The 505,311-nt window shown below is 40.9% G+C and overlaps 5 protein-coding genes and 2 long non-coding RNA genes across 33 annotated transcripts; 1 reads left to right on the forward strand and 6 right to left on the reverse strand.

Annotated features, from left to right (window-relative positions):
- Positions 1 to 54,046: 54,046 nt before the first annotated feature.
- On the reverse strand, positions 54,047 to 61,308 carry LOC142600123 (uncharacterized). Of its 2 annotated transcripts, XR_012833577.1 has the most exons (4): positions 59,294 to 61,308; positions 58,510 to 58,583; positions 57,268 to 57,499; positions 54,047 to 54,201 (listed from the first exon to the last, which is right to left on the reverse strand). It is a non-coding gene; the product is annotated as an uncharacterized LOC142600123 (long non-coding RNA). The 2 variants fall into 2 exon arrangements; XR_012833576.1 differs by lacking the exon at positions 54,047 to 54,201 and having other exon boundaries at positions 57,076 to 57,499.
- Positions 61,309 to 132,111: 70,803 nt separating this feature from the next.
- Positions 132,112 to 185,386, reverse strand: LOC142604809 (uncharacterized). Of its 17 annotated transcripts, none has more exons than XR_012838651.1 (6): positions 183,908 to 184,003; positions 179,675 to 179,783; positions 177,829 to 177,971; positions 147,536 to 147,792; positions 133,638 to 133,961; positions 132,112 to 133,522 (listed from the first exon to the last, which is right to left on the reverse strand). It is a non-coding gene; the product is annotated as an uncharacterized LOC142604809 (long non-coding RNA). The 17 variants fall into 17 exon arrangements; XR_012838650.1 differs by having other exon boundaries at positions 133,601 to 133,961; XR_012838649.1 differs by lacking the exon at positions 132,112 to 133,522 and adding an exon at positions 136,928 to 136,991 and having other exon boundaries at positions 133,534 to 133,961.
- On the forward strand, positions 184,241 to 405,994 carry CASK (calcium/calmodulin dependent serine protein kinase). 6 transcript variants are annotated; one of them, XM_075773692.1, is made up of 27 exons: positions 184,241 to 185,023; positions 242,646 to 242,719; positions 244,123 to 244,235; positions 277,759 to 277,864; positions 286,835 to 286,912; positions 288,179 to 288,251; positions 311,466 to 311,568; positions 323,528 to 323,703; positions 325,796 to 325,918; positions 328,352 to 328,435; positions 329,981 to 330,080; positions 344,841 to 344,962; positions 363,965 to 364,042; positions 365,382 to 365,462; positions 370,982 to 371,170; positions 371,696 to 371,774; positions 375,398 to 375,483; positions 377,164 to 377,232; positions 382,534 to 382,602; positions 384,022 to 384,057; positions 386,866 to 387,062; positions 388,319 to 388,434; positions 393,498 to 393,578; positions 393,670 to 393,750; positions 397,692 to 397,894; positions 399,547 to 399,630; positions 405,785 to 405,994. In XM_075773692.1, the coding sequence occupies exons 2-27, from the start codon at positions 242,676 to 242,678 to the stop codon at positions 405,959 to 405,961; spliced, it is 2,748 nt and encodes a 915-aa protein (XP_075629807.1). In that variant the 5' UTR covers positions 184,241 to 185,023; positions 242,646 to 242,675; the 3' UTR covers positions 405,962 to 405,994. The 6 variants fall into 6 exon arrangements, with proteins under 6 accessions (XP_075629807.1, XP_075629843.1, XP_075629814.1 ...); XM_075773684.1 differs by lacking the exon at positions 242,646 to 242,719 and having other exon boundaries at positions 184,242 to 185,023; XM_075773728.1 differs by lacking the exons at positions 382,534 to 382,602; positions 384,022 to 384,057.
- GPR82 (G protein-coupled receptor 82) lies at positions 293,704 to 297,639 on the reverse strand. The gene is made up of 2 exons (XM_075773786.1): positions 297,341 to 297,639; positions 293,704 to 296,134 (listed from the first exon to the last, which is right to left on the reverse strand). Exon 2 carries the CDS (start codon positions 296,099 to 296,101, stop codon positions 295,016 to 295,018), a length of 1,086 nt encoding a protein of 361 aa, XP_075629901.1. The 5' UTR covers positions 296,102 to 296,134; positions 297,341 to 297,639; the 3' UTR covers positions 293,704 to 295,015.
- GPR34 (G protein-coupled receptor 34) lies at positions 304,785 to 309,737 on the reverse strand. Its single transcript, XM_075773560.1, has 2 exons — positions 309,627 to 309,737; positions 304,785 to 307,813 (listed from the first exon to the last, which is right to left on the reverse strand). Exon 2 carries the CDS (start codon positions 307,789 to 307,791, stop codon positions 306,649 to 306,651), a length of 1,143 nt encoding a protein of 380 aa, XP_075629675.1. The 5' UTR covers positions 307,792 to 307,813; positions 309,627 to 309,737; the 3' UTR covers positions 304,785 to 306,648.
- Positions 405,995 to 424,533: 18,539 nt separating the features above from the next.
- NYX (nyctalopin) lies at positions 424,534 to 436,302 on the reverse strand. 5 transcript variants are annotated; one of them, XM_075773993.1, is made up of 5 exons: positions 435,283 to 436,302; positions 431,609 to 431,786; positions 431,373 to 431,465; positions 431,116 to 431,191; positions 424,534 to 427,772 (listed from the first exon to the last, which is right to left on the reverse strand). In XM_075773993.1, the coding sequence occupies exons 4-5, from the start codon at positions 431,135 to 431,137 to the stop codon at positions 426,376 to 426,378; spliced, it is 1,419 nt and encodes a 472-aa protein (XP_075630108.1). In that variant the 5' UTR covers positions 431,138 to 431,191; positions 431,373 to 431,465; positions 431,609 to 431,786; positions 435,283 to 436,302; the 3' UTR covers positions 424,534 to 426,375. The 5 variants fall into 5 exon arrangements, 4 of the variants coding, with proteins under 4 accessions (XP_075630108.1, XP_075630102.1, XP_010301695.1 ...); XM_075773987.1 differs by having other exon boundaries at positions 431,141 to 431,266; XM_010303393.2 differs by lacking the exon at positions 431,609 to 431,786.
- A 21,301-nt stretch (positions 436,303 to 457,603) lies between these two features.
- DDX3X (DEAD-box helicase 3 X-linked) lies at positions 457,604 to 477,045 on the reverse strand. Its single transcript, XM_075774026.1, has 17 exons — positions 476,764 to 477,045; positions 474,115 to 474,172; positions 473,014 to 473,064; positions 467,105 to 467,225; positions 465,767 to 465,907; positions 465,584 to 465,683; positions 464,902 to 465,037; positions 464,379 to 464,464; positions 463,678 to 463,776; positions 463,446 to 463,606; positions 463,097 to 463,241; positions 462,839 to 462,983; positions 462,356 to 462,537; positions 462,151 to 462,268; positions 461,550 to 461,706; positions 460,470 to 460,597; positions 457,604 to 460,123 (listed from the first exon to the last, which is right to left on the reverse strand). The coding sequence occupies exons 1-17, from the start codon at positions 476,806 to 476,808 to the stop codon at positions 460,044 to 460,046; spliced, it is 1,953 nt and encodes a 650-aa protein (XP_075630141.1). The 5' UTR covers positions 476,809 to 477,045; the 3' UTR covers positions 457,604 to 460,043.
- Positions 477,046 to 505,311: the final 28,266 nt, after the last annotated feature.

The raw sequence follows: 505,311 nt of genomic DNA on the forward strand, positions 1-505,311 counted from the left end.
AGGAAGGGTTGTGCTGCCGTTTGCTGGGGTGTTGCACCTGAGAGAGGACACTGGAGCTGTTTGTCCCTGCCCCAGGCACGTCTCTTTCTACATCTGACAGCGAAAGGATACCACAACAGTGGATTTTTTTCTTCCTCTTAGCATTTGTTTTAAACAATGTCATACCTGAAGGATGAGTAAAATATGGTGATACCTCCGAGTACTGCAATCATGCACGGCTGCATTTTATGTGCAGTATCTCCCAGCTGCGGTCACTTCGCTTACAGCTTTAGGGCTCTCTTTCTGCCTACTTGTCTCCTGGCAGGGATGCGCACACCCAGATTTCCCAGTTCACATTTAACTTGAAAAGCAATTATTTTCCCCTCGCATTTTTGGTCTCAATTTTCCTTCTGTCTTCCACCTAACGTTGCTTTGAACAGTCTTTCACAGAGAAGTTGGATCAGAACAAATGGATTTTGCATTTTGTTCTGAAGTTGCTGAGTCCATAATCATCCCGAGGCCTTTCCAGGACTCCTAAATTTGGGATATGTGCAGAAAAACTATTTCCTTTACGTAATCAACATCACACATACAAGGTGGCTCGGGTGTTTCCTACAAGGCTCTAGAAGTCACCTGTTAGAAAGCCACAGAGCATTTATGAGCAGCCTAAATCCAGGTCCAGCCCTTAGGAGCCAGATTAAAGATGCTCCTTCAGCTTCAAAGAGCACCACATCCTGGGAAGCTCGGGAGCAAGGCAGGTGTAACCCAGGAGATCCTGCTGCTTTTCTGTTGCTCTCTGAGAAACTGGAGACGGTCCAAAACCTTGTGCCTGAGCTCCCAAAAATCTTTCCTCCAAGGCAGCAATGAAGAACTCGGCAGAGGGTTGTGCCCCATGCTTTTTCCTGCAGATCGCACAGCCTCCGCAAATGCTCGAGCGTATGAAGGCTGCATTTCAGATGCTAACACATCAGAGGGAATTTCAGAACCAGGCTAAGCAGGTGCAACTCTACTGATAACTCCCACCTGCACCCTAATCTCGATTTGTTGCCAGTGTAACCATATCACGGCAAAGTACGCTTGGGGAATGCATGCCGTGATGCTGCTCGGAAGGAGCTCTGTGAAGAAGAAAATGTCTGTTTCATTGTTCAGGTGTACATGACAGACCATGGAGGAGCTTCCCTATATAAAGTTTTAAATGAAGAAGTCAGTGGAGAGGGGCCCCTTTCTCAATTTAATTTGGTTTTAATTCTTCATGAAGTTCCCGCTAAGGAATACTAATGTCACAGTGGAGAACAAATCACTCCGGTGTGTCACACAAAGTCAAACCTTTTCATCTGACCTGAGAGATAATTTCTCTAAACAATATCACCGTAGTCAAAAGGAATTATAATTAATTCATACAGTGAGAATATAATTAGCATTCTTAGAAAAGAACTGACTGCTGATGTACTTACCACCTTATGAAAAGATTTTTCTTAGGAGTGATAGAAATAAACTAAAAGAGGCCTGAAAATCTCTTTTTATTAGTTTCATGTGCAGGACCATCACATTTACCCCTTACCAGGCAGCCTTTTGGAAGTATAATATATTAAAAAGCTGTACATCAAATAAAAATACAGGGTTGGCTATTACAGAAATTGTGTCCTTCAGTATTAATAGTTGAAGAACAACCAGTCCTCTCCATCTTCATGTCTATCTACGCAGTCAAGTTCAAATTGATTCTTAGACTGATTTATAGATACGATATCAAAAAAGCTGGAAGGCTGTTGCAGGGACACACTTATTTGTATCAACTACAATGTCGTCAGCTGAGGCTGCATCATTTTTTCTCCAGCGATCATACTGCTTGTTTAGCAGAGGTAGTCCTACTCATAGTACTAGTGGTCACTTACTTCTCCCTTGAAATGTTTAAGCAGTAATTGTTTGGGTGAAGACAGGTGAAAAGAAGAGGATTGGCAAGGGGCAAACTGTGAAGACTTCAGTGAGGAAGGGCATTGATTGACAAGCCACCTAGCTCTCATTTTGAAACACAACAGCAGTGAAGAAACACAAAGCTTAAGGAGTACGAAAGGTACTTTCGTACTTTATTATCACACACTTCCATCAACCTCGTAAGACAACAACAGGATGATGCATCTTTCTTCACCCAAAATATACATATGTAAGTTGTCAAGTTCATCCAGCTGCTTTGGCTAAACTACTGTGATTTTTTTTATTTTTATGGGAAATGTTGAAATATTTGGTTACACATTGATCAAGCATTTTTGAAATGACATTTCATTTTGAAATTTGCCCTCAAATAACATTCAAAAGGGTGAAAAAATGTATGGCAAAGAAACAAAACCAATTTGTATGATTCAAAAGCAAATACCTTGTTGGACTCAGAATAAAAAAAAACCCCTTTTTTTTAAGTGCAAAACCTGAAAATTATTGGGTAAATTTAAATGCTATTTCTTTTTTTTCAGTTCTTGAAAAAAAAAAAAACAACCCACCACTAACAACAAAAAAACCCACAGATATTTACACAGGTTTATTTGTGACATAATATATTAATCAGGCCTCAAAAGCTCAACAGGCCTATTTGTTCTGTAGTTTCTAGTCTGTAAATACCTGCTTACTATCATACTTTATCACTGAATTTGCTGAGTGAATGATGCAATTCTGCAGGAATGTAGCTGGAATTCAGATGTCCACATGTTCCAAATAAAGGCTTAGTAGTCTCATATTACTTCTGTATTCAAACTGGCTGGAAAGGAGTAAAAAAATTACCTTTGTGTCTGGCAGATGAGCTGGAAAGAAACCTACTGGCAGACTTGCAACATTGTTTTAACTTTTATTTTGTTTATTCTGGCACCAGAGAGCAGAGTTGTGTACAAGTGATAGGAAAAGATACAAAACATGGTAGAGAGCCCATAAAAATCTTTCCTCGTCTAGTATCCCAAATGGCTGACCTAGCCAGATTTTTATTTTTTTAAAACTTCTAGGTCAATGCGCTGATTGATTTATTTATGGTTCTGGCAAGTTGCATCCGAACAGGGTTGGGTTCTTTTCTCTGTCATAGGGGAACATGGTTGTAATTTTGTTTTAATATATATATGCACATGTTTAATTTTGTGGGGGAAAAAAAAAAAAAAAAAAGATGTAAAAAACGTATTGTCCCATTTTTCTCTGGGCTTTGGAGTATGGCTGCCTTTCATTTGTCATCCAAGAGACAAGCCAAGGGTTTTAGGCTCTGAATGTGCAGTACCTGAAACCTAATGTAAGCATGAGTGTGCTCATGCAAGAAATATGCTCTGCAGGTCAGGTCAGGTAGGATGGAAGAAGTCTCTTTAAGCAGACATTTCTAGGTGTTCACATCAGGGTTTCCCAGGCTGGTACGCACACCGTCGTATAGGTGAACAACTTCAAAGCGATGAGACTTCAATGCGCTGTGTGGTCCACCAGTATGGGTGGGCATGGTGAGCTCTGATGGTACATCTCATTTTGCTGTGGCCAGCTGCTCTCTATGCAAAAAAGGCTTCTATACCCCATCTCTGGGAGGTCTGCTTGTGCACTGTGCTGTGTCCATTGATAATTTCTGGGAGTAATAACCCTATAGGGATTTTCATAAGGTTTAATGGAGCCGAATGGCGTAGCAGAAGTCGGGAACACTCGCTCAAGGAGCAGCAACTGATGCACAACAGAAAGTTGCACGGCTGCAGCCAGTTCTCCTTGGAGTGGTCTTTTCTAGCAACACACCAAACTCACTAAGTTTAGGCAATTTGTTTCAGACTGTGAAACCTGGGTGCTGCTGTCTATGGGCTGATGCTGTGTCTTGTTTTCTGTTTATGCAGAATATGTTGTCCTGCTCATCGCCTTACCACTTATTTCCTATTTCTCAGGCATTAGGAAAACAGCCATACCAATATAAGAAAGTATTGTAATTTCTTATTTCATCTCAGTCATCAACAAAGACAGTTTTCTGACCATTTGACAGTACATTACACCATCATTGTATTCTAAATTTTCCAGATTTTTCCACAGGCATGTAACATCAACATCCATTTAATCTTCCCCATACCTTTCTTTCAAGGCAATCTTTGCATTCATAACTTAATCCCAGGAACACCATCCCTAACCATGTGTGCAAGAGTGATGAGAAAGTATAGCTACACATATTAGCTTAAAAAGTGATACTCAAAGTGATGAAATGAGATTTAAGTTCTAGATTTAATCCATTATTTTGGGAATGGTAAAAAATGGTGCACATACTAAACAGTGAATAGTTGGCTTTTGTAACACAGCAATAATTGTTTTTGCTGGGGAATAGCAACTGAATCAATAAGCACTAGGTTGCAGACTGGTTTTGTTGATTGATCTCATGATCTCAGCAACTTTTAAGCAAGACAGTTACTACTGCTGGCCATTAAAAAAAATTATGCATGTTCTGAAGATCTGCTAAACAACTGAAACAATACGATTAATTTTAAAAGCCTCCTAATTCTGCCATTTCAAATCAATTTTAATCATTTGAGATTGTTACCTTTGCATGGAAACCTTCAGGGTATATTAATGCACTTCAGCTTGGTTGTCTTCTATCTGGAAAGCCATTTTAGAAGTCATTCAACTCAGGCAGGCTTTTGCAGAAGATTTTACTTCTTTAACATCATGTCTAGTCTCCTCCATGACTTAGCAAGGAGGCCCATTTCTAGTTCTCTTCTGTATGTCTGTATAAAGTGTGTTTTTCATTGTATATGTTATAAAGGTGCATAAATTACTATGGAAGTCTAAAATCTTCCTTATTTGCCTGCAGGGAGAATTTAATTCGTAATGGACAAGGGATACATTTATACTACTGTCAGGTATCAGGCCTTTCACTAGGTGTTGCTTTCACCTCAGTAAATGGTTTGTTTACTGCCTACCCAGGTAGTAACTCTGCATCGCCATGTCCAAGGGACACAAACATTTCCAGAGCATCTTTAGAAATCAATGATCCTTTGTGGCAAGTATTAAAAGCTGAAATCTTCATTAAGTATCAAGTGTATGAATTGTAATACACCCTCAAGGGAGCATCTGAGTCTGAATGGAAGCTGTGGGAGAAAAATAGTATGGGAGAAGACATTTGTCTCCATCTCACTATCCTTTTTGGGAAAAGCACTTTTGCAGACAGACCTTGTCAGAGAATGAGTTCCCATCTGACAGATATGGAAACGTCCAGCTAGCTTTTCAGTTGAATGATATTCATATAAAGTATCTCAAGCTAGAAGATATCTATAAAAAAGTGTTTTTCCTCTTTTCACTTTTTTCTCTACAGCTGTCCCTAAATATACCTTACTTGTTCTCTTAAGTATGCTATACTGAATTATTTTGTGTTTACCACAAGGTATAGGTAGCATCATGGATGACTATGGGGTGTCTGGCCAACCACAGCATCCCTCTTTCAAGAGAACAGCCAACTAAGCTATTGGTGCCCAAAACCTCAATTCAAAACCGGAGCTAATGCACAAAGGAGCACTGAGCTGAGGCAGCTGGAAGCCTTTATGGGATCTCCCCAAGCCTTTCTTCTGTCTTTTACTTACCTATACTGATGATGTGACCCACAGCCTGACTGGTGAGCATCAAGTCCCCTCATCTACCTCATTTTGTAAGCCCACGGAGATGTTTGAGGTCCTCCATTCAATGGTCATACCCAGTGATGGTCAGGAGAGATGAGCTCATCTTACCCTGCAGAGGTGGAGGTCTGGCTAGGGAGCCCTGCGTGTCTGAGGCCTGTGTCTGAGCCCTGGGTATCCTTCAAACTTTCACACCATCATCCAGCTGTGATTGCCTAACACAGCGTGGCAGTGGTACATGAAAGTGAGCAGGCGGGTTTCTGAGCTCACTCTTAACTGAGACACCACAGAACAGGAGAAGGGGAGACATTATCCAGTGTATGGGAGTGTGGTTGGCAAACTGGAGAAACATCCATCAATATTCAATTTTGAATGGATTATCTAGACATTTCCTTGGAGGGTAACACAGATTTGGAAACTAAGCATAGTTAACCGTATGGATTAACAAAGAAAAACAGTGCATATTGCTGCCTTCCTTTAGATTCCTTCTGTAAACACCTTAACATTGGCTAAAAAATCATTATGCTACATAATCTCCCTTAAACTTTAGACAAAGTAGAGATTAAGTCCTTGCAAGGTGAAGAAGGCAACAGAAAAACCACTCCCTGCTTGTACTTTAGGAAATACTTGTCACCATGGCAGGTTTTTCCCCATTTGAGGCTCTTGCACAGAAGTGAAATCTGAGGGGTGCTTGTTCCACGTGCGTCAAGAACCATCTTCTGAGAGCAGCTTTCCATGTGAGGCATGTAGCATTGGCAATTGGCAGGCAGATGGGGCTAGTTAAAAGGCTTCCAAAGGCTCCCAAACCTGCTGGGTTCCTTACAGCTAAAAGGAAGCATTAGAGAGGCACAATGACACATCTCCATATTTTCTATTGTTCTATATTATGTTCCGTACTCTGGAGCCATTTAGACAAGTTGTTTCCTTTAAGAGTCTTTCTGTTCCTTCTGCTAATACCACATTTGAAGCCATGATCTCTCTGCACACGAAGTAATAATAGGAGAGGTGTGATAGAAGTTAGATTTTAAGATTTTTCTGTCAAAATCAGAATTTCTTCCTAATTTCCAGCTATTTTAAAATCAATCTAGAAATGACTGAAAACACTTCTGATATAGCAAATAAAAATCTGAGGTGGATAAACTCTTCAGAGAAAATATGAAGAGTTTCACTTTTAGGATGGGGGTAGTGGTGTTTGTTTTCAAATAGCTAACAGAGCAACTATGCCTTTTATCAGATGTGTCACTGAAGAGAAAACATATCAAATTTCTCCACAGTGTTGATTAATATTTAACTCTTTAGATTACTTTTAATTCAAGCAACGAATTAAAGTGAGGGTTTTTTGGACTGGTCATACTTGAATTTAATCTGATTTAGCAGTATTGATAGCAGAAATGCCTGTTGATAATTCCTGATGTTTCAAACATGTTTAAAATAACTGTTGCTTTAGGATTTATGACTTCTGAGCATTTGGAGTTGGACAGTAAGGAGGCTGAGTAATAATAATGACCTAAAACTTCAGATGAAGTGGGAGTCTCAACAAGAAGTACAGCAGAAATTAACACACCCTTCAAATAAAATCAGAAAAGCAGCATGATGGATCCTATTATGGTCCCAAACGTCGAACTGATTTCAAGATATGTAAAATTGACTGATATAGGAGAAAAGATTCATGCAATTGCTATCAATACTTTTAGTCATACTTCCTCAGTGTTTGCACTGGCAGCACATCAAGCATCACCTGTCATGGACCAAGACCTTATGGACCTATGTACAGTACAGACTCTGAACAAAAGAAGAGAGCCTGCCTCAATAGGTGTGACACTGGTTAGATGCAAACAGATGGGTGAACATCAAATAGTAATGAAACACTAATAAACAGTGCAGCCTAAATGGCGTTCTGTCTTACACCCGCAGACAAGGAGAATTTCAACAAGGTCTCTGAAATTTCTGGGAACTTCTCCTAGGTAAAATGGACAAGCAAGTTGTCAGGACAAAAAAACCTGGCATGACGGGGTGGCTGGCATGCAAACTTGACTGTATGATTCCAAATGAGAGCTGGCTGGTTGGAGGCATGGCTGTAAAAGTCATGACAACTGCAGTAAGCTTAAGGCAACAAAACGAATCTAGTGTGAATTTTACATGGTTAGAGAAAAGGAGAAGTTACAGTCAGTGTGATCAGAAATAGCAGTGCATTAAGTCCTTTCTCCAAGAAAAAGTTTTATCCTTTCTTTGAAAAGAGATTTGAACCCCAAGTAGAAGTCAACTGAGCACAGGTAAAGTGTCAGAAGGGTCTGCAAGCTCTCCTCTGATGTTACCTAAGATGAGCATGAAAGTAGGTAACAAGGGGAAGGGAGAGAGCCGGAAGTTACGTTTTGGCAATAAGGTTAAATTGGAGGAGACAGGTGAAAGGACAGTGACAAGTAGCATCAATATGGCAGGACAGAAGAAGAGTCAGTGGACTCCCTCCCAGGAGAGAGGAGCATCAGGCCACCACACTTAGCACCAAGATGGGGACTGTGAAGGAGGTAGAGGACTTCTGCAGAGAAAATGTTAGGCAAAGGGATCCAGGTCTGTAAGCACCAAAAGTCAAACAAACCACTCATATTTTTGTGATGCCTATACTCTTTTCAGACATGGCATGGATGACAAAGGAGAGGCAAGGAGAAGAAGCAACATGAAGTGGGGAGTGGCAGTCAGAGGGGAGATGCAGTGGCATGCAGTAGTAGGAGGACATGGAGAGGAGACATGGAGGGGATGGGTTGGAGGGAGGACAAAGGTGGGAGAAATGTTGTCAAAGGCAAAACAAAGCACACACTAAAAAGGGTGTGGATGCAGATCATGGCTTGTCTGGTGGGAGAAGGGTAGAGATTGGGAGGATAAAGGAACAGAGAAATCTCACGAGAAACTCTCCGGGTGCGTGAATTGTAAGGACATGAAGGGGAAGGAAATGGAGGCACTGGAGAGAGAAAAGGGAGAGGAAGCAGAAGGGATTCAGCGAAACAAAGCAGGGAGTAGTAAAAGCTGGGGTTAGAAAACATTATAAACAACAAAACCGAAAAATCCCCAGTGCCTACGAACAACGTCTTCTCTTTGTTTCAGGGGAGGTGAATGGGATAGCACTGTTTTGACTTAGATCTCCCTTGTTTTGCTGCAGCTGCCGTTTTCCTGCATGCAGTACAATGCTTATGTCAGAGAGGGGAAAACTCCCTTTAGAATGGAGATGGCCATTGTCTACATTTCACAGGCAGTTGTGCTTCTCCGTCAGCCAGTTTATAGACAACAGAACCCTAGCTAAAATGAAACTGTTTTTTCTTGGCAGAAATATTAACACCAAATGACTTTTGCTATCCTTCATTCAAGGCAATGGGCAAAAGAAAACTTCAGAAGTATTCATATGAATATTTAAAAGTCCAGATATGCTGCAATTCCATCTAGTTCCCACAGGCGAAATGATGCCAATACATCTCTCTGAAGAGCTGTTATGCTGGCATTTATTGGTCCTCGTCAGCTGCTGATTGGAGGGGGAAGGAGATAACATTCAGGAAACAAGCGTATTAGAGGGGTCCCGTTTCATGCTTTGGGATTTGGATTTGCTTGCAGTATTATCCAGTTCCACAAATTCATTTCGCCTTGCACATGCAGGTTCAGTACTGAATCAGATTCATCCCTGCCTTCCTCTCCTGGTACTCCCATTACCGAAGGAGGTGACACAGTGAGAAGTGTGATCAAAGGGTGATTTAAGGGATTCCAATTCCATGCGTCGGTGGTTCCTGAGGAGGCCTTTTACTTTATTTGCACTTGTCTGTAAGCCGTTTAAACCACATGTAACCCACTTTCTGACAGAAACAATACTGTGCATAATTCTGACTGCTCAAGTGAAAGTGTACTTGGGATCTGTGAAGACAATCTGCAGGTTTTAAAAATAGTGGTACTATTTCCAGTGGTTTAGTTTGGGCTCAGCAATTGTTGCTTTGTTTTCTGGAAGGCTGAAAGTCACTGCTCAGCTCTTCCCAATGCTATCTTCTTTCTTGTGCCTTCCAGCTCTGACAGCTCACTGACAAATGATACATACCGTACTGTTCCTCTGGAACCCCTCCTACCTCTTGCCTGTATCCTGTAGCTCATCTGATGGGATAAAGACGAGGAAAGCTTTCCGGTTTTAGTGCAGGAAATAAGAGTGGCTGGCCAGGTGAGCAGAAGAAGCTCACAGTTGCTGTGTCTGTCATTGCCTGCATTCGCTTTAATACAAAATTGCCTAAACTCATGTAATACATCTAGTTTGTCCTCTGGGTAGGTAACAAGATTCAGAGCCCAGCAATGGAAAGTCTGAAAAGAGCTGGATGCAGGCAAGAGCAATGTCTCGCCTGCCAGAGACCTGGAGCAGCCCTGCCCCGAGGTGTTTGTGATGCAAGCCAGGGGAGTATGCTGACTTCATTAGGGGAACCTTTGATGACAGAGTAAAACACATCTTTTCCTCAAGAAATTCCTCCGGGATGAGACAGTGGTGCAAAACCTGCCTGACTTCAGGTGAAAAGCCTTCCCCAGCTTACCATCCAGAACGCCTCGGCCCTTGTGCAATGCGGCAAGTTGCAAAACGTAAAACCTGTCCCCCACCACTTTGGCGGTGGGCGTAAAACAAGCCCAGTGATTTGAAAGGCAAACAGCAGCCTCCTCACTGTATGACTGAGGTAACTAAAGACAGGCGAGTAACAGATAAGATGGTTTGCCAGCCAAAAACCCATTTAACTGGCTTTGGCCAACCTGATGGGAGACTAGGCAACTGAGCGGAATTATGCTTTGTCATTTTTTCTTCCATACACACCCCTCAGTTTATTTCTTTAATTTTACTTTTTGAAAAAGCTTAATAAGATACAGGTAAAATGCATTTCAAATAGCCATATTACATGAGAAAGGCCAAGGAAATGAAAATGTTTAAGTGAAATATTTCACTTTGACCAGAAATCACTTGCCAAGTTTTTCTATTCATTAATAGCTTTATATTAACTAAAAGCTGTGTTTTTCTTTGAAATAAAAATTGCTGAAGTCTGGCTGTGACATGCTTTCTGCCACTAAATATTTCTGAATCAGTAGATATAACAAGACTCAGCTCACGTGAAACCAACAAAAAAAGCTGATTTACTTGGCACTGCTGAAGGACAGTTATGAAAGAAGTTATAGGGAGAAAAATCACTATTTCTCCTAATGATAGGAGATTCTTTCAGAATATAATGTGTCTTGATGTTATCTCTTCTTTAACCTATTCAGTATTATCACATAAATTTCCTCTCTGATTTCAACAATGCTGTCAGCAAATATTCCGGAGTGAAAGGTAGAAACACTGAACAATTTATTCATAACCTTAGCCTCCTTTTTTATTTGCAAAGTAGTGGTGAATATATTTAGTGTTCACAAATGTGGTTATTGCCAAGAGTTTTTCAATTTATCATTTGGTATGCATAGCAAGTATTCATAGGATTTTAATTTTGAGAATTTGCTATGTATTTTTCTTTATTTGGGTATAAGCCACTATCTTCTGACTCCCTAACCCATGCAGGACTTCCCATTCCCCCCCCCCCCCCACACACACACACACACACTTGTGCAGACCCTTGCACAAGAATTTACAACATCGTTTCTTTGCGTGAACAAAGATTCACATATATGCAATATCAGCCAACAGCTGATCAGCACCAAATTAGGCACTCTTGTAAACAGTGCTTATGAAAGATTTGGCTATAGCAGTTCTTACCAACTTTGGTTAAGATTTTCGTGGGAGAGGTGGCTGTGAACGGCCTCTTTCATGTAATGTCCTAAGCACTTTAATAATGCCTTTCTGGGGCAGGTTTTTTTGAGGTCTTTCAGAATAAATAGCTACAGGATTACCCCCAAGTAAGGCATGTGAAAAAACCTAAACTTCGTTTCTTCAGGAATGGAAAGAAATGCCAAATAACGCTAAATCTATGGCCAACCTGAAAAGCAACCACTCGATCTAGCACAAGAGTAAGAAGCACCTGATGCCCTGCGAAATATACAGCGAATTTTCAACACCAAGGAAGAATTCTTACAGACAGTTAAAGTTTAAAGCATGTTGTTCACATGCGTGCAAACATTACCACAATTTATTCTGAAGTGACCGGTAGCACAGCTCTGAGCTAAGCCAATTTGACAAGCCACGTGCCTGCAGTTAGCTGCTCCTCTAAGTCCCTCCAGCTGCCTGCTCAGGGGTCAGGAGTTGCCCTGAGCGGTGTGAGGTTTGAGGTAGGAACGTTAGTGAGTGCACTACAGGACTCCAAACTCCACGCGGTGCTGGCACTCGAATTAACCTCCTGAAGGAGGAAGGTTTGGCTCTTCTGGGCATGAGCAACATATGCTCGTAGAGCAACAAATCCAGAAAGCAAAACAGCGAGCAGGCAACAAAAAGCAGCAGGAACAACAAAACTCTTTCGCTACAACTTTCCTCGGGTCATTGAAAGTATTCGTGTCTGTCCAGGCTTTTTTCTACCTTCTTTTCCTTCTTGTGTCACTTTATATTGCCATCCACTCCTTGATCTCTCTCCCCTTTTATATAAATGATTTGCCGTGACACCAATATACCACAGAGTAAATGAATCACTGCAGTAGTCATTATGAAAATATAAATCACTGGTTATCTGTTCCTGCATGTGTAGGCAGACAATATATTTGGTAATAAACCATGTGCTGAAATGGAGAGATTTATCTGGTGTGTAATCTTTGGGAAAATGCTTGCACCTAATAAGAAACCGTGGAAGTGTGATCTCACCTGGTGTCTCTCCGAGGGGAGAGGAGGGTGTGGAGGAGCAGGATTGATTGGGGTTCTTGCCAAAGAAAAACTGTTGCTCAAAGTGCATCCAGGCTAGCATGAAAAGCAAAAAATACTCCACAAAGGAATAAAAAGAAAAAACAAGCCAAGAGAAAGAAAAAGCAGTAACTCACACAATGAGGAAGAAATCTGTCTTCCATTACTCAAGGAGAACTAGGGGCAATAAGCAGGTATGATCCTACAAACTTTATTATGTCTTGAACTGCCCATCTGACTATATTCCCAGTCATGCAGATAATCCAGAGAGGCAGAAAAGGGACAAACGTGAACAATAATAATTCCCAAAAGATATGCTCTATTAAAAAAATCCTCCAGGCCTTTTTACCATAGTATCTCCTGGAGAAAGCCAGCAGTTGCTGAAAACCTCAAACCTATTTGGCAAAATGAATCATCAGCTGAATTTGATGTTGATTGTGGTGGAGATAAGGTTTGTATGCAGCCCTACAGGGGAAGACAACATTTGCAAACAACAAAAATAACAAACACCGAGGCAGTAACTATTGGCCATTGCTACATAGGCAGGGCAAGAGTGAAAACGGGCACAGTCTAAATCCACCAGTTTTCTCATTGCATAAAACACCATATCTGGGTGTGAGCCAGTGATGTTTTTGGTGTGAGGGGTTTTCCTCCCCTAGACAGAAACATCCCTCATCAGCGCAGCTTGGCCTCTAGAGAAAAATGTCAGTGAAAGCAAATTACTTGTAACATCTGCTCTAGACAGCACTGTAGAAAATAACTTAGAGCAATGCAGCAGACTGCTGGCATTATAGATCAGAAAAGGAGGAGAAGAAGAGAAGAGAGGATGCAAAGTGTCCCATGACAGTTCTCTCAACAGGTCTCTTCCGTGGATGGAAAGTGCAGACAGTATATTAGTGTGAAGGGATGACTGGCAGACACTCTGATGTACAATTAACTGTGTGACTGCTTGTAGTATTCCTTCAAGATAAGATAAAGCCTCTTCAAATGTTTCACCTACATGTAAATTTCCTGCTGCAGATCTATAGAGTAGTTTCGGGGGGACTCTGCTGAACCATACTCACCCTCAGACATGAACATTCTCCACTTTTTTAAAGTCAGGATCAGAACACAAAGAGCTCTTGGTGTGCCAAATTTCTGAGCTTCCCTGCCTCGTCTCCGCCAGCCTTGTGGGATACCTGATGTTCAGGCAACAGCATGGATCTAAAGTCAGGTCCAGACTTGCTGCACGATCCTTTCCTCGGGTCAGTGCCTTTGATGCCATGATACAGGTGGTTTATGTCATTAATGAGAATCCGTTCATCTGACAGCTTTGTACCTTGCTTTAATTCAGCACTGTTTCAAGGCAGAAGTCCCATAAATTCAGTGTCAGCTGAGTCAGGTTTATGGTGCATGTGTAGCAAGCACAGCGAAACTGCCTTTTATGTGCATGTGTAGCACAACTGTGTAATACACACGGTACCTGGGAGCATCTGGCAACTTTAATACGGCCTTCCTTTAATTTGATTGCCTATCTGATATGTTATGCAAATGCAAGGAGGTATTTACATTAACCGCTGTATGGAAATCCTTTACTCATTTTCAGTGTCTCATTTATAACCGGCCACACTTCTAGGGAGGTGTTTATCCCTCTACAAGTTCAGACAGAAACTGAAGATCTGGATCTCTGAGGTGCCGTTCAAATGCCATCGATATGTGCCCATGCAAGTCCCATCAAAATCAGCTGGAAAACCCTGCGTGCGTGTGAGAAAGGCTTTACTGCTCCATTGCTGAGCAGTAGTTTGAAGGCTGGGAACAGCTGGTGGTGGCAGTTACGTGATACCGACACAGTGGAAACATCCAGAGAACTTGGGAATTCCCTTCAAACTTTTTTGAAGAGGCTAGACACGAATAAACCGGCAAATAAATCTGTTCAGTGATGACCTAACCCTACCCTCCCTAGAAAAACAGATTTCATTTAATTGCAGAAGATAAGCAGTTGGAGAAGTTTTCTGACTCAAAAGGGGACATGACCGCGAAGTGCTGTGTGAGCTCATGATTCCTGAGATCCTCCTGGGCTGCTGCTTCTTAGTTTAGATCCTATTAATCCATGGAGCTGTTCAGAAAAACTACCTGAGACTTAATCAAGATTATACACAGGGTGTGTTTGCTATGCTTTGTGTTAACTTTCTTCGGTATTACTGACCAAAATACTTTTTTCTAAATAACCAGAACTGACATTTTGTTTGTTTTCATTTAAAAAAGAAAAAAAAAATTACATTCATATTTAGCTTAAGAATAGTTTTCAAAATGGACCCAGGAAGACACCGATAGAAAAATACAGATGGGTAATTTTGGCACTAACACATACACTTAAAAATTGTTATAAAGTAAATTGCCTTTACCCCAGGCATGTTTTGGGATTTTGTTGTTCAATTCAGTGAACTGGTTCACTTTTATTGTCCTGCTAAAGTTGTGACTACAATCGAAATTACACTTAATGCATCTCGCAGATTAGTTAACTGGGCGATATCATTTAAAGTTTGAAGTATACGTGCATGTATATAAATAAATATATATAAAGGCTTTTAAAGTTTTTCTTTGTGGAAGATCTTTGTGGTTTGTTACTTCTTACAGGTAAAAAGCAAGCTTCTGGAGAGTTTAATTGGTTTATAATTACATTTGATAGGGAATAATTTTTTAGAAATAGATTCTTTTGTTTTTCACATTCAAAGCTGTTGAAACTGAATACAAAAGACATCTTTAAATGGTAGGAGAATAGTTTTAGACTTCCACCTCCTCTGTGGTACTTTGATTTCTAGCAAGATGGAACTTGTGTGAATAAGGGGGGCAAGCTTTAGTACCACATGTTTTTTTGGAGGAGAAATTTCTTGAACACCTGAGGAGAAAAACAGTTTTTTCTTTGAGGTAACTGATCCTATTTAAGCATCAGATCTACATCTTCTTCATCTTTTGATTTTTCTAAGCTGAGGGATAAAATGGAACTGAGCATTTGCTATCTGTCTCCTTCAGCATGTTTGAGATAACAGAAATCACAGCTTCAAAAAGTAAGACAAATGATGGCAGAATTGATCCATGCCAGTTGCTTAAGTGTTTCTGCATTATCATGAGGGGGAACACTGACAGCAATCTATAGACCACCCTGAGTGGCTCCTCTGCCAGCAGTTATCACTCTCTGAAGCTTCTTCACCCCTGCCGTTCATTAGTCGCCTATCTGTTCTGGTAAATCAAAATTATTGTGCAGTGGCACGGGAGGTGGCACAGAGCAAGCTTTGGCAGGGGTCAGTGAGGTTCTTAGGGGTAATTATAACTAAAATGCCTCATTACTATTTACTTCAAAAGGAGGTTGATGTCGGGCTACAGTTCCTAATCGCTTCAAAGTACCCAGAACAAAAGGGCAATACAAAGTACTGTCAGTATCACAGTAACAGTCCTAGGGGCTTTCTGACCCTTCCTCTAGAAAAAAATAAAAGGAGCAAGGATGCAAAATCTTTCCCTTAAGGAGTTTGTGAAGTGCTGAGACTCCATGCGGAAAATGACAAGGTACACATAAATATCATTTGTAGCTATAGCTCTGAAAACCAGCCCTGCCTCACTTCCAGGTAACATTATGACCACCCATAAATCCTAGGGTTTGCTTATGCAGTTGTGTCACACAAACTGACAAGATCTCAAGCATCATGTATTATGCAATATAGAATAACCTGCAATGAACCACTGCCATAAACACTGGCCGGCCCAGTGAAACACCCAGGCTAAATCCGTGCTAGTTTATTAAACAGTACAGGACTGTCCCTGGACACTGAGACTCAAGCATCCCTACCAAGCTGGGGTAGAGCAGTCCCTGGTACAGGTCAAGCTTGGAGCAGCCAGCACTGTCCCAAGTAGTCCCCAGGCAAGAGGCAGGGACCACTCCAAACAAGCAGGTTTAGAGGATAAGAGAACATATAACATCGTGGACGTGGGCCGTGCTGGACTGGTGGGTCTTGGCACCAAGAGCTCCAGGTGCATTCAACTTCCTAGACAGAGATGGAGCCATAGGGGTAATCTGAGATGCAAAAGTTGAAGCAGGCGTACATGTAAATTCTCCGTACATGTTTATGCCTCTCCTGCACCGTTCTCTGAACTAGTCAAATATACCTACTGACATTCTCTTTTCATCTTTGGGATTGCTTACATTTGCTGTAAAACACAGCAAATATCATGTTCTTTGTTGCCTTACCTCCTCTGACTTCAACTAAGTTTCATTGAAGGGGATTTTGGTCAATGGGAAGTTTTCCCCACTACATCTAATCATGAATACTCTTTGTAAGGAAGGCATTTAACATTAAAATGTGTGAAGATGTGCTTAACAGTACCTACCTGAAACCACTGAAACATTTTATCATGATCAATTACGTAATCAAAAGTATTCTGTAAAAAAAAGCCAAATCTGTAAAGGTTCTCAAAACACAAATACTTGAGTGAATAATTGTAGATGATTTTTATTATAGTCCATGAGAACAAGCTGTTCTCCTCTTCCCATTCATACAGTTTCACATCCAATTTATATTGTAGTCAGGTAAGGTAACTTGCCATCTGCCCCACACAGGACAGACAAACATTTGTTTTCAAGCAGCTGTGCTGGTGGTAAGGTTATCACCCCCGCTCGTGTCCCGTTTTTTGCTACCTGTTAGCAGAGGTGCCTGTCTGATTGCTCCCAAAGCAATTTAGTTAAAATGACCTCTATGAACAAACATCTGCCACTTGATTTCTTGAAGCTAGCTGGTCCCTTTCGGACTGAAGCAAACTAGGGAGCGTTCACAGGAGTGCCTGTGCTGACCGACACGGAGCGATAGCCTCTAGCTGCAAGGTAGTGTCAAGAAACTGAGGACAGGCTGGGGTGAGCGTTCTTTCTCACCAACAAAGTTCAGCATGGAAGACAGTGTCTGCCCAGAGTCAAAGCGAAATAGTTTTTTTTTTTCAAATGTGATCATGTCAAGGCATAACATCACACTACATAAGAACAATTGCTTTTTTTCTCACACCAGAATGCCATTACTGGACTAAATGATGGAGTGAAATACATGTGTATTTCCAGATATTATGGAACTGCAAATGTTTAAGATGTGTTTGGTGGTGAGGTTTTTGGGTTTTTTTCTCTTTTGCCTGCCTCTTTGAGGGAAAAAACAGTCATCAAGACAAAGCACTTAATAAAGTGACCAATTAAGGTAGTTTTCTTTAAGTGTCAGCTTTAAAAGAGGAAGAAATCTCTCACTAAGTTCCACCTGTGTCTACACAGAACAGATCATAAGTCCTGCAGAGAACATTTCTTATTTGCATTTTAAATCAACAGTCTCAGCCTTTGCTGTCATTTTAATCCATAAAGTGACAAAGGAGAGCTGTGCATTTTTGTATATAGATTTTTTTTCTTAAGTCAGTTCATTCCAAAATGGACTTTTGGAGAAAAATACTAAAAATGGCCCTGCCTACATTAAAGGAAGCTGGTTTAATTAATGAGTCTTATACTAGAATTCCTTAATCCTAAGATCTTGCTGCGTTTTAAAATGGCACAGGACTGATTGATAGTTAGCTATAAGATGAGGAGATTTATGCCATCCTGGAAGGATTCCCAATACATACCATCTTTTCAACAAAACAAGAGAACGCCTCCATGCAGGACTTGGTGTTTGATTCTCCTGCAGGTAATACATATCCAGTCTGATAGGAGTATCTCCAGGCTGAATTAGAATTGCAGCACAAACCTGGAGAAGTTCTGTCTGATTGTCCTGTCCCAGCCTTTGCTTTCTGCCACCAGCACCTCCCACCCCTTCTTTCCAAGTGGAAAATTCTACTTCATGGATATCAGTACAAGTGTCTGAACTTAAACACTGGTGCATGACTTGAAGACATCTGCTAGACTGGTCCCACCAAACTTCTGACATCATTTTAGTATTTTTCTGCCATAATAATAAAGAATATGTACTTTTTAGATACTTCAGGATATTTTTCACACTGAATATGCAACTATTCTACAGTTGTATACATGCAAGCTACTCTTCCAAATAGGGGCCTGCTTTCATGCTGTGTCTGGGGGAGAAAGGATGTCAGGCAACTCTATCTGAGCCTTGAATCTTTGGTAAATGTTATGTCCAGGCAGAGGGGGCAAAATGAAGCCACTGATATTAATTGGAAAAAATCTCGATGTGGAAAAGATGTTATCAAAAACATACCTACGATGGCATGTCCAATATATTAGTCTAACTTCAAATATTTCAGTAATTATTCTCCCTAGTCACCCTAAAGTTTTTCATTCTGCAAAGAAGGGCTAGTCTCTGTCTAGACTGAAATACCTCTGCCCGGAAGCGTTTAGATTAAATCTAGGGAGCTGGTGTCCTCTGCCCTTACTAGAGAGTAGAGAAGTTTATAAACTTTGTGACCCATTTTTCACCTGTACTCATGAAAGGATTCAGATCTATTCATTTCTAATTCCCAGCCAGAGAAAGTATTATTCCAAAGTCTTTCTCCCAGCCCTTATTTTTAAAAGGAGTTTAAAATTATGGAAGTGGAACTTCTTCTCATGGGAGAGAACGTCTAACATCCTTGGCTGTTGTCCTTTTAAACCTGATATAATTAAGTCCCAGGAAATCTCCATCTCAACAGCAGAGAGCTTGATTTTGATGAATAATGCTTTCTCTTTAAAGACAGAAGTATGTTTGCAATAGAGGTCTTGGCTTTATAAAATGTGGTCTGGGAGAGCAGAACCCCAGAACTGCAACCTCACCACATGCTATAGCTTGATGAAATTTTGGTATAACAAGGGCAACCTGTACAAAAATGTTCCTTTTGTCCTTCTCTAGCTATTTTCACCTTTTCAGAAATAAATGCTGTGACAGACTCAGACACCACAATGCTCAGAGCCAGCAGAGCTTGTGGAACAGTTACACAAGCTGCTCGAGACAGACCCAGCAGTCTGCCACAACCATGACCTTAAATAGCTTTTCTTTCTACGCCAATTCAAGCCATGCTTTGACTATACAGCGAATCCGACTCCAGGGCTGCTAACATAGGAGCAGAAATTCTGTGGCCACATAATGCAAAGCATTGATCCAATATAAATTCACTCTGCCAGCTCAAATCTGCTGAAACAATATCAAGAGGTTATGTTCCTACAGTCGGGCTTCATAACCTATCGTGTATTCACACCACGCTGTGCTCCTGAGCAGGTATTGTCAGTCCTGCCAGAGATGGCAGGAAGCCAGCACAGGCTCTGTATCACGTGCATGGGCTCTCTGGACAGAAACGCAGTCATGCGCCCGTGCCCAACCCACATCAAATTCGTAATAATGTGTGATTCAGCAGTGTCTCATCCAGCATTACAGGTCATGGAGGCTCAGCCTCACTCCTCCTCTGTCCCAAGTCCCTGAGTAGAAAGGACAGACATCTGCAGTGCTGGTTTCCCTTCCCCTTTCCCACCCCTTCCCCTTCCCTTCCCTTCCCTTCCCTTCCCTTCCCTTCCCTTCCCTTCCCTTCCCTTCCCTTCCCTTCCCTTCCCTTCCCTTCCCTTCCCTTCCCTTCCCTTCCCTTCCCTTCCCTTCCCTTCCTTCTTTTTCTCTCCTCTCCTCTCGTTTTCATTTTCATTTATTTTCATTTTCATTTTCATTTTCATTTTCATTTTCATTTTCATTTTCATTTTCATTTTCATTCTGTCTGTATTTAACACAGGCTCTGTTTCCCCAGTCTGGGACTGCTCTCTATCTGACCACCTTTCACACTGTCTGAAGGTCATCCATGATGAAGAAGAGAAAAAAAAATCGGAGGCTTCTGATCATTTTCACTCAGACTAAAACCCGGACCTGAGGGATAGTGTAATAGTGATCACTGAAATGGCATAGTAACTGGAGGGCATTTACAAATATTTAAAGATTTATCATTTACACAGAAGTTTTGACTGCCACACATAAACAAGAGTATCCATTAAGCGCATAGTTCAGTACTTTCATTTTAGCAACAAAACTGTGTTATATCCAGAATTTCATTAGCATAATTTCTTGGAGGAAGAAAACCACTAGCATTAATTAAAAAAAAAAACAAACCACCACCAACAAAAAAAACCCCAAAACCCAAAAGAAACCAACCCCCCAAACCCTAAACAGATCATAAGATATGCATAGTTCTTCAGATGCAAATCTTTGTACCATTAAAAAAAGCCTGAGCACTAATACAGACACATAACTGCACCTGAAGGCTGCATGTCCTGATGAATTATTTAACTGCAGAGAGGATACAGGTCTGAACAGGGTTCAGCAGATCTGTCCATCGTCTTTAGGAGTCCTGCAATCCTCCCCTCTTCGGTGGCACTGGTACTTTTCCCTCTGCCAGCTGCCACCGCTCTTTCTGGCTCGCTCCCCACTAGAGGAAAGGCATGTGTCAAATGCGATTGAGAACAAAAGTCTCTCAGTGCATCTCGGAATGAAAAGTTCAGAGGATTTTGAAGACACAGTCATGCCCCTTCTCATCACACCAGTAGGTATCCCACTGCTAAGTCCAGCTGTATAATACTGATTTTTACCCTCGGTTTCAGAAGTAAAAAAGGGAGCAAAATCAGTCATAACACTCAGGAAAAAAATTACCTCCATCAAAATATCTTTTGATGACAGATTTGTGTCCAGTTGTGTCAGTCTTTCTCCATACAGACCATTGCCCTGAATAAACATTAACTTTTCTGCTCAAGCATCAAGCAATTATTCGCATAAGGCTCATTCCTAACATAACGACATTGGCAAAAAAAGATAACACACAAACCAAGTATTTTCAAACCTACCCTGGCAAACACTTTGTGTTCTTTTATGGGATGGTTTGCGGTGATGTGTTACATTACTATAATACTATTACTTGTTATATTACTATGTTTGGAACAGACTGTCAGCAGCAGATGGACTATTACTGATATACAAGTAGGTGAGATGCAGTGGCTGGGCAAATTAAACCATTGTTTGCAGATCTCTGCGCTAGTTTCTCCTCGGCAGAGGGCCATAACAAAGTGGTAGGAAATCCTCAATATTAAATCATCACTGATTTTTTATAATACCATACAAAAAGTAATGCAAACAAAAATTACTGGCGAGTCATGGTTGTGAAAGCCATTTCTATGCATCATTAGCATACATATTTACAATAAGATAAGATGCACAGGGATTTAGCTGTGAAACTCCCATAGGGGAGCCATATGTGGAATAAATCTATGCACATCTTACTGCAAATTTACTTAAGCTTTAAGTGTTTGGGTAACTTTATGGCTTGAATTTACATGTAGAGTTTTAATGGCTAGATTTGGCAGATTTGAATGCTTTAAATTAGACAGGAAAAAATCTTTTGTCTCAAAAGAAAGGCCTAAATGACATTTCCCCATACAGCTGGCTAATTAACAAAACGATGCAAAACAAAGCTGATTATGTGCCTTTTTCTTCCCTAATGTAAGTGGCAATGGGATCCTCTCGTCATATGCAGTCTACAATGAGGAAGAGATGGGATCAGCCTGTGGACAAGAGCATCCTCACAGATGGTAAGCAAAGCGGCAGCACACGGACAGGCTGTATGTTTGCTAAGATGAGGTACCCAGCCAGAACATACGAGCAGCCCCTGCTAAATTGAGTCACCTACAGGGGTGGGAAGGCCACTGGCTGGTCTGGCTCAGGATTAATTATTGGTGTTTATAAATTGCTGTCACAGATGCTCACATACACTCATTCACTGGGGAAGGATGCTGGCTTGTAGAAGAGTTAGGAAGTTCCTGCTGTCCCTTCCTCCATCCTTTTGTGTCTTCAAGGATAACATCTGAATAAGTTTCACAGAGACTGTGCCTTCATGGCAACTTAGCTTGCCTTCTGCCCATCTCTCTGCATCTCTTACAATTTGAATCCTGAGACGTAAGCAAAGAGAACCTGGTAGAAGGTACCAGCGGGTCACAGGGTGCAGGGATGGATACCTATGCAGGCAGCACAGACACAAACAGACCCGTGAAGCTTGAGCTTCCCTCTTCATGTCAGAAAGCTGTAGAAGTGGCTCATCACCAAAAATGCTCACTGCTTAGCCAGTGTGATCGCCATGCCATGCTGATGCAGAAGGCGAATGTAGCTGGGTGAAGACCATCTCCCTCTTTTTTCTCAGTCAAGAAACAACCCAGCCATGAAATGAAGGGTTGCGTGCCCAGTTGCCCAGGAGAAGGATGTAGCCCGGGAAGTCCAGCATAACCAGCAGCAGTGGCCTTCAGTCCCAGCTGGGGGGTTCCAGGGTGGAGAGTCCAGCAAAGTATATACAGGCACATGTTCAGCAGTGACTCACGGGCAGTTTGTTTTGTCTTCTCTAACAGGCAGAGTTGATATGTAGGTCCTCTGCCTCCCACTCTGACCTCTAACTCAGTCAGAAAGCTGACTATATTGACCTCCTGCAAGCTGTATCACAGGGGAGTGATGACAGCTGTCTCTGTGATGGTTGAATTCTTCTCAGAGCCGTGGTAACAATGGTCCTAATTAAGGGGCACAAAAAATGAGCAATCTCCCCCTCCCTCTCTTTCATATGCACACATACACACGCGCACACAGAGAAAACCCAAAAGTGAATGATGCAGCACTCTTCCTGACCTGCAGGATACGCTAGCTCTAGAAGGGGAGAACCTACATGTGGGCCACCCCCAGCTTTCTCCCTGCTGCAGTGTCTGTAGGGTTCCCGGAGCTGTGTGGCAGCAGGACTGTACCAGTGTGCGGGTTTTGGCTGGGATGATAGAGTTATTTTTCTCCATAGTAGCTGGTAGGGGCTGTGTTTTGGATTTGTGCAGAGAACAGTGTTGATTATACAGGGATGTTTTCGTTATTGCTGAGCAGTTCTTACACAGGGCCAAGGCCTTTGCTGCCTCTCACACAACATGTAAAGCTGGGGGAAGAAGAAGGAAGGGGGGGACATTCAGAGTGATGGCGTTTATCTTCCCAAGTCCCCGTTAGGCGTGATGGATCCCTGTTTTCCTGGGGATGGCTGAACACCTGCCTGCCCATGGGAAGTGGGGAATGAATTCCTTGCTTTGCTTTGCTGGTGTGCGCGGCTTTTGCTTTACCTATTAAACTGTCTGTATCTCAACCCATGAGTTCTCTCACTTTTACTCTTCTGATGCTCTTCCCCATCCTGCCATGGGGAGAGTGAGCGAGCGGCTGCCTGGGGCTGAGCTGCCGGCTGGGGTTAAACTACGACAACCAGCAAGACTGCAAGGGCTGTTTTCCGTAGGGCTGCATTGCACAGACTTGTGACAATGGGAGTGCACCAAGCTGTAAAATTTAGCATCTTTGCGTTTGTAAGTTCCTGTTGCTTCACCTGCAAGGTACTTAATCAAAGCATGGCTGGGAAGAGACTGTAGGCTTCATCACTGAAGGGGTTGGGGTTTTTTTGTTTAACTTCCAGCCAAGGAGAATTACCTTTTTTTCAGGCAGACTCAGTTTGTTGTTATGCCTCCCTCATGTCAGTGGGCTACAGAGTCCAGTCTGATGAGGTGATCCTACGGAGGTTTTTAAAGAGTTTCCCTTCTCCTTTCTAGTTAACGTTTTTTACCATTGTTTCTACCGTGACGCAGCCGGGGCTCTGTCCCTGCTGTAATGTGCTACACTAGATGACACCACACGCAAACTTCTCTATCCGGTGCAGATTCTGAACCGATACCTTTTCAGGTGCTGTAACTTCTGTACCCTCACACAGAAACACTGTGCAAAGAAACCCACACAAGTTGCAGTTTGCTGTTGCCTTAACTTTAGTCCCATGTAATCATCACACAAATACAAACCTCTCGCTCTCCATGCAGAACTCAAGTTATGCCTTGCTTTTAGCCAGTTCCAGAGAGAAAATTCCCCTTTCCCATTTTGAGCATCCTCATATACACCTTGTCCCTTCCTGGGGTGAATAATTAATTTCACCAGCAGGCTCCTGCCAGTTTATGCTGTACATCCTAATTAAAGTTAATTAGTCGTATTAAAGTTTTCAAGCTAAAAATAAAACATCCCCAAAGATGCTATCTATGCCCTTAAAAACACTATTTGTGCTGGCATGCACAAATTCTGCTTGTCTTTTTGTATTATGAGTAGCCAATGGGCTCATTTCCTCTCTCGCAGTTTTCACCTCCCTCAAAATTTGCATCGCTGCAGGAGCCCAGGGGCTCTTGCTTGGTGCCGCGGTTTTCCTTAGCCAGGACCTTGCTGCAGCAGGGCACTGAGCACCCGCTCAACTCCAGCAAGTTCTTGTTCCAGCAAAGCCACGTGGGAAAGCAGTTTCCTGGAGGAGAAGGCAACTTTGTGCTGTGGCGTCAGTCTTGCAGTAAAGGCAATCGCTGCCTGAGAGCAGCTGGGGTTTTATTTCCCCCCATTTAAAAAAAAATAAGTGGTTATTTTGAATTGTTGCTAAAATATAACTATCCTCATATGTTCTTATTTTTAAAAAGAAATGGTAATTTCTATGAAGGTGCAGCATGTTTTTACTATTATTAAAGAAAATAATATAAATAATATAATATGCTACCATTCTAAAACTGCAATATCCAGCATTTCAACACTAACTATTATGATACCTGGAGATTCTACAAGACATGTGTTCCCCCCTAAACATTGGGGGGAAATTCCACAGCTTTTCCAGACAGTATACCAAAACTCGCATGAGGATGAAACAAAAATAATTTGAGATTCTTGCTTTAGCCTTGTGGATTTGGGTAGGATTTTTCAAAATGTTAATTGATTCAAGCCGGTCAGTCTCATTTCCGTGCCTGGCAAGATTACGGAGCAGACCCTCCTGGAGACTATGCTCAGGCACATGGAAAATAAGGAGGTGATTGGTGACAGCCAACACGGCTTCACTAAGGGCAAATCATGCCTGACACACTCGGTGGCATTCTATGATGGGGTTACAGCATCGGTGGATAAGGGAAGGGCAGCTGACGTCATCTACCTGGATTTGTGCAAGGCATTTGACACTGTCCCGCATGACATCCTTGTCTCTAAATTGGAGAGACGTGGATTTGATGGATGGACCAGTCGGTGGATAAGGAATTGGCTGAATGGTCGCACTCAAAGAGCTGCAGTCAACGGCTCGATGTCCAAGTGGAGAACGGTGATGAGTGGTGTTCCTCAGGGGTCGGTACTGGGACCGGCGCTGTTTAACATCTTTGTCAGCAACATGGACAGTGGGATCGAGCGCACCCTCAGCAAGTTTGCTGATGACACCAAGCTGTGTGGTGTGGTTGACACGCTGGAGGGAAGGGATGCCATCCAGCGGGACCTTGACAGGCTGGAGAGGTGGGCCCATGTGAACCGCATGAAGTTCAACAAGGCCAAGTGTATGGTCCTGCACGTGGGTCGGCGCAATCCCAAGCACGACTATAGGCTGGGCGAGGAATGGATTGAAAGCAGCCGCGAGGAGAAGGACTTGGGGGTATTGATTGATGAGAAGCTCAACATGAGTCGGCAGTGTGCGCTTGCAGCCCAGAAAGCCAGCCGTGTCCTGGGCTGCATCAAAAGAGGCGTGACCAGCAGGTCGAGGGAGGTGATCCTGCCCCTCTACTCCACTCTGGTGAGACCCCACCTGGAGTACTGCATCCAGCTCTGGGGGCCCCAGTACAGGAGAGACATGGAGCTGTTGGAGCGAGTCCAGAGGAGGGATACGAAGTTGATCAGAGGGCTGGAGCACCTCTCCTGTGAGGACAGGCTGAGAGAGTTGGGGTTGTTCAGCCTGGAGAAGAGAAGGCTCTGGGGAGACCTTATAGCAGCCTTCCAGTACCTGAAGGTGCCTACAGGAAAGATGGTGAGGGACTGTTTATCAGGGAGTGCAGTGACAGGACAAGGGGTAATGGGTTTAAGCTGAAGGAGGGTCGATTTAGATTAGATGTTAGAAAGAAATTCTTTACTGTTAGAGTGGCAAGGCACTGGAACAGGTTGCCCAGAGAGGTTGTGGATGCCCCATCCCTGGAAGTGTTCAAGGCCAGGCTGGATGAGGCTTTGGGCAACGTGATCTAGTGGAGGGTGTCCCTGCCTGCAGCAGGGGAGTTGGAACTAGATGATCTTTAAGGTCCCTTCCAATCCAAACCATTCTGTGATTCTATGATTCTATGATCTCCTGTATGAAAGACCATTCTGCATCAGACCCAAAGTCTGTTTAGTCCTGTCACCAATAGCTACTCTTCCCAAAGGAAGCATAAGAACAGGACAAGAACATGTGATATTCTCCTCTCATATTCTTCCAGTCTCCAACTGTTTTCAAGTAGACGGTTGCTGTGGTTTCTGTGTAATTAGTAACACACCATGCATTTATTTTGTATGTATTTGTCCAGTCTTGCCTTGAACCCATGTCAGCCTTTGAAATCTATTGTCAAGTTAACCCCCATAAATGGGAAGGCTGTCAGTTTCTTTCTTTTTCTCATTTTTGTTTTGTTTATTAAAGAAAGTTGAGATTTAATAACAGAAGTGCACTATCAAGGCTTCAAGGATGCCATATACTGTGAGAGCTAGAAACACTAGAAATAGGGAACAAACCTTTTACATCAAGGCATAAGCCAACTTGTGACCAGTGAAGTTTAGGAAGAAACTGGCCTGACAATTTATTTCATAACCTAGTACTGAGCTGCTTCGTTGAGTTTTCTTTGAGGCATTTGGTGCTGGTCATCGTCAGAGGCAGGCGGCCAGATTACATAGACCTTAGACAGGACAGTTTCTGTGTTCCTGTTCCAACAGTTCATTTTATTTATTAATTAACTGAAGAAATATGCAGATTTGACAAATGGTTGGTTTTCTTCCAGAACTAAACTTCTGCCATTCAGATGAGCAAGTGCTTTATCCATTGACTTAAAATATGTTCTTTCTCTTATTAATCTGTGGCATGGAAGTGCACATATTTCCCCATACTTGCTCCTTTTGTCTGTATGCTTTCAAGCTTTCCCCATCCCTGATGGCTTTTCTGTAAGAATAGAAGCCCTGATAAAGCATTTTTAAACACTAGTATCCTCTTCGGCCCTTTTCCCTCCCCTCTCTCTCTTTTTTGCTACTTTGAAACCAGCAACTGCCCCAAAACCTGCTTGAGAGAAGAACACAGATTCCTACTGATGATAGCCATAATGTTTGCACCGCTTGAAAGCAAGCTGAGGAATGTCCTAACCTTCACTGGTTAGTCCTTGGCCTTCATTGTCCTCAACAAAGGCTATCCGGGCTGTGAAAACACCAGGACAAGTCTGAACAAGACCTCAGATGTCCCGTCTGGTGAAAAGCACTGACCTCTATGCTATGGGAAAGCCGTTGGAGGGCTGCAGGAGTAAAGCACATGCTACAGTATTTCTAGGAGTGCCAACCACAGCAGGTAATGAAACTGTTCTCATCTGTCTTAAGAGGTACAGTTGCGATTGTGCCTGTGGCAACCAAATGGGCCAGCTATGCTAGATGCACCCACCCTGCTGAGCAGGAGGTGGCCAGGGAGCAACCATGAGCACTGGACCTCTGACCACCCTCACTGCTGATTTCTCGGTGCCTGGCGGGGAGTGACCTGCCTGCGCTCACTGCAGGAGCAGCTCCCGGAAGGCAATGCAGATGCAGCTGACTATCTCCACCCTATACAGTTGTCCAACACTATCCCAGAAGGTTTTCAGTCTCAAAAACCCTTATGCCATGCTCCAGTATATGCAATACGTGCCTCTAGGTGCCTGCAAAGACCCTCTCCCCAACTCGGTGGGTGATAAGACAGCCCTGACGTTGTTTCAGACGTCTCAAGCTGATAAAATGCACCCTAAGAATTACAGCTCAGGGCCGCAGGGTGCTACCTCAGGCCAACAGTTATGTGATGCTCGAGGGGATACGAACCCCTCTGTGACGCTTGCCAAAGGCAGCGGGGGCTGGGGGCAAGTCTTTGACCTTCTCTGCTCTTCTGCAGGTGCACATCAAAATGATTCCTGCTCCGAAAATCAAACCTTAACTCTCAATCTGTCTTACTATGGGACTATTTTTAACATGTTGCTGGAAATCCTTGGACAACACTTGGAGTGGAAAGCCAGGATAAATGCCTGTACTCTGCATCTGCTCAATGATCTGACAACTGTCCGCCTGACTGCGCGTGGAGCAACGCAGTCACAAGGGTGCGTTTTTGGGAGCATTTTATCACTGTGGATGCCCACGGACACAGGTTCTCACAGTGGAGCCTCGGGGGCAAAATGTTTTGAGGTGCCACAACTCAACAGAAGGTAGAGAGGCTCTTCAGCCACTGGGTGCCTCAAGGTGGGCATTAAAACCACAGAAGGCATCCAAAATGAAGATGTTTTAACAGATCGACTCCTTAATTATCTCTAAATTGGCAGTACTAAAACTCAGCTGCTCTACCAGGTTGCTGTAAAGGTTAAATAGTGGCATTATTAAAATGCCTTAAAAATGTAATTAATCAGCATTTTTACTTTTAGAGCCAAAGTTAACCATTAAAAGAAATTTAAAAGGTATGTCTCAGTTTCCTGGCACTTGCCTACCATTTATTCTTCAGGCATATCCATTTCTATGGACTGCTGCTTTTTTTACCTACATAAGAAACTCTCAGTTAATGCATGCCATATCATAAAAATTACATTTTTGTGTCATTTAACGCATTATGTATCTGCCAAACTCTCTCCCAGGCTTATTCTAAGTGCAATTTAATTCAAATTGAAGCAGTGACCACACTAAAGCTCTTATATTTGGAGCAATTTTCTTCCCTTTTCACAAGAGTGAGGGACTGAGCAGCAGCCAGAGAGGCCACAGACCTGAGCGAAAAATCATGATTTCTGTTCTTTGGGAAATTCTAATTTTTTTTATTTTTTTTTTAATCCCAGTTCAAAGGAAGGGGTAATTAACAGAAATTTCTGTGGGACAAAAATGCTTCTAAATTCTAGCATAATTTCAGAGAACTCAGCTGAATCATTCAGCTTCTGGGAAATATCAGGCAGTGTAATATTAGGAGAGAGCCAGGGTCTCAGGGAAATTGTAGTACATCCATAAGGAAAGCTCTGAACATGAATTACACCTCCTTTGAGGCACCTGCACTTCGGTGCTGAGCACAAAACAAAATGTCTCCCTTTTTATTTAAAAAAGTGAAATACTGTGATTTGGTTTGAACAGCGATGCAATATTTCACTTTGATGGCTTAAGGAAAAAGCAAACATTTTGGTCTAAGTAGAAAATTCCCTTTGGATACTTTCACATTTCTGGATTTTTTTTATTTTTTTTTTTTATTTTTTTTGACAGCAAAAAGACAAACATTTAATGGAAAAATCCCAATCAATCTAACAAAAAGTCTCAGTGACTGCCAGCACAGAGCTACACAGGAGGCTCTCCAAGCAGCATTCAAGAATTTTAGCCCCTAACCCTTAATCTTATTCTCTACAGTGTTTTTAACTGAAAGTTATTGTTTAGGGAAAAAAACCTCTGTTTTCACAGGCATACATTATTTCTGGCACAGCTGAGTGCTGAAAATTGAAACTGTGCAGAATCTCTGCTGTACAGGAAACAGCAAAAGCTACAGAATTGAAATTGCCTTTTCTCAAAAAGAGCTGTGGATTTGATCCACACATGTACTATGGAGCTAGCTCAGAAACAGGAAGATTGCCGCATTAACAAAAAAGACCAAATGATTTTCATAAGTAATTCAAAGGTAATTGAAGATTATAAAATCCTATTTTTTTAATGGAAATTTTAGAGGTGTTTCAAAAACACTGAAATAAAAATCCAAATATTTCCTTTCAAGCACTCCATACCTGAAATGAGAAGGGTTGCCACAATGTCTCATAGGAGCTGTACAGCAGGAACTTTTTCCCCTCATCCATCTCTATGGGTCAGGGTCTTCAGCAGGGCTGGGTTTCCCACAACGTACGAGATTCCAACTTTTTGGAGAGAGGAGGCAAAATGAATTGAGAATTACTAATTCTAGAATGACATGATGAAAGACAAATTGGCCACAGCGGCACAGCTCACCACAGACATCGAAGTTAATTCCTATAATTCCCAAAGTCATTTCAGCAATTCAGTTTCTGCTTTCAGGTAGGAATTTCCATTTTGAAATATGAGTTTCCAAGCATTTTTCCTCTCCACAAAGGAATGCTCTTAGAAAGAAGATGAGTTTTGTCAAAAAAAAAAAAAAAAACAACCAAAAACAAAAAACCAAACCTATTTACAGTCAGAAAGTTTTATAAAATGAAGATGTTCAACCAGTCCTATTTTGATATGACAATAATTTCAGTGTGCTTAATGTAATCAGCTTTCAGACTGGTGCCTTCAGTCTGCCAACCTGAGCTATTCCTCGTAAATAGATAGCATTCACTGACAGCAGCAAAAACGATGAAACGAGTTATGACATCTTTTCTTCTAGGAGATGAGTGTGGGTGTTTATTAGCAGTCTATGTGTGAATTCGGTAATGATACGTTCCGCGTTTGCTATTAGGGAAACGCATATGGGAGCCATTCAGGCTGCTCCAACTCCCAGCACGTGCGATACTCAGGCCGTGCTGCATGGCGGAGGCGATGGTCCTCGCGGGCCGAGGGCATGCAGTGGGGGCATCTCCGTGCAGGAGAAGACCCAGAGAAAGACCTTGGGGGGGATGTGGGATTTCAGAGCAGGGAAAAGGCAGCAGAGCACGAAACAGGAGCACAAAAGAGCAACTGTCATGTTCAAAACCTCAGACTTGCCAGAGCTGTGCAATAACCAGTCACTCGAGTACCTACATTCATTTTCTTTAGAGGTGACTGAGAACAGAAGCAGAGGTGAAGGTCAGCACTTAGACACAAACAATCCCTGCCTTCCGACTCTCGGAGGGTAAGAGGCCAGACGCATCAGCCATGTGAACAGAAGTTGTTCCATTACAGCCCACCAAGATGCACTGATTCACACCACTTGATTTCCTGAATACTAATTTCTTGCAGGACAATATGTCTTATTCCCCACAGGCTGAGGGGAAAGAAATGTACACCTTGTTCTCAGGGCAGTAAGGACAGCCCCATCAACTTTCACTTAAGCTTGGTCAGAGGTGCTGTTAAATGTCTTTCCGAATAGCCACATGAAAGGCGGTACTGCTAAGCCCATCTTCTAAGCTCTCTAAAACCACGATGTTTTGCATAGGGAAAGGCACAGTATTCAGGCAGACTTGAAATCTCTCCACTTAAATTCTGCTGCAGAAAGACTGGGCATCCCTCCAGCTGCCTGTCTGGGTCCAGTCACGTCGCTGCTCCTTCATATTGCATTATTTTAATTTTTCAGTTTCCACTTTCTCAATCCTCTAAACGGAAATCACTGAGCCTTCTGGGTTTTGGTAGAGTTAGGAACATGAGGTGACAGTCTCTAAACCGTCTCTATTCCCAAGCGCCCCAGCTGAATGACTGCTCGTGACATTCACTTCCCCACTGGTTTCCCTCTTCAGGTTTCTTCCTATTTTTTTCCTGTTGAAATATTGCATGGCAATGCTCAGATATGAGTCCTGTTCAACAGGGACAGGGAGGAGGGGAGATTTAGCACAACTCTGCCTGCAAGCAAGGACACAAACACAATTTAAAATAGAGCTTGACTATCTCATCTTAGTGTCCTACAGCCAGTTTCTGTTTAAAATGGTTCCTAGTGGGAAACCATCCCACTGCTTGGTACAGTGGTAGGACCAGCAGAGGGGAGAGCTGGGATTTCGGGAGGCCAGGGCAGAGAGCTCAGGACTGAGCCAGGGGGGCAGGCTGACCGCACCATCGCCCACCCTAAAACCTGCCCTGAGAAAGGCACCCCAGACCGGCAAAACACTTGCACAGAAACTTGACCACTTTTTTGGGGGGGAGGACTTTTTTTAATAAAGGAAAATAAAACCATTTTTTAAAAGGATGTTACCTCCTGCAGGAGGAGCGAGCAGAGCTGAGCCCGGAGATTGCATCTGCCTTCTCCTGGCACCCACCCTCCGTGCCCGGTCGGGGAGAGGGCTGCAGCGCGGCCGGGGCTCTGCCGGCACTGCCCGTCTCTGCCTCTGCCTCCCGCCTCCCGCCTCGCCATCGGGCCAGCACACACCTGCCGTGGCACGTGTCTTTTATGCTCTGACTTCTTTTGCTTAGCGCAATACATATTTCCTAAGGATTTTACTCGTCTGGCAATAGATAATGTGTTTGTCCTCTTTGTAAGCCCACTTTCGGATCTATCAGAGGTTTTTTTTAAGCTAGGGCTGAACAGCTGCCTTCTGGTAACACCAGGCACACGCCAGACCATCTCCAACACTCATTCCTCCTCAGTACTGACCTTTCTCAAGTGTTTTGGAGGAGAAGTGCTATTTCCCACAACTTTCTCCTCTCTCCTGCTCCTCACTTGATAATTAGGCTACCTCAGGGCAAAGGAGGAGTAAGATACTCAAGTGGGAAGCAACCAATAAGTCTGTCCTGCATTTAGCTGGCAGGGTGCAAGAGCATTTGTCACAGCTTTTGTAATCTCATGGTTCCCTCCCCAACAACCTCCCACAGCCAGCAGACAATCTCTGAACAGGCCTGTCTAATACTTATATATTGATCCTGCAACATACTGAATTTTACCAAGCCCCCAGAATGTAATTTTCTGAATAAAAATCAGTCCTTAAAAAAATAATAATAATTAAAAAAAGATACTTAGATACTTTACTGCCAAAATCTACTTCTGATTAGCTTGTTTTCACAAGGTTTTCACCACTATTGTCAACAGAACTGGGCTGAATAACACACCTGGAAGCAGAGTCAGTGCCAGGCTTAGCTGGCCATATCACCCTGAGGCTTCTTTTGTTATTTTTCATTCTTTTCCTTATAACATAAAAGCCCATTTCCAACATCAACACCCTTGTTGTTGCAGTTGCTCCAAATGCCTCCATTTCCAGCTGGGGAGCTGATATTTCCTAGAGCACAGCCTGTGCACACTCCAACTTGCTCCTTACAACTTAGAGTTTCCTCTTCCGCAGCCCTGGGCCACTGCACAACATAAACAATAGCTGTGCCTTGAAAACCATCCAAAACAAATGGGTCTCAGTGCCTGTGCTGCCTCAGATCTGTAAAGAGAGCTTACTGTATGCACAGTTGGTTTAATCCTGTGAATAGTCTGGAAAGTATGATATAATGCTCATTTCTAACTGATGGGTCCTTTGTTGGAGTCTTGCTAGAGAGAACTTTTACCCCCAGATTATTCTTTGCTTCCTGTAGCCTAGTGAATAGCTGAGCTGTATTTCTAGAGCTATTGTTTTTCCACATTAAAATTAACCTCTGTAACAAGGAAAGATGTAAGAGGAAAAAAAAAAAAAAAAAGCAAGCAAATAATCACCCTCCATCATTACGACTTGGCAAAGCACTTGTAATAAGCAGCTAGAGCCGGAGTCAATATTTGCCAATACTCTGAACATTCAGAGGCATGCTGTGCACCTGGGATTTTTGCTAATATTTCCTGGATACTCATGTTTTTCTTTTTGCTTCCAGCACAGTTTCCTGCTGTCTGAGTAAACTCCACAGAGACGCTGTTTTCACAGTCTCCTGTGTTTTATAATTCAATGGCAGTTTATCACTCCTTTGAGTAATCCGCAGTGGCATCTACTGCAGTCTTCTGCTACAGGGTTGTCAGGTGTGGGATCTTCCCTCCAACTCAGAGCAGCTGGTTTGCTGACCTTGTCATGACAGACCCTCAGGTCAGAGTGGAAGGATTGCAGTAAGATAAGAGATTAATGTCTCTGTGGAAGGGTAGGCTGTAATTCAAAGGAGTTGACCTAAAAGGATAATCTGAAAAAACAGCCAACTCAGGTTAAAGACTTACATTTTTTCCTTAAATCAGCCTGGGTCATACGTAGTCAACCTGGTTTTTTCTCCTTCTTATCTGTTTCCTACTGATGACACCCCTTTGTACAGGAAGCAGACTGCATATGAATCCCTAAAGTCATGGCTTTTCATTGCATATTATTATATTTTACTGTATTTCCCTCATTTTAGCCTTCAAGGTTGCCTTATTCTTCTATAAAATGTCCTTATCTATATCTGCATTGACAAAGCCTCCTAATTTCCTTAACAAACATCTTTTTTTTCCTGCCAAGGTAATCTATAAAAGACATTGAACATTGCTTTCCAAAACAGTCCTTGAGTATTGACCTCCCCCCCAGCCTAAAATTTTGCAAGAATTTATTTGATCAGCTAAGGCAAATTCCCACTGGGGCTATAATACTGCATCAAAATGCAAGGAATAGGGGAATAATTATTCTGGTTATTATTAGTGAAAAAATTGAGTATTAGTCCCGAGAGCAGCCTTTGAAGAGTGCACTAATAATCCCATTCAATCTACATGATTCCCCTTTCATTCCAAGACTGTTTTCTGTCTTCCAGTCTGTACCTTATCCCCTTATACGCATTGTACATCTTCAGCATAGCTAATAACTTCTTGTGTGGTACCATATTAAAAAAAAAAAAAAAAACCCACAGATAAATAAGATCTCCTTTTTGCTTTTCTAAGAAATCAGTTATTTCATCAAAGAAAAACATGAGGCAAGTCAGACCCAAATTATTTTTGGTGAAACCAAGTTGTGTTTTATCAGTTTGGCTTCATGTATTTCAGTATACTTTCTTTTAAAATTTGTTCTCTGATCTTGTATGCCACTGAATTCAGACTAATGGGCCTGTTGTTGCTCATGTTACTTTTTCACTTTTGGTAATGTAGACAGTACATTTACTGTTTGCTACTTATATGGCACAAGCTCTCAATTTGCTAGTTTCATTTAAAAACTTTTGCAATTTCAACGCTAGTTCATTTGGTGTCTAGGATGAATACTGCCCAGACAATCTGATCCAGCTGCATTGACCTCCAGGAGTTTAAATTCCACCTTGGGAACAGTACGTTACATTTCCTTACACTCATTCCACTAACCAGCATCTGTGCCCTGACTTACTCAAATGGAAACCATTTTCCTTCTGAAAGATGAAATATTCATTTAGGTGTAGGACCATAACATCGTTCTGGGAAAATGGCCCCATTCATTTTTCCCTTAATTGGTTTTCATAATCCCAGATGCTGTTTGGCTATCCTGGTACTTCATGATCATTGAGATGTAGTTTTCTTTGTTGATCACTGCTTTTCTCTATTCCTGCAGGCTACAGATCTTTCTGCCGTGATTATCCACCCATGAGCTTCCAAAACCTACTCTTTTTTTGGCCTTGCTTTGCATGCAAGTTCAAATTTTTTTTTTTTTTTTTTTTTTTTTTTTTTTACTTCTGTCATCAGGAGACTGCAGTCAAGTGGAGGTGTTTGAAATGAGGTTCTGCAGGGACTGGTCCCTGGCCTTAGGCTTTTTTCAGTCTGGAATGAAGGAATACCTTCAATGTGCAGATGACAGGAAACTATTGGAGTATTAAACAAGGAAGAGGAAAGAACCTGATAGAATTAGTGTGTCTTTAGATGTATAGGCAGAATAAATGTAGGGATTTTATATTAAATTTATATTTGACACTGACGAAACTGCTGTTGAATTCAGTTGTGCTAGACAACATAATGGAAGTAGATGAATGTGGGAGAATCTGAGAACTTCAAGAGTGATACAGGAATGACATAAAGTTTTTCTTTATTGTGACTGATTTAGGGTAGAGCCAACCTTTGGGACACACATAGCTTCAGTATCTGAGAGGAGTGCAGAGCCACGTCTATCAGATTTTGGCATATCAGTATGTCTGCTGATGGCAGGGGGGTGGGCTGGACATGGGATAACACCTTATGTCTTTCTTCTTTCTAACCTTGTCCAGCTTCCTCAAGTCTTAATGCACTTTTGCCTCTGAACTTCTCTGCAAAGCAGGAAATCTGTTTGATGGAGCCCATCTATTTCTGAGATGCTCTCTCCTGTGTGCCCATCTAATTCTCTGCAGTGGTCTCCCTTTCCAGTGGAGAATCATTTCCTCCGCACACTCTAATCTCCAAAGGATCTCTGCCCATCCAGGTAGATGCCTCTGCTGGCCATAATGTATCTCACTTGATGCTACTGCAGCCTCCAGTAGGGAGAAATAATTCACTCTCCTGAACTCTTCACAAGCTTCAGAAGTTCAGATTTTCACCTTTTCAAAAATAGAAAACAGTAAGTGTCAGCTGCTAGTAACAATCTTTTAAAAGGCAGAGGTCCTCCAAGGATTCTGTGTACACCAGGATTTTTAGTGTTCTGAGATGCTACGAGGCAGCTCCATTGATCATCACGTAACCCATTAAATCATTTATTGTTGAAGTCTCTCTACAAAATCCCTTTTAAAAAACAGAGAATATTTTGTATTATTTATTACAAAATCCTGTTCTGCCAACAGCGAGACTCACTTCATACAGAACTTCAGTAATGGTAAACTAACTGATTTACTGCAAACTAACTGATTTACTGGAATAGCTCTTACATTTTTAATAGCTCTGTCTGTGTGCCTGCTGTTATTTGCACCCTGCAAAAGTGGTAAATGAAATACAGGACAGATGTTCTGAAAGCTGAAAAAGAACACTATAGTTTTAACAGTTACTTGACTGGGACCTCTGCTAAAAAAAAAAAAAATCCCATTTCTAGATGTCTTTTGATGAATAGGGTTTAAATGGGTTAGAAAGTATTATCAACCCTACTGTTGTCATTACGCTTTTGAAAGGCAGACCACTAACCAGTGATAGAGATCTTCTCCAGCAGAACAAGAGTTTATCAATTGAGACTCACAGATTAATTTTTTTCTACCAAAGATCAAATCTAAGAATTCATTTTGGACAATAAATTTCTCACCTTTTTCAAGAAATAGCTATCTCAGATTTAATTATGTTTTTATGCTCTAATGCCCCAACAAGAGTAGTCAATTTTCTTTTCATAAAGTGAACACTTATTCCAGTGGACTGGAATAAACCCAGACTTACTCTGTTCCTAGCAGAGAACTGCTGACCATCTTCATTTAAAGTAACTGCTAAGCATCAGGAGTTTAAATTTAAATTGGCCTACAGGAGAAAGTAGATTGTCCAATACTCTATGGTACATAGGTGCAACAGGTCAAATTCAACCTAAGTCCACTCCTCTGAAGCCCATAGATTGGTATGAATTTGGTTTGATGTATTGAAAGTGAAAGGAATCAGCTGCAGACTGGCTGCAGGAGTTACTGTTTATTCATGACTCACATGCCCTGCACAGAGAAATGGAAGTAGTTAATGCTACCTGGTTCCTTAAAATTCAAAGCATTAGAACTCGAAATGTGCCAGATTTCAAATGTGTCCAGCAAGAATAAACAACAGATTGTTTCTACTGAGAGCTGGAACTGTACTGAGCAATACATGAGGAACAGGTACCTCCCAGCCTGATGGTAGTATTTAAAGGGTCACATAATTGAATTGGGTTTTTTTTTTCCTCTCTTAATCCTCTGCAAAGCTTACAGACATTACTGCTTTAGGTACCTAAGAGTTCTGGACATAAAGCCCCATGAAAACTGTATCTCCTTACACTGTTTTGTCTCAGCTGCATATAGACCCTCTTTGTAACCCCATTCAGTGCCACACATGACATATAGATTTCAATTCAAGAAGCTTAATCTCATTTTAGAAAGCAAGTCCAGGCAGGCATGGCAGAGAGGTGCCGAAAGCATGGATACTTGTCTTTGCATTTTGATATAAGCCTATCCCAATGAAATGCAATTTCACATGAAGATTGTGCTTCACAGGGATATATACCACTGTGCCACTGATGCAAAGAAGGTTTGTTGAAACAGGCTTAATACTACTCAGTAATCTACATAGGAATTATGTCCCTTTCTTGTAGCTGCCACGTCCTTTAAGCAAATGAATAGGGAAGGAAAATGAATGGGAAGATACTAGGGCATTACTTTATTTACTATGTGACTTAGAACTCAAAATCATGGCACTCTGTTAAGGACTGGTTAAATAAAACTGAATCGGAATCCTGCCCCCAAAAGGTAAGACCAGAGTTTAAGACAAGAAGGAAGGCACACGTGATGATAGGGAAGCAGGAAGACATTTTTTACAATGAGGGTGGTGAGGCACTGGAACAGAGAGGTTGTGGATGCCCCATCCCTGGAAATGTTCAAGGTCAGGTTGGATGGGGCTCTGAGCAACCTGGTCTAGCTGAAGATGTTCCTGCTCTCTGCAGGGGGGTTGGACTAGATGACCTTTAAAGGTCTCTTCCAACCCAAATTATTGTATGATTCTATGAAAGCAAAAGGAAACAGGCAGCCAATATCATTCAGTCAGTAAGCAGTGCTTCCACAGATGAGGCATCCTCAACCTTTCATTTAGCTTACAAAATGACAGCAAAATCCTTTACCCTTCGAATACTCTGTCAGAATACTGTAATTGCATACAAACATGGGAATCCAGACTCCATGCTTCCCACCAGCCTTCAAAAGAAATCAACTTAATGTGGTTAACAAGTCACACTTAGATATGAATGAATTGCAGCAAAATGCAAACCTGGCAATTCAATTATAAAATATGTCAAGGCCTTCCAGAAGTGATTAGCACCATAACATTGAATAAGGTTACCAGAGGCGTGACTGACTAATTGGCAATGCTAAATTTATTTTTAAATGACAAACAGCATTTTATTGATGTGAGTTGCTATATGGACAATGTACAGCATTTGGTAACTGGTGGCACACGCATCTAAGGGCTTCATCTGTATCACAAACAAACAAACAAACAAACAACAACCAAAGAGTTTGCCATGTGACTGGCAAAAATCACACCCTGAAAAGTTATTAGGGCTAAAGCCTCCTTTTTGTCCCTAGATGAAGGACTGCTAGGTGATGACATTGTTGCTAAAGTTAAGATACTTTTAAATAGCCAAAAATTATAAATATTGATTTTTATGGAAAATAGTCTTTCCAGATGCTGTAGAGACATTTTAATGGTCCCAGCCCAAAGGGTGCTGAAATAGAGCAATTTGTGACCAGCTTGGCTCCTGTAGAAATACAGTGTTGCTGGGAGCTGTTCACTTCCACTCCTTCAGTTACTTGCTCAAAGGCTCAGACATTGTGTTTATTATTTTATTTTCCTATAGAAGCATCTTACCTGAGCTGTATGACATGTAGGGTGGTGCTGTCCCAACCCCAGGGAGAGTCTCCATGTACATCACCCAGATACAAAATACAAAGAGCTGGAGAGAGACAAGGTACAAAGTGACATCACGTCTCTAATACAAGGGTAGCACTGTTCCTGTTGAAGTGTTTAGCACTAAGTGCTCTACCTGCGTGAGGGGTATAAGTCGTGAGAGACCAGGGGGAAAATACAGAGAATTCCTCTACTGAAAGAGTAAAGAGAGGGACTTGATTAAAATAATATAGGATGTTTAACAGCTGCAGCTGTGAGCTGCATCTGCACTTGCACTACAGGGTTTCAGAGGAAGTTGGGGTGATGTCCCACATTGGGCAGGGTCTCCAAGTAGTTTCTCAGCTCATCTTCAAGGACAGCATCCGCACCTTCACATCGTCACTACCATTAAACTGCCCGATCAGGAAAAAGTAGTAGATGAGGCTTTCTTCAGGCAGCTGGAAGGAACCCTGCTGGGAGAGTTGGCCCATGTCATTGCAAGGCCACTCTCAATTATCTTTGAAAGGTTGGGGCAACAGGGGGAAGTTCCTCAAGGACTGGAAGAAAGCAAATGTCACTGCTACTGTCATGAAGGAGGACCTGGGTAACAACAGGCTGGTCAGGCTCAGATCAGTCCCTGGGAATGTGATGGAACAAGTAATCCTGGTAACTGTTTCCAAACATTACGGAAAATAAGATGATTGGAAGTATTCAGCATGGATTTCTGAAGAGAAAATCATGACTGACCAACTTGATAGCTTTGGCTATGTGGACAAGGGGAGAGCACTGGATATTGTTTATCTTGAGTTTAGTACGGTTTTCAATACTGGCTCTCATAACATCCCCATTTCCAAACTGGTTAAGTATAGACTAGGGAAGTGGACAGAGGTGGACTGAAAACTGGCCAAACTGCCAGTCTCAAAGGGTTGTAATCAGCAGCATGAAGTCAGCTGGAGGCAAGTCACTGGTGGTTTACCCCAGGGGACTATAGTAGGGCCAATACTGTTTATCATCTGCATTAATGATCTAGATGATGGGACAGAGCGTGCCCTCAGCAAGTTTGCGAACAACACGAAACTGAGAGGAGTGTTTGACACACCAGATGGTTTTGCTGCCATTCAGGGGACCTCAACTAACTGGAGAAATGGGCTGACAGAAGCCTTGCAGATTTCACCAAAGGGAAATGCCAAGCCCTGCACCTGGGGCGCAATAATTCCATGTACCGGCACTGGCAGGAGCCAACCAGCTGGAAAGCAGCTTTGCAGAAAAGGCCCCGTGGGTCCTGGTGAACACCAAGAGATGCACGAGCCAGTAATGTGCCCTTGCAGCAAAGAAAGCAAACAGTATCCTGGGCTGCATGAGGCAGAGTATCATCAGCAGGTTGAGGGAGGTGATCCTTCCTCTCTGCTCAGCCCTGGTGAGAAACATCTGGAGTGCTGTGTCTGGTGTTGGGCTTCCCAGTAGAGGAGAGACGTGGACATACCGGAGCAAGTCCAGCACAGGGTCACAGAGATGATTAAGGGCTTGGAACTTCTTATGCATTGGGAGACACTGAAAGAGCTGGGACTGTTCAGCCTGGAGAAGAGAAGGCTCAGGGAGGATCTTATCAATGTGTACAAATACCAGAAGGGAGGGTGGAAAGAGGTGCAAGGAGTGCAAAGAGACAGGCTCTTCTCAGTGGTGCCCAGTGATAAAGGACAAGAGGCAGCAAGCACAAATTAGAATCGGGGAAATTCCATTTAAACATAAGAAAATATTTTTTTACCATGAGCATGGTCAAACACTGGAGAAGATTACCCAGGTATGTTGTGGAGTCTCCATCCTTGGAGATATTCAAAACCTGACCGGACAGAGCCCCAAGCAACCTGCTCTAGTTGACTCTGCTCTGAGCAAGGGGTTGGACTAGGTGATCTCCAGAAGTGCATTCCCACCTGAGCAGCCCTGTGATTGCAGAGTTCTGGTTAAGCAAGATGAATCTCACTATGTATCTGTACAGCAGTGAGCCTGGACTTGGGTTAGGGGGAAGACAGACGCTTCTGGAGTCTCAAAAGCATAATTTCTGCACTGATTTAACGTTAAAATGGCCAAACCGTTTTCTTAGTCATCTTAGCTCATGTCACAGGAAGAACTCGGTGTTCTAGTAAAACTGAGAACAGACAAATTCAATGATAAAACATTTTCTTAATATATATTATTCACTAGTGTACATAGAGTTCTCTGTGAGTGTGGTGGTAAATGGATTTCTCCAGTCAGCTGGACAGACACGCATCACTGAATTCATGTTCCTGTAGCACCACAGGAGTTATTCTCTTATTTTATATTTTTAAAAAATATAAAATGTGAAGTGTGAGTGCTCATTAGCTCATTTAAAGTACTTGTTTTATATCAGTCATAACTGCAAATATTCATTCTTGTCAAAATACATTTCAGAAACTGTAACCTTTTAATACTTTGAAATAGGTGCACTGGAAACTAGAATTGAGCTTGCAGTAACTGCTGGAATAAAGTTCTTTCCAAGAACTTGTTCACCCTGTTGCTGTTTATGGGCACTGAGCAGATGGCTTATGTTTATTAATGAAAAGCAGCACGTAGTCATTTTCCTGATCTGCTTTATGGATTGCCTCCTTCTAAATATATAGTGCTGCGTTGTATGAAGTACACACAACCAGCATTTGTAGCCAACAATTGGAGTAAATACATGCTTAAAGGCAAAGTTGTTTTTATAGCAAAACTGCAGGGTAGAGTTAAGGCTATTTGACACATAGACGAGACATATCTGAATATGTCTAATTTTCTTTAAGTGTTTTCTAGATTCTTAATTTACAAATCAGAATATTCATTTTGGGAATAATCACAACAGTAATTTCATCTTTCACTATTAAGGTACTGAATTGTATTTGTAAACTAAATCCCTGTTGATATAACTTGTTATAAAAGTATACATAAAAAAAAATCATTCTTACACACAACGTTATAGCTTTGGCTCCTAAGTCTCTGATTAAAATGAAGTTTCTACATAGTCTTTGAAAATGGAACTTAGATTAAACACTTTGATATGTTACAGCCAGACTCAGAACTGGACGAGGTCAAAAGATAGAGATCATAGCTATTCAAACCAAAGACTGGTTTGAATACATACAAACAGGTTGTTTTCCTGTTTCTTAGCATACTTTTTTGGATTTGGGTTTGGTTTTGTCTTGTTAATAATTCTAGGATCTGGCTAGAGCTTTGGAGAAGCGTCAGAAAATTCAGGATGAAGTACTAGAAATATTTGTGATGATTCCTGGGATAAGCACTGCAAGTACAATCCTCTGCTTGCAAAGATTCAAACAGAGCAAAGAGTTTATAACAGAGGTCCTGACAGAAAGGCATAGAAAATAATTTAAATAACTGAAAATGCCATTTCTTTTATACCAATGATTCTTTATGCAACCTCAGTTCTGTGATCTGGCATTTCTAATGTAAATTATTTTGATCAATATATGCCAGAAAGAGCAAACACTTGTGCAATGGAACCGACAATAAGACTACAATGAGTAATGCTCCTTGAAATGAGACATTTTTCTCATTGAGTAAAGCTCCTCGAAATGAGACATTTGTGAGGTATGATCCCAAGCTCCCAAGTCATTTCAGCAAGACTTTATACGTTACGGAGAATGTATGGTATTATTACACACACTGAGACTTTTGAGCATTACATAAAACAAACAAATGAAAAAGGAAGTTTAAATATTAATAAGGACCTCATTTACTACAGTGTCAAAGACACATGAGAAATAAAAATTGAAACACCTGGCAAAAATGTGTTAAAACACAGTGACTGAAAAGAACAAAACAAAACATAGCCAAGTAAAAAAAGAAATAAATAATGGATGAATTAGTGGTTCCTCTTGCATTGTTAAAAACACAACAGAGGATCAAATGACATTAAAAGAGATTCAAACATAAAAGCTTCTTTCTGGAAGTAGAACTGTCAACATTCTCAGAATTTATCTCTAATTCAGCAAAAACATAAAAAGGAAAAAACACAAACAAAAATTCGCATTGTTTATTAAAGAAGGTTTGGAAGTCAACTTTTTCCATTTTGGGTTGACTTTTTGTCAACTTAGTAAGTTTGTGGACTTAAAAAAAAAAAATCATCCTTGTTCACCTAGAGGTTGAAATAGGAACACTGTATAAACAGAAAGTCAAGTAAATACATAGAAAATTCATGTAAAAATCTCTAATTATATAAAAACCTATTAATCTTTCATGCAGTTCCACAATAGCTTTAACATTTTTCAGCATATCTGGTGATTTCCAGAGTGATGTCAGCTCAGACACTGACTGATCCCCCTTGCCCTTCTGTTTTCACTTTATTTGATTCTCGTTGCAAAGTCCAGGGGGCTGTTACTGCTTTTATTAGAGTCTCTGGGAGTTTTGCCATCTCCGTGCATCTCACTTTGATGTGAAAAAATTGGGTTCACGTTGCTGAAACCCAAACCAGAAGCTATTTCCCATGTGATCTTTTTTGCACAGTCATTTCAGTACCTGGGCACAAGAACAAATGTAGGAATGTATAATCCTGTCTCTTCTTGCTGGTGAGCACTTGTGTGACAAATCCTATTAAAAAGGACTGATATACCTAAACCAGCACTTTTTTTTCATTTCTGTGACAGTGAGGCCTATTGGTCAGACTGGCAACTGGAGCGAACATTAAACTTTATTGCCCTTCTGGAAATGAGGAAGGTCAGGGAAGGTGCAACACTGCAGCCTTTCCTCGTGCCAGCAGTTCAGATACAGCTGTCCTCTGCTACACTCTGGAATGATTTGCTGCTGCTACTTAGCACACCAGGCTTGAGGTTTTTTCCTATTCTTGTTCCTCTTTGCTTCTGAGGGGAGGATTTAGCATAAATGTTAAGTGTCTGAGATTTTATTTGCTGTTTGATACCCCGACCAGCCATTAGCTGTCTCTCCAGAAGGTATGGCTTGTACGAAGCCCTGTGTCATGTCTCCCAGTCCTCTGCAAACATCTGCAAATGATACATGAGGTTATCTGAAGTGACCTTACGTGCTTATATTTAGGCAAAGAAATCACGCTGTGATTGACAGAATTACTTTTCACTCTACAGTTGGTTCTTCCTAATCTCCAGGTAAGATCTTGCACTTGGTAAGTCAGTGAGACTCTTACTTTTGGTTTCAGCAGGCTCAGGTGGAGCTGTCTGGAAGATGATGGTCACAGGAAGTCTATGGCTTACAGAGCAGAGACCAGGAATGGGCATCTATCTGCCTGTGCAGAATGCAGGCTGGGGTGCAGTGATCCGTGGTCACATTCCTTGCTGAGGAGGCATATTGCTGGATGTTGCATAAACTGAAGTCTGTGGGTGCAACAGAGACTAAGGTTAGTTAGAAGCAAGAAATTGCTGCTTTGTCATGAGATTGAATGGTTGGATATGGCCAGATCCACATTAAATACAAATTATTTAATTATAGAAAAAGAAATTAATTAATTCCTTTTTTTTTGGGGGGGGGGGGGGGGGGGGGGAGGGTGACAGAGCACTGGAACAGCCTGCCCAGAAAGGTTGTGGAGTCTCCTTCTCTGGAGAGACTCAAAACCCACCTGGACACAATCCTGTGCAACCTGCTGTAGGTAATCCTACTTCAGCAAGGGGGTTGGACTAGATGATCTCCAGAGGTCCCTTCCAACCCCTACCAATTGTGATTCTGTAACTTCTTTCTGTATAGTGTTTGCAACCACAGCAGCTGTGATATCAGGCTGGAAGCTCTTTGGTTGTTTTCATTCTCTCAGGTTTGATCAGCTGTTGAGATCAGCTTCTAATAGAAAGATAGAAGGACATATCAAATCAGATCCATGAAAACAGACATATGTATATTTGAAGAGACAAAAGGGTTCCCATGGTAGGCAGTGTTGATTATAAAACCCTCTGTATCATCAACAGACAAAGAAAGACCCATATGTCCTTACACAGTGATAATATCTGTATCTCCAGGAGGCATAAGGTTAACATTTGGGTTTCCTCAGTGAACTTGGGAGCTTCTTACTGCTTGATCTCCTTAACTCAGCTGCTGAAACCCCTCACAAGAGCAACACAGGCAGGGGATTGAGAAGCAGCAGAACTAAGTACATTAGCCAGTAGAAGGAGTGGAAGAAGGTGATCTGTTAGGAAGCTGTAGGCAAGAAATAGTCTTGCTTTCCCTCTGGGAGAAAGCACACACACCTTTAAACACCTCAACTTCTTGAGAGTGGGTCTGTGCAGCACAGCACTGAAAGAAGTATTTTTGTGACAGATAAACTAAATTTGTTGAACTGTTACATGGAGGAGTTTGGAGTTACTAATGTCAATTACAACTACAAAGAGTATTTACTAACAAAAAGAATAACAAAGTTAGCTGTTTGCAATGTTAACTAAGAGACATGTTTTGTAAGCAGTTTTCATATGTCATTGTGAAAGCCAAAAATGGAGAAAAAGAATTCAGCTTACATAATGAGCAACAGCCATTACTGCCTCTGTGAAAGACAATGTTGGACAACAGTTACGCGCCCTGAGGTGAGCCTTTACATAGGCTTTCCCTTTCACAGCTGCTCAGAGGGTTCTTCCCACTGCTTTATCGGGGGGTCAGCTCAATCCAAAACCTTAATGCATCCTTTAATCGGAAATCCCTTTTGGAAAGCAAAAATGACTGGCTTGGTAGTTGAGGGGAGAGCAAGAGATTTTTCTCTGCCTAGACTTCAGTAAGGCTTTTGACACTGTCTCCCATAAGACCCTCAAAGAGAAGCTGATGAAGTACATGATGGATGAGCAGACAGAGACATGGACTGAAAACTGGTTGAACAGCCAGAGTGGTGATCAGTGACACAAAATCTAGGTGGAGGTCAGTAACTAGCAGTGTACCCCAAGGGTCAATACTGGGTCCAATCCTCTTCAACATCTTCATTAATGATCTGGGCGATGGGGAAACTGTACCCTCAGCAAGTTTGCTGATGACACCAAACTGGCAGGGGTGACTGATAAGCCGTAGGGTTGTGCTGCCATCCACAGGGACCTCGACAGGCTGGAGCAATGGCCTGCCAGGAACCTCATGCAGTTCAACAAGGGGAAGTGTGCCAAGTCCTGCACGTGGGGAGGAACAACCCCCTGCACCAGTACATGCTGGGGCTGACCAGTTGGGAAGCATCTTTGCAGAAAAGGCCCTGTGGGGGTCCTGGTGGACATCAAGTTGAACAGAAGCCAGCAATGTGCCCTTGTAGCAAAGAAGGGTTAATGATATCCTGGACTGCCTTAGGAGGAGTGTTGCCAGGAGGTGGAGGGAGGTGATCCTTCCCCTCTACTCAGCAGTGCTGAGGCCACACCTGGTGTGCTGTGTCCAGTTCTGGGCTCCCCAGCACAAGAGAGACATGGAGCATGTACTCGAGAGAGTCCAGCAAAGGGCCACTACCAAGATGATGGACTGGAGCATCTGTCCTGTGAGCAAAGACTGAGAGAGTCAGAAGTACTCAACCAGAGAGGAGAAAGCTCAGGAGGGATCTTAACAATGTGTACAAATACCTGAAGGGAGGGTGCAAAGAAAATGTAGCCAGACTCTTTTCAGTGGTGCCCAGTGACAGGACCAGAGGCAGTAGGCACAAACTGAAACACAGGAGGCTCCTTCTGAACACCAGGAAATAGTTTTTTACTGTGAGCGTGACCAAGCCCTGGCACAGGTTGCCCAGAGAGGTTGTGGAGTCTCCATCGTTGGAGAGAATGGTGCTGGGCAACTGGCTCTAGGTGGCCCTGCTTGAGCAGGAGGCGGTTGGACCATATGACCTCCAGAGTTCCCCTCCAAACTCAACCATTCTGTGATTCTGTGAAAAATTATTTGAGCCTATATTTTGATTAAGAATTTTTGATAAATCACCTTTTTTCAATAGATGATTTCTCTTTCACAAGTTTTAGAAAATGAAAATTAAAAATGTGAACTTTGGGAGTTTTTCCAGTTTGCAACACTTCTGTTCAACAATTCCTACTAATTTCCTCTACAAAGGTACTTGAAAATTAAATTATCTGTAATTGTCAGATTACCAGTCCTTGAAAACTTTCAGGATATCAGTTTTATTTCCCTACTCTGCACAAGGACAAAACAAATTTTTCAAATCCTCCTCTGGGATAAAATAAATAATTTCCTTCCCACTCCCTATCATTGAGTTCCCATGTGAAATACTGGCACCAACAGAATCAACAGAAGATTACCACTCACAATTGCCTTAGGCAACGCAATATCCTTATGGATTTTATTATGCTCTCCATTTTAAGTATAAAGAATTTATTTTTACACTGATAGAATCTTTCAAAGTGGTGAGCTTTCTGAAGTTCAGTCTCTGTGAAGTTACTAACCTTTTTAATTAATGCCATGAAGGCACTCAAATCTCTTTTATATAATACAGTGAATTTAAATAAGTTAAAACAAAAAAAACCAAAAAAACCCAACCTCACTTCACTAATAAATTCTCATTCTCTGATTCCTAGGAATTATTAGCATGCAGTCTTACCAAAACTGTATGATTTTATATCCACCAAGCCTGCCTTTAGCACCTTCAGATGGGACAAAATTTCCCCTATCTTCACTGCCAATGTGGTAAGGTCTATTGGATGTTACCACACATACTATGAAACCTAAGGATGCATAAGGTAGAATTTAGCATATTCTTGAAATGATAGCGTTCAGTCTTCATGCTGAATTCTCTGATGCCGGGACATTCAAATTAGACTTTTCAAGCTATTTTAACTTTATTTTTTACATGTAATATATAATATAAATGTGCAAAATAACACAGTGTTGGTTATCTTTTCATAAGATTTGACAAGATCACAAAGCATATTAGCTAAGTGGTGTTTAGCTCCCCACCTTTATTTATTAGGGAAGGATTGGTAGAGTGGAAACTACAGCTAATGTTGGGTTTGGAGAGCATGACTCAAGGAAAAAGATTTGCCTAAGGTGGCCTCTGGCTTAGTGAATAAAGAGACTGCAAGAGGTAAAGAAGCCCTAGGAGAAAAAGGGCAACAGATTGATGCAGTAAGCTGTTTAAGATAGTATCTAATTTGTGAACAAGGGATCATAGCCTGATGCTCCCTGCCCTGGTAGCAAACATTACATTGTGCAGACAGACTATCTGTTTAAAAAAGTGGCTGCAGTGCAAAACAAATACTCAAAGTCAGCACTGGATGTGTAAAAAGAGTGTCTGCAAGATGACTGGACATGTTTTTCCAAGGGAAGAGGTTGGAAAGGTGCTGTCACTAATTGGATTTGAACAATAGAAAAGTGGCTGATTATGTTTAAAGCCTTACAGGAATAGGCTTTCATGGACCATATGGTCTTGTGCCCTGAAACACTATGTCTGTTTTGAAATAAAGGTCTGTACTTAGCCCTGCAAGAAGACCAAATTGGGTACTGGCTGTGCAATACAGCTCTTCTGTCAATATATAGACCACAAAACATCTTAGTGAAAGAACCTTGTGAGAAGGGAATGGAAAGCATCTACCATGGCACATAGTGCAGAATAAGTCCCCTGCCACTGTTCAGAGCTGGATCCAGGAGTAGGACATACAAGAGTCTCTGGTGTTCAGTACTGATCAACAAGAAGAGATATTTTACTGCCTAATTCAGTCTCCAGATAAGTGCCCACTGCCAGTGTTGTCCCAAAACCAGGGGTTCATTTACCCAGTGTGCAACACGCCAATATACGCACAGACCAGAGGTATTTTATTGCATATTTGTGCAGGTATTGGTGTCTGTCCCAAGACAGCACACCAAAGCTCCAAATCAGTGATTATTTATACATACAACATTAACATATTCATCTAATATATACGCATTGCTATTCTGTTAAATGATTGGTTTAGATTTCTTCGTCTAGCATGCAAACTAGAACGCATACTCAGTTCTTTTCCCTGCCTTTATCTTTTGAGTAGGTGGTATAATTAGGGTGGGTGGTCCACGGGTCAGTGGTCACAATCTCCCCGTGTTGGAATTACCTTTCCCCTAATTTCCTTCTTCTTTGGCAATCCTCAATGATTCCTCAAGGCTTGTTGGTCAAACAAACAATTTATCAGTTACGCTTCTACTTCTTGACAATCACTTCTTAATTAGTACATTGTTTAGATATACATTAACTAACACAGGGACAGGACTATACAATGGTTGCCCTTAGCAGCAATAGTCTTGGTTACATTTGATTTTGCTGTAACACCAGGGGACTTCTTCATTTAAAGTCTGAGGTTTAAACATTCAATCCCATGCAACGCATGTTCCTTTTGTAGCCCCAAAAGGCGTGAGAAGCCACATATTGCTCACAATTGTAATGTGTAACCCACCCATCGGCTCACCTACCAATGACTTACAATTGCAGTGAGACTTCAGTGTGCATCAGTCCCTTGTACAGATTTGAAGGGACTCCATAGAGTTGTCAGCAATGTTACCAGAGGCAGTACATTCACTTGCTTTGGCAATGTTGCCCTAGCCTGTCACGATGATCGCCAATCTGTGCCTTTCCAGTGCAAAACAGCGACATTAATATTCTTTGCTCCATCTTTCTGAAAGCTGCAGTCGGTACTGCTTCTCCTGCCTCATTACATGATGATCTGATGAAGAAGCTCCTAAGATCATGGAGATATTTGATGTGCCATCGTGGTTTGCAGCTGCTTTTGTCTTTACTGTGCAACATGACCCCTTGCAATCACTTTGCTCAAGGCAGGAGACACTCTAGTTTTTAAAAGGGTTGAATTATCCACAGACTGCTCAGTTATATTGAGGGACACGGTGGGACTGCTTTGTCAGTAAAAGGCCCTCAGTTTGTTCTGTATGCTTGTACTTTATATCTCTTTCCAGCCATTCCTAAATATTCATACCATAAGTATAGTACCAATCAAGCACTGCTGATCACTTTGAAAGAGATAGCAATGAGATCACCCTGCCCTTTGCGTAAAACCATAGCAACCACAACAACTTTCAAGTCAGTGAACTACAGTAATAACATAAGTCATTTTAAGGCCAGATCTTATGAATGCTAAGAAAGTGAGACCATTAAAGTCAGTGGGAAATTGAAAACCTGGGGTGAACTAAAAAGGGAAAGGGACCAGCTCCTAGACAGGCGATATATAACCACAGGCATTGTCAACCCAGCCATCACAGTGCCCTGCTTCAGGGATTGAGAGAGTCATTCCCAGCTTGGCTGTTCTTCTGTATATATTTAAGTAGCACATGACAGTGGAAACAAATGTAGTAAATGCCACAATGCCTTCCAGAGCCTGCAGGCAGCCTGAGCAGCAGCTTTGAAACAGCTCTGTCACTGCTGGGTGTTAAAGCAAGACCTACCCATAAAATTCTTCCTTTAACAACACCCCCACTGTAATTTCTATCTAGCAAAAGAAGCTGCAAACATTAACGGCCTATCAAGATATGGTATGTGGCTGCTCAATTCCGGAAAGAAAGCCTGTCTCTGTCTCTACAGGGCACATGGGCACCTTGGACATTTCAAAGAAGAAAAGGAGTCCTTCCCTGAATCTGCAGTTGACGATTAGCAACTACTGCAGAACACCAGATTAAAAAAAGAGAGGGGCAGATGGTGTCCAGTGGCTGTGCTAGCTTCCTCGACAAAGCAGCTCAGCAGCTGATCAGCCCCAGAGCTCATACTTTTGACCTATACTGTATAGCTCTCAGCATTAGCCCAAGGGCCAAACAAAAAATATTTACTATTCCATGTATCGATCACATTACACTAAAAAAGCTGTTGTCAAATAGGATGCCCATCTTGAATCAACCTAAACAGAATGCAAGAAGCTAGTTTAAAATAGTTTAATATTTTCTGTCAATCTAATATCCATGATCCAGTCCAAGCTAGATATTAACTCTCTATTCCAGATGCAAAAACTGCTGCAGTTAAAAACTTTGAATGAAACAAGAGCTATCGGCTCACATGGTCAAGGTCAAAGTGCTTCCCATAGTACACTACCCTGCACTATTGACACCAAAAGGAGAAGAGGAATGGAAGTGTTCTACATAGCAAACCTAGCGAGCCCACTGGCACAAGGATAACAAAAGTAGCACAATCTGCACCCTCTTTTATTGCTTCTTGAAGAAGAATTGCCTGGGCTGCACAGAACGCATGTTTGCAGCTGCTGGCAGCCTGCAAAAGGAGAGCAAGGTTTAAGTGTGTTCCTAGGAAAGAGACCACCCTTCCTACAGTCCAACTCTTTTGCCACTGAAGCAAGTGGTAGGCTAGCCTCCTGCCAACCTACTGTCTACAATAGGATTACACAGCAAGACAGCCTACAGGATAAGCAGCAGGGAGCCACAAGGAATCCACCCCCACAGGGCCTTACCAGCCCACCACCCCCAGCAAAGATACAAAGCAGACAAGACTTGGTGGCTAGGCCCATCCAAGAGTCCAGATCATCAGGCAAGTTCACAGCAATAAGAAAGGTTCAAGGTCAATATAGGAAGTCAATCCACAGGTAAGTTCTTGTGATTGCCAGGCAGGTCTGAGGTCAAGCCAGGAAATCAGCCTGTAGGTCCCGGTTTAGATCAACAGGGTTGATGACCAGGCAGAGGCATGGCAGCAAACCAGCACTCCTACAGCATCACTCAAGTAGGTAATGAAGGCCCAGGACTGGGCTTAAATAAGCTCCTGGGCTGCTGGGCAGGTGGTGTGGGTGGATGCCACAGGTGATGCTGGTCAGGTGATTAAGATCTGTCAGTGCCCTCAGGGCCCTGACACTAAGTGTGGCTGGAGGTTAAGATTTCTGCATGGGTTTTCTATCAATACTGTGTGCAAGTTAACACAGAAAATTCTGTTTCCCTGATGTATTCAGTGTATTTTTTCACCAAAGTTGGTTGGTACAAGTCATCAGAGTACTCTATTGTCAGAACAACTGTCAAAAGTCATCCAGGAATAAATCATTCAATTTTCTGTACTGAGAACAAATGGTTTGTGAGTGGGGAGAGCCAACAAACTATCATATTCTAGTATAAGACACCTACGTATCAGGTGCCTCGGTCTTTTCAACAAAACTCTACTTTTACTATTTGATAATTTATTAATTTGAATTTTAGAGCCTACTGTCTGTGCATACTGTGTTCCTGCAATATTCGTTGTTTTTCCAAATAACAGGATTTGTTATAAACTCAGTTTTCTCAAAACTGCTACTCAGGTAAAACAGCAAAACCAAAACAAGATGGGAAGGGGGAGGAAGAGAGAAGCTCTCTGGGCATTAGATATTTTTTACCTTAGCTCATTAGTACTTCAGAGAGGTTCTGTAACTGCTTTTGGATCTCATCCTTGTCTTTCTCTAGGATCTCTCCACTTCGCAGAACGTGGCTCTGTGATGTTAAGCTGTTATAGCAGTAATTATTTTCAGCCTCATTTTTAAGCTTGTGTAACCATGCTTGCTGTCTGTGTGTCTGCCCCCTGTGTCCCCAATTACTTTGGCATCCCTCGTTCGTACTCACCACCACATTTGACACAACTGGACATATCTCACTGACACAAAGTTCCCACAAGCTTTGTGAAAACAAGCAGGTCAAGAGAAGAGACAGGATGAACTCAACCTTTATTAGGCATCAGAGAATCCATAGTGAGCTCAGGTCTGAGCCTTACTTACTTACATGCACCTACACGTGTTTACAAAGAGAGGCAGGTTTTAGAAGTATTAGTTACCTTCTTTTTCTGGTGAAGATTATGTTGCAATTTGACAAGTAAAAATGCCTTTCTTTAGTCTTCCTTTAAAGGCCTTTAAGGAAGGCCTTGTCAGCATGGAAATTGTGATGACATTCATTTTCCAGCAAAGACATGGGCAACATTGCTGCATTGCTGGATTTGCACTTTTGTATACACTGGCTTTCTGAGGCACTTCTATCACATGCTGCACATTAAGATATCAAGCTTACTTCAACAAGCTGAGTGTGAAAAGCAACATTAGGAAAGCTACAGGGGGATTATTGTGGTGTTTAGTGAAATTCAACAGCTACGGTTACAGAGGACCCATCATGCCATATGGCTGCCTTCATCCCACCTCCTGCAAACCCTCTGTGACCACTGATGCACAGGGAATCGGCACGTAGGGTCTTCTGCTCTGCTTCAGAGAATTGCATCCACAGGTGCGAGGGAACATTGCAAATTCAGGAGCTGACTTTGCAGCAAGGTCATAGGCATGGGGCTGGGCCTTCTGTGAGGGCCTGGGACCCTGCGGTTGCTTGATCAATGTACGTAGGTGAAGGTGATTCTTCCCTGCATAAAGGGACTCGCTTTGCTGGGACCGTTCACAGACTTCGGTAACCTTTATGATTTCCTGACACTACTTCACTGATCTTTATTTTAAAAATTCAAAGTCCCCATGTCTCTGTTGTCTCTTAGGACACACGTTATCCTGTAGAAATAAGCAGAAAGAAGTACATTGCAGGTGACAACGACAAGCCTGCTTTCTCACCACACCCAGCATGCTTCAACATAGGCACATTTCTGAGTGGCTAAACCTTCCAGACATAGCTATGTAGAGTGAGAGAGAATGGTCCTGTTCTCTGTGGCATTGATATGATTTTCTCTGACATCAAATTCTTTATCACTTGACCTTAGTAAATCAGAGGAAATCCTACAAGCATGCATCCTACCTTCCTTGCTTTAGATGCAGATTCACATGCTTGCTCACCGATGCACTCATGGTAATGCCTTTACTCTTCCAGCACATGGACAGCTATGTAGAAAAGTCAAATCAACCACCGTTGGCATTCCTGATAAACATTATTTTACAAACAGGTAAACATGCACAGTCAGGAAATACATGTTCAGAAAATGCATAATAAAAAATGCATGATTCTTCAATATTCAGGAGAATAAGCTTGTCTTTGTGATGACTGCCTTAGCAAGAAAAATAATGTTTAAGTCATTAGCATTGTCTCTGGCCCAGATTCAGGAAGCCTGTATTCCACCTAGCTCTCTCTGCTTGTGTTCCCTGCTGGTGGCCCTGGGGCCTGCAAAAACAGAAAGCCAATAGCAAAGGCAAGTCAGAGGCTCCCAGTAGTAGTTCAAGGCATTCTGGTCTAGCCACAGCTTTGGGTCACTAACAGAAAGGTCAACCCACTGCCAGGGAATGGAAACGGGGCAGAGAGAGGAGCCTGAGTGCTCAGGTCTTGCCTAGCCCCAGAGGTACAGTGTCTGTGACTCCCTTGGAACAGAAGAAAGGCACTTGTTAGGATCACAGTATGTAGATAATTTTCCTGGTTCATCCCTCCACTCTATTGCAATTTATAACCTGTTCATCCAAACTCCTCTTTGCTAAGGAGTTAGCAAACCCAGTAGACCAACGGAGGTGAAGCTGCTGCAGCTCCTTGTCCCCAGGTCCAATCTGTAGCTGAACATACTTTGTCAGTAGGTGCCCACACAAAGGCACATACACACTACGTGGACACGTACATGGGACAGCACAGGCACACAAAGCTAGCAATGACACCCTGACATAAACACCCACACTCGCTCCAGTTGCTGGCACCACAGACACAAGGGCCAGCCCAGCTGCTGGCACCCAGACACACCCCACACACCCCACACATCCCCCCCACACACCCCCTGCCACTTCCGCCCTCCTCCCTCCCCGAAAGCCTCTCACCCAAGAGTTAAAAAGGAGTTTAATAAGGAGACAGGACAGACTCTGCTGATCAGGCTCAGGGCAAGGACAGACATGCTGACCAGCCACTGTTCACACACAACTGACTCTTTTTGTCTCCTTAACACTCTATTCTCCCACACTTGTTCCTCCTTAAACCACCTTGATCGCCCCCTTTCCCCAAGGTTCCTCCCCAAACAACTCACATGGTCTTATGCAATCCCAAAAAGTTCTTCCCTTGCATCCCATGATGTGCCCCACACCCATGCAGGCAGCAATCACTTCAGTCTGCAAGGCACTCCAGAGAGCCTCTCCATTGACACAGTGGGTGGATGTCCCCCAGCCCATGGGGCTGAGGCTTTCCTGGCACAGCTGGGCTGAGGTAATGGTGGTGGTAGGAGCTCCCTTCCTCTGGAAGACTGCGGTTCCCCTGCCCACCACTGCCTCTCCGTGATCCTTCATCCATGTGCACAAGTGTGTGTATTAAGGTGAGTTTTTTATGTCTATATACAAGGGATGACACTCCTGTGATGGGCATGGGACACTGGGCTCAGCGTATAATTCAGGTTCCCCTGCCTGCCATTATTCTTCTGTGCTCTTTTGTGTGTGCAGACATGAGCTTTTTTATCACATAACTTGAAAATGTCCTGCATATATACATTCTTATGTTACTATTCCTGATAGCATCGTCCTTTGTTGTGCATCTTCTCCTTTAATCCAGTGACACTCTTGAGAGCAAATACCAACAAAAGAGAAAGCATATTCTCTTGGCTGCCAGACTAAGAAAAGGGTAGCAGAGTTATTTCTTAGTAATGAAGATCTGATTCTCCAGTCTTTGCTTAGGCCATCATCTGCATTTTGAAACAAAAACAAAGTTCGCAGCATTTAGGTATATCCTATTACACAGTTGTGCTAACAGGGCAACCATAGAAATGGAATAGCTTGATATCTCCTTTGGTGTCCTTGGGTATCTCTGATGCTCTCCTTCCACCGCTCTCAGCCAAAGTAAGTGGCTGACATAGGTGCACTACCCAGGAGGTGCTTTTGCTTATGTCAGGATCCAGCCTTTGGGAACTCGGAGAGTAAGAAGGTAGAAAGTAATGTAGCCCTTTCCCCACCCCCTGGGCTCTGTGGCAGAACTTGGTCTGATGCATGTTGTGGGACCCCTGGTTCTCCCCTACTTCTTGCATTTGCTGTGAGGACAAGGAAGGAGGTAAATCACTGTGCATCATCGTGCACCACAACCTCCATGTTTATATTCCTCTATGGACACCATAAAATAACCGTAGGAAGAACAAATGTGTCCATGAACACTATGTACTTCTGGTGCAGAGTATAAAATAAGTAAATGATCAGGCTGAAAAAGTCAAGATGAACCAAAACGGAATTCCCAGAGCTGATTTCCTCACAGCACAAAGGTAATGGAAAGAGATGAAGAATATTGTTAGATCTGCACAATAGTTCGGTTATTTCTAAAATTACATTGATTTCTATGCCTATTTGTTTTACTGACATGGACAAGTTTTTCCTGGTCAGCTCGAACTGAATTTCAGCTTCACTCACAGAACTAGCAGCAACCACTTTATATCAGGGGCCAGATTCTGAGATGATGTAAATCAGGGTAGCTCCACTGACTACCCTCAGGCCTGAGAAAGTTTATAAATGCTGTTCACCTCTTCCTGTGCTAACCATGCCTTCTTTCCTTGTGATCACAGTGGTAGCAACTCATACTTTCCTGCCCACATTCGATATTGTGGAATCACTGGTCTACTGAGTTTTGTTTGCCTTTTTTTTTTTTTTTTAAGACAATCAGCTAAATTATATTCTGCTACTTACTAAGCAGCAATTGTCTTCTGACTCCTGTTGTTAGGTAAAAAATGAGCTACTATCTTGGAAACTGTCTCCATGAAAACATGCCTGTGAAAGAGCAGTTACGCTGCATATCCTGGAAATGGCATAACCACCTACAGAACATGCACAGGACTGTCCTGCTGGCTGTCATGGTGTAACCCGGCAGGCAGCTACAACAGCCACACAGCTGATAGCTCACTCCCCACCCCTCAGTGGGATAATGGAGAGACTTGGGGAAAAAAGTAAAACTCATGGGTTGAGATAAAGACAGTTTAATAGGACAGAAAAAGAAAAAAAAACCCACACAAAAAACCCCCAAGTGATGCACAGCACAATTGCTCACCACCTGCAGACCACTGATGCCGAGCTAGTTCTGAGCCGCGGTCTAAACCCCCAGTGAGCTTCCTCCAAGTGATATATGGAGCACAATGTCATACGGTATGGAATATCCCTTTGGTCAGTTTGGGTCAGCTGTCCTGGCCGTGGTTCCTCCCATCGTCTTGTGCGCCTCCAGCCTCCTCACTGGTGGCGCAGTATGAGAAGCTGAAAAGTCCTTGGCTTGGTGCAAACATTGCCTAGCAACAACCAAAATACCAGTGTGTTATCAACATTATTCTCATCCTAAATCCAAAACACAGCACGATACCCCCTACTAGGGAGAAGATTAACTTATCCCAGCTGAAACCAGGACACTGGCACGGCCATGCCATCTACCGAGGCCCTGAAGAGCATGAAAGTTCCTTGCTGTCACTGCAGTGTTATAACCATCTGATTATCTCCTTACCAGAAGAACCGAAGACTTCCTTTTATTCTCACTTGTGAAAGTTTTGCACCAACAGCAGATGATTAATCCTTAAATATGGATATTAAGAGCCACCTTGTGTTTCTTAAATAGCTTTAAGGACTTACACAGCTCTCCAACTTTTCTGTTTCAGAGCTTAGTTTTATACCAGCCTTATTGGAGTCTTCATCCTCACACCTGTAATTACTTCCTGATAAACTTCATATTTCAAGTAAAGATGTCTGATATGACCCTTAAAATTTCCAGGCCAGCTTCTGATCTGTTTGTGGAGGTTTATTGTATCTTTTGGTCCTAATCTCTGTCCCACCAAAGTTCACTTTTCTGTGACAGCCTGAAAATTACCATCTCCCTGCTGCAAACTGAAATCTTCTCTCAGTATCCCAGAGGACCATGGGAACCTTTAAGAAGTTAGCAGGTGCAAAATAAAACCCTTTAAAGTGGGAAGACAGCACTTAATCTACACATAATAGGAAGAGTTGAATTGACTTTATCAGGTCTTATTTGCTGAGAGCCTTGTCCTTTAGTTAGTCAATATTTGTAATGAGTAAGATTGTGTTTTTCTCAAACTTTATCTAAAGGTTTTCCAAACCATTTAAGGTTCATGAGTCTTAAACCTATAATACATTTTCTTCACAGGTTTTCTAGAATTTTCTGGAATGTGCTATACCACACATTGACATCAGGCAAAGCAAAATATTCCGCTGCTAGCACCAAGTGGTCAGGCTCTGAATCTAAAGGTGCTAATAGATTCATAAGCCATTTAGCCGTGGATAAAGTACATACCACACAGGATCCAGTATCTTGAAAAAGGTCATCTTTCATGATAAAGACTTCTTCATGGCTTTCCAGTATGTCAACTTCAAAAATGCAACCAGGAAAAAGGAAAAATTAAGTTGAAAGTATGGTTTTCATATAGTTCATTGAAGCTACTTTTCTGGGTTTTTTAGATAGAAAGTCCTGTATGCTGCACAGAATACAGCCAACTGCATAGGGTATATACTATATATTATTGTGTACACTAACATTGTATAGCATGCAATAATGAATATATGCTGTATAAGTAATTCTATTTTATATATGTCACTTTAATATGTATTTATTGTACACTTAAAATAATATTAGTTATTTGTGTTTTATATACATCTAAAAGTACCAAAAAGTACAGTAAGATGATAAATTGCTGATAATGAATGCCATAGAGGTAAACAGCTAGAGATCTCCTTAAAACAATATTCAAATCATTTAAGTATCTTAAGGGAGGAGGGGAACATACACCAAAAAGGATGATAGATTTGAGGCAGTGGAGAATAAATCATTTTTCATCTAAGGGTGAGAAAACCTACAGAAACCTGAAGAAGGTCTAGAAATCATACTAGTGATATCACTGGGAGAAAATATTAAGAACAAGAAACAAATTTTGCAGGAGATGTGTAATAACATGTTTTATTCAAACAACAGCTACTGTTTGAAAAAATGGTCAAGCTTTTGTGCACACAAACCACAGTTCAAGAGCAGCCTAACAACTAGTATTACAGGCAGCATTACAAGTTCTTGGAGAAATACTTACTGTGAAGGAAGAGAGGAATATCACAAGTTCAGCCATTCATGGCAGTGTAGCTGAAGGTGGACATCTGAAGTGTGTAAACAAGCCCCTTACATTTTTTTCACTGATTGCAGGAATTTCACATCATGCAGCTGTGACTCCCATCCAGAAAATCTCTCTCCTAATTAGCTTGTGTACATCTTTAAACGACATGTTATACGGGCTATTAGACAGAGGAAAGGCAAATTAACAATGAATCAATATCTTTCACCAGTCACTTGCCATGGCCAATGAGTTACAGTGCCTATCTGCAAGCGCAGGTGTACCGGATGGGGTCTGTGATGGAGACGGTGCTCCTGGTCAGTCCTGCTTCACGTTCCAGCAATCCCACCCACCTGCAGCCCTGCACAAGCTGTGTAAACTCTCCACCTCCGTGCCTGAGTGCTTGCTCAGTAAAGTCAATTATCTGAATCGTTCTGTTTCCTTACCTCCTGCTTATGCATCCTGAAAGCAGTCACAGAGGAGGCACATAATAATTCTCTACAATTTTTGAGCAGAAATAGATGGGACTAGAAGAGGAACATATTCTCTCTCACACAGACACACATACTCCTCTCACTAACTCACGTGGCTCTCCTGAGAAAGAAAATAAGACCCCCCCTTCATAACTCTCTCTCATTTTGATTGTTCACAACCAAAATTGACTCAAATACACAAAATCCATGCACATTTCAAAAGTGAAGCTAGCTGTCTCATGTCAATCCCAGCTGCCTCTGTGTTGCCATTGAATTCCCAGCAGGCTACCCAGAAATCCCAGGGAAGAGAGGGCAGTGTCTGAATCACCGTGTGATGTACCAGGAGCATCACCTATTTAAAAAAAAAAAAAAAAAGAAGAAGAAGAAAGTTATCTTATTGCTGCTTAGAAGTCAAAGAACTTGCAGAAGCAGGACTCCTTAAGCTGACATAGATCACCATCATGTTTCCATAGCAAGAAAGGTATTTCCCTATAGTTACTCTGTTTTTCAGAAACAACTGCTTACTGATATTAGAAAACAGCAAAATTAACGAAGAGTGTCCTCATTCTAGCACTTTGACCAAAATAATAAAAAAAAAGAATAAATAAATAAGCACCCAGCTCAAGCATCTCCTCTGCTCTTTCAAGGACATTCATTCACATGTGATACCCCATCTTGAGCTCCTCTTTGCAGCTCCTTTTCCCTTCCTCTCTCCTCACCTTTGGAACAGGAGGAAACTTTCTCATTCAGAAAAGCCTAGCCCCACAGCAATTTTAAACCAGCAGATGCAGGCACCAGCTCCTGGTCTAGGAGAGCAGACAGCCTCTCTCCAGTGCCCTACATTACGCTGAACACTTCTCACAGGGAGGAGAAGCGGCCTTTCCTTTGAACAGGATATTCAGGAAGTTTGGGAGGGGTGGGTTTTTTCCATCTGGAGACTTAAGAGTATCTCTGCACAAATCTGCTTGGGGGCTGAAGCCCAACTGTTTATACTGAAGTCCAACCTTCCCTTGTAGGGGTTCTTTCATGAGAGTTTTCATCCATCTGGGAGGGCAGGAAGAGGCATTTTCTCTGCAGCTGCTCCCCATGAATCAGCTGGCAGCCGCATTGCCCATATTCTTTCTCCAGGACTTTTAGGACGTGGCATTCACAACACTGAGTTTCTAATCACTCAGAGAAACCTGAAGCTTGGTTCCCAGTCAGCAGCCTGTCCCCTGGAAGAAAGAAGATGGGTTTCTGCACTTTTGTTACATATTTAGTCTAGGTCACTGCTTGTAATTTCTTAGTCCTAGTGCTCAGGCTTTGGTCCTCCACAATGTCTCGCTTTTCTCACACTTTGTTGGCCTTCTGTGTTTCACATTAGGCAATCAGCAGGATGACAAATATGACCGCAGTCTCCAGTTCAGCCTCCTGAGTGTTCTCAGCCAATATGCCCAAAATGTAATGGCTTTTATTTTTTTGTTTTTAATAATGTAGTCTGGATGTATAGGCATCTGGTGAGCTTGCCATATGCTGCATGTTTTCATGTAGAATGACAGTGATGCTAATAAAATAGTTATTTGAATTGCACTTTATGGTTTAAAAGGAGTGATTTGATGCACACATACGTAAGTCCCGACCTGGAGCTATTATATCCAATTAAAGCATCCTCCACTTGGGCATGCATTACAGTTAGCACACAGGAGCAGTAGATTTATTTGTATTTTCAGTTTGGTGATAAAATTGAATCACTGTTTGTCTCCAGCTTAACCCCCTTACAGCTGTGGGGCTGCAGCAAAACTAAATCTCTGAAGAGACTGTACATGTCTCAGCTAAATTACATAGGGTAATTTTCTGTCTCTTGCATTTTTCTGCTTTGTAGTACCATGCACTGCTGAGTGTCTCAGTGAAATCAGAGCACTGATACCCTTGTGCTGCCCCATAAGACTACAGATATAAACACTGGTCCCTACCTGAGGTGTCTGGCACAAGGAGCATCTCTTTTGCCAATGTTATCACTGTGACTAGCACAGCAACGGCTTGACCTAAGACTCTCAAGCAATGTCACGCTATAAGATGGATACACCAATGCAGAAATACAACATGAACTTTTTGAACAGTACTGGCTATTTGTTTCTACGATTTTAAAATCTACAGTTCATAAAAACTCTAATATGTAGCCACAACCATGTCTCCACCTGGCAGGCCCTGCCCAAAGGACTGACTTTCCAGATTGATCTCGGACCTCCCTTGGCCTTGTGGACCTGCCTGGCATTCACATGACTTCCTGGCTTGACCTTGGACCTGCACCATCACCAGGAGCTTGCATGGTGATCTGGACACTTGACTGAGCCTGCCTGCGATCTCGTGGCTTGCCCTGCTCCCTTGCTGAGGGTGGTGGGGTGGGCCATGGCTGGTGAGACCCTGCTGGCCCCTATAGAGACCTCTGTGGCTCTCTGCTCCCAGGGAGCTGCTGGCCCTTGCTGCACAATAACATCATCACTTTCTGAAGCAGAGCTCCAGTATTTCCTTAGCTAGTAAAAAAAAGCAGAATTGCTCTTGGGGTTGAATGAAGTCAAGCAGAAGCTTTAACTAAGAAGAGTGAAAAAAATCCACAAACTGGAACTAAAAAGGGGAACATTGCCAAGCATGGAGATCACCTACAAGCTTCTCAGAGCCATGATTTCCATAGTAGATGACTTTATCCTTTTACCAAGTGACCAAGTCAGACTTATTCAGAGTCATTCATCAAAAATGGAATGTATTTGTCACTAGGTACTTTCACCCTTTCAGAGATCTCCCTGGCTCTTAAACTGGCCAACACTTAAATGAATAAAGTAGTGATATTAGAGAATGAGAGCCCCTTGGTGCGTGTCTTAATCCTGTTAGTCAGAATGATGAAATCTGTAGCTGAACTGCAGCAGGATTTTAGCTGGATAAAGATTTGGGGTTTTTTTTTTAGTTTTCCCATGCTACCACTGTGTAATCCCCTGTACTCTCTACAGGATGATTTGAGGTCTGGTGTTTCCTCTCCAGCATTTGGGTCTGGGGCCAGGAGTTACATTAATGAAAAATGTAGTTCAGGTGATCAGTCATAACAAGTCACTGCCACCTAATTCTTCCTGTGATCTCGTTGAAATAAAATGGTTAAGGCTGCATTTCAGCCACCCCTAGTGTCCATAGCAAGGGAAAAGTTAAATTTTAAGAGAAAACTCAGTTTTTGCATCTTAAAAAGGTAATTCTGGGAACCAGTAACAGGTTCCCTTTCCTTCAATGCATGGAGTCAGGAGGTTAAGCTTTCAGATCCTTTCCTTGCAATGTCCTACATAAAGTGGGTAATGCTTGGGTTGTGTCCAGATGAGTTATTCATTGACCTTACTGACCCAGCCCTGCGGTCAGGCCCATGCTGCGCAGAACAGCAGCAGTGGCTTGGAACGGTTCCTGCAGAAGGGGAAGGAAAGACAAAGCATCCGTTTCACTGCTACTTGTGTCAACTCAACTCACACCGGAAATGTGCCCATCCTGACCCAAAAATCACTGTCAGACTGACACATTCAATAGCAATTGTGGAAGAAGTGGATACACAAACATACAGTTACTTCATGTGATGGTTTACCATTTAGACACTTGGCCGACTGATGGTACAGTTCAGAGGACTACCTTCTTGGTGTATTCTTGCTGCTTTCCCGAAAGAAAAAGGACAGGGTGTATAGTCTTTGTTTATTAAAGTCAATGGCAGAGCTCCTGGCTCCTGTTCACTGGGTCTCCGAAGAAGGAAGAAATGCCTTTGTGGAGGCATAATGTAGGGGTAAAACAGGTATGTTCTGGCCACACAGAAAGTGAAAATAGGACTTGCCAGTAATGCATGGGAAGTGAATGACAGGTGTGTCCCGCATGCAGGTATCCTTGGGGCCCTCTGAACACCCATCCAGCAAACAAACAGCACGCTACCTGCCTGCTTGTGCCCCTGCTTTCCCAGCTGTGGAGAGGGAAGCACCTCCAAGGAGAAGGACCTATGTTCTTTTCGGGAACTTGGGGTGATACGATGTTGGGTTGAAGCCAGTGGAGCCACCAGAACAGTGCATGGGGGTGCTCCCAGCACCCCAGTTTAAAGGATACAGAGCTACAGATGGCATGCAGGCACTGGGAAAAGCTGACATTAAATGGAGAAGGATTTGATCAAGTATTGCCTTTTTAAACTGAGGAAGCTTTGCAGGACTATCAATCAGACATATTGTAACAGAGCACGGTCAGACCTATAGGGATATTTAGCTATTGACTGGTTGGTTGTCGCATTCGCATGAGTAACTAGGACTCTGCTGCTAATAATATGAAAGGTTACATGGAGAAATATACTAAATTTGAGTTGTTGAGTAATTTGGAGATTCACTGTCTAGTCAATGCATTGATTTGGATGTAAGTTGCTCATAGTTTTGTGTCCTTATTAGAGGTGCAGTGTTTAGGGCAGAAATATCAATATTTTCACTAAATATTGTAACTTAAGTTATTGTCCACTGCATTCATTTTTATCTTTTTTTTAGTATGTTGCATTTAAAATTGCTCAGTACTTGAGGTTATTAGATGGGCATTTTTACATATTTTTGGACCTGTATTAAAGCATGGCTCAGTTTTATAATGCTTAACTTCCAAAGGTACCATAGTCTCACAAACTCCATTGGCTTCAAAGGCTTTTATGGGTTCTCAGCACCTCTGAAAATCTGGTCACCGTGCATGTCCATAACCACGTTTTAAGCAGCCATTTAGGCCTTTATGGTCAGTGCACACACCACCTTATCCAGCTTCCAGAGGAACCACCTATGGATGTCTCCTGACTCCCTATTTCTGAGGCAAGGAGGGATTATAATGAGATTGCCTGCCCTCCCTCTTTCCTCCTAATATTTCAATGTTTCGCAGAAAAAGGAAAAGATCTTCAATGCCAAGTTTTCCTGAAGGCCCTGCTGCCAGAGAAGATGCATTTTTTTCTCTGGTATAGGATAAGCTCGCCTCTCCAGTTCCTCACTTGTGCTTCCAGGCGCGCAGTAACCATCTGCCTGAATGCAGCCCTACAGTAGTAAAATCTGTAGAATGCAAACAGCAAATGCAGCAAAGCCTCTCAGAGAAGAGATGTTGTGGGATGTGTGGTAATGTCAAAGCTCCTTGCACAGGGGATGCAGTTTGCAAGTTCCCTGACATGGCCTTGTGGGACCTGCTCTGTCCAGACCTGATTTCAGGTGAAGGCATGGAACACAGCTGCGAGTATCTCTTACATGGTCTCCTCTGTCCTGTTATGCAAACTGGATGAGTGTCTCCCAGAGGAGCGCTGACTTTATTTCGCACACACCTCTCAGCTCCCAAGAGCCATGGTTCAAACTCTACCATGGTCAAGAAGACAGCACCTGGAGAACTTGATGCTCCACAAGTATGTAGTGGTAGGAAACACAATAAAAGGTCATCTCCCTTGGCACAGTCTGTCACGGTAGCCAGTGCAATTTATTCCCACTTTATTATCATGGGTATAAAATCCCAGTCTCAAGCTGTCATTTATAAACATGGGTTCAGATTACCACAAACTGGTCCATTCTTTGCTTCTCCAGGCAGGGTGCATTTCCCAGCTGTCAATACTGAGTGTAAAGGTATTCCTCAAGAGTTGAAAACAATTTATGAAAATATCTTTACCAACCCCTTTTAGTAGACATTGATAAGGATCTATGCTCTACTTATTTCAACCATGTTTTATCCGAGGATGATGTACTGTATTTCTAAAATGCCCATAACATACTAGATGATGAAACAGCAGGCTAGAGGAGGAAAAATAGAGATCCTGTAGCTGACATCCAGGTAATTCTGCCACATGTGCATTAGGCACAGTTTTGGTTAGATATGACGAAAGCTGGTCTACAAGATGACCAGACACTCCTCTGGGGAGGGGTGAGACTGGGTTTTTAAAATGTTTTTGCTAATACATTGGTTCAACAATAAAATGGAAATGTTTAAAGAATAGAAGCTAAGCCACAGCTGTTTTGTAAAGTGGTTTGGTGCATTTCTGCATTAGGATCAACTTTTTGAAAAGAACTCCAGCTGCAGCTCTGGACTGTAGTCCCTCACCTGGCTGGGAAGGGCGCTTTCCCTCAAAAGCAGTGTGCTGCTTGGGCTGCAGGCAGACAGCACACCCAGGAGCCTCCTGGGCACACAACTATGAAGCTGCTAGAGAAGATTGGTTTGAAAGACTCGCTTCATCCAGATTGACCTGGAAAATTAGGTAAATCATGTAAAGCAGTTGTTTGCCCAGCTAAGCATCCTTTTGACTTCCCTGTTATCAGTTAGCTCTGTGCAAGGCATGTCTGCACTTGCATTCACTCAAGGAGGAAGAAAGTAGACATTCATTAAAAAATAACTTAGACTCACTTTAAATTCAACTCGTACTTCCAGAGTGAAGTCCTGAGTTGGAAATACAGAATCAGCATTTGTGACACAAAATCAAGGAGATTTATTTACCATGAGGAGCAGAGATGATGCTATACTCTCGCTTCTTCCCTATGTCTATCAATCTTGAATTGTCTGAGACTCCTCAGTCCAGTAACTGATCAAGCTCTGAAGTGGCTCATTTTTCTGTAGGCCTATAGCTATATATAGTAGCATTCTCAATATCACATGAGTGTTTTTTTAAGCAGCATTTGAAGAAATTCATGAGTCACCAGATGACTCCCTTTGAACAATGAGAGCTTTATTCACCAGTAATGTAAAAATGTGACCAAAGCTCATAAAATACACTCTACAGAAATTATCTGAAAAGGCAATAAAACAGCTCTGCAATACATTTACTTGACTGTCTTTGTCTTTACATGCGTCATAACAAAGGAGTCTTTTTTCATGCAGGATACATTATTTTGGTCTCCATTTCTGCTGGGCCTCTTAACTGACAGACCTTGAGTTTGGTTCAACTTTTACAGAGAGAAGGGTTGACATGATGGCTGATATGGGCTTGGACTCCCAACTCCCACCATACTCCATGGTGTGGTGGAGTCAAAGTTTTGATTCAAGTCCACCTCTAGTAAGCACTTATTAATGTTTGCTAGCACACTGCATTTTTTAGCTGTTAGTAATGTTCGTTTTCATACTATGCTCCCCTCCCCCCAAATTCCCGAACTTAGTCTGCTAGTATATCTGCTAAAATATTCAGCCAGTGCATATAATTCTGTCCCAAGTCATGGAGACCACAAGTGGGAGTTGTGCTGCACCCATTAAAGGGGTATTGGGGCACTGTTATCATTTATGTTTTTATTGTGGCAGTAAGGAGAAGCCGTGGTTTAGAGATTTCACAATCTGCAACGTCAGGCAGACAGATCACTATGTAAAATATTCCACAAAATCCTGAAAGGAACTTGAAGTCAGACTTGGTTCAAATTTCAGCTACATGAGCCAGCTGGAAAAATCAAAGAAGATGAAAAAGGGAAGAGGGGGAAAAAAAAAAAAAAAAGCCAGCACATTTCCTCCTAAATTGTGTTGGTTTGATTTCTGGCAGACACAAGTTGAGTTTATTATTGCATTTTCTAATACCCCCAAGCTTTGGGACATTTCTCTTTGCTATTTCTCTGTATTTATCATCATACTATTAGCTGAGCCTCCTCAATAGCCTGTGTCTGGAAGCCACCTGGCCCTACTCCTGAAAGAAGCCCCCATCCCTCACGTCTCCAAGCACTCCCAAGCCATAGCAATCTTTCTTAACACCAGTGGGTTTTGGGTTTTTTTCCCATTAGGATCATACATACATCATATTTGTTGGTTTGAGCAAACATCCTCTCCAGGAAGAAGAGGCTGGGAACAGAAGGATAAAGGACAAGACTCTGGCCCCTTTGAAGTACATGGGAATGCTGCCATTGACTTCAGCAGGGTCAGGATTTTAGCTAGACCTTTCCTCCAAACCCAGCATTTGTGTCACATCTTTAACATGAACGTCACAGAGAAGGATCAAAAGGAGGGAGATGCTCTTCCCTCAGCAGTGGTCCCTTCTCAAGCAAACAATTGCTATGCCAAGACATAGCTTTGACAGAAGACTAATTCCTATTTATCCAAGGTTGTTATCAAGGGAGGCTCCTGACCCCAGAGCTGACTGAAACACAGCTCAGAAAAGTAGAGTTAGCAGTGCTGGTTGGTGGTGAGGACACCAAGAGCTATTTCAGAGACTGGGACAAGCACAGCATTGTGGTCCTCCCCCATCTTGGCAGCCTCCAGCCAACGCCACACACCACCCCTGCCCCATCCTTGCAGGGCAACCCTGACCCCATGGCTGTGGCTCTGAGGGGTCACAGCAGGAGGGAATACCTATAGGTCCCAGGAACCCCTGCAGCTAACTACCATCTTCTTGATGGCCCTTACCATGGAGGCACAGACCTTTTTGCTGCACAGCAGTGACTGTTGTCTTGTACGTAGCCACTGAATGGCACAGACCACTCCAAGGGATTTGAACTACTGGGAACCCACACAGCAAGCCAGAAAGCAACTCTGGAAAATCAGAGACTTTAGCCATCCTACAACTAGGAGATTTTGAGTTAGCTTCAAAACCTCCAGCCCATCTTCAGCTTCACTCTGATGCACTCCTTTCATCAGCGAGCTTTTGAATGTTTCTGCAAAGCAAAGCGACGAGCCAGCAAATCAAACCAGTCAAGTGCATTAACTGAGCAGCAGCAACTGCCATTAGAGAAGGTGTAGGTGTTAAACAACAAACACCACTAAATCCACAAATAGCTTTTATCTTATTTGCTGTATCTCATACACACAAAGAAGTGTCTGCTTATTTGTTGCCTGGCTTAGCTTCTGCTTGATTTTGTCTTTATAAAGGATTAAAAATAAATTCTCAGCTTTAGCTGGCTGAAAAAATAGAGTTGGTATCTTCATTAATCACCATTCACAGCCTGCTCCATCTTTGATCACAGCCACAAGACCCAGAAGATTCACTACAGCACGCCTGCTAATGACATTACATTTCAGATTAACAATCTGGTGCAAAGAAAAATGTACCTCAGATTAAATGATGCTCTCAAGTTATGTAACATACTGGATCTAGTATTTTCAGGTTCATGAGACAGTAAAACCAAATCTTTTTATTTGTAATGTTTGGTTGTTAAACTACTTTCCAATCATTATGGTTTCAATCTTATTAATATGGTTATGAAGGCTTTCTCTTCACCTCCCTTCCAAGAACCAGTTGTCCAGCTCCACCTCCTCCAAAGTCTGTTGGTCACCATAAAACACAGTCTCTGGCTCTAGCACCTCTCCAGTGCTAACATTACAAGTGGCCAGACATTTTCTCTAGAACATCTTTCCCATTAATCTCATGATGATGACCTCCTGCAGAGCACTCAATTTGACTTGACTGCTCTTCTGCAAACAACGGGTTTTTTTGGTGAATAGGCAGGAAGGAGAAAGGGAAAAGAGGATGATTGCCACCATCTTCTAACCCCAGAGAGGGCACTAAGTGGAACTTCCAGGGAGCAGGTTCGTACAGAAAACAAGAGCTGGCACTTCACAGAATTGACCTTAGGAGTCCTTTTTTATGGGATATTGAGGGTACCTAAAACTTACATGAGCTTTACAAAAAGGGATTAGATATGTTGATGGGAGGAAAAAAAATCCATGAAGAAATGTTCTTTTCATCAAGTGCATTGCTACCCTGAGTATGCCAATTTTAAGAAAAAGAACAGAAGCCTATGCTAAGAGCAAGTTATCCTTCCTACGAACCTTAGTAGGTATTAGATAAAAAATACCCAGAATGTATCCCCAATTTAACAGTATTTCATGTAGGTCTGTGCAAAAGGTAGAAAAAGAATGGCATCTGCATGATCAAATATATTTACTGCAGGAATAGTTTAAGAAGCAATTGCTAGCATTAGTTTCTTGCATTTTTATAACCTCTCACTCTGATAATTTTAATTACCCTTTTATTATATTTGTTCAATATTTTTTACATTCATCTTTAATTATATCTATTTTATTGCACAAGACTGGGTTCAAATTTAGATGAACTGCTTTAAATGGGAAGGATGATAAATTCTGGCATATGGCTGAAACATTAAAGTGAACACTGTTCCTTTAATATAGAAAGCTTCTGCCTGGAAAGTCCATAAACCCCTGAGAGAGCCCCTTCTCACGACAATCAGTCTGTGAGTGCTTGTTGGAATCAGCAGTAAAGGGGAAGAGCAGGAGCTAATGACCAAGAGGCCACATCACCAAGTGTTTCAGCTGCTTCACCTTGACTGCCCGGGCTTTCCACATTTTGCCCTACTCCTCTTAGGGGAAAGCAAAACCCAAGATGAATTCCAGTCTTTTTAACCAGATGGATGGTAAAATTCTTTCAAATATGAGTTTTGCTTTTGTGGTATGCTGATAAATACGTGTTGTCTGTATCCAGTGAAGTTCCCCTCCAGCCGGTAACCTTCTCCTTCAGAGTGGGATGTCTGGGAGAGGAAAGCCCCATGCCTTGCTACCCATCATGCAGCATCCCTCACACCCAGGGCAACACTCACATTAAAGTGGGACACAAACCATCAGCCAAAATTCAGAAATGCTTCCTAATCGATGTTAGAAGAGGTTGCTCACCTTAGTTTTAACACAAATATTTCTTCATCTCTTTTTTGGGCCAACCCAGTTGCTCCGCTTTGCATAAGCAGTCCCCATTGCATATGAGTCTTTCTCCATGAACAAGGTTCATCAGTCTGCAGCCCTCGTCTGCAAGCTGTGAAGACTTACCTCCCCAGGAGACAAAAGCCAGCCTCACCCCTCCCTGTGCAGTGGCACGGTTGAGTGTCTTTGCCTGCATAGGGTTGCTAACCCAATGTCACATGTGGCCTGCAGAGTGCTGACGCTTTGTAGGAAACTGGATGTAAACAACAATTTCACAGTACCAAGAGCTCTGAAAAGTTTCATGACCAGTTAGGAGTCTTATTAATTAAACATGCGTCATGTTATTACAGCTCTTGTATCAATTAAGCCCTGAATTGGTGCCCTGCTATACAGAGTGACAATGCTGTTGTCCTTTGGAACTTACATCAGTGTTTTGACTTATTAGTTTGGTTGTTTAATCCAGATTTTCAAACAAGTAATTAATAAAAACTGAAGTCTTCCATTATGTAGCCACAGCACTAGCCATACTTATTAATTCAATCACTTCTCATGGGCTTGTACTAATTATATCACTTTGGTTTTATTTAAATGCCTTTGAAACCTTTTGATTCAGAAGAGAAAAAAAAAAAAAAAGCCAAACAAAAGAAAAACTTTATATTCAGCTCAGTAATGCATCAAGCTCTCAATTTGACCAGCACCCTCACTGACCACTTTGAAATCAGCAACATTCCATTTTTAGATTTACCCTAAATCCATCTGCAAGACATTTGACGTTTCTTTCTCCCCAGGGGAGGTAATGGGTGCACTTAGGATATTTAATCTTATTGATACAACAATAGCATCAGTTTCAGCTGAATATAGAAATGTGAAGCAAAAAGAAAACTACACTTCTTATTGCATGAGCTCATATGATTAAAATTCCACAACTGGCTCCTGGGGTCTAGGCAGGAGTAGCATCCATAGACTTGATCTGATATTTCCTCCCTGAAGCTATGACACCTTTTCTGTTTAGGAAGAAATCATTTATTTTCCAGTGAATTTCTTCTCTTTATCTTTCATTGCCCCCACAGTCAAGTCACACACTTTTTCTGTGTAAGATACGAGAGGCGTGGTAGGCAGTACTTGAGTGATGCTCATGAAAGCCATAGTGGTTTGAAGGACCCTTGAGAATCACACACCTACAAACTTTTCTGAGTGACCCTGAGAGCTGGGAAGAATCAAAGCCAAACAATTAAGGTTGAAGCTCTCCCTTGTCTGGCAGGTTGCGTACTGCTAATGCAGCACAGCACGCTGCGCAGTGACAGCATGCACCCAGGGACAATAAAGGCACGTAAAAAAAAAGAAAGATGTCCAAAAAGTATTGCTGGATTGTCTGTTACAGCCACCCATGCTCTAGCTGGTGGCATGTGTAGACGGGTTGCAGGGGCACTCTGTGCTTTCTGTCAGCCAGAAATAGAAGAGGTGGAGGACTGTCCCCCAAAATACGATCCCTTTGCTCCACAGGGGAGAGAAACGGGCGAAGCGTATCTCCTCAGTGCTGCTCCACCTGGAGGGGCGAGGTCTTCTACTTGGAAGGAGCAATGGGATGTTCCCTGGAGGGGCACCTTGCTGTGCTACCAGGTGAGGATGGCAGACCATGTAAGCCCAGAACAGAAGCACTGGGGTTTTCCCCCTCTCCCACTCCAGACTTCCCTGCCCCACCATGGTTTCTCTTCACCAGGCAGAGATAAAGGGAAGCTCTGGGGCGGTTCTGTTCCCACAGGGGAGAGGAAGAAGCAAGAACATCCCTCTGCTTCTGAGAGCAGAAAGCAGCCATGTTCTGCCCATTTTTCCACTGTTTTCTTCACAGCTGCTGGGATCAAGCTATAATTTCAGCTCCAAAATAATATGAACCTTTGCTTATCAGGGGAAGAATTTAAAGGGTTTTGCAAGGAACAGCTGAAGTGCCTGTTTCCACAATTTCCAAGCAACACCAGGTGCTATCACTTGACAAAGGAGCCACAAAAGGCATCACGACCAATTCTTTTTGCTCCAAAGGTACAAACCCAGGATTAAAGACCCCTATGCTTGTTTAGACAGGAAACTGGCCATGCAGTCTAAAGAGGTATCCACTGACATAAAGTTCCCTTTCCTTCCCACTCCCCTGCTCCAATGGGGTGCATAGCCCAGCCAGAGCATAGAGATGGCTTTTCTTTTTGACTGAGCTGGCAGCCTACCTCAGGGAAGTCACATAAGCACCAAAAGAGCCAGTGCCAACAACTGTGTTGGACTATATTTTACCTGATATATATATATATGCACCTCTTAACAAGTAAAAGGAACCCATCCAACTGAGTATTCATACCAAACCCACCACAGCTACTGACCCAGTCCTCAGGAAAAATTCCTACTGGGATATCTATTAGCCGTTTTATGTGGCGCACAAAATGTTATGCCTTTAGGAGGCACAGCAACTCCCACCTTTGAACAGCCATTTGTAATGGTCAGGATAATCTCCAGCTGTCCACCTGCCTATGCCCATGAGAGGTGACACATCCTAAATATGCACAAGATCCCCTGTGTGACAGTTACGGCAGTTCAAGCACCAGCAGCAGCAGCGAAGATCACTTATTTCCTCGGACTGCAATAAACACCAGGCCAGAACACCAGGCAGGAGTAAAGATTTGCAGAGCCTCAAGAGATGGGCTAGTCCAGTGCTTCTCCACCACTTCAAATCAAGGGATCCTCTCCTGAAAATAATTAGCAGGCCATCTTGTGCAGGGCCATCACAGCAGCTCATCAATTTATAACCAGTAAAGATCAGCTGAAACTTTGAACATTTATGAATTGCTTTTCTGTGATGTGTTCATTTGGTGCGTGTGTAGAAATGTCCACGTATGTTTTTCCTTGGCCAGTTTGCTTGCTTTGCAGCCATTCCCACAGGGTGCAGGTGGAGAAGCTCTGGTCTAATCCAGCTGGACTGCAAAGTGGAGTTGGCTGTACCTATGCGATCCCCGACAGCTGTTTTTCTACAGCACCAAAAAAACCTTCTGGGAGTAACAGTGTGAGCTCTCAGACTAGAAGGACTCAGTGCTCCTCTGTTGAAGAGATGAGAAGTTTTAATTGCCTTTTTTGGGAAGGGATCCCATTGTCCAATACAGTACTTCAAGTACAATAACCAGGAGATTTTAATTTAAAGAAATAAAAGGAGGAAGACTGTTTCCTACCACACAGATATAAAAAAGACGATTTCACGTCTGGATGATTGACTTCAATTTACAACAATCTTGTAACAATAATCATTTCAATAATGTGGCTTGCCAAGGGTTTTAGGGCAGCTAACTGAATTATAGCAAATCTTTACAATTACAACGTTTGTAATGAACGCAGTTAGTGAAGCCTCAGCGGCCTTGCCTTATCATTTACCATTGACTGATTGCTCATTGGAGGAGGATCCCACCCTTCAGCAAAGAGCAGCAGAGCAGCACACAAACCAGCCAAGCCTCCTGCAGCTTCAGGGAGATGGGGCTGCAGGGAGGGAGGGCACAGGTGATGTGCAGAGGCTCCCCATGCCCCTCTTCATCACTTTTGCTAAGGACTATCTCGATTTATTTATTCCTGCTCTGGCTTATCTTCCATCACCCCTAAGCACCTCTATGCATGCAGCGAAGAAGCAGTCACTTGTGTTGTGTGCACAGGGCTTCGCTTGGAAGCAGGACTGCTGCTCGCGGGGGGCAAGGGGCCTGTGAGGCCTAGTTATGGGGAGGGCACATCTGGGCTTATTTTGTGGCATGAAAACACCACAATAAGGAGACAGGGCAAGCCTGCCATTTCCTTTCACCCTGGGCTCATTTAAGGCCCCATTAAGGAAGTATGGCTTTGCGTTGTTTTTCCATTCTCCTCCCCATCCCGCTGGGGGAGGGATGAGCAAGCGGCGCGTGGCACTTAGCTACCGGCTGGGGCTAAACCACGTCAGGATGTGACATAATTTCTTCCATCTGTAGAAGTAAACATCCCCCAGCAAGTCCAGTCTCTTTTCAAGTTCAGTCAATTGCAGCTCATGATCAGGGGGCAGAACAGAAAAACTAAAAAATACATTTTATCCATGCCAAAAGGCATCATAGGAAACTCAGATGTCTCTTCTTTCTTGTCCTTCACCATCCTAACAAGCTGGATAGTCAATGTCCATGTCATGAGGCCAAGTCTCCTCTGTGAGAGAGCCCAGCACCCATGGGTCCTGGCCAGCCCTCCTCACTCAGGCAGCTCAGTGAGACTCTTCTGAGCATGCAGGCCAGATCTAATGTGGAAATTATCAAACTAAATATGTATGTCTAAATTATTGATATCCACACTGGAGCTTGTTGTTGAGGTTCAGTCATAGTCCACAGAGATAAATAACTGCTTTGCCTCGTTCAGACGTGACTTCTAAAAAAGCTGAGAGATGTTGTACCCAAGAACTGACTGTTTCTCCAAGTTGCCATATAGTGAGCCTGGGGTGATTGGGGCTGGAGTCAGTACCTACAGTGTAACACAGTTAAATGATGTGAAACTCAACTCAGCATCCAAATTAAAAGTCCCTTGGCTGGCACTAGAATGTCTGCTCAGACAATGCACCGTAAGGTACATGCCTGGCACCTTGCAGCTGCCTTGGGTAGCTCTTACAGGTATATGAATTAGCTTGGCTACAAATGGACAATGTGGCATTACTGCAGCAATAAATCACACTCTGGGCTCATGTCTGGAGTACACATGTTAATGTTGACTTATGCAAGCAACTAGTGGGAGTACAGGTTAGTAGATCCTCAGATTCACATTACGAAGATCAACCACCTTTTGGCTTGACACAACATTCAGCAGTTACAGTAGCAGCCGGTAAGTGCACATGTGCTCTCAGTTGGTTTTCTTTAGTAGCCGAACATCAATAGGAAGTTTTCAGACCAATGATGGTGATGTGTGACTGTGTCTGAGACTTCTAAAACTGTCAGTTGTCATCACATAAATAAATAAGCAGTAACCAAAGCAAGTAGCAACCTAAGTAGGCTTTAGGGAGCCCTCTGTAGTAGTATTACACCAGGTCATCTCTGTGCATTTGTGCTTAAAGGCACAAGTTATCTCCTTTTGAAGTCAATGGGATTTTGTAACCTAGCAGTGGAAAATGATCTTTTTCATCACAAGCAATGAAAGTCAATGGTTCAAAAATTCCTGGTATGCTGACACCACCATTTCTCCTGCTGATAAATAGTCTCTCACTCTTTCTTTGTGTTGCTTTATCTCCTGACTGCCTCTGACAGCTGCCTCTCATTCTGATACCGAGCATTTCCCAGGAAAGCGGGCATCTTTTTCTTCTAGGTTTCTGCAGCACCTGACACAGTAATAATGATAATAATAAGGATTTATATATTTCCAAAGGAGATACATAGGGACATAGCAGATTTTAACAAAGTGAAGAAATCTGTGACATCCTCCTGGAAGGAACAGAGCTAAAAGACCTGAGTGCTCCTAGCTCCCAGCTTCAGGACTTGCTTTATCACTTTGCAATATTGATCATTATAAGCTGGGATATCTACTGTGCTACTCTTGTTTCTTTGCCAGTGAGAGTTATAACTAATTCAGTTAGGCAAACCAAAAGCAAACCTTAAAACTTTACTTTTATGCCCTCATGACTTAACTCTCATCATTCTTGGCAGACGGCACTCCTCATACTCACTCTGCAGACAAAGCTTGGTTTTCTTAATGTCAGTACAAGGAGCCAAGGTAGTTCTACATTGCGCAGATGTACAGCACCCTCGATAAAGAGAACAAAGAGTTCTTTCACATTTGTGTGTGTTCTACAACCATGGAAAGAAACAGAAATACATCTCCAATAAAAATTAGGAGGTCTTTTGTATTTGAATTATTTAAATATGAGTCTGCTTTTAAACCTCAAGCTCAAGGTAGATTTCTTCCACAGTGTGGCCTACATTCAGGGTATTGAATATAAGACTATATATACAACTGAATATATAACTGTGCTGAACAACAGGGAGAATTGGTAAAGTCCTGCCACTGAATCTCCTGCCCCAATTACCCTTGCTCCTGGGTGGTGCTGTAATTGACTTCTGCTTTTTATTAAATGCAGAAACACTTAGTCCATTGCTTCTGCTCCTGAGCTTAGCAAACTACCAGCTGAGCCTTTTCTTAACACCATCACAGGAACAATAAGGAAGCAGTGTGAGCTTCAGCTGCAGCCCACGCCCCCCTCTCCCCCGTGGTGTATACACATTTTGAAGAGAAGGTAGAGCCTGTGCAGGGTGTGCTCTCAGAAGCAGAACTGACACTACTAGCCACCCTGTCCTAGTCACAAATGTATTTTGTTTTACTAGCTTGGGTGGAGAATACCCCAGTCACCAGAAGAGAAGCTATGTGTTTATGATGCCATTAGGAAAAATCAAACTCCAATTCTAAAAGCAAAAAAAGTCTTCTTCCCTCCCCTTCTCCCTGTTAAAAACAGCTGCATCATTTCAACCATGTCTGCTAAGAAAAATCAGACTTCATACTCGAATGCGCGGTAACTTCACCAGGTTTTGCTTGCTGGCAAACCCTCAGCAAACTGAAGAAAGCAAAAATCTGTTTCTTTCACGGACTCGATGCATCTGCACGGGGCTGAGCAGCACCTTTTTCACTGGGTGGGAGCACGTGCTGTGAGGAAGGGTACGCTATAGTTGCCAGATGAACCATTAAAGGCATTCCTTGCAGGCAAGCGGGCAGAAGGCAGGCAGTGAAATTGCTAGACCTTTTTTTGTCCCTGGCAGAACAAGGGTTTTATCTACTCCAGGGGAAATGAGAAGAAATGCTAGCATCTTCCCCAGCCTGACCTCATACAGAAGCAAGGGTTAGCCTAATCCTGCCCTTAAAATACCAAGTTGAGACAGTAGAAAGTTGTAGAGTCTCTGATCTGCCTTTAGAAAACAGAAGCTGTCAGCGACTCAGCTACACGGAGTTTAACACAAGCCAGGAACCAATGCCAGAGGGTACAAGGGAACAAAAACAGTGTCAGGGTGAGGACTTATTCCTGCAGTGCCTTGGGTACGGATTTTGGATTAGAAACTCAAACCTGAGGATTTTTTGTTGAACTGATTTTTTTTTTTTTTTTTAAATTAGCTATGATCTTGTGACTGAGCTTTGACATCTTACCTGGGAAAACAGAGACAAAGGTTGTCCTGCCCTGTGGCTTTGGGTGCCAGCTCTTCTGGCAAGCCTACATGAATGTTCAGTCAAAGCACCTGCAACAGGTTGTATCTCTAAGTGGATGATGCTTGGATATCTGAAAAGCAAGCCAGTTGCTTCCAACTAGCAGCTGTTATATCCCAGCCCAGCAACCCAGCAAAATAATTTGGTTCTTCTCCAGCTCTCAAATGTTTCAAAAAGACCTGAAATACTTTGGGAAAGGATCAGCTTCCTTCCCTGGATGGATCTTTCTTTTTTCTCACAGGAAAATATGAGTCGTGATAGTTGACAGAGAGGGTGGGAAAGGGATTCAAAAGCAATGAAACAAGAAAGTCTCATTTTTTAATTGATGCCATCAAACATTACAAGCCTTGCCACTTTCCTCTCCCTTGGTGAATACCGGCTTCAGAGAGACAACTGCCCACACACCTGGGTAAGAAGTAGCTGTGGTAGCTCCACACGATTCATTTAAAGTATTATCACCTCCCATCATTGACAAAGTTACCTGTTTGTTCAATATGTTCAGAGGAAAGGTCTAAATATGCCCAAACCACATGCAAAAGGATCTTCAGAAGTTCTGTGCATGTCAGAAGGGTCTTTTTACTCAGCAGGCTGCATTTTTCAATACCGGGAGTATTTTAATACATCTCCTATACATAAAAAAGAGCACTCCAGGATGAAAGCTAATTAAACACCTCAAGTATCACTTTTCTAATATTCTAGTTTTTCTATGCATATTTTTCTCAGTCGCATACTGAAAAAACTTGAAGAAAATATAAAATAAAAGTATTATTTATTCTTTTGTCAAAGAGAAAACTCTGATCTACGAAGCATGAAAAGGTTTTTTTAAATATACACTTCATCTTCTAACTTGCACATCCATCAGATTTTGAAATCTTTTATACCACTTGATAATTTTCTTTCGTCTGTAAGAGAAACATTCAAGGAAAAAATTCCCAATAATCATCAAGCTCAAAATCTGCTCCTGCCCATTCTCTCAACATATTGATTTTCCACATTTGCTTATGATCAATAATACTGAAAACAGAGAAAGCAGAATAACTCCTCAAAGGCTCTTCTCTTTTCTAGTGCAAAGGAAGACACTGAAATATTTTTCTTTATCCTATACTCCAGTTAAAAAAACAAACAAACAAACAAACAAAAAAACCCAAAACAAACCAACAAAAAAAACCCAAACCAAAACCAAAAAACAGTAAAATGAGCCTGGCTACTTTTTCTCCTTAGACCTCTTATGAAATCATATTCAAAGTCTTGCAAGAACATTTTGGCCATTTGTTCTACTATTTCAGGTAACCCACGAGAAGTTTGTTTCTCCCAAGCTGTCTATTTTGTGCTGTCCATTTGCATGCCCCTGCAGACACAGGCTCTGCTTTACCTCCAGTTGTGACCTCTTGGGAGATGTGGTCTCCACAGGAGCCCCTCTCAAATGCCCAGCTCCCCAGCCTGCGCCTCTGCAGGAGTTAGAAGTGAATAATGCTTCTGCCTAATCCCAGATTAGGCAGCCAGGTGTCAGAAAATCAGTGTAAAAAAATCTGATATATGTTATGGAGACTGACAGACAGCTATATAAGCATGAGCAATGACACTCTGGGGCTCAAAGAGCATTTGCATTCAGTACCCATAGTTCCCTTTTTGAAGTTGTTGTCAGGACTTTCAACACAGATGCCAATTACGACAGACAGCCAAACAGTTGACCTTTACAGTTCTAAATTTTGTAGTTGATCACAGAGCAGTCGAATGGGTGATGACTTTTGGTCACATCAGCCTGGGCTGAGTTTAAGGCCTTAAGGCAGACTTCAGAGCAGAAAGGCTGTTTTCCATTACCAAAACCATAAGGCTTGTTTGAAAATATATTGGCATTAAAAGGTAGGCTGATAACAGCGTTTTAGCTTTGCATTTTCATTTTTTAACATTTAGCCTGATCTATAATATCATGCCAGAAAAGGATATCCTCACAACAATGAAATGAAATGAAAAGTAGTGTTGTTGTTGTTGTTGTTGTTATTATTATTATTAACTGAGAATTTCTTACATAGAGATTACATTATAAATGTTTAGCCTTACAGTTCAGTTCTAAGTTTGATACATTTAGATACTGATCTGAAGTAGTATTAAAGATATTCTTAAAAACAGTTTCCTGAAAGACAAAAAAATACTACAGAATTAATTTTTGTCCAACAAAAAGGCAAGAAATAGTCAAATCCACATTAAGAATTGCCAAATGATTTCATCCCATATAGCTGACACCTCTGTCTACACCTCAGAAAGTGGAGGCGTGGACTCATATACACTCCTTGTGTAAACTAGCCTTATATTTATCCTTGGAGGTAACTCTAACCCAAAAGCTAATACTAGAGGTCAAAGAGGACGGTTAAAAGAACAAAGTTTTTAGATACCAAGGCAATGGACAGTCTTGTAAAATTTCCAGGCAGCCAGACAAAGGAAGGAGGTGATAAAAATAGGAATTTGTCAACTTGCATCTTTGGGAGATCATTTATCCTATTCACAGCTACCACCAGGAGTGAATAGCTCGTTACTGTTCACTGGTTACAAAATGCAAAACAAAAGGTTTGGAATGAAATCCAACAGGTTTAAAGCCACAGTTCTTGAAAATGCTCATGAAGTAATTCCCTATGTATGTTTTAAGTGAGGCATTGATGATGATGTTTCATGGGTACAGCATACCTGAAACTCTCCTCTAAATCCGGCCATGGATCCTCAGTGCCTTTGATAGACAAGCATCTCTCACAAGCTGGAGCCAAAAAGCACTAAGTACACAAAGTGAACACACCCCTAGAAAAACTCAGTCCTTAAGTAAATTGTCGCATCTAAATTTTTAACCCCAGTTACATGGATTACTATTTGAAATATTTTCCATAACAGATTCTGTAATCTATGTGATAACAGAAATGAAGGCCAAACCAGAAAACTTCCAAAACACGTAAACGCGATAGACCAATGACCTTCTTGAAATGCCATCCTCAGATAAGTCCCGTCCTTCCATACTTATCCCTGTGTTGCCCTGCAGCAGCAAAGGGTTTCCTGCTTCCTCTGAATAACCTCTCCTGACTGGAGGCTTCTTGCAAAAACACTTCAGGAGGTCAATGGGAACCCTGTGATCAGCCACCACGAAGAGCAAACCCCACCAAGAACTGGCATCCTCAATAAGGCAGCGCTGGAATGAAAGACGCAAGCCAGGCTTTCTGACTGATTGCACGAGAAACAGTCACCATCAACTATGCATGCAACGTCACTGGTGGTGTAGCGTAATGTTAATAATGGGGGGGGGGATGTTGCCATGCTGCGAAGTTTAGCAGGCTGGTGGGATAGTACAGCCATGTTTCAATTTCAGAAAGCAGTGACTAACACCGAGAGACAGAAGTTGTTGCACACAGTTTATTCCAAGAATATATATCATTTCAGACACATTTTTACGGGAGGTGTTTGTACAAACTACTGCAAGGAGCTTAGGCTCTTTAAACATAAGAGAACATTTTGACAGACGTTAACTTAAAGAATACAGATTCCTGAAAATTAAAGGTTCTTTTTCTCTCAGATGCAGGAAAGTTTGCTGAATAAGCAAGCAGGAAAGAGAAGCTGATGGTACCTTTAGGAAAATCCATGTAATAAATTAACATTATGAAAAATCAAAGAAGAGTTGTCACCTTGCCAAAGCAATGCACCCACTCTGCTGCCTAAGAGCAGAAAGGCAGTGGCTGTGCAGCAGCATTCAACTCCCTGCTGCCAGCAATGGGACTAACTTCATTGTGTGGTTCCGCAGAGTCTGGGGGTGGCTTTACTTGTTGCCTGCCAGAGAAAGAAAAGAAAAAAAAACCAAAACCAAAATAAAATAATATATTAATAAAAGCATCTCATAAAAACAAGAAACCATTTAGAAGCTCTGCTAAGAATGCCAGCTGTGCCCCTGAGGTGTGGAAAACTGTGGCAATGGTAGACAGGAGAAATTATATATAGGTGACACTGTTAAAGTAGATTGTTCTTTAATCGTCTGCCCTGGGCAAATATTACCATCTTTTTCCATTCGTCATTCTGCTTCTCCCCCACATGCCTGACACTAATGTAAAGTTTCATTTTTCAACTATTAATAAACTGGTAATGTTATAAAAACCTTTCATCTGGTTGAATAATACCAGATTAACAGCCTAACCACTGATCAAATTTATTTCTATGTAAAGGAAGACTATCTGCTTTGGTATCAGTGGCACTGTATTAGGTTAAACTTGGAGAAGATCAGAGTCACTCTCAAGATTACTAAGATAAAGTTTTTCCTCTCCTGTTTGTTTATCTTCAGTCTGAGGCCAGATTAATTTTTGAGAGCCATATTGCTTAAAGACTAGACTACAGGTGAATTTCCACCAATTTGATTGAAAGATGAATTTCAAGCTAATGCAATCAAGCAACAGCAAAATATAGGAAGTTTTTTGAAACTTCTTTCCAAGAAGATGTTTAGATTGGTTTAAGAGTGGTTCATACTGATTTATCTTAAGAGGCGAACAGCTTGCACACCTGTTGAAAAGGTTTGTCCTCAGCTAGAGGTTACAGTCCATCAGCTGAGATGCAGGAATTAACTCAGCTGCCCACTTAGTCCTTTAAGCAGAAAGGGGCAGCAACTTCACAAACAAGACCAGCCCAAACATGAGCACCTGTCTAATCTCGGCTGGAGTCAATTCCTTTCTCATTTGACCTAATGTGGAATAATCCATTATCCCTCTGAAATACAAATATCTATATAGGCTTTGGGGCTTGTTGACCAAATCAAATACAAGTTGATTCAAGTTGCATCAAAACAATTTACTGAAGTCCCTTCATTCTTATCACGCTCCAGATCCTAAGCCCTGGTATTTTGCCCATCATCTCAATGCAGATTTAAATACCCTCCTGTTAACCGAGATATATATGCTCTGCCCCACAGTGAGTCTCCCAGAAATCCCTACCTCTGCTTTGGTTGGGCCTGATCCTGTGGACCTGCTATGCATTTCTCTCTGCTCCCATGGCTGTGATGTCTGGTATCTGTGGGAGCACCGGGCAGCTTGCAGCATCAGTCTCCACAGCCGTGATTGTGATGGATACTGAGAGACCCATGCTCCCATCAACAGCACCACAGTCCCATGCTGCCTGATACTTCTCCCGGCCTCAGAGAGAAGACACTTGGCTGGTTCATATTTTCAGGTGTACCTACAACTCCTTCCCTACAGTTATATTTTTCCTTTGCTCTATGTCTAAAATCAAGGCTTCACCTGTATGCTGACTTTCAGTATGTGGGAATGTCTTGTTACTGTTTCTTCATATATCCCTCCACTTAGTCCTCTGACATTTTTCTTCAAACTCTTCCTTTTCAGCCAGTAGCTGTTTGAGATCAGCATTATTTAGCATCCTCACTGTGGCCTCTGATTTTCTCATCACAGCAACTTTATTTTCTGTGCGGCACACTCCAGGAACAGCTGCTGCTATTCCACCAGGATCGTCCTTTCTCCCTCAGTCTCACTGTCAGAAAGCTGCAGGTGTGTTCCAGCTCCTCGGTTGCCGCCTGTCTGTGCCTACGGATGGTCCCAGTTTTTTGGGGGATTCCCAGCACTCAGGTGTGCCCCTCACCTGCCAGGGAGGTGTTTCTGCAGCCCGTACCAGCCTTAAGAGCACAGAAAAAAGACTAGTTTCTAGGAAGCCTCCCTTTATTTAAATTTCAGGGAACTCAACCATGGCAATACTGTAGAGTTACAGTATTGTAGCTCTAAGTCTGCCTGGCTTTTACTGCATGTCCTTCCCTGTTCCTGGCTGTTACATATTAGAGGAGACCCTATGTAAAGCCCACCCAGCACCCCGCCGAATCACAGGATATGCTGGCTAGAGCTTGCTTCCAAGTGAGAAGGTGGTCCCTGTGCATCTCAAAGGGGAGATACCCCCCCATTTCCTCAGCACCCCAGCCTTACTCCCGCTGCTGGGCTCCACATGAGTGGGCAGGCATTTGGGATCAATGTTTCCTCATGGGTGGAACGGTTTGCCAGTCAGCCTGAAACCCCTCAGAAAACTAGACCAGCATTCTGCAAAGAGTGAATAAGTTTAATAAAACAGTCTTGGAACAAATTTATAAAAATGAAAAGGAAGCTCCCGCTCTCTGTCTGCTAACTGCATCCTGGCTTGGCTCCAGTTGCTGCTTTCTTTATTTCATCCAGTTGAAGTGCTGTCAGGGCCTGTCTCAGCTCCAAGAGCCACAATCAGAGCCTTAAGAGCCTGGAAAGCCTGAGTAGTTAATGCTGAACTCAAACATCTTCCTTGCTTTCCAGCTCCTTAGGCAAGGCACAAAATAGGATGCTGCCCTGGGGATGCTCCCATTCCTACAGACCTCTTCTCTCTGCAGGTTGTTCAGGTGCAGACATCACATGGAGTGTTACCTCCAGCTGATAAACTAAATCTTTAATCAAGACATGCATTTTTATCATGCAACCTGTGGGATTGTTATCTCTTACAACCCGTCTTTAGAAATGCAGATATCCTCTGGGCATAGGCCAGGCACAGCCTGGTATCACCATTTGTGTGGCCAGTGAACTCCAGGCTTTCCTGAACATGAACACAGAGAGTAACGACCAGGTTAGTTATTTTCCCTGCGAGTAGCCCATGCACTCACTGTGGGTGAGATGCTCCCTGCACTCCAACCGAGTGACATTTAATGCTAAATCCACTGTGATGAAACACCTCTGCTGCCAAAAAGGGTATGTCTACCCTCCCTTTCCCCAGCAACACTTCCCCACCCGCTTTCCTACAGCCAGCATTGATATAATCACATGACCAGCCAACTCAAGCCAAACAGCTCTTCAGTCTGTGTTTTGGTCGCTGAACTCTCTGAGCCATCACCTCGGGGAGTCGGACACACAGCAGTGCCGGTGCAAAGGAAACAGCCGGAGCAAATGGTCTTGCTTTGGGGACAGGGGGAGGAGGAGCGGGGCCACTTCTTTCAGCAGCAGCCCTCAGTGAGGTGATGTCATGTCACCGTTCAACAGGGCTTGTCTGAAAGCTGCGTCAGGACTGCAGCCTCCATGGACCTGGCCCAAATGCAGTTAGGAGCAAGACTCAAATGTCTTTCAGACTGCAGGTTTGGAAATTCACACGTGACAGTTGTTGCAATAGATCATAAAACATTGTCTCCCATGCCCAACTTCAGTAGCTTCATGTTTGCTTTTGATGAGAACAGCAAGGGCTTTCTCAAGGAGATGTTCTGTCATCTCTGTTACAGGATTTGATAAGAAGCAAATGGTAAATGTCATTCGCATCTTCACTTACCAGCCAGCTGAAACTCAGCTTGATACTTTTGGACTTCCACTTTTAAGTGCTTGTTGCTCGACGATTTCAACAATTTAGATAAGCTGGAAAAATGCAGCAAGGACACACACCAGCCTTCTGGTAATGAAGTCGCTTCAAGCTACTTGATGATATATGGAGAGCAGCAGCTAAATCTAGCAATGACTTATGCTGAAAGCTACCACCAGTGATGAAGACCTGTTACTCACCACAGTATATCAAGTTTTAAAGCAGGTCTGAACAGTGCTGGGGAGCCAGTGAGTTAAATGTTGGCATTTTACTTTAAGAACCATGATTGGGGTGGAAGATGTTGCTTTAATAAAATATGCTTTGTACCTAGTCTCAGTAAATCACGGAGAAATTGACAGTCTATACAGGAGAGGAAGGCTAGAGCTCAGCTTGCAGGCAGACTGAATTACTTCTCACTACAGATTTGAGGTTATTGGCACACAGCCCATGTTGCCATTTAGCCCTCATAGCAAGCATGTTTTAAAAAATATTTTCCGTATAGACAGACACACTGTAGCCACTGAGACTCCAGAGAGCTGTGATATAGGCCCTCCTGCCCTTTGATTTCCAGGTAATACAAATCAAAACAGAAAATGCAATTGTATCTGTACCAAAAAATTGCTAGTTCTCCACACAGCAAATAACAGAGAAGGGTGAAATGTTCCCAAAGAATGAGGAGAAGCACACTGCTTGCTTTTCTCCCAAGAGCTACGAGCATGTCCTCATATTGGCGGAAGGGGAGCATTTCTGACAAAGAACCGCATCCTGACCCCTCTAGGGCCCAATGGTTTTGTTCTAGGCAGTCGTGACACTGACACTCCACAATCACCACATCTGCATCCACACGGACAAGGCAAGAGTTTGAAATTATGTAACTGTGATTTAATACTGCCATGTAATAGCCTGCTAAATCTTGGTAACAGCCAGTCGCATTCCCAGACTGGCACCTCTCTTCTTCACCGCTGCTCTTGCAAGTACCAATCTGTAACCGTGAATTCGTATGTTCGGAAGAAGTCAATAAACTGGAAAGGTAAGCACACCTTCACCCGTGGCAGGGCTGTAAGTGAAAAATGAGTAAACTTGGCTGTATGATATAAGTGAGAAATACGTAAACACTAAAGAGCCCAAATAACAGTGAATGAACTCTGTCTGCCCTCAGGTCCATCACGACTTGTGCTTCGCTGGCTGTTTTGCAGGGTTTTTTTTAAAGCGATGTGTAGAAACAGCCTAAATCATCGGTCCTCCCTTGGGCCAAATCGGCACAAGGAGGAGGCGAGCATTTGCAAGACTGACCCTTGTATGGCACTTGGTCAGCCAATGTCTAGAAACAAGGCAGCCAGGATGGCAAAAAGCTAGGGCCAACTCTGTTACCTCTCATAGTCCTGAAACGCGCTTTGAATAGTAACCACTGTGCCTTTATCAGAATAATGTCTTTAGCTGTAACTGGGGAAAATGCTAGCAGAAAAAATTGACAATTGTAATGTTTGCTTATACTTCATTACTATATATCTTCTTGTTGTCCTTCCTCCTTTTATATTTTAGACAAGAATACCCTCATATTTAAATGCCTTTTAGGTTGCTACTAAAATAACCAATGAAACACTTTCCAGAAAAAACCCCACACAGATTTACTCATTAAGATATCTTCTTTACCTTTCTCCTCAGGGAGCAGGAGTTCTCTATGGCCTATGCAGATATGCTCACCTATGAGGTATTTTTAGCAATGTATTATGGCTGTGTATTAGTTCCCCTTTAGAGACACCCTTAGGCTATTGCTTTTTTGCACGATCAGAATAGAATTGCACCAACTTCTGGGTGACTAATTGATGCAAATTATATTGACATAGCTGGTGATTTTCCTGCTTTAAATTAGCGACCATTTTGATGCTAAAGTCATTTAAAAAAGGGAAGAACTAAGTAAATAAAAATGCTATTTGTTGTGTTGTTGGCTAGGCTGTTTCCACTAATGCTTTTAAAGTACTTTTTAAATTATTTTCTTTTAATCAGCTCAGCCAAAATTCAAAGGCTGCTGTTTTAACATTACTGTGTCATTGTCTGGTTGGGTCTAGTTTGAAATTGTGGCTGGACAAGAATTTGCACAGTTGCAAGAACTATGGTGGTATCAGTACTCAGGATGGAGAGAGGGAGAGGGGAAAAAGGGAGGGAGGCAGGGACAGAAGGAGGTGAGGGTTTTTATCACATTCAGCTCTAGGATTAGTCAGAACTTCCTTCTCTTCTTGCATTTTTTTCATGTCATTAACAGACTGCTTTTCAGAAACCAAAAACTTAGTGAGAAGATCCAGAACAATGTACCTGTTTTGATAACTATTTTCTCCTGACTTTCCCAAAATATCCTCTTTTCAGTTTGCCAAACAGACTTTTAGTAATAGCCTCCCTTTCCCACCCTTCCCCAAACCAACCCCATTATTTCCAAAACCATTTTGGCAAAGCAGTCATTTGAATTTTTATAAACATCATGAATGACGAGCCCTGACCATCTCTGGCCCTCTTCGCAACATAGGCGTGAACTGTAGGTCAGCACTGAGCATGAACCAGAATTCATAGCACAAACGTGAGACACTGAGGAAACCCGTAAATGAAACATTTAAAATGGCATATAGTTCCTCATCTACTGTCTCGTGTGAGAAGGCTGTGCAGTGGAGACAGCTCCAACCCAGCTCAAGAAGCTGCGCCACTGCCACAGATGCCCTGGCAGCTTTGGGTGTCATCTTCTGTCCCCCAGTGCAAGGGCTGATGGTGAGGTGGCCTCAGGGTGGGAAGGCAGGGAGGACTGCTGTCCCAGGGCACCTGCAGGAGCAGCGGAGGGAAAGTGCCAGGTTGAGGAATGCTGCTGTCTGTCTCTCATGCCGCTTCATGGCCTGGAGAAGCCGGTAAGTCCTCCGGTGTTGCCTGAAATAGCTGGAACATGTAGACAGCTACTTCAGAAAATATGCCTAGGGTGCTGATGGGCACTTCTCTTGGAAAACTTGCTTCACTCTTTCCTTACCCAAAACACTTTCCCTTTGAAGTTCACACAGTGTGTGCCAACAGTGAGTGTATTCTAATCTAATGTTAATAGAAGAAAATAAATGATCCTAAATCTCATGATGCAACTATGATTTCCCTGGAAAAACAGGCAGTCTTGTAGCTGTAACCTTTCTCTCCACCAGACTCCTGTTGTCCCCTTTACTCTCTTAGTTACTTAATCTCAGTAATAGACTTGTGACTAACTTAACATTTTAAGAGCTTTGGAGCAGAGATCACAGCATTTTCCTGGAGTTAGGACGTGATTACAACATTCAAAGATGTGATACATTAATAAAAATAAATTAATCTGCTACAACACAAGGAATATCTCGAGGTATATTTATTAATTCCACTGGGATTATATGATCTGCTCAAATCCTTAGGAATGTCTTCTTTTGTGCTATAATTTATGCTACTGTGCTAGGGACACTAGACCTGGTACCAGCCTGCTTATCTATCTACGAACAGGTCAAGGATTAAGCGTTATCAGTGTATTAATAGACTTGCCTGGAGAGAACAAGAGTAAATGCATCATCAATAAAGGCAACCTTGCTAAAGTTAAAAATTGTTGAGTTTCTGAAGTCTGTTACAAAGTATGTTGAGTACATTGGCTCTCAGCATTGTGTACCTCTGAACAGGGGAAGAGTAGCTCTATGGTGGTTTCCAAAGTGAAATTCTGCCATGGGATGAGACCACAGGACATCTACAGGAAACCTGTTCTGCTGGTGAGCCCACGGGCAGCTGGGCTGGAGCATCCCCTCTCCATGGGAGGGTAGCAGAGAGGGAGCCTGTGCCTAGCAAGGACAATAGGGAAGCCAAGATGTTGTGCAGTGTCAGAGCCTATTTACCTTTGGGACGTTCCTGGGGTTTGGTTGCAAGAAATCAAACGGGGCTGCTCAGTGAAGGTCCTGCAAGGGGATTTCCACCAGTTGTGAGGATATCAAGATCTCTATGGCTTAAGAAATTATTTACATTGTACTGTTTAAAGTCTTCCCTGCTTTGTTGTCTGGGAATGAAGGCAGCCTCCTCAAGATGCTGCTTGGCCTGTCGTGACCATGCTGCAGAGCACACACTGTTAACACCTGTGACCACCCATGTTTGGATTCCAGATGCCAGGGGGATGGTCATAACCAAACCTTCATTAGACTGTTGCTTTGTTTACCCCTTCTTTATATGTGACAACAGTGTGTGCCTGGTCTATACCCTGTGCTTTGTGGTTTATAATTATAAATTGATTGCTGAAATCAGCTAAACTTGGGGGGCTGGGGGTGGTTAATATTCAAGCATGTGGATCAGCCACATGGCTTTATATCTATCTACACAGATTCTCATGTCTTGCTCACCAGGTACAAAAAGGCATTTGGAAGCAAAGCTTTATTCCACACAGAAGAAGGCTTGTTTAACCTGAATAGTGTTGCTTAATGCTGACACTGGAAAGTCAGAAACCTGCACATCAGCAGGTTTCTTTTATAATCTCTTGAGGTTCTACTTCAGCTGTTCTCTGCCCAGCTTGAATGTCTATTTGCCTCATCACAAATGATTGCCGATTTATTGTCAAGGGTAAAATTACCTACTCTAAATCCCTGCTAATTACCTCACTTACTTACAAAAAATGGTGAAGAAAAAGACTAGGTGGGTTTTTTTGTTCCTCCAGGATTTTGCTGGGCTAACGTCCCTTAAATCTAAATTGAGGCTAAGGCAAATTATATCACAAAAAGCTATATTAGAGCAATATTAAGAATTTGAATTGAAGTTGCAAAAGTGAAGAATGTCAAAGATAGATCTGAAATTCCCATCTAGCAGCCACTCCCTACTGTATCCTGTAAGCACAGAGACTTCACAAAATAAAAGTGTACTGCCTACAGATTGGAGACCCCTGAGCTACATCAATACCAGCAAACCAAACAGGACCATGGCCTGGGTTCAAGCACCATCCATGAACATCCATATGTTTACGCCTTAGCGCGCTCCTGGGTACAGTTTAGGTTTATGCCCATCAGCACTCTGCCATGCAGCATCCACGCGTGGTCCAGAAGCAGCACTGAGCCATGGCTGCCCTCATTCGCCTATATGGGCAAGGACACCCACTCCCTGGGAGAAGAAAATGCAGCAGTATGGGAGCAGGTAGTGCTACCTCACGTCCCTCAGTGAGAAAGAGTTTGTTCCCATCTGGTTTACTTCCTAAAACAGGTATAGCTATTTAGTATTTTTATAATGATAAGCCCCAGGACAATACTTTAGGTTTGCATCTAGATTTCTTTTCCTTTCTGTCCTTTCTGCTTTGGATTGAGCCGTATCCTCAGTGCATTCTTCCACTCCCCTTGGCATGTCAAGAAACTTAACTGAGTCTGACTGCACTCAGATCAAGCACAGCTCCTCAAGGGAACTGCGCAACCCAAATAAAACTAAATGTAGGGATTAAGATGAATAGGGGAGGATGTGATTAACACAATCAATTAACGCAAGTTCTCCTGTGTGGAATAAGACCTACCGCATCCATAGTAAATTCTCATTAAGTTACTTATTTTATCATGGATGAACGTACAGATAACCCATCACAGTCCCTTTTTGTAGCTGATGTACACAATACAGACAGAAGTGAAAACGGGTATAGCCAAGTTCAGGCCTTCCTGGTGGGCATGGCTATGGCTGAGGGCTCTGGCAGGCAAGGGGGCTGGTCTGTGGCAGAGCCAGCAGCCAAGTTCAGGTGCTCACATTTCCAGACTCGGAGAGGTCTGTCTGTGCAGGCTGAGCATCCTGCTTCAGCGTGTTTGTGCAAAACCATGTGGAGAAAAAGGGGGATGGGGAGCAAGAAACATGGAATCTCCTGTTTTAAATATACATCAGTTCCAGCATGGGGACTCCCATCAGCAAACACCAAGTGTGGAGCACCTGGAGCCATGGCATAGTCCTTGGTCCAGGTCTTTGCCTCCGGGAACTGAGGGTGGCTGGTAGGGACAGTAAGTTGCTTTCTTCAACATTTATCTATTTTAGAGATGACTAAAGAAAACACTTTGTTAAGGCGTTCACAGACCTTCCCTGGAAGCAGGAGAACGTGGAAGCAGAGGAACTAAGGAACGACAAAAGGCAGCCCCAGATGCCTTCCCGGCTGCTGTCAGTCCCCAGCCCCTTGCACTTCTCCGTTGCCTTGTGCAACTGCCTCATCCTTCCTTCTAGGCTGTTCCTCCAAACCCCTGGTTTTGCTGTTGCCCTTGCTCTCAGTGCCAGCTTGGCTCCTCTCTTCCCAGTCCCGGCTGTCTGAGTCTCTTCATCCAGCCACTTTTCCCCCTGAAGCTCAAGTCCCTTCTCAGCACGCTGCTCCAGTGTCGCCTGTAGGACCCGGCAGAGTGTGTGTGTGTGTGTGTGCATGCACACGCGCTTCTGTCTGCACACACACACGTGCACCAGCTGCATGCAGTTGTATCTGGTGTGCGGTTCAGCAGCCTGCATTAGACCAAATGCTTCCACAATTGACAAAATGCATTTTCCATCTTTAATGCAAGCAAGAGAGATTATTTTATTTCTTTCCTCATTTACAAAAAGGTACAGTGGTGTTTGCTCTAGGGCTTCTAAAATGATGTGACATTACCTATATAAGTAATACTTACTGTAATTGCAGGTTCCTGAACAGCCCCTCCGCCACCACCCAAAATAAGCGAGGTCCTGCTTGCCTCAGTAAGGGTTGCTCCCAAGGTTGCCATCGTAGGGCTGAGGTAACAGCAGGCACTGCATGACGCAAATTTTTAGTCCTGATTGATTGACGGGGGTCCTTTATTTCTGGGGTATGACAGTCCCTGCCCAGCCAGCTACTTTCCGTCTCACAATATTTCAGCTATGTAAAATATGGTGATAACACTTAAAATTAATGCTGGTTCCAGAGTTATTCACAGGGTTAGGCATATTTATTTCTGTAAATTGCGATCTTATTAAAACCTGAATGCGTTAGGAAATACCTCGAGCGTGCATTCTATTAGAGCAAGTCCCTTCAGAAGGATTAAAGGGAGGTTAAAGCCAGGTGCATACTGTTTCATGAAAGCATGTAGAGGTATCAATGGGGAATGAGGTTGTTTTTCTGCTCCTTTTGTTTGTACAAAAGCTGTTTGGCATCTATATTGTATGTGTTTGTTTGTTTGGCAATAGTCTGCCATATGGCTTTTCTCTTTTCCTCCAACTGCAGCTCTATGTTTTCTAAGAAGCATAAATCAGAATGACAGGTAAAATAACAAGACTTTTGTCAAAAATATATACACCTGTACTGTTTTAAGAGCGTGTTGATTTAACGTCTATACAATATGTTTTGGAGAGAGACAAATTCACTTCCACCCCTCCAATGCGTTGCCATCCTCCTCCGCAGCACGACAAAACTCCATTTCTGTACTCAGGTGCAGGTTGTGTCCAAAACATTGACTTTCTAATCTGCTCAAAAAGGACAGTTCAAAGCTAAGATCAAAATCACACTCTCTGCTTTTTTGTCTTTTTTCTTTGTTTGTTTGTTTTGATTTGTGCCGTTTCCCTCAAAATAAGCCAACTTTGCTCTTACAGCCATCCCTCCTTATGAAAACAGCTTAAAATATTTTCTTCAATGAAACCTGGACACCTGCCTTATTTCAATAACCTCTCAGTGCTTTAAGTGAAGCAGATGCTGTTGAGTCAGACCAGCAGAAACTCTACTCTTCCTAGTCATTTTTGTTATCTAGATTCTCCCTTTAAAAAAAGAAAAAAAAAAAATCCTTTAATCTGTGTATCGGCCAGCCTCCGAGAGGGTTAGAAAAGGCCGCTGAAAAGAAAATAGTGCACAACATCTGGAGGCTGCAGGGTCTGCTCTGCCCAGCCTTCTCCCTGAGCTGGAGTCAGCTGTACATCCTGCTGACTCAGACCCGCCACGCTTTCAGAGGAATAAAATATGACTTAAAAGTGTTGAAGTAAGTGTTCATCTATAATTAAAATTTGCCAGCTATGTCTAAATGAGTTCAAAATACCTTTTCCAGAAAACACTATTCCTATAAAATGAGATTTTTCTTTTCAGATCAAAGAACAGTTTTAATAAACGAGGACAAAATTATCTATTGCAGCATTTCTTACAAAAGATTGTGATTAAATTGCTTGAGTTTCTAACCTGATCCTTCTGACTTCTGAGAAGCTTTTCCTGGTCAGGTGCTGGCAGCAGCCCTCCCCTCTTGGGGTTTCCCTGCTGTGAACGGACCCCAGGGCCAGGTCCCCTTAGGGCCACACAGCTGCCCTAAGAGGGTGACCATGGGTTGTGGTCCCTGTGATCGCCTGAGAAAGCAGCAGAAAAAAATCAGATATTTCTGGGGAGGTTTCAAAGAGGCTGCTGGCTGCTATGCAAGGTGGCCAAGGTCTCTCTGGTGCGACTATCCCAGCCAGCTAGTTTTCCAGACATGTTTTGTAAAATTATTGAAATTTCTATTGACCTCCAAATCATTTTCCTCTATTTCATCGCATTTACCATGTGCTAAACAGCATCAAAAGGATGCAAATGATTACAGAAGGAATCTCTGTCCTACTGGCATCGCTTCAACAGTGTCAGAAGAAAAGCTCAATGTAAGCATTTTCTCAGGTGTCCAGGAAGCTATATTAGGAAAATGGCCTTGGAGGAATAAAAAAATTAATTCTGTTTTATTTCAAGTGTGGCAAACTTTTAAATAATTTTTCTTATTGCTTATTACTGACCCAAAACTCAGGCCAGATTATAATATCAAGAGATGGGCCTATATGGCAGACATTCATGGTCATGCTAAGCATTAAATGGATGGATGTGCAGATGGAAAAAGAATAGCTGCAGATTCTAACCCTGAAAAGGCATTAGGCATATTCTGTGGGTTGAGAGGAAGAAGAAACACTACAAAAACAGTGAACTGGGAGTGGGAGGCAAGGGCTGAGCTGGGACCTTCTCTTCTACCGTCTGGTTTTTCATGAAGAAGAGGAGGGGTCTGGGAGAGTGGCTGTGCAAAGAGACAGGGCAGCTGAATGGAACGAGTTCAGATCCCAGGTGTGCCGCAAAGAGCAGAGTTGGAGAAGCAAGTCTCCAGCTCCAGAAGGTAAACCATCAGGTTTTCAGGACACAGAAATGTATGAGGCAGGCTCTTGGGAGCTGAGTGGGGTTTCAGCCTCAGCTCCTTGAAGGCTGAAACCCCGCGCTCCTCCATCCAGCACTCCTCCCGTGCCCACCCCGGGATGGGTGGGAGCACCTCACCAGAGGAAGCTCCACCTTGCACAGCTGCAGCACAGCTGCCAGTGCGGACACAGCTGGACAGCAGCCTCCTTAGAGCACGCATAGATTTGTTCACCTCCCAGGAGTGGGAGCCTTAAAGGATTTTAAATGGTTAAGCTACATTTTTTCACGTGTTTGAATCGTGCTCTATTTCTTCATGCTTTATGGTAATGATTAAGTGTTTGGCCAGTAAGACAACCCCACTCAGGCAAACTCTTAAAAATCATGATCGTATTTGCCTACGGCTCAGCTTGTGAAGGTAAAATAATGGAATAATAAATACTCCTCCCCCATCACTGAGCAGCTTTGCTTTTCCAAAGTTAAATAACTTGGTGGGTTGTGGCAGTGCACAATTTACCCTTTCAGCATGAGAGTCACAATCAGCTTTAATTACTTAATTCAGTCCCTGAGGCCCGTTTACAGTGGACACCATTGCACTGTTTGGCATCCAGCCCATGATTTGTAGCTGCATCTGAATCTCCCACATGCATGCAGTGGTCCCCTACCTAAAACTTTATATATTCTTACACTCCTTCCAGAAGTCATATATTATTTACATCATCTGTATTGCAAACATACCAGAAGTGCACTACAGTTTTCTCTGGAGTTCAGCTGGCTTTTCATGTTTCCCATGCCTGAAAGTACATTAAACATTCCTGCTTCATCCTGTATCTCCATTTTACTGACTACACGGCCTCTTTTATGCAGAGCAGTACTCCCCCTGTAAGTAGGTGAAGGTTTGTTTACTCACATAACGCAGGATGGCTCCTAAGTTAGTAATTCTGAAAAAGCAGTTGTAATGGCAGTGAGAAACAGCAGAAGGAACCGGGTAGCAATGTTTCCTCCTCTGAACATTTGAATGGGCTTGGCTAGAAGTGAAGGAGAACTGAAAAAAATGAGAAGACCACCAGGAAGGAAAGAAGCTGAGATGATTGGCTCTGCAGCGATGGTAACTGGTAGGAGCAGTGGGGAAAGCCAGTACAGAGAAAGAGGAGGAAGGCAGCCCCACAGTGTTCCCGTGTGCATGGCCAGGCTGCAAACTACCTCTCCTGCAACCGCCCCGAGTTCTGGGAAATCGCTTATGTGGCTTTTGAAGTCTTTGTTCTCAAATGGATCCTTTGTTGCTTCAGATATTGATCAGCTTACAAGCTGTTCTGGGCAAACGTAAGAGGAAAAATATCATTTGGGGAAAAGTGGAATATTGCAGAAAGTAACATTTCTAGAGTGCACATTAGAACCAGATGTTCCACTCAAAAGTATTTGTGGTCAGGGACTATGCTGAGAAACTAACTGCTATAAAGGGAAAAACGCAGAATTACAGTACAGTGGATACAAGAAAAAGTTTCACCAAGAGAAAAAAAGAAGATTGAAGAAGGATCTATTAGGTGTCTTGCACTGACAACTGTAATTACAGGTTACTATCCAAGCAAGGAAAGGGCTGGACCCAGCTCCCACCTCTTCCACAGATGTGCTGCTGGACTTTGACCAAACCACGTGGGCTTCCCTTCAGTGTTGACTAAGGACTTGAGGGCTTTGCCACACTGAGGGGTTTTATTTTCCTCTCTCACTGTGCCTTAGTCATAAGGACTGGATCCAGCCCAGAGGCGGCCAGTTCCAGGAGGGCTGGCATGGCAAGGTGCTGCATGGCCATTTCTTCAGGGCACCACACAGACTGTGAGGAGGAGGAGGAGGAAGGTGGCTTCCCAGCCCAGTAGACTCTTCCCAGGGTGAGGATCCCCTTGTAAATGGGGATTGCGCAGTTTCTTCACCATTTTGAAGAGCTGTGAGGGACAAATTCACTGATACGTGATACGGTGATGGAAGTTGTGAAAAAGCATAGAAATACAAATAAATAAATATTTCAGTCGTAAATTTTAATGTCAGAAAAACGTAACAGAACAGCCATACTGTCATCATACGGAAAAGCAAAGATTCACCTAGCTCTATACCCTGAGTGTGGTCAGAAGGAAACGCCGAAGTGAAGCATTTGAGGAGTAATGCAGACATTGCGTGACCCTCCCCTGCATCCCAGCTTCTGGTCATCAGTGGCATAGTGACTTCTGAGTCAGGGGTTTCATCCTGAACATCATTTTAAAATGAAACTGATGGCCTTATCCTCTGCAAATTTGCCCCATCAGCTTTTGAACCCATTTATTATTTTGGTCTGCATAATATCCCATGGCCATGAGCTGCACAACCTCACCACATGCTGGGTGATGAAGTGCTCCCTTTTTAAACACCCAGCTGATTATTTCATCATCCTGTATTCTTATATTGTCAGGAATGATAATTATTCTCTTTCCTCAACTACCCATTACTATTCATGATGTTATCAGGCTTCATCTCTTCCCCAAGCTGAAAATACCCAGTATATTTCACCTTTCCTCACACAAAATTCACTCCATTCTCCAAGCCTGCTTCTTCCTTTTTCTGTGCCACTTTGAGCTCTCTGTTCTGAGCTGTGGTGATGAGTTCACAGCATAATATCGAGGATGCAGATGCATCATGAATTTATGTGGTAGCATAACTATTTTTTTTCTGTTTGCTCTCTATTCTTTTCCTAATAATTCCTAATAATCTTTTTGACCACCACTGAGCAATGAACTGATTTTCAGAGGGACTTATCAGTAATGACTCCCAAATCTCCTTCCTGAACATTAGAAGCTAATTTAGAAACTGTCATTCTGTATGTAGTTAGGGTGCTTTTTCCCCATATGCATCACTTTGCATCTATTGACATTGAATTTCTTCTGTCATTCTATTGCCCAATCACTAAGCATTGTGAGATCCTTCTCCAAAGGCGAAAATGAGAAAACTGATAGTGAAATCTGGCCAATTTCATGTTAAATGTATTTGTAATTTCATAGGAAGCATAGTCAATATGTGAAGAGTTCAACTCAGTGAAAAACATACCTCTTACTGCCAAAAAGTCATGGGAAGTTCATCTCATAGAGGATCTGATTGTTAGAGGAGAGAAATTCTTTTCTTCATTTGTATGTGGCTGAGGGAGTTATAGCTTTCCAAGCTAAACTTCAAGTCTGAAATATCTATGATGCAAGGAAGGCTGGTGGTCAGCATCTCTTCATTCTCTCAGGGGAACTAAGTAAGCCTATACAATTCAGAGAGTATTGGCATCCCACTCAGGATAGCTGCATCCTGACAAGACTATGTCAGGTCTGATAAGACTGTGAATTGGCGTTCTTCAATGTCCTGACACCCTGATGCAGGGTGCACCTCATGCTTTGCTGTTTGCATCCCCGCCCCCATACCACAGCTGGCTGCTGCTCACATGCTGCATCCCCCTGAAAATGCACTTTGGAAATTATTTTCATTAATAGCTTTCTGTAATGATTCTTGAGCCACCTGTTGAGGCCATCCACATCTCCAAGCAGTTAGCTGTGTCACCGAAGTAAGGGTGAAGAAAAGAAGAAAAATATTCTCTCGGTGCAATAAGAGAGCTAAAGATGACTCATTACCACTGTAACAAGCAAGTTTAAGTGTGCCTAAGGTAAACCAGACCTGACACTCGTATGTGGGTGCCTGTATAAGCCAAGAGGTAACTGTTTGGCTATGGATTTGCAAGCATAGGTGCTGCCCATGAAGAAGGTGTGGCAGGACCTGGGAGAGACTTGATGCCACCTCCTGTCCTTCTCAGGATGCCACCTCCTGTCCTTCTCATCAAGCTGCTGCAGGTTTCCCTCCCCATAGCCTTGACTCTAGGAACTTTAATTAAGCAAATGCACAGGCTTGTGCTTTAGCACACACAGTATCTTACCCATCCACATTAAGTGTGAGTTTGCTGCATCCAGTGTCATCACAATTCTAAAATTTCACATGGAGCACTTTTCACTGGAGTGTATTCAATTATTTATTCAGGTTCTGGTTCTGTCCCCACCAAATGCAAAAGCACTGATTTCAACACAAGGAGTAGCAGGCATACAGCTGGAAAGAGAAAAAATGTGAACTAAATGCCACTTAATCTCACTGAATCACATTTCCTCTCCTCCTTGCCCCAAAGAATAAGATTTAGAAAATAAATAAACTATCTGATAAGGAAAACTGTTAAGTAAGTTTCAAAGTCAAGATCATGCCAACTAATATTATCTATTTCAGGACTTCCTGCCTTGCTTATCTCCTTTTAATTAACCTATTTCTGACCTGGACCATGTGTTTGCCTGGCAGACACAGCCCCATTTTGCAATTGCTCTTGGTTAAATAACAGAGTCTGTAGTAGTGTTTGTGATCAACACCACTGCTACATATTTCCTATAGCAAAGCTAAGAGCAGCATGTGAGTGAGGCCGGGAAGCAGATGTGGAAGAGGAGTAGCGTAGCGGGAAGCTAGGGTTTTACTCAAAATGCTGCACATTGAAGTGGTTGATAAAACAAAGTGGTCGACCTGCTTCAATCTCCCTGTTTCTACAGCTCAAATGTCTGGACACAATCCTAGAGCCAAAGGGAGCACAATCAGCAGAATTTCTATTCATTCTTATCTTCTAAAGTGCAGATTTAAAATCCTCTTGTGCACAGTGACAAACAGGCCATTGCTGGGTGACAATAGACTTGCATCCTAAATGGAGTCCATCCCTTTATCAAAAAACTGAAAATAAATCCGATGATAAAATTCTCAAACTCCAGATAACACCTAGAGGTCCCAAATGTGTGTTATGCAAAAGGAAACAGCCCCAAAAATATATCGTTTTAACAGCCAAAGATCTTATCTCTGATGATTTTAGTAGCAATTTGATGCAGCCCTGGATGGCAAAAAAAGAGATGCTAATCCACTTACTTACCCAACAAATCCTGTCCTCCAAAAAGTACAGAGGCTCAGGCTAGGGCAAAACTGAGATTGAACAGTTCCTCTTCCAATGCAGTAAATTACCACAAGAATGTTACATAAATAGAAGAGTTGAAGGAAGAAAGGAAAACAGGATTCCAACGCAAGAAAACAAACAAGAATGAGTAGGATAAAGTACCTTTATCTAGGCAAGTGAAAAACTTGTTGGTAAATACAGGAAACTGATGCTATGAATAGATAATTTCACAGTTGATTCCTTTTGTCCCCAATTCTCTTCCTTATTGTTTTCCAATAATTAATATAAAATTGTGGTTATTCAGTGCAGGAAAGCTGCATAAATACAAACTAAACACAGCCAACTATGAACAATTGTAACAGTGATTTAGGAAGAGAAAAGCAGATAAAAGACAGTTTAGAAGAAATTCCTCCAACAAAGGCAATCGATGGCAGGATCAAACCCTGCACTCTGGAAAAGAGCATGTCTGAGCCACCTTGGAGGTGATGCTCTTACGCTGTGGCATGGTCTGTGTGTGGTCTCACAGAGATGTGATTCCCCAGAAGTCCTTTGTTGGACCCCAACACCTTCCAGCCTGGTCCAGCTACAAGCACTGCAGTGTCTCAGATCACAGACAACCAGCAATGTGAAAGTTGAAGATAAAAGATAAACGCAAGCTTTCTCTTCTGTCATAAGCTCAACTGAAATATAACACAGTCCCAAGCAGAGAGGAGATAATCTTAGATGTTGTTGCCAACCTGTTTACTTACTTACTGCCAGATGACAAATGCTGGCAAGTCTTCATCTCCTCCTGTTTGACTGCTGAAAATCTTGTTTTCCAGAGCTTCTCCTGTCAAAGACACGCTGAAATGGTCATAAGCTAAGGTGGATGCGCAAAGCCAAGCTACATACTGCTAGGGGTGGCGAGGAGCAGCACCATGCCCCCGAGCTGCAGTGAGGTGTGAGCATGACACACACAAATCTGCCCATCTCCTCTCTGATGAATTAAATTTGCTTTGGGCTACTTGGTCTGGTGGAGGGTGTCCCTGCCCATGGCAGGGGGGTTGGAACTAGATGATCTTTAAGGTCCCTTCCATCCCAAACCATTCTATGGTTCTGTGATTTCCTCACACTTTCTTTCTTTTCTTGTTCAGGGTGATTATGTTTCCCAAGGATGGCTATCCTCTGGCTGGCAAGGTGCATCTTGAGTGTTGTGAACAGGCTAGGCTTGAACACAGATGCCACGGCTTTGCCCTCTGAACAGGACAGTCACAAATGAAATTGAAACATTAGAACCCTTAAAAGAAAAGTGCATATCTCTGGTAACAAATAACTGTGTGCTGGCTTGCTACACCAATTAGCAACACATTATTTTTTTTTGTACCTCTTCTCAGATCTGAAAGATAAGAAATTGAGTTCCCAAGAGCAGAATATAGAAGAGCATTGTCCAGCATCATTTAATCAACCATTTAATCAACTGATTCCCTCCACCACTGGTCAAGGAAGAAGGATTTGCTTCTCAAAATACTCTTTTGTCTCTAACTCTTTCAGGAAGGATTTTCTGCTTATTGTCTTTGCCTGATCCAGACCAGCCCCTGCCTCAACTGGTCAAAACATCCCTGAGAACTAAAAAATTTGTTGTGAAATAGAGCTTGAAAAGTACTGGGAATATTATATCAAAATACTGTGTTTGGATGCTGCTTAATAAATGTTTCATTTCAGAAATACCTACATGTTCTGTCTGACATCAAAACAAACAAATCCTCTGAAAAGACACTATTTATCTAAACAAAATCTAAAGCAGAAAAAGGTTAAAAGGATTAAACAGTCCCAAAACTAAGTCAAAAAATCTCCTTTTAGTTTAAATAAAGCATTTGAGTTTCACAAAAGAACCCTTAAAAATACCCTTTTTGGCTCAGCATCAGGCGAACATTTTTCTATTCTTTTGGTTCAATTGCCTTTCTGACAAAACTAATACTCACCTCTCTCTCTCTTCCACAGCACAAATTCAAAGCAGGAGTACCCCTATCTTCCCAGACAATGCTGCGTTCTTTCCTAAGAAGAATTTCTTTTGAAGCTGAGATGTCTTGAGCATAAAATCTATAAATGGATAGTGAGGAAGGTGACTTGGGACAGCTGTGAGCTGTATAAAGGGTGATTTCCCTACTCAATGAGAGCAGCAAAATTGGATTCAATTTATTTCTACGCCAAAGACTCATAGCCGTGTATCCAGATGTCTGTAATTTTCCAGGAGAGGAACCAGCAAGCCTCCCTCAGCATGAAAGCACAACTTTTTCTCGGGGAACTCTTGTCCAGCCCAGTCTGGGGGTGTTGGTCAGCAGATCAGGCTTGCAAAGGTGACAGAGAAGGGCAACGCCAGGAATGTAGCTCCACTCTCCCAACCCAAAGGTGCAGTTTCGTGTGTCAAATATCTGACCGTGAAGTGGGCTGGAAGGCTCAAGAAAATGGCAAGAGGGTGATAGGAGCTTCCCTTGAGCTCATCCGTGGGCTGACAGTGGCCAGGCATTGCTTCTTGCCAGGCTGCCTTCAGGGTGACGGGGCCCTTGCCCAAACTCACGGCTGACGGAAAGCCGCAGCGCAAATCCACTGTCACAAACACTGCCAGAGTTAGACATTTTAACAGGTGCCAAAGGTGAGATGTGCATCCAGCTGTAATTACCTTCCTACAGCAGGTAGGAGAGGTCTGGTAAGTCAAGGCTTAGACATTCATAGAAAGCAGAAGGAAAATGTCATTGCCACTGCAGTAGCTGTACCTTTACCACTGGGTTATTTGTGATAAGTCTATCTGAACATCCAGGTATGAGTGAAAATGACAGATTTTAAATCAAGCCTCTAGCTTATTACCAACAGCAAAAGCAGCTCTAGTTTATATATGTAAAGAGCTTCCACTTAGACATCATATCCACATCGTCATTTGAAATAAACAACATTTAAAACTGCAGCTACAAGACTTAAAAGCCTGATGATTAATCCATCACTTCACCTGTCTTCCCAAATTATGCATGTTTAGCTAAATAAAGTATTAACATTCTACTTTTTACATACAGCAGCACTGAATAAAATAATCCACTGTGACAAATGGGGGTTTTTTTTGGGGGGGAGGTGGAGAGGAAGACTTGTATACTGTTGAGAAAACTTATGGAATGCCCAACAAGCTCTTGGAGATTTCTTAAGCAAAAGGCTGAGGTTTCTGGACAACACCTTGCACATATTTTCTGAATGCACTCATACTTGTAATGAATTCCACCGTTACGCATTTCTGCAAGTTGTCTCTGGCAAGGAAACGCAGTGAGAGTCACTGGAACGGCTCCTGCGCCTCTTCCCATTACAAAGGGTTTCACACCGCAGTGCAGAAAGACATAGCTTAGAGATAGGAAAGGTGAAAATGAAAAACGAGAGCGAGCTGAAAATCATGCTCAATCAAGAAGCGTGGCATGGGGCTGACAGGAGCTGCCCAGCATAACTGCAGTTTCTCACAAAAGCAGCCTGAGAATATGCAGAACAACTGATTCAGAGCAGACCAGGAGCAAGCGTATTAAAAAGCAATGCCAGCTTACGAAATACAACCAGAATAGCACTGAGTGCTGTGACGCATAGTCAGGGCAACAAACTCATTACCTAACGCATATGTTTGGAAACTATTTCCGAGCGAGATTTTCTGGTGATAGGTACAGTTTGTTCCTCTTTCTCATTTAGCTAGGTAACATTTTCACTGATTAAGGAGAAACATAAACCAGTTAGAGCAAGACTGTGACACATCCCGTCTCATGCCTAGGCTTGAGCTGGGAGGCTGAAACTATGTCACGAGACCTGCGAGCTCTTTCTAGGGTGTTGTATGTGACGAAGTCAGGTTGCACACGGAGGAGGACCTGAAACTACAGGCAATTCAAGATGTATTTTTCACACATTTATATAGCTTGTCTTATCATAGAATCACAGAATCATAGAATGGTTTGGGTTGGAAGGGACCTTAAAGATCATCTAGTTCTAACCCCCCCTGCCATGTTGCCCAAAGCCCCATCCAACCTGGTCTTAAACACTTCCAGGGATGGGGCATCCACAGCTTCTCTGGGCAACCTGTTTCAGTGCCTCACCACCCTCACAGTGAAGAATTTCTTCCTAATATCTCATCTAAATCGACCCTCCTTCAGGTTAAGGCCATTACCCCTTGTCCTGTCACTACACTCCCTGATAAACAGTCCCTCACCATCTTTCCTGTAGGCACCTTCAGGTACTGGAAGGCTGCTATAAGGTCTCCCCGGAGCCTTCTTTTCTCCAGGCTGAACAATCCCAACTCTCTCAGCCTGTCCTCACAGGAGAGGTGCTCCAGCCCTCTGATCAGCTTCGTGGCCTCCTCTGGACTCTCTCCAACAGCTCCATGTCCTTCTTGTACTGGGGGCCCCAGAGCTGGACGCAGTACTCCAGGTGGGGTCTCACAAGAGCGGAGTAGAGGTGCAGGATCACCTCCCTCGACCTGCTGGTCACACCTCTTTTGGTGCAGCCCAGGCTATAGTTGGCTTTCTGGGCTGCAAGCGCACATTGCCAGGTCAATGTCTTGCACTGCTGTCACAATATACTTGTATATAAAATCTTAAAACCTGAAAGGGATGATTTACAAGTGTGTAACAGCAAGGCACCAAGGGAAAGACGGAATTGTTGAGGGAAGGTTGCTCCTTGTGCAGTCTGTGCTCTAGTACGTCAGTCCTTGCCCCTGCCTATGCTTTTTGCCTACTGTCACTATGTAATGTGTAAGAAGAGCCCAAGTTGTTACTGATTTTCCTCCAATGATGCCATCTATTAGTGTCCTGTTAGTAAACGCTGTCACCATTATGTGATGGTGGTTTTAGATGATGTCTAGGAAATGGATGGAGCATGCCATGCCCTGGCTACTCTACAGCATAGTCCTTCTCCTCAGATAGGGTTATTACCATCTTGTTGCTGGACTCTTTAACTGACCACTAAAACCTCAGAGGCAAAAAATCTGGTAAAATGACAGCCTATGAATAGCCAAGTAATCCAGTAATCCAGTTTTCCAATTTATTCTGGCATTGGTCTTTTGAGTCTGTTATACAGCTTAGTGATTTTGGAGTCCAAGTTTTAGTGCCAACATCATGTAGAGCTGCAGAATGAGCCAGAGGTGTTGTCACTGTATTTCAGTGCTCTTGATGGAAATTTTTTTCCATTAATTTATTTAAACACTTTGTAAGCCCCAGATAAGATTTCAGCATTCTGCAGCAAGTTCCACCATTCAGCTAGGTGTAGGGTAGAAGAATAACTCCTGGGCTTTTCTGAACCTGCCAACTGCCACTTTTCATTTGCTGCCCCCCCACCCCCACCCCTAGTTTTTGCATTGGAGTAAGAGTCTCTTCTGGGCAGTTCCGAGCAGTCCCCGCTCACCTTCTCTGTACCGCTCACAAATCCACAGTGTCATAACTCCCACTCGGTCCTCTCCCTCCCAGGCTGAAGAGTCGCCCTCAGGCTCCAAAGCAGGACCGCCACCCACACCCACCACGGAGCTGTGACAATGGGTGCACAGGAGCGGGGTTTGCCAGCCCAGGCACGATGTGATGCATTTAGTATATTCTGGAGCTAATGCAGTCACTGTTTTACATCATACAGATGTGCCTCAGGCACACAGAAATCCCTGACCCGTTGTCAGAAGATTTCAGTGGGTTGTCACCTGGTATGTCCTTGCCCCAGAACTGTATGTTTCAATGGAAAGTGATAGAGGCAGCGGCTTTCCAACCAGCCCCTGTCAAAACTTGAGCCTTTCTCAGGCTTGTTTGTTTTGACTGCTCCAAAGTTTCCTCTCCCTTTAATAGATAGCAAATATATTAACCAGCACAAACAGGGAGCGCATATGATCGAGTAGAGGGACAAAACAGATGGCACATGAGTCACTCCCATTTGCGAAGTCGGTGATGAAAACACGCTCTCGCTTTAGCATCCTGCTGGAGTTGCTTTTTCAAAAGACAATTGAAGAGCTGCGCTTGGCACTGAGTCCCTACAGCCTTCCAGGTGAGAAAGGGATCGCCGCTCAAGTCCTTTCTTCATGCATCAAAAGTGATCTGGGAAAGGGCTTGGGGACTGTGGCCAACCCCTCATAAAAGTGCTGTTTAACAATAGTTAACTCTCCAGCAATGAAGTGCGGGGACTGAACGATGTCACCAAGACACCGACTGCAGGGCTTCCCCAGGGCCACGAGCTCTCATACTTCTTAGGTGTATTAAGCTTCCTCGTCAGATCTTTTTCACCTGCTTTGCTATTTGCTTTTAATTCCCTGTGCCTCACAGCACTAGGCTTGTTCCCTGTTTTCTTTTCTCTTTTTTTTTTTTTTTCCCCTCCCACAATCCTTCTATGGGTAATGGATTTTATATGCTAACTCACATCACTGAAATATCGTGAATGACACAAGTAGGAGCAGAAGACATTGGTTATGCTCTTGCCAGGAAAGATCTTCAGCTTATTGGAAATAATGATTATTTGCACTGTATAAATTGGATTTCTGCCATGAACAATATTAGAAGGAAAAGGCAGTGAGCAGTATTACTCTGCTGCTGAGTATTCATTGTGTTAAAACAAAAACAGACATAATATCAGATAGCTACCACCTGGAAACTGCATTATGTGTTTGGGTGAGAATACAGTCCCAATCTGCAAACACATTTGCACATGATTACTTTTACATATTGCAAGAAATTTCCTTGAAATTCAGTGAGTATAATGTTAATAGTCTTTATTCATGTCTGCAGGTGACAGTCTTGGCTTATGGGAATAGGCACAAGGTAGTTATTACTAACAAACAAGTTTAGTTAATTTTCTCTGATAATTCAGGGATGTGAGATTGTTGGAAGCGAAGACATATAATCAATTATTGTATTATTAGTTATTTCTAATTTAACTGTCCAAATTTATAATTCTTTAGATAGCAAAAGATATTTCACTTCATATCTAGAAAGGATTCTTTTTTCCAAAAAACAAGCCAGATTTATTCCCAAAACTATCTCAAAATTAAGATTTGGATTTCAAAGAAAAATTGCTGTTATTGCAAATCAGAATCTTTCACACACAAAAAAATATTCAAATGTGAAACCTGCCGAAATCAAGATACATACAGAGAGAGGCACTTTCTCATTTATTTCCTCTTTCTTTTTCACACTGACAGAATAAAATTGGTAATATCAAAATTGTTCTGGTTTTGCTTTTCATTTTCCTTTTTATCACCTTCAATAATTTTGAAATTCCCTCACCTTTGAAAAAGAAAAATGAAACAATCCCTCCTTTGTGTCACACTTCAAGCACTAGAAAGGTTTTTCAAAGTTTCAATAGCAACCAGCAGCAGAAACGTTTGGGCAGAGGTGTCTTCAGCTTTCATTTTACTGCCCCCAGTTGCAAAGAAATATTTGACACTGTTAAAATTTCAAAGCAATCAGACTTTGGTGTTTTAAAAGTTTACAGAAATTCCTTTTGAAAAACTATGTAGCATCAGACAGAACAGCATTCAGAAAAAATCCTGACTCTCGCAGACGCTAGTTATTTGCATTGGAGTGCCAATAGTAGTGAGCATCAGTAGAAACAACGCCTCCCAAATACTCAAAGCAGCACTGCTCTAATAAAGAAAAATAACTTACACAAACACCATAATTTGTCTTTTACAGTGTATCCTCTTAATGGAGGAGATCTGGCAAGGAGAAATACATTTTTTAAAGTGGTCACTGATTCTGCGTGCCCTCATCTTTAAACATCTAACATGTGGGACTTCACAGGGATCTGATTTTCACACATTGTGCAAGCTCAGGCCTTTCAAATGTGTTTCATGTTCAAAGTCTTCCACCAGCATATTTCTTGGCACATGCAACATAGTATATGCAAACTACGCCATATGATAGTCACATATGCACGCAGATTTCACAGACCAATAAACAGAATGAAAAATACAAAAAATTCACGAAGTTGAGAGAAGAAATTATATAAATGGAAAGTCAGAGATAGAAAAACAATGGTCTATAACAAAACAAAACACCCTTTTTTTTATTGCTAATGATGCGATCCGTCTTTCACCAGTAAATTGGCTTTGATCATTGTCTGTGTTACCCTCCTGCGCACACAAATATAATAGCTGATTTCTGCTGTGGTAGCAGTGTTTTCCGCTGCGAGCGGAAGGGATTCATGGCCTCTCAGGCTTGGGCTGGTGCCAGGTCATGGATCTGTTGCCAGACTCTTTGCAAGCGCTGTGCGACCACCTTGCTCTCCTGCATTGATGTAGCCCATCACTTCTCTGCTTCTTTCCGCCCCTGGCCAACGTGGGAGAGGGGGCTGCAGGAGGTCACATACAGCCCCTGCCCAAGAAGGACTTTACTTACACGATTCAGGTAAGTCAGGTAGAAATTAATGCATTTTCTCGCCTTCCACATGCAGATAGCTTCCCACAGTGAGTTAAGAGATGGCCTGAGCTTCACAACCTATGCTGAACAAACAAAATAGTGGAATTTTGGAATGGAAAATGTAAAAGAAAATCCTCCTTCAGGTCACATGTAAAAGCTTGTGAGCAGGTGAAGGTGCATCACTTCAGTCAGCTTGTCACCCAAAACTTGTAGGACAGAAAATGTATCAACAGAAATCAGAAAATAGCCCAGAATTCAGCAGATCTGGCTAGGCTCATCTCAGAATAGCACTATAATTGCTGGATCTGAGCAAAGCTTTTCCAAAAAATTGGAAATGGGACAAAAATGTCACTGGGTGGCTTATACATAAGCAATTGCTGGCATAGATGTACCCTAAACCCACCATGCCTTTCTGCAGGTAGCATGAAATAATGGCTCTAAGAGACACAAATGACTTTAATATATCCACTTCGATATATGCAACTAAGGCATTGACATCTGATTAAGTCTTAAAGTATTGATACTAGTTATATGATGTGTTTGCCAGACCACAAAAAAAGACACGTGACCACATGGTGAACATCTGCACTGGCTGTTTGGATGACTTTTCCTTCTTGACTCTGAAATGGGAAAAACTTGGTATTCATACCATCACTTACATTTCCTCCATCTGACCTATGTATTAAGGAATCACAAGTTGCCACGTTACTCATTTTTTTCCTTGGGGAATGTTTTTTGGACAATAAATCTTACTTTCCTTCTCATGTTATTCCATATGAAGAACACTTTTAAAACGAAAACAGTGTGGCTTTGTTAATGAATTTGAAACAATGAAGTGTCCATACATGTAATCTCTGGGTCTTGAAACCTTAGCACCTCAATTTGAACGCAGAGAAATGCAGCCCCAAGTAGCATGTCCAGGAGAGTGTCCCCTGTCAAAGGGAGGCTCCCAGCTTGAGACTGCGATGAAGGGAAGAGACAGAATGGGTCAGGGCCCATTTTGCACCTCTACTATAGGAGTTTTTGAGTGGGGAATGTCAATTGGTTAACTTAATTCATTAAATTTTTAGGGGGGGGATTGTTAAAATAAAAAGAAAAAGCTTTTCTAGGGTGTAGGTCCCTCAAGCAGAACTACTGGTCATGCTGACCACAGCTGACAGAGAAGGGCTCGGGGCAGACCACAGGGTAAGCATTGCACAGCAAGGCATCCTTTGGGGTCCCTCACACCCCCAAGTCATCTTGGGAAGGCTGCAGAGGTGCCAACCCACCTAACACAGCAGTGGACCAGCCCTGGCCCTCTCTCCTCCCCATCCTAGTCACCACCTAGTGCATGAGGAGATGAGGCCAACTGGGGAAGGGCCCCACATGTCCCAGGAAGGAGGTGGTATCAGGTAGGTGTCCCATATTGCACAGGGCTGAGGGGAGGGATGTGGTCCACAGGAAAGCACCTGCAGGAAAGCGAAGTGCCTTGCACGCCTCGCACCCCCCCCCCATACACACACCCCCCCGCCGTGTGCTACCATGTGGCCAAGGACCTGTGTCCTCTACAGAGTTCCTGGACCTCCATGCTTTCCTTTTGTTTCCAATGCTGGTTTAGGTTTCTCGGGAAAAGTTGGAGGTCATGAACACCACTCCGCTTTCCTGATGACATCCCCTCTTGAAAGTGTTTCACATGGGTCCATGCTAACTGCACATTCACTAGGCTTGTCCATACACAAATCCCTTGGGCACACACAAATGTGATGTCAGAGAGGGATGAAGTCCAAATAAATTTCAGATGCAAAAACTACATTTGTTATTCCAAAAATGCCTCTCACTGATAGGCTAATGCAGCATTCAATTTGCATATCCAATGCTTGTTTTAGCTTTATAACTCACTTTCAGTATATGGTCAGAATCCACATAAAAGATTTTAACTTAGTAAAACGGCTGTTATTATCAGGATTTACTTAGCTCTCTTCTGCTATACAACATGGTGCAATAGGGAACAGATCAAAGGATCACTGAACTCAGGACAAGACTCAGTGATTTGAACCATCTGGTAAAAGTGATTTCCTTGAGTCCAGGGCATGCATCCCACAAATCACTATAAACTAATAAAAATGTACAGCCTACAGGAATACAATGAAATATGATAACAAACTCAAGCTGTTGAATGAACAGTATAGCCAACCGCTCCCCAGAATGGTTCGCTGATTAGTCAACACCAATGCAGAAAAGATTCGCATGGGTAATTTATGGTTCACATAAAGATCACATTATTATAACATTTTCCTGTTCACTCAGTGATAATAAAAGACATACTCCAAATCAATATTTATTATTTTAGTTTTCCTTCCTCCCTACTGTTAAGCTTGACATCCTTCTCCTCCCCATTTATAGCCTGCCATTGCTAACTGAACCCCTTCACAACCTCCAAGATAAGTATCTGTAAGAGATCCATATATCATGATAGCAATAAACCAATCCCTCCAGACACATTTAACCACAATGGAATATTGTCAAGATCTGAAGACAAGTTGTTCCCTGAGGAGCAGAACTACTGAACCTTGATTTCCTGCAGTTCAATATCCCACAGCTTTCCTCTTCCACCCCAAATAACCCCTCTCTGCTACCAGTATCATAAGTTCACCACGTCCCCTAAGTCCTTTCATAGTACCCTTCATGTCCCTGCAACATTTTGCCTTGCAATATCTCCAGTTGCGTTCACATCTCCCAGGCTTTCTGGTGACTCCACTCATTTCTCCTTCATGCCATTGCTGCTCTTTTCTGTCTTGCCACTGGGGCAGGAGACAACAGTTACTGGGACTAGGGTGAAAATACACATTGGAGACCTGGTCTGCCAGAAGGTGCCTGCCACCTGGCCAGCTGGGGGCCTGCCAAAGCTGACAGAGAGCACTAAGTTGTCCAGATGAGCCATGAAGAAAACCTCTGTCCTTTTCCCACTTGCCAGGATTTTTTCAAAACTTGATTGATAAATTAGGATTGCTGGAAACACTGCCCCTTCTCAGATTTGGTTTGAAGCATCCGAGACTGTCACAAGTTACCAGAGGCCCATCAGAGAGGCAACATAAACCCCTTACCTTCTTCTCCCAACTCCACAAAGTCAACTGCTTGCCGACCCACCCCATACTCCACTTTTCAGTCAATCGACTGGCTTGCACAACTCCATGTGATCTTCATTAGACTGACCAAACTCTTCCTTAGGTGGCTTTACCAGGCACCAATCATCACTTTTTTGATATCTAGTGCTAAATTTACATTTAAAAGATCTGTTGCTTATTATTGTCAATGTTGCCAACCCAAATCTATAATAATGTCAAATTTGGTTATGCTGCCAATGTTTTGCTCTCTCTGAGCTAGAGTGTTTCTTTCATTATGGTGTTATTTGTATAATTTCCTTATTCAAAAAGAAGGAAAAGAACACAAAAAAATTCCTTGGAGTATAGGGAAAGCCTAGGAATTGGACAGTTAAGACAAACAAGGCTGCAGTGTGCACATTTCCTTGTGCAGCTCGTACAAAGTTTAGCTGCCTGAATCCTAGTGGTTTATACTCTTTGGGCAAATATTGAGCTAAACCATGATTCATGTCCCTAGTAATATTCCAAAGCAGCACTGTGTTCCCTCTACTGTGTTTTAGACGTGTGCGACAGAATGTTACAAAACATGTTTTATGACTTGCTTCATTTTCCTTTGGTGTATTAGCAGAGGTTTTTGGCAAGCCTGACTCCTTTTCAAAGGTTATCAGAACAAAAGGGTCAGATTCTCATTTCCTCCACTTGAAGAAAACTAAGCAGGTGGGAAAAATACATGTTACATCCCTCGGTGAGCCAACAGCTGTCCCCCATGGGCAGTCTCTGGCCCTATCTTTTCTTCCACAACAGAAGTTTCACCTTTCAGTCTTGGCTTTTACCAGCAAGAGCATAATTAAAGCCATTTTGACATCAACTGATCATTTTGCTCACCTAAGACTATCACTCTATTCACTGTCACTATTCACTGTCCTGCAGAAACCTCACTGCCCCAGAGGGCAAACCTCCTTCACAGTGTACAACGGCACTGGCAGCTCACGGCGTGAGAAACTGTGCTGCTTAACATGGCAGCCCTTCTGTGGCCAAAGAGACGGCCCACTTCTGCGAGACCTTGTCAGGCAGCAGCTTCCTGACTCTGAGAGAGGTTCAAACTCTGTGGATGTTGAAAGCTGCTCACGAATAACAGGAGCCATGGTGTCAGTAGATGATGAGTTGATTCTTGGACTGACATTAAGGTGAAAAATGGGAGAAATGACTGAGGCCACGGTCTCACACACAGTGGTGGATCTACTTCACCCACTCCTACCCCTGCAGCGGCGCAGCTGTGTGTGCTCACACAGGGAGACACATCAGGGAACAGATCCAGATGGAAAAAATAGTTCAGATTATTTTTCAGATGATCAGACATCATTTTTGTTGGCAACGAGACAGAGAGTGATGGGAGAGAGAAGGGACGAAGGAGGGTCAGAGGGGAGGAGAGGGGGTGGAAGCTGTTTAAATGGCATCGCGCTCAGACGAGGGCACGCAGGCCAGCCAAGCCAGAATCCTGTCTTTAAGTCATTTGGCATTCCCCAGATATCACTGGAAAAGGGGATCCAGATTTCACAGGCACACAGGATTTTTTTTAATGTTGCCCAGAGTCTAGATCTCGACATTATTGTCATCTCGTTTCAGCTTTTGGCCTGGGGGGACATAGTATGTATATATATTCATGTACAAAATGAGAGATGGAGAAAGAAAAAAGACTGGGCCAGAACAAAGCTTGCATCTTCTGTGGGTTTCCTCAATAAATATCTCTGTTTTCCCAATAATGACAATCCTTAGTTGACTGCAGTTCATATTTCAGTATTACTGTATTGGCAGATGTTTGACTACTTTTTGAGCAAGCTACAAAATGCATGTGTTTGTCTGGCACTTATTCTTTGTTCAAAAACTATCCCTACATCACTGAGAAGAGAGAAAGAGGGGGAGGAAGAATCTACACTTCCCTTGACATTACACACTGCATTTGAACTGTGAACCTTCTCCATGCCTTGTAAGGAGACTTTTTAAGAATTCCAGTTCTTGAACATCCTATAAATTTCTTTCTTTAATTTTAAATAAAAATAAATCCAAGTCTCACTCTCTGCAAGAACAAAATGTGAGAGAACACATATTGTGCAGACACATATTGTACAGTACTGCCAACATCTGTTGCCATAATTAAAGAGACCAGCATTCGAAGCAAGAATAAAAATTAGAATAAAATGCTGAAAATAGGACTTTTCACTGTTTTCATTCTGGTAGGCAACCTCAGGTAACACACCTGAAGAGTAAAAGGCAGTTGCTTTTCTTTCAGTGCTGAAGTTCCAGCATTCTGAGTTTCAGCAACTCTCGTTATCTTAATCTTCAGACTTTTACCATCCTTTATCTTGATGTGTTTTAGAAATAGGTTGAATTACTATCATAGAAGTACACCTTCTTTTTCTGATAAAACAGCACTGCCTCCATGCTAGATAATACATGTTGCTGATGCAGGCTAGTAAGCACTTATTCTTTTATATCAGATTTTAGGAAAAAGAGTAATTTTTTTAGCTATTGGATTAATAGATTGACTAGGTTTGTCAGAATAAAACAACAGCGCTTACATTAACAAATGAAAGGTGTAGAAAGTCCTCAGACGCATTTGGTTTAGACTTCTTGTGGATATGTTCCTACCATGGGATCACATTAAAATTTTGACTGCTATAACATTAATCACCATATAAAATCTTGCTTAGCCATGCCTAGAAAGCAAAATTGCAGACCGAATTTCTTATTTAGCCTATAATCTGAAATTAACTGATGTTCAGTTATTGTTGTTTATGGACTACATTGTCCCATTGGTCTGAATGACAGATTACAAATATAAACATAAAAGTCTTTGCCTTGGGGAATTCACAGTCTACTAGATGAGTTATCTTACAAATGGTGAAATAATGCAACCAACAAGGGGGTTTTTTTTCTAATTCTTGCTTTTTAGCAATAAAACATGACCACATCTCTAATAGGAACTTGCCAAGTTATTATCACTACTAGGCAAACATCTAACTAGAGTATCTGAGAAATAGCTACCATTAAAAAAAAATCTGGTAATTAAAGGCCATGATTATCTCATAAAGGTGAATTTGGCAGGGTCAGCCAGCTCTGTCTGGATTTAAGATGACTCATTTTAGATGCCATATTTTTCATGTGTAGTGTTCTCAGTTACCAAGGGATAATAGACTCTTCACTGAAAACATACTCAAATTCTCCCACCTGGGAGTTCTAAATGAATCTATACACAGTTTGTACCTTGTATATATCAGCAAATGTGTATTATTCAACACGAACCAAGGGCAATTTTCCAATGCCTGAGAGTTAAGACTTAACATGTCAATTTTTCTAACTCAGTGCTTTACAATGCAATCCCATTGCTGTATAAATCACTGATAAATAATAACCCCCTTAATACTATCTTCACCTTCCATTAACCAAAATGTTCTTAACTTTAAATTGCAAAATTAAATAAAGGAATATTGCTCTATCACGTATTACATGCACTGTTCATCATTTTACTATTCAATAAAAAAGAATGTAACAACAGAATTCAACCTGTAGGTTCACTGTTAGAGAATTTCAATCAACTTCTATTCTGCACCATTTCAGCTGGAAACAGGGGCAGGTGAAGGTCTACAGATAAAGTTTATGTTTAAATAATATTTCTAGATACAACTACTATTTTGTTTGGCTAATTATTTTGGAAATGCAGTTACTCTTTAGAAGTGTAAATCAGTGGTAGCTATCTTTTTATACTATTGCTATTTACATTTCTATTACTGTTAGTAACTATCTATTTCATATGTGCCAATTTTGTACAATGTGGGTATATTTGCAACAAATTATTTTAAAAAGTGCCATGTACCAGCCTAGCAAAAATTAAGGCAAATAACACAGCTCCAACAACCAAAATACGCATCAAAACCTTCAAATAGGCCCACCAAAAAAATTAATGACTAAAGAGCATGTGTTCAGGCCTCCCTCAAAGGCCAGGAAACTCGGCTTCTTTGATGACAGAAAGTCATCAGTCAGTATTTAGTCCTGAGCTAAGGTGAGAAACTTCAGCCATTGTCACTGTCTGACACGACAAATAACAATGATGTGTTTTGATGGCAACTTTCTCTGTAGATTTCATCTAGATATAACCTTTTCTTAAGTGATGGCTTACTAATGGTGATAATATACCTAATGGCAGCACCCTTTCATTTGGCTGTTTTTTTTAGTTTTCAAATATATAGCTCAAAAGAAATTCCTAAAAGATATAAGGAAGTACCACGTAAAATTCATTGCTTACTTATACAAACCCTTCACACACATATTTCCCTTGATTCCCACTCCCTATATTTTTCCTTCTCCATCTTCAGTGAAATTATCCTGAGCTCCATCTTGTTCTTCATAATTCATCTTTCAATTGCGTCCTTGGATTTGAAGCTTCTGTATTTTTTTTCCACTGGAGTTCACTATTAATGTATATAGAGTCCCTGCTTTGGCAGCAGAGAGTGCAACTGTATTTCTTAAGAGTCGTGGCAGTTGTGGATGTTGTAGTCCAGGCACCCCCAAACTGCATTCTGTTTGTCATCAGTTATCCAGCTATTCAATGTTAAGATAAGGGACAGTAGCACATCTGCTGCAGGGATTATTTCCAGACTCGTGCCTGGTAGAGTATCCTCAGTGCAAGCTGGAGTAAATATTCTTCATGTGGCAGAAGTTAACCAGAACCTACTTCACCCCATTTGTCACAGCAGAGTTGCTAACAGCAGTCGTTGATACCAGCTGTTGCAGTTTCAGGGGTACAGAGATGACTCAATAATTCATACAGTTTTTGAAAGTTGTGATGAAAGTTTGCATGTTTACCCAAGTTCAGCAAAATTCTGTTAAGTGCACTCCCTTTGCATAGGTTTTAAGTTCCCAGAATTCCCATCTTTGAAAACATCAACGTTATTGCACCTCTAAAAGGCATGCAGACAATCAGTGCCTTGTATATATGCAAGTTCCAAGCCAACATATACTTTATTACTCTAAGTGAATCTTTCCCAGGTCTATGTTCCAATTTTCCAGAGCACTGGCAAGAAATAGATTTGCTGAACTAAAAAAAATCACTGTTTTCAGCAGTGATTATGACTGTTTTTATCCACCATTTGAGGCCTGGAAGCCAAGTGAAATAATTTTTGCATCTGTCTCCTCACTGCAAAGTTTGAGAACTAGCGTTCCTCACAATGGTCACCGGTTAGCTTGAAGCAGAGACATGTGCCCATGCTCTAGAGAATGATGTCATATCATTTATCTTCCTAACACATCTTTCCCAGTCTTTGACCAAGAATTGGAGGAGCGACTCATTCAAGTTTTCTCCGCTGCCGAGTCTTGCAACAAGTATCTATGACCACAGATTGTAGGCTTGTACTGGATGCACCATGGCATTTCTCACCAGCTTCAGTGCTTCTGGTAAGTATCAGTCATTTTTAAGATGGCTCTGGCAGCTGGTTGGCTAACTGTCTTGCAAAGTAGTTTATTATACAAAGAAGTCCGGATAATCATGGTACTGAAGGAATTTAAACATCACATCTGATCTGCTTCTCTGGACAACTACATTAATTCCAACATAAAGTCTATAACATGCATGTAAGAAATACAAAATGCTATTAGGTTTTCATTTTCAACACCTTTTAGATGTCTGCATTACACTTTAAACCGATGCATGATTTATAAAAACGAGTTATCACAAAGGACTGAGTCAAAATGCTCTTGGCAGATATTTTCAAAAACATCGTTGAGCCATTTAAGCATCTCTTCCAAGTGGGCAACATCAAATATGACTATTCTGTAGCCAAGAAAGGAATTAATTCCATACTAATATAAAGAAGTTCTTCATCTTTAACTGTGTCAAGCCCGACAACACAGGTATTATGCCATCCCTTCAGCAGTCGCTGAACAGAGCCTCAAGCTATGGTGCCAAATTCTACACATATTCCTCACAACCATGTCTCTTGGAAATGTTTGCCAACAGTAAACAGAAGATTGCAAATGGTTTTGAAGTCACCATCCTAGGAATGTTTCCGTGTAGCCTGTGCGTTAATGCACATGGCCTTTGCACAAAGAGTGTAATAAAAAGCATTTACATTGGCGGCTGCAATAGTTCCAGACTTCTTGGTACCTAATGTCCCTGCCTATTGCACGGGAGATGGCAGAGGGTAGCTAGTCTGCTCAACTGCACCTTCGCAAAACATCTTTCCAGGCTGAAGTATTGAACCTTGTACTCTTGGATTGCTTTTGATATGACAACAAACAAGTGTCTTTACCAGGCGCTCTCCTGCATGCACTACATCCCTGGAGTGCTCTGCTGGTCCATAAGGCAGGAGGCCCTGTTCCATCCCTAACCCTGCAGGCTGTCTCTGTTGTTGAGTGTTCACAGTTTACATCTCACAGTAATAAATTATAGGTTTTCTGGATATAGTCTTACAAATGGCAACAGGACAACTCCATTTATACAACATCAGGTATCCTCCCCCATCACCTCCTGAAGGTTATCAGCATTGCTCACACACAGTGTTCTGCGCACAGAAGGACAAATATTTAGTAGCAGCACAACATCTTACTCTCAAGTTGATGGTGGGTTGTCTACAAAGACTAAAGGTTTGTCTCCCTCTCCCAAGTTGCTGAATGAGACACATGATGTCCCAGCCGGCTTAGTATTTAAATGCCATTCACATTCCTTATTAGCCTCATAACGTGACTTCCTAAACAATAGCAGTAAAATGTGCTTTAGGAGATTATTTTTTCCACATGTGACTGTATAAACTGTATTGACTGAAGACGTCTATCAAAGGAGAACAGAAGATGCAGAAGTCACGCAACTTCTGAAGATCAAACTGTGGATCAGCTGACACTTAATGGTATAGACTCAGAGATTACTCCTCTGAGAGCCACCCAGATTTACAGTGGTGGGATCTGTTGGTTTATGGGATGAAGGGCTAACCACCATAAAGACCAAGGCTCGGAGATGCACAGAGGACAGTACCAGGCAGAGGAAGCACAATAGCCCTAGGACCTGGCTGCTCCGAGGGGTCTCAGCAGAGGACAGCCCGGCCACAGTCTGGGTGTTGGAGGAGTCTGCAGGAGGTGGCTCTGACCAGACAGCCTTGCAGACTGAGTGGGGTTACTGCCTGCAGGGGTACAGGACTTGCTATGGGATGAGCATTTGGGGAATGCTGTAAAACTTAATGTGGGATGTTTTAAAGGGATTATTCGGAATGTGTGAGACTTAGGGGATATTGAGGTCAAAGACCAAAGGCAAGAATGGAAGGGTTAAGGTGGCTACCAAAGGAACAACTGTGGAAAAATACAGATAAGTGGCTAAAAGGAGCCAGTTGCATGTATAAACAGGCTGCTGGTCAGTATACTTGTTTGGTCATGCCCCATGCCTGATCACCACTGTTTTCTAGTTAAACTGCATTTCTACTTTATTGGATAAGGGACTCTGTTCTGTGCACATGTGTGCGTGTTTATGGGGGTGTGCATGCAGCCGCTGTTGTCAGGCCACGGGTTGGAGGGCCCATGTGTCTGAGGTGCCAGCAACTGGGGAAGGGGATGTGTGTGTGGTGGGTGTGTGGGGGTCTGTGGGGGTGTTGTTCCTTAGGGAACATCAGTCCTGTGTGAGTGCACGTATGTGCAGAAAATTTCAAGCCAGACCTGCTGACAAGTAGGATAAGGGGTCAGGGAGACCATAGGTAAGGGGTTGGACACAAGAGAGAGACCAGGGGTCTGAGAGTTGGGTACCAGAGTGACCACAGGTCTGCACAAGCTCTCAGAGAGACCGATGTGTATATGCATGTGTGTGTGCATGTGTAGCAGAGGGTCTGACTGCCAGCAACTGGACTAGAGCTGCAGGCCCACCACTGAAAGCACATGCACATCCTGGTCTCCAAGTTAGCAGCCAAGAAGAAATCAATGGCAGAGAGGCAGAGGCTGGGCAAAGCATGGGACAGTGCGATGTGTGACCTGGGAAGAACTCACATCCACCCATTCCCAACCATCAGGCTGGGGCACCTCACCCAGCTGAGCCAGGCAGAGGAGGCTGCAGGCAGGTGACTTGGCAGACTTCTGTGCATGAGGTTGCAAGGCCCCAGGTCACAAGGAGCACATTCTTAGCCCATACAAGTCTTGTTCTCCCAAGACAGGAGAAGGAAGAAGACCCTGAAGCAGAGGAGGCCACACAAGGGCACCCCTGACACAGAAGACACTTGTAGGTGCCCAAGTGCTTTGCAATAGTGCATACTGCCTAGAGGCACCCCATGCCCACAGGGTACCCATGAGACAGTGTGCTGTTTTCAGCTGGGATAGACTCAGTTTTCTTCATAGTAGCTGGTAGGGGCTGTGTTTTGGATTTGTGCAGAGAACAGTGTTGGTAGCACAGGGATGTTTTTGTTATCCCTGAGCAGTGCTCACACAGAGCCAAGGCCTTTGCTGCTTCTCACCCCACCCCACCAGCGAGGGGCTGGGGGTGCACAAGGAGTTGGGAGGGGACACAGCCGGGACAGCTGACCCCAACTGACCCAAGAGATATTCCATACCATATGACATCATGCTCCATATATAACTGGGGAGGCTAGCTGGGAGGCAGAATCACTGTTTAGAAACAGACTTTTTAGAAACAGTTTTTTTCTCTGCAGGTGGTGAGCAATTGCATTTATGCATCACTTGTTTTATATTTTTTTATTATTATTGTTGTTGTTGTTATCTTCCTTTGTTACCCTATTAAATGGTCTTTATCTCAACCCATGAGGGTTTTTTTCCCATTCTCCCCATCCCACTGGGGGAGGAGGGGTGGGCGAGCAGCTGCATGGTGCTTAGTTACTGGCTGGGGTTAAACCACGACAGTCCTAAACCAACACAGACAGTCACAACCTGCCCTGTCAAACAGTGTGATGAAGTCTGGAAGTATCATGACATACTTTCCAAGTGGACCATGCTGTATCCCAAGAGTGCAAGGTGCAGCAGTGGTTTGGGTCCTGCCTCACGCGACAGTGCACAGCCATGGTACTAGAGCTGTCCTTCCCTGTCCAGCTGCAAACGGCACGACTGTCTCCTGATTCAGGGGAACAAGCAGGGTCAGCCCTCATCACCCCACTGGTTGTTGCTGCAAAACCAGACAGCAGGGAGACGGGCCCTTAGGCTGCCACCCTGCAACTGCTTCTGTGCAATTATGCCTAAGCCATGCATTTGCATTCACTTGCAGCCCAGGCACCAGTGCTGAATTGTTAATAATACAGACTTTCGTAGATTACAGCAAAGATGCAAACAGATGGCGTAAGGCTTCGTGCGCAGCTGATGTGAAGAGCTGTCAGAAAGAACTGGGAAGTGTTTTCCCTTTACAGTGTGGTAGGATGAGGCGGCTCTGGGCTGTGCCATGCACCCTTGCCAAAGGCATCGCACCTTCCCACCGATGCAGGCTGCAGCACAGGGCTCCCTGGGAGCTTCATTAGAAGCCAAGCAAGGGGTATCTTTTAATAAGCGAAAGGAGGGGAGGGAACAATCAGTTTCTTCAGCAATTGGCCTCACTCCAAAACTGCAATCTGATTGCAGGACTTTATTTCTAACTGAAGTGTAGAGGAGGATTATAACTGCCCTGAATTTTGTATTAAATGCAACACATTAGAAAATCCTGCACACATCTGAGAAACCTCAAGTCTAGCCATTAAAAAAACATGCTGCTTTAAATTTTGCGAAAGTAACAAAGGATGTTTGGCTTTGAACTCCCAATTACGAGCATTCAGGGGACAATAGAGCTGTGCAAGGAACTTATGATTTGTAATTGATTTGATTTATTAGGTTCTTTTTCTGCTCTCTGAATATCTACAAACATGCTGCAACTGTTACATGCTTTTGTTTCATAGAATCATAGAATGGTTTAGGTTGGAAGAGACCTTATAGATCATTTAGTTTCAACCCCCCCCCCCCCCCCCCCATGGGCAGGGACACCTTCCACTAGACCAGGTTGCCCAAAGCCCCATCCAACCTGGCCTTGAACACTTCCAGGGATGGGGCATCCACAGCTTCTCTGGGCAACCTGTTCCAGTGTCTCACCACCCTCACGGTGAAGCATTTCTTCCTTATATTTAATCTAAATCTGTCCTCTTTTAGTTTAAAGCCATTACCCCTTGTCCTGTCACTACATTCTCTGTAAACAGTACCTCTCCAGCTTTCCTGTAGGCCCCTTTAGGTACTGGAAGGCTGCTATAAGGTCTCCCCAGAGCCTTCTCTTCTCCAGGCTGAACAACCCCAACTCTTTCAGCCTGTCCTCATAGGAGAGGTGCTCCAGCCCTCCAGTCAGCTTCGTGGCCCTCCTCTGGACTCGCTCCAACAGCTCCATGTCTCTCCTGTACTGGGGCCCCCAGAGCTGGACGCAGTACTCCAGGTGGGGTCTCACAAGAGCGGAGCAGAGGGGCAGGATCACCTCCCTCGACCTGCTGGTCACACCTCTTTTGATGAAGCCCAGGACACGGTTGGCTTTCTGGGCTGCAAGTGCACACTGCCGGCTCATGTTGAGCTACTCATTCCCCAACACCCCGAAGTCCCTTTCCTCAGGGCTGCTCTCAATCCATTCCCCACCCAGCCTATAGTTGTGCTTGGGATTGTGCAGGACCATACACTTGGCCTTGTTGAACTTCATGATGTTTGCACTGGCCCACCTCTCCAGCCTGTCAAGGTCCCTCTGGATGGCATCCCTTCCCTCCAGCACGTCGACCACACCACACAGCTTGGTGTCATCAGCAAACTTGCTGAGGGTGCACTCGATCCCACTGTCCATGTTGCCAGCAAAGATGCTAAACAGTGCCAGTCCCAATACTGACCCCTGAGGAACGCCACTCATCACTGATCTCCACTTGAACATTGAGCTGTTGACCACAATTCTTTGAGTGCAACTATCCAACCAATTCTTTATTCATCAAGTGGTCCATCCATCAAATACACACCTCTCCAATTTAGAGACAAGGATGTCGTGCAGGACAGTGTCAAATGTTTTGCACAAGTCCAGGTAGATGACATCAGTTGCTCTTCCTTTATCCACCAATGCTGTAACTTCGTCATTGAAGGCCACCAAACTTGTCAACCACAATTTGCTCTTAGTGAAGCCATGTTGGCTGTCACCAACCACCTCCATATTTTCCATGTGCCTGAGCATAATTTCCAGGAGGGTCTGCTCCATGATCTTGCCAGGCACAGAGGTGAGACTGATTGGCCTGTAGTTCCCCAGGTCTTCCTTTTTTCCGTTTTTAAAAATGAGGGTTCTGTTTCTCCTTTTGCAGTCAGTGGGAACTTCACCAGACTGCCACAACTTCTCAAATATGATGGATAGTAACTTAGCAACTTCATGCACCAGTCCCATGGATTTGTGCACCTTCAGGTTCCTTTGATGGTCTTGAACCTGATCTTCTCCTACAGTGTGTGGTTCTTCATTTTCCCAGTCCTTGCCCTTTGCCTTCTGCAACTTGAGTGGTGTGGTTCAAGCACTTGCCAGTGAAGACTGAGGCAAAAAAGTCATTGAGTACCTCAGTCTTCTCCATATCCCGGGTAACCAGGTTTCCCATTTTCTTCCAGAGAAGGCCTGCATTTTCCCTAGTCTGGCATACCTATAGAAGCTTTTCTTGTTGCCCTTGACATCCTTGGCCAGATTTAATTGTATCAGGGCTTTAGCTTTCCTAACCTGATCCCCGACTTCTTGGACAGTTTCTCTGCATTCCTCCTAGGCTACCTGCCCTTGCTTCCACCCTCTGTAGGCTTCCTTTTTGTATCTGAGTTTGTTCAGGAGCTCCTTGTTTATCATACATTTGATTAACGTTATTCAGAATTTTTGACAAGGTGGATTGATCATAAATCAAATTCTGGATAGTGTTGTTTAGCTGTAATTTGTTAGGGAAAAAGAAAAGGTTTAACAAACCAGCAAAGCACAGAATTACTTGTAGGTAGCAGGTGATTTCTATATTTATTTACCTGTGTGGCTTCAAAATTGACAAAATATTCAGGCCAGGATAACTATTTTTCATATAGGCATAGCATGCAAACATTAAATTTTGTAAGCATATTCACTCAAACTGATTTCATTTTAAAAGTCAGCCCCTGTTTGCATGTTTTTAATTACATACTAAGAACTGGCAGAGCAAGCAACAGAAAAAGAATCCAAAGAGAGAAGTCAGGCATGCCTTAAAAATTCAGCTCCTTGTTCAAGTCCCAGCAGAAAATATCAGAGCTGGCCCCAAAGACCAAAGAGCAGAAAAAAGAAAACCAGAAAACAGTTCTAATTTTTCTAGCTTCCCAGTTGCACCCAGTGAATCTTTTCTGCTTCACTCTTCCTTTGTGCAGACCACCACTGTGTTAGCAAAGCCATTTTCTTCGCCTGGAAAATGTGAATATTCCCTCTGAAGAGTACTTGAAGCGTAGCAGAGGGAAATACTGTGGTGGAGAGGGGTTTCTCTGAAACTAACCATAATGGATTCCTTTTCATTCCTGTGTTAAGGGACTTGCTTCAGAGCAGAATAGCCAGGCTCATTCAGAGATAATCTCCTCCTTTTCTTTCACCCTGTATCAAATGGAGACTGAAAGGGGAAATATTTTCTCCTTGGCCTCTGCCCTGGGGTACCTGCCTCTGGTCCTCAGGGGCTCTGTATTGTATAGTGCCGGGATGGATGGGAGATTTGTGGTCTAAGAGTTAAAGCAGGAGGAAAGAGAGATAGGACCCCTGGATTATACTCCTTGCTCTGAGATGGAGGTAAATAGTCATTTACATTCAAATACAAAACTTCCCCTTTGAATTATTTTTCCCATTCCCTACCAATCGCAGCTTATCTCCCCAAAACGGTCTTCACTTTTAAAATCAATTTATAACCGATCAGACAGCTAAAATAGCTTCTTACAGTAGGTGTCTCTAGTCAATGACTGATTTGCATTAAGAAAGATATGACAGCCAAGTGTGAAGAGAAAAGAATGATAGTTTAATTTTAGAAAAATTCCACATTCATCTGAGAAATGATTACTAAGCACTGTGTATGTTCATACATAAATTATTTCTAAAAATATGAAAAGATATTAAAATGCTAAATATTTTCTTGCAGCGGGAGCAGGAAAGCTCCAGATCAGATGCTGTGGTCTTTCACAGGAAGGGATGGAGCCAACTGACACCCCGGGAAGGCACCCCGTGGTCCCGTGACACTGACCATGACACCGAGCAAGGACAAGAGCGAACAGCTCAGGGGAAAAAGGGTAGAGGGACGAAGGAGGAGAGGGAGGAGGAGAGGGAAGCTGAGACCGCTGCTGTGTGGCAAAAGCACCTTCCAGCCCTTCTGGGGACAGGTGAGAAGCCTCCCCTTCATGCTCCACACACACAAGCACTGGGACGCCCATTCTGCCAGCGCACAGGTTCTGCTCAGCATTAGACAGGCCTGGGGGCAGCGGTGCACCGACATGTAATTATGGAAATGAATAGTGAGGTCTCAAGCAGGCAGGCTGGGGAGTGCCGGGCAGCTCACTCCAGCTGTAACCTTTGCAGAGCCAAAAGCAGCTCCAAGGAGCGTGACACAGCCGTCAGGGGGATGTGCCGGGGAGCCAGGTGCCAGCTCCTGAAATAAGTCCTACAGCTTGTCAACAGAGCTCTGTCATCTCTATCCAGAAAAAGACTAATAGTGGGCTGACGCCTGGCACTGACAAATTGGGATTTGGATTCGTTGCTGAGTTTTGTTCCGATTTTTTAAGGATATCTTTATTTTACCAGGACAAGCTCTTGTCTTTGTCCTCTCATGGTTCAAAGTGGCAAAGAGCAGCCTGAGATCTCCCACAGAGGAAGCCCAGGCCGGGCCAGGGGCCTGTGTGCAAGCGTAGAACATGTTCAGAGGCAGCAGGGACATCATTGCAAGATGAATTGTAGGCTTAGAGCCTACGAGGGAATGAAGGGAAAGAGTCAAGAGGCAGGAAAGGTGTGTGAGGAGGGAGAAAGACGATGAGAAGGTCGCTGCAAGACCATTAGAGCATATATTGTGGTTTTTACTAGATGCTTGTCATTCTTCAGTGTCAAGAAGAGGATGTGTACGTGGTGTTTGTCCCATGCTAACATGCCCTGAGAGAACAGATTTCAGTCACCGGCTGTGCTACATTTTTTATTAGCTAAGTTTCACAGAAGCTTCCATCCAAGTAGAGAATAACTCCATGCATCACAGCTCAGGTTTGACAGGAACATTAAAGGCAATATATATTTTGATACATCAATACAAATTTGTAGACAGAAGAGGTCAAATGATGTAAAAAAATTGTTAAGATCATTTTTTATGAAAAAGTTAAGTTTGTGGCCCGCTAATGAAGATCTTACTATCTAACATAAGGATCTGTTTCAAACAATCTAAACTTGTGTTATCTGACATTTTAATTAGCCTCATCTCATTGCCTTGGAAACATCCTGTCTTCTTGCATTATAAGTCATAGAGCATTTGACATTCTAATGCACAAGACCATTTTAGAAAGATAGGAAATTTTTATTAGTGTTGACTTCATTGCTATAGACTAGAACTCCATTATTTGACATATTCACTCTGTACATCACCTAACTTCCCTGAAATATAACAGGAAACTCTTCCCTGGCTTCATTCAGAAGAAGGAGATTATTGTATAAGCAAATTACATCACATGGAGGGCCAGATCTTTTTAGGGATTTTTGTTCTTAGAAGACAACATAGAACAGCAACTTCTCTTTCCAGAATAGTAAACCCACGAATACCAGCAGAATGATTTCAAGTTCCCTCACATGGACTTCTCAATGGACTTCATACCAGAGGTAGGAATAAAGTAATTCTTTCATACTGGTCCGAAGACTGAAAGGCAATGGAAATCTTCTCAGCAGACCTGAGAGCAGACTCTGAAAAGAGGACATACCTCCAGCTCCATAAACATATATCAGTCTTCACCCTTATTTTAAAAGTCCCCTCTCCCAGTCTCAGTGAGAGTTTGGGAAAAGCAGAACACTTCCAAAAATGCTCCATATTTTTATTTTTGGCTTCACTGCTGAGATCTTCAACAACTACCTATTCTGACAGCAGAGATATCAACCCTTGTTGCATGCAGCTGAAGTGTTATCAAAACATCGGTCATTACTGTGTATCGGCCTGGACCAAACTCAGTTCATTCAGAGCAGCATGCTTCCATGATATCAGTACAGTGCAAGCACACTACTCGTTCTTTTGCAAATATAGCACTGATCGCATAAGGGATTTCTTTGTCTTGTGGAAATAATTTAAGTAGCCTACAAAAAAATCACACCATTGTAGTAGGACACTGAACCGTTTTGGTTCCTTCAAAAGTGCTTTGAAACTATGCAGAACTCAAGCATTTTCCACCCAGGACAATAAAGAGTAAGTTAATTTATTTTGCATAATTTCCTTTTAGAATTTTTTTAACAGATTTTTCCTGAAACAGGCAAATATCAGTTTTAAGCAATGCATTTTAGACAGCAATTTCACACACACACAGAGTGGTCAAAATACTATAAAACAGAATGTTTCAGTGGTAAAAGGATTATGCTGGCTTACACCAAAAGCTGTATCTCTAATTTTATTCTTATGCATTCTGAGCAATAAATTTAAAAAATGGTTTGAAATTAAATTTTTTCATCACCAGGGCAAAAGGTTCATCAGATGAGCTTGAGTCAATTGTCTGAAATTGGGAGTTGAAAAGCACCATTCCCCACCCAGTAATGGCTCCAATTTTCCATCGTTCAGGACAGAGCCAGATTCCAGGAGTTCCGCTCCCAAGATTCATGTAAATTTGTTAAATCTGTTTCCTTTGACACCTTAGCCACGATGTATGGGGTTTCACCCAGGACTTCTGTAGAACAGAATACCCTCACTGCCTCCATTTCTGTTGACCAATTATTGCTGAAACTACATTCCAATGCTTTTGAAAACAGCTCAGCTGACTGAAGCCTAACAGGAGCCATGTGCCAGAAAATACCTCAAAGATTTTCTTTCTCTCTGGACGAAGCTAACAAAAAGAACACTTTTCCTTTCTTCCCCAGGTAAAAGCTTCCTCATTCACCGAGTGGAAAGGAAATTTAATGACATCTTTTCTTTTCAGATAACTTGCTCTTTTTCAGGTCTGCAGCAGGACTAGTTTGCTCCGGACCCCTGGCCCTGTTTTCTGCAGTGAGCCAACAGTGCTGATTTGATGGGCTATGCCTGCACGGGAAACAAATGGTCCCGTCAGCAGCATCCATGGGATGGATTGTCCCCACCAAGAGTCTCAGAAAAGAGCACTGAGGCAGGAGAACTGAGTCACTTGTCTCCATGTAGGTGCCCTGGGATATTAAAGTGCTTTTACTGTTCAGTCCTTCACTGCTGGTCAGAAAGGCCTGTGTAAAAAAATACAGAATCTGCCTTAAAGGTCTGGGTAATTCATTTTTGTTCCTTGTCTGAGCACACAGGAACAAAGCAAGATCAGGTCAGGTCTAAACCCCACCAAAGACTCCCAAAAGATTTCCACACTTCAGAGAAGGGAAGCAAATCACATTGAAATCTGGGCAGGTACAGTCTACCTCCCTGGGTAGACCTGGACTCCTTAGCTGGTGAGGGAGGTGGGATCAGACAGCATCTTCCCCACCCCTAAATCCACTGCAGGACTGTCTGCAGACTCAGGGAGGACATCTCCACCATCCTTAAAGGTGAAGATGTCCTCCCACATTCCTCACTCTACTTTATGTGTTCTTATCTGAGGACAAATAAACCAGACCCCTCACATTGCACTACCAGGCCCCCAGCCACAGGGTGGTCTCTGCTCAGTGGGCACCCCACTGCTTTGAAGCCCCCTCCTCTCCTCCTGTACAGACAGTGTACAGGCTGCAAATCTGATCCTGAACACTGACTGCGGTCATCCCCTTAAATGACTGTTTGGCACAGTCAAATAAACTTTTCTTCTCTAGGCACAGCTGAGCAAAGCTATACATTTTTCCAAAGCAAGGTGACATTCTGCTATTAATATGTGACTCCGGGAGCCCAAGACCTGCAGGAGCCCCAGCAAGAGCATGAATGGCACCCGGCTGCATGGCAGCTGGGAACAGAGTAGCGGTGCTCTCTCATTTACCCAGTTAAAATCCAAATATTTACTCCCAAATTGAGCTGAGCTGCAGCAACTGCGTACCAGATGGTTATACCATTGAGCAAAGAAAGGAGGGAAATGGATTTCTTCCTGTTTTCCTTACTGGTCAAAAGATTAAAAGCAATATAGTGGTGTTGGTCCCTAGGTATTGTCTGATTAATATCCTGTTAGCCAGCTGGCAAATTGCCAAATTCACTTCTCTTTAAATGAGAAAGAGACTGTTCCATGAACTCAAATGTATTTTATTAGCATAACACTAATAATTCAGCACTTATAACCCAGAGAAAAGATTATAAGTAAATACAGGCATGCATTGCCTATCAAGATTCCTTTTTGCTTTCCTTCCGGGTAGGCAAAGAGCTACAATGCATCAGATATTTCACCATCACAGTCAGGTCAGAAGGGTCTAATTTTTGTAAGAAAGGTGTTATAAGGCAAAAAGGCCAGAAGACCTGAGAAGTTCCTTTCTCCCAGCAGCATCTGGAAACTTGTCCTAACAGGTTTTCAGTGGTGTTGGTCACGTGAGATGTAGCACTGAGAACTCTTTTTCCCTATCTCCAGGTTTCTTGTCTAGCTAATAAGCTGCGACTTTCCTAGCTGAATGCTGTCTGCTGGCCCATAAATCAGCTCCCTCTCTTGCCTGACTTTCTAGCACAATTTCAAATTAATAACCATTCCAAATTCTCCAGAATGTAATTTCCTTTGATGTTCTTTGTAGCAGAGGTTTATAGCCAAGTTCCGTTTAGAAACCACTGGTACAAGGCTGAAGTCAGCAGCCCATAAGGTACCTGAGGTCGCTTCATTCATTCAATGTTATTCCTATGTTTGGGAGTGCATATCTTTTGCCTACTGTCTGCATCAGCCGCTCATGTCAGCAGGGATTTCAGAGGAGATAACTCCTCTCTGTCACCTCGAGCAGCAGTTGCTTCCCAAATAGTGCTCCCTGAGGGACTGACATGCCATAGAAGAAGACAAATGTTCTGAGGACAGTCACTAAAAATACCATGTGTTAATTCCCCAATTAAAAGTCTCAGGAGGAAAATAATGAGTGATCTATTAGCAATTCTGTAGGTTCCCGGTTGTCTGTTATCCCAAATCTGGGAGCTACTGCCCTCGGGTAGCAGCTAATTGGCCCCAGCTACCATAGTGCCTCACGGTCCTTAATGTACGTACCCTCACAACTGTTCAGTAAAGCAAATAAGGACCGATTTCAGTTCAACAGACTGGGAGCTGCATTTCAGACAAAGCAGGGAACTGACTTTACAGCACTATACTCCACATATAAACCACAGAATGAGGCAAAATCCAGGTCCTGACAAGTATTTTCTACCCAAGGGAGAAACTGGCCACAGAAGAATATGCTCCTGTGGGTCAAACCCACTTATTTACAAGGACTGCAAAAGTGCTGCTTCCCTATCAAAATCAAACAACCAGCAGTTTCTTTGCCTAGCCCCTCTCAGCCAGCTCTGTAACCAAAAAAAGCTGTCACAAGGCCTTTTCTTGAGCGAAGATCCAGTGATTGCTCTGTTTCCTCAGCTTTGTGTTACTTTCTGCCTCTGTCTCTGCAGAAGCCCTGCTCTTCTCCCACACAGGCAGGCACACAGAGCTCATTACCTCTCCCTCCAGGGCTTGCTCTTTTATTCTCACAGGCTGGCATAATTCAGCTTTTGCGGGAGCTTAAGAACTTGCTCCTATGGCTTTGGAGACTTGGTACAACTAGGGAGCTCTGTTACTTGTAAGGCTTATCTTGAACAAAATGTAGCTTTAAGCCCACTCACCCCCTGCAAACGCACCCAGGCTGTAACAGCACTGAGATACCTCAAGATTATTTTTTTTTAAATGCTCTGTCAGCATTAATTTCAATAGGAGCTGGATGCTTAATCTGCTTATGCACTTCTGAAAATCCTATTAAGTGCCTCTTTACTTCTCTAGGTGCCTAAATATACTTTTCTTAATTTGGCTCTAAGTGATTTGCATCCGTCATCAAGATTTTTGAGAGCACGGCTTGAGGGGAGACGCCTCCCTGTCACAGCCCTTCCATGCAGTCTGTCACTTGTTCAGATACCTAAACCGGGAACTGAGCTCTCGCGAAGACGCTGTGACAGTGTGAAATATGTCTATTAAACTGTGAACACTCTTCGTGCTCTTGCCTCCCTGCTTCATTATGCCTCCCATCCAGCATTGAGCACACACGTCCTCTCCCCCAAGGAGCCCTCGCCATGGGGTTATCACAAGCCAAACGGCTTCATCCCTCTTTCCACCCCCCACCCCCAGACCTATATAACTTTCTACAGCGGTCCCCAGCTGTGGATGGAATCACAGCGAGAGCAGGGAGATTTATTTTGGGAGGGTGCTGGAATGGTTTGGGTGCTCGAAGGCAGCGGCACTGTCGCACCTTGGCCCCCAGGCTAACAAATACAGCGCTTACAGAGAAGTGCGATCAAACCGGGCAGCATAGACAAACATTTACTTCTAAGGATGTCCTAGAGAATTAAATGCCTTTGCTCAGCTTTTCTTATCTTCCTGGCTTGTGTTACTAAAAGGCAGTCACAGGCAAGAAAAGCTGTGAGGGGCACATACATCTGAGAGGCTCAAAAGAGCTGAGGCTTGGCTCTGGGGTTTGTGGCAATGGGACAGCCAAACACACCACGATTTGGGGAACGGGCATAAAAAAGGGTCTGTGCCTTCAGAGCCGGCACTGGATGCAGTAACTGCTTCCTGTAGCCAATGGACATAGAAGTGGGGCCGAGAAGAAACTGAGCTGCCCATGGTACCCACCTACAGACAACTTCTTGGGAAAGATGAGCCCCACTGAGGTCCTCAGCAGCTCTGCCCCAACCCCACTGCAAGCCTCGTTCAGAAAGAAGAGAAGAAATTAGCACCTCTGGGAATTAAAGTTTAAACAGTCCTCAGAGTACCTTTAGCTGTTCTTAAAATGAAAAGAAATTTTGAAAGGGGGATTAAAGTTAGGACAGTCTGGTTTTGATACGGAGGAACAGCTATTTAAAAAAGAGCAATGAGAAATGGGAACCTATTCGGAGATCTAAGCATACTTTAAGAGAAATCTAGAAATGTGCAAATGTGGAAACACTCTGAATCTGATCAGCTATTTCTCCTCTAACAGAGCCCATGCTGCAGCCCAGAAAGGCTTGATAAACCAGAGCTTAAAAGTTCACTTGGCCTTTGCCACTGATTTCTCCCTGTATTAATCCTATTTGCTAATAATCGCAGTGCAGCGGCTCAAGGGCACCAACCGGCACTCGCAGCAGCCCTGTGAAAGACCCAGTGGTGCAGGGTCCAGCCTGTGAAGTTCAGTCAGCAACTTCTGCGCTCCTAGGTCTTTCCTCGCAAAGTGTTGCTGGAGCAAATCATACAACACATCTGAGCTTCAGTCCCCTGTGTGCAATACCAAGATAATAACAATGACCCTATACAATCCTTATGGATGAAGCGGTTACCATTGGCACAGAACACTGACAGTTGTACTGCTGATAAATAACCTTTATGGAAAAAGAGTGAATAAACTCCCATACAAAAAACCTAGCAAGTTACAATTTGCTGATACACAAGGAACAGGCAGACAGCCCAAATCTAGAAAGAAAAAAAAGAAAAAAAGGAAAGGAAAAAACCCTGGTTTTGCTCATCCTCCCATTGCATCTGTCGTAATGAGCAGAGCAAGGAAGGAAGGGTTACATTTGCTCCCGTTGGGAAGCAATGAGAATATTCTCGCCTTGGATCTGCCAAGCTTGCAAGGAAGATCTCCAAGCTGGATTTCCTTGGGAGCAAAAGTTAACGAAAAAAACAGAGAATTGGACGGGCTTGCTTTCTTTATAGAGGAGCAGGGCTTCCCTCAATACCGCTTTGGAGAAAATAATTTGCATGAGGCCTAGAGCCAGGGGCCAGAACATAACCTAATTAGGCCGGAAAGGGTGATTAGCTGTTTATTTTGAAGATGTTCAAACCATGCACTCACATTATGCGCTGCCCTGGGAGAAAAAGGATGCTGTTTATACTCCCAGATCTAAGGGATCAGCAGAGTTTATTTTCCCCTACAAATGAAGGCCTGTTCTACTTACATTCTTTCAGCTGAGATCGGATCTGTTTATTTTCACTCATCTGCAGGAAATGGGAAAATTTCAGTCTATTATTCTCAGTCCAGGGAAGCAGTTTGTATTGCTTAGCCATGGACAAAGGCAAATTAGTCACAGCCTTCACATGCTACCTCAAAAGATCTGTTTAATAGTAGTACCATTAGTGGCAAAAGGATTTACAAAACCCATAGTGTAAATTCTGCTTCTTGAGCCTTTTCCAGAAGGCATGAGAAATTTTGTTAAACCCCCCAGATGACCGGTACTCTGTCATGGGAGATGGAGTCGATCAAGTTCTCCCTCTTCCTAGTAGGCACCTCCATGTATTGATGCCCAGCTGAGGGGTTTAATGCAATATTTGCAAGCTCACTGCTTCTTTACTGTATTGAATTAGCTGCTGATTTGTGAGGGTATCTGGAAGGACAATGATGGTGGGTGAGAAGAGAGGTGCAATGAGGCTCCCCACACGTGGCTTCTGGTCAGACCAGTGGCAACAGGACAAAGATGTCTTCACAACACATATAGTGCACCCCGACAAAAGCTACAGTGGTTTCCCATGTCAGTGTTTCCAAATATTTGTTTGAGTTGGCTTCATATTTAATTATAAAATGATCCCCTTTTGCTAGAGTTTGTAACAGGATTTGTTTGCATGCTTTGATCTTTTATTTTTAATCATCTCTTGTGTTCATGAAGGCATTGGTAAGATTCTCTGCTGATAAAAGTGCTCAAATTATAGTAAATGGACTATGAGGTGACAATATATCTTAGAGAAGGTTTTAATTCCTTTGAAGTTAAGCTTTTTTGATGGTCAATTAAATTATTTTAATTGTATCTTACTTATTTTAAACTTAAATCAAGTCTGTGTTCCATCTACTGGAACTTAAAAATCCTGCAGAACCCAGGCAACTGCAAGCGCTGTGAATGTAAATTTTATTTGTTGACTACATTCAGCAGAAGAAACAATCAAGAATGCACCGAACATCAAATACTGTGATGAAGACAGAAATTACCGGCAACCAATTATAAAGATATGGAGCGGCAGAAGGTACAGTGTGTTACATACATTATGGGGCTGCCAGAATAGGCTACTTAGGGATGTACAATAATAATTTAGATTGTTGATCATAATAATCTCATGCTGGTCATAACTGTCTGGCTGTTATTTTATGCTTCCCCAGCCTGTTTGCTGAATCTGTTTGCTGTTTTTTGTACTTGTTTATAGTTGGCAAACTGTTTGAGGTGAAGTGAATTTTGTTGTTTGTTTGCACAGTACCAGCTCTCGAGAAGGGGATGGGAACCTCCATGAAAAATAATTAAAAAATCCCTAATGGACACAGTAAAAATTCTTCTCTAGGAAAAACAAACTCAGCTGAATTCTAGCTGAATTAACCGATATCCCTCATGATCCACCAATTTTCATGATGGATTATGGGTAAGCTTTATGAATTTCAAAAATAGCACCGTGTTCCTCCTGGCCTCCTCCTCCTCACAGGGTCCTGCCGGCTATCAGAAGATTGATCTGCCGCAAGCAGAACTTCCCCACTACAATGAACATAATCCTCCAGTTCACTGGTTTAAGTGGGTCTTGAAGGATTACTTTTCAGAGTAATGAGGGGTTAGATGCTTCCTAAGATAGCTAGACAGCCTTCATGGATTTTTAAGATGGGCCAGTGCATGAGAAGTTACAAAGTGCTGGAGCCTTGTCACTTAGGAATTTTTCCAGGTGCTCTGAGACATTCACCTTCCTGGAAGCAAGTTTCTCATGCAGATCCCAGAGAAAAAAGTTCTTGAGGTGCAGATGTTTCTCTTGTTCGTTTGGGGTTTTTTCCAAATGCCTTCATTTTGTCTCTCTATTAAAATAAATAAATAAATAAAATTCTGTTTCATTTTCAAACACTTCCTGTGATTGCCAGGGCAACAAAACATACCAAGGTTAAGATCATTTTATTTGCAGGGTTTCCTTACAGTGGAGAAGTGGCAGCCCGCAAACTTGCATACGTGGCATAACCATGCATCTCGATGGCCTGGCACACTGTTGCCATCCCTTGCTGTTCGAATGGTAAGAGGACTCAGTCCTAGCAGGCTTCAGAACATTTGCCAGAGTCCAAAATCACATGCAGGTAAGTCCTACTTTCATGGATCCTTGCTTTCATGGACTCCTTGGCCAGTCACTGCCTCCTGTGGCACGCATCCTGGTGAAGTAGCTCATGAGTCATGGAAGTGGGAGAGCAACTGCCCAAATGCTCAATAGCTGTATTTTCTGACACGAGAATGCCCCAATCCTGCACCCTGCAATGCAAGTAGCAGTTACTGCTCTTGGAGAAGTTGAGGACAAGCAGCCACGAAAAGCAGCTCCCCCATCCCCAGCTACAGTCCCCCAGCAGAAAAGCTGCTGCAGGGAAGGGAGAATCCCCCTCTTCAGGCAACAATCTCTTTGCCCAAAGAAAACAGGCATTGGGTAAATAAAGTTTTTCTTGTAGAGCATGGGTTGTTTCTGGTGCCCCCTTGCATATGACCAAAGAGTTCAACACATACAGCATTTTAACCAGAAGCTTGATGTGAGCCATTCTGGGATTTGAAGGTTTCAATATTTCAGTATTGTTTCTACTCTTCGTAGGAAAAAAGTAGTTAATAGCTGATTAGCTGGTTACTTCTCCTGCAAGACCTGACCCACAGGGAGAAGCATTCCTAATATCTACTTGAGATTATTAAGTAATTTCTAGCCTCGCTAAAAATTGGACACACTTCTGTGGAATTTACTTGTAGGTTTTTTTAGACATTTTGAGAAACTCCATGGGAATATAGCTGATTTCTCCCAATACACACAGGAATCTATGTTAAATTGGCTAACAAAGCTGCTTGGGTTGAAAAACAAATTAATCCACCCAGTCATTTATAAAATGCCCACAAGAAACAGAAAAATAAAAGCTTTTCTACATTTTACTTCTGTGAAGAGAAAATAAAACATTCCTGTCTCCAGAGATCTTCCAGTCCCCACTCCCATCTTTGAGTTTTATCTTCCCTCCCCAGATTGAAGTTTTGAGGAGGAAAACTAACTGTTTTTATGAGAAGAGGTGAAGTGGATACTGTCAATCAAAGACCAAGTCCCTGGCCACATGAATATCTAGGACAAAATGCTCAGCGCAACCAGACAGGCTGTCCAGAGGCCGCTGGAGAAAAGCGCCCTGCATGAGGTTCCCCTGCAGTGCTGATGCTTCCAGCAGAGCAGGCATCTGAAGGTCTGATAATTGATGGCAATCCAATCAATACAACCATGGGGGGTCTATGCTGCTGTTCATCTCAGATAAAAATAGAAGCTTAAGAGCAGATGTTTCTCTCCAGTGACTTGGACCTCTTGCTCATATGAAAGTATTCACATTTAGCAAAATGAATCCCACCCTTTCTTGAGGCTGCTTGCATTTCCCGAGTTGCTCAGGAGGGAACACTCTTTCCTTTCCCTTGCCCAAGAGGAGGGTGAATGCTCAAATTTTATTTTGCAAGAGCAGTCCCCCTGATGATGGGCGCTGGGGGCAGTGCTTGCCAGGATGAAAAGAGGAAGAAGCTGTGTGTGTTCAAGTTGAGAGGTTCTAGCAGAGTCCAGCAGAGACACAGAGGCTTAAGAAATTCACCTCAGGGGAAATGCTAGGCTGTATTTTGTCTGCAAAAAATACCCCAGCTGTACATTGCAGATGTGCCCAACAATGGAATCTGACCAGCAAAGTTCATCCACATCTGCTATCTTTTAAGAAAGGGGCAAAAGTGTATTTGATGCGACGTTCAGCTATTTGCACTTTGGAAATCCAGCTCCCAGGGAGTTATTCTCTCATTCCGTTTTATTAATTTTCACTGCCTCCCAAGATCTGTGCAGTTCGGCTCCATGGTAACTCAGGAACTTGCTTAGTCTCCTTACATATTGATGTATACAAGGAAAGCACAGTGCTAATACACTGTTTGAGTATCTCTAAGATATATTTAAAATATCTAAGACGTGTGGCAGAGTAGGATTTATAGAGGACACAGAGTAGTGCTTTCTTGCTTTAAGGTCATAGTGATTGTTTCTTGGGAAGTTCTACCAAGTCGCTCCTGGCTTCGCAACAACTTAAGTCGGGATAAACTTTTGTCCACACTGTTAAGCAGCATTCATTCTCCCTGTCCTCCAGAGATTACAATAAAAAAATACAAGGTGATTAAGAAGGGGAAGAAAAATAGAGGAAAAAGGACTTGCCCTACAGTAATTAGCTGTGTCTAGACTTACTGAGTGCTACTGATGTAGCCCAGGATAAGAGCCCTGTAGTCCTCATTCGTTGCTTGTCCACAGCACACCATGACTCTGCTCAGCCTGACAGGCCTGGGCTTTTTTACAAATGGCAGCAGGGCGTGACGGGTTAGTGCATGTCCATGTTTTGCCCTCACATGTGTACCCAGACTCCGAAGCATTTCAGGTGACAGCGAACATAGAAAAGCCGTAACAATTCTCACACAGACCTGAAGTCAGATACCTGGTTCCTATGCTTCCATCCTGGTGCCCAGTCACCAGCTGCTAGTTCCGCACATGACATAAACTGTTAAGTCACTTTGAATCTCTATGTGTTTCTTTTTATCATATATAATGGGGTCCAGACAACAAAATGCACAAGCTGGAGGTCTGGAAGTGCTGTGGGGATTCATTAATTAATGCCACAAGGACCTTGTATGGGACATCTAAAACCTTAGCGGCATTCTGCTCCTTCTCATTGTTGTCAGCTTTGAATATCCTTGGGATTACTTTTGTGAATATCATAGGGAAGATGACAGGAAAAGTAGAAAAGACTACCAGAAAAAAAAATGGTTTTCCCACGTGTTATGGGGGAGGAAATAAAGCTACGTGTTGCCCTTTAAATATTTGTATTGAGCATGCAAATTTTCAAAGAGCAGGAGAGGGATCAGCTTCTGCTATTTCAGCTGCAGCAAGTGACCTGTGTGATGCTAGGAGAAGATGAGATACTTGTCCAAACACAATTGCAAGAATCTAAAAACCTGTAACAACATGTTCTGAGATCCTCTGGCCTGCTTAATTTTTCAAACAACTGTTCTATTTTGAAAAGCCCACCTTTGAAAATTGCTGATGAGTAATCAATGATGTCAAAACACAGTACCTGTTGTGCCAGTCAGCTTTTCACCCACTGCCATTTGGATTTTAATGACTTTCTGATGTGTATCAATGCAAAGTAACTCATAGCAAAAATGATCAGATTTAACTGTTGTGTTTAACTTACAGAATAAGCCATTACAGAAACACATCTCTCCAAGGCAGCTGGCAAAACAGATGAGGTGAAGTACCTAATGTCAAAACAGAGAGAATAAATACTGAAGAGCTTCTCAGGCCTGTGAAGGCATTTCAATTGAATATACCTACATCTGCCTTTGAGCAGAAAACCTCTTCCAATAGTGCTAAAGGGTCAGAGGGGGGAAAAAGTACCATTGCGGCTGGCTATGCTACCAAATATGTTAGAGTAAATGCCGGATCCCACCTCCCTCTGCTAGCAGAGGTCAGGCCAGCACAGGCATCAATCACTGGTTTCAAATCTGGAGATGAAGACCTTCACTTGGAAGTTTCAGAGAGTTCCCATGTAGCCTGTATTGTCCTGCCCTGGCAGTCTTTCTATCTGAAAGGCACTGCTGTACAACATCAGGGTTACCTCAGGTGAGTTTTAGTTGGTGGTATGCAACTTTCTGTCTGGTATATGTTCATCTGTAAACCTATCAACGAATTTCTGAGGTTGAAACAAAGCCAAATGCAGAAAAAGTGAAAATTGTTGTCTTCTATCCATGTATTAAAATCTACATGGACCTCTAAGATGAAGATCCTTATTGCTATTACTACTGTTATTATATATTTCATTTTGAAGCACCAAAAGATAAGAAAAGAACTGGGAGTTCAAAATTAGTTCAATTAAAAGAAGTGAAATTCAGTCAAGTATATTTGATATATAATTACACAACATGTACAACTATACCTATTACTACAGAAAATACATTTACATGGTCAGGATCCAGATCCAGCCTATGTAGATAAAATTGATGAAAGAAAAGGTACTTTACTTCTGGAGACATCTGTTGTCTGCTACTAACTAGGGAACTAATTTCTAATTAGCTAGAACTTACATAAAATGTTTGGCATTATTTGAGACATTCTGCATTCTGCATCTTGTTTTAGCTACCTGACTCATCAGTATTTTGCTTTTGTAGCTAAGGGGAGCCACGCTACACTAAGGCAAAAATAGCAGTCATCTGATTTGAGAGTAAATAATAATACAGTAATGGTAGTGACCCATTAGTTAAGGATCCAGAAAAATTTTTTGCTTTAAAGTTCATTTCATTAAAATGCTTCAGCACATTTTTCTCAGCAAAGCTCCATGTTCCCAGTCAGAGGAAAATATTCGGAAGTTGCAGGTTTTAAGAGGAGCTGCTTTTTCAGAACACAAAATCAGCAATCTGTAACCTTTCATACCGAAGGTTTTGCCTATCCATAGTCCAAAAACAGACAAAATTGAACAGAAGTTTTCTTACTGGCCATGCTGACAATGAAGATATGGAATAATTTTGCCAAGAGTCCTGGGGAGGATTTGTTACCAAAGTGATCTCCGCACTTTGTATAACCCCATGAGAAGTTTAGGCAAAGGGTACAAGTACATCACCTGTCCTATTTCTAATTCCATCATGGCTGGAGATACATTATATATGTCTGGGGACTTATATCAATCAAATTTACATAAAAGTCCCCTATCTCTGGCCTTGTATCTCTCTAATGGGAAGTGAAGTCCTCAGCCTCCAAACATCATCCTGAAATCCACCTCTAGCCTATCTAATTTTATGAATATTCTTGGCAGATGTTGGCAATAAATACACTCAAGCAGTCATTTAAATTCTACTGCTTTCTCAGGAAGGGAATTTGTTACAAATTGTATTTGGTGGCCTCTACTAATTCATCCATTCTCCTTCAAATGCCAGCTATAGCCTGATCCCATATGTCTGTTCATGTGAAAAACCTTCCCTTTAAGCATTGAGACTCCAAGACTTGGCAGTGAAAATATTTGAATTGTTGATTTTATTTTCTAAAAAAATATGTTGAAAACAGCACATTCCCATGCAATGTTTCCACCTTGATTAAATTACACACTTTCCACTGGGAAAAAATCCATTAGGATATTAGACATTTTCCACTCTCTATTTATGGAAGCATCAGTCCATCTTCCTGATGTTTCTCTGCAGTTCAGATCAGGGCAGTTTGCACCAATCAGCTGTTTACTGCCTTAAAAAAAACTGGACTTCTATATAATAAGTCACAGGTATGGGAGATTCAAAGATCAGTTCCTGGGGTCCCAACTAAGGGAGAAGTTAAATTATGCTTAACTTAATTGTTAAATTGTCATTTAAACGTGTGTCTAAGTTAGAGTCATTATCAGTTTAGACCACAACTTAACATCCAATGCAACGAACGTTTCAGTGCAAATACCATCATGCAAAAAGCCCATGCGCATACTCTGGAGTGACATTGCATGTGACAACTAGTTAGGAACTTCAGCTGTTGGATGCATGTATGGACACGGGGGTAAAACTAAGGACGTTGTAGACTTTGCACTGCCTGCTTCCTAGTACTGGTTTCACCTTTATTAAACAGCCTCATTGTTTTGAAGAACAATAAATTCTTGCTATTAAATCTGCCTTACAGTTATCTTGTTTGGGAAGTTTTTTATGGACCACAGTCTTTTCTGACATTACACTGTGCAAATATTATTACTTGTGAGGTGAAATTATGCTTAGTGAGTAGACCAAATATATGTGCAAATAAATAGACGACCTTCATGGAGCAACTTATTTCTGAATACCTTTGGACATACCCATTAATTTGGCCTTCTTCTGGCACTGAACAATAATTTCACCACCTCAGTAACAATGAAAAGCAAACAAAAACATAGTCCCTGGGTTTTAGTGCAGATTGTACAGAGTAGCATTTAACTACAAGGCCACAGCACCAGATCATGGTCCTGGCAAAGACAGGAAGGTCCTATTCTTTGACATTAATGATTACCAATGCTGAGATTCCCTTTATGATGACTTTTTTTTTCAGAGTTTGTTTCTCCTGTTTCAAGTGCAGTATTAAGGAGATACTATTTTCACCAGTATTAACTCAAAAGTATGAAGATTTCCTTCAACTTTCTAGCTCTGTATTTTATCCCATGCCCATTTCACCTACCTTGAGATACCTAACTGAGATGTCTACTTCAGAAGCCTCACCACTCGAGATACATCATCTGCCATTTAAAACTCATTGTAAGTCACCAGCTCTCCTCACTGGTCCCAGAGATGTGTTTTTCAGCCTGCAACCCGCAGACCTAGAGCCACCTATGAAATAGTTCTTGACAAGGTTTTGAAAGGTAACCAAGAGAAACAATCCAGTAGTCAGTGGGATGAAATTCACTGTAGAAGGGCTCCACCTTACACTGGCAAGTTGAAAGGAACTGTAAATCAAAAAAAGCCAAGGAAGACTTTGTCTGCTCTTAGCCACTTCAGTGGCTAGACCTAAGCACTTGGTCCTGGCCTTGCTGTGTAATTAGCCAACTCTGGACACTCTGAGGAGCAAAAGACTTCAGCAGTCCTTAAGCATCTCTGTAAAGCTGTCCACATTTTTAAGAAAAGCATGAAAGATCTTCTAAGCAAACTTCTCCCCACAGTTAATTGCATCCAATTGCTCAGAAGTATCCACGTGGTTATCATCTCATAAGCATAGTATAGCAGGTAGTAAAAATCATGAAAGCTTACATTTTGCCTCTGCTGAATTCCTAAAATTACCTAATTGTAAGGCTAGTTACAAAATTAGGAGGGAGAAAGTTGAGGACAACTACAATAAACTCTAAAGTCAACATTGGGCTAGTTACAAAATTAGGAGGGAGAAAGTTGAGGACAACTACAATAAACTCTAAAGTCAACATTGACAGAAACAAGGTGGCAGGTGTCAGATTAGATAAATTAACTAGTGATTGCACACCAGAATGTGGCTTCATTAAAAATACAAGCAAATTTAAGCCTGAGGTTATGAAATTGACCTTCATTTCTCTTCATAAGGACATCTAAAAATTTCAGAACATGTTGGCAGAGACAGAAACCAAAGGCAACACTGTAAAAAAGCTTTATTTTTTGTACAACATAATCAAAATTGAAATAAGCCTTAGGTTGAAAATCAGAAATATGATCTGGTTTCTAATTAATTGGGTAAAATTAGGTAGTTTGGTAGAAATTAATTCATGTTACCTGTCGGGCTCAGCTGAATTCACCTTTAGAGGTGAATGTTTAGAGGTACCTATGGTTTTTACATGAACCACGTCATTAAACAGAAACCTTTACTCCTAAGTAAAAGCTAACCAAGGATCCAGTGCAATCAGCGGCCTTCTGATCATTCGTACTAGTTAACGCTTAGGTCATTGCCTTGCAAGCTCTGTTTTGGACTGTTTCAATCAGATATTTCTGATACAGACCTGCAAAGGAACTAGCTCTAAGCATTATAAATTCAGGCTATTCCACATAACTCAGCTGCAGTGCCCCTTTAGTTTTCCTTTACTGAGCCACACAGGCATAGCCTGGGTAACTTGCTTTTACAATCTCAACCTTGCTGCCCTGCCTTCAGTTTTCTAGTGTAACACTCACATACACTACATCTCTGCTATAGTCATTTTTTTTAAGGACACATTAAAGGGTTTTCTTTTAAAAGTGATCACAACCTAAGCATGAAGGCTTTTCTAACACAGCCACACCAGTAAAGATCATACAGCATAGGAATGCTGTTACACTCTTAGCATGGGTATGAATTTTGAAGGTATGGTTTATTTTGCTTGGGAAAATAGAGCCACAGGAAAGATTAAAGTGGTTTGGTTTGGTTTGCTTTGTTTTAATCAAGTTGAGCTACAATAGCAAAATTCAAGTTTCACAGCATAAACAGTGAGATTTCTTCAGGTCATTTCCATCAGTTGCACAATGCAACCCTGTTGCTAACATGGTTTTGAGAGCTTTCATCTAGAAAGCTGACTTCTGTCTCAGGCAAATTCCACACATCTGAATACAAAGATCACCCTAGTATAGTTTTAAGATACGAGACTTCATTATTAAACATTACCAAGGTATTTTATCTCTGTCTGACAAACAAAGAATATTAGAAAAGATAAACTGGAGTATCTGAGCCACAGAAGGGACTAAAAGGTTCATTAGATAAAAAAAATCAACAGGAATTTAACTCCTAACCCCAAAAGATAATAGCAAATTGCTTGTGTTTGCATTTCAACTGGATTTTTTTTTTCATAGTTCTCTACAGGCTAAGAAAAAAAGACTTGGAAACAGTGACTCCTAAAACAAACTGAACAAAGATTTATGTCTATTTGCAGAAATATTAGTTCCCAGTGGGTATGTCTGCATTCAATATTTTCTATATTATTACATGGTTTCACTGTCGCCAGAGTCTGTTCAGCTACTCTAAATATTTTTTGCTTAAGGATGTATTTTATTTCTGTTGATAGGAAAATCTGAGCCTTGTAACTTTCTAGGCTACAAATTCATAAGTGACAGTCAGACATGAACAGAATTTCTCTCTCTCTTCAGCACGCCTCATAAACAGAAACATGAAGAGGATATCTTAAGCATAAGCAGGGAATACTGATGTTAAAGTGTTGTTTCAAAAACTTCCAGGAAGAAACAATGAAATCCACTGTTATTCAACAAAGAAAACTAAGAAAAAAGAATGAATTAATCTATTTTCAGCCAGCTAACGTGACACACATTAAAAGGCCAGCAAAATCAAGCTCATGAAATAGGATTCCTCTAGATGGAACTCTTGAATTTGAAAGATGACAGTTGTGTAACAAAAGCATTGAAACTTATGAAATTATTCTCTTCCTCCATTTCTCCTACTGAAACACCTCCTTAGAGGAAAATGGGCTTATCTCACCTACTCAGTCCATGGCATGATGAGGCACAGCTCTTCTGTGCAGAAGACTTGAATAATGTGGTAAAATAAATAAAATTATGACTACGATAGAGGTTTTGACAGGTGCAGAGAGCTATCTATCTGTGTAGTTCTTTTTAGAGCAGGATTAAAGCTGCTAATCAAGAATTTTAGATTTGATTCAGCTCTTGCCGTCGAACTTCCTACTAACACTTGCAAACCTGCCTGGATTAGAAACAGGAATTTTTTTTAAATAATCTTTTAATTATTCTGTAAGTGAAACAATTATATTAAAAATACTTAGGAAGTTAATGGGCAACAGAAAATCAAATTCGCTTAAATAGAATGGAATCTTTGTGAAATATTATGAAGTACTGACACAGCCATAGAAAAATATTACTTAGCAATTTTGTCAGAATATTTCTGCAATTATCTTTAAAGTAAGCGTGATACCCTTTAAAACTAATCACTAAAAATATATAGGAGAAAAAGAAAAATGTATTTACCTACAGACCTAAGAGGTGTCCTTCAGCTTCAGAAAAACACAAAGATGCCAGCAATAACACCTAGACACCACAAATATATTCAACGAGAACACAAAAGTAGATGAGGCAGAAGTGCTAAAATGACAAAGAGCTTTGCAGGATAATACATCCCAACTGAAGCACTTGCAAGGTATAATATAATAATATGAGGCAGCTGCTCCTAAAGCCTCTGCACTCGCACGGAGGAAGCAGGTATCAGCTGGATGTCAGGCCCTTGAACCCTCCATCAACACTGCAACAAGAGTAACTGCCATAATCAAGATCTCTGTGCTTCAGCACAGCACACGGGTTGAAAATAATAGACTCGTTAGAAAGCACAATGTGATAACAGGTAGCGAATGTTGACTTCTGCTGGTGACTCCGCAATTTTTATTCCTTGCATTTTTAGCTTCACATCTTGACTGCTGAAAAACACTTTTCTTGGGGCAATCTTTGAAACATACAGAGAAATCTTGTCTGGCAGAAAGCATAATGTGCATGACGTACTGTGGTACATATAAGGAAGCATGCGCTGTACTGTCTCATAGCTATCTGTTTGCTTCTGGCTGTTATTAGAGGTACCAGTTACCCTCCTAAACTTGTACTGCGTATGTAACAAATTTATCTTCAAAAGATTGCTTTTCTCATTGCATGTCTCACAGCAGTAGTGATGCTTTGCTTCCCTGTTTCTGTGAAGTCCCATGACTACGTCTGGAGATGCCTGTAGCCAGATATCCTCCATGAACAGGCCATGCTCCTTTCCCCTCTCAGGGCTCCAGAGAGGATCCCAGCTCCTGCAGTCAATGAAATTTAAAAATTAAAAACTAAAAAATTGCAAACTAAAAAATTGCATGCACAGAATCATTTAAAAGACACCCTTACACAACACAGGCAGCAATAGCACCCCAGCCCAGAGGCAGCCCAAAACACAGTCCCTGAGAGGAGTAAATTGCCACGTGTAGGACTATTGCTCCAATGCGTAACAAAAAAACCTGCACACAGGAGAAAACAATCCAAAAATATATTAACAGATATGTTTCTATTTCTAAAATAAAGTAGGGAGGACTAGAGCTGCCTACATCCCTCTGCGGTACAACAGAGACCTCTGTTACTGCTGCCAGAGGAAAGAGTCCCTGCCTGGGCTCCCATCTTGCGCCCCGGCACAGCAACTGGTCCCAGCTCTGGCAGAAGCTGAGCCGGAGTGTGGGGCGGGCCCTGGGTGGCACTGGTCTGGCCCTGGGCGCTCAGCAGGTGCTCCTAAGCCTGTGGGTGCCAAACCAACAAGTACTGTTCAAAATCTGTCATTGCTGGCTACCCTGGCAGTGGGAGACAGAGGTGGTGGTATTTTTTCAGAAGACGTGTTGTAATTGCAACTGTTTAATACGCAGCAGCCAGATGCTTCGGGGGGGGGGGAGGGAGAAGAGGGAGGGAGGGGAAAGAGCTATAAATCTATAAATAAGTAATGGAGTGTTGGGCTATGAAATTCATAGATTAACATAGAAGAAATTCTCTCAGTGGCTGCATTAACGCCAGCACCGCGTTCAGCTGTTTATCACTTTGGAACGGCTCCTGCTTCTCGCCACAAAGGCCGCGCGGGGCTTGCCTGGCCTCCTGTGTGCTCTTCTCGTGTTCACCTCTGGGCAGAAAGAACTAATTTGTCACTGAGATCGTACAGTCAGGGTCTCAGGCTCCGCTAATGCCTGCTTAAATAACATGACTCTGCCTCATCTAACGCTGACCTCTCTGGTCTCAGAGTGCGGCTTGGTCCTCACCGCCTGTCTGAGAAGTTCAGGGGGAACAAGAGGCACAAGGGGCCACCTCAAGCCTATTCCTGCTCTCACACTGTGAGCCCACACTTGACATCAGAGACTCCAGGGGACAGCAATATTCCCCACGCTTGAGAAGAGGTCTGTGAGAGGATTTATCAGTCTCAGAGAACGGCATGAACCACTCCTAGTTGTCAGGCAAGGACCAATTCAAACCTGCAGAAGCCCTTCCAAATACTACTTTTTCAGGGAGGAATTTAAAACTCCTTGAACACTGCAGCACCCAGCAGAATGCTATGCAAGTTCAGCAGGTGCTGGTAATGTGTCTTCTGAAGATCTGCTGCCCCGACCCGTGGCCGCCCAGCAGAGCTTTGCCTGAAGTGGAGGCCATCTTCCCGAAGCTGCTTCCCCACAGCCCCCTCTGCCCCACACTGCCCAGGGCACCACTGAGATCCCTGGCATCCCCGGGGCAGCTGCTCACCGCAGTGGATGGCTCCAAGCCCGTTTCTAGCCCCTCTGCTGCAGGGACAACACACATTTTGCCTCACCCATCTGCCCGGCTTAGCATAAGACCTTCCCCCAGGTTTCCGTGCCGAGGGCAGACCCCAAGTGCAGCACGGGGTATGGGCTCCTGCACAACTCATGCTCATGGAGGCTCCTCGCTCTCCACCTCAGTCCTACGGCTCCTCTCCATCTACATTTATCCTGTCCCTTATCTGGTTTGTAGTGCTTCTCTGACTGATTATCATCTTCCATCATGGCAATATCATATGCTTTGTAGTTAGTCACTTTATTCCTCTGCCAAGGATGCTCTCAAGCTCCTGTCACTCGAAGCACCCTGTGTTCTCTTATGCCATAGATCTTTAAATGCAGTAGTTATCCATTACTTGAGCTGCACATATTTCTTCCTAAAATAACACAGGCGTCTCTATAGACCTTCACTAGGCCTTTGATGCACTCCAGGCATCTTGCTTTTCAGTCTATTATTCAGTAGCACAACTGAAATAATTGGGCCTTAGTACTGTCTAAGTCTTAACAATTTTTTTGACTCCTAACAGAGTGAGTGGTCAGGTGGGATACAGAGCTCAGAGGAAGCTGGAAGAAAAGAGATTACATGAGTATGCTAGGAATTAAGCTAGTTCTTGTTGTTTGCCTCTGTAGAGGGGTGTAAGGTGTACAGAGGAGAAAAATCATAGATAGTACAACTCTGAAAACAAAAGAAGGTGAATGAATGGAAAAAAATGTGAGTCAAAGCCCACAAAAAAGTGTGGAGCTCCTGAAACAGCATTTCATTCCCCTCAAAACACTAGGTAAAATCCCAGGAGAGTCCCATCGCAAGCAGTCCAGCAGGGAAGTCCACAACCGTGGTGCATGTGAGACAAATCTTGTTTCAGCTGCTTCTCTGGGTGCTGCCTGATCTCGGAAGGAGCATCCTAGAAGGATGCACAAGATGCCCAGACATGAGTCACTGAGACATCTATGCTGTCCAGATGGAGCTCTCCCCATTGTCAACCTGAAAATCCCAGTTGCCCAGGGTGCATACATGATATACGTTGCATCTAGTCTTCGCCAGGGAGAAAATTAGTTCTCTAGACAGGGAAATTTGAGTACAGATGAGAGGCCAGAGCTGGCGGGGACTGACCCCTCAGAGTACATGCATGCTAAACATGATGCCTTTGGCCTGCTCCAGTTCTGCAGAAGTACTCCAGAAAGGCACTCATCTTGCTGCAGATCCCCACACCCATGCGCTGCGCCCCCTCAGTACTATGGCTTGACACAAAAATGTGGTAACAGCAGGCTGCAAACCAACCTTCCCATTTGTTTCTAGACTTTCTGCCTACACATGGCACATGTGCAGTGCTGGAGATCAACATCTGGAGCAGACAGGGACCTGCTTCTTTGTGGGTACCACATTTATAGCCAGGGATTTGTAGGTGGGAAAAACTGTTCTGAAAAAACACAGATATCAGGACTTGTGGTATGTCCTTTGCTAGGGCCTAGGAATATCCTCCACTTGGGCAATAGGGCTCTGGCAAATCATGGAGGAATATATCTTGTGATGCACGTGTTGTCATCATTTTGAAGTACCCTTCCACTGCTATCAGAGCTCTGGGGTTAAATGTTTATTAATCGAATAGAATAAAATCATTACATATCTTTTTACTGCAGTCAATATTTGAAGTATTACAACCTAAAGAGGCAAATAAAAACACTGAAGAGGAAAAACACAGAGTATCTGTTAAAAAAGGCCCAGGGTTTGAAATAGGATGTACCAGTTGTAAACATATTCCATCATTTAGCTGCACTACTGTCTCCAAGGAAGCAGCCATGGGATATGCTCCTTACGTAGTAAGCTCCAGGAAGACATTTCTGCAGTATCAAGGCATCCAGTAAGTAAGGCCAGCTGGCCTGACATGCCCTGGAATCACCTCTTGCGTGATCCCACTTAAATTAGTAGGATTGAACATGCTTACAAAACAGGAAAGCAGGACAGCCACTTTTAGCTGTCAAAGTTGCAAACTAAATCTGATGATCACAGCCAGAAATGTGTAACAGTTTGTTTAAAACATTACAGAGAAGTCTAGAGATGATGTGGCAAACCTTCATGCTGGTTACTCCAATAAGCCCAGAGCAGTTCTGTTTAGGTAGATCATTTTTCCACAGGTTTAGATCACTGGGACTGCAAGCAGAGTTTGGAACAAGGGATCCAATTTTGCCTGTGGCTGGCAGATAACTGAAGTAAGGAAGTCTTTTGCTGAAGTCAGATTAGTTGGGTAAGGGGAGATGGGTGAGGCCATAGGATGGCTCCTTGAGCAAAGTGTGATGTCCAGTAACATCTGAAGTGAAAATACTCCATCCTAAAAAAAAATAAAAATAAAATAAATAAGAGAGAATGACTCTAGAGGCAGACTTGTTTTATTAGGTGTAAATCAGATGTGATATTAAATCCATATGGTAAAGGTTAACATGTAAGAAGTGTTGCATATTGATCGCAGCACTTTAGAATTGGCCCATTTTTCATTAACATTTTATTGGCGTCACAATAGGCAGCAACACTGATACAGATTGCCTAAGAATTAACTGCAACAGTAAATGTTAATGCAAGTTTTAAAAAGATAATAATGCCTTCCTTACACTTGTGATGATAACAAACAGCAGAGATCTCTAACAGCAGCATCAATTCCATGTCACAGATAAGGAAAAATTAACATGGGAGAAAGCAACTATGCAGATCTACCAATAAAATTATAAAGCTGATGATAGTAAAATTATCCAGCAGCAGAGGAAAAAGCAAAATCAATAGCAAAAATTAATCAGTACCTTCTCCATTCCGCTGCATATACGTCACACTCCAGTGCTTGCAAAAGCAGAGTGCTTGCTCTGGTCTCCAAAACTCCTCTTTCTATGACTGAACAACTGTCCCCGAAGGCCACTAAATTAAATAGAGGGAGACAGAGATGGTAACATTTTTTTTCCCAAGGACATGAGTGGATTGTAAGATTAGACATCTCCCTGGCACTGCTCTCAATGGAACTGTTACACCCTGCTTCCCCCTTATCTCCACTTATTAACATCCCAAACTCTGCAAAAATCCCTCCCTGATGGGTGAATGGGAGCTGGCGGTGACCCTGCACACTGACAGGAGTGGGCTGGGGTAGGCAGGAGGTGGGCTTTGAACCCCCCTCAGCCACTTCAAGGTCAGAGCTTCTCGTGGCAGGGAGCAGCGGTCGGTCCCCGGCTCTGGGAATTACCCCACTGCTCGATCTGATTTGTGTCTGATTTGCATTTCACAGGCACGCAAGTAATGCAAGTAATGGTGACTGTGAGCACACAAAATACATGTGGCAGGGAAGGTATCGGTCAGTGAAACCACAGCCTGCAGGTCCACCTGGACCTGTGCACAATCCTGTCAGCTGAGCAAAGCCCACATTGGTCCTGGCCACCGACAGGAGCCCCACAGTAGCCCGGAGGGAGGCTGGGGCCCCCGAGTCCCACCAGCGGCCAGAGAGCGGAGGCACTTTCTAAGCCAGGGAGAGCACAGCGATGGTTGGCATTCAACAGATAGCCAAGCTGAGGATTTACACCGCAGCCCAACAGTGAACTCTATTTTGCTCTTTGTGTCTCTGCCAGCAATTCCAGGCAGACTTTCCTTTTCACCTCTTGCCTGCTGCTGATCACTGCTCTTTTCATAAAACCGCCTGTTACAGCCTAAGCTCTTTCCCGAGCAGTAATAGCTAGGTCAGACCCTGTTGTTGTGCATGTAAAGCTTGGAGAAAGTCTCCATTTGCACTGCTTTTTACCCATCAGTACTGAATTTCACCTGCTGTTTCACTACGTGGTCATTCAGTGTCACGAAATCCTTCTGCAACTCTCCAGACAGCTTTCATTTGCACTGGCCGCAGTAATTTAGTGCCATCAGCCAGAGATGAAGTTATTTTGGCAAGTTATCTGAAATGTCGTCTTCTCACAAAAAAATCATTCTGTCAAATAAACAATCCCTCTTCTGTAGCACACCACTCCAATTAATGGAGGTTAATTGTGTATAACAAACAACCATTCAATGTATTCATTACACTAATGAGATTTCCTTTGTAGAGGATTTATTAGTTGAAAAATACAGTTTTGTTCACTTGGTTTCTAACTGCAGCAAGGCAATGTGCTTGAATTTGGTAAGATCTTTCATTCCAAGATAAAATGACAAACTGCTCTTAAAACAAAATGGATATTTATCCACTAGTTGACACTTTAGATCTCCCTGAGCAGAAGATCAAAACAACTACTTTCAAATGCATTAATTTACTAAGTGTTTTATAATAGATATATGTGATACCAGAGTTGCACGCACTTGTTACATTGATTATAAAGACTTTTTAAAGCATAACTGACCCTAAGAAAGCAATCTCTCTTCCCATGTCACCACCAGGTTGCCATCATAGAGCTAAAATTACCTAATTTTAACAGCAATGTGCTGGAAAGCCAGTGGTAAGTAACAGTTAAGACACTTTCAATTCTCTTATTTTAAAGTTTTCACAGTTAAAATAATTTGGCTGATTAAACATTGTTCATTAAAATTAAAAGGCGTGTATCACCAGACACAATTACACTGGGCTGGGTTTTGTTAATTTACAGTTAGGCTGTGCATTGCTGTTCTGCTCTCCATTCATACCCATGTTTTCAGTGCAGACTATACCTCAAATAAGAATCTGGTGTTTTGATGATTAGTAAAGGGATATTTAAACTATTGCATAAGAAAAACATAGATTTTGGTACACAGATATTAGTAAGCCCTTAAAGAAGGAAAGAAACTACATTGATGATGATCTTTGTCACATATTCCTAAGCCCACCCACAGCATTTTCACATCCCGTGAGTATCTGTGCAATTCTTATTTTGCTTGCACCAACATTTGTGCTGATCCCTCTTCATTGATGTGTGCCACATACTAAGCTACTACCATAAACAAGGCTTTGTCAGGCCAGGTGTTCTGCAAAGATCTATAAAGACATTTTATCCCAAGGAATTTGAAACTAAGAAATTTAAAAAGCAACAACAGCGGTTACAACTTCAAGTCTTATGCACATGGCTTCATGGTATTTATCTGCCACTCGTTTAGATTGCACTTGCTCTCACATCGGGGTCAAATTCCACCTGGAAGGTAAGGTTCTCCAATGAGGTTGTTCATGTGCCTATGGACATGTAGTCATCACCTGTTAAAGAAATGTAAAAGCTACATGATGTCTTGTGAGGGAAGTGCTCTGCAGTACTTAGACTAATTTCAATTTGATGATAAAAGGCGGCGTATATAGGATGGTCAATACAAAGAGAGAGAAATGGGAAGGATAATGAGAAACCCCAGCAAAAAGACAGATTCAAAGCCTCGGGTACTCCACCATGCCAACGAGCCAACTCGTTCTGAGTCACTTCCACAGGGACAGTTTCACTTATCTTTTCCAAATAATATGTCCTTAGCTTTCAAGAAGGGCTTAGCTGTGAGGACTGAAAAATGGCATGGGCCACAGGGCAAAGAATGGTGCATGAATGTTTATAAAAGCATCTACTTAAAAGTGAAAACTCACTTTCGTTGTAGGTGTAGGTTCATTTCGCACTTCAGTTGTGTGTGAAGAAAAAATCATCAGGAGCACAGGCGTGAGTTATGAAAATATTTGACTGCAACTAATAAGATGCTAAACTGAATGCGATGTGATGGGAAACACATCTCTTGGCATGGATTCCACCACTCATTTGGACTGAAGAAATTCAACTCAATTATTTTACTCCAGCAAAAACCACTGTGGCCTTCTTCATCCTATTGAATTTGCCTTCTCTTCATGTCTCACATACAGCTCCTCCTCCATGAATGGAGAGGAGAGCCAGATGGCCCCTGTCAATTGAATGACACCATGGTATTTCTACCAAAGATAAGTTCCAGTATGCTGTTCCTGATCATTTTGATGCAGAATTAGCTCTATACATAATCCACTTCTCTCAGCCCCCTTCCCCAAAGTCTCCCAACTAGTCACATATGCAGCCAGTAAAACAAATAGGAAACACTACTCCATCAGAACTTGTATTAACAGATTACATCCTGAGAAACTGCTGCCACTCCGGGTAGTTTCTCAAAGCTAGCACTTCCAAACCAAACCTTTATCATGTGCCTTGGATATGCGGTACCTTCTGGGTGAATAGGGTTAGGAACATTTTATCAATGCAAATTAAACAGCGAGAGTAGAAAAGGCATGAGATGTTCCAAAAATGAAACATTTAGTAAAAGCAAATAAAAAGAAAAAAGTGTAAAAAAAAAGAACCCTCAATCTCACTTGATTAGGTGATACTGCTTTAATCAGCAAATTGCAATCTTGTTTCAGACGGAAGACTGTTGCTACAAAGAGCATAAGAACAAACTAAATCATCTAGCACTTATTTAAAATGCTGCAACACCAGCAGGCTTATTGTAATATAATAGAGTAGTAGTGCAATTACACTCTGAGATTAATATTTATAGAACATAATCAGGTTTTCCTTATTTAAAATATTATTCAATAAACTCTGCTTCTTAAAAAGCATCTTCGAAGTCAATACAGGGTTTGAAATATAAGTCTTGATGGAAAGGTATCAAAACCCTGGAAGGAATCTGGAACGATGTTCACTGTCCCTCAGAGGTGACATGTGCTGTGGTCCCTGCAAGCCTTGTAGTTCAGGAACGAGGATCTCCCGTTCTGATCTTAAGGAATAAACATGAGAGAGATCAGGGGATGGGTTATAAAATGGCATGAAGTCGGTGCTGTGAAAGGGATTTGCCTCATTGCCTGGGACAATGGACATTGTGTAGCAAGAAGCACAAGAAACCAACAGAGGTCAGATATAGAACCTCACCAGGAGGAGGGAGAACGGTATTTTTCCACAAGCAATCAAAAAAAATTCTGTGATACTGACATACCAGCAACCCCTGTGAAGCTCAGACAATTAAGCATGAACCTCCACGGTGACTGGCCAGTGACACAAGGACACAGTAACACAAGGACACAGTAACACAGGCCTCCAGGTTTCTTTCTTCCTGGACGGTACCCTTTCTCGAGCAGGAGCTATCAGTCACCTTGTGTTCGTACTGCACCATGCCCAAGAATGACCAGGCTGGGCAAAGGTCTCTGTGGGCTATTGCAGCACAAATGGTGTGTAATAATGACTATTATTTCTGCAATATAGTTAAAAATAGCATTGGAGCACTTAAACTATTTACTTTAAATGTGAGAAAGGTATACACCATAATTTCTTTATCTGAGTCAGACCAAGAATAGTGCCCAGATCACAGAAAGAGACAGAGCTACAAGGTAACAAACCCCCTACACCCACAGCATAGGGTCTGCTTTCCATCAGGAGGAATCGACAGCATTTTATGGCACTAATTGTTAGTACTGCCAAATCTGAGCTCAACGTTTCCTGCTATACTGAGTCCTGCTTCAAATTCCAAAATGCATGCACATTTTAAAATGGGGCGTGGGAGTGTTGTTAATTGCTTAGCTGTGCTCTTCAGGAAAGCATATCTTACATCTGAGTGTGTAGAACTCTTGATCATTTTAGTCTTTGCCTTGCAATTCCCACTTTTTTACCATACAGTAAATACTCAAAGTGCTTTATAAACTTTGTACCTAATGTTACTAACCAAAATATGATTTTGCTTGATAAATAGTACGCAGGAGAGTGTGTTGGGTTTGCGTGGCAAGGTTTTGGTAGCGGGGGGGGGCTACAGGGGTGGCTTCTGTGAGAAGCTGCTAGAAGCTTCCCCTGTGTCTGATAGAGCCAATGCCAGCCGGCTCCAAGATGGACCCGCCGCTGGCCAAGGCCAAGCCAATCAGCACCTCTGTGATTAACGTATTTAAGAAAGAGAAAAACAGTTAGAGAGAGCTTTTGCAGCTGGAGAGAGGAGTGAGAAGATGTAAGAAACTCTGCAGACACCCAGGTCAGTGCAGAAGGAGGGGCAGGAGGTGCTCCAGGCACCGGAGCAGAGATCCCCATGCAGCCCGTGGTGAAGACCATGGTGAAGCAGGCTGTCCCCCTGCAGCCCATGGAGGAAGGATGAGGGGGTGTAGAGATTCCACCTGCAGCCCATGGAGGACCCCACGCCAGAGCAAGTGGAGGCACCTGAAGGAGGCTGTGGCCCCGTGGGAAGCCCGTGCTGGAGCAAGCTCCTGGCAGGACCTGTGGCCCTGTGGAGAGAGGAGCCCACGCCAGAGCAGGTTTGCTGGCAGGACTTGTGACCCCGTGGGGGACCCCACGCTGGAGCAGTCTGCTCCTGAAGGTCTGCACCCCATGGGAGAGACCCACGCTGGAGCAGTTTGTGAAGGACTGTAGCCTGTGGGAGAGACTCATGTTGGAGAAGTTCATGAAGGACTGTCTCCTGTGAGAGGGACTCCATGCTGGAGCAGGGAATGATGAGAGGAGTCCTCCCCCGAGGATGAAGAAGCGGCAGAAACAACGTGTGATGAACTGACCGTAACCCCCACTCCCCGTCCCCCTGTGCCGCTGAGGGGGGAGGAGGCTGAAGCCGGGAGTGAAGTTGAGCCCAGGAAGATGGGAGGGGTGGGGGGAGGTGTTTTTAAGATTTGGTTTTATTTCTCATTCCTCTACTCTGTTTTGCTTAGTAATAAATTAGATGAATTCTTTCTCTAAGTTCAGTCTGTTTTGCTTGTGATGATAATTAGAGAATGATCTCTCCCTGTCCTTATCTTGACCCGTAAGTTTTTTTTCATTGTACCTTTTCTCCCCTGTCTAGAGAAGGAGGGGAGTGATAGAGCGGCTCTGGTGGGCACCTGGCCCCCATCCAGGGTCAACCCACCACAGAGAGTCCTTCACTTTCCCTGTCTTCAAGGTACATCCTGCTTATAGACAGGACCAAACCATCACCTGGCTCTGGAGTGCCCAGCATGCCATTTCCCTGGTATTAATAGAGATTCCCAGATCCCGGTCCTGGGACATCTCAGTCTCACTCAGCACCCAAATCTGCTTGGCACTGCCCAGTGAAACCCAGGTTCAATCCAACATCCCCCTGGGATTAACCTGGGGAAAATCCCCACACCTCTCCTCTCTGGAAATGGCATATGACAGCAGTGGGCGCAGAAGACAGCCCAATCGACTATCTTCATAGGGAATAATGATCGGTTACAGCAGACACATGAAGAGAGAAAACAGAATACTTGAGATTTAATTAATTAAATTCATTTCTGATACAGCTTTTGGCTTCAGAAAACTTGGGTTTTTACATCTCACCACACACACAGATCGCTGGCCTCCCTTCTTTGTCTTCAAATTGTAAGAAGGCCAAATTTCTTATTTGTTCGTACCATCTGATCAGCTTCCTGGCAATGGCTGTCAGCAGTGGACTTCTCTTGACGTCATTTCACTAATGGGGACAGCTTGCAAAGTATCAGTGCAACACGGAGCAAAAAGTGTTTCGGATTTCATTTTAGAAAGCACTAAATAGAATATACCATCCACTACATAATTCTCCTGTACAGAGTCTATTAACTGCTCAGAGGTGCTCAGTACTTGGGAAATCATGAAATAAAAGGGCATTTTGTGACTTGATCCTGACAAGCCCAGCCTGAGTGGGGTTGCTGGTGGAACTGAAAACTTTTTTCCTCTCTGCCTTTTTTAAAGTAGCAGCCAACCACATCAGTCCACCTTTGTTTGTGGCATGAGTAGAAGCTACAACCTGGCCACTTTGACTGTTTGTTTTTTAATTTCCTTCCATCAAACAGTACTTTATTTCCCTTCACCATCATATCTTGCCTGGCAATCCAGGGATTCACAAATGTATCTTTTTCATATCTTCTGCAAAGATATTTTAATAAAAATATTAGCTTGACTTAGATGAACAATGCCAAAGTGTACTTCCAAGCATAAGTCTGAATTGAAAAATCAGGAATTTGCTCTGATATTCACAGTGCCTTTGGTCCTTGTAAATATTCATACAAAGGTTATTTTTCTCTACAAAGGCATCCAATACATTTGCAAGTTCATGTGAAGGCACTGGCACTTTTATAAAAAACAACAAGATAGTCACCTAGTTACAGAACAATATAAATGGCAGGGGACTTAAGTGGCTATTCCAGCATCAGAAATACTAAAGTACAAATGGTTGGCAATATAAATATTACCACATGCAGGGGAATAAGCATGTGATTTGCACTCACCTCTGCCAATATAAAAATCCATATTTGATGTGTATTATTGTTTTGGCTATTTACATAAACAGCTGGATTTCCTCCATCTTCAGTGGCTAATTTGAAAAGAGAAAATTCCTATTCCTACATCACATGGGTGAAACTAGAGAGGAAATGGTAATTCTGTTTTAAGAAAAGGGACCGGATCTGTGCTGGATCACTGCTCTGTAATAGAGCTCAACGTTTAGTCCCATATATCTGTTAGTTTTCTTTTACACTTTTAGATTAATTCTTTCTCTTTTTTATTTTTTATTTTTCCTGTCTGAAATAATTAGTCATGTTTTGCCTGTGAACCTGGAGGGTGCATCAGCTGGAGCATATTCGTTTAGCAGTTCAACTGGAAAAGTGCATTCTTGAACGTAGACCCCTTCCAGAAAGCCAGTTCCTCGCGCCTCATAGAAGGCAGGGAAAGCACTTCGTGGTTTGCAACTTGCACCTTGAAGAGGGAATGCCCACAGTGCCCGACACCCTTCTGCACTCGTAAGAAAGATGTATTGGCTTGCAGACCCGGGAAGGGCCTAAACTTTATTTCTTCGCTTGAGGTGCATGAAGTGAGCAAGAAAAACAAAGCATGGTACAGAAGTGCTCTGCAGCACGGGGTTGTGTCTGCTCATGGTGGCTGTTCTTCCTCTCCCCGTTGCCACAGCTCAGTGATAAGCTGGCTGTTGAAACAGTGCAGAAGACAGGACTGATTTGTGAAATTCTTTTCCTGGATATGAAATGCTTTGTATGCAGTCTTTTTGACAGGTAGAAGCTCCTGTGCAATCCAAGGCTTCCTTTTCTCCTTTATTTAGGAATTCTTGATTTTAACAGGAGAATATTGAGTGTTGCAACCATGAGAAATGTTATATGGTGTCAATCTCAGATATGATGTAGAAGGAATTTGTACAGAAAAGACTGCAGGCAAATTAATGCATGCTGTCAATCTAAACTCACTGTTGCCAGGCATTTATAGCCCATATCTAAATGATATTAATTTTTGACTGTCCATACTGCCAGCCTGACAGATGACTGGTTCATGTAATAGTTTATTTTCTTCTCATTAAAAGATACTTGCAAAAGCATCTTTAAGCATATATACAAGTCGCACAACAAGAAAGCGGTGTTTTTCTAGCAACCTTTGCTCTGCACATTTCTGGCAGGTTTTTTCAACACATTCCACATCAATAATGCAACAGCAACCAAAAGGCCATGTAGGCATTTAATCCGTGAGTGCTGAGGGCACACAGCTACCGGCCGAATGCTCTGCAAACATTCTTCATCATGTGCTTCCACTCCAGGGAGTTGCCATTGGAGACTCCTCAAAGTCTAAGTTAGATTCATTTTAAAATACAGCACTTTTTGGCAGTAAATAAAACAAACTCCTAGCTTTATTGAATTATATGTAGTGCTGCAGAAAAAAAGAAGAAAAACTATGCCTTTAAACCATATTCTTGTCTCATCTGAGAACAGTTACCAGGAGCAGACTAAAACTTCCAAGTGATGGCATGCAAAAGTACCCTTTCTCCAATTTATAACTTGTATATATCTACGTAAAGGTACATATCATCTTTCGTACTGCACCCAACAGACCTACGTAACACTGATGCCAGCAAGAGAGAAGGAGCAACAAGAGGGAATGTGAAGAAAGGGAGCAGGGCTACGAAATGACGAGAGTAAAGGGCAGACTCCATATCTACTCTCATCCAAGGAGAATGGAGAAATACAAATTATTTTCTCCAATTATGTCTTCCAGACACAGCTGAAGGTGCTTTGTTTGACTTTGCCCTATGCTTTGAGACTGTTCACTTAGTTAGACCAACACACAAATATGGAAAGCAATTATTTTTGTGAAACGTGCTTCAAATAGTGAAATATTATTGACTGTAACTCATATCCCATTATATACACATTGCCAAAGTGCAATTAATCATATGCAAACATTATAAACATTACAGTTGTCAAGATTTAAAATCTATATAACTGCTTTTGTGGGTAATTAAGATACGGAAAGCATTCCCTCAGTTAAGGAAAGAGAACACCTAAGGAATAGTATAGTAATCTTATCTTCTCTCAAAGGCAAACTGTAAAGATTTTAGTGGTGACACTGTCTCTGTAATAAATGTGGGCTGCCTGAGCTAAACACATGAGAATATATATATAGCATGAACTTTTAAATAAAAGTTAGTTTATTGCCCACAGAAAAATAAGACACTTTTCTCCCTTTTCTTGCTTCTTCTGGTACTTTCTGACTCCTGAATGCCAGGAAGTAGAAAAAGCAATTAATATTAAAAATTGTTGTCATTACATAGCAAATAATATAATATATAATGCCCCTGACACCAAATCTTAAATAAGAATTCAGTCCACAAGAGGACCCTACGGGAAATGTTGTTGTGCAATTGCAAAAAGAGACTCAACCTTTGGTTTTGCTTCTCATTTCCAGAGGCAGAAATAACAATAGAAACTCCAGCGGGAGCAGGGACAGGAAAGCTGAGAGGGTAAGGAACTGGGCTGCCTGCCCCTCTTCCCTCTTGCAATGTCACAGTAATCTGCTCCTGCTGTTGTCCTAAGGATGCGTCTATTGCCACTGGAAGGTCCTTGGCACAGCATAGTTTGAAAAAAACACTGAGGTTTACCAGAGGGAAATAATACTGCGAGTAATGAGTGAAAGGATAGTCCCCACATGTATATACTCATACTTTATCTGCAGTATTTCTAGAGAAACCCAAGAACTTGGTCTTTGTATGTTCCTTGAAAAAAAGAAATGTACATAAACATACAGGAAACATATTCCCGGAAAGAAAGATAGCTGCTAATACACGTGCTCAGAATTAGGTGGCAAACTGGCTGTAGGGGCAAGGACTGGAAAGATCAAGGTGTACCCATACTGTTGTCTGTGATAGCGCTGCGATTGCTACTGTCAGAGCAGCAGTGCAGATCTGGCTTTGTGCTAACTGCTTCTCGGGTGGGTTTGGCAGCCCGAGCTGTACTCGGAGCTGCTACCGCTGAGCTGCAGGCAGCAGCTGTGAGAGTTAATTTAAGACTGACTTGAGCATCCTTCCAGCCCAGTGCTGCAATAGCACTGACTTCGTTGTACTGTTTAGGCAGTATTACAAAAGTAATATATAAAAATATATATTTATAAATAAAATAATGATTAATATACAGTAGATAGATGGGTGATACTTTGCTCTTTTACATAAAATGGCAGTAGGACAGCTTCAGCAAAATAGAAAACAAAGACATCTAGGACAGGCTTTTGCACACAAAGCATAACTAGCTGATGGAGTTCCTCTCTAGCACACATTACTACACCCAACAAATCAGTAGAATCCAAAAAAAGCGTAGAGATTTGTGTAAACTGTGAGAGGAGAGTAAAAGAGACAAATCACACATAAACATTCAAAACCACTAACGCTAAAGGCAACAGCAAAAACTCTCTTAACTGTTAGGATTTAGGAAGACAAAATATTTCATAGTTGTTTCTTACACCATTTTCTAAATTGTTTGGCGTGGGCTGGGCTCAAAAACTACCAGCATACTGGAACAGAGGAGTTCCCCGTATGAGATTTGATACAGGCGGTGCTAATGATGCTGGGAATGATCATCGCAGTTGCTCAGCAAGCATTCCCGACGTGAAGCGAATCTACAGATGCTGCTTGTGAGGGCAGCTCTCCGTTTGTCCTCAGATATTGAGCAGTGATACACTCAACAGCTCATTTTTTTACTGTATTGTTTTTATAGTCTTTAAAGGTCTGAATATGCCTTTCCATCTTTCCAGCAGTGCTTTTTCTTTATTGCTTGCATGAGTTGTTCCATTTCATTATCCACTGGCATAGTATATCTTCCTTGTTTTGACAGGGACTGTTCTGTTACAATTACCTGCTGTCGTTGTGGTTCAAGTGAAGGTGCTGCCAGCTGGACAGAGCTGTAAAGCAACACGAGTGAATTCCCCAATGTTAAAGTTTTTTTGAAAATACAGGAAGCAATTAGCTATGTCTAAATTTAGAAGAGCGCTTGTATTGCAATGAGACACTGCCAGCCTCAGGTTGGGGGTTGATGCTTCCCAAACTTCATAGATGTTTGACTCTTTCATTGCATTTAAAAACTCTGCGTCTCATCTGGAAAATTCCAGAAGATGGGGATAAACTGTAGCAAACCTTTCAAGAACGGTATTCCACATCATTGTTACAAGGGAAAACAAAAAGTTCAGAGACACATCAAAGGCAGCAGAACTTGTTTTTCTGACGGGCCGAGCACCTCTTGTCTCAGCTAACCTGAGCGGGAATCAGAAGGGAACAGAAACTAGGGCTTACTAGCATTACAGGTCTGCATCCAAAAACATGGAAAGGGAGAGGACAGAGGGGATGGCAGCACGGGCTCACACAGGTCACCTGCCCCACCTCGAATGGACGGACAAGGAACTCCCTCATGCCCGTGGACACTCTGCTGGAGGGACAGCCTGTGACCAGTGGTGACCACTGGGCCTGGACTACTGGAGGAAAGGCTTAGGACATAGAAGACACCTACCATCTCCTTGAAGATTTTTTCACACACTGTAATTATGAAAAAAATTAATACAGCCTTATTTTAAGAAATGAACAAACACAGCACAATATTTCAAAGTTGCTTTTCAAAAAGATGACTAGAACACGCTTGGAGGCCATCCTAACCCCAAAGCATACTACCATTAAACCAGACTTTGCAACCAAACGTGCAGCTTTGGCAACAGATGAGTACAGACCAGAAGCCATATGCGAGAGTCCATGCTTCTACATGTGGGATAGAAGACTTCCAGAAAAAGAAGAATTTCAACTAGAACACGATAACTGAAGCTAATCAAAATTTAGTCCATTTAGCATGGTTAGTACTTTTTGCCAAATTAACCTTAGTTACATAAATTATCTCTATTTGCCTTAATAAGGCATAGGAATGTTTTTTTGACATTTTTTGCAACTAGTTTCTACTGAGCTAGTAAATCCAGAAATATACATTACTATCCGAAAAATTAAAATTAACCTCTTACTAGCTTGTTCCCTCTAAAAGTTTATCTGTTAGTCATAACTGCAATATCCTTTCCTTTTTGCAGAATATACTGTACAAACAGAAATATTTTCCTTCTCCAAAGCAGCTGGGGTTTCATAGAAACCTAGAGAGACTCCTGTAGCTTTCCAACTATTACAGTCCCCAAACATTTCACTCTTGAACATGATTATTAGATCCACCAGTTCTGTCTTTCATCTATGTGTTCCTAACAGATGAGCTGGTTTCGTACCCCCTCATAAACTTACAAATTAAACTCCTACATGGTCTCCTGCTTTGTAATTTGGTGCTTTGGGACAATGCTGCCGTTATCTCACTTGAGAACAAAACCATTATTCAGATGAGCTACAACAACCTTGTCTTCGAACAGTAAACTGCAACTTACAAAACAAATTTGCATTACACTCAATATTTAGCTTAAACATTGAGTACCACACAATACAGGCTCAATCACATTCATTTTAACAATATATGGAAGAAATTCTTTCCAGAAAAGAAAAGTTAAATTTCTATCAGAAGGCTGGGGTGATCCTGTGTTAATGAAAATATTTTAATGGGTCTTTTCTAGTCAGATTCATCACCAACCGCCCCTTGCAGCACTGACAAGTCAATACGGGTAACTATTCTCAGGAGCAGCATATAATTGCCACTTTATACAGTATAAATGATTGCTTAGGCAGCAAAAAAATAGTGAACTGTTTGTTCCCTAGACTTTAAACTGGCCTATTACTTTTTTCAACAGAGACGTGGTGTAGCCTCTCACTGGAGTGTGTGATCCAATAATGAGGTGTAAGGATAAGGAGGCAAGTTAATCCATAACTCCTAAAGGCAATTAGGGCACCTAAAAGGACTAATTGCCAGGATGCTTCTATGACACTCTAGTGACGCTAAGTAGAGAGCAAATTCAGGGATAGCAAGTGCCATGCCTTTGAAAGGTACAGTGTATGCTCCAGGCCCAAAGCTGCCAGACAGTTTAGGGGAAAATATGAATGTATTGTTGTCCTCACACAGCAATGAGAGTGTGCAGGGGGCAGGCTAAACCTTGCTATTTCCCCAACATTGCACACTTGTTAAATGTGGTCAACAGTTGGCCTAAAATATTTAGTTCCATTTTCTATCCATTTGCATGACGATAGCAATCTTCATAGAGCAGGTTGCAATTTCCCAAAGTACACAAGCAATAACTTTCAACACTGCAGCAGCTGCTGCCCTTCCAGAGGGATTGATGTGCCATGGGGAGGGGAGCAGCACTGGAAAAGAAGGTTTGGTCCGTCAGGTTCTTCCCAGAGATAATAGATACACGTGGAACAGGCCAGCGTGGGTCTATGTGTTCAGAGACAGGAGTAAACTTCATCTCCTGGTGGTAAGGATGAGAGGCTAAGCTAAGGAGCCATATAGCCAGGGTAGTCAGGATGTGAATGAGACATTACTTGAATAAAGCCTCCATTTTTTTAAACAAAAATCTTGACAGAGACAAAGGTTTTAGGCTCTCCTTTGTTAGAAATTTTTCCTTTCAGGAGAAACTTGGGATCCACAAACCTGCGTCCCCAAGCTCAGGTCCTGCCTGAGTCTCTGCAGAGAAGAAATTTCCCCTTTCCAACATGCCGACAAACCTCTCCTGCATCCTAGCAAGAATGACATCCGGACAACCCCAGGCGCACACAGGTCAGAACAACTCCAGGCTGCTGAAAGAAATAGAGTAATGAAAGCAAAAAAAACCCAACCTGGCATTTATTATACACTCCAGAGGTAAAAAGTGGAACTTTGATTACAGTGGAAATATTCTCATTAAAATCTTCCTCTTTCTGTTTCAGATGCTTATTACTTGGAATACAGGGAACTACATGCAGGTTTTTATAGATTAAACAGTGCTGCATTTATGAGGGCTTATGATGCAGCGATGCCATTTTAATAATAATAATAATAATCATGATTATTGTTTTACTTTTGAAAATTTTGTATATCTGAATATGATTTGTAACCCAGTAAATAAGTGTCTTGTCTAGATTGCAATTTAATTTTTCAAAAGAAATTACCAACTGTTTTAGAATTTGAATCAGTTGCTATTGAAATATTCACGGTGCTTTAAGTACATCATTTTACACAGGATTTAATTTCATGTGGGTATGCATCGTAGGGGAACAATGCTTATTTTGTCTCTTTGGACTGCACTGGTAGGGGACGGGTATGGGTCCCCACATTCCTACCCAGGTGAAACCAGGTAATCAAATCACTGTACCAGAAGGGGTCTAGGTACCCAGCCAAGTTCACAGATCCCAAACTGATGCTGTAAAACACAGCACTGTTAATTCATTTCCCTGAAAGGGACAAGATATTTGGGAAAGTGCACTCACACAGTGACTGATGTCCATAGATGTACATCTCCTTGCCCTGGCTTAACCTCTACCACCCTTAGCTCTAGGAGACCCACTTCTACTGACCTCTGAATTAACAAGCTGTTATACTCGCTGTGCCAGTCTCCCTCCCCACCTCTCTCTGTGTGGATATCAGCTTCCATTTGCTGACAACCCACTCTTTATTCCTGGGATGACAATTTGTCAGGTTTAAGCATTCACTTTGATTTCAAGACTTGGGAAGAGCAAACACTTCTAGACTGGATGAAGTCAGGCATATGGGCTCACCCCACCATTCTTCCTTAGGGAATATTTTTCCATTGCTTCATCTCCTCTGTAATTTTCCTTTACTGTCCTCTTCTGATTTAACTCCTGGATATTAGGTAGGTTAATAGTGAATAGGTAACATGCAAGTCATCCAATATTGTAATGATACTGTAAATATTAGTAGCCCTTCCCTCACTCTGCCCATTAGAGATATTCGTCATTATCTCTTCAGTGATAGCATACACATTAAACATCACCAAGGATGCTAGACAAGAAAATCCCCAAGTTTACTAGATAAATCAGAAAAAAACCCAAACCACAATATAATCACAAACTTCCATACTTTCTACAAACTTTTATTACTGCCAGCAATACATTTTGAGATGATGTCATAACCCATACATCACAAATACCAGAAAAGTAAGGCTTGTAGCAATCTTCCTACCAAACAGCCAGAAAGCATACATATATGAATATCTTTCTGACAGTATTTGGGCTGGAGGGAAAAACAACATTTTTCTCAGGCTCATCAAAAAGCAATTGGCTTTTTAAGCACAGGGTTTCATCCATGGGGGATTATTTAGGGGAGTTTATTGGTTTCTGTATTTTGCCATTGTACATTGATACAAACAACTTATTCTACACATATTTCAAATTTTGTCTTTGCTCATTGTGAAATTAAATAGCCTCATATGAAATTTGAAATTACATGCTTTTATTTCTGTGTAAACAGGATCTCCCGATAAAGTAACCTGTAATGCAGTTAAGGAAGGAAATTATTTTAGAAATGGCAATTTTCAATTCAATTGGTCTGCTCCCTTTATCGATTGAGTCACCAAATCTTTATAGACAAATGTTAGTCTTTACCACTTTTTGCTTTTTCAAGGACTGCATACACCTCTGGGAGCCTAATCTGGGGCGTCTTTAGGAATCATTAGACTTCAAGAATTGCAATGAGGCCCATCAACTGCATCCCAAATTCAGAAATCCTGCTGCTGGTCATTCCCAAGCTATGGAGAAACACAATCTTAATTTGCAGGATACATTTGCTAAGCTGGCATCTGACAAAGCAATACATCTGACATAGGAATGACAGAGGTAGTCTGTCCGGAGCCCTCCAGTCACCAATTTTAGACTCCTGTTTCAATCTGGAGCTGCAGTGTCCTAACAGCACTTTGGCTGGGGGTTTCTTGAGTACACAGCGAGTTGGTAGTGTCCATCGCTTCCGATCCCAAGAGCCAGGCTAATCAATTGCTAACCCCCCACCCCAAACACTAGACTGGGGACCTGAATCTCCCAAATTCTTATCAAATCAGCTGGATTTCTGGGAGGGGAATGTCTGAAGGTGGCACAGCCAGGCAGATGGAGATCCTCCCTCCAGTCTGCCAGACAATGCTTAAACTTGATTTAATCAGAGCAGGTGAGCCTCATCTTCTAATCAGTCCATCATAAAAAAAAGACTTTGTGGCACCATCTTAGAAACTCTCCTGTGAGAGGAGAGGAGACGTAAAGGGAGAGGTAAGGGGGCACAGAACAGCACACGCAGGGTGGCCCTAAAGAGGCTGGAAGGTCCTTACTATATCCTCACATCAGGCAAACGTCTAATTATCGTCGTCTGTGACCTCTTGCTCGTGGCATTTGTCTCTGGCACTGCTAGCTAGCTGAACTGAACCACAGCAATCAGCCAGGCTGAATTGCAGGTAGAGATGTAATTGCACACACCCTGCTGCCACCCTGAACAAACTCAGACACTGCAGGCTGGAGCGTTTCCAGGGCCCCGGGCACTGTCTCACTGACTACACTTCTTATGTTTAGAAACCACTCTCCTTTAATAGCCAAGTTAAGATTCTATACATTACTCTTAGAGCTTTCACTCTCTGACTTTTTAATGACTCAGCTATTAAAACCTATAGATTTTAAATGCAACAAAGGTGTAACTTAAAAAAAAAAAAATCCCCAAAGCCCTACTATTGGTAGGTGGTAATGGCTGAGTTAAAAGGGGTGATATTTCTTAGAAAGGATCGCTCAAAGGGAAATTAGGAAACTCTGGAAACCTGAGTTGTCCATTAAAGAGAAGGTCCCAGCAGTGGGAGTCAAGTGTGACAAGACAGATGCTCACGTAGAGTGAGGTTCATGCAGACTGCAAGGTAAACTGAACAGAGAGAAGGGATCAGAAGTAGGTATGAGAAGAATGTAAGAAATTAGTTAAAGATCAGAATGAGGCACACAGAATAAGATGGGAATATTCTATTGAAAAGATTTTAAAGTTCAAAGGTGTACCTTTGAGCAGGACTGATATGGAGAGAGAGCCATAGATGCTGAGATTGAAAAAAAAAGCATTTTTATTTATTTTATTTATAGGTCAAGTATAGAATAAAGCTATACATTTTTGGACCAAAGAAAGGACAAACAAAGCTTAGGTGTACTAAAAACCTGAAATTAAACTCTGAAAGGCTGTAAGTATTGGTTTTAAAATACAGAACTAAGAAAAGGCTCTGTATAAATATAAGACTTGTATCCATAATGGAAGACCAAGGTCTCAGATTAGAATCCCTTTATATTTAAGGAGTGAGGCTGTGAACATCCTATAATAAGGACTCTCACTAACTTCCAATCAACTTCAGGTCTCTAGAGTACAAGCTATGCAATAGAGGATGAAGATGTTTCTAAATAAGCTTTAACACCTGAGGAGGTCCGGAATGACACTTTTATTCCTCCAGGGATGCTGTGGAAATAGCTAACAGGGCTACTGGCAGAGGTAGAGCGCTCTTATCCAGTGCAGCTCCATGCTATAGAGTGGCAAATGGCTGAGCAGAAACATGCCCATGTCTTCACCTCTGCCAAACATCTCTTACTTTCTTCACCCCGGCAGAGTGTGAGCAAACTCCACTGTCTTTGGAGCGCAGAGGTGGAGCATGATCAGCTCTGACAGGAGAGCAAAGGGGTTCCAGTTCAGGTGACGTGGTGCAGCTGTTGGCTACACCTGAGTGCTCCTGTCTGGGAACCTGTAACGCTGGTACATCCTCAGCAAATGTCCCTACTGACTGGATAATATAGCAGAAGATCAGAACCAGTAGGTGTTTTTCAGGGAAAACCAACCAAGGATATAAACGTGGACTGAAGAGCTACAGCAAGCTACTTAAATGCAACTCTTTAAATGCTAGTTGATCTGTTTTAAACACAAAACTATTCCTCATTATGAGAAAAACTTACTCTTCAGCACACAGCAAGGTCTCCACAAACTTTGCTCTCCATGGGTCCATGTATGACCCCGTTCTGCCAAAACCTAACCCCTTCACAGAGGCAAGGTGACTACTTTTTATAAGGTGTTCAAATAATATGGTGGAGGGAAGGTTTTTATAACACCCAGATTAAGAAACTCAGGGTTATTTATACCCAGTTACGCTGAGCTAGAGCCAGCACCATGCGAATGGGGGTCCACAGCTTGCAGCCAGGGCAGAGCAGGTAACCTGAGGTACTGCTCCATCATACGTGACCAAGAGGACTCAGGTCACCACACAAGTCTCCTTAGTTATGTATTCTGCCTGCCCAGCACCCATGACATGTGAATCTCTTTCTGAAGGGATTATATGCTAGAAAAGGTTTTTTCAAACTGAACCATGTAATTGCTGTCCTCTCACAATCTGTACTGCTTAACTTTTGCCTCTGCTCCAATTACATCAAAAAGTGCAAGCTGTCTGCCAGGAGATTTATGTCACTTATAACACATCGCATTGAGCCCATCAAAATTTAAGATCAGTTGACAAGACACAGCACAGAAGACTTCTTAGTCTGTGGTCATCCACACTATTTGGGAAATGGAAAAAACATAAACTCAGCAGTACAAAAGGACAAGACTATGAGCCCGGATGCATCTTAGGCTTTTTTTTTTCCTTCCCCAGGATGGGAAACCCAGTCATTAAAGCAGATGTGAACAAAACAATTAAAAATGGAGACAGAAGTCTCTGTGGTTCTATGGGATAACCTGTCATTTTGTAAATGATTGTTTAATTTTAAATGGAAGTATTTCTGACCTCTGGTTTGTTTGACCATGATGCAGTCATGGTCGTGGTGCAACAGTAGAACCACTTTGTTTTGATCCTTGGTCTGATGTTTATATGACAGTTCAGGATTTCTGATTATTAACAAAATGGCCATAGCTGTACTTCCTTTCTTCTATGAAGTAGTTTACTGAGGCAGATGTACCTTGGGGTAAAAGACGGGCAGATGGCAGGCATATATAGGGCATGTGCTCTTCAACACTGATAAAGTAACCCCTCCGTGCCTATACATTGTCTGTCTCCTGACAATTAAGGCTGAGAAGAACTATAAAAGTGCTCATTATAAACTGAAATATCTGAATCTAAGGATGAATATACTGCCTAAACTAATTATGTTCAATTTTATATACCCCCTGCAAAAAGTAAACTTCCTGATTAAACAAAATGAAGCATTTCATTGTTCAAAATATGAAAGTGCACAATCTGTTGGGTTTTTCTATTGTTCATACACCCATGATCTTGATTCCTCTAATTAGCATCTTTGACTTCCAAATGGGTAGACTAGGTGACAGCATCTAATCTAGGAGCATGTCAGCAGCCATTGACAGTCCCAGGTGCTTCAGATGAAGACGACAAAATCAACTTCTTTGTGCAAACATCAAATGGACAGTCCATTTCCTTTTTTTAATGTTCGTTTTTAAGTCCCTGAATTATGATAATTTTTACTATCTTTCCTCTTTGGTCCTATGCATACTGTAGTATGTTCTAATTGAGGACATAAATACCTTATAACTTTCTCCATCTGGTTCTACTCCTGGCCTCAGGATTATAGTCTAGTATTGCATCCATTATCCATTCTGTCTTTATTTAAATACGGTAAGTTTTATCTTTTTTGTTTGCCATTTGGATTGATTGAACATCTCCTTGCTCTTGTATTATAATTAAAAAAACAAGAACATGAAATATCTTCCCTTAACTATTTTTAATGTGCACTTCTACAGTTATCCATTCACTTTTTATCTAGATAATCCTAATCTTAAATTTATATGGAATTTTTTCCTTGTCATTCTTCCCAGTTGCTTCTAAATTCTTCTTTTTTGTTGCTCATTCTTTTTATTTAATAACCAGAACCAAAATGTTCCAAATAAACATACCACAGATTTATTTAACATATAAATCCATACCATCTTCCATGCCACTCCTGGATTTTCACTGAAGTAATCATACAAAACTTCCTTTTTTACTGGTTGCCATTAACTTTGAACTCCGACATCTGTACAAGCAGTTCAGGCAATTCTTCCAAAATGCAATATCCACATTAATTTTCATCTGATGCTCAGTGACCTAGCTTACCTATCTCAGTAGTGCTCTTTGGTCTCGTTTTAATTATCCCAAACAATTTTGTCATTGCAAATGTTGCCACCTCACTGATCATTCTTTTACAGACTGTGAATTATATTAATCACTGAGTACTTGCAGTCAGCCTCAGGCCATCCCACCACTTCTTTTGACATTTCTTTATCTGTCTCACCATGTTTCTGTAACAACTTTCTCTTCCTCCACAACAATTAGCTTTTTTCACAGGTTCCCACAAAGAACTTTTTTCAGAATGAAAACAGTTGTTACTCATTTCTGTGGAAAGTCTTGCATTTTCTTTGATGGAAAAATGTTTGTTCCTACCACGTTACATCCACTTAGGTGTCTTGTACCTGTTCATAATTGTTTAATCCAATTTACCCAGCAGTGAAGCAAAGCTCACAAGGGCTGTAATCACAAGATTGTCCAGAGCACTTACAATCTGTTCAGCTCTCTAATACTTTGCAGCATCTCACTTCACATTTGCGCTATACTTCCCTGGAATAGAAGCCACCCCGGTGATGCAGGTAGAAGGCTCGGAGTCAACACTGGATTCTTGCTTCGGCTCTGCCAGTTATTGGCAGTGTAACCTTAAGTAAGTTTTCTAACCTTTCCACGTCTCCCTCCTTTCTCCAGTGCAGATGGTGCTTAACAACGTCACAGGAATAGATTTGACAGGTCTCTGTGCTTGTCTTAGTGCCGATTTCTGGGGCTTTTTAGATGACTCCATCAGAGCATTAGAAGTCGGAGTACATGAGCACGGAGCAAGCAGGGTGCCCTGCTCCTCTGTACGTCTCTGAAGACCGCACCAGCTTGCCGAGGATTTGCTTTCTGGTTGGGACAGGGAACACTTTGCGGGCAGCGAGCAGAGGCAGCGGGGGCTGCAGGAGCAGGTACATCTGGAAAAGCTACACATGAATTTTTTATGAAGCTTGATTATTAATGTTTTGTAAAATGCTTGGAGATCCTTGGTAGGAAAATTTTACCACCTGCTAAGTATTAGCCTTCTATAAATATTTCCAAGCAGGGCACAGATGCCAAACATTTTGGGTTGAGTTTAACCGTTCTAACGCTGGGCTGGGGAGGAATTTTCATGACAACCCAAATCTTGCTGAACAAATGCTTTACACTGCTCATTTTTCCAGTTTCTGTCTCAACAGTCCCCATTGTTTCCTGCCCTAAGCTTTACTTTGAATAGTCATTGTAATCATGGATATAAATATTTTTTTTACAAACGTGTTATCTTCTTTCTCAAAGCCAGAACTATATGGTGTTAGTATTAATGCGCCAGTATGCTGCAGGTATTAGTTTCAAGGTCTTAACAAACATAATGTAATTAGAGAATCTGAATAATTTGTTCCAGTATTGTCATTTTAACACTGTATTGGTTTTCAACTTCATGAAGTATTGCATAGAGACCCTAACTGCAGGAAGTCTGAGATAAATTATGCCACTTGAATTTTGAATTTATTTACTCAGTCAGTAGCTTGTAGCAAAGTTCATAGCAGTAATTCTGTTGGGTAAATTAAGGTTGTAACTTTTTGGCAGCTTCATTTAAAATATTAGTAGCTGACATCAAAATTAGTGAAGCAATTTAGTCCCATTCAAAATGATGCAAGACCAATAGGCAAGTGGAAGAGAGAGAGCTTTTCAAATGTAGAACTATTAATATTTGAATACATATGTATTTATATTTGTATTTAAATAAATACTTCACAGAAACACCAGCCAATGCCAGTTGGTCCTCCTACAGTGTAGGCTGGCTTTGATCTCCATGTTCCATGTATTTCTTTCCTTATTTCAGCAGAACTCTTGACTTTCTCTCTGCCAAAGCACCATCTAAATGGCTGACTTCAGAGCAAAGTTTTTCTCTTCTTTTCCACAAGCCGGTACTTGAATCAGAAATTATTATTCTGATTTTGTACTATATTTGTGTAGTATGCTATTTTTTCTTATCTCAGCACGCTGTATTAAAGACAGAAGAGTAAAATTGTTTGCTTGTTCATGCTGAATTCCTGGCAACAACCTGTCATACTGTAAAGAAGATCCTGCTTGCGTCACTTTTCACTTAGCATCTCTCCCATAAGTTACTAAGATGGGGGTAAAAATACACAGAATTGAGTTCGGGAGTAATGTTTTCTTCATGTTGTATGTCTAGTCTACATGACGTGAAGATCTACTCCAAAGGCTTGGAGTTCTGCAGCAAGAAGCAGCAGCAAAGAAATAATCATCCAGGGCAAGCTATGTGCTGAATTTGGTGGGGGATTCCTTGGTTAGTATCTCTCCTGCGTTATCTCTCCCTTGGATATCTTTTTTCTGCAGTGGCTGAAAATGAGCCAGGCATGCTTTCAGAGTGTACTTGAGTTTGATATCACCATATAGAAGGCCGAGTCAGTTAGACAAAACAAAGTTTTCAGATACTTAAACACACGCTTAATCTTACACATGAGAGATCCCAAGTGTAAGGAACAGAGCATAGAGGGGATCTTTCGGTGTGCTGCAAGACTGAACCCCAGGAGTTCAAGACTGTGTGGGAATAAGGCTTTTTCTATGCTATTTCTCCTTCTCAAAATGTTTTCCAAAACATTTTGCCTATCTGTCGAAGAATGACAAAGGTGCTTAAAATTGACCTTGAGTCAAACAAAGAGAAAAAAAGATTTAATTTTTAGTCAAGAACTAAGTTTAATCAATTCTTTTCATAAGATTAATTTAAGAGAGTCTCATGAGCAATCTTCTGCTATATTTAGGGCTACTGTGTCATTTGTGTGACATGAAAAATCAGAGGAACAGATAGAATGAAATATCAGGCAAATGCATAACGTAGAATCTAAGAAACAGAGCAAATGATGTTACCAGCCTCCTCTTATTTGAAGTGAAAGGTTAAACCTAAAAGAAAACAAAAAGCAGAAGTTCTTTTGAAATTCTTAACTTTTGATTTCAAATGTAGTTCCAATAAAACAAGGGTATGCGGAGTAACGGCGCAGAGGTCTGCTGAGGGCAACAGGACTGCTGAGATCTGTGACATTTTCACATTGAAGATGGAATCCCTCGAGTGTTGAAATGAAAAAATTTTAATTACAATTTAATTGCCAGCATATTTTGCCTATCCACAGCGAATTACTTCTGTAAACATTTTCAGCATTAGGGAGCATGTTTCAGAGATGAGTGGATACACTTCAAAGTACAAGACCTGAGAACATTTTCTGTGCTGCAGCTGCTGTTAGCTGACAGTACCAGCTGTAAGACTGGCCAGTGCGGGGAACTGCAGCTTTCCGGAGCTCTGGAAAAAGCCAGGAGTTGGTGCAGAAAGCCAGGTTAAGCCATGGCGGTCAGTGAGACAGCAGACAGGGAATGAATCAGATTCCACTCAAAAGTCTTGGTTCTGTATGTTTACAGAACAAAGCCCGGGACCAAAAATAAAATGAACTAAGGGTATAACTTCCCTGAAGACTGCAACGGACAGCAGAGATATCTGAACCAAATTTAAATTAGTGAGCTTTCAGCAGAGGAAATTAACCTACGCAGAGCTTTGCGCTGTCATATACAACTAGCTTAGCATATGAGTACACTCTCAGAAATTTAGTCATAGCTCCTTTAGCTTATGAAGTTTCAACTAAGGCATATAATTTTGCAACTGGGACGTGCCGGATGCTTAGGGACCAATAGACATCCATTCTGGTTGTAGCAGTCATGGTAGAAGCTCATGTGTTCAGTCAAAATGAGCTGGGTAGCTTCAGCAATTTAAATAATAAGTCTTCATTAATCCAGCTCGTTTTCCAGAATGGTTTAGGAAACGATCACACGAGGGAGGGTGATGTTATCATTAGTATACCTAGCCTGACAGACAAGAAAGGGTTTAAAGATTCCTTGGAGAGACGAACGTTGTAGGCAAATTTGTGTGTGACGGAGCTGCCAGAACCAGCTTTCTAAGCCCGCCGCTCCACAAAACAGGGGACATGGCAAAGCGCTTGAGAAACGAGCGCCACCGCCAGCCACAAAGCTTTTGAGAAACCAAAGGAATTAGAGGGGCCTGTAAAAATAACCACAACATGAAGATTTCTGCCACCCGCTCCGAGAAGGGCGGTGGCATGAGCCCTCTCTGAGCTGCACGGCAGCGGCGTGCGTGTCGCAAGTGTCAGCCAGGTGCCAGCGCTCTCAAAAGGAGAGGGAGGCAACGGTCCACAGCCCCACAGCTAGAAAGGTTCACACTCTCATTCCCTGGAGTTCAGTTTTAGCTGAAAGTGACTGTCGGCCACAGGGACCCGCGAAATAGTACTTCAAAGAGGGATATTCAGCTACAGATAGGGGATTTGCAAGTTAAATGTAAACCTAGGGAAGTTGGAGGCACGCTCTCCTATTTAGCAACAGGAGTCAGATTTTACATGTATCAGGCAGATAAAAAGCAACAGTAAAAACAGAATACGGACTTTGATTGTCAAAACTGCTCTTACAAACAGGTTTCTTACAAAATGTAATTAAAACTACTTATATACCATGCCCAACCCATTATACTGTCTTTACTGATAATATTTATCACGCTAGAGTTGGGGGAAGCTCTTAGCGCCAGAGGGATGCTTTAAGACACCAGAGTGGTCATTTTTAAGATGTTATTGAAAAATGATAAAATGGGCAGAGGAAACTTATTTAGGGATTGAAAACTCTAAGAGAAGGACTAGAGATTTGTCACAATGCCATTAAGGAAATGGTAAGACTTTTCACATGGTGCAGCAAGTACTTGTTCCCAATGCAAAGGAGAAACAAACTTGCATGTCCTGGCTGGAAAAGGAAAATATACTGACAGCAGTCCCTTACTCCTAGATAACGTATTTAGAGTATTTTCATTTTTCTGAGATAGTGTTGCTAGAAAACATAACAGCTTAGAAAGATGACATCCCAAATTTGATTCGATATGCTAGGCCTGGTATACCTGATATAGTAATGTCTGACATTTATCGGGTTCGTGTTTAACCGTTCTGCTCTGAAATATAAGTTTAATCATATAACCATAACCTCCATTATCTCCAGCCTCTGAAGGCTAGCAGAAAATACATTAAAGAATATACAGGAATGGATGCCAATTCTGATCCGTACCTGATACTGTTAAATAACAGAGGGGCACCAGTGTAACATGACTTGTTACTTGCTAACATTTTAGTCAACAGAAACCTGAAAACAAGAGTGCCTGCTCTTGAGCGCCTGTTAGGAACTCATGTCAAAGTCACAGCAACCAGCAGATATATGGGAAAAAAGACGAGGTGGGGGGAAAATAAAAGGAAACATAATCTGGGGTACAGGGAGCTGTCACCTTTTTGTAAAAAAAAAAAGCAAAAACCAAAACTGTGAGAATATCTATAATGAAAAGTAGTGACTGCAAGCAGCAATAATGTCACAAGAAATATCCTGTGGTCAGAGACAAACTTGACACACCAGGTGGACATATGCAGAGGAGTAAGTGACACTTTCTCCAACGGAGGAGTACCAATGCAGCCATTTTACCTGAGAAATTCTGACAGCCAACAGCCGCAGCAGGTTGAGGTAAATTAGTTTCAGGACACGGCACAACTGGAACTAACAGACTTGCTGCCATCTGACAGCAAGAGTATTGATACTCTGGGAGAGATTTCCAATTCCATGAATCAGTACAGAGTACCTCAGAGACTAATTGAACGTGTGCTTGTTCATTAAGCTAGATTAAGTTAGTATCTGAACTTCCTTATTATGTTAATGTTTAATTTCAGGATGCAGAGGGAAATTGCTGAGAACCATGTCTTTAAGAGATTCTGGCTTGAACCAGTTGTTAAATACAAGCTACAAAGTGCAATGCTCTTTTTAAGAGCTCACACTCCATGTAAGGCAGATCCCTATCAAACTCCATGGTGCCTGTCACAAGACAACCCAGACATATGGAGGAGATGTCTTTTTCACTTCTGTGGAAGGTGAAAGCCAGATTGGGAAAAAAACCAATACATTTCTCATTACTTTTTAAAAAGCTAGTAATTTTCTTCTTTTCTTTTAGGCCACCCATTACTCTATTAGTGCAATAGTTTAAAGCATCCCCTCTGGAAGATCAAAGGTAAAATATCCCTGTTTTTTATAAGGGAAACTTAGGAACTTTGCTGGAGCTACTTGCTGCCTCCCTAGCATACTCAGAGTGATTATGCCCCAGAAACGCCTGTATCTGTTGACTGGCTGTAAAGGAAGCCCTGATAACTAGCTCAGGTGCAGACCTCTATTCCACTGGTGTCTAAAGTTACATGAGATGGTTCGTATTAGAAACTCACAAGATGAGAAAACAGAATTAACGATCACTTGCCAAAATCTTGGCTTACCTGACCCGCTGGGCACTGGCTGTAGCTATACAGCAGAGGCAGTAATAGCATGTTTCCCTATAGATATTCCATTCCTGGTGTACAGGCCCTTCACATTCTTCAGTTGACACGCTTCTGGACAGGTACAACTACCATGGGCCACATCTGCTCTGTGATTATCCTCATACTTCCAACCAAAGGCACCAAAGGAGGGACAACACAACCACCATCAGGTGTAGTACTATGAGTGACAGCTTTTCCACTCATGGTATGATTTACCCATTGTTTTGACAATTACTGTACGTAAGTACTTAGCAGCTAATTAATAGGTATCAATGCTAAGTTAGAAGTTTTTTTACATAGCATTTCCTTTCTTCTGAAACATGAAAACACTTGATCCAGTTGTGTTCTTATTTGAAAGAATCAGTTATTATGACTGAACTCAGCCTCCTGTCCGAGAGTTCTCCTTTATCCAAAACTGTAATGACTGAGCACAGGCATACCCAAAGCCTGTGGGTGTGGAGCACATAATGGACACCCTGGTATTAGTAAATCTTCCTCAAAGAGAACCCACACAGCGAGGGAGTCTGAAGGATGTGAATGACACACAGTGACACATGGCACGGTGAGGACACCAGTGTGTATTCCTGCTCTGGGTTAGCCTCAGAGATGCTTCTCTGTTCCTGACCCTGTTACAGCACGGAGGTTTGGGTGGACTGTCAAGCAACAGAGGTGGCTTTAATTAGCCTAAAACCACTGCACTATAAGTGGGTAGTTCAGAGTCTGAATGACAGGCAACACAGCTACCTGTTCCACAGGCTGGGGAAGATAATACGTGTTAAAGTAGATTCCCCTTTCTTCATCCATCAGAGCCCTAATTTTCCTAAGTTCCTTCTAAAGAAGTCAATACATCCACCCAGAGCCCAGCTCTACATAGACTAAACCAGAAATTATTTTGAATTCATCAAAAAGTGTTACTTCTGGCTCTTTTCCTCACAGAAAACATAATTACTCTTAAAGCTTTCTCCTCCTTAATTTACAGTAGAAAATAATCCTCAGAATTTAGTTCTGCTATATGCTTTTGTGTTACTTGTGCTAAGGACATCACCGGCATCAGACAGAGCTTCTGATTAGGAGTCATCATCTGTAAAATACATACTAAGTTAGAATAGATATTCACAGTTCTTTAAAAAGTGTTTATCTATTTCCATGATCATCAGTTTTCCTCCGCTCCTGTGTTAACATATGGATTTTACATTGGTGAGGGAGCAGAGAGATGCGTTTGATGTTGCTGTACATCTGGAGCTGTGAGAAAATGGAGGGCAAAGTCTTGTCTCCAGCTGAGCACTGATGGCCGAAAAAAAATGAAGCTGAGCATACTGGCCTCATGTATAAACAGTGAGCAAAGCATCACTGGGGACCACACTTTACTACAAGGTAAAGAACAATTTGTTCACCATTGTGTCAATCTCCTGTTCTACATCAAGATCTTCCTCCCACTTCTTCCCACCTTGTTACATTCTCCATTGACATTCCAGTAACGAGAACAAATACGGCAGCAGTCCTGAAAATAAGTCTCGCAAATAGCACACAAATGCCTTTTCCCAAAGTAAAAAATAGTTTGCCTTTCTGGAAGAATTTTCTTCCTCCTAAATGAAAAGACCCCAAGCTACTCATAAAAATCTCTCAGCAGAGATTGAGACCATGTGCAGCTCACAGGTGATCATCAGGGGAGTATGGCTTGAATTTCTTCAAAATAAGGGTGCTCTTGAGCCCATAAAGGACGAGATCAAAGAGATACTATGAGCTGGGTTAGAGAGCGCTATTACAGAGCATGGTTTTGTTTTTCCTCTCTCGGCTGTCTCCAAACTTCACTTTCACGACAGCTTTTTTTGCTACAGCCAGAGTGTCAGACTCCCAGCACAATGCTGTGTGCAGTGGTCGCTGTCTGGGATGAGAATGCCCATGGCCGTTCCCGTTGGATGGCTGCCAGGATGCTGCTGCCAACATAAGCCGTAGGAAAAAAGGATATTTTTCTCCCAGTCTCTCCCTCTGTCAGACCTGAATAGCATTTCATGGGACACAGAAAATCATACATCTTTGCCCTCTAGGACTTTTTCCCTGGTAAATTTCTAAGATCTGATGCAAACAATCTATGAATTGGATTTCTGCAGGCAAAAGATTTAGAAAAAGCTTTCTCAATGGCAACTTGGCCAGTGCAAATCAGGAAGGTGATACCACCTCCTTCCACTGCAGGTGGTTTTGTTCTTGAAGGATAAAACAGCCTCAAAGTTTGGGTATGAATAGTCATGCAGTGTCAGCATAACACTTCGGAAAGGGAAAGCATAAGGAAGAGGGAGAAGGAATTGGGAAGTAATGAAGTGGCCAGGCAGAGCGGAGTTTGCTCTCTTCTCTGAAGCTATACCCTATCTGAAAAAAATGTTAGGCTGAGAAAAACAGGAGGAAAGGAAAAAAAAGCTGGATGACAAGGAGGAAGATGGAGTATTTGGCAAATATTTTTTTACAGAAATAGTATTATCTTCTAAAGTTATAAAATCTGGTGACCTTGGCTTACCTTGAGGCTATTAGGATAAGTGGAAAAGCCATAGCTGTGTCTTAGAAGTCTTCAACAATCCAGCTATTGGATTGTATTACTGCACATTAATAGAAATAGTGATGTGGGAAATGCAGTAAGAAAAAATAGGTATCTCACACCTCATAAACAGGGTTTGGAAAACAAATTGGTGGCACAGGGAGGACAAAATAAATGACAAAGTTGGGAATGAAAAATGAAACACAGACTGAAACTAAAAGGCTGAGAATATAAGAAATTCCCTAATGGATCTCCTTAGCCCTACTTACCTGATAGGGGATAGACTGAGATCAATAATGTGGCCTTCCTGGGTAAGGCTTATTCTCTGCATTCCAGGTATGCTGACTTTTGTGATTTTCCCAGATGCGGAGAAGCTGACTGCATAATTTGTAGTGAAAGTCTGTATTTACACCTTTAAAAATGAAAACAGAGCAGTAGGAAATGCTTAGAAAGTGCATGAAAGCCTCGCCACAATCTGCAGTCAGTTCCCCTTCCACTCCTCCAGCATTTACATTTGTTGTACTAGAGATGCTCCATGGCACACCCCTGCCCATTCCTTCCAGTATTTGTTTATAATGATGTATCATCCCCAAAACACTCTAATTCCTTTTTTCAACCTGCTAACAGCATTGGTCTCCACAGCCTGCTGTGGCAGCAGGTTCTCAAAATTCCCTATCCAGTGTGTGTGCGTATATTTGGGGGGGGGGGGAAGTACTTCCATGTATCTGACTTAAACTACCTTCCTACTTGTTTTACTGAGCGCCCCTTAGTTTTAGTATTGCAGGACTTGGTGAACAACAGTCCTGCCTTCACCTTATCTACCACCTTCATGATTTTATAAACCTTGACCATATCCTAACCCAGGTGTCTCCTCTGCAAATTGACAAGTCTCAGCCTTTTGCCATCTCCTGGCAAGGCAGATGGTTCATCCCTGATTCTTTTTCATTGCCATTCTCTCTCTGTTGCTTTGCAAACTCCTTTGTGCTCTTCTGGAGACGGGGAGGCCTGACCTGCCCCAGCCCTCTAGCTGCGGGTACACCAGAGCTTTACACGGAGGCAAAGACAACACCACCTGCCTTATTTCCATGCCTGTCCTGATATGCCCAATATTTCATTGGCTTTTTTTGACTGCTACTGCAGCCTGCGGCAACAGTTTCAGGGAACTGCCAGGGTGAGTCTGAGGGATCTTTCCAGAGCTGCAACTGCCAGTTCCAAATTCAGCATCACGCAGGGACAGTGTAGACGAGGAGTTCCTGTGGATGCGCTACTCCTTGCCGTTTACCTACACCAAAGTCCTCTGGGCACTTAACTGTGGTTCGTGGGGCCCTTCTGGAGTTCCTAACTAACAGGGCGGCATCCGTCTACCCAAAAGAGCTTATTACGCTTCTAGAAAAGATAGTAGGATGGTGAGAAATGCAAGAGAGAAAAGAAAGATATGAGAGGAAAATATAAGGGGTTTTAATTATTATTTCAGTGCTAGTACGTGGCACTTTGAGATTGTCTGTATAATGTGTTTTTTAATTATTTTTCTGCATATAGGTGCACGACTGTAGCATATAGTTGCAAGTTTCTGTTTAGGATAATGATGAAAAGATAACCGGAATTTTGAGTTGTTTTCATTGCCTGGTTTTATCCCCTGTACATCTTGTAAGATCTTTTTTAATTTAAAAAAGTTTCGATAAAAGGATCACGAGGAGATTTCCTCCCGAATTCATATTATTTAATCTATACTGGTCAATGAGGAAAAGCTGCAACTGGGGAGAAAAGAAATAAGCGTCTCCAGTAATCCAGTCAAGATTGTTCACAGGTACACAGCACACAAGGAGGGGAAAAATAACCAGAATGGCAAGGAACAGCTAAAAAAGAAACTCCATTACGTATGGGTTTGTGTCATTTTTAAGTTTTCCTCTCTCTTTTGACACTGCCAGCTGTTTCATGGGACTGTTTCACATTTGGAAACTGATTTTGAAGGGTGACCATGAGCTGCTTTGGCAGTATCAGATATGGTCAGCTTTGGTTTAGTTTACTGCTTATCTTAAGTAGCGTTACTGCAATTTACATTTAATTGTGACTGCAGTTTAATTACGATGAGGAGAACGTGACTTTTTCCCTTACCATTCGTTGCCCACAACCTGGCTGATTACTTGACCTGGCACTCTCTCCCATTTGGGTGGCTGGGTCGGTATGAGCCGAGCGTCTGGCGAAGGGGATGCGGTCACCATGTCTGAGGGGCAGTGAAAAGAAATTCCTTATTCAAAAGAGGCAGGTCTTAGCTGATTGCCTGAGGAAATGATGTTTATGCTTTGCCATGTTCACATATACATACAAGCATGTTCTCTCCCAAAAACTTTTGAGCCAGGGGGTCAGTTTCAACAGAATTAGATGGGGGCAAGGTACGGATCCCAGAGAGAAGCTCCAACTGTCCTTTGAAGGTAGGGGGCTGCAGAAAAGAGAGAGACCCAATAGTGTCTTTAGTGAGGAAGGGTGGCAGTGAAAGTCCACTTCTCATTGAACAATGGAGAACTGGCATCATGGAGGAACTTAAAAAAAAACTCCACTAAGGAGAAAATGCAGTTGGGAGATTTATCTTCCTAGACAAACATCATTCACCTGTTAAGACACACATTCGTGGGAAACCCGGCCTCCTTAATTATGCTATGGCATGACTTGTGCAGCGTGCTACACCTGAGCTCTGCAGCCACAGCCTGCCCTGCCACATGGTAGATTTCCAAGCTGATTTAATTATAGAGTTTTGTAAGAAGTTAGCCAGACTAATTCAAGGTTGGCTGACGGCTTTGTAGGGTTCTTTTGACCAGCATTTTTGACAGGGATTGAAAATGTCTGTGTCTGTCATGATCAAAACATTCTCTCTTTTCCTTGCAACCAAAATAGATTTCTATTGCCCAAAATATGAACTATTTTCAGTTCACAGAATTTGCACTCCTGAAGAATACGGCAGTTTATCAGAAATCTGGTAGGCCTCCAATATTCGCTCTTACAAAGTACCAATGGTCCACACTCATCTTCAGAGCTGCTATCATCCTCAAACTTTGTAAGAGGGAGTGAATTAACAGCTTGTTTACAGATCAAAGTATCTGGGGCCCTGTTCTACTTGGAATCCAAGGCACAGAATTTGGTGTTTCCTACATCTTTTGGATGACAGAACACAAACCCTTAAAATTTCTTGTTCCTCGTTACGTACGTTTTACATCACACTTTTAAATGAAAACATTATAAAAGCTGTTTGGATGTAACTCATAACTACACTGCCACAAACATCCCTTGAACTGACCTGCCCTGTGGCTCACCAACAGTGTGCAGACTATATGTGCACGCCCTGCCAAGACCATAGCCAAAGAAAACTTGAAAACCCCACAGAACGTTAAGAAAAGTTTTTTCTAGTGCCCGAGCCCACACTCAACTATTTCTTAGGACTTTAAAATAAACTTTTGAATTAAACAACAATATTGGTTTGTGTAAAAATACATCACCTTAACCTGGCAGCTCAGAATCTGACACACAGGCAGCTCCAACACGTGCAGCGGTTTGGGGAGGGCTACGAGGGATTGTAAAGCATTTCCTTCTTGTGAATAGCCAGTGACCTTTTCCTCCTATTTCCCCATGAGGAAGTCCCTCTCCCAGCCCCAAAATGACTGATGCCATGAACTGTTTTCAGACCAACCATTATGCTTGCATGCAAATCATTCCAGGTCTCAAGTGTAAAGTTTCTTCCACTTGTATTTCAAACATTATTGTTACATACTTTTTAATGAGATGGGATGTGCGTAGATAAACTTCTAAATTAAACCCAGAATCTGTAAGGAGATGCATTGGATATGCGGGTGAAAATCAGTAATGCCTGCCTATGAAAGGCAATGACTACTTTCAAACTTGTAGATGAAATTCATGATTACAAACCTATCTGTATATGCATTGCTTGGATGGCCATACTATCGGGAGTTGGCTGCTGGCAAACTTGGCAAACTAATGCTCGTATTTTCTTGAGCGCATTCAATCTGAAACTACGATTAGTTACAGTACAGTTCTCATTTGTTCTAGTAATTGCTGATGTAGTGGTATCCTTGCTGCTTTTGCTGGATCAGTATGCAACTATTTATGATACAGATCTGCACACAAATCCTAGCTCAGACAGATTCTTCTCGTGCAACTCAAATAGTAGGTAGCACCCATTTCCGCTCTCCCCCTGCGCTGAATGGTGGACAACTCACACGTTTGTAAGCTTTGATAGATTTGCCTTGCTTCTTGCCAGCCTAAGCAATGAATGCTACAGCTGCTCTCACAAGCGGGTCTTCTTTGCTCCAGAATGGGGGAAAAAAATAAAATAAAAAGGAAGCTCAGCCCATCAGATAAAAAAGCAGCCAGCATCCTCCTTCCTGAAAGGACCCTTCAAGTAGGTCAGATGTCAGGGAACGAACCACTTCTCTTAGGGAAAGCCCATTTTGTTCAGGGTCTTCCAAGGAACTACCTTCCCATATCTACAACTCTCTCTTCACCTTGTGCTCTGAGATCCCGTCCGTTAGCAGAAAATCATGTTTACATGCTGTGTCATCCCAAAACGGAGCCAACTGCCCTCCACAGAATGGTAGGGGTTGGAAGGGACCTCTGGAGATCATCTAGTCCAACCCCCCTGCTAGAGCAGGATCACCTAGAGCAGTTTGCACAGGATCACATCCAGGTGGGTTTTGAGTATCTCCAGAGGAGAGTCCACAACCTCTCTGGGCAGCCTGTGAGTCCTCAAAAGGATTTTGACCCAAAGCCCCCCATGTATTGGGTCTGGCATTCCTTCTCTTCAGTTTAATCTGTCACACCCGGGTGACGTGGCCTGGTGTGACTCCTAGCACCTGGCATGCAGAGGAAGGTGAGGCCTCCGTGAAGTGACACTGCTAGAACAGCAAAAGTGTTTGCCTCAGCTTGGGAATGGATCCGGTATGGGCATTTTTCTTCCTTGTGCATTTTGGTATCGGTTTCTCCTGTTAGCTTCTAATGATGGCCCTGCATGTGTCAGATGACAATTTCTGCTCAAAATATAAGTGAATGCTCACCCATATTCTAAAACTTACTACCGTGAGGCCTATGTGGCACTCACAAAAGTACTTTGCAAAAGGAAAGAAATGGTTGCCCACATGTTTAGCTACATGAAATTCGGGGAACAATCTATCGGCTTTTTGTTTTCATTCCAAATGGCAGAAAGCATTTCAGTATTTTTTAAAGGTTTGTATGGCATAGGGCACAGCCTCACAGGAACATCTCCCACCCTACATGCCACCATTGTGCAGGAGATAGATGTAATTATTTTCACAGCTTTTCCCGATTTTTTTCTTTTGAATTCATCTGGAGACAGTAACAAGATGTTCTTGGTGAAGTATCATCAGCTCTGCATTTTAAAGCTAACCTTTAAACCATTTCATCAGATAATTCTGCTTTGACAGGTTTTTTTCTGTGTGGGGGGAACAACTGTATAATTTACCTTTGTTAATGAGTTTTAATAAGTTGCGTGTGTGCTAAAGTACTTTGGCAAAAATAAATACTCTCTAAACTGCAACAGTTCCTGACTAATTCCTTCAAGAGAGCTTTGCTCTCTTCTACAAACCATCAAATCCAAAACTTGGAAAACCACACACGTGCAACTTACATCTATCTTTTGCATACAGTTGTCTGCGTAACATGCTAAAAATCATGGAACACAGTATGTCAGGTAAGTACTTGGTAATTTAAAATTCACTGGATGCCTCGGACATTGTTTTTAAGTAGCTACTAAGAGACACGACAGCCACCAGTTACCTGTCCAACTGCAAGAGCGTATCTAAGAGCACTCCTAACAGGTTCTTTTAATTCACTACTTCTAGGACTAGTAAGAAATTGGCTGTTTTCCTAATAATGAAGAGAGCTCACGTTGTGCTCCAGAAAATGCTTATATTCTCTTGAGAAGGAAGGGGGGAAAAAAGGAAAAAGAAAAAAAAAGGGGGGGGGCACTTTAATTGACCCTGGACGAAGTTCTCCAAGCCCTTTACGCAGAGAGGTTCTACACCACTACAGCGGGGCGCGTGAAAAGCAGAAGGGCCGCCTGCCGCTACGGACCGCGCGTGCAGCTGAGGCGCCGTGCCCCCACCCGCCGGCAGCGCGGCAGGACCCCTCCCCCCCCCCTCCCGCCCGCCCCTGCCCGGGCACCACGCGCCCCGCACCTCCAGGGCCGCGCTCCCCCCGCACCCCGCGGCCTCAGCGCGGCGGGACGGCCGGTCCTTCTGCCGCCGGCCCCCTGCGAGCCGCTGGCGCTCAACGGGCCGGCGGCGGGGAGCGGGCGGCCGGGGAGACAAGGAAGGTCGGTACCTGAGCCCGTGAGCCCCGCTCGCCGCCGCTCCCCCCAGCCCGGCCGCACAACAAACGCCGGTACCGCCGGCCGGCCGCCCCCTTCAGCCCCCTCCCCGCGCCATGACGTCATCCCAGCCTACGCCTGCGCACATCGGACCGATCGACACCACCCCCCCGACCCCCAAAACGGATGGTGGGCGTGGCCCCACGCGCGAGTCTGGCGGGGCGGGCGGGGGGGGGGAGAGGGGTGGGGAAAAAGAGAGCGGAAGCGAACGCAGCCCCCCGCGTGCGTGCGTGCCGCGCCTGCTCGGCCTGCCGGCGCGCGCGCGCGCGCCGTGACGGCTTTGCGTGACGGCGGCTGGGAGCGCGCGCCCGCCCTCCAGTAAAGCGAGCGCCTATCGCGGCCGCCGCCGCCATCGCCGCTTCTTCTCCTCCTCCTCGCGCCTGGGAGCGTAATCAACGGCCGCGCCTGCAACTCCCCGCCCCTCCCACTATTATCCTCCCTCCCGGCGCGCGCCCCCGCCCGCCCGGCCGGGAGCGCGCGGCCGCCCGCCCGCTCGGCGAGGGAGCGAGACGGCGCTGCCGCCTGCCGCCGGCCTCTCTCCCCGCCGCGCCGCGCCGCGCCGATCCCCTCCATGGACCTCGCGCCGCCCCGCTAGCCGGAGCTGCCCGCCCGCTGCCGCTGGGGAGTAGCCGGCTGAGAGGGGGAGGGAGGGGGCGGGAGGGGGGTGGGGGGCGGAGGAAGGTGGGGTCGCGGAGTGTGTGACACGCGCGGGGAGCGGCGGCGGCTGCGGCCCGCGGGAGGAGGAGCGGGGAGTCCCGGCGCGGCCGCGGGAGCCCCCGGGCGGGCGGCGGCGGCGCCCCAGGAAGGTGGCGGCGGCGGCAGGAGCTGCCGTAGCGGCTGGGATTTACCGTGGTGGTGGCGGTTGGCGCTGACCGGCGGGGGAGCGCGCCGCGCGGCGGGGACCGTGCCCGCGGCCCCCCCTCCCCCCTCCCTCGCCCCCCCTTCCTCCCTCCCTCCCGCCCCCCCTCCCCGGGGCCGCCGCCTCTCGGGCTGATCCCCCCCGCCCGGACCATGGCCGACGACGACGTGCTGTTCGAGGACGTGTACGAGCTCTGCGAGGTGATCGGCAAGTGAGTCCCGCGGGGAGCGGGAGGCGGGCAGGGCAGGGCCGGCGTGTGCGCCACCGGGCAGAGCGGGGGAGGGGGCGGCGGTGCCCCCGTGCCCGGCCCCTCCCGCGGGGCGCGTGGGGTGGGTAGGGGAGAGGGATGCTCTGCTCGGCACCCACCTGAGTCGCCGCCAGCGGGTCCGTGCGAGCGGTGCGGGATCCGGGTCCCCCCGTGGCTGGTGGCGGTGACACGGCGGGTGCGTCCGCCGCGCTGCCCACCTTCGTTATTACACGGGAGGCGGCGGGGGGAGAAGTGACCCGATGTTTCCTCAGCCACCATGATTAACCACCTAACCATCACTCGGGCTGGCTGCAGCAAGCGGCAACCACTTCCCACCCCTTTTCTTCTCCTCCCCCCTATATCCCATTCCTGGCACACCCATCAAGGATTGCCTATTGGGGAAGGGGAAGATGTCTCTCTGTAGATCCACCTATTCACTGGGTGCCTGCGTATTTGTGCGCCAGGTGTTGGGTTTTCCTCTTCTTTGCTGCATAATAACCAGCTTGTTAGTGGCAGTGCTAGTGACGCTCGGGTAGTGCTCGGTATTCGTCCAGGTCTTTCCCTCCACTCTCGTTCGTGTGGAAATAGAAATGTATAAGGCAGCAGGAGTGCTTGGCCTTTTGAGTCTTATTATGCAACTGCTATTAAACCGATGTTCAAGGCTTGTATCAAACCTAGGAGTTGAGGTAGTTGTTAGTGTTCCCCAGCTGCCTGTTTTGGGTAACCACTGTTGTAGGGTGGATGGAAATGACAGTTCACGTCTCAGTCTCTGTAATCGCAGCAAGAAAATTCACAGACTCCTCCAAATTAGATGGTGATAAAGAATTAAAGCTGAACTCCATTCCCCCCCCATATTTTGTGACTGCCCAGTTTTGAAATCCATTTTTTATTTATTTGTCATCTCCCACGTATTTTCTGTAGTTGTGTCTATGTTGCAAAATGGGCATGAGAGATGTAGCAATATCGTGACTTCCTAATTTTTTGTATGTTTCTGATTCCAAAGCTGAGATTGCTGTGGAAGCTTTAGTAGTGACACCGTTCAGTGTGTTTGCAGTTTTTTCTTCCTGACAATGAATTTTATAAGAATAATTGTTCACCGTGTTTTGATTATAAAGAATTTTTTCTGCGTTTATTCCCTTGCCCGCCCTTCACCAGTATGCTTTTCAGTTTATGTCAAGTGCTGTCTACTTTCAAAGCTAGGGCTAAAAATATTCTAGAATTAATCTTGCCTCAGGATTATACTAAAATGCTAGTCTTGGACTTGGCAGATGACTTTGTTGCCAGCAGAAGTTTCAGCACTCAGTTCTGTCATTTCACAAGGTATTACTACCTTTCTTTTAACACAGCTTTTAAAAATATTAAGCTTAAAGGGCCTTGTTTGCTGTCATAAATGGTAAGCGATTGCTTTAGCTTAATGCTGGTTGTTCGTTAAGAGCTTCTGTAGCTGAGAAACAGAACTCTGTTATTAAACATGTTTTGAAGACAATTTTTGGCACACTCCTTTGACAAGTGGCTTTATGCTAACCACTGCAGTTCACACGCTACCTGATTACCGTTAGGAAGAAGTGACATGACCGCACACCCTTTTAGAGAACGAGTGATTCACAGGGGTCCAGATGTTTGTATATCTTGAATGACTTTTTGTTTTGTGATTGGAGAATTTTGAAGAGAAAACCCAAAACCTGTGAATTAGGTATTAGCTACAGAAGTTCCACATGAAATGTAGGTAGTAGAGATTGTGTTGTGATGTAACTAGATCTCACAGATAAATATTGAATCACATTAGCGTAATGATGCCAAGAGCACGGTAGCAACAACAGGGTGGATCACTGAAAATAGCGGCAGTGATGGTGTGGAGGGTTGGTAGCTCGTTGTGATTGCTCAGGCTTTTCCGCACAGATGTCATGCCAATCCTCTAAAAAAGCATTTAAAATAAATACACAATTTCACGTACAGTTGTATAAGTAGCATTACTATTTTTGCAGCAGTATGCAGGTGACTTCCAGGGAACCGGGGATGCAGCATCTTTATTTAGCTTGCAGATTTTGGGTACCACCTTGCCTGTCTTGAAGCAACTTGAGGAACGCTGCTGTAAATCTGCTTTGAATTGCTACACATGCATCTTGCTAAACATCTTTCAGTGAAACATCCACTAAATGTCTGCATGTTCGTGTGATTTATTATTGATTGATACAGTAATTTAGTTCTTGCAAATAGCACATCTGGTCCTGATTTGCGTTTCAGACACATGAAATATTAAAACGTGTAATTTATCTTTCCTAAATAGGTAGTTACCACTGTCATGTAAGGTAGTAAAAGGTATTTTCACAGAGGGTGTGGAAGAGATCTTTGCCTGTAAAATGTCTGACTATTTAGTCTAAGGTAAGTCCCAAAGTTCCCACATAATTTACTAGAGAAGTAAGGAGATAGTTTCTTAGCTGACAGCGTGCAGTCCAATTTGTTGAGACCGATCTTTAGGATAAACTTTAAACACTTCTAAATACAATAAACTGATAAGACTTACTTTGTGTAAGCGCAGTGATAATAGCTTTTGGTGTGCTGGAGTGTGGAGCAATTACAGTGCAATAGTATATGAATGAATTGATTGGAATGACAGTGATAAACTGTTTATTATGTGACATTTAATGTGTTTAAGTTCTGCAAGCATGCATTTTTCATTATAAATGGGTGCAGGAGAAAAGAAAGGCCAGTAAGGAGAGAAATTCTAGTTTATGTTTCCTTTAGGGAGGAAGGGGAAAAAAAAAAAAAAGGAAATCTTTGTTTGAATATATTTCCAGTATACTTTTCCATCACTGAAAGCTATATAGAAATAAAAATTGGAATGATAAGCCCAAGTTCTTGTTGAACTTTTTAAAGTGGCATTCATGACACTAACATTAGTCATGTAGTTTTACCTTACCAGGTGTGTTATGTTCTAGGTTGCTGTCTTGTCTTCAGACTTGGTTGACACAAACACACTTCAAGCAAGAAGTAAATTGGGGATTTCTATATTAGCCTTCAAAAATGTGTTAACATATCTCAGGATATCTGGCAGTGATGAAAAACCCAAGTGTACCATTTTTTTTCCAAACTTGCTTCCAGGTAACTTTGAAGAGATTCTCCCTGTATATTGATTGAGAAGTACACAGCTAAAATATTTAAGCCATTTGATTGACAGTTCACAGATAATAGTGCTAGGTGTACTTCATTTTTTTATTAGAATTTTCATTCAGAATGCATTGAGGAGTTTAGAAAACAGTAGATACAGAGTTGAAACATCTTAGGTATTCATCAGAGATGAAAACTGTTCTGAGTTTATCATAGGAGTTCCACAGACACGTTAGCAGTAGTTTTCTTTATGCCAAAGAGACAATGCCTGTCTTTAGCTGGTATTGAATCTAGAAGACCGAAGCATGGCTTTTATGATAGAGTCCTTGTTCTGCAAGGACGTTATTTTACATTATCTGGTTTTGAGGTTCTGTACCTCTTAAGATTCATTTTGGTTTATGTTAGCCTTAGAGGAGTACCATAAAGATTGTCTGACCTTTCTAAGAGTAGGATTGCAGATTGCTTAAAAATTTCTCCAAATTTTTAAGTTGTAAATACTAAGTGATAAAGTTGGTAAAAGTTTATTTGTGTTAAAAAGGGCATTGGTCACAATTGAAATCATTAGTCTTCATATTAATAGTCACTTAAACTGTAAAGGTTTGTAATTTCATTTTCCATTTGTGGACCATATTTATGTACAATCCTTGTGTGTAGTGGTAGTGCAGTCATTGGTATTTTAGCACCAAAGTATAACGTGATGATTGGTGCAAATTCTGTCGTAGCTTTCAGGATGTTCTCTGCAATATGACTGGGTTCAGTCTAGTACTTTTCTGCACTGTACACTTGTGGATTTTAGTTTGTTTTCTTTCCTCCTTCCCCTGCAATGGGATGATTCTCTCTGCTTGGGCTCTCCCATCTAGTAAAGAGGAGTTAAAGTGCCTAGAGCCTGCAAGTGTTCCTCTCCTCTGCAGCCTGCCAGCACCGCTGGAACACTGCAGGAGATGTGAGAGGAGGATGCAAGGTCTTGGGGCAGAAGTGGGACAGGGGATTTTTTTGCATTAAAGTATGAAGGCCTGTATCCCATTGAACTCAGACAAGAGAATGGTGGTTGCAGTTCCATCCTAAGCTATTACCTTGAGATGGAGATGCTTTAGATTTATGTCTCAGTCTGGGAGTGTTTAGGAAAGGGACGAGAGAGCTTGTGGATTCCTTGTCCAAGGAATATTTTAATAATTGTAAGTATTGTGATAACAAAACTATCTAGAAGTATTTTGATGGTTTCAGTGATACTGTTTTTCATTATTGCCTCCATTTTCTCTGCACAGGAGTGAGAATACTGATGACTCTCAAACGTACTTTTTCTCTAGTACACAGTTGAAATTTTGCATCTCCTGTAAAACCGATGCAAATAACTGATGGGTATAGTTTTGACGAACAAGAGGAAAATTTGAAACAACTGTATTGCGTATTCACTGTTTGGAAGGGGGAGAGGGAAGGGAACTTTTTGGGGATATGGAAGGTGATTTGTCTAGTTTAGCTTTTGAGTTTTTTAGTACTGTTTCAAATACTAGTGTACTAATAAAACATTCTCAACTGTTTTCTGTGTTACAGTGTTTGAGTAATGGATTATAATGAATATTTGATTTAAGCATGAGTTCATAATGTGCATTGCTTCCAGAAAATAACAGTAGATTACTCGAAGTGTATAGTTGCTGGAATATCTCCTTAGCTAAGTCATTCTGCTATAGATTTTAACTGTAATAGCGACCTGGTTCTACTTAAGAGGCTCTATCTACTGAAGAGGTTCAACTGTAGCTGAGCACAGAGTAAAATTAATATACCTAGTTGCAGAGTACAACATTTTAATCAGTACTCTCCTTTCCATTTGTGTGGCTTTTTCTAGTGTTGTTTTGATAAGCAGCTACCTTCTTGCATACATCCTTATGATGTGAACAAGACAGCTGTAATGATTGGGAAGTAGAGGCTTGCTTAAGAGGGAGTTTGAAGGAACTTGATCTAGGAAAATGCAAACTGAGAAAGATTGTGCAAGGGCTTTGCAAATATGTTTTTGTGCTTAAACACCCAAGAGAAGGAAGTCCTTCAAAGTAAGAGCAGATGAGCAAATGTGCACAGACTAGTCCCAAGTACTTTGAGGCTGAAAATTAGAAGATTTTAGACCAATTTACTACTCAGATTCTGGAGCAGCTGACTGTGAGAAGTTGTGGGACAAAAAAACCTACCTTGTCTTGAAGATTTGCTGAGTTAAGGGTTTGATCGTTTAATAAAAAGAGTATGAAACTTTGTTGCTTTAAGAACAGGGGCTAGGCTTTAGGACCTAAGTGATCCCTGATAATCATTCCAGTTCAGACATGCTTGAGATAAAATGCTTCAGGATAAAGAAATATTAGGGAAAGAAAAGATCCGTATTTTATGTCAACCCCTCACCTACTTAGCCCTCTATCTGATACAGTGGCCTTTTAATAATCTCTTATACAGATGCCATCACAATGAAAGGTAATCGAGCAGTATTGACCTTCATATGATGTTTCCAAAGATCACTTGTAGTCATATTAAATGTGCCATCTAAAGAATGATTACTTCAGATTTGAAAGAGGTTGTTGCTAAAAGTAATTATTTTATGCCAAATTATGGAGTTATTTTTATTAACTCATATGAATTCTCCTTTTTCCAGGAGCGAGTACCTTTTCTAATATATAGTGTGAAAGTGTGTATACAGGATATATTACATGCATGACCAGAATTATAATCCCTAGTTGTTTAAAAAGTTAGACTGATCTCTTAAGATAGTGTACTAATCAGCTAATATGCCCACTGAAAGAACCCCAAGAAACCCTTTTCCTTTTCTTTGCATATATCAGATAAGCATGTAAGAGGATATATCAAGGTAAGGCATCCAAAGCATAGAAAGAGAGCCTTCCCTTCAACATAGCTGTAAACTGAACTGTATTTCAGAGCGTCAGGTTAGTAACTTCTTTTCATAAACTGCTGTATTCAGAGTGAGTTACAGTCTTTCTTGGGAGGTGTCTATTAGTATAAGGAATGCCTCCCTTGCCAGAAACCGTCTTACTAGTGTTTAAGGCCCATTCTTACTAATACCTTTTTCTGAAATGAAAACAGCTAAATAAGGTTTGGAATATTTTTTGGAGCTTGACCATAAAAGACCTTTGCATTATGATAAAGGTTTGGGTTTTTTTCATTTCAGTTTGTATGAGAAACAAAGACATCTTTTTCAAAGAAATGACTAGAAAACTGTTACAGGATAAATTTAAGACTAAAAGGACCAAGGACTATTTCCTAATTTGTATGCTCAAATGACAGAGTGACTCTCCCTTGGTTAACAAGAGCCTTGATCTTTCACTTTCATACCTTTTTGCTAGAATAGAATAAGAAGGGGTAGCCAGAAAGTTACTACATACTTTCTGTCTTTTATTGCGGTGTTCAAGGTACAGTTGGGCTGTACTTTCCTTCCAGGCTTAGGATTTGTCAGAATTCTTGTATTGTCAATATTTTGTCAATTTCTATATTGATTTTACTTTTTCAGAAACCAATAGTTAAAACATGTCTTCACCACATGAAGGCATTTATAATTGATGCATAGTTCTTACACACTTACAAAGTTCATTGTGTGTATATTTTCCTTCCATCAGGGTTTCTAAATAGCATTTGATTAAATAGATTTTCACTTGGCTCCTTCACCTGCTTCTTTGGCTATCCAGTGGCACGTGTAACTGCTTGCAGATACTCCGATTTCATTTTTGACTAACATCCACATTTTTTTTTCTGCATAGTGTGGGCATAAGCAGTTACCCCTAGCATTTAATATTGAGTAAATTTACTAAGATATGTGAATTAAGAAAGCTGTAAAGAACTTGCTTCTGAACGAAATTTTTAGAAGTAAAAGCTGGGATATAAATCCTGTATGGACATTTAAACTGATATAAAATGTGTTCTGTTTAAGTTCAGTTGTTCAGGAAGCACTTTCAACTAAATTGAAAAACTAGTTTTATCTCATCAAAGTGTTGGTTCTGCTGTAGTTGAGATAGAGTAACCCTTACAATTTTAAAGTGTGCCTTTTCTAGGGATCACATGATTCTTAGGTAACTCATGACTTGATTTAAACCCACTGTTACCAGGGTTTGGAAGGTAGTTCACATTTGGAAAATTTTGATCTAAAGGGTTCTAGGAGTAAGGAAAAAAGTCTTAGCTGTAGTGAGGCTGAGGCTTCTCAGGTACAGTGGCCTTTAAGATATTCAGAACTTTATGAAATCTGTCTCTAGATGTCTTCTTACGTGGGTACGTAAAGTATCCATTTTTCTTTTGTACCTTCAGGATTCATTATGGACTTTCCCAGTATTAGAGCTGTTGTCTGTAAAGGCTTTTTTTTTTTTTTTTTTTTTTTTAAAAGGCGGTCCCCAGTTCATCATTTTTTTGTCACCCTGACACTTCTCAAATATTCCGCTGTTTTGATGGAGTACTGTATTGCTCTTTCCAGAGGAAAAAACAAGAACGAAACACAAAATAAGAAAAAAGTTCTTAGTATTTCTCCTAAAGGGAAGTTTAACTTGTCCGAACAAGATCTTCAGACATGTTCCTCTGTCGCCTTTATTCTTCCAATTTTGTTCTGAGGAGAAAATCTATGAGTAAAACCTTTGGCTGCATTTCTGATGTTCTAGCTTAGAGAAGCCAGCCAAAAGGGTCTCATTTTACTTCCACCCTGCTCCAGGGAAATCCTGCAGCTGTTGCTGCAAATGGAGTTGTCAGCTGCCCACTTTTTTCCTATTTTTTTGGCTCCAGATGTTTCTCCCAATACTGAACAGAGGGGGACAGTTCTGAACAGTGGGAAAGCACTAATTTACATGATTAGAGGAATCTGTACACCTGTAAATGGGACAGTGAAGAAGCAAGTGAAGTAATCTTATCTCCCTTCTCCAAACCACCTCTCCACCCTATCTTACTGGTTAGGAAAAGATCATATAGAAGGTGGGGGTAGCCTGGGAAGATAACAAAAAAATTAGGGAATTATATATTTCAGTGATAGGATCTTTCCTGCCTCAATACTGATCTGACCTAGTAACTTTCCCTGGAACAGAGCAGATCTTTGTGGAGCTCTTTAGGTTTGCCAGGGTTGAACTTGAATCCAGCCAGACCAGATAGATTGGGTTCAGATGAGTTTAGAGAAAACATCTGTCTGGTCAGCGCTAGTCTAGCTGCAGAGCAGCTAGTCAGGGCAGGAGCAGAGGTGAAATCCTGCATCTCCATAATCCTGCAGTCTCTTTAAGTATATCATGATTCCTGAAGGAAAGCTGTATCAAATTGTAGCCGGTCTGTAGATTCTGTAAACATGGTAGTAGTAGCCTTTCTCCTCTTTTTGCTCCTGCATGAGGCACCACGGGAGTATAGGAGTGCAATTTTGTGATGTGAGCTGAATTAAGTTTGCTGCTGCTGGAAGAGGGAGGTCTTGCTCTCTTTGTGTGCTTCCATGCACTGCGTGATCCACCGTTTCTCTGTGCCAGCTTTAGCATTCATCTGATCTATATAAGGCAGGTGCACTACAAAAATATTCACTTGTTGAATGGCTTGTTCTGCTGTTTTCCCTGGCTTGACTTAGACCTACAGTGCAGTCAGGGCTAGCTCAAGGTAGAAGATGTAGGGATGCAGAGAGATAAGAACCTTCCCCTCTCCTCACCTTTGACAGCAATGAACTACTAAGGCTATATCATAAAATACTTTGTTGTTGCTTTTTAAAGCATGTTTGGCTTTTTTTGCATAATAAGCAGGAAGATAGCCTCCAAACTCTTTCCTGCAATAATCTAGAAAATGAGGAAGAAAGGGGAGGAAAAAAGGGAAAGAGTTTGGTTGGTTTTTTTTAGGGGGAAAAAAGTTGCAAATTAACAAACAATTATTTACACACACATAAAAATCACGCTTAGTTGCTTTTATGTTCTTAATTTGTTCCTTCCTTCTTTCTATACACATAGACATTCCTTGTAACTAAAACCAAGCACTAACTTTATTTCAGGACCTCACCTCATTCCGGATTTAAATTGGATACATAGTAGAGTCACTTTAAAGTTAGGAATGCAACTGTAAGTCTGGGATTTTTATTTTTTGAATATTTGAATTAATGATTTGAAGCATATTAGCTTACAACATGGTTAGATGCTCTTCTAGTGTGTATGTATTTTGTTGAGTCCTTCAGGACTTAAATATTAGCAGTTGGATGTACTCGGAACTGCAAGCATGCTTCTAATTTTTATAGAAACCAAATCTAAGTCTGTTACTTCTGGTTCTGATGTGATTATGTGCAAAAGTACTGATAGTGTATTTAGGAAAATTCAAGAAATTAAGAATAAATAAATAAATTCCTGAGCTACCTTTTTTTCAGATTTCATTTTGCTCTAAACCTAAATTTGAAATGTATTGCATTGATCAAGAACTTGTTTCAATTAAAATATTTGCGGGGGTTTTTTTAAGGGAAAGTTCTGTGTTAGAGTATCTAGATCAAGTTTAGACTGAAAAGTACCAGCTTCTGCTTACAGAAAACACTATTTTCTGTTCTGCAGCCCCCAAACTAGAGGTAATCTCTTCCTTAGTGTGTTCCTGCAAGCGTCTTAATTCCAGAACTTCAGCACTACAGAGATGAAAGCAACAAAAGGGGCTTTCAGAACTGAAGGTCAGACAGAACTGTTTTGCCCAGTTACAGCTATTAGATTTTTTTTTTAATTATTTTTTTTACATTTTCCTCTGTGGAAAAAATAGTTACCTGTTGGCTGGGTTTCTCGAATGTTCAGCCCTTAAGGTTCAATTATCTTTAAAAGCATAAAGTAAACAGGGTGCTTAAAATATCAGGAGCCCTTTCTCTAATCTTAGATCTCAAGTGTGTCAATTTTTTTTTTTATCAGCTGCAGGCACTTCCATTTGGAAAGTATTCAGTACTTCATAGCTACCATTGAGACAGGGCACTTTCTCAACTCTTGCAGATGTATCTTCTTTCCTGGATTTGTAGTTTCTTAGTGTGAAGTTTTCAAAAGTCTCAATTGCCTGTTTGCTCTGCTGGTTAGGGATATTTCAAATAGATTGCTGGCTGTGAAGTTGGTTTCCTTGTGTTGTGTACATGAAATACTTAAAATTCTCTCAGAACAGGACTGGGAATCAGATTTCTTTTTGCTTAGTGAATATGATCATCATGGATGCTTCTTTTCCCTTCTTAGTGATCTGGTGAATATTAAATGATTCCATGAAATATCAGCTGGGAGTGTTGAGAATACCTCTGTTTCCCATGTCTTCTAGCCTTGTGAGTGCTTTTTCAGGCACAGTGTATTGGGGAAAGAATTGAATATGTGCCTCCCAATTTCAGAGTGAATGTTCCAAGCACTGATGAGTGAGTAACAGCTGCTGCTGCACTGGGCATGGACCAGCAGGTTGGGTCTGAGAATGTGTCCTGGTTACTAGCTAGGCAAAACTGTTGGTTTGGGTATTCTCCTTAGTTGTGAGATGCTGACCTACTTGTTTCTGTTGAGACAGTGCTTTTCAATATGCTAGAGGATCCTTTTGTTTTAGAGTTAAAAGGCAAACTCAGAAGTGTGGAATTTTAGAGTATTCTCGAGGATGCAATTTAGCAGAAAGGTGAGATCACTTTGTGACACTTTTGTGATTCTTTCTCTGAATATTTGTTGTTTTTTCAGAATAGGTCTTAGTTTCCTATATTGCTAACGTATTTTTAAAAAATATAAATTGTTGCAGAAAACTTAGAGTTGAAAAATCTCTTCCTGTAACTATGCCTATACTTGGCTTTTCAGTATTTGTTACAGTTGTAAAGCAAGGAAAAGAAGAGAATAATACCTTCTTGAAATGTGGTTTCATATACATGGCTGGAACACTCAAATCTGTGGTAACTTCTGAGAATATTGATACATGGTAGATTTAAACATGCATATTTTATTGACAGCTGTTTTAAAATGCTTTCTCTGATATGTGCTAAAAAATTATCTGTGAAGTCATTGCATTTAAACATAAAGCCTTACTGTGGCTTATACCTGTTCTTTTTAATGGGTTTACATTTTTTGTCACTGTTTAAAAAAAAAGGGAAAAGAAAAAAACAACTTGAAATGTTTACTGTTTGAACAAAGCTGTAAGAATTATTCAGAACTTTTCATTTAACTTTTTCTATTACTCTCAATTGGTAACTTGAGACTTTGCTGCCATCTCTAGTTTCTTGATGAAATTTATCTTGAGCTGCTGTTTGGTCCTACATTTTCATCTGTACTCTTAAACAGACAAATTTCGGCTGGATTTTGTGACCGACTGCTGTTAGAAGAGTTTGTTTTATAAAGCCTGTATCAGTGAAGAAGATAGCTGCGTCCTGTGTTTATTTCCTTTAGAAAACTTTAGAGAGTTTCTCCAAAGAAAAATATGTTGTATTCTTCCTTGCCTCATCTTCTGATACAGCTGTAGTTAATAAGCAAACTTTCAGCAGTTTTTGCTCTCCTTTTGGCTGTTACAAATTTGCAAGTCATACTCCTGTTACTGTTCTTACTATGATACAATACCTTAGGTTTTTAATTTTAGTTGGTTTTCTGTAATTTTAAGAGATGTTTCAGAAAGATTATGATTTGGCTTTAGAGGTGAATATACTGTCTTGACCACTTTTATGCACACTTCTATCTTTTGTAAAAAGTAATTTTCTTTATCTTCCCCCTTCCTACACCTTTGAATGCTTTCAGAATATCTTGAGGAAAAGATTATATTGGATCTGATTCTGCCTTCTCTGTTGGTTGCCTAATGAATATAGAACAGTTTTATTTTTTGCAAACCTCTTCAGTACCAGCATTTTACTTCCAATTTGAGTGTCAGTATACCCTAATGTTTTTTAAGGGTTTCTCTACCTGTTTTCATTCTTTCATAATTTTTTTTATAATATAAAGCTCCTCAGTAGCTCTGCCAAAGGTTCTTTCTGGGTTTTTTTTTTCCCCTGCTTTGCCTTCCATTTCTTTTTCATATCAATACTGTTACACATTTTTGCACACTGTATGTGCTGCCCTACACTGAGATCTCCTTTAATTTTCTTCAGCCTCACTGGCCTCCCAGCAGACTGTAGGATGTCTGTCAATCAGAATTTTGCTCCCATGGAAACTGGCTTGCTGCAGAATCAAACTACAATTTCAGTTTCTGAAATCAAAACTAACAAAACTTTTTTCTAGTCCTCATAGTTACAAGAACCTTTAAAAAAGTGTCATTATTATAGTTTTGTCTTTGAATTTGCAGCCAGCTGCAGACGGTAGTGTTGTGACTTGGATTGTTTTCCTTAGAGGGAGTGGTACATAGTCACCTGTTCTGTTACTATCTCCTGAAAGTCCTGATGACAGCTGACAGCTCAGGTACTTAATATGTGATGCCTTCCCCCCTGCCCCAGCCCCGCCATAGTATTTATAAAAGCTCTAGGGGAAGGAGCTTTTCTTTTCTCCGGTTGACTTTGCCTCTACAACATGGAAAAAATAAAGTTTTGTGGCTTCACTGCTTCTGCCTGGAATTCAAATAAGAGAGGCAGTTCTCCACACTCTAATTGTGTCCCTGTAAGCGTGTGTGGAGGAAGGAAGTTTACCTAATCTTTTCTCACCGCGGGGTGGGGATAAGATCTTGGCCTTCTTGTTTGAGGAACCATGCTTCCCTACCTAGTCAGTTTGGGGGAGAAGAAGGGTTTTTCAGTGCACATGCATGTTTTATATCTAATAAGTACAAACCTACTCCAATCTTTGCTTTATACTGTAACTAGCAGAAAATATTTTTCAAATTTTTCACATCTTTCTGCTTTAGTCTCTGTGGCATTGGGAGGGTGGGGGGGTTGGGGAGTGGTCCTCAAAGATTGATTTAAAAATCTTCTTTTTTTCTTACTGCTACTTTTGTTGAGCTGCTGCTGTTTTACAGGATAGCTCTTGAAATCTCAGGAGATGGAAACTTGCATGCCTACTGCCCATGTTTAAGGTCCTGTTACTTCCAGAAATATGAGCCTCCAAGGAAAAGAAGAAAGTTGTATCTCCCAAGTCTAAAACTGTAACGTCTTCTGCAGGACCGTATGTGTTCTGTGGGCAACGTTACACCAGCAAGCTTGTTTGAAGGAGTGTGATCTTTCCCCGTTAGTAAATGAGAGATGATAGCAACACTGTACTTTTTTTGTTTGGTTGGGTTTTTTTTGTTTTTGTTTTGTTTTGTTTTTTAACTTTATCCACATGTAAATGGCCTGGTGGTAAAATTCTTCATTCCCCCCCCCCCCCCCCCCCCCCAATTCTCCTTCACTTCTAAATATAAATATGATCTTCCATCCTATCAGCTTAAATGCTATTTGGAAATTTGAAAATACTTTCTGTTCTGTAATGACACACAAAAATCTTGTGATCAGCATTCTTTGGAGCGGCTCAAATGCACAGCGGTGTGCTAAGTCCAAATTCACATTTGACCAAGTACTAATTAAATGTTTTTCTTGTTTGGAGTTAAGACCCTGCAAAACATGCAAAACCCCTGTATTCTTGTCTGCTTTAATGGATATGAGCTGCGTTGCTATGGTCAGCACCTTGCTCAGGAGCAAATTTTTGATCCTGGCATATTTAATGCATACAATAGGAATGAGAAAGTGGACAATATTGATCGAATGTGAAAGTATCCCTTATTTTTTGGTGCGTTTGTGGGGTTTTTTCCCTTGGTTGTTTGAGATGTTTTCTATATCCTCCCTAGTCCTGTTTCTCAGTAAAGCATGTGTAATCTGTTACCTCCTGTTTTTTAACAGGTAGGTTGGGAAGTGCTATTGCTCAGTAAGAGCAAGCTAGTAATCAACAATGCAAATACGCTGATATGGTTCGGAATGATCCAGTATCCAAAACTGTCAGTGTATTTATGAATATTTGGTGCCATTTCAGTGGACTGAAAAAATCATGTTCAGCTTCTCAGTATTATGTTGGAGGTGACTTGCTAATTTAAATTGATTAGCATGTGCTCTTTCATCAGTTAAAATAGTTTCTCAATTTATGTTCTTGATAAAATCTGTCTAGCAGTAGAGGATTCTACCTGTAGTCAGATAGTTGTCATAAAAACAGTTTATTTAAATTATAGTCCATGTTGGTTTATGTAAACAGTTTGTAATGTTTATGTAGTATATGAAAATCTTAGATTTACATAGGTAATTCTGGAAAATGGCAGTTATTTCCTTGTGAGGAAGTTGACAGCAAATAGTAGAAAATATTCACAATATTAATATTGCGGATCAAATTCATCTTGTCCAGAAAAGAGTTTCTGTGCAAATGCTCACTTTCAAAGATTTTTAGATTTCATAATAACATGTATATAATGAAGTTCTAAAAAAACCTGTCAAGCAGTGTTCCTTCAGATGTGTTCCCTCCCTCCTTGTCTGTTTTGTTCATGTTTTTACTGTTTTGGGGCCTAAACAGCAGGCGGATGGGCTGGGCATCAGGTGAGCAGATTGCATTGTGTATCACCCGCTTTGTATATTCTAAGTACTGTTGTTATTTTCCTCTTCCTTTGCTGTCCCAGTAAGCTATCATTATCCCAACCCATGAGTTTTACCTTTTTCTTCCCATCATCCTCCCCATCCCATCTGGGGGGGAGGAGTGAGCAAGCGGCCGCGTGGTGCCCAGCAGCTGGGGCTAAACCACAACAGTCCTTTTTGGTGCCAAACGTGGGGCCTGAAGGGTTGAGATAACGACAGATCTGACCAGAGTGTGTTAAAACAGAGTTGCTATACACAGTTATTATATTAGGTAAACAGTTGTTGGTCACAGTGGTGGTTTGTTTGTTCACATGGCTGTGGTATGTAAACCTTTACTTGCTGTATGTATTTCCTGCAGTGCTGTTGACGTGGTTTAGCCACAGCCAGCAGCTGAGCACCATGCCGCTGCTCACTCGCCCCTCCCCGGGCGGGATGGGGAGAACGGAAAAATGGCAAAGCCTCGAGGGTTGGGATAAGGGCAGTTTACTGGGACAGCAAGGGAGAGGGAAACAATCCACAACAGTGCTGATAACAGATATTCACAATGGGTGATAACAGAAAGCAATTTACCCATCCTACCTGACACTCAGCCTGTCCTGGAGCCACACCAAGCCTGCCCCTCCCCGCCTAGCCCCCTTTTATGGTGAGCATGACATCACATGATATGGAATAGTCCCCTGGCCAGCTTGGCTCACCTGTCCTGGCTCCTTGTGAAAATTAATTCTATCCTAGCCAGAACCAGGACAGCTGTTCACAACTTCTGGGAGAGGGACCAGGATTCTCATTTTGCTGTACTGTGTAATATCGACCTACAATGTGATAGCATCAGTGGTCATGAGGTTAAGCTGGTATTTGTATGTGGCATTGCTGTCATGCCTATACCTTGGATGACATCTCTTGGATTTTATTAATAATCACACTCACCAAAAAAAATCAGCATGCTTAGTAAGGGATGATGATGAACCAAGACCATCATGAGAACAGGAAGAAGAGGCAGAACCAGAGATAATCACCCCATCCCTGCCCCCAAGTGAGCTGCGAGATATGCAGAAAGATTTCAGCCATCGTCCAGATGAGCACGTATTCACATGGCTGCTCTGTTGCTGGGATGATGAGGCCAGGAGCCTGGAATTAGAGGGTCAAGGCCAAGCAGCTGGTATCCCCCTTTAGGGAAGGGGGCATTGACAAAGTGACTGGGAAAAATACACAAGCCCTCAGCCTCTGGAGGCAACTTCTTTCAAGCATGATGGAAAGGTATCCCTTCAGTGAAGATGATGTGTGTCATCCGGGTAAGTGGACCACCATGGAGAGAGGAATCCATTATCTGAGTGAATTAGCCATGTGGGAGATGGTTTATTATGACCCAGACAACACACAGTTATCCGCAGATCCAGATGAAGTCCGATGCACACGAGCCATGTGATGGAAGTTTGTATGGAGCACACCATCTTCGTACGCCAACTCACTGGCAGTAATGGGCTGGAGAGGTGAAGAGGCACCAACAGTGGATGAACTGGCTGGCTGACTCCTGCAATACGAAGAAAGTCTCTCTTCCTCCCTTGTCTCTGCTGTGGAGAAACTGTCCCGGAAGGTCCAGCAACTCAAAGAGAACATGTCCTATTGCCCACCCATTTGGACCAGTATCTTAGCTATTAGGAGTAAGTGTTCCTCTACTCAAGAGAGAGAATATAGAGGGTACACACCCTGAGGCACCCTGTGATTTTTACTTGCGTGACCATGGAGAGGACATGAGGAAGTGGGATGGAAAACCTACTATGACCCTAGAGGCACAAATACGTGAGTTGCAAAGCAAAACAATCTCAAATGGGGATCCTTCCAAGAAAAATGCCGCTCCAGTTTCCAGTGGGCAGTTCACCAGACAGAGTGGAAGGACTGATCTTACTTATGATCCTCTTGAAAGGACTTCAAAATCATTTTTACAATGAGTGAGTAATGAATACGATGAGCAGGATTAGAGAGGCCCTGCCTCCACCCTGACTGCCAGTGCTGGGCTGGATGTTAAAGGGAGGGTCCACTCTACGCACCATGCAACTGATGCTACATGGAGTAAGTGGGTCACACAGTGGGCTTGAACAGGAAACCCCAGTTGCCTGGGAGTTCTGGAATTGATCACAGACTGGCCAGAAGGCAAAGATTTTGGAATGTCGCTAGAGAAGGAGGTGACGTGTGCCGAAGAGGCCCTACTGTATAATAAACTACCAGAAAATGAGAAGCCATGTGCCCTGTTCACTGACGGGTCCTGTCACATCATGGGAAAGCATCGGAGGTGGAAGGCTGCTGTATGGAGTCAACATGACATGTCACAGATTCATCTCCTACTGAAGGAGAAGGTGACTCGAGGCAGTTTGCAGAGGTGAAAGCCATCCAACTGGCTTTAGACATTGCTGAAAGAGGAAGGTGGCTGGTGCTCTACCTCTGTACTGACTCATGGATGGTGGCAAATGCCCTGTGGGGGTGCTTACAGCAGTGGAAGCAGGGCAACTGGCAGCACAGAGGCAAACCCATCTGGGCTGCCCCACTGGGGCAAGATATTGTAGCCTGGCTAGAAAAGGTGGTTGTAAAAGTACGTCATGTAGATAGATGCCCACATACCCAAGAGTGGGGCCACTGAGGAACATCAGAACAACCAGCAGGTGGATCAGGCTGCTAAGATTGAAGTGGCTCAGGTGGATTTGGACTGACAACATAAGGGTGAATTGTTTATTGCTCGTTGGCCCCATGACACCTCAGGCCATCAAGGAAGACATGCAACATATAGATGGGCTTGTGATTGAGGGGTGGACTTAACCATGTATGCTATCACAGAGGTTATCCATGAATGTGAAACATGCACTGCAGTCAAGCAAGCCAAGCGGTTAAAGCCTCTGTGGTATGGAGGACAATGGCTGAAATATAAATATGGGGAGGCCTGGTGGGTTGATTATATCACACTCCCACAAACCCACCAAGGCAAGCACCATGTGCTTACAATGGTGGAAGCAACTACTGGATGACTGGAAAGATATCCTGTGCCCCATGCCACCACTCAGAGCACTGTCCTGGACCTGGAAAAGCAAGTCCTGTGGTGACATGGCACCCCAGAAAGAACTGAGTCAGACGACAGGACTCATTTCTGCAACAATCTTATAGACACCTGGGCCAAAGAGGATGGCATTGCATACCTGCACCAGCCTCCAGAAAAAAATTGAATGATACCATGGACTGCTGAAGACTACACAGAGAGCAATGGGTGGTGGGACCTTCAAACATTGGGATACACATTTAGCAAAGGCCACCTGGTTAGTTAACACTTGGGGGTCTGCCAATTGAGCTGGCCCTGCCTGGTCAAAACGTCCACTTGCTGTAGAAGGGGATAAGGTCTCCACAGTGCACATGAAGAGTATGTTGGGGAAGCCGGTCTGGGTCAGCCCTGCTTCAGGCAAAGGCAAACCCATCCATGGGACTGCTTTTGCTCGAGGACCTGGGGGCACTTGGTGGGTGATGCAGAAGGATGGAGAAGTCCAATGTGTACCTCAAGGGGATTTGATTTTGGGTGAGAATAGCCAATAAATTAAATTGTATGATGTTAATTGCTAAATAACCCTGCTATTGTATGTCATTGCTACTACAATTGCTGTAGGTTGTATCAATTGTATTACAGTAAGAATCACCCAAATTAATCAAGAATGAGCTTTGATGAAATCAAGCAAGGTGCAGAGGTGATGAAACCAGAGTTGGTTTCAGCAACCAGCACCTGACAACTTTCTTCAAATTGACATCTTCAACCTGCAGACCATGAGCATGGGCTGCACCTGATAGACCAGCTGTGAGTTCTGGATGCAGCATGCAACAATCCACCATCACATATCATCGCTCCTGCCCTGAGAGACTGTTATGACAGATGGCGTCCAAAGTCATGGACTAAGTGAACTCAACAATGTTTTAGAGGGATGGCTCATAGACTAAGGGAATGATATCTGCATGTGTGTGTGTGTGTGTGTGTGTATATATATATATATCAAAGACAGGAAGAGTGGTGGTGATTAATTGGAAAGTGTAGGATCTGGGCATGACATAGATGGTGTAGAATAAGGGGTGGATAATGTCCTGGTTTTTGGCTGGAATAGAATTACTTTTCACAAGAAGCAGGGAGGGGACGCAACCAGGACAGCTGACTCAAACTAGCCAAAGGGGTATTCCATACCATATGATGTCATGCATAGTATATAAAGGGGGCTGGCCAGGGAGTAGGAGTCACTGCTCCGGGACAGGCTGAGCATTGGGTTCTGGGCAATGAGCAAATTGCATTGTGTAGCACCCACCTGCTTTGTATATTCTGTTATAAGTACTGTTGATGTTCCTTTGCTGTCCCAGTAAGCTGTCCTTATCCCAACCCATGAGTTTTACCTTTGTCTTCTGATTCTCCTCCCCATCCCACTGGGGCACGGTGGGGGTGGAGTGCATGAGCAAGCGGCTGTGTGGTGATCAGCTGCCAGCTGGGGCTAAACCATGACGTATGGATTATATATTCTGGTTTTGGCCATATTCGGATCTGGTTTTGGCTATACCAGATGGTGTTGAGTAAGATTTCCGTAACAAATGGCGGCATCACCTTCTTTGTATTCAGAGGCAAAATACCCTTGGTATAGAGGGCAACATGTTTGTACTGTATTCCAAGTCTACACCCAGAGGGGAGAAAAGCAAGATTTGAATCTCAAGAGCTGTGCAGAGAGTTGCTTTAGTTCTTTCAGTTGCATTTTAACCTAAAAATGAGGAACGGGACTTGAATTCAATTTGTAGTATGTGTTTGCATTGAGAATCGGGAATGGGATCTCCATTAGTAGGGGCTAGTTAAAGTGGCAGTTCTAGACCTCTTCAGTTGCTTCTCAATTGAATACAGAGAGAAAAAGCACGTAATAGCATTGACCATCGTTCTACCTAATTCCTGCTAATATATTACTGCAGATAGAAGTAAATGAGATTTGTTTTCTGCAAGGTGGGGTAGATTTGAAGTGGACAAACTGCTGAAAGAAAACTTTATTTAGCTCCTGCAAGTCCTTATTTTAATTAGTACATTAAGTTCTGAAATGTGGCCTGAGCTTACCCAAGAGAGTTTTATAATAAGCTGATAACTGTTGGGGGTGGGGAGAAAGGGTTTGTTCACATTTATTTTTAAAGCATATGTATAGCATAATTTTTAGCATGTCGGAACGGAGAAAAAAAAAAAAGGAGGGGGGTGTACAAACTGCTTGGCAGTAAATTCTTCCTTTCAGTGTTCAACCTTATTCCAGCTGTGAAGGTTCATGCAATACAGCCTTGGAACTTTTTTCTACATGTTGCAGCTGTCCTGAAGTTGCATCTCTGTAGAAGGCTATGTCAGATTTATCATCTGCTACCATGTCTACAGAAGGCTTTCACCGCCAGTCAGGATGCGTGCTTCAGTTCTCTTTTGCCTGTTACTCATTGCCAAGGCTGAGCCTTTTCTGCACCCAAACTTTTCAGGCAGGTAGACACACTTACTGTAGTATCAGCAAACCCTTTTTTCATTCAAAATGTAACTGGAGAGAGGAAACTACCTGCTGAAACACTTTCATGCTATTCCAGTCAAAGGATGTAATTTTTGCTTTTTTTTTATACCTATCATTCATGTTGAGCTGCTGAGTTTTATCTTAATTAGTATTTTGCCATTGCTACTTTAAGATGGCTGAAACAATTATGTTGTTCCAAATATCCCCAGTGCAGATGTTTTTGAAACATATTCACATCTCTTATGGGTTATAAGGTATAAAAGCAAATTAAAAATTTGAGCTTTTGTATTGTGGCAAACTGAAAGGATTATTATCTGTGGTTTAATGACATTGAGTTCATCATTGGGCTTTTGACCTGATAAAAGTAAATGTGCAGTTTCTAGAGATGAAGATCTACATTAAAAAAAACCTAGCTGCTTAATATTTCTAAAGTGTCATTTAATTGTTTTTCCCCACAGAATTGGCTTTAGTTGTGTAATGTACTTTCTGAAATTATTGGTCAGTTCCAGTCACTGCTTGAATAAACCTGTCCAGGAAAAACATACATCTGTGTGTTAAACGGAATTGATTCAGGGCTGCGTTTAGACTAAGGATTTTGCCCCTGTTCAGAAGGGCAGAAGCCTGGCAGAGCCTCAGTTGTAGGCTGTGGTTCACTTTAATAATAATAATAATAACAACAACAACAACTATTATTATTATATTGTTGTTGTTGTTGTTGTTATTTATTTAAAGCTTTGTATGTACCTTAATTTCATATGGTGTTGAAAATAACTGATGCTTACATTTTTGAGCTATAAATTAGCAGTGAAAGCAACAGTGCAAAACTTCTCAACTCTTGAATGTTTTTACATTGGCTTTCTCAGGTCACCTCTGGCGGTTTTAGAATATCTTTAACTCAGTGCAGAGCTCATCAAGCATGATTAGTTTTGACCAAAACTGGGGGAAGGCAGGGAGAATAGGAAGCAACTTCCTTTTGTCCAGTGCATGGTTAGTGCACCAGCCCTAACTTTTAGAGACCTGATTTTGACTGGGCACCCCAAATACTATGTTAGAAGTCAGGCTTAGATGTGGAGCTCTACAATCCTGCTGTTCTAGCTAGGCGACTCGATACCCAAGAATACATTATTACAGGGCTACAGGTAGTGGGGAATTTGGATTGTATTCTTTCCTGTGAAGGGGACTACGCTGTATGGGTTGGAGCTTCTAATGCTCTTTATGCATCTTGTTCAATGCTGCCGTAATGAGGAGTACTTAAGTCTTTGAAGCAGGAGAAATGTTAGAGCCATCTAGGATTTCAGTATATCTATAAAAGTATGATCTGCTCCTTCTGGCTGTTTGTGTACAGTTCAGCTCATGAATGCTGGTTTTTTGGTTGTTGAGGTTTTGGGTTTTTGTTTTTCCTTTGGAGAGTCAGATTGGTTTAATCAGTTTTTCAGGTGAACCGTCTTATATGCAATAATATAAACCACTATTGCTAGCTCATATGAAAGGACATAAGGTACATCGTATGAAAGTAGTAAAGGTAAAAACTGAAGAATTTCATTAATCATCTTAAAGACACCTTTAACAACTTCAGAAGAATTCTTAGGAAAAGGAAGATATTGAATAGATATCGACATTTAAATAACATGAACTTCTAAAGTTCTTAGAATTCTGTGAAACTGATTATAGTGGCATTCTAGATTCAACATAGAAAATTTCTGTAAGGAGGATTAATACAAAGAAAAGAAGACTGTAGAAAAGAACAAGCAAATATGTTCTAGAGAATACAAGGGAATTTAAGATGTTAAAAAAAAAATCCTAATTTTCTCGCTAAGAATTACAGTATTATAATATTTTATGGGAAAAGTATGAAAAAGCAGCCATTGGTACATATAAGGCTAATACATCAGAAAAATAATAATTACAAGAGTTCTCATAGCAACTTTTAAATATAAGACTGATTCGTTATTTATGTGTGTTTGATAAGTGAAGGACTTCAAATTTTAAGGCTCCTATAACAGGCTGTGAAAATGTATATGTTTTGTTTAAAAACTAAATCCTAGTTTAAAATAAATGCATCTTGGGGTTATGCCTTTTGTTGTTGTTGTTGTTCCTGAAGGAGAGGGAACAGGAATCCTAGAAATCCTGGCCAAGTGGATTTTGGAAGGTTGGGTTTTAAGTGGAGTGTGTTCCAGCCCAGTTCTGCTCAAGAGTGCATTTGCAGTTGCTGCATGGTGAGAAGGGGGGGAACAGGAGTTGGAATTGGAAGCTGCTGAGGGAAAGATTCCTATCAGGGATGAATGTGGGAGGAAGAGAGAAGGAAAAGGATGAGTAGAGTAGGCTAATAGGAAGGAAGGAATAAGGAACTGTGTTTGAAAATTGAAAATGGATAACCAACCAGAGGAGGAGAATTTGAGATTGCCATCCTGCAAGGATGGAGAAAATGGGTAAAGGAGGGAAAAGGAGCAGCAAGTAGAAATTAATTTATGGGCTAGTAACAGAATGTTTACAAAGGTGAGAGGGAAAACATCCTAGGTAAGCTCAAGATTGTGGAAGAGAAGCAGCTGGTGCCCGAATAGGTTGGGAAAGAGGAATGGAAGTGAGATAAGAAGCATGAAAGGCAAGATTAGTATGAGTGAGATGATAATTGGACATGAGAGAGATGATAATTGGACGCTTTTAGCAAAGTGGAGTTGGCAGAAGGGTGTAAAGATTGACTTGTGAGTAGAAATTGAATGTTTGACAAGGTTATTGCCATCAATTCTTCCTCCCAATATTTGGTGGCTTTTAAGTAGCATGTTTTTTAATTGCAGTGATTTCTTTATTTGTGTGCCATTTAGCCACATGAGCAAACAAAGTAGAGATTATTAGTATGTTAAAGTAAGCTATGAACAAAAATATTGACTTCAGAAACTGTACTGAGCTGAATCACAGGGGATAATCGTGGGTGGTAACAGTTGATGTTTGTCAGCCATCTGAAGTTATATTTTCCCTGTTTCTTAATCCTATATTTTAACTGATTAAATTACTCCTTCTGAATCTTCATTCTTACTCTTCCTTCCTCCTTGTCCACAGTGCTTAGGCACAGCTCCTTTCATTTTAAATGAGCTGGGTTAATTTAATGTTTCAGTTGCTAACCTAGCTCGTTCAGACTAAAGCAGGTTAGGGAACAATTGCACAAACAGCCAAGGTGAGGGATGAAAGCATACTTAACCTCTGACAGAGGAAACAACAGATGGTTATAGCTAGGTTTGACAGCTCTGTGCCAGCTTGGATTCTCTGGTCCTGTATGCATGCGTCTTACTGCAGCTATCTTGTGAATACATATAAATTCACAATTTAGTAAAAGCTATTTAGGGTTTTTTTTTCATACAAACTCCGTAACATTATGCTAAGGTTATGCAGATTTTAATATATTAAAAATGTTATTAATATATTTATCTGTTGGTACAACCTATCTTGAAGACATTTTCTGGGCAAAATTTGGTGACTCACTCCCAGTGGACAGACCTATTATTTTCAGACAGCACAGAAAATAGAAGACTTTTTACCTTTTGATAGTCAGACTTTTTTTTTTTTTTAAAAATCTTGAGGTCACAGCAGACATTTTGTTTGGTTTATGTTTGTTTGGTTTTGTTTTTGGGGTTTTTGGTGGGTTTTTTTTAGTCTCCTAAAGTTGAGTGCTCAATATATTCTGTGCTAACATTATGATTCTGAGTCCTGTGAATTTCTTTTAGCTACATACTGATACTTCTATTGTCTGCCTTCTGAAAGAATTTTTTCCACTTCTTGAGATTCTTTGTATTTTGTTCGTAGTTAACATTTCCACATGATGCATGTAAGTCATTGGTTTAAGAAAAAAAAAGAAAAGGAAGTCTGTTAGTACTGCAAACTTAAAATTAGCCAGAACTAATTAGTAAGTGTGACTTAAAATTAGCAAGTGTGATTCTTTCACCTTCCCTGTGATGTGCAGTGTGAATACTATAACCAGAGTGGCTTTTTAAATCTACCATCTAGACTTGAATGAGTTGTGTAGAAGGCAGCATATAGTTGTTAAACTAGTAATGATTTCCTATATCATATCCTTGCAGTCTCCTTGAGTAACGGTAGGATTGTACAAGGCTACCAACAAATAGAATTCAGCTTGCAATGCTGCTGTTGTTGATGCCACATTACAATGAAAAAGTACTTGATTAAATGTTCTTGGAAGGATGTTGCTATATAGAAATACCCATTTTACAAATATAAACCTGAAATTACCTTCTACTTAAGTGCTGCTTTTCTGTAAAAGAACCTTCTGTATAGATATAATAAAAAATTTAGCCGTTGCTCATACAGTATTTTTGTATACTGGCTTAGCAGAAATCAAGCATTGTAATTTTTACATTTCCTTCTTAAAAATATACAAGATACTGGGATGCCACTCAGCTTTCCATGTCTCTGTAGAATTGTGTGATGGTCTTATCTGTCACTGAAAAAGAAGATTCCAGTGTATGGATGTAGTTAGAGGATGGGGTTTCATGTTGTTTATATTCAGTTGTTTATATTCAGTCAACAATAGGAAATGGTGCTCTGTCCCTCCTCTCCAGGGATTTTTTTTCTGTCTTTTATGCTGGAAAGAAGCAGGTGGTTGTCAACTCTCTGCCTCAGCCTAATGAGACTGAAGATGCTTAATGTATTGTATAGTATGAATGCAGTACAAACTCTCTTGCTGCTGGCCTGTTTGAATGTCTGAAGATTTATGGGTGAGAAGATGAAGAATATCCCTTTAAGCCTTTGTTGCTGTGGCAGTTTTCTTTCCGGTGTGGTGACCCATCAGTCCAGAGGCAGCAGAACAGATAAAGAAGATCTGCGTTGCAATGTTCCTTTGGCAAAACAAACAAAAAGCCCTGAAGACTCAGAGGTGAATGACGTTTTGGGAATGAATGAGTTAAGCTGTGTATGCTCACTATGTGTGTGCTGTTAGGCCACAACAATCATAAACTAAAACTGATCTCATAGATTCTTTCAGATTAAAGGGCCCTTGAGAGGTCATCAGTCTGATCTGCTCGAGGTGGATTGCTCAAGGCTTTGTCCAGTTGAGTCTAGGAAAGGATGGAGAACCATAATTTCCCTGGGCAGCCTGTTCCAGTGTTTAATTCTTTTCCTAGGGAAAAGTGTTTTCCTTACATCCAGATGGAACCTTCACTGTTTCTCTTTATGACTGTTGTGTCACATTCTTAAACTGTGTACCTCTGCAAAGAGCTTGTCTCTATCTTCTCAATAACCTCTTAGGTGTTGAAAGACTACTGCTAAGTACCCTGTTAACCTTTCTCTTTTCTAGGCTATACAAGCTCATTTTCCTCAGCTTGCCCTCATAGGCCAAGTGTTTGAAACTTAATCAGATGTTAGATTTGTCAGTCTTTTTCAAGGACCTTTGGTCCCTACTTACAGTTGGCACATCTCCATCTTTTTTTTTTTTTTTTTTCTATGAAAAAATCATGGTAGATGATGGAACAGCAAGGGATATTGTCTGTCTGGACTTCAGGAAGGCCTTTGACACTGTCTCCCATAAGATCCTCATAGAGACGCTGAAGGAGCATGGGATGGATGAGCAGGCAGTGAGGTGGATTGAAAACTGTCTGAACGGATGAGCCTAGAGGGTGCTCATCAGTGACACAAAGTCTAGGTGATGGCCAGAAACTACCGTTGCACCCCAGGGGTCAATACTGAGTCCAATCCTCTTACACATCTTCATTAATGATCTGGGCGATGGGACAGAGTGTACCCTCAGCAAAGTTGCAGATGACACGAAACTGGGAGGAGTGGCTGATAAACCAGAGGATCGTTCTGCCATCCAGAGAGTCCCCAACAGGGTGGAGCAATGGGCTGACAGGAACCTCATCCAGTTCAACAAGGGGAAGTGTGCCAAGTCCTGCAGGTGGCGAGAAACAACCCCCTGCACCAGTACATGCTGGGGCTGACCAGCTGGGAAGCATCTTTGCAGAAAAGGCCCTGTGGGGGTCCTGGTGGACACCAAGTTGAACATGAGAGCGCCATGTGCCCTTGTGGCAAAGAAGGGCTAATGGTATCCTGGGCTGCATTAGGAGGAGTGTTAACCATGAGATTGAGGGAGGTGAGAGGCAACAAGCACAAACTGAAACACAGGAGGCTCTGTCTGAACATCAGGAAGCAGTTTTTTTACTGCGGGATGACTGAACACTGGCACAGGTTACTTAGAGAGGTTGTGGAGTCTCCATCCTTGCACATGGTCCTCAGCAACTGACTCTAGTTGGCCCTGCTTGAGCTGGGGGGGCGACAGACCAGATGACCTCCAGAGGTCCTTTCCAATCTCAACCATTCTCTGATTCTGTGTACATGATTTGGAGAAATAGATGGCACATGTCATGTTTTTTATAAGCTCTGTGGCAAGTTTCCTCAGCAGTAGGCCGAATACTTGAGTTTTTAATTGGATCCAACCCAGGTTTGCATGTGGCAGCTGCTTTTGATGTTTCTGGGAGTGGAATGGCCTCTGATACTATACTCAGTGCCTCGCATTTTATAAAAATAGTGGGAATGGGATGCACAGTTCTACCTGTTCAGGTTTGCTGTGATCAGAAATAAGTGGAAAATCCTGCTATAATATACTTTTAAGTTTGTCATCTTAAGTTGGATCTTTCATTTAGTACTGAAAGTTATCAGACAGCATTCCAGACCTCATATCCTTCTAAATCTGGGCGGGCACACACAACTTCCAAAACATTTAGAAACATTTCTTATGATGCCTCATTTCCCACTTGCTGCCTCATTCACTGTATGACGATGCTTTCTCCCACAGTGTGGTGCTGTTGTGTTTAGCTCTGTAACTGTAAAGCCAGTAACAGAACTGAAATAAATCATTCGTTAAAAGGGTATAAGACAATAGTGCTACAGCTAAGAAGAAGGATCTAATATTTTCCCCCTTCTGAACACCGCATTCTGGTTACATTTGTTATAACGAGCATGGACAAGGTTTGCATGGAGTTATGTGCTAGTAAACCTAACTATTGTTAAAGTTTTAGTGGCTTCACAGCTTCCTGTCATTTTGCATTGTAATTTGAAGCAAGAAGTGGAATGTTTTTTGATGGTAGTCCTTCATTGCATCTGTCACAGAAACATGAATGAATGTGTGTGTTCCTCATAGGTTTTCCATGTGGACTTCTGTAGCGAAGGGAGATGATAACAGGAGGTGAAACACCTGGGTGCAAGGTAGTTCTTTTTTCCACTTCAGTCTCCCCAAATTAATGTAGAAATTTGACTAGGTCATTGGACCACCTTTATTAAACCAGAAGTCAATATCCTTCTGCACAGGAGTGGGAAAAAATGAGCTTAACTTAAAACCATTGCTTAATTTTGTTTAGTTATGAAGTTGATTTCCCCTTCTCTCCCCTTCAAATGATAATGGAATTTAAATAGAAATGTTACACCAGTGGGATGTTATACTAAGATACACCTCACATTGAAAGTGAGACGTAGTAAACTTGGCTCGTCATGAATTGTTTTTTTTTTTCCTGTAATAAAGTGTGCCCAGCTGCTTGCAGTTCATAAATAGTTGTCAGTTCTGGTTGTTCTTTTATTTATTTTTTTTCTCCTTAATCGTGGATCAAGCATTTGTGTTTCTTAAGACTTTGATTTACACTAATGTGGCCATGAGTGATTCTAAGAGCTTTCTTTGCTTTTTTTTTTCCATGCTCTTCAAGTATCTTCACCCCATTGCATACACTGAGTTCAGTTTCTTTTTGTTTTTATCTTTTTTTAACATCTTTTCATCTTATTCTTTTCTTCTTTTCCTGAGTTGCATCTTTCTGCCTGAAATGACATCTGGGCAGCAGTAATGTTTACTCTTCTCTGTTTTAGCCACGTGGGTCTGTGATTTTAAGCCTCTCTCCTGTTACTGAGACCCAATGACAAAGACCAAAATTAGCTTATTTAAATCCAGTTACAAAAAGGTATTAGTTCTTGAATTTGCCTTGCTGATTTAGTATGCCTATACAGGCTTTTACTTGAAGGTGATGTAATGAATGGCTTGTTTGCTGTGATTATTCAGTTTGTTTGAATTCATGGCATCCTTTAATGTAACATACTCTGGAATTATTAAAGGTGTGAAGGGCTTTCAAGAGTAGTGTTGGTAACAAACTTAATAGGGTGTTGCTTAAGCTTTAAAATGTTTTGAAGAAACTGAGGCTTAGGCAGTTATTTTTAAGTTACTGCATCTTAAATAAACAAATCTTCAAATAACTGTTAAATAGGCTAATAAGACTTATCTGGCCTTTACCATGTTTATGCTATAAATAGATGTAAAGCCAGTTCTTGGCAGCAGGCCGCTTAGCAGGCTTCTGTGTGGCTTTGCAGCTAGAGCTGTGTATGTCTGGGAGACCCACCTGGTGAGTAAGCTCACTTTTTAAATAGACCTTTTTTTTCAACGGTGAAAGTAAGTAAGAAAAGAAGTAAAATTTATAGTCATGGAAAAAGAGGGAGGGGGCTGGATCTATCTGGTGATTTTGGCTCTTCTAAAATCTTCAAGAATTAACAGCATGCCTGTGCTACCTCAGTAGTTAGATGAATGAATTGATTGTCAAATATCCAAGGAGTATTCGGATTTCTCTGCGTATACCACACTTAACACAATTGATAGAATTTATAATTTCCTCAGTGGTTAAAAAAGACATGAGTAAAAATCTGATATGTAAAAGAGCATGAAGGGTCACCTGCTCCAAACGTGCTGCTCAGACAGAGTAAACATAACATACCCTTCCCATAGTTAAATTATACTTGAGCATGTCCCAGTTTAGGGCCAAAATAAGGTAATTGTAAAGAATGTCCTCAAAATTTGCTACACTAGAATGGGAGACCAGAGATCACCTGGACTGTTTTGGATACATAATTTAAATTTTTAGAGAAAAGTTAAGGTAATGGGGGGGTCAGATTGAAATAATTTTCTTACCAAGAGATAGAATTTAAAAATCTTCTTCAGGAGAGCATGATGCTATTTTTCTCATTTAAGTGATCTTGTAGGGATTTAATGAATAATTAGGTCATTAAAGAATGTATGTTTAGATTCATTTGTGAATCTGCTGAAAATGAGTATACATATATAGAAATGGCTGAAGTGCATCAAAATTGTTCTCTATTATGCATTATCTGTAAAAAAAAAAAACAAATCCAGGACATATATTTGAGATGGCACACTGTACACTGTAATTGTTTTATGCAAAGCAGCATGTCTTTTTTTCTGCACAGTACAATGACAAATGGAGGGAGGAATTTCATGACAGACAGAGCAGCTTCTTGATTAACAGTGCCAAGATTTCTGTTTAACTGCCAGTAGTATTGAAACCTGTCAGTTATATGCTGTCTGTAAGCTAGTTTTGCTTTTCTACCTAATACTGGAATTAGTTGTAGTAGCCACTTGCTTGGGAGTATTGACTGTTTAGGACATTAGGCATGTTTCTGATTTCTAACCCACAGAGAACTTTAATTTTATTTTAACCCAAAATTACTGAAACTAACAGCTGGGAAGCTAGTAGTATCTTGTTATGTTTATGAACTGAAAAATAGTATGGCAGCAAATAAAAATATGGGAAAAGTTGGGGGTTTTATCTGTATGCCTTTGTGCAGAGTTTTATTCATGCATGCATTTCCTCTAAGCATAATTTATTTGGGGTTTAAAGAGATGACTATAGCCTTCATGTCAGCCATGATATAGAAAATTATATTATTCTGTAACAAAACTGGTTTATAACATAATTGTGGCAAAGACTTTTAATATCAGTACATAAAGACAATTAATTTCATGAGCACATTCCCCCTCCCAATCCTTAAAAGTACTGCTTTTGCAAATACAGAGTGAAATAAAGAAGTAAGTTTCACTAACAATTGCAGAATGTATTATTTGGGCATTTTACTTAGAACTTTAATTTTCTTTTAGTGTAAGATAAATGAGAAATAAAAAATTTCTCAGGCTTGGCTCTACATTGATATCACCATGCACAGTATTCTAGAGTTGTGTTCTGTAATATGTACTCTGTGTGCATGTAAATACAATTCATAGAGTATCTAATAGTGTCTCTTTGAAAAATGTCAAATACAAATTTGTCAGAAGGTTCATCTTAGAACGTTATGGAGAAAAATTAACATTTCTCATTGCTTTCTTGCATTGTCTTGGGAACTCCGTGCACTTAAAATTGAACCACATTAGATATTTTGTGAGGCTTGAACTTTTCCAAGAAACATAGGACTGACTATGTGTTTTTGCTTTCTCTGAACTGATGTATTTTACTGTATACGTTATACCATCAGTGTGATCCGTGTATGAAATAAGAGATATTAATGACAGGAGCATCACTAGCAGAGGCAAATGAATATTATAATTAATCAGGTTCTATTGCTTTTGAAATGGTGTAACTTATTAATATGGGCAATGTTTGAGTTTATCCTGCATGCCTGCAACTACTTTGCTTATATTCCTTATGGATCTGCTAATCTTTCTGTTCAAAACCAAAGAATAATTTTAGATACTGCATAAAAGTAGATGCAAATATGTACCAAACAGCTAACAATCATTAAAGTGCCTGTGGAATTTCTGCACATTTTGCAGGTAAATTTATTGCATGCTGTAAAAATTTGTGTGCTACTACTGTATGTTATAATAAACTGATCTCCATACATCTTTTCCAACAGCTAAAATACATATCAAAATAATACTGAAACGCTTTTCTAAAAGCACGATTAAAAGTGCTTTTTACAATACTCCTGTACACGAACTGTGACCTAAATGTTAGTCTGTTTAAAAACAATCAAACGAAACCAACGAAAAATACCCAAAGCAAAACCAAAACAAACAAACCAACTCCACAACAAAACAAAACTCCACAAACACACACAACATAGAGTCTTCCCCCACAAACTAATACACATTTTGTGTTGAAGAGCCACATTCTATGTGTGTGGAAGTTCTACAGTGGTTCAAGTAGTGAAATAACATTAAGTGAATGTGGTGACCATGTGCAGAACTTAGTTCTATGTATTTAGTTTTAAATGTATCTCAAATTAAACTACTTTGCTCTGTAAGGGGCTTTATTTTGTTGTGGCCGTTAAGAGTAGCATCTTATTTTCTTTGTTAGATACTCCGACTATGGTTATCTAAACTCCTCTTTTGTAACAGTGTGTAGCTTTTCTAGTATGTCCATGTCACTGACAGATGGTTAAAACTGGCCCAGAGGAGAGAGTGCCCCGCCTTGTGTCATTTCATGTAATCGTTCCTGTCTATGAAATTTTGGGAGTTAATAAGAGCTACTTAATTCTGTTTCTGAGACAAAGCTACCGGTTGCCTAGAATTTTTACTAGTTGGAACAAGTGTTTTGACCTTACACTTTGTGTGTGTTTTGGGAATATTGTTAGAATAACTGCTTGTTCTTGCTAAAATATTCTAACAAAATTGGAGTGCAGTCAGCAAAATGCATGTTGTTACAGGATTAAAGTTATATTAAACTCTACTGTCAGAACTCATTAGAGGAAGTATTGTCTGAATTTTTTTTTAAACCTGTGTGAGTATAGGACTTACATAACTTCTTACAAATACTGTTCTTTCATAGCTGTTATGGTCTAAGCACTATTTCTAGAAGTATTTACTTAATTGCTTTAATATTGGTAACAGGCTATCATTCAGATAAACAGTAAGACTATAATTCAGATATACAGGCATTTTGTAGATTTCACCATTTCTGGATTATGGCTTACTTTACTCCTGCAGTTAAATTCCTTTGGATAAATCGAGTTACCCCTTGTTCAAATAGAATTCTGTTTTGTCTTTTCTAAATACATAGAAGTAAATATAAAGTATCGCAATGTTATTTGGAGATAACTTGGGGTTGATATTTTCACTATAAAAAATTCTTTAAATGGGTTGCATCGTTTTTACTAAAAACTGTGCCCTGCTTGTGCTTATGAATAAGTTGAGACATGTTATATCTAACAAACTTGGCTTATTGATTTTATTAACAAAACAGGATTGTGTTTTAAATTTCCAACATTCTAACATTACTGCCTTACTAGTATTATCTGTATGTACCTATGCAGTTTAAAGCCGATCAAACATTCACTACAATACCTTGGGTTTGTTCTGAGCACTGGTTACAGCAGCTTGCTGTTTACTTTGGGGTCTGACCTTTCCAACTGAAGAACCGAATGAGTTGTATGCCCATTGCGTTGTTTTTGCGGAATGTATTTAAGTTGCATCCTAGCTGAAATATCTCCTCTTACAGATCCTGATGTGAACTGGAGGTGGGGGGGGGGGTGTGGGTGGATGGGGAAGGCAAATTAAGTCTGTAACTTGAGGAGCACTGTCTGGGACCAAAACTTCTATGAACTTCTGTAGTGTGCAGCTAAACAAATTCCACTAATTTTTTAAAGTGTCATTTTTGGAAACTCTTTTCTGTATTGGTTACCAGCAAAGTACCATTATTAACTAACAGTGAGAATGTGAGCCACTAAAAGAAATTATCTTAATGTATCTATTTTTTAACACTGATACAGTGAAGGCAGATAGATTTCAACCAAATTGCATGCATCTTGCTCTCTAGGTGAACAATTGTATGTATTATGCTTTAAAGCATATACCTGTGATCCTAAAAAATAAGTTCAAACATAAAATCCAAATGTTTAAATTCCATAGCTCTTAACTCCATGGCTTAGTTTTTGATTGCTCGCACTGTCTCTCTCCAAAAAAAACTGCTGTGGAGCTGGCCAGCTGTGAACAATGCCTATATGAGCCAGATGGTGTTGCTTGACCTGAAGTTCAGGCATGGGTCTTTCTTGGTCTCTTATTTGGCTGTTCAACAGTTCAGAGGTCAATTTCTAAGTTCTTACATTAGAATGTACAAAATTATTAGCTGAAATAAACACTTTAATTATTGTTTGCAATTACAAATGTAGTGTTCCAGACTGTAGAGCAGGTTATCTGTAGTAAGTACAGTATGGGTAAATATTTAAAATAGTGTTTTCCCAAATCATCTAAACTGCAGGTTGGTGTGATTACAGAGGGAGGAGGTGGAGAGCCAGTCAGAATTAATTAAAAAAAAACGAGGCATAAAATAGCAAGAATTAAATACATGTACAGAAAACCAGATATGATCTCTTGAGGTCTAATAACAGTGGAGATGTGAAAAAGAGTGCAAAAATATTTCTGCCCATAGATTACAAGGTGCATGTCTTGATAGAGTATCTTTAGAAGATTGCTGCAAAAGCACTTTAAAATGTTAAAGTTAATTCAGTGTTCCCATTTTGAATTCTGTGGAAAAAGAGAAAATCAAGAGATGAATTAGGCAATGTATATAAATTTGAGATAGAGCATACTGAACTCTCCAGTCACTTCTTATATTAATTCTTCAAAGGGAAACAAAACTTTTATTATTTGTTAAAATTTTTCATATGTTTGATATTTGTTCTGCGTGGGGGTTTTTTTGTTGCTTTTTTCCAGATGTCTGTCTCACAGTAGTATGACTTAATGTTTCTAAGTCACATCCATATATATCATAGTTTAACTCATAATAGTGTTTGAGAGAAGAGAATGGCTTTTAACATGAGGCTTTATCAGAAATGTGTAAGCTGTACTACTTCTCTGGACTTTGTCAAAACATTTTTAAACACTTCAGAATTTAACAGTCCAATACATGAAAATTAACATACACTTTCCCCAAGAACAAATGTGCAGGAAAGATACAACACTGTAAATCCCTTTCTGTTTGCAGTGTAGGTTGTTTTAAAGTATGTGATATATTTTGCTGTATTTTCAATGTGAGTTTTAGATTTCTTTGTAACAGAAAAATATTTTTTAAATCAGCAGACTTCCAATATCGATGTGTCTCCATTGGTGTTTTATTTCAGGTCGTGAGTGCTCTTTTAAGTCTCTTGATCATCCAACCTTATTGTGCTTTGCTGCATTTCGTATGGTAGAGTGATCTTGGAGTGTGTGAACTGAATTCTTTTTGAATGAAACTAAACTGAATAATGCAGTCTGAAGATGAACATAATGCTCTCCAACTAATAATGGGTATTTAGTCCATGGGACCAGGCTAGAGCGAGTTCAGAGCAAAACCTCTGAGAACACTTTCAGTGAACACTTGCATTCTCAATACTCTTTCACTCTACCAATCTATTCCTATTGCATTGTACCTCTTGCTACTGTAGACTTGTGCTCTGGTGCATAATTTGAAATTATTTTTTTGACAGGAGAAGTGTTGCAGAATGTTCATCTTTAGCTGTCCTAGATAATTTGACAAATAGTTTTATCTCTTAGGTTGTCTTTCTTTTCAGATATATATGGTACCAAAGTTTCGATATAAATTGATTTACTGAAACATTGTAGAGCATGTGGTTGTAATGGTAATAAAGTATGAGGGATGTCAGGTTGGGTAGGGGTTGTATTGCTTTAGGTATCTGACTACTACCATTTGAAGGCAGGGAGCTATTGCTACTCTGAAGGGGGTGGGACAGGGCAGGGATAACCAACTTCTTCCAGTATTACCTTCACTGAAACTCAGCTTTCCAAAGAGGGAAAGCACATGGGTTTGACTTGGATAGCTTGGACTGATTTAAACCTCATCACGTTTTGATCATATCTCAAATCAGAAAAAGAAAGGTTTGTATTTATATAGAGCTTGCCCTTCACCTAAAGACAAACCTGTGCACTATATTGCATTACCAGAGTGTGGTTTCTTAGTGGAGTGAAACTATTGTGTGGGGTGTGTGTTTGCTTGGGGGGGGGGGGGGGGGGGCTTTGGCATATAGCAGGCTCGCTCCCAGGTACTCTGTGTGGCAGTAGGCAGTTGAAGGCCTGTGGTGCTCTGGGGGGTAGCTGCTTCTAACTTCTGAAATGTACTGTGGAGAAAAGCAAGGCAGCAACTGGGAGCTTTTAAGCCAAAGTAAGCCAGCAGAGCCAACTAGTGTGCTGAAGGCCAGAACTGATGGTTAAGACAGATTTATTTGGCCCTGGGAAACACTGACAAAGGACAGTCCATCCCAAAGTCAAGGATGTTGCTGGTGGATTACAGGTGGATCTAGTGGTAGTTATTGGCTGAGCTGCAGTGTCTTGTACTTTTGGTTTATTAGTCATCACCTGGGATGGGTTTATCACACCCAACTGGGAATGAAAGTGACACCTGAGAATGCAGAAATTTGTCACCTTTGTCTGCTTTTATAGTTTTGAGGAAGAACTTTCAAACTGACACTGTCCTTTTCCTGAAATTTTGGACTTCACATAGCTCAGTGCACCCTCCTGTTCTAGCCAGGCTAGATGTTGAAAAGAAACTACAGCATGTTGTTCTGTTTACCTTGAAGTTTGTCTTGAAAGATGGAAATATGGTAGCTTTTACCAGGGAGTTTACCATCTGGAAAAATTGATGGGGATGGTAGCTTACTCTGATATCTCCAGGGGAACTCTGAACGGGAACTCTGATATCTTCTTGCACGTGGGTCGGCGCAATCCCAAGCTATAGAGATTCCCTATAGCTATCCAACTATAGGCTGGGTGAGGAATGGATTAAAAGCAGCCCTGAGGAGAAGGACTTGGAGATATTGACTGATGAGAAGCTCAACATGAGCCAGCAGTGTGCGCTTGCAGCCCAGAAAGCCAACTATATCCTGGGCTGTACCAAAAGAGGTGTGACCAGCAGGTCGAGGGAGGTGATCCTGCCCCTCTACTCCGCTCTTGTGAGACCCCACCTGGAGTACTGCATCCAGCTCTGGGGGCCCCAGTGCAGGAGAGACGTGGAGCTGTTGGAGCAAGTCCAGAGGAGGACCACGGAGATGATCAGAGGGCTGGAGCACCTCTCCTATGAGGACAGGCTGAGAGAGTTGGGGTTGTTCAGCCTGGAGAAAAGGCGGCTCCGGGGAGATCTAATTGCAGCCTTCCAGTACCTGAAGGGGGCCTAGAGGAAAGCTGGTGAGGGACTGTTTATCAGGGAGTGCAGTGACAGGACAAGGGGTAATGGGTTTAAGCTGAAGGAGGGTCGATTTAGATTAGATGTTAGAAAGAAATTCTTTACTGTTAGAGTGGCGAGGCACTGGAACAGGTTGCCCAGAGAGGTTGTGGATGCCCCATCCCTGGAAGTGTTTAAGACCAGGTTGGATGAGGCTTTGGGCAATGTGGTCTAGTGGAGGGTGTCCCTGCCCATGGCAGGGGGGTTGGAACTAGATGATCTTTGAGGTCCCTTCCAACCCAAACCATTCTGTGATTCTATGAACTGTTCTGTGTTCCTTTGTGTGTGCATGTGACTGAATTGTACTGGCTGGAGTAATCTTGGTGACAGAAGTGGCTGTAATTTTAATTTGTGTAAAATACAAGAATATAAGTATAAAAGAGAAGCCAAACATGTTTTGTAAATAGCATTCTTCAAATGTTTTTATTAAGACCTGTCTGGTTCTGCTAACAATTTTTTGTCCTTTGATATTGACAAGCACTTGAGTTATGCTGTCATTTCTTTGTTTCAAGCTGATTGAAACATCTGGTTCTGAAAGAGGTGATCCTTCCAGTGACCAGTAGAGAACTGAAAACCAACTCATCTAAGCTCAATTCTTTGTCATGGGTTGTTTTTCACTAGGTGCGTTTCTTATGAAGCTGGTAAAGGGACTGGAGCACAAGTCTTATGAGGAGTGGCTGAGGGAACTGAGGTTGTTTAGCCTGGAGAAGAGGAGACTGAGGGGAGACCTTACCGCTCTCTACAACTACCTGAAAGGAGGTTGTAGTGAGGTGGGTGTTGGTCTCTTCTCCCAAGTAACTAGCGAAAGGACAAGAGGAAATAGTCTCAAGTTGCGTCAGGGGAGGTTTAGATTGGATATTAAGAAGATTTTCTTCACCGAAAGAGTGGTCAGGCTGCCTGGAGAGGTGGTGGAGTCACCATCCCTGGAGCTGTTCAAAAAACATGTAGACGTGGCACTTTGGGATATGGTTTAGTAGACATGATGGTGTTGAGTTGACAGTTGGACTTGATGATCTTAGAGGTCTTTTCCAACCTTAAAGATTCCATGATTCTCCCTGTCTCACTCCTGTGGCCACACAATGCCAATGCCAATACAGAGAACCTGGAGGAAGTGCATGCCTGGAAGGACAGGATTTCCTCATTTGATGACTACCTATATAATGGTTCATCTTAAAGCAGTTACCAAGCCATAGTCCAGGTGGCAGCTGGAGTCACTTCTGGCATCTCCCCAAGTTTTCTGCTCTTGAAAAAGGTCCAGAGGTGCAGTAGAATGCAGGAAAGAGTCATTGAAGTCTTGCCAAAGTAATCTGCTTGTGTGTAAATGAGGTGCATACTTGTCTAGCCAGGAAAGCTGTCTGCTTGTGTTGTGAATTCATGTTAAGTAATAGGTTTTTTTTAATTGGTGCTATTTGGTTTTGACCCAATATGGTACCTAAATTACATTTAAATTACAGTAAGGCATGTATTAAAATTCTTATACCTTTTTTTAAAATAAGTTTGTGTTCTGTTTGTTATTTGATGCATTGAGGGCAGAAAATACGCTTTCAAATAGAATGAAAGCATTTATGATCTGTATTTTAGGTGGAAAGAAGCACTCTGAACTCTAACATGTATAAAATTGTTAAATAATACAACATAGAGTGTATTTTTTAGTCTTGATAAATATCATAATGCCAAGTCATGCATAAGCATTACGTTCTCAGCTTTGCTAATTACATATCCAAGAATTACCTTTTTGTTGTAATTTCTGGATAGCTAATTGGCTAAAGATGCTTTGGCCATAAATTGTTTTATTAATATTTAGTCTATGTTTGCTAAAATTCTGAACAGTACTTGCAAAAGCCACTTGTCAGTGGCAGCAGAGAGATGGTTATTGAGGCAAGGAGGTGATAGAAGCTGCAGATACTGGCAGAACCTGGAACTTACATTTCAAAAACTCTTTTAAAGAAAAAACAACTCTTAAGTGTGAAAATAAATTTCTTACAGATAATCTAGTTCAGTACTTGTGTGTTGAAGCACCAGAAACAACACAGAACTGATTGATGTTCTTCAGAGAGGAACTGAATATCCTGCAAGTGCTAATCTTAGTTGAACTTGTTGATAATTGTTTGAAGATTTGCAATTTAATCTGTCTTTTTTTTCAACCCCGTTGCTTTGCAGAGCTATGAATACAAATGCAGCAGAGCCAGTTGGTGAAGGAGGACAATAGTTAATGTGCTAGAATATTTGACTTCCGTGGCCAACTTGACTCTCTCAACTTGTTCCTGCCTTAAGGAGTTGTCCTGTTGCAATATTTGCGTAGGGGACTGGGGTGAAGAAACCTACTGTATAGACAGAGATTCAGTATGCCCAATGTTTGATTCTAAATAGCCCGTTCTGAGTTTGGCAGGAGAACGATTGTAGATGGGGGTTAGAGGCCCCTGCAGATATTAGTAGACTGCTGCTCCTACAGCCTGTCCCATGCATAACCTGCTCTTCAGTTGCTCTTGGGAAGAAGGTTGCTGGAAAGCAGCCAGTCTTGAAACACTTCTGTTCAGATACAGTATGAATCTTTTTTCACCTTATACTGAATTGTGAAGACTATTTAACTTTGTCATTCAGTCACAGTTTAATGACTTTAGTGTGGCTTATGTTGTTCTTAAGGTGCAAGGAATGATGTTATGTGTAAGGCAAGCAGTCAGCTTAAAATCAAAAATCATGCATTTCCAGTAACTGTAGTTGATAACCTGTGACTGTAATTTTTTTCCAATTTGGGGGTTTTTTTGAGTGTTTAGCTGTTGTGGAGAACTTTTTTTATTATGTTACAAATATGTAGATTATATGGCAAAAACAATGTACTGAAACTGTAGCTCTTGCTAATAGGAAGTGCCTCCATTAATAAGGCAATACTAGTCAGTTACTGAAGGAGCTCTTTCTAAAGGTTTCTAGAGAATACGGTAGGTTTGGGTGCTGCAAGCTGGATAAGAGAACAACTGTCATAGTTCTGTCAAACTTCAGGACCGTACAGAAGAGAAGAATTTTAAGAGCTTGCTATGAAGTTCTAATTTGAATGTCTGAGCAGATTTTAATCTGTTGCTGTATAGGCAGCTCTCTTTGTTTTCATAGCTTTCAATGTAACTTTTGCAAAAAGTAGAAGGGTAGAGACAAGGAACATCATGCATTTGTATTTCCTTGTTGTTGGTAAACTTGTGATATCCGTGCTTCTTTCCCAAGTGTACGTGAAAGCACAGGAGCTAGCTTTTTCTCTGTTGGTATCACAGGACTGCTTAAAATTCCGAATGAAAAACTCCATAAACTGTTTTCTTCCCCCAAAGTGGTCTTACTTGCTCTCAGGAGAGCAATTGGAAACTTAATTTAGTCAGATTATGATGTGGCTTTTAAAATGTTTGGGGGTTTTCAGATAAAAAAAAAATATGGGGATTCTTCTATATAATATTGGTAGATGGCAAACTTCTATAGCTCTGCATTTCACTCACGCCTCCTGAAGAATCGAGAGGTGAAGGAGCAAAGTCCCCTGTGATTGTTTTCTGCATACTAAGGTTTACCTGGGGAGAGCGAACATGAATACCAGATATCATTGCATGCCTACAGTATGCTCTTGTGAATATATATACATATCAACATAGAAACATAACTGATTTTCAAAGCCTTTAGCATGCCTTTTCTGTAAGAACTTCAGAAATTAGACTTCTGTGGTACTCAGTTTTATTTATTTATTTTTAAATCTTGCTTATGGATTTTAATAACTATCAGCTGTTCAAAATAGTCTGTATTTAACATGTATTCTTCTGTTTCACTTCTGCTGTCTGTAGAGGAACTTTTTTTTTAAACTGAAATTCAGTGCCTGGTGTTCCTAGATAAAGATCTTATGCACAACATAGAAATATTGATTAAAATATTCGTGTAGGATTGTCTTTTGTCAGATTGTGGTCTGAAGCTAAACCTTTTTCAATAGATGGCAAAGACAGATAGGGAAACAGAGGAGATGGGATATAACTGTGCATTCTAACCAAAAATCCAAATCTGTGCTTGACTAAAATACAACAAAGAAAGTCTTTATTATAAATCATGAATATAGACTTTGCAAAACTAGAACGAGCTCCTTGCATTGCTGTTTAGTTTGCAATTTGTAGAAGAGTTTTCCGTGTGCTGAAGACAGTTATTCTTGAGAATTACCCAGCAGTAATTGCCAGGAGGAATGGTAAATTTCAGTAATGCACTGAGTTTACAGTTTTATTGGGATTTAATTTTTTTAACTTTCTGGAAAAAACAAGAAAATTTCTATCCTTGTTTTTCTATTTGTACTAATGCACAGATTTGAGCTAATGGGTGAAAAAAGAACGTAGGACAGCTAATTAAAGAGGTTTTATCACTTGACAAACTGACAAAAGTATCAAAGTTAATCCTGCTGAATTGTTTTTTGCTGTTCTGTGAAGCTAAATATTGAGGTGCTTCACAGACATGAGGGGGGGTGTGTGTATATGCATTGTGTATATGTATGCCAATTTATATTATTAATAATCTACTCAACTACTGCAACTGAAACTCTGTGGAAAGGCTAGATCCAGCTTGGATATCTCCTTGAAGTTGCTATTATTTTGAATAAGTGTTTTGAATATTACAGCAGTTTTGCCAGGGAATTGGGCATAGAAATTCCTCATGGTATGCAGGAATCACTGCGCTAAATATGTTGCCACAAGTTCATTTTAATGTGAAACTTCGTTTAGTGCTGTCAACCTATAAAGTTTCTGTCTGCAGGGATATTGCTGGACTTGTAATGAAGCCATGATTTGTTATAAGAGATTGTCTGGGGATGCCACAAACACTAAATCAAGCTGGAAGCTAAAATACACAACTAAGTTAGGTGCAAAACTCTTACACTGACAGTTATCTGAATCCCTTTTAATTCTGGTCTTGCAAGATGTCCAAGCTACTTTCTGACATAAGTTGGTTTTTGATTTTTTCTTTTGTTGCTCTGTATTTGCCATCATTCTTTGATTTTTATGCCTAGCCAGGTGTGCTAGTAAGCTACAAAAAGCTTACTCTCTTGCTCTCATTTCTGTGCCAAAGTCTAGGGTTGTGATACTGCTTTTTGCCTTGCTCCTTTCTCTTGGGATCCTGAATTCTGTATCTCATGGTCCTGCAGCAAAGGCTGTCACCAATCTTTAGGAGTTCTTTCTTGTTTGTGAGTGTCAGGTTTCAACAGACCATCTCCCATCATCGGTTCCTCAATCACTTGTGTCAGGAACTTACCATCAGTGTACTCCAGAAACCTCCTGGATTGAATGCACCCTGCTGCTTTGTTCCTCCAACAGGTAGCAGAGTGTTTGAAGTCCACTGTGAGGACCAGGGCCTACAACCACAAGGCTTCTTCCATTCTCTGAAAAAGACCTCACCTGCTTCATGGAATAGGACCTCCTGGAGGACATGTCAAAACACGTGGAAGGCAGGGAGGTGATTAGAGACTTTACCAAGGGCAAGTCATGCCTGACTAATCTAGTGGCCTTCTGTGATCAGCAAACAAAGGAAGAGCTACAGATGTCATCTACTTACACTTCTGTAAGGCCTTTGATACAGTCCCCGACAACATTCTTGCCTCTAAATTGGAGACATGGTTTTGATGGATGGACTGTTAGATGGATGAGGAATGGGTTGGATGGCTGCATCGGAAGAGTTACAGTCAGTGGCTCAATGTCCAACTGGAAACCAGTAACAAGTGGTGTCCCTTGACAGTCCATCCTGGGGCCAGTACTATTTAATATCTTCATCAATGGCATAGACAGTGGGATTGAATGCACCCTCAGCGAGTTTGCAGATGACAGCAAGCTGAGAGGTGCAGTTGATTGGCTAGAGGGAAGAGATGCCATCCAAATGGTGTGTGAGGAAAGGAGTATGCCTGTGCAAACCACATGAAGTTCAACAAGGCCAAGTGCAAGGTCTTGCACCCAGGTCAGGGTAATCCTCGATGTCAATACAGACTGGGAGATGAATGGATTGAGAGTAGCCCTGCAAAGAAGTACTTGCGGGTACTTGTGGACAAAAAATTGGATGTGATACAGCAATCTACATGGCAGCCCAGAAAGCCAATCATATCCTGGGCTGCATCAAAAAAAGCATGACCAGCAGGTCAAGGGAGGTGATTTTCTCCCTCTGCTCTCATGGGACCCCACGTGGAGTACTGTGTCCATTTCTGGGGTCCCTAGAACAAGAAAGACATGGAGCTGTTCGAGCATGTTCAGAGGAGGGCCACGAACACCTGTCCTGTGAAGAAAGGCTGAGAGAGTTAGGGGTGTTCAGCCTGAAGAAAAGAAGTCTGTCGGTATATAAAGGGGGCTTTTAAGAAAGATGGAGAGAGACTTTTTACCAAGCCCTGCAGTGACAAGAGAAGGGACAACAGTTTTAAACTGGAAGAGAGTAGGTTTAGATTGGACCTAAGGAAGAAATTCTTTACTGTGAGGGTGGTGAGGCACTGGAACAGGTTGCCCAGAGAAGCTGTGGATACCCCATCCCTGAAAGCGTTCAAGTCACGTTGGATGGGGCTAGACCCACCACCTGATCTAGTGGAGGGTGTCCTTGCCCATGGCAGGGGGTTGGACTAGATGACATTTAAAAGTTCCTTCCAACCCCAACCATTCTATGATTCTGCATTTTCCTTATCAGGCAGTCCATAGCAGACACCCACCACACGGTCTCCCATATTGGTTGTATGCTAATCCTCACCCATAGTCTCACCTGACGACTCAGTCCCAAGGCAGAGCTCCATACATAAAGCTGCTCTCTTACATAAAGAGCAACTCCCTCTCCTTACTCTCCCAGCCTGTCCTTTCTAAAGCCTTGTACCCACCCATTGCAGCACTCCAGTTGTGTGAGCCAGCCCACCGTGTTTTTGTGAACCAAATGAGACTGTAGCCCAGCACCTGCACGCAGACTTCTGACTCTTCATGTTAATTCCCCATGTGGCATGAGTTATTGGCCAGGCACTTCAGAAAGGCACCTAGTTGTGGTGATTTCCCAGAAGAGGTATGAGAGCTGTTCCCATGCTGCCCTTATTTATTAAGCTTGAAACTGTAATAAGCTTATTTATTAAGCTTATTACAAGGTCTCTGCTGTCCGTATCACCCTGCTCACTTTGGTCTTCATTTCCCTTCCTGTCATTCCTAGTGTAAAGTTCTCCTTTACCAGGATGACCACCCTGTTGGCAAAATTGCTTTTTGCCTTCCTGGGGTGGAACCTATCACTTCCTTGATCCTTGAAAAGGATCCCGCGCTTCTAAAAGCCAAATAAATTCTTGTTGCCAACTTCAACTACACAACCAGTTGCCCAGTTAGTGTGACTTAAAAACTGCTGGGTAGGTGTTTGAAGGGAATAAATACCATCATAAGCTTTGATTAAAGTTTTGGACATGGGTTTTGGTTGTGTTTTTGTTTTCACTTGTACATGTTTCACTCTAAGTATTGGGTGTTGGATATTTATAGTTTTACATCTTTGCAAGTAGGGTTGTGCAGTTATTTGAAAACCCTGCCAACAGGAAGTTGCTTTCTGTGGTTGAGCAATACTCTATTTACTATCTGCCATCTATAGCACTTCTTTTTCTCTCTCTTTAAATTATTTTTACTAGAGAAACATAATGAAGAAAAAATAGTATGATAATTTGATTTCTTCTTCCCATTTCCCTCTCCTCCATTCTCAACTGCCAGTGCTTTTCTTCTTGTTCACTTTTTCCTAAGTGTTGCCTTTCTTAGCAGTTAACTTCTGGTTCTGTTTTGTATAGCCCTAATTCATCTAAAAATATGGTTAGACTTAAATTTACAACGAAATTTCTAGTATGAAGCAGGAGGGTGCTATGTTAGGGTTCTGTAGCTCATGTTCATATATTTAATCCAAAAGCAATTGGCAGTTTGAAATCCTAGTTTTGTTCAAATTTGTAACCTCACTGTTTGAATACTTGGGATTCTACATAGTTCCAAGAATGTGCCATCATCCAAACCGTAGTACTAGCTGAATTCTCTATTTTTGTCTTTCTTTTTGAAAGACAGGGAAGTTAGTGTGGATATGTGCTTATTCCTTTGCGTGCATATAGCCTAGACCAAAGCTGGAAGCTGCATTTCTACTGCTGGGCTCCTTTCTGGTGACAGCAGTAGCAGCTACCACCACCTAATGGTAGCCAAGCAAGCTAAGCTTGGGAATGCCTCAAATAGGCAGCAGCGAGTTTCTTACTGAGCAGTTTCCTAATTTATTTTTTTTAGGACATCTACCAGTGTCACTGGATTTTTATTTTTTATTTTATTTTTTAAGAACATCAGTGCACAGGTGGTTTGGTGCTTTGATATAGTAATTTAGGGAATAACTTTAATTCAGTGGTCCAAATCAGGGACCACAGTATTTATCACTGCAGTAGAAATCACTTTTAGTTTGATTTGATTTAGATTGATATAACTGAAAAAATACTTCGACTTTTTGCTTGTTGGTGTGAGAATATGTAAGGAAACAAACTGAGACCTAGTCTTGGACCCAAAGTTTTGCTCATCTGCCTCATTTCACTATTCAGTCCTTGAATAAAATAAATAAAGGGCAGCTGGAAACTGGTGAAATGTCAGATGCTGTTCCTGACCTGGACCATGAATTCAACTTCCTATTTTTGTCAGCATCTGAAAGGTCAAATGATCACCTGCAGTAGTATAGGTTCTTTCACTGTGTGTATCTTAAATGGTCATGCAGAGATGGAGTCAATGCTCCGGTTCCTGCTAATTTCATAGTTCCAGGAATAATTTGTTGTTTCATCTTTTTAAAAAAGCAGTACTAAAAACCTTGTCCTGTCCTGGCAGTTGGCTAGCACCCCTGTGCTATCTTCACATTGGTACTGGCACAGACTTTAGTACAACTGTGTCTCGGAGCTGACTGGGAAATTGATCCTTTTTTGTAATGAAAAAAAGGAAAAATATTAAATGTGGCTTTTAAGTAAAGGCTTTACATTTAGTTTCAGGTTGCTAAGAGTTCTATTAAATGTTTAGCAATTAGAAAAATAATGTTGTGGCTTTTCTCAGTAAAGAAATTGTGAAATGATCATATAATACATTGTGCTGTATGTGTGTTAATAATTGTCTTGTAGGAGATTATAGTTCATATAGGAATAATTGTGCTGTGGTTAATATGAGGTATTTTGTATTGTAGTTGTTTCTAATGCCAAGATCATGCTAAGGAGAAACCTTTAACTTTGAATTAGCACATGAAGAGAAGAGTTGAATATAGAATTCTTGAACAATTGTTTTACAGGAAGCTGGTGTCTCATGTTTAAATACTTAGTGTATTTGTTACTTTTACGAACAACAGTGGTTAATTTTCCTGCTATAATTATATAACAATATCTCTTCCAAATATTTAGTAAGGTGAATAGCTCTATTTAGTTTTAAAGTTTTTTCTTGTAGCTTTTTTTTCAAGACCTCTTTAATTTTTTAAGTTTGATAACATTTCTAAATAAACTACTAAAAAGTAACTTCTTTAAAGTTTAGAAAAGGCTGAACTAGTACAAATGGTACAGACTAATTTTTTTTTTCATAGAGATATTTAGGCTGTTGAAATGCAATCTGTACTTAAAAAAAATTACCTCCCCATCCCAAAAAAAACCTCCAAACCCGAACACCACAAACAAAAAACACACCCTGACTTTGAACAATAGTTTATATGCATTACATATATATAGAAATACAAGGAACTACTGTTGGGAAACCTAACAGATCCAGACAGAAGAAAGAAACTGAATTTTCTTATCTTCTCTGGGTCAGATTATTTATTCTAGTACATTGTTGAAAGCTTCAGATTTCAAGAGGTTAGAATTCATTCATTTCTCCACTGGAGAAAGAGCTCAACAACCTTCTATAAATACCATAACCAGAATTTTTTTTCCCAGTATTCAGCTGAATGTTCTTAATAAGTCCCATAATCCTTCCGTAATTTAAAATATGAATTGCCCTAAAGGCTCATGATTTGAGTCATAAATTTGATTTCTGAATTATCGGAAGTCTTCCAACATCTTTAAAAGAAAACCTCAAGTATTTATTTTTTCCTTCACTTCATACATGATCGTGATGACAGCTTATGAAATTTAATACTAATCTGCATACTTTCAAGACACACAAGACAGACTTTCTTTTCAGGATACTTTTCCTAACACATGAATGTGTTTGGCAGTTTAGGGGCCAAACCACTGTAAGAAGTATAGGAAGCTATTTGTCTGTATCAAGATTCTTCGGATAATTTAGCGTTACTGATCAGTGCCGCACCAGAGAACTTTCTCACTTAGAAACTGTGTCTCTCTTGCTGACCTCAGTAACTTCTATTTATTGGCTCCAGAGGATCTTGTGAGTTAGTATGCACACAGAAATATCCTTGAGGCTATGATTTTAAGTGACAGCTAAACTGAACTAAGATTATTTATATTTTTTTAAAGCAAAATTTAAATATTAAGCTAAACAGGAAGGAATTTTGATTAAACTGATTACCAGAATAAATTCTGTTTAGATTCTGGTATTGGTTTTGTGAGAGATACCAATTTCTGTTATATATGTATGTGTGTTTTAAAAACATTGTTTTGTTTGACCATTGCTGTCTTTCCAGTTTGAGACTTAATTATTGTGTAGTGGTACCAAATTAAATGGGAGTTTTGTTGTTAGTCAGGTATGGGGAAGAGAGAGGCCCTCAAGGAATTTCTGAACCTTTTGCATATATTACAGTATAAAGGTGATACATCCTCAATTTTGAGGAACTGTCATATGTTATCACAGACATAACAACAGCATTTAAATGAGATTTTGGGGGGGGGGGGGGAAGGTTACGTTTCTTCTCTGCTTCTGTAGTGGCCCATGCAAGTTGAGCGTACCTTTCTCCATTGTCATGAACGTGTAGGAAACTTGTGATTTTTGTAACGCAGTGGTGTTGGGGCAGCTGAATTAGTGGTGGTGTATTCCAAGCAATGAGAAAACCTCTTCTATCAGTCAGATCTGCTAGTGCTTCCCTCTCACTTCCCTCTTGTAGTTTGGGTTGCTGGTTTCATTAAAACAAACAAAAAGATTACAGTAAGATAAATGTGAAGTATTCCATGTTGGACTGAAGAAGAAATAAAAATGGGACATTCAAAGAGGAAATAGGGAAAAAAAGTGAAGGTTTGTCATTTGTCAGTTTTGGATGAGTTGTCAGATTATTTTAAAAGACAAAACACTGAATTGAACTGTAGTGGTTAACCTATGCTTTTTTTTGATGCAACGTTTGAAGATACTTGCTGCAGAGGAGGATCTGGATATCACCCAGAAAGGAAAAAAACCCAAGGAGTTTACTAGTGGAAATTATGAACTTCTAAATACAGGATCCACCACTTGAGAGTGGAAAAACTAGTAACCAGCTTTGGGGTAGGCTAAGGTTGGAAACAACTGAGAAGAATGCAGCTATATTAGGTGGCTATATGATGTGCATGTGGAGAAGGCAAGTACAGGATTGTACCAGGCACAGTATTTCAGCAGAGAAGAAAGCATCATTAACATTGTGCAGACTTTTGCTAAGACCTCATCTGGAGTCCTACTCATGGTTCTGGTTGCTTTTGTTAAGAAAAATTAAAACTGGAACAGATGCAGGGAAGAGATTCTGAAATGTGAGTGCTGTGGTGGGTTGACCCTGGCTGAGGGCCAGGTGCCCACCAGAGCTGCTCTATCACTCCCCTCTTTCGTTAGACAGGGGAGAAAAGGTACAATGAAAAAAAAACTTACGGGTCGAGATAAGGACAGGGAGAAATCATTCTCTAATTATCATCACAAGCAAAACAGACTGAACTTAAAGAAAGAATTCATCTAATTTATTACTAAGCAAAACAGAGGAGAGGAATGAGAAATAAAATCAAATCTTAAAACACCTCCCCCCACCCCTCCCATCTTCCCGGGCTCAACTTCACTCCCGGCTTCAACCTCCTCCCCCCTCAGCGGCAACGGGGAGTGGGGGTTACGGTCAGTTCATCACACGTTGTTTCTGCCGCTTCTTCATCCTCAGGGGGAGGACTCCTCTCATCGTTCCCTGCTCCAGCATGGAGTCGCTCTCACGGGAGACAGTCCTTCATGAACTTCTCCAACGTGAGTCTCCTCCACGGGGTGCAGACCTTCAGGAGCAGACTGCTCCAGCGTGGGTCCCCCACGGGGTCACAAGTCCTGCCAGCAAACCTGCTCTGACGTGGGCTCCTCTCTCCATGGGGCCACAGGTCCTGCCAGGAGCTTGCTCCAGCGCGGGCTTCCCACGGGGCCACAGCCTCCTTCAGGTGCCTCCACCTGCTCCGGCGTGGGGTCCTCCACGGGCTGCAGGTGGAATCTCTACACCCCCTCATCCTTCCTCCATGGGCTGCAGGGGGACAGCCTGCTTCACCATGGTCTTCACCACGGGCTGCAGGGGGATCTCTGCTCCGGCACCTGGAGCACCTCCTGCCCCTCCTTCTGCACTGACCTGGGTGTCTGCAGAGTTTCTTACATCTTCTCACTCCTCTCTCTGGCTGCAAAAGCTCTCTCTAACTGTTTTTCTCTTTCTTAAATATGTTATCACAGAGGCGTTGATGGGCTTGGCCTTGGCCAGCGGCGGGTCCATCTTGCAGCTGGCTGGCATTGGCTCTGTCAGACACAGGGGAAGCTTCTAGCAGCTTCTCACAGAAGCCACCCCTGTAGCCCCCCCCCCCCCCCGCTACCAAAACCTTGCCACAGTGCATTTTGTTAGGCTTGGCAAAAATCTGTGAGTGAGAGAGGAGGAAGTAGTGTGTAAGCTCAGTTTTGCTAGCAGGACTAATAGATACGAAGTGGCCATTCATAATCTTAAAGTGGAAATTTAAAATAGAACCACAGTGCAGGAGGGAGAGATCATGTAGGGAGCAGTTAATACATGCAAGTTCACCTGAGGGCGTAATCTCATGAAGGAATTTTTGGCAACAGTGGTGGCTGACATATTCCCATTCTTCTTTCTCATCTTGCTCTGCATGCTGTTATCGAAAGCACTTGTAGTTGCAAGACAAACTATGCACAGTGGAGCCAGCTATATGTGGATTTGCCTAAGACTTTCTCAGTTAGAGGAGTTCCTTTGCTTCATTGCATGAGTGCACATATGCTATATTAGTGCAGGTCCTACGGGTGTCTGTAGGACCGTATGAAAAATCATTGTGGTCTGAGACTAGATTCACTTTTAGCAGCAGTGCTGCCTAAGCACTCCCTGTGTCCTAGCCATTTGTTCCTGGTTTTGACTGTCTCAACACAGCTCTTTGTGTAGCCATGCTTTAGGCTAAATCAAGCAACTGCTCTGGATGAAAAGTAACACAGTAAAAATAGGGAGAAGTGGTTTGCGGGGCGTATTTGGTGGTTTTTGTTTCTTTCTTGATTTGGCTCAGTGTAACCATGCCAGAGCTGTTTCAGGATGACACAATAGCTGGAGGGGTTGCTGGTCTGGCCACTACTGCTGCTTGAAGAAATGCTAGTGAGGCCACAGCCTGAGATGGAGCAAGGCTGTGTTAATACATGAATGGGATAAAAAGGTTCTTTGAATGGGAAAAGAGAAAAGTAATGATCATTGTCTCTGGCTGATGAGACTGAAGATACTCTACAACCTTTCTCTATTCTTTCAGAGGCAAAGCTATTATTTTTAATATAGTCCCTTTTGTTCCTGTGATTGAAGTGCTCTTTAACACATTTGTTCTTGCTGCTTTTCTTCTCTCTGTTGAATGATTTCATACCTAATGTAGTTTTATAATTTTTTTTCCCAGATTTTCCTCACTGCCTCCTGATCTTGGCTCTAGGCCTTTCTTCACAAAGAAGAGAAAGGGGCAAAAGATTTGGTCAGATATTCAAGGAGTCTGTTAGGAGAACAGCATCAGTTTTTCTGAACACTTTTGAACTGACGCTGTTGATTGAGCTGCTGGTGTGTTGTATTTTTCTGTGAAGTGTTACAGAATCTTAGAACGTAAAAATCAAATTTCGGGGATTTTGATTCCATGCTTTTATTGCACTATTTCCAGTGGGAATTTATCAGTGAACAAAGCTCTCCTTATTTCCCCCTTTCTCCTGTTCAAGAAGTAGGTTTTGTGCTTTGATTACCAATCTCCACCTGCCTTAAATCACTTCTTGCGTGAGATGTAGATTCTCACCTACCTTAAGGTGAACCAGAGAGAGAGGAGAGTCATATTTGTCATCAGTTTCTTGAGTTCTTTACTGATGAGGGGACAAAAAGTTTCATCTCAGCTTAACAAACCAATTTTCATTCTTCTTTCTCACCAACAGTTAAAAATAGCACCATTTTCTGAGACCCTTATAATTATTTATATCTTGGTTAAGAGAATGTCTCATAATTTACCTGTGTATGCTTAGTACCTAAATGCCTTAGAAATAATTTTTTGTTCCTTCTTTCATCCATCAGGAAAGGGGACAAGTAATCAGTCACTTTCTCGAAAACTGAGGCTGCTAGCGTAGTGGTTTAGATCTATGTACTGATTTAGGGAAGTGAAAATAGTGTCCAATGTCTAATCTTGCAGCAAAAGCAAATTAGTAGTGAATCATTGGAAAGAGATTATCAAGGGAGAAATGAGGTAAAAATGGAATCTGTAGAGCCAAGAGCCTGAACTCTTTAAGGCGGCTGTTTAGGAGTTAGTTGAATTTGAGGTCTTGAGCCTTCTCTTGCAAATGACCTTTAATGAGTTGAAAAATAGGACGTCAAGGAAGATGTGAGAGCAGCCTCTTGAAAGAGCTATTCTGTGTCAATAGCTACTGCTTCTGTTTAAAACAGTCATCATACTTCAGTATCATCCAGACATGAATTTGAAGTGATGTACTGTAATCTTACTCTAAAACCCCCTCGATCTTCTGTAGGTATCATGTGGCCCTTCTTGTGGAAGCATGCCCCTCAGAAAGCTACCTAACAGCTAATGACTGGTCTTGTTCCAAAAAGCTTGTAGGTCTTAACAAAGAATACACTTACTATTGCTATTCCTGCTACAGCTGCAGCTTGCAGACCAGCTCTTTTAAGACCATGAAGCCTATTACTACAATAATAATTGAAAGCAGGATTTGCTTGTCTGTATGCTGAGGTGAACAATTATTTGTTAATGGTTGTTTTCAGAGAGTGAGGTAGTTTCTGCTGTTTTCTTAAAAAAAAAAAAAAGTAACATGGTAGTATCATTTTTGATAGCAACAAGTAGATGTTCTGACAAAATGTATTAAGCATGTCCCTTCCTCTCCAACCAAAATGATTCTATGAGTCTATGAATAAAATGGGAGAATTTACAAGGATAAGGTCAGTGTTAACTGATAATGATGGAATTCTGAAAATGAAGGGTGTTGTAGTATATGTGAACATAAAAATATTTGCTAAATAGCTTGCATGTGAAGAATGTTGTTTGTGACTGGTGCTGAAATTTTTATTTCATGGTAATAGAACAGAAAATCTAGTCAGCATCTTATCTCAACGTTCTTCCTTTCCCACCCCCTCGATATCTTGGCCAGTCAATGTAAAATAAGACTTGTTTGCAAACTACAGATACATTAATGATATTTTTACCTATCAGCATCTGTTTATAGCATATGTATGCCTGAGAGATTTGGTAGATAGATACCTCATATATTAAAATGTAGAATGACTGATAAATACATTCTAGCTTTTTTGCATGACAAGAAGAAAAATCAGGCCACACAAACTTACCATTTCTGTTGATAGAGGTTACAGTTAAAGATCCCTCCTTGCAGGTTGGAGACAGAAGAGACAGGGTAGCAGAAGAGATCTCTTTCTGCCAGTGTTGTGCTTTTATAATGACAAAAACACCTAAACAAGCTTCTAAATTATACACACAGATTCACGGATTGGAAGGGGTTGGAAGGGACCTCTGGAGATCATCTAGTCCAACCCCCCTGCTAGAGCAGGATCACCTAGAGCAGGTTGCACAGGATCGCGTCCAGGTGGATTTTGAGTATCTCCAGAGAAGGAGACTCCACAACCTCTCTGGGCAGCCTGTCCCAGTGCTTGGTCACCATCAGAGTAAAGAAATTTTTTCTCATGTTCGAGAAAATTTTAAAATGTGAAGTAAATATTTTTTCAGTATGTCACATAAATTCTAAGCATATGCTAAGGTTTTCTTGGGGAGTGTTTCCCTTTCACAGTTACTGAAGTGGAAGGAAAGAAATGGTTAAGAAAAAAAAGGGGGGTGGAAGGCTGGAAGCTCCTGTTTGCTGTCTCTTTTTCTCTGGGTCAGCTCTGCCAATGTTTTGGCACTGAACGTAATTGTGTGGTGGTCTTTTCAATTTTAGTTTTCGTTTCCTCCCTTTCTGCATCAGATAAGGCTTTGAGGAGGGCTGATAAACTGGGTTCTAATGACACCGCAGTGAGGGGAACATTGCTGGAAGGGCAGGCGGTTGGAAGGAGGACCATGACTGGGTTTCTGGTCCACGCAAGCAGCTGCTGCTTCTGACTGGAGTTGCACTGAGCTCTACATTAGAAAGACTGACTTAAAAAGTCACTCTGGATGTCTAATTAGCTCCTGTAGTGCACTGCATTGATATGACTCTGCTTTTTTTATAATGTTTCCCCACCCTCACCCCCCCATCCAGTATTTCTACATTGAAAAACTGAAGTTTAAATTACTCCAGGGTTTTCTGCCAAGTGTTTTCCCTGAAGTTTTGTTCCTATATATAAAAGCTTGCTTAAGCCTTTAAAATTGACGGTGGTTGAATATTTTTAAGCTGTAACAATAATTTCTTATAAATCATGTTTTATCACTTAGCAAATATTTTTTAAATTCTTTAAATGCTATTATTTAAAAAAATACCTGTCACTTCCAAATCTTTTCTTGACTTTAGTTTCACTGTTTTTAAATGACCCGTTTCAAACCCTACTACTTTACTCAGTAGCCCTTCTCCAGTTATTTCATTATTTACAAAAACATTAGAAAGTAAAATCTACATTCTACTCAAATATTATGTAAGCACTATGACTTTCGAAGGTGTTTAAGGGATCATGTCTCAAAAATGATCATGAAGGTGAAGGAAGACTTGTGAGTTGTTGGAGGTTTTTTTCCCCTACCTTAGAACCACAGCTTCGGCACTCTGTATATTCTTTTTTCTGTTGGATAAATATTAGAAAGTATGTATTCAGACTGGGCTGAGATCCAGTGAACTGCTGTCTTGTGCTTTGCTGTTTGTATGTTTTATCCTAAAGCTGAGTTAAAACACAGACTTGTTTTTGAAGATGTGAATGTTGAAGCATACCTGTGATAGAAATGTTGCTGCTTGGGAACTCTGTTTTGTGACTTGTTCTGGGATATCTGATTTTCTAAAGAAGTATCAGGTCTTCAACCCAAATTGTTCTTTTGTGCCACAGTCATGATAATGCAGTATTTCATTTTTTCCTTTGAGAATAAAGCAAAAAATGTCCTCCCAACATTGCCGGTGATGGTTTTTTAAATGTGGATGCCCTCTAATCTGATGCGCTAGTTCCCAGAGAGGTTCAGTCACTGTTTCAAGCTACAGTTCCATGTGCAAACAAGCTGATATAATGACTAATTGCAGGTTTAATTAATCTTGGAAATTCTTAATTTTCAAAAGAGGTTCACTTCAATCAAAGGGAAAGTTAAAGAACAAGTATATATTATAAATGACATGGATGAGTGAAGAGGGAAAGAGATCTCTTTCGTTAAATGTGGTTGTAATTTGCTTTCTTTCCAACAATTTTTCTCAATTTGAATACAGTTGTTTTGGAAGTATTAACCAGATTTGTACAAAGTAATGCTGTCTGCTGCTTAGGTAAGCAAATGCATAGGCTTTAAATGAATAAATAAATAAATAAAAATATAGGTATGTATGTCTTTTCTTCTGTCACTTTATCTGTATACATTTATAGTATCTTAGTGCAACAAACCGATATAATCCCTTTTAAGAAACATTGGTCTTACCTTTATTCAACATTTTAAATGGAACTTTAAGACCTGTATTGCCTGTTTCAAGTTTTTAATAGTTAAGCCCTGTTAAATAAGTGAAAGGAATCAAAAGGCCTTTTACTTATAAATTGAAGCTCATTTTTAAAGGACTGCTCTCTTCATTCAAAGAGATATTCACTATTGTTGATTTTACTGACAAAATGTTCAACTTGTGTTTCTTTCTTCTTTTTTTGGTGTCTGAAATTAATGAAACTAAATTTGAGAGCCAAAATGCATTGGTTTATATTAAGTTCCTCAAAAAATTATGACTCACTTGGGAGAGATATTAAGCAAATTGTTGGTGATCTGATATGTAAATAACGTAAAATCTCAGGTTTTGGGGTTCTGAAGCATAGGGGTTCAGAAAGTGTCTTTATAGCATCCATCAGTAGGAACTCCATTCCCACAGTTCATTCAGGATATGGGGAGGGAACAGGCTGTAGTTACTGGTTGCGAGTATTTGTGCTTCTTAGGAATCAACAAGGTATATTTTAATCACAACCAGTTCTCGTTCTTGCACACCAACATGGATTGGAGGAAAAGGGAAAGGAAGCAGAACAGATAGATAAACCAGCAAGATTTTAATATAATAAAATAAAGTTTGCAAAATACCAATTTATGATCTTTATCCTTGAACTCCTAATGACATACCCGAAGTAAAATAATTTAAAATGAAGGAGATGATAAAAAAGGCTTTGATGGTCTCAAATTTTTAGGATTTTATTCTAATTCAAGTGTTGTACTCCTTCAGGAGTATGAGTAATTAATAATTGATTTTCCTCAAGTTTATGTCTAGCTGATATAAAATTAACTGTTCTGTGCTAGACAGTACAGCTAATCACCAGAAAATAGTTTCATTAGAATAAAGGTTACATCAGAACCTGCTCTGCTTACTCAAAATTTTGGAAGCACAAAAAGAACTGGTTATGAGGTACCTCTTCAGCATTCTTATCCACTTTTTTTTATGGCCTACATGTAATCAATAGCCTCCTTGATAGTGTGTCGTAATCCTTTGATTTCCATCTGCAGTAGACAGCAAAAAGCAGCATGCATCCCAACTTCAGTTTAAGAAAATAACATTTTGCATTTTGGTATACGTTTCAGGCAGGACTCAAAGTATTGCAGGTGTTAGACTGTGCTGCTGCCAATGTTGACAAAATATCAGTGAAAAAAATCATCCGTCCTTACTACTTGCATATTTTAGTGATTCTCATACTTTGAGCTAGTGTCATCTGTTGTGTGCCTGCTGACTGCAGTGGAAGGTTTTGAAAGCTTGAGGGGAGGTGGGAGGATGCGGCTGAAATCAAAGATTTGCGTATCTCAGCAGGTGTGTCTATTAAGGGTAGCACAGAGAGAAATGTACTATAAAACACATTAAATTATAATTTTAGTTTGTGTGGCTGTTACAAGATGAAGTCATCTTATGCAACTTAGTTCCTCCGTTTTAATAAATCTGATCTATTGATAACAGTTTTGATGATCTGTATCTAGAGTTACAGTTGTTCCTCCCTCTATCTGCATCACCTCTGTATTTTAGATCTGTATAATTTGAGCTGCAGAGTTAGTAAAATGAGCTATAGAAATTGTCATTTAGTGATGATGTGATGTATGTTTCCCCAGTGGCAGACATAACTGTTGAATAGCTTCTTGTCTCATGTGAGAGATGAAATACTCTAGTCCTTTTCCTGACTGAGAAGAGTGTGATTTTAGTGCTGAGACTGAGGGTGGCCTGAAAGACTTTTGTTACTTAACTTCCAAAGAAGGTTTGAAACTACTGTGTTAGGAAGTACGGAGTTTTGTTTTCTGACTCAGATTAGATCGTATCACCGTGAGCTGTTACAACTTTATTTGTAAAATTGCTGTGTTTCATTGCAGCTGTGAGGAAAAAGACAAAAAACTGTCTGCAACCATAATTTATTTGAAACTTCCTTTCTGTTACTTGGCATGTGGAAGCAATGTTGTCTGCTTAATTGATGAGGGCACCTCTCATAAGTTTTTTAAAGTTACCTGAAATTGGAAAATGCAAGCCTTTATTGTGCTGCTGTTGCCATGGAATGTATTCACCTAATGTATTGCCGTAACATACACTATGTTGAGGCTATCTGTGGCTTGAATATGAGAGAGCTAGTTTTGAAAAAGTTGGAAATCTGAGGCTTGTAAGTAGCTGAATCTTCAGGTTATGTTTAAAAATCTTTCAATTTTGATTTGAAACTTTAAATTGGTGTATTTTTTTAATAGAATGACTTCATTGTGGACATCACTGAATTCTTGTCTTCAGTGCTTTACAGCACCTTTAATTTACTTAAGTGTCTTTGGCATTCCTCATTCTAAGTAGAGAAGGCTCTGTTAAAACCATAGCTAAGTTTCAATATGGCCACAAAGGTTGAGACTGTACAGATGTTTCTCGTACCCTGTCTGTTACAGAACTGAATAAAATGCTTAATTCTTTTGTCCCAGACTTAATATGCAGGAAGCAAATCGCTCAAGTCAGAGTTCTAAAATGTTAATACATAATGGAAAGAAAACAGTAAGTCATGGTTACGAGAGAGAAAGGTAGGAGTGATCACAAGTCTGATCCCTCTTGGCGCTGCAGCTCGTATGCTCCTTTTTGATTTATGATTCCTTCAACTATCTCTTCTTGGCTGCTCAAAGTATGTACACATGTTCAGGTGGATGGGCAAGCTCTCCAGCCCAGACTTGAGGAAACCAGGAAATCTAGAAGTAGCTTCATCAACAGCAAGAAATATTTATATTCATAGAGTTTATGTGAATGAACAGAGGTCAGAGGTCTACCTATAAACAAGGATATGGTCTTGTCAGGTGTCTCTACACTCTAGTTATCTACCATTCTGTATCAGATTATGTTAAAAGCATTATTTAATGTCTTCAGAAAGGCTTTGTGTGGGGAAAAAACAAACAGAATGAAAAGGAGGATCATTTTAATGAAAGCTAAACTCTATTTAGTTTCTAGTAATTTATGGCAATTGTAAATGAAGACAAGTATTGCCAATGGTATTCCAAGGCTGTGGGCTAGTTTTTGAAATGTTTTTAAATTACCGTAAGTTAAAGCTGTTTATACTATTTTAAAGCAATTTTACTTCGACAGATGCTAAAAGAGTAAGCAGAGACTTGGGATAAGAAGGTGACACTGGTCTGTGTAAAATGGGACTTCTTAATAAAATATTACTTTCTGAAATGCGGGGGAAGGATTCTAAGTCAATAGCTGTAGTCCTTCAGATGCCAGATGAAGTCAGTTGAGCCTTTTGCATTTACAGATTTAAATGGTTTTCTATGTATTAGAGTCTTAACTGAACATCTTAAAAATATCTCTGGTAACTGTTGGTAAAAGACCAGATACTGAGTAATAGTGGGGTGTGGATTCAGAGAAAATAGCCACCAGTATGGGGGATTTCGTTGTATGTTAGGACCAAGGAAAGAGGAAAAAAAATATGTTTTCTCGTGTAGTTAGTTCTGTTTGAGCGCATCAGCATAATTCATATGCATATAGTTGTGCTAATAACTATTTTCCTTGTTTGTGAATATTTAGATTGTGATTCATTGACTGGTTTTGGTATTCATGTTCTGTGTCAGAAATGATCCTATTTCAAGAAATCTCTGCAAGTATGTTGTTTAAAGAGTACAAAAATTGGATTTTAGCTATGGGAGTACAGATTTGGTAGTGTGATGAGTGACATTGTTTGAATCATGTGGTATGTAAAGGAGTACCAAAAGCCAGTTATAAAGATTTGTAAGCGCCCTCAGAGGGACATTTCTCCCTTTTCAGGGAACCTTTTACTTTGAGAATGGTGTTGCTTTGCAATATTGTTGCTCAGAAACCTGTAAACCAACTTTCAGTTCACTGGTTGGATGGAAGAATTTGTCTTTTAAGCTGTATGTAAGCATTTATTTCACTCAGTGGGTGAATGTTCACTCAATAGATGAACTTCTGAACAAAGGCTCTTTCCATCCTCAAATTTTCCCTTACGTCTTTTTGAGAAGACTTTAGAATGGATTTCTTTACAACTATCATGTCAGTCATTAAACAAGTAGCAGTAAAAAAGGATTGATTTGCCACAACTATTGCAGTCTTGAAACAATCCTATTCTGTTTTCATAACCTATTAATTTCTCATGTTTGAAAGCTTGACTTAGTGTAATTAACTGATTGCATTGTTTGCTGTTGGCATTGGATGGAAGATTCCATATTTTAAGTCAAGGCACCAAGAGCTTATATCATCTACTAAAAGAAGCTTCCAAAAATGCATATTGGTGGTGATGGTTTTTAAAAGGTTGCATTGTTCTAACTCTTTGTTTTGGCAACTGCCATCTCAATTTTGAAAAATAACTAGCTTTTTACTAGTTGAGTGCAATACTGACATCCGTCTGAATTAATTTTAATAAATCTTTTTATAGTAACTTCTGGGGGGGATTCTTTAAGTGTCTTAGATGTGAGAAAATTATAAGCTTTTGTGGAATTTCTAAGTATTATAATGGAGGTTGTTTATATCCAGTGATGTCAAATAAGCTCAAAATAAGCCTAGTTTGTTTAAAACAAACAAATAAAACCAAACAGTATGTCCCAAACAGCATGACTTAACAATTCTGTTACTGTTGAACTCTAGCTTAGGACTGAAAGCAAGAATGTATTTCTTGTCTCTATTTCCCTCCCCAACCCCCATTTGGATTATGCATCAAAATGAAGTCCACTTAAAATTTAATAATAATAATGTCAGTATATTACACAAGATTTCTACGAGTATAGCCTTTCTAAAGTGGCAGGGTAAGTGAATATGTCTTTAATATAAGAAAATACAAAACTCATTTGGTGTTCTTTACACTCGTCTGTACTTAAAATGATTAATTTTACATTTAATGGGCAGCAAGGATGAGAGGTATAAGCTTCTGTATAAATATTACACTTGAATGTTGGAATCTAAGCTTTCTTTAGAAATAATGGAATTGTAGCTCAATGCATAAAAAGAGAATGGGTTATTTATTGCTGCTTTCTGTGTTTCTATGTTTCAGGGGTCCATTCAGCGTTGTGCGGCGATGTATCAACAGGGAAACAGGGCAACAATTTGCTGTAAAGATTGTCGATGTAGCAAAATTCACTTCAAGTCCTGGATTAAGCACAGAAGGTAAGAAAAACAATTAAGCAAATTCTAAGCAGACAGGTTTTTTGATTTTTCAGCCTTTCTTGTGTTTGCTTGCTTTGTAAGATCCTTTCTGTTTTATATTTTGTAGAAGTTTCAAAGCAAGGTCTTATATCTCACATTTAACTTGATTTAACTTAGTGCATACATTTCTAGTCTTTAGTAATTTCTACAGCTATTCAGTTGTGATAATACATATTAGAAAGAACAGTAGGTCTATACTGTATTTCTGTTTGGATATTTTAATTTTTTTTTAAGAAAGTAAATTTCTTAAAAATATTCAGAATCAAAAAAACATGCAAAGGAAGTAAAGTAAGAACACATCAGTTTTATTTTGCTAGTCTAGATTTAGCGGGTAAATTGCTATAAAATGGGTGAAAACTTGCAATTAAAGTGTGTGAAATTATATAAGAACTGTATACATATATTTTTCATACAGCTAGGATTTTAAAACAATGCTGCAGAACTGCTACAGTGTAAATAAAAGTCTGTAACTCAGCATTTCCTATTTTAGGGTAAAACAGTACGTCTCCTCTGAGTTGAATATGCAACTCGTGTGTGCATAAAGTGCTTCTTTTACACTATACGGAAATGAGCATGGTAACTGAATGACAATCTGTGTTTTCCATGTCTAGTGTATTTTTGCTCGAGACCATATTCTTTTCTACAGTAATGTTTTTTGGGGATTCCATTTGTGCCATCTAAGTCCTTATGAACCCAAGTTCAGCAGCAAAAAAGAGTCAATCACTTTTTTTGGTATTTATAACAAACAGTACTAAGCCTTAATGGGAAGTTTGATTGACAAGGTAAATCTCAGGTCTTGCTTCAGACTTTATCGAAGATTTTCATTTAAATCTACTAAAGCCATTGCTAGTTTCTTTCTCCTAGCCCTCCAACAAAATATAAGACACGCTTTCTGCAATACTCAGCTCATATAGCCTCATTGTGGTTTTAGCAGTTTATACCTAAACCATCACATTTTGAGCTAGTGTGTTTTTACTCAAATGACTTGGTATCTTTTAAAGAAGTTCTGTCTGTATTCTGGTCTTTTTCTGAGCCTTATCCTAACTAATGATGCTAGGACATATTTCTACCTTTAGTGGAGTATTGTTTTCCTCACTCCATGACAGTAAAATTCAACCTTTTGTGGCCGTGGAGAACTTGCTGAAAGGGAGAAATAGTAGACAAAGGAGCAGGGGGGACTCATCAGGAGGAAAAGAAAAGCCAACAGGAATTATAGGTTCACTTAAAAAAAATGAAAGATAGCTGTTGATGGTTTGCATTTGCTACCTGAGTCTAAAGAAAAGGCTTGGGAGTATACTAAGAAATTTTGGGGGTTTGATTCCACTTGAGTTATGTTGATATATTTACAATTCAAGCTGGCAGGTCATTGAGTTAACATATCATAAACACTTTCTGGAGTTAGTGGGTTTTTTGGTTTTGTTTTGTGGCTTTGGTTGTGGGTGGGTTCAGGTTTTTTTTGTTCTTTGTTGGTATTGGGTTTGGGTTCTTTTCAAAGTTTTTAATTCCTATGCATTAGATTCATAATATTAAGACACATAAGCTGTATAAGTGAATGTGGAGCAAGTCCTATATTCTACATAGGAATCTGAGCCTGTTTTTCATGAACTGTTTGCAACTTGTGTACTTTTTATTTTGTTTTTCCTCTGTGTTTTTTTGTGTTTGGTTTGGTTTTGGGTTTTTTGTGGAGCTCTTTTCTATCTAGGTTTTAGGTTTGTGGGGTTTTTTTTCAAAGATTTTATTTTTCTTTTTTAATTTGTTTGGCTTACTTCTGATAGCGCCAGTCCTTAAACAGATTCTTGGGGAGCCATGATGGTGGTACTTGCATAAAATAAATGTTAGATAACTTATGTGGGAGGAAGCTGTATTTGTAAATTGTCTTAAACTGTAAGCTGGAACGGAATGGTAAGATTAATCCTTAGGAATGTTCTTTACCTCCAAGTTTTGCCCTGTGCAAGAACATTATGGTCTTGAAGTTTATCTTTGTACAACTTTCTATGTCCAGTCTTTCTCTGAGGCACAGGAGTAGGAGAACAGGACATTCTGCACATGAGGGCGCTCATGACAATTCCTTCCAATTAATTTCATAGACAGGTAGAGTGCTGAGAGGTAAAGGGCCCGATATGCCTTCACACTGATGATTAAATGACCTTTGTCAGCAGTGTACTCTTCTGGCAAAGGCAGCCAACTGTTGCAAAAGTGTAGCCAGCAAGTCAAGGGAAGCAATTATTTTCTATCTTCATCTGTGTGAGACCACATCTGGAGCACTGTGTGCAGTCTTGATTTCCCCAGTATAAGGAAAATGGTGTACTGGCATGAGTCACCGGACTGAGTCGTCACATGGACTGAGGGAACTGGGTTTGTCTAGCCTTAAGAAGAGAAGCTAAGGTGAGATTTAGTCCTGTCTTCAGCTACTTAGAAGAAGGGTATAGAGCAGACAGAGCCAAACTCTTCATATAGGTGCACAGTGAAAAGAAAAGAGGCCATGCGGACAAGTTGCAACATGGAAAATTCCAGTTAGAGACAAGAAAAAAAAATCACCCTGTGAGTGGTAGAACTTTGCCACAGGTTGCACAGAGAGATAGTGGAGAGCATCCTCAGAGATGCTCAGAACTGAGCTGCACGAGGCCCTGAGCTGCCGGATCTACTTCAACCTGCTTTGAGCAAGAGTTTGGAGTGGATGACTTCCAGAGGTTCTTCCCAACCTACATGGTTCTGTGATTCTGCGATATTATGTATGAACAGTCTACATGTAATCTGTGGTGCAATATAGTTTTAATATTATTTAGGAGGGAAAAATTTGGGCCTAAGAGTGCGCTGCTTAAAAAGTAGTTAAATTAAAACAGGATTTGATACAATGTTCCAATTTTAAAGCCAATTGAAAACTTTTGATACAATGTTTTACTTTAACCCTAGGTTTGATACAATGTTTTGATTTCTTCAACTCATGAGGCAGTTGGTCATGGAATATGCTTTAAAAGGACTGTTCAGTAGTCTAAACAATTAAAAAAAATGTTATACTGATTTCTTACAATAATAGCGCCCTCCTTACCACAGTAACAAAAGCAATCAAGCTTGAAAAATTGATACTACTCTAGGCTAATCTGTGTTTATCAAGTGGTACTATCATGAACATTTGTGGTATATGATAGAGAAGCCGCTAGTATGCAAGGCAAACTGTATCTAGTATAGCATTCTTTCTATAAGGCTCCTCAACACACGTACTGTGTATAGACATGGACATCTCAAGTGATTTTTATGTCTGTGTGCATCTCTGCAGTGGTTTGATAATAAGGGGAAAAAAAATAAATGCCATGTAACGATGCCTGACAGCTAACAAATCTAATTTAGGCTAAGTTCTATTGGATTTAAGTATTAGTATTCATGGTCTTGCATACTGTGTGTCATCAGTCTCTGTAGTGTTGTAATTCAACCATATTGGTGAAGTATATTGACACTTTGTCCAAGTGGCCACGTGATCTACTGGATTAATATTGGCTATTTTACATGATGACAGATTCTACTACAGTTCACTATGCTTTCGTATCGCAAAGATACAAAACATTAAAAATATACCTAAGAGAAGCTTGAATATTTTTAGATGTAAAAGAGACTTGTACAGTTCAATTTAGAGGATTCATGTGGAAGAGTACTTGATGCTCTCAGAAGCTAGTTTACTCATCGACGTCTACTAAAAATATCAGTGTAAATAACTTGTTTTCAAATACAGCTCTTAGTTGCTATACTCAGACCTTTTGGTATAGAAAAGTGTAAAAAGCATGTTTGTTATTTCTGAATTTGTTGCAGCTCATACCATACTTTTTACTGTCCATTTATTCTGCTGCATTTTCCTTTTATTTTTCTCTGCATGGCTTGCATATCTTGCTATTAGTTAGCTGTTCTAACACCAAATATCTGTAAGTGTAAGCCCTGTTTCTCAGGAAGAAAATGGTGATTGGTTCCTTACTACTTAGTAAAAGCCAATATACATTATTTGTGTGCCTTATCTTAATGTCAGATTGCTCTCTTGTAACATGCTGAGTATTTTTTAAAGCAATTTCCAGGGCAGTGCCCTGTCCTTGCAGTGCATGTCTCTTTGAAGTTGGTTTTCAAGATTTAATTCATTGTATGTTAGATTCAGTTATCTGTAATTCATTTTGATAGAAATGTCCTCACAAAGAAGTGATTACCATTACTTCTACAACCTTCTAGTAGACTAGACCTTATTTATTAGGCTTATATATGCATCTGTACAGGTTTGTATGCATGCAAGCCACTGTGTAGCTGAATAGACAAGCTGATAAGGAAAGATTCGGGTTTCCTTTAGAACCCAAACCAGTTCTACTGGAAGCGAGCTGTGAAGACAGTCTCTGTAAAATTGTAGCCAAGAAAGAAGAGGTTTTTAATATAACTCTTGGACTACTTTTAGCACTGAGAGGGGCAAGATAATTGAACCAAACTGGTATTGCTGTGGATCATCCATTTTAGGAGAAGAATTCCAAAATGATTTCATTGGGGGAAAAAAATGTGAAAGTTGACATCAGCTTGGGTTTTTTGTCCAAAGGGGCCCACAGATCTTTCCCCTTACATATTTTCAGGTTGCGAGGGATTGTCTTACATTTGAGATCTTACTCTTGTTCTGCTTATTTCCTTAAATAGTTTATCCTGGTTGGGTTTCTTTAACTTTTTTTTTTTTTTTTTTTTTACATAGACTTGCATTTTTTGAATCACTTTGTCAGTGCAGTTCATTTGAAAATGTCAGTGTTGAGCTCAAGTCTTTGAGTAAAAAATATTACAAATCTTTATGTCATCAAATCTTATGATACTATACCATATGTAGGCTGGATTTGAAGAAAGAGTGAGTGACTCTTTGCCTTTGATTTAGAAACACCAACTTATCTAGAATTTCTGGTAGTTGTCAGTTCTTTGTTGTACCATATTTCACAGATCAAGGGAAGTTACTTCCTTCTGTGTGGCATTATTGGGCTTACCCCTGCGCTATTGTGTCCAGTTTGTACTTCACAATTGGGATGCTAAAGAACTGGAAAGGTCCCAGCAAAGGACTATCAAGATAGTCAGGACCCTACAGCACATGATGGGAAAGAGAGGTTGAGGGAGCTGGGTACATTTAGCCTGGTGAAGAGAAGGTTAAGAGGATGATGTAATAGTAGTCTACAACTCCTTGAAGAATTACAAAAATGCCAGAGCCAAGTTGTCTTTAACGGTGACAGCTATTGCAACAAAACTAATGGCCAAAAATTGTTGTTTGGAAGGTTCAGGTTGAACATGAGGAAAAGCTTATCCAGTGGGAGGCTGGTGCAGCAGGTACAGGTAGCCCAGAGAAGTGATAGGACCTCTTTCCCTGAAGGTTTTCAAGACATTGCTAGATGAAGGCACAGCTGTCCTGATCTGGTGTTAGCAGTAACCTCACTTTGAGTCAGGGCTGGATCAGATGACCATCAGAGGTCATTTCCCACCAGTATTTCTGTGATTTAGTGAAAATATGAGGAAGGCACCATTCTAGGTTTTCTTTCATTGAAGGTAGAAAATATGAGGATACTTGAGAGAATATTAAAAAAGCTGCGTCAGCTTGACTTTGCTTTTTCTTTTACTATTACTTTAACCCTATGAGAAATCTTATTCAAAGTATTTAGTGATAGTAGTGTTGCAAATATAACTCTAATTTACAGGAGCTTTCTTGAAAATTCATTGAGTGTGTATGTGTCGGTACTGAAGGAGTTGAGGCATCTGTTTATAGATTGCAAAAATCACATGGTATTAGTGACACATCTGTTAATAAGAAAATGCAAGAATATGGAACTTTGAAGCAAAGATGTTTAAAATATTGGTAGCTATCTGTCATGGAGTTTATGTTGCTGATCTTTTAAATACCACTATAGTTTCTGTGTACGCTGTACAAACAATGAAGCAGTTTGGGGTAAAAAGGTAGGAAGCACTTGAATTTACCATGTAGCTATGGTAATACAAAATCAAGTATAAATAGAATGCCTTTTTCGGGGGCAAGAAGGGGTGTCAAGGTCGTGATGCAAGGGACCTATACTAGAGTTTGTGCCTTGAAGACTGATGCTTAAAACCACTTTTGATATTTGTCATTTCAAGAGTCTACCTTTCTGGGGAATGCATACTTCCTAGCTTGGTGGTTCTACTTCTTTCACACATGTGTAGAACTGTTCCTGTTTTGGTAGAGGAAATGTTATCTAAGCCTTTATCAGGGGTTCATTGGTTGTAGCTTAATGAAGGATTTGAGTTTCCTTATTTTCCTTTTCTGGAGAAGCCATAGGCTGGTTTGGTTATAAATTCAGTTCAACTGATTTGTACATATAAATTTCGTAAATGTCTAACTGTTTTATAGTTCTGCTATAACTTTCGTAAACAAAATGTCGTTAGAATTAAATACTTCTGTGCGGAAATATAACATAAGAGATGGAACCAAGCTTTTTTTCCCCTGAAGATGTTTCTACACGTGTTGAAGCATGTTAACCAAATAATAGATACAATAAATCACAGGAATGCGTGAAATCATAACAAGGATTTCTTTTTTAGGACTCTTTTTTTCTTGCTAGTGGAAGTCAGTTCACTGCAGAAATGGTGCACATGGGTTTTTTGGTTGGAAATACAGAATTCAGTCTTGGTAGCACTTCACATAATCTTTTTAAAAGTATAAAAAACAGGGTTATATTTTTTAGGGGCCTTTTTTGGTGTTGTTTCTAACATGTACCCAGCTACTGGCTTCCAGTGGGATACGAAGTGTCACTGGTCAAATTATCATTGTTTTGACCTCTTTTGGAGTCCCACATACAAATTTGATTGGTCCAGGGAGGGAAATATGAAGTTCTATAAGGAAATATGGCGTTTCATCCAGATCATAAGCAAACAGTAATAAAGCAACTATATGATATTATTTTATTTCAAGAACTTAACATTTCTTGAAATTTGATGGAAGCATATTCAAAGCATTGTTGATGTAGTGCTTTCCCTTTCCATCTTCAGAAGGGAAAACATAGCATGTGAATTTATTACACTCGCTTTAAAGCACATAAGAATATTTACTTATTTTTTTATGAACTATTGCTTAAATAGAAAGAAAATTGTTGTTTTTTATGCACTGCAAGCAATTGGTTCTTTATTACTCCTAATCAGTCTCCGGAACAAGGACAGCTTTCTGTACTGTATGACTTCAGTCCCTGGCCTTAATAGATACCTGCTTTTACTGGATTTACTATAGTACTAAATATAAAATGGCTTTGGAGGAGTGCACCTCTTCTCCCTTAATCTTTACTACTTGGCTACTCATTGCTCTGATAATTTTGTTCATCTGCTCTTGGTTTCACTGTAGTGTCAACATTGTAATAATGACTATTATATTTAGTGGCTGAAACCACTACAGACTAGTTGTGCATTGCCAGATTAGATAGGTCTTTACGTAACATTATCATGAAACTGCTTTTGAGGGTGATATCGTGCAGCTGTGCAGCAAGATTAGTCAACACGTTTCCCGATTTTATAAATGTAAATGGTACCCTTTATAGGTTTCAAAATGCAATTATATGAAGTGTATTTGACTGTCATTTTAAGAATTATTCATAATAATGTATTAGAATATTAATTTTAAAATGACGTGTCTTGAAATTCTTAAAACATACATAATAATAATTAGGTAATTAGTGTTAAACAGAATTTATACAGCAGATAATTTAGTAATATAATTTAACTGTTATTTTTGTTATGCAACTGAGTGTGCAGTTGACATGGAGTTTTTAAGAAGTAATCATAATTGATTAAAAGCTGCTTCTGAAGTAACGTTGCTATAATGTTTTCTCTCACTTGACATCCCACTTCCATATATGTGGAACAAGAAAATATGTTCACATATGTGAACAAGAAAGTAAGACCTATGCAAACAAATCTTGTTATGGAAGATTTCTTTAAGCTTCCTGTCATTTAAGTCAATGAAAGTCAGTGAATATGGTTTGTCACTTAAAAGTTAATTCCTCTTTGTGCATATAAAATAGGGCTTAGTAATGATGTGATTAAAATCTTTTCTGAAAAAACTAGTATTGTTAACTATGTGAATCTTGTTGAGTAATACATAATATTGAACCATTTTTCATCTGAAATCATAAAGGATATTTACTAATTGAGGAAAACTTCTGTACAGACTTGTACTTAGGCATCGCTTTTCCTTAATCTGGACAAAAACTGCTTGGTCCTTTAAATCTGTTGCTTGAATCCCATCTGTACCTGGGAGCTCACAACCATTTAGAATGCAAGTTTCACTGAAAATTAAACTTGAAAATATTTAAAATTCCTAATAGAATTGTTGAATTTAGGAAAAACATTTTCCAATAGTGCTTGTAGTTCAGCATGAATCACAGAACCCAAAAGGTAAGCTGCAGTTGATACTATTTATTCCAAGCAGACTAGAAAAATTATGCCTGCCAGGTAATTGGGACATCCTGTGGTGTATTTGTTTTGTGTTTGGTTTTTTGCTGGTAGTAAGTCTGTCATTGAAGTGTCCATCCCAGCCAGCCACAGTTGCTTCCTTGGTCAGTCACTCTGAATCTGATACTGCTTTCCAAGCCGTATCTTCCAAACTGTAATGAGAAAGACTGTAGTTGAACAAGGTTCTAAAAAGCCTTCTATACTAATCCTCTCTCCAGAAAACCATGGAAAATAAAATATCACACATTTCACTATTATTCAAAAATAAGCTTTAAAATCTCAACTATTTCAATCTTGTCTGTTCCTTTACTAAATATTTAGTTGCATGCGTATGGTAGTTTTAAAGTGTGATGACTTATGTGCCTATATTTGGTTGTTAAATATGTGAAATATTCAGTAAAGGAGATGTCTAAGAACTCTCTGCGTGTGTCAGTCGAAACAGGCCTGAAGCACCCAAGAGGATAACTAACGTATTGTTAAAGTGTTCATTGCCTCCAAGTTTATTTACACAGATGTAGGTCCATTCCGTCAAGGCCCAACAGTGCTAATGGACCTGAGAGATATTGTTAGGCCATTCTTGATAATCTTTGAATGATCATGATGACTTGGGGAGGTGCCTGAGGAGTGGAAGAGAGCAAATGTCACTCCTGTCTTCAAGAAGGGCAAGAAGGAGGAGCTAGATGTCAGTCATCTTCACCTCCATTCCTGGGAACGTGATCGAGCAACTAATCCTGGAAACTATTTCCAGGCATGTGAAGGACAAGAAGGTCATCAGGAGTAGTCAGCAGGGATTCACCAAGGGGAAGTCATGCTTGACCAACTTGAGAAACTTCCAAGATAAAACAACTGACCTGGTAGATGGAGAGCAAGGGATTTTGTCTACCTAGACTTCAGGAAGGCCTTTGACACTGTCTCCCCTAAGATCCTCACAGAGAAGCTGATGGAGTATTGTATTGATGAGCAGACAGCGAGGTGGATTGAAACAGCCTGACCCAGGGGTGGTGATCAGTGGCCAGTTGGAGGCCAGTAACTACCATTGTACCCCAGGGGTCAATACTGGGTCCAATCCTCTTCAACATCCTCATTAATGATCTGGGCGATGCGACAGAGTGTACCGTCAGCAAGTTTGCTGATGACACCAAACTGGCAGGGGTGACTGATAAGCCATAGGGTCGTGCTGCCATCCACAGGGACCTCGACAGGCTGGAGCAATGGCCTGCCAGGAACCTCATGCAGTTCAACAAGGGGAAGTGTGCCAAGTCCTGCACGTGGGGAGGAACAACCCCCTGCACCAGTACATGCTGGGGCTGACCAGTTGGGAAGCATCTTTGCAGAAAAGGCCCTGTGGGGATCCTGGTGGACATCAAGTTGAACAGAAGCCAGCAATGTGCCCTTGTGGCAAAGAAGGGTTAATGATACCCTGGACTGCCTTAGGAGGAGTGTTGCCAGGAGGTGGAGGGAGGTGATCCTTCCCCTCTACTCAGCAGTGCTGAGGCCACACCTGGGCTCCCCAGTACAAGAGAGAGTCCAGCAAAGGGCTGCTACTAAGATGATGAAGGGATTGAAGCATCTGTCCTGTGAGGAAAAGCTGACAGAGCTGGGACTACTCAGCTCGGGAGGGGAAGACTCAGGAGGTTTCTCATCAATGTGTACAAATACCTGAAGGGAGGATGCAAAGAAAATGTAGCCAGGCTTCTTTTGGTGGTGCCCAGTGACAGGACCAGAGGCAGTAGGCACAAACTGAAACACAGGAGGCTCCTTCTGAACATCAGGAAACACTTTTTCACCTGCCAGAGGTTGCCCATAGAGGTTGTGGAGTTTCCATCGTTGGAGATACTAAAAAAATCATCAGGACATGGTGCTGGGCAACTGGCTCTAGGTGGCCCTGCTTGAGCAGCGGTGGTGGACCAGATGACCTCCAGGGGTCCCTTCCAACCTCAGCCATTCTGTGATTCTACAAAAGCAGCTTCATAATTTCTTTGATGGGTGGATGGCTCTCCTGTGACGGGCCTGGGAGCAGCTGAGCAGGGTGTTATTTGGGCTTCCCTCTGCCCGACATGCCATTGTCTCTCTGTGCTCCTTTGTGGCTGCGCAGATGAGGTTTTATCACACAACCTAACAATGTTTTTCTTTCCTAAACCCCTAGTTTAATTATAGCTGCCTTCTTGCTTAAGAAATCAAACTGTTTGAGAAAGAGTTGAAAAAGAAATCTAGGTTGGAGGAAGAAGCAAGGATATTACTCTTGTGGTGTTCCTAAATTAATAAGCAATGTCTGGAGCTTTTATCAATACAATAAGCCAAGTGACAAAGGTGTATTTCTTCACTCTCTTTGCAAAGCAAAGTCATAATTAAATTTATGCAAAGAAATCTGGAAATATGCTTTTTTAAAAGATTTATTATGAGAATGCTCTCAAGTCTTCATTCTTAAACATTGTTGTCTTTAATTGCTTTACAAAATGCATGAGGTATATCCATCTTCTGTTCTGAAAAATGAAAACACTTTCCAAAACACTTCTGTCTTTGTACACAGTCTGTACTCATCTAACAAATCATGATTCTTGCGAGTAGTCCAGAAATAGGCTTCTAACTGTGCTTGCCATAATTCAGGCAAACATAGGGGAGATAATAAGTATCAGCTGTATTTTCAAATATTTTCTGTTTGGATGCAAGCATGTATTCTGTTCTTGTTTGTGTAATCAACAAAACTCAAGAATAATTGCAGCTGAGCTGCAATTTCTGTTAATTCATTGATCCAAAGAGAACCTTCTTTGACTCTTAAATGCTGGGGTTTGTTGTTTTGTGAATGTAAAAATATATGTCACTGTGATAAGGTAAATAATGATCATTATGCAATATCACTCTTCTAGAAGTGCCTTTCATGTTAGAATGACAAACCTGTATCCTGCCATAGCAGTAAGACATTGGCAAATATTCAGTCTTCGGGTTGTGTGATTTTTTGCTTGGAATAGTTTACATCCTGTGAAAATCTTGTCTAAAATCTTCCCCTCTTTTTTTTTTTCCTCCAAAGAGAGATGTCATGGTTTGTGATCCATAGATTGCTATTTTTTTGTGCTCACCTGAGTTTTCTGCTAAGCTCATCATGATCTCAGGTAATCTTCCCACAAATCAGCTACAAACATTCCACTTGAAGCTTTTCTGCATGTAATGATATTTTTACTGGATTATAGATGAACATGATTCTGAGCTATAGGCTATGGAAATTTGCAAAAATAAAGATGTGTTAGCAAAATTTGATGGACCCCCTAAATAATAGGATGGGAGAAAGAATGATAGCTTTTAAAATGGGGCATATTTTTAATATGTAATATATATATATGTCTGTATATTCATAATAGTATCTCATATATATACATACAGATTAAAAACTTTCTAGATCAGATACTGTCTTTCATAGCTCAAAACTAAAAGTAATTGTTCAGAAATCAGTAAAAATACAGGGGATAAACAAGAATGCATACCTGTAATCAAAGCAAAATGCTTTTTGACCTTGACTGCTTCATGATCAGTTGCTTAAGAAAATACAAAACAGTTACCTAATGGTTGATATCAATTGCTGCCAGTTGTATTCATCTTTGTACACAGAAGCTCTTACCTTTGTATGTCAATTTGCTGCATATTTGATTTACTAAAATCAAAACACATAGCATAATCCTCCTACCACCTAACTGGCCTTCAAACTGAAAAATTAAGTAGGGGAAAAAATAGTAAAGCTAAAGACCAGTGACAAACTGTCATAATCTATACTGCAATTGTAGAAACAGAACACTGATCTTCATGGAAACTTATATTCTAACATCTGCATCCACAAATATTTATGACTAATACATGAAGTATATAGAAGTTGAGATCTCTATAGTATGTCATTATGTGGGAGAATGGAAATACTTTGAGAAGAAGAAAGTTCAAAATGTATGGGGTTCAGGAAGTTGTCGGTATGTCAATTGCTTGTGAGAATTGAATATTTTAGGTCACATTAGCACATATTAACTTGTACAGATGCAAAGCTATCTGCCTTTCTTGAGTGCAAGTCAATGAGTTTAGTTGTAAACACTGCCAAACAATGGCTGTGTTCTCCAGAATAAGAGTTGCTTCAGTAAGGAGAAAAAAAAATATCTTGTAATCTTTTTTGAGTAAAGAAAATCTTTGGAGAAAAGGGGAAAGAATGTTAAGAGAAACAATTAACCTCATATGAAGGCAGATAGAAATTGTTTGGAAGCTATCTTGTAAAACAGTTTAGCAAAAAGATCTTGGCTAAAGTGTAGAGTTGAATACTGGAGATTTTTAGCTTCTCAATGAAGAGAAGCATTTTGATTTAAATAAATCAAAGACCTGGAGGTCCTGAGCAGACCTATGAATGTAAATCTGTTTCTTAAAGACTTTCTACATTTTATCTGCTATTCTAGTTGTACCATGTCAAGTATTATCATGTCAGTTGTCTTCCAGTATATTAATTAATAGAATGAAAAGTTAGCTATAAACAATAAGTGATTCTCTATACAGTTAAAATAAAAATTTACTTGAAACTTCAATGAGCATACATTACATTAATTCAATTTTATCTTTAATACTGCATTGAAGTTCATCCTAATTCTACATTTTAAAACTATTACTAAACTTTAAGAATTTGACTGAGACAATTGTCATTCTCTCTGCTGCAGAGTAATGGAATGGAAGATGCATGATTTTAAAACACTTCAATCACTTAACTACCTAGAAGATAGAAGGATGAGAATATTAGATCATATCTAACTGAGCACTGCAAGACACTTGCCTATACAATTTTGGGGTTTTTAAGTGCCAAAGGCTTTAGGAGAGAGACCTGTTTTTAACAGCGCTGTGTATTACTGCAGTCTGTGCACTCTGAAACAGCACTTACTGGCATGGTATTTTCCAGCTACAACTCATTTATTTTAATGAAAACACTTATCACGGACACCTGGATAGCCTGCTCACGCTGAATGTGTTGTATGTACTTGATCTCCTAATATGAATCCTACCAACAAATATACACAGTGACAGTAAGTAAATTGGCAATGTAAATAAAAACACTGTGATCTACAGTTGGTTCACTTAAAATCTGTGACGGAGATTTTTCTTGGAGGTTGCTTTTTAAGATCACCTCATATATGAGGAAGACTTATGGTGTGTTTCTCGGTTGAGGGAGGGGATTGTTCTATGTATTTATTTTGCCTAAAATATTCAGTGGTCAAATTCATTCTTTTCTGAAGTTGCTGTAGAAGAAAAAGCCCAATTGCAAATGAAACTGGTGCTAAAAAGTAATGTTTTATTCTTTCAGAATGTCTTAGTATTTAAGGCACTTATATGAGGCTTTATTTTAATACATTACAGAATTGAGAAATTACTTTAGAGATATACTCCAAGTTTCACAGAAAGTTACTAGCAGAGTCAGCAATCTAAAACCCAAGCTGCTTGATTTCCTCTGGTTTCCCAGAAGACCAACTAAAGTTAGGTTAAAAATATATTGTTTGATCTATTGTGACAGAACCAGTTACTGTGGATTTCTTAATATATGTCGTTTTTAATGTTTGCCTGTGGTAGAGTGACAATTAACAGTTGCAGGTCCTGGTGAAAATATTGCCTTAGTTTATAGCATCATAAATGATGAAAATGGCTTATGAAATACTACTTTGCCTGAGTAAGGTAGATTTTTTCCTTTGCCAAATCAAATAAGTATTTGAATCCAAGTTGCCACTACAGAAACGTTTATTACAATATGTATGTGTTACACATCAGTGTTTTCAGGTCTGTACAGGTTATCATCACTGTATTCTCTTTTGTCCTCGTAGTTCTCTTTGAAAAGCTGTGCCAAACTGGAGCCTGTGTTTGCAGCACAGGGCTGGACAGGTGGGGTTGATGTGTTTGCAAAGAAGCTTTTCATGTCTGAAGATGTAATTTTACAAGAACCTCTGTTCTTCCTGTGCTGCAGAGTGATAGGGCACCTACCATCTCTGTCTCTCAGAAGCTTATCTATTTGAAGGGAAAACCGGTAAAGAAACTAGTATGCCCTGGAATGGAAATGTAGGATGCTAACATCTAGGATTATTAGATGCCACTTACCATCTGTTCAGTGTGTGTGAGTGAGTCTCACTGTTTTGCATTTCCTCCCCGTTCCCATCAATAAAACCGGCTGAGCTGATTTAACAGCTCCTGGCTGCTGAAGGGGAGGGAAAGCCCTATTTCTGCAACCCAGGTTGCTTATTATGCCATCCTGTTGCTTCATTTGCATTGGCTTTGGTACTTTTTTTTTACCTTTGGACTGATATATTTTAACTTGAGTTGGGGAAAAAGGTGAACAGAGGACTTTCACCTTCAGTTTCCTAGTCTCTACTTTCTTGTCGATTGACTTGCTTCTCTTTTTGAATTACACCTTATTTAGAAACCTGTTAAGGTTCAAGAAGAATTACCTTGTTAAGGGGAGAGCGTAAGTGAGCATAGTTTGAATTTATTCAGCTGGGAATTTTGATATTGTCTTTAGAGGAAAATATTTCTGTAAGTTGTGTGTTAGTGCAGAATCTGAGATAATAAACCAGTGTGGGATGCTTAGAAAACAGAAGAGATGTTCACTTCTAAAAGCTACCTGTGACTGTTTAACACATGAATGCAAACTGGGGTTGGAGTAGGAACTGTAGGAGCATGCCTTGTAAATAGCTGTGGTTGCTACCTCAGTTCCTTCCTAAATAGCTCATAGGCATTGTTTGTTTTTTCTTTTTGCCTTAAATAACAAGCAAGGAGGCTGGCTGAAGAGGTGAGAAGAAAAAGCTTCAAGTCTTGTCAAAGCTGCTATTCTTACCTGTGCTACTGTCCATCTGGTAGGACTGGACAGCAGCTAAATACCAATCAAGGATTTGAAGATAGGTGTTCTGTCCCAGAAATTGTCTGGACTACCAGGATTTTTCCCCCCAGTTTCCTATTTTTGGTCATGTCCTGTTTTGTTTGTGAGCATAGAGCTGTCTTTGTGATTGGCTTTTGTTAAGGGCACTGCCTGGTTTGCTGATTGGGATTTGCTGCTTTTGTGGCGTCATCCCCTCCCTCCTCCATCACACAGGCAAAAGAAGTGTTTACTGATTTGGGGGGAATTTCAGTCAATTTAATTTATTGTCAGTTACCAAACTTTTAATTACAGATTCTGGTATTGAAACAAACATACAGAAGCTTAGGGAAGATGTCCCTTGCCTGCCCCCTCCCTGGTCTGTGTTCCCCTGGCCGCCAGTCCCTTCGGAGAGGCAGCGGCCAGGTGGGAGATGGGGCCAGCACGTGCTGGTTCCTGCAGCGGCAGCCCCCCTGGAGCCATATCTCTCTGCCCTGCTTGGGCTGCTGCTCTGCTCCAGCCCCTACTCTCTCTTCCTCCTCCAGCCGGCTCCTTTTTCTTTCTGGCTCCTCACTCCTCCCGCTCTGGCCTTTTTGTTCCTTTTATTTTGTCTTGGGGTTTTGGTGCTTACTGTCCTCTCTTAAATACGTTTTAACAGAAGCTCTCTGAAGTCCTCTGGTTCAGAGGTGCCACACACGTGGCTGATGGGGCTCAGCTGTGTCCTGCTGAGGGTCTGTTGTCGAGCTGGCTGTGTCCGACATGGGGCAGCCCCTCATCTCTTCCCACTGAGGGCACCCCCTGCTACCAACACCTCACCAGTTATGCCTAACACACACGCAAACTCACACTCTCACACTCACTCACACACACTCACTCACTCTTTATGAATTTGTATAAATTTGGTCTTCTTTTTCTCCTTTTGCTCTTCTTTTTCTCCTTTTGCTGTTTCCCAGTCTTGCTTTTTCACTGTGCAATTTGAAGAGTTGGTCGTCTGCTGTTGCAGGTAATGTTGGGGTGAATTTGATTACAGGTGAAATACAGCTGGTGTTCAATGCAGGGTACTCTTTTGTTCCTTGCTTATCCCTTTGTGTGTTACAATGCAAAGGTCTGTACAGGAAGTTTCTTCCGTGGATCTGTTGTCTCTAGTAACTTCCCTCTATAGAACATAGTTTGTAACAATTTTTGAGGAATTATGGCCTGTACTCACTTACAGTAAAAGCTGTTCACAGCTTCAGGGCATGGTAATCTGTGTTGCAGATGCTGGTCTAAGGACTGAGGGCACATGCATGTGCCAAAATATGCAACAATCTTTGAGGGAGGAAAAATCTTTTAATATTTATTCTGGTTTTTTTTATAAAAATTGCATTTTGTTTTTCTTTTTAGTTCTTCAATGTAGTGCCCACTACTGCAAAAAATCAGTTTCTTCAGTGATATAAAAACTGATGGGGAGAGATAGTTTCTTTATAAAATTGAGCAGCTTGTGGGTTAGTATTTAGAAATGTTATGTTGTAGAAGAGAGCTTTAGAGCTGGTCATGCTGTGGTGACAGTTTGTTTGCTGACAGGAAGGCAGGTTCATATCCTGAATCAAATTTGTACCCTTATGTGACATTGCAATAACTTGATTTCCCCTTGCTCTCAGCACTGTTCTTCACTATCATCACCTTTGCCTCTTGCAACCTGATTGCTGGATTTGCCCAAGTAGCTCCTCTGAAGAATGTAATGTCCAGTGAAGAGGATTCTGCTATTCTGCTAAGAGGTTTCGGATTCTACTTTCCGAAATAGTGATTACTCTTCCTAGCGACAAGCTTAGGACCTTCAGTTCCTGTACATTCTTTGTTTCTTCAATTTGTTGGTTGTATTGATGATCCAGTGGCCAAAAAAAGAAATGAATACAATTGGTCTAGTTCTGAGGTTGCTTGTAAAGAGTAAGAACTGCTACACTTCAGGGCACTGGCTTTGCTGAGATGATGCCGATTTCAGGATTTGCTTCATCTGTCTCAGAAGGTTCTGTCCTCCTTCTGTATCAGTTGGTATGGAATTTCTGAGTTGTGCATCACCTCACATTTGCCACTCTTACGTTTTGTTTTGCCCTTCGTGCTATTAATGAGAATCTTTCTTATGGGGAAGATAAGAGTTCCTTACCTCACCAAGTGGACTAGATTCTGGCTTAGTATTCTTATAGATTGAACTTTCCACTGTAGTTTACTGGGGCTGTGAGAGCTTAAAGAATCTTGTTTCTTTCATAGTTGGATGGAGTCTGTCTGGCAGCAATTCTTGTTGTGTGTTAATAGGAAGTTAATTGGTGTTTACTCAGCTGTTTCCATATTGGAAAAGTTCAACCTATTGAAGAAGGACCCAGTTCCCAACAGAGTTTAGAGGTTGTAAGAACTACAATGGGGCAGCACTTAATTATTTTTTTTTGCAGTGTGATATGTGTTATTACTTGTTTGCCACTTCTCTGAAATTGCATGAGGAGGACAGACTTCCCTACAGTTAATTCTTCTCATGCTATTCTTTAAAGATACGGTGTTTCCTCAAGTATTCTTCCAAAGATGAATTCCATCTAAAACAGGATGTTAGCTTTTGCCACAGAAGTACAGTTTTTTGAGAGTGTGAAAGAGAAGTTATGTTTCGCATCACAGATCTGCAGAGAAATCTTTTGAATAATAACAGGACCAGATTCTTAAGGCAGGTCCAATGCTCTTTGCATTTATGTACCTCTAGGAATATCCATTCCCACACACTGACTTGAGGGGAATAATGGCTGCAATAAAGGTCTACTGTAACACAGTCAGGGTGGAGCTTTTCAATTGTAAAAATACACTCTAAAGCAGAAAATACATTGGTTGCCTTATTGAGTAATATCTCCAACCTTAATATTTGCTTAACAGCCAGTTGGAGCTCCATTCACATTTTAAGCAAGAGAGATGCTGTGCTTAAGTGTTCATTCCTGACAGAGGTGGTCCTGCAGTTTGAGGGGATTCTACTTCCAAGAAATGGTGATTTTGAGCTCCTGGAGTCTCTCAAATCTGATTTAAAAAACAAAACAAAACAAAAAACTACTAACCAAAACCCCACCTATTTTCATGAAGACTGTTTTTTTAAAACTATTCATAAGTTTCTTTGAGCAGTGAAGGCTACATGTACGTTCGCTTCTGCTGTCTTCTCTCCACCCTCCCACTGCTCTGAAATTCCTTCAGCATCTGGTTAGGCTCTAAAGCGAACAAAAAGAAGTGTCTTTGCAATGTTTCTTTTGCTGTAATTGTATCTGGTAGCACTGACTGGCAGAGAGTTAAAGCTGGGAAGTTTCCCTTTCACATCTGCTAGCATGATCTAGATGAGCATGCTTTCCCTGTTTGATCTTTGGACTTGCTTGTGGGCATTGGGTGATTTACATGTTGCATTTTGATGCAGTGCCATAAAGCGGCAGCCATTGTAACATGCTAAAACAGGAAAAGGAGCAGTTTCGTTTGTGTAGAATAACTCCTCCATTATTGAGATGCAAATTGTCATTTTCATTTGGTTTGTAGGCTTTTGCACAAAGGCTAACCCAGAAGAGTGTTCTGAGGTCAGGTAGTTTGCTTTGGTTGTTACAGCAATGGAGTTTATTCTATCCATCTGAACTGTTTCTGAAAAGGATGGCGTGTTTCACGTATCGGGACTTCAAGAAAGAGCTCATAAAAACAAGCAAGCTCTATTCTAGGCCTTTCTTTCTTAAGTTTGCTGTCTGGGCAGATCCCCATTGGATCATGTTGTAACTCCATGGCTCCTTAGATCTTGAAAGATTATAGAAAGTGATTTTTTATTTTCTTTCATCTAATACTATGCTGATACTTTATTTCAATGTCCAAGTCCATTCTGCAACAGATTTTAACCACTCAACAAGTTGTTAAAGTCCAACTCAAAGGCCAATTCTTGCTGAAGGTCTTGTAACTTACAGTATTAGGTAATTATACTGAAAATGTGTTATAGTAATGCAGGATATGTGTATACAAGAAGCAGAAGAAAAATTTTGAACTTTTAAAATTAGAAAATGGAAGTTTTAGTAAATGTTCTTACAAGGTTTTTTGTGCTTACTAATTACATTATGTGTAAAAATAAATTTGTATATTTAAATCCTTTTCCAAACTAGAGATGATGAATCAGATTTCATTACAACTGGTTTTATGTCATTTTTATCATGTGAATTTTATCAGCATTTTGGGAACTTGAAGATAAATTTGCAGTTAAAAGACAGCAAAACAAAGAAAATAGTATGTAGGAGAAATGGTTGTTACATTTGTGCAGTATTTACATTTATACTTGCACACAGGAAGTTAATATTCAGTCAATATTTTCCTTAAAATCGTGGGCCATTGTAACTGTCCTCAGAGTTTAATTTGACATGTAACTTCTTAGACTTGGTACATGTATTTTTGCGAAAACTCTTAAAAATGGGTTATGACAGATACGTTGTTGTCTGCTTTCATCATTCTTTGATTCCAGTATTCATTGCTGGCAACACATGGCAGTTTTGTCTCTATGATTGCTCTTAAGTTGGCACAAGCACCACTTGAATAATATTGCTTGTGGTAACAAAGGTTTAAATGGATTCCAGTTTCATGATTTTCTGTGGCATTTGGAAAACAAAAGATGAAAGATGATTTAATTTAATAAAGCACATCTCAAAAATGATGAAAAGTTCAAAGCTTTAGGCTCAGGTTCAGTGCTAAAGGTTCAAAGGTTTAAAAGAATGTGTTGACAGCTTTAATTGATTTTTTTTTTCAGCTTAATGTTATGATGCAGTTCGTTCTGTTTTAAAATCCTGCTTACCTAGAAATTACAAATAGGCTTTCCAAGCTGAATGTAGTATCTGTAAAACATAGGATATATATAAACTGTATGAATTCCTCTGTGCTCTGAGGCCTTTTTATTTCCCTAATTAATTGTTCATGGATGAAGAGTTATGCAACAAGATGATTTAAGCAGCCAAATTTTACTTCTTTATGGTAATGGAGAGTGAGGTACTGTAGCTAATAAGAAAAAAGTGCAATAATACAGGTACAGTGGAATGTATTAGAAAGCATGTGGATGTGCAAAACATGTACAATGTGCTTGTATCTGTCAAGATTTGTGAGCTCTAGCTTAGCACCAGTCCAGAACTGACCCTTTGGAGAGTATCAGCCCCATTTTCTTGACACCCCATTACTGGGAATGTTTATTAGCATATCCACAGCTTGCATTTAGCTGGGCTAATAAATCCTTAAGAATCAGGGTCCCTGTGACTTTCAAGTGACCTTACATGGAGCTAGCTCAAGTCCATCATAGTTTATTAATTCAGGTATTGACTGGGAGAGACTATACTGTATCATCGTGCCCTGGAGCAACATAGCTGTTTTGCATATACTGCATTTAAGCTAATAAATTCTGCTAGACATGAGCTGGCTCTTAATATTGTTGCAGATGCGTATACAATCTGCATAAACAGCTCACAGATTTGCAAATTTGACTACTTCTGTTAAAGTCACAGGTACATAATTCATCCCCTTCCTGTAGTGGTCAGTACACCCCTCCCTGCCTCAGTTGCTTGTCTTCTTCTGCCTACTGTACTACTCTGGAAAAATGAGAACATGATTGTGCAGCGTCAGACACACTGAACAGGTTCTTTCACCAGAAGAGGTTTGTGAAGGAAGAGAGGTCAGGCTGAGAACTAGTATTTGCTTCCTCCTTCAAGGAAGGGGTGGGGAGTACATCTTGTGCCACTGACTGCGCTTCAGACTATTTTCAGGATCTGGACAATGCTGCATTCAGCCTGAGTGTCATATGTTTTCATGTTAAGACATGGTTTTGATTTTGTTGTGCAGACAGGAAAGGTGGTTTAAAGAATCTGCGGAATGGGTCAGGGTTCTCTTCATTCAGCTGACTTATGTGAGTGTTATGATTCACATTTCCAAGTACCCCGTCATGTCAATGAAATTCTTTATTCTAGTGGTACTTAATGTAGACAGATATTTAATGTTTCTTTTTTAACTTCTGAGGAAAGAAAATTTGATGCTTTCTTTTAACAAAAGAACCCTGTTAACTGTTTCTTCCAGTGCTCTTATCCTCTCTGCAAAAAAGAGCTTTATACAGATTATTATCCGTTATTATACTTCTGTGGACTTCTAAAATAGAATAGTGGACATATGCTTTGACCATTTAGTATATATATGCAAGCTTATTGTTGCTCTTGCACTTTAGAGCAAGAAAAATGGGCAGAATTTATAAGATTCTGTTCTTACTTCAATTGATCATCATTTCACATTTGGATACCAAAGAAAGAAAATGGATCTGATGCTAAGCATGCAGGAGTGAGATAGTACAGATTAGTTGTTGGAACAAATTTGCGTCGAGCATTTTAACATCTGAAGAAGTTTCGTTCAGTTCTGAGAGTGTTTTACATGCAAGTACTATGAGCATAAGTACTTAAATAATCTTTGCTCTGTCAAGCAGAAGGAGCAATCCATTATCCCCAGCTGGTTACTGCAAGACTTTATAGATCAATTTCAGTCCCTCGAAATACACTGTGACAGTGAAGGAAATTGTTGTATATTACTGTGTGGGTCTTGCCATTGGCACCACCTGGAATTTCAGAGGCAGTGGGAAGCTCCCTCAGACCTTAGTTAAAAAGCCATGTATATGTACTGTTTCTGAGTCTGTATCTCCTGCTTTCTGATAAAATTTCCAAGTTCACAGATTGGATTAGGTGACCAAACTCTTTCTAACTCAATTTTTGCAAAATAGGAATTTTAGGTATTTTTTCTTCCTCACTCATCACCAGATAATAAAGAGGGGAAATGAAATACTGTTTTCTTAACACTTGGGTGAGATTAAAAAAGTAAACTCTTCATATCTGTATTGGTGAAGAGGAATTGTCCTTTAAATGTCATGAGAAGTGTGTGAATATTATGAAAGAAAAGATTTCTCAGATGGCCTTTAATTTGGATTCAAATCAGTTCATAGTCAGAATTGTCATTGGACAGGTTCTTTTTCTGTCAGTTGTGGCTATGTTACAGAGAAAAGCATAGGTGACTATCTGTAAAATTTTGCAGTATTTTCAGCCTGTTGTACAATCCGAGACAAGTTAGGAAAGTTAAAACTTTATTCCTAGAACTGTGATTTGAATGTTGCTAGAAACAAGTTTGAGCTCAGTTGCACTGGTTTCATGGCTAACATTTTCATTTTTGTGGAATGAAAGGGGGGGTATATTTTAAGGGCATTGGTTTCAGAGGCTCAGAGGAGTATTGCAACTGCACAAGCGGAAAAGGGAAAACATACTCTTTAAAGCACTACAGCCTTAATAGACAGTATTTAAAAGTATTTTGTGAATATGCAGAAGTTACAAGAAGTCTAGTTAAAAATTTCTTGGTTCTTAGCATGAAATCATGAAAGTGCTGGTGAAAAATACATTCTCTAGTGTTTTTTTTATTACTGAACTGACACACACACCTGTTTACAAAACTTGCTTTATAATATGTGAGTTAACAAAGAAAAGAAAAAAAATTTATGACTTTTGGTAATAATTGCAAAGAAAAGCATGTGCAGAAGTAAAACAAGCCAGAACTAACTTTTTCTTATCCTGGATTACTACTGCTTGGAAAGAGTTTTCTTGTTCCTGACATTGTTTTGCCACTGAACAAGAAAACAAGTTTTGTTAAGGTAAATTGTTCTCCAGCGTTCAGCCATCACTCTGTTACAGGATTTCCTAGTTGGATGGAATTGGTATCACCCTTAAATGTTGCCATATAAGTTATCTATTACTCAGGGTGCATCTCCGCAGTGCACGGTAGATGCTGTTTGCCCTAGAGTTCAGTGTGCTGCGGAGGGAGCTTTCGGTACTCAGGTTGTCTCGGTACAGCAGCGTATAATGCAACTTGCACTATTTTACCTAATTTAGAAAAGTACCTGTAAAGTAACCTGTGCTGCATGCCACAGCTACCATAACTAAAACACTGTCACTCACTAAGCTATGTGACATTGTAGGATTAATTTCATCAGGGCGGATTGCTATTTTGGATGCTCTTTTTGCCTGGGTTGTTTAGAGTGGTTATGGGCAAAATAGACTATTTCCTTTCTGGCATTAGTGAGCAACTGGTTTCATACTGGCTATGCAGAGCCAGGCAGTTCAAGACCAAAGAAACTTTGATCAAAGCAAACAAACAAAGAAAAAAGTAAATTTTGTCTGTATGAAAAGCATCTTCAGCAGTCAGTTCCCTCTTCTGAGTGCGTTTGGGCTGTTAGTGTTCAACAGCAGCAGTGTAACGCGTTATTTAACCCTTCCTAGAATAGGAGTTAGGGACAGTTTGTCTAGACTAGCTGAATCTGTTATGAATAGATTTCCTTTGTGTCTTTCAAATTCCAGGCTTTTTCCTGTAAAATTGAGATTATTTGTTAGTATCGGAAAAGAAATTTCCCTGTCATTATGTTCAGGGAAAGGCTAAGCTACAGAAGAAAAGACACTTCAAACAAAAAGAAAACTGCAAATATTAGAATGATCAGCAATGGAAATAACTTCTAATATTTCAGGACTGAGTAACATTCTTTTCTTGATAATGTTCCGTTGCCTTTGAAGGCATTTACTTGATGTAATGTCATTACATTTTAGTATGAGTAGTAAAAACTCATTAAAGGAGTGCAAAGCCTAACCTTTAGTGAACCTGATCTGCCTAAGTGAATTTTGGCCAAAGTTTGGCATAGAAATTTTCTGCCAATCCGAATTTAACATTGATAACGATGGTCTTAGCACCTTCTGAGATACACATTACCTGTATTGCCCTGGGCAAAGGCTGAAGAGAAAACATAAACATGTACCCCCCTGCAGCAAAAAAAATGTCCCCAGAAACAAACAAACAAAAAAAACCCCCAAAACACCCCCCACACACATCCCCCTGCGTGATTAACCTTTAAAAAGGAGAAATACCTTTGTGATTTAAACTGATTTAAACTGAACTACTTGCATGTTTTCTTTTTCTTTTTCAAAGCAGTAAACACACTGCTCTCTTATGGTTTCACGGTTTAAATAAAGAACGTCTGGCTTACAGCAGCAGACTGTGTTTAAATGTATTCTAGTTGTGTAATACAATTATCGATGTGTGCAGTGTAGTAGATTACTGCTGCAGTCATCAGCTCTGAACGGCTCCTTAAGCATAGGGGAGAGAATAGTCTTCCACAGGATCTGGATACAAGGGTGCTTAGCCCTGGATGTACCATAATTCTTTTAGGGTGGCATGCTTTTTTTTTTTTTTGGTTCTTAGGTCTGAACTGTAATCATCATTAATCAGATCAGTGGTATAAAACTGGCCAAACGTAAAGCGCTCTGCGGCTAAATAAATGCAGCCACCTTTTGTATCAGTCGCTGACTACATACCGGATCAAAGTAGGAGCTGTGTTGCCACCTAGTGAGAAATCTGTAGGTACGCATGTTGACTTGGAGTTGCATAAACATAGGACATTATAGAGAGGAAAGAAAAATAGGGCCTGATTTCTAAGTTCATTTTTCCATTTTAATTTGAGTTTCAGTTAAATATACGGAAGCATAAAGCTACTGCAAGTTAGCATTTCCTGATAGTACTGTGAAATCTAGTCGTCTTAGTTTTCAGACTTTAATCTTTGGGAGGAGGAGAGCAATGTTAGACAGTTGTGATTTGACGTACTGTCGAACAGTTTAAGCCAGTGCTGCTGTTGAGATGAGCAATGCTGCTGTAATCTGGCCGCTTGTTTCTATTGCTGTGCTATCAACACAGTATTGTGCTCATAAGCATTTGTGCACATACCGGGAACTAGCCAGAACTAGTCTGGTTGAAGAATAGTTCTAAGGGGAGAGGAAAAAAGGTTGTTTGCAGTTGGATCGATTCCTTGATTCTGTTCATTGTACAGTTGCACAAGCAGTTGCATTAACATGAAGGGGAGAGATGGTGCAGGAGGGGAGGAGTTGACAGAAGAGGGAGCAATTGCTGCTTTTAATGGGACTGCTAGTTTTTATCCGTTAGTTTTCACTACAAGAAAAAACAATTTGTGTAACTTTATGAAATGATGACCTTCCAGTCAGAGTTAAAGACCACCACTGTGACTATACAGCTGAGCATTTTGCCAGCTCAGCACAACTGAAGCATGTAGCGTTCTTTTGCTAAATACACACCTTGTGTCTAATTGTTTTTCTATTTTTTTGTTTTATTTTTTAAAGAGGTTTCACGGCATATTCTGACAGATCAGCTGCTGCACATACCCTTCCACTTCCCTCTCTTAAAGAATCTATTGTATCACAAAGTGTTTAAAATTGTGGTTTGCAGTGTAACAACATGTGGTCTATGGTAATTGGGAAGGTGTTGGGTTTCAGACCATTAGGCAGTGCTGCGTAACAGATGGGAACACGGGATTTAATATAATATGCTTATTGATAGCGAACCCACTTTCATAATTTGATTGATCACGGCTTGAGAATCAATGACTATATTCAATTTCCTCTCATTAATTATTGAAAACAGAGCAATGTTAGAAGAAAAGGAAACAGTTTCAGCTTTTACAGCAGAGGTTCCAAAATGTCTTCAGCAGCAACTCCATTTCTATTTGGAAGTCCAAACTTGTGACAGAGAGAACCCTCCTTCTTCCTCTTTAAAATAATCGATGGAGTTTGTATCACTGTTTCTGATTATCGTGTCCCTACGTGAGTTTGTGAAACACTTTTGAAACTGCTACTTTGCAGCAGGGAAAACTACTAACAGTGTTTTGATATACAGATTGCGTATCTAAAAAAAAAATAAATCCAGAAAATCCAGGAAGTGTTGGTTTCACTTTTCTGTGTTTCCCCTCTTCTTCATCTGTTCCCCTACCTCACTGAACCTACTGTTGAGTATAAACTGAGAGGACGTAGAACGTAGAAAATCTTAGAGGAGAGATATGGGCTTATCCAATCTTTGTTCTTGCTTGAGAAAGATTAGATTTGATTTATTTTTTTTCTTTCATTGTTGTGGGTGCTTTGTAAAAAGTTGCTAAGAATTATCATTTAATTAAATAAAAATAAATTATTTGGTTTAAATTATCTGCAATAGGCAGCTGTTAATATTCTTTCAGACGTTCTTTAAACATTTTTATTAGTTCAAGTTGATTCATTACCCAAAATATACCATCTTATTTATGAAGCGTTGCTTATTCGTATGCCAATAAAAATAAGGAAATAAGTAAAAGGAGGGAGGGTTTGCTTTCATGGACACAATCATGGAAACCAACTTACCATGTCTGTTAGATATGTGATTCTGAACAAATCTGGTGGATGTATCAGAAGTCATGAGAGAAAAGACAAGTGTTTTTTCACACCCACTTTCATGTTCTTCATAGCTGATGGAGTATGAACTGAGGACGGAAAATTGCCTTTTAAGTCTCCCAAGACACCCAGCTCCAGCTAAAAAGCCATTAACGTGTTTATATTTATGTCCAAATGCTGAGAAAGAATAAAGTAGAAAATGGAAATTATTCAGAATTTAGCAAGCATCTATAAAATCTGATTCCACGAAATGGAAACTTCCATAGGTTTCTGCATGGAAGGCTCAGAAATGGATTCTGGTTGTTGAGTATTAGCTATAACTACATTTTGTTTTTCTTTCTTCATGTCATTGTTTTGTTTCCAAATGCTATAGTAGCATTAAAACAAAAGATACTGACTGAAGGTGGATCATCTCACATTGTCATTGTAATTGTTGATTACCATGGTGTTTTTATCAAGGGCTATTCACAAGCTATATGCAGTTGTTTCTTTTTGGCATATGCTTTAAGCATGTTTGTTAAGGTACAGATTGATTATACAATAAAAGATTTGGTGACAGTGAAGGCACTTTGCAGGGTTAGGTGTGTGCTTGTATTTGTGTTTTGTCACATCCTAAGAGGCTCCAAGTACTGGCTTTCCTAGGCTTATTTGCTTTCACCTTCCATATTCCTTTCCTTTCTTTTAAGCCGGCTTCTGTACTTGAGATTGCTCACTGAGCCATTTCACACGCTAAGACTGCATGACACCGAGCCAGTGGGAAAAAAAAATGAATGCTTTTTACTGAGCTACCACTGAAATGGTTTGGTGTGTGGTGTGACAAGCTCTCCAGGCTGCTGCACAGTGGAACAGAGGGCAAGAATGTGTGTGGGATGAAGGGAGAAACAGCCAGCAGTTAAATCAGCTGGGCTACTGCGGAGCTTTAGCCACCCCAAACTGCGTGGGAGGGGAGGCAGGAAAGCTTTTACTACTTGTTGAGGCAAGGAGTCATTAACTGGTCAGATGTATCTATGTGATGTGGAGTCAGTCACATATCCCAGGAAGGCAGGCAGTGCAGTTTTAATTAAGAGAAAGGGGAATACTCTCTCATGGAAGAAAAAAATAAAACATCTCTGGGGCAGAAACATCACTGTGGTTCTGTAGTATAGGAGTTTCATTGCCAGTGTCAGTGTAGGATGTTCCAACCTCCAGCTGACCTAAAAGTAATTTTCACAGAGAAGCAAGAATGAGCAAAGAGAGGATAGTGAAACTTTTTAAGCTAGTATTGCCCTGAAAGTTCACTTGGTTTTGGAAGTGTGGCCTCAGGTACAGTATGGTTGGTTAAACTAGAGTTTGCTGTTGTGCGGTATGTGTTGTGTGCTTGTTACGGTTGATGCAGAGGAGAATAGCTCAGTTTGAAGGTGGTCAACTCCTCTGGAGCCCCTTGGAGCATGGTGTCTAGTGCAGTCTTGGCTACTAGAAAATGGAGCAGACCTGTATTAAACATAAGTGGCAAGTTTTTGGTAATGCAAGGCTGCTGGGGCGCCTTCCGTGGGAAGAGGCTCGGGGCTGCCCTGTGCTGGACACAGCCGGCTCCAGATGGCTCCAGCAGATCAAAGCTGAATCTATCAGCCATGTGTGTGGCGCTTCTATGAAAATATATATATATTTAAGGAAGGGTAGGAAACGCTGTAGCGAGGCATGGGGAGTGTGGAACAAAAAGAGGGAACACCAAGATCAGGGAAGGAGGAGGTTCACCATGGCAGAGCAGATATCCCCTGCAGCCCATGGAGGACCCGTGCTGGAGCAGCAGAAAGGTGTGAGAAGGAAGGAGCAGCAGAGAGGAACCACTGTGCTGAGCATGACGCCCACCCCCTGCACCACTCAGAGTTGGGGGGTAGAGGACTCTGGAGTGAAGGAGTGAAGTTGAGCCTGGGAAAGAGGGGAGGAAATTTGTTGGTTTAATGTTTATCTTTTTGATTCCCTCTACCCAAATCAGTAAGCAAGTATTTATTTTAATTGGCAATAAATTATGTTAACTTTGTCGACAAAGGCTATTTTCCCCACGATAGTAACTGGAAAGCAATCTCCCTGTCTTTATCTCAACCCCTGAGCTTTTTTGTTCCCATTCTTCTTATTTTCTACCCCCAAGAGCTGGGTGGGAGTTTAGCAGCTAGCCAAGGCTAATCTACAACAGAAAAACCAGTGTATTTGTAGAGTGAAACGGTTGGTGCTGAGGTCTCAGTGTCTGCCTTATACGTGCTTCAGGGGGTTACTTTGAACTAGGACTGTGTGGCCTTGTGGCCTGTTCCAGACTGGAGTGCATCAGGTACATTTCCCGAGGACATCATTCAGTTTAGCTGTATCTGGAAAAATTCCAGTTGGAGTGGTCAGCGGCTTCTCCATGGTGCGCACCAAAGGACAGTAGGTCAGAATGATACAAACAAATGAAAAAAGCATATTGATTTCCTTTTAAAACTTACTACTACCACATCTATTTGAATTATATATATAATCCTATTCTCACTGTACAAAATATATAGAAGCATTTTAAGCAAGAAGCTTACTACTGATGTAGATACACCTTTTTGAAATGGTCATACGCAAGCTGTGGTTGGAGAACTAATGCTTTAAAGAACTGAACGTGGAAAATCAAAATGCTGTATGTTTAAAAATGATACATGTCTTCCATCTGGCTAAGAAACTTGATGCCATCCTTCCTCAAAAAAGATGTGGCTGCTACAGTCTGTGGATGTTACTTTTAAGATGTTAAAATGGTGCTATAATCCAGGCTGCTAGAGAGCATCTAATTCTTCCATGCTGTAGGACATCATGAGCATACTCTCAAAATACGTTCAGTATGGTATTGGATTTTTAAAGGAAGTGCTAGCTAGAATTGTCAGAGATGCATAGGATGTTAGGTAGTTAACTCCCATGGAAATTTTAAGTGATGCTGATGTTTTATATTTTCTATCAAAGACTGACATATCTTTCTTTATGATTATTTAGAGCACTTATCTTTTTAGTACTTCCAGCAATTCCTTTTCAGTGTCGCGATCCACATGCAAGGCTGCCTTTTCTCTGTGGGGTGATTATCTTTGGGAATTGCCTTTTCCATCTTAGAACTTTTCTATTTGTTACAAAAGTAACAAACTTTGCCATTTTAGTGAACTTTGCCATTTTAGCAACTTCAGTGACTCTAAATAATTAACCATGTATAAAATAGAAACTTGAATGTGTCTCCAGTTGCTAAAAAAAAACCCCTCAAAGTTTTGTAAACAGACTGAAATTCTGTAGTGTTTACTGGTAACAGTAGTGTAAAATGACGGCTTTTAAATGCTTTTCCAATTATGATGTAAAGTATCTGACTATGTGCTAAGCAAGTTAAATGAAACACCGCATCTTTCTCCCTATTTCTGGTTTCTGCCTTTCATGTAGTTGGCAGAGAAACTTTTAAAGCTTGTGCTTTTAAACTTTGCTGTTCTGTTTATTATCTCTGTTGTCATTTATCTTTAATTTTGAAAGAACTGCTGATAGAGAAGGCTTAAAGAATGGACTGGAAAGTCATTTCTTCAGCCATATCAAGAAGAGAAAAATGAATAGATGAAGTGTTCAAAAAAGATTGAAATAAAAAATAAAATAGTCCCACAATTAAAAGATGACAGTTTGTTTTAGATTCTAAGACCTTAACTTAGGGTATGTTCTTTTAGCTATATTTTGTTTACTAGTGTAGGAGACTGTTCTAAACGTGAGATACATAACCATTAGTAAATGGTACATGTCACCTCTTGCTGCATAAAGCCAACTTACTCCATTCGCAGATTCTAGAGTTGTCCTGAAGCTGGTTTAGGTGTCTGGAATTTGAAAGGCTTATTTTGATAGGGGATGTGTGGGACCTTTATTACTACACAACACAGCTAAAATACTAAGGAGAGGTTTAGAAAAATTAACAGGAGGTAGCAAATAGTTCATACGATGTTATATTCAGAATGGTAAGTTACAGAAAAAATGGTGGCTCACAAGATAATAATGGGATTTTTCTTAGCAAATCTTCAGTCACCTGATTGCAGCCAAACATCTGCTTGGATTTATGTTGTATTCAGAACTGGTGCAGTATCTGTAGGCACTTGGGATTTTAATTACCTCTTGAGGAACATGTGGAGATGAAATTTAATTCAGTCTGGTGAAAGCATTTGATAAAGGATTGAGTAGATGATGATGTCATTTTTTTTTTAAGTGAAAACAATGAAGTGTAGTGACAGGACAAGGGGTAATGGGTTTACCCATAAACTTTTCTACGATTCTATGAAATATATGTGCCATCTCTGCCTTTTCTCCTCCCTCCCATTTCCGTTTTACTGGTCTTAACCATGACATATTTTGACACTTGGGTCACAGTCCAAATGGACTTCAGAATCCGTCATCTCTTTTCTGCCCTGTGGCTTTGTTGAATCAATGTGGTATGTACCTGTCTGTCTCTTTATACCTAGGTTTCTTCTTCCTTAATAGTCTACTGTTAAACAAGTCCCTGCTGTTTTTAAAATAGCACTTTGTTCCGCTCTTAGCCCAAAGACCCCTTAGTCATATGAAAACTTGTACTGTGACTTCTATTCATTTGTTTTCCTGTTTGGAGATTATATTTTCCATTTTCTGTTTCTCCTTCTTCTGCTGCTGATGCTCTCAGTCCATGAGCAGTTGTTTCATTCATGCAATATTACACAAAGGAATGAGGTAAATGGCAGCATATATTTTCTTCCTCACACTTCTGCTTCCCTTCGAAAGATAAATAAAGCCCACAGGAAATTAATAAAGTAAGCAACCAAAATAAACTATTCTGAACACAATTTTTACCCGTAAATAAAGCAGTACTTTTCTGTAGTTTCCTATTGGATTTTTCACTTTGCTTTCCATCTAAAATAGGCATCAGATACCATGGTAAAGTGTGGTAGCATTAAATTCATTATGCAGTAAAAGACAAAATAAAAGCACCATATTTTCTGGAGATCATAGTCATTCACAGAAACACATAGTTTTCTATTCTCTTATGCTATCCGTCCTGCGTTCTTATTTATGAAAGACTGGATGTGTACATCAGTGAAAGACAAGGAGAATCTCACTGCCTAGAAAAGAGGTGATAATCATTTAGTGTCGAATCAATGCCTCAGCGTGATGGAAGGGAATGTTACAATGTGGTGTTAGTCGTTCCTCTGCATGAAGGTGGTGTAAAAACTGATATATGGGTATTTTCAATAGTGAAAGACATACTGCTGTTTTCTTCATAGAAATTCATCTCTGTATAAAGGACAAATTTTACATTAATTTCTTTATCGAAATTTCTTCTGTATCAATGAAAGACAGTTAATTTGCTGCTTTTTGCTGCACTTCCTAAGATGGCATTACATAATGGTTTCTAAGGAGTTGCTCTGCTCATTTTGCTTTTAGGTAATATTTGCAAGGATGTGAGGGAGGAAGCATGTAATGCAAGTGTAATATGAAGTTCTAGTAAGAAAATTTGCACTTTGTGAATCAGAAATTTTTTCTTGGGATTAAAATTCAGTCATTTCCAAATTCTGAGCATTTATTCTGAATTTATAGATGACTAAAAGATTGAAAGTCTAGCATAAATCTGACTAACCTGTTAAATGCTTCACATGAAAGAGTGTTCATCTCACTACTTGTGCTTTTGAATGTTATTGATTCATATGTGCCCTATTACATTTCTAATATGAAACTAGTACATTTTAAATTTCTTTCTAGCGTAGCAGAACAATGTGGTAAGCATTCTCAAACCAAGAAACACTATTTATGTTTTCCCGTAAATACATATGTAGGTCATTCTTGAACAATAAAGAATTGTATGGAAAGAGAATAGAAAAGTAAAATGTCTAGTTCAGAATACAGACTGATATTTTCCTCTCTTCTCAAATTATCATCAAGACTATTCATTCAGGATTTTGCTATCTTTCTAGAATATTAGTGGTAAGTTAAAGAAAAAGTTTGAGGATGACTAAATAACAAAAATACCAAATAGTTTCAACAAAGAAAGAAAATTAATTCAGTGCGGTTTGGGTTTTTTGCATTTCTATATTAGCAGGAGGATTGATTTGTAATCAGAAAAAGTAAGAGTGTTGTTTGGTTAAAAAGAAAATCTCTCACGCTTTGAGAGATATCGGAGTGGTTTCTGCTCTTTATTCACAACTGTTTCTTCCCTCTTCGCTAGAACAGAGATGCAAGTTAATATATGCTAGTTAAAATTTATGCCAGTGTCATTTCATATATTGTTATTTTTTAAAAAATAATTACTATTAAAGAAGTAAACTGCAAGGAATTTAAACATAAGATAAAAACTTCTTTACTTAGAGGATGATCAGATACCGGTATAGGTTTCCTAGACAGGTTCTCTGTTCTGGAGATATTCAAAACCCAACTGGATGTGGTCCTGGGCAGCCTGCTCTAGTTGACTTTGCTTTGAGCAGAGGAATCAGACTAGGGACCTCCAGGTTTTAATAGTTCTGTACTGTGGTGAAAGAGCCTGACTTCTGTATCTGGAGATGATTTTGCAGTGATGTTGGATATTTAGGATGAAAATCTCGGTGTAGTCTGCATATGTGCATTAAAGGAACTTATTACCCTACAGTTCTTCAGATTATGACCTTTTATTAATAAAGTCAAATCAAGAAAGCCCGTTAAATTTTGTGTATTTATATTTTGAGATCTATGTGAGTTTTTTAACCTCATTTCACACTTCAGTTCTGAGGAGAATAAATATCTCATCAGTATTCTTTATAAAGATTATAGAATTTATTAGAAATTTCAGATATGTGTTTCCAAACATTGTGTTCTAGTTGTTTTCAATTTCCTTTTTCTTATTCAACAGCTTGATTATATAGCTAATATACTACCTTATTATCTTCCACAGATCTGAAGAGGGAAGCCAGTATTTGTCACATGCTGAAGCATCCTCATATTGTTGAGCTATTGGAGACATACAGCTCAGATGGAATGCTTTATATGGTCTTTGAGTTGTAAGTTTCTCTCTTTGATTTTACCTTTTTTTTGTTGTCATTTGCTGAATAAAATCCTAAATGTATGTCTGCTTCTACCTGCTTGTTTTTGTAGCTCTGAAGTCTTGAGTGCTATGAAAATATTTATTTCTAGCAAATACAGGTTGTCCCAAATAAAAAAAGTTGTCACACTGGCTAAGTGGCTAACATCAGGCTGATCCTTTATTGCATGCTTTCATTGATGGCAGCTGTGTCCCTAATAGGCTATGTGAGAACAAGTTAAAAATCTGTTGATAGTTGTCATCTTTGGGTAACTGGTGGTATTCTATTCCAATTGCAGGTTTGTCTGTTTTTTTCCAGACTACTGTTTCTTTAGCACTGCTTTTCCTTTACTAGATAAGAAAGTAAAGCTTATTGGAGTATTTAAGTATTCTTGTAAGTCACTGTACCTGTTCACATTGTATGAAAAGAGGGATTTGTCTAAAAGATATGTTTTGGAAACTTGAATGTAAGAGTTTAGTTACCATTGGCATATAGAAGGGTGAACAGAACATGACTTTTCAGCAGTATACTGGTATTTTTAATCAAGAAGAAACAAAAGGGGGGGGGGCAGCCCCTACATCACCACATTCCTTCTTTGAGGGAAAATTATTAGTCCTTCTTGAGTTAGGTTTTTATCTAACTGGGAAGGACAAAAACAGACATGCAGACTACGAATTTGTGCGTCTTCCGTATTTGATCTTCCTTCTCTTCTCTGTCCCTACCAGCTCTTCTTTTTATATTCCCCATATATGCATTGCTAATTTGTCTGGGCATATGTGTTTATACCTCTTCAATTTCTCTGATCTTCCTGCATTACATTCTCTGATGCGTTTGTCCTGCTTGTGTTGAAGCAAGCCATATCATGCCAGTGTATTAAGTTGAAACGGCGTGTCCACTAGAGCCAAATATTTGACTTGAGATATGCACTTAAAAAATAATTCTCACATGTTAGCTTTACCATTGAGGTAGAGAAAAAGTTATGTGCTGACAGCAAAAAAATTATATAAAGCTGAAAATTGTTGCTTGAAAGTCTTCCACTTTTTTTTTTAGGTGAGTTTATAAAATTATGATTGTGTGAAATAATTGTTTTATGCTTTCTTTTCTGTAATTTTTGATTCAATACTGAATTTGGGGTTTTTATTTTGTAAATCCCAAAGCATGGACCAAGGGACTTTAATTATCCTATTATGAAATAATCATGTATACCTTGGGGAGACATACTGTGATAATTAACAAGATTTTGAAATGGAAAAAAGGGTTTGCTTCTATTTTTACCATGCCAGTAGCTCAGAAACATGAGACAAAAGAAGTAATTATTTTTTAATGACAAGCCTATTATCATTTAAGTTTGTATACATAAAATGTAAGTCTGAACAATTAGAATTACCACACAAATACTGTACCTGACATCAGGCCACATGAAAGAAGGAAATGTGAGGCTATATTATTTGAAGGATAATAGTTCTTTACCATCTCATATGTCCTTGTCTCCCTTGTACTCTACAAGACATCATTCTTTTGTTACAAACAGTGATAGGAAATGAAACAGTAGGAACACCTGTGCTGAAAGCATAGCAAGGAATGGAAGAGTTGTGGGCGCAATGTGTTGCGCTGAAGGGGATGCTTTGGTAAAGTGATTCGACAGAAGACCTATGCTTGCTGTGGAGTAAGACTGCATTGCCTGAGTTTGATTGGGTTAGTGGCATACTATATAATTGTGACCATAATAAGAAAGTTGTAGTTAGTAGAAAAGCATCTGTGTACTTGTAGGTAAATTATTTTCCTTCATACTGCTTTTGGTTCCTTATGCTATTATTGTAACCAACTTTAACTGCTTTGCAACTAAGTTCTATCTACAGTAATAAAATATATTTTATTAGGGTCTAGTTATTCTGAAATGACAGAAAAGGGGAAGACAACACAGATTTGCAGAGGGGGCATCAGCCCATCTGGTGATGGGCTATTTGTGGACTGGCAGGTGCTTTGCACGAAAATTAATTCAGGTCCTGCAATGCACAGAATAACCAAACCTAAAACTTTGTGCCATCAGTTGCACATAAATGATACATAGATCTACTACTGTTTCATAAGCTGTGAGCTACATGGAGCAGCTGCTAAAATGACCCTGAATATCTTGCCAAAGCTATTGTTACAAAAAAGTACAAGTTAAATCAGGAAATGCAGCATATCTGATAACAAGAGATTGTACCATTCAGGAAAAAATACAATCTGTGCCCAATTTTGAGACCTTTGTTGCAATAAACATTAAAAAAAATCAGGTCATAATTCATAGAAGCACTGATGAACATGAACAGTAGCAATGTAGTCTAACACCAAAAAATTAGCTATGTTTTTAACCACTATTTATACACAAATTCAAGCACTCTTTAGAATGGGACCATCATGTCGTGTTACCCGTAGGTTGTCATTAGGTTACTGCCGTAATAAACTGCCTAGAAGCAGTTGGCCGTGATAGATGAAGTGCTTGTGTAGAGTAAGAAACAGACCCTGTCCCAGAAAGTCTTATTCTTAAAGTAAAATTATTATTTTAAAAGTATTTAGATGTTACTACATCATAAATGAGAGACTATGTGCCTGTGCCAAATGATTTCCCCCTGCCACTCCCCAGAAGCAGCTTTCCACTGACGGAAGAGATCCCTTGGTGGCTCTAGAAGAGACCTTGCATCTGAGATAAGGCCAGCTCTAGTTTTTATCATACAGTCGCAATTTTCTTTCCCATTCTATGGTATTATTTGTCAACAGCTGAATATCAAGTGATCCATCATTAGTGTCAAGTTAACTGTGACCTTTTACCTAATACGAGCATGTAATCAATAGAAGTACATCAGACATACTTTACAGTGTCAAAACAAATGAAAGCAATCTTTTCTTTAAGTCTGTGCCTTACAGCGAACAAAATGTGCAAAACTCTCCTGCTATTTAAAAATTCCATTCATGAAATGGTGCAACCTGGTTTATTTCGTATTTGTTCAATAATGTGCTATACTGGACAGTTTTGTCCCTGTCACATGATGTTTGCTTGGTAGTTCATGCATGTGGGGGAGGAACACTGGTTTTATGGAGAATGCTGTTTTCTGCTTGGTATATAACTATCACTTTTGCTTTTATATTCCATTGCTTATTACATTTTTTTTCCTACTGACCATTGGTCTTTATTGAATGAGAATACTTTGAGAAGGGTCAGCTACTTCCAATATTTCTAAAAGAAAGCAATTATTCCACTTGAAGTGTCTGAAAACCACGTTTTAGACTTAGACTACATTATATGCAGTTTATCCTCAGTACGATCAAAGTCCGTGGACTGAGAGTAGTTACCTTTCATGCTGAAGAGCTCAGGCACATGAGTAGTCAGCGAATTGCAGATAACTTAATATCTGGTCATTTGCAGAATATTGTCTCACCACTATACATAGGTGGTTTTGCTTTTCTTAGTGCATTCTAAGAGAGATTTATCTATTGGGACATTAGAAGAACTGATCTTACTTGCATTTACCAGGATGTATATATACTAGTTATATACATGTAACTTTGCTGTTCAACCTAGCTAACATGTAAAAATGCTTTCATTTTAAAATCTCAGATTCATAAAAGCAGTACTTTAAAATGATTGCAGTCAGGTTTACATTAAGTGTAAGCTGATGAGCATTTAAATGATGGTACATTCAATTATGCAGCTTTGTTGAACTGTTAAGGAATAAAAGACGGGGGGGAAATGAATGCTATCTATTCACTTTGTTACAATACTGTGAAATAGCACAGCTTCTTAGTTTATGGAGTGAAAATTTTTTTCATTATTTTACATAATCATGTGTTGTGGTTTAACCCCAGCTGGCAGCGAAGCCCCACACAGGCACTTTCTCACTCCCCTCCCCGCTGGTGGGATGGGGGAGAGAATCGAAAGAGTAAAAGTGAGAGAACTCATGGGTTGAGATACAGACAGTTTAATAGGTAAAGCAAAAGCCGTGCGCGCCAGCAAAGCAAAGCAAAGCAAGGAATTCATTCCCCACTTCCCATGGGCAGGCAGGTGTTCAGCCATCCCCAGGAACGCAGGGCTCCATCACACCTAACGGGGACTTGGGAAGACAAACGCCATCACTCTGAATGTCCCCCCCTTCCTTCTTCTTCCCCCAGCTTTATATGCTGAGCATGACATCATATGGTATGGAATATCTCTTGGGTCAGTTGGGGTCAGCTGTCCCGGCTGTGTCCCCTCCCAACTCCTTGTGCACCCCCAGCCTCTCGCTGGTGGGGTGGGGTGAGAGGCAGCAAAGGCCTTGGCTCTGTGTGAGCACTGCTCAGGGATAACAAAAACATCCCTGTGCTACCAACACTGTTCTCTGCACAAATCCAACACGTATCCCTGTACCAGCTACTGTGAAGAACATTAACTCTATCCCAGCCAAAACCAGCAGATCATGTTAGGATTCCAGTTATGGTTTTATTTTTAAATGCAGTCTTACCTGTAGTCCATCTTTTTTTTTTTTTCACTTTACTGTACTTCTTTCGTACTTGCGTAATGGATTATTTCAGATAAAAATAAGACTTAAATATTAACTTTTAAATGTAAAATCAAAAGAAAGTAAAATCTCTATTTTTCACACCAAAACAGGTTGTTGTCGTTCCTGAAAGAAAATAGTTTCAGATACTTCTAGGTCTAACGTTTGCGCCAGACTTTGAAAAATATCCAGCAAAAGGAAAATCTTTCAAACTAATTTTGAAAAGCTTGCAATACACTTAGAGATGTCATTAGATTAGTCTTAGAAATCAGGATTTTTATCTTGGATGAAATTTTGCTCTTTTATAATAAGTAGCAAAGTTTGGCAGAAGAATTGAGAATTCACATCATTGAGACATTGATGAATTGGCATTTCGGCATTTATTATGTCTTAATTATCAACGGCCAGTAAGTTGCATTATTTTAGCAAAGCTTCAGAAGACCCACTTTTAAGCAAAATTAACTGGTAGAAGTCAATATAAAATGTAAATGCATATACTTGTATTCTCAACATGAACTAATTCACACAACATTGCTATAAAGGGAGTATTTTTGTATTGTCTCATGATACTGGCTGACATATGGAGATTTTAACGTTGAACTGGAGTATGGATTAAAGGTTTCAGGTCAGGTACAGTACTACTTTCGTATTACCACTAAACCCAGTGCTTTTTAAGGATGCATATGTTCTTTCTTTTGTGCTATTTAATAATCAGGTTGGACCATCATAAAAAAACACTAGTAGAAAATTGTTTCCGAGCATACCTATTTAGAATTACTTACTACTCCTAAGATCATATACTACTCTCTAAGATCTCCATACAGCAGCCTTCCAGTACCTAAGGGGGCCCGCAGGAAGGCTGGAGAGGGACTGTTTACAAGGGCAAGTAGTGACAGGACAAGGGGTAATGGGTTTAAGCTGAAGGAAGGTCTATTTAGATTAGATGTTAGAAAGAAATTCTTCACTGTGAGGGTGGTGAGGCACTGGAACAGGTTGCCCAGAGAGGCTGTGGATGCCCCATCCCTGGAAGTGTTCAAGGCCAGGTTGGATGAGGCTTTGGGCAACCTGGTCTAGTGGAGGGTGTCCCTGCCCATGGCAGGGGGTTGGAACTAGATGGGCTTTGAGGTCCCTTCCAACCCAAACCATTCTATGGTCCTATGATCATCTTCTATGCTGTGATTTAGGAATTATTATTCAGTGACGTTTCAGTTGTTTGTGACTAAATGTAATGAGTCAGTTTATGAAAAGCACTGAAATTCATCTCTTAGCTGCCAGCAAAGTTGTAAAGATGTCTCAATCTAAAGTACAGAAAACAGATGCTGAGAAGGTAAACCCAGGAACATTAATTATCTGGAATGAGCTAAACCCTGGATGCATGGGTAATATATAGGAAATAAGTTTCTCTACTTTTTGGTCTTAGTTTTCAGAGGTATAATGTAGGGCTTCAAGAAAAGTTAAATACTATGTTTTTCAGGTTGATTTATGGCAGTTTTTTTGTTGTAAGTGAAGATGGCAAGTACGTAAAAACTGTCCAACTGAAGGAACACATGCCATTGTGCACACACCTTTAATATACATGGTACAAACTCAATAAACTCAGTTGCAAGCAATATGCCAAGTCTTTCTTTTTTTTTTTTTTTTTTTTTTTGTTTTTAAGTAATAATTCAATTCCCTAAAGCTGTGCTTCTCAAACTTTCTGATGTTGTAGGCCATGTCTTATTAAGTCACCTGAACATTCAAAACTATCATACCCCAGTATTAAAATGTAGATCTCTTCTGGAATATAGTGTCTATTCTTCAGAGTGATTATTAGCCTCACAACAGATTTCTGCATTGAATATGACTCAGGAGTAAACTTTCTGGGCGGGTCACAACTTATCATCACCTTTGTGCAGAATACTAGAAAGATTTTCAAGGTGCACAGTAGCACTGATCGGAGCTATGGAGAGAAACATTTATCCAAAGGGCTGAGATCCAGGCACAGTTCTGCTAAAAATATGGAAGAAATCAGTAGTGGAATATGGGAAATTAGAGGAACATAATTGATACCCCAAACGATTCAGATGTGGTGGTGATGCCTGTTAACTCCCTGCTCAGACTTGCTTTAGCTGGCACTTTCAGGGTAAATACCATAAACTGTCCAAGTCAGTTTATGTAGCTTCCCTGAGTGCCCTCTACTGGTATCAGATGACTCTCTCCCAAATTATGAGTGTGCTGTAATTTTAACAACTTTTTCAGCATCTTCCACATATGTCTTCAGCATATATATGTCTGTGTCGTTATTTTACTGGATTTTAACTTATCTTAAATTTTTTTTGTTTTTTACAGTTTCCACATGCCTAATGCTGATAGTCCTTACAAAATCTTGAGACTTCCTGAGCTTTGATTTCACCAATATCTCAAAACTTGAATGCTCTTGCATCACATAAGCCTTTCAGTTTCTGCAAAGTCATCTTTTAAGTGTTTGTGATATTGCTGAGTTTTTAGGCTGTTAGTGCACTGAATTCTCTGGGGTTTCTTATAACTGAGGCTGACTCTTTTTTTTTACAGTCTCAGCTAGATACAAATCTCATAGGGTTTTCACATAAAATCCAACATCATTGGGGTGATACAAGTCCCACTTATACATGAAAAAAAATCTGCTTTTAAAATAAGATTTTGTCTTGAAAAAGTAGTCAGTTGAAGTCAGAGATTAAAATACACCTGTCGTATATTTGTGCTTTTGATATCAACAGAGTTCATCTTAATGGAATAAAATGTTCAAACATTACTGCTCACAGCCCATAGCCATTTTTAATATCAACATAACTTAAACTAATGGAAAATATTTATAGAAAAAAATTCAAACTGCCACTTACTGTTACAAAATTTAAATGAAAAATGCTGGTATATATAAGAGAGAGGTAGATATTTAGGTTAAAGACCATTCTGATTACAAACACCTTGTTTAATTGAAAAGTTAGTGTAAAGGGATGACACTCGTGGCTCAGTGTCTCAGCAACTATTGATATTGCTGAAAAATTTGAATGCCTCTGGATCTTTATTCATCTGTACTTTATAACAAAGTCAGAGTGAAATTAGTCTTCTAAAGGGTTCTACTGCTTCATGAGAATGACAGCTCCAGATTTTTGGTAGTTAATCATGCATTTTGTATGTTCTGCAGTGCTTGGTGTTGCTCAGGTTTCAATTTTGTTTCCAATCTAGCTGAAATAAATTGTTGGAAGGAAGCACTGAAAGGGAGATTGACATGAGGGGGTTTTTCTAGTGAGCTGGCTAAATCCAGATTTATGCTGTTCGCATTGAACCTGACCCTGTTGCTGCTATACAGCACTACGTATAGGACAGCACAGTATATTCTCTGTCTGAGTGATATTTAGCTATGTATACAGACTAGCTGTGTGAAATGGAGCAAGACAGAAAAACTACTGGGAAAAAAATCTAGAGGAAAATATCGATGCAGTGATGAGCAGTCATGGTTTGGTAATATGGGTTTCTGATTTGTGGGGCTTGTTAAACCTGAAGATGGTACCAGGTGCTGAAATAATTGGCCAGGATATTTTTTTTCTCCTCCTTAAATGAATGTGCATTTCTTTTGGTCACCAGTCTCTCTTACAGTTGTTAGTGCTCAATCCACATAATAGTATCTTTTGCATGGGGATACTCTTTTTATTTATTTGGGAATTAAAGCTTCTGCACATTGCTTGTGACTCCATAAGCAGAAGTTTTGCATTGCAGGTGTGTAACAAAGCAAAAGTGATTGTATGCTAACATTCTGGATAGCTTACCAAAGTGGCCCTGATAATGTGGGCTTTCTAGATACCTTGGAAATTCTGCTTTACCCCGCCTTGAATCTTTGGTGGAGAGGAAAAAGAAAAGGTGTGAAGGCTGAAAATGACATGTTACAATCAATATTTTTTGCAAGTGCCTTGTTAAGCATGAAGTATAATATGTCATTTATTGTTCCTGTTAACTCTTGTTACTCTCTCTTTGCCCCACCAAGCAATGAATATTTTTAGATCTAAATCTGCCTTAGGTTACTTACAGGAGAAAGAAAAGGACGGCAGTTATGCCACACCAAGCTGCTTTGATTTTAGAGAAATGATAGTCTAACTTTACCCTAAGGACTATTGATATTCGTGCGTCTAAAAGTGTTATACTACTTATTGTGGGAAGTTAGGTTGTCAGAAAGACTACAGACAATTAGGAAGAAAAGAAACAAAGTATCATGTATCAGAGCTAGTGATACCTGTAGCAAGTCATATTCTATTAGATTACCTATTAAATGCTGTTTTAGTTAGTAATGCATTGTACGTGTATCCAGAGTATTTTATGTAAGATTTATATAAGTGGAGTAAATAGATTTTTTGGATCATTTTTATGTAATTGAGTGTAGTTATCTGTCTTAAACATTTTTTCCTCTTTTTACCTGCAGTATGGATGGAGCAGATCTGTGTTTTGAAATTGTGAAGAGAGCAGATGCTGGATTTGTGTACAGCGAGGCTGTAGCCAGGTATGTATTATAATTTTAATTAGTCCCACAGGATAAATGTAAAAGAACAGAATATACTATTGTAGAATCGGGTAACTAGAAGTTGGAATAGTATAAATAATGGTGCTTCCACAGTCTGAATGTTTATTACAATAAATAGCATAATAAAAGTAGAATTTTGGAGCATTTTGTCTTTTACTAGTTGCATATTTGGATGGGATTATTGAATATAATAGTATTTCACATTCAATACTTAATTCTCTGTCTTTGCCTTTTATGGATCTCTGATACAATGACATTAGGTGACTTGCCTGACAGGTGTGAGTTTTATTGGTCTTGCTAGATGGAGTCGTCTTTTTTCTTTTTTTTTTCTTTTTTATATATCACTTTATTTATGGTCACTTCAACGTTTCACGAGGTAAACTAAAATTAAAGAGTCTATGTAATTGTAGAAGGTCAACAAAACCCAATGTCCTAGTGGCATGGTAATTGAGCTGAAAGCCCATGAGATTCTTTGTTTGCTTTTTTCGTCATTGTAAATTTTTAGCGTCATAAACGCCAGTTTGGAAGAGACATCAAGAGGTCTCTATTTCAACCTTCTGCTCAAAGCATTGCATTTAGATCATGTTCCTCAAGGCTTTGTCCAGTGGGGCCTAGAAAACCTCCAAGGATGGAGATTCCACAGCCTCCCTGGGCAGCTTGATCCAGTGCATAATCGTGTTCCTAGGGAAAAATGTTTCCCTATAACAAGCTGGAACCTGCAGAGGACAAGGGTTGCCTCCCTTAGCCCACTAGTAATACTCTGCCTGATGCAGCACAGGGAGCTGTTGGCTTTCTTGGCTTTCTAGCATGGTCAGTAATCTGTTAGGGCATCCTTTGGACATGGGAGAAAGAAGTTAGTCTTTAATCTACATCAAGCAAGCCAAGATCTTGGTTCTATCCCTTTCTAGATAAATCAGGCACTGACACCTTGTTCCGTTCTGTGTTTTGTTATTAAAAAAATGAAGGATCCTGACTTCTTTGTCATATGAAGCAGAATTGTTGGACATTTGAAACCTTTACAAAATGGAAAATGGAGATTTTTCTTTTCTAATTTCCTTGGCTTCAGTCAGAATAATCCTCAAACTTTAGATTTTGTTATTCATACACAAACTCCATTCTACTGAATTCTGTATATTTAAGGTTAAGTTGGTTGATTAGTTTTATATAGTTAGACTCTTAAAACTTTATATGTGTGTAGTAATTTTTCCTGCAGGTTTGTCATGTATGATGTCTTTGTTTTTTCAGTCATTACATGAGACAGATATTGGAAGCTCTACGTTACTGTCATGATAATAATATAATTCACAGGGATGTGAAGGTAAGGGGCTTTAATTCTTTTTTTTCTTCACCACAATAATACAAACTACTGAATTTCGATTTCTGTTTTTTAGAGGAAGGGGGAAGCTATAGAAAAGGAAGCTATATTTGCTGAATGTGTGTTTATGCTTACTGTGTCATGTAAGATGAAAGCCAATCTCCAGTTCCATCAATATAGAACATTTAGGAGGTCTTTATTCACAGATTACATATGCATTTGATTGCAACTTTGAAAGTCAGTATAATTTCTAGTTTTTGAATATTCATATGAAATCTGCTTGCTTTTTTTTCTTGTTAGGAAAATGTGTGTATAAATTAATTGCATAAATTAAGCTGGAATTGGTAGATTAATGGCATCATTTTGACAGCATAATGACAGTCTTCATCCAAACCAAGATTTTGGGGAGAAGTGCATGGTTAAATGCTATAATATTGGTAGCATTATCTACTTTTTGCAAGCAGTCTTAAACATTTATTATGATGAAAACGTCTCTAATACAAACAAGTTTGGGAGGAGAAATACCGTGTTTAAGAACAGCTTATGTACATACTCTTTTTGATCTGGTGAATTTTGTACTATTTCCATGGATATTTATGGAACCAGTTTATCTAATAGTTCTGTAGTGTAAATAATTGGGAGTTTTAACCTTAAGTGGGTTTGACTCTCTTCAATTTGAATATATATATATATTCTTAGTTAATGTCTTTGTCTAAGGTAGTTATTCCCACTTGTCTTCTCTAAGAGTTTGCTTTCATCCAATGTGGGTCAAGCACTACGGGAATTAATGAGAATTCTAATGAGCTCTGATGGTACAGTTTGAGAAGTGAGTATTGGGGTTTAGTGAATAGAGAAGATTGAGAGAGGGTGAGCTGTGCGTCAGCCTCCTGCGAGTGATCTGTGAGGGGAGAGAAAACACACGGTGAACTGATGATTTTCATTTATGAAGTCATTTGGTCTTGCATACGCATGCTTGCAGACCTTTCCCAACCTCTTTTTCCTTTCCTTCTAAAACCAAGATAATTATTTCATGCAATAGGTGGATTTTTTTTAAGTTTGGTATTTTAAAAGTCATTTCTTACAGCAAATTCTAAAGATGGCCTCTTAATTACTGGTAGAATGCCTCGTATTGTTGTGTCTTGAAGGTTCTAGGTTCTTTTAATTGTTTATTCTTAGTAACACACAAGAATTGCAGGATTAACATCATCTCTATGCTGCTGTTTCTTCCTGAAAGCTGTATCTGGTTTTGTTGGACCATGTTCTTAAGCAAAAACAAATTTTAGTTTCAAGGGCCTCTGAGGGAGGCCCATTTTACTGAGTGTCCAATGAGAGTTTATTTTGCAGCTTATTCAGACTCTGAAAACTTTAAAATCACTGTTTTTATTAAATACTATCCTTAGAAATAAACCTGTTCAATTACATGAGTGAGGAAGAATTTTTAATGTATCAGTCTAAAGTAGCGTATGCCAACAGATATTTCGTTTTGGGAAAAGCAGTGCAGAAATATAACTATAGGGTTTGGGTGTAGACCATATTAAGCTAACGGCAATATCCCAGCTCTAGATGTCACTGTAGACATTGTTTTGAAAGGAAGTAGACTAAATGACCAATTTCCAAATTATCTGAATGGGTGAAAGTGAATTAATAAAAATCTGTGAAGTTGATATACTACTTTTTTTCACTGTTAAGCTTTCTGTGAATGTTATTTTGAACTGCAAAATGTTTGATCATTATCTGAATCCCAGGAAAATTTGCACCTTATAGTCCCTGTAAAATTAGGTGTCTTTTAGCCACTTTTGTACTCCCTTAACTCTCGATTGATTAAGAAAAGTTAGACGGGAATACTTCAATTTACTGTATTCTGGTGCCAGAAACTTCACCTGACTTTTGTAAATAACCAGTTGTACCAAAGCTTCTGGAGCCTTATGACTGCAGCCTATGATAAACTCGCGTATGCCCCAGATTCACCTCCGATGACAGAATCAAAACATGAAAATTTTCACAAGATGACTTGTAGTTGTCTTAATTCCCTTCACTGCTCTGTGAGACCAGATGTTTCTAAAACCTCTGTACATCATTTGACCCCGTTCAACATTGCTTAAAGGCTTTATAGTCAGTGACGATTGCACCTTTGCTCCACCTTCAGTTAATGCGATCCTGCTTTCATTCACTGCTTGGAAGTTGGATTCTATGATAAGAAAAGTAGAAAATGCTGATGCGGGAAGGCACAAAACTCAAGACAGCTATGCATCAGAAATGTGAATGTCAAGAACTTTTTCCCTTACCACGTATATTCCTATTTTGCCAACCTAGTGATATAGAACTCAGCCGTTCCTTTTTTTATTTCAGAACCTTACTGCGTCAGAAAGACCCAAAAGATGGCTACCGAAAGTAGCAACATTGAAATGGGGTCTTTTCCAATATAAGATGTTATTACACAGTAGTTCATATACAGAATTATCTTTAAGAGAACAAAAAAAAGGAAATGGGAGTCATGTGGGTCTGAAATGAGATGCTTGTCTTTTTCCATAAAACGCTTGCTAGAGTTTGAGTACCATTTGTCACTGAAGTCAGCCATTTTCTCTTCAGCTGTCAGTATTAGACCATAATGAAAGTATTTCGTTAATATAGTCATTAAAAAGAAATGAATGGGAGAGGACCTTTAAAACGGGACAAAGGAATAGGAGAAAAATTACTTGTGTCTTTCTTCAAAATCTCCACTTCACTATATTCTCTCCTGCAAAATAATGTTTTCTCTTACTTCACCCTCAGGAGTAAGAAAGTAACAAATTGGGTTAACTCTACATTAAAATGGTTCTTCTCTTAACATAAATACCACTGAAGATAGTTCCATATATGCCTCAAGATTTAATGGAGCTAAAAACAAGTAACCAAAATGTCCTCTGTAGCTGTAATCTTTCTTCAAGAAAGGGAAAAATTAATAGTATGCCTCTGCAACTCTTAACTGCGAAGAATACCACTGACCATTGAACTTCCTTTAGTTCTGTGCTATACAATTATTTTAATAATTATGATTTTAAAAGCTGAAAGTGGTAGGTTTGTTATAAATAGGTAAACTTGAATATTTCCAATCCCTGTGGCAGTTAATGTGTTGTAGAGTACCTAAAGCAGCATCATGCATTTAGCACAGTCACATTTGGTCAGCATTCAGTATTTTAAGTTGTTATATTCTCGGCATGTAGGAAAAGTTGTTTTCTCTTGTCTTGACATTTTCACTGTTAATAAGAGGATAGGCTGACGTTGGTAGAAGACTTTTGTGCTAGTTACTGGAAGTATAATGTGATTCAGCTCAAGAAATAGGCTGTTTAAACATTGTGTAAGTTATGAAGCAGGACAGTGCTCTGCAAAAAGTGCATTTCTTCGGTATTTATTGCAGATTTTTTCACCTGTTCATTTTTGCAGTAACTTCAACAAATGTTTCCTCTTCCCCCCTCCCCACCCCATTTATGTCCCCTCCTGTGTATATGCTTCCTATCTCAGAGTCCCCATTTCTTGTTTCATCCTGCCCTTTTCCTAGTGTACTGTTAGCTGGCTGCTGGATATTTAGAAGCGGTATTTGCCGAGTAGTATATTTATGCTGATTGGCCTACTTAGAGCTCAACATCTATGTGCTTTCTGATCAGGAAGTTTATATATTCCAGTCATTTGCCCAGCCAGTGCGAAAACGTGTTTTCTGATCGATGAGCTGGCCACTCATGCAGCACATTTGAACAGGTTAACCAGAAAGTAGGCAGGCGCTTACAGTCTTTTAAACTGCTTTGCAAACCATGTGCTGTGGCTACTTGCCTTAGGATTTTGTGTTCCCTGCTATGGAAATGAATTATTTTATTTTTTATTATACAATTCACAAGTCACCTGCTAACTTCTGATTTGGCACCGGGATGTCTAAGCATTGCAAGACGTTTAGTACAAGCTGTGTTTTGCTGAAGTATTTCTCTGTCTCCTCTCCCTCATGTCTTTCAGGGGATTTTTCCTCCATGAACTATTCTGTCAAATGCTAGACTGATGTATTACTCAATGTGTAGTGTCTTAAATTGCCTGTACTGCACAAAAGCTTTTCCACTATTTAAAGCAAGAAAAGGTTTGATGCAATTCAGAAATTTAAAGGAGACATCATCTTGAACAGACTACATAGGAAAAAAAGCAAAGTCTGCATAATTTTTTGGTACCATGTAGAACTAGTGAAATGGGATCTTGCTACGGGTCTATCACAAAGTTATATTTGATTAGTAGTTTCCAAAGTTTCATCTGTTTTCTTGTCTTTTTGATAAATGCAGCGCTGGGGAACAAATGGTTGTGACTAGGAAAGTGGACAAAGAATGACTTAAGCCTAGACTACCATCAAAAACTCTGAATTAAGAAAAACATCCACAGGCAGGCACTCTGCTGAGATACTCCAAAAGCATTCCCTATAAAATGTATTTAAGGAAGGATAGAAGTAGTGGGGTTCTTAGTCTGGGCCGCTGCAAATTATAAGAACACATTGGTAGTAAACAGCTTTGCTCACCCAGACTTACAGCTATTGATCTAAAACCAGCCATTGAATCAGCGCTGTGCCATCTGGGGGACTTGAACTGCTCGATTCAGTCCTGTTGTAGGTACTTGGCCACCGGTTATGTCGCGCAGTCAAACACCCACCCGCACAAACCGGCTTCCCATGCTCAAGGACTGTGTTTGCAGAGCAACTTTCCTACAGCGCTTTGTAGAATTAGACCCTGAAGCTGCCCGCTTCAGGTTTTTCCATAAGTAGTATGCTAAATGTCACATGGGAATCCTGTGAAAGAAGCAATCACTAAATTCCATTATCACAGGTAACATTGTGTTAAATAAAATACTACATTCCTATGATTTTCTGTCTTTTTCACTTGCATCTTTATTTAACTTCTGCAGAACACAAAGCAGCTGTCAGATGATAGGAAGTCTTGGGGTCCCTCCTAGTGAAGACCTAGTATTTTGTGTCTACTGGCACTTGGGTCAGTTTAGCATACCTGTCGTGGAACTCACTAGTAGGGTTGGGAAGATGGAATTGCTCACTGCATTTTATTGTGAAGTTTTGGGTGAGTGATAGGATTTCTCAGAATGTGTAATGTTTTATAGCACTTCTTACACTCCTCTTGATCTCAGTTGCAGAAAAGATTGTATAAGGAAAAAGACCATTATGTAATCTGAAGTGTCTTCAACAGAAATGATTCAAAATAATTGAAATCTCAACTTAAGTCATCATGATAGTCTAACTTCTCCAGTTAAAAAAAACAACAACAACAAACCCAAACACCACTGCAACCACAAAACCTCCTGTTCCACACTGCTCTCGTACTGTGAATGATCATTACATGTTTATCGTTGAATATATTTTGTATACCAGTAAATAATAAGCATTTATACCTTCCTCATTAAACCATAGAATTTACCTCACAAGATTAGACTAGAAGGATGAAATTCCAGTGATTTATTTTGTTGAGGTTTTTTTTAATCCTAAGCAGTACCAGAGGTTAGAATTAACTCTACATGTATGCATTTCATCCTTTTTTCTGCACTTAATATTACTGTACATTCAGTTATGTTGCAGTTCTGTAGATCTTTTGTGCTTTATGCGCTCTTCTGCAAATGGTCTGGATTTAAATGTTGTTGTGATGGAGGCACCTTCTGGAGCAGCGTGCGTTAATCCACCTTTGAAGTGGAATAAGTATGTAGCTCTTTCAGATGAGTGCACAAAGGCTGCGTGCCAATAAGGATCCACTGCCTCAGCTGTTGAACATGACCGCCGTGGATGAAACTGGAGGAAAAATGATTCCTGATCAAGCTGCAGAGCATGTATAAAACCCATTCTTCTCAAACACTAAGTAAAGTCCTAGGCCACCAGAGTTTCTCTTCCTCAGTGAATACTTCACCCCTGCAGGTTTTCCGTCACCATCAAAGCTTTCTCTTCCAAGTCACCCTGTTGCAGGTGTAATTTCAGTAATGCTGTGACCCTGATAGGAAATGTCAGAGCAGGGTGATAAAGTAATTAAATCTAATATTTCTGCTGTTTTCATACAAAGCTGTAGTAAAGCCTTTTCTGTGAAGGCGAGAATAAGAAAATGCATAATTTCTTAACACAGTTTTTTACTTCTTAGAAAAATAGTTACTACAGTAAAACCCTTATGTGATGGACATAACTAAATTAAATAATGGCATTTTTCAGTAACTTTAGAATAAGATGTTTTCTTGATGCACTAAAGAATTTTAGCATCTCATGATGCATTCCCCATTAAAAAAAGAAAGGAATCAACCTTCTACCCAAATACTCCTGAACAAAAATACATGTTAATCTTGAATGTGTTTGTAGCACTCTGTGCCTGCTTCCTTAGGCCTTTGATATGTGATTCACCCATTCCAGAGAAAACGCCTGTGCTTTATTCAGCCCTTTTTATGAAGGAGACCCATGTCCAAACCCTGGGATTCTTTTATTGAGAATAAAAGAGAACTGAGTCCTCAATGTCAGCCTAGTTTCTGCCTTCTTCTTTGATTATTTAGGTAGAAAACACTGTCCATAGGACAAACATAGAATGTCTTTTGCATTGCATGGATAAAGGGCTATTACACAGTGCGCTGTATAATTTACTTGGGTTCATCTGAATATAGACATCGGATTTATTATGGTTAATGTTTATGTAGCAAGCAAGATCATTTTAAAAAAACCCACAAGTAATAAGTTATTTTGTTTAAATATTTACCATGTTATATCAAAGTCTGTTTATACACAGTTAAAATGAGTTTATTGTTACTTGTATTCTACTAAAATCTTTCCCTGTCCTCCACGCTTCGGGAATCTCTTCAGTGAAAATACCAGCTTTACGATTATGGTGTTCTGGTGTGGGTTTTGTAAATAGGCCGTACAGACTTTTCTTAAATGTTTTGTCTAGCAGAAGGATTATAACTGGATCTAAACTGCTCTTAGCGGCTGCAAGACAAGTAAGGCAATTTTTAATTTCCACTAGATAGCTTAACCTTGGGCAGTCGATATTTATCAGCAGTACATAAAAAATTGGCCTAAAAATATGATATGGAAGAAAGCAGACAATTAATATCATCTGGATGACAAAAATGTTTCTTTTCACTGTACTGTAAATGAGATGTTTTTCTCCAATACAGGTGTTTTTTTGTATTTTACTCAGATGTCTGGTAAGAGAACAGTATGACCACAAAACCATCATAAAAGATACAAAAAAACATGCAGTGGCCACAGAAACCAAAATCATCGTGGTGTATTCACCAACTTCTACACTAATGCTGTAGCATCTGTGAAATTCTTCCATAGCCCTTGCCTGGACATTATATGCTATAGCTATTACCGTTATGCAGAGCACAGCAAGCCATATAATGATGCACAAATATTTAGCAAATTTTGGCTGGCGAAACTTTTCAAGTACACACCTGTAAAGGTTTTCATTAAGTGCGCGAGAGCATTGTGTGTCACTGTTTTTCTTCAGTGTTGCGTACTGATTTAGAGCAGTTGAACATAAAATTGCAATCGTAACATACATACTGACGTGCATAATGAGAGTCCCAAGGTAATTTGCTATTCTACATAGTACAGAGTTATAAGTCCATTGGTAGCCTTTTGCAAAATAGGCAGCCAGGAAAGGCATTGTGCTACATATGAGTAAATTTGCAGAGACAAGGTTTACCAAGTAAATGTATTGTGTTCTTTTTGTGGGTGCTTGCCTTGAAAATATCCAGGCAGCGAGAATATTTCCACAAGATCCGACAGGAAATAGGAAAGAGTAGATGACTGGTAGAGCTACACGAGTAGTTAACGATGGCTGAAGAAGACATGTTGAATTTGTCATTTATGCTGATATTTCTTGAATGAATGGTCAGAGCTGAAACACAATTAAAATAATTACTCTTCTCTAATGTGCATCTAACATTTCTTTTTATTTTTGCTCTTATTTTAACTTTCCCTTTTTTCTCCCCTACTTTTCAGTGTTTCTAACTGCTGTTTGTCCTCTGGGGTTATCATCTTGAGTTTGCATGAGGTTGTGTTTTGGGTGTTCTTTTCCACTGAGATTTTGTGAAGAGAAGTTGGCTGATGTTAAACCCCAAAGATTTTATGTGCATAGAATCTAATAAAATAAATGAGGAAGCAGAAGGTTCAGCTATGGTCTGACAATAACTTGGATGGTCTTGGTTTATTTCTCAATCTTCTGGAACATCTGTAACCTACTTTGGAAACCAGTTCTAGACTATTTTAGGTTAAATAAGCAAAACAGGTGCAAAGTATGTCAGCTGCAGAAATGCAGAGGAGTATCCCGTACCTCTGTTTAAGTACCAGTGAAACTGTGCATGATGCAGGAATCCGGCTAGATGCATTTATTTTGTGCTGATGTCTGTTTCTAATGTTACTTTCTTCAGAGCTCTAATCTTAGATGTACATTTTGCATAAACAATTCAGTCCGTATTTTTAAACGTACAAAGTGGTTGTTGAAAACGGAACTTGGAAAAAATAAATATATTGCAGTTTTCAATCTTTTCTCAATTTTCACACTGAAAATTAGACATCAAAGGTCTATACAATGCGTATAAAAACTGGCGTTTCAACTTACTAACCTGTAGTGAAGAGCAATTTTACTGTTGTACGGATACTTTTTTAGTGAAGTGTATCGTAGTTAGCTTTTGTTTCATATAAAATCATATGGAAAAAATTAACAAATTTCAAACTTACATTTTTTTGAAACAGCTGTCAGCAAATGAACTCAGATACCAAAGAGGATTCTGTGTAGCTATGATAAAACACCCAGACACTGAGTTGATTAGATAGCAAAAAGTTGTAAAAGTCATGTTTAAAAATGATGCTGTAGGCCATGTTTGACAACTTGCGAATTAAATTACCTTTTATAACTTGCATTTTAGTGTACAATAAGTCCCATATGGATTGTTGAACCAAAACGTATTAAATTCTTTTATTACAATGAGTTAAATTTACAAAGTAATTGTTGAATTCAGTCATTTAGAAGTCTAATAATAATTGTTGTATCAATGCCCAAATTTTGTCAGGTGAAACAAAGAAGTTGTAGTTTTAAGCTTACCTATCCAAGCTGCAGGCACCTTCCTTTGCAGAGAGGAAATTTTTCTGTCTGATGTCCTTTTATCTCCACTGCTGCAATGAAAAGGATGATATTTAAATCTGGAAAGTACAGTTAAGAACCGTATCTCTCTGACATAAGTAGGTTGTCAGAATGTACACTTTTACAGTGTCAAAAAGCGGCTAGGCATTTAAAGTTCAGGCAAGATGATGTCTGTGCAAAAAAGACTTTGAAATTAGGTCAGAATGCAGCTCCATTAGAGAAATAAAAAGAATGAGTGTGGAAGACTGATTGTAACAATCCTTTGGTCATGTAGGTAGGGCACAGAAACACCTTACAATCCGTTATATAGCATTTTCCTCTTTTTGGGGGTGGAGAGATTGGTACTGTCATTCTTTTTAGGACTGCCCACTTTCTGGAGTGGGGGGCGGGGGGAACGGGTGCTGGTCCTATTTTATGCATGAAAACTTGTCTCTTCAATGACATGAAACTGTTCTTCAACTCCAGGAGCTATCACAAAGCTGACTCTCTATTCCTGAAACCTACATGCAATAAAACCATATCCGTGTCTGTCCTTATATGAGTGACCAAATGAACACATCTCATGTCTAGTGAGTGATGGATCGTGTGGAAGCAGTTTACAGCTGTTGCATTCTAGGTATTGGTTGGGGAAAACTGACTGTGTGTCCAAGAAATACAGTATTTTATACAAATCATCCCCAAGAGTGCACAGGACCATTTCTTTCCTCCTCAGGAAAGGTTTGATCACAGATCAGTCAAACTCTGTTTAGGTCTGCAGAGCTCGAGACCTTTGAATTTCCTTTTGTCTGACACATTTGTGTTTGTCAGATAAGGGCTTTTCAACAGCTAGAAATAAGTTCCTTTGTCAGAACAGAGGAGATACCATATAAAAACTTCTGCAATTTTGGTAAGGTTCTTGTTTTGTTAGTTTTGCTTTATGTTTAAACATACATTGTGGGAACCCACCTCAGTGATCTGCTATAAATTTTATTGTTCAATCTCATTAATTTTGTATCTTTTTTACTAAAATGATGGATATGTATGCTGGCCTCCTATTTAGACTACGTAGTTGATCTCATTTAAGATTAAATTTAAGTGAGGGAAACTTGCTTTGGAGTATTAGCAATTAGTTTGTAATGCTGTAATTAGTTTGCATGTACTTTAATTCTTGTTCCTGCTAGATTTAGTTATACCTTGTTTTTATTTTTTCCACTTTTGAATATATAGTTATATTAAAACTTGTTCTAACAGAAAGTGTCTTGTATTAATTAAATATTTAATAGGCTCTTAAGCAGTCTTTAGAAGCCCTTGTTACTTGTGGTGTTCCATCCAGCTTTAGACAGAAGAATGCACATCCTGAAAGCTTGCTAAGAGGAGACACGCCAAAAAATGCTGCGAGCAATTCCAGTTAGCAGGGGTTTTTTAAAATTATTTTTATTTGGTTGATTATTAACTGTAGCCTATAGTCTTTATAATTCGATGACCATCACTCTTGCTGTAGGAAGAGATAGTGCTACATTTTTTTCTGAATTATTGTATAATAGATTATTACAGTGAATTACGGTCTATCAGACTTCATTTTGGAATTGATTAGTGAGATGAGTAACAAAGGAATTAGGATATTGTAAGTTTAAAGAAACCCTAAAAACAAAAAAACAACCCCAGAAATACAGTTACAGTTGGTTCTAAGCTGTACTAAGCACCTTCATTATTCTTTAGTGGACTATTTCCATTCACCTGAATTATAAGTGGCATATTTTATCTAAAACATATTTGATGATATTCAAACAGTGCAAGAGCATCTGTTACGCAATTCACTCAAGTTTTTCATAATGACCTTTTCTGTACTCTTGAACCATGATCACTTTTCAATTTATACGTGATACTAGATTTTGTATGCCAGGAAGCAGCGTATGTTGCATTTTGCCATTGTATGTGGAGAACTTATTTTGTGGCCCAAAAGCACAAAACTAGAGAAATTCCCAGAGGTGAAAGGTATTTCATTTAGCCATTTATAAGCCATACCTAGCATGTTATGTAATATAATCATATATGGCCTGATATAATGAGGATTTTAGCTATAGTCAATGTATGTATTTGGTCTTGTAAGAAGTGCTTATCAAAGCAAAATCATCTAAACTCATGTTCAAATCTACTCTAGTTGAGTTGAGCACCATGCTGAATCAGTGAAGATAAAATATATGGCAAGTTTGGGCTGGGTCTGTGTTTGCTGTTCACTAATGATTTCTTTTCCCCAGTTTTAGAACTGCCCTTGTGGTTCAGCAAAATAGACCCAGAATGGGTCTATATAGAAATAGGTCTTAGATTGTTTGATGAAATATAAATGTATGTATATAACTCTGTGGCATACTTGGGGATATAGAAATGAGGATATATTGCACTCATAGCTTCAATTCTTTGATTGTCATAAAATATGCAAAGTTAAGTCTTTCACAGGCTCCTGGTAGTTGTTTTACATAGACAAAACACAAGGCAAACAATGTCTTTTAGGCAGGAAAACTTTGCTTGAAGTTGACAGTACTAACAAAAATAATCTTCCAACATATTTATACTTCAGATCCTTAATGCTAAATACATTGTATTTTTTCCCCAGTGACATTCTTTGTGCAGCTCCCAGAGGTCTCTTAAACTGTATTTCCATCTAAAAAAGCAGTGGTTGTATATTGATCGTGGCGATTTTTACTTTTAACTTCAGAAATCTGTTTTTAATGTGAAAACTATGTTGATCATCATAGTCAAATAGGAAGTTTTCTCTTTGTTTTTCTGCACCACACTATAATTTGTGGGGTTTCAAGTCAAATATGTTTGCATATAACAGCTTTTTGGCTTTTCCACGTTCTTCTTAAGCTTCTGTGAAAATGAAAAAGTAACAAAGCAATAATAAAAACCTAAAATGTGGCCATAAAACTGATACTGAAAAGGTAGATTTTGTTGGGTACAATCTGGGGAATTCTGGCTGCAAATTAATTCCCTGCTGATAAAGAACTTTTCTATACCCCTGGAAAAAAATGTTCCTGTCTTTTCATCAGACTTTTAATTTGTTGTTGACCGTGCTTATGTTAACATCTTTACCTAGTGAAAATTTTTGTGGAAGGAATAGCAAGTATATTTTTCTTTATTAAAGCACAGTCATTTATATCTCTGGTTTGAGAGTTCTATGAAGAAGCTGGCCTTGCTTTGTACTAAGTGCAAAGTTGTGCTACCCCTGTCTGTATGCAAACTGAAAGGAATGGGGACTCACCACTTACAGACAAAAGCAAGATAACATTTGAAAGTAGCATGTACCAGAACATATTATTGTGGTGAATTTTAAATAATGATTCAGCTTGTTAAAACATAGGTTTGGAAGTAAACTCTAGCGCTTTTTTCTCATTTTGTTTCTCATTTTGCAGTACTACGATACACAATTAGCTATTTCTCTGCCATTCATGTTCCTATTTCTACTCTTCCCTCTCTAACTGTGCAGTTTGAATGTTAAGGCTTTTTTCCAGCTTCATCCCTTCCCCCCAGTTATTCTCACTCTCATAATGTCTGTGAACAACTTCGTGCAAGGAATTTTTCTACCCGTTCACTCCACAAGCAGTGAATGGTGACAGCTTTGTAGCACCTTCCCCATTCTCTTGGATTCCACAGAGCCCTCAGTAGCTGGGATTTTGTGTAAGGGATGGAAAAAAGGCTGGCAGAAGGTTCCCAGTGCTACAGAGAATATGTTGAAAATATGTTTTGGATTAGTGGAATATTATCAATAGGTTCTTTTTCTCTGTATGCTTTATTTGTACTGTGCATCACAACTCCTTCCTCTCTGCCCTGATTCTGTATGTGCTTTCAGAGAGAGCATTAAACCAGAGCATCCATATGTGAATTTTCAAGTTCCAGGAGTAATGTGACTCTCACTTGTTTATCACTGCTGTAAGTTGCGCTCCTCTTTCATGGCTTCGTTGACTGATGTTATGACAGAAGTCATTGAATTAATTTTTTTCCATGTTGTGTTATCAAAACAATAGATACTTGTCTGCCCTCATGAAGAGTACCAATTTGCAGCTTAAAACCATAATTACGGTTAATTTCAGTGGCAAAATGAAAGTTGATGTTGTGATTTAACCCTGAGGCAGGTAAGCCCCGCACAGCCACTCGCTCACTCCCCTCCAGTGGGATGGGGGAGAGAATCAGAAGGGTTAAAGTGCAAAAACTTGTTTATGATCTCTGTCTCTTCCCCCTCCTGTTCTTGCGGCTGCTCTGCTGCTGAACAGGCTGCTGCTTCTGATGCTCCCTCGTGCTACCTCTAACACGCTCTGGTCAAATCTGTCGTTATCTTGAACCCTTTGAGCCTCACGTTAGGTACCAAAAAGGGTTGTGGTTTAATCCTGGCAGACAGCTACAGCCCAAGCAGCTTCTCGCTCACTCCCCTTCCAGTGGGCTGTGGGAAAGAACTGGTAGGGTAAAAGCGAGAAAACTCATGCTTTGAGATAAAGACAGTTTAGTAAGTGTAAAGAAAAAAAAGGGGGGGGGGGGGGAGAAAAAGAAGTGATGCAAGAAACCCCACTTGCTCACTCCCAGCTGACCGATGTCCAGCCAGTTCCTGAGAAATGGCAGCCCTAGCAAACTTCCTCCCAAGCATTTTTTGCTGAGCATGACATCATATGGTATGGAATATCTCTTGGGTCAGTTGGGGTCAGCTGTCCCGGCTGTGTCCCCTCCCAGCTCCTTGTGCACCCCCAGCCCCTCGCTAGTGGGGTGGGGTGAGAGGCAGCAAAGGCCTTGGCTCTGTGTGAGCACTGCTCAGGGATAACAAAAACATCCCTGTGCTACCAACACTGTTCTCTGCACAAATCCAAAACACAGCCCCATACCAGCTACTATGGAGAAAATTAACTATCCCAGCCAAAACCAGCACAGTTTTTTACTCAAACCAGGTACACGTTGATATGTTTATGATTCAAGTTATAAACTGGTTTCTGGCAAACAATTCTGTTTCTTGGCTTATGTTTTCCATTCATTTTAAGGAATATATATGGCAATGTAGCTATTAATGTGTTTGTCAAGTCTGAAAGTCATAGAAGTGACTAGCCAGCATGTATACTTTATATGCATCTTGTAACTAGTATTTATTCTAATGAAGAATATGTGGTCCTTTTTACATGGTACAAAAGACGTGACATTTTGGTGCACCAAATGAAATTTGAGGATGTGTTGTAGATTTGAATAAAGAAGGAAAATGAGGTTCATGCGGGTTATGTGGTGTGTGTTGAGTTAGCCTCTGCTTACCGAAAGAAGAATAAATAGAATTATTTTCATGTTGAAATTCAGCTGAAGACTAAACTAATTGCTATAGTTGGCCCTGATAGTACTTAGGAAGCACTGCTAAGACGAGAAGAGATGCTATTAAAGTGACTAATTATATGGTCATTTGACATGTCACGGTGTAGCTTTCAGCAAACATCCCAAGAGGCTTCAGGACTGTTTGCTCTTCAGTAATATTGGTTTTCAGAACCTGGCATTTTACCCTCAAGGTTGGGGAAATTGATTGCAGAAAAAAGTATGTTAAGATTAAATATTTTTTAAAAAATAGTAAAGGTATCTTCTTTTGGGTTTTGGTCAGTAGCAAGTGTTTCCTATGTGACAGTGCTGTCTAGTTTCAGATCCCTTTCTGAGTCAGTTGATACATCCAGCCTTTAACATCTTGAAGCACTGATTTACATAGTTGTGGAAATCTGTGTTATCACTTCTCTGGTTGCTTTTTGGGGATGCTTTTTTTGTTCTAACTGCTACTCCCATAATGTCACACTCTGACAAAGAGCGTATAGTTATTCCCATTCCCCTCTTCCGTGCCATACCTGATGTTATAGTCTTGCTATGCTCCTTTCAGATTTTAATTTCTGAGCTGAAGAATTGATTTAATGTATTCTATGTAGAATCCATATCATCTAAATCATAGAACCTGTATCATCTAAATTATACAATAGCACAGTGATGATTTCTCAGGTTTTTCCTCCTAATTTTAACAGTCTGTTTGCTCTTTTATTGCTGTTGAGCAGAGTTATATCTTGAATTTTTTATAGGTTTGACTACCCTGAATAATTAGGGGGTGTTTGAAAACTTTGTCATCTCCTTACTCTCACTCATTCCAGATTGTGGTGTTCAGCATGTTTGTGAACATAGCCATTTGCATATTCTTGGAGAATATAATGAAGACAAAAAAGACTATGTATTTTTAAGCTTTCTTTCCGATTTTTAACCAATTCTAAAACAAGAGTTAACATCTAACACCTGTGGGTTTCTTAGAGCTTTTGGTAAATGACCTTGCTGAAGTCTTAAGTACACAATACCACCTTTATCCCAGTGCTGCTCAGCTCTTCCAGAGAGCTCCTCTCTGACTGAATTTCTGGTACACGACTTCCCTCAAACAAATCTATTCACTTTTCCCTAGGGTACCTTATGCACCCAAGCTTGCCTAATTATATTTGCCTTTATAGGTGCTATGGATTTGCCTAATAGGAACATTAGACTGTAGCTCCTGAAATCTCTAAAAGATTTGGGTCATATTTGCTGCTTGTGTACAGAGGCTGGTTTAAGCAATAGATTATCTTGTATTGAAATGCATTTGAAACACTGTAATGTGTAACATGTAGTCCTGGGAAAATGTTACTCTTCAGCATTTCTTCAAAAATGTTTTTTTTTTTCTGAAACCTTGTCTACTGATACTGTGCATGGCTTCCTTGGTGCTCCTTCTCGGCAATCTGCAACAAAGGGCTGTCATGTAGAACACATCTGATCAATGCAAATAGGTATGAGTGTTCAAGGCCTTCTTCTTGAAGTAACTACTGACTAGATTTCACTATTAAAATTATTAAAAACAAAAAGGCCCACGTAATACTGTTCACATGATGGACCAGAATCCTCAACTTGTACTGCAAGACTATTTTCCTGTTGTCCTTTTGTGTATTTAGTTGCTTACATAATAATATTAACCAAGTAACTGTTACATAATGTAGAAAAGCATGCCCAGAATACTAAGGTGATCTGCTTTTTGTCCTGTGGAACACATTTCCATTTGCCTTTGGCTTTAACAGTCAACTTCATGTGTCGCATTGAAACCGTGTGCTATTACTTGTGACCCTCTGAAGAGATCTCAGTCTATTTTTACAATTGTGCTGTGTCTGTGAATTGCAGTCCTTGTAAATGAAAATTCCAGTTTAAGCAGAATACTTCTTTAAAACAAAATTTAGAATTCATATTTTGTTCAAGCTGCACAGTGTCGTTTGTGTGTACTCCGTCCATCCCCCCCACCAGCCTGATGATCAGTGTTATTAATCAACTGCTCACCAAAGAAGAAATACAGGCAAAGAAAGAATGAGATAATGTATATGTCTTGTGAAATACTGGTTTATAAACTCCACTAGATTTACCAGAGTTGATGCGATGATGTAGAATTATGCTGCATAGGAGAGGTGCAGAGGACAAGGAACATGCTGGTCCTTGCACTGTACAAGTACAGAGCCAAGATAGTTCTTGCTTCAGCGTACATATAATAGGATGACAAGATGATAGATAAAAGATCGTGAAAAAATATAATGCAATTATTGTGAGAATCACTTAGAAAATATTGTACAAGTATCTTAATTATATGCTGAAATGTTTAAGAAAAAATGCAGTTACCATCATACTTCTGTGAAAATTACATGTTTTTAGGAATCTTTCTCAAAAATTAAGAAACTCCACCGTTTTTTGTAAAAAGTAAAGAGATACACTGGCTAGTCATTGTAATTTAACATTTTTATATCCAGTTTCACCAAAGCTCAATGAAGTTAAATCACAAAAAAATTAAACCAGGTTTGTATCAGCAGAGGTGAAGTGCTATGTTTATTTTGTTCAATAATCCACAAGTTTTGACAGAGATTTGGCATAAAAAGTCACGATACAGCAGAGAAGTTACTGGTAGTGGTATTAAAACAAACTTCCTCACACCAGCGTACGTGAGCAACACTGCTTCTACGTGGACAGGGTAATAAAACCTTATTTTATGGAGTTTAACATCTAGTATCTGATTCGTTCACCTTTTTGGCCTGTCATGCCAGACATTTAAGTTGTTCTTGGTATAACTGCCTCTTTACTCATCTTTGGGTCAAACAACCCCCACCTGCAGCCTCCTTTTTTTAAACAATGTTACGGTTTGAAATTTTTGTTTGTGCCTAAATACATAAACCTGTTTGGCTTTAATCTGAGAATATAGTTGTATCTGTGGGACATTGCTGTTACATTACTATTTACACAGCATCAGCAATCACGATTGTTTTAATCATTGGAAAAGAGAAGATCTGTGCCAGGGAGAGAGTGCGCAGCTGAAATTTGTAGCTTTGGAAATGTGTGAGTAGATCAGTGACTGAGCCAAAGCAAGGATCAGAGCTGATGTGTCAGGTGTTCACGAGAGCTACTTTTTCTATTCTGCCCTGTACGCTCAGTTCTGTGAGTTTATTTTCCTTGTTGAACTACTTTGTGTAGCTGCAGTCACCAAATTTGACAGAGTTTGAAGGAAATCTTAGGTAACTGAAAACACCCATATATCATCTCTCCTCCTTTAATCTCTAATTTTCCAAAACCATTGCTTAGATTTCCTCAGGTGTTCGACCTTGACATTCATTAAACTCTTGAAAATATAATAAGGGGCTTAGGAGGCTTGAATATTTTAGTTTTGCTGTTGAATAAAACAAAGTGTATCTTCTGTAGTTACAACTGAATTAATGGCAGTCACATTCTTTACCTCATTTTTAAGCCACATATGTTGCTAAATTCTCACCTATTTTCTTGGAAAAAATACTTTTATAAATGTAGTTAAAATGCTGATCCCTTTGAAACCTATTAAAACAGAGACGTACATGAAATCTGGAATGGTTTATCCTCTTTCGAACAGGACACAATTTACTTTTTGCAAAATTCAGTTATTATTTACATACAGAAGTTTGTAATATTAATGTCTATATACAAGATTCCTTATCCAGGTTCAAATCACCTCATGGAAATCTCCTTAAAGGGTTAGTGTTCTAGTTTAGTCCAGCAGAAGATGTCTGAGGACTTCCTATTTTGTTTTCTTGGATAAACAAGAGCTAAATACTTCTGAAAAGTAATTTCTCATTTTCACAAACAGAAGTAAGACTTCTTGTTTTTTAACAAGCAGAAAGAGGCAGGGTTAGTAGCCGTACAGTATTGCATTTGGTACGTCTTAAGTTGATGTCCTGGAGTGACAGCAAAGCCAGTATCCATACATTTAACAATCATATCAGAGATGACTTCTTCAAAGAACTTGAGTAGGGAGTGGTAGTAGATAATCGCTCTTGTGTATATTGTCCAAGTTTTACATCTGAAGTGCTTTCTAGAGTTAGGCTTGAATCTCCGTAAAGTCTTCTGCAAATAAGTTGGAATACCGTTTTACGGACACTTCTGGACATTAGGAAATACATAACTGGGTCTAAGCAGCTGTTAAAAGATGAAAATATGAGCATCACCTCATTGCATTTGTGAATGATTTCCTTCCAATAACAAGATGGATTTTGTAACTGTGATGAAATGTAGACAAACCGGAACAAATGGTAAGGAACAAAACAGATGGTGAAAATAACAAGTACAATGAAGGAATTCCTTGCTGTCTGGGTGTATTTTCCTGCATTGGGAAAATTTGCTCTTTTCTTTGAAATTTTCAGAAGGTTCTTGGCAATTTTAACATACGAAAGTATCAAAAGGAAAAAAACAATCCAAAAAACGATTACAATAATATAATTTAAAATTGCTTCTGTCATTTCATTGTGTTTATTTCGGTAATGAAAGCACATAGTAGAATTGCTGTCCTTGTTATTAAAGAGAGATGGTACAACTACTATTATAAGACATGTTATTGAAAGTGCCCACACCACGCAACAAATATGTATACTTCGTGTAGTAGTTAACATTTTAGGACGCTTCACGGACTTATTTATTTTTACATAACGATCTAGACTAATTAGTCCCAACAGTACTATACTAATATACATGTTCATATAAAATAGAGTTCCTACAGTCTTGCATAAAATCAGTCCAAACATCCAGGTGTTTTTGGTAACATGATAGACTATTCGGAACGGGAGACAAAAGATCAGCAGAAGGTCTGCAACAGCTACGTTTAACAAGTAAACTTGGATAGAGTTCCTTTTCTGATTAATGCACAGGAAAGTAAACAGGGCTATAATATTTCCAACCAATCCAATGACAAAAATAATGGAGTAAAAAACTATCAAAGCAACTGACAGTGAGTAGTCATCTAAGGGACAATTGGCATTGTTTTGAATTTCCGAGGAATTTATGGCTAGGTTAGTTTGGTTACTCCAGAAGACTTCCTTGTCTGGAAGAATGGTCCGTAAATCAGCTGAAGTTGCAGCCATCATTTGTGAGGACTTTTTAGCCGTTCTGTAGGGATGCGAAGAGAAATTTTAAGAATTAAATCGCCTTTGGATCATTTTCATGTGTTTGCTTGCTTTATTGCCTACAGTCTTATTTGATATAAACATAAAAGGCAATAACTAAAAAAAAATAAATACACCAAAGTATCACTGTAATTGAGTAGAAAAAGGACTTTCAGCCGGATATTATGGTACAATATAAGTCTAGAGTAATCGGTTCCCTGTTTTTCTTCATGTGAAGTAAGCAGGAACAGATGGTGCAGAGTAGTCACACAGATAATTTTGGTAATTACATCTTTATTACTGTCTTGTAGTGTTTTAAAAATCAACTATTATGTTTTGCTGCAAACTTTAGAAATTTAATTTTTTTGTGTCATCTATAAGTACAAATTATTTTTTTTAAGTTCTGATATTAGGATTAGTCTTTCTGACACAGTTTAATTAAGATGCAAAAACAGGTAAGCATAGCTAAGCGAAGTATTCTCAGTGTTGATACAAAGTACTTAGAAATATATCAAAACAATTCTAAACTCATCAGTATTGATTTTAAATAAGTACCCAGGATCTCTCATGTGCAAGTCGCTAGTTTTCAATTAGAAAAGCAATTGTCAATGAATATTTATTTGACTAGGTAATCTGTTACAAGTAACACTGTGAATCAGTAGTATTACAATAGCATGTTTTTAATAATTTATACCTTAATGTAAATCTTAGTATTTTTTTGCTTTTTCTTGGCTGTTCACAGATCACTATTATGCAAAGAAACTAATATTAGCTGGAAACCACATTAATACAGTAACAGATTGTTTTCACATCTTCCTTGTTTTCATTGTTTTCCTTGTTTTAGTTTAGTGAATTTTTTAAATTCACTAAGCTTATTGTCGACTAGGAAGGTACAATGTGGAAGATAAGAGTCGGCTTTGACCAAAGAAAGAAAACCAAAAAAGCATGTAGTTAAGAGAGCAGAATCACTATGGGCTGTGTAGAGAGACATTCAAGATTGATTGGTAATGATAAAATTTTTATCCTTGGTTTGTATGTCACAGTGATAGAAGATTCCGTAAATAAGTTTATTTAGATTTTTTTTTTAAAGAGGCAAATCTCAAAAAATTTCAGAATTTGTTTTAGTACTCTGAGCTTAGTTGTCCAGCAACAGTAACAAGAAAAAAACAACAAGATGCTGACATATACATAACTTTAAAATAGTTTTTTTATTTGTATGCTAGGTCTTAGAAATGCAAATTTGCATTTAAATGTGTGATATAGCTACAGCAGTGAAAGTGACAGCACTTTAGCTAAAATTCTTAGTAAGACCCAATGTACATACAGATTTGAACTGTTGAGGGGACGGTCTAAAATATTTTAACATCCTATGTTGGCTGATCTTACAATTGTATTACATTTGCACAGTATGTTAGCAGTTTTAAAAATACTTCTGTTTTCATATTTGCCATTTCATGTCGTCAGGGTAAGAACTCATTTTTAAAGTTTGATTAAAAAACATGATGCTTTCAAATGCATATAGAAACTCTACTACTGTGATTTCTTGTTTATATTGCTTTTCTATAAAAACACTTGACATCATGACTTGCATACATAGTGACAGGTTTTAGATCAATGAAAGAAAAAACAATTACACTGCAGATACGTTAGAAACATAACTTTTTGCTATCATGTTTTGTCATCTGTAAGTGAGAAGACACGCTTAAACACAGGTGTATTTGAGAAAGGGCTTGAAGATCAGTAGTACCTTCACAGTTAAGAGAAATACTAATAGAAACTTGTTTTATCGTAGCTAACATAAAAAAGAAGCCACTTACCATTTATCTATTAAGAACTTCTGCTGATTTTCAAAACCACTGGTGAAGACAGGAGGAGTGACGTGCAAGTCCTCTTATTAGAAAGCTAAAGCACCAGCTTCTCTATGAAAGTCATGAGAATCAGCTGACACAGTACAATTAGCAGCAAGGGGAAGTTTCACTGATGTTGCAACTCTGTTTTTTTTAAAAGATATTTTTAACTAGCACAACTCAGTTTGTTGAAAAGATCAATTTTGCTGTTAATTTGGACTGGAGAGAACCTGGGAGAGGTTCTGTAACAAAGTTTTCTCTGAGTTTCACTCTGAAATGGAGATTTTGGGTTTTTTCTCAGAAGCTTTGTTTGTGATGAGCAGTGTCAGTAACTTCTTTTGGGATGACAATTACATTGGTGCAGTCTTTTTAATACTGTCATGGAAATTGTAGCACTTTTTAAATGTAGGGTAAAGAGAAATCAACACCACAGCAGATTTTCTTCCATCTACCTTCCTCCTTGCCTGGGGTTAGAAATTTTAGGTTGATTTTTTTCTACTCAAAATGACAGTGGTAAAAGAATGTGAAAGTGCCCGCAGTGTGCAGCGTAACAATTTCAATAAGGCAGAAGTTAAATACGATATTCAGAGATAATACCACTAGTAATACTATTTTAAATAGGATGTAAGGGCTTGAAAATTACATTTATAAATTGCAAATTAAAAAACAGATTGTAGAAGTCCTGATAAAAGGTAGCCTAAATTTAATGATCATCTCAAGAACATTCTCTTGACTTAGCATTCTTCTTAGCATTTGAAAGGAGAACTTCCATGTTAACTTTCTTAATATATCATCTGTTTAGGAATCAAGCTTTTATGGGATTCTGCAGATTTCAGTTATATTAGTAAACAGGCTATGGATTCTTACTGGAAGCGGTTTGTTCTTATACAACTGAAACTTTCTAAAAGAAAACGACATGAGTGGTTACAGATGATGACTTTACAGGTAGTTAGATTGATCTTGTTGTAGCTCCTTTACACTATTTTGAGTTTCTAGTTTTGCCATTTAAGCAGTATACAAATTTTATGTTCTTCCTTTTAAATAATATGGTTGAATGCAAAGGCTTTGAGTAAATGCGGGAAGTAATTCTATATCAATTACAATAGTTTGACTATGCGCATTAAATACTGAATTGTGTTCTAATAGATTTTTGTCTGTATGTTGCTTCAGCATCCATCCAAATTGTTGTATAATATTATTCCATTTTTATACGTTATACCCTATTCTTCTTAGTGGAAAGGCTGTGGAAAATCAAAGGTATGGGTGGCTGTGCCTGGAATCCAGTTTAGAAACCTAAACAATTTCCTGCCTCAGTGGAATATTTATTAGAAGCATCACAGGGATGTTCCTTTTCTGCAGTTGGAAAGTGAACAGCGAATTCTATGATTAAGGCTCAAAATAGCGTTTCATGTTCTCTGTATGAAGGATAAGATCTGACAAAGTGTATCATAGGCAGGATGTTTCTGCTGGAGAATTGAAAAAGTGTAAGGCTTAAGGGTGAAAGGTGAAAAAGTCATACCAGGTAAGAAATTATAGGTGTTAATTTTTATCTCCATTTTATTATGATTTCACTTTGTGTTCCTTGCGAGCTCTGTTAAGTCATGAAAGGATTTTGCTGGGCCTGGGACAATTGAAAGGGAAGTCAATGAAGAAAGAGGAGTCCATGCCAGAAAAAATGTGTCTGAAATTTTGAAATTATTTCCAAAAAACCCCGAAAATATTAACTTCTGTTTGCAGAAAATAAGTTCTAAAATGCAAATCATATTTCTCAAATAATATAGTAAGTTGTCTGGGTTTTTGTCTTTTCAGCCGCACTGTGTACTGCTTGCCTCAAAAGAGAATTCAGCCCCGGTGAAGCTTGGTGGCTTCGGGGTAGCAATTCAGTTAGGAGAGTCTGGGCTAGTTGCTGGAGGTAAGAAATTATAAAATATTATGTATGTTGTACTGCAGAGTTCTGTTCTTCCTACACAACCTGGCCTGCAAAACAAGAGCTCAAAAATAATCTTTCACTAAAGACTTTGTTGATATTATAAATGCACACAGTTAAGCTAAATTGCTAGCGGAGCGTAACATTGTTGTGCATACAGATACTGAGTATTAAATCCCTCTGAATGTTACTCAACAGGAGCTTAGTCTGGTTTGATCAAAGTAAAATTGAAAAAAAGCAAAGAATTATCCATTTTAATACAATCTTTGGGATAATTGTTCCTTGCTTGACAAAGCAAATTAAATAAAAATGCTATCAGGATTGTAAGTATATCAAAGCAATTGAGTGTGGACTTACTACAGCATCCTCACTGCTCCCCTATGTTTCTTAGGCAATTTCTATCATAATGCTACAGTGTTTAAAAGGAAAATCTTACTAGTTTTCACATGTGACTCTTTTCTGTGTTTTAATATTTCCTTGTAATTATTGCATAAGACATCGATATCTTGATACGTATGTATATTTTTTGACTAAGTGTGTTTTGTTTTCTGTGGATTTTATTTCCTCTAGCTGCCTTCCATATTGTTCCAGACAATAGGGTTATGCTTTAATCAGCCCACACAGATGAAGACCCAATCAATTTTCTGATGCTTTCATTGCCAGAGTAGGAGACCAAAACAAAAGATTTTGCTAGTATAAATTTTTTTTTTCTTCAAAACGAGTAACTTCCTCTCAGTACCATGCTTGTTCAAAAACTCAGATTTCCTAATCTGATTACTTCAAGGTCTGCATCAATTTGGCTTTTATATGCTCTTTAAAACAAAAAGCAAATCCGATAAAAGCATACCAACAGCTTCCATTCTCTTCCAGATATCACTAATACCCTGGAAATGTCCAGGTGTCTTACTACCTGCAGGCCTGGATACATCTTTTCAAAGAAGATATCCATTCAGTTAAGCTGCTATTGTTTCCTTAATAAAAAAAAAAAAAAAAGATCATTCCTTTCTTTACTTTTCCTGTGTTTCTCGAATTTTCTGTACTTCAGCCACTGCTTTTTTAGTGATAGTTCCTACACTTTTGTTTATGATTCTCTCATTTTTCTTCATTATATTCTCACTGAGCAACTTTTTCCATTACTTCTGTTTCAGCTGCTCTTCTGGAGGTAGTCAGATACAGCATCCTTTTTTTCAGACTACTAGCTGTCTCACAAGAAATCTCCAGTTCAACTTAGAAAAAAATTGTGCATTGTCCCCTAAATTTGTCATGTCCTTCCTTTCCTGTTACCATTCACTGTTTTGCAATCCCACTCACCATTCATGTGCTCAACCTCCGTGCAGTTATCAGTGCTGGTCTGGTCTTTCCTTTTCTGTGTAAAAATGTTTTCATTCCTTTTTGGTTCTGTTTGCAGTACTTACAGAAGCTTCTTTCTTAAGCCTCATGAGTATAATATTTCTCTGTATCTGTATCTTTTGCCTCATCCATCTCAACTGCTGCCATATCAGGCTGCCTTCATGTTAGGTTTTTGGGGTTTTTTCCTCTCCCTCAACTGCCATTTCCATGTTGTAGCCTTTCTGTTAGCACTTGTTAGTTTCAGCTTCAAATTTCCTGTCGCTTTCAGGGATACCCAGAGTAATTCCACTTTGTTTATATTCCATGGAAGGTCTCAGTTCTACTACTTGTTTCAGACTTTCTCCTTAGCAGACTCCTTATCTCTTTCTTCTCATCTTCCATGCCAGTCTTTATACCACAAACTACATCTGTTATCTGGCAGTTCTTTTCCTTTCCAGAGTCCTACCTGAAGGCATATTACTAGACAGTCCCTTACACAGCACTTGCAAGATTTTATTTCTTCAGCTTTACAGTATCACCCCATACATGTTATATGAAAGTTAACAATACTGTTTGAACTGGGCTATATATTTATTTTTAAACATTGTTTATCTGCAGAGTTGTTTAAGTAAGTTACCCTTATGCCCTATGGGTAAGTTTTGGTTGGTAATAATAAATTACAGGCAGTACTTATTTCTCAATTGTCTCCTAAATGAAATAGAAATTCTCCTTACAGAGAAGTTTATAAGCAGTATAATAACCAACCTGTTCACTGTCACATTCTTTTTTCTAATTTTTAGTGAAAAACATTGATTCAGCTTCATGTAGTCAATTATTTCCCTTTCAGCATGGCAATTCCTCCATTTGGTGGTTAACACATCAAAAAAGGAAGTTCTTTACTAAGGAAAAGTTATTACGGCATTAAGATTCTGTTACTGACCCTAAAACTCCCTGCTGTTCTAACCCACTTCAGTGCTCAGTGCACCTTAAAATTTTTACAATACTGAAAACACACTGTCTTATACTTACAGTAAACGCAATACTTACTAAACTTTCTGTATCTAGGTAATGTGTATTACCACAATACCCTAGCAGAATATACACATTACTAGTGTAAATCCCTATGTAGATGACCCTGGTGTTGAAGAACAGAATCTTTTATGTTTCCTTATTTTTTGTTGCTTGGAGTAGTTTATCTTTTAAACCAGAAAAGGACAACTTTCCTTGAGAAAAAGCTTGCAAACATTGAAAGTAATGTAACTGTAGTAAAGTTCAAGTGACAGGACCCTTCCCTTAATCTTGCACAAAACTCCAGCCATTATGCAAAAGCTCTTCAAAATCTATGATGGTCACTCTCTTTTGGGGTAGTATTTTTCTTCTAAAATAGGAGTTGTTATATCTAAAATATCCAGGGGTTACCAGTATTATAAATTTTTTGTCTTGCTTTCATGCATTTGCATTTGTGCCACTTTGCTTACCTTTTCACATTGACACATCTGTGCCTGACAAGACCAGATTGTGCGTAGCCCAGGAGAACACAAATAGAAGGGAATTTTCTCCCTCAATGTCTTCAAAGCCTGCCTTCTAGGGTACAGCTTTTGCTTTGTTTGGGACAACGGAATTTTTTTAATTTAACAAAAGACATCTTTTTTCCAGTGTGTGTAAATTGTCTGGGGGGGAAAGGGATTTTTGTAGTAAAGTTAAACTAAGTCCCAGGTATTGAAAGTAGACCAGTCCCAATCTTGTGATGTAAGTCCAAATATAGACTTGCGTTGTTTAGAAGGATTATAACTACAGTGTTCTTTTGAGCAGATAGGGGATTATGTAACAAAAGTGTAAGGGAACTCATCATAACAAGCTGTGACATCATACTAGATGTCATTAATGAAAATGTCTGTAGAATAGATTTTAGGAACATGACATCAGCTAACAACCCAGTGGAGTTTATTTTTAAGGGAATTTAATTATTAAGTAAGTACCAAAAAAAAAGGACATAGCCATAACTCATTTTTCATAAGACCAGAAGGGAAATGCAAGGAAATACTTTTTGTTCCACTATGTTTGCCCATAAGCTGCAATGCAATGAATAAGTAGCAGGTGTCATCATCTGAGTTACAGGAACTTGTTTTCATGAGCTACCATTCTCTGAAGGTCTCTTCTTGCAGTTCTTACGATCAGAAGTGGAAAATTTTGCTAAGTGTACTTCTTTCAAGCCTTGGAGTAGGTACTTTAAGATGGAATTCTGGCAGTATACACAGTAATTGCAGATCATGATACTTTAAAAGTGAAGTCTTTTCTGGAACAGGATGTAGACAGGAAACAGTCCATATTTGCATGGTTATGATGCAGCTGGAGTAGTGGAACGTCTGGGAAGTCAATGATTTGATAGAGCAATCTCACATTATGATGTCTATCTTCTTCCTTGGACAATTTTTCTTTCAGAATGGTGGTATGAAATGTCACAATATTTTCTGAAATAAATGTGACATCAGATTTATCAGATATCAAATATCCTGGATGCTAAATCTTGGATTTTTTAGCTAGTATATGGTATAAAAGTCTGAAAGAACAAAAGCCATTGAGTCCACAAGTGCTATTTCCTCCACTTAATCTACTTACTTTCTCGTGGTTTCAACGAGTGCAAAATAAGATAACTGTATAGACCTAGGTCATATGAGGTTCTATACTAACTGTCAAGCCTTATCTATGGATAGTTAACTGCTTTTCACTTTTTACCTTTAGCAGCAAAATGTCACAGGTACCATGATGCTAATCCAGTCCAATATTGATTTTTATGTATTATTGGTTAGGTCCCCTAAGTTGCTTCAGAATCCTATAGTATCTTCAGGTATCCTAACGCAACCGTCATCATCATACTGGAAAACATCTTAAATGTTCTTAATCTTCATCAGCTAGCCTTTTAGACTTACTGCAAAAATAGCAAAGGAAGGCATTACCATAAATTTCCCTGCAAATAGACAATGGAATTTGGGGTGGGGTGGATCTTTTAAGTTCTTTATTTTTGTTTTGTTCCCATCAATGTAGAAATGATCATAGGATTGTAGAATGGTTTGGGTTGGAAGGGACCTATTAAAGGTCATCTAGTCCAACCCCCCTGCAGTGAGCAGGGACATCTTCAGCTAGACCAGGTTGCTCAGAGACCCATCTAGCCTGACCTTGAATGTTTACAGGGATGGGGCATCTACCACCTCTCAGGGCAACCTATTCCAGTGTTTCATCAAACTGGATCTTCTTGATGGTTTTATAAACCCCAGTTTAAAAATAATATTTTTGAAATGTTATTTTGTATGCTGCATAGACTTTTTTTTCCTTTTCATCATCAGTGTCTGAATAATATAGCAAATCTTTCTTTTATTTTTCAAGGAGAGGTAAATGTTTGTAAGCTGAGGTCCTGCACTAGTATTCTTTCACTTAAAAGGTAGTGTTTCTTTCCTCTGCAAAGCAAGAGCATTATTTCACTGATTTTTTTTCCCCTGAAAAATAAAAAAAATTCAAGCATCTTCAAAGCTTTGCCTCTGATAGACTTCGTTTTATTTAAAAGATACAACTGTGGCTTACCGTCTCTCAGAAATTCCACTTTACATCTGAGTCAATTTGAGAGTGCTTACAGGAGGCTAATGTGTTTAAAAGTCAATTTAGGTTTACTTACTCCATCATAGTTTTATGGCTGAAAAGGCCATTGAATTTATTATTATAATTTGTCTGGATAACATGTGGTCTTTGCCTTGTTCGTTTACTGGACACTAATATCCAGTTGTCCGCTGATGCATCTTTTAAAATACATTTTCTTCAGACAGTCTTCTGTGCTGAAGCTGAATTGCCTTTTTTTTTTTTTTTTTTCTTAAATCTATTCATCTTCTCTGTACACCTGCTTTAAACATCTCTATTGTCTGGAGTAATGTGGAAAGGAATTAAAAGTAGTAAAGTATTGACTGATCTGATCTGTTGTGTGTGATTCTTCGATTCCTTCCACATTATTCTGGACATCCCACTCTTTTAGAAACTCTTTAATTTATGAACATATTTCTTATTACACTATTATGAGAGGTCAGATGGTGATGTTTATTAGTACCTCACATTTTTTTCCTAAAAATTATTTGTTCCAGTTGTTTCCTTATACATCGTTCAGATACTACTGCTGTTGAAAGACTCTCCTTCTGATATCTTGGTCATCAATCCCCTGCCTTAGGGATGACAAAATCTGATTGGGTCTCTGTATATGCTCTTCTTCTTGTGGAAAGCATAGCCCTATTGTCTGGAATAATATGGAAAGAGTCATAGAAACTAAATTATCAAAGGTAAGTCAAAATTTATCTTTAGTGCTTGTGAATGATATCAGATTGACAGCACCTGAAGACTGAAGCGCTCTCTTTATCCACAGGAAAAAATCAGCAAAATTAGCAATTTTGTAAATTTCCAGACTACCAACATGCCTCAAAACTGGCTAATAAGAAAGCTTACCTCTAGAAATAAGATGGCTAATGTCTGTATCTGTTCAGGCATCGAGTGCTTCCTAAGTCAGCAAACGCTTTAGTGTAGTCATTTATTTACAATTAGATGAATTAGATGGAGGCAAGTATCACATTGAATACATACCAGTGCTGAGTCTTCATATAGTGATGATTTTCAGTTAATGCTACTCTAGAACAGATAAAAGAACCTAGAAGCACATAGACAGAAAATCGATTCCAGTCTTCCATATGATTTCTTCTCACATACAGATACAAATGAAAATCATGTATGTTGTGCATGCATTATTTAAATAAAATAATGTTATTTTTTTCATGGGCAGTCATTCGAATATATCCATGAGTGTTCTTATATCCTGAAGAATAAAAGACCTGTAGAAGGCAAGAGTTATCTATTAAAGAGAGAAGAATGCCTTTGCTTACTGTTCTTTCTCACACTGCCTCCAAAAAGCTTCTTCCAAAACACCAAAGAAAATTAAAAAGCTTCTAAAATATTTTACAACAATTGAACTGTTGAGAACAATTTTAAAATTTTACATTGGACATGTTTAGAAGGCAAATTTTCTACTAGACAATTTTCAGCAGAAGTGATACTTGATCTAAAGAGCAGTGAGGATCCATGATTTTAGAAAACTTTGCTGTCTATAGACTTTGTTTATCCTGTTACTCATATTCACCTTATGGTTCTTGTAGTCACAACACTGGAAAAATTCCTCTCTGTAAGTTCATCTGTGCACTCCATTCATTTTGCTGAGCTAAGTGCTGCTCAGAAGTGCAGCTCAGCAGTCCTTGCTCAGGTCAGGTTTCAGAATAACCTCCAAGTCATCATTTGCTCCTTTGATGAACCCAGTGAAATGGTTAGTTGTCTCAAGGGTGACGGCTGCCCCAGAAATTACTTTAGCCTTTTTAAGTTTCTAATACATACATACACATATATGCATTTTTTTATCCTTTTTAACTGGACAGTTCAGTCTCAACCAATTAAGTTTCTGTTTGTTCTGGGTTTGCTTTTTCATGGAGATGAAACTGTGATTTCCACCACCATCACTGCCCCCCGTCCAAAGTATCAGGATCATGCAATCTGCACTAAAAAGGCTACAAAACCAAATAATTCTGTAGTTATTTTTACTAATTAGAATCTAAAATCAGTGATAAATGGCAGGATTTTATTAAGTTAGCCTAGCCTTCTTTCTCATTTAATTTGTATTTATGGAGTTCTCATTTTAAATTTAAAAGTGAGTATTAAGGTTTAGTAGTATTGATGTTTCAGCATGCTATTAAGTAGCATCCATTTTTGCTTTAGTTTATGGCAGCAGTCTGTTGGGGTCTTAAATAGCTGTGTAGAATGTTACCTACATGAAATAGTTTAGTCCTTCAGGTTAACATCAAGCAGTTCCTTAAAGTGGATTTCTGTGGTGTACTGGTTTTGAACCAGGGCAACAAAGATCCAGTTTTCCCACCTGTAATCGAAGTTCTTTAACTTCCAAAGGAGGAGAAAGAAAATTTGGGATGATGCTCAGAGAGGGACAGTAGTTTTTAACCATACCTTCTAAGTCTGACAGTTTGTCTGTAAGAGCTCTTGAGTATTAAGTAAGCATGCAGCCTCACATTCTGATGTGATGTCACCAGATAAAGCAAAATAGGAACCTTGAAGTATCAAGAGGCTATAATTTGCCTGTTGTTGCCTAGAACTTAAGAAATAAACCTCGAGAAGCTTGTTCTGTTAGAAAAGAAGGCATCTATGGAAAAAAATTGTGCTATGATGAAGGTCATTGGTAATGAATAGAGTGCTGGCAGTGGATGGCTGCTGCATAAGAAATGCTTGCACATTATGTCTTCTCTGCAGTTTTGATAAGCATAGTGTTGCAAGTTACTACTTGTTGATATTCACTAATTCTGTAAGTATTTTTGTATTTCCTTGCCCTGTGGTCAGGAATTGAGGTAGAGGGGGAAAGCAAATCTGAAATTGTTGTCCACCATCAAGACCCTGCTTTGCAAAATTTAGGGAGGCTGATTAATGCTCAGTTCCAAGAAACTATTTTTTTCTGCATATATTTATGAGGGTGTATAAATAATGAAGGATTTTTCTTGCTTATCAATTTTTGCAAAGTAATTTTAATTTGAAACATTATTTGCTGAAGGGGAGAAAGAGGCAAAAAAATACGCAGTTTTGATACTCTCTTGACTCTGTAGGTTACTAACTTTATATACAACCCATGATTAAATCAGGTAAGGTGATGTTTGAAAACTGAAAATAAAAGAAACAAGGTGTATCTTTGGAGGAAGACTCATCTTATTTTTCCTCATTTAATCAGTATTCTGTATGTTAACACCAGCATAACCACGTGTGGTGAGTTGACCTTGGCTAAGGGCCAAACTCCCACCAGCTGCTCACTCCGTCCCCCTCCTCAACAAAGCAGGGGGAGAAAATAGGACAAAAACGCTCATGTGTCAAGGTAAATACATGCAAACTGCTCACCAGTTACCATCACAGGTAAAACAGACTTGGGGAAACCCAGTATAATTTGTTGCCAATTCAAATAAGTTTGGGGAGTGGGAAAAAAAGACAAAAATGAATACGCCACCTCCCTTCCTCCCCTTCCCAGGCTCACCTTCGCTCCTGACTCCCTTACCCCCCAATCCTAAGTGGTGCAGAGGGATGGGGAATGGGGGGCCGTGGTCAGTCCATAACAGCCTCTCTCTGCCATGTCTTTCTCCTCACACTTTTCTTCTTCTCCAGCATGGGTCCTCCCATGGGCCACAGCCCTTCAGGACAAGCCTGCTCCTGCGTGGGTCCTCCACAGGCTGCAGTTCCTTCAGGGAATATCCACCTGGCCCAGCATGGGGTCCTCCAGGGGTTGCAGGGTAGAAACCTGCTCTTGTGTGGGGTCCTCCATGGGCCGCAGGGGTGTACGTGCTCCACCGTGGCCTCTCCAGGGGCTGCAGGGGCATCTCTGCTGGAGCTCCTGGAGCAGCTCTTCCTCCCGCTCTTACCTCGGGGCTCACCGGCTTTTTCTCACACTTTTTCCTGTACTCCTCGCTGCCGGGCACTGTTTTTCCCTTTCTTACGCAGGCTTACCCTGAGGCACCACCATCCTGGCTGCTGGGCTCAGCTGTGCCATGCTGTGGGCCCATTTGAACCGTCTGTGTCCGGCATGGGGCAGCCCCAGCCTCTCCTCACAGAGACCACCCTACTGCCAGCACCTGGACACCTGAACACCTACACCCAATAACACTATTGTATTGCTTATGTTGTGTTTGTTGCTGCTCAATAGGCTATTTTACACCATAGGAGAAAGTGCAGGATGGGTAACTGTATGCAAGGATGCGTTTTGCTCAGAACAAGATCGTCCTTCACTGTACTGCAAACGCCCAGCAGACTTCAATGTATTGGCAAAAAAGCCAACCACTAAAAACAAAACCCACAGCTTTAGGTCTACTTCTCACAGCACATAGTAATTTTTTTACCATGTTGTCTCTGCAGTTGTTTACTTAAAACACAAAGAAGGTCCTGAGCTGGGAGGAGTGGCACATAATTACTGGAAATACACATTAAATCACCTTAGGTATTATTTGATACTTGGGATTCTTAGTTTCATTAACTACTTGATCCCAATGATTGTTTATTTCGCTGAAGTTTGATGCCTCTTCTAAACAGCTTTGTTTGTCCTTATGACGTCTTGTCTTCTGGTGATTTCTGCTGCTTGTCTTTTGAATAACCAATTTTCTCTAGACTTCCCAGATTTCATAACTGCAATTAGAAGGCCTGGTAGGAAGGCAGAATCTTCACAGTATATATGATTTTCCATCCATATCGATAAAAAAAAGATTTGAACGAATTTTGTTACCACAAGTGTTGTTTTCAATGTGTAAGAAAGGTTATACCTCCCCCAAAATCACCCAAGTGCCAGGAAGTTTACCACCATGATAAATAAGATTTGGGTAAGCTAGCCTGCTCTGCGGTCTTGCACGATGTCTTCTGTGCTAAAGATCTCCAGACTGTGGTATGCATACCACTAATGTCACATGTGCAGTTTAAGGGATGTTCAAATGCTGTTTGAACAGGCAGGTGTTGCTGCTTATGTACGTGCAGAACCCAATACAGAGCTGGAAATGTTGATGTTTTTGCTGTCGCAAATGATGGCATTTTAGGGGAAAAAAAGTTAGGAAATGCATATAGATAGAGATTTGCAGGCACATTAAAAAAAAAAAAAAAAAAGGCAAAACCCCCCAGAGTTCTCAGCAACTTGTGCGTACTGGATATATATACTTTCCATTTTCCTTCTCTGTCACCTGGCATCTGAAAGAGAGAGATTTAGGGTCATCTAAGGAGATAATTCTTCCCCTCGTACTTGGGAACTTGAAGATTTGACTTTGAGGTTTCTCAGGCTAAAAGATACATCATAAGCCTATAAATTGTGTATAACCAACAAGAAGAATTAGTAATCTTTCCTTGTGTCCATCTCTGTCTTTCTCTGTCCAGCGTAAATATCCTTCCTCTTCCCCCAGTGATGTGAGGGATGGACTTGCAGCATCTTGCTGTTTTATTCTCTTTTAGCCTGAGAAGGAACTACCCCGTTGCTATCACATCAGTCTAGACTGCATGGACTTTTTAAGATGCTGACCTAGCTTAGAGGTGAGGTAGCGTTCCTTTGTCACAGGCAGATTCCTAACATTTGTTTGGCAGAGGGTTTGCCTCATAAACTGGGAATTAAAAGGTTTAACACAAAGCCAGGTGAAGAAGTTTGACAACGGTGTTGTTTCTCCTTAAGAATAGTAAGGTGAAAAAGCTACTGTCTTTCTGTCAATTTTTTAATCCTTGTAGATGCAAAAAGGAGTGAGCGGAGACTAGTGAACAGCGCACGGTTAGATTGTATTCCTGCATTAAGTGGTATAAACGAAGGATGGTCTTTACTGAGTAAGCTACTGCCAGGTAGTCTCCTAGGTGTTTGTTACCAGTGCTGTGACTTAGCTAGCTCACATTTAAACAGTGTGCGGGATAGGATAGTCTAGCAAGTGTCTCTTTGCCACACAAGACTGAACTAAATACACGCTGTGCAAACGTCTCGGATTCTCTAGGCTGCACTGTAAACTCTCCTAGCCAGCGCAAAGGTGCTGTGAGCCTGGAATGGAGCCTCCAAAGCCCACTGTAGTATCAGTGAGCAAGAATAAGTTACAAGTGGTAACGCTTCACTTGTGGGTTTTTTTCTTCTGTCAGTACTCGGTGGAACCAGGGTGGTTCAAAGACTTACAGCATTTGTCAGTGTCAGTGGTGCCCCTGAGCACTCAAAGCTTCTTGCAAATCCTTTGCAGTGGAAACAAACCTCTTTACAATGAGAAACATTTCTAGGGAGAGGTAAAATATTTGTTGCTTTCATTTGGCTTAATGTGTTACATAGAAATTGAATGAAGTCATTCTAATTGGTTTACCCACCCAAAGGATTAGTTGGTACTAAATGTGTTTTGGTTTTGTGGGTGTACATTCATTACCAATGCAAAATCAGTTCTGTCCCAGAACCATTACTGTGTGGCACTTACTGAAAGCACTCTGCAAAACAAATTAGCGTTATCTCTCTATCTGCAGTAAGATACTGCCTACTTCAAAGAAACAAACAGCAGTGCTAGCATTTTGTGTTCTCATCGGCAGTTTTAGTAGAGTGGCTAAGGTCTGGGCAAAGTGTCAGACCAAACTATGCTCTTGCCAATTACAGGCAGGTTTTTTTCAAGTAAACAGTGTAGACTAGAACTCTACAGTATGTTTGTACGTGCTCTCTGGATAAAAAATTCCTCTTTCAAAGGTTGTCCAAATTGATATTTTTACTTTTATATGGCATGTTTCACTGAAGAATTTTAGTGCTCTTATATAAGTCTGGTTTCACAGTCTGCAGGGTAGGATAATATATTCCTCAATTTATAGAAGTATAAATCAAGCAAAAGAGAAACTACTGATTTGTCTTACTGGATGTATTTAACAACTACTAAACTTTAAGAAAAAAGAATTATGTTAAAAGTTTAACTGATGAGCAACACTTAGTAAAACTGTTTTGGTTTAATGCAGTGATAGTCTTCATTTCTGTGTTTGACACACATCACTTTGACTTAATCTTGTTTTTATTTCCATTTAGGACGTGTAGGAACGCCTCATTTTATGGCCCCAGAAGTGGTAAAAAGGGAACCTTACGGGAAGCCTGTAGATGTTTGGGGTTGTGGCGTGATCCTTTTTATCCTGCTAAGCGGTTGTTTGCCTTTTTATGGAACCAAGGAGAGATTATTTGAAGGCATTATTAAAGGAAAATACAAGGTAAATAACAGTATACCCGAGTCCTTTTCTAGTGAGGTGAGCGCTGCTGGTAAAACTTCTGAAAGTTGATTTTTGTATTTAGCCTGGTTTAAATTTGAAGCTTCCAGAAATCTGTCTGTGTTGCACAGGAAGAGAGATGATTTTTTTCTCTCCAGTCTGTCTTGTTCCTGCTGTGTTTTGTATCAATGGTAGGAATTAGAATACAGAAATATTTACTTAGATGAGATAATAAATAGGTGCAACAACTAGCCCATAATTGTACATTGAGCTCAGTAGGATTACATAAGGCTTAGCTGTGAAGTATAACATACTGTATGTTACCTTAGGTTTAAGGATCATTTAAAATTTGTAATCAACTAAAAGAACTATCATAAAGGCTGGTCATCATATTGCCTTGATTTAAAACAAAATGCATGTTACTGTAAAGGTGTAGTTATGCGTTTTTTGTTTTAGTACAGTATGTAGTAAAGTGCAGCTGATGATTCAAAAGGAGCCACTTGCAACTGAAAGCAAGTCAGTGTGCATGCATGATAAGCATGTTTGACAACATAAGCATCGTAGAGCCATTATGGAGACAAATTTAAAGCTTCAACTTCACTATTTTTCTGGTTTTGTCAAAGATCGGTTTTGTTCTACTTTGCAACCAAGGTCATACACGAGTTGTGTATTAGTGAACTAAAAGCAGAAACTGTCTGATAGTCTGTAATATGGTTTAGGACATATTTTATTATATGAACTTAACAGTAGTCTGCTAAAATGTAAGTGACAGCAGTGGTACTGCACTTAGTCAGGAGCATATTTGTCATTTTTTGAATGTTGTATTCCTAGAAACAGCAGGATTTCTTCCTGGTGCTAGTTTTGGGAATGCATAGACTGGTAGATGTTCCAGTTTCACTTTGTGGAAGATTTCTTTATGGAATCTCTTAAGCAGCTAAAACCTTCTGGAAGCATACAAGTTAACTTCTTTGTTTAAAAAAAAGTCATGGGCAGCACATTGTGTCTTCTCAGTTCCTTTTCTGTTCCTGTTTCCACAATAATATGTCTATTCAGTGAAAATAATATAAGGATTTCAAAACAGTCTTGCTGCAAATTTGCAATTACCTTCATTTCATTAGAGTTGAAAAAGAAATGACAAATCACAGCTATAAATGTGCATTTCATAGCCAGATAATGTTCCTGAGTGCTCCAATTTAAAGCAATCATTTTTCATAAAGACTGATTTTAAATAAAATGGACCTTTTTAAATGAACAGATTATAACATTGAAAAGATTCTGGCTATCATTTTGAATTTTCATTTAGTACCTTGTAAAATTAGCAGTGTTCCATCTAAATAAAACTTAAGTTCTTCATAAATTAAAAAAAATCTAGAAATAGCTTAAGAATAGAATCCTTTATCACAGAAAGCGTTTTCTTACTTAGTGTGGGTTTTTTGGGTGTCCATCATCATGACTGGTTGGACACAAACTTGCATATGCACAAGATGAAAATATATTCTAAATCATGCTTCACATTGTTCTCTCCTAAAGATACAGTTCTGCTCTAAAAAATGCTGCAATTGCTTGTATTGTTGATCACACGTCAGTATGCTTTCCTACTTGAGTGGCTGAAGATGCTTAACTCTTGTAAAGTTGAAAGGAGTTTATTGGGAAGAGCCATTGTCCATGATACCTGTGGCCCAGGACCGGAGTAGTTCACAACAGGCATTAGCTGACTCCCTTCTTACCAAGCATCACTGACATAAAATTGTGGGTTGATATAGAGAGACTGTTATGCCATTCCTTATGTTGATTTCAGGAGAAGATTTAATTTCTACGTTTATCATATGCATAGTTAACTGTCAGACAGAGCCAAATTATTTTTTCTTTTTTGAGTGAAGGGTCACTTTTATCTGAACAAAATGTAGCATAGGTAAAAAATTACACTGTGATTATACCATGATACCAAGGATATGTCAGCAGTTATGTGATACAGTGCTCACTGTTTTCAATTTTTTATGCCATTTCAATAGCAGCTAATGTACACTAATGAAGTAAGGTTCTTTTCTATATTCTCATTACTAATTTAATTTCTTTTTTTCTTGTTTGTAATCAGATGAATCCTAGGCAATGGAGCCATATTTCTGAAAGTGCCAAAGATCTGGTACGCCGCATGCTTATGCTGGATCCAGCAGAAAGGATAACAGTATATGAAGCACTGAATCATCCCTGGTTAAAGGTAGTGAAAGCAGCTGTTTACATACCAGTTTCCTCTTCAAGGAAGAAAAAGATTTGTTTCTTTGTTTCTTTGAACTTTTCAAAGTAGACGTGACATTGTACAAAATGTGTGATAATAAGCTTTAAATGCTTTCTAAGATTAGAACCTGAGATTTTGATAATTGCCACGCTTGAACTCTTGCTTAACAGCAAAAGCAAAACTCACTTAGGCATCTTTGGCAGCATCAGAGTATAGGGAGTAAGGCTACATAGAATAAAGCTTGAAGAAGGTATTCATCTGTCTTTCTGTGCCTCTCAAACTCCAGAAGAGTAATTTCTGACCTCTTTGCTCAGTCATATCAAGTCCTCTTTCCTATTACGCACATAGCCATGCAGTTTATCCAGTACATTATGCTACTTAACTGCACTGCTCTCTTACATTAGATCCCTGAAATATCCCACCAGCGTGAAGGAAGTATGTAGTGGTGTGTTGCTCAAAAGTCGCTGTAGCTACATAAAATTATGTGGCATCTGGTCATCAAATAATTTTTCAGTGGTGGCAGAATTTACAACACAGTTTGAGCCAGTGGAAGAATAGTTGCTGGACAATCAATGTTAACAACAGGAGCAGCAGAAATTACACCTAGCTTCTCAGCAGTCCCATTAATAGGCTGTGCTAAACATCAGAGTTGCAGAATGATGGGTGTGTTGCAGATCTAAAAGGTGGCAAGTACTCATGCAGAGCATTGTATTTTATCTGGCAGAAGATGATGAATTAACTATTTTTCTTTGTTATCCTCTATTTCTTTTCTGTAGTGTGGACCCAGGGTAGAGGGAGTCATAATATCATTAACTTAAATAAGGCACTTATTTGGAAAGGATGCTATTCTGGTGTCTGTTCCTGGACTGTTTATAGGTTCTATATGAGACAAATATTGGCACCAAAAAAACCCACAAGAAAAGAACCTGGGAAGCACAGACTCATTTCTTCTTCTTCTCCCTTCAAGTGAATGGTCTAACTAGTAGTGAACAGCATCATTCTTCCACTTCTCTGCTCTCTTTCTGGCTCTGGCTCTTGTATTCCAAGCTGCAGAATGGTCTATCTTATAAAAGGAGGGCAGGAGTGTGTGCCTCTCGGGAGTAACAGTGGTTAAGGCAGTCTTCTGAATATTGGGAAACTGTGGGTTCAAACCTTTCAACTCAAAAGGAGCCAAAGTTCTGGCTGTTCATCAGGGGCGTACATAGTGCGTCGAATATTTCAAAGAGCATAGGAATGGACACCATGTTTGGATCGTACTCCAGTGACAGGCTGTGGTAAACACAAGTGATCTGGTTTTACGTGCTTGTAATTTGACTTTTTGCCTCACTTTCTGAGCTTACCCACATTTAAATGTCAAAGCAAGGGGGTTTTGAGGGTTATTTTGGCAGAAAGCATAGCCATTTTTGTTGTTTGAGCAACTAAGCTGTTTAAGCTTTTTAAAAAGATAATTCTGTAATGCAAATGTGCAAGTTCTGCCTGTATAGTATAGCGCTTTTGATGTCTGTGGTCTCTTTCTGATCTTCCTGTTACTTGTTGACAGACAAAGCAAGGAGAGAGAAGATTTAGTTTGATTTAACTTTGTTTCCAAGCATAGGCCAGCATTCTGTCAGTCAGTCCTCTCTTATTTTTGCCTAAGATAAACTGCCTTCCCTGCTGACTCAGAATTTTCTTCTAAACCATTTATAGATAGCAGCCAAATACAGCATGAGACAGAGACATCTTTAGTGCTGTAAAGAGACTGAATTACTTCTGCCAGTGATTTCACTCTGATTCAGGAGATGCATGCAATAAACATTTACGTTACATTAATAAGTGTACGTAGCTTCTGTAATGATTTGGAGCAGGGGAAGAAAGTAGTCAGCTGCTGCAAGTTCTGCCCCCACTGTCCACTGTTCATTGGCAAATTTTTCATCTGCATCTGCAACGGAGAATTGTTCCTGTAAGCTCGCACCTCGTGTCCACCAGCCATCAAGCTGCCACTTCCTGCTGTGTTGGAAATGTACCCATCTCCCAAGTTTACCTGAAGTATCCCTTAAAAGAGTGCGTGACCACGTTGCTTCACTGGGATTTGTGAATCCCGAAAAACAGAACTACTTTGTGCTTGCCAGCTTCAAAGTTCAATGCTAGCCACAGACTGACTAACAGCACAACATTAAAACAGAAGGCTAGGTCTTACTACAAAGTGGGAAACAAAATTACAAAAAGAAAATATCCCTGGCCCAAGTTCAGAATTCTTTCAAAATATTTTAATCCCCCTCAGTTTCTTGAAGTTTTCCTTAAGTTGCAACAAATCCTCGTTCTCTTCAGGATGCATATTCGCTGGAACATTTCTGGTCTAGTTTCTTAATGTCAAGAGAATATTAAGAGCTTGTATTTAATCGTTCTTTTGTTTTGTTTTTTTCTGGGTTTTTTAAGGAGAGAGATCGCTATGCATACAAGATTCATCTTCCAGAAACAGTAGAACAATTGAGAAAATTCAATGCAAGACGAAAACTAAAGGTAAAATGAATGTAGTGTTAAAAAAATATAATTACATAACTTGAATTTTGTGTGATACTTCATTCATTTCAAAAGTACTAAAAGAAATCTATGCTCTGAAGACATAGATTTATTGTTGTTTATTGCAATAATGTCTTGTTAAGGCCATTTGTCCTCTTTCTTAGAGCATATTTTTCCAGCTAAATTTCAGGGCAAATTGTTTGGTTTCAACCGAGGTGTGTGTGAGGTCTTCATCTTAAACTAATTCAGTAATTGTATGTAATATGAATTATTGGAGAGGAGAGAATATTACAATGCCTTCTGTTATTATCGTATTATGTTTATAATAAAAGGAACATAATAATGTTTTAATGTCTCTTTTTAAGAGTAAAGATGTATTATCCCCGTTATGTTTAGCTATCCACAAGATTCTTTCTCAGCCGTATTGAAAAGAATGTTAACATTTTAGCCCAAAGTAACATGGTTTCCCTTCAGTTCCTATCTCAGAAAGTTTAACAGAAACATTTTTAAATTAACTGAAAGGCTGAGAAAATTTTAACAGAAACATGCAGCATTACAATTCATGAGGTTTTTTTATAATTTGTAATAAAACACAGAATCAGATATACACCCTGGGTTGCTGCTTTGCAAAAGTTTAATGTAGCTGCAAAAACTGATGATTAAGATACAACAGTTGCCATAGTTCACGATAAACAGCACTTTCTCTTAGGCAGTTTGTATGTCCAGGTAATACTTTCCTTAAAACGTTAGCTAGTACATTTTAGAATATGACCTGTTTTCCTGCTCTAGATGCAGTTTCAGGTTTTTCCCAGATTTCTTCCTGTGGAAGCTCCTGAGAGCTTTTATGCCTGTGCTATTTGTTTTCTACCATTTTATCCAAAGCACTCTTCTGCAGAATGTTTCCTGAAATTCTTTGTTGTCCTTTTGGCTACTGCCACAACTGCAAGACATTAAAACTGAGTGGTTAAACTGAACAAGTAAATATATGTCGGAGCAGATAACCATTTTTCTGGCTTTGTACCTTTCCATGTAACACTCATTCTGGGAGTCTGAGATTATTACATTTTCATATAGATATGTTATGGATGTCAAATATCGTAGGGCTGTCAGTATCAGATTCTGACAATTTCTCAAATAACAACATATTATGTTGGTTTAAAGAGGGGATTTTTATACTTGCTAAGCCACTAGGCAAGTATAGGCAAGAGGGAAAGAGAAAGAAATTAGTTACTTTGTTTACATTGTACTATGGGGATGTACGCCTCACATTTATTTTTAAATGTTTTCCCATAAAGACTTGTTCTCAAGAATCCGCTTGCAAAGAATATATTTACTGTTTATTAGAGTAGAATATGACCGGCTTTTCTGTTAAATATGGTCACTGGTAGCAGTGAAGCAGAGCTGAAGACTATAAAATTCGTTTAGTCTTCAGTGAGAGAACGTCAACACACGAGAGACCTCGGGAGATTGAGTGATCCAAGGTGTCTGGAAATGTTTCATTATCCGTCTTTGTGTAATTTAGACTTTGTGGGTATTTTTATTCAGGGGGCAGTACTAGCAGCTGTGTCAAGCCACAAATTCAACTCCTTCTATGGTGACCCCCCTGAAGAGCTGCCAGACTTCTCTGAAGACCCCACCTCCTCAGGTATTTTAACAGAAAGTATATTTACTGCAGTCAACCTGTCTTAATTCTATACTGACTGTTGTACCAAGTATTTACTAATTTCTCCTGATTTCATGAAGTTGCATATTAAGTTAAAGTTTAAATGTGAAAACATAAATAATTTTCAGTCATAATGGTGATGGTGACTAGAGAAAATGAAGATAAAATCTCTGCACAGTTCTAAGTTTCTACAGAAATTCTGAGTGATTTTTTTACTTCTTGTATGTATATTTAATTACAAATAGTGCTATAACCTCATATTGCTCTTTATATTACTTGAGTGTAAAAGCTTATTGAAATTTTGTCTTGAATTCTTAGGCAGGAGCATGGTTCTCACACCTTGCTAATAGTTATTTATAAAAAGAAACCATTGTGTACCAGAGTTTCTTGACCTCCTGTTTTAGAGAACAGTATGATTAAGATGTCTCCTCTTTAAAGCACACTGGACAGTATTTCTGATACTGTAACCCAGACCCCCAAATCTTCGGAGAGAGACAATACATGTACTTCCAGGACCTCCCGACATACTTCAAAGGTGAAGATAATACCTTTGCTGTGCTGTGAGCATGTAGCTAGGCCTTGGGCAGGACAGTGATCTTACTCCAAGCAGTCCTTTTGTCCTCGGGCCGTATTCAGGAATTTAAATAACGCGGCAGTCCCTATACTAACACAGCCCTGTCACAGTTACGGATCTTAATTTTGACATAACATTACTCACAACATTTGCAGTGCAAAAGTCTGGGTTGGTCTGTCTGACCTAAAATTAGGATTTAGGATCAAGTTAAATGAACTTTTAAGAAAAATCTAAAGCCAATAGGATTCTCTCTTTTATTTTTCTAAACAACTTAATAGTACTGGCAGAATATTTTAGCTATGCACTGACTTTACTGAAAGACATTTCAGGAACTTAATTACATGTGCTGAACTGCTGTGTGATAATTCTCTTTCCCAATATTTTTATAGGTGAGAAAATTAATTATTGGTTGCATATGTTAAGTGTTCCTTTTCTGCTCTTTCATATGAGGAAGTGATTTTTATAAATTATTTCCATGTCATTAATACAGGAATTGGGGGCAATTTATTTTTTTTAAATTTTTAAATTTCATTTCTTGGAATTCGAGTTTGAGTACTTAGATTAAAAGATTACTTTATGCTTAGAGATGCACACTGCTCATAATTTCCGTAGAAGTGAATGGGGATCTCAGATCATTTATTGCACATGGGTAATCACAGCTTCATGCCTTAACTTCAGGCAGCCAGCCTTTGAATACTTGATGTACTTATAAGTAGGGAACCATATCTTCTTTTAAAGAAAGAATAAGTTGTTTTTACTTCATCCAGAATTACTTAGAGTGCTTTAATGTTTGTTTCCAGCTACTTCCCCCATTTCGGTAAAATGAATAGGCCACCAGCACAATTGGCAGTGGCAGCTTTCCTAATCTAAAAACTGCAGTTCCTCTTTCCAGTCTCACATCAACAGGACATGTGTCTTCCTCATCGGATGATGTAATTGCAGATATCAGTATACAGCAAAGACACAAATTCTATTTTTTTCTGCTCACAGAATACATGAATCCAGTACACATGTAAATTCTACAGAATATCTGTGCTGGATCCACTGTTACCTTGTGTTCATCTTTGAAATAACTGAAATGATAGCTTGAGTTTCTCTGGAAAGCATAGTTATTTTCTAAAATAACATTGTTCATCTCACTGATGGGAGATCACAGTGATCAGGAAACCGTACTAAGTGAGTCGTTTTCGTAATGTTTCCATGACTGGCTACATTAGCTGATAAACTATTTAATATCTCAAGATAAACACTGAAGCTTGCAAGAAAAGATAAGCCACTTTCAGCTTCTGAAATTGCTTGATATGGAAATCTATTTTGTTTCCTCTTCAGAAGTACACTAATAAAGTTTTCAAATATTTCTAGCTTGCAAAGATGAGCTCGTGATGATTCTGAAGTGAACTAGTTGATAGAAATTAGACATAAAACTCTTGAATTGCAGTAGAAACTTGACTATCTTAACTTTATTTAAGTTTCTTTCCTAACATCTCATAATGTTATTCCAGATCATAAACTCTAATGAAGACCATTTAATATCTTAAATGTTGCTGCCTGTTTAATCCTCCCATAAAATTTCGCGAAGCTAACCATTAAAATTAAATTATTTGTCAGAAATGGGCAAATGTGGAACTACTGAGACAAAGATGTGGAAATGTAAATGCTTGTTAGGTTATGCAAATTGTATATCCTGTCCTCCTCCAGGTCTCTCTAAACACTGAAAACGAAAATTTCAGTTCTGTCTTTTTTTTTTTAATTAATCTAGATGTGTTCTTCCTCAGAGTGCAGTGGACCTGGGGTTGCTGGACTCTGAGCATCTTCCTGTACTGCCAGAGTAATAGCCTGGGATATGAAGGCACTATAGGTAGCAAGTCAAATGACTTTCTTAGATGCAGAGTCACAAAGGATATTCTTGTCAGCTTTCCAATGAAGGTCAGCAAATTGCATAATTAAATTAGATGGAAATGAACCCAGATACATTTAATTTAAAGTCTACCTGGGATTTTTCTTTACACATCTTCCTTTCATTCGTACAGAATGTGTTAATTTTTGGTTCCCACAGCTTGTTCTGGGTGATCTATTTCCTCTTTTGTCAGCAAATGTCCTCTGAAGGATTTATCTTAATCCCACTGTCATTCTGTTGGTAACATGGCAGAAGTCAGTCTTGCTGAATTGTGAGAGAGTATGATAAAGGCTTTTAAAATGGTTTGGAAAAATAGGTGAATATTTATTAAACTAAAATATTACTTTACTGCTGATGTTCAGTAACTTTACGGCTGTGTTCAGTAACTTCTTTAGTAAAGCCATTAAGCAGCTGAAATGACAAGCGTCTTGCAAATGTGTTTTGCTAGAATATGACTTTCAGGTTGCCTGTCTTCAAGACACTCTAAAATGTCAGTTTCCCAAGGCAGTGACTGTTTTGGGTATTTTTAATATGCAGAAACAAACATAAATCAGAAGTTAGCAATCAGCAGCCCTAAAGGCTAAATCTGGCGCAGGAGAAAAAACTGGCCCAGTGGAGAGTATTTGAAGCGGACCATGAAATGAATTAGGTGCTGGAGAGATGCACAATCCGGTTGCCCTCTGCTGCCCTTCCCCGTCCTACTCCCTCCCCTCTCCCCTGCCCTCCCTGGCTCCCCTATCACCGGATTGCACGTTAGATCACGACAGAGGATTTACTCTGCTTGTGTCATATGCTGACTGTTTGTCCCCTAACGGAGAGTACAGAGATATAATTTTCAAGTGTTTTGCTCACAGTGCCTCAGGCTGAAGAATGAACATCACCACTGTAAAGCTTTTCATTTTTCCTCCTTTTGCTGCTTCAGCCCCCCCGTTCTCCGGCAGCCCAAGGAAAGGCTGTGGAATTGTTTGACATTTTGACTTGGGGAGCTGAATTCAGGAAGACCATTCAGTTTCCTTTGGAGTTTTAAGTAGGTTCGGGATGTTTAGGTTTTTAGGCCAACAGTTAGAAAAGCCAATAAATTGAAGAGGTTTTTTATAACTTTGTATTTCCAAAAACCTTTTTGTAGCCACATTTTCAGAACTACTGAGTCAGTGTTAGAGTTAAGCCAGTGGATAGTCCATAGTCTTTGGAAAACCGCATAACTGATTTTTAGATTAAAACCAATCTTACCTTTTGGTTAAAGGACTTTCCTCTGTAATGCCTGCTTGAATTGCTTGGTTTACAGTGCTCATATCCTGAAACACGACTAACAAGTTTCAGAGTAGCTTTTTGGTGCTAACAGCTCTAAATTCCTGTAAGGCATTTTATAATGCTCTGTTTCAGTTTAACCACAGAGAAAGTACAGCAGCATGGTTTATAACAGGCTGACTGACCAAATGTACTTGTTTAGTCTAGCCTAACAAATAGCACTGCTGCAGTATTTCCTGACCTTGTGCTTTCTGAGCTCTGATGAATATAGAAGCAATGAGTTTGCATTGCACAGAAAGCAGGCACATCTAAGTCCCCATCAGTGTTTTTAGCTTGTTTTCTCAAAGTGCAAGGCATGAATTTCATGTGCCATTTTTATAAATGCATTTTGATATTTTGTCTCAGGATTGCTGCATGTAAATTGAAATTTTCATTCTTTTTTGTCCTGTCAGATTCTATATTGTCGTATCAAATGAGAAAATTTTAACAGCGTGAAATCTTGATTTTCAAATTTGGAAGTAATAATAAGGGGGAAAAAGCTAAATCTGATAGTCTTTCAGAGTGGGATCAAACAGGAAATGTATGGCAAGTTGTAAGATCACTGTTTCCAACATACATGGAACTAGCTTAACTCACAAGTTAGTGAGTGGTTAGTAGTTTCATGGGGTTTAGATTCCATGAAATGTGGGCAGGTTGGATGGGGCTCTGAGCAACCTGGTCTAGTGGAAGGTGTCCACTGGCAGGGGGGTTGGAACTAGATGGTCTTCAAGGTCCCTTCCAACCCAGACCATTCTGATTCTATGATAATATAAGCCCATATCTTAAAAGCTATTAGTCTCATCGGCATGAGGAAGAAAAAAAAATACTGTTGTTATGCAAAAATTACCACTGATTTTGTAAATATTTGCAAAGGGTCTCGTGTAACATTTTAAAGTATGAGTGCTTGGAAAAAAAATTGCATTCACCTTATAATTGACTGTTATTAATTCCTTATCTAGCATTACAGGTATAACTGACTGTCAGTTTTGAGATCATGAGTTTGAGTGTTTCCAGTACTCCATTATTATCATTATGATTTTTCAACTATTTAATCTTTGTTCTGGTATGCTTAAATACAAAAACTTTTAAGTATATAAAGTCACTGTTAATTAAAATCAATAATAGAGTGGTTGTATTTCTAAATGGTTCTCATAATGGTTCTCACTGAAACTTCTGTAAAAAATTAATTTCAATATAATATTGCTAAATTCTAGTTAGTAAATATATTAATTAATATGATGTTACGCTTCATTTGCAATATGTTGAAATAGTTTGTCAGTTCACATCTTGTGATATTCTTACTTGAAATCATTTTTTGTCCATGAGTTTTTAAAGATAGCTTGACCAATGATGGAAAAATTCTGGTATTATAGATCCCTAACACTGCGTACATGTGCTGCCTTCCCAAGACCGAGTGTTTATTTTCCTCCCATCCCAGTCTGCAAGTCCCATTTGCTTCACACTAGGAACCATTTTAAAAAAAGGTGGGGGGGATTCTTGTCAGTTTGTTCATACTATTTTGTGGCTAAACTAGTGTGCTAGGTTGCAGCTTTATAAATCGCTTGTTCTGAAATCTTCATACTGTTTGTTGTTTGTCCAAATGCTGCCTTCCTACTAGGACTTCTAGCAGCAGAAAGTAGGTATCCCTTTGTTTTCCTTTAAGGCGTATCATTCAGCTATGGTGTGTGTCTTTGCATGTTTAAAAATCAGCTTTCTTCTCTTCTCTTTGCTATTTTTAGTTTTAATACTGCCTGTTCAAGAAAAATAGCCTGTATGTTTTTGACTAAATCTGTCTATAACTTTGAAAGAATATTTATCCAGAAGTAATATGATTGCCTGGTAATTCTGAAGATTCTAGTTTAGAGGCAGTATTAAAATTACTGATTTTTTTGTTTTCAATATTTGCAACACAACTGAAATAAAATTTAATTTTCATTAAATTAATAAAGGATGAAGCGGTTTGGTTTTGCGGTTTAGTTTCAAAATTAATGTTTTCCTGGATTAATGGGCTTTTTTCTCCTAACACTAAACATATACTGTATTATTAGTCATATATTATTTTCTTGCTATACCCTTGCATGAACTTTCTTGCTCATTCTGTGTTGATGTGATACATGATATATGCATATGCACTGTGTATATGCATACACCTGATTTAAATAACTATCCGATATGTGTCTCCTTAATGAAGAAATATTGTTGACATGTAGGGTAGAGGTTCTGCTGTAAGTTAGCTGCACACTTCGTGACAGGCTGAAAGCACAAGCACTTCTAAAACCTGCAGGCTATGCTAGACAGAGAAGAAGGTGTGAAAATCTAGACTTTGATACAAACTGCAACCATTTCAAAACTAACAAATTCAGCACTTCAAAATACTGGCTATAAAAAGTAGGGGGGGGGGGGGTCCTGCAGCATTTTAAGATTTGTAGGCTAAACAGTTCTTCCGTCCTAGGTCAGGGCAGCAAGACGTGTGGCCATGTCTCCTTTTCTGATCGAAGTCACAGATTTTTTTTGTTGCTGCTGTTGTTGTTTGGCTCATTCTTTTGAGTTTTTGGGGGATGTTGTTCCTTGTCTTCCTATTTCCCCATCTCAGAATGCCTGTCCAGTAATGTGAGAGTGAGAACCCAGTGGATTTTTATGTAAAAGTTTTGCAACAGTGTTATATTTGTACAGTGATAGGGGAAAAAAGAAACCATACAGAGCATCTGTATGATTTCTGGTTTTTTGTTTGTACATAGAGACTTTCTTTGGTAAACTTACTGACTGATAAGATGTGCTGCCCTCATACTGGTCAGAAGAGGGTTTCTATCTATTTTTGCAATGAGGAAGAAAGTATCTAAGGAAGTACTAGTGAAGGGCATTTATGTGTTAAAATAGTTGTTTAGCATCATGTGAGTGTGCTACTTGTAAGGTTTCGGTCTGATCTGAAAAACAATACCTTCTCACTACATATTTCTGTACCACCCCACTAGACTGCTTTCTGTCATACTGGTGGCTAGTTATACCGTGAGAGATGACTGGGAATAGGAGTTGGCAAACTTTGTATAAAGGTCCCAATCATGGAGAAGGGAGAAAGCCGGAGACATGAAAGCATACACACAGTGCCCCTGTGCATGCGGAATGAAACCAAGACTATCTTCAAAATCAAACATCAGTTTCTCCCCACCCCCACTTCCCTGTCTCCCCCTCACCCCCCCTCCTTGGTTGTATTTCCACGTATAGTACTCTCCTCTGCATTCTTGCTGGTGTTTGGGAGCACTTTATCCTTTGTTTTCTCTCTCTTTTCTTTTCGCCTTCCCTTTCTTTTTTTTCTTTCTTGGTGTTTCTTTTTCCCTGTTTTTCTCTCCTGCATCTATTTCCTTTGGTTTTCTTCTCTGACTTTTACATGCCCCTTTCTTTCCCTTCTTGTATTCCTTGCCTTCAATTTAGTTGAAAATCCCAATACCCTTCCATCATACCAAATGCCGCCTTTCTGCAGTTTCACTGTAGTCTCCAAAAACCTCCATCTTGGTAGTTCTCTCCCTAGACTCTTTCTGATTGCTTTTTATATATATAAAAAAAACAGTATGTGTGTGTGCGTGTATGTATGTATATATTCTTACTGTCTTAATTGCTTCCCAGCAGCACTGACAGAACTGCATGCATGTAGGAGCTTATTTGTAAATTTAGAGAGTGTCTAAACTTGGCTGTTTGGCTTCCGTCCAAGAAGGAAGAAGTAATTAAACACTATACAGCTCAAATTTGAGGGGGTTAGAGTCCTTAACTTGCCTTTTGTTTTAATTACACTGTTGTGTATATATGTGAAACATGTATCTCTCACCTCATTTTACACTATTACAGGCGTATATATATACACCCACATGCTTTGGCTGTCATCTGTCCTTGCAGACAATATAGCAAACAGCAAAGAGCAGCAGATTATTGTGTGAGGTTAGAGGCATCTCAACTCCAGTGATTCTTGCAGATGTAGTTTAAAGTGATGAAGAGCATCTGGCCCTCAGTTGGCTTTCTCTCAATCTAAGAAGTTACATCAACACTAGTAGTGGCAAGGTCCCATCTCTGTAAAAGATTCTTTTCTCACCTTTAATGGAAAAAGCATATGTTTAATATCTTCTTTACAGGACCAACAGGAAATAGAGGTGTTCTTACACATTTTTAACTCCTGTCCACTGCTGCTAAGGCAAACCTGGCTTTGTATGGGGCATCGTATTTTATAATTATGTTGATACTGAGCCTAGACTTTCATGTTTGGCTAAAGTGTACAGTTTTAAATGTGTATGTGATTGTGATTTGAAAACCTCAGCTGACAGACACCTCTTAATTTCCAGAGCATTTTGAGGTAGTGGTTAATTACCTAATGTGTTAAATGTTTATGCCTTGACTTTTTAGGGTATCATAATCAGATGCCACCAAAACAAAACTACTGGAGGCACTGATTTATACAATTATCACTAAGTAGGTCATTTAAAGGTGTAAGTGTTGCTGGAGTCTTAAAGCAGAAGCAAAGGATCTTTGTTTTGTTTGTCATACATGAAAAATAAAATCCATGAAACTTGAATTTCACATTACAGAGGTAATAAAAATTACCTCATTGCCGCTTCACTAGATATGCTCTATCAGAACCTCACAATATTTATTTTTTCTGAAAATAACTGCACTTTATAATAATGCCCATGCTTGTTTCTTATGAGATTGTATCCAGTGACTTCATTTAGTAATTCTAGTATTTAATCTCTCTAAAATCTAACAATTTCTTATGTTGGGTGGGGGTTTTTTTTGTCCTTGCTGTACTTGCTAGCCTCAGACCTCTTCATAAACAAAGTGAAGTCTAAATCCTACCTTCTGAAATGACTGTGCTTTGAAAGCCAGGATTGTTTTTAAATTTCATTTCCAGCAGCTGCACACAAGAAGGCAGCCAAGAGATGAAGTTGGGATAAATCAGCTTGTGTTGATTGTATATTGACTAGCATAAGGACTGAATTATGATATGTACAGAAATTGCAAATAGCAGCTAAGCTTTGGTTAGTCATTTAAAAACCACTGTAAAATCTTCAAGGCATAGTTGCTTAGCTATTTATACAACTTTCAGAATAGTTGAAAAGCTGATCCAAATTAAGGTAGTTTATAGGAATAAACAGGATTAAAATGAGTGATTGGTGTCAAGAACTAATTTTATACGGTTCTACAAATCTAAAGGGTTTAGATTTTGTCGGTGTCTCTTTAATAAAAATAGGCTATTATTATAATGGTTGTTATAAGGTCTTCTGTAGAGTCATTTCCTGGAATACTAATTGCAGGAGACTTGCAAAAAAGGTTGCGGGTTTATAGCTTTGCATTTAAGCAAGATCAAGCTTCCTCTAACAAGTTTTCATTGCTCAAAAGAGGGTTTATGACTGACCAAAATTTAGATGGACATTTGCAATCTTCAGTATTAGAAAAATAAAGAATTATTTTACCCTCTCTCAGAATGTGTTTGTAGTCAGAACGTAGTCTTCATTTTTTGCAGAAGGACCTAAGTCTTCTTACCTGAACACTGTTTTAGTCATACACTGTTGTAGATCACTGCTGCATGAAAAGCAGCTAGTAATTCTCTGTACTGCCTGCTGCATAAGAGAGGAATTCAGGAATTATTATTGGAGAATATGTAGACAATTCTTGGAATAGTATTTTAAAGATTTTTTTTGTTATCTTTTATTCTCTTCGGGGGAGAAGTAAGGAAATACTACCTACCTCTGAAGTTCAGGTTCTCTAGCCAAACCACCTGTTCCAGATTAGAATAGCTAGATGCCAGGATGTAATAACAGCACTCTCTTTTACCAAAGCTTTGTCTATTTGCAGCTTGATGACCCAGTGTCCATACCAACTTCAGGTGGTATTAAGGGCACTGGATGAGAACTGCAAACTCTAGAGATAGAATTCAGCTGTAAGAGAGAACTATTTTTTAATGGCCATCTCCATAAATGTGGTAACAGAACCTGCAGGAAATACCTATGATAACTTTGACTACACACTGGGTGAAGAAATAATCCCAAGTTATTGCTCTGTAAAACAAATATGTCTAACTGACAAATAATAGATCTGCCTCGGTAGGCAGAAAGCTACTCAGTTCATCTCTGTCTTCTTAAAAGCAATTTGGTATCATCCTTAAGTCATTCCACTAACTATAAAAACATTTCATATACTAGTACTGACTGCAGGAGACTGTTGTAAGCATTCTGACTTTTTTTTTATTTTAGTATAGTGAGAGCCCATAGTTTTCAACTTTTCGGAGCTGTCAGTTCCAAGGGAACTGTGATTAGTTGCAGCCATCCTTTCTTAGGTAGTCTTATGGGAATACAAGAAAGACAAGGCTGTGTGCATGGCCTAGAATATCACTGCTCATTGTGTTAAAGGAGTAGCTGCTGCCCATGCAATCACACACCATTCATGGTGTTGTGCACACGCACACACACACTTACTCTTGGGCACACTTCCTCCTTCTTCAGGCTCGACCCTAGGTTTCCTGCAGCAGAGTCTCAGGCGTCAGATTTTAAACAATAATTAATTTAATTGAAAGCTGCAGCAGCAGGATCAGCCCGGCCTGGGTGCCTCCAAAGAGAGGGACCCAGAACAAAGAAATCCCAGGACAATTATACCCTTGGGTCCCATACACCTGCCCCTCACGCACCCTTCCCATGCTGTCCACGCATCCTTTAGTCCAAGAGTGATTTTTGGTCTGGGGTCCTCTAACTTCTAACTGGATTCTTCTTCTGTGTCCAGGCAGGCAGGCTCTTATCTTGTTGACTTGCAGTTTCCGCAGTTTTCCCCAAAGGTTGGAGCTTCCTTATCTTGTGGTTTATGTTCCTTGTACGCCTGCCCTTGCTGGTGGAACATGGAGAACTGGAGTCCCAGACTGGGAGAAACACTACTGAGACATTAGTGTGATATCAAAATACTTTCCCATTCTAAAAGACTAAGCACAGCACTGTACTGGCTGTTTGGAAAACTACTAGGAAAATTACTGAGAAAAATACTTCTATCATGGCCTAAGGCTTCAGCAAATCTAGCCACTCTTGCTAAGTAAAGCTAAGCAAACAGCACAAATCACACTCTATTATATTCCTAAGTAATTTATTCTAATTAAAACCTACTTATTTACGTTAAACAACTAATATCCCTCAAGAGTTTGCTTACTGAGAGCAGTTGAACAGTTGAAAGCTGGAGAGGGACTGTTTACAAGGGCATGTAGTGATAAGACAAGGGGTAATGGCCTTAAGCTGAAGGAGGGTAGGTTTAGATTAGATATTGGGAAGAAATTCTTCCCTGTGAGGGTGGTGAGGCACTGGAACAGGTTGCCCAGAGAAGCTGTGGAGGCCCCATCCCTGGAAGTGTTCAAGGCCAGGCTGGAATGGGCTTTGGGCAGCCTGGTCTAGTGGAGGGTGTCCCTTCCAACCCAAACCATTTAAAAAAAACAACAAAACAAACAAAAAAAAAACCCCAACAAACAAACATGTGCAATTACAGCAGGATCCACAGTTACCACAGTCTTCTCACAGAACCATGTTTGGTGCAGATTTTGTTACTATCACCGTGGAGAAGAGTCACTTGTATCACTGGATTTATAACCTTTGCTGCACAATCGTATGTGTATATTTTTATGTAGTAACTTAAGGTGCAGGGTGAGATTCATCTCACCTAAGTGTCTGGGGCTACTTGAAAGCTCTCTGGCAGTAAGCAGTGTTTTCTAATGGAGTTTACTTTAGGGAGTCTAAAAAAACAAACAAATCTAGTCAGGTGAGTCAACTTCCTTTTTTTCCTGGCTTCCTAATGTTTATGCATAGTTCTTATTTTTATATTTATAGATTCTGTCTGTAACCTTACAGACCATGAGAAATCTGAGCTTTTAGATTGCATGAATGTATAATAACTCACTAAAGTCCTTCCTTTATCGTCTATGCTGAGGCTAAAATGGGTGCATTTGCAATGATGAAGAGAGATGAAATCCTGTTTCTAGAGGATACAAGCTTTAATTATAAATATTGAGTGCTTTTACACTTTCTCCAGAGGTTAGAAATTTAGCTTAAATATGATAGAATATGAATCTTTTTAGGGACAGGTGTGCTGTAAAGATTGGTTAATTTTGTTTTAGGTAGTATTTTTAATCTGAATTTAAAACTCTTCTGAAAGGTACTGTTAGGATTTTAACCAGATGCCTGTAACAGAGAGAGTTTAGGAGTTCACAAAAATGCCTGTAGAATTGTTCTGTCACTTTTTTATGCAATAACATGCTGTCAGTATATTGCTACTATGCCACTTTCTCATGCAGGTGCATAGTATTTGTAAATGCATGACAGACATGGCAATAAATACAGCATAAGATATTAGGTTAAAAAAACCCCATAAGGTAGAACTGTGATTTTCAGGGATTAGCAAAGTCACTGTCAGAACTTCTCGTAAAATTTGTTAAGGATATTCTTGGAAACTTTCTTTTACAGCCATGTGTTCAATGCAACTGATGGACAGGAGAAAAAAGACCTAATGAACAAAGCTTAATGTTTTGGAATTCCCAGATATTCAAAAGGTTGTTGAGATGCAAATATTAAAAACCAGTAACTTTTTTTTCTATTAGAAAGAAGACCTCAAAGTATTCCACAAAATAAAATTCCCAAAGTAAATAATACTGTCAAATAAATTACGTGGTTGGTGGTCCAGAGCATTCCACGTTTCACAATAATACAGCACTGCAGACAATTTTGAACGTACTTCTCATTGGTTCTGGTTTTGGCTCAAGTTTTAGTGGTTATGAGCAACATTGAACAGTATTAGAGACTCTTAGTATATCCAAGCCTCTGAAGTGCATCTTCTCTTGAACTTTCCTTAAAGTAAACACTCCAAATATACAGAAAGGGCTTTGTACCCAAAAAGTGAAGTTTTGCTAGAAAAGAAAATAATTAATTTAAACGCCAACCATGACAAGATTAGAAATAAAAGATAATTCTAACAAATTTCCTTCTGCTGACTGCATCCTGGAAAGTCAAGCACTTTCAGGCTTGAAGATCTCCAAGTTCATCAACCTTTCATTGACATACAGCAAATGTTAGAAGAAACTCAGCGCAGTCCCTTTTGGGTCCCTAGGTAATGTTTTTCTTCCTTGCCCTTGAGGCTTAGCTGTGATCTCTCCCTGCTCTTACCAGCAGATTCCCAGTCCCTGCATTTTCTCAGGCTTCCTGCTGTGTCTCCCAGTGTGGAAGCTGTGGCGGAAGCAGAGGAATACAGAGAGTTCCTTTCAGCTGAGCATGCTTATTCATTATCAAAGACGGAGCAGTTTTTTGTCTTCTTCAGTGCACCTGACCCCATGCACAGCAACTACGATAAGGCAAACCATTCGTTTTATTTGCTGACTAGCCACCACTTTTTTAAAGGAACATAAATTAATGCTTCAGTTGGAAATAATTGGGAAATAATTTCATGGGAGAGGACTAAGAAGACTTACTGCTTCTGAGTCATCATTGTGAGTGAGGGGAATACGGTCATTTTTAAACCTGGTGTACAAGGTACTGTGAGGAGAATGCTAGGCTGAGATTTGTACTAAATGCGATGCAAGAGTTTCTAGACTTGTAACTTACTAATCCTTCTAAGCCATGAAATCACAAGTCTTGTATAGTAGTTTTTGTGTATTGTGTTATGTTTAATCCAGTTTTTTCAGGTTTTTCAGAGAAATAAGTGAATTTAAGTTGTTTCCTTGTGTCATTAAGAGGGGGTTGGGTTTTTTTGTTTTTATTACATTCTGAAAATGCAATAGATTGCAAAAGGGCTTGAGTTAAGGAAGGCTGGTAAGAATTGTTCATACAGTGGAGGATGGAATTTCATGAAATCCAGCAATTTTTTAGATATTACCTATCTTGACAAAAGGACGCTGTCAAATGAGTAAGTAAACAGAATAAACATAATAAGGAGAAATTAGTGAAAAAAAGAATGTATAGAATTCTGTATCCCGAATTAAGAATTTATTGATGAAAAAGCATTCGGCAGTACACTGCATTTTTGCAGACTGACACTGGGTATGCTACCATCTTTCCAGATGCTTATGCCAGTGTGGAAAAACTGATGACATGGGCTATGAGTGTTTAGATGAGCCAAAGTTAGCATTCTAGTAATGCACACAAGTGTCAGCCACCACTGATACCTGATTTTTAAAACAAGTTGTTCCACAAGGAACTAATATGGGCTGGTTTGCTATGGATTTGTGTTTTGTTTGAACTCCCCTCCTGTGAGTTCAATTCTCCTCATGGACTTCCACCTTCCGTAATGCCTCTTGTTTCTCCTTTTTCTCCCCATATCCCTCACTTCTCTTTTCACCTTTACGCCATGTAAAAATCATCCCCATCTTCCTATGACCCAAAACAATCCACTGGTCAAAAGGCAACAAGTGCCATAACTGGGTCTGAGATAACCAGGCAAGCAGAACAAACAACAAAAACCGGAGCTCATGTTACAGCCTTTTTCTTCTCCTCCGGAGGACACAGCAGACAAGTCTTTCTCTCTCTTCCCTTCTCTATCCAGATGCTGATTTTAAAAGAATTTGTGACAGCGTTGGTTCTTTTGAATTTTTACTGGTTTGGAATATGTATTTGAAATTGGCCAGCAGTTCAAACAGTGAAAAAAGAGACGGTTGGGATGAGAATGGTGAGGACAGGCAGTTGGGCAGATAATCCAAGTAACTTCGTAAGACATCATTGGAAACCAGGCTGAAATAGGGCAAGGCGAAGGTTAATGAAAACAGGTTTTAACCTCTCTTCAGTTAAACCATTTCTTATGTATAATTACACTATATGTGGGCACCCTTGATATACGTCAAGTATATTCAGTGAGTTTTCCTGTAAAAACTCCAGCTCCAGTTGTACCAGATAGAGTGAAAGTTTCCTTTTCCAAAGTTCAGTTTACCATGAGTCTTTGCTTTGTTGATTTTTCTTCTTTCTTTTTTTTCCTGTTTATTGCCCTGTAGGAGCAGTTTCACAGGTGCTGGACAGCCTGGAAGAAATTCATGCACTTACAGACTGCAGCGAAAAAGACTTAGATTTTCTTCACAGTGTTTTCCAGGATCAGCATCTTCACACGCTACTAGATGTAAGTTTTCCATGGTGAACAATTTGAAGGCGTTTCTGTGTTTGTTTTACATTGGATAATGTTTTATTTTATCTAAAGATATTCTCTTTTTTTGTTTCATACCAAAATTAATTTATTTCGGTGTGGAATGGAACAATCAACTAGCATTTTACACAAAAATACATTTTAGGACTATGCATACAGAATATTTTAGAATATGTAAGTGGTTAATGACTTGGTTTGAATTAATAGCTTTGCTTTAAAATAATTTACCAGAATAGGCTTTTTTCTTTTTACAAGGGCTGGATTTTATTTTTTATTGGCAATGTGAATTGTAACTTTATAACTGTACGGATTCATTCCTTTTTATTATTTTTAAGTAATGTAATAATCTTAGACCAGTTCTATGGATATTCTTAAAAGTATGACATTTTTTGTGTGAGACACCTAGGTATGCTTGTTTCTGTCCTGTTCTTGAACACTGTATGTCGTAAGCTCTGTTATTTAAATATGTATTATTCTGTGGCTCATGAGAGCTATTACTCCATAAGACAGCAGTGGGTGTTCCACAAGAAAGTGTGCAAAACTTTCAAAGCTGGAAGATACAGGTTAGTGCTTCCTGGTAGGCATAATCAGCATCTGGTTCCCATTTCTTCGCTGTCTGTCTGTAAGCATAGTTCACTGTCTGGCTCCATGTACAGATCGACTGTGATACCAGATGGTTCTTAGATATTTTGAAAAGCAAGTAGCCTGGTGTTCGAGGGAAAAATGCTTGCACGCTACTTATCTTTCTGTGCCTTGAGAACTTCCTGTTTACAGAGTTTCTTGTTATCTTATCACATGCAGAAATCCTGTTTATATTTCCCAATAATTTTATAACCAAGAAGGCCTAACAAGCAAATATACTGTACTTTCTCCAAAGTTCTGTGAATTTGGGAAAACATAAGTATAGTTTTGAGGTAGGAGTATTTGCTGGACTTCAACTCTTTGCAAAAACAGGGACCTTCAGCATCACTGTAGGCTTGCACTCCACCTCTCACATTGAATGCCATGACCTTTATTGAAAGACAAATTTAAAAGCATATCATGCTTTCTCTGATTTCTGTGTCTACATAGTATTGGGGTCTAAAATAAAGGTCAAAAAGAAGCAGAAAAAAAACTTTGCCTGATTTTTTTCTGGGATATATGGATACTCATGTTGAAGACAGAAGAATTGGTTTCAGGCAAGACAAACTTTTTCTAAAGCAATCTACTCATTCCACTGAGAAAAACTCACAATGGAACGAAATCAACAGAGGCATAGGCTATGTTCACATTAGCAAATACTACAACATAACAATAGCAGATCTGTAGAGCAAAGCAGTTGACACTGAGGACCCAATGTCGACAGTTCTGTGTATTTTGAGGGCTTTTACATTATACTTGCTATACTGCAGTCCTGTGGACAGAATAACTACTGGTAGGTGAACAGCATCTTCTATTTTAGTGTCATTTGAGAGTAAATATGCTCTGGTAACATCATACAGTGAAAACCAAAGAATGTAGGTGGGCATAATCAGAAGATTCATTTAAAAAAATGCACTGCTGAATCAAACCAAAATGCTCATGTGAACTTATAGATGATGACCACTTCGTTACTATGTCTTAAATTTACAGTTTGGATACCTCAGTGAATATCACAAATCTAACAAGATGTCTATGCTTTTTACCCAGTGAAAGACACACAGGAATAGGAATCATTCCAGCTATCCGATCTGCAGGTAGATGATTATGGTTGTAGAAACTTCAAAATAGTTTCTGAAAAATTGTTGAATACTTTAGTTCTTACAGGCAGCTTTGCAGGGATGACCTGAATGTAAATAGTGCCATAGGTCCTTTGGTGTCCAAACTCTTTACAATGTAGTAGATGATTTGTACACTTCTTAAAATTTGTTTAGTGATTGGTGAATAGTGGGCCACCTGGATTCTGTGCATTCTTCAACTTTAAAGGATTCACATCCACACATCCTTCCTTCTGGAAGACGACCCAGCCACAGGGTTCTGAACTGGCCTGTACGGGAACATAAGCCTTGTGGTAAAGCTTTCCCACAACACAGCTGCCCGTATAACTCAAGGAAGCAGAGATAGTTAGCTGTTAAGTGATGAGGGCATTGCTCTGGCAGAAGATTCTACAGTTCTAATCGTTGTTTTTGATATCTGTTTATGCATTTTACATTAAACAGTCATTAGATAAAATTATATGAAGCAAGCAGGAGGAAGGGATTAGGAGCTCATGACTTCCCTGAATTGCCTCTTCCCCAACTCATCTTGCAATTTGCATTAAAGTATGAATCTTTTTTTCCCAGTGTAAGTTCATCTAGCTTGTGTTCCAGATGCTTAAGTTGCTCTATCTTTCTATATTGCATGCCGCAATATAGAAAGGTGATCAGGTAATATGAATGAGAAATTAAAATCTGGACAGGAAGAGAACAAGAAGAGTGTAATAAAAAGAACAGAAACACTTGTGTCACTCATGCAGGAAGGTTTTCGATATTTATTAACCTTTATTATGTTGTCATATAACTCTTGGGCTTTGGTTAACCAGATAGCCTTAGTTTAAGTATTTTGCTGTATGACAGGTGTCGTGGTTTTACCCCAGCCGGCAGCTGAGCACCACGCAGCTGCTCATTCACTTCCCCCCCGCCCCCCCCCCAGTGGGATGGGGAGGAGAATGGGAAGGAAAAGACAAGACCTGGTGGGTTGGTATAAGGACAGTTTACTTGGATAGCAAAGGGAGAGGGGAAGATAAAACAAGACAGTACTTAGAGTATACAAAACTGGTGATACAGAATGCAGTTTCTCACCCGTACAACTCAGGACCGTACAACTCAGACCGCACGCTCAGACCTGTCCCAAAACCGGACTGTCCCCGAGCCACGCGTCCTGGAGCTGCTACCGCCCCTCCCTGGCTAGCCCCCTTTTATGCTGAGCATGATGTCACATGGTATGGAATACCCCATTTGGCTAGTTTGGGTCACCTGTACTGCCTATGTCCCCTCCCAACTCCTTGTGCACCCCCAGCCATCCCGCTGGCAGGGCGGTGTGAGGAGCAGAAAAGGCCTTGGCCCCGCGTAAACACTGCTCAACAATAGGACCATAGAACAAAAACATCTCTATATTATCAATGCTGTCTCCAGCACAAATCCAAAACATATCCCCACACTAGCTACTATGAAGAAAAATCAATCCTCTCAGCTGAAACCAGGACAACAGGTCTACCAGACCTTAACTCACACTTCTGCAATGCTTTGGCTTTTTTCTGTTCTTTACAGTGCCACTTTGGTTCATAGTACTTCACTAATGGTCTAATATTTCTGTAATTGTCTGCTGGAGCCTTTTAAACAAGAAAAACTGCAATGAATTCATACCATTTGCTATTCTTTTATTTAAGTCATGGTCATTCTCTTGGACAGAAAGGGATACATTAAATGCACACTATAATAACATATTTGTGAGAACAAAACACTATCAAAAAACATTTTTGTTTTATTATGCTATATGGAAGGGAGATGACAGAAGCTTTCTAAAAACACTTTGCAATTAGTCTAATAGACTAATACAAAATAAAATTCTAAAAGATTGCAATCTCATGAAATACATATTTTAAAGACTGAAGCAAGTTACAGACAGTATTATTAGAAAGGGTAGCTTTCTCATTTCAGTAACTTGAATGTGGGAGATTGATTTCTGTTTATGCATTGATACTATTCCAGTTTCTCTCAGGACTCTGAAAAAATCATTAATTATACTTGGATGAAGTTCTGTCAGGGAAACTGTTTATTCCTTTCAGAGTATTTAGGGTTAATGAGGCCACCAGAACAAGTCACCTGTAAAGCATTATATTCCACTAAGTAGGAATTTTATAATCTGTTGTGAAGTTGTGATGGTCACTTTGCATTAAAACTACTGTTCCTTTTCCTTGGCCTTTTTCCACAGTTAAATTTGTTCTCATGTTCCTACTCTTTCTCAAGAATTATCCTTATTTTTAGATTAGGCACATGATGATAGTGCACTCCTGCTGCTGAAATCCCTTCTTTTGCTTCTGAACTAACTCTTTGTCTGAAAGCAAAAAACAGCAAGGACAATCTTTGTGTTAAGAGAGCAAGTTACCCACGTGTTGTTTTTTTCAGGTGATACAGATCACAAAATAGAAGTCGTCTTTCTCAGTAATTCATTAACTGAGGTGTTATGAGGACAGGCACCTCTGAAGGCCATAGAAAACAGGGTTCCTATCATCCCATCAATTCTTTTTAAATGATTCCTTTATGTATGTCTGTTTAGATAGCTATCTTAAGACTCTCTTCCACTTTACTTGGGTGCCAAAGCTGTTCAAAACAAGGGGGAGAAAGGTGCCAACTACTTACAAAGTAATTTATATTCACTCTGGGCCAAATCCTGCAATACACCAGCATATCCTGATGGAGCTTATTGAATAGTTTCATTGTGTGTTTTTTTCATAATTTTACAGAATCCTTCTATTGTGTTGAGTGAGGTTTTTTCCTGTACAAAAGTTACACAATTCATTATTAAAAACTTAATTTTGTTTACTGCAGAGAGTAAAGAAAAGGGCCTTCTAGAAACAACCATTTAGAAATATTCACTACCTAAAAAAGAAAATTGTTTAATAATTGATCTTTCTTGTAAGGTAAAAGAGTAACTTTGGGTTGGACAAATTTTACTTTTTCTCACTTCTGTTAGAAATGTGATGATCAAAATTTTCGTGAATGCTCTAGGGCATTCCTGTGTGTGACTTAGAACTGAATTTATGCCTCTATAAAGCTTTATAGATTGTTTCATTCTGGTATCCAGTTTAGATAATAAAGAATACAATAAAGTTAAGTAAATAACTTTATGGAAAAAGCTAAATTTAAGTAGTGAAGCAGCATTTTATGGCATTTTTAGAAGCTTTAGCAAATTATTTGATTAAGATTTTTTTTATTGACTTTCATGAAAGTGATCCTGGAAGGCATCGCTGTCTTGTGTCAGCAGTACTGATAAAGAAGTTGGAAATAAATGTGAAGAGGCTACTAATTTTGGAGACATTGGCATTTGGCTATTTTCTGTATCATGACAAAAGATTTTACTTTAATGATTATTTGTTTTGAAAAGTACACTGAGCTTCAAGGCTGTGCCTAATGGGGAGATCTTTACACATTGTGTTTCATCTCTATCAGTGCATCAAAGGAGTCAAGGTTTGCTAAAAAGTAAAACAAGAAGCTGCTATTTTATACAGCTGCCTACATTGAAGGAGACAAGAGAAATCTTTCTGCCGTTGAGTCAAGTAGTTTAGTCACCTCTCCAGGGAGCTTTCTGTGGGTGATTCTGAATGCAGATGTCGTTCGATTTACAAGTGAGATTTTTGCTCAGCAGGAGAACAATATCAGCTTTTGTGTGACTGGGGCCTCCCTACGCTACTGGCTTTGTCTGCCTCTGTCTGTCCAGAGTCAGATAGTTCTCTAGGCTGGTATCTTTTGGCTGTTAATTTAAGAAGTTTGTTACATTATTTTCATAGATGGAATCATTAAGGTAAGTGTTGTTATTTCTGCCAGTATATCTGCAATAGAAGCATTATGAAGTTGGAAGAAAGTTTATTTTACCTTTTGCTGCGTAACACATTACAATTTTAATGGCTAAAAATGTATTACACACATACGGATAAATGTTGGAGTAGCTATATGTATCGTATCTATGTGTGTAGCCACTTCTTCCCTTTAGAGTTTAATTTATATTCATAGTGCATGTATGTAAGCCATACTGATTTTTCAAGAGAATCTCACTTTTACGTGTTATCCTTTGCTGCAAATGGTAATGTTTCAAAGGAACATGCATTCGTGCACACTCAGAGTTCCCTTAGGATTTCTTTTGAACTCAGTCATCCAAACAGATTTGGTCCTGAAGTCCAGACTTTTAAGGAAACATTTTTTCTTTTTGCTAGAAAGAATGTTGCTGGGACCTCAGTTTAGCCTCTTACATGGTTGGCTAAAGCTTTCTACTGGATTCGTTTTGGTTTGTTCTGTTTACCCTCTCAACGTTGGACGTTAGCACAGTAGATTTTAACGTCTTTTGTAAAAGTATCAGTTATTCAGCAGTGTCCAGACATGGCTGATACTATAGTTCTCCATTTGAAAAATGTTTTAAACTATTCATACATTGATCTCTGATTTATTATTTTCTGACCAAAGTGTATTAATTTGACAATTCTATTATATCCTTTGGAAAAAAACAAAGCAAGAGACATTTTGATTTCTGTTTTTGGGACGCTTTCATTTCCTTCTTCCTTTCTGTTCTTTTAAATCATTAACAGACTGGTGGAATCAGTCATATGATATAGAAAAGAAAATAAAACCAGTGGCTGTGTATAAAAAGCTTAAATATTTTCATGAATCCTCTATAACTTTTCTGTGTTTTGATTTGAATAAGAATGGCTTTCTACGTGAGTCACATAGTGTGGTTCAAGTTTTTTGGATCAACATTGATCCTTACACTCTTGAATACTGATTACATTAAAACTAATAAGTGGGACATGTTTCAATGAAACATAAATGCGTTTCTTTTGCAAAAACAGTTCAGAGTGTATGTGTGCTAGGTGTCTTGCTAAACTCCCTGAGAAGGTGTTATGCTTATGTGAAGTGACCCTTTCTCATTTTTAAAACACCTTGTTTTCATATTTTTAATTATCCTTTAATTGATACGTTTGTAAGGCAAAAGCAAATGGAAAATATTTGTTAAAAAAAATAAAAAGAAACTATGTTGGCAGGAAAGCACCTTGCTATTTGGGGAACCAAATCTGGCTTTTATCCCAGCCCAGCAGAGGCAGCGTGCTCAACCCCAGGGAGTGGGAGGGACTGTCTCTCACTGCAATGGAAACTCCTTTCCCAAATAGTGTAGAAGAACATTGACCAAGCCTTAGGGATAACTGTTTGAAGAATTCCTTCAGCAGGTGGACTGGATCATCATCACCAGTGCAAGTATGCTTTTTCTCTAAAAGGTAACTTCTCTGGAAGGCCATATCTGAAAGAACACTAAAAGCAGAAGCTAATTCTAGAATTTCTTCTGCATTAATTTATAACCATTCTCTAAAACACCTTCCATTTTCAACTTCCTTCATATCTTTGCATTTCATTTTCTGTGTTCCTGGGATATGTAGATCACTGTGCTAGTCAGCATCATCTCATCGTTTTCTTGTTCTTCCTGTTTCTCTGTCTTACGAATTTATATAGAGAAGTTGTCTTATATTTGGTCTTCTGAGCAGAAACCATTTTTGTTCCATGTTTTTATAGTATCTTACATAACACTGACAAATGACTGGGTCTCTTAAGACTAATAGAAATAAGAGCTAACAGTAACTTTTGTACTGATTAAGATTAATTTTTGAGAAATTTGTGTACCCACCACTTTCCAACAATGCAAAATTCCGGGTCAGATTGCATGGCATTGTGATGGTTGCTTTGTTGCACTTAATCTGTTTTCTTTCTAACTAATGTTCTGTCATTTCTGAGTACTTATAAGCATAGTACTGATGCGGTGAATCTGCAACTGAAATTCAGCTTAATAAAGTATGTACTTTAAATGAGAATTGTACTACTTAGCCCATTCCTCTTGGCCTTGTCATCTTCCCTGTGCAAGTGGTGTGTCACTGTGAGTATCTGTGCAAGTGTGTGTCTGTGTGCACCAACATATCTTACTCCAAAAGCATAAATCTATATATATAAATATATAAATAAAATACTTTTTTTTAGTATGTAGAATTAAAAATTCCCTTGATTACAGTGTATTTTTATGTTACTTGGCCCTGATCTATCAAAGAACACTAGAATTGTATTCCTAGTGCTTGTAGAACATTTAATTAACTTCATTGATACTGTTTTGAAGTAGAGGGGATCATTTTCATATTTGACTGTCCACATTTTCTTCACTTCTTTTTATGTTGAGTGTAGTTCAAGTTAGTTTCAGTTCCTTTTTAGCCATAAGGGCTACCTGTTAGGTTTTTTTTCCTTGTAAAACTTCAGATTCTCAGATTTATTTTTCCAGGAGCTTGGGACCTACTCTGAGAAACGACAAAAATAAAGAAATGCTGCAGCACATAGGATACAGCCCGCAAATCTTGAATAACACTTCCACTTTGTTGGTGCTGGGAGCTTTCTTCAGAGTGATATTTCAGTCTACACTTAGTTTACATTAAAATACCCAAAGGCAATGTAGTAACTGCACAGTAAGCTATGCTTCTGTCTTTGAAGTCAGTCAGGCCTCACTGCCTCCTTCTTCCAGTTATTCAAGTAGTTGGCTGGTACGTGGTGACTGTTCTTTGTACTAATGAGCTCATTGCGGTATATTTTTATTCTCAGTGTATCATTACAAAAGACTTAGATGGATAGGGAGAAACAAAAACTCCAGCTGGAGTGGTCGTAACTCCAACATGAGCACCTTCTGGTGCAAGATATACTCAACGTCACAAAGCAGGTGAGAAGCTGTGTTCTTTGCCAACCATCTGTAATCATTGTGGATTTAACTAGTTTTATATGGATTCTATATCCTCCTGGAATGAGGTTAGTGGTCATTAGCATCCTTTTTTTCAAGATGGTGATCTAACCCTGAAGAGTTAATTCAACTGATGGAATTGGGAATGAAGCCTATTTAGCCTTGAGTCTGTAGTTCCTGCTATAGGTCATTAGTCCATATTGGAAATGGGGAGGGGGAGGCAAGATAGGGGCAAAGGTTATTCTGTGGGGTGTATCAAGGTGTTGTCTATGTAACAACTCTTTTTATAGCCCTTCCTGTACTGACGGATTAGTTTTCCCCAGTGCTTATGGAATCATAGTATCGTTTAGGTTGGAAAAGACCCTTAAGATCATCAAGTCCAACCATTAGCCTAACACTGCCAAGTCCAACCATTAAACCATGTCCCTAAGCACCACATCTACACATCTTTTAAATACTTCCAGGGATGGTGACTCTGCCACTTCCCTGGACAGCCTGTTCCAGTGCTTGACAACCCTTTCAGTAAAGAAATTTTTCTTAACATCCAATCTAAAGCTCCCCTGGGGCAACTTGAGGCCATTTCCTCCTGTCCTATCATTTGTTACTTGGGAGAAGAGAACAACACCCACCTGGCTACACCCTCCTTTCAGGTACCTGTAGAGAGCAATGAGGTCTCCCTTCAGCCTCCTTCTCTCCAGGCTAAACACCCCCAGTTCCCTCAGCTGCTCCTCATAAGACTTGTGCTCTAGACCCTTCACCAGCTTCGATGCCCTTCTTTGGACTTGCTCCAGCACCTCAATATCTTTTATGCTTACGTTTATCTGATCAGCTGCTTGATATTGTCTTTAAAAGATGATTTGCCTTATTTTTATTAAGATCAGCTTCAATTAGATAGCTGATGAAGCAAAAAAAATTGACTATGCTATTGAAGTAATGGGATTTTTGTGTCCTTGAAATTACAAATATGTTAAAGTACCTTGTGAAATAATGATCTAAGCCCATGTCTTTCACAACGGTGCCTCTGGTACATTCCAGAATTGGGGGGGGGGGGGGGGGGGGTTTAATGGGACCATTGAATTTCATTGTGTTGATTTTCCAACTGCTGTGCTTGTTTTCTTGGTACTGCTATGTGCAAAGCAGTACCTTTATCTCATCCTAGTTTTACTTCTGTCATCTTTCCAAAAGAAGTTAAAACATTTGCAATACGAACAGATAAAAATCTGGTTTATGATACAAGAATGGAGTTGAGGCCAGTTGGAGGGACTTGTGGCAGAGAGTTCCTGAAACAGCAAAAGATTAGGTGGTGTACTGAAGATGTCTTCTAGTGTATAGTGGAGGACTAAAGGGTACCTTGCATACCTGCAGTCAGCTCATGTCAGCAGAAATAGAAGGGTTCCCACCTCCTTTGAGGAGGTAGGAAAACATCTTAGTCTACTTAAATCTAAATCATTTTTTGTTTGTCATTATGGTTTTAAAGTGTAGCATGTATTTATTTAAGATTATTCAATCCCAGGCTTTGCTTACACTTTCCAATTTGAGAGAACATATGTTTACCTGCATGTATCACATATGATGTAGAATTTTGCTAAGTTGCAACCTCTTCGTCTTTGGCAAGCTATATACATGTACTGTTTGGCATATCTTTTAACAACTGCTAGCACTTGTTGAGATCTGAAGATTCTACAGTCAATAGAATTTTTATTATGAGTATTAATATGGGGTTTTCTTAAAATATATGATAAATTACTAGGTTAGAGTCCTAATTTATAGTGAAATATAATGCTGTCAGATACTGGAGTCTGGATTCGTTATACATGAATGAGGCATTTAGGGGCACCTGAAATTAAACAGAAGGAAATAATGTCTTGTTGATTTTGAGGAGTAGCATAACTGTTCATTATCAGTACTTCTGTGACACAATTTAAAAACAAACAAACAAACAAACAAAAGACTCCTTGGTAAACAGCAAGGAAATCAAGAGGCACAATTTAAAAGGATGACCGTGAGAAAAAAGTGCACATACCCTCTAGTTTATTTTGTAAGAACATAGTCCTTTCCTCAGCTCTTTTACCTCTGAAGTGTGAAGACTTTGAATTTACAGGGTAAGTGCATGGCATATGGTAGTTTCTGCTAAAAAGGAATATGTGCTACAATAAAACTAAAATTTGTTCATAGCTCATGTATGCTGAAGGTGAAAAGTTAGTCCCTTGCAAAGAGATAGAACATACACATCAGATATTACTGAACATCTTGACACTTGACTATGTGGTCTGAACCAGTATTAGCATAAGTGTGTCTTTGAACCTACTTTTAACTACATCAGTTTAAAAAATAAAATTAGATCAAAGATTGTTTTAGAACAAACTGTGAAAATATTTGATGTTCTATGAAGGCTGTAAAAAGCAATGTGCCATGTAATAAGCATAAGTAGAAATATTTCCTTTATCATTTTAAAAGCTAACATTGCTACTTGTCCAAACCAGCGTATAAGAACTACAGTTAAAAAATTATTACACCCACATATGTAAGCACAGTGGATTTAGAGTATGGAACTGCACAGATAAGTATAGTCTTACCCTCAGATTGAACTTTTTGTGATTTCCCCACACTTCGTGGCTGCCTCCAATTTCGCTACAGGTTTGCAACCTACTGAGACAATTTAAAGTTGGATACATTTTTGCTTTTTTAAGTTTTCATCAAAAGAGAGATAGAACAGATATCCCAACATTTAGCTACCTAACGGAATGGAAAACCTTTTCAGTGCTCTGTACCTTAACCTTTTAGTTCCCATGGTGTTTCCAAGCATACGAAATATGTCAATGCAAGATTTATATGATATAATATTTATTGGTAACATATGTAATGCCACTTGGCGTCTTTGCCTGTTGCCAACACTGGCAAAGGGCTGTATGCTTTCCTTCCAACTGTCGTGTAACCAAATTGCTACCAACAGACAGACCCTGTGAAGGCAATGAGGAGGATTTCTTTCTGGGTTCCTTTTTGCCCCTTGGATTACTACGAAGGCAAAGCATACACAGTCTTTTGCCTGTGCGCTTCCTAGGGGTTGGGGGGATGTGTTTTTCCTCTGAAAGGACACCTACGATCATTCCAGGATTCCACCTTAACAAAACAGGTACCATATCTCTCACCTTCTGTCCTTTAATTTATATTCATCCTCAGTAGAATGAACCTTTATTGCTTTACTAAGACGCTGTTCTGGCAACTCAGTAGGACCACATCTGACAGGCAGTGTTTGTTGTCATCTATAGCATGCTGAAGGGCCAAGGAATTTTATTCTCGCAGTTCTTGAAGTAGATCAGTTAATATATTGTCTTCCTCCTGTAGTAAGGCATTAACCACTAAGAAACATGTAGTATCCTCTGCGTGCATCAGAAATGTAGTCATTAAGAACCCGCTAACATTTCTTTAACGTTTTCCATTTGGCATTTAGCTTCACTGGCATGTCACTTTTACACGGTCGGAATTTCAAGTTTTGAGTATGCAATACAATGAAATTGGTCATCCTTACTCTCTAAAAGACGTTGTTTGTCAATCGTGTGCAGTGGGAATTGAACTAATACACAGAGAAAAGTATTTTGCCCAGTTTGGTTGAGTTTCCTCTCCTCTCTTCTTCCCCCCAAACATTAAGTTCTTGATTTAAAATAAAACAAGTGAAGAAGCCCAAAGGTGGAATGGTCCCAAAAAAAGGAAGCAGCTTGGACTAAAAGTTGAAATGCCATCGAGTTGGTTGAGGATTTGGCCCCATTTTTTCTTACCTGACATAGGTAAAGGCATAAGAAAATCTGGGTTTATGTTCATTTCTGACACAGGTAGCAGCAAGCGTAACTCTGTTCTAGAAGTAACATGAATAAGAATACAGATGACTTTTAAAAACAAATTACAGCTGGCCTACATTTTGCAGATAAAAGTTCCTCTAAAAAGTAAAAGAGTATGTGTATTTCAGTTCTATCACACAAATAATAAAAATTAGAGTGAAATTTGGGGTTCTCTTTGCTCCTACGAGATTTTTAATTTATTTTTTTTTTACCTAAAGATACTTTATGTGTTGCATGAATGTGAATATGTAGAAAGAAACTGAGTATTTCAAATTATCATAACCCCTGTCAGGGTTACTAGAGGTCTGAGTGCCTGAAGTGACAAGCTGCAATGATGGCAGCTGTCAGTTCTGTGGCATGACAGAAGCAAACTCTTGTCTGTTCAAACAGAATTAATGATGTACTGCTTCAGGCTGTCTTGTTCTGTGAATATTGTGTCAGAGAATCTTTGTTTTAGATGATAAGCTACTTCCTGAAACCTTTTCTTCAAGTAGTTTTGTTTGCTGTTCAGTTGCCCAGCATGGCACTGTGTAAGGAACTTGAATGCAAAGGTTGGTCGTACTCCTATTCTACAATAAGTGTATCACACAGACGAAAGTTGGAAGCTGTGGAGGGCTGTAGCCTGTAATGCTCTAGAGGTCACAAAGTAGAGTCTTAAATAAGCTTCAGACTTTCGTACAGGACAGGATTGTAACGTGTGCTGTAGAACTGTGCTGGGAAATGAATGTTAGGTCACTGATGCTAAAATGGTAACAGTGAGCTTCGGGCACAGTCCTTAACAGTGAAAAACAGAGGGTTTAAAAAAACAAACTGTCTTTAAACAAAACTGAAGATAAAGCCCCTGCTGACTGTGACCTTGTTATGCAGCGTGCTTTCCAGTAGGATTTGTTACCTTCAGGGATGTGTTTCCTTGAGGGCATAGAACCTCAAGGAAGGAGGCACCCATGGGAAGGTTATAATGTTTGGCATGGAAAAGGAGATGTGAAACAGAACTGGCAGAAGAAAGGAAGAAGTGGTCTGTCAATTATCTAATTGGGTCTTTAATTTTAGCGCTTCTTTGATACTACTGCTTGTGAATATTATTTCATTCAGGAGGTCGTGGATTGCTTTCAGACTTGCAGCACATGAAGCCTCTGGGATAAATGGAGTACCATGATAGGGAGCTGTGAAAGGTAACAGAGCAACAAGCCTATTTGTTAGTACATGTTCTTGTGCAAGGGGCAGCACCTCCAGCCAAGAATTCCTAGATGGTACAAAAACCTAAAAGTGATGAAAAACAGTCCTCTAATATCACTGTGTTGCATATGGTTGTATTCAGAGAGCAAAATTCAAATATATAATGACATGTTTTTATGATTATTTTTAGATGTTTCAATTTGGGGATTTAATATTTGAGGTTGGCAACCCAGTATCTGAATCCTCACAAAATGCATATTTGTGTTAAAAGATCATGGGGTTTCGTGCTCTAGCAGTTCAGTAGCTCGTTTTAATAAAATTTTCTCATTTGCATCACAGAAACTTACAGATTTTGGATAGATTTCTGATTTCACTGTGTGATCTAACCATGATTACATTCAAGATTAGACCAGGCAGTGAGGTTAAATTTCTGCCAGTTGTCATGTATCTAAATTTTTCAGTGTGACATTGAGTGGGGCTTGTGTTCGGACAGTATTCTGACTCCTCTTACAGGAAATGGTTAAAAAGGAATTTCTGCACATCTGAAAAACTAGTCAGAAGAGAAGAGTTTATTGTTTTGTCTCGCCTGCCTGATAGTGGATTAGGCTTTGGGCTGTCTGCTTTTAAATATCAGAAGAAACGAGTTGTACAGGCAGAAGACAAAGTCTCAACTCCTACGAAGAAAGCTGGGCCACTGATAGTGACTCGACATGTTGTGGGTATTCTCTTCATAGTATTTGTGTTCTAGCATGCAAAATTTAAAGTAAAACTTGTCTTTTTAAGAAGCAGTACTATTCTGTTAATTAGCTGTAACCTCAATTTCTGTTTGTTATATCAAGTTTTGTTAGTATGTCAGTTGTGATTGTTAAGCTTTTCTAGAGCAAGCTCTTAATTTTGATTTTCTTTGTAGCAAATGCAGAAGAACTGGTGCTGAGGAGGGAGACTGAGATGCAAAGTATTCACAAGTCTGGAAATTCCAAAAGTTACAATTGTTTTGACATTTTACAGCAATTATTATTTTTTAAATTATTAGAAAAAATTAATTCTTATGTTTTTGCTTATTGCTGGGTGAAATTATTGGAGGTTGGGCTGCTGGGGAGAGGGGGCAGAGTTATTGGCTATCACTTCTAAATAGAGCGTCCCAGCAAAAAGAAAGCCCGCATTAGGGCACATACAGATTTTGTCCTGCTGCAAGTCTGTTGGTATTTCATAGAAAAGCATTCTGCTGAGGACAGAGAAGAACAAACCAGTTAATTCTGTTCCACAAGACACTACCTTTGGCGTGGTCCCTGGAGGACGTAGGGTCGCAGGGCTGCTGAGAGACAAGAGCATTTTGACCAGGCTGGTTTTCTGCAATTAAAATTGTGTAGCTAAGTGCACATAGTAATGTGTTCTGTACCACAGCAGTATATAAAGCCTGGCTGTAATTGTCATTAATGTTTACTTGAATCTGATATGTGCCAACAGGTTTCATTCAGAGTTTTCTTGAACATTTTGTAAAACGTTCCTGTAAAGGTGTGTTGGATTCTTATGTCCAAGGGAGCAAATGTTCTTGTTCATGAGTATGAATGAAACCTCTAAATTCACGTGCTTTCAGAGATAAATTCTGGACCTGTAAATTCCTTCTTCTAAATTGCTTCTGCTATAGCTATCACTTAAGTGCAAAAATATTTTAAAAGTATTGTAAAACAGTCTTTTTTCAAAGATTTCAAAGAAAGTTGGACTGCTTCACCAGTTCTGGTGCGTTAATGCAGAGTATAAGCTTTGCTCCTCTTACCAGCTTCTGCTGTGTTCTGGCAGAAAGCTTCTAATCATCTTCTGTAACCAGTAAAGACTAAATATTGTTAGAGTAAATGTTTTTTTTTAAATAGGCTTAATAACATAATGCTAAAAAATTCTGTCCAGACTGGACACACAGTTACTAAAATTGGAAATGAGAGATACAAAATAATATCCTGGATTCATCTTTCTGTTTATATGAGTACATTCCAAACAAGAGACACTTAGGAACCTGACTTCTTTTTTCCAATGTCCAAAAAATTTATGTGAAAGCACTGTTGAAATGGTATATTGAAAAAATTAAAATATAAAGCAAGTACTAAGAGGTACTAATACTTCCTTTGTTTCTGGACTTAGTTATTATTACTTGGCATGTTTTTAAAGATATGTATCTTTGTTGTATGTTCTTATTTTTGCTTTGACTACATCAACAGTTAATGTAGAAATAGTACTTCTGATACAATCTTGTACATAATACTATTTTAGTTTCTTCTAAGGATGCATTAGAAATACGTAATGACATGTGAACCTGAACAAGACAAATGCTTTGTGGGGTATTGCTGTATATGTATTTAGAGATTTGAAAACGGTCTTGTCATTTTACTGTCTTCAGCGTGTAATAATTGCGTTTGTCTTGTGTATTGTAATTTGTGCCACTACTCTCCAAAATAATTTGGCGTTACAATGCATTATACCAGAGAGAAATTGCATGGCCTGAACAAAAGGTTGTTTCCAGACAAGATGTGAAAATAGGCACTGAGACAGTTTGGTAACAATACTGATTGTTTCCATTAGGAAATTTTTCTGTTGCTAACACGAAATGTCAGTAATAAGTACAGCTGTTTTGTTGTTAAAAAGGGATTAAAAACAGGTTTCGGTCAAGACAGTGTTCAAGAACCACAATTAAAACCTAAGGATTTGTGGCCCGTCTATAAAAAGACAAAGAAACCTTGACATGATGAAAGCCACAGTCAACTCCTGTTTTGTAAGTAATTCAGAGCACAGAAATAGTGACAATTAGCTGAACATCTAGGGTATGTTTAAAAAAATATTGTACAGGAATTGACAAACTACACTTTTCTTTGTGTCACTTGGATTTTCCTAGGTGAAAATCTTCATGGACTTCACATACAAATATACATCTTTCACTACTGCCATTGGCTCCCTTTAGGCTAATTCGTAAAACACCAATTTTATTGATATAGATATCATTTTTCAACAAATTACAAAATAAATTATTTACTCTGGAATTTTAAAGATTAAGCTGTTGTTTATGTAAAATGTGACTAGGAGAAGCAGTTTTAATTATGTGGCCTGGTCCCCTTGTAAGCTAAAAAGTCCATGAATTAACTTGAATTCAAGTATACCATTTCAAAAATGTCTGTTTCTGATTTTCAGAAACTCCCAAGAGACTAAATAATGGATCCCATGGCTTGGGCAATATAAAGGCTTTAAGCCTTAATGCAAATATGAAGGTTTTTTTTAAGTACTGTCAGAGTCCCTCCTGGTGGTTTGGTGCCTTGGAAGCAAATCTCAGTAAGTAGCACTCCTGGAAGATGAAATTTAAGTACCATGCCTCAACATGAAGGTGCTACAGAAAAATAAATGCACCTTTGTTTAGTCTGAACTTTGCCTTGATTTTTTTCTTAACATTCTTAGAGGCATTTTGCTTCCTGCTTTCCTTTTTGCCTCCTTCCTAGTCTTAGAAGATAACTTAGCCTCCCCAATGGTAGTGGGAAAAAACTCTTTCTGTAAACTGCCGGTTGCTTTGGATCACAATAACATAGCGACTTGAGTGAAATCAGCAACTTCAGTGACTTAGCTTTTAAACAACTGCTAGAAATAACTAATAAAAATATTTCCATGCCAACCTTTCTGTAATTTCATTAATCTTAAACAGGATGTATGTGTGACTCAGAAAAATACATTCAATAATATTCATGTTCGGTATCACGCATATTCCACAGCTCCTGCTGCGCTTTACTCGCTACGCAGTGCTCAAGGCAGTTTCTTGACAGGTGTATACATGTGATATTTAATAATAAGGGGTTGCTGGAGTTTGGGTAGCTTTTGTTTACTCATTTAAGAAAAGGTAAAAACAAATAATTGTGTGGGCAACTAAAGTGGAAAATGTGGAAGAAACCAATTCAGTTTGACTTTCCTACTTCTTTTTTCCCCAAGACAGTGGTATGGCTGTCCTGCAGGCAATGGGTTTTGGAATGACGTTGTTTCCTCTTTTTGTATTTATTTGTATATGGACTTGAAATGTTCAACATGTGCGTTAGATTGTTAAGGAGCACAAGGAAAATGATGATGATACTGGATTGCATTTATTGCAGTTTACATCTCTTCTAAAACCAACGGTATTTCACGTGAGAAAGAGAAGAGGGCACTTCTGTAGCTTGACAGGAGTCCCTTTTTCAAACACCTGAGGCCATCCTCAGCCAAACAATGGATCTGGAAGTTTCTCAGAGGAAGCTCCTAAGAGCTACTTGCTCTGGGGAGGTTCTTACCAACTCATCCTTTACAGTGGTAGGATTTGCTGAAGGTGTTAGAGTCCCTTGTGCATTTGGAATGTTTGCTTAGATACACTATTTTGAATTTCAGTTGAATTTTGAGTATTTCCAAAGTTGAGAGACTCCACAACTTCCCTGGGCAACCTGTTGCAATGTTTCAGCATTCTTATTGTGATAAAAATTTCTCTAATATCCTAAATACAGCTATTTGTATGTTTTTTCTGTCTTATATTCCAAAGAAGTAGTCTAACATAAATAGGAAAAAAATGCAGGCATGACTGTCTTTATATTGTTTGAAATGTAAGCCAAAAGTTTTTTTATTTGAAAATAGTACTTATTGCAGTGTCTGTTTATTCTGAAGTATACATGTATTTCTTTAAAACATGCATAGTCATTTAGGCTTGTATGAAAGAGAGCCTGTAATATCTATCTCTAATTTGAAATTGAAGATAGATCTCTCTCCTGTTGTGTTTTGCATAGCTGAGGGAGTTTAAAAAGTTTTTTGGTTTTTTGATTTGGGGGGTTTTTATTAATTAACCTGCAATGTTTACTATTTCCTATTTAAATACATTGGCATTTTTCCATCCAATAGAAAACCCTAGTAAAATAAGGGTGCTTTTTTTTTTGCTTTTTTTTTTTTTTCTTTTTTGTGAGCACCCTTTCTTGGAAAGGTTTGGGTTTCTCTTCTCCAAAGACTTAGGCTTTTGTAGCTTTCTATCTTCAAGACTATTTTCCCATATTCTGAGGTTTATTTAAATTACTGGAATGTTTGAGGATTGATGTATTGAGAAAAGTGGGATATGGAGATCAATTTGATTTTATAGCAGAATGTATCATTTACAGCATTTATTCAAGATTCATAGGATCGCTTCTAGTAGAAGAATATAGTTTCTGTCAATCTGTGGAAAAAGCATGGGAGGTTTGCAGAATCCCTTAACCTCTTGAACTTTCCCATGTCATCCTATGAACTCTGAATCTATGGCGCTGTGCAAATCAGGAAATGTTTAAAAATGAAAAGCCAAAACCCTAAGCTGCTAGATTTTGTATACAAAACATCTGTGGGACTTGCAGTTTAATAATCGCCTTAATCATGGTAACATAAGCAATTATTGGTAACATAAGCAATAAACGTTGTTAGCACTCATCATTACTTGATATCAAGTAGCATATGATTTCAGTAGTTTGTTTTCTTATTTCAGCTTTATGACAAAATAAACACAAAATCTTCACCACAAATCAGGAATCCTCCAAGTGATGCTGTACAGAGAGCCAAAGAGGTAATGGCTTTAAAAATGTATTTTTTACTTTCAAAGTTTGGTTGTATTTGAAGTGGAACTTTTTTTTTCTTCATTAAGATACTGATATGTATTCTGGCTCCAAATCTGAATTCTTTCTGGAATTCTACTGTTGCTTACTTAAGTTACATAATGTTGCATAAATTTGCAGAATTCCATTATGTCGGTAAGATCATATACATATATAACTCAGTTTCATCATTAAACCTTTGCTGCAACAATAGCAGTCTTAAAAGGAATGCTTCTGTTGGGTAAATGCAGTATCTTTCATGTTCAGTTTATATATTACTTAGTCACAAAAAAAAGATATGTTTCTAGGTATCAGCTTTTTAAATTCAAAAAACAAGTTTATCATAGATAGTTCTAAGAAGAGCAGACCAAGAAATGCAATGAAGGCGACCCATTAAGACGAAAGATAAATAGACACAGATGTTCTTAATTCTTTTACCTGACAAATAGTATTGTATTTGTTTGTTTATTGCAAATAGTTAAAAAATATAGCTGTATTATGTATTATCAGTAAAAATAAGTACAGTTGTTGAGGGTAATGTCATAGGAAAATGTTTATAGTGCTATTAAAATAGAATGGACAGGAAGACTAAAACACTGTGTAATAACTGCAGTCACACTGATAGACACCCCGGAGTCCTCCTATTCTGCAAAATTTCCTGGCAGTTAATCCTGGGAGGTGCTTCCAGAAGCAAAATACTCTACTCTCGTTGTCCAAGTAGTTGCATGTTGAAAATAAAGGTGAAAGCATCAAGCTGCAGGTCAATGCCTCCTGCCTCCTCCTTCTCCCAGTGATAAACTGAAGTACAGCTCAGATTTTATAGAATCTGGAGTTTGGCAGTAGGGTAGCAGATGGACCACCTACACTTGATGTCTTTAATAATTTAATGTGTGAACACAAGGTTTTATGAGTATTTTTAATTCCACTTTTAAACTGATTGTTTTAATCAGTTGAGACCATGTGTGAAAGCAGCAATTGGTGATGGTAACGTGTGTCACCTATATGTTAGCATTTCATTTCTGTAACCATATATTTAGCTGTTGGAGGAATACTGTCAATTGAAAAAAAGAGCAGCTGTTGCCTTCAAATTTCTGCTTTAATCTCTCTCAGAAAGAAAATAGAAATGATGTATTTTATTCTCTTGGAGTGGGAGGGAGGGTCACATTCTCCTAAGCCCTTTCCTGTCTAAAGCATTCATCTGTATGATCATTTGGAGATACTCTGACTGGCCAGTGAGGGTTTTCATTTGCTCGATTAATAGCTTTATTTAAAATAAAGTTACTATGCGCATTTCTCCTACTTGTTTTGCAGGTATTGGAAGAAATTTCATGTTACCCAGAGAACAATGATGCAAAGGAGCTAAAGCGTATTTTAACACAACCTCATTTCATGGTAAGCAAATGCTGCTGCTGTTGGGTTTTGGGTTTAGGTTTTTTATATTCTTTTTATTAGAAAACTTAAGTTCAGTAAGTTCTCCCTAAAATCTGCAGGTGATGAAACTGCATACAGTACAATATACCTATTAATAAGTATTTCTAATCTGCTGGTTTGGCAAAATGGTTTCTATTACTACTGCTATTGGTATCCACTACTGTGCTGAAAACTGTCAGCAGTTTGGAGTAATCTAATTGTGGAGCAGTTTCACTGTCTTTTTGGGAGGAGCTGCGTTGCACGTGGAAAGAAAAATGAATCCTTTTGGTTGTCCACAGATAGAGCTGGGATCCTCCTTTTTCTTTTTGCCACGGTCTTGTTAGGATAAAGGTGTGTGAAGTCATTGCAAAATAAGTGTTTATTTAACATTATTTTACAATAAATCAATAGCTTGTACAGTCCAGTGAATTTGCATTACGTGTGAACTCCCACTGTGTCTGTTTCACAAACCTGATTTGTGGGCAGTAACCATCCTAAGTTCAGGGATGTGACTGCTTAATAACTTGGTTCAAGTTACTGAAGTCCCGTCTTCTGAAACTACTTGAAGGATTTCTTTTCTTTATGCTGTGGATAAAGTTCATAAGTTCAGAAATAAAAGTGCTTGCTTAAATCTGCTATACACTATTGTCAGTTGAAAATCATGAATTTGACTTTCCCTAACACAAGGATTATATGCAGGGGGCTTGGTGGAATTTTCTCACCCGAAAGCTGAATTACTGTAAGTCTGAAGGATAAACCTAATTTCCAGGAAAGAGTGAGCTGAAACCAACCTCATATTCAGGTATAAGATGAAATCTGGATAGCTGCATGTGCCAGTGTGTTCTTTTGATGGCCACTGTAGCTTTGGGTGCATTTATTTTAGTACTTTAAATCAGATCAGGAGTGTGTTTTTGAAGTGAATCTCCTGATTGTCCCCTTACAATGCTTTGGCTTGTATCGTGTAAGAGTCTCAGAGCATGCAAACTAGACTCCTTTCAGATAAAATTGAACACCAGAAGCTCAGCCAGTGCAATCCAGCAGCTGATGGGCATTCGGTCCACAGAGCAAGATGGAAGTTGGTCAGAAGTAAAAAACTCCCTCACTAACCCAGTTCTACTTGTTGGTCCATTCCTATTTCATTGCAGTAATTGCTAATGCAGACATTGGCTTTTTATGTTGCACTCAGCAACACACTTGATACGTCATTGCCTGGAAATGATACCTATCCTGAAGTCTATAACAAATCTGGTTCTATATTTAACAGGAATACTTTCTTGAAATAGAACATAAAACAAGGAGGAATGGTACTCAGCCATATTGTAAGAAAGATTTTTTTAAAAACACAAACAAACAAAAGCCACACAAGAGCAATACTCTCCCATACTCAGCTTCTTTATCTGGAATCTGACAGATTCATTTGATTTACCTTTTTTTGTGTAATTACCATACAGTGTTGTAAAAACATTAAATACTGTGGAGAAAGAGTGTTTTTTAAGTATAAATTCTTTACAGAGTACTTATCATTAAAAATGATTGTGCCATTTAAAAAATTAATGTATCAAATCAGGCGACAGGACAAGTGAGTTGGAAATCATCTTTTATAGGTATCTCTATTTCCACCTGATATCCTCATAAATTTAAAACCATCTGTCAGAATTCTTTTGCTGCAATTCTATAAAAGGGATTTTTTAGTAAGGAATAAGCTGCAATTCCATAGCAAATATTTTCGATGAGGAATAATTCCACTAAGTTAGTCTATGGCATCCCAAGCTAAATTGCTAGTTGGTGGAGTCCCACCCCTTCTCCCCATGTTTCATCCTCTGCCTTGCAGTTGTTTTGACATATATCTGACACTGCACTTTGGTATTGAACTGTGCTAAACTAGTAGAAAACTGCTCCAACAAACCAACGATCTGTTTAGCAAAAAGAATTAGGCACAAGTGGAACACTGCCAGAGCCAGAATGAGCAAGGGGCCAGAAACGCGCAGTCCGGGCTAGGGAGGAATGACACAACCATGTAAAGCAGCAGTTGAACAAGCGTCTGTTGCTGTGGAACCGAACCTTTGGGGTGCAGGTACCAAAGTCTCCAGATGTCAGAGAGGCATTGCCATCCTCTCCCATCATTCCCACTCCTGCTCCCAGATACACCTTTTCTAGGGCTGCAGACCTTACTAAATTATTCTTATGTATGTAGTAGTCTACCAAACTTCCCTTCAGAGCCAAAGCCTTTAGAATAGATACTGTTACCAAAAAAGCAATAAATGTATAAAACAATATTGTCTGCCTACACTCAATGTGTTTACCAAGCATTGTACAGAGCAAGACTGTGTTAGTAAGTTACTGAGCTCTGATGCACAGAAACTGGAGCAATGAGGTGCAGTAAGTACATGTGCATTAACATCTGTGTGATAATTGAGTATGTTACTATTTTGTATATTATTTTCTGATGTGTATACCTGATTGGAAGACAGTGAAATATAGTTTGTCTTGCTTGCTTAAATGCAGTGTCAGTGGTTTAGACTGTGTATAGGCCTTTACGGAACCCATGCCAACAAAGTGTGCATTTGTAAGTACTCTCGTTGGGCCTGAGATCTTCGAGTTCAAAGTTTTTTGTTCTTTTAGTTTGCCCTTGTATGTCTTACAAGTACAGGAATAAATTATTAATTTAGTCTGTGCATGTTTAACATTTTAATTTAAATAAATGTATGCAAATTTTGCATAAAGGTCTTTTAGCAGATAATTAACTAGAAGAATTATTTAAAAGATTATCAAGTACCTCATTTGTTGTGTACAAATTTCAAGGAGCTTTTATTCCATTACACAACTTCGAGAAGTTTTTCAAAAGTGCCAGTTTTATCTGTAAAAGGTTCTATTATATATGTTTAGTATGTGGTAACAATTGAAATGTTTGCTGCACTAGGAGACTTTTACTTAATTACATATTAAAGTTTTATCCATCATCATGTGCCTTCCTACGCTGTTCTTTGCAGACAATGATCCTGCGACATAGTAGGAAGCAGTTTTCTCACTAAACTTTTATTTGCAGCAGGATTAACATGTTCTGCAAAGGAAAAAGGGGAAAAAATCTGAATTATCAAAATTAACTGAAACGCATGAAAATAAGTATCTTCAAGTAAAGTCCCATAGCAGTCTTTATATTAAATGTGTTCAAAATTTAAATTGAACTTGCTGTACTTTATCTGATGTTTCTAAATTCGTGTAAATTTTCTTAGAACATTCAGAAGTCTTCTAGTGTTATGATGAGCCTTTAAAAATGTTCAAATTACCATCTTTTAACCTTCTACAAGGCTAGAAATATAGTATAAAGCAAGACAAGTATTTGATGTGAAACAAATGTGAGGCCCTGATTACATAAGAAATGTCATATTAAAGCCTGTATAACATGTGTAACACAGGCAGGTGCACGAAGTTGAGTAAGTAGCTTTGAGCAGATTGAGCTGAAGGAAGCACCGAAGATCTTCCCGCCCTGTTAAAGAGTGTTTGTGCGCAAAGCCAAGACCACGCTCGCTCCTAGATTGGGTGTTTTTTGTAATGGCTGTAGCTAAGGCATGAGTGCACATGGCTGCTCTTGTCTTATTTGGGACAACTGCAAACACTTTTCAGATACTAGGAGGGGAATTAAGCTAAATCCTGTATAGGAGTATTCACACCAAAGTTTACACTCAAATAAATCAAGTAAATCTTTAAATAAATCAAATAAATCTTTAAATAAATCAGATTAAGAATTGCTTTAATTAAAGTCATTTAACTTCCATCTGTGGTCCAGATCTCTAAATATAAAATGTTACTTCAATAGTACAGACTGAGGTTGAGGAATTGTTGCAAGTTTGAGCTTAGAGGTTGACGAAATAAGATGAAAAACAGATAATGCAGATACAGTTTAGTATTTAACTTAAAAATGTATTTGTGCAGGTGGGTTTGAAACACTGGAAAAACAGGAGGGAATGTGGGCAGAGCATTGCTAGTTTAGGGAATTCCATTCCGTTGTTATGCAGAATTCCCAACTATAGTTTGAATCTGATTTGAGGAAAGGGAACTTAAACTGTTTATGAAGTTATCTTTTATAATATGGTACACTTTAGAAGCGCTATCTTGGGAACACATTTAGGACTTCATTGAGGCCGTGAAAATCCCACTTCTGTCTTAGATTCCACTTCAGAAATACATCTTGTAGGGATGGGGGTTTTTATCAATTTTTTCAGTTTAAGTTCTGCTTAAACATTTTAATTGAAGACTAAGACATTGCAGAGTCAGATTTCTCTGCCAAAACAATTTCTTGGTGGTCAATCTCACGACTTGCAAGATTGATGGGTTTTGCATGTTGAGAGCTATGAGCATTTAAATGAAAATTAACAAGGTGGTAACTATAATGTAGATTGACCTAACTGCCGTGGTGACTGATATCTCTACTATTGTAGAGACATTGTAAGAACTAGGCTTGATTTATCAATCCTTATCTGAGAAACCCATCCAGTTGGGTACAGAGGCAGGATCTATCTTTGGTCCTTGATGAGTTAGTGTACCAGTAGAACTAGTATGTTCACATATAAATCATATTTAGTTTTTGGACAGAAGCAAGCTAGCTATAATGTGCTCATTATTAAGAGTTGAATGCAAACGTGAAGTGGATGTGATACGGGGCTCTTGAAGATATCCTGGAGAACAGTGGAATGTCATCCCATAAGAAAGCCTGGTACTATTCAATACTGCTTAGCAAATCTTTACACTTTGTCCAACTTTTATCTTATAATAATGTACACTTTTTACAGTCATATAGGCTTTGTGTCTTTGCCCTAGCTTAGAGTTCAGGTGTTCTGCTTATCAAATATATTTAAATACATTTAATCAATTACGTGTTCTACCATTCTTTGCATCAAGAAACAGACTAAAACTAATGAAGTAGTATTTGAGCAGTTTGTTGGTTTAAATTGTAATCTTTATCGGGTATTTTGAACTTAGTGCGGTCCGTGCTCTACGTGAAGGGGAGAATATTGAAGTGGTGATGCTAGTAAACAACAAAACCCAATATTCCATTCTTTCAGTCAGTAGTGATCCACAGTCTGTCTTTATTAGAATGAAATACCACAGGACCTGAATACCTTTTCACTTTACTAGGGTAATTATTATAGAATAGTTTGCTCAGAAATGTAAATTCCTAATTCTGTGTCTAGGCACATAAATAAAGATGGCTTAATTCTGACACCTTGCAGGTGTCAAGAAGATGGAGGAGAGGGAAGCAGCATCATTCTCACTGAGGTATCTACAGTAGAAAATTAGGCTTACTCATGCAGATTTTAAAGGCTAGGTATGTGTGTATGCATTTGCAGCCTGCTGAAGTTTATCTTAGACTCCTTTAAGAGAAAAGTCTTGAGTTTCCTTTAATTTCTGGGAAGCTTCAAAAATGCTTATAAGGGACATCAGAGATGGGGGACATCAGAGATGATGGAAGTCTGATATTTTGTTGCTGTAATCTCCTCTAGGCCTTACTTCAGACTCACGATGTAGTGGCACATGAAGTTTACAGTGATGAAGCGCTGAGAGTTACACCTCCTCCCACCTCTCCATACTTAAACGGAGATTCTCCAGAAAGTGCCAACGGCGACATGGATATGGAGAATGTAACACGAGTTCGACTGGTGCAGTTCCAGAAGAACACAGATGAACCAATGGTATGGAGGGAACCTCAGTAAATTTTTCTTGACTCTGTACTGGTAAAGTCCAATATTATAATGATTTTAATGACAGTTGCTGCACTTTGGAGCAGGGTTACCGGTATAGTTGGAATAGTTCAGCAGCCATTGTAGATGCTTATCTCCTCCCGTGTATGTCCTTAACTTAAAATGCAGTGTGTGCGTTCGTACTACTGCTGTACCACTAGAGCTGGTTTTGTTTTAAAAAAACCTTGTAGTAGTTATACCAGATTAGGCTTTAAACCAAACTGCACCCTTAGCACTTCAATACAAAATTACATTTTTAACAAACCAGAATCTTACATGCTCATAAATTATTGCATCTTCACTTACAAATACCAGCTGTTTTCCTTGCTTATATTGAAGTGTGTGGCAAAGTTTTTATTTTAACCTTAAAATTTATACCCTGCCTTCAAGCTTTTAGGGAAAGTGACTGTTCTTAACCACTCAAGAATCAAATTGGTTAATGTTTTGTTTTAAGAGTGTAAACATTTCTTTTTGCAGGGAATCACTTTAAAAATGAATGAGCTGAACCATTGCATTGTGGCAAGAATTATGCACGGAGGAATGATTCACCGGCAAGGTAATCATGTGTCATAAATAGTTTTGTCTTCAAACACAATTACTTAGATCATTTTGTACAAACTGTGTAACAGTACATGCGCCTCATTTTGATTGCTACTATTCCATAGTAGTGTATCTCTGTATCTGGATGGAGTCCTGCTAACTGTCTTTGCTACCTTCCAGTTGCAGATGTCTTTGAGCATTTTGAAACAAGGGCCCACTATGATTCATTTAGGCCTTAATTAGGATAATGGGAGTCTAGCTCAGTAAAAGGTGGAAATGCCAGTGATTTTTGGAGCTGTCCTTGCTTAATCCTTTGTTTAAAAGAAAATAAAAATCCTCAGACTAGCTACAGTACTTTTCCTTGTAAAAATGAGAGAGCTTTGTTCAACAAGAAATTTAAATTTCTCCATATATTTTCACACAATTCTCGAGGATCTTTGTACTTTTGATGCTGAGGCACATAAACACGATTTGTGAAATAAAAATATTTCTTGTGCCTAGAACTTGAATCTTTATTTTCAGTTTTCACTACTGTAGCAAATGCTGCAGACACGCATCTTTTCTCATCTCCAGTCTACATCTTTTTACAGCGATGCTTTCCCTGATGTGTTCACTTCATCTCTGACATAATCAAACCTGTTAAGAAGCAGGAAAGATAAAACTTTTCATACAAGCAAAGTTGCAATTCAGATAGCCTTTCATATTCCTTTAGAGGACCCTCTGAATTGGAATTTATTTGGCTTCTAAAAGTAAATTTTAAAAGGAGATTGCTCTAAGATTCACAGGAAGGTTTTCATCCAACTGTACTTAGGTAGTAGTAATCCTCTGCAGAGCATGGTTTCACATGACTGTGTTGCATAATGGGGGTAATGAAACTTTTAAAACCTGTTAAAACTGGGTAAAAAAATCCAACTATGCCCATTAGAATTCTGTTCTTTTCTTTTTAATTATACAGTGTCTCCTGTTTCTAAAAATTGGGGAAATTTAACCCATTCTATATGTGCTTCATCAAACTAAGGTAGCCCTTCTGCACATAAGTTTAGTTTGAAAATGAACTGTACTTCAGTGTTTCTGTAGTATTATAATCTTTTTTTAAAATGTTTCTAATGTTGCTAGTGCTCTAGATGCCTCTTAGCTTCACTGCTTTGTTCAACATACCTATATTTAGAATATTTTCACTGAATAGGACAATGCAAATGTAAATTGACAGTGATCTCCAGCACATGTCTTTTAATCCTATTGACAGGGTCTGTGGCTTTATTCTTTTGGGGTTTTTTTTAATGTTGTTGTTTCTGCTGTCTCCTCTTGCTATATGGAAAACTGCCAGGCAATAACAGCAATGACTAGATAATAGATCTACTGGGAGGGTTACAGGAACTATATCAGTTCAGGTCTAGCAATATTAAGTGCAAACTGCACAATTCCCAGTCACGAAATAGGATTTTCTTTTGGCTACAAAACATGTTTCCAAATAGAGACTCCAAGAATTTTTCTGCCTTCTTCCTAATAGGGTAGGATTTCTCATACTTCTGTGCAGAGCAAGAGCACATACTTCCTAAACTGTCTTCACTTTGGCTTGCAAAGACAAAGAAGGAAAGCATTTACTCCAGAAATACATCCATTCTTTGTCATTACAGATGTGTTATACATCAATATGTCATGAATAGCTTAAGTTCCAAATAAACACTGCACTGCCAATAGAAAAGGAACCAAAGAGAACCAAAATTAGATGGTTAAGCATAGGTATTATGGGAGCTACAAATGGTACAGAAGACTTAATGTTCAAAGATGTTAAGAATACTCTTTTAGAAATAGAATATTTACAAAGAGTAAAAAGTTTCTGCAAATAATAAAAGCCTCTTCCCTCAGACTGAAAATGTTTTCCTGTGGTTTATCAATGCGTCCACCCCCCAAAACAGAATGGCCGTCTGCTGCTAAATGTCCGTGATTTATTCCCAACGTTTATGTGTACTACTCCATTCCAGGCATGAACAAAACAATATTCACTTCTGTCAGAGTAACAGAAATGGGAAATGCTCCAGAAGGGGAGATTTTATTTAAATGCACTATTGAAATTATTTGATACAGGGATATTAATGAGTCTGGTTCTCATTCTAATATTTAATTCTGTCAGATTTATATTCTGAATAAATAATGCCAAAGAATCTTTATACTATTCCAGGGAATATGCTCTTTGTGATTCAGTATTATTGCTTAATAACAATTACACTCACGTCAAACGCAATTTCATTTTGGCATGATACAGTCAACACAGAGCCTCATTTTTTTAGTTTTTTTTTTTAGAATTGGGTATTGGATGCCTTCCTAAGAAAGTCTGCCAAAACTGAACTTTCAAAGTGTTTCACTAGAGATTTGGTCATTACTATTCTATATGCGAACTAGATTTAATTTAAAATTCAAATGCAGGACCGTTGCATTCACATTCAGTAAACTAGTAATTGTGATATATTTTCCACTGAAGAGTGGAAGAAGAGTTGTGATCAGTCCTTTTTTGTAATTATTTCACTATCAGCACGTCAGCTCCTGTAGAATTGTTTCAAGCATTTAATGTGGCTGAAGGACTTACTTTTGAGAGTACTGCAAGTTTTTGTAAAATTTGGGCTCTCGTATAGCACTGGCAAACAAGCTTCTCTTTTGCAGAAAAGATCCCAAAGGTAATCATAGCAACAGAGCTTTTCAGGATTCTTCTTGGTTCAGGCTGTGCTTGTGTTTAGCAGGCACACAGTTTGATTTTCCTACATTTGTCCAGCTGAAAGTTTTGCTTGCATGGTATTCTTTGGGAAGACTTAATATTTTGGTTCAGGAAAAGAATTTTAAGGATTTTTTGGGATTCTAGTTGATTGACTTTTTTCAGGTAATTTTCCATAGATAGGTTTTAGATTAGAAAATGTTTGCTAGTTGCTACTTTTCCAGGTAAGATTAATTATATTAGGTACAGTAATTGTATTAGGTACAGTATTTAGAAAAGAATGCTTGTACAAAATATTTAAATCATACAGCAGAAAGAAACATATGTGAAGTAAATGGTCTTTTCATATTTCATTATATATGAAAAACATCTTCTGGCTAATAATAAACCATGGAAGTTTGGGGGTTTTTTTGAGAACTGCTAGAGAATTAGGTGGGCTTGAGCTACTCAATCAGAAATTATCATCCAAAAAGAGCCTCCTAGGTTGCTTCTAATCTTGAAGATAATTAATTCATTTACTGCCTCCTCCTTGTTGAGCTATGTCTAAAAGCCAAACTGCATGAAGTAGTCATCTGATAAAATACTGCTTGAATATCTCTGTTGAATGTTTCCAGCTGACTAGTTGCAAGTGACTTTCTTTTCAGTGTGTGGGTTTCTACAGTGTCCTTGTAAGGGACTGACGTTTTCCCCGGGTACTTTACAGGGTGCCTGGGCATCTCATGCTGCTGTATTAACTGCACTCTGAAAGCCAGATTTGTAATCTTCGGTAGCTAGTACATAGCTCCCAAAGTCCATTTCTGAATCTAGCCCAAAAAATTATTTTAACATTGTTTCATATTTATGCCTTTGTATGAATATTAGTACTGTCTTACAATTATCTCAATTTGTAAAAGCACGTTTGAGGTGACTGTGTTTTGTTAACTCCGCAGGTACGCTACATGTAGGGGATGAAATTCGAGAAATAAACGGAATCAGTGTGGCAAATCAAACTGTAGAACAACTACAAAAAATGCTTGTAAGTGCCTGAAATCTTTCTCATGTTCTTTATAAAAGTGCCTGTCTTATTTTGACAAAACCCTTATGTAATTGCATTGTGACTTCCTCTTCTTCTTCTATTCCTGACAGCCTGCATGTGCTACATGCAGAGTCTTCCTGTGTTCAGCTGTTAAAGTCTTCTGCAGGCTCTCCCCTGTTTTTCAGTAGTGGCTTTTCTGCACATTATACTCAGGAATGATAGAAGGCACCTCCAACTGTCATTTTATTTTTTCCATTTGGTCCCATGGAAAAGATTATTGACACCCAACCATTCCTGATAGATGTATGCCTGACCAGCTCTTAAAATAACTTGAGGAATGGAGGTTCCCCAAACTGTCCAGACAGTTGACTTTAGTATATAACTCTTCTACATTTTAGAAAGTTTTTTCTAACAGTGAGTTTCCTTTGTTGAAATGCAGGAGTTTCTTCTTTTGTCTCTAGGAGACATAATAGAAAAAATACTGCTTTCCTCCTATTACTCATCTGAAGTTAGTCTATAAAGATCATGCCCTTATTTTAAATCTTAAGTTTACACCAAGTGTAGTCACTGAGTATACTATGAGATAAAAGAAACTTTTCTGGACTATTGATAGAATTGCTACATGATTGGTCTCCGGTCCAATCTCATGCACAAAGCAGAGTCAACACTGAATTCAGCCCAGGTTGCTCAGGGCTTTGTCTGGTTAAGCCTTGAAAATATCCAAGGACAGAGATTTTGAGCTCAGACAGTCTGGCGTTTTGCAGGAAAACTCCTTGTTAGGCCTTGCAGGTAGAGTCGGTTTGATGTTCCGTAACACTTGCAAATTTTTCTGCGTGCAACCCTAATCTTGGGATCTTGGATGATATCACTAATCCTCTTGTTATATCCAGAACTACATAGACTAAATGAGTCAGTGAGTCCAGGCAAATAGCATTTTTTTGGCTCACAATAAGCCAGACAAAGAGAGAAAGGGGAAAATCTCAAAGACCACTTGAAATGATCTGCTTACCTTTCTGCCCAGATCGAGTCCTGCAGTTGTCAGCCATGCGGTGGCACTTATATTCTGTCACACAAGAAAATATGGCTGAGCAAATATATTGCCACAATCTGCTGTTATTCTGCAGTTACTACTTGTTATCAATATTCTTATACTCTAGTAAATACAAGCTGGTAGACCCTGTGTTCTCTTCTGATGAAAGACTATTTCTTACACTTCTACCTTTAGTCCAGTAACATGCAGCTTTGCAGAAACTGTGAATATGCTTTTGCATATTTTAAATATAACATGTATGATGAAAGGGAAGAAAATGTCACTTCAGTAGCAAAGATGCTGTGGATCACAAGAATATAGCTGCAAAGAAAACACTGATATGGAAGAAACCTACACATTTCTGAATCTCTCACCTTAAAATACAGCTGTAGGTTCTAGGCTGTATTCTAAAACTGGTCAGGCAAACAAACTAATGATGTATGTTTGTCTTTTAGATTAATGAGAGACGATGTAGATGTTTGTTTATAAGTGAAATGACAAATTAGCCATAGCATTTTAGCTTTTCTGAATATTTACGTTAGGAAAACACTGCTGCTCTCGAACCATGATGCTTTCCTTTCAGGCATTAATGATTTGGAGATTTTATCTTCATTGTCTTAGTCTTTAAAGAAGTGCTTCTCTTTTTGCAGAGGGAAATGCGTGGAAGTATCACCTTTAAGATTGTGCCAAGTTATCGCACACAATCTTCGTCCTGTGAGGTAATGAATTTAGTGAACCATCCTATTTCTTCCTCAGTCCTGTAACTAACTGCCTGCTGATGGCTGAATGTTACTGCTTTCTGGGAAATTGTTTCTGCCTGTCCTGTTAGATCACGCACACCAATTTTACAACAAAGATAACGGAACATGAGTAGGTCCCACCTACCTACTCAGCCCTGCCTTCATATTCATCTCATCAGCACCTTAACTAACTCTTTACAGCCTGTTCAAAAAAAAAAAAAAAAATAGGAAAGGGGATCCTCAACACATGCATTTAGGAAGCCCCTTTAAAAAAAATTACAGTTTAAACTTGTTCTCCAGGAAGTCTATTAAAGTTCTAAGCTGAGGAACAATCCTCCTTTTTTTTAGGCATTAAACATTATTTTACTGCTTTGGGCTGTTAAGGGTTAATTGAAGAATCTGTTTCTGTATAACCCTGTTGGAGGTAAATTTGTGATGATTGTCTGTAACAGTTACATGTGGCTTAATAGTATGTTTCCATGAAAAAATTGTATTTGTCATTACAGAAGCAAAACAGATTTGGAGTTAGTTCTTGATGAACTAGAAACTTGTTGTTACGGTTTTTGCACAGGAACGTTTAATTCCCTTCTGCTCACAAAGTTATGTTCCGGATTGCAACTGAAGGGAATTAAGTTCTAGAAAATGGCTACTTGAGAGATACTGTTCCAATTTAAGCATACAGATGGCATATGCACTCTGTAGATGATGCCAGTCTTTCTGTGCCACATGCTTAACTGCGCAAACAGTTCCCAAATTAGAATTCCGAGAGTGAAATCATAATCCCTGTTGAAGTCAAGCACCTTATCTTAATTAGAGCTGTGATTTCACCCTAATTGTTTTTGTGTCTCAGCAGATGCTAGAACACACAGAAACTGGTATTATGATTGTCAGAACAATCTGTTTGAAAGAAAAAAAATTACTGCTTTTTGGTTGCCTTCTGTATTTTTAATAGAAGTCAACAAGAACAAAAAGGTTTTAGAGGTAGAAGTTTTGACAAATTTTCACCTATGAGGCTGATTTTCTTAAAAGGTGTAAATATGAAAGCAAAAATTTTTCACTAAATGCAAAAGCTTTAAAAAAATTAAATAGAAATTCTAGAGTGTGCTGACAAATTTATGTATTGACTTCTGTGCTGTAAATAGCAGTAATAGTAAAAGATACCTCACTTCCCAGTATTAAAATACAGAAACCGGTAAAACGATATACCTGCTAGGAAGATGATTCTTTGGAGAATATAATTCAGCATACAGCTTTAAATTAATACCATTAGGTAGTAGCAGTTTCTCTCTTTTCCTTAGCTTTGTGTGCTTAGGTTCTTCTTGACTATTTATTTCACAGAAGAGAGGAGAATGGACTCTTACCTTCCTTTGGAAAAAAGAGCAAAACTAGAAAGACACTAGACTGTGACCAAAGACAGAGGGGGAAAAAAAAAACACATCTAATTATCACACTTCGTGGCATTTAGCATTCATTTAATAAGAGGCGCCTGAGTCTATTCCACCTGCTCGGTCATATCTATGACTTTGGCTATTTTTTCAACTGTTATGAGTGTACACAAAAAGCCAAACATTTTTTAAATCATCCTATTAAAGCATCACTACTCCTTTGGTACAGAGAGAATTTCTTTTGCAGACTTTTTCAGGGTTATGATTCAGATAAATTCTTAACCATTGATAAAGGCTAAAAATGAATGTTGACTGACATTACTAAGACACAAAAAGCTTGCTTCTAATGCTCTGTAGCAGGATAAATTCAGAGATATTGCGTCTTCACTAGTACAGTCTTACTAGTTAATGTATTTTTTGGCAGTATTTCAGATATTTCTATAAATTTATGTGTGGTTCCCCCCCCTCAGTCATGGACTCACATAGTGTGAGTCACAAAAGAGGAATATAAAACAGAATCAATAATTGGGGGGTTTTTTAAGGCTGCTACCATGATCACATCGTTGGATTGCAAAATATCTTGTTGATTTTGAATAAGAAAAACTAAATATTATTAGAATCAGAGGTGATCTGCCTTTTTTATACAATCTGTCTATATGCCTTTATATACAAAGTTATGGGGGGTGTTTTTGAGGGGGACCTATTTTTCAGTTGACTGAGATCTGCATCTCACTTGCCATATTTTTCTTCTTCTGTGGGCATTTAAGAGAAGTGTTTTGGTGGTGCCGAAACTTTTGCATATTTAAGGAGGTCTCATCCCTGTAGTATGTAATGGCACTTCAGTGTCACTAGGCAGTTTCTAAAATCTAAATAGAATAATGTAAATTTTTTTAGGGATTTGTGGCTTTTACTGCACCCGTGCCTTCCATTCAGTTACCAGGCCTTCTATTTTATGGAGTAGACTTTGTGTGAAAACATAATACTTCTGAATTCCCTTGTATAAAGATTTGATTGGCTGATCTATTGTGAGATGACCTGTTTAGTCATTGGTGTGGCAAATGGCCTGAGTTACACAGATTTCTAGATAACACAGTGGCCAGGATGTGTTTACGGGTTCAGATACTTCGGAAATTACAGACTGAAATAAATATGAACTTAAGTAGTTATTGCAACACTTTCTTCTTATGGCTGATGACTGCGTATGCTGTTTATCCATCCAAGCTAGTACTTTATCCAACTGAGTAAGCATTTTGCTTTAGCTACACTTGCATTCTTACTTCGTACTGACAAAACACCCTGAGTAACTTTTTATAGTGTCAGATATGTGAGAATGGTAAGGGAAGTACTTGTTTTCCTTTTTTTCCTTTTTTTTTTTTTTTAACTTTCCTTATAAACATCTTTTATGTTTCAGACTCTCTTTGTGAAACAGTTAAGTTGTTTCATTAAGAAGAAAAGCCTTTATATATATGAGAGATTTTAAAATTTGGTGGTAATCATCATGGATTTTTTCCTTTAGCCTTGCAATGTTTCCATTAGTGCTGAGAGTATAAGATTTTTTATGGTCATATCATTTTACATTTGTATTAAAAATACTTCCAGAAAGGTTCCTTGAGCAAGACTGAAATTGAAATGCATTTGCAGGTTTTTGGAAAGTCGTCTTCTGGTTTTTTTCTTTTGTTTTTTTCTTTTTTTTTTTTTGATCTGGCAACAGTGTCATTAATCTAGCTGTTGTTCTTGTCAGGCTAATTTGATTTAATTTGTCTAATTTGATCAGGCCACGTGTAGTAGACATAATTGACTTCTGCCATAGGATTGCATCTCAAATGCATTGATTTATCATTCAGAATCCACACCTAAGAGCAAGGAATCAACAGGAAACTAGTTTTGCCGTTATTTGGAAATAATTGTGATTGTTACCTCTAAGGTTCCAGCTGTGGTGCTTGACATGAAGAGCAGGGATCCAAAAGCCTGCCATTTTGTTATTTGGCTAGGGGCTAGACAAGATTGGGAAGTCTGGAGAGTCAAGTTATACTGGAATATGATGATAACACTTCTGCGTTACTCAGAATCATTGGATCCTCTAAGCTCCAAGTGTTTTTCTTCTCTTATCCCCAGGAAAACTAGGGCTTTTTCTGATTTACTGGAGAAACAAACTCGCGACCAAAGCTGAAGTTTTCCAGTCCGGTTCTAAGCAGTCCTAGCATTCTACAGGGATGTCTCTACTCATGGATTTGTCTGATTAGACTGTGCATAATACAGTTTTTCTCTTAACTTTTTGAGTCTGGTATTTTTTTGAAAGAAAGACTAGATCCCTAGGAAGTTAAGAATCTAAATGCCTTTGAAATTGTGGCTGAACTGCCTAATTATTTAAAAATTGTACATTTGCCTCTTGACGAGCTTGATAGATTAACTTCTTACAGTTAGTACTGAAATCACCAATAGCACCAAAAATGTGTATTTTCGTCAGTATGTTGTGATGAACATTTGCTTTGAGTAATATGCTGTCTTCTGTTGAGGAATACAAATCAAAACATTCTCAAACCAAGAAAATTTCCTTCAAAGGCAGAAGCCTTCAAGAGCGTCTGGAAATAGCAGCATTCTCCAAATTACTCTAAAATTGTTTTTCTCCAAATGACTTGGGTGCTGGCATCACTTTCCAAACTTTGTGCTAAACCATCACTGACTAAGCAGATCGTAACAAATTAGGTTTAGAAAAAAGCTAATTAATTTAGGTTTTCACCTCTTCTTGAAAGTGAGAAATTGGCAGAGACAGAATTGCAGAGCAGGCAGAAAATCTCTTTATAAAAGAAGAAAGTCACTGCTTTTTTGGAGAGAAGTATCTCCTAGCTGCTATTCAATAAAGGGGATGCTGATAATCCCATACACACAAAAAAAGAATAACGGTTCCTTTAGGCCTCTCATTTTTCTTTTTCTTTGAGTAATGAATAGCTTATTTGGTCTCATTTCAACATTTTAAACTTGTTATGCTAGAGTAATTTGGTAAATATAATTAGAGCTGATTTCCCCCACTGTGTTACATGTTGCAAATAACTGGGGGAGCCAAATGAGCATTTTGTTCTTATGCATGTAGCAGAAGTATACAGACCTACATAATTTGAACTACAATGATTTTACAGCCATAATATTGTCAGGTCTGTCCTCAACTGTGTTAAAGCAAGCATGTAGATGGTATGCACCTTGCATCTGCTGTCTCCTCACTGAAAGGCAGGACCACACTGGTAGTCTGAGTCAAGAGGGGTGGCTTTTTTTTTAAAGTGATATATTTTGGCGAAGTTTGATGTTTATAAGCCCATAAGAATACTGGAGGGAAAAACCCCTCAGTATGCGAAAATGGCTGAGGGGGGAGAAGAGTATCCAGCTTCCTTCTCACATGTTAGCTTCGGTGTCTGGGAGACGCAACACAGAGATGCATCGTACAGAGTAGAAACCAATCCACACTGACCTCCACCACATAGCTGAAAAAAGATGTAGACGCGTCTTTAAAATGGAGTATGTGTCTCATTCTGTTCAAAGTATTACTGAGCATATAACTTCCAGGTAATTACATTCAGCAAAGGGACCAGTGTGACTAACGGCCTTTAACATTGTCAGCCACCTGAGATCTAAGAGGTCCTAGATACTCGGTAGTTAAAAAGCTGATTGATGGCAAAAGCAATATAAAAGTAGTTATTACCTAGGATACGTCAAAATGTCAAACCTGAATCTTAAGCTATGGAAAAACGTTTTGGATTTACGGAGTTTGTAGCGTGGAAACTTTCACAGATGAAGCAGCTAAGCAAATGGTTATAAGGCTGTGGATGTAACTGTTCTTTTAAATATATCTGTGTTCCTGTGATAGTGTTGTGTTGTTAATGAACCTTGTGTCTTATTTCAGAGAGATTCCCCCTCTACATCCAGACAGTCCCCAGCTAATGGTCATAGCAGCACTAACAATTCTGTTTCGGTAAGATTTCCAGTTCCACACAGAGAAAGTGTGAAAGTTTTGTTGGTGCTCATCTGCCATTACTGTTATACTTATCGTGTGGTCAGTGGAAAATTTTGTCCTGCTGATAGAACCAAGGTTATTACATATGTAACTCCCCATTCTGGTTTTTTTTTAAGGGGTTTTTCCAACATATTCTTCTCATTAAAAGCCATATAGTGAATTATATGTTAATAACTGTAATGTGACACTTCAGTCATCCTTAAACCATTGTTAGCAGTTTCCTCAAAACTAACCAAAGGTTTAAAGTGGAAGTTTTCTTTCCATCCTGAACTCTGGAAGCAGTGTTTGAAGAAAGAATAACTGTGCAGTTGGTATTTCAAGACATTTTAGACTCTTTTTTTAAGTTTTGTGTTTTGAGAGACCTCTGGAACGTGTACTGGTTTCCGCTATCTGAGTTAATGAATTGGTGTGCCCTCTGCTGTTGTGGTACTTTGTGAAATATGAGCCTTGCCTGGATATGAAAAGCAAAAGGAAGTGGCTTTAAACTGCACTACAAACCAAGCTACTATTATCACATCTTTAACACAAAGTACTTCTGGTTTATATGTATTCGGGTAGAAAGGTGCTGTTGATCCCCTGGTTTTCTAAAGTATTTTAATGTTAAAATTTGTGCTGTTTTATCATTTGTCATCGTTTGGATCAATGTAGTAATTGTACACGCAAGTTCTTTCCATGAGAGTGCTGTCAATATCTTGAGTTCATGGGACTAGCTAAAAAAAAAAAAAAAAAAAAAACAAAACCAAACCACAAACAAACAAACACCAAAACAAAACATACCTGAGTAACTACTCCTTTAACTATTAAAAAAATTACAACTTAGAAATTATTTGCCACATTTGTGCAGATGAAAAATTTAAGACATTTTTGTGAATTAAATTGAATTTGTAACACAATTAGTAGTTATAATCTTATTCCTTGGCACAATTAATCACATTATACAGTTTTACTAAAAAATATTTAAATGTAAATAAATTATTAAATAAATAAAGTATTAAAAATTAATAATAGCATTTTTAATATTTATAATTGCCATCCTCTTTTAAAAACAAGACTATGTATTAAGTGGAAAAGGCATTCACATAAAGAGCCTCTTTCACTTGACAGTGCTTTTGTGTTGAAGATGCTGAATTATTTATTAAAAAGCACATTCTCTATCTGCTTAAACTTTTTACCTGCTTTCTTCAGCTTGCTGCTAAACAGCCTGGGTTTGATTTTTCTTTAAGGAAAAAAACTATTTCTAAACATGGGTCAATGCTTTATACTTTTGTCTGACTTACCATTTTACTGTAATGTAGTATGAATCACTAACAAATGGTGTTGTATACCCTTAAAAAGTAAAATGAAAATTTCTTCTCCTGGGTTGACTTTATTCTGCAGGACTTGCCATCGACAACACAACCAAAAGGACGACAGGTGAATAGATATCCTCCATGGGAATTTTTGTAAACTTAGCTGCTAGTGAACATCCCTGCTTATCTTTTTCCCCCTCATATTCTGTATGTGCTGGACTAAAACATTTAAGCTTGGACAATTTGTTCCATTTTTTCATTTTTCTTTTTAACTCATTTGTTTGTGACTAATTCAAAACAGCATTTTTTTTCATGTGTCCATATGTGTGAGAGTTACAAAGTCATTGTAAATTTAACTGGAGATGTTGTTTTAGTTCAGAATGCATTAATAGACTTACTGTTGTGCAGTGACCAGTGCAGGTTTTCATCTTAGAGGAAAGCTCAACTTTATATTTTAGCTGAAATGGAGACTAGTAGGGCAAGTGTCTAATACTCTAAAACATTGTACTAACAAAGATTCTAAAGCTTGAGTTGGTCTATAACTAGTTATTAACATTAACAGAGCTCTTCAAAGAAAAACATTAAGGACAGATTCTATTAAGGGTTGATAAGTCTGAAGACAGCCTCTTAAATTTTCAGTCCTAAGGCCCAGATTCAGTAACCTTCCTTAACTGTGTAATCTTCACCTGATGGTAGTACATGTTATCATGGACCAAAGAAAGATCCTCTCTCTCCAGAGAGTTCCAAGAAAGCCCTTAAGGGCTCTGCAGAGGACTCCCTATGATTCCCTTTGCAATTTTAAGAATTATTGTTTTTATGGCAGCCTCCAAATCAACACATACCATGAAGTTATTTGTGATTCATCTTCAATAATGGCTCCATTTATATATAGCCCTTCCAGAATCTGCCTCTGAATCTTTAACCATGGACTCAAACCTCTTTCTCTACCAAGGGTTTTTATAACAACTCTTGCAATTCCATTCAACAGAGTCAATGAACTCCGTGATCTGTTGTCTTTGAAAATCTTTTTATACTACTGTCTGGTTAAGTTGGCTGGAATATCTATTACACAAATGGATTGCTCTCACTTGATTTCCCATTTTTAAAGCTTACAGTTATATGGATCTTTCAACCTTCTGTTGTCTTCTGAAGTTTCCAGCTGCCTGAACGTAGTCCTGGAAAGGCTCCATGAAAGACCTTCCAAGCTGTTGTGTTAGGTTTTCATTTGCCTCTCATTTTTCCCAGGAGAAGAGACTTTGTTCAAAGCAGTATCAGAATAACGGTGTTCCTCGTACTCGTACCATTTATGGTTACCTGGTTTTGTTTAAGAGTCTTCTCCCATTGAACCAGCATATTTTTCTGGTAGTTTGTCATCCCTGAAGACATTAAGGGCTTGGATAACAGATACATTGCTATCTATAAGGAAGTCTGTCACATTCCATGAACAGCCAGTATATGGTGGATAATAGCTCAAACTGGAGCAGGGACTTGAAAAGCAAGGAAGGTTCTAGATGGTAAAAATATTGGTCACATTTCTAGACCTGTATTAGATACAGTTGAAGGGAAAGAAGAGATTGGTTCAAGACTGATTACTTCAGAGAAAGCCAATTACTAAACAAACATAGTTGGTTTTAAAATATCCTATTTTTCAGATTATTAAAAGAAGTTGGGTTGCTTGTATAAACTCACACACTTAATGCACAGCAGAACAAGGGTCAGATTTAGTATATTAAAAGTTGAGTTCTGTATTGGTATTATCATCTGATGCTCTCACTGTAAACAGATAAAAAAGCATCAGGTACAAGATAGTAGTGATTAGCCATTTTAAATTAATTTATTCATATGTTGGGTTGCAGATTGGATTACTATAGAAATAAACTTTCAAAGTGCCATGAATAGTGCTAACACTGCATAGTTACAGGTATTTTTGGAGCAAAATTTGAGAAAAGTTGAAAAGTGTTTGTTACAGTTTAAATGAGGGATATTAGTTTGCAATGTAAATATTTTTTTTTAAATCTAGTCAATTTTTAGTGAGAAAATCAGCAGTAGAATATACATGGCTGTCTGAGATGCTATAAGGTGATGTTTGAAGTTCGTAAACTGTAGAAATTACCTATATGGGACATGACATTTCATTCTAATTTTAAGATTCCTGGATGCATCAGGGCTATGACTAGCAACCGAAACTGGAGATCACTTTTATTTTCTAGGGTAGAGACCTCACTAATCCACAAAGCAAGGATATTATTTTAAATATGTTATTTTAAGTATATTATTTTAAATTGTGAGGTCAGAATCTGAATTCATTCTGTTACTGTTCCTTAGAGAATAACTTAATCAAGTCATTAATTTTCTTTTATATGGGAGTAGACTTTCACTGAAAAACCCATGCAGGAAATTCCCAGATTCCTCCCGAGTAACTATATGTGATAGGTGCAACACAGTACTTAATCAAAAAAGGTACTAAATTTCCAGTCTAAATACAAAAGATCGGTAACGTACCCTAAGTCCTTTACTCTGTCCAACAAAATTTCTTGTCATACAGATTTTTGGAACATACCATGGGATTTCAGTTGGAAAGTACAGTACAGTTCAAGGTGTTAGCTGCTGACTTTTAGTCTATAATGATTCGTGATAGTTAATATTGATTTGAGAGACTCTTATCAGTTTATTACATGTGTTCATTTTTGCTGTTAGGGTTTTACAGTCTGTAGAAGACATGAGCTTTCAAAATAACATCATATGTCTCCATTGTTTGCTGGGGGTTTTTGGTGTTTCATTTTCAACTATCATGCTTTTGCCATTCTGTTTCTTCCTTTGCTTGTTGCAAACAGTATGTGTAGCTACATTCACAGTTCAAATTTTCACCTGTTACTCGTAATACTGTGCCAGTAATAATATCGCAGTGTCTTTTATAAACTCTTTTTTATAGATATATGTAAGAGCACAATTTGAATATGATCCAGCAAAGGATGACCTCATTCCTTGCAAAGAAGCTGGCATCAGATTCCGAGTTGGTGATATTATCCAAATCATTAGCAAAGATGATCACAACTGGTGGCAGGGTAAACTTGAGAACTCCAAAAATGGTACTGCAGGTCTTATTCCTTCTCCTGAACTTCAAGAATGGTATGACTTAAGTTTTCTATAAAAATGAATTTAGCTTTGCTTTTATTTCTGTCTTTCATGCTTTTCATTGTTGTATAGCTAGTTTTTGTATAATTTTTTTCTTTTTTGAAAAAATATATATTGCCTCAGTTTGTGTGGCATTGATTTTTTTTCTCGTATATGCATAGCAGTAAGGGTTGCATGCAATATCATATGTGTGGTTACATTAGAAAAATAAGCACTTGTTTTAGTAAACAACGTTTATGCTTTCTGATATACTCTAGGAAACAAGGATTGAAGGCCACATACAAATTGGTTTTGTAAGAGGGTCAAATTAATTTCTCTTTTAGGTTCTAAACACTGTTTTCATTAGTACTGCTTGCATGCAAGCACTGCAGGAATAAAGTGTTAGCAAGACATCAAGCACAAAGGTCACTGAGGGACTTCTGGGATTTTCCTCTCCTTTTCCTTTTTCATGTGAAAGCCAAAAAGTAGAAAGAAATCACACTGCAAAAATTCCTGAATGACAGATTCAATGAAGAGCAATGGCAAAAGCAACGCGGAGCTCTTGCAGAAACTGTTTAATAAACATTGTAAATGTATCAGCACAAACTCTGGCAAGCAAGTCCTGGGCTGTGAATGTTATGGCCATGACTCAAGAAAGTTTATCAATATGGATAATCTAGCCCAAAATATATCATACAAAATTTGCTGCTTAAAAGAATTCGTGTGCTATAAAGGATTTAACAGCACCTGCGCCACCTCGACTGGCTAAGGGAGACTTTGCTAGAAGAGAAGCAGAGGCAGACAGACATTTCCTTCCATCTCAAGAGCTCCTTTGCAAGCCCTGACATAAGGGAGGCACTGGTATAGGTTGCAACAGGGAACACTTGCAGTACTTCATCCTAAAGATTGACCTCAAAACGGTTCCACAGCACAACTTGCTTTGAAGTAATTTAGACCATAGTGGTCTTTTCAGACCTCATGCTCTTCCAATCAAATCTGCTACAAAGTGGTCTACAGCCATTTTAGTAGCTACCCTTCCTCCCGTGCTCACTTGATCTGTGAGCTTTAATGATCTACCACTAAGAAGATAATCTTTGTATCAAAATACCTCTCTATATAAGTCCTTTAATTCATCCAAAAAGGAAGTTTTGAAAACTTTTACTGTACTCTTGTACTAGTAAAAAGTCTTAGTTTTCTAATTCATTCTGTGTAGCTTTTTTAAAATACGTTGATTACAATAAAAAAAAATTTTTTTGTCCTCCATATGCCAGGCGAGTTGCTTGTATTGCCATGGAGAAGACCAAACAGGAGCAACAGGCCAGCTGTACTTGGTTTGGAAAGAAAAAAAAGCAGTACAAAGACAAATATTTGGCAAAGCACAATGCAGGTATGAAAAAAAATTGCGAGTATCTTTAACAGGTTAAATTTTTCACAATCTAAACCTTGCCATTAATTGTTGAGCTGGCACTGTTATATAAACCTAATGAGTTACTTAGGAAAATACCAAATTTTAATTATGCCAACATTACTCTGCTCGTTCTTTCCTGTTTAAACATATGGCTTAATCAGTGAGAGGCAAGCTGCAATAAAATAAATGCATCACAATATGTCCTAATATAGGTTTACAGTAGCTTGGGGTTTGTATTTAAAGGAGCACTAGAAACCAACAGGATATGAATTTGGCAATCTATATAACTGTACTGTGCTCACAGAACGCTTTTCAGTAGCATCCTTGTTGCTTTGTGTTTATAGTTATGGATTATATATGTGAAAACATCATTAAAGGGCATTTTTCTTGAAGTATTACAGCTGGAGTGGACTAAGAGCCATTGCATAGTCAACGTGTTATTTACGGTTACCAAATAGAACAAACTGTGGAAGTTTATCCCCCTTGCAGTGATTTCTGCCTGAATCCTAAGGTTTGGGTTTCTATTTAGATTGCTGGAAAGTTGTATTGTTTTAGAAAATTATGAAAGTAGAATTCTGTAGAGTAAGAGATCCTTGCTGAGCAAAATTCATTAGTTTTAGTAGTAAAGAAGGAAGAACTCTTCATTCACGAGCAGAATTTAATTCTTTTCTTCTTTTAATATAAAATACTCAATGTGTTGAAACTGTTTCTATTGGGTTTGCATTGATATCGCATACTATGATGATAAATATGTTGTTGTGGTCTCTTGGGAGACTTGCAGAGATTTTTATTAGAATTAGAAGATATACCTGTCCAAACAGTGTAATGAAAGTATTTTTTATATTGCATTAATTTCGGGGGGGGGGGGTCCAGTTGCATTAAAACACACCAATTAAACAATATAAATCTGTATTTTCACATTTCTCCTTACCTGTACGATCTGTGTGCAGTGTCAGAGCTCATAATATATCGGTACTACAGAATTTATATTTACTTAAAAGGCATTTGAAAATAAAATCTAAGAAAGTCAAAGAACAGTAATTGTCGCTTATATTCCTTAATTCACCATCACATTTAAGATGTTCACAGTTAAATATAAAATTACATGTTGCCCTGAAAACCCTTACAAGTAGAGGTTGAAAGCTTTAACTTGTTTCCTTCCTTTTGCTGGTTTGACATTCTGGTTGGTTTAATATTTCCACTTCACTGCGGTAGCACTAAACTACGTTCTACTAAATGTGACCTTAACAAAAACTGTTGAGAATAAACTGGATTTTATGACCTAAAGTCTTTCACAATTCTGGTTTTAAAGTATTATCCAGCATACATTCCCACAGCATTGCTACTCCCTTCAGTTGTGACGGTATAACTTTGCGTGGCCATGCTGTTAATTTGATTAACTGAAGAACAACACAACAAAAAAAAAAATTGATTCTTTTTCTGTAGGGTAGATATATTTCTTCATATAGTTCACAGTGCAACTACATAGTTAATCGTGTCAGTGCGCCCAAGACAGCATGCTACCAAGGCATAAGCAAAGGAAAGAGGATGCCCAGGGAAGGAGAAGGAGCAGGCAATACTTTAGGAGCAAAACTAGCTCAAAGAATTGTATCAATTAAATCCCTGAAAGGAAGGGACTTTCCTATCTTGACGTAGGTGGGGACATTTCGGAGAAGGTTGACAGCACTTTGAGTCGCACAATTTGCCTGCCTTGGTGCTTCCACCATCAGTGCTGTTAGTCACTTGATATCAGAGCACAGTGTTTGCCAAAAATTAGAAACACAAATGTTAAAAATTACCATAATTCCCATAAAAGAAACTATTCAGAATACCATCTGACACTTCCCCTTCCCCCTAAGAAGTCAAAAAGTTGATGAAAGCACAGACTGGAATCAAGATTTCTCTTAGAAATGTTTATTGATCTTATGTCCTTGAGGTATTAAAGGTGATGCCAGTAATGTTCCAGGGAATGACACCAAACGTAGGATATAAAGAGGTTCACTGAAATGCCGTGTGCTCACATGAGTTTGTTAGATGTAACTAAGGTGGTACTGAATTTACCTTCTCTGAACTACTCTCTCACGTCTGGAATTGTTAGTCAGAAATACGGTAACACTGGCTTTTTGCATCTGTCTCAGAATAAAAGCCAGATCTTTTCTTCTGTCGGATCCAAAATAAGTATAATTAATTTGGAACAGAGAAGTCTAATCCAGATGTCAAAACGTTCCCTTTCAAGAAAGTAGAATTTATTTCTCTTATATCTTAGCATAAAATTCAATATTTCATTTAGCAGTATGTAATCTATTATTTGGACTTCCCTGTTATTTTTGTCTTAGGGATGAGACTGAACTGGGGTGCTGAGAAATGACCTAGTAAAATACTTCATAGTCAACTAAGATTTGTGTGGCGAGCTAATGATTTGAGAGCTAAGATGTTGGTGTGATATATTGGGATATTACTGGAACTAGAAATTAAATTATTCTGCAAGTCAGACATCATTTATGAAGTAAAGAGGAAAGTTTTTCAATTACTTTTTATAATCAAAAGCAAATATATTCTCCCTTACAAGAAAAATATCATCTCATTTTTCTTTCCTCCATACTTGATATTAGAGTATTGTGTCCTTCAAGAGACAATTTCACAATCATACATCTTAACATTGTAAAGTCAGTTTTAAACCAAAGCCCACAGAGAAATTTAAATATTTTTCCATTATTAGGTTCGCTGACATTTTTAAAAATGCTCCAGAGATATACTGCAGCATATCTAGATATATTTTTTATTTCTTTTACTGAAATGTTTTTACAGGACTTCATAAAAGACCACTCTTTAGAACATTCTAGAACTATGCTTCATATTGTGCATAATGTAGAAAATTGCCAAGCTTTTACAAAATATGTTTATCATTTCTTAATGTGATTTATTTGCCTTGTGTTTAGACTATTGCATGGTAAAGTTTATTTTGTGCATATACTTTTTATTTTACTAATATATTACGAGCCATATCTCAATGACCCCTGTACATTTTTCATGCTGTCTTACTCCCAATGGCCTCTGTGCATGTAAGTAACCTGTCAAGTGACAATGCCTCTTTATTTGCTTCTTACTGTTTCCTTTCAAGAACTCCTTTTCTTTATTAGCTAGTAACACAGAAGCATTAAAGTTCAGTCTTTAAATGTGCCCTGTATTCCTCATAACTTGTCTCTGTTAAAAAATGAATCATTTTTCTTTTGCATTTGAAAACCCTACAATCATTAGTTAACTCCTTGTAGACTGAGACACATCTTCTCCATGCTGTTAGTTTGTGATGAAGGCATTAGTATGTATCATTTCTGTTGTTTGTTCCTGTTGTTTGTATCTAACATAATGTGGTTTTGTTCAAGAAGAAGATAAAAGATTGAATTTTTTTTATTATTTTCTGATGGGAAAAGATACTTGCAGGCCTAGATGGCTAGAATGGTAAAACTGTTTAACATGTTGTAGATCCCTAGCCTTTATGAATGATGAATAAATTATTCATATGAAATGAATTATTAATTAGTTTAAATAGTGTGAAGGTGCAAAAAGGACAGTAGTAAGAATTCCATGTTTGTAGGTTTGTGGAATGGAAGAAAAATATGACTGAATTCTTGCTTGTAATATTTGGGGAAAGGTTGAAAGAGATTCTTCTTTAGGATGAAATTCAAAATGCTTCAAATGGACTAGGAAGTTTTCATATCTGTATCTTTTCAAGGTCTGAAAGAGTTGAGTATGTCAACTGACGAATTTGTAGTTTGACCAAATTGAAGTAGTTGTCCTTTTTCTCTAGAAAAGTAAAAAGACTGCTGTTGAATTGAAAAATCTGCCCTATAAAACCAAATACATTAAGTTAAATCCTGGGACGTTAGTACAAAGAGAGTATGTGCTTTCTGGTAGGCTCCACAGTCTTCATGCTGATCTTGGTGGCTGGGGACTTGGGGAGCAAGCAAGCTAAAGCTCCTGCCACTGCCTGCTTTCCTAAGGGACTTTGGATAGGGGGAGAGGGCATCCAGGCTCACCCTAAAAGATGGACGGGGTGTAGTTGAGGTGAATACGCCAGCTTAGGACTGGGAAACACTCAAATATCCCATACTTGAGATGCAGTCTCTCCTCCCTTCTTTTTATAGCACATGTAAATACAGAAGTGAAAACTCTTGTTCTTTATTCTGCTCACAATTGCTGATTTGTGTAATCTTTATAATTAACTGCCTCCTGGCTTCTTTTTTCATTAGAATTCTGCAAGAACTACCACAGATGTTGTGTTATGGGGCACAGGAGGAATAAGCTGGTTTTAATGAACAAAACTTGATTTGTCGATCATTGTATACCTTGGCAATTGACAATAGATTTATAGGCATGGTGCATTTCAACTGCAGTTGAAATTATTTCTGAAATAATACTTTTACAATTTTTCCCTAAATATGGTGGAGGTTCTTTTATGTGACGCCATCACTTTTCATTAGAATTCATTCTGTCGCAAGTTTTAAAAGCATGTCAATTTAACTAGCACGTGTGTTTAAAGAGAACTCTAATTACAATTAATATGACAGTAGTTTTGAAAAATAAATACCACAAAGTATTAACACTCTTCTCTATACATTTCTCATGGATCTTGTTAAAACATGATTATGGAAAGTATCCCTATCTTTAGTGTAAATAGATGTTCTCATACTGTATTCGTGTTGGTCACTGTCTACAGATTTTTCTTTAGTATTGCTATTTCTTAGGAATGCAAACGTGAATGGCATGCCATTTTAGCTAATTTTTGTGGTCTGCTGAATACTGCATGAAAGGACATGCAAACTTTCCTGAGCATTTCAGTAGCTTTGTTATTGCTTTTTAACGGTTGTTTAAATGAACACTTTTGTTAGAATTGCATAATGAAATGGTTTTATTTTCCATAACATATTTCTTTGTATTGTAAATATAAAACTTGCTAAAATTATTATTTGTAGCACAATTAATTATCACCCTTAATATGCCTTTTTTTTCTTATCCCTGTGGGGGTTTCTTTTGTGTTTTAGTGTTTGATCAATTAGATCTCGTCACATATGAAGAAGTAGTAAAACTGCCAGCATTCAAAAGGAAAACACTAGTCTTACTAGGTAATTTTGAGTTATTATTCTGAACATAACAGCATAGTTTTGAACCCCTTCTGGTGGAAAATTTATAATTCATTTTTCTGTTGTGGGTTAGGTGCACATGGTGTTGGAAGAAGACACATAAAGAACACACTCATCACAAAACACCCGGACAGATTTGCTTACCCCATTCCTCGTAAGTAGCAATGTTCAATGCAGTGCAAGATTGTTTGTAGCATCCTTAACAACATACCCACTGTAGTACTTACTACGTGTTCAGTTCTGCAGAGATGAATCCTATCTTAAGGGTGGGAACTGTGATAGGACTGGGTATATTTCTTCTTCTGTTTTTTTCAGAGGGAGGGTTAGTAAGTAACACCACTTTTACATCAAATGTTTCTGAATATTCACAAAACTACTTGTTAAGCATATTTCTCTCCACCCCAAATGTTTGTTAATTTAGAATGAAAGCTAAAACATTTTTCATTTTTCTGTGCTAATTTTACGTTTACAGTTCAGAAACTGGAACAGCCCTGATGTTTAAAACTGTGTATAATTCCCATGAGAAGAAATATAAACTGGATTTAGAGGAAAAATGTGTGCCTTATCTGAATGTTTTAAATTACTTTTCACAGCCTAGCCTTGAGAATTGGTTTTATACTAAACTAGCCTCAAGTTTCCATAGATGACAACAAGAAAAAGAAAATGCAATTAACTTCATTGCTTACAAGCAGGTTGTTTCAAAGAGCACAGGGGTGTTTTCCCTTCATGACAATCCCTGTCAATACCGTGGCAGGAATTGCCTGTCCTGCTGCATGATCTCTTGGAGATGCACCCTGTTTCCTCAAGCTAGGCACTCTGAAACAAGAGCATCCAGCAGCTAATTCTGTCCGCTCTATTTCAGGCTGACTTCAGAAACGCCATACATGGCTCAGAAGTGACATTGATTGCCATTCATGCATTAATTTCATTTTCTTTAGACCTTGTTAGTGCTTTACTTTAAAATCGCGTTTAGGTGTTTTTTTACCTATAAGGATTTTGTTGTTGCTAAGAAGTATGATTTTTAAGAACTTATCTGTAAACCTATTTGGAAGGGGAAAAGGATCAGTTGGCTGCTGATTTGAGTTCCCCAGGCTTGCTCGCTAAGGCGTTAAACAAAGGCCAGCGCTAGCAGAAGGAAAACAGAAGGACCTAGCCCTTATGAAAGCGTGAGCCATTAGATCACCCCAGCAGCAGTGTGAAACCACACTGTTTGTCACACTGCTGTTTATATCTAGACAATAATATCCTGTATTAGACAGAAAAGACACTAATGTCCTGGATTAGACAGAAAAGTGCAGTGCCAGGAGTATGTGATGTACATTGTACCTATGTTATTCAATACAGACAAGATTATATGAGGAAAGGGCATAGTAACCCAGCAAATACGTTCTCCATTACAAAGATCTAAAACAAAGAGTAATAAATGTTTTATAGTATGTTTTTCACCCAGTCTTTCTCTCAAGTACTGACTGTATTGCTGTGGGGAAGTAGAAGCTGAACTAGTTATTTTATCTTCAAATACCTCTTAAAATGGACTCACCTATACCGTGACGACCATGCCTTAAATTGTCTGCATTAGGTTCCTGCTCTGTGGAAGCACTGCAGTCACTTCACTGATTATATAAGAAGACTAAAAAAGACTAAACTAGCAAATTGGGATGAAATTCAGGTGCTTAACCATCAGTATGATGTTCAGTTGCCTGTTTTAGACATCACCTGATCTCCAGCCCCCCCTGCAGAAGAGCAATAGTCTCCTTTAACTCTTGTGTTATATCTAATAGTCCTATGTGGATGTTTCAGATTTAAGGTGGATTTAAGGCATTTAGGGCATTTAAAATAGCACTTTATGCTGGTGTTTAGAGACCCAAATTACTTCCTTAAATAGATCTAAAAATACACTTCTAAAATAGATCACATAAAATATATCACATACACTTTAAGTATTATGGGAACTTGATCTGTCTTTCAGCTGACTCTAGGTAGTTGAATTTATTCTTTCCAGCTCTCAGGGATGGATTTTACTGCATTTTCTGCATTCTTTTACAAAACCATGATAGCAGTAGGTAGCTTTTAAGAGAGACCTTAAGTTGGGTGTGGAGTTTTAGGGCATGCTTTATGAAGAAATTATCTACCTACTGAAAACCTGACCATAAAGGTCATGTCACGCACAGTGGTAGTTAATGAAAAGGATTAGTAGCCATACATCTCTTATCACATACATCTGCAGAAGCAATACATTCAAAAAGTATGTTATTGCTAAGCAGCTTTCATCTCTCTTGACCACAAGTAACCAGGACCTCACCTACTTTTTAGACTTACACTTTCACACTCAGAAGAAGAAAACCTCATAAGAATTGAAGTAAAAAACGGAAAATACAGAAATGTTTTTACAAAATAGGAGGATTTGGGGGAAATATAAGAGTATGCAAGTTCAGTGGACCTAGGGCAGCAGTGAGTAGTATAGTGATATTATATGGTTTATTTCTATAGAACTTTTCATCTTTGAAATATGCTAATTAATCCTCAGAACAGTAATAGGTATAATTAAAAATAGAATATGAGTTCAATTTTTTGATGTCTTGTTTGAAATTATGATACGGTTGTTGGAACTAGCTTGGGGAGAGATGTGCTGTTTCAGATATGTCGCCCCATAAATGTAATAGTGGAAAAACATGAGAGTAAATCAGTTTGTGAGGGAATATTAGAGGAAAGAGAAGCAAGTGGATATCAGTGTGCCTGTGGGGAAAAGAGGAGCAGACAGCCTGCAGAATCACAGAATGGTTGAGACCCCTACCTCTGGAGATCATCTGGTCCAACCCTGCTGCTCAAGCAGGGCCACCTACAGCCGGTTGCCTAGGACCACGTCCAGGTGGCTTTTGAATATCTCCAAGGATGGAGACTCTACCACCTGTCTGGGCAATCTGTGCCAGGGCTCGGTCACCCTCACAATGAAAAAGTGTTTCTTGATGTTCAGACAGAACTCCTGTGTTTCAGTGTATGCCCGTTACCTCTTGTCCTGTCACTGAGCACCACTGAAAAGAGACTGGCTCCATCTTCTTTACACCTTCACTTTAGATATTTGTACTCACTGATGAGATTCCTCCTGAGCCTTCTCTTCTCCAGGCTGAACAGTCCCAGCTCTCTCAGCTTTTCCTCATAGGAGAGATGCTCCAGTCCCTTAGTGCCCCTTCATGGGACTTTATCTAGTATGTCCATGTCTCTCTTGTACTGGGGAGCCCAGAACTGGACACAGCACAACAGGCGTGGCCTCTCCAGTGCTGAGTAGAAGGGAAGAATCACCTCCCTCCACGTGTTACCAATACTTTGTCTAATGCAGCTCAGGATACCTTAGCCCTTCTTTGCCACAAGTGCACATTGCTGGCTCATGTTCAACTGAGTGTCTACCAGGACCCTCCACAGGGCCTTTTCTGGAGAGCTGTTTTCCAACTGGTCAGCCCCCAACATGGGGTTGTTCTTCCCCAGGTGTAGGACATGGCACTTCCCCTTGTTGAACTTCATGAGGTTCCTTTCAACCTGTTTCTCCAGCCTGTTGAGGTCTCTCTGGATGGCAGTGTGACCCTCTGGTGTATCAGCCACTACTCCCAGTTTTGTATCATTGGCATCCTTGCTGAGGGTATGCTCTGCCCTATCATCCAGATCTTTAATGAAGATGTTGAACAGGATTGGGCCCGTACTGGCTCCTGGAGTAAAATGGAGATGTTAACTGAGTTGTTTAGAAACTGTAAAAACTGTGAGGTCTGGCCTTTGTTTGCTGTTGAAAGCAGCTGCAAGTCTTACAGTCTTGACCAGGTAAATGTTATGATCTTCTGTTCTTCTTCTGTTACCTTTTGATTTTTACCTCTTCCAAATCCCTTTATGTCCTGCTTTTCCCAACACACCTCCCACAGACTCCTGCTTTTCCCAGCCTCTGTCATTCTGCCTACCCTGAGCTCATGCTTCATTATTCTGTATGTGATTTAACAGGCCATCATTCAGTGAATAAGTATTGACAAACACTTACAATACAAAGAAAAAGCCATATATAAGTGTGATATGGCTTTTGTACTAAAACTATTTTGTATTTTTTATTTTCAGACACAACCCGACCTCCAAAGAAAGATGAAGAAAATGGGAAGAATTACTACTTTGTATCACACGACCAAATGATGCAGGATATATCAAACAATGAATATTTGGAATATGGCAGCCATGAGGATGCAATGTATGGGACAAAACTGGAAACAATACGAAAGATCCATGAGCAGGGACTAATTGCAATACTTGATGTAGAACCTCAGGTAACTAATTAGAAGTATACGAAAATGGGACTCACCCCAAATCCTTCGAACTTATTTTGTTGAGATGATTTATTTTTATTGATTGCACACTACATAAATAATGCATACAGTAATGTGGAACAAAAGTCCCTGGAACACCATGTTACCAATTTGTGAAGTAGAATTCTGGTAATCATCTGGTTAGAAGAATACACAGCAGCAACAAATTCATAGTCTAGCTTGGTATGCAACCACTGTAGCTCAAAAATCTACTTACCATAGAATTTTTTACTATGTTAGTCTCATGTCCAGTGAGAGATATCAAAAGAAGTGATTGTCATTGCCTGCCAGGAGTAATGTTTCAATATTTTCAAAAATTTCCCTTTGATGCTGTATGAGAGGGTAATCTTGTTCCTAACTGACTCTTGGCTCCATATCATTATTAAGCGTGGTCAGAAATATTTGTGGTCAATCACTGATACTGATCCTGTTTGCCCAATGTCCCGATCGGTGTTTTTACTTTATAAACTCCTTTTTATGTTGCAATATTACACTTTTCGGAAGAGGGCAGGGAGGAAAATCAGGCTTTCAGGGAACATTAATAGTTTGTTCATTCATTATATAAAATCTTCAGTAGAAAATTTGAATAAGTTTCCTTGGAAACATCCATGTAGTCATGACTTTCAATTCACAGGGATGTGTTTACATGTTTTGTTAAGTGGAACAATATGAATATAGACAAACACAATGTTTATATTATTCTAGCAGATGGAAGGAAATGGGAGGAAGGACAAATTAAAATTGTGACCAGTGTTACCTATTTAAATTGGGTACCTTCTTTCTTCTTTGTGAGTGGATTCAAGAAGTTCAAATTCTTTAAGCATTTCATAACAGAAATGAGATACCTGACTAAATTATTTAGGACAGTTTACATAGAATGCTGGTATGGTGCTGTTCTGAAAAATAAAATCCCACATTTAACAGTTTTCAGGGAGAGCAGCATTTATAATTAGTTCAAATGGCGCAGCTGTTAAAAGCAAACTCTCTTGATAAACCTTTTCAACTTGCATTATTCAGAAGCATTACAATTCTCAGAAGCCATTTCAATCTTCGTTAGAATATATTTACATTTGGTAACAGCCACCTTTCCTACGCTTCCCCCAGCATGTGTCTAGCAAGCCTCCTTCTTAACCAGCTTCCTCATGCATCCATCTCAGCTCATTAAGGCCAGCCTCTTTGTGGACTTATTCCTAGTTACCTTACACTGCTTGCCTCTTTTCCCTTGGGTACCCTTAGTTATGTGAGTTTTCTCAACTTTCACATACGAGGTTTATCTCTTGTTTAGAGAAGGTTGGCGTAGATGATATATACGGGTGGGTTTCAAGCAGCAGAGATTAAAACCTCTTTAGCTTGGGAAAAGGATGGATTGTGGGGCTTTGTTTGTTGTTTTTTTGGGAGGGGGGGTTGTTTGTTTTTTAAATTTGGAGAAGGCAGGAAGTGGAAGGAGGAAAAAGTTAAGTGTCTGTATTACTAAGCTCTTGACTCCAGATCAGTTAAAAGCAAATACCAGCATTGGTAAGTCATGATTTTGTATCTTTTACTTGTGTGACGGAACTTATTTCACATTGATTTTTGGGAGATTGTTCTAAAATACCTGATTTTTTTTCACCCAGGCACTGAAGGTCCTGAGAACTGCAGAGTTTGCTCCTTTTGTTGTTTTTATTGCTGCACCTACAATTACCCCAGGCATTAACGAGGTATGGCATGTTGCAATCTAATGTCCTATCAGAGACAGAATTAAGGATGAGATTCAAATATGCAGATAATACTCTTGAATTGTTTCCTTGTCTGTAAATGGAGAGGCAGAAAGACAGTTGTATGGCACCATTATTAAGTTCATTGAGTTTATTATTAACTGATTTTTCCAATTCAAAATATGAACTTCAAGTTGAAGGATCCACATGATGTATTCTAAAAATACATATTCTTTTGTTTCATTCCCCTCCCTAGCTCAAAGATCCATTTCCAAATCCTTGACAAATCATTAGCAGAGATTACTCAATTCTGAGTTTCAGTGCTAGCACATGTTTACAGCTGGCCTGAACTGAAGAAATGGGTGTGCGTGACTCTGCTGTCATTCCACCTTTATCTTTTAGTATTTTTTCTATACAAAAAATATATATCAGAAGTAGACTTATTGATTTTGAAGACTGTTCTCTAAGAACTGGAAGCTTTGACCAAAGGGGTAATTGCTTGTGGAATAATGTTAACCATGGAGGTCCACATTCTGAATTTCCTACTTAGTTTTTATAGAGTATCTGCTCTGCAGATTGCTGCTGATTTCAAAGATGATATCAAGCAATTCTGGATTTAGCTCACAACAGGGCAAACGGTATTTATACAAACACTTTATCTGCTCAGCCTGTTTTAAACCATGATATTAAGGTATTTAATCAATTGGATTTGACCATGAATCTGTTCCAGATCTCCTAGATGTCTCCTTGTTCACACAAAAATAAAGTCAGAAGCCCTGCCTCTGTTTCCATAGAAATGTAATTACAATATCATAAGTGTGAAATTATGACATCACTGCAGAGGCTTGCAGGATAATAAGGAACAAGACAAACATATTTAAATGCAAATAGTCTGAATTATTGTTAAAATAGCACGTGGAGAGTGAAAAATACTGGCCTCGAGCTGCAATTTTACTGGCAGCTGAGGCATTCTACTAGTTTGCTGTTGCTGAAGGGAGTGATTCTCTCTAACTTGCTTCTGGGACATACGCTGCCAGTCTGCACTGGCCATGGCACTTACCAGATCCTTTAGTGAGCTACTTTAGCTCTAAAATGAATTTTTGTCGGTTTTCAATAGCTCACAAAGGCTCCGACAGGCACCAATGCCAAGTGAAAGCCTATAGCCAGGACGAGCGATAGGAGGGGGAAGAAGGATCTTTTAACTTTCACAGCAGTCAGTTATGTCATTTCACTGTGTCTTATGGACCCGTACCCTAACTGGTAGATGTCACGAGGGAACAGACGAAGGTCTCTCGGAACATCACAATTTGCAGTGTTAGTGAAACCACAGTTTGTCTAACTGCTGGTGTTGGCACGTGCTGTAAATCAGTACGATCTTGAAAAAATACTAAAATTTTGTATTCTACACTGAATTTGCCTTTGTGCAAGCAAATGGCATGGCATCACTTCAAAAATAGAATCGTTCTAAGGATGTGTGAGGCAAGCATTGTGCTTACAGCAGGGCTCAGGAGGCCAGGCACCCTGTGGAATTATGTAGTTGCCCAGGTTTGTTGCCTCCGTACCTGTGTCTTAGCTCCCAAATAGTCTTCCTTGGCCTCACTCATCTGCCTGTGGTACTTAGCTTTTAATCTTCCAGCTGTAGGATATAATACAGACACATTTGGGACCGTTCATACAAGGGAGAAAATGTTTTCGGTGGTACACCGGGAAGAGGACAGAAATGTACCTTTATAGTAGTGGTGGGGAAATAGTTCTTCATGCCAAAGAAATATTAGTAGAAGCAAAGTATTATGGTCTAAATATTTGCATTCATGCTGTAAGACTGTGTCCTTATTGTAAGTCTCTGTGCATGCAGGGATTCGCTCAAGCACACAAATTGCTGAACTGGGGCCACACTTACAAAGCATGCTAATTTATGAATCAATTAAACTTGTGGAAAGGGAGGGGCAGGAAATGGTAATAGCAACAAGTAATACCCAAATACAGGATCCTGTTTTCCTAGGTTTGCTGGGCTGCACAAAGGGAGATATGCAAATTGTGTCTGTGTGTTACCAGCCTGCAAGGGAGCAGAGAAGAGTGGAGAGTGCGTGTTTCATATTTCCTATCCATGCTTCTTTTTTGAAAGGTTAATTTGCATAACGAGTATCCCTTTCTGTTTATCCTTTTATCCTGCTTTGATTATTTTACTTACACTTTTTGAGAATACTTCTGTAAATGACTGTCCTTTTTTCCCCGTATGTTTTCTTAAATTTCATCTTTGCTTTTCTTTTCATTTTCCTGCGCTCATGCTAATTGTACATAGCTGCCAAAATGGTGCAGAAAATTGCCTGTAAGTACCAGCTAGGGGCTGACAAGGTAGTCCTAGTTATCTCAGTAGTTTTAGAATGTAGATATGCTCATTCCCATTCAACATTACTTTCACCGTTGGAATAAAAATTAAATGTAATAATTACTTCGGATATCTGTGCTAAAATTATCTGCTAGTAAAAAGAAACTAGAGAGTAAAATTTCTACTCTTACAGCTGTACATCTGAACTCTGTGGTAAAATCAGTGCAGAGGCCTGATCCTAAAAGTGTCTGTCTTGAGACACGTTAGCCTTTCATAGAATGCACAAAATATCTCAATAATCAAGGACCACACAGCAAAAGTTAGGAGGCAAAATATTATGCTTTCCAAATGAATATTGTGCATTGTGAGCAATTTTGCAAAGTACAAAACCAATTTAAATCATATAGGAAATCTCCCGGAGGGTACCCACCTGTCTAATCGCAAAGGAGACTTAAATCAGATAATTGTTGTGCTAAAAAAGAGAGAAGAAGGAGCACATCAGGAAACACTGGAGCAGTTCCTCTTTCCTCCAGCTGTTTTCTACCTCCCGTTGCCCAGACAGCAGCAAAGAGGAGTTGACAGGCTCCACTTGTTTTGATCTAAAACTTTAGTGAACCATGTGTAAATCTTTACTGAGGCAAATTCTTCTGAATTTTAGCTATGCTTTCTCCCTTCCTACAGCCAAAGAACAAAAGGAATTTTTCTTAAGTTGTTTGCGGTCCACCAGCTTTTTAAATTGAGGAGAGTTTCTTTCTGTTAGAGCAAAATTGGCAAAGGCCTGATGGTGCGTTTGTATGTTGTTCGCAGCCTTAGAAGGGAATATTAGTAATTTGTTAGGCTGTGCTTTGACTGTCACAAGTGGCAACTATAGTCCTATGTACTTTAAGGCCAAAAAAACCCAGCCCTCCGAGACTGAAGCTGTCACTGATGGCCATTATGCACATGGGAGAGATTTCATGGATAAAAGCCATGTTTCACTCCTTTCTGTCCCAGCTATGGTGGAGAAGGAGAGAAGATTAAGAAAAGGAACTGAATTCTAGAGATAGGAAAGAAAGGTCTGTTCCAGTAATGGACACACTGCAATTAGACCCACACAAAATGCCTATTGCGTGAGAGCTGAAGGAAGACGACAAGACAGATGTTCTGCTCCCAAATGTGACATTTTTGAAGCTGCAGCTGTCTGAATGTTTTGATAAGTATCTTCTTTCTTGACACTATTGAGAGCACAACTGCTGGAGAATATTATTCTTGGAGAATAATCTGGGATCTTCACTATTTGAGATTTAATGAAGAAATTTTAGAGAAATTGAGAGGAACTCACTACAGCAAAAATTTTAGAGGAAGTGTTAGCTTCAGAGATGATTTTTAGCATTTAAGACTTGCAGACACAGAGGAAACAGCCCAGTCTGACATGGTTTTGAACGTACAAACTTTATCACTCTATCACAACCACAAGTGAAATTTGTCTCCAGAATAAAACCAAAATCAAGAACTGTAATCGCTTTCTCAGAGCTTGAAAAGGTTCAAACTTGTTGAAAATTGCTGCAATGTCCTATGCCAAACTTATTACTGCCCCTAAAAGAAGTAATGTTTTATATTTCCAACAGGCTAAGAAATGTAGATATTCCATAATACAACCCACTTTGATCCCAGTAAAGTTGGATCTAGGAGCAGCTAAGTCAGGAATATATTAAAATTTAATGAGTTTTTGAAACTCTTAGTTTTGTGACATCTGTGTGTGCAAGCTAAATATTAGCATTCATTCTTCTTTACCTGCCGGTTGTTTGGTTTTTTAAAAATAAGATAGCTGTGTTTCAGATTTTTATTCTGTCAATCACAGTAAGATACATGCTTTAGTGAGAAAAGTTCATTCTCGTATTTGTAGCAGTTAAGGGTGACGCTGGTGGGAAGTCTGAGAAGTAGTTAAATATGAGTTAACAGTTCTAAGGCTTCATGGGGAAGTTCAGGTAGTATTAGCCTTGTGCCATGAGATTAAAACTTTTTTTAAAGGTGCAATATATTTTTGCTAAGACTAGCTTTAAAATATAAAATTAATCTTAGCTAGATATGTTTAAAACACTGAAAATATTCTGCTTGGCAAGATTTTTTTTTTTTTTCCTTTGTAGGTTAATTTAAACAGAACCGTTTAAATCCTCAGCTGATTTAAATTAATGTTCCTTTTGGAATCTATGAAAAGTTGGCAGTTTACTTAACTAGGTTCATTGCTTAACGACTCTGGGCCATATGAAATGTTCCCCAAACATATTTAATATTAGTATCGATCCATGTTGTTCAATTTGATAATAGCATAAATTAAATTTGCATGCACTGGTGTCTTCTACGGAAGTTCCAGGTGTCACTGGTGATGCATAATGGTCCGTTCTAGGTGCGTCCCCTGTACAGAAATGCATGGGAGAAGTATTTACCTGACTTTGAATGAAATTTGTAGTTATTATCAAGTGAAAGTGACGTTCCCCCCTCGTTTGGGGCTGCAGCTTCAGGAGAGAAGCGGAACGGTAACTTTGGTACAGAACTTCTCCTCCAGAAGTGGCTGGTTTCGTAGCTACAGGGAAGGAGAACTGTCTCAGCGCAGGTTGTTCCCTTCAGAGGACCTGAAAGCCGCTGTTCCACAGCTACTTGTCACCGTAACTACAAATACATGGAAAGTTTAAACAACAAAAAGAGTAGGGTCTCTTACTAGGTAAATAAAATCTGTTCCCAGAATGATTCCTTCTGAAAACAGCTATAGGCACTGTGTCTGTACTTCCCGCAGCCTGAAACTGCTATAATAAAGTGTATCCCAGTTGATTGGTCGAGTAGGGTGACCCTACACATACTACAGAGCAGCCGGAGTTTATACTGTTCATATTTAATTTTGCCCCATATCCACCCCAAACTGGTGGGGCGGGAAGGACCTGATTATTTTCCTGTGGCTGTTTCAGGGTTCCTGAAAGCAGCACAAGATTTTTATTTTTTTTTTAAATTTCTAAGGGAATTTTCAGGAAGATAGTTCAAACTTGTAATTGCTGCAGAGCCCTAGCAAGAAGCCTTTTGCAATCCCGTTCTCTCAGAAAGGCAGACCTCGCTAACAAAGCCCGTCGCTGTAGCGTTGCTGGCCGCGCAGAGTCCGGTAGCGCACCCACAAAGAAGGATGTGCTCGTTTCCATAAGAGCATTGACACAAAGCCACGGTGAGCACCAGTGTGCTGTCGCTGGCCCTTCTTGATGCGGGCCGCGTGGTTCGTCCTCGGGACCTCACGCTGAGAGATGCTGGAAATGACACGCTCAGAAATAAGAACCACAGAGTAATGCGGAGCGAGAACTTCCTCATTGGTAAATGATTCTTAAAGGAAGTAGACCCAGAAGACCGATGTTGTGCAGTAAAACATTACCAAAACCGGGAACTGCTGATATCCGACAATACACCCTCTCCTGCTTCTCGTGTTCTTCCCTGGACACGGGCCCAATAGCTCACATTTGTGCACTTTGTACATTTTATTCATACATGGTCTACGTTGCTCCGTGTCTCTGCTGCTTTTCTAAGCTTCCGTCCTCGGGCTTGCTTTTTTAATTGTAGACTCGTATTTTGTCTCAGGTAATATCAATAACTGAGTGCTGTTTGAATGTCAGCTTCAAGAGAGAAATTGTGCTATTTCTCCTGTGTGACTGCTGTAGATTTAGGTGGGGGCTCTGAACCACCCAGGCCTCCCCAAGGCTCTTTTGCCCATTTCCTTCTCTGTAAGCACCAGTTAGTTAGAAAGCTGTTGTAGAAGAGGACGGAAGGATCCAACTTATCTCTCTCCCATTTTCTTTTCTGACCGTTGAACAGGACGAGTCTCTTCAGCGGCTGCAGAAGGAGTCTGAAATCTTACAGAGAACATATGCACACTACTTTGACCTAACAATTATCAACAATGAAATCGATGAAACTATCAGGCACCTGGAGGAAGCCATCGAGCTTGTATGTACAGCCTCACAGTGGGTCCCGGTCTCCTGGGTCTACTAGACCGGTCACGAGAGAATTAAAAAAAAAAATAAATCTGTCATTACTGGGAACCACCTCATCCATGGAAAACCTCTTCGTTATTGACCTTGTGTCAACAGGTCTTGGCCCCTAGAGACTACCTAGATGTAGTGTGACCTAAATTTATAATTATTGTCATGTCCGAATAGATAGGAGGAGGGGAAAAAAAATTAAACACTAATTTAAAGAGACAGTATCTTTTTTTTAATCATTTCTCCTAAACTTTAATAAAATGTATCTTTAAATATATGTATTATTCAGTCCTTTGGAATGTTATATTTTTGGAAATCATAGCTTTTTATTTCAAGGGCCCCTAAAAACTGCACAAAATAGATGCTGCTTTCTATAATCTATTTTAATAGTAATAATAATATGATTCTGTTAACTTGGGGGTGGAACACTACATTCTTTTTAGAGTCTGATTTTATGGATTGGAATACTTTGCTTTCCTTTATTTATTTGAAATAATTAGTCTAGTGGTTACAAAACAAATGCATAAATTTTAAAGGCCTTTCTTCGCTTTTTTTTTTTTTTTTCTAGGATAGTATTTTTAAGTACTTTTGTGTAACATCCAGATAATGTGATACTGTCTCTTTGAAGAACTCTGTAAAACTTTTAGAAATTTGAAATTGGGTCTTGACTCTTAATGCATGTGGACAGTCGCAAGCGTTCATGCCGTTGGTGTATCTGTGTTGAAAAAACCTGTAATCTACAGCAAAGTACATTCCGTTCATGGGAACACGTACCCAAGGGAATAAAGTAAAATATTATTCTGACTAAGTTGTAAACCTATGCACATCCCTTGCATTTTGGGCAACTTTATAAAAAAAACCCTGATTTTTATTAATAATAATCATGTAGTGAAATGTGTTTGTAATTTTGTCTCAATTTAATTTGTTGTAAGGTGGGAGGGGGCAATTACTGGTTTCACCATTTCAGATCTGTGTTGTCTGAGAGTATTAACGTTTTAATTAAGTTTAAGCAAAGAAATGCTGATTTTTAATATGTATGTAATTGTTTAAAAATGCACACATTTTAAAAGAAAATACTGTGCAATGAAGAAACCAGTTTAGGCATTGCGATAAACTGACTATTCCAAAAGACTCATCTACAACAGCCCTGTAAATTCCTTTAAAAATGGTAATTGACTCTACAGTCTGACCAATTTTTTTTATTTTAAATATACTTCCTTTTATGTGTTCAACAATTAAATGCTTTTGGGTCCTTCATTTCATCACAGGGAGTTTCCAGAACAAATCAGTGACTCTTGCAGCAAGAAAAGGGTTCTTAAAATCTGTGAAGGGAAGGCCCTGGTAACCTGTGCCACCGCCTCTGCTCCACCTGGGTGAGCACAGGTTGAAATAATTTCATGTTAGAGCAGAGCCAAGTAAGAAAATTTAACCAGTGCTGACCTGGTGTTTTGTTTCCCTTCTTCACGCTCTCACCGGCCCAGGCGGTTTGCATTTTTTTCTGAAAAGTGTTAACAGAAGCCAGCATTGCCACCAAGAGGTGTTCCTTAAAATGGTTTGTCTTAAAAGCTTGGTTGGCTGTGCCGTTGTACAGTACGAAGTTTAGTGTTTATAGTCAAATGATACGGTGTCCTCAAAATTGAACTGTCGGCTGTAATCGATGTGTGGGCTGTTCCAGTTGTTTGGGATGACTGCACGTGTAATCAGGAAGGGTTCTCTCACGGTTGAACCTTTATCATAGGGGTAATTGTCATCAAGTGCATAGGTCGCTGATTTTCTCCTGCCTACTCCTACTGCAGGTCGGGTGGTCAAATCTCTATTCGTGTAAAATCCTTAGGCGAAATGTAGGTGCAGCAAGGGGTCCCAGCCAGCCAGGTCAGGCAAGGTGGTTATTTTATGCAGCGTTCACAGTGCAGCTTGCAGCCTGCAGCGCAGAGGGGAACTTCATCCATGGCGTTACCCCACCTGCTGAACCCACGTACACTACAGCCGGAATCATGGTTCTTGTGACCGCGTCCCAAAACGAGTACCGTAACCGAGTCCCTGGAGTGTCTAGTTTGTGGAGCTGTGGAAACTAGCCCATGAGATACTGTCTGTGTGGGCCTGGCATGAGCAAGCCAGAGAATGAGAGGGAGCTTATTGGAGTAAGAGTAGCTGCTCATCTCTTCTGAATTTAGCCCCTGTAAAAGGGGATGGGTACACACTGTGAAGTATTTAGTGAGTAAGAGGTAATTTTTCAAGCAGTCGTGCCGTGTCGTTTTAGTCCTGGCTGAACTTTACAGGGTGTTCCTGTAGATCAGCTGTTGCAATGGTAGCATTACACAATAGCTGAGCTCATCAAAGTGACAGGTTCATTCAGTCTCAAAACTACCTCTTTTCCCAGTAAAGCACAAAGATGAGAAGACCTACTGAAAACCAAGCAGTGGAGTATTTCTGATGTTAGAAATACAAACTTCTTCTGTGGTAAGCATTGGTATCTGACTTCAGTGACACATTCTTCATCTCAGTTGTTTATGACATTAAACAGGAAAGTAATTTTGATAATTCGAGTATAGTCTACCATAAAATGTTTTGGCTACACACTTTTGACACTGTTAATGTGAATTTCTTGGAGTTTCTGTGTATCCAGCCTGTAAGGAAAGAAAACCGATAAGGCCCATGAGGGCGCTTCTGCCTTATGTAGTTGACAATAAGTAGTGATTTCATGTAACTAATACGCTTTTCTTCAGTTAATATTACACAGTAGAAAGACTGACTTGCAGAGCTCTGTTTCTTTTATTCTCAGTGTATAGCCTTTTACCAAGAGACAAAACCTGTAAAGCACATCCGTTCGCATACTGTCCTGCCTCCTCTTTACCACAGACTGTTCTCCTTGTAGGAGCCTTCAGCAGCAAAAGATTAACTAGGGGAACCCCCCCCAGGCTTTAAGTACAGCTGAACCAGGCAGCCCAGTGAGCTCCGGGAACCGGTGTCAGCGCAGTCCCAGGAAGCGCAGAGCTCAAGCCCAGGGCTCCTCCGTCTGCCCGATCCATGCCTCCCCTGCCTTCTGCCCTGCCCAAACCCTTCTGATGTGTCTCTGTTATTTGTGCGGTACATAGAGGCCAAAGGGTGCCGTAAATTCAGATGGAAGCTTCGCTTGCGTAGGGGAGACTCATGCAGGTGCAGAGCTAATGTTATGATTTTTTTTTTTTCAATCTCCAGCAGAAGAAGGGTCCTCCTAGCACTGTACATATCACCGCATAATTTAGAGCGCCTCTTGGACTTCTCTAAATTTATGCTGAATGTGACCTCAGAAGCAGCCCTGGGATTGGGAAGAAACAAATATTTCTGTTTGCCCCTTTTATACTTTATTTTTGTACAGGGGCTCATAGATTTGTAAAGAAAACTTGATCTTATCAGTATGCTGCCTCAGTCTGACTCATGCCTGTGATTTCAAGGTGTTAAGTTGGTCCAATAAATGTTCATTAATCTCTGCTTCCATTTACTTAATAAAAGTACACTAGGTTGTTCAATGTCTCAGAGTGGTAAGGTTATTGCATGGAAATGGTAACCTAGGTTAGACAGTCCTGGCCACTGTCATGCAAACCACAGAGGGACATTTTTAATCTCATCACCAAAACTGAATTCCGCCATACGTTTTAGCACTGGTTTTCTTTTTATTTGATTTGGCTCAAGAAAGATGCTGTGCCACTTGCCTTTAAGTGAAAATATTGCTACCTACTTCAGACACTTCATTAGCAAGGTTACTCGGTTGATTTTGAAAGGACAACACAGAAGATGAGACGTTACAGCCTGAGCAGCGTTGAACTGGAGCGTATACTTGAAGAACTGGATACTAGAGCCATTAGGAAAAGTTAATGCACAGACTAACTTCAGTATTTGTTCCATTTTTATTCTTTTCTCTGAGGAAATTATTTCAGAGTGCTATTATTTAAACAAATACTTGGAAATGCTGCCACAGCTCACGTTGTTTTTTGCAAATCTAGATTGAAATATTAGATGCAAACGGTCCTGGTGCCATTCTCTTCCACTGCAGTTAGTTGTCAGCATCTTTAATGAAGGCAGTTAGAACTCAACTTCAGACTTGATAGAAGAGGATTTGTGAAAACTACAGGAAAAGTACATTTCTCAGCTGACTTGAGTAAAAGTCATCTGTTTTTATAAGCTAAATTGTCAGAGTATGAGCTAAAGCAGACACCACAAAAATTCTGCTTTCTTTATGTAAAGCGTATTCATTGTCTTAATAAGCCTATTTCTCAGACTGGTTTCTTCGCTACTTCTAATGAGCTAAGAGATACTCGTAGCTCTTACCAAGGAGACTGCTGCACATTATGTCAAATAGTCGCGTATAAATTAAAATACCTGCTCAACAGGAAATACATGATAGACAAGCGGGGCAGAAGTAACTTCTCCTGCATGATTGTGCCTTGTGTGCGTACCACGAGGATGAGTGCACAAGCCTAAGTTAGAGGAGCGTGTAGTTTTTCTAATGCTACACAAAAAATACAAGGCAGTTCCAGCATTTAAATGTTTACCATGGGGTTTTTTTCACTTGCTGATAGGCAGTTAGTGCACCTACAGTAATTTTTACTTTCTTCCCCTTAAGTGATCTTTAGCAGCCTTCTGCTCCGATCCTGTGAAAGCTGGACTGAAGCAAGTACGAAAGCTTTTTGACTTTTTATGATTTAGCCTCAAGAGTTAAAGGCTTTTAAAGACTCTTTCCCAGACCTGTACATTACGTAAATAATTAATTCTTACCTCGAAAAGATGTTTCCCTTAGTTCTAATCTCAGTTAAGATTTTAGACAGATAGGGACTTGATCATTTTTCACATAGTCTTAACCTTTCCAAGAAAAAAATAAAGGGGGGAGGGAGGGCGTATATGCATGTCCATGCATTCTGCTGTACCTCTTCTTAGCAATTGCCGTGGGAAGATCAGTAACGAGCACATTCAGTCTGGCCACGTCTCTACCATACGGTCGTGTGATTAATAGGTAACTTGAGCCTGGGTCTGTGTTGTAGAAGATAACTGAACTATGGTAGCACATCCCACGCTGTATCCTTGAAAGAGTTCATGTTGAGTGTTCCCAAAGTAATTGCAAATTTTCCGTTATCGGTAGCCGTAGCTAATTTTTCTGTCTGCATAAAGGAAATACCCAAGGGGAAGGGAGGAATTTGCTTGTTTTTAAGTGTAACGCATCTTGAAGCTGAAACGTGAGTCTGTTTTTCCTCCATCACCGGCCATCCAGATGGAGTCTCCGCCTTCGCTGTTCTTCACGAAAGGGTCATGGTGGTGGGGCAAGTCCTGAAAATCGCAGGGTAACAGGCAGATTGTGCTGAATGTCACAGTTAACGAACCAGGGAATATATCAAAAGCACGGTTGGGCTTTGAAAAGAGAGATGCAGCAGAGCAGGGAGAACTCCGTGGCATCAGCCCATGCCCAGATCTGCTGTAGGACTAATTCATTGAATGTCTGAAAAGAAATGTAAATAGATGCAAAATAGCAGAGTTGTCGTATATGTGGGTCCATCCTTTTGTAACCGGGGAGAGGGGCAGTGGGTGGCATCATGCGCAGAAACCTGATTTTAAGGTGCGTTTACCTGGCAGTTGGCAAACGTGTCTTACCTGCAAAAGGTCTTCAAAGATTCATCACCATATTAACCAGAGGGAGATGTGGAGGCAGAGGTCAATGAGCAGTTTCATAGAATATTTTATCCTCATCAATGGTAAGTATTACAGATTACAACAATGTTACAGCACATAATACTGAATGCTGAAGAATCCATCCCAGGCTTACACAGAAATTAAGTTTTTTAAACTCAGTCCTTTTTCACTAAATTCAAGAACTTAGACATCTAAGCATCTCCTTACTCTGCCTTACAGCCATTTCTGTTCACTGGGATGGATATAACAAAAGCAAGAGCTCTGTGTCAAAACCATAACCCAGTAAAGATTATTGTTTAATAAATCAGTAAAGATTTATGAAGTTACCCAGTAGGTGAAAGGAGATAAATTCCACAGGGTCATTTTCTGTTTGTTATGAAAACTTTCAAAACTGTTCTTTTTTTTTTTCATTTAATATTAAAAAAAAATATAAATAAACCTGGTAATGTTTAAAAAACAGATTTGTCTCAGAACCTCACAAGTTAGCTAATCATGATGACTCTCCTCAAATAAAATATTCTGGGTTTTCATTACCGAAATAAGCATTTCAGTAAAGCCTTTGGGGTGTTTCCCAAGTGTTAGGAAAGGAAGAAGAGAGACATCCTGTTTCCAAGAAAATACCTTGTTAATTTTAGCAGCTTGAGCAGCTGCCCCACAAGGATCTGCTTCTGAAGGGTCTTAGTGCCGGCAGTGTGAGGGTTCCACTCTGCCAACATTGTCCTGTTACAATTTGTGATTTTAAATTAGCAAGACTTCGAGTAGAAAAGAAAAAGCTTTAGCTTCTTTGTGTGCGTGTGTTGCTGGGCTCAGTGTTTTCCCTCTGGCTGTAATGTGGAGTACTCACTCAGTGTGATATTAATCCATTGAAGGCAATGGAAAGGCTCTCAATAATTTCAAGAAGCTTTGACTGTTGGGCTAGCCATGTATTTTCATTAATATGTTTTTAACACATTTGTCTGATTTTGATGATTAAAACAATGAGCTTAAAAGTGGGAGATCACTGAGGCTGTTCCTATCTACTTTCTCATTCCTGCCCTGCGTCCCAGCTGTGCAACAGCTGGGTTGCTTTGTAGGCGCCAGTGCTGTGTGGGGTTCTGTATTGGGTTTGCATGGCAAGGTTTTGGTAGTGGGGGGCTACAGAGGTGGCTTCTGTGAGAAGCTGCTAGAAGCTTCCCCTGTGTCTGACAGAGCCAATGCCAGCCGGCTCCAAGACGGACCCGCCGCTGGCCAAGGCCGAGCCCTTCAGTGCCTCTGTGATAACGTATTTAAGAAGGGGAGAAACAGTCAGAGAGAGCATTTGCAGCTGGAGAGAGGAGTGAGAAGATGTAAGAAACTCTGCAGACACCAAGGTCAGTGCAGAAGGAGGGGCAGGAGGTGCTCCAGGCGCCGGAGCAGAGATTCCCCTGCAGCCCGTGGTGAAGACCATGGTGAAGCAGGCTGTCCCCCTGCAGCCCATGGAGGAAGGATGAGGGGGTGTAGAGGTTCCACCTGCAGCCCGTGGAGGACCCCACGCTGGAGCAGGTGGAGGCACCTGAAGGAGGCTGTGGCCCCATGGGAAGCCCACGCTGGAGCAAGCTCCTGGCAGGACCTGTGGCCCCGTGGAGAGAGGAGCCCACGCCAGAGCAGGTTTGCTGACAGGACTTGTGACCCCGTGGGGGACCCACGCTGGAGCAGTCTGCTCCTGAAGGTCTGCACCCCATGGGAGAGACCCACGCTGGAGCAGTTCATGAAGGACTGTAGCCTGTGGGAGAGACTCATGTTGGAGAAGTTCATGAAGGACTGTCTCCCGTGAGAGGGACTCCATGCTGGAGCAGGGAACGATGAGAGGAGTCCTCCCCCTGAGGATGAAGAAGCGGCAGAGACAACGTGTGATGAACTGACCGTAACCCCCATTCCCCGTCCCCCTGTGCCGCTGAGGGGGGAGGAGGCTGAAGCCGGGAGTGAAGTTGAGCCCAGGAAGATGGGAGGGGTGGGGGGAGGTGTTTTAAGATTTGATTTTATTTCTCATTCCTCTCCTCTGTTTTGCTTAGTAATAAATTAGATGAATTCTTTCTTTAAGTTCAGTCTGTTTTGCTCGTGATGATAATTAGCGAGTGATCTCTCCCTGTCCTTATCTCGACCCACAAGCTTTTTGTTACACTTTTTCTCCCCTGTCTAGAGAAGGAGGGGAGTGATAGAGCGGCTCTGGTGGGCACCTGGCCCCCAGCCAGGCTCAACCCATCACAGGTTGTCATCCTGAGTCTCACGCTAGAAAGGACCTTTTAGGATCCACACAGCGATGAGATCTTCTCTACCTGAGTCTCACAAATTCTATTCTTGGTTGCGTGCAGTAATCTGGCATGAGGGAAGGGTAACACTGCTGCTCGGAATGGCATATAGGATTAAATCCTATAGATTCTCGGGGTCATGGCTCAGTGACTGGTGTCTGTTGTCTCCTGAAAGAGAGCCTGGCCTTGTCCAGGACAGACGCATCTTGGCAATCACTGTGCAGGGAATTCTTTAGGGAAACCCATGTGCCTGTGAGCAGAGCCCCCCCAAAGAAACTAGTCAGAAGACTACTAAAGCAGAGAAGAACTTTGAGACCTTCGGCCCCAGTCTAGGGTAACAATCAACAACAAAGCCCAAAACTTAAAATGCAACATAAAACATTTTACTAAATAAAATTAAGCGTCTTTCTGGATACCATAGAAGAGAAACAAGGTGATTGTAAATTACCAAATTCAGTCCACAGAGCAAGGCAGTCTAAACTCAGACTTTAATTATCAGGGGTTTTTTCTCTTGTCATTTGAAAATCCCTGAACCTCACTTAAGTAATCCACATGCTCTCTGCAAGAGTTCATGTCCAACCCAGTTTGGATTTGTAAGATACCAGTCAATAGAAATTAAACAGTAGGATTGAATAAACAAAGAGAAAGGTAAGTTGCCCACAGAGAAAATAAATAGAGAAAGGCTCAGAAACAGAGCAGCGGATTTGGAAACGATAGCTGTGCTTGGTTCCAGGAGTCATCTACTGTGCGAGATGATAGAGTAAGTCACTTTTCCTCTCCCTGTGTGTCCTCTCCTGCATTACCACTCGCTCTCTGTTCAGGTTGTAAGCCGTGTGGGTAAGGACCTGACACTCACCACGTGTTTTAGAGTGTCAAGCACAGGCGAGGCGATACCAGAATATACAGGTATTAATAGCTCCTCCAGCGCTTAAAGGGGACAGCGAGGCTGAATGGTCCCCAGCCCCTGAGCAGCGTTTGCAGGCACGCCCCACGTGAAGTAGTTTGGGGTTTATTCAGAGGTATTAAACATTAACTAGCCCTTTTCATACTAAGCTGCACAGGCAGCATCCTGTGTGAGATCTTCCCTTGACCAAAGACTGAGAGATGAGAAATTCCCAGGGCTGGAAGAAGGGAGGAGGGTTTTCCTGGCTCAGGGTAGGCGGTCACCAGGAAGGCTTCATTGTGCCAAGGAAGTCGCTCACAGAGCTTAAACCTCGGGACCTCACAGCCTGTGGATGTAGGTAACTTTATAGCTGTTGCTATATATTTGTGGTTTATTTCCATTCTGAGGGACTGGGGTATTGCTTTTTAAACTGTCTTGTCTTCTCCAGTGTGACGCCAGTTGCAACACTCCTTCTCCTGCAGTCCCTGCATCTGCCTCCCGGCTGCTTTATCACTGTTTTCCACACCGTTTCTGACAAACATTTTGCCCCATTTTAGTGATGTAATGAAAAAAAATTTCTCTCTCAAAAACATCGATTCCATATACGATATACTTGAAGGCTACATGGTGGGTTTTATTGGTTGATGTTGTCATAAATGCCAAACTGTTGAAACTTTACATTTAAATCTTGAGTTTAAGGCCAAAGTTTTAAAATATTTAAGTCTTGTTTTTAAAGCTTGGCGGCCTCTTGCTGAACTGTAGCATAAAAGCATGTGAAATCACATAAAATGTATGGGTTTACTGCTATAAGACTTCACAAATTTGACATAACCTGGCATCATTTTTGAAACATTATATCTAGCCCAGACTATTTGCTGTGTTGGTGGCTACTAGCCTATTCCAATAGCTTTTTTTTTTTTTCAAAGGCCAACGTAGGAAATCCACATCCTGTTTTCTAAGCATCACTTTCAACTTCAACTTGCTCAAGCTGTAGCATCACCACTTCTAACATAACATAACATAACATAACATAACATAACATAACATAACATAACATAACATAACATAACACAACACATCCTAACATAACATAAAACATCCTAACATAATTTTCTATTGTAGTTTTTATCATAAAAATATATTTTATACTAAATTGTGGTTATAAAATATAGTTCGTATTTAATTTTATTAGAATTATACTGTTATAATACAATATCACAGGGTCTGGTATCTTGCTTTTCTGCATTTAGTCAGGAGCCAATAAGTAGGAGACAACTGAGGGAAAGGACTAAGTCTTTTAGAAAGAGAAGGTGAGGTGTCCGGATAAATTGAGATCAAAGTGAATGATCAAAACAGCCACCTGCACTAAATAAAATCAGAGAAGATTAGAATGAAGATGGGAGTGCCTGGAAATCCACAAAGGTAAGTTTCATTAAAGCAAAAACATATATGCAGATGATGATTATCCTGTGAATTGGTTGTGTAAGGCGAAATTCATTCCTGTGCCAGCAGCCAGCACAAGGTCTGCACACCTGGCCGGGCACACAGAGCTTCAGCAGGAGCGGGGAGAGCCTGGGTTCAGGCCACCCGTCCAGAATTCAGGGGCCAGCAGGGAACTCTGGAAAAAACATTTTGGCCAGAGCTGCTGGTTGCTGCTGATCTTCTGCTGAATTCTTCCTGAGATGGGATTTTTAACCCTTTATGAGAGCGGAGCGCACTAGGAGGTTGTCCCTGCTCTTCTGGCACCTTCTTTCCCACCCAAAGGACACTCTTACAAAGGTCCAGTTTCTTTGAATGGAGCTGCAAAGTTAGTTTATTTCTGTTTGAAATCTGTATTCCTGACACCAGTTCAGCTGTCATACTGATGGGTAAGCAAACTCGTTGGTACCAGTGTAAAAACAGTTGGTGGTCTGTTATACTTGTTTACTTTCTCAGGGAGGAGTGAATAATATTAGCCAATTAAATTAGATTTAGATACATCGATAGGATTAGACTGGCAAATATTACAGTCCGGATGGATGAGGAGACGACCCACCACAGACAAGGTCGGAGCCTAGAACAGGGAAACCCAGTTCCGCTCTTAAAACTGACAGCTAGGAGGAAGAAAGTAAAGTAGGAAAGCCCCATGACTCAAAGTGAACCCCCACATCTCCAGGGGATCCTCTGGTGAAGGTCACTGTGCCCTGTGGCACAGAGCAGAGATGTCTCACTTGTCTCTGGAATTTGTGATGGTTTGTGTCCCGCGCTCCCCATGATCTGAGCAGCGTTGGTTACCTGGATTGCTCACAAACACTTTCGAAGGAGACAAAGGGAGCTTCGTAACTCCCACAAGACCTACCACTTTCTAGATCTGTCCATCTAAACAAGACTTACCACCTTCTAAGTCTCTCCTTCTAAACAAAGCCAGTCTTTTCAGTCCTGGCTAATGAGAAACCTTAGTTCTGTGACTCATCTCATTTACTTCTGTCACCAAACTTTATTTCTGCTATGTCTTTTCTGAGGTGGCAAGACATAAGCCAAACATATTCCAGATCAGGATGTACAACTAAAAGGCCTAATAGTCTATTGCATTATCATTTGCTATTTTTCCTGTCCCAGTCTTTGTTACTTACAGCATTTTGTTTGGTTTATGCCGGTTGATCTACCAGCTCTTCACAGCAATTCTCCGGTCTTTCTTTCCGCAAGAGCCCAGCCATGCCCGTGAGCAGTTCAGGTTGTGTCTTCTGATATGTATTACCTTACATATGTCAACATCTATTTTATCTATCACATTGCTCCAAATTACCTGGCTTTCAAGTAATTTGGAATTCATCAAAACCTACTTTAAGCTTTATGGCCTAAAAAAACTTCTGCATCTGCAAATTTCAGCGGTACTTTTTACCTATTAAAATAATCAATCACCTGTTTCAGGACAGATATTTACAAGCAGCACTGTATGATTGCAAGTTTATCATTTATTTCTATAGTTTGTCTTCTGACTCTTTGCCAGTCTCATACATCAAGAAAGTGTCTGTCCACATAGTGTCTGATATATATCTTATTGTCACAGCACATTGAGACATAATCATTCAGCACGGTGAGGAATTGCTACTGCCAACTCCATCCCAATTTATATGCACACGGCTAGCTGTCCTTTGTTACTGATTTATCACATTTGCCCATTTGCCTACTCCTGGCACTATGTGCTCAGCTTTGTTTTCATCATCAAAAGCCCAGATGTAAAAACCCACCTAGCTACACGTATTTTTACGCCTGCCCGTGCGACGCAGTTTGCTGTGAGTCCAGCAGCTCCTCACCCCACCAGGCACTCGGTGTCTCCTTGCTTGCAGCAAGGAAATCTTGCTTGTCCCCTTGTCTACCCTCACAAAGCCTGAGCCTCCCTAGACCTCTCCTCCCTACTCCCCAGTACCCCTGTGCCCGTGAGTCGACCCTCAGTCTAAGCAAACTAGAAAGAAAAAAATAAAACCGTTATTCAAAACTAGAACAATGTGGTGGTTTGAAGCTCCCTGAAGATCCCACACAACTACAACTCCGTGTGTTCCCGCACAACAAGCTCTGTGTCCTTGTGCAGAACCACGCTCCTCCTTTCTTCTTAGACCAAGGCACAGCTTGACCCTGTTCCAGCTGAAGCCAGGTAACTCCCAGTAGTCATTTTCATACTACGTGGTCAGATCTGATCAATCATTAGATGCTTAGTTGTTACTCATCATTTTAATTAAAGCACATAAGTAACCAACCCAGAGGCTACTCATGTATTGGTTCAGGGGAGATGTGGGAGGAGGTAGACAAGCTGCAAAGATGTCATCTTCAAAAAAAGCTGTTTGCACTAGAAGTAGGACTAATGACAAGAGCTAATGACAAAGGTTCTAGAATAAGAGCATCTTTACAGTGTGTCATCCTATAGTGTAGGGCCTATAGTGCAGAAGTGTTTCTTAAATTCAATTGTTAATTTATTTCATAGAATCCTAGAATGGTTTGGGTTGGAAGGGACCTCAAAGCCCATCTAGTTCCAACCCCCCTGCCATGGGTAGGGAGGGACACCCTCCACTAGACCAGGTTGCCCAAAGCCCCATCCAACCTGGCCCTGAACACTTCCAGGGATGGGGCATCCACCTCCTCTCTGGGCAACCTGTTCCAGTGCCTCGCCACCCTCACAGTGAAGAATTTCTTCCCAATATCTAATCTAAATCTACCCTCTTTAGTTTAAACTTTTAGTTTAAATTTGAGTCCTGAAAAAAGAGAACACCCCTCTTTATACCTTTGCACCAAACCCATGCTAGCATGAGTAAACCGTACAGTGCAAACCAGCAATTGAGTATGATCTTTCCAGTTTAGCTTGTCCCTCTTTCAGATAGAGCAGTTGTTACATTTTCTTCTTGTTATCACCAGTTTAACCCACTTATCCCTAACCTGACTCATAAAATTTTAGGGGAAACAGTTGGGCTCCTAACCATTAAAAAAGAGGGAGGGGGGGGTAGATGTTGGGTTTAACTGGGACATTTCAGTGGTCCAGTTTCAAGCACAGCCAGCCCTGCTGCAGCAGCACACTGAGGGCACGGGCAAGCTTTGGTTTGGAACAGGAACAAGCAGCTGCAACCGGGGAAAGGAGGTAGAGGAAATAAGGGGGTGCAGAAGGACAGCTGAAGCTTGTCTCATTGCAAACTTATTGCCACATAAAGAAGTTCCTGTCACAGGTCAAAACCCTCATCTTAGATGCTGAATGAGCACAAGGTGAAATTAGATGATAATCTAAAAAGCTGATAAATAGGATAGGTACATAAAGTAAACCAAGTGAGTATAGCAAAGCTAATGGAAGTTTTAGGTCTTTTTAAAATGCCTTGGGATTCTTCATAGAGAATATAAGATTTATGCTGTACAAGTTAAGAATTAACTCTAAATCAGTCCTTAAAAGAGAGGCAGATGAAGAGGGAAGTACAATAAAAAAATCAAAGGATGTGGTGAAGGTCAAAGGTGAGAAAAACTGCAGAAGTAATGAACTTTTTGCATTCAAGGCTAAAACTAACCACAGAGTACAAGATCAGACTGGTTCAACTAACTGCAGGGTCAACAAAATCAGGTTTGGGGCAAGATCTGCTCTGTCCAGAAATATCTATTTGCTGTATTTGTATTCATCTTCATATTAGAGTTTAAAAGACCAGCTTTGCCCCAAGACAGAGACCTTTTTGCTGCTGATCTTGTGCATGTTTAGGTTTTGACCTATAGGTGCTTCTTCATCACGTAAAATCTAAAGCTTGTCCAACACCTGGTCACTTGGTTGTGTCCCTTGATACTGTTGCTTCTTAGACCTTACACATTTTCAACATTAAGATTATTTTTGTTATGCTTAAAAATTTAACTACGTCTTTTTCTTTAAAGTAATACCTGTGATGCTTTTTTTATTATTATTTGTGATCTTTATTCCATAGCTGACATTTTCCATAAAGCTCTTTTAAAACTGTTTTGGAAGTCACTGCAGCAGATTCTTCAAACTCCATGAGTCTCTGTCAGATTCGGATGGGGGAAAGGAAGGACCAATATTATTCGCGTTTGTGCAACAAACCCATACCTTGTCTCTACAAAAGCAGACATTTAGAAAGGTACTCTTGATGTAACTAGAAAGTTTTTGGGTTTTGTTTTTTTTTTTTTTTCTTACCCAAACTAGCACTGTCTTCTGAAGCTCACACTGGGGCAGCAGTGATCATTACAGGATATTTTCTTGTAAGGCTTCATATACTCCAAAGGAGGAACAGCAGTTTTCTGGAATAAGAAACTTCAAGTCCATTGATTGAGTTCCTCTTGAATTTGTGACCACAAAAATTACCAGGAGAAGACTCAAAAAAATTTTAAGAGCTAGCAGACAGATGTTGTAAAGACAAGAATTAGCTAAAATATGCAACAACCCACTTCAAAATTGGCAATGAAGCTCCTGAGTCTCAGCTGGCCGGCATCTCCTGCTTTTCTAGCAAAAGTTTTCTTTATTTACAGTGATTCTTCTTACCCTGGACTTCATATTTCTTTCTGAAACAGAAAAACAATGTAAGACTCCACAAGATAGATAAGCAAAATAACTAATAGCTACATTTCACAAGAGGTTACTGGCAGTAGCTATAGATGTAAAGCGAAAAAAAAGCCAATGTTCATGTTAAACACTGAGTATGACCCTGTGCTGGTTTTGGCTGGGACAGAGTTAATTTTCTCCATAGTAGCTGGTATGGGGCTGTGTTTTGGATTTGTGCAGAGAACAGTGTTGGTAGCACAGGGATGTTTTTGTTATCCCTGAGCAGTGCTCACACAGAGCCAAGGCCTCTTCTGCCTCTCATACCACCCCACCAGCGAGAGGCTGGGGGTGCACAAGGAGTTGGGAGGGGACACAGCCGGGACAGCTGACCCCAACTGACCCAAGGGATATTCCATACCATATGATGTCATGCTCAGCACATAAATCTGATGGAAGAAGAAAGAAGGGGGGGACGTTTGGAGTGATGCCATTTGTCTTCCCAAGTCCCCGTTAGGCATGATGGATCCCTGCGTTCCTGGGGATGGCTGAACACCTGCCTGCCCATGGGAAGTGGGGAATGAATTCCTTGCTTTGCTTTGCTGGTGTGCGCAGCTTTTGCTTTACCTATTAAACTGTCTTTACCTCAACCCATGAATTTTTCTCACTTTTACTCTTCCAATGCTCTCCTTCATCCCACTGGGGAGGAACTGAGCAATGGGATGTAAGTGTGTGGGACTGAGCTGCTGGGTGGGGTTAAACCACAACAGGCTCCTAGGAAGGAAACACAGGGGCAGAATTCTGAGACCAAGAGATGATATCCAAAATCAGGTCATTTATTTTTTCTATTTACTTTGACCACTTCTCCTTTCTAATTTAATAACAATGGTCACAGAGCATAGAATACAGTTGCACCAGTGAAGAGAACTGTGTTAACAGGTACCATACATTAAAACAAATTGCTTTCTCCCAAGACCTCAGATGCTTCGGTCTGGGAACACCAGCTCTCTGAATAAATATCATTCAGGAGGTATAGCCTAACACCAGGCAATTCGTGAATATTCCTCCCCACTGCTTCAAGTAAATGGCCAGCACCTCATGCTGAGGGCAGGATAGAAGGGTGCCCCCATCACCCTCCCAGATGGGGCTTTGCTGAAAATGTTGGTAGCTAGTCCAAACAGATGCCAGTTTGGCGGATGTTTTCAGCCATTTTCCATGCCTTCCAGATTACAGGCAGTCAATGCAATCAAAAACCAACCAATCAGTCAAAAAAAAACCCAGCCAGAAAATCCACAACTGTTTGAAGTTTTCCTACCAGCTCCCACCCCAGCTTCTGCCTGACCTTGGACTGGGGTGCAGAGTCTGTGCAGGGCAATGATTTTGTAACCTGGGACACCCTACTGAAAGGATACCATGGGAGAGTGCTAGAACGATGTTGTCCCCCATGCATGGAATCACATCGCTTCAACTGAAGGACATCCACATGAATACCAATGAAATGCTCACCCCATCACTGTCAGGCCATTAGGGATTTGCTCTCACCAGTGCATGGAGAGCAAGGCGCTGGAGGATGCAAGTGCAACCACGTCATGCCACTTTTTTATGCCCATGTGCTCCTGTGGGAGTAGCCTCAGAGTGCATGGCAGATGATGTGGTCCTGAGCAGTGACGTACTTGTGATTTCACCCTTCTGCTGCCCTCTTACCCCAGGACAGCCTCAGGCCCCGCAGCACTGCACCCTCCTAGAGCAGAATTTGCTTTATGAGTACCTCAGCCCATGGCACAGTGACGTGGACATCCGAAATCTAGTGTAAATTGAGACTGGCATCTCAGCCAGGCTTGACCTGTAGTGCTGTGACATCTTTGGAGGCATCTCAGCCACAAAATAGCATTGATTTGTGAAGTGACTCTGAGCCATGAACTTGTAATGAACAGCAACAGGTTTACCAGCTGAAGCACAGTTTTGCAGCAGGAGTCCAATCCAAGAAAATAAAAAAGTCAAACTACTCATTCAAAAGGCAGATCCCTAGTGTAACTTGTTTTCTAATCAAGAGATTCAAAACAAAGGGAAAAAAAAGGTAGTTATGAATTAGCATCATCTATGTAATCAGTGAACTTTGCTAAGACCTCAGAAACAAGGATCACGAAAGAATAAACCAGGCACTTCAAATCCAATCCAAGCCTTCACAGCACTGGAATGCCTGTCAGGGCTTTGCTGTCTTTCCCAGAGGTCTGCTGCTCTTCCAGGTAAGTGCACACAAAAGATGATGCCCAAGCTGAGCAAAGAGAGTTATGAGGAAGGAGTGACACGGAGAGGACAGGAGCAACGCAAAAGCAATGCACAGACTCAGGGGCTTTTCCTGACCGACTCAGAACGCTCACATGCCAGATGCTCTGTACCACTGGAAATGCACATTGCTGATCTCTCAGCTCAGAGGGAAGAGCACTATTTTGGAGCAGGAGAGCATGAAGTCCGTCCTCGTTACTGTGGGGAAGCTGAAAGCCCATGATGTCAGCCACACACTTTCTAGGCAGCCACAGCTGTATTACAGCAGCACAGGGAAAGCTTTCTGGAGCAAGCAGTTAGGGTATTTGACTACAAGACACATTTAAATCATCGATGCTCAAGGTCTCTGGCCCTGCTGTCCATCACCTGACAGTGCAATCTCCACTAAAATCTACATTTTAAGATGCTTCACATTCAGATCTGCCATTCTTGCAGACAAAACAGAAGCATCTTTGAAGCACTACTTAACTTGAAAGCCACACTCAACAATTGCACAGTAAGACGATCTTCAGCTTGAAAGTATTTCAGCGTAGAAAATGAAAACGTGGGTTATAAAAACAAATTCACTCATGAGGCATCTGTACTTAGAGGAAGTGAAATACAACCATTTGTGCCCAATGTCCTACCATCTGTGCCAAGCCTATTGATAAACCTTCCCTGACAGGATGAAATACTGCTCCTGTAAAGGCATCCTTAACATAATATGCCTCTACAGCATTGCACTGGACTAGGTTTGAAAAACAGCCTTTTATAATACACAGATGAATTTAGCACTTAAGAAGATTAATGGATTCATAAATAGCCTGGAAATCCAAACTCATTGAATTTAGTTCATAGAACAGGTCAAATAGGCATTTATCAAACCATCTGGCGTCTTTCTTCCCTGGGGAAAAAACTGTGGTTGAGCTACAGATAGCTGAGGAGCCATCGCAACAGGGAGGGTTTGGTTTTCCCTGTTCTCAGCTTTCCTCTAGAAATTGCTGGTGCTCATTAGAAAACAGTAGAGCTCTTTGGACAGAGCGCTGAGGACCAAAGCAGGCTGCCCCAAGACATTTGTCTTGAAGCTGCTGGAGATGCCGCCTTTTCTGCTGGCAAAACGTGCAGGCAAAAAAAAAAAAAAAACAGCTTCCCTGTTTCACGCAGCAGCTGCTCGGGTAGATCTGGAGCGTGCAGTCATTTCGCACATGAGCTGATGTCGGCTTTCCCCAGGGCTGTTCACCCTACAGGCTGTGGGACCGTCCGTGGGGTTGGTCACAGACGTGCTGGGGTGCCAGCACTGCTTGAGGCCGAGGGCATTGATTCTCGCTCATGGATGGTCAGGCCCGGCTGGTGTGAACAGACCCAAAACAGGCACCTTTGCTGAAGCGTTGAGCCTTTTTTGAAAAAGTTTATTTATTTCCCAAGTTCTCCCAGACAATCGCAGATGGAAGAGAGCACAGGAGCTGCTAAGAAAAGGTCTTTGTGCATGAATTTGTACATTACCCACCATTTTTGAGATGTTCTATGCCCCAAGTCCGTCTTCAGCAGGCCTGTCCTTTGCGTAAATTTTTGGGTACTCACCAGTGCATGACTGGGGGAAGTGGCAGAGGCAAGGACAGCCATTCTCAGCTGTTTTTAGCCAATGCGTTGTCCATACTGAACCACCGCCTTAGCAAAGCCTGAGCCAGGGCGGCTCCCACTCTGCCCCTGCTGCTCCAGCACCCGTGGGCACCCAGCCAGGGCAGGGGTGGAGATCACGTTGGTGTTGAATTGCTCGTGAAAAGGCAGAGGTTGGGGGAAAAAAACGTTTAGGAAAATGTTTGAAAGGTTTCTTTAAATCATGTCCATTTTTATTCCTGTTTCATGACATTTTAGCAATGATAACGGATTTTATATGTTGTATCATTTCATATGAACATGTACATCATAGTATGATAGGCCATGTATAATGATATAATATAGTTAAAATATCACAGAAGTGTATTTCTACATAGTCATTTATTTTTTTAAAGCATTGCTACTTAACACAAATGTAAGCAGAGTCATGTTCTAAGTTAAAGTGTCTATTCTTTATGCTGCAATAAATAGTTTGTCATTTGCTCTAGACCATAAAATGGACGTTCACGTGAACCCATTTGAGTAGCCCACAAAAACCCCACCAGAGTAAGTCAAGGATCTGAAAAATAACGGGGGCAGGGGGTTGAGCAGTTAATTTATTTTTGTGAGCAAAATAACATTTTATTTTATTAATGTGCTCTGATATAGAAAAAAATTATAATTCTTTATGGTCATATTAGCAGCTTTCATTGAAGATTTTAAAGATAAAACATGTAAGATGCCATATAAAAGAAAATGACAGCGTAGTTGGTTAGTACGACATAAGACGACACACTATGTGGTACACATTATTGGTGGAAATAATACAAAATATTTAGTAGGACCTGGGTTGCATTTGGCATCACCACATTCTGCCCCTGCTGTCATGCCATGAAATAATCTACAAATAAAACCAATATATTTCTTGAAACAATATGTTCATTGAAAAATAAAAACACATTGAAACGACATTAATAAGTAAGCTGTTAGGCTTAAATAGCTTTGCCTCAAAGAAGAATGTTTTGACAAACACAGGTCCATCTGGTTCTCCTGCACCTCTGCCAGGATAGCTGGGGGGGAAAGGATCAAAATCCTGTCCATAGTCATGGCCAAAATACTACGGCCCATCCCGGAGCTGCCTGGGGCAGGCGCCCTCCCCAGATGCTGTCCTCCTGTTCAGGAGGGCTAGTGCTGCATCCCTGGATGCTGCCCAGGACAGACCTGCTCCCCCCACACATGCTGGTGGAAATCAGGAATAGCTCGCCAGCGTTCAGCAACACCCACTGTAGGTGTGGGTGTCTGTCAGGACACGAAGAGGAGGGCTGGTTTTGCTGCTTCGTCTTGCTCTCATAAAGTCGATGGTTGGGTCAACCGGAGTTGGCCCAATGGAGTAAACACCGCCACACCGCCATCCATACAGACCCCTCTCCCTTTGCTCCCAGCAGGGCACATTGCACGGCTCTAAGCAAAACTCAACCTTACTGCTATTCTTTCATTGCTCATCTTCCACACAGCTCTGCGAGTGTCTGGGAGGCTCTGAGACCCCACAGGGAAGGTTTCTCACCTGGAGTGGGACCTGGCCTTGAACCAGATCCCACCAGCTCCTAGGGGAATCTGGAGCCAGATCCAACCAACCTGCCCAGGAGAGTTTGGAGCCAGATGATACAAAGGCCCATGATACAAACTTTTCCCTAATGACTAGGTAGGTACAGGGACTAAATGCTTAAGGAGGACCCATGCTCCAGCCAGCCCTTGGACTATTTGATATGCAAAACAACCACTGTAAAAAGTGCTGGGAAGCAAAAAGAGGAGGCAGCTTCAATACTGTCTTCCCCCACCCCAGAAGAAACCCCATCAGTCAGTCCTTCCAGCTGTGTGGTGTTACCAGAGACTTCAGTGGTGTTTGCCACCTCTTCAGGAAGGCCCATCTGGAGCAAGAGTTTAGAGATAAGGCTGTTGAACTTGCTCTCCGTGGTAGACCAAGGCTCTTCACTTGGGGTCGGGACTTCGGACGTGACATTCAGCTCCACTGGGTCAAGACAGTAACCTTCTGGCGATCTCTCATAGAGCACATCCATCAGGTCAATCCCGGCTACTGAGGAGGGGGAGGCACAGGGAATATCCCTGACAAGCCTGTAATTCTCCATCCACTCCTTCAGCCACTCAATGCGGCAGTCGCACTCCCAGGGGTTGCGGAAGAGGTACAGCCGCCCCAGGAAGTACACCGGCTGGAAGACAGAAAAGGGTAGGGTCGTCAGGTTGTTGCTGTTCAAGTGCAACGCAACCAGGCTGGTGAGGTTTTCAAAAGCCCCTTCCTCAATGTAGTTGATCCTGTTGCGGTCCAGGTAGAGGACCTCCAACTCCCCCAGGTCCCTGAACCAGGTGTTGGAAACATTCCTGAGGAAATTCCCCCCAAGGTTGAGCATCTTCAGGCACCTCAGGCCATCAAAGGAGTTTTCTGGAAGCTCGCTGATCAAATTGTCATTCAGGTACAGGTACTCCATCTTCTGGCAGCCCTGAAAAGCTCGCTCATGAACAACATTTATCCTGTTGTCCTGCAGATTCAGGTATTTCAGCTTGGTCAGGCCCTGCAGGGAGTTATAGGCTACCGCTTCGATCCTGTTTCTTTCCAGGTAAACGTGGGTCAGGTTCTCCATGCCCCTGATGGCACCTGGGATCCTCCGGAAGTTGTTCTGGAAGCAGAAGAGCTCCTGTAGAGCAGGCAGCTCGATGAAGATCCTGTCCGGGATGTTGAAAAGATTGCAGTCTGCCAGGTCCAGCTTGACCAGCCGTCTGAGAGCAGTGAAAGTCCGCGTGTGGAGATAACGAATGTACTCATTGTGGGCCATCTTCAGCTCGGTCAGGCTGGGCAGCCCCTTGAAAGCCCCCGGGGTGATAAAGGAAATATTGTTGTGGTTGAGCGACAGGGATTTGAGGGAAGGCAAGGTCCCGAAGGCCCTCTCGGAGAGGAACTTGATGCTGTTTTTGTCCAGGTTGATAGAGGAGGCTTCACAGGGGAACTCACTAGGGATCTGCCCCAGACCGGCACGATCGCAGAGGACGGAGCAGCTCCGCTCCTGCGTGCACACGCAGTTGGCAGGGCAGGACCGCACGCAGGCCCACACTGCATGGACGTGGGGGACCCAAAGGATCACTGTCAGAGAGGAACACGCCGTCCCCAAAGAGCCGTGGGAGGAGAGAATCAGGATGCATTTTTAGCAAATATATTAATCACAACAGGAAAAAGAAATTACACTGTCTTTGCCTCCCTTCTAGCTGGGCTAATAGCCACCCGCTACTCGTACACCAGTGAGCTCTCATGAAACGTTCCTAAAACTCTTCTGCTGGGGTTTTTAAACTCTCTGAGAAGGGGGGGGGGGTGGGGGGGTGGGGTAGGGTGCATATATATATATATGTAAAAAGCATGTAATCTCTGATTAATTTCTGTCCCCAAGAGGGGGAATCACCTAGACTGAACTGTTTCTGAATGTGTCTGTGATGGGTTTCTCTGGGAGCTGACACATGGTTTGGCCATGATTAGGCCATGGTTTGGCCGGGAGGTAGGCAGAGATAGGCTTTGAAGGCCAGCAGCTGTGGATGGGTTGCAGTATTTTTGGGTGGGGAAGAGGGGAGGGCAGCGTATGCTAGTCTGGCAGTGGGCTGGGGAGATCAGTTAGTTGCTTGGGACACGTCAAATTCATGCCTTTTCTTCTGCCTTTTCTTTGTTCATTCAATCTAACATTTCTCCACCAGAGCCACGAGCTGGTGCAGCACTGCAAGGGGAACTATCAGCTACTAAGGATGCAGCACAGTGTTTAAAAACACATTCCCACTATGTTTTGGTAGAAAGGCACAAGGAAAAACAAAGCAAGAGATATTGGTCAACTGCTTTTTTCATGATCTCACCATAGATAAGCTCCTCTGCACCTCCAGCACAGTTTTTACTGTTTTGCCAATTCTCAAGACAGTTGTGATAATGTCTTACTCTTGATGGGAGCAGCTGCTTTGTCCTTTTATCAGCCTGACATGGGAGGTGTGTGGCTATTGCAGTTTCTTTTCAAGTTAGGCCCACACAGGTGGATGTACAATGAGGAAGAGAAGGTAAAAGCTCTTGAAGACAAATCAGAGAAGAATGAAAAGAACAGGAAACATCAGTCTCCATGGACAGGTATTTTTGTAGGGAAAAAGCATCCAGTCAACCAGACATCTGCGAAATAAACTCATTAGAGAGGAAGAACTGAAGGCAGAGCTCATTTTGTAATTGCTCTTACAGGCACACCCTACTTGCTGCTTAACAAAATGAGCAGCCATACCAGCGAACTCTCCATGTAGGTGGTATTGCTACTGACTGGCTTTTCTGCTGCAGTTTATTGGCTCCCACACAAGCACAAGCCTTTTGTATTTTTTTTTTTTCAACAAGACATGAGATACCATCTTTACCAACAGCCACCTTTACTACCGCATTGCTGGGATCACGTCTCTGCTGCTGCATGCTTGGTAGCCCCAAGGGCTGAAAGACAAGGAACAGGCTTTCCCCCACGCTCCTGCTGACTGACTGGAGAGGGAAGCTCCCAGCAGCCAGGCTGCCTCTCCCCACCAGTTTGCAGCACAGCGATTGCCCACTACAGCTGTGTTCCCAATGCACATTTTTATTAAGACAGACTTGTGAGGTGATATGCCATGAAGCATCAGCTTCAGCAAACATCAAGCTTTTATTTTTGCAGCGCCTAAGGCTTCAATGTACAGACCAAACTACAGTTCAAACTGCAATTGCTCTGCCCTTTCTCCATCCTTTTCAAAGGCAACGTGCACGATTCTGTATTTATGAGTTGCACTGCCTGTGGCTTCTTCAAGCAGGAGACTTGCAAAACCAGTTGCTGGGCAGGTCCCCATTCAACCCAGGAGCTGCCCAGCCTGGTTCTGTTTGAACGAACCTGGTCATTGCATGTAGAAGAGGGATTTAGGCATGTGGAGGGAGCATCCCAGAAGGACTTCAGCTGTGGCCTCTGTATCAAAATTCAGGTCCCATCAAGCCTGGCCACACTATTGTGACTAGAGAATTAGCAAAACAGCATCGCTTCAAGGATAAATGATAATGAAGGACTCTGAGAGGTGGACAGGATTTTAGACAGGTTTTCATTTTGTTTGCTTGTATGTTCTTCTCCTTTTACCCAAGCCCTTATCTAACAGCCAGAGCTAAAGGAAAGTCCCCTTCAGCCAGGGCCCTGAGTAGACAACAGGTGAGGAGCTTAAGGACGAGAGGGGGGACAACGGATTTGTCCCCGGATTGCTCTTTCTTTGTGCAGGCTGCCCAGGGACAGACAGGGGTATATGTTGTTTTTGTTATGCAGTTACATAAACCAAGGGCCAGATGGATTAAGGATTTGCCTGTTCCCAAATGTCTGACTGCAGGTGGCTGTCTGGAAACGATGGATGGAAGTGTTGCTGCTGGAACAGGAGCCTTGCGTGGGCTCAGGGTGACATCCAGAGGGGCACGTGTGCATAGGCTGTCCTATATGTGAAACTGTCCCAAGCAAGTTCGATGTTTAGCTACAGCTAGCCCAAGCTCAGTTACATCCCTGGCCTTCAGAGCAGACCTCCCCCAGCAGCTGTGTACACTGTGTGCAGCGTAGGAATTAGCACGCTGATAACTAAATCCCCTCCTTCCCCTCCCTGCTTGTTCTCTAATCACTTGATAAAGGAAATGTCTGTACCCAAGCCATATCCAACCTGTTCTCCTTATACACAGGGGTTTTTTAGTGCCAAGTCCTCTGCTAGTGGCATTTCACAGCACACTTCTAAGATCTCTATTTACAAGTCCATCTCTTTGCATTGTGGAGTACATGCAAAACAAACACTTGAGGACCATCCAACTAGAAAAAAATCCCCTGGCAATAGGAGCTCACTCGGAGGAGCCCCTTAGCACCGCAGTCTTTGTGGCAATTCTTCCTCTTTCTCTTGCAAAGGAAGTGAGAAAAAATTGTCCATCTGTACCCCATCAAACCTTCAGTAGAGCTAGTGCTCAGAGCACAGGAGATCAGATCTCTGCTGTTGGCCAGATCTCTTCTGACCAACATAGCATGAAACATTCCCACCTCTCCTTCCTTACTCTTTCCCCTTCCCCCAAAAGGATGTTCTTTGCTTTTTACACTGTGGGAGCAGGCAGGGCAGCAGCTGGAAGACGATTCCAACTCATTGACACAGAAGGTGCTCAAACGAGATGTGTGTTTAAGAAAAAGGGTGAAATACAGCAGAAGGTCAAAAATATTAGTGAGATTAAGGAATAAACAAAATTCCACCTAGGCATGATCTCTTTTGCTCTTTTAAATGCTACGGTAATTCAGTATTTGAAAGGAATAGTGAGAGACCAAAAATGTTTGCAGAGTTTTGAGAAGGGTAGAGAGACAATGATTGCAATAATTGAGTATTTAACCTACACCTTTCCAAACCATCTGTCTAATCCACTACTGGGTAATGCAGAATAAGAGTATACTCACCATTTAAAATGATGGCAAACATTACCTTGATTATTCACTAGTGGCATTTCAGGTCTGGCAAGTGAACTTGAGGGATCTAAAAGCACACAGGAAGAGCAGAGACAGGTTTCATCCTCTGTCATTTCCCTGCATCATCTTCCTACAATAAGGCCTATGTTTAGAAAGGAAAATGAAGGAAAAAGCTCCTCTCCCACATGCTTTCAAACTGAAGAAGTCCCCAACATCTTCCTGGTGAGTATCTTTCTTCCACCACTGACCTTCTCAGGGAATCCTGCAGCTTTATGCTACTCCTTTCCACAAGCTCATCCACATCCTTCCCACCAGCCGTGCTGAGGGCAGGTTCCGATCATCTGAGGTGGGAAAAGATCACCAACAGTAAGAGACTGGCCATCTCCCCAGGCAATAAGTGCTGGTACAGAGGAGCGTACCCAGCTTAGCATCAAACAGTCAAAACTAAAATTCCCAACAGAAATAATCTAGATATGTTGCTTACCTAGCCAGGCAGTGGCTGTGTCCTCCCTCCTGCTCATGAGGCTGCCATTAGCCATACGAGTCAGTCTCCGAAAAGTTGGCATTTTTTTCTCACAAGCTATCATTTAATGGCAGGAAAATCCTCTGTATCAGAGGAGGATTAGCAGAGATGGAAGAATTGTGCCTGTCCTCTAAAGCTCCTAAAGCATAACAGGGATTGCAGACAAACCTAACTGATGCTTTCTCCCCTCTGCCAACCTACTGTCCCCCCACCTACTCTCCCCCCCCCCCCCCCCATTAAAAAAAAAACCCAATAAACCAGTCCAGAATTGGACCACTGCCATTCAAACAGCATTGCTGAATGTCATTACTCCACTCCCCATTATATAATGGCAGAAATGGTGGGAGCGGAAGGTGCAGCCTAAATGTGATTAGATTTGGGGGCAAGCACAGCCTTATGGTTTCCCTTCATAGAGCTCTCCAAACCAGCACAGCTTGAGACTCTCTTCCCCCGTGCACACTTTCCCAGCCCCAGCGTGGCTCACACACTGTTAACAAGATGCTTTGCTTTGCTGGGAATTGCTCCTGACGGAAAAGGAGATGCCAACAGCACTGGGAGAAGGGTCAGCAAACACAGGGAGCTTGCATGGTGTATATGGCCCAAATAATAATGAACTCTGCCCTGCCTGTGAGTGTGTTTTGCTTGTGATGCTGCAGCTGGTGCGTGGAAATCATAAGGACAGGTTCTGTATGTGGTGATGTTTTAGCATTCAGGATGTGAATTGGTTTTTAAAGCCTTTTCTGACAGAATGATGATGGTTTCTTTGGAGGGTGGGGGTTGAACAAGTGAGTTATCTCAGCCTCCCATGCCTTAGGTAATTGCATTCACCATGTCAGAGGGAAAAATAGCTCTACTCTTTATTTCTAAGTGAATTATTCTGCTTTTTTTTTTTTCAGGAAATGGAATACCTGATGAATTTATGCTTGATATGGCAGGAAAGATTCAGCTGGGAACCAGCCTGCTACTGCTCAGCTCTTCCTGCAAATTGAAGCACCCAGCTACATTGGGTTTATTTTGTTTTGCCTTTCCCTCAGTCTTAAGGCATCTGGCTGGCACCTCGGGAAATTTGTGTCTGTCTAAACAGTGTGTAAGCAGGCTGGTGCTGGGGGGGCAGGCTGGAGGGAAGGGGGTGACGCATATAGCACTGATTTTAGCTGAAGGATACCTTTCCCCGCCACCTTGTTGTACCAACCCCCCAGCTTTGCACTTCTGCGCTTTGCACCATGCTGCTTTGCACAGAGGAGGAAAGAGATTTGCAAAGCCACACACAGGGGTGTTGCAGTCTCCGTGACAGGGCTGAAGTTGTTGGAAACCTTGTGGGGACAGAAGTGGCACCAGCTGGTGAGCTGGGGCAGCTGCTCTTTCCCCGAAGGTCCCAGTTCCCATGGGAATACCAGGAAGCCCCAACCTGTCTGATTGCAGAAAGCAGATCACTGGCCTTTCGGCTATGCAGAAAATTGGCGGGGAGGAGGGGGGGAACACTATTCACAGCTCCTTTTTCCCCAACATTTACCAGAACCCATATGGTGGTACCAGAAATCTTGTCTCTCCTCAGGTGCACACATGTTGTATGACAAGGAGTGGAGGCAGTGGGCAAAGAGGGTATGTATGTGGGACTCCGGGGACAATTTGGCGTGTGATCAGTCAGCATCTCCCCAGAGACTAGAACTGCTGTTTGCTTTCAAAGCAATAGTAAATTTGTTCATCAGAAACAAGGAGTGGCTGACCTGCACCAAGGCACTAGATTTCTGCTCAGACTCTGGGGCTCTCCTGTGCCTCACTGCTCTTCTTCCACATGCACAGTAAGGGACCGGTGGGGACAGGACATGAAGGACCCCTGAGCCCTGGGAAGTGTTTTTTGTGACAAGCAGAGCTACTTCCCCCAGAAGGTCAGGTCAAAACACATCCCCTAAGGAGGTCACTGGGAACCTCTGCTAGGTACAATGGGGGGGGGGACTGGTAGGTTGAGGGTTTGGGGGCACTTGCTAAACTGGGAGCTGTACGTACCTCAGCAGCCACTTTTGGGGGGGACGGGGACGGTGGCAGTAGGTGCCTGTTGTAAAATCAGCAGCCGTGATGTGCCGAGGCAGGCTCCAGCAGAAGCACCAGGCTTAGCTGGAGGAAGGCTGGCAGGGAACACCTCTCAGAGAGCTGCTGCAATGGGCAGAGTCGCCGTAGACCAGCGCAGGTATTATTAGCTCCCACAGGAGCTTCTGACAGCAGCCTTGCCATCAGCATCCCACATACATAGCTCAGTGGTTGCAGCTGGCCTGGAGATGGAGCCCAGGCCCACTCCGGCTTTTTCTACCACAGCTGGAGGTAGGGATGGCTGAAACAGCCCATGTCCTGCCCCATGAGCCCTTCTACCCACAGCCTCACCAGCCACCCTGTGCTGGCACACCTGGACCTCCTCCCCAGCCAGCAGCAGCAGCTCCAAGGCTTAGAGCAGTATATTTTTGTGCATCATCTGTGGGCAGGAGCCTTACACACCTCCAGACCACAGCACAGAGAAGATAAGAACATGTCAGCATATGCACGGGGCGGTGGGGGGGAGGTTGGGGAGGCTGGGGATGGGAGGCACACTGAGGTCACAGTTTCTGGGAAAGTCTCCCGCTGCAGGCAGCCAGCCGGTCAGGGAGCATCGCCCTGCGAGTGGCTGCAGCAGAGCGCTGCAGGAGCACCAAGCTCAGCACCTCCTGTGAACTTCTGCTGGCTCTTGCAACTCCTGATTCATTTCCTGATAACCTTTGGTCCTGAAAGGGCATGACAATGTGAGAAAGTGGCCTGGTAAGAAGTTTCTATTCTTCTTAGGTAGAAAAACTTAAATATCAGAGGGTACATAAAGGAAACTCGCATTTATTCTTAAAAGAAACAAACTTGGGCTTTAAACCACACCTCAACATTTTTCAGAGCATGACTCATGTCTGGTTAATGCTGAGAGTTGAGCACACTGCAGATGCTCAGGGCTGGGAAGCTGCTGTGGCTGCCAGGCTGGAAGCAGACTCAGAGGCTACAGACCTTGCTACTGTAGCTCTGTGCTGTTAATTTTGGTGCCACCAAGGGCTCTTCCTCATGACCTGTCCTGCCCTTTTTAACCTCTGGGAACTTAGAGAAACCAGAGGTCAAAATAGTGGTGGAGCCAAGCCCAGAAAGCAGAAGAGCTATGCTGCCACTGAAAAAAAAAAAAAAAAAAAAAAGATGAATGGATGTTTATATCTGATCTTCCACCAAAAGAATTTGGAGAATTCAGCCCTGACCAGAGGAGCCCCCTCTGCTCCGGCAGTATGCGCTGGATAAGTAAGCCTTGGCACAGCTTCACAAGCTGGCAGTGAGGAGAAGCCCGCTTTGCAGGGCAAGCCTGCACAGACTCGATGCAAGATTGCTTCTAACAACCCACTTCTTCATGGCCAGGGGCATTTCATGTGACAGTGGGTTAAGGATCCGAACCCAGCTCCTATCTCTGATACACACTGATATGATTTTAAATGATCTCTGGGGACCACTTCTTGCAGTGGTACAGCTGCAGGTTAAAATATTCCCTTTCTTTTGAAAGGTTGGCTAAAAACAGCTGGTGGGACTCATCTCACCTAGCTGAATGTGAAAGAGGTCTCGTCTCACCCACTTTAGCTGCCTACCTGTGAGCACCATCATGGGCCTCAGTGGGGCCCATTTTCACTGATGGATGACAAGACAGCCAAGGATGTGCAGCTTTTGGGACACCTCCACGCCATTAGACACCAGCACTGGGTTAGCGGGATCCAATTCTCGCAAGTCCGGATGCTGCCAGCCAAACGCTGCCCTCCATAGAGCAGCGAAGAGGCAGAGCTGTTTGCCCGACTCCGGTGGCTGAACATCTTCGCTCCATTGTTTTTTTATCTCAAAGAGCTGCTTGCATTCATGGGACTAGTGCAGGGGGGTGAGGTCCCTGCACCGCAGAGCGCCTGAGCCCCTCCGCCCACCTCAGGCTTTGGTTTCCTGAGCTTCTGTAACAGCAGCCACAGCTGCTGCGGTTCGGTGCATACTTCCCCTCTTCTCACAGCAGCAGCTGTGTCGTACGTCGAGCCTTTCCTGCGCACATAATCGCTGGGGTGACCTTTGAAGCAGCTGCCTCAGCGTTTCTTGCTGGGGCTCCTGTTGTTGGCTGTGCCTCATGGGATCCAGGATGCGTGTAGGGTGGTCACCCAGCCAACTGCACCACTGCACGCACAGCTCCGGAAGGCGTAGGTTTGGGGCAGGGAGGAGTCCGCTGCGGTGGGACTGCTGTGCTGCGAGCAGACAGGACAGAGCAGCATGGCTGTACTGGCGCTTGCAACTTCAGCACAGCCCACACCACCACCAGAAAGAGTGCTCGGTGCAGCTGCAATATTGCTGCTTACAGGAGATGTAGAAGCAGCTGAGGAGTCAATCAAAACTTCAAGAGCAAGGAGTTAAGAGCCTTTCCCTCACTCGGAAGGCAGCACAGCTTTTCTTCTGTAGGCAGGGGCTTCGTTTTTATCTGGACCAAGGCTCAGGCCCCCATACTTTGCCCAGGCATTAAGCTCCAGGGCCCTGAGGGCACAATAGGTACCTTAGGGAGGGGTCTTCCCTGGGGCTACCCCTCACCCCTCACCCCTGCCCAGGGCCCAGGGCCCCCATTTCATCCCAGCCTAGGGCCGTCAGTACCTGCCCAGCCTGGGTGCTGCATGTTGCACGTTGTTGCTGGCCCTCTGCCCCATGTCACAGCCCCCCCCAGCAGCCTGCCCACCCCTGCAGGCTGCTGTGCCGTACCCCAGTTGCGCTGCCTGCCGCTGGTCCCACCCCAGCCGGAGAAGACCCACGCCACCTCAAGAAACCCCTGGGAAAGAAGAGTTGCTGTGGTGCCACCCACAATGTCCTCCCCGTGTATCTCAGCAAGGAGGGCTGCCACCAGTGATGGCACCTCCAGGCTGTCAAAATGGCTCCTGTCCTTCAGAAATAAACTCATCTCACCCCAAAGACTGATTTTGGACCCCAATTCCCCTCAGCGGTCTCTGCCAAATATCCAGCTTTATTCTGCTGGGTGTACATAAAACTACCCAGGCCTTGACCCAGCTTCCTTGGCAAGGCACAACAGACCGAAGAACAGCCCATTGCCTGTTTCTCCGTACACCGTGCTGGCCTGGGTTTGTGTGCGGCACGTTGCAGCCCTGCAGCCCCTTCACACCAGCAGCTGCCACCCTGTTTTTCCCTCCCACCCTGAGCCGTGTCCCCACAGCAGTGCACGCACACACATGTGTGCCACCCAGCAGCACGCTGCCATCACAGAGCTGATCTAGGTGAAAACTGCGTATTTTTTTTTGATGCTGGATGGGTCTGAGTGGGGACGGTTTCCTAACAGACACCTGCCTGTGGACTGAGACCATGGACAGTGCTCAGCACCTCACGATGCCCAAATGCAGCCCGAGGGAGAAGGTGCTCAGCAGCTGCACCCCAGCAGGGCTCGGCTGGCTGCAGGCTACCTGCAGGAGTAACACTGGGGGACTCTTCACCACCTGGTCCACGGCAGGACAAAGCAGGGACAAGGGCCAGCAGCAGCGGTTGGCAAGAAATAGCCACCGACAAGCTGCTTACCCACAGGGAGAGTAGGGAAGCAAAGCCAACAAAGCAGCAGAAAGAGGAGAGAGTTAAGGTGGGCACCAGATTTGAAGCCCCAGCTGCTGCGTGATGGCCAAGCCCTGCAGCAGGAGCAGAGGCCCAGGAGCTCACAGCTGCTGCAGGAGCGTCTTCTGAAAGGGAACAGCACACTCTAGGGTAGGCAGACTGAAGCAGATGCAGCGCACAGCAAAGCACAGGCTAGTGCATTCGTCTGTCAGCTCAAACCTCTGCTGACGGCCCAGTCAGACAGCATGCAGACCCCATGCAAAGGGGACAAGGAGCCCGGGGCTGGAATGCAGCTCCATCAAGGTCAAATCCTCCCACTGTCTGGTGCCAGTGCAGGACAGAGACCCTGTCCAAGACTGTCCAGGCCACTGGCTTTTACACCAGATCACGGGGGCCTCTCCTGGCCCATCCTGTGGATGTGGTTTCATCCCTCACTCGTGCTAAGCAAACAGTAACATTTGCAGCCAGAAAGGAGCAGCATGGGCTGCTCTGCAGCGAGGGTCTGGGCACTCACCTGGGAAGCAAGTTCCTGCTTCCTGCTGCAATATGTGTGTATGGATGCAATGCTGAAAAAGAACATCTTTGGGGTTACCAGGTGACTCCCCACAATACCCACAGCAGCCTTGGGGAAGGAGAGGGGAGCTGGGCTCAAATCTGTATTAACTAAAAAGCTGAAGAGGAGCTTGAATCTACATTTCGCACATCTGCGCTGTGAATCTTGGCCTCTACTACAAATTTTTTTTTTCCCTAAAACCAGCCAGCCATGCTCTGGCATCTCATTTCAGGGACAACCCGCTGCTGGGAAGCCTGAATGGGGGCTGCGTCGCCCATCTTTCTCTGCGGGGTGTGGGGATCCCTGCCCTCCCTTCTGCCTTTGAGCAGCCCTCGGCTCAGCGTGCTGTGCTGTATCACTGCTGTCGCCTGGCGTGCGGCCGAGCGGGCAGCTCCTGCTTGCACATCCCATCAACAGACAGGGGAAGTCGAGGCTGGCAGCACCCGTACCAGCCAGCCTGCCCTCCCTGCTGAAGCCAGCCCAAGGTTGCCAGTGGCGTGGGCATGCACAGCGGGGGATCCCAGGGAGGGCTCCTGCAGCTTTTCCTAGCAGCTGAGGAGCTTCCCTGCCCCGGCCCTTTGGCATCCGCTGGGTCATTTCTGTCCTGTGGAATAAATAGAGAGCCGCTTGTCTCCTACTTAAGTCCTCGTGCCATGATTTCCGCAGACTGTCCCCCAAGCCAGTGAATACTTGCAGTTCCTTGTTAGCTAATGGGAAGGCTGTGCGGTACACACACGAAGGCAAGGACACATCACAGTAAGCTCTGCTTAATTCTCCCTTAGTGGCTACTGAGTCCATTAATCTTAATAAAGCTGCCTCCACAGCCATGTATGGGCAATGCACAATGAACTTAAACACAGGACTTGCACACACCTTTTGAAACAGCCTTTCTGCACTAAACGCACAACAGGCAATACATTACCCAAGCCAACAGCCTTCCCAGGCCTTGCCAGACAGTTTATTTACCTCCTGGTGATTCATCTCTCCCACTTCCACGACAGGATCAGTGCCACCTTCTCCCCACTGTATAGTGTTAACATTTGGGGCAGGTTCATCGCTTACCTGTCTCTGCTTAACTCGGACACTTCTGTCAGGAGCCTGCTGTGCAGCCGGGTCAGATCACCAGGGAGAATGAACCAGAAGCCCCGGGACTCTGGATCATGGACTCTGGGGGGCTACAACTATGCTGTAATGTGGTTTTTGCTCTACCCATCGCAGTACTTTCCCCCACCTGACTAACGCTTCTGAACAGCAAGTAACAAGGAGCACTCCATCACGCCAAGCAGCTGTAATTACCTGGTAATAGATTTAAAAGGATAATTCTGTTTTCTGTCAAAGATGCTGGCAGATAAGAAAGGAGCCAATCATCAGATCAGGAATAAACTTCAATAACATAATAACCAGCACACTAAACAGGAGGTTAGAGCAGTATACACTTACAGATGATCTGGAAGATTTGTTAAATGAACTTATCATGCTTTCCTGAGCATGTAATGGCAATGCATTTGCTGCATCATCAAGCCCAGAGTGGTTAAAGGACTGGACTGAAAACACAGCAAGGGAACTTACTAAAAACTGTTCATGATGGCTGAGTCCTCCTTCCACCTAACGTTACAGTACAAATAGCCACATACACACCTTTCACCGACGCCCCCTCCTAGTAACGGAAAGAGGCGTAAGAAAGTCTCCAGTGCTGCCCCCAAGCTGCATGAGTAAAAGCTTCCCCACATGGTACAGTGCACCTGAACGGCCTGCGTTGGACCACTAAGAAAGGCTGTGTCACGGGTAAGGGACAAAGAAACTCAGGGTCTCCAAACATGGAGCGCATGAAACTCTGGTAAGAAAGCAAGCATTGCTCCAGGGCACACCAGAGGGGAGAGGGAGCAGTCACTGAGGCCGGGAGCTGCCCTGGGAGCAGCCAGCGGAGTCACCAGTAGCCGTCTGCCATGCTGCTTTCTCCAGGCCTCCACCGAGTTCATCTGCAAGGGGTTTAGATTCTCCAGCTACAATAATGCAGCTACTCAAACATCCACCACCTGACATATGTAGAGTTTTGCACAAGTCTAAGACAATTAAAGCTAGCAGACTTTGGGGAAGGGAGGGGAACGGCCATCATGGTAGATAAGCCCACATTTACACCCGCGTACTCTGCTTCCCACTCATTCCCGGCCTCTGATTTTATGGGCTGCTGACACCTCTTCTATGCCAACCCTGGGCGCTGCCAAAAAAGCCCCCGTGGCCATGTTACAGGCAAACACAGCAAATCCCCCACACTGGGGTGTATTTATGGATCGCAGAAGTACAGCACTTCTGCTCATGCAAAAAGCTTTATTTCCTGCCAGCTGCAGGAGACCACGCTACCTGAGGAAGAAGGGGCACAACAACTTTATCTGAGATATCAAATCGATAGTGATGGAGGAAATAGCTTCTCTGCAGCCAGGCAAAAACTATGCTCTCAGATAAGATAGGTGCCGAGTCCCAAGCCTAGCAACATGAAGAGAAAGCTCTACTCCCGCTAGCTCCATAGCAGCAAGGCTGCAGCCTGCAAATCCCTTAACCATTTCTGGGTTGCTTCTAGGGATGCCATGCGGGTTGCGCTGGGTTCACAGCAGCCTGCAGAAGGCGGGGGGAAACCCTCTTTGCACTTGTCAGAAAAACATGTTAGCAACAGCTGTGCTTCAGCAACAAGTGTGTTGCAACAAGTTGTTTGAGCTACCATGCCGGATTTGAGTTATAACAGAGAGTGGAGAACATCTGCTCTCTGTGTACGGTGGGAAACAGAAAATAAACGAGGAGGCAAATACCACACGTATGAGGCAGGGGGAGAGAGATGCTGCAGAAGCGCGTTCATCAAACCGAGCTATGGGAAATGCGAAAGAGGGCTAGACGCTCAGCGTAAAAAATAGATCACACCAGGGCTCTGCAAGAGACCACGGCCCTTAAAAAACTGTCTTCTACCCAAAATTTCTTACTGTGGTTTTTATTTCCCTTTGATTTAGGCAGTACTTTCACACTTCTCCTCTGAGACTGACGGCATTGTGCTGGGGGAAAATGTTTGGCACACGAGGGTGTGGGACAGGGAAGGGGCAGCATGCCCGGCTGTGCAGGGCTGTGCCTCCCTTCACCCTGCTGCCTGGCAGCACCTCCGAGGCATCCAAAACACATCCTCTCCCTCCTTGGTGCTTGCTGAGCATTCGCAGCAGCTGCTCAGGGTGACAGCCTGTCCACGCTGCCTCCTACCAGAGCAACAGGCTCATCGGCGCAGCAGAAATGTCAGGGGGATGTCAGCGGCACAGATGCTGGAATATCCGTGAGGCTCCAGGCCTGAAGGTTTGATCCACCAAAGAACAAAAGTGCTTTGGGAGTCTTGAGGCTTAGGCAGCAATTAAGGGAGATCTAAACATTGTATTTATTTAAGCATTGAACATTCCTACCTTTCCATAAAAAAGTCTGCTGGGCATTTGCCTTTCCTCCATCACGCCTGTGCAATGACCAACCAGCCCAGTCCAAACACACCCCGTCAGGTGTCGCTGGAGCGTTACTCACAGACTTGGTGCTCCTCCACCTTCTTCCTCCTAGGGAGCCCAGCCCCACAGCCACTCTTGAGGAGAGCAGCCTCTCTGGCCAGAGCTCCGACCTCTGTCCCAGGTGAGGCTGAAGAGGGCATTTGCCGCCTCTCCCCTGGGAGCACGCAGGGACAAACTGTGCTCTGTGGCATGAGTTAACATGAGCAACATCAGCCAAGGTTTGTATAACCAGCAGGTTTTTGGGCGCTCGCCTGACAAACGGCAGCCCCAAGTTCTCTGCTTTCCACCGTATGGGGAGAGTCAAACGCCCACCACCCCCTTCCCTAGAGAAGTGCCCTACCAACAGAAGCGATGGGCCAGCATGGATCAAAGGGGGACTATCCCCCTCTCCTGTCGAAACCATGGCACTGTGCAGCAAAATTAATAAATAATGCCAGCAGGCTTCTGTTTGGCAGAAACCTACTGAAAAAGGAGACGGAGATTTGCAAACACATCCGGGGGGGCGGCGAGGGGGGAAGCACTGCCTCCTGTTTCCTGGACAGCTTCTGCATTTTGCTTTCAACCAATCTGTAGATGAAATGCAGAAGCAGCCTCAGGAGTAGAGACCAGACTCCAGAAAAATTCCCCCATCCACTGTGAAAGCCCTCGTAGCCAGCCCTCGCTGCTGCAACCCCTCTCAAGGACGCTATGCCCCTGGCTCCGTGCCTGACAAACATTCATGCAGATAAAAAATACGAGGCTCAGAGACTTTGGGCACCAGCAGAGCAGAAGCTGCAAAGGTCAAAGTTTTGCGCTGTAATTAATTTTGTTTTGGTTTGTTTTGGTTTTGTTTTTGTTGTGCGTCTCTCCCAGGCACGTTGGAAGTCCGCAGCAGAGATGGGGAGGGAACCACCTCTCCAGGAGGCCCCTTTGGCATTATCAGACCCCTGCCTTGACTTCAAGGCAGCCTGTCTTCCCATACGTAAAATGGGAACTGGCAAGATTAAAAGAAACCCAAATCAAAAGACTTAAGTGTCTGCTTTTGAACAAATCTGACGTAAGGCAAGAAAGCTTAACCAGGGCCCAGAAGAGCACTAATTATCAAACGGAAAATTAACAGGTAATTTGTCTCTAATGTGAGCTAATCGTTGCTAGGGAGGAATTAATTAAATGGGGGAATTAAATCACAAAGAATTTGCGGAGTGACCAGTTCTGATGGGATGCAGTTAATGAGCTATCTGATAATTGTGTTAGCTTCATTTTCTTCTCCTCCGGACACGAGAGACAGAGCAGGAGATGGGTGCAGTGCCTCCCCCTCCCAGGCTGCAGCCTGAGATGACCGTACCTTACTCAGCCTTCGCCTTTTTTCTTGGCAAAACCTAAGCAAATGAAAAGCAAAGGCCAAAAGCAGACCACTGCCAAAACGCAGCTGTTAAAAATTTAAAAAAAAAAAAAGTAGTAGGTGAGAGAGAGGGAAGTTTCCTACATAAATGGCTCACAGGGTCGTGACGCACCCTCCTGCCCGAGCTCAGTGCCAAGCAAGCAGACTGGAGTCAAAGTCCGGTGCCAGCGCTCTCCAGCTAAGAGGTGGAGTAAAAGGTGAGTGTCTCTCCTCCTCGGACACATGTGAGGCGCTTGGAACAAGAGACAAACTCATTTCGCTTGGGATTTCAGTTATGTCCGAGCTGTTACTCGGTCCTGAGCAATGGATGGGAGGCTGAGGCTCTTCCACAGCCGTTAATAAAACCCAATCCGCTTGGTGCCAACGACACGCTCCAGGCTAGGTGCAGGCATGAAACCTCATTTCTGTCTAATTAGCCAGAGCGGTGTTTATGTCAGCATCATACTTTTACACCAGCTCCATGCCAGCTGCGGGAAGAGAAATGATACCCAGCCTTGTAGAAATGCAGAGCCACATGGGCAGACACCACCTGATCTCTCATAAAGCCTGCCAGCACAAAAATAGCTTCTCAGAAACACTTGAACATGTCTGAACAAGCAGAGTGAGCCAATATTGGATCAGCACTTTGCTTCACAGGGCTGCAGCATTTGTGATCCAGCCTTCGAAGCCCTAAATTTGCTTGGATTTGCTGCATCTTCAAACCGATCCCCGAGCTCACCTACTTTCAGTTCTGCCATCTCCTTACAGCATGATGTGCCAAATCCTCTAACAACCCTCCTGGATGGAAAACCACAAACATTTACACTTCAGGGCAGTGACTAATTTGTGGCACCTATAATGGGTGAGGCTCTGCAAGTGAAATAATATGGACAGATCCCGGTGGAACTGAGAGGGCAAGTTACATTATCTAATTCATGCACAGGCTGTGTTTTTCCACATGTGAACAGAGGTCAAAGGAGGCAAACTAAAAGCTTATGGCTCTCTCAAGAGATGAGATTGCTGATTTGTAAAATGATTCTCCAAGTGTTAGGATTTTCCCTGATACTGCATGTACCTGCTGTGGTAACACAACCTGATAGCTCTGAGGCATTTTGCAGTTTATGCCTGACTGACAATAATAATTAAAAAAAGCAAAACATGAAAGCTCTCAGTGTGTGTTAGTGAGTTCACGTTACAGAACAAAATATTCTCTCCTGGAACACGCTGGGTCTTATGCAGATTCAACTTTTCTGGGTGACGCAAATGTTGTAAAAACAACTCTGAGTCATAGAATAAAATCACGTAATTCCCTGAAGCCAAGTAAGGACAGAACTCAGCCCACACAGCTCTGACTTCCCACTTTCTTGGTAGTAACAATTCTGTTTATCTTCTCTTCTAAACGATACCATTTGCCTTGCTCTCACTGCAAATCTTGTGTTTCCTATCACTCAAGCCCATAGTTGGTGTTAACACAGGTATTGTAAAAACCACAGGCCTGTCCCAGTGTCTGCAAGGTCTAGCGTAAAGCCTGTTACGTGCTTTTTGGGACTAGCTTTGCTAATTGGTATGAAGTCTTTATGAGGGACCTGGAAGGCATTCTCCCAGGCTGTCTGCAGTTTTATTGTGATGTGTTTTTCACCAAGAGTTCGTTTACAGCCCATTAGAGCCAGGCTTGGGTATTTTATGAACGCGATACAGCAGCAGGCAAAGAGCACTTAATGCCTTAAGTCTTTAGAATGGTTTTTAATTTTGTAATGCAACTAAATTGTTTCACCACCAGATTTCCCATGCCTAAATTGGGCAAAGCCTTGTGCAAACAGTCTTGCAGCATGTAAATAAGCCTTCAGACTTGATCTGTAGGTGGTGTAAATCATCATAATTCTACTCCTGTCATTTTGCATCAGTAACTGCTGAGCTTTCCACTTTGAAACTTTAAGGACATTTTATTAATAGGGTGGGAGGAGTTGCAGAAGAGTTGTACGTAACAAACAAGATGCAATGTATTTGCAGTGCATGTAAGTGTATTGTTTTATTTGTTTTCAGCATCATTGATTTTCCTTCTCCCTGACATGACGGCGTCTATGCATGAGAGTTGAGTGACTACGCTGGAAATACAGGTTGTGATGTTTGCATGGTAGTGCACCATAAGCTTGATCTAACTGTAAGGCAAATATGAGCTATTTGTGTCCTTAGTAGTTACTAACAACTGCACCTCTTTAGGGTCAGTTTGGAAGATGCAGTGACAGACCTTTGGCTACATTTTGCAAAGCAAAAGCATCTTCAAGCAGGTGAGAATGTAGCAGTGTGTTTGCATATTGTTGCTGCCTGATGATTGACATATACGAGAATACCTGGGCCTGATTAAGATCCACACACGCTCCTGGGTACTGAAGCCATGAACACAGCAAAGCAAAGACATGCTCAAAGTGTGGGGTTCATAAATCAGAAAGAACAAACTGTGCTGTGACCTACCAGAGCTCTAACTCATCCCTCGGTTGCCGCACCGCAGCTTCAGCCGGCCAACGCGTGCTTGCACAGCTGCACCCCCTTGTCAGACTTCTGTTCAGCTATCCCTCCTCTTCCCCACGCTTAAGTGTCTTCCAAGTTACCACTAGTAACTGAATATATTTACCGAATATAACCGAGGTCTCCAAGAATAGAAAAGACCTCATGCAGATTTGACATTTTTGTGTTTAACAGTAACATTTATGTATTTGAGGCATGTTTTTCCACTGCTGTTTTTTAAACACAGTAAAGTCAGTCTGGTTTTAATGCTGTTTTTTCCTAAAAGGTCTACCAGATCTCTAACGGAGGCTTTATCACCAGCATGTCACTTGATGAAAAGCAAAAGAAGTGATTTATTCAGCCCCTTTAAAACTCCTGTATCATTAAATCCAGTGTAGCGCAAATGTTGGAGAAGTGTTGAGAAGAAAATATGTCTCTATTAAAGCTCCAAGACTCTTGTCTTTTTGATTAAGGAAAAGCAATTTTATACTTCTGAGACCTCCCACGCCATATTCTTAAGAGAGGAAAGGCAGGAAATAGTCTGTCTGACATTCCTCATTTGGGAAGAAAAAGAAACCCGTCAAAGTTCCTTTATATATCATAAGCTAGCTAAAAAGAAATGACTGGGGTTTCAACTTTCTTGCCAACTTTAATCCACTGATAAGCCTGGAAAGCTCAATGCTTTCATCTGGGACTTACACGTCCACATGAAAGGCTAAGTGAAAGTTGCAGGTAAGCATCTCTAAAAAAGAGAAGGGGCATCGTTAGAACCCAACCATCCTAGCATATTATCTGTTGAGCTGTATGTGAGCTTAAACTGGGGGCACAGCAGCAACTTCCACCTGGACAAATGATACCTGTAATTCTACAGTGCAGTACTGTCTTCAGCAACCACCAAGAAGCTTACAGAACTTTCCTCCAAATACTGTTATTCATCTAACTTGTACTGGCATAAATGCACTATCATGGGGTTTGTTGTATGTGCTGGCCTTTCTTTTCCATCAAAAGGAATGTCTTATATTGAGATCTATACAAATGGGCTGCACAGCAAATTGGTAACAAGCCTTTGCAGCCCAAATATTTGGTTCTTTTCCTGTAAATAGACACCATGATCAAATCTGAAGTTTACAGCCTAGGAAGGTCACTGGAGCACTCTGCACCTGTAAAGCTGCACATAGACGGATCCTATTTTAGCCTTGCACAAAGACGACTGCAATGCAAATACCAACGGATTCCCAGGCTGCCGATGGATTTTATGACCTTTGCTTTTTGTCTTGCGTCTCCCACTTCTCTAACTCATGGCAAAAGCTGCACCTCCATCTCTCAGCTACAAAAGACGAGGGGTGATGGGTTCACAAACCAGCGAGGCTGAAGCTGTCGGAACTGATGCCAGTGTCGACCGTGTCATTCTGCAGAGGGCACTTGTTACTCCTCCAGTCAGTCACCAGACCCTGGTATGCAGTTTCACAGCTGTCATGCTGAATATTTTAAACAAGTGGGTTTTTGCCAAGTCAGAACACATTCACAAAGCAAGAGGTCATCTCAGGACAAAGCCTGTCCAGGAAAAAGCCTGTTTCTATTTTGGCACTACAGCTTGCAGCAAAAGGGTACAGATCCCAGGACTGTCACAGCTGGAGCCTGTTTATGGAAGAGGTTTAAAACACAGACTTAGCTAATCTCTGAATTTCCTAAAGCAAAACACACAACACTGCTTGTTTATTCTCCCTAGATAGGAATTTCATCAGATGAGGTCTGTAACATTTGACTACAGTTTGCCAACCACACTTTCAAAGCCCACAGGTGATACTCCAGGGAGATCAGAAGAAAAGCAGACCTAAGAGACCGCTATGGAGCATCTTCCCTAAGAAGCTCCTTGTTAGCATCAATCTGTATGAATTATGGAGCTAATCCTCCCTACTCTCATGAGTAATCCTATGCATTTGCACAGCAATGCAGATAAGAGACTACTCCGCTAGATGCTATTACAAACACGGAACAAAAGGCTACAGGACATCACAGATGGGATCTGTGTTCCTTCACAGGTCTCCTGTGATCCCACGAGTCCATTGGTAGAGGTGGCTGGCACACGCACTGCCATACCACAACACCCACAGGAGGGACGATCCCATTTGGGTGAAGGAAATAAATAAGGGAAAGGAGACATATCCCACAACTGACAAGGTGGGACAAGGTATAAAAAGATGGTCCAGAAAGAGTTTAGGCAGGAGCCCTGTAGGTGTTAAAATGAAAGTACCTGGAACAAGGTAAGAGAGAGATGGTGAAACAGATGGAAGAAGTTTGGTGCAGTCCTATGCCTTACACCCCATGCACTCGGGGGGCTCACATTTCCTCTGAACTTGCTTCAGTCCATCAAAATGCACAAGAACACTTGAGCAGCCATAATACACGACACATGACTATACACCAAAACACAAAAGCAGAGTAAAAGTTCATATTTGAACGTGCAAAATCCTTGTCCAATGCAAAGTGAATTATCACCAGCTGAAGAGAAAAGGAAAGACACTGTTTTAAGTGGCTTGTCGCAAAACTAATAGCACAGGCACTCTCCCATCTGCAAGTCGTCAAGATCAAACACACTTAACTCTCTGAGCAGTGGGCAGAACAGAAATATCCAAGGGCTGTCTGCAGCCCCGGCCGTGGCAGGGGGGTCTGCGGAGGAGCTTTCGTGTGAGGGGCAGCAAGTGCTGCTCAAGGGACAGACCACACATGGGAGCCAAGTGCCTAAAAGGGAGGGTAGGTAAATGCTTCCCAACCCTCCCATGCACGTCCTGCCTTTACAAGGAAGAAGGGCTGCTTACAGCAAATATCTTTACTACCAGGCCTGTTTATGCAAATAAATACCGGTCTGTTATCTAGGACTGCTGCATTGGATTGCGGGGCAGCGGGGTTACAGCTCCTGAAGAGCAGCGTCCTTGATCAAAACAGCACAGTCAGGAGATACTGAACGCTCTCAGATCAAGAGGCATTGAACTAAATTAAAGAGTAATGTTAGAACTTGAAGCATAAATTAATCGCACTATTGGCTATACTGGCTTAGAAATTGAATTAATTTCTCATCATACGAAAGGGGCTTGAGCGCTACCTCTGGGATTTTTAGTGTTTCCCCCTAAAGGACAGCAGGTTTACATTAAGTCAGCTAGGATAAGCCTGGCTCCTGTCTAGGGTGGTTTACTGGCACTTCACAATACAGACATGCATCCCCTACCAGTTGGGCTGTGGAGACTTGAAGTAACATGGGATGGAAACGTTCTGGCACTAACGTACTCCACTTTTAATGGCTCTTGCCAATCAGCAATCACGCTGCTAAGCATGACAGTCTTCTCTAGTGCAGTGAGATCACTATTTCCTTACTCCCTATCTGCTTCTTTTCCAGTTCGATCTGGAAGAACCTGGACATTTTTTTCTTCCTGGCTGCTCCTTTATTAATACAGTAATACTGTCCTACAGGCAAGTTGCCCAACATACTTGAAAATGTGCTCTGAAAGTCACTGGTGACACAATGTACAAGGAGAACAGAAATCAAACTCATCAATACCTTCATTTCAGCTGCTGCTTTGCTTGCCCTCCCGTGCTCAGTGCTATTCCAGGCCAGCACTCCAAGGATCCTTCGGTGATGCCAGTGAAACGGTGACATGGTGGGAACTTCCCACTAGGAGAAAGAGAAAAGCATGACCTGCCCCAGACCTATTTCTGAGGGCAGCACCAAAGGTTAAATCAGGCTGGTGGGAGGCGTCACCCCACAGCCACAAGCCTTCCCGTGCCTCTCAGTGCAAGGGAACATGAATCTGACATTCAAGAGGGACAACAGGAATGAAGGGTAACACCAGCCACCCACAAGTTAAATGGCTAAATAACCCCTGTATTGGGAAGGAAACCAAGATATTTCTGAAGCAAGACAGGATCAATTCAGTGATATATAAAGATGTTTGAAGCAAAAATACAGTATGTAGCTTGTGAGCAGAGGGGACTCTGGGAAGCTTTGCACAGAAAGCCCAGGAAAGACTCACGTCCATCACTTCAGTCTCACAGTATTTTTCTCACTTCAGCTCTTGCCAGCACTAACTAATCCAGGGCATTTTCTCTACTGACAAAGCTGATGGAGCGCATCCTCCTGCCAGCCTGCAAGCATCAGCAGCCAGCTCGCACCAGTGCCAATGCACACAGCTGCCATCTCTCCCAGCTCCCCCACAAGCCAGCGTCTCCACCGTTCCCGGCCTGGCCCCCCACAGCACACAGCCTTGCAGATTGGGATGCAGACTGTCATCTGTTACCCTCTTCCCACGTCTTTAAAGCAGGAAGATCCAAAGCTTTGATCCCATTCCCACTTCACTATTGATGTCGGAGGGCAAAGCCTACGCCACAGCTTCCTGCAGCAAGGCTGAGTTGCCCTGTTTTTCAGCCAGTAAAACAGTTCCCCCCACTGGTGGTAAACCCACTAAAAGCCTCATTTCAGTAGCAAGTAACAATGCTGCTACTACTAACCACCGGCTGCCTTCATGGTTTAAAAAAGACCCGTCCTTCAACTAAGCCCCATGAAGAAGGAAGGACTGCCCTCAACTGCCCAACGGGAATACTAAATCGGGAGAGGTGAGAGCTGCTCAACTAACTTTCTCCCCATTTAGCATCATCAGGAAACTTTCCTTCCAATAAAACAGTGGTGAAGGTATGCCAAGAGCCAGGATGATTTGGAAATACTGCCTCGACTGTCTCCTCCATGCTTGGAAAAGTGCTTTGCAAGAGTATTAATTGAGATGATGTAACTCTAGTGAAGGCCTCAGCAAAATCAGCCCTCTATAGTACGCAAAAGGAGAGAAATGAACTTGGAGTTTAAAGCTCCACTTTTGTTCTCAAAAACCCAATAGATATTTTCTCTACAACATTTCTGAGAGCAGGACGAGGCTACAAATCAGATAGACTCCACAATCCATATAGTGAACATGTAGGCTGCTGAGGCTGTACTTTCGTAAATTGGTGCCCACTTTGTAAAATGACCATACGAAATAGTACAGTGGTGAATATAACATAATACTACAAGGCAAAACCACTGGCGGCCCAGGTGCCCCTGCCGCTCACCGGAGTGAAGCAGCTTGCCCCCAGGTTTTGTCAGGTGGCATCCACACACCAGCCCTGAACCTAGAGTGCCGAAGGCTGAATTGGCAACACGCGCTACAAATTTTGAGTCGTGCTGTGATGAAGAAAATGGTGTCACACACCGATACGAAATGATAATAGAGCCTGTCAGGAACTCTTCAATAAAACTGTTTTGTGGCTGTTAGAAAATGCTGATACTTCAAGAAAATATTGGTAAGGTGGGGCCATTGTGAAAAGTGGTTCAGAATTGTCAAAATGTCAATTGTGGACATTCTTTTAAAAAAGTGTATTTTAAGAATTGGATTTAGAAACTAAAGCCATTTTAATGTAATTTTTCATGAAGGGAGAACAGTACAACAAACAGCCTGCAGTTATCAAACACCCCAGAGTTAATGTTGCATCAAAGACACTACTACTTTGATCTTATGCTCTATATTGGCAGGGAGGAAAAAAGTTTAAATTTTAAAGTTGAAAGATTAAATGGAAAAGGAAAAACCATCCCATCCAGGTCTAATTTTAATAACACAGCATGCTCTAGTAAACAAAATTAAACATAGCATGCAAATATAAACTAGCTTCTTCCTCATTTGGGAGGTTATTCAGTTGCTGCATTCTGAAAAAAGTAGTTAAAAAAAAAAAAAACCCTTCTCAACATACAGCTGTATCTTCTCCTGAACTGATGAGAATTCAGATACTAAGTAGTTCATAAAGCAATTTTTGAGGACTACACACAAATTTGACAGCCATATCCATTTACAGTTCTGCCAGCTACTGCTCTGGGTTTAAATAACCTACAGTAATAATTCTGCTGAGAAAAAACCAGCCATCTTCCTGTGGCTCAGACAGGACTTATTACTTACAAGGTCCTGCCTGAGCAACCCTGCAAACTCTTCATCTGGAGGCACCAATTTGTCACCCTGAATGGCACTAAAAGGAGACCTTCACATTATGAAGTATCTACTCGAGGCAAAATGCTGTACAGTAGAAATGGGCCTCTGTGAGCAGGAACATCAAGGGAAACAACAGGAGGAAGTGTCTGACTTTTGAGAAAGCAGGTGGATCTCTAGAAGTACCCAAACCAAGTAGAGGCAGTAGGTGGTGGCTGAAGAGCTTGGGGAAAAAGGGTTACATGGTTTAGGTCTTTCGGGCTCAGAGGAAGGTATAGGTTTCTGGGCTTGGTAGAAGGAGTCAGGGAAGATGGAAGGAAAAGAAAATGGTTTTAAGCCAGCAGGACAAATGGCACAAACACATGGCAATAAATGGCTGCTGGTCCCTGACTTCATGGCTGGCAATTTAACACCCTGCCTAAAACTGATGGAGGCAAAACCTAGTGCAGAAGTAATCCCTAATCACAGAGCATCTGGTGACTGCAGACGGAAAAGCCAGGGTAACTAGGAAACTATGCACCACAAAAAAATTTGGATTTCCAATTGAACCATCCATGTGGAAACTCATTCCTTGTCCCTAAGCATGATCTATTATATTCATGTAATTCTTGACAAGTCTTCATCTAACCTGCTCTGAAAGATTTCCATTGCTGCAAGTTCCACCTCTGATCCAATGCCTTCAGCTGAAGAACAGAACCTAAGGGGTGAGCCTGTATGTAGTGTCTACAGCCTGTCCATGTGGGCTTGATTGAGAAGGATGATCAGATTTCTAAACCAAAGCTGTACCCTAAATATTAGAATTGGTCAAAGCAGTATGATCCTTTCCTCACATGGGAGTGAGATTCTGGTATCAGAACTAAAAAGCATGAAGTAATTTCACCTCTAGGACGTCCTAGGGAGAGTCTCCACTGAGTTACTAAAAGCCCCAGAAAAGTGACTGGTGGTGTGGTTATCAGGTAGACACTCTGTGAGCACACTTGCTCAGGCAGACATCAACAAGGACCCAGAGGTGTCCTGATGCTTCCATCTTGTTAAGACATTCATAATCCTATGGCACTGCCCATGCCGGAAAATTCAGCGGTGTGCTGCAGGGTTCAACTCTTTATTTGCTACTAGTTATGGGAATGCTGTCTTGTACTGCTGTATTCACTGAAACCTTCCTCCATGTCATGAGTGGTTGCTGACAAGTGTATTTCAAAGTCATGAGTAACTCCTTTAAGAATACCTTGGAGTTTTACAGCAAGGGAAGCAAGGGTGCACCACCTCTGGTGCTAAACTGAAAACCAGACCAGCAATAGCAGAAAACACCTCCTAAAACCCTGATGCCCACCCTAAGACTTAGCTTGCATCAGGAACTTTGATTCCCAGGGAGCTGCTACTGAAAGAGTAACGACTTCCAAGGCAAGTGCAATGGTTGGAGTCTGAGTGTTAGTTCCCATGCTAAGGCAGAGTGCCTCACGCTGCTCCCAGCTCCCCAGCTTACCATGAAAGGAAGTGGATGTTTGCACTGCAAGAGCAACATGGGGTCACTCTCTTAGAGGAGAGCACTTGGCCTTCTGGATTCTAGCTCGGCCACTGGCCTCTCGCTTGACTGCTTTGTGTCTCAGTTTCCTGCCAAGGTTGACCTCCTTCTTAAAGCATGCTGAGACTCACTCATGAGAAGTAATGCAGAAGCACTAGGGGTTGTGGTGGGCCTATCATTTTAGTTTATCCATATAAAAAATAGGCAATACTCAAGTGCCTGTGGGAATTAATCCATTTTGTCCATAAGTACATTGTGATTTGACAGTGGTCTAACTGTCAGATTCCTCGGCTGTTTAAGGAGGAGCGATGAGAGGATGTATTCTTCTTTGGACCAGCTGATACAGTTAGAAAACTCAGGCAAGCTTTCAAGTACACGATCCCCTTATATTCTTAGACTCACACAACTTAAATAACCTAATTAAGTACATACAGAGTCTCTTCACCTCAGAGCCCCTAGCGCATCTTCTCCATTCACAGATGAAGAGGAGAGAACTGGAAAAGATGAGCAATGAGGTACTCTGTTTCCATAAGCCAGTCTTCAGCTTTCAAGTGTTTTTCTATTTCTTCAGAGAACACTTCCCATAACCTGAATCTAATCTCTGATGAAGCTCAGCACACAAGTGGTATTTAACAAACAGCTTCAATTATGACTCCTGGTCCACTTAATTTCTGGCCGTTCCTTCTCTGTAAATAGCCCTAAGTGTCTGTTTCCCTTACAAGAAATGCTTTCAATCACATGAACCTCCGGGATCTCAAGCGCCATGAGAAGCAATGTTTGTTTCGACTGCAAGAAGAAACAAGTGCTTATCAAAAAAAAAAAAAAAAAGATAGAAAACAAAGCAAACAATGGAAGTTGAATTAGGAAGAACAAAAGTAATTATTTGAGAAATGCTATCAGAAATCTCATTTATCTGTCTTGTTATAGTAGAATAATCAAGGAATATGCTAAGGCCACCCATGTTCTTATTGGGCAGTGTTTTGTTTTTTTAAAGCTGAATCTACCTCCAAATTATTGTTTGTAAGTAGAAACTAGAAGTCCCAGGTGAGATGACAGATGAGATAAGGATAAGGCACTGCAGTCCTTGCTTGAAAAAGTTCACGTCTTACACTGACAAGATGAACAAGAGACAAGAAAAAATTGCAGCACAATGATGTGACTGGCCCCAGGTAGCCCAGATCAGCGGCACAGCTGGGAACAGATGCCCTTGGTCTTTGCCTAACCCTTTATTCTGTTTCCTCTGCAAATTTGTCACTACTGCTTCATTCCCACTAAGTCATGAACTGAAGGAGGTAAGATAAACACCTTAGCCACTGAAAAAAATCTACTACTCAAGGTCCTCCCTGAAGCATTGTTGCACTGTTGCATTGTTTTCTGCACTGAGTATCTAACTACGTAATGCCAACAGATTTCTATCAATTTACTCCAGATTGTACTTCAGCCTTCCCTGCAAAGCCTATAGTCCTAACCTATCGGAGTATGCCCCTTGATGATAAACACTTCACCTGAAAACTCTAGTTTGTATAAAACATCAGTGGGAACAAAGTTTTCATCATACCAAATATGTAATTTGACACCGTCACTGTACTGAAACCTGTACAGATCACTACTCAGATTCAGCACTACGTAATCTGTGCTCTGAACATACTGAATATCTATTTGAACAATGTAATTCAGCAATATTTTTTTGGCCAACAAATCAGATGATATGCATGGTAAATCTTCCCTGAAGTGGCAGGACTAAGAGTGAAGCTATTCTCGATAAAACGCAAACCGATGAGAGCAGGCTTTCAATTGCTTACAAAAACTCTCTGCAGACATACACTGCCCCCAATGACTAAATATACAACAGAATTTCCTTCCACTCGTATCCTAAATGGGCAGCCAAGGCTTAAGAGATCCATAGCACTGACAGCCTTTCCAGACCTTACCTAAGCAACACTAAGAACGAACTAAGGGTAGCAGTAGAGGACCACATGATGGTAGATCAATGAGCGGACACAGGCCCTACCACCACTTACAGTTTTCCTAATCTTGACTCTGGTCCAGGCCTGCTTTGTTAACCATCGGCAAATTACTTCAGCTTGGTAAGTAATATTTCTGTGAACGGGGGATAATTATACAGATAACTTTCCAGGGACGACTAAGACAAGTGCTACATATGAGCAATGCTGTGTACAAGGCACAGTGTTCAAGGCACAATGTACAAGGTTCAGTGAAGCAACCAACCAACTAGGAGGCTGGCAGAACCATGGATAGAATCTGTACTGATGCATTTACTGACACAAAGTGTTAATCAAGAGTTTCATGCAATATTTTATGTCATCTCTATAGCCTTAGCAATCATCTTCCCCTCAAAAATAATCCAGTTACAACTGTCCTGTGAGGTTGGCTTGTATGCTAGTGCCAACACATCTAGCAAGGTTCACTAAAGTGGAAAAGCTCACAGCAAAGTACTAAACTACTGACTTCTTTGCTCCCCTCCCCGAAAGAATGAGAGCTAACACCTAAGACTTGTAATTCAATGTAGACTATAATAACTAACTGCGGGTTATTTGCATGAACACATTGATCAATATGAGCAACAGCGAACACTGCACTTGATGAGGATTCACAAACTCAGAAGGCTACAGACACTACAGACAGCTTTAATGAGGTATACAGTGCAACTTTTGTTTGATTGCCATGGTGAAAGCCTCAGCAGCATCCTGCTTGCGCAAGTCATCTTTCCTGTCCTCAGTCGCTGCCCAGATTTTGTGCTTGCACCTAACAAAACAGTAACCAAATCCCTCTAGTAACCCCACTGCTCTCTCAACCTTTATGAAAACCCACAATAGGACATTAATCTAAATCCCTCCCACCCCTTGTCACCGGTCAAACGTATGTTGTTTCAAGACCACTGCTTATCTGCACAGGTCACAGTGATCTCTCACTGGCTGAAACAAGAGTAGGTTTTACTACAGCGTTTTTACTAAAACCTCTGCCACTATTGGCACACGCAACCATTTATTGCAAAAGGACTGACTTCACTGCACATTTTAAAGGCCTTGTACAACAGAGCTTCACAAAGACACATCAGTAATCATTTTCAGCATTTAGCTTCACAGCCCTTTTCTTCATCTTACAACTTAGGATGTTTCCTCCACCCATTCCCAAGTCTTTTTCCCATGATAAATGGGAAAATTATGTTGCCCATTATACAAAGAACTAGTCAAGTACAAACTCCCACTTCTACAGGAACATGCACTCTCCTTCTCTTACCACAGTAACTTGTATCCTAACATGCCTCACACCTGCAATTTCCCCAGCAGCCTGGTTTCAACCTCATGCCACCAGAGATAAATTGCTTCCTCCACCTCAATGAAAGAGGATCTTCCTGACCGTTTCTCCCACACGTTAGCACCAGGCTTCTTCCTTCAGTTTTCACTTTGTACTCGGAGCTGCCCTTGCTAACCATTCCACCATCTTTACAATCCCTGGCCCAGAGAGCACTGCTCACAGGTCTGGCCTAGTGCTGCTTCACTGTGCTCCTGTGGTTTCAGCTGCCTGATGACCTCTTGCCACATCTGTACTTTCTGCAACAACCTTCACCAGGAACAAACCTCATGCTCAAGCATCAAGAGCAAGCCTTTACGCTTGAGGCTCCACTTCGGATCCCACAGGCCACTTCCACAGTACACACCACTTCACTCAGCGTATCTCCTAACTGTAGTTCTGCATTTCTACAACTTTAGCTGTGAAATACAGGGGAAGGGGGGGAAACTGCAAGGTTAGAGCTTTTGGAAGATACTTAAGTGCATGTTGCGCATCCAGGGACATAGCATGACAACACAGAGCCCTGCAAGATGAGGTTGGTAATTAGTGCAAGTCTAAAGCAGGTAAATTTAGTGTGGTCCACACTCAGTGTGCTCAAAACAGATCCTCCAGCAAGCTATCCTGGCAAGCATGCCCCTTTCCTCCTTCCCATGGTCCTTCAAAGTCTGCATCCATTACTGCTTGGCAGTGTAGTGAGTAGGGAAGATTTCATTTAGATGTGCACTATATAGATCCAGGACTGCAAGTCCACATCGCACCTTTACTGGTCCTCACACCTTGGGTCTGAGTTCCCAGGCATTACTTTCTCCCCTCTCCCTCACTCACCAGGAATTCACCAGTTTCTACAGTCATTTCAGCACAGAACTTTAAACCCAGGTTCTTTCTAAATCATGCTCTAAGTGAATCAAGACTATTGTCTAGCTTCATAGACTGGAAACATCTGAACCTATTCCTATCACTGTATACCCTTGGATATTCCAGTACTTAACCTCATTGCAGCCTAATTACAGCTCAATCCCATAGTTTAGTTTCAGAAAACTTAATTCAAAACTGGAGTGTGGGTATACATTTGCTAACTGGGAAGGAGAGGGAAGAGGGTACATACTGCACTTTCTCTACAGAACTGTGTGTGCTTGTTTTTCAGTGAGGCTGCCTAGAAACAAATCAACCAAGTAGGATGCCAAAATTAAAGCTGCCTACAAGGCATTTTTGCCAAGTTCAGAGGCATTAAATGGCTGAGGAATCCAGTCTCCATTCACCAAGTTTTAATTACGTTATTGCAGCCAAACTTGGCACCCCTAAGGAAAAAAACAAGGTGGCCATCTCCTCATCTGTCCCACAACTGCTTTGTTAACTTCTCTGCAAAACAAGTATTCAACATTGTGCAGCTCAGGTTATTTTAAGGTTGCTACAGCCCTAAGCCTAGCTGCCATTTATAAGCATGCTGATGTGTACCACACTAGAGTCACCTGCTTCCAGAGTTGCACGTGGATGAGACTACTTGGGCTACAGATCTCATAAACCAGAAGAGTGACGCTTCACAAATGAATAGACTGTGCAGTTCAACTTTTTTATTTTAATAAAATCAAGAATATGCACAGCACATGCAGTGCTAGCATCTAAACTAATACAATAAGCAATTCTAAACCTACAGTGACTTGAAGTTCAATTTTCACATTCAGCAAGTTTAAATCCATTCTTGCATATTGTTTTGAAACCTTGTATCTGAACTGAAAATATTGCTGGCTGATAAAACTTGCTAAAATGCACAAGTCACTGATTATGCCAATACAACAAAGATAACCACATGTTTGAGGATTGCAATGTGCCAGACATTCACTGAAAAAAAAAAACACACAACTAAACAAAACTCACGCAACAAACATCTGAGAATCTGGACACTTCACATCAGTGTTTAGAAGTGTTTCATTAATATCTTAAGACAAGTGTATCAAAACCTTGGCATGTTTAATTTTAAGTTGCCAATTTTTGTTTTACTATCAGAAAGTTATGGCTACACTGCCAATGCCGGGTCTGCTTAATTTGACTTAAGAGTTTAATATGACTTAAACATTAAAAGCTCACACTACCCCGAAATATATAATTTCACGCATACGGTGACATTCAACATTCAAGTGCCAGTGTTTTTGTACTGTCTTTTGGTCAAGTTTCTTTAAACTTTCAAAGAATCACTTTTAGGCTTACAAAAATAAATATTTGTCAAAAATGTTCAATAAATATTACACAAAACTAGCAGCAAAAAGTATCTAGAAATCTGTCGTGTGCAAATAGTTTTCTTCCCAGCTATCATTCCCATGGTCCCAAATAAGTTTTAGAATCTATTTCCTTCTCCTTAAACAAGCTGCGTTCAATCTCCAAGAGACAAAATAAGATTGGAAGGTAAGGACACGCACACAAGACATATATAAAATTCTCTGAATGTGCAATAAAAGAAGTATTTTGTAAAAAGTTATGGGCAAAATGTACAAGGGCCTAAACCTAGACTTGAAATAGCACCATAACAAATGACCTCAATACTGTCAAGTGCACCTACTTAATAAAAGTTTTAGAACAAGGCACAATACACTTGAAAAAATCTATTGCACTTTAGGAGATTTTTGCCATTTTCCTATGCCACTGTAGATTAGTTGTTAACAGCTCTGGCCACAAAGTCAGCACAGAAATTCCAAGTGGCAGAGGCATTTTTCTGGTGGACAATACTTATCTTTGGCCAGATTTAGCATAAACAGACTATAAATACAATGGAAACCTATGCAACTAAAACTGACTAAAACTGCACTTTAATAGCAGAATTGAAACCTTGTGCAGTTTATGTACATTTCCAACCTCTGTGATCTCAGGTTTGTTTGTTACTCTTCTGGAGCCATTTTACAAAGTCTACAGTAAGCCAGTTTAACATCTCCACGCAGCTTGAACAGAGTAATGTGAATCTGCATTAAAATAAAGCCTGCTGCATAATTCTTCCTGTTCATACCCTCTTGACCAAAAAACATCAACACTAGCATGCGTTATTAGACCAAAAATTCAGTCAGGCCCTTAAGGAGGACCAATCACTGCCATGGTCAGCCATTCTACCATTTCAATTTCATATGGCAGGCATTTTTAAAAAGTCTAAATAGATGAATTCTCCTAAAAACTATTTCAAGTTATCAGACCTTTAAACGTTCCCTGTAATGTTCTGCCCACATTTGGCTAGCTCACATTAATGATCTGCCTAAATATTGAAAAAGGAATTGCTGTATTTACTTGCATTAACTTCAAAAACAGTGCTTTTAATGTATGCATGTATCCATACATCATCTCATCATGACTGGAATGGCTTATTAAAGGCTATCAGGTTCTAAGTACCTATCCAGGATAGAGTGAGCAAATCAGAACTTTAACTTAGTACAGTTTTGCCACATTAGAAACTAATTGCATTGATATGCTTCAAGATGTTTTATTTTTCAAATCTGCAAATACCAAAAGCCCTAATGCAGGCTACCGCATAAGTTTTTCTTTGTAATATTATGGATGAATCAGTGATTCCTGTTTAAGTTGTATCACACCTGTGTGCCAAGGTTTGATTTTAGCCCAAGTTCAGTAATTTTTATTTTGTCAAAACAATTGATATCTTGAGCATTACTGAGCCAACAGGACATCAAAATAAAAGTTGTCTAAAGTTAAAGGCACAGTACATTAACAAACAAATGATCCTCAGTCACAAAATTATAAATGCAGTTTCTGGGTGGGGATGGGTGGGAGGGGAGTTAATCCTGACTACAGCAATAGAGTCTTCAAAACCACCTTCAAGATAGGGCTACTTGTTCCTTTGTTTCCATCTTGTGACCTTGAGCTCCCTTAAAAAAAATTTCAGTGGAGAATCACAGCTGGTAATGTACTGCGAGTTCTTGAAGCTACACAAGGTATAGTCTGGCTAAGTTACATGTGGTTTCCATATTAGCTTGTTTGGAAGGAGATCTGCTGCAAGCAGATTCAGTTGCCCCACCAGTCAACCCCCTGGGAGTTATAGTTTCCTCCATATCCATCACTGTTGTAGAAGCCTCCATAACCACCTATGAAAGGCAAGAGAAAGTGATGCTTAATTAACCTGATGAAGACTTGTCCCTTCACAACAAGAAAACAGCCCAGGGCACAGACAAGACATCTGCTGTCCATTAAAGGAAACCCACCCAAAAGTACTGGCAAATGCACACATAAACTTAAGTGCTGGAAAGACAGGTAGCATCAAACCAAAGATAAGTAACTTGCATTAGCCTAGATCCAAGAAGGGTGCTGAGACTTTGCATAACAAGCACCAGCTGACCTCATATTTAAACATTATGTCCAGAAGTTTTACTATATCAAGTATTTTAGATCTTGTTTTGCATTTGCCAGCACTGCCTCCCCCATTTTTCTTACCTCCAAATCCTCTGCTGCCACTTCCTCCACTGCGGCTGCTGGTTGATCGACTGCTACTAAAGCTACTGCTGCCAGAACCACTACTTGTTCGATAGTCTCTGGCACCAAATCCTCCACTGAACCTACTGCTGTATAAAGGAAGAAAACAAACACTTCAGTAAAGTCAGTGGTATTTTAAACACTACAGACATTGAGATTCAAGTACTAAATTTCAACTCTCATTACCAAACAACCACCAGTGCAAGTGTTGAGTTCAGCGTGCTTTCCAAGTATCACAATGCTATCTGAACAGACCATTCAGGATAGTAAAGGAAAATTCACTTTTCAAGAAGGGCCATCTTGAACTTGCCATGTTACATTAAAAATTACTTTCTCAGGTCCTGGTAAGATTTTATTCAGTGCAACCTCTGCCCCACAGAATTTCCAAACCTATCTTAGTGTTAAGTGCTGCATTCATGACCACCTTTTATACTGTAGAAAAGGACAGCCATTTTACAAGCACAGTTCTGAAGGAAAAAACAACCAACCAACTAGAATTCACATGGTCTTATCATGTTAACTACATTAAGAGGAAGGATTGTTCTTCCAACCCCCGTAAGCCATTAAACATAGCTTTGTATTACCAGCTTATAAAGCGTTCTAGGTTTCCATAGTAAAGTATTTTACAAGTGGCCTCACCCCTACAGTTTAACTCTCACACCTTTCCTGTTTTATGTCAGGAGGCATGCGTTACCTTCAGAATAGCTGCCTATGGTACATTTCTGGCACATGGAGGTATGCGTTTCCACTAAGCATTTTGCAAGTGCTTTCAGAGTTCTAAAGCCATTTTTGCTAATGTCATTCTACCTCAGCCATACCTAGTTGTCTGCTTAAGAGTAAAAAAGTCTTATGGGTTAATTACCTTATGATAAGATAGAACAAAACCAGACATTAAGCTGTCACTTTCTGGTGCACCTATCTCACAGTTTATACCACACTGGTTTGTCTTCCTCTTAATGATGTTTTTAAACTGAAAACAAGTCACAGAATTACATCTCACAATGGGTTAAGTATACTTTTAGCCAAAGTTGTGACCATTACCTCTTAGATCGCCCACGGCTGCCACCTCCTTTGTGATGCTGTTCATAAGCCATGTTTTCCAGCCAAGATGGTACTTCTTGCTTAGCCTCAACAAGAAGATCAAGCAAGTCCTTGGTGATGTTTATGTTCCTCTCATTGAAGAATGAGGTGGCAAGACCTAACATAAACATTCAGTTTTAGCCCCACACAAAAAGCAAATGCACTACAGTACTTAAACCCATTCCACATTCCACTTGCAGCTGTGGTAAGTACAGTATCAGATACTCATAGCCAAGCTTCAGAACACTAGAATTTCCTGAAAAGGAAGTCATTTAAGACCACTACTCCTCCACAGCTAGTCACTAAGACCCTGGCTATTTACTGACAGACACAGAAGACAAGCTTACTTGTGGTATCAGAGCTTTTTAATAGCAACAAAACCAATAGCTAAAGGACTGGTTGCTTTCCACACTGGCTAAACAGCAGTGACCAACTTCTGGTCACAGGAGGCAACACATAGGCTACTCGAGTACTTAGTTGCAATTTGCTTCTTAGTCAATACTACTACACGTATCAGCTCACGTACGAAGTGCTGTCTATGAAAGTTCTAGATCATACTTACCAAGATTTCCTACTCGGCCTGTACGACCAATACGATGTACATACTCTTCAATGTCACTTGGCAAGTCAAAGTTTATGACATGCTTTACATTTGAGATATCCAGTCCTCTTGCTGCTACCTAGTGGTTAAACAATTAGATGAAATCTTAGTAAAATTCCACAGGCCAAATATGCTTACCAGCTCAAACTTCACAGAGTTTACTTACTGCTGTGGCAACAAGAATTGGGCTCTTGCCCGAACGGAACTGGTGCAGCGCTTCCTCTCTGTCTCTTTGAGAGCGATCTCCATGTATACTTGTACAGGCATATCCTTCATGGTACAGGAAGTCCTCTAGAGCATCTGCACCCTTTTTAGTTTCCACGAACACCAGAGTCAAGGAATCCTTGCCTAACAGGAATTAAATCACAGGTTAGCAGAAGAACAGCAGCACAAATACTTGGCTATACCATCTAGTAAGAGGCAGGTGCAGTTCACTGCTCTTGTTTATTCTATACTGAAGAAACTTGAGACCTCCCCCCTCTTTATGTTACCAGAAGAGCTTGCATCAAACTTAAAACTATCATTTAGTCAGCAGAATACGTTAATCTGCACGTTAAAGAAATACCCTTTCGTTCACCTACTCAATACAAATTTTTATTACTTCACTCAACAGATTTGTCTCATTTCCTTATCTGAAAGTGGTCTTTACCTGTGGCATTTAGCAGGTCAAGCAGAAATGATCGTTTGTCTGACTCTTCCACCCATACTACTTTCTGTGTGATATTCTCAGATGTAGAACCTACTCTGCCAACAGCCAGAAAGATATATTCATCAAGGAAGTCTCGAGCAAGCATCTAAAAAAAAGGGAAGAAAACCCCACAAAATCAGTGTTTTTTCCCCTTTCCACAGATGCATGAACTGTGGAAACTATATGAACTGTTAAAATACTTGAACTTTTGTGAAGTACCTGGATTTCCTTGGGGAAAGTAGCACTGAACATCATGGTATGACGAACCCCCTTTGGTGGCATAGTATCTTGTTCAACAATTCGACGAATTTGAGGTTCGAACCCCATATCAAGCATTCTGTCAGCTTCATCAAGTACCAGGTACCTAAATAGTAATAAAAAAAGGTTATTTTTCAGTGGTTTTTTTTCTTTAAGCTGTAACCCAGCACAGACACTGGACTACAAGTTCTCCACTAGATGTTTACATAGTTTGAAAGCTAGAACTTAAGTATCATTAACTCTAGATCTCACTTTAAGAGGTACAGTAGTTGTTGTGTCATTAGCATATGGACAAGAACACTTCACTTACTTGCAGAAATCCAATCCGATCTTTCCCCTCTCCATCATATCAACCAGTCGCCCTGGAGTTGCTACAAGCAAGTGACATCCACGTTCTAAGTCACGTATCTGCTGACCAATGTCTGCACCACCGTATACAACACAGGGACGAACTCTGGAACGGTATGCAAACTATAAAACAAAGTAAGTTAGCTCTAAAAAAAACTATATGTAAGTATTGTACAATGATTAACCAGATATACCTTTCTGGCTTCCTCATAGATCTGCACAGCCAGTTCTCTAGTGGGAGCCAAGACCAGTGAGATTGGATATTGCTTACGGCGCCCATACCTTCCATTCTCCTGAAGAAGGAAAAAATACTTGGAATGAGTACTCCAAACACAAGGGGAATAAAACCAGGTGCTATAGGCAGCACTGAAGACAGGTCACCAAGTTTGTCTTGACAAAAAAGAAAAAGCATGGCTGAGAGCCAACTTGTTTTAAGTGCTGCATCTGAAGACTGCCCTACTACAGTACCCAAGATTCAGCTGTTGGTTAATGTTAACAGCAACATAACTGCACAAGCAACCTGCACTGTGATCCAGAAAAATAATAGCCATAAAACCTATTAGTTCCTATCCTAAAGTCACTACAATATAAACATGTGTTACAAATTAGCTTTTTTTGTAGCAAGGGAAGCATCTTTAAGGTTTATATAACAAAAACACTTGTGAACAAATCTTTTTCCTAGACAGTTACATCAACTCCTTAGGTAGGAAAAAAAATGTTCCACAGCCTGTATTTTTCAAGGGAAATAGCTCAAGTCTAGAGAAGCTTGCCTATCATGTACAAAATAATGATGACATTTAAGCCCAGCTATTGTGTTCAATAGAAGACATCAGCACACGGGGCAAACAAGCACATTGGTCATAGCTTTTCCAGGACCGAGTATTTAAATACTTGCCTTCATAGCTCTCAAGGCATCACCAGGGCCATCTGCATAGATCTGGCTCAATATTGGTAGAAGAAATGCAGCTGTTTTCCCAGACCCTATTAGGACACAATTCAGTATTATTAATAGGTATTTTCAAAGCCATTGTACTGTCATCTACAGCACTAATCCTGTATCACTAGCATATTCCCAGTAACATCTGCACTAGTATATGGATACTACACCTATGCCATTGGAGCACACTCCTTAGCCAGCAGTTATCTACCAAAGACTTTCCACTCAGTGCCACAAAACCCTGAAGTGAATGTGATTTAAGCATGAACATTTCTCTCGGGACAAACACAGTAAATTCAGTCAAGCCACATCTAAAGCAGTTGCAAGACTCTAAAGCTAATTCATTTCCAATACCACAGGTATTTCAGTACACTCTGAACAGAAAGTTGTACTACCTTACAGACCTCTTACCTACAGCTTAAGGAGCACAGAGACCTTACTCCTATTGAGGAGGCTAAGCAGTAAGAAAGTTAGAACTTACCTGTCTGAGCACAGGCCATCAAGTCTCTCTTTTCTTTAATAATAGGTATTGCATGTTTCTGGACTGGAGTAGGACGGGTGTAGCGTGTAAGCTCAATGTTTCCCATAATAATTTCTCCCATGTCAACATCACTGAACTGTAAGATATTTAAAACTAGTTAAGATGGGGATCCTTCCCTTCAGCTACCATGGAACACACCATTCAAAGTCAATCATAAAGTAGCTTTTCTTTCATCTTTTCCTATAGAACTTGCCTATTAAGTTTACAGATGCTAGGAGCTGGTCACCAACAGTCTGGTATCTACTTAGTCCAGTCACACAAGTGATTCTTAAAAAGCCAGCCAAGCCTCAAGTACAGAATACACCAGCATATTACGCTTAGCACAACACAATGCCTATGCTTAAGCAGTTGCTCCAACAAACCAGGACCTCCAAAAACTTCTACTACTTTACATGTTTACTGTTTAAAGACAGGTCACATAGTTAAAAAGTGAGCTACAAGTGTTAGCTGAGCAAGTTTACACAACTTCTCCCATATCTCAGTTCATCATATGCAACCCTCCTCTGCAGATCAGCTTAGCAAGACAGTGTTTCCTCCCTAAACTTAAGGCAGCATGACATTGTTTCACATGCAAAATAGTCACTATTAGATACACCAGCAAACCAGATTTTTAAAAACTTACGCTTTCAATATGTGGAGGACAGTTGCTGCCTGTTGCTTCAACAGGAATGTCATCATATTTCTCAAAGTTAATGCCAGTATTGCTTCCTGAAAAGAGCTCTCTAAAAACAGAAGGGAAAGTATGTCACTTGCTAGTCACATCAACTGACTGTGTCATGTGAATTTATGCTATTCCATTACTTACTGTTCCAGGCGTTCACTTGGGGGAAGAGGCTTTGACCAGTCATCTTCATCTGATTTGTCAGACCAGCGGCTATTCCCTCCACGGTCAAATCTACCAAAGCCACTCCTATCATAGTCGCCACCTCTTCCACGCTCTTCATATCTAAATACAGCAAGAATATCAGGCCACCATTCCCGGGCAACAGGATTTTTTGACACGCAAAATTAAAAGCTATAATACTCTAGTAGCGTATGCTCCATGTATTACACATACAACTGTAGAACAATTCCAAGGCATCAGATTATCTGTACTTGCTTCTTGACTCAAGAACTGAAGTGAGTTTAGTCCCAGCCATCAGACTAGGTCATGTTATTCTTTGTCATAGACAGGAGAGTTGGTCATGATTTCACAGCTCAGTCTAGCTTAACACACTAAACCTTGTATTAAAATTTTTATTTTGTTAAGTGTAACAAATGTAAAGAATCAGTTATTTGCCAGTAGAGCTGCAATTCAAGTTGCTCAGTCTTTGCCATTTTTTGTAGGGAGCTTTGCTTCAACTTCTTAGGAGACATTGCTTGGTACTCCCCCCTTTCTCTGTGCCTCATTTTACATAGGTCTCCCACGTCCAGACAAACCCTCAAGTGCTGTAACTTGTTTCTTTAATTCCCCCACCGCACGTGACCAAACCAAATACTTCAATTACATGTCACAGTATTATTTTATAAAGAGGGAGCTCACCTGTATTACTGACTTGGAAAGAAGGTGGAAAAAGTCCTTACCTCAACTGTTTAGTTTTTGGTCTGGTAAATCATGTTTGAGAAAAGTCTGGATACAGGACTAGCGTCAGCTTTACTAGTCGATAAAGGTCACTCTCACCACACTTGTGCATACAACGCATGATGTGTGTAAGACTGATCAAGTAAGGTAGAGAACCTGCAAGAGTCTCACCCAGTTTTATTAACTACACTTTTTAAACAAGGAAAAAATACTGAAATTAAAAAAAATCTGTTTCGACATATTTTGTGTTCCCAACAGCTCTTCATTATTTTTCTGGAAGTAGCCACCCATCTAGCACTTTTTTGGTGAAATAGTTAAGTCAGCAAGTCATTATAGTAGCAGTGAGTGACTGGTGGTGGACTACAGGGCACATTTTTCCAAACATGCAAGTTTCTCATCCTTGAACTCATGTAGCTTTAAAAGCACGGTTCCTCTCACTCTCTCCTCCCCTCCCAGGTTCCTCCTACCTTATCCTGTTGTTCACACCTAGAACTCTTAATTTTAACATCAAGATTACAAGTCCACTACTAGAACCAAGTGAGACAGACTTTGTATGCACCACCCAGACACGTAAGTACTTGCCTTCCTCCTCTTGATCCATTTCCACGGTCAAAGAAGCTTGATTTTGCTCCACGGTCAGACCGTGCAAAGCTGCTGTATGCATCCTTGTCTCTGCTAGAACTCCAGCCTCCACTATCAAAGCCTAGAAGAAAAAGGTATTTTAGCCATACATTACATAGCCTAGGCTTTTACAAAAAAACCCAACCAAAACCCAAGTTCTATGTGATAAGTCTTCACTGGAAGGTCTACAGTATTGAAAGGCAGGCAGTCCTTCAAGGATGGGAGATGTACAGACTTATTCAAATAGAGACTAAGTATTTCTCAGTGCCTACCAGAACTTGCTGAAACCCCTCCACTCACATACAAGCATGTTATTTTTTAAAACACTGCACTTGCCTTAGTGTTAGTATTTAAGTTTGCCTACTCTAGAAAGATGGGTATCAGAATAAACATTAAGATATTAAGTCTTGCCAAGCCTAATCTGCAATCTCTCTCCAACACAAATACTCAACAATGCATTTAATTTTTGTGACATTAACAGGGCCTCTGGTGGAGATGAATAAACAGTCCTTGTATTAGAAATTTATACAAATCTTTAGAATGTGTTGTCATGCACAGAGCAATCTGATCTGCACAAATTAATACAAATTAACAGCACCAGGCAGAAATAAGAAATGTGAGTTCTTCATTATGAATTATCACACTGAATTTTTCTACAGCACTTTTACTTAAGTAAGCATCTACTGTAGGTAAGTGTATTTTAACTCAAAGGAGAGGAGCCAAGAAGAATAGAAAAGTACATCTGCTTGCCAACACCATAAAGTAAAAAGCCATGTTTTTATTCAGCTACCAGTGGTTGGGAGGTAGGCAGAAACATAGAGCATTAAACAGTGCTTTGGTACTATGCTCCTTTGTTACTAGACTAAGAAATGACAAGTTCTGATTCAGTAGTTCCAACCTTCAGAAGTTTGAAAACATGACCCAACCAGAGTCTCAGCTATTGGATTCTGGCAGATAGAAAGTGAAATAATAGATAAACAAATAACATCACTTCTATTACTGAGCATGCTTTTGCCAGCTCCACAGCACAAAACTAGTCAAGACCTACGCACCAGACAATAAAAGCAACCATGAAACACAATTACGCCAAAGAAAGGGGTTGTTCTAGGCCTTCTCTGACTGAAAAAGCTTTGCTACGACTACCCTACCTTGTTAGATGTTCTCTGCATAGTCTCATTCTCCTCCCCCCCCTTTTTAAAGAAATTCTACTCCCCAGAATCTAGACATGTGCTAGTCACAAGGGAACTTTAAGAACTACTGTGATATAACTCATTTGGTCTGAAACAGACAGCAAAAAACAATCCATGCATAAAGTTTATTAGCACACAAGACTGTGGAATGCTTTAAGACCTCCAAAATGCTTTAAGGAGTAACTTTAGTCCTTAAGGATACATTAACTTCACAGAGACTGCTGACAGAAGATCAGGAATACTATCATCACTTCCTTACTGCATGAGAAAGTTATTTGTAGCTTGTTTAGAAGGCATCTAAATCCAGATATTTGTATGAGTAACTTTTAAACCACACTAAAAATATTGGGGTATGTCATCCTGCCAAGACATCTAACAGCAGTGGTACTGACAGAGCACTCTTCAGTGAGATATAGATGTAGTTCCTCAACATTAAAAAAAAAAAAAGGGCTGACTCTGTACTACATTAAGATCATCTACCAAGTCTGAAAAGTTCCAAAAAGGAGTCAAATTATTATACTCCAAATAGCATACAAAGTAAGAGTACTTACCTAGCTTATTATTACATTAGTTTCTGAAGCTAGTACCTTGCCACATTTTTAAGGTAGTGCAGCAATTCTAGTCCAAGTCTCAACAAATCTATATATACCCCCTGCCTGACAATTAGGGCCATTAATTTCACTTTCAGTTTGATACTCCTAGTTTGATTTTACTTGTGGATCATCATAACACAGAGGTCCAGGCCACACAAGTTACAGAATGGTTTGGGTCGGAAGGAATCTTAAAGCCCATCTAGTTCCAACCCCCCTGCCATGGGCAGGGACACCCTCCACTAGACCACGTTGCCCAAAGCCCCATCCAACCTGGCCTTGAACACTTCCAGGGATGGGGCATCCACAGCTTCTCTGGGCAACCTGCTCCAGTGCCTCACCACCCTCACAGCATAGAATTGCTTCCTGATATCTAATCTAAATCTCCACTCCTTCAGGTTAAGGCCATTACCCCTTGTCCTATCACTACCTCGTAAACAGTCCCTCTCCAGCTTTCCTGTAGGCCCCCTTCAGGTACTGGAAGGCTGCTAGAAGGTCTCCCTGGAGCCTTCTCTTCTCCAGGCTGAACAACCCCAACTCCCTCAGCCTTTCCTCATAGGAGAGGTGCTCCAGCCCTCTAATCATCCTCACAGCCCTCCTCTGGACCCACTCCATCAGATCCATGTCCTTATGTTGGGGACTCCCCAGCTGAACTCAGTACTCCAGGTGGGGTCTCATGAGAGCAGGGTAGAGGGGCAGAATCACCTCCATTGACCTGCTGCTGGTCACGCCTCTTTTGATGCAGCCCAGGACAGGGTTGGCTTTCTAGGCTGCAAGCATGCACTGCTGGTTCATGTTAAACTTCTCATCCATCAACACCCCCAAGTCTGTCTCCTCAGGGCTGCTCTCAATCCATTCTCTGCCCAGCCTGTATTTGTGTTTTGGATTGCCCCAACCCACATGCAGAACCTTGCACTTGGCCTGGACCTGCCTGTCAAGGTCCCTCTGGATGACATTTCTTCCCTCCAGCATGTCAACCACACCACACAGCTCGGTGTCATCAGCAAACTTGCTGAGGGTGCACTCGATCCCACTGTCCATGTCACTGACAAAGATGTTAAACTGCTAGACCCAATACCAATCCCTGAGGAATGCCACTCATCACTGATCACCGCTTGGACATCAAACTGTTGACTGACCACAAGTCTGAGTGTGACCATCCAGCCCATTCCTTATCCATCAAGTGGTCCATCTGTCAAATCCATGCCTCTCCAATTTACAGACCAGGATGTCGTGTGGGACAGCATCAAACACTTTGCACAAGTCCCAGCAGATTACATCAGTCTCTTCCCTTATCCACCAACGCTGTAACCCCATTGTAGAAGGCCACCAAATTTGTCAGGCACGATCTGCCCTTAGTGAAGCCATGTTGGCTGTCACCAATCACTTCGCAAAAGCTTTTCTTGTTGCCCTTGACATCCCTGGTCAGATTTAATTCAATCAGGGCTTCAGCTTTCCTAACTTGATCCCTGGCTGCTCAGATAATTTCTCTGTATTCCTCCCAGGCTACCTGTCCTTGCTTCCAGCCTCTGTAGGCTTCCTTAGCATGCTTCCCCTGTCAGCACCTATTAAAATCATGAAGATGCTCAGCTCTTCATGAACACAAACAACAGCTGCTTTTAAAGTACTGTCCACTGCCTTAAGCAATTTATTACTTAGCTGCAAGTAAGACCGCTGTGCAACTTTAATAGTGTCTATTAATTACTATACTATCATCAGCAACAGAGGAAAGCAAGAACCCCAAGCTAGAAACTACACACTATTTGTTTCTAGAGCATGTCCAAAGGAACAACACGCAGGAGAAACATAATTCTTCTTTTGTCAAGTTTCTGAATGCAGTAAGTTAGTCAACACTTTCACAGAAGCCCACACAGTCACAGTATGCGAGGAAGACAGTTCTAGTAGATTACTGGAATACAGTTCTACCATGTAGTTTAACTGAATTTTATAAAAATAAAAATTTAAGCAGGTTACTACACTGGTAAAGCTGCATCAAGAATTTCATAACATGGTCAAATACCACTACGACTCAAGGTCTCTTTTGCCTGTTGCTTGCTAATGGGTGCACCTTGAAAAAAAATCTGTTGCTAGAGATCCCAAGGAGCAGCCAATATACAGAATAGCTTCAACACAGCCAAAGCAGCAATGATTAATGTAGTTGTAACTAACGGAAGGAAACATCACTTTCATAAAAGTGCAACTGTGTAACAGACTTCAAGTCATCCTATAAAGTGGCCCAACTTTACATCACTGTACTGGTGAGATCCACTTGGTTTCTCAGTAGGGGCCCCAAACTGGAATCACAGCTTTTCCATTTAGCCACCATGAACCTTGTCACAGAGCGCCATGAGGAGTCTAGTGATAACAGTACTCAACCAGGTTTAAAGGAGTTTTGAAGTGTTAGGTTTACCAACAAAAGCTGGCAGCCTATGTTCTATTAATTGAACAAGCCACGGGTCAAACTTCACTTTCATGACTTGTTTTCCTTTTTTGCAAGGTGAAGCTTTAAGCCCCCAGGAAAGCCACAATTGCATGTACATGTCTGAACTCTGGTCTTGCATGGAAAAGATGACAGGGACAGTCCTACACATAACAGGTCATGATATGAACTCAAGGTTAAGACTAAAGTATCCCTTCATATCTGATATCCCCCAAAATTAAACTGGAGTTTGGTACAAATTACCATATAGGGAAAGAAAATCCATAAGCAGCAAAGGCCCACAAGCCAAGTTGTTTCCTAATTTGGAGAAACCTGCACCTTCCTCTCAGGTTTAGCTAGTCAATTTATTGGAAGATTGCTCACATTTGAAGTTAGTATGATTAGGAACTTCAAGAGCACTGAGCTTCCAACCAGCCCCTCTACTTTCCCTAAAACATTCAGCTCTAGTAACAGGTTGTTCATCATTTGGTGCTTTATGCCATGCTTCTTTTAGGTTAAAAAAACCCACAAAAAACCACACAATCAAAACACCAACATACACTAGCTTGGACACATGCAAAAGCAAGACAAAACCAGACTGATCTGTTTCTTCAAATGGCGTAGAACTAGAATGAAGCATTTTTCATCTAGTCCAATTTAAAACTGCATAGCTCCAGAAGTATTATGAGCTAGATCAGCATTTATTTCAATATCCTCCTCCCACCCACTCCTAATGGAGGGAGTCCTCTAGCCATATTGAAAACAGAATCTGTGAAAAGTCCACTGCTTTAGAAACAGATGAGATCTACTACGAAACTTCAATTCCTTAAGGTGTAGCACAGCAGTAAGTATTTTGGCTCCTGCATTCCAGTGTTTCAATAGGTGAGAGAAAATATTTCTCTTGTATCTACACAAGCCATTAGACATGGTGATAACGCATGCTGTAGCATCTGCAATCTTTATGTCTTACTAATAAATGTCACGATTTACTTCACTGAAGCACTTTACAAAATTTTTCTTCTTTTGAAAATGAAGTGCAAGATAAAGGCCATTTCTAAGCACAAACCCCCATGTAAATATATTATCAACATCAGTCATTTATTTCATGTTTCATTCACCAGCATCCTGCATTTCCTTCTGCCAGTACTCTTGTGGACTTCCATAAAAAATGCGAGAGGCTAAACAAAGATAACATCTCTGTTTTCTTTCTCATGCTCCCCAGTTAAGAGCAAGTTGTGCAAAATACCCATTTAAAAAGTGAAACTGTGCTATTTGTCCATATTAAACTGGTTACTACAAGTTATATATCACAGACACTAGCAGATAAAGTGGTAATCCCCAAATTCATTAAAATTGATACTCAAGATTATAGAGCTAGTCAAGGCAAATTGGGAGATTCCATCTTGCTTCAGTCAGTTAATTGCTTAATGAAATACAGAAGATATTTTGCCAGTCAGATACTAAACTTGAGCTTAGAATATAACCTGGTGAAGGAACCAAGAACAGCACACTAAAAGCAGAAGATGAAGTTGCAGTGTTTTGCACAGAATAGTCGAGTAGCCTGTACAATCACTTTTAACAGCACTGTCAAAGCCCTTAACAGTCTGTTCCTAGAGATTCATGAGGCCCAGAACCAGTTACAAGTGTCATCGCTGTATTTCCGATACATACCCTGTTTTGAAGCTTCCCTGTTCCGCAAGTGAGGAGGAATGTATCGGCCTTCTAAAGGACAAAAGAAAGGTAGTGTTACAAGATTGCAGCATTAGCACCTTTTGAGATACCAGCCTTTCCAACAGCTTTTGCTTAGAAAAAATCCGTCTGCCTCACAAGCTTTAAGTCCTCTTAAACAAGATTTAAACAAGAGTCCTTTAACACAGGGCTTAATATCCCAGAGGGCTAAAGCAGTGAAGAGTATGTTCTTGCATACTTGTTTAGGTAGGTGGGTTTGCTAGGGTTTGTTTGGGGTTTTTTAAGGCACATTGCTATTTCTTTGACCAAGTCATACATGTCCTTTATGTATATTACATTATCTGTGATGAAAGCCTGTCTTCATAGAACTCATTAAGGTTTAACATACTGCCAGATATTTGAGCAGACTAAGATTTTAATTGTGTCATTCAAGTACTGGCACTAACAGTACTATTACTACCAGTATTTTTCCTTCCCCTTAAATTCAACCATTGCAATCAGTTCAGATCAAACCAGAAGCCACATGTAATTGCCTCTGAATAGCATTCTGCATTTACAATCCAGAAGCATCTGTCTGCTAAGCAACATGAATCAGAATGTGCCAGGCACAAGCTGAATGCAAGTTCCTGGAAGATTCCCCCCTCTTAGCATACTTAAGCCTTGCATGTCAGAGAATGCAGTTTCTACTCAATGAATTAGGATTAGCAGTTAACTATTAAAAGTTTTACCTCCAAACATTCCAGTACCAGCTGGATGTTCTGAGAAGACAGATCATCACATTACTACTACAATTAGTGGCCTCAGTTGTTTGACTAGAGGCAACAGAAAATCTGGGACAAAATCGGAACACTAAGTTCTCTCAAGTTAGTTAATACTTGAGAAATTTACACATGCCATACTACTGCTAAATTAAGTGTTCCTATCAAAAGTATGCCTACTTTGAAAATGCTGTATAACTAGCAACCTCCGTAATTTCTCCATTAGCCTCTGTGAATCTTTGCTTCATAAGTTACTTTTCACACCTACAAAACACTTATTTCTAAAACTGTGTGTTTGTAAGTTTGAGAACATGCATATACTTACTGCTTGAAGAGCTTCCTTCACTCTGAGAGTCTGAGGAATTCAAGTCTAGACCAGAAAACTAGAAGAAACAAAACAAGTACCAACATGTTATATATCATGAATTTATCCTAAGACACAAACAGCCTTTTGCTAATCAAGAACAAGCACTGTTCCAACAAGTTATCACTAGAAAAAAAATTTGTTCATACTGCCAGTTTACATCTCCTATAAAGGAGAAGAACCAAAATCATAGTACTCAAGGCCATACTCTCTTCAAGTGTCCTTGTATCCACCAATAAACATGCACCACACAGGCAGCAAAGCCAGAATAGTATCTTACACCTATCAAAACAAATACCACAGATTTCTGCTTCACACACTCTGTGTAGGCTTAACAGCCATTTAAAAGTTGTTCAGTCCATTCAAATGCATTCTGATTGAGATCAATGCCTTTTTTTCCCCCCAAGGTCTACAAGAGACTGTAACACAAATAATACCAAGTCAGTTGGGCACTTCACTTGCAGAGACTCAGCTATTTCTTTACACCACATTAACACTACCAAGATATTATAGTCTTCCTGTTTGAAGCAGCTACTGTTCACAAAACATCAGGTGACTTATTCCTACAATTACTTCAGCAAATAAAATTTTTGGTTCTTTTTTCTAAAGCTTCATTTGCAGCCTTCAGTCTCACAGTAAAGTCTACCAAAAGGTTATTTCAGTTCAGGCACTACTAACAAGTAACCCGAATGTTTTCTGTCAAACACAACATTGACTCATTTCAGCAGAAGGCAGCAGGCACCTCACAAAGCTTAAGCACCAGCTTACAATTGTTTACCTGCACAACAATATTAGAAGCTTATTTGGTAAAAATAAGACATGTTTAAATATAACTGAATTTTATGCAAGACTAATTGCACAAAAGTGTCTTCCAGTATGGCCTGAATCAGTCCAAAGCAAGAATCCCAATGCACTGTCCTTTTAGATGTTCAGTTGTGCATGCTGCCACTTAGGACATTCAGATTCTTGAAAAGTCCTCCCATGGCTGGCCTCGTATCATCCTCTTTAAAGCTACTACTTAAAATCTGATCTCTTTAGTTGATCCAAGCATCAACATGAGGCTAAAGAGATTCTTATTTGAACAGTAAACAAAAACATAAGATTCTCTAGTAGGCAGAAGTGGCTCTCCAGGGGCAGGCAAGAGAAGTGATCCATGTATCTTCTCGGACTGGACCTCCACAGCCTCTACCGTGGGGGCAGCGCTTGCCAAAATCTGATCTCGGAGATGGCGCAGCGACGAAGCCCGGCACGGCCGCCATCTCAGTGCGGCGGTGCAGCCGGCACTGCGGGTTGGGATTTTCGGCGCAGCAGGGAGCAGCCGCAGCCGCCCAGCTAATCCGGCAGCCGGCACCCGTCACGTGCTATCGGGGGGGTGGGGGGGGGAAGTTAAGGGGGGAGAAGGGGGGGGAAGAGGATCGGCTCCGCTCCCTGACCTACTTCGCCTAAGACTCCAGAGCAGCGGCCACCCGAAGCCTACAAGCAGCCGAGGACTAGCGCTGCCCTGCCACACCAGCTGCCCGCCCAGAGTCTCGCTACAACACAGGGGCTTCTTTCCACCCCCCCCCACCCCCCAGAGATTAGATAACCATCCATCCCCTCCACACTGGACAGGGGCCTGCGCCTGACTCCGCCCAGCAGACGAGAGGGGGTGGGGGGCGGATGAAGTAGGAAACAGGAGGGGGGAAAAAATTAAAAAAAAAAAAAAAGGACAGAACAACGTCGCGGGCCCGGGAGCCGCCCGGACACATGCCGGCTAAGGCCCTCCTCGTCCAGGCCCAACTGCGTCACCGGGGCCCACCGGCACCGGAGGAAAGAGCGGGAAAGGCTCCTGCCGGGCTCTGCTGACGCAGCTCGAACAAAGGCAGCCGCCAGCGCCCGCGCCCCCTCCCCCAGCCCCTTCCCCGGGGAAGGGGGCGCCAACACAAAGCGCCGTCCTCCCCCACCCCTCGCCTCGCCCCGTCAGAGGCACAATGGCCGCCATTTATCGTGTCTTTCTCCCTCCCCCCTCGGGCAGCCTCCTCCTCCCCCGCGCAAGCGGCCGTTCCCCGCCACCGCCGCCAGGGGTCCCGGCGCTCCAGCGTTACCATCATCGCTCGCCGCCACACAAAAGCCGGGCCTGGAGCGTGGCGAGGAGACCGCGGGGGCCGGGAACAGGACCCGGCTCGACCGCCCGGGCGGCAGCGGTAGTCCTGTCCCTTCCGCGCCCCCCACCCCCCCACCCCCCTCCCCTGCCGCGGCGATGGCGCGTCCCCGCGGGAGGAAACCTGGGGCAGCGCGGAGCCGGCGCACGACGGAAACTGCGCAACAACCGAATACGCCATAAACCGGCCGCGTTGGGGGAGGGGGAGCATGGAGCGGGGGGGGATGGGTGGGGTTGTCGTCGAAAAAACGCGGGGGGGAAATCACGACGCAACTGTCGGGGAACGAGGAGTGAAGTTAAGTTCCACGGTAGAAATCTCAACCGTCCCTCCCGCCATCCCTGTCCCACGCACTCAGAACCCCCTCCGCGCCTCTCCTCCCGTACCGGCCGCCGCCACACTCCGGTTAACGGTGCGGCCTGCCGCCCTGCCCCCCCCCCCCCCCCCCAGCATTTCGGGGCCCGTCCCTCACCTGCTGGTCTAGACCGAGGGCATTTTCCACCGCCACATGACTCATAACGAGAGATCGTCTCGGGGTGTCCCGCTCCGCCTCGAGAAATTCAGATTCGCCGGGCTAGGACCTCGCCGCTACTGCCGCTCGTCCACCACGAATCGCTTTCCTGACTGAGCCCCCCCCGCCTCGGCCCTGGCCTTTATATAGTCCCCGCCCCCCCCCGCGCCTGCCCGGCGGCGCGCGCTGACTTCAGCGCGCACGCTACCGCCCCTACCCTTCCCCCTCCTCTCGCCCAGCGCTATCGCGAGAGAAACCGACCGCGCTGCGCCGGCGGGGAAGTAAGGAAGTGCTATCGCGAGACCTGCGGTGGCCCCCGCAGCTCAGCCTTCGGTGAAGGGCGCACCCGAGGTGTCGCGAGACTTCGGGCGCCGGGCCCGCGCGGCACCCGCTGGATCTCCCGGGTTTTGCTGGCGATACCGCGAGGTTTTCTCCCCCGGCGGCCCGCGCCGCTCTCCTCCTCCTCCGCCCGGCTCTCCCGCGTGGGGGGGGGGGGGAAACGACCACGAGGTCTCGCGAGATCACGACCAAACCCCCCCCCCCCTTTTTTGTTCAGCGTGCTCGCGAGAGCGCCCCACCGGCCCCCGGCGTGCGCGTGGCTGAGATGTCTCTAGAAGGAGTCGGATTCTAAGTCACGTGGGCGGTCCGGCCGGCGCCTGCCGCCATCTTGTGCGCTGCCAGCGGTACCGTGGCGTAGGTCGTAACGGAGGAGCGGCGGGCCCGCGGTGCGGGGGTCCAGGGCGGCGAGGGAAGGAGGAGGCCGCTAGTCATGGCGCGCTGTGGGTCCCGCCCGGCTTCAGTGTCACCTAGAGCGGGAGCCAGCTATGGTCAGTGGGGGAAGGGCTGGGGGCTGCTTCACCGCACACGGGCAGGAACTCATAGACTCCCCACTGTGCATCCTGGCATTAGTTGCCGTGTGCTTCCTGAGAGGTTCTGTCACCTCACCCTTTTCCAGGCAGCCCCTCTCACCCACTCTGGGCCATAGTGGGTCAGCTGCCCTCAACATAGATGCAGACAACATTAACCTGTGGCTCTGGCCATGCCTGTAGGGCTATGAAATGATTCTCCATGACTTCTGCACAGTGGCCACCTAACACAGTGGTGGTCAACAGCAGTTACTGCAGACATTCACCTTTCCCAAAACTTTTAGCTATCAAATCTGTTGAGATGCCAAAGGTCACCCCTATAGCAACAGTTTTTTCCAAGCTCTTCCATTACAGCCACAAAAAGCCCCACCTTGGGCTCATTAGGATTCATGTTTACTGTTAGCCTGTAAAACACCAGCCAAATAATAAGCATTCAGCTACCTGTCACTTTTTGAAAGAGAGAAACACCTCCCTACCCTTCCATCGCATCACATCCCAGCCTGCTGACACAGAAAATACTGGAGCCATTTCCTTGAATTTGGGTCAGTAAAAGTACTGACACAAACAGAGGATCAGGATACCTTTGAGGCTGCTCAGTCACAAGGAAAAGGACATGGGGTTTGGTTGTCCTTGATCCACACACAGCAATTATTCCTCCATTTCCCTCCTCCTTGGGCTCCTGCCTCTTCCAACAAGAAAGTATAAGGAAGATTAATACTCCAAAAGAACAGCTAGATTCACTGCAGGATTTAAAAAAAAAAAAAAAAAAAAAAAAAAATCAAGACCAAACTTTCCCACAGTAGTCACACATAAAACCACCCATCTTTACCTAGTTTTTCCTGAACACTGAGTTCTTTCACATAGCTGCCCTTAAAGTCAGAGCTCTAGAGCCAAAGTCCTTCAATTCCATCCCAGAAATTAAGCCCTACAAGATTTAAACACCCACAAACAAATCCCTATGCGAGCAACACATACTTCTCACAGGCAAACCAGCCAGTTCTGTACAGGACAGGGTCTGGCCTTAAACAAAACATTTACCATTCTTCTGCTTTGGTCTTCCATAATGCTTCTTTAGCCAGCTACAGCTCCAGAGTTAAAGGTTTATATTTGTATTTCTTCCCCAGGTGCACCTATTTATATCATTTAAATGCTTGCAGGTGTGCTCACCAAGGCTGCCTGACAGTTAAAAAAAATTCTGTATTTTTAAAAAAAGCTGTTATTGCACTTAGGCCCAAATTTGTGGGTTTTTTGAAAGCAAATTTTAAATAAAACTTTTCATTCCTTTTCTTCTTACAACTTTGCAGTCAATTCTAAATTCTAAGCAATTCTGTACTGTTTACATCCCTACAATGTCTGCAATGCTTTTGTAAACAAGAGCATTGTTTGATCTAATTCACATGCACTAGAAAATTACATTAATTAATCCTTCTTCACTGTACAGGTTTTAGAAGTATTGCAGTGTTTTAATTCCTGGTCCTGCAGTCAGGAAAGCAGGTGTGGGCCCACTTGCCTCCATGACAGCTTAGTAGAGGGGCCTGTGTGTGTCATGCTATGTCACGCTGGCAGTGTGCTTCAAGGTAGTCCACCCAAGGCAGAACAAATTAGAAAGTCGAGAGTCTGCTGCTGCAGGCAGGCAAGTGCTCTCACTGCTCAGGGAAGTCACTTTTCCCTTTGTTATTAAGTTCCCATCTGCATTATGCAGGGCTATGTATTCTCAGTTTCACTTTTTATTCTCCTGCAGCTGACTCAGAGACAATTGCTGGAGGAGGCTGAGCAGCTAATGAGTACTTGAGTCAAGTGTTAAGCTAACGCTGGAGTCCTCACAAATCCTGCTGTCTGTCTCTTAAACTCAGTAAGTTTTTTGTGGATGGACTCAAACAAGACTGCTTAAAACCTGACACTGCTGGGTGCTTGGACACTCAGTTCTTCAATCCTAGCAGGATTCCCCAATTTGCTATTCCCTCACCTGCAGACCCTCACCTGGTAGGCCTTCTGAAAGGCTACACGGATCACCTCAAAACAGCTAGAGATTCAGCTTTCTGAGTATTGAGATCGTTGCGGTGCATTAGGAAAGCAGTATCCCCGACTGCCACCAGGCAGCGTGGGTTGTAAAGTCATTGCTGTTTATGAAGTTGTAGCTGCCTTTTAGAATATTTTTACCCAAAGCTGATAGACGCTGGCCTTGTGTACACGAGTTTCCTTATCTGTTTTGAGACTACCAACAGGTCATATGGCACTAGACATCCTAACAAGCAGATTTCCCGTGTTAGAGCACTGTGGGCTTACTTCTAAGGGAAGGAGGTATTTTACTAATGGTAAGGCAACTCAAACTGAGGCCCTGAAATCCAGAGTGTGATAAAAAGTAAATCTTAGCATGGATGTAATTCTCAGGTTGTAATACTGAAAACTTGTTTCTTGTTCTACAGAGCTAGCTATGAGATTAAGACCACATACCATATTTTTGTGAGTCTTTCATATTGCAAATTGGCAGGGCAGTAGAAAACATAAAGTTGTTCAGCCACAAATTAGCAAAGGGACTGAGAAACAGTCTGTAGTCAACAATGTGTATCTCTCTAGTATTAGAGATCTGTCTTTAACAGCATAATTTTAAAATGCTGCATCTGATCAGTTCCCAAATTTCTGGGGACATTTTTAGGCATCAAAAGGCAGGGTTTGATTTGGAGGAACAACATGAAAAGAAGAACCACATGCAACCATTGATACACTGTTAGTGAAGCCTTTATTACAAAGTCTGCATTTCCCTACAGCAGCAGCTACAAAACTCATTGGACCAATGGATAAGCTCTAAAATAAAAATGCAAAAGCAATTTATGTGGCAGAATAAGATCAAAAAGTGTTTTTAAAGCTGGCACCATTCCTCTAACTTCAAAACAAACCCAGGCCTGTTGCATTGGATGGCCTTGCCAGGTTCCTCACTTTTGGGAGGCTGTCGTTCTTCAGACATTTCTCTCAGCAGCAGTACTGGTGTAGGCAGTTCCCAGCACTTGTTCCTGTCCTCAAGGTGTCCCCTCGGCTGTCCCGGTATAGCTGCTAGTGATGCCAGTCCATGCAGTGAATGAATTAACTGATCTGAGTTTAAAATAACTCTGTCTGTTTGTAGGAGTAGAAAAAAACCCTGCCTAAGTCAACTCTCTGCCCAGAGAAATGCCTGTGGGATATCGGTTTGTAGTCAATTAGTTTCTTCAATTTAGTGAATATTTCCTGCCATATATGCTTTATCTCAGTGTGCAGGGCAAAGCTGGTACACTTAAGCCAAGCATTTCTTTCACTAGCATTGCCAACTTACATAGTCCCCACTTCACTCGGCACCCCCAACTCAGTTCAGCCTCTCAAACGAACCAGTGGGGAGAGGGTGTTATTTTTCACCTGGATCAGTCCTTCAGTCTGGTTGGGGTGGTACACAAATGCCTGTGCCAGCGAAGACAGCAGCCTGGAGCTGCTGCGGCAGCACTGCTGGTGAAGAAGCCTGTGCAGAGCCACAGCCTCCTTCTCCGGGTGGGCAAGGGCAGAGCAGGAGAGCACAGGATGTACACCCACACTGACGGAAGGACTGCACTGGGGTGCTCATTACACAAACCATGGTTGGCATGGGGAATCTCAGGAAAATCTGGGCAAAGTTTTCTGTTGCCTGTAGAATTACATTAGGAATTTTAGCCAAAATGTGCACAGTTGGTTTTCTGGTTTAGGTTCTTTTGTCTCTGTTTTGATACAAAGTTTTACTCTAAGGAATAAAGGAATTTCCTAGTAATAAAAAATATGATTATTAAACCGTGCCTGGACAGCATTTGACAGAATATTTACAAAATTTTCCACTATGCTGCAACACTTTGTTCTATCATTGCCTATGCTGAGTACACCTCTACCCTAAGTCTTAGAAAGAACATTATGCCTTTAACTCACGTGAAGAATTAAAAGGCAATCTGATTAAGAGCTCCTCTGCTCTTTGGCTAGCGTATTGCCACCCAAGCCTTGCTGGCTCCCCTTCCCTTGTCTCTCCATGCTACTAGACTGGTAGAGGCTGATAGAATGTACATAATTGACTGAGGAGGCCTCAATGAAGGGCATATTCACGATGATTCTCTGAAAAGATGCCTGCAGCATGTTTGAAAATTTCAAAGACATTCACATCTCGCCCTGAAAAGCCACAAAAGGCTGTTTACAGAAAGCAGAGACTTTATAGAAAGGAGAGACAGAATCAGAAAAGTTTTACAACCTATGACTCTAGAGTAGGGATACACAGAGAGGATCTGGCCATTTCAAACATATGCTAGTCCTTATTGAGGCAGCACGCAAGGCTCTTTTTCTTTTGTGTAGCAGTTTAGTGACAAGACCAAGTAGTCACAGGCTTTTGTAGGAACTGAGGAAGTACAAGCATAGTTTTGTCCTTATTTCTTCCATTACACTAAGATCAGACATGGGAAAGAATGAGTCCATGGATTTCACAGAAGTTTTGTCACCATCACCATGTTGAACCCTTCCCCGGGGCGTTGCCCTGAGAAGAGCCCCTTGCAGCTTAGGCCAACAGGAAATACTTCTTAAGCTGGGGTCAGGGCCCAGGAGCCAGTGACCTGAGCACTGCCCAAAGCTGCCACTGAAATGGCGGAAGAGGGGAACAAGAGTATGGGTAAAAGAATGGGAGACAAGACAAAAACTAGTTAGTTTTAACTCTCTGCTGTAGGAATAGTTCCTAATGGCACTCCCTATGTGTCTCTTGCTTGGGTCTTGGAATAAGCCCCCTTTTGAGGCAAGAGTAAGCAGACTAGCAAGGATACACTCATGCTGTTTGCTGTGAGCCCACAATCTTACATGCCTGACCTGAGAAAGGACTGGCATGGTGTCTTACCGGGGCTGCCTCGCTTACCTGGGTCCAGAGCGAGTGCAGTACTGCAGCAGGAGAGCCTTGTCTCACTCACCCACCCTCCTCCCTGAGCGGGAGGAGAGCCAACAGCCTGTGCCAGTCACTGCCCCGAGGTTGGAAAAGAGCTGTGCTCAGCCCAGCCTAGCAGGGATTGCTGCTACTAGCTAACACCCAGACCAGAGCCTGGTGAAATACCCAGCCCCTCCCTCCCAGCTAAATATCCCTGCTCTGCCAGTGCATCCCTCACTCTGCCGTGCACCCCTCTCTCGGCTGTGGAGGATTTTCCCTGGCCACGCTGCACATACGGGATGGGGCAGCTATGTCCTGGGGTTTCAAGGAAGGGCCTTGCCAATGCTGTCCCTTCTTGTGTGAACAGGTTTGACTCCTGCTGCCAGGTGTGAAGAAGCTTTGGCCTTTGCAGAGGGTGGTTGTGCAACATGATGCAGCCACCAGGAGTGTTCCGGTTAAACAGCAGTGGCCTCAGCTATTTGAGGAATGCCCAGGGTTCCTAGTATACCTTATTAAGTGAGAGAGAGATTTTGAAGTATTAAATACTGTTGGTGAGAGGCAGCACTAACTGAATGCTCCAGCTTGTGCAGCGTCAGAACCATGTTGGGCTTTTCTGTGGCTCGGAGTTGCAGGGCATGGAAGGGAGAGTGGTTTTTGACTAAAATGGCAAGGGTTGTTGTCTCGAGTGGAAAAACAAATGGGAAGAAGATGGCAGTTCTATGGACATTGAAAAGTTCTGAGTCAGGCTCTATTTTTCATATCCATGGATTCCTTGCCAGCTTGGGTTGTAAAAACTTTAATCACTTTTATCTTTATGCATTCAAATCTCTCCATTATCCCCACTGGACTCCAAGTTGCATTGCCTCCCTCTCTCACTCCCCAAATTTAGGCACCGCTTTGTCTTCCCAAATGCTGTTTTCCATGTTCCAATTAGATTAAGGGCTTGCCTGCACAGGAAAGTTGTGCTACTATTAATTTGCAGTTTGCTTTAAAGAAATTATGTTAAACCTGGGCAAAAGGCCATGTGGATACCCTGGTATTCCTTTGCAGGAATACAAATGGCTTATTTCAGGTTAGATCAGGTCAATTAGGAACAGGAAGAACTTGCAAAGCAATAAATTTTCCTACACCAGAACAAAGGGAGTCCAGCAGCTTCTTCTGCAGATTGTGTCCTCCAAATGGGAAGAAAGGCTGGGGGCATGCTCTTGACCTCAGCAGGAGCCACAGTCTGCTGGACAGAGGTAACACACCACCAGTCAGCTAGTCCCACCAAGCGGCAGCCTCTGCTGCCATGAAGTTCTGTCACCTCCTGTGAAGCAGGCTGTTTCACACTGCAGCAGCTGCCTTTTTCCTACCCAAGGCAGCCTGGTCCACAGCACTCAGAGAGCAGGAGCAGGGACTGCTGCCTCTGTGCAAGCTATTGGCTTCCACTGCATTCCTATAGGTATTAAAAATGTAGTCCTTTGCAAAAAAATTATAGTATGATATTGATCAATAGGAAAAAGTCATGTATATCCGTCCACTGCCCCTCTTTGAACACTGCATGAATGCCTGAAGTTAACTGCATTGGTTTACAAGCAGATTGTAATTTTAGGAGTGAGCCTTTCTCTTGTAGGCAAGCTCAAAGCAACAGAAGGTGAAGACAAAAGCAGAGAGACTTACAGCAGCAAGAAGAAATGAAAAAGGCACATCAGTAAATCTTGGATGCTGTGCATTCTTATTGTGAACTGTTTTGAACTGGTAAGCTAGTGATTGTTTAAATACAAATAGGCATCTAGTCAAGGTGGCTCCTATATTAACCAGCATTAGTATTCTACTTTGAAGAAGGCACTAATGCTTCTCTTTTTGGTTTCTGTAAACCTTTTCTCTTCCAATTACCATTTCTAAATACCAAATGTAACTTTTATGTCACATTAGAGTCCTCTTTGAAAAACCTCTAGAGGGTCACTGAGCAAATACTGGAGTGATGACAGCTCAAAAAATGCCTGTGGGATTGTCAGGGCCCTGAGGGCACCACCAGCCCTGACTGCCTCATGTCAGCCTCCTCAGACTCCCCCCACCCACCTGTGGCCCAGGACCCCATGTCACCCCCCCAGGGCCATCAGCCCCTGCCCCAGTGATGCCGCAGCAGGGCTGGTCTCCAGCTCCCCATAGCCCTGCCCTGCCCAGCCATGGGCCCTGCCGAGCCAGGCCCACCCAGAGGCCCACAGCCTGGCCCAGCCTTGGCCGTCCCCAAGCTAGGGAGGTGCCAGGGGCTGGGGCTGCCCTGGTGCTCCAGGCTGCTCCTGGCTGGGGAATGGGATGGGCCTGGGCTGCCAGGGCCTGCTCTGATGCCCTGGGGAGCCCCCACAGTACCGGCCCCCAGCCCCAAGGGAGCTGCTGCCCTTGCTGTGCCCTGCCAGGAACTAAAAGACCTGAGAGACAAATGAACCAAACCCAATACTGGTCTTCAAGAGGAAGAGGGAAGAAGGCCCACCTTCCTCGTTCCTCACGGTTGCTCTTGAGTATCGATTAGGTCTGTCCCTTGGCCATTGAAGGGTCTCCAGCAGCTGCAAGGGAAGGGAAGCAGGTAGAGACTTGTAATACAAAGGTTCATATAGGTGCAAACTGAGAAGGAGGGAAGGCCTGGGCATGGAGGCACCAGCAGGAGCGCTCATCAGGGGAAGGGCTTTCCGAATGGCCTGCGTTAATGACACCCAGATTAGCAGGTCATCAGGACCCCAAGGGCATCTACCCGCTGTTTCACAAGATACTCAGATCTGGGGGCAAAGTGATTAGTCCTGATGACTGCCAGAGTTGAGACAGGATGGAGATAGATACTGCCAGTTCCAAAAAGATACAGAAAGATACCCAAACCCTGTGCATGGTCACCAACCCAAGAATAACCAAGGAGAGGAGGACTTGATAGCATGTTCTCCATGGCATCACAACAGATCATAGAATCACAGAATCACAGAATGGTTTGGGTTAGAAGGGACCTCAAAGATCATCTAGTTCCAATCCCCCTACCATGGGCAGGGACACCCTCCACTAGACCACGTTGCCCATCCAGCCTGGCCTTGAACACTTCCAGGGATGGGGCATCCACAGCTTCTCTGGGCAACCTGTTCCAGTGCCTCACCACTCTAACAGTAAAGAATTTCTTTCTAACATCTCATCTAAATTGATCCTCCTTCAGCTTAAACCCATTACCCCTTGTCCTGTCACTGCACTCCCTGATAAACAGTCCCTCTCCAGCTTTCCTGTAGGCCCCTTCAGGTACTGGAAGGCTGCAATTAGATCTCCCTGGAGCCTTCTCTTCTCCAGGCTGAACAACCCCAACTCTCTCAGCCTGTCCTCACAGGAGAGGTGCTCCAGCCCTCCAATCATCTCCGTGCCCTCCTCTGGACTCGCTCCAACAGCTCCATGTCTCTCCTGTACTGGGGCCCCCAGAGCTGGACGCAGTACTCCAGGTGGGGTCTCACCAGAGTGGAGTAGAGGGGCAGGATCACCTCCCTCAACCTGCTGGTCACACTTCTTTTGATGCAGCCCAGGATACGGTTGGCTTAGATCCTGGACCTATTACCTGGGCACACTCTTCATGTTGCCTGGATTTTGGATGGGTGGCTTGAACATGCTGACTTGGTGCCTGGTGGCTGTGCTTGTGAGTGTGAGACTATGTATGTGGCTGAGTGAAACCTGTTTTGTTTCAGTTTTTAATTTAAATAAAATCACTTTCTCCTCCTCAAGGTCATGTCGTGTCCATCTGTGTGTGGTCTGTCTACCACCCTCCACAGTCGTCCCCCCTCCCTCCGCCCCTGGATGTTTTCTACATTGTTGATACAGTGTCGCAACATTTCCTATAGAGGAACAAGGAGTAGTAAATAGGAGCACCCAGCTGCATAATCTTTCAGTCCTAGTGATGGCAGCAGAGAAAGAACCATAAACAAAAAATTATGTCAGCAGAAAAGAGTCTTTTTTCTAGATGGGTTCTTCAAAGACCACCCTGTCCCTTTTGCTGGCTTTGGTCAGCAGTGCAGCTCACACAGCTGGAGCTCTGGCCCACTCCATCGTAAGAGAGGTAGCTCAGGCTTCACTTTGCACATTGCAACCTTTCCACTTAACAAAGCATATAAGGTAAAGGGGTTTTGAGACATCTGGTCCATCACACTGCCTTAAGACTAAATATATCCATCCACGAACACCACCTGCATCCCCAAACTGGGGGAGGGTCCCCAACCCTGGCAGCAACTGGCCTCTCCTAAGAGGCAGCATACCAGGCTGCCGTCGTGTCACCACAGCCATCGCTCCTCAGCTGTGCGCCAGGAACTTCTGCTTCATGCTGAGGCCCAAAAGCTGCTTAGCGAGCCAAGGGCTCCCAGCTCCTTTCAGACGCCCACGGCACTGTGGAGCCATCAGCCTCCCACCCCTTTCAGACGCAGCCGGCTGAGTACCTGCAGGGAAGCAGGAGCTGCTGCTGTCTCACAGAGAGGCAGCAGCAGCTCCTGTTGACTTCCTCTTTGTCTAAAAGATGGCATGATGCTGCTCTTCACCTCCAAGAAGTGGCTGCACATCTTGATGCATACCACCTCACTTGGGAGTAACTTAAATCTCCTTGTACTATAAGCTCACCACTTTTTAGCCTATTCATACTAAACAGGAACAGTTGTTTGTTTCCTTCCTCTTTGCAGTTACTTTTTATATATTTGTGTACTGCTATTTTGCCTCTCCTCAGACTTTGCTTCTTGAGACTAAATTGTTTTTCATTGTGCTTTACAGTTCATATCTTCTGAACTTCCAGTAGAGCAGCAGTTTAACATTTAAATGAATGTAGTGTTTATGAAATGAGCTGGACTAACAGGCATGGAAATGGAGACTTCGGTCTTCACAGATTAGATGCCACAGTGGTAGGTGTAGTGAGAACTCCATACCTAACTTGTGATGTGGAACATCTCTAGAGGCAAGAAGATGATGTAGTGGTGAAATTTATCTCAGTGGTTCAGATTTCCTCTTTAATCAGTAGCCTCTAGGCTGTTTCAGCCTGCTAGGATTCATTTGTGCCAGATGTGATAGTGGTTTTGTGATACAGACAAAACATTGCAACAGCAATGAACAGTGTTAACCAACTCATTTCACATAAATTACTGCCCTTGTGGAGGCAGGGCATTCAGGCAGGGTTCATCTAATCAATTGTAGATGGCTACACGGAAGGCTGTCTGGCCAAGCTAGTCACCTCAGGCCCCTATTAGAGCCACAACAGACAAAAAGACACTCTGAGATCATGAATCATCTCATCCTAAGGTAGATATTTAAAACAGATCAGATAAGACATACCTTTAAAGTGCCTGTGGGGCAACAGGCTCAGATGTAGAGATAGACACCGTAGAGATCTAAAATTAGGTGAGGTGAATCTCACCTGTGGAGTCCATTAAAGTGGTGACACACAGGTCAAGTACCCCACTTCCAGTGTTGAATTTTCAGAGCACCCCTTTGGCCTTTTTGAATTTACAGCCACCTCAAAACAGTCTGATGTAATGGCTGCTGAAAGACGTATGAGGGTCTTCCACCAAGTGGCTAAATCTTCTTACTGATTTTCAAAATAAAAAAAAAAATAATTTTTTTTTTTTTTTAGTTTAGTATTTAAATAATCATTTTTCAGAAGAGGAATAGTTGCTTTTTCACTTCTGTTCATGCCAGCATGTGGAGTTGAAAAAGCAAATGTTTGGATTAGGAAGCACTGATGTTCATCATGGCTAAAATAATGATATTCTGCCAAGAGAGATTTTTAGGTTGGATTCATGTGATACAGTTTAACTGTAAAGATTTATCTTGGAGAATCTTTGGAAAATGTGTACTTCAAAACAATCTTTTTTACTACCATAGATTTACTACCCCTCCCTCCATTTTTATTCCTTAGTTAATAGTTTCTAATTAAGGAAAAAGGTTCTCTTGATACCATGGCACATCTCCTGACCCACTTCAGTGCAAATGCCTGTATAACCACTTGTTTGTTTGTACTTCTACAGGTGTTGGTGCTGTGCAGATATGGGCTGTGGTTAAAGTTTCATAATGGAAAATCTGACAGGCAGTTAACTAATCCATGAGTCATATTTCGTAATAGCCTAAAGGTCTCTGATGTTCGACCTTCATTTGATACCCTTGCCATCAGGGAGTTATACATAACCCATCTGAAGAACATTCTTTATATAGATGCCTACGCGTTGCCTTTTTATACCTGCAAGAATGGGCATTGCACTTACTGAACCAAGGAAGCCTTCTGTCGTCCTTTCCACCCCTCTGTCCCTGTGAGTCTGTTTGCAGGACTGCAGAGGTGCACTGCAGGAAACTCACCTGATGAATGAGAACAGTGGAAATCTCTCTGCTTAGTTTAAGTCCTCTGTAGGGCCTAGCTGAGAGGTAAGAAAAGGGACGGGGAGCTGGTTTTGGACTCCATTCATCCTTCTGAAGGGATTTCTCATCAGTACAGCTCCAGTCATGAAAGTAGCAGTGGAACTGCCAGCAGCACTAACAGAGCTCGGCTGATTTTACCCATGTATGGCTCACTTCTGTTTACGAGAGGCCAGGTAGATACAGAACAAGACATCCTTTTGTCGGACCAGCCCAAACAGGAATCCCACCGTTGCTGACACCGGTGGAGTTGAGCCAGTGTTAGCAAGGCCAAGGTGTTTATAGGAAGATTTAATGCGGAGAGGGCTCATCTAGAGAATCTACCCCTTTATTTTCTAGCCAAAGGGTGAAAAAGCAACACATTAGGGTATCATAGCATTGTTGTCTTTCTGGACATCTTGAGTCCTCCCTCAAAGGCAGCAAAAGATGTTGGCATTGCTGCTGTTCCCAAAGCTAAAATAAGGCAGACACATGACTTCAGTAACTGCATGTGAAGTTTACATATTATGACTCATCGTAATAAAGAAACCTAAACAAAATCCCAGTGTGTCATTAAAGCTGGAATATGTTTTCCATACTAAATTATTTTAGGTTTGATTTGGCTTCTTTTTTACAGCCGTAGAATAGTACAATATCTCATAGATATTAACTTTTTGCCATACAGGACAGAAAGCTCTGGTCTTCATGAATGGGCTCAGCCTAAAACACAGCAGAAGGTTATCTTATGGTTTTTAAATGCTCTGGCACAACAACTTTTACAGCAGTGCCAAATGCTAGACAACCATGAGAGCAGCTGAGAAGAAAAATGGAAAGAAGAAAGCAGAGAAGAGTTGTGTCCTAAGCTTTAACTTAGGCTGTCTTTTCAAGCAACCCTGCCATTTCCAAATAACTATTTTATAATTGTGTCTTCAGATATCAGCAGACACCACGAGTGATGTACGTGTGGCATGTGAGTTGCCTGCTGCTGTATACGTAAAACTGCATAGTGAGGGTCTGGCACAGTGGGAGGGGGAACACACCCAGCATGAGTGTAGGCACCAGTGAGGGGGTTAGTCATCCTGCTGCGTCAACAGGAGACACAAGCACCTCCAAAGGGTGCTTCTGCCTACTTGTCGTCTAACGTTAGACAGCTAAAGTTATGCGGTATGAGCCTATAAGGATAGCTCATATGCATGCTCATTTATGCATGGAATTCATCTTGCATGGGTGATCGGATTACCAGATCCAAACCTCTTTATCTGGAGTAAAGCTGGTGTTGGACTGGGCAGGGGTTTGCAGTGGCTGGTTTTTAGGGCTCTCCTTGCAGCTGTTCTCAAGCAAATGCAGAAGGTGAGAAAAAGCCAAAGGTCCCAGTAGGATTCCTGTTCGTGCAGATCTAGCACCAGAAGTGGGGCAGCAGCATTTGAATTCTGACACAAGCAAGTTGCTAAAAAGGGGCTGGGAGGAGGGAAAGGATTACACAGCAGATGTATCGCCCCTCTGTCAGCAGTCCTACCCCTTCGCCCACCTCTGCCTTCCACTCGCATAGGAACTGATTCTTGGGTGATATTCTAAAGGTGTGAATTCCCACTTACCAGGACATGGTATTAGTTAATGCTCCTTATTTACACAGCTCTAGCTGTGCAAGTTTCTCTCTAGTCAGTCACAAATTTCCAGGCAGATAGACTCTGTTCCAACAAATAGGAAGAGTTAGGGTTTTTCCATCTTCGCATATAACTTTCCAAAAAGTCATCACCAAAAGTTGGCTAAACACACAGTTATCCTTGTCACACTCCAGGCAAAATGACAATATGGCTAGAATCAGAAAGTCAGAGAATTTTTTCTGATTTGGTACTAATTATATGACTAGTACTGAAATAAACCTGGCAGAAACAGTGTAGTTTAAACTCTAGCAGCTTTAGCTTTAGAGGACTTTCCATCCTATGCAACTGCTACCTCGTTCCACCATCTCAGGCCACAACCTCATAGTGGCATCCTTATTGAAAGATTTTTGTTGCCATCGTTTAGGGTCTCTGCAAGAAGAAGGGCCCAGCTACACAAATCCCACTGGCAGGGTAGGGCTGCTGAAACAAATGGAATGTAATAAAATGCATTACAGACTTGTACAACTCTTGTCTGATGATCTGAGGGACTCCGCTCCCAGTTTGGCCTGCAGTACCCACTGAAGTCAGCGTAACTATCATCTCCAGCAACTCATCCTGGCATTGGATCTCAAAATTCATAACAAACTTTTGGTTTAAAGTGCCAAGACAGAGGAACTGTATTGTACGACTGTTCCAGAACATGCTGCACTCTTGCTTTGGCTGAATTTTTGTCTTTTTAAAAATATTTTTCTTTTTGAAAAGCCATCTTAATATCAGCAGAGAATTTTCATTCTGTCTTTCCTCTTTTTATTGCAGCATTGGCTGTAATTAAATGTTAAATTACAGAGACATCATTACCTGACATTTTTCTCTCTTTTCCAAACAATTCCTGGAACTGAAAATGAATAAAAGAAGATAGACCTTTTCGGTTCTTTGTTTAGCTCCCCTGGCTTATTTTCAGCTTTGACAGTGCTTTTCAGGCTCCCAGTTGAACTGCCTTCTCCCTATTTTCTGGCTCCCTGAACTTGTGTGGAGCCTTTGATGCTGCAACAGGGCAAGGTAAAGTGTTGGAAAAAAAGGTACAGTACTGTGACAAAAGGACAGGCATCTCCCCAGGGATTCATGTACGGCAACATCTTTAGAATTCTTCTGAAAAACTGACTAGCTGGGAGGTGACAGTATCCTTTTAAGAACAGTTTATGTTAAGAAATTGTAGTTAGTCTTACGAGCAAGTTTTGGCTGAGCACAAGTGCTAATGACTTTTTTGAAACGAAAAGCATTTCTAAAGACAAAATTAGCTAGTACTGAAATCTCTCACAGTCATTATTTACAATTTCTTTGTGATCTCTTGTCCAGATTTATAATGATTGCTTGCCATGCCAGCAGAACTTACAACTTTGTGGGTTTGTCTAATTAAATTAAACCAGGATGATTTTCACGGGCCCAAAATAATTTGTAATTTTTGTGAGAGTTCTGTCTTTTAAGTGGCCTTACATAAGATATAATCTTCACTGACCTAAGCATGCAGACACATTTTTTTTAAATAATCACTTATGTTTTCATCAAGGAACCGTATACCTTTGGGGTTATTTCAGCCTGATATGCTTAGGTAATAGTACATTTTTCCCATCTCAAGATTTTATAATGCGGTTAAGTTATCTTTAAGTAAAACACTCCTTCATTTTCTTCTCCCAGTATGCCTCCAAATAGCTTGTCCCTTTTCGTCCTTCTCTAAGAGTTAAAGACATGCCCTTTAACAGTCCTTTCATACTGTCTTTCCTCCAGCACATTTTCCATTTTATTGTCACTCACAACACAGGCTGGGGACCCTGCAGTGACTGCCTAGCATTCCCAGAGCTGAGTAAAAGACCAAAACCTTCTTGTTCTTCTTAAATACGCGATCATTACGTAGTGTAACCCCTAAAATCTGATCTCCTACTAGTTCTCCGTACTTGTCGGAGGGGCGGATGTTCCTTAGATGCAACAAAAAGACCATTCTGGCGTCACACATACACCCAACCAGGCAGACAATGTATTATAGCAATAGTCAATAAGGGGGAGTTATACGGGAATAGGTAGAGAGTTAGGTCCTCAAATGCAATTTTTTTCTTACTGGAACACGTAGCAATTTTTGAAGTCTGAAGTTACATTAACATGATTCCTCTATGGATAACTTGTTCTTTTAACTTGTCCTTAAAGTTTTTGTTCTGGCAATATTTCACCTACAGTGTTTAAGTCTTGAACCTGCTTGTGCTTGGTAGTATTAATAACCCGAGGCAGAGAATGTTTATATAGTACTAAGCACCATGACAGTACTGAGTAAATAATGAAATAAATCACAGGCTTTTTTTCATTTAAATACTGTGTTTGCCCTCTGTGGATACAGATCTTCTGGATCCTGCTCAACAACCTCATTTGGGTGAAACTGGCTATTGCGCCAATTTTATTCCAGCTCCTTTAACATATGGCAACAGTACAAACAACGCACTGGCTAACAAAGAGCTCAAAGTCCCCCATCTAAACCCTTAAGAAGAAGATGAGCCTGCACTAAAAATATCCACCAGGATTCTTAATTTTTATACAAAGACACAATTAAGGTAGAAAAGAAAAGTAGTGAATACAACCAAACCAACAATTACAGCATGCAGGAACCATTAGGGTTCGAATTCACTGCCCCATTCCAGACTTCTAGACACGCTCTGAAAATACCAGGGCTGGAAAGTTAGTCTGGCTGCTACAGAGGGGATGCCCAAGCATGCAAGAGCCGACATGGAATTAGCGACGTGAAGAAAACCAACGCTAGTTAACTGTTTTGAAGCACCACGCAGAGATAAACTGGGAGGACCAGAGTTATTGCATTCTATGAACTTGACTTTCCAGATCCGCGCACAGGTGCAGAAGGCTGGGAGGGGGGACATATGCCGTAGAGAGGAGCTGCGTGTTTCCCTTCAAAACAGCCTGAAAGCTTTTCAGGGATCCCAGCGCTTAAGATGCTTAAGATATGTCTCAGAGAAATCATACCGCGCTTGACTGTGCCTAGCTCGCATATGTTTCCAATAGAAACATTGCAAATTGTTTCAAGATTGGGGCGTATACATGTTAAACCTCGAGTATAAGCTGAAGAACTGATAGAGCCATGCTTAATTGGTTTCTAGTACAGCCTGAAAAAATACTCAGGGTGCCACCTAATCCAAGTGATCCCATAGAAACCACCAGTATCTATGTGATCTCCTACCAGCAAATCAGGCTTAAATTTGTAGGTCAGGTGACTAAAATCTCAGTCTGATTTAATCTCTTTTCCATTAGAAACTGGCAAAGCTGAGAAATACTTCACGGCCAAGTTCAGCCTATCTTATGTACGCTGAATTTATATACGTTTATGTATTATGTTTGCAATATTTGTACTTTTCTGTTTTGAACATAAAATGTAAGTAAAGATAATCCCTATAAATGTGTAAATTTATCATGCATTTATTATGGCATAATAAAACTTATATTAATCAAAAGATTTGTAACATTTGTCCATAACTTCATTACTGTAGTGTGAGCTGCACTAAGGAGCCCTGAGCTGGTCCAGAAGACTGGAAAGGACAAAATTCAACTCCAACAAGTAGCAAATGAGGAGTTAAGGTATTTCAAACCACAGCCTCTATAAAATCAGACTAAAATGCAGACTTAAAAGCCTCTGCCAATTCTGGAACAGAAATTAAACTCTGCTTCTACCACCGGGAAGTGATAGCAGCCTGCGGAAAATGGGAAATGATCAAGAAAAGTGGAGTGAGAGACAAAAGATAAAAGACCATCAGGATGAAAGGTGAATTTGCTATCTTAGACAAAGTTGTCATCAAATGAAGGCTACATGCCTTGTGAGTCTTGACAGTCCATCAGGTCCAGCAGAGGATTTCTTGGTCAGAGTTACGCAGGAGGCCATGCTAGACAATCTGGATGGTTTAGGATGTACAGTTGGAGTTTCAGCACTGTCTGCTGCCTGCTTTATGCCCGTTGTCACAGTACTGAATGGTGGATGGGTGAGTAGCAGCATGCTGGCAGCGCTGCTGTTGCAGTAAGAAGAGAGGTACACATGTCTCTCGATGGTTCAAGCACGCCCCGTGTCAGCAGCGAATTCCGCAGTTTGTGTTAATGGTGGGAGTGACACAAGTGTGTCTGCTTGCCATGGGGGTGGCTGGCAGTCAGGCAGTCTACGTGACTGGTACTTGTGGGGGCACAGAATCGAGGAGCTGAAGGTACTGTCTCAAAAGAAATCTCCGCGGAAGGAAAAAAGGGAGATGCCGTTCTGCATGTCTGGGCTAGTGTGAATTCATCAGGCTCCATGTTTGAACGGGAGCCAGGTATAGCGTACATGTAACTCCTGTTTGCTGTGCCTGACCTAAATCCAAGTGTTGCTTTGTCAGGTTTTGTCTGACACGTGTTCTGTTTCCCTACTGTGCAGTAACACTGCTGGAGACTGGGTGTTAGCATTGGAAACCTGCTGATTCAAACACAGAGGTATGAAGGCCATATTGCGGCAACAGGGAGGAAGCGGGGACGTGTAACCTTACCATGTATTTTATGGTGGTCAGAGGTTTCAGTTCATGTTAAAAGAATTTGGGAAGTTTCAAAGGATTAAGTATAGACCATCTTCACTTGCTAGACAGCAGCGAGGCTCCCCAAGCAAGCCACTTTTCTGCTAACAATGCCTGTGGGGATATAATGTCTTGTGTGTTTATTTATCAAATAGTCGTTTTTTCAGGCTGACATATACCAGAGCCCAGCCGTGCATCTCCACTGCCTCCCATCCCTTGGCAACCGTCCCCTTGGTAAGAATGCACAGCTGGCACCAGTCCTTGAGCTGCCCCTGAATCCTTTCTCATCTTCGGTCTCCTGGTTTGGGAGAACACAGGAGTATTACACAAGGGGTCTTAGAGTGGCAAGATAAGCATCTGCCATTTGAACCTTTGCCTTAAACTATCACACTGCGATGAATAAGTTTCCAGTAGCAAGGAGCCAGGAACTGTACTCAATAGAAAAACTGCCAGCTGTTCTGTGATACTCACCTCTGACTGGGGCATGGGTGAATTTCCCCTGGTATGAGATCTGTGCGAGCACTGAATCCCACTCAGCCCTGATGCTAATGACAAGGTTGAACAGAACAAATGTACTCTATCCATCCACAGATGATGCCAAGGCCCTTTTCTCAGTAGAAGAACAGCAGGTGTTGAAGGCAGAGAGGGTGATGGTATCATCAGTGAGAGATGAGAAGACAACAGGCAACTGAGATTGTTGCAGTGTAAGTCCACTAGGGTCCTAGCCCTGGGATGTGAGATTTTTCCAGGCAGGGAAGACATTAAGTGTCTTTACTATTTCGAAGATCCATGTTTAAAACCTAAACAAACAAACAATTAAATCAAAAATAAGGAGTAATGAAATGGAAAAGAAAATCCACAAGCCAAAAAGGGGAAGGAAGGGAGAAACCCAGCTTTTGGTCTAATTAGGTGACAAACACATAAAGTTGATAAGAAGCAGTGGTTTTGCTGCAGGAAGAAACTCTGCCTCAAGTCAAGAAGTGGTGGAGGTGAATCGCAATGAACTCAGTGCATGTTCCCCCCTCATGCTCTTAGCACCAAGCGTGGGGTACCATTATACGTAGTTAGCCAAGCTCACACACCTGGACTGCACGTGTCACCGCAGTGCAATGGTTACAAATGTCACCCCAAGGAGAACAAGGAAATATGTGTAAAATGACCTTTTTGGAGGAAGGAGGAGGAGAGAAGGAGGTGGCTGTAACTGGTCAAGCCCAGCTCAAATGGCCTATCAACATTACTCTATTCCCTCGCTTCCAGGAGATTTCAAGACAACATGACAGACATGAACCTTAGCAAGTGTAGAATAGTCTAAACCAAGAAGCAGTCACCAGCTTCAACTAGGACAGTACTGCTGTCCTGCTGTGGGATCACTGGGGCCCTGACTGCACCAATAGGCCTGAGCAGCCCTGAGGAGCCCAACCTGGGACCCCCACCCCGGCACCCGCTCCTCCAGGAGCACCATGCCTGGATCTGCACCATGGGGGTGAGGCACTGCCTGCCTTGGGGCTTCCCGGGGCTCCCAGCTCGTCCTGATGCATGAAGCAGCCCCGCTCCTGCTGCTCCCCGTCATATATCTGAGAGTAAAATCAAAACCACCTCAAAGGCATAGGCTCTACTTATGAATGCTGTCATGCTTGCAAAGCAAAATTAAAATTAGTGCTATTGCAGGATGACAGACGTGGAAGAATAAGCCAAAAACAAATCCTGAAAGAAGGAAAATATATGCCTGCAGTACCTGAATCAAGATCTCAGTGTAGAATGTTACAGGCAAAATCTTTAGATATTTAACCACTTGCATGTGTTCCTGTGGGGAGGGAAATGACAGATTAGTTTTTCTGTGGAGGATTCATTAGTATTCTGTCATTGGCGAGTCAGTATTTTTAGCTTAGTGAGCTCAAGATGTATTGTGGTTTAAGCCTCAGAAGTTACCAACTCTGGTTAACAAATTAAAAGAAAAAAATGGAGTGCATTAGGAACTGTAGAGTGATTTTCCGAGATCTTTTATGAACCATCCTCCTCGCTTTGCATTAAGCGCCTATTAACTCCATTTCAGGAAGGTGGTGATTAAACTGGGTCAAATGGAAGTGATTAGATTGGATTATCCCTGTCATGGAAAAATTCACTGGAAGATCTAAGAGGGAGGAAATTGCCACACAGATCCCAGCAAGTTCTGCTGGAAGGTATATGAATTTGCTTTTCTCCCTGCAAAAGAACTTTGCCCACCCAGGATCCTTCTAGATGTCTCAGACTCACTGTGAATTGAATTGTTTTCATCTTGGAAGCTCCTCAGGACTGGTAAGGAAAGCAGTTGCCCCAGCATTGCTCCCACTTGTGTGGCTCACCCCACGTCTACCTGTGCTAGATTTTGGAAGTGTCCCTGATGACACTGAAGCTACCTTTCCTCAGTGGTCTTCAATGAAAAAAACCTCTCTTTTCATTTCAGGTGCTAAAAAATACTACGGAAATGTTCAGGTGGACAAGGAAGAATAATACTATGCCTGTTGGGAGGGCAAACTCTGGAAGGCCAACAAGCGAGTCCCAGATGGAGAAAACAAATCTTGTACTTGAAACTAGGTTGAGAACTGGGAAGGCACGGGGTGCTGCGGGTGTGCTTTGGACTCAGAGAGCAACCTCTCTCCCACAGGCCATGAGATGGGTCTGTGCGTAGCCCGTGCAGCGAGGCTGTGTGCTAGCAACAGGCTGCTGAGAGCCCAGGTCAGGTAGAAGGCTCTGGATCCCCAGATGTTGTGCTTGAAATCAGCCCCATACGAGCATTTAACCTACACAGGCAACCTGTTGGTGATTTGTGCAGCGACCCTGAGCTCTGGAGTAGAGCTCGGAGTAGACACATACCCTGGCAAGCCTCTCTCTCAGCACGGCCCCAATTTAAGGCCACCCTCCATGATGCGATCTGATGCCATAGAGAAGCAAGTATTTTGGGGTCGTCACAATTAAGAAGAAATAAGCAGTATTTTATTGCAGGGACTGGTACACAGAGCTTCCTGCTGGCCAGCAGCCAAGGGCTTGCCTCCTCCTGGTGACATCTCCGGGTGCTCTCTGCACGCTTGCCTCTGCTACTCTGTTTTATTGAGATTTTTCAGCAGACACCATGTCACCGACCCCTCCATCATAACCCTTCGCCTCTCGTGCCGTCAGAGAACTGCCCTGGGGAAATGGGGCCGAGACACATGTGTGCGTACAAGCATGTGTATCTGCATGCGCCTGTGCACACAGCTGTGTTTATTTTATGTTGCATATAGAAGAAAAGAGGATTATTTATGTTCTAATCATGATGTGTTCCCCAAGCAAAATATTTTCTGCTCTGATTTATTGTTCTCTTTAGGCCTGCCCTCAAGCATTGTTCTTATATTTGGAGCTGGTCACATTTTTTCCATTTGGAAATGGAAATCTTAAATGCATATTTAATTAAAAAAAAACCCCAACAAACCAACAAATACTTGGAGGGAGGAGTTTCACTTCTCCATTTTCCCATTTTATGTTTCTTTTCTTTCTCCCATCTTTTCTCTTACTCTTCCTCCTATTTTATCTCTGAAAAAGGAAGGAAAAACACTATCTGGAGAAAATGCAGGAGCAATATTTTTTTCTCATTTTTGGTTAAGAAATTAGAAAAGTTCAAAAGGTTTTACTCAGAAAAAGTCCACATGAAAAGTATTTGTCATTTTGTGATTAGCACTGTTGTACTATTGATCAAAAGTATCCAGCCAACAAACCTGTGTAAATTAAAAATGCTTGTGCACTATACAAAGACAGCATTTCTTAGTAACTACAAAAGAAATGCCTTTTTTTTTTTTTTTTTTTTTTTTTTACTTCATAGTGCTTTACAAAGCTTATGCAAGTGGCCTTAGAGCTTGGTTTTCTTTTTGTCTCACATATATCAAAGAAGAGAGGTTCCCCCCATCCCCAGCCTTCTTTTGCTAGAGGACTTCTTGGAGGACCAGTGAAATCAAATTAGTTTTGTAGGTTGCACGCAGAAGACACAGGAGAATGTAGATCTTTAACAAATGGAGCTTTTCTCCCATGTGTTTCTCAGGAGTTTTGATTCAAACAATCTCAGAAGAGTTTTTACACAGTCTGAATGAAATGTCTTTTAAAATCCTTTTTTAAATCTTTCCCCCTTACTCCATTTTTAATTCCCCTCAGTAGCTCAGGTTTCCTTTCTGGTTTGAGGCATGAAATCCCTTCAGCTCTATTGCCTACATGGCAAAAAGAGCAAGAACAAAGCAAAATGTTGGGGGGGAACCACAAGAAAATAATGAAGTTTTCTTTTAAAAAAACGCTCATCTATCATTATGCCATAAGAAAACAAAAAGTACCAAGCACACACTTTTTTTCTCTGTTATGAGTCACATCTATCAAGCAAGAGAAAATCCTGTGCTATTGTATTTGGTTTCTAAGCTGGATGCACAAACTACCCTGGCTGTAGCCTCCAGGGATGTTGTCACCAAACAAATGCTGCCATTAAAGTGTTGGTAGGAGGTCCATTAGGAAATGGAAAGAGAAAAACAATTTTTTGGGGGGTTGGGTAGGAAGAGCAACTAATAACTAAATCTGGAAGTACAGCTGGGTGCTCCTAAATTAGAAATCTTTAGGAGGTCTCCCACACATCGCTGTAGGATTGCAAGTTTGCTAAAGAGTTTTTTGAGCTGTGCAATGCTGCAGATAGGCTTCACCTCCTCCAGCTTTGCTATCCTTCTCTTGCTAAGCTTCTCCATGGCTGCAAGCCTCTCTCAGTTAACTCCCCAATGTCCCTCTGGGCAGTGTCTCACTGCTCTTTGTCTCTCCCTCCAGTTCTCTTGATTCCTCAGTATAGCTTCAATCCCATATTTCAGCTGCTCAAGAGGAAAGAAAATTGGCTCAGTGGATTTCTCTCCTTCTCTATCAGCTGTCCCTATTATTTATCTCATTAAGAAAAAAAGCTTATCCAGATATACAACTAAAACAACACATCTTTTCTCAGACATTTTCTTGCATCACTCTCCTCTGCAAGTAATTTTATTGTCGTTTTATAATACAGGTGGAAGGTGATTTTCCCATATAACAGTGTCGCTTGGCCTTGAGTCTGGTGGGTTGTAAATTTTTCACTCTTGGCAGCTGAAAATAATTTGTCAGAAAACATGGTCATACTCCAAACTGAGAGGACTAGCACAGTATTTGAGCACTCCCTTGCAAGGACTAGTCCACGAAGGCTCTGTCCTGCAAAGACATGTATCTTAATGCATGTGTAACGCCTGTATCTTAAGCACACATAATTTACGTGCACGTAAGCAACCAGATTACCTCACCAAGTGGGTGAGCTGTTTTTCCAGCATCAGTGATTAGTTGAATGTATCGTTAGAGATAATGAAGGAAGACAAGTAGCTCCTCTCTTACTTAACAATGCATAAAGCAAATTCCTTGCAGAATGGGAATCTCCAGAATACCTACGACAGTTACTGTGCAGACATTGAGGTTGCTGTACATTGGGAATTATTATTACCATGTTTAGTGGGAGGAAAAGAATAACCATCAATCCCCGTTAAGACTAAAATTAATCTTGGTTCGAAACTAAAATAAAGCAGAACTCTTGTTGTGCTCATTGTTCTGGAAGAGGAAAGATCCTCAGAAATCAGGTGCTTTGGGGTAAAGGCCTCTAGAGGTCACCAGAACCTAATTAATAAGGCATTGCTAAACCCATCTGTGAAGTGTAAATTGCTTTGAGTGGGACTTTCCACCTCTGCAGCTCTGGTTCTCCCCTCTCACAAGGAATCCCGACTGTCCTTAGATGATGAGTAACAGAAAATGCTTGCAAACCCTTATCCTCCTGGAGTGGCTGGGCTATGTAGGTCAGCTCCCTTGTAGGTAAGAAAGCAGAGTCACCCAACTGGCATCTTTTCCTCTGCACGCAGTTCCAACCTCACCTGTGTGCTTCTGTGATAAAACCCACCCCAGCACAGCTGGAGTCTCTTGTGCCCCGTGGGCCATGTCTTTGCCACGCCTTTGTAAGCCCAGAGAATGCCGTGAGTACTACCAAAGTGAGAGGGATGCCAGTTCTTTCTCTTGTGCTGATGCATGAAAGCAATAACTCAAAAGGGAGCACAGGGTGAGCATGTGGATTAGGTAATAGGCAAGGATTTTTCTATGTACATTTTTGCCTTGCAAGTTATGATCTGCTAACACAGGAAACCCTGTAAAGAGTAGGGTTTCCTTCCAGGTCACCCAGTGCCGTATCTACAGGGAAGATTTAGAGAGGAGCTACAATTTAATTATGATTAAGTGGCTGTCATGAGGCCAGAGACCTCATATGCTTCATGCAAGAGCAGAAGGGAAAGCTCAAGTCATTTGCCTGGAGCTCCCTCCAGGGTTTAGGAGTGAGACAGGCTGAGGAGGAGGGAGCTGGGTACAGTTGAGGGAGAATATTTAATTCAAGACAGCAAACAGAAGCTGGTCCTTTCAGGAGAAGTTCCTCTGAAGAGAGCAAAGGTATATATTTTGGCAGCAGTCACTGGAATGGACGCCTGTGGTGTCTCAGCAGAGGAAATTTTTTGTGTCCTCTGAAAAGCCAGAAGAGTTGAATACAGATGAGTGGCCTGTGACTTGCCAGGATGCTGAGGGTGGTATGGGGGAATGGCTGTGAGAGGATCTTCACAAAGGGTTCCTTTGCTTTTAGATACAGGATGCTGCAGGCCCAGGACGTTTCCTTGGAGTCCAGGGAGTTTTTCTGGATGTGCAGCAGGAGGTGAGGTATTGCCCCTTCAACTCTCTGTGCGATCACTTCCACGTTTCTTTCCATGGCCCACCCTTCGCTTCAGCAGCAGTGGGTGGCTTGCACCCCTTGTGCCCTGCTCTGGAAGCAGCAGCCTGCTGTAATAGGATTGCCCTGAGTGTGTTTGCTGGGCATTAGCAGGTATGTTATTTTTGCAGACTGGAACTGTGACACTGCAGCCTGGCTGGAGTTCCACATGTCAGTTCCTAATCTCGTGCAAAGCCCCAGAGAGGTCAGCAGGACCATAAACACAGGTATGTGCCCACCTGAAGGAGGTCAGGATTATTTTCATTGTAGCATACCACCACTCCCAGAGAGGAAATGCTCATATGAATCTTATGGCCATCCTTTACATTCTTCCCTCTTACTTGAAAAAGACACACACAGTTAGGTGCTTCCCTTCCTCTCAGTGCCCTTCTCAAGGCAGGGGCCTAGAGAAACCTTGCTGCTTCTTCCCCCTCTCCAAACAGCAATCTCATCAAAATTTCTCCCTGGCTGCCATCTGTAGCAAGCAGAACACCACCCCTTTTGCTATTTACAGTGCAATTAACCTTTAGCAAATTAGCCCGTGACTGTCATTAAAGGATTAATTCAGGCAACACACCCTTGACTTGCTCCCACTGTGCAAGTAGTGCGCTGTGTTTGCAGCAGCATACCCACGACTCCACCAAAACCCTTCCAAATCATGGGGGTAGTTTTTATCCTTTCTGCATTAGCCCAGCAAATTTTGCAGCCATGGGGAGATGGGTGAGGAGGGGCTCCAACAGACACAGTCCTGTGGAAATAGTGATATAAGACCTGGCCTTCCCCAGCAGTGTGGGTGCTTCCCCACAGCTGAATGTTACTGCCCTGGTAGCAAGGATGTGGGGCCATGCCTCGGCCGCCTCAGCTGAATGTTGTAGTTTAAGCAACCAAAGAAGAAGGTTGCTGCCAAAATTTCAGGCTGTGATGTACAGCAGCTGTGCTTTGGAAACATACCCTATTTTGTCTAGCACCGTCAGACTTCTATCCAGATTTCTGTGCGCATGTCTAGGAGGCATAATGCACGCATGCTGAGGCCAAGGCTTCTCGAGAGCCTTAGACCTCTGGCCCTTGTACAGCGGAGTTGATCTGCGCAGATGTGCCTGGGTTATCTGGACATCCCTGTGCTTGCTGCCAGGCCTCAGAGAGTCTCAGGCAGATGAGCCAGTTCCCCCAGCTCCAGCACAGCCTGAGTTCTTGTGGAAAAAAAAAAAAGGCCTTGGCTGGGGAAATCCAGCACGCTCGCCCTGCCTTTGATCCTCTTTCCACGTGGCTGTAACTCCTGGCAGAGAGGCAGGGCAGCTGGTAAAGGCAGTAGTGTCTTAAGCCAAAGCAGCTGCGGTCGCCAGAGTTGATGTCCTGAAGGCCAAAATCTCAGGACTCGAAGCTGCACAGCAGTGCTGTCGGTAGGCAGTGCCTGGCGATGCCTGTATTGGTGGGTGACGCTTTTGTTGTGCTGTCAGTGGCCTCGTGTCTCAAGTTGTGTCATCCAGCGTGGGCTTGTCCAGCTGTACCTCTGCCACCTCTTCCTCATGCAGTGAAATCCACTGTGGATGGGTTCTGGGGGGATGATGTCGGCCCAGGGAATGGGGGCTTAGTGAGGAGGGAAACGGCCTCATTTCAAACCATGGCACCACCTTCTAAAAGTTTAACAGAATAGTCATCATTAGTAGTGCCCAACACTTTTATTTCTTCAGCACCAAGATTCAAAGGGTATCACACATCACAACACTGTTCTGACGAACCCTGCACAGTATTTTTGATTGCAATCAGGTGTAAACTGCTGCCTTACATTTCTCTGGATCCGGGAGTATTTGAAAGCACAGTTAAACAAAATATTTAACCTTATTATGAGTTCAGTCTGTGCTTGGCCAGGTCAGGTAATACAATGCTGTTATTCTTTAATGATGCAAGTGTTTATCTAATGTTGTCTCTTATAATTGATTTCTCCTGCTATAAAGTTACATCATCATTGATGCAGTTCTGTCATCAATTTGCATGTCTGGTCTGATTTCCAAACTCTGTCCAGGCTAGAAAACTTGGGAGGCTTTCAGGGTTTTGTGTCCAGGAGTGTACCCTAAGGAAATCATGAGCATGTATAGAGATGAGACCTAGATGCATACCATTCCCAGCTTCCTCTGACGGAAAACCACTTAGGAGCCAGCTTGGATGATACCAGGACTGGAACTCTGGGCATGCAGCATGCTCTGATCCAGAGGTATGTGTAAACACATCCTGAGGTGATACAAATAGGTAATAACAGTTCAGCATTACTGGGAGGAAAGGCTGAAACAGCATCTGTTGCAATGGTGAACTCAAAACCCTTCCCACTGTTATGGTATGGACATTTCTGACAATATTAAGAACATCCAAAAAGCTGGTGGAGAGGAGCAAGGGATTATTCTGGTTTCAGCCTTACCCTCTGTGTTGCAGCAATACCTTAGCAGCAAGGCAGCTGACCGAGCCTACCATATAACCGAAAGGTTGCAGCTTCACAGGTGGTGATAGCAGTAGGCAACACTGCACCACAAATTAATGAGTACAAAGTATAGTTGTCAGGATAATAAAATGAATGAGTGTACTAAATCATTATACAGCTACTTATCATCTTTTATAATTGATTACTAAGCCCTTACTGAGAACATGAAAGAGGAGTGACCAATGTAATTTGCTGGTTGTATGGGCATTATTTGGAAATTCAGATAGTTCCTTAAGGTTCTGATTCTTGTCAGATTTAGTAGCAAAAACTAAGGCAGCTCCTGTCCCCACAACTGAAGCCAACAGGAGCCATAAATCAAAGTCTCTAGATACGCACACTCGGTATATCAATGTAAACCAAAGTAAGTGACAGTTTCTCATAATATACGTCAGTCTGCAGTAAGTCAAACGGGGCTCAGGCTGAGAAGCTGATGCACTGGCGGATTGCTGGGGGGACAGTAACTTTCAGCTGATGGGCGGAGTGGACAACTGGCTGTAGTAATCTCTTTACCTGTGGTGGCTGAATCTGACCAGGATGGTGACTCACAGCCCTGTAATGAGGGGTGAGACTGCCATTTGTCCTGGGAAGACTGATGTGGGAAAGCTTATCTATGAAGAAACAGTGGATGCTTAGGTTCTCCTCGGTTCAAGGCAAGGAGAGCGATTGTGTATATGGGCCTACACCAATGAGCTTTTCCTAATTTCCAGTGAGTCAATCTGAAGTCAAATAGTCTTTACTGAATTGGGTCATCAGCAGTGACCTCTTTAGGAAGAAGGGCCTCTGATGCTGAAAACCTAGTGGACTATTAAAGAAGTTAAGGCACTTTTCATTTCCCCTTCCAGGGCATAGCACAAGTTGATTAGGAACACTAAGACGATTACCTCTGCTTTGCAGTATCTCTCAATTATACCCTAATTAATATTAATTAAAATCTGGCAA

This window comes from Balearica regulorum, chromosome 1 (genome assembly GCF_011004875.1).
Source record: "Balearica regulorum gibbericeps isolate bBalReg1 chromosome 1, bBalReg1.pri, whole genome shotgun sequence".
Lineage (NCBI taxonomy): Eukaryota > Metazoa > Chordata > Aves > Gruiformes > Gruidae > Balearica > Balearica regulorum.

Bases quoted from the DNA above. Each gene is read 5' to 3' on its own strand.
- DDX3X (XM_075774026.1), bottom strand. From the start codon at position 476,808: ATGAGTCATGTGGCGGTGGAAAATGCCCTCGGTCTAGACCAGCAG. The intron at 465,908-467,104 runs GCAAGTACTTAC...TGCTGTATTTAG, and splicing joins AATGGATCAAGAGGAGGAAG to ATATGAAGAGCGTGGAAGAG. The intron at 461,707-462,150 runs GTAAGTATGATC...TGTTTATGTTAG, and splicing joins AGGCCGAGTAGGAAATCTTG to GTCTTGCCACCTCATTCTTC.
- NYX (XM_075773987.1), bottom strand. From the start codon at position 431,237: ATGACAGAGGATGAAACCTGTCTCTGCTCTTCCTGTGTGCTTTTAGAT. The intron at 427,773-431,140 runs GTAATGTTTGCC...CCTCTCTGACAG, and splicing joins GCCACTAGTGAATAATCAAG to TGATCCTTTGGGTCCCCCAC.
- CASK (XM_075773684.1), top strand. From the start codon at position 184,965: ATGGCCGACGACGACGTGCTGTTCGAGGACGTGTACGAGCTCTGCGAG. The intron at 277,865-286,834 runs GTAAGTTTCTCT...TTTTACCTGCAG, and splicing joins CTTTATATGGTCTTTGAGTT to TATGGATGGAGCAGATCTGT. The intron at 387,063-388,318 runs GTATGACTTAAG...TCCATATGCCAG, and splicing joins TCTCCTGAACTTCAAGAATG to GCGAGTTGCTTGTATTGCCA.
- GPR34 (XM_075773560.1), bottom strand. From the start codon at position 307,791: ATGATGGCTGCAACTTCAGCTGATTTACGGACCATTCTTCCAGACAAG.
- GPR82 (XM_075773786.1), bottom strand. From the start codon at position 296,101: ATGACAAATTCAACATGTCTTCTTCAGCCATCGTTAACTACTCGTGTA.